Genomic DNA, 531,763 nt, shown 5'->3' with positions numbered 1-531,763 from the left:
AGGGGCCTAGGGGGTAGAGGGCCTAGGGGGTAGAGGGGCCTAGGGGGTAGAGGGCCTAGGGGGTAGAGGGGCTAGGGGTAGAGGGCCTAGGGGGTAGAGGGGCCTAGGGGGTAGAGGGGCCTAGGGTAGAGGGGCCTAGGGGGGTAGAGGGGCCTAGGGGGTAGAGGGGCCTAGGGGGTAGAGGGGCCTAGGGGTAGAGGGGCCTAGGGGGTAGAGGGGCCTAGGGGGTAGAGGGCCTAGGGGTAGAGGGCCTAGGGGGTAGAGGGGCTAGGGGTAGGGGGCCTAGGGGTAGAGGGCCTAGGGGGTAGAGGGCCTAGGGGTAGAGGGGCCTAGGGGGTAGAGGGGCCTAGGGGGTAGAGGGGCCTAGGGGGTAGAGGGGCCTAGGGGGTAGAGGGGCCTAGGGGTAGAGGGGCCTAGGGGGTAGAGGGGCCTAGGGGGTAGAGGGGCCTAGGGGGTAGAGGGGCCTAGGGGGTAGAGGGGCCTAGGGGGTAGAGGGGCCTAGGGGGTAGAGGGGCCTAGGGGGTAGAGGGGCCTAGGGGGTAGAGGGGCCTAGGGGGTAGAGGGGCCTGGTCCACTGTGTTCCAGCATCTTCCTACAAGGAAAATCATCTATCCAGAGTCCTGAGGCTGCTGCACTCTTTCTGCTGGTGAAGAAGCTTCACTATTCCAGGGCCTCCCTGGTGTGCAGGTGGTTCACACACAACCTGTCCGCAGCCTCTGCAGCAGGAGGTCGAGCTCAGGGCCGGCCAGGGAGCAACCTGCAAGGCCCAGCAGACCTCTCCTGACTGTCCCGCTGCTCCCCTCAGCCTTTCTGTTCCCCACTCTGTGTCTGGGGAGCCCCCACACCCCCTCACCCCCCTCACCTCGGGCCTCTGGCCCCGCTCTTGTGTGCATAAATGAAGAAATCTTTAAACACAAACCCAAAAACAAAAGGTTTGCTCTTTCTGAAAAGTGACTTCAAGAAAACAATTGTCTCGGGCTTAACAAATAGATGGAGATTTTTATGAAACAACTGGGGTGGGAGCAGGGATGGGCCCAGGAAAGGGGCAAACCCGTTCCCCAAACTGCACCGTAGAGTCACCAGGCCATTTGCACGAAGTGAGGACCACGGAAGGGAAGCAGCAGCCCCCGAGCAGGCCCACTGCCCTCCTGGGGACACCGGCCCTCCCAGCCACCAGCCCTTCCCACAGCGCCGGGGGCGGCCTAGGGGCTCACAGCCCGGGCGCCCGAGCTGGCCTGGCCGCAGGGCGAGGCTGCGGAGGAGCAGAGTCAGCAGGAACTCAGGCCTGAGCCGCCGTGTGGACAAGGGGCGCTGCCTGCCCGGCTTCAGGGGTAGGAAAGCGCCTGCCTGTCCCCTGTCAGCGGCTGCTGGGCTCCTGCAGGGCATCAGGGACAGGAGCTGCGTCTCAGACGCGGGCTGGCAGCGAGAGGTCCCCGCCGCGGTGAACGCTGTCCCCAGGGGGCTTGCAGATGGGACAAACACGGCGCCTCCCCTAGTTCTGACCACACCCCTGGCTCCCAACAGCGCACAGGACACTCCAGATACCAGACACCCAACAAGAACACCCCGTGTTTCCCCATTCCCGCTCCCCGGGCCTGACTCACCCCAGGAGCCCCAAATGGAGGGAGACTCACAGACTCCCTCCCTGAGGGGGACTCCGAGTCCTCCCAAATGTGTGCAGGCGAGGTGCGGCGTGCACCCCAGGGGAACCAACACCAAACGCCAGGGATGCGGTTTTCCACCCAGGCTCTGTGCCCCCCAAGGCGGCTCCGGGGGCAGAGGAGAGCATCCGCCGCAGCCCGTGTCTCCGCAGCCCCGGGGCGCAGGGGTGTGGGGCGCGCGCCCGCCCTCCAGCCTCGCCCGCCCGCAGGCGGGAGGCTCAGCCCACGCGCGCAGAGGCCCTGGTCTCACCGCCGGAGGGTGGCCAGAGAGGCGCTCGGAGCAAACCCCGAAAGGACGCGATCTTCCCTCACCCATGTCTCCCCCACCCCCCGCCCTTTGCCGGCACCGGACAGTCCCCCGGTGTCTCTCCGCGCTGAGCCCCGCAGCGGACCGCGCAGGGGGCGCCGCTGAGCGCACCCCGACAGGCGCAGCGGAAACCCGCGCCTCCCAGACGGGGTACCCCGAGGGCGGAATGAGGAGCGTGTGCAGGCCCCCTCCCCGACCCCTGCCTTGGGCTCTCTCGACTGCCCCCCCCAGCCCCGCGCCCTACAGGGGCCACTGCGCAGTCTCGGGGCTCCGCGGTCCATGCAGGGGCGCCCGGCTCGTGACGTTCTCCGGCCGCGGTCTCCACAAAAGCCCCCCGACCCCCGCTGCGCCACCTGAGCTCTGAGACCTCAGCTCTCCTGGGGGGCCCGCCCAGCCCCGGGGGTGCTCACGGCCGTCCGCGCCGCTCCGGGTCTCGTCCCCCGCCGCCGGCGGCCCCTGCGCCAGGCCCCCCTCCGCCGCGGACACCCCACAGGCTCCTCCGCCCTCACCCTCACCCTGAGGCCGGCGGCCGCACCCACAGGGGCGTGAGGAGGCGCAGCTGCTCCGGCCCCCGCGTTCAGGGCTCGCGGCCTCCGCGCCGCTTTTGGCGCGTCTCAGCGGCTTTTGGCGACTCTCCCGCCTGCAGCGGAGATCCCGCCCCCCGCCCCGGCCGCTTAGGGACACCCCGACTCTCCTCCCCACCCCGGGGGCCACGGAGAAGGCGCCCCCCGCCCGTCCCCAGGCCCTGTCGTGGCCGTGAGCCGCCGTCGGTCCGTGGGGTGCCCCGTGCGCCGGGCAGAGGGTGGGGCGTCGGGCTCCGGCTCCCCCCCGCTGCGCCTGCGGTTCGGGGTCCCGGGCGGGCCCCGCCAGCAGCTCCCCCCTCCCCTCCACGTCTCCTCCCGCAGCTCCCGGGCCGCGTCCGCCTTCTGGGGTCCGCGGCGCCTCCAGGTTCTTACCACCCCCCCCCAGGGGACGCTCACCCCAGACCCGCCGGGTCCGAGCGGGGCGCAAGTCCGTCCGCGGCCCCCGCGATCTCGCAGCTGGGCGCTCGGGGGCAGGGCGGGGAGGAGGCCCGGCCCGGGGGAGGCTCCCGGCCCCGCGAACCCAGACTCTCCCGGCGCTCCGGGGGGCGCAGCGCGGGCGGGCCGGGGGCGGGGGGCTGAAGGGCGAGCAGGACCCCCAGCCCCGGGGGATCTCGACTCTCTGGGCTCTCGCCCGCATTCCCGCGGGGTCCGCTCCTGTCCCGCCGCCGCGCGTCCTCTTCCGTTCTCGCGGCTGCTGGGGGCCCGCGCCCGCCCCGCGCCCAGGTGTGCGCCCTCCCCGCCCCGCGCCCAGGTGTGTGCCCTCCGCACCCAGCGCCCCGCGGCTCCGCCCAGGTGTGCACCCTTCCCCGCCCCGCGGCCCCGCCCAGGTGTGCTCCCTCCCCGCCCCGCGCTCCGCAGCCCCGCCCACGTGTGCGCCCTCCCCCGCCCCGCGCCCCGCTCCCCGCAGCCCCGCCCAGGTGTGCTCCCGCCCCGCGGCCCCGCCCAGGTGATCCGCAGCGGCCCGGGCGCCGGAGCCCGAGCGCAGCCTCTCCCCCAGACCCCCGCTCTGGCCCTGCGCCCCCCACCGCGCGCCCCGGGATCTGCTCAGGGCCTCGCCCCACGGAGGATCGCGGCGTCTTGTGTGTCTCGGGAGACCCTTGAAAAGTCACTGCCGCTCCCGTGGCCGCAGACGCGGGGACTTTCCCAGCAGCTCAGGTGCTCCCGGCCTCACCCTGGAGAGAGAGAACTACCCCCCACCGCGCGGTTACCTCCCCGCGGCTCGCACCTCAGTCCTCCACTGCGCGTTTAACCAGATATTCCCGGACTCAGCGCATCGCCCAGCCAAATAAATCATCCCGTTCCCATGTGGAATCCAGTCCCGGCCCATCGCAGCCACCAGCACCTGCTCGCCCTGGACTCGGCTCTTCTTCCAGCTGGTCCACGTGCCCTGTGGCACCTGTTCCTGACACTGCCCGAGCCACCCCGTGAGGAGTCAGTGCGTGTCCCCGCGCGCGCTGTGGGCGCTTTGCTTTTTTCAAGAGTTATTTGCTGTGTCTACAGGCTCTGGGGCGCAGACCAGAGGGGGTCGGGAGAGGATGCACCAGAGAGAGTGGGGGGCAGAACCGGCGGGTCCACCGGAATGCCCTGCTGAGGGGCGCAGCGGGGAGACAGGAGGGGTCCACCGAGCGGGGCGCGCTCCTCCCGGCCGCGGGCTCCGTCTCTTGCTGCGGGGGCTGGCGAGAGCTCCACGGCGCTTTCTTTAACCCCTGCGCCCCCGGGAGGGCCTGTGGGGGTCTCTCCTGTTTGACTCTTTCGCTTTGGATTTAATGTCCCTGCAATTATTGATTAACTGATTGATTGATTGATTGATTGATTGATTTCCCGTGTCCCTCATGGCTGCGCATCAGTTTGTTTCCCCAGACTCGGGGCTGACTTGTGGGTGGTGTCCAGCGAGGGGACAATTTACCGTTTCTACGGCGGGTTTTCCAATCACCAGGACAGAAACAGGGGGTATTTCCCCTTTCCCTCCACCCCCCGCCCCCAGACACACGGGCCCCCTGGCCCTCCTGACAATAACCACGTTTTCCGTGGGGCTCGCTCTGCTGGGAGCGCCCCCGTGTCACCTCATCCACGCCATTGCCAAGTCATCGCTCCTCAGAGACCCCCCAGGATCACTGCAAGAGCGCCCCCTAACCGCGATCTGGTCTCCTGACCTGTTAGTCCCCGACAGTCCCCCCTGGCCTGTCCCTCTCCCTGTGCTCAGCCTCAGCCACCCTGCTGGCTTCGTAGAGTCCGTCCTTTTTCCGAGGAGTTTTACTCTTACGTCCTCACCTGCCAGGTGGGCGGAGGAGATCCGTCTCGGCCATCCTCACCTGCTTCCCGACAACGTGCCGCAGGGCAGGGTGAGGACTCCGCACCCCCAAGCCTGCGGGTTCCCCCGGGTCCGCCGTCCAGCGCGGGGGGCCGGGCGCCGCTGCTGCGCGAGGCCCTTCGCGGAAAGGAGCTTCAGGCCGCGGCGCCGCCGCGGGAGAAGGGGACGGGAGGTTTCCCGCTCCGGCACCCCCAGTTCTGGGCCGTCCAGAGAGGACCCCGGACGCCCGAGCGCGGCCCCGGGCCGGGAGAGGGTCCCGAAGAGCCAGAACCGCCCGCCCTGGCCCCGGGGCGCGGGTCCCCCGTCCACCCCCGGCCTCCTGGGCTTCCGGCCGGCGCCCCGTCTCCGAGCCCCGCGCTCGCCTGGCGGGCGCTGGGGTCCGCGGGGCTGGGGTCGCGGCCGCCCGCTGCCGGTCTCCGAGTCACGGGGTTCCCTCCGGACCCGCACCCCCTCGGCCCCCCTCCCGCGGCGCACCCGGTGCCCCGGTAACAGCCACGGCCGAGTGCCTGCCCGCGGGCGCAGCGCGGGGCTCCTCTCCGAGGGTGCCCGCGGGGCCATGGGCTTCACTGTCGTGTGTGTGCGTGTGTGTGTGTGTGTGTGTGTGTGAGAGTGTTGCGGAGGAAGCCCTGGTCGGACACAGGGTGTGCGAACACCTTATCCCTTTCTGGGGTTGTCTTTTGTGTGTGTGATTTTTTTTTTAAGATGTATTTCCTTCATGCATTCCAGAACTGGGGTGCAGACCAGAGGGGCGGGGCGCGGGAGGGGGCTCACCAGAGACAGAGTGGGGACAGAACAGGCGGACTGCCTGAAATACACAGCTGAGCGTGCTACAGGGCAACCCCGACATAGCCCGGGTTGCCTGACCGTGGGTTCCCCGCCCCTCGCTTAAAAGGGACTTGGGAATACTCCACTGCAGGCCCACACAAAAGGGCAATAAAAGGTTTATTTACAAAAGAAAGGGAAAATGATGGAATGAATAACTCAGGGACAAGGACACAAGGAAAGGACATACAGACAAAGGACATATGGACACAAGGAGCTCCTTAGTTACCATTTATCAGCGTGGGAGATCTTATGCAGCTGCAGTTCCATTCACAGGCCAAAATGAAGTTGAAAGGAAAATACCAAAATCACCATCAAAAGCCTCTCCGTGTAAAAACAATACTGCCCGCACATGCGCGATTGTGGATGTTATTTCACGTCTCCTACACTTTGAAAGGAAGAAGATTGGTTAGGGCCTCCCGGGTGGCACAGCGTTTGAGCCCTGGGCTGCGAAGCTGCCTGCGGCCTCTGCAGCACCAGTTCGATCCCTGGCCAGCCGGCGAGGGGCCAACATGAGGGTCCCGCTGCTCCCCTCAGCAGTGTGCTTCGGTCCTTCTGCCTGCTCTGCTCCCCGCTCTGGCTCTGGTGAATTCTCTCACCCTCCCGCGCTTCTGACTGTACCCAGTGCTTGTACAAATAAACAAATCTTTAAAAAAAAAAGGATTGGTTAGAGCATGTGAGTCATCTCAGGGATTCTTCAGAAAGGCCAATCCTTGGGCTTCCTGCAGCAATAACCGGAAAAGAAGTCAGTAACATTCAAGTTTTTGTCTTTTTCTTCAATAAATATCTCAGGTCCTCGGTGGGTTCACAGGACCAATGGGATTTTGTCCCTGGGTCAGTTCATTCTGGCCTTTTTAGATCTCGTGGAGCCCCTGGCCCCCCGATTGTTCCTCTGAACCTTCTCCGTGCACCTTCATTTGTCTCCCTTCCTCTGTCCTGAGCTCTTGATGCTTCTCTCTGTCCGTGTTCCCTCCTGTCTTCACCTGAGCCTCTACTCTGGGCAACCATGTGTCTCCCTTCCCCTCCCCGTCCCCTTGGTTCCCGGTACCTTGTGCTCCATCCACATTCTGCCCAGTAACCCCTGCGTGGATTGTCGTGTCGTGGTGTCCTCAGTCTTCTGTCCCGTCTTCTGTCATTATTTCGTCTGCTGCTCACCTGTGATCTGGGACAACTGCACTTCCAACGTCCCTCTTCCCCGCAGCGAGCACACTGATTCCTCCCTAGGGGCTCACGTCTCCTGGGTTCACTTCGCCTGGGTTTCCGTCTCAGTCCGCTAGTTGCCCTGAAATCCTGTCCTGTGCTCTCTTTGTACGAAAACTGCCGCAGGTTTCGGTCTCCTGTCCTCCCTATTATTCTAAACCCGGAGTGCCAAGTCCACTACCTGGGACGGACTCATCTCTGACGCCGTCCACCTCTGCTAACTTTTTCCTTATGTCTGGGCCACTGTGTGTGACGAACGCCGTCGTGATCAGACGAGCATCTTCTGGGGCATCTGGTTTCTGTCCGTGAGGCTGGTAGACGTCTGAATAATTCTTTCCAGGAACTCCCAGGGAGCCGCATTAGCTCCTTGTTCAAGTTGTAAGATTTTCTTAATTTTTTTTTGTTTGGGGATTCCCTGCTGCAGTCCTACCAGTCAACACGTTTTGTAGAGCTCTCACTTCTCCATGCCCCCATGGTTGGGGTCCCGCTCGGGATCTAGCACTGGGACAACCATCTCTGGCTCTGGGGATTCTCCGTCCTGCTGGTGGAGACGGCCAGCCTCCTCCCTGGCTTTCCTGAAAACCATTCTCTGCTCGTCCAGAGTCAGCCAAGTTGGTAGCATGGACAGTCTATCTGCCCAGGTAGGGCGGAGGGAGAGGAAGACAGAGGCAAACAAGTTCGCCATCCTCTTGGGAGCCTGCCGGTATAGGGGACAGAGCTCCTCCAATTTAGGGGGTCTGCGGTGCTGAAGGGATGGTGTGACCAAAAGTACCCAGCAGGTCGCCCGTGTTCATTCGAGCCACCCATCGGCATCTGTCGGAGAGGAAACTGTCCTGCCTCAGGGTGACCCTTCCTGCCACGTCTAGTGTGGGGAGGAGATGCCATTCTAGTGTCCTCCCCAGAGGGGAGTGGAGGGTGTGAAGCCTCAGGAGTCTGTGCGGGAGGGGCCTTGTCACAAGGAGAAGGACTTTGTCCTGATGTATTTAAGGTATTTAACAAGTGATGCTCCTCCTCTTCTAACGCTGCCCTCTTGCAGTCCTCATGGGAAGGGGAAGGTTTATCCCTTCTCTGTGCCATCAGCCGAGTCTCTGCCCCATCCAATTTATGGAGGGCAGCCTGTAGCTGGTCCTGCATACTTGTATTTATTTGTTTATTTTTTTGTTTATTTGTTTATTTTTTTAAAGATTTATTTTTTATAAATTAAAAAGTCAGAAGTGCGGGAGGGTGAGAGAATTCACCAGAGCCAGAGCGGAGAGTGGAACAGGCAGAAGGACCGAAGTACACTGCTGAGGGGAGCAGCGGGCGGCAGGAGAGGTCTGCGCGCCATGTGGGACCCTCCTCCGGTGGCCGGGGAGCAGCTGGGGATCGAACCGGCACCGCAGAGGCCGCGGGCAGCTTCGCAACTCAGCGCTCAACCGCTGCGCCACCTGGGAGGCCCAAGTCCTGCATACTTTTAAAAGCTTGATCCTGCATGCTTTTACAAGCTGACTCAAAAACAGTACAGTTTTCATCCCTCATACTCTTATTTGATTTTTAAAAGATTTATTTTATTTACACAAGAACCGCGGCACAGGCCAGATGTGGGGGAGGGTGAGAGGATTCACCAGAGAGAGAGAGCGGGGAACAGAACAGGCAGACTGATGAAATACACCGCTGAGGGGAGCAGTGGGTGAGACAGGAGAGGTCTGCTCTCCATGTGGGTTGCTCTGAGGTGAGGATTGAACAGGCATTGCAGAGGCTGCAGACAGTTTCACAGCACTGCGCTCAACCACCTAAGCCACCAGGGGGCCCCCCAATAACTCTTTTTGACTACCCCAAGCTTCCCCCCCCTAATTAAACACATTTCAACATATAATAAAACTATTAACTCCCAACACTATAGATTTAAGACATTTACGCTTTCATTGAACCATTACATTTTGAACTAGGTTGTTACAAAAAGTTTAGATCTGGATCTCAAAATTTGTTTTGTTTTTTTAAATTAGAATTTATCTAGGTGCCACTTATTATAATTTTAACACAGCAACCCTCTGGAGACAAAAGACACAAAGGCAAAGACACAGACACAGAGATCTCTTTTATTTATAATTTGGGCCACTTGCACTCATTTTTAGAGATCGTCATTTTACCAATATTACTGATAGCAATTGTTAATTTACTTTTAAATATTCCTTTTGAACTAACTCCTTCAGATACGAAAACATTTTTCAAGTTATATTTGTAAGGATGCCCCTTAGGTTCCAAAGGACGTGGGGCAGAAAATTCCCTATCACTTCTTACGGCCACTTTTTCCTAAAGTTCCTAGAAGAGATTTTGGATGGGTGGATAGTTTCACCAAAACTATATCCCTTTTCAAGACAAAGACACACTAATTCCTAAAACAACTTGTGTTTTTTCAAGTTAAGTGGATATAGCCATTTAAGTTTGTTTTCGTTTGTTTGCTTTTGGTAATCAAGGAGGTTTCTAATATGAGATGGAAAATAAAGTCCTTACATGTTCCATCTAATAAGTATCCCATTTCAATCATTCTAAAACCTCTAGAGCCCAAGACTGGAAGCATCTTAAAGACAAGCATAGAAAATTCCAATGGCTGCAAGAGGATGAGTGACTACATAAGAGATGAGACCAGGAGAGAATGCCAGAGAGAGCCCAGAGAAAGTGTAAGGATTAGTGGGGGGCTGGGAGGCTAGGTTCCCTTGCAGCCTCCCTGTCCCCCTCCCTCCAGACCCCCAACCTGGCTGTGCCTGCCTCCTTGCATGTCAGCCTCCCTGCCTGGTGCACCTGTGTACCCAGTTCCCTGAGAGAGTATTAATGTCTGAAAAATCCACTGAGGACTCTGGGACTTTCTTTATGCATCTGCCCGAATCCATAGTGAACCTGCCCTGTGCTTGCTGGCACACAAGCTCAGCTTCTCCCCATGTCTCTGTTCCAATTGCCTCCTCTAGAGCTCCTTCTTGCTCTCTTTCTCCCTTCTCCCCAGCGTTTCCTCTCGGCTCAGCTCTACCCTTCCTTTGGTGGGGCAAGGAGCCTGGAACCTCCCCTTTTCCTGGGGACCACCTTTATTACACCACTAGATCAGGAGCAAGAGGGAAATGAGGTAATTTTAACTAACAGAAGTTACATCTACCTGTAATTACCTACTGGAGATTGCAGAGGCTCAAAAAACCTGTCTTCTTACTAATAAGCAGCCCAGGTTCTTTGCTATACTTTTCTACTGAAGGTAAGTTAGTTTTCACGTGACTATAGACATTTATTATTCTGGTCACTATTTTTTTTTAAGATTTTATCTATTTATGCATACAAGAACTGGGGTACAGGCCAGAGGTGTGTAGGGGGCAGTGAGAGGAGTCACCAGAGACAGAGCAGGGAATAGAACAGGCAGATTGACTGAAACACACTGCTGAGGGGAGCAGTGGGCGAGTCAGGAGAGGTCTGCTGTGCCATGGAGGTAGCTCCCTGGCTGGGGATCCACCACGTGTTGCAGTGGCTGCGGATTGCTTCATAGGTTGCATCTTAACCCCTTGTGTCACTGTTAATGGTTCTCTTTGGGGGAATATCAGAGAGAAGATCTCCCTCCTAGGCTTAGCTGGAGGCACATGGGGTTTAAGTGTCCTTAAACAGGTTATTGGGGGCGTTCTCTGGAAGACCTAGAAATTCAGAGCTGGGAGTGAGTGGGGATTCTTTAGAGTAAGTCTTGTCTTCTAAGCCACAAAGCTGTCATCTGGAGTTTGTCATTGCTATCAACATTTTTGCGTGTGTGTGTGTGTGTGTGTGTGTGTGTGTGTGTGTGTGTGTGTGTGTGTTAACAGGGCAACTGTCAATGACTCAGCTGTGCAGGGGGTATAGGCAAGGTTAAAAAGAGGAATGCTATGTTTATGAGGGTATCACCCCCAAAAGAACTCCCCTGCCAGTAAATTTCAAGTGGTGGGAGAAGTGACAACCACCACTGGCATTTTGAGCTTTGGGGTAGAAATAGTCATTTAAATGAGGGGTATTAATTAAGCCTCCTGGTAGCTGTTCCCAGCAATGGCCATCTGGGCAGCCAGGATTTGGCGGTGTGATGTGGACTGTATCTAGAGGACACTAGCTGTCAGGACCTGATTTAGAGACATAGATTCTAGAGCAGAAGGCAGAAGGTGCTGCAAATTTGTCTCAGAGCAAAGAATTTGAGCTGCTGTTGGCCACGAGCTAGTCTGTTTCTCAGACTCAGGTGATGACTTCTTTTCTGGTTTATCTGTCACTTTACATTTCACGCCATGGCTTTGGAAGCCCTGCTCACAGTTGGATGCTCAGGTGAGCAGCTGGGTGCCAGTCAGTCCAGGAGGTCCCAGGACTAAGAGGGACACAGGGGTGGCTGATCAGGAGGCTGCCTCACGAGCTCTCCTGGGAGCAGTGGCCTCCGGGCTGAGAACTAACTATCATGATGACTCACCATGAATGCGGTTGAGAAAAAGCCAGTAAGCTGGCAGGTCCCAGAAGCCCAGAGCTGTAAAATACAGGCCAAGAAGCCTCAGCCGGAAGGAGGTTCAGATAGCGAAATTTTTCTGCTCTCTCCTCCTCATCTCTCTTATATGATTTGGAGTTATAAGTGGCCCCAAATACCCTAGGCTTCTGCCTCACTAGTCCCTAAAGGGCCATGAAGCCAGAACAGGAAGCTGGGTGCGGGCAGGAACAATACCTATTTCTAGTCTTGCCTAGATAATGCAACTCCTGCCTTGCTCTTTCAGATTTTTCTGCTGTGGTTGAATCTGGATCTAGCAGGTTCCCTGTTTTAGTTCCCTAGTGACCTTAGTGCTTGCTTTCCAGAGAACTACACTGATTATTTCCAGAGATCCCGCGAACATCCAGGCCCCATAGAGCCTACATAACTGCATAATTCAGGAGCAAGAGTTTAATATATAACTCTGACTTGCTTCCTGAGTGAAGATATTATCTTTGTAATATTCAGGATGCAGCTTCCTAATCTTGCTTTTCTAAAAATTTTGATCACAGTAAGTTTAAAACACTTATTAGCAAATTTTAATGTATGTTACGTAAATAAATGCTTTCCATAGTTCCACTATCATTTTTTAATCAGTTATTTTTTTTTTTAAGATTTATTTATTTATACAAGAACTGGGGTCCAGACCAGAGGTGCAGGAGGGTGAGAGAATTCACCAGAGACAGAGCAGGGAGCAGACCAAGCAGACGGACTGAAGTACACTGCTGAGGGGAGCAGCGGGCGAGACAGGAGAGGTCTGCCGCACCATGTGGGTTTCTCCCTGGCCGGCCAGGAATTGAACCCGCACTGCAGAGGCTGCAGACAGCTTCACAGGGCAGTGCTCAACCTGCTGTGCCACCAGGGATGCCCTAACCAGTTAATTTTCTAATAGTAATACAATTTATATTCCTAGAATTAACTCTATTCTGTCATGAAGGCTCAAAGACTTTATACACCAATGCATATGATTTGTGAACATTTATTTGAAGTTTCACAGTTTTATTTATAAAGGGAACTAGTAAAATATTTGTTTTATTATTATGTTATTGTTGTTTTAAGATTTTGGTTGCAGTTTATGATAATTTCATAAAATCAACAAGGTTATTCTCAGTAATTTTCAAATGTTGGGCAGTATTTATAAGATACCTTTTCCTTTAAACATTCACATTGCTCTGACTAAAGCTATTTGGGGCTAGGAATAATTTTATATTGTTATTAGTTTTTATTCGACTACTTTATCTAGCTCTCTAACCTTTGATGAAATCCACATTTTTCTAGAAAATCAACTCACCAAGGTTGATGAGTTATTTGTAATGATAATGTAGTGGTGGTAGTGATGATGGTGATGAAAGTAGTGACAGTTATTGCTGACAGCTCTAAAGAGTGTTTAAATTGCTTGGTGACACAGGGGTTAGACTCAGCGTTATCACCACCATGGCCTGAGTTGGATCCCTGGCCAGGGAGCTAACTAACCCATATGGCGCAGCAGACCTCTCCTGTCTCAACTGCTGCTCCCCTCAGCAGTGTATTTCAGCACATCTGCCTGTTCTGTTCCCCACTCTGTCTCTGGTGAATCATCTCACCCCATGCACCTCTGGCCTACAGCAGAGTTCTTGTATGCATAAATGAATAAAAACAAATCTTAAAAAAAAATAAATTGCTTGCACTGTCTTAGTATTTCATATACATGAACTCCATACCGTAGTCCTATCCAAGTTAGGGTTAGAAATACTCTTAAGAAGAGAATGTATAACAACAAAAAAAAATTTTTTTAAAAAGATTGATGTTTTGATTTAAACTTCCCGGATTACATTTATGTTCACATTTATGTGAAAATTCCTTGTATTATATGCACTGAGAAGTTAGTGTGAAGATGTGCATTTGTGCTATTTTTGAAAAGTTATGTGAGAATACAGAGGGAATAAAAATGTAACAATGTGAAATTGTTTATTTTACATTGGCAGATGTTAATATTGTATCTCCCCTTGACTTTCTTAATATTAAATTGGATATTATTAAGATATTTGGAATATCTGGCATTATTGTAATAAGATTATTGGTTGTCAGAAGCATAAAAATTATCTTTTCTCAAAATATCTTTAAAAAAGATAAAAAAAGATAAAGTATCTCAAAAAAGAAAAGAAGAATACTACACTAACTATTGGTGATTTACATGAGAAAACACCCAAGTGGAAGAAAAGCGTATACTATGATGTAAAATAATTATTAATTGATTAAATTAATTGATATATATAGCAACTTAAATATAATAAATTAATAAATATGGCAACTTAAAAAAAGAAATCTGTCCCAAATAAAATAAATTTTATTTGCTAAAGAAAATAAACATTGTCAAAGATAAATAAATGAATAACACCATATATGAAAATTCACTCCAAGTGGATTAAAGACTTGGACATAAGAACAGAAACACAAAGTACTTGAATGAAAATACAGGGGACCAGGGGCCTCCCTGGTAGCACAAGGGATTAACACACAGCACTGTGAAGCTATCCACAGCCACTACAGCACGAGTTTGATCCCCAGCCAGGGAGCTGACCCACATGGCGCAGCAGACCTCTCCTGTCTCGCCCGCTGCTCCCCTCAGCAGTGTATTTCAGTCAATCTGTTCTGTTCCCCAATCTGTCTCTGGTGAATCCTCTCACTCCCCACACCTCTGGCCTGTACCCCAGTTCCTGTATGCATAAATAATCTTTTTTTTAAAAAAAGAAAATACAGGGCCCAACCACAGGACTCCTACTACAAAGATGTATTTGGGACTACAACCCCAGCAGCAGGGGAAACAAAAGCAAAAATAAACAAGCAGGACTATTTAAACTTAAAGATTTCATACCACAAAAGAAACCATCACAAAAACAAGAGGCCAACCTCAAAAGTCCTTGCATACCAAGCATCTGACAAAAGGTTAATCTCCAAAATTCACACAGCACTTACACAGGCCCAGAGCTGAGAAACAAAGGACCCCAACAGCAAATGGGCAAAGGACCTCAATGGACACTTCTCTAACAAGACTTTTGGGTGACCTATAGACATAAAGAAATGTTCAACATCAATTCTCACAAGAGAAATGCAAATTAACCACACTAAGATAGCTTCCCACTGATGAAAGGATGGACCATGAAATGAAGCACCTCATGACACAGGAAATGACAAGCAGCAGGCAGACTCAATTGACAACTGGAGGTGCTAACAGCTGGGGCCAGTGAAAGGCCCCCCAGTGGTCCACCACGACAGTCTGAAGGCCTGGCTTGATAAGGAGGAATGCTAAACCCAGAAGCACCAGGAGGGGTTGCCATGGGGAGTGAACCTTCCCTGGGGTCCTGCTGGGCCTCCTGTTTGCCCAGGGGAGCCCCCACCTGGGCTCAGAGTGGGGTTCACGAAGTTGCTCATTCATCTGGTGCAAAGCCTCTGAATCTAGCAGTGGCCTGGATGGGGATGTGGTTAATCTTAGCAGTCTTTGCAGAGTTGGTAGATAAAAAAGACAGCAAGAGAATGGATAATTTGCTTCCTCAGGTTCTTTTGAATGCAAATTTTAAATCCTACCCAAGCTTATGATCACATGCTGTGTTTTAATAACCTGGACTTGAGCAGGACAGTTTGTTCCAGGGCTTCCTACTCCTCAGAAACATCAGAGGCTGCACTGCCCTTCATAGACACACGGGCCGGACACTTTGTCCCTTGCTTCCTTTGGGCCTTAATCTCCCCATTCTAGGCCAGAAGGAATTGTTGGCATACAAAAAAATCCAGTCCTGATGGAAGATGGTTGATGCTTTTACCTTGCAATCTCCTCAAGGTTCATAATTTATTCAGGGCCCATTGATTGGGAAATGCCTGGATTTATTATTAAAGGAGACATCTCAGCCTTCAGTGGAGACAAACAAGCCCGAGGCCCAGTTTATATGTTGGCATGGAAAGTCCTTATCAAACACGGAATGAAAACTGGAAAAACTAAACTGCCCGCCTCAGGGGTTCCTTTGTGGTGAACCAAAATAGAACCAAACAGTTCAGGGATAGAGACGACAGTGGCGAGTCATTTGGGGCCAGTCACTGCCCACAACTCAGTTCTCTTCCGCCAGTACCTCTGCGAGGGTGATGTTCGGGCATGGTGAGGACATCACTTTTAGGCAAGATCAGTGTAAGCAAAATCATGCAACATCCGCAGGCTGATGTTGTGTGAGGGTCCAGACAAAATGGCAGCAGCTCTGGAGACTGGGGTGAGAATGGCCCTTGTGCCTCTGGAAATCTCATTCCCAAGTGCTGACTCTGTTGCCTTTCAACACTGTCTGCACTGGACCCTCAATGTGCACTATTTCCTGCCATCCCACAGCAATCCCAGGAGGGAGAAGCTAATTGCTCTCAGAAGTGGGAGGCAGGGTTCCTTGGGAATCACATGGGGTCAGGGTACAGTGGGCGCACTTGCCTGTCAATCCACAGCCTCTTACTTTGGTGACTTTGGATAATACATATACTCTCTGAACCTCAAGGTTTTTTTTTTTTTTTTTTTTTAAATGGGGATAAGTTTACCTAAATCATTAATTTGTTGTGAAGATTAAATGAAGTAAATCTGCAAATGTTTTTACCCAGAATAGGAGGTTAATACATACCCTCTGACCCCAACTTCCCAATATACAGCAACACATTGGCATGGCCTGCCTGTCATTTGGGGTGGACAGCAGCCTCAGTACAAAACAGTTGTGTAGAATCCCACACCATGTCGAGAGCCTACCTCATTGGAGAATTCAAGATGTTTATCAGGGTCCAGTTCTACCAGGAACATGCCCACACCGTTCTTCACTTCCCCATCCCAAGAGACTGGTTTCCAGCTGTGGAGGGTCACCAGGAGACTGTTTTGCCTTTCAACACTGTCTGACCAGTCTCTGGTCCTGCACATCTTTCCATACTAAATTTGTGCGCATTGTTAATTAGCTTCTTACTAACCATTCCGTGAAAAAATGTCTAATGACATCCATTTCCAATGCTGCATTCCCCATAACTCCATTTTATTCAGGGCGGAATTTTGACTTTCATTTCCCCACCAACAGCCCTAGTTAAGTTACATTCATTCCTCTTTTCACCTGCCTACCCTGGACTTCCAAGATACCTGATATTGTCAAGCTGATCATCGTGAGAGTGAAGCTGCCACCTGGTGGTCATGGACAGCATGACTGCCCTTGCATCTGCTCTCTTCTTACTGGGATCCCAAACAAAATTCAGACTTGATGATTCTTTTTTAAAATAACTTAGAAATTTGATGGGAATCAGACCAAACAATGGATCTATTTCAAAACATTATTGGAAAGAGGGCGTATGTAAATGAATACTTGCAAATTAAAATGAAGTTCCACACAAACAAAAGAAGTACGCCAACCAACAAACCATCTACATCAAACAACTTGTTTCCGTTTATCTGACTTGTTTCCATTTATCTGACATATCTACTGAACGCTAGACAGGTTCTTGGTCAGCACTGGAGCAGCTCATCACAATACGCTGTGATGCCTCAAAATCAGGTAAAGGACTCTGCAGTGGGAGATCACGAGAAAAAACCTGCTTGCACTGTACAGCAGTGAAATTTGAGTTGAGTCTTCAGGAAGAGTAGATTTTGTCCGGTAGGAGGGAACGGGATTCCACCTGACTGAAGGAAGAGTACACACAAGACCCAGAGGTGGGAAGGATGTGCTCCCTGTCTGAGGTGTACAGCGTGACTAACAAATAATTGCTACAAAGCCTTGTGCCAGCAGAGCAGTTTTGTACCATCTATTTTATGTCCTAATTGGCTATTTATTTTATTTCAGGTAGACATACAAAGGTATATGAAGCACTGAGAAAGATTTAAGAAGACATTGAGGGTTGTTGGAAAGATGTCAATTCTCCCCACGTCAGTTTACAGATTCAATAAAATTCCTGTCTTTTTTCCTTCGTGGAAATCAGCACAATACCTCTAAAATTCACTTAGAGACACAAACACCTGAGAATAGCCAAGATGATCTTTAAAAAGAGCAAAACTGAAAGAATTATACTATGATATATCAAGATAGTAAATAAATTGTTAGGAAACTGGTAGTATCTGCTAGAAAAGAACTTAGCACACCCCCGACTCAGAAATTTCAGTCCTAGATGTATGCCAACAAATTGCATTTATATTTAATAGAAACATGTACTGGACTGTTCAAAGTGTTACAGAGCAACCCCGATAAGAAACGGGTTGCCTGACTGTGGGTCCTCACCTGCATGCTTAAAGGGGACTTATTAATGCTAAACTGCAGACACACACAAAATGTTAATTAAGAGGTTTATTTACAAGGGAAGGGGAAATGAGGAAATGAATAACTCAGGGAGAAAAAAGAGGGAGATAAACTCGTAAATGCGTCCTACCCATTCTGCTGACCTGGAATCCCAATGACCCCAGAGAGCTGGCAAAAATCCAAGTGCCGTGGGGCCAAGAGACTGACCCCAGCTCACATGGCTGGTTACATATGCAAAGAAAAAACATGGCTCCTTAACTCCGCCCTCAGGTCTTCACAACCCTCTCTCTGGTGATCATGGGCTTTGTAATTCCCAGTGTCTTGATGGCGTGGGGGTGGAGTTCACAAAGCCTGTATGGAGTTTGCACAGGACATCCTTTCCCCCTAACAAAAGTAGAGTGCATTTCCCCAGAACTAGGGTAAGACAGGGAAGGCACAGAGTTTAAGGGGATACCAGAAACCTCTGACATCATGAAAAAAGCAAAACATTAATGCCGTGTTTAAAAAAAAAAAATAAAAAATTAATGCCAAAAAATCCATGGTGAGGGCCTCCCCTGGTGGTACAGCAGTTGAGCGCTGTGCTGCAAAGCTGCCTGCAGGCTCTGCAGCGCCAGTTTGATCCCTGGCCACCAGCGAGGGTCCCACATGGTGTGCAGACCTCTCCTGCCATGCCTGCTGCTCCCCTCAGCAGTATATTTTGTTATTCTGCCTGTTCTGTTCCCTGCTCTGGCTCTGGTGATTCTCTCACCTTCCCACGCTTCTGACTGTACCCAGTCCTTGTATTAATAAGTAATTAAATCTTTTTTTTTTTAATCCATGGTGAACAAAATAACATTTTCAATAAAGACAGGTGCTGAACTGACCTTGCATGACTTTTTAGCCTCACACTCATCCAGGTTCCATCAGATCCTGTCTTGCATAACAGGAGGCTTGCATATTTCTGCCCCCGCATCACCCTGGAGTCTGTTGGAGGAGAGCTGTCCCCGACCCCTGGGCATCCACATGACCCTTACCAATTTTTCAGGGATAATTTTGCCGGGATAACACACTCAAAAGAAAAGTTACAAGCATTAGAGACAGAGATAAAGTTCCAGAATAAATTAAGCTTGACTCAGTATTCAGAAAATCTGTGAAATTATTTTGAGCCCTACATATTACTATTAATTAAAAAACATTTAGAATTATTTAGAATATGATTTTTAAACTCTAGCAAGCCCAAGGCAAAAGTCAAAATGTGGGAACATTCTCTGAACCCATACTTCATTAGGCTCGAGTTTTTGTTGAATTCATCTTTATTTTTAAAGATTCTATTTGTTTATTTTTGCATAGAAGAACTGGGTGCAGGCCAGACATGGGGTGGAGGGGTGGTGAGAAGATTCACCAGAGATGGACAGGAGCAGAGCAGGAGGATCTACTGAAATACACTGCTGAGGGGAGCAGCAGGAGAGACAGGAGAGGTCTGCTGCATCATATGTGGCAGCTCCCTGGCCGGGGATCTAACTGAGGCCATCGTGGTGATAGCGTGATAGCATGATAGCACTGAGACTTAACCACTAGGCCAGAGAACCCCCCTGAGTTCATCTTTATATTTATCTTTAAATGTCCTCATTTCAACATGTTCAAGCATATGTTTACCTCGAGCTTGTGGAAGATAAGAAAGCACAACTTTATTAGACATAATTATCATTCAGCATCAATTGCTTGAGGAACAATTTGTTATTTGTTCGTCCTATCAATTATCTTTCATAAATCCATTACTTATCAATCATTTATCTTTATTCCTGATGGGAAGAAGATAAGCATCTAATTACAAATGTGATTTCTATGGTTCCCCTGGAAACATCCTTCTATTTTTAGCTGATTACAGTTCACTCTGAAATAAATGGGGAGATCCTATTATTCATCAATTTGATGTCAAGGAGGAAGTGTATCTGCTTTCAGATTGAGATAAAAAGGGGGAAATAGGTATTTAAATAATGGCACTGGTAATTTCCTCCTGCATGTCCCAAAGGAATAACTCTTGCTTTGCAAAAGGACACACAAACGTTTATTTTTTGGGGGGAAATAAATTTTTATGTAGCAACAGATTTTCTACCTAGACCAGATGCTTCCACTCAATTCCTTGCCTCACTGTCTCCAGTAGACACTGAAAACTTTGACCTATATGAAACCATTTCATCTTCAAAACTTCTCTACCAGGAGATACTCCCACTATCTCCTCCTTAACTAATGAAGACAATGAAGCGCAGAGATGTTGAGTCATTTGTCTAAAGTCACAGAGCGAGAAACCAGCAGAGCTCACAGTGAATCTGGCTATCTGGCTCCAGGGCATGTGTTCTAATCACCAAAACTTGCTTTTTCAAGTTGTACTAGGAGCTCACAATCCTCTTTTATTTTTGTTTTATTATTATTTTTTAAAGATTTATTTATTTATTTTATTTATTTATACAAGCACTGGGTACAGTCAGAAGCTCGGGAGGGTGAGAGAATTCACCAGAGCCAGAGCGGAGAGCAGAACAGGCAGACTGACAAAGTACACTGCTGAGGGGAGCAGCGGGCGGCAGGAGAGGTCTGCGCGCCATGTGGGTCCCTGGCCTGGCAGCTGGGGATTGAACTGGCGCTGCAGAGGCTGCGGGCAGCCTCGCAACCCAGCGCTCAACCGCTGCGCCGCAGGGGAGGACCCACAATCCTCTTTTAAAGTGAAAGTTTATTTTATAAAGAGAGAGCTAACACTCTCCAGTTCATAGTTGGTATAAATCTAAATTTTCATACATATCAGCTTTGCTCAATATAGAAAGGGGCATGAACTTACAATAAATGAAATCATACTGGAACTAACAATTTAAAATCGTCTTGCAAAAGTTAAGTACTTTAAATGTATATTGTATATTGTTCTGCTTTGACCACATCACACCATAAGTCTGTGTCGTATCTTTTACTCAATGATTGTTTCATAAATTAGCTACGGAATAAAGGTCCTTTATGACAGGACTCCATCACCAACATAAGAGTCAGTGCTCACAGTATGCACACAGTTAATGAGACTAAAGTAAACATAACTTAGCAGAGAGACTCAAGAGAAAAACAACAAAATATGTGAAAATGGGGCCTCCCTGGTGGTGCAAGGGGTTAAGCACCGCACTGTGAGGCAGTCTGAAGCCTCTGCAGCACGAGTTCGATCCCCGGCCAGCCAGGGAGTTATCCACATGGTGCAGCAGACCTCTCCTGTCTCCTGCTGCTCCCCTCAGCAGTGTATTTCAGTGGATCTGCCTGTTCTGCTCCCCGCTCTGTCTCTGGTGAATCCTCTCACCCCGCACATCTCTGGCCTGTACCCCAGCTCTTGTATGCATAAATAAATAAATCTTTAAAAAAGTAAGTGAAAATGGTGTTCTGTGAGGTGTTGTCTAGCAGTAGCGATGTAAGTTTCATTGACAGGAAAACCACAATCTTTCTGGTTATACAAATTCTATTATCTGTTTGGTACTTCCTACTTATGTAGGAATCATAACTCTTCCTAGTTATGATTATCTTTTCTCTTTTCTCCCCTACCTGCCCGAGTAAAAGAAGAATCATGGAAAGTTCCATAAATCATCCAGCCCACCCTGCTGAGTGTCCTTCTCCGCTACCTCCACCTTCACAAATCCGTGATGGGCCCTCTCTGTTCTGAAGTCTTTTCTGGCCCCTCTCCCTGGAGCCTCAGAGTTCCCCCATCTGTGCACACCCCTTCATTTTTCAGTCAGTGGTGGCTGTGAGGATTTCAGACAGAAGGTGGGGAATTCACAGGCTTCCTCAAATCCTGTCATCCCTGTTCAGCTCCTGCACAGAGGAAAGGGTGTTTCCTCCCTCAGTCATACCCAAAAGGATTCTCCAGTCAACTGGCAACAACCTCTGCTAAGGTAGTCTGTTGTCTCCCTTATAATTTCTATAGTTAGGAATTGCAGGTCCTTCTTTTAAAACAAAGTTGATTACTTCTCTTAGTGGTAAACACATTCTGCTCCTTAACCAAACCAGCCAGTAACTTCTTTCAGATATTAAGCTAACATTGCGGGCTAGCTTCCATTGTGGGTTAAGTTTCTTTTTTCTTTTTTGTTTTTTAAACATCCTTCCTTATTTTTTCACAATATAGGATTTCTCCCCTCAGGTGTGGTTACCATAGTTTTCCCAACACCAACATGCCCTCAGTCCTCCATCACCCTTTTCTGAGGTCACCTTCCCCACTGTTCTCTACTCCCTCCTTTTCTTGTTTCTCCCCTCCTGAGAGTCTCAGATATATGTCTGCTTTCTAGGGTCAGGCTTACAATTTGTCTTTGTCTGATCCTTCATTTGGTTTCTCTAGATTCTACATATCAGGGAAGCCATCAGTATTTATCTTTGTCCTGTGGCTCAGTTTGCTTAGAATAATCCCTTCCAATTCCATCCATGCTTCTGCAAATGGCATGAGTTTATCTTTTTGACCACTGAGTAGTATTCCATTGTGTGCATGAACAACATCTTCTTGATCCACTCAGCTGTTCTGGGGCATTTAAGTTCTACTGTACGTGCGTCAAGGCAGACAGAGGTGAGAAAGCTGATCTGTCCACTGGGGCAGTGGTGTCTGCTGGGATACACATCACCCAACCAACTCAAAGAATGGGATGTGTGGAGACTCTGACCAGGGGTGGGAGGATACATTAAACGGGTGAGTGCAGACAAATTTTGACAAGTGGCTCTTTCTTAGAAATGGTATTCTTAGATTACTTGGAAAAGACATGCCTTCTTTCTAGTCTTGTCCTGGCATTTATTAATTCACTGCAAATTTGCTGTAAGGATTGTGCATTTAATCCTCCAGCCTCTGGTCTAACACCACTGAGCCTTCTGGCCCACTGCTAAATGAATGCTCTGGAGCTGTTCAAACAGTTCTTCCTGGATTCAGAATTTGGTTGGAAAAATGCTGACTTTCACTGTTGATAAGGAAAGGTTAGGGGAAGAAAGCAGCCGAGATTATATACAAACTGGATGACTTTTTTTTTTTTTTCAAAAGTAGTCTACCCCCAAGAAAATCTGTTCACTGTAAGCAAACTTTGGTGGCGAAGAAAGCTCACCTTTGATGATCTGGAGCTGAAGCCGTCCCTCCTGTGAGCAGTGCGGGATGGACCCCACAAGGATTCTGTGTGTCGATTTTCCCTCCTTGATGAGAAACAGCTGCGATCCTGCTGGACGTGGATGGTTTCATTTAGAATCACCTGGGGGAATTTTGAAATCGCAATTTGTTTTGGGTTTCAGCCCTGGAGATTGTGTTGCAGTAGATCTGGGACTAAAACCTGGAAATGTGTTTTTAAAAACGCTCCAAAAGATTCTGTATAAGTCAGGCTTGGAGATGACACTTGCAAGGACTGTAAAATTCTTGCAGGTAAAATTCTTGGAGCTCAACGATACTGGACTAACACTCTCACAAGATTTCTGTTTCAGGGGTGCCTTTAGCCATGTGATTGACTACTGATTTAGGGGACATAAAGAATGGTTTGGGTGGGGTTGAGGATGAAACGATGTGTCAGTTGGGCATACTGGGTTTGGCCCCCTTTGGGAGAGTATTTGCTGTGTGATATACCATCATGAAATAAGATTAGGATAAATCCTTGAACAATTTGTGGATTGCCTGTGTGTCCTCACTGATTGCACATGTAAGATGTGCCATTAAAGGACACAGAAAAAAAATCAATCCCAGTGGTCACCATCTTAATAGATCCCACTGTGCTCTCTTCCTTATTCCCTTTTAAAAATATGCTTATAATCATAACTGATACTGTTTTTATAGCTTCCTAGTGGTATTCCACTGGAACCTGTCTAATGTTGTTACAGAAACTTTTTCCTTTTCTAACACCTGTATGTCCTTGCCAACCTTTAGTGCTGCTGAGATCATACCACACTGGTGGATTTTTTTTCTTTTTAAGATTTATTTATTTATTTATACAAGCACTGGGTACAGTCAGAAGCATGGGAAGGTGAGAGGATTCACCAGAGACAGAGCAGGGAACAGAACAGGCAGACTGACGAAATACACTGCTGAGGTGAGCAGCAGGTGGCAGGAGAGGTCTACGCGCCATGTGGGACCCTCACCGGTGGCCGGGGAGCAGCCGGGGATCGAACCGGCGATGCAGAGGCTGTGAGCAGCTTCACAGCCTAGCGCTCAACCGCTGCGCCATCGGGGAGGCCCCACACTGGTGGATTTTAATACTCAGCACAAGTTGATGTCCTGGGGGTTTCTGGGAAGGCCACCCTCACACTGTCATATTTTCAGCATAGTCCATCGACACCATGGATGGCTTGGTGTACTTTAATGGTCCAAAAGTTACTGTCTCAGCCAGTGTTCAGTTCTTCCCTATTCTTCTCTTTCAATGCAACAGCCCAATGTAACCAGGAGGTGGTGCTGTGGGTCAACTTTTCCCTCACATCCTACAACACAGGTGGTTTTCTGGGATTCCAGGTGAAATATGAAAAAAGCATTTGTTCCTTTTCTATTGTGTCTCAAATGAAATCTTTAAAATTAAAAATAGAGTTACTTTTAGTGAAGATGGAAATTGATGGCAACTTGAGAGCCTGCTCTAAAGTCATTAGATCTGAACTTCACACTGAACTTGAATTTGGAGAAAGGAGTGAATTGAACATTTACTTGTAACTTGCAGTTGTTAAGAAAGAGGTCAAAAATAACAACCAAACAAAATTAACAGGCAACTATAAATCAGAGACATTTTGCAGGGGAGGAGGAGGGAGAGGGATCAGAATAAGGGAGGGAAGAACACAAGGGACTATGGTGATGATGCAGGGGTGAACTGGTGGTGGGAATTTCACAGGGACTACACCTGAGAGGAGAAAGCAATTATTGCACAGAAAAGAACAATGATGTAAAATATATATAAATAAATAAATTATAAAGAAAAAAAAAAGAAGTCATGGCCTCCCTGGTGGCGCAAGGGGTTAACACGCAACCTATGAAGCTACCACAGCCACTGCAGCACGAGTTCGATCCCCTGCCAGGGAGCTATCCACATGGTGCAGCAGACCTCTCCTGACTCCCGCACTGCTCCCCTCAGTTTCCTGGGCATTCTGAGATAACGCTGACATACAGGTCTTTCTCTTGTGTATTTATAACTTCTGGTCCTTGTAGTTAGAATGTGGTCTGCTGGAATGGATTTTCTGCTCCTATTTGCATGTAAATAATGTGACCATTAAATTTCTCGCAGGGAAATTTAAAAAAAAAAGTAAATTTCCCACAGACCTTTTTAGAAATAAGATGTTGCTAGCCCAGGGGTGGGGTCCCTGCATCATCCCTAAAAGTGTCCGAGTCAATTAGCTCAGTTTATTTGAGCATGGTAGTAAGACACCCAAGGTCACAGTAACCATCTGTGGCAGGATCAAGCAAGTTAGAAAAGATGTACTGTGGACACCCTGAGGAATGTGCTCCCACCCATGCAAAAAGGGAGCTGTTGGTAGCAGGGAATCTTATAACGAGCATGATCAGTGAGACTTGATTCTTAACAGGGAGGTACCCAAGGATATCATCAACAACAGAACTATTTTTTTTCTAAGATTTATTTATTTATTTATTTATACAAGCAGTCAGAAGCACGGGAGGGTGAGAGGATTCACCAGAGCCAGAGCGGTGAACAGAACAGGCAGAGTGACGAAGTACACTGCTGAGGGGAGCAGCAGGCACAGCAGACCTCTCCTCTCCTTCTCCATGTGGGACCCTCGCTGGTGGCCGGGGATCGAACCGGCGCTGCAGAGGCTGTGGGCAGCTTCACAGCCCAGCACTCAATGGCTGTGCCACCAGGGGAGGCCCAGCAGAGCCATTTTTTTGCATAAAGCTGTGTGAAACTGTGGCTTCTGACTGAGAGTCGTGTTGACGTGACTCCTCACGCGACTATCTGTGTCTCCTAAGTTTTTATCATCAAACATGACAATTAGGAAAAACTGGAAAGTTGACTATGCTGGCTGGGTTGATTCTTTCATTGGAGGACTCCCAAGACCTGCACAATTGTAGGGAATCTACAAAACAGGTTTTTCATCACTTCTGCATGCTTTCTACTCAGTTTCTTTTTTTATTAACCCTAGGACCCAGATGTGTGCTTGAGATTTATAATTGTTTACTTGGGGAGCAAAAATCTCATATAAAACAGGAAAGGGATTTTACAAAAAAGTAATAAATATTTCTCTTCTAGGGGGAGGAGAAAGTACCTTTCTGAGCTGAGTTTTAGCTGCTATCTGGCTGAATGTCTGGTACAAAAAAAGAGTTCTCATTCATTGACCAAGGACAGGCTTTGTGCTAAGCACATTACAAGCATAACTACTTTTAATCCTTATGACACCTTGTGAAATGGGCACTGTTAATAGTTGCATTTTTTTTTTTTAGAGATATGTAAACAGACTCACAAAGGTGAAGTTCACTGGAGTTCCATGGCTAATAAATGCAGAACAGGATGTGAACCCCAAATACCAAAGTTCTTAAACACTTCCCTTAGCCTGTTCGACCTATACTTTCTCACAGCAACCAAATTTCAATCTCATTCCTTTATTTCCCTCCAAACAAAGTTAGACATTTGGGGCCTCCCTGGTGGTGCAAGAGGTTGAGCACAGCACTGTGGGGCTGTCCGCAGCCACTGCAGCTGGAGATTGATCCCCAGCTAGGGTGCTACCCACATAGCACAGAAGACCTCTGCTGTCTCGCCCGCTGCTCCCCTCAGCAGTGTATTTCAGTCAGTCTGCCTGTTCTGTCCCCACTCTGTCTCTGGTGAATCCTCTCACCACCCGCATCTCTGGCCTGTACCCCTGTTCTTCTATGCATAAAATAATAAAAATAAATCTTAAAAAAAAGTTACACAGTTGTAATTCTGGGAAGCAGGCCCTGATTTCCTCACTGAGAAATGCCTCCATACTTCTCTCTCACAGGCCATCGGATGTCACAGGAGTCCAGGGCCATGCTCCTATTTTTCAGAACGTTTCATGTGTAACGTTTCTTCTTGGAATGTGACACCACCTTTCCCTATTGTTCTCCACTTGGGACTATGTCAAAAATTATAGACAACAGGAAAAGATCTATTCAATATCCTGTCACAGTGGAAATCTCCACTCATCTTAGTGCTTAGTAAAATGAAAGTCCTATGGTAGGAAATAGTATATATACATTGGTAAAAAGTTAAGATGAACTTGGACCTGTACCTCCTGGAACTTTCACTCTGTTGTTTCCTGCTGGGGAAACAAGGCCTTAGGTGGGAGACACACCTTGGTGCTATCAATAGTTGTGGTGCTTTGCCAGTAATGGCTCACAGCAGGGAGTATGGGGTACACTGCAGAGGGCTAAGAACAGAGCTTGTGGGTCCCTGATTGTTGCGGGAAGATGCCATCATTGTCACCAGGTTATGAGTTTTAAACAAATTGAACTAAAAGTTCTTAAATTATTCCCCTCATTTCTTTTTATTGAAATCAATTATTTGAACTTGTCTCAACTAAAGCATTCTCTAACATTCAAGCGAACAGAGTGAATGATTAAACAGGTTGCCAATAGGGCAAATGTGTCCAGTGACCCAAAATAAAAGGTGACAGACTCTAATCATATTTTGAAAATTCCCCTGATCCACTGAGCTGGCACCAGCACCTTTTGTTGGTTTAATTTGCCAGCTTGGCCCCAGCTCTACCAGGTGGTATAAAGAACTAAGGCCTCTATTTTTTTTCTCCCTAGTTTTAACCCAAACTTGGATTGGCCTTGGGGTAGATCAGGAAACTGACCATTGGGATTGGTTAAGAGTAGGCCTAGGAACAACCCCCAGTTCCTAATTAAATGGCAAACCCAGTTGTCTGTGCTTAAGTAAAAATCTTAATCAATTGTTAGCAAATGTTAAAGTTTGCACTGGTTTACATTTTCAAAGGATCATTTACTACTTTGTAATTATAATTTTGTTAAATTAAAAACTTTGAAAAAATAGACAGAAGTAATCACAATGTAGATTTTTTTTTAAAGATTTATTTATTTTTTAATTTATACAAGCACTGGGTACAGTCAGAAGCATGGGAGGGTGAGAGAATTCACCAGAGACAGAGCAGGGAGCAGAACAGGCAGACTGATGAAGTACACTGCTGAGGGGAGCAGCGGGTGGCAGGAGAGGTCTGCAGGCCATGTGGGACCCTCGCTTGGAAGCCTGGGATCCAACCATCGCCGCAGAGGCAGCGGGCAGCTTCACAGCCCAGCGCTCAACCGCTGCACCACCAGGGAGGCCCCACAATGTAGATCTTTACAGGTAAAGATTATTTGTTAAAAGTGTGTCTATAATCAAAACCAATAGAGAGGGCATCCCCGGTGGTGCAGGCGGTTGAGCGCCACGCTGTGAAGCTGTCCGCAGCCTCTGCAGTGTGGGTTCGATCCCCGCTGGCTGGCAAGAATCCCACATGGTGCAGCAGACCTCTCCTGTCTCTCCCGCTGCTCCCCTCAGCAGCGTATTTCTGTCGTCTGCCTGTTCTGTTCCCCGCTCTGTCTCTGGTGAATCCTCTCATCCTCCCACACCTCTGGCCTGTACCCCAGCTCTTGTATAAAAATAAAATGTTTAAAAAAAAAAAAACCAACAAACCAATAGATTGTCTTAATTGACTGAAGTTCTTAATAACATTTTCCAGAAATGTCTTCTTAGGGTGGGATATGTAGAAGAACCACAGGCGTTCATCCTTTGAAAGACTGCCATTTTTCATGATTTGAAGAAAGTTTTAAATTCCTCAAGGGCAGGAGGGAGCTATTCTCCATGCCCTTATTTGTTCTGCCAACATTCCATCCTGCTCTTTCCTGTGCGGTGTGTGTGTGCTGTCCTTCCCTTCCCTTCTCGTCTGCGGAAAGGCTTGCTACCTTAGCATCCCTTCTTCCCTCCCTTTAATGTTTCTCTTTATCCCTCCTTTCACTTCTCTTTCTTAGGACAACTTTGCTTCTATATTCTCTGATCCATTATGATTTTATTTTAAAGTTTAATTGTCAGGATGACATTGCTTTCTTTATGATGTTGATTCCGTTGGGAATAGGGCAAAATGGCTCACTGTGTCCTCCCATGCCCCCCACGTGTGGCTCACAATCATCTTGGTACCTGGAACATCTGGGAAGGTCACCTCTGGGAGCTGTGGATCTTAAGTCACCATGGTTCATCTCCATCTTTTCCAAAATGTAATGCAAATCATTTTCAACCATTAAATAATCTCAGCACCAAAGTGTGTCAATGAGAATGCCTGAAAAACAAAACCAGAGAGGATTGCTAATTATCTTTATCATCGGTTTCCCTTGCCAGTTGTATGGAACAGAAGTGAAGTCGCAAAGTTGTAGAAGTAAATCAGAAACGAACACAACCCATGGGCAGTCTGGGTATATGTGAGGCAGTGTGTTCCTACATGTGGTTTGGAAAATTATTTTAAGGGGTGTTGGAAAGTGGGAACTGTATCATAGTGGAGCTATTTAGAAAAAGAACCCTAGATTTTGTTTAATACTGAATCAAGCAACCTTGAGGTCCACTGCACTTCCCCTCAGGAATACTGAGGTGACTTTTGGTGACATGCAATTAAAAACTATCGTACTGTAGTTAAGTCAAAATGTATTCACTGACCACAACTCATCATTAGCCACACAAATCCAGCTTCATTATACACGCTTGGTATTCAGAAAGCTACCCAGGCATTTTTGCCCTGCCCATTCATTGCCAGAACTTATCGCTTCCCACTGCCAGTCTTTGTTTCTCTCTTCTTGCTTCCCCGCTCTCCTTGCCTCCCTTCCTGCCTCACTAACTCCCTCAACAGACCCCATCTTTCCTCGTTTCTGAACAGAAAGTCTGTCTTCCTATGGCATGGCTCTCTGCCAGAAATAATGGAAATGGTGGAAAATTTTCTTGTGGTTAGAGGTGAAGCTTACAGCGAGGGGACCTTGTCCCTCACCCCTCCCCTCCAGACACCCTCCTCACAGGTATGCGTTCAGGCTGGGAGCAAAGAGTACAGACTTTGTGGCCAAAGAAGCCAAGAGATTTTTGTTGGCGCTTGCTGCCTGCTGCGTGCACCGAAAAAGCAACTAAAAACACTTTCTGGAGATCCTGGAAGAGTGAGAGAGCACCAAGCAAGCACAGTTCTTCCTCAGAGATACCTCCTGCTCACCAAAGAAAGGCCCTTAACTTCAGGAAGTTTCCTCTTCTGGACCCCCACTCCCTGCCCCAACATACACAGGGGCGCAACAGAATAAATGCCTTCATGCCTCTGGCCCCATCTGGCCCTGTTAAAACCCTGCCCCTGTGTGTTTGGGTTAGTCCATTAGAAAATTTCCAGGACTCTTGAAATGCCTGTGGGTAACCTGGAATTTCCTGAGAGACCTGGCAGCTGGGATTACTAGCCAACTTCAGGGAGCCATGCCTTCCGTGTGTGACAAAGGCATTTGTGTAAAAGTGGGTCGCAGGATCCTTGAAGCCTTACTTTCCTATAAGGGCACAAATATACCAACTATAAAAACTGTGGGCCATGCCAGAGAAGGACTCTACCTCAGCTCCTAGGCAGCGATCACTTGTCTTGGGCTCACTCCACAAGGCAGCTTTATAACATTTGTTGGGAGAGACCCACGTGACTTAGAAGGTCAACAACCGTTTTCTTAGTTCTCTTTGAGGTTGAACGGTAAAGGTCTTCTGGGGCTCCTTGGAATTCCCGAGTTCTCATGGGCAAAGACGCTAAATAGTGGTTCAGCAGTTGAGGTTCTTAATAGAGACTTAATTGACCGATCCTAGCAAACGCTAAACCCAGATTTCCCCCAAGGGAAGGCTCAGGAATGACCACCTGTGCTCCTCTTTTGAGATGGATCAGAAAGGTCACTCTTATTTAAGCCACAGCTCAAGTCCACACTTGCATACGTGGGAGCACTTTCGTGGACTACCCGCTTTCTGTTCACTTTGAGAGGCGTTAGCACATTAGCTTCTCATAGGCTACTCATTCTGTCATTTTGGATTCACTTAAAAAATATTGACTAAATATGTGTCAGATCCTTTATTAGGCAGTGGGGAAAGAAGTGAGCAGAAAGCAGAAAGCCCGGGGTCCCGGCCCCTTACAGGTATAAAATCACCAGTGAGCAGAGCACAGAGGCCCTCTGAAGCCGCCTCAGTGGGCATGGGCTGCAGAGCCTCTACCCCATTGCTGTCCTCGTCTGTCTCCCTCTAGACACAGGGACTGCAGCAGGACTGCAGCGCCCAAGCTTTGCCTCCAGCCCCTCCATTTTTGTATTTTTTGAGGGAGAAGTTTGCGAAGAGAAAAAAATCCTGCTTCCCAAAGCAGGACGTGGTGCTGGAAGCCTACTTTTGACGGCTGATTGATGATGTTCTCTTTAGGGTGAGTTTCTGCAATGCCTCCATGACTTCCTATTCTCCCTAGAAGCAAAAGAATCATGTAAATGCTATCACGGTGCTCTTCGAAAGTCACTGTTTTTCCGTTTTTCTCCTAGATACTGTAATTCACTGCATTAAGGGCGCTGGGTCCAAGGAGTTTGCTATCTCATCAAGGAAACAGCAAATACGAATGTGAGAGCCCCTGGGGGCGGGGAGAGCCGTGGGAGGCCCCCCTGGGGCTGACATGACCAGTGATTGCTTCACAAAGGAGTGACCTGGGATTTGGAGCATGAAAAAGAGATGAAATGTGACCGAGGGAGGGTATTTTCACTCCAGGAAAAGTACGGGTACAGGTGTAGAGGGCGAAGTATTCGTGGCATGTGAGGCTGCAAGGAGACCGGCCCACCTGGAGCTGAGTTTTGTTTGGATGGAAACCCAGGTCCCAAGTCCAAAAACACCACCCAGGGATCTCCATGGCTCACAGGGAACTTTCCTTGTGGAGAAAGTAACTCACGTGGCCCTTTGCCCATCACTGCCACCACCGAAAAGCAATCAGGGATAGAAATGAGGAAAAATCGGCTCATTTCCTCATCCTTTGCTTAAAGCATCAATTTTCCACAGGCGACTTTGTCCATTAAGAATTTTCCTGGGCTGAGGGGTAGGTGAATCTCTTTAACAGGAGACTCACTTGAAGGCGATTTCACATGCCTGGGTGCTGCAAGAGGTCAGACTCCATCCCCCCACCAGTGTCCCAGGCACCTCTGATGGATCAGCATGGAAAAGCAGAGCTCCCCTAATGGCCACCGTCACATGGTACATGTCTCCAAAGAAAAAGGTCCTAAACTGCCAAGAACTCAAGCCAAGAAAGACCACAGACGGACGTTTCTCTTTCAAGGTGATGTAGTAGGTACAAAGGTTTTCTGTCTGCGATTTGTGAAGCTGCTTGTGGTTGAGCTGGACTGCAAATTTGACCGGCAGCCAATGGCAAGGCAGCAGCGCTGAAAACCTGTTCTATATAGCCACACCAGCATGTGTGCATGGCATCATTTTGGACAAAGCTGGTCATCAGGAGCATCCTGTGTGAGGACAACTGCATCATAGAGTAAACACTGGGCTTAAATATCACTCCAGTCTGAGACTTTTCCAAAGAAAGCTTTCAACACGCTTCATCATGAGCATCAGACACTGCTCTATTTGTGCTGCTCGAGGTTTTCTCTTCCCCAAAGAGGCAGGGAAGTCTCTGGGGGAAATGTAGCTGATTCCTAGTTCTGGATGCCTGAGATTCATTTTCCCTTCCTCTAATGAGAGTTTAGGACAAACTGAAGCGATGAACAACTAGGGCATTTCCAACCTATGCCCCCACCTGCAAGACAGGTAACAAAACATGCCTTTCTCTCTACCTCTCTCTCACAAGTAGGGATTCCTGCTCCTCTTGTCCCTTCCCTAAACTCTGTGTCCTTACTTGCGACAGCAAGGCTTCCTTGGCAAGCTGTGCAAATCACATTTCCTAGAACGTGTCATGTGGGCTCTATGCCTTTATGCCTCCCCTCAGCCCCTGCCTGAAGTCTCTTTCCATTCTCTCTGGTTTTCTAAATCGATCCAGTTTTCAAGATGATCGCACTTATCTCTTCCTCAGAGGGACTTCCCTGCCCATCACAGTCTAGTTGAAAGTCTTGTGCCCTCTAGCTGCCCTCTTGTGCCCTCTAGCACACTTTAGTGCTGTGTGTGTGTGACCTGAATGCTCACGTCATTATTACCCTGTCATTATGATATGTAAGCAACTGCCTAACTACACCAAAAATAGAGAGGATGGGCCATGTGCTGCTCACTTGTTATGCTCTAATAGCCAACTTTATTTGTGATTAATTTTTTTAAAGATTTATTTTATTTATTTATGCATACAAGAGCTGGGGTGTAGGCCAGAGGTATGGGAGTGGTGGTGGTGAGAGAATTCACCGGAGACAGAGTGGGGAACAGAACAGGCAGATCCACTGAAATACACTGCTGAGGGGAGCAGCAGGGAGACAGGAGAGGTCTGCTGCGCCATGTGGGTAGCTCCCTGGCCGGGGATCAAATTCATGCTGCAGTGGTTGCTGATAGCTTCATAGTGCTGAGACCTAACCTCTTGCACCACTAGGGAGGCCCCCTCTTTATGATTAATTTTTAGGTACCCAATGATTCTCCAAATCATTGTAGACACATGAGTCTGATAGAATCAGCCACAAACAGAACAATACTGTCTCAGATGATGAGGGAACCTGAGTCCGCTTTATGGGTGTGATATTCCCTTTGATTTCTTACTGAGTCAGCTTAAGGCCTTGATTTCCCGCCCAGCTTTCCAAGCTGAAGAGCTGCTCAAAACAAGATGATGAACTATCAGGGAAACAAGGCCTCTGCCTGTGGCCTCTCACTCCACTATAATAGGAAAGGAGTGGAGGGTTCTGGATTTCCTCAGAATTCCTCAGGCTGAAGCCTCATCAGTACAGAGCACTTCAGAAGGGTCTCAGGCAGGACTTTCCAAAACAAAGCAATTTGTAAAGGTATAAACATGCAGACTGTTTTGGAAAATGTGAGACTCCCTGGTCATCATCAGTTTGAAATTGTTGAAGTTTTACAAGTGAGGTTAAAAGGAAGTGTTTGGTAACAAATTTCTCAAATCAAAGTAACAAGGACAAAATTATCCCAAATTTGTTACTCTGTATGACATAAGTAGGACATGTCTGATCTTTGATAAAATTCTTTTTATGCTCTCATTTTCTTTTAAAGAATAGTTTGGATAGTCTTCGATAGAGGAAATTTATTTTGTAAAAAAAAAAGAGTTAAAAAAAGAAAAGCATAAAAAGAAAAGAAAGAATAGAGTCTGGAAAGCTCGCTTCAGAACACACAGATGGCTGGTGGGTGGAAGGATGCCCACCTAACTCCAGACATGCCTCTCACAGCGCCAGCAAGACACACAGGCTTTCATCCCAACCAAACCCAAGGGCCAGCAGATGGACCATGAAGCTGAGAGGTGAGGCCAGAGATAGAGTAGACCTGTGATGAGGCCACTGCACAGCTATGAGTAGGCCTCCTAGGAAGACCACCCATCTTCCTGGCCCACTCCCTACCCACCTGCTTGCTCCACCTGCTCTTTGCAACCATCAGAAACAACGATCTCACAGCAGACTTGTCTATTTTTAATGTGCTTCAAAATTTCCCTGCCCAATGAATATCTGGTTTGTGGATTATTTTGACCCAGATATATCCATTTGCGTTTTTCCATGAGGATTCTCATTTTGTCCCTGCCTTTCCCATTTTTCTAATTCCTTTAGGTTATTCCTTTGATTATGCTGATGTTTGTCACATTTCTCCATTCACAATCATCTGTGAATTTCATTTTCAAGCCCTTTCTCACTCCCTAAGGTCGTTAATAAAGGCAGGTCTGAGTGAAATGGGAGGAAAGACCAGCTTCCCAAGGGACCCTGGAGACCACTCTTCGGAGCCAGCACAGCATCCTTCCACCAAGCACATTTTCCATGCACATGATAGGATGGGCAGCCAAGATCATCTGACTTCATTTGTGCCACGTCTACGGACCCTCTATGAACTGCCAAACTTCAAAACTCATGGACGGAACATCTGTTTGGGTCAGTTTTTCTGCTGGGTTTACACATACAAGTAAAGGGTTGTCTTTGCCTCAAGAGCCACATGGGAAATTGTTGTCAATTTAATATGTGCAAATGGAAACACAACCCCCCCTCCCCACCCTGTTGGAAATTACATTCCCTCTCTACCCGCAGCTTGTTCCGAGGACTGCCTTCATTCTTCTTTGTATTCTTGTACAGGACAAGCATCTCCTCTTTGAGAGGGTCAACAGGGAACCAGAGTCACTTCAGTCCTTCCAAATTTATTTCGACAGTGTTCTGCAAGGTATTCCTCTGCCACCACACCCCTGAATTATCATCTATAAACTGAGTTCTGCAGACCAACTGGCAAAGCCTATTCCCATGGAAGTCATAGAAATTGAGAGAGGGGTGAAATCAAGATGCTCAAGAAAGAGAAACAAAGTAGATTTTAAAATATTATTTGAGGATAGGAGAAGCCCTAGAGAGAGTTCGATGGCTGAGCTGGCTTCTGACACTAACTAGCTCTGTGGGCTTGGCTGATTGCTTAACCTGCCTGGATGAATTTTTTCAGTCTTTATATGAGATTGGAATTGGGCACCTATGGCCACTCACAGCTGTACGTCTATGATTCTATCTGAAGAGCTGGACAGAGCACACAACGAAGTGTGTCCTTCCCAATGTACGTTTTTCCTACAGAGGAAATGACTGAAAACTGAACTTCCTTAATAACTGTAGAGCTCTCTTTAAGATCTCAAAGAACTTTTCAAATCAATTTTCACTGTGGCACATTTTTTTTTTAAAGGATCATGAAACAAGAAAGGCCCAAATTCAGCCTTGGCTCCAAACCATGGAGCATACAGTTTATCTTTGTTCTTTGCATGTCAGCTTTTAAAGTACTTCCTGTTGTTGCTCCCATATTTTTTCTTCTTGGTGGCAGGGATGGAGTGTGGTGGTGTCTTTTCCTTGATACAGTTATAGGCACTTCATTCAGATGCTTATAAATGACACAAAATGTCACTTCCCACAGCTACTTTAATTAATTCAAATGCTGAATTAATTCGAATCCAGCATTTGACTTAATTAAAGCCAAGCTCCTTAGGGTGACATTCATCCATTAATTATTTAAATATTGACCACCTATTAAAATGCCAGATTTAGTGATAAAAACTGGGTACATAAAGATGAATAAGATATGGGCCTTACACTTGAAGAACTCACTCTTGGGGGGGATTAATTCAGTGGACAGATAAATGAAACATTTGCAAGAGTGGTTGTACTAGTTCTTGACAGAATGATCATAGAGCTTATAGTACAAAGTAGGATATTTTTAATTTTTTAATTTTTTAAAATTTTTAAAAGATTTATTTATTCAGGGCCTCCCCTGGTGGCGCAGCGGTTGAGTGCTGGGCTGCGAGGCTGCCCGTAGCCACGGCAGTGCCGGTTCATTCCCCAGCCGCCAGCAAGGGTCCCACACACACACAAAAAAGATTTATTTATTCATTTACACAAGAACCGGGGTATAGACCAGATGTGTGAGGGGGTGAGAGGATTTACCAGAAACAGAGCAGGGAAAAGAACAGGTAGACTGATGAAATACACTGCTGAGCGGAGCAGTGGGCACGACAGGAGAGGTCTGCTGTGTCATGTGGGACCCTCACTGGCGGGCCAGGATTGAGCCGGCGCTGCAGAGGCTGCAGACAGCTTCACAGTGTAGTGCTTAACAGCCTGCACCACCAGGGGAGGCCCACTAGGATATTTTTCAGAGGGTCACAATATTAATATGCTCATAGAAATATACAAGCCAGGTCTGTCATAGGAAAACTGGCAGATGTGGTTATCCTAACTAGAGAGGAACTGTGACTACTGATCTACTGACCCCCCCACCCCCCCACACACACTTTATGTCACCACTGAGACTGGGTCACACATCACTCAGGTAAGAACATCAGGTGATAACTGACCTGGTGATGAGTTTTGTAAAACATGCTATTCATCACTGCTTCTCTCTCCCTCCCCCCATTCCATAGGCTCCCCAGTAGAACTGGTTATCTGGACAATCAACATAATAGATATATCAGTGTTCTAGGTGTCTATTAAATGAGAGAATAACCTACCCAGTCCAAGACTTGTGCTCCTAGAAATTCTGGCCTGACCAGAATTTTTGCAGAATGCTTCACTGTAATGCCCTTAAAACACCATTCATGGAGTCAGTGGCAGGAGGCTAGATTACAGGTAAGATTATTCTTTAATAAACTTCATCCTCCTCCTCTTGCATGGTTCTACATCATACTGACTTTAATACTACACCCTCTCTTGACTTTGAGTTTCTATTATAGAAAATAATTTTTCTGCATTGTTAGTCTCAGTCCAAGGTTTTTATGCCAGGCAGTTAGGCTCAGGAATAAAAGAAATGTTGGGTTTATGTGCATTTGTAGTCAAGATTTTTTTTCCTTCTCACACCTCATTGTCAAAGATACTTAATCTCCCATAAGAGTTTACTTCTTAGTCATATTACTCAACATGTTATAAAAATAATCATACTCTACCACTCCCAGAAAACTTCTCTCCAAAATAACTGAGGCCTAGTGACCCAGAGTCCCAAAGAGGATACTAGACTAAGACTTCCATAACTTCATTGACCTTCAACTTCCATCTAGAGGTGTAGCCAAACCTTTGTGACAAAACAGAATAATGTGGGTCATGACCTACATTCTTCCACAGTTACATAATTCAGAAAAATGTCTTCAGTGCTGTAGGGACATTCACACTGTGGGTCTGACTTGGCCTGATAGCTACTATTTCAAGTACAAGAACCAAATAAACACATTGCTTTGCTGATAAATAACTACAACTTAACTTTGCTGATAAATAACTACAACTTAAAGAGTCAAATACATGCTTAGTCAGAACTTATCCTCTGCCATGACTGTTTTGAGAAAGAAGAACAGAAGCCATGTTTGAAAGGGATACACAATCAAGAACCTATTACTGGGCCTCCCCGGTGGCGCAGCGGTTGAGCACTGGGTTGCGAAGCTGCCCGCAGCATCTGCAGCACCGGTTCGATCCCCAGCTGCTCCCTGGCCATAGGAGGAAGGTCCCACATGGTGCGCAGACCTCTCCTGCCGCCCGCTGCTCCCCTCAGCAGTGTATTTTGTCAGTCTGTCTGTTCTGTTCCCCGCTCTGGCTCTGGTGAATTCTCTCACCCTCCCGCGATTCTGACTGTACCCAGTGCTTGTATAAATAAATAAATAAATGTTAAAAACAACAACAACAACAAAAAACCTATTACTGATGAAACAATGGAAAAGGGTCCTCTGGAATCAGAAAAATTACAAGTATCCAACTCTCATCCCTTCTTTTCAAGAAGCCAGCCAACATAAGACATAAGGAGAAGGATTGAGAAGTAAAATATACGGAAAGAAAATGACATTTTTTTCCCCCATCATCAACTGATGATCTTATTTCTTAAACAGAAAATTCCAGGGTTCTACAGACAAAAATGTCAGCATGAACAGAGAATAACAAATTTGCAAACTAGCCCATGGTTAGATAAAGTTATCCTTATTCACAGATAAAGACAGTGGGGAACAGAACAGGCAGGTCGGCTGAAATACACTGCTGACGGGAGCAGCAGGTGAGACAGGAGAGGTCACACAAAGAAATCAATAACATTTCTCTAGCAGCAAATTGGACATTTTAATTTTAGAAAAAAATTAGAAAACATAATTTTAGAAGAAAATCAAATGTACAAAAGCAAGAAAAATTATAAGGTAAATATACCAAAAAAATTATAAGGTAAATATACCAAAAAAATTATAAGGTAAATATACCAAAAAATTATGGACAGACCTTCATGGAAAGTATTACAAAATATTTTTAAAATATGAACGATCTAAATAAAGCGATAGGCCACACAGTAGGGAATAATAACTCTGCTCAAATCTATCTATAAATTCAATACCACTCCAAACACTATCTTGACACTTTGTGAAAATGTAAAATTCATGACTGATGGGTCAAAAACAGTCAAGACAGGCAGAGTTGAGAAGAGTAGAGTTTCACTAAAAGCAAATATTAAATGAATATATCAATGTCAAGCCAAACATGAAAGAATTACTGAAGGAGCTAATATAAAGCAAGGAAAAATAAATACAGAGGTAACAGATATCAAAATAATATAACATAAAAGAGGAGGAAAATAAACATCAATAGAAATAACACATAATCAATGGAAATGGAAACGAAAGAAAACATAAAAGGAAGGTGTTAAAAAGATAAACTACAAAAAGAAAAAGCAAGAGAAATCCCAAATACACAACTTAATATTACACTTAAAGAAATTTGAAAAAGAATCAGCAAGACATAAAGTTAGTAGAAGGAAGAAAATAAGAGCAGAAATAAATTACATATAAATAAATAATATATTAAAGCTCAATGAAACTAAGAGATAAACAAATTGATTAACCTCTAGTTGGGTGAGGAATGGAGAGAGAAAACATTAATATAAACACAATTAGAGGGCCTCCCCTGGTGGCGCAGCAGTTGAGTGCTGGGCTGCGAAGCTGCCCGCAGCCTCTGCAGCGCAGGTTCGATCCCCAGCCACAGGCGAGGGTCCCACATGGCGTGCAGCCCTCTCCTGCAGCGCCCCCTGCTTTCCTCAGCAGTGTATTTCATCAGTCTGCCTGTTCTGCTCCCCACTCTGGCTAGGGTGAATTCTCTCACCCTCCTGCGCTTCTGACTGTACCCAGTGCTTGTATAACTAAAATAAATAAATCCTTAAAAAAAATTAAAAAAAAAACAGAAAAAAAAATAAACACAATTAGAAATGAAAGAGGAGAAATTACACAGCTGGCACAGAAATACAAATTATCTTTAGAGATTACTGTAAACAACTGTACACTAATAGATACAATGACACTGAAGAAATGGACAAGTCATGAAGAAATAGAGGAGCTGAATAAATTGATCACAATCATGGGAGTTAAAACAGAAATAAAAAATCTCCCAAACAAGCCCATGGTTAGATAAACTTATCTTTATCTAACAGATAAAGACAGAGTAGGGAACAGAACAGGCAGATCTACTGAAATACACTGTGAAGGGAGCAGTAGGTGAGTCAGGAGAGGTCTGCTGTGCCATGTGGGTTGTTAGCTCCCTGGCTGGGGATTGAACTCATGCTGCAGTGGCTGCTGATAACTTCTCAGTGCTGAGACTTAACCCCTTGAGCCACCAGGGAGGCCTTTCTCAAATTATTTCTAAAAATCCAAGAAGAGGATGTGCTCCCAAATATATGTTATGATGCCAATATTACCTTAGTACCAGGGCCAGAAAAAGACAGCACAGGAAAACTACAGACCAATATCACTGATAAATATTGATACAAAAATCTTTCACAATATAGTAGCAAATTAAAATTTAGCGATATTTTATAAGGATTATACATCATGATCAAAAGGGATTTTTGCCCCCAGGGATGCAAGGATTATTTAATACACATAAGTCAATCAATATAATACCTCAATAAAAGAAGAGATAAATATCATAAATATCAATAGATGCAGAGGAAGCATTTGTTAAGATTCAACATCCATTCATAACAAAAACTCTAAATAAGATGGGACCTACATTAATATAATAAAGGCCATATATTATAAATTTATAGTCAATATAATACTTAAAGGTAAAAAACTTACAGCTTTCCCTTTAAGATCAGGAACAAGACAAGGATGTCCACTGTTACCACTTCTGTTTAATGATATATTAGAGATTTTAGCTAGGGCAATTAGATGACAATAGGAAATAAAAGAAATCCAGGCTGTAAAAGAAGGAAAATTATCATTGACAAATTGTGGCCTCTCTACCATTTAGGGCCTCTGCACCTGTGTGTGTATGGTCTCTCCATGTAACTGAGTGTGTGTGAAGGATTTGGATAAGGCACTCCTGCATGACTGCCTTAAGACAATGGCCCACATCACAAGGCAGCTGGGGATGCCTAGGTAGCCAGTTGGCTGACTGTGTGGCCATGGTCTGAGGTGGTCTGGGAGTAGCTCAGAAATTACACCAAGGAAGTCGCCCCTGTTTACGTGGCTGACATGTCCCCCCTGTTTCCCCTAAAGTTGATTACCCTTTGTCTCCCCTGCTTGTTCATTACTGCTAATAAATAGCAAGAGTCTGGCCTTGCAAACCTGCTCCATGACTTGTCCCTCAGCATGTTCCCAGGGATATCCTGGCATGTTCCCAACCACCAGAACAAATGATATAATACTTAATATAGAAAACCTTAAAGACTCCTCCAAAACATTATTAGAAACAGTAAATGAACACAGCAAAGTGGCAGGTTTCAAAATCAGCACATAAGAATCTGTTGGCTTTTATATACAATGAACAAAAAGAAAAATTAAGAAAATAATTCCATTTATAATTGCTTCGAAAAGTATCAAATACTGGGCCTCCCTAGGGGTTAAATCTACAGGCCTAGGGGTTATGTATCAATGCTACCACCTCGATGGTCTGAGTTGGATCCCTGGCCAGGGAGCTAACCCTCATAGGTGCAGCAGACGTCTCCTGTTTTGCCCACTGCTCCCCTCAGTAGATATGCCTGTTGTGCTCCCCACTCTGTTTCTGGTGAATCTGCTTACCCCCTGTACTTCTGGCGTGCACCCCAGTTCTTCTATGCAAAATTAAATAAATAAAATCTTTAAAAAAAATTCTTCAAATACCGAGAAATTATTCTAGCCAAGAAGGTGAAGGACTATATGGTGAAAACTACAGGGTTTTATTAAAGGAAATAGATCATGATACAGGAAGATGGAAAGACATTTCATGTTCACAGATGGGGAGATAAATATAGTCAAAATAACTGTTCTACCAAAAAAGTTATATATAAATTTAATACAATTCCTTTAAAATGCTAACAATACTCTTCAAAGTAATTAACAAAAGATATTAAAATTTACATGGCACAATGAAAGGCCTGAATAGCAAAAGTAATCCTGAGAAAAAAGAGAAATTAAGGTAGCATGTAAATGGGCTTTAATATATACTATAAAGCAATAATAGCTAAAACAATATGGCTTTGGGGGCCTCCCTGGTGGCACAAGGGGTTAAGACACAGCCTGTGAAGCTGTCCGCAGCCACTGCAGCACAGAATTCAATCTCCGGCCAGGGAGCTGAAATACATGGTGCAGCAGACCTCTCCTGACTCACCTGCTGCTCCCCTCGGCAGTGTATTTCAGTCAACCTGCCGGGTCTGTTCCCCACTCTGTCTCTGGTGAATCCTCTTACCCCCCCCCCAACACCTCTGGCCTGTACCCTAGTTCTTGCATAAATAAATAAATCTTTAAAAAAAACAACATGGCTTTGGAATAAACCCATGGATAATAGATAAATGCACCAATGGAACTGAATCTAAACTCCAGAAATAAATCCATGTAAATTTAATTTATGATAAAGAAGCCATAACCATAGAAGGGGAAAGGAGTGTTTCTTTAACAAATAGTGCTGGAAACACTGGTCACGCGTATAAGAATGACAATGATCACATTCTATTTACAAAAATAAATTCTAAGTAGAAGACATACACACACACACACATATACATACATATGCACATATTAAATAACCTGCAGTAATAAAATACATAGCAGAAAACACTGGCAATATGTTTCATGGCATCAACGATAAAAATATCTTTGGAGATTTGAACTCTACAAGGGAAATGAAAGAAAAAATAAACACTTGGGGTTACCTCAAATTAAAAATCTTTTACACAGGGAAAGAAAATATCAGCATTCTACTGAATGGAAGAAAATATTCACATACTACACAACAAAAATAAATGAATAAAATCTTTAAAAAAAAATCTTTACATACCGAGGAATTAACCTAGCCAAGAAGGTGAAGAACTTCATGGTGAAAACTACATATAGTTTTTTTTTTTTAAATAAACATTTGTGCTTTATTTATTTATTTATTTTAATTTATACAAGCACTGGGTACAGTCAGAAGCGTGGGAGGGTGAGAGAATTCACCAGAGCCAGAGCGGGGAGCAGAGCAGGCAGAAGGACTGAAGTACACTGCTGAGGGGAGCAGCGGGCGGCAGGAGAGGTCTGCGCGCCATCTGGGACCCTCTGCCAGTGGCCGGGGAGCAGCTGGGGATCGAACCAGCGCTGCAGAGGCTGCAGGCAGCTTCGCAACCCAGCGCTCAACCGCTGCGCCACCGGGGAGGCCCAACATATAGTTTTTAATAACACTATAAAGTTGCTATCTAAGCTATTCAAAAAATGCATTGAATTTAACAATAAAAAAACCCTAACTATTAGCTGGGCAATGAATCTGAACTGACAATTCACCAAAGAGGATGTCTAAAAGGCCAGCAGATACATGGGGGAAAGTTCATCATGCTTTTAATAAAGGAGATGCAAGTCAAAACTACAATGAGATAACATCATATAACTGTGAGAACCGCACAGGTTATAAAGACCCCCAAACGACAAGTGCTGGAGAGGCAGAGAAGAAAGAGAAACACCATTACACTGTTGGTGTTTCTGGTGAGAATGTAAATTGGTACATCCATTTTGGAAAGTGATAGACTTATTACTTTAACAAACTAAAAAAACAGTAATACCACATGACCCAACAATCCCACTCTTGGGCATCTATCTGAAGAACATAAAACCATGAAATGAAAAAAAATATATGTACTACAATGTTCATTGCAGTATTATTATTATTTTTAAAGATCTATTTATTTATGAATACAAGAACTGGGGTACAGGCCAGATGCGCAGTGGGTGAGAGAATTCACCAGAGACTGAGTAGGGAACAGAACAGGCAGATTGTCTGAAATACACTGCCGAGGGGAGCAGCAGGCGAGACAGGAGAGGTCTGCAGCACCATGTGGGTAGCTCCCTGGCTGGGGATTGAACTCATGCTGCAGACCCTGTGGATAGCTTCATAGTGCTGAGAGTTTCATAGTGCTCCCCTTGCGCCACCAGGGAGGTCCTGCAGTATTATTTATAATAACTTGGACATGGAAGTAACCTAAACGCCCTCAAATAGTGGATTAGATCAAGAAGATGTGGTATATCCACACAATGGAATATTACTGAGCCACGGGAAAGATGAAATGTTGCATTTATAGTAAAATGGTAGGGGTTCGAGGGAATTACACATGGTTAAAAAAGTCAAATGACAAAGACAAATATTGGACATTTAAAAAGTAGATAATTTTATAAAGCAAAGTACTTATCAAAAAACTTAGCAATACTAATAAATGAAGTGAGGTTTCTGAGGTTGGGGGTGGCATAAAGCGTCAAAGTGGTATAAGGGATGATGGTAGGAAAAAAAAGATAAAATTGTTTTTGATAAACTGGAACATATATTTACAAAGATAAATTATTCCAGAGTTCAAATTTTGTCCAGTTTTATAACTCTTTTATAGTTTCATAACTTATATTGTATTTGACAAGTTGTATCTTCTTTTAAAATACCAATGAACTCAGACATAGAACATATAAACATCTTTTTGAAAAGATCTTTTTTTGCTTGTCCAGGAAATCTGCATGAAGCTCTGGCCTTGTTTATCCTAAAACTTGTTCTTGACATTCTTAATTACCAACTCAGTTTTATCATTATGAATAATCTAGAAATGATTTACTTATTAAAATTAATACTGCAAATACCATTCCACTACAGCTATGCAAGCTATTTATTAAAGATTTTTAATTTCAGAGACTTGACCTACTTTCATGTAAAAAAAGCAAAAATTGAATTAGTATCCAAAATATACAAAGATATCCTTCAAATCAATAACCAGAACAAAAAATAAAAAAAACATGAGCAATGGATATGAACAGGAAATTTATAAAGAAGAAACCTGAATAGCCAATAAATACATGAAAATATCAAGAAAATATTATTTCAGACCCATCAGATGGGAAAAAATTTAAAAGTCTTACAACATGCTGGGAAGGATGTGGGAAAACAAGACGTCATATAGTACTGGTGAGAGTATAAATATCTACAAGACCTTTGGAAAGCAATTTCACATTATCTAGAAAAGCCGAAATAAATATACCTGATTATGAAGTAATTTTGCTTCCAGGTAAATTACCTTTGAGAAACTTTCATGCTTGTGATCAAGGAATCTTCTACACAGTTGGTTGCTGCAATGTTACTTTTAATAGCAAAATGTCGGAAACCATCTAAAAAGCCTAATAGAGGTGTCCTGAGCCCAATTTCCAGTCTGGGTATATGTGGAGGTCTCCCCACACCAACAAACAATTTTTGGGTACAGCAAGGTGTCTGAAAATTCAACTCATTTCAATCCAATTCTGATATTCTCTACCTGAAGATAGCATCAGATCCTAAAGGTAAAAGGGCTGTCTCCCACGACTGGGCTCCACTTCAAATGCTAGTGGCAAACTTAGGTTGTTATCCATGCTTCTGAATCATTGGTTAAACAAATTAGAGGTTCCCAGGACCCCCTCGGGTTTGATTGATTTGCTAGAGCAGCTCACAGAACTCAGAAAACCCTTTTACTCACTAGAACACTGATTACAAAGGATGTAACTCAGAACAGTCAGATGGAAGAGATGCATAGGGCCAAGACATGGGCAAAGGGCACTGAGTTTCCATGCCCTCTCTAGGCATTCTACCTTCACAGAATCTCTACAAATTCACCAATCTGTAAGGTCACTGAACCCCATCCTTTCGGGGTTTTATGGAGGCTTCATTGCATGATTGATTAAATCACTGCCATTGGCAATTGAACTCAATCTCCAGCTGCTATCCCTTCTTAGGCAATCTGGGGGTAGGACGAGAGTTCCAAACTTCTAATCACATGGTTGGTTCTCCTGGCAACCAGTTCCCCTTCTTAGGTGCTTTCAACAGCCAGATCATTAACATTATAAAAGAAACCTTTGTCATTCTCAACACTTAAGAAACTGCAAGGGTCTTGAAATACTGTGAGCCAGGAACTATGGATGAAGACCAAGTATTTATGAGGAATTTATATTTTGGTCATCTGGATTTACTATTTACTATAAATAACAATATACACAAATTACATACAAATAACACTGCAAGCCCATCAGTGGGGAATGGATCAAGTATAATACATTCATATAGTAGGATACTAAGTCATTGTTAAAAAAATGAATGAATAATTCCGTAGGTGTTAATGTGAATAAATTTGAGCAATATAAATGTCAGCTAAAGGAAACTTACAGTGTAGTATTTATGCACATTAAAAAAAAATTCAAAATAATACTATATATTGAGAATATATACTAATTTAAAGATAGTGGTTATTGCTAGGGAGGGAAGAAATTGGGGGTTTATTATCTAGAATGTTTCATTTATTTTTATTTATTTAATTTTAAAAAAGATTTATTTTTATTTATTTATGCATACAAGAATTGGGATATAGGCCAGAGGTGTGGGGTGGGGGAGTGAGAGGATTCACCAGAGACAGAGTGGGGAGCAGAACAGGCAGATCTACTGAAATACACTGCTGAGGGGAGCAGCGGGCAAAACAGGAGAGGTCTGCTGCGCCACGTGGGCCAGCTCCCTGGCCAGGATCTCACTCATGCCACAGTGGCTGTGGATAGACTGATAGCACTGACATTTTAACCCCTAGGCCACCAGGGAGGCCCTCATTTGTTTTTAAAGGAAAAATATTGATCAAATATAGCAGAATATGAATATCTGTAAAATTTGGGTGGTAGATGCATGGATATTTGAATTTTTTTTGTTTTTGTGTATAATGAACATTTTTATAACTTATACAAAATGATGTTAAAAAGAGAAAAATATTGAATATCAAATAAAGTAATAAATCTATAGGTGAATAAATTAATGATGAGTGGGTACTACAGATATTAGAGCATATTACACAAACAGTGGTAAAATATAACAGCCACAAGCACCATTAGCAAATATCTAGTCTTACTCCACAACTGGCACATGTGAAAACTGATACCTAAAGAAATTAAATGACTTTAGGGGCCTTCCTGGTGGCACGAGGGGTTAAGCACAGCACTGTGAGGCTATCCGCAGCCTCTGCAGCACGAGTTGGATCCCTGGCTGGCCAGGGAGGTGACCCACATGGTGCGGCAGACATCTCCTGTCTCGTCCACTGCTCCCTTCAGCGGTATATTTCATTCAGCCTGCCTGTTCTGTTCCCCACTCTGTCTCTGATGAATCCTCTCACCCACTGCACCTCTGGCCTGTACCCTAGTTCTTGTATGCATAAATAAATAAATCTTAAAAAAAAAAGAAATTAAATGACTTTAAAGTCACACAAGTAGTAAGAAGTGAAACCTGGACCTTCTAACTGGCAGTCCAGGACACCTTCCCACCATGCATCAGGTACTGCTGCCCCCTCAATTTGAAGATACAAAAGATTACAGACATCAGGAATGGTGTAGAGAACCAACAGCATGTCCCTCAATAACTTGAGTCATTCCCAAAAAGTGTGTCAGTGTAAAGAGTAACATTTATAGACTCTGGGAAAACTAGATAACTACTCATTTATGTTGGGGCTTAACTTATACCCTGGATAACCTCTGCCAGTTGCCAATTATGGACAACCACCATGAAATAAAAATTTCCCAATGGCAACTCTTAACCCTGTTTATTACTTCATTGGTAGAAGACTACACTACTTATCTCATCTTTGAAGTTGAGACCTCCTCAGGACCTTACCAGTTCAATGAGCACCAATTTCCCTTCTAAACTATCATGACATCTTGAGCAATGTCCAGATACCTTGCTGCAGAAAATCACTGGCAGAGTCTGCAAAAAGTGAACTTCCCATTTATTCTGTTATCCTTTCTTCAGCTACATAGGTTATCCATGGATTCATTCATGAAGGACACATTATCTGAACTGAAGACTGTCTTTTCAAAGTCCATTCCCAAGCTTGGTGTTTTGATGTAGTTAACAATAGCTAATTTTGTTGAACGCTCACTAATGGATAGGCATTGTTCTATGCAACCCACTATTGATTCATTTGATTATTAATTAATTAATTAATTCACAACACTGTGAGGTAGACACAATAATTACCATTATTTTTAAAAGCAAGGAATCATAATCACAAGATTTAGGAACATTTTCTAAGGTCATGCTAATAAAATCATGGAAGAGGATTCAAACTAGGCAATTTAGTTCACAAGACTGAACAATCGTATGTTATACTAAATTTAGTTTAGTTTTTTGAATGCCTACTCATTATTGGAAAGGAATTAGAGAGAAATGGAGACAGGAATTAGAAATGTCTCTCTTACTTTCTATCGCACCAAAACTATAATATATATATATATATATATACAAAATATATCACATTTTCTTTATCCATTCATTTGTTGATGGAAACATTTTTTCGCCATATCTTGGCTATTGTGAATAATGCGTGCATTGAAATCCAGTGTGCAGACATCTCTTCAAGACAGTGCTTTATTTTCTTTGGATATATATCCAGGAGTTGGATTGCTGGATGACATGAGATAATAGCTCATTTTAAACTTTTTGTGGAACCTCCATACTGTTTCTCATGGATTTATTTATGGGCTCTCTATTCTGCTCTTAAGTATCATAATCTATATATCTGCTTTTATGTCATTATCATAAATTTAGACTACTATGGTTTTGTAATATAGTTTGAAGTCAGGAATTGTGATGCCTCCAGCTTTATTGCTTGTTCAAAATTACCTTAGCTGTTTAGCTTCTTTTACAGTTGGGTATGAATTTTAGGGTGGTTTTTTCTATTTCTGTGAAAAATACCTTTGGAATTTTAATAGGGATCTCATTGAATCTATGAATTTCTTTGGATAGAATGAATTTTTTTTTTTATTTTTAAGTACAGTCTGATGATAAACCACTATGGTGCTGTTGAATAGGAATAGCTACAAACTGTGCCCCAACCACTGAATGAGAACTGTGAGGATCTCTAGGTGATGTTTTCAGTTTTTACATTCTGTGTAGGGCTCCCTTGTCCCTCCCTGGCCTGGTTCCACCGGCCTTGGAGTCCCACTTTATTTCCCTCTCCTTTCTCCTCAACGGGAATGATTCCAATCCATCAGCACAGAATACCTTTCCTTTTATGTCTTCTTTGATTGCTTTCACATTGTTTTATAGTTTTTAGTGCACAATCTTTCAGCTCTTTAATTTATTCCTAAGTACTTTTGTTATTACTATTGCAAATGGGATTGCTTCTGAGTATCTTTTATAGATAACTTATTGCTAGTGTATAGAAATGCAACTGATTTTTATGCAATGATTTTTTTCTACTGCAACTTTACTCAATTCATTTATTAGTTTTAAGGTTTTTTTTTTTTTGGTAGACTCTAGGGTTTTCTATATATAAGATCATCTACAAACAAAATTTTACTTCTTTCTGATTTTGATGACTTTTACCTCTTTTTCTGGTGTAATTTCTCTAATTAGAACTTACAGTACATACTGCAAAGATGTGATGGGCGTGGGCACCCTTGTCTTCAGAGATCTGATTTTAGAGGAAAAGATTTCAGTTTTTCACCATGGAGTATGATATTAGCTATGGACTTGTCATATGCAGTTTTTATTATGTTGAAGTATATTATGTTGGGGTAATTTGTTGAGAGTTTTTAATCATGAAAGAATGTTAAATTATGTCAAATGTTTCTCCCACCCCTATCATGTACCTCCAGCACTCTATGTAATGAGAAACTTAGAGGAAAAACACTTTGGTGATGTCCATCCAACCAAGTGTCCATTATTCATTTGCTCCTTTTTTATCTCACACGTATATAGTCCAACTTCTTTTGTCTAGCTTTTCATTCATCTAGTCTTAAAATCCAAGCAACATGGATGTTAGAAATAATTTCCTTTAGTGACTCAAAAATCACCATATCAGAGGGGCTTTCTTCACAATCTCATAAAAACTGCCCCACCCACACCTTGGCCATTTCCTTCCCCAATTACATTGCTTTATTTTTCTCTAGATCTTTTTTCACTTGCTATATCTTACATTTATCTGTTTATTTCCTGTCTCCCTTCCCTCATGTAAGTAAGTACTACAAAGATGGGATTTTATTCTGTTTGCTGATATATCTTCAGTGTCTGCATTAGTGTCCAACAATAAACCTAGCTGTGCATTTAATTGGTATTTCAAAAACCCAATACCAGAACCTACAGAACTTCCTATTTTTAATTATTTATTATTTATATAATACTTCTATTATTTATTCAAAGCAGTCCTTGCTGCCTTTGAAACTACCTGATACCATATTTATAGAATTTTTTCCTGTAGTTAAGCAAGCTTTTCTGGTAAATATCAATGGGAATTTTGATCTGCTACAAATCATTCTATCTTGTCTTGAATGCCTTGCCTCTTTCTGTCCCAACCCATTAATCCAATCCAATCTTCCTGTTTTCTGAAGCCTCGGCACATGAGAATGGATGAAGGCAGGATTCTCCACTGTTTGACCTGATGTTTTAATGACCTCAGGGCCTGGGAATAATGTTTCTGCTCATGCCATTGCCTGTTTTTGTTTCTCACAGCAGGTTCAGTTTTTTGATTAAGGTTTCTAACTCATCATCTCTTGTAAGGAAGATCTGATAATCTGTCCTTTAGGTGTCACGATGTAATGAGTTTAAATTTAAGGCTTATTTATTAATTCCCCTTCAATAATTAATGGACACTATTGCCTATCATTTCAAATATATTTGGCTAACCTGTTACATAGGTACAACATGACAGAGATTGGTAATGTCCTGATTTGGATTAGTTGAAATAAAGCATTGTCAGCCAACTTTCTTATTCATTAACTATGAGTATGCCACAAAACTATGTTGAGTGTATCAGACAATGGAATACAAACTTTTTTTTTTTTTGAATACAAACTTTTAAAAACCTATGGTGATGGACTGACTTTGGCAGAATAAAAAAGAATAAGGGGAAATATGGAATCCTATATTCAGATCAAAAGTCAATAAATAAAACTACTTAGCTAAGAACAAGATAAAAGAACATGGCTTAAAAACAAACTTTGGGGTTTACTTATCAGGAACCATAAGTGAACTCTAAGGGTGCTGGGGTTGCTAAAAATAGTGGAATCTTAGAATCTTCTAAAGTAGTGGTATTCAGGTTGATTCTACTTTTCTTGGCCATACCACATCTAAATTATCCCAGGTCCGGCCTTATTCATAAAGTGGACATGGATGAACAAGGACCCATATAAGGACAGTGAAGACCTTAAATTGAAATGTTGGAGAAAATATCTATTTAATAAATGAACTTAAATATTAGAAGGCTTGCCATACAAATTTACTCTGTATATTCCTTGAAGACAGAATGACCCAACTCATATAGAGATATAATTTGGGACCAATGACTATGGCATTTTAATTATGAGAGCTATTGAAAGATGAAGTTGGCTGCTCTCAGAGAGAGCTCCCTATGCTTGGATGTGTTGAAACAGAGGATGGTTGTCTTACAATGAGGACTATTGTGACAAAACAGAAGGTTACAGGAGATGACTACTAGGATTGCTTCACCTTTGAGATGCTCAATTTCAGAGTAATTTTGTAGCTCTACCTCCATGCTGTGAGAGGCACTGAATTGTGGAAAAAAGAATGGGGAGACTTTCCTTGGCCCCTAGAACCTGAAATCCTAACGAGAGTAAGTGGATCAAAGAGGAATAAGGAGCACTGGTTCTCATCATTTTCTCTTTTTTAAGTAACAGACTCCTCCCTCTTGTCTTTAAAAAATCAAATGGTTTCTAGAACCCAATTTGGGAAATAAATAGCTAATTGGGTGAACAGGACTGGGGGTAGTCAATGATCTGACCTCCCCCACCTCACTTGGCTTCTTCAACTCCAAAGATGACCTAGACTTCCCTGAAACTCAATGTGAAACTACTAAAGGGACTGGAGAGAAATCGCTTGGATTTGAAAGAAGAAGGGAATTGGAAAAGTCTAGGAAAACAATGTCCAGTTGCTTTAGGTCATTAGATGTACTGTGATCACATAAGTAAATAAGTAAATACAGAAACAATAGAAACATATGCTGAGGAACTTTTCCAGCTCACTTTTCTTCTACCTATTTTGAAATGCCTCATTAATTCAGTCTCCTTATTTCTCAGTTTTGACTCCATGCCTTAAATCCCACTTCCCTCTGCTTCTTCAGATTTAGTGACCTCGTGTTTTAGTTGCTTCTTCAAACAGGCCCCACTTCTCAGGGAAGAGAAATGGTGGAAAGTTGTAGAGTTTATATGGGCAGAAAACCTAAATGTTAGGATCATTCATCTAAAATGGTAGGTGGGGGCTCCCTGGTGGCCTAGGGGTTAAGTCTCAGTGCTGTTGGGGAGCTAACCCACTTATGGCACATCAGACCTCTTCTGTCTCACCTACTGCTCCCCTCAGCAGTGTATTTCAGTACATCTGCTTGTTCTGCTCTCCACTCTGTATCTGGTGAATCCTCTCACCCACCCCACCCCCCTTTCCTCTGATCTATGCCACAGTTCTTCTATGCAAAAATAAATAAATAAATAAATATTTAAAAAGAAAAAATAAACTGGGAGGCCTGGCTACCCCAGAGTAATCTACCTATGTAATTCCCAAGTAGGGATGCTCAAAGAATCATGTCAGAAGCTGTGGCAGGAACATCCAGGACAAGCTTGTGTTTCAGTGACGTAGAGAACATCACATTCATACCACCTTTTATTCACTGCACAGTTGTAATCTTATATTTTACTGATAGTTGGGAATGTGGGTAAAGGACTCTATAAAAATCATTTGGGTTTTTTTATGGTGGCAAAGCTCATGTTTACTACAGTAATACTGAGCATCTCCCCAATCATTTCTTTGGAAAATAAAGCAGAAAAATCTATTTTGAGGATATCTGTCTCTACTTCTAATCTGACATTTGCCTTCTCTGGTTTTCTAAGTGGTCTCTTCAGAATCTGAGGGCTAAAGCTGACCAGACCCGAACATCCTTTTTGTTTTAGAATGACCTGAAAATGTGATGAGTAAATAAAAATTTGCCTGGATTTTATAACATCATTCTGCTCAATTGTCTGATTTGTGGGTGAAATCCATTTAAGTCTCCAACTTGGTAAAGAGGCATATGACTTTTACATGGTCTCTAGCTTAGCATTTCCAAGGAGTATGATGCATCCAAGAAAAAATTGAAAAATTATCCAGTTTGTTCCCCAGTAAGCATACTCAGTTTGCTATTTTATTCATATGACATTTGGGAATGAATTACTTTCTCTAGAGGTAAACTAGATTCCTAAATTATTAGAAACTCAAATGTAAGATACCCCAGTGGAAGTGTATGAAGTGTCAGTTTCCTTTTCAACTGAATTGAGTGTCTATGACATGACAGTGTTTGGGTTATAAATTACTAAATAACAAACTGCCCTAAAACTCACTGACTGATAGAGGAATTTATTATTATATCTCATGGCTCCATATGTTAGCTGGGCTCATCTGGGAAGTTTTGTTTGGGGTCTGTCATGGGATTACAGTGAGATGCCAGCCAGGAGCAAGGTCATCTGAAGGTGCATGTGGACTGGTTACCCAAGATGGCTCAAGGCTGGCAGTTGATCCTGGTTGGCATCTAATAACTCAGCTGGGACAATTAACTTGAGTTTTATAGACTTCATCTCTCCATGTCCTGGGGGTTCTCATTGCATAAAGGCTGAGTACGAGTCAGACAGTGAGTATTCCAAGAGACCTGGGAGAATCGGCAAAATTTCTTATGATTTTTGTCTCAGAATTGATGCAGTGTCCTAAAGACTGAGTTATTCAGTGTTGAAAAACTAGAAAGGGTGTTCTAAGACACTAAGGACAAGAACCTGGCATGAGTGAAGGCTTTGACTATGAATAAGTGTGGATCTACAAGTACTACGGTGTTATTAGAGTTGAAAGTTTGCAGTTCATGGCAGGAGAAGGGCTAGAAATCCAAGCACAGGCAGAAAACCAATAATTTTGTATATTTTTATATGCTTTGATAAGAAATCCGATCTTATATATTGGAGTCATTGGGACTTTAAAGTAGAGATATGGCTGGTCATAGAAGGCTTTTAGATATATCCAATGTAGCAAGTGGATTCAGAGAAAGCAACACCCCAAAACTTGAGCCACATAGACCTATTATGACTCTATAGTATTCCAAGTGAGAGAGGCTTCATGTCTAAACAAAGACAATGATCAAGAGGATGGAATAAGGAAATAGAATTAGAAATACTATGGCAAAATTTGGCTTATTGGGTGACTGAATTTTGGGATTGCGTTCAAGGAAATTTGATGTGTTAATTACCAGATTCCTCTCTAGGGCTTGAGGGTCTCAACTTCTCAGTGAGAAATTGGTGAGGCTACCCGAGATAATCTAAGAGTTTCCTGAATCTATAAAACACTTGAGATTCTGATAGTAGAATCACATTTAATCTTGAACAGAACTCTCTCTCTCTCTGTAGCTCTTGAAAATAGTAAAGGTAAGGAGAGAAGAAAACAGAGTCAATCCAATGTAAATCAGAATGGAGTATAAAAAAGAAAAGAAAAATGCTATTATAAAAATGCAAAATACAATCATAGAAACAAGTAAAAATATGTTATCACCATTACGAATGGCTTAAAGATATCCATTAGAACACTGGGATTCTCAGAGTGGGTGAAAATATATTCCACTAGTATTTAAATATGTATGAATGTGTCTTATGTATATGTATGTGTATGATTATCTATTCATATCCATCTATCCATCTATCTATCTATCTATCTATCTATCTATCTATCTATCTATCTATCTATCTATCTATCATGATAAAGGATGTAGAGGCAAATAAAATGAAAATAAAACAGGTTACCTATATTAATGTAGTCAACACATATTAATGTCATAGATTCAAGATAAAAACCATTGTTTAAGAAAATTCCACACCCCAAAAAATTTGCATGTGTCAAATATATATAAACCCTAAACTGACAAAATTAGAGAGGACAATAACAAATATATAATCATAATAATTTCAACACACTTTTCCCAGAAATTAAGATTTTTAACTAAATAATATGTTGCTGGGCCTCTTTGGTGGCCTAGGGGTTAAGTCTCAGTACTGCCACTGAGAAGGCCTCCTACAACAACCTGAGTTCAATCCCAGGCCAGGGAGCTACCCACATGGCACAGCAGACCTCTCCTGACTCACCCACTGCTCTCCTCAGCAGTGTATTTCAGTCAGTCTGCCTGTTCTGTTCCCCACTCTGTCTCTGGTGAATCCTGTCACTCCCTGCACCTCTGGCCTGCACCCCAGTTCTTCTATGAAAGAATAAAATCTTTAAAAAAATTATATTACTAAGTACAAAAAATTTAAACAATGCAGTCAAACACCATATTTGCGAGGTTAGAAGAGGTGATACAATAACACTTTAATGACAAAATTTTAATGACTTCATAGTCATGATTTATTTATCACTTATATTTTGTCCAGATATTCTGGGGCTGTGCCTCCACAGAAGGCTGATGGAGACTTATGATCTTTAACGTTTCAAATGTCTCCTATTTTCTTATTTAAGACTTTAATTTCTACCTTCTATTCATAACCTTAATTTCTGAGCTTATTGTTTTTTAAATTTTGGGTATCCCTTTGGTGAGCTTTTGTGAATTCTTTTGTATCTCTTTGATTTACCTTTCTGCATTTTTTTCTATCTTACTTTTTTTTACTTTATTTTAGCAATTTTGAATTCTCTGTCTGACGGGGAGATGTAATCTTCCTAGTCTTTGTGGGTTGGACTTTGGAGAATTATTTTCTCCTTGTGATGTCATTTCCTCCTGAAGTCTCAAGTTGCTATGTGTCATTCTTTTTGTCTACCTATTTTGCTGTTTTAAGTTTCCCTATTTTCAAATATATCTGTAGCAGCAACTTAGAGTTGAACCACTTTTACTTTTCCTGCAAGAGGTGTTTTGGTTTTACTTTTTTGGCCTTTGCTGATTTCTGGATATGCTGAGAACTGTTTTTTGCAGTTGCTGATTCAGCACTTTGGGGGAGGATCCTGGAGGGGTTCAGTCATTCTTGCAAACGTGCTGGGTAGGGGCGGGATTGACTGTTGTTCGTGGCACCGCATATATCTCTTTTCTCTAGGGTTGCAGATCTGAGACGCAGCAGTCTGTGTGCTTTCAGTGTACTTTAAGTGGTCAGTGCTAGTCCTGAGGGGTAAGGAAGTGGCACAGTCTACAGTAACTTCTGTGTTCTTATCCTTACAGGTCCCCAACCTCGGGGAACACCCCATTTCCTTAAAATAGGTTTTTCCCCATTCAAGGGTATGTGCCTATGAATAATTTCCACTCTGCCCTCCCCAAAGCCCTTGGCCAGGCTAGAAACCCTGCTGTCTGTGTGCCCTGCCTGGACAGCAGCCACTAGGTGTTCATCTCTACTCACCTCCTACTCAGTAAAGCTTAACTCTTCTTCACCTCTCCTCTGCTGTGTTCTGTGCTGGTGTCTGATATCCAAGGGGCATTTGAATCTCACTCTAGACCACAAGTCTCTCTTGATATAGTGTCTCTCTGGTTATTTATTTTTTTTTTGTAAAGATTTATTTATTTATGTATACACGAACTGGGGTACAGGCCAGAGGTGTGGGGGGTGAGAGGATTCACCAGAGACAGAGTGGAGAACAGAACAGGTGGGTTGACTGAAATACGCTGCTGAGGGTAGCAGCAGGTGATTCAGGAGAGGTCTGCTGCGCCATATGTGGGTAGCTCCCTGGCTGGGGATTGAACTCGTGCTGCGGTGGCTGTGGGCAGCTTCATAGGTTGTGTCTTAACCCCTTGTGCTACTAGGGAGGCCCTCTCTAGTTAGATGTTCCTCTTGGTAAGTGAAGAAAGGGACCTCTGCTACAGCCATTTGGTTACTTTTGAGAAAAAAGTTTCAGTGGCAAGATAGCTTTAAAAAAAAAAAGAAACCATATATATTTTAAAATAAACATTTCTGAATTTATTATATATGTCTGTTCACATGTTTTCTTAGATCTCTTTAAGCTACTACTTTGTAGTGGTGATAACATACATTTTCCTTAAAGACTGCTTTATTATAGAATACAAAATCTGCTGTTTTTGGGACTCACATATAATGCCTTATGGAATAAATTCTAAAAAATAATGCTTGCATTTTTCTATAATACAAAAAAATTAAAAAAAAAATAGAATGGAAGTTGACCATAATCTTAACATAATGTTTAGATACTTTCCCTTCTATTATGGATAAAGAGGATCATATCCTGTATATAGTTTTCATCCTGATTCTTTTTTTTTTTTACTTAACACAAAAATATTTGCCTATATCATTAAAAGTTCTTCAAAAATAGAATCATATACATTCCCCATCATTCACTTAACCACTCCTCATTGGTCTTAGATTTGGTTAAAAACTATAAAATGTGTTTCTGAATGAAACTCCAAAACACTTTTGTAAAATAGAGACCCTTTGGTGATATGACCAGGGTATGTCTAACACAATCAAAGAGAAAGACGGACATCTGGGACCTCAAGGTCATATCCATATAAACCAAAATACTTGATAGGAAGCATCAACCAGGAGCACAGACTAAATGCTTCCTCTTTTCTCTGTCATATGATGATGTTGGCAAAAGGTATCCTTAACTGACATAAGTTGAGTCTACTTTGTTGTTTCTTTTTCTTTTGTATAGAACTGGCGTATAGACCAGAGGTGTGGCCTATACAGAGAGGCCTATACCTACAGAGGTGTGGGGGTGAGAGGATTCACTAGAGACAGTGGGGAGCAGAACAGGCATATCTACTGAAATACACTGCTGACGAGAGAGGTCTGCTGTGTCACATGTAGGTTAGCTACCTGGCTGACGATCAAACTCAGGCTGTACTGATGTGAGTGCTAAGACTATGGGCCACCAGGGAGGCCCATAATTGAGTCTACTTTGGAAGAAATTCTCTGTTTTTTTAATATATTGATGAGAGTAATGATCTTTCATTAAAGAGGCCCCGTTCTTAGTTCTATCGGCTGAGCAGGATAAAAAATTCAAGGAAAAAGGACCTTGATGATAAAGACCTTCACAGAGAGGGAGACTCTAAAGGAATTTATTTGGTATTGGAAGAAATGCGGGGAGTCCTCAGGCACAAGGCAAATACCAAAGGACCATTTTCAGGTGTGAAAAATGAAAAATTTTCCAAAGGTTCATTAAATCAAACAGCTTACCTTGGAGACGGTATCCATGGTGAGCCTTGCTTTCCTTCTTCTAGGCCAATAAGCCCAGGAAGGAGCTGCGTTGGCGTTGGCCGAGGGCACCCGGCAGCGATGGAGGTGTGCCGCCCACAGCACAGGCTCCTTCTTCCTGGCCGTGGGAGCAGGTACAGGACTTCCTCCCCTGGTTTCAACTGGCAAGGGCTTGAGGTTTCTTTTTGTTGGACTCACTGCAGATGGAAGCAACAAAGGCAGTGGAAGCCTGTAATCCTTTACGAATGGTCTGAAAAGAAACCACAAGGTCTAGAAATTCAAGGGTTTTGGCAAAAGTGCTGCTTTGTTTTTCATGTTTCTAAATGGATCTGGTCAATGCCTTGGGTGGCAAACGGTAAACAGCACTGGGGATAGTGCGTGATGTCGTTTGGTGGGTTGGATTGGGGTTTCTGTGGGACTAGACACACCCCATATGTTATTTTTGCAGTTATTTTGTGGCTCTACCATGGGAGCTTGGATTCCCAAGGATCCCTGTCTGGGCTGATTTTATTAGAAGAAAAATAAGCTCATCCCTATTTCTCACCAGCACATGCTTGGATGCTTTCTTTTTCTGATCAATTACATGTGCCAAGTTACAGCACTCTGCAACAAACAGCGATAACCCAACTCTGATTTCCTGAGTCACGCCTATATTCTTATTGAAATGAGTGGGGAAGCACCATGGACCAGGCGCTCACTCTGTTGTTTGTTCTCCCTCCCTCCCTCCATTCCCTCCTCCCTTCTTTCCTGCCATTCAAAATACATTTATTAAGCATCTCTCATGAGTATACTCCCCCCTGAGGCATTGTGCTAGAGCATACACTGGAGAATAAAAGCAGATCTAGCCCTGCTCGGATGACCTATATTAAAAACTAGGATAAATGCTTTGATGGAAACAGGTTATCACCTGAGAATATGTGACATGAGGGCTGGTTCCAACAGTTCCATGGCGGACCTAAGCAAGTAGATACCACTGGGCTCACATGCAGCTTGACAGGGAGGCCTGAAGTGTGAGGTTATAGGGATTCCTCTCCTTGTGGTCTTCAGAGGTGGTGACTGCTTTGCCACAGGTCAGAGAGAGTCTGGTTGATCAGATATAGTCAATACAGAGATGTTGCCTCCAGTTATGTTATCAAAGTGGCAACTATCATCACCATCATCATTATACATGTTACAAAGTGCTTACCTGTTCCAGAAGGTGCTGTAAGAACTCAAATATTTATTATACTGGGTTGCGCTATCTATATAAGGATCCTTCCTTGGGAAGCAAATGAGAGAACCATGGATGGAATCCTGGCCCTTAAGGTAAACTGTTTCTCTATTAAGAACACTTCTAATACTGAACTTGTGGGTTTTCCATACCAAGTCATTCTCTATTCTCTATGGACACCAACTGGGCACCCTACAATTAAGTGTAATTCTCACAAACCTGGAATTAGTGCAGACCCCACAGATTTAAGGGCTCAGTCTTATAAGAGACTGATGCTATCGCAAGTCTGAGGCACCCAGGTTACACATCAGTGTATCTTGACTGCAAATTGTGGGTTCCTGTAGTTCCTTTCTCAGATTTGATAATTTGCTACTACCACTTGCAGAACCCAGGGAAATACTTTACTTACTATTACCAGTTTATTATAAAGACACAAATGAACAGTTCACAGGGCAAAGTCTGGAAGGATCTCAAGTATAGAAGCTTCTGCCCCTGAGGTATAAAACACTGAGGTATATACTGAGGTATAAATTCACCAAAACCAGAAACTCTCTAAACCATGTTGTGCAGGGTTTTTATGGCAGTTCCATCACATAGACAAGACTGATTAAATCAGGGGCCACTGATGATTGCCTCTTTAATTCTTACCTAGAATAAGATAGTGAACATAACTTATCTCTGTTGTGATGTTTTAGCAACTCCAAGTTGATCATTTGTATATGTGAGGATTAAATAAAATAGACTGAAATCTAGAAGTTTTAAAAATCTGCCCTGAAGCTTTGGCAATCTTTTGCAACTGTATAACCTATAATTGACAGCTGTGTTATTTGTGTTTCCAGATGAGGTAGTTGATGGGCCCCCAACTATTAGTGACAATTCACTGGGAAGTTGATATCAGAGCATGGTGGTGGTGGTTGTTCTTTTCATAGCTGTTTTTGTTGAGGCTGATGCCTCCCTCTTTCGTATCTCACAACTAGATACTCATACCATCTTCCTTCAGTTGAAAGGTTAACGAACAACAAAATAATAACTGCCTGCATACAGGACTACAAACCACAGAGAGGAGAACTTGGAAAAGTTATTTCCTGAAATAAAAAGACAAAACCACAGAGCACTTTAACAGTCACAAAACTCACAGACTTAACACAATTCACATAAGAACTTATTTAGGACACATGTTTGTGTATTTAAAGAAACAGAAGAATGACAGAAAAATAAACTTGAGCAGATTATGAATGCATTTAGCAATCATTTCAAAGGGAGAACTAGAAAGTCGTATCTGCTGCCTGAGATTTTAATAGTGGAAGAGTTATTGGTATTAGCTTTTAAACAACAAATCTTTGAAACAAATCTTTCAACTCCCAGGGATGATAGCAATTGATGGACCAATGGGAGTCAAGTGGGGTGGGCAGGAGATGTGACTGGTTAAGGAAACTGGTGATGCAGAACAACGAATTAATTCATGTTACACGCTATCTGTTACTCGGCTATTGGGTTAGCACTGAGATTTGAGACCTTGCAATGGCTTTCAAACAGGCCTAGGGACCTACTCTTTTCTCTGTCTTCTGCTTCTCCTAGTACTTTTTCACAGTACTGGTAGAATTAATGGTAAAAATTGTGTTAAACTTAGGAGCAGTGGGAGATGACTGTGGCTAGGATGTCACTCCGTTAAAGCCACTGGGGGAACTTGAGAAGTCAGGAATGGCATCTGGTTCTACACATAGGCTGCCTAAGCCATACCTTAGCTGAGTGTGGCATGGTTATTCCCTGCATGGATTTCCCTTTCCCTTGTGACTCATCTCTTAGTCTCGATCATTGAGCCATTGAAAAGGGTCTCCAGCAGCCAGTCATCAGAAAATCTCTTTTCAGTGAACTTTACCCAGTAACCCACTGGTTATTAGCTCGAGGGAACAAATTTGTTTTTAGAACCAACCTGCTCTTCTGGAAGACATCAACAGTGGTTCTAATTGCCATCCTGATTACATCGAGCTGTGTGACTTTCTGGATTTTCTATTTCCTTCCCATAGGACATAGAGTTGAATTGGAATAAGAATGTATAAGATTCTTTCCAGATCTAACATTCTATGAAATTGAGTGTTTACAATCCCATCTGGAAATATATAAACCCCTCTATGACTTACTTGATAATGACAAGGAAAATCCAGAGCAAAAAAGTTCAAGTTCTTGTACAACATCTCCAAGCAGGCTTGTTTCTGAGGTTGTTTCTTTGACTTTTCCATGAGGTGTCCAGTTGTCTTTCTCAGGGAGCCAGCCAAGGCACCAGCTGGAGGCAGTTACGGGAAAAGAGATGATGCAGATTTTTAACAATGCAATTAAAATCATGTTTTGACAGTCTTATTCCTAAGGGCAAAAACAAGGCAGGATGGGTGGTATTTGGGCTGCTTTTGATCCTTGTGATAGGATGGTCTCATTATCTCTAAAAAATAAAGTAGATGTACTCAACAGCCCTCCCCAGTTGCATGCAAACTTTTACTGCTACTAGTCCCTAACCCCTTGGATATTTTCTCCATGTTAGGAGAAAATATTTATTAATCATTCTCAGGGTTACTGGTCATCATATACTCAATAGTAACATTACAATTGCCTTGGCTATTTATCAAATAGCTCATTTTTTTTTTAAGAACCTAGATTAATACTGGCTATTCAATTTTGTTTTATTTCTTTTTCCTTAATGAAAATTCTCCTGACTCCTTGAAAATCTGTGATGCAGGGAAAGGTTAGCTTAACTGAGCTCCCCTTGTGGTTCCTCAGTTTTTCTGACATTACATCCTCATAATGCCGTCTTAAAAAAAAATAAACCCTTTATATTGGAATAGTTTTAAATTTACAGAGAGGTTGTGAAGATAATTCAGAGTGTTTCCATATACCTCAGAACTAGCTTCACCTATTAACATCCTGCATAAATATGATACATTTGTTACAATTTTAACGACCCAATATTAATATGCTATTTTTAACTACAGCCCATACTTCCTTCAGCTATCCTCAGCTTTTACCTAATGCCCTTTGTTTCAGGATGTCTTGCAGGTTACCACACTGCCTTTACTTGTCCTGTCTTCCTGAGAACCTACTGGTGAACATGAATCAACAACAGTAACACCGATAACCATTTTGCGGCCTCGTGCTGTATTGAGCAATGTGCAAAACTCTTCACGTGTATTGACATATTTAACTCTCACAACATCCACATGAGGTAGGTCCTATTATTAGTGCCTTTTTTCAGCTGAGGAAACTGGACCTTAAAGGTTGAAGCAGTTTCCCTATAGTTACATGGAGTATGTGGCAGAGCGGAGAGACCAACGCAGGAGGGTCGATTACAGAGGTGACACTATTTTTAAAAAAATTTTATTTTATATACTTTTTACATCATTGTTCATTTCTGTACAATGCATCCTTTCTCATCTGGATTATAGGCCCTGTGAAATTCCCACCACCCAATTCACCCGTGCACCATCACTGTAGTCCCTTGGGCTCTTCCCGCCCTGTTTTGATCCTACTCCTTCCTTTCCCCCTGGAGAATGTCTCTGATTTATAGCTACCTTTTGCTTTTGATTTTCACTTTATTATAATTACTTTTTTCCCCCTAATCCCTTATTTGGACCCTCTGCATTCCTCCTATAAGTGGGTCTTATGGACCAACATTGGCAATAAGAAAAATGATGAGAAATCCCTTAGTTCTGTGTAGTCCTTTACAGAGCACTTTCACAAATATCAAAGTCACATTCTAACATCCCTTGTAACCAGAATAATTGGCACAGGTGCTATCTGTTACAAGGTTATCCCTTGTAACCAGAATAATTGGCACAGGTGCCTAGCCCCTTGGTGGGGGCTTCTATACAGTCTCAGCAAAGCTGACCCAGTGTTATGATTATGCATGTGGGTATGTCTCAGCTTTGCCTGTCATGCTCTCTTTTTAATTTTTTTATTAAATTTTTTTTTTTCATATATCATTGCAGTCCCCATAGTTCTCTCACCACCATTACTACCAGGGCCTGTATGCCTTCCCCCATCATGTCTTTTATATGGTTATCACTTGATAAATACTCGTTAAGCTGGGTTCTTCTTTAATACATTAAAAAAAGAATATTAAGGAATTAATGAAAGACGATTTCATTTTCCATGTATATTGTAGGTAGGACTTAGAAATCTTTTTTAAAAAGTTCCTTTTTCTACAGGGGCTGACCTTATTGACTATCTGTGTAATTATCAACAGGCTCTCACTTGTGTAAGCTGATGAGGGAAGCGAGAATGGGGATTCACAAAATTCAGATAACTATGAAACAAAATTATTTTTCAACAGCTATAAATTCCTTCGTGGTGGTAGTGGTGGTGTGATTTTTATTTTCATTCCCTGTTACTGTCCTAACAAACAGAGTTATAGACTCAGTACGTCAATTTATCCCTTTAGTTTAATTGGTATGCCATTGGAAGAGATTCTAACATAAATAGGAAAAATGATTAAAAGTGCAGAGTAAATAAGGGGCAGAACAAACCGGTGAATGGAAAACTGGCAATCTCTGTGTCCACTCTCCTCTGGTATTAGGGAGGCTTACACTAAACTTCCTTCATCCAGAGAGGCCCAGCCATCAGCCCTGTCAGCGGCTGGCTGTTGTCCTGTGAAGTGGACTGGGTGAATCCTCATGATGCCGGGACTGGCGTCTTGTTACTCCTTCGATGGGGTACAGTGAGGAGAGAGCCAGTGTCCAGAGCATGCTTTGTAAAGAAAAGCTGCCCCTGGGCTCAAATATTGGCAACTTATAGTATGGATGGGGCAAGTTCTGCTACCTCTTGAACCTCTTTTTATGATCTTTAAAATGGGTTTAATAGTACATGTCATTCCAGCGCTGCTGTGAGGACTAGAAATAACACGTGCAAATAATAAACGCAAAGTCCACCGGGTGGGACGTGGCCCGCGTTCAGTGTTCATGGTTATTATTCACTTGCATGCTGTCCAGCTCAAGACGATGCAGACAGCTGCCTCGGTTACATTCTAGCTTTGCTCTCCTTTCATGTAACATTCCCCAAATGAAGTTGAAGTCATTCACTTAGAAAAAAAAGTTCTCCCTGGATTGAGGGAGGCCAGCTTCTGGGTTCAGTCCATGAGCACCTCTGCTTTCAGCCCGGCCCCAGTGTGTTACTCCATCTACTCCAAGCACCTCCAAGGCCAGGGCGCTTCAGGGCAAACTCAGGAGCACAGAGTCTGTCCGCTAGTCCAGCCTCTGACTCCTGCCCCACCCTCCCTCTGGGCTAGTCTGACCTCTGTTTTTCACTCCACATAATATTTGGCATTTTTATCACCAGGGTTTAGGCAATTGGGTAAAACCGCTGGGCCAGAACTAGGCACTATTTCCGAGGAGTTTCCCTTAGTGACCTGCTTGACACTGCTGGGTGGGAGTGGGTGGTTTTGACAGCTGCAGGGAGAGGTGCTGTGTCCTGAGGTGGGATGGGTGATGAATACACCATAAATCCCCCGTCGGCCTAGAGCATAAATCTGAGGGCTGCACAAGTTTCGAGGCAAGGAAATTGGAACCATGAAACCAGGTAAACAGACCTGAGTCAACAGGAGCAAAGAAACAGCTCTGTGGTTCTGCCAGCCACAGCCGTGAGCTGGGTTTCCAGAGAGCGGGACGGCTGACTTTTTAGGAGTCATCTTTGATTTTTATGGTTTTGTGAGGGCTGGGAAAGAAAATAAATGCAGGCGAGGGTGGGACTCCTTGCAATGTCCGAGGCAAGTGCTCACAGTGCCAAAGTACCTGGCAGAATTTCCAGGGTGGCTGGATGCTGTTGGTTCTTTCTCCCTCCAAAAAAATGAGGAAAAGATTGCTTAGCTGCTCCTCAGGTCAGTGACGGGCAGGTCCTATGGTGTAAGCGCAAGGCTGCAGGTCAGAGCACCCAGACTCTGGGCCCTGCTGTGCCATTATTAGGCTGCATGATTTTTAGGCCTCCTGAATAATATGAAGTTCAACCTCCTCATTTTCAAACTGGACACAATATTCATACCTTACCTACCTCAGAGATCTAATGATATTGTAGATATTATATTTCTGGAAACCTCTTTCCTTGTGAGGCTTGCAGAATATGTATGGATAATTATTCCTAGCAGTTATCAGTTCCTCCATACTTTTTAGTACTCGACATAGTGCTTGCTAGGTGATCTCTACGATGGGCTTCATATTTTGTAGGGCCCTCAGAAAATTAAACATATGAGTCTCATTGGTTAAAAAGAAGACAAAGGTGTGGTTAAAATTATTAAAATTAAAAACTGAAGTTCACAACACTGTGTTGGATATTTGAAAGCTGCTAAGAGGGTAGATCTTAAAAGTTCTCATTACCAGAAAAAATAATATGTGCGGTGATTGATCTTAACTAAAGTTATTGTGGTAATCACTTTGTAGTCTAAACATAATTGAATAATTATATAGTACACCTAAAACTAATACAATTCTCCATGCCAATTATATCTCAATTAAACCATTAAAAAATAATAAGACATTTCCTTTTTATCCATGAGCTCTCTTGATGTCTCAGTGTGGTTGTTTATTCATTATTAATGTCGCACTCCCTTGGGCACCAGGATACTTCTTTGGTGAGGGCAGACTTTGTAAGTTCTTAGAGCTCTGTTCTACAATTCTCTGAGTGTGCGCGTGTGTGTGTGTGTGGTGTGCATGTGTGTGGTTTTTCCAGCTGCTGGGCATATGCACATGTCTGACTGACATGAATAAGTCATACCCGGCATTTCTCTTTCTTCAACCCAAGGTGGACAGGGACAGATCCTTGGTGGAGGAGAGGCTGGTCCCCACTGATCTCCCTGATAAATGCACACTGGTTCTGCTAGCCTGTGGTCAGGATGGCATTGGAATAAGCTGCTCTTGGGAGCACACTGGCCCTAGTCTTCCCTGTGCCAGCACATGTTGGGAGAGAAAGGACAATAGCAATTATCAGGTAGGAGTGGAGAGAGAGATATCAGGTGGGATCTAGGGCATCACGTAGTGGAGAAGACAGTGGCCAAAGGCCCATCTCTGGAAGACACTGGGAGGCACAGCCACAGCTCAACTGAGGCTCTAAGTTGTTGATATTCACTGGCAAAACAAATTCCCAGATTGTGAGTGTAGAGCATTAAACCTCAGGTGAGGAGTGCCCTTCTGGGTACCAGGCCCTGTGCCACTCTGCAGGTCCCCTACCTTGCAGCCAGTTCAGATGATTATTTCTTGAGGCCTGAGGGGGCTACTCTTACTCCCATTCAGCAGAAGAAGCAACTGAGACTTACGTAGCTTGCATGAAGCTCTGTGAAAAGCAAAAGCAACATCTGAGTCCAAGGTATAATTGAAATGATTCCAACAGAATTCTCTAGTATTATGGATGTGAGATTTGGGTTGTTGAGTCACACTTAAGTTTTTCCTAAAATAGTAAACTGTTACTCAGATTCTGCTAACTGCTTCAAGAGTAAATTCAGGTGCAACCTCTTTACAACTAAGTAACATCATGAGGAGTCCATTGTTTGAGGAGGAATCTAACACAGTATTACTAAAAGTTTCTCACCCATTTATACACACTCACTCAACCATTCAGTAAATATTGAGCACCTCTCATAAGCGAAACTTTTGTCTGACATTTTTTTTTTTTTTGGGAATACAAATGTGATTAAGGTCTGCCCTCTCCCATTTAGGAATGTATGTGTTGTCAGGAAACTTGTACACGTTAGCCTTAACGCAGGGTCAAGAGTGAAAAAAGTCGTAACGGAGAAGCAACAACTGGGGAAAGTTCGGGAAGTCAAAAAAGAGGCCTCTTGGAGGTGACTGAGCAAAGCTTCCCTGGTTGGGTGCTATTTCACTTGGCCTTGGAGAATGGGTAGGACTTTACATAGTGGGATGTAAGGAGAGAACACAAGGGCAAATCCATAGCGCTTGGAAAAGATGCAGCCTATTCTGGGAACTGTCTTTTTTCCAATTTAAAGTATGTGTTTTTCATGTCCTTACTTGACCCTGCTCCTTGGCCATGTTTGATCTAGAGTTATGTTTCTCTGGGATTCTTTTTCCTGTTTTTACAAACAGGTTCTGTGGATGAGTTATCTCGTTTGGTTGTAGAAGCTGCGGGCTAGTACTCCCAGGAACCTTAGGGGGTAGTTTTCTTGACACGTGGGGGGGGGTGCGGGGGGTGCCATAATCACAGAGAGAATGAAGCAGAGGCAACCTTTACTTCCTCATTTCAAGGTCTTCCCCAAACCCTAAGGCAGCAACCACCTTCGGTTCTAGGACCCTTCCTTCCGGTCTTTGAACACCTTAAGGTCTTTTCAATCAAGATCTCTTTTTTTGCTAGGCTACTTTGAAGTGAATTTGTTTCTTGAATGTCTTTGAAATATAGGGGCTACAGCAAAAGTTTAGATGAAGACTGAGGGAAATATGCTGCAGATAGGGGGAGATATAGAGGTGATGGTGTTGGATGGAGGAGGAAGCAATGTGGAGAGGCGCTTGGTGGGATAGAAATATTAGGATGTGGTGGTGGATACACAGAAAGAAGCAGAGATGATGGGCAAGATTTTAAGGGATGAATGGCATGGGTGGGGTTGGGGGATGTAAATGTCACTGTGATAGGTGTTTTAGGGAAGAGCATTAGTTTAACTTTATGCTCTAAGGGTTAAGAGCTGCCCAGGCTTCCACAACTATATCCTTAAAGCAACCAGAAGTATAAACCGTGGATCACAGAGAGGCGGCCACATTTACACACGTCCTGGTTCATCAGCACTTACTCGGCTTCACTCGACCATGCTCTTGCCCATGTGTCATATTCACAGTTCAGGCAGTGGTGTGACCCTGGATAATTACTGCAGGCCTATTTTACTGTATATAAAATGGAACCAGAGGTAACTCAGATTTTTTTTTTTTTGGCATGGATTAAATGAGAAAAGCACTAGTGCCTAGATCACAGAACATTCTCTATTACCATTAGCAAAATCCTAAATCAAACCAAAACAAAATCTCACAGAATTACTGGTTTAAGAATTTCTTTTCTTCTAAGAAATCTATTTTTGTTAATATGGTGACAAATTATATTTGGAATTAGACAGCTGGACTCAGTTTAGATGATCCCAACTTTGCTGGCAACCTCTGAAGCATCATGGTCAGGAGCCAGTGGAACATCTGTCTTCTCTCCATCAGCTCTGATCAGGGTGTTGACCATGGTCATGTCAATGTTCTAGAGTTTCTGGTGCTCATTGACTTTGACATCCACCATGAACACTTCATGGCTGACTCAGTGGTCAGGGGACTTGATGATGGCATTGTGGTCAAGCTTGTCTCTCCTGGGAACGCTCTTGTGAGGCTATTTGGGCTGCCTTTGGAGTCATGGTATCTTGGGCCTCCAGAAAGTGAGCGATATACAAATCTTCCTTTTCCTGTGGCTATAATGCCTTTCAGCACTGCTTTCTTGGTCTTCAAAGCTTTTGTTTTAGCTTCAGCTTTGGGAGAGGCAGAGGCTTCCTTCTTTTGGTGCCATCTTTGTGAAAAAGGAAATTCTATGGTTCGTATACTCTTAATACAAGGAAACTGAGGATAGTAATCCTAACAGGTACTTGGATTTTTAAAAAAATGAGATGCACTGGTTGTGTTTGAGGATCAATATACCCCTATTCTAAATAGTCTCTATGCAATGGAAGTCCCACTAACTCATGACTAATATTACTTATCAGACACTGCTCTATTTAAAACTTTAATGGGGCCTCCCCTGGCGGTACAGTGGTTGAGCGCTGGGCTGCAAAGCTACCTGCAGCCTCTGCAGCGCCAGTTCAATCCCTGGCCACTGGCAAGGGTCCCACATGGCATGACAGACCTCTCCTGCAGCGCCCGTTGCTCCCCTCAGCAGTGTATTTCGTCACTCTGCCTGTTCTGTTCCCCATTCTGGATCCGGTGAATTCTCTCACCCACCCATGCTTCTGACTGTACCCAATGCTTGTATAAATAAATAAATAAATCTTAAAAAAAAAAAAACCTTTAATGTTTCACAGCAAATCAACAAAGATGTTAGGGAAAATTGGACTACTACAACCAAGATGTAACAGAGGCACAGAGCTCCGAAAAGGAGAGTCAAAATCAGGGAGAACTTTTCCTTAGGAAGCAATTCTACTAAAGCCCAACAGAAGAATAGAAGTAATTTAAAATGTTTGACACATATTAGATGTATGACTTTGACTCTAAATGGCCACTTCGTATAATTTGTATTATAAGAGATAAAAACTGCTCCCACCCCAACCTATGGAATGTTGACTCCTAAGATAGTCATGATTCAACATTCCAGTATTTTCTGATTGTACAGAAAGATAAGCAACTCCCACAAGACTTCATATCTTTAAAAAAATTGCAATTGTCTAAATATGTTTAAAAATGGGATGAAGTGGAATTTCTTTCTTTTAGAGATGTATTTTTAGAGCTACTAAAATACATGCGTTTATCCTACACCCCTATGTTTATTGTAGCACTATTTATAATAGATAAGATTTGGAAACAACGCAAATGCCCCAAAATAGATAACTGGATCAAGAAGATGTGGTATATATACACAATGGAATACTATTCAGCAACCAAAAAAGGTAAACTCATGCCATTCTCTGCAACATGGATGGAACTAGAAGGGATTATACTCATTGATATAAGTCAGAAGGAAAAAAAAATATTGATGGTTTCACTTATAGGAGATACTGGGGAACCAAATAAGGGATCAGGTGAAAAAATAGTAACAATAAAAAACCCCAAAATAAACAGGCAACTATATATCAGAGACATTCTGCAGTGACGGGGGAAGGAGAGGGATCAACATAAGGGTGGGAAGAGCACAAGGGACTATGGTGATGGTGCATGGGTGAACTGGTGGTGGGAATTCATGGGGACTACACTTGAGAAAAGAAAATGAACAATGATGTAAACTATATATAAATAAATTATTAAAAAAATATAATGCAGGGCCTCCCTGGTGGCACAAGGGGTTAAGCACAGCACTGTGAAGCTATCCACAGCCTCTGCAGTGCGAGTTCAATCCCCAGCCAAGGAGCTACCAACATGGTGCAGCAGACCTCTCTGTCTTGCCCGCTGCTCTCTTCAGCAGTGTATTTCAGTCCGTCTGCCTATTCTATTCCCCACTCTGTCTCTGGTGAATCCTCTCACCACCCCCCACCCCTCGCACCTCTGTCCTGTACCCCAGTTCTTAAATGCATAAATAAATAAATCTTTAAAAAACTATAAAACAGTTAATGAAAATATTCCTCTGGGCTGTACAGGAAGGGAGATGGCAGCCGCTCACTGGAGAGGGTCTACAATATCACAGAGACTTGACTTCTTTCTAGCCCCCTCATCAGAGACGGGACTCTCTTTGTTTTAATTTCTTCATTTTCTGCAGGTAAATCTTTTGTTTCTTGATCAGTTACTCAAGCCTGTTTTGCCTTTCCTTTCCTTTTGTTAGCACTTTGATTTTCTCTGAAGAGTTTTCTTGATGATCTCCTTGGAGTCTTCTTCCTTCTCTCCACCTCGGGGAGAATTAAACCAGATCCATTTCCAGGAAGAGTGATGCTATAGGAATTCACATTTCAGAGAGCATAAGAAAAATGGAGAGGGCAAATAATGGCTTCAAAATATTTTGATAATCCTGTACATTTGTTTGTATAGTGGACCATGGATTTCCAAGAATGTGGTGGAGGAGGAAGAGGAGGCAAAATTTAATGGACCAATTGTAGGAAATAAACTTGCAAGGCTAAGAAATATGATCTAGAGGCTTTAACAAAACACACGGGGCTGAGTCTATAAATAGCCATGGCAGCATGTGGAGTTCATTAAGTCGAGGAGTGGTTCGGGCACCTTGGAAGGTAGCTGCAAGAGCAGGCACACTCCAAGACTTGCCCTTTCACTCAAAGACTTCACAGATGTCAAGAGTTTCCGAGGGCTCTATTCTCTCTGTGTCTGCCCGCAGAGGGAAGTGAGGCCACACCTCGCCCTTTGCCTTGGCCTGTCTCAGAAAGACCAAAACTTGGAGACCAAATGCCTGGTGTGTTAATAGATCTAGCAGAGGGATTTGGAGTCGGGATTCATGAATTTGTCATCCTAATTTTTGTTCTCTGCTTTTTCTCATAGCTGTTTAATGTCACACTGAAGGTGGTAGTTGTATATCAAAGGTCAAATAAAATAAAATCTCTGATGTTAGATACTAAAAAGCAGTAATTCTGGTTTTAGCTCAGTCCTGGGGGGGAAAACATACAAGAGTTCTTACTTATCTATATTCTTTTTTTGAAACCCGACTAATTCCTACCTCTTCAGTTTGGAGTATTCCCTGAATTTCTCAATCCACTTCATCTTTTCTTCCTTTGAACTTTTTTTGGTCTCCATCTCTTATGCCATGGAAAGGGAATGTAGTTTTACAGCCCAAGATCATATTTTTTTAATGTTATCTTGAGTAAATTCCAACTACCATAACCATCTAGACGGGAATTACTAAATGACTGGTGATGGCTACACTGCATTTATGTTTTTATTTAATTCTCACTGTAATTATAAAGGGACTCATTATTTTTACTTTTTTTTTTTTTTTTTGGATGGGGAAGTAGAAGTTCAGGGAAAAGAACTTGTCTGAGGTCACATGGCTTATAGGTGATAAAGCGATCAGAACTTGAACCTGAATTTCCTACTTATCATGCTGTGTTGACTCAAGGTTTACATTTCTGAGTTTAGTTCTTTCATCTTTGAACTGGACATAGTTGGGTGACTGCAATGATTCAATGAGAAAGAAAGCCTAAAGGAAGTTTCTCAAGATATGTGTATTTGTAATTCTTTTGTCACCTTCTGTCATTAATTAGAGCTTTACCATATGCTACCATCTAGCTTATAATTTTAAAAATTGAAATTCTACCTAGATGATGAATTTTCTATATATGGTGGCTCTGTCTCATGCAGACACCACAGAGCCCATGCTACAGGCAGTGGCGATCACGACACACACAGATCACATGGCACACACAGCGGTGGCATAATATGATTTTTATAATTATGTCTCTTTCTCTCCTTCTGCATGCTACCTACCAGCCTGGCATCATGACACACTGTCCATCCTGCAAGGTGGAGGCAGTCTAGCCTTATTACCACATTCCTCCTCAAATAGAAGCTTGAAACTGTAATATCACCACTTCAGGAAATTAAGTCCACAGAACAATCAAACAAGTTTCCAAGCTTTTTGGATATTCTTGGTAGTTTAACCTTCCTATTCATTATCCAAAAGTATAACAAAAATAAGCATAAGTGGGGACATACATAGAGGCAGGTAAACAAGGTATTTCTTGGTTCTCTGAGCTACTTGCCAGTAATAATTTTTGAATATAGTTTTTGAGTGAGGTGTTTAAGACAAAAAAAAAAAAAAGTGAAGTGGGAAGTAAAAGAGGGGCAAAGGGAAATGTTCAAGGGGGAATTTATCCTTGGTGAAGTTCTAGTATTTTCCAGCAGCTTGGGATAGTAGATGGTGGGAGAATGTGTGTTTACAGCAGGGATAAGGCAACAGGCATGGGCCAGTGATTCTCAATCCTGGCTGTACATGAAAATACCATGGGGAGAATTAAAATTGCCCATACCCAGGACTGAGCCCAGATGAAGTGAACAAGAATCTTTTGGAAAGGGGCCTAGGGAACGGATATGAAAACACAATCCTACACGTTATTCACATATATTATCCCGGGTGGAAACAACTAGCCAAGAGAGTTAGCCAGATCAGACTAGGTCTAAAAACAAGCTAATTTCCTGGCATTTTCTCTGGGAGAAGCAATACAAGACCACAGTTATTCTTTGTTGTTGTTGATCAGTTATTTGTTAAATACAATTTATTTATATATAGTTTACATCATTGCTCATTTTTGTACATTGTTTGCTTTTGCCTCTCAGGTGTAGTCCCCATAGACTTCCCACCACCGATTCACCCGTACACCATCACCATAGTCCCTGGTACTCTTCCTGCCCCTGTTTTGATCCCTCTCCCTCCCCCTCCAATACAGAATGTCTCTGATTTATAGTTGCTGGTTAATTTTTTAAATTTATTGTTATTATTTTTTCCCTGATCCCTTATTTGGTTCCCCTATATTCCTCCTATAAGCGAAGCCATTCAATATTTTTCTTTTTTCCTTCTGGCTTATTTCACTGAGTATGATCCCTTCTAGCTGCAACCATGTGCTGCAAATGGCATGAGTTTACTTTTTTTGGTTGCTGAATAGTATTCCATAGAGTATATAGATCACATCTTCTTGATCCAGTCATCTGTTTTTGGGCATTTGGGTTGTTTCCAGGTTTTACCTATTATAAATAGTGCTGCAATAAACATAGGGGTGCAAGCATCCTTTTGAATCAATGTTTTTGTGTCCTTTGGCTTGATTCCTAGGAGTGGAATTGCTGGGTCATATGGTAGCTCCATTTTTAGTAGTAGTTGGAGGAACCTCCACACAGCTCTCCATAGAGGTTGGACCAGTTTGCACTCCCACCAGCAGTGTAGGAGAGTTCCTTTTTTTCCATATCCTTGCCAACAATTGTTGTTGCCCGTTTACAGTTATTCTTGAAAAAAGGAAGGTGGACCATTTTAGGGACTTCAAGAATGTTCACTGTGTATCTTTCTGGCAGAAACTTACCAATTATATGTGTCGACAACAAACTGATTTCCTATAAGAACTACAGGTGAAAGACCTGGGGCTATTATCTTTTATGTTGAGAGGTATTAGAGAAGTGTTGACAAGATGAAATAAGCAATCAGAAAAGAAGCCTTCTGGGCCTTCCCTGGTGGCACAGGCGGTTAGGCGCAGCGCTGTGAAGCTGTCCACAGCCTGTGCAGTGCTGGTTCGATCCCGGCTGGCCAGCAAGCGTCCCACATGGTGCAGCAGACCTCTCCTGTCGCGTCCGCTGCTCCCCTCAGCAGTGTATTTTAGCCAGCCTGCCTGTTCTGTTCCCCGCTCTGGCTCTGGTGAATTCTCTCACCCTCCTGCGAATCTGGCCTAAACCCCAGTTCTTGTATAAATAAATAATCTTAAAAAAAAAAAAGAAGCTTTCTTCCATTACAAATACACACCTCCAGAATTTTTCACATCCTTAGCCTTTCTTTCCTGATCTGGAAAATATGAAGGCCAATTCACTTCAGCTCTTTCCTCTCTCCTGTACTAATCCTATTCCTGTTCCATTATGAAGAAGAGCTTACATTTTTTATTTTGTTCTTGTGGAAGTAATTTATACACGTTCATTGCAGCTGTAAATACCACAATGTACCATTTTCTTTTAAAATCTCTCCATTTGAAAGGGAATGTGCTGTAGTGAAAAGAGGATGGGTAAATGGATCAGTCAGAATTGTTTGAATCCCTCATCTCTTAACAAATCTTGTGACTTTGGCAAATTTCTTAATCTTTGGGTCTCTTTCTTACTCTATAAAATGGGGACAATATCACTTACTTTAAAAGGCTGTTGAAATGTTATGTAAAAAATGTCTGTGAAATTTGTTTGTCTGTGAAATATGTTGACCAATGTCAGGAATATAATAGTTCTCTGGTAGATGTTGGTTATGCTATGTTGGTTGTGCTATGTGCACAAGTATATTTGTGCACATACTTTCAGAGTGAAACAAACATGTTAAACTGCTGTAGGAATAAGTTAGACTAAAACATCACAGTTGAAATTCTATTCACATTTGGAGATCAAGCATAAATCATGCCAATTCTGTAATAACCCAAATGAAATAATGATGGTAAAAACTACTGATCCAGGACTGGGAACACTGCAGGTGTGTAATAAAAGTTACTTTTCCCCTATACTTAGTCCTATTTTTAAGAATTTTTCTAAGCAAGAAAGGGGATGCAATATTAAATGCTTTATGTTAATGGGATACTCTATCTCCATTAATACTTTTAAATGTATTTAAACGTTCACATAAACTTTTAGCAATTTTTCACTTTAGGATTTCATATCTTAATACTCATTCTTTTCTAATCCTCAGATAATTTTACCTTGATTTTTGAGCCTCTAATTCAGTCCTCCACTCTGTTCCATCCACTGTGATACATTCAGGGATTTCGGCAACCATGCTGAACTTCTAATGCCTGGCATTGTAGTTTTTGGTCCTTCGGTTACCACCCCCCGCCCTTTTTTAAAAAAAGATTTATTTTATTTATGTATATAAGAACTGGGATGTAGGCTAGAGGAGCATGCGGGGGGGCGGGGGCGGGATGAGAGGATTCACTGGAGAGAGAGCAGGGAGCAGAACAGGCAGATTGACTGAAATACACTGCTGAGGGGAGCAGCGGGAGAGACAGGAGAGGTCTGCTGCGCCATGTGGGTAGCTCCCTGGCCAGAGATTGAACTCGTGCTGTAGTGACTGGAGATAGCTTAATAGTGCTGAGACTTTAACCCCTGGACCACCAGGGAGGATCTTACTTCACTTACATCTTTTCCTTCTGTATATCTGACTACATCCATGGCCATTATTAGAAATATTTTCACTGCCAGATATTAATTCTATGATCTTTCCTGAACAAAGCTATCTTTTATTCCTTTATTTTCCCATCCCTTATATCTACTAGAGCTGTTTGTGCACACAGTTTCCTGGTGTGGTGCATGGCCTTTGAAGTGGATATATAACAAAGCTGTCAAAGGCCGTATTAAGTAAGAGAAATCAAGTTGGTTCTAATGCCAAGCTGTTTTTAGCTGTTTTAGGTTCTCTTGAGAATCTAAAATAAGAATTCTTTTTAGGGATATCAACTTACATTTGTACATACATAAATGGTATTGAGCTAAGGATTGTATTAGATGGGTTCATGTAATACTATAGCAGTAAACTCTGGAGACTCTAATCCTGTCACTGGCTTCTGCCTGTGATTTTGCTGTTGATTATGACTTGGGACCATCTTTAACTTTGTCCTGTTACTAACTCGATCTGGGCCAAAGTTTAAGTAACATTCTTGTGTTGAAAAATCAGGAGTCATGCTGAACAAAAGAGTTAAGAGAGTAGAATCATTCCCCCAGTCAGCTAATTTCTTGAGCTTTTACTATGTGTCAGGAACTGTGCTAGGTTGTGAGTGTTTAAGCTAAGGGCCATGAGAGACTTACAATCTAGTGAGCAAAACAGCAGTTGACACAGGATGTATTTCTAGTCCAAAATGTATTTCTAGTTGCTACCTGCATCACAGTTTTGCAGAGATATTCACTGTGTTGTTACAGTGGGTGGGGTTGTGTGACTGGTATAAAACCTGCCAATTTAGAATGTTCTATGTCACCTTTTATATACAGAGTACAAAGATGTCTGGAGACACTGTAATGAGTTTTCAATTTGTGAGCTTCTTGGCATTAGGTTAAAATAGCTGGCAGATGGAATTTGATGCCAGCTTAATAACTTGGATTTATATGCCCATATATTTGGAATTTCCTTAGGGGTCATTCCTGGAAAGGAGGTCTGCCCTGGGGGGATTATAATGCAGGCAGTTTAACTCATCAGTTGTCCCATTGTTACCATGTCTTTAAGGTCACCATCTCTGGTATTCAAATTAAAAGGAATGTGAATATATGAAATGCTGCTGTCCAACTTTTCAATAATAAAGGAGATTTGGGAAAGGAGAAGGCAGGCTTGAGACCCCCCCAAAATGGTGAGGACAGTATTCAAACTCTGCTTTACCCAACTGTTGGGTTTATCCAAGGGAAAATTGTTCCAAGGATTGGAAACAGAACTCATCCTATCTGTAAGCTGTTTCTAAGGAGGAGGCCATTAAGGAATCTTCAGTTACTTATCTATTTTGGTGCCCCAAATAAATTTCTAGTGAAAAACAAAAATGTACTTTTTGGATGCTCTTTGGTGTGGGTGGAGGAGTTACCATAGGTCATTCAAAGAAAAGCCCTCCTGACAAATCTTGGTCTGCTGGTCTCTGTTCCTCGATGATGTGTTTATTGTAGAGCTACCTAGAGGACACACCTGAAGCAATGTTAAGATATGCTTTGGTGAACATGCCACTATCATGCAATAGGAAATGGCATCAGGTCAATTGAGATACTATGAGTAGCATCTGTTGCCCTCCTATGTCTGAGTTTGGCGGGGGGACCTGATAACCCTAGATTGATCTAGAATGCTCAGCTCATAGGAAAGTTCTCCTGCCTTCAAAAGTTTCCTCCTAACTTCCTCAACAATTTGATGCCTATTTGTCCAGAATTGATTTCTTTGTTCACATGTCTATAGTCCTCGTGCTTAGGACTTTTTTTTTGGCCTTGAGTTACAGTTGTACACATTCCTGTCTTAATCAGTAAGTGGTAAGCTCTATGAGGATTTACTTCCACAGTCTTTCTACAGTCTTGACATATGGAGGGCTGTTGTCTTTTTGTGAATGCATCAAGGTAGATTTAAAGCAGTAGCAAGGAGGAAATTAAGAAAACGCATACATTAAAGATGGAAGTATATTAATGGGTAGAGGATACATGGGCCACCCCTTTATTTTGATAACAGAGATAGGGGGTTATTAATAAATTTCAGGCCTTATTTCAAGATATAAGTTGAAGAAATTACAAGAGGAAATACATCCACAAGAAGAGAGACCTCAGCTCTCCTAAAACTTTTCCTCAAGCAGGATAGCAAGTACCATAACTTGACTGTGGAAAAATAGAGACAATCTAAATTCTTTTGGAACTAAAATCAGGAACTTAAAAAATAATCTACATATATTTAAGTATTATCCATTAGCTTTTTTTTTTTTTTAAATTTATTTATCTATGCATTCAAGAGCCGGGGTATAGGCCAGAGGTGTGGGGGGATTCACCAGAGACAATGTGGAACAGAACAGGCAGACTGACAGAGGTACACTGCTGAGAGGAGCAGCGGGTGAGTCAGGAGAGGTCTGCTGTGCCAGGTGGGTTGCTCCCTGGCCAGGGATTGAACCCCTGATGCTGAGGCTGTGGACAGCCTCACAGGCTGTGACTTAACCCCTTGCACCACCAGGGAGGCCCATTATCCATTAACTTTTATCTTTTTTTTTTTTTTTTGGAAGGCAACTGTGGTCTCTCCTGCAAAGCTCTTTGTAAACTTCTATTCTTCTTTAAGTTTCAAAAGTTGCCTCCTCTGTAGAGCCCTTATCTGACCCAAATATAGCAGACTCATCTGTTGCTGCATCTTGTCTCTCTTTGAACCTGCTGGGCTGTCCATCAATGATGACCTTGCATTGCAGTGTTTTAGGGTTAGTCTGTGTCTCACTGTTATTGTCGTTCCTTTAAGTAGATTGTGTATCATACATAGGTACTCAATAAATTTGTGAGAAAATAAGTGTTCTATGAAACCATTTTTTAGACCTACTAGGTGGACCAGGGACTGACCCAGTATAGCATATCTTAATGTTCATAAAAAGACAAATATTATAAAGGTAGAGATGGAGTTAGGTTATAAGCTCAGTTTTTGATATTAGTGTGTCAGTTACATGTACTATTAGTAAATCCTTCTGCTTTAGCTTAACTCATTTCTTTTACTTAAAATAGTTTAAAAGAAAAAATTAAGAAAATCAGTAACATGTGCATAGCTTGCCATAAATAGAGGGAAAACTTTCAAACTTATTGAAATATGAAGTGCTATCCATGTATTGCTTAGAATTGTTTCTGTGTGATTAGTGGTGGATGGACCATTCCTAAGGAAACACAGCCCCTAGGCTTTCATGAAATCCCCATTTTCCTCACTTTAAAGGTCCTTACTATTAAATATGTCAGTGTTTCTCATATGTCTCCACTTAAGTCCTTGACAAGGCAGGCGAATATAGATATGTAGTGTAATGTAGATATGGTCATACTTATTTAACAAGAATTCTAGGGATTTTAAGTAATTTTAAATGACAGGATCAAGAAGGCTTTAATTAGTTTAACTTAGCATGCACAATCTCTCCTCATGGGGTGTGTGTGTGTGTGTGTGTGTGTGTGTGTTTTCAAAGCGAACTAATGGCAATTTAGAGTAGTTTCTGCCAAGTATGGCAGCACTGCCAGCTACACTGGTCTTTCCTCCAACCACCTACTGTGATCTCCCCTCTTCAGTAACAAGTGGGCATGCAATCCAGGGTGGTCTGGTGCATAGCACCAAAATGGCCCATTATACATTTTTGTCTTGACAGTTGTAAGCCATGGTATGTATTCTAAACAAAAATAGATTTTCCTCCAAATGCTTGAACAAAATTAATGATCTTGCATACTGTTTAGCTGGTGATTTTGAATATAACCAATTATACCATTATGCTCTATACTTTGAAAAGCATGGGCTTGAGTAAAAATAGCATACCAAATGGTCTTCATCTTAGGACTAAGAGCTAGTTTGGTAAAAGATTTCTCATTAAAAGATGTTGAGACTGAAATCTAAGAAGACTCAGATTTGCAGAAAACTTAAAAGGAATTTATCTACTGAGACAAGAAGTGAAAAGCAGAGGTGATAGTTTAAATCATTCTGGACCAGATTTAAAAATTATTTTTTGAAAAGTAATCCTGGAGGTAGTCAAGGACTAGTCTTTATCTGAATGACAGAGGCCAAGGAGCCTACCTACAGTCTTCGTTTCATAGGAAGGTGCTAGTTTTCATTTTCACTAGCTTTGGTCACTCTCACCCAGTAATATCACAGGATGGGGTGGGAGTGGATCATTGTCGTTGAACTACACATTCCTCTTCATTGAAAATACCTATTGATACTGTGGATAATGTGTCATGGAAGTTGGTGACTAGGGAGAGGTTGTCCATTCATCATTTGTCTTCAGGCTAGTGGTTGGGAGCTCTAATCTAGACTTTTTCTGTATCACGCAATGTATTAGATAATTGCTATGTGATGCAAGTACATTCTGAGTTGGGGCAGAGCTGGGGCTTGGAATTTGGTAGATATTTATTTTTCGGTCTGTCTGGTCTCATTTTTAAATTTAAAAAAAGAGAATAGAAGGTCATGGTTTTAATTTAGGATTCTGTCTCTGTACTGTCTGCTAATAGAGGTAACTGTGTAGCTGATGAAACCATCTTTATTTAGCTGGTAGGAGTCTTGTAAAACTGCCTAGAAGTCAACAGAATAAAGCCCCAAGGGTAAAAACAAAAACTGAATTGAAGTCAGTTTTAGAGTTTGAGGCTTGCCTTCAAATAAAACTGTCTACATGGTCATACTTATTTAACAAGAATTCTAGGGATTTTAAGTTGTTTTAAATGACAGGATCAAGAAGGCTTTAATTAGTTTAACTTAGCATGCACAATCTCTCCTCATGGTGTGTATATATGTGTGTGTATGTGCGCACATGTGTGTGTGTGTGTGTGTGTGTGTTTTCAAAGGGAACTGATGGCCATTTAGAGTCGTTTCGGCCAACTATGGCAGCACTGCCAGCTAAGCTCCAGGCAATAAGATGTGGTGAGAACTGACTTTGGGGCTGAAGAAAATTAACCTATGAGCTATTTTCTACCTTAGAGTGCCTTCAAGAGCCATGTTTTTTATCCTCAAAAACAACAGAAACTAGGTCCCCGTGGTGAGGGCTGATTTGTCTATTTCTCATTCGGTAACCGAAGAGAAAGTCAGCAAAGTAAGGGTCTCTGCTCTGACACTCCTTCCAAACTATGGTCCATTTCTTTATGTCTGCATTTCCATGTGGGAAACTCAAGAACACAGCCACTGCTGTCAATCTGCCTTTGAGTAAAAACAGATGGTACATCAATACTGAGTCTTGTTTCTGCACATTTTCTTTTTTGCAGTCTTTAGACAAATGCCCACAACTGCCGAGGTGCTCTTTTTGACCCTTCTCCCCATGGGGGAGTGCAGGTCTGGCCCTGGCTGGTCCTGTCACCTGGACACTCATTCAGACTTGCTTTTCTGAGTCTCTGTTCCCTTTTAAGCCAAAAGAGGGGGACTGGATACTTTTCTAAGGATACTTTTAACTCTGATGTTTTGTGACATGGGATGGGGGCAAGGAAGGTTCCACAGGGAAAAGGAGAGGACAATGGAATGATAATACAAATCTCTAAAAAAAATGTACAGGTCTTGCTTCATTTTAGTCCTTGATTACATTCATCATCCCCATCACTTCCTCGCATTCATCACCTCTGGCAAGTTGGTTAATTTCTCTCAATCTCTTTTGCCTTAATATATTGGGAGCAGTAACACCACAACCCATATAGGTTGTTGGTTAGGGAATTTTTATTTTGAGGACTATGTAGCTATACATTTAAAGTGCTCAGCATAAGGTGTACTTGTGGCGATGCTTGATAAATGTGAATTTTCTCTACTTTTCTCTTTCTCTCCAAATTTGCTTCACGTTGGATCTTTCTCTGAAGAATTTGCTCTCAGCTGAATGTTTTTTTTTAAAATATTTATTTATTTATGCAAACAAGAACTGGGGTAAGCCAGAGATGTGGGGGCTGACAGGATTCACCAGAGACAGAGTGGGGAGCAGAACAGGCAGATCCACTGAAATACACTGCTGAGGGGAGCAGCGGGCGAGTCAGGAGAGGTCTGCTGCGCCATGTGGGTAGTTTCCTGGCCGGGGATCGAATTTGTGCTGCAGTGGCTGCGGATAGCTTCATAGTTTGTGTCTTAACCCCTTGCACCACCAGGGAGGCCCTCTCAGCTGAATGTTTTGATTAATGAATGTTGCAGTTAAGGTCAAGGTAGCATTCACACAGCACTGCTGCTCCTCAGAGCAGGAAAATGCCCAGGCAGAGATTTTTCTGCACAGTTTGTAAGCTTCCTAAAGCTGTTTAGGTGAAAGGAAGATACTTTCACTCCTTTCCCCTAAGCTTTCCCTATCTCCTGAATCCTTTTTCCCCTCTATTTTATTGAAATATAATTTATATCTACCACTCATAAGTTTAAGGTATACAGCACGTTTGATTTATATATATTATGAAATGGCTACCACAATTAGTTTAGCTAGACTCCATTGTTTCATATAGATACAACACAAAAGAAAAAAAAATTCCTGGTGGACTGTTAGAATCTACTTTTTAACACCTTTCACATGTGCTATGTAAGCAGTGTCAACTGTAGTCATGTTGTAAACATCACTGGTAGTTAATTATCTTATAACTGGAAGTTTGTACCTTTAAATCATCATCCTCTCACCTTCTCCTGAACCCTTGTCTCTGGTACCCACAACTTTGAATTTATTTTTCTATGAGTTTTTTTTAAATACTCAATTTTAAGTGAGATAATACAGTGCTTTTGCTGTCTGACTTATTACACTTAGCATAATGCCTTCAAGGTCCAGCCAGCAGTCACAAATGGCAGAATTACCTTGTTTTTTTTTTTTAATGGCTGAAAATATCCTACACACACACACACACACACACACATCTCACAACTTTGTTGTTCATTCCTCTATGGATGGATATAAGATTGTCTCTCTACTTGGCTACTGTAAATAATGATGCTATGAACATGAAGGTGCAGATATCTTTTTGAGGTCATGTTTTCATTCCCTTGGGATATATACCCAGAAGTAGAATTTCTGGATCATATACTAATTCTGTTTTTATTTTTTTTGAGGGGGGTCTTCCATACTGCTTTCCATAGTTGCTATACCAGTTTACAATTCTACCCATTGCACACGGGGGCTCTCACTCTCCCCATCCTGTCCAGTATCTGTCATCTCTTATCTTTTTGATTATGGCCCGGGGAACAGATGTGCACCCTCTGAATCTTATCTCCTCCTTCAAGATTTAGCTTGGGCCTCCCCTGGTGGCACAGGCAGTTGAGCGCTACACTGTGAAGCTGTCCGCAGCCTCTGCAGCACAGGTTCAATCCTGGCTGGCCGGTGAGAATCCCACATGGCGCGACAGACCTCTCCTGTCTCGCCCGCTGCTCCCCTCAGCAGTGTATTTCATCAGTCTGCCTGTTCTGTTCCCCACTCTGTCTCTGGTGGATCCTCTCACCCCTTCCCACACATCTGGCCTGTACCCCGGTTCTTGTATAAAAATAAATAAATCTTTTTTAAAAAAAGATTTAGCTTCCCGATTCCCCTTCCATTACTGGAAGCCCATCCCCTTTAATCTGTAAGCCTATTTTCCACTTGTTTTATGAAATACCTCCTTGGTTTCAATTTGCTATTGATATTTAACAATGTACCTTTTTCTTAACTCTTCACCTACACGGCTGGATCCCCAAGAGCAGGGAGTTTGTGTTTCTACAGCTCCCCGAACATCTTAAGTATTCTAAATGTGGTCAGAACCAATGGTGAAACATCATTTGACATTTTTCACCTGCTCCTACGGATGTGCTGATCAGCCTCTCATGCCCTTAATGATGAATTTGCTCAGCAGTCTGGTGACTCTTCTTTTTGTCCTAGCCTTGATAAGCTCTCTAAACTTGAACTTGTGTTACTTTTGGAAAGAGGATTTTATTTTTCTCTCCTTTTCACGTGTAAAAATGAGACCACGCTTTCCTTTCCCTTGCCTTTTGGATATCTTTCTAAGGGTTCAACAATGTAGCCCTAACCTCTCCTCCAAGGCGTTTAAAGGTGGATGATACATTAATGATGAGGCATTTAAAAAATTGATTATCATAAATCCTTGATTCCCTTCCATTCTCCCAGATCTCATCATTGTATTTCATGAATTACCCAAAATTGAAAATGCCAATTGCACAAATTAATTTCCCTTTGACCTAATCTCCACAGTCAAATCCAAGCTCCCATCTTAAAATTCTGCATTCTTCTGAGACTACCGTATACAAAAATGTCAAACACAGCCTTGTATTTAAATCACCCCCATCACTCCCGGCTAATATGGAAGGATTGAGCAGATTGGCTCTTGATAGAGTGCACTAGTTTCCACACTAGTTTGTGGCCTATTTAAAACAGACAGAGGCATCTCCAAGACATCTTTGTCAAAAGCCAAGGACATTTTTTCAGTATAGACTCTGAGCTTGTTGCCACATAAACAAATAGAAGGATTTTACTTCAGCTTCCCCAGGTTTTTTGGATTGACAACAAGTGCTAAGAGAGAGCCTGAAGCCAATCAGGCAGCTCTGGGTCAGCTAGAAGCCCAGAAGGAAGTTGGGAATTGTTGGCACTGGCTCCATGCTCAGGGTGAGGCTGTGAGCAAGCCTCAGCAGTGAACGAACGTCTGGAAAACTTCTCAGCTGAACACTTAGCTAGTAGATCCAGAGGCTGGATGATGTAGGACAGAAAAGAGTCTGCCCGGGGCTCCCCAGTGTCAGTAAGGAGTTCTCACCTCTGGCTGCATGGGGAAATCACCTGTGAGGATGTAAAAGGTTCCTAGTGCCCCCACCTCAGATATTCATTTGAATATCTCGACTGAGATTTTTCTTTCATTTCTACAGAAGATTTGTTCTGTACATAAGGTGTTTATAAAATGTTTTCAATTACTTCCCAGACTCCTATTCCTCTTACATAGCCTTTTCAGAAGTTAGAATATCAACCTCTCTGACAACTCTCTCTGCCACCCCCCAAATAATTATACAAATAATTATACAAATAATTTTGTATAAATTGGCAGCAGCCAAAATTTATCTTGACTTTAATAAACCATCTTTTCTATCTTCTACATTGAAGGTTTTAGAAACTGCAATATACTGGATTCCATACTTGAAACTGAGTGTCAACAGACTTAAGTCTATTCCAAACTCTATTATATGATTTGGGGCATATCTTGTAGCCTCTTGGAGTCAATTTCCTTGACAAATGAGGGAATCAGCTAGTGCTTATTTTCAGCTCTAGCATTAATTGGTAGCGCTTATAATCATTGCTAAACATAGAACAAGTCCTACAGTAGAAAAGGAGAATCTCTTTCACTTATGTACTGGAACTAACTTCTTGCTTCTTTGGGAACCATGTTAAGGATCTATGGCATTAAAATAAAATAAAACACCAATCTTTGAACTATCTGGTTTCGTGCTGCAGCTCTGCCTATGAGCTTTCAGGGAAAGACTAATTTAAATTTTTTTCAGGGACTTCCTGGTGGTGTAAGGGGTTAAAATGCAACCTATGAAGCTATCTGCAGGCTCTGCAGCACGGGTTCCATCCCTGGCCAGGGAGCTTCCCACATGGCACAGCAGACCTCTCCTGGCTCGCCTGCTGCTCCCCTCAGCAGTGTATTTTGGTCAGTCTGCCTGTTCTGTTTCCTACTCTGTCTCTGCTGAATCTTCTCCTCCCCCAATGCCTCTGGCCTGTACCCCAGTTCTTATATGCACAAATGGTTAAATCTTAAAAATTTTTTTTTCATCTGTAATAAATTGCAGCAGCCTTTAGAATGGTAGGGTTTTGCTTCCCAATATGTGTCCTGTGGAACTCTAGTTCCACAATATGGGCCCTGATAAAAAGGCTCTGGAATTAAGTAAATTTGAGAAATGAGGCACAGTTTAACCCTCCTCTTAGTGATTTATAACATACATCAGTGTTAAAACTTTTCATAATCACTTAGTAAAGAAATCTGCAAATGTTGTTAAGCATAGGCAAGTTTGTCTGGTAAGTGATCATACTTGTTTGATCAAGGAACCAGTTAATATCTTAGGTTCAGGGAACACATGTAGGGAAATGCTCCATAGTTTAGGAGAAGCCTTGTGTGGTTGTGGAAAATGGATTCCCATCATTAATGATATTTTTTAATGATAATGGTATTTTCCACATCCTCCCATTCTCCTTGGGGTGCTGTTGCTATTGAAGTTTCTATGACCCCTTCTGTGGGATCATCACTTCCTGGCCTCAACATTTAAAGCTTAGGAACCTCTCTGGTTCATTGTAAGCAGATTTGGGGAGGCCATAAATCAAATAAAGAAAAAGTGAACAGAGGAAGAGGGTGCACTATATGCAGAATTCACCTAAATGCAAGGAGAGAATGTCTATGGTTCATAGTGGTTGGAAGGCAGGAGGACCAGGGACAGTAAGCCCACAGGGAAGGCAACATTAATTTCCTTTTCCTGTTAATCGTGATCTGTGATTAAACATTGATATACATTTTTAATTTTGAGGATCATCATTTTTCCTCTTGTTGGTGGGTTATCCTTAGAGATTCACTCTAGGCGAGCTCTAAGTGGGATCATAGAGATCACTGAGTCCAACTATGGCAAACAGGATTATTTTATGAGGCCAGCTATCACTGTGGTTGCATGGAATGCAGGATCGAGGACATGGAGGCTCTGTCTTGACTAAACAGATTGAAGTTTTGTGTGACTTCTAAGAACAATAAGATGGTGGTACAATGTCATGTGACTGGGGCATCAAAACTCCTTATATAGATGAGGAAGTTCCAGAGAATATTCTTGCCCACACTCATAACAAGTGAATGTTTTTTTCTCACCGACTGAGCATGAACAACATTCTTGATATTCAAAGAGTAAGTTATGAAAACTATTCTCTGAGATTGTCTCAACCCAAAGTATGTAATCATTTGTTAAATTTCAATTAACAGTGAGTTAGCAAAGGCTATTTACCCAAATTTAGGTGAATTGCTTCTACTTTTATTTACTTATGCAGATTTGCCAGTGACCAAATCTGGAAAACCAGCTCAGTGTTTTGAAAACTTTTGGATTTTGTTGCTTTCCCATTTTGAAATCTAAGAAAAGGCTAAATCTATTAGTATTTGGGAGCCATTGCTCCAGCCTTCAAGAGGTTTCTAAGATCCTACTTTTAAGGCCTTACTTGCTTCTAGGTGCTTTCTAGTTCTGATGTATGCTTTAGAGAATGAGTAGATGATGTGAGCTTTCAGAGATGAATGTTGCTTCCATTCACTAAATCTGTTCCCCAATCACAGTCATAGACATCTGGCTTTCAGACAGACGCCAATACCCCACTTCAAGGTCCTGGGTTCTTGTCCCTTGACTTTTGGATAACTTTGGGGGATGCCTTTGCTAACCCCCCTTTGAGTTTTCTTTCAAATAACCACTTGATCTCCTGATGTTCCTCAATTTTTTAATCTTCTTTGCCAGATTTTATCCCAAGAAAAGGTTGTGGGATCTTATACGTATTACACAGGAATGAATTGCCTGCTGAGATCAGGAAAGTTTTCAAACTCAAGCCTCCTGCCCAACTATGAGGAATGTACTGGCAAAGGGTCATTCCCCTTAACTGAGTCCAACAAATATTTTCCCAAAATGTTATTGACATCCAGTTCAGTAGATCATCACCACATAATGTAGTTCTCTAAATTGCACATTGTTAGTTTAGAATAAATTGTATTCCTTTTCTTAAAAAAGCCATGTGCTAGTATTTCCCATTTCCTATCTTCACAGGAAATAGTCTAGAAGACAACATACCTTTTCTTCTCTAGGCCTTGTTCTAAAATGTTTAGCAGTGATTAAGTGTGGTGAACTTGGGGAGAGGGAGTGGGGGGTTCACTTTGGGGTAGGCTTTCATTTCTTACTGTATACACATCAGTATTGTTTGGTCTTTTTAACAAATAAAAACAATTTTTCTAATTGGAAAAGAAGAACATGTAATGACTTTAGAAAAATAAAAGTGTTCACAAAATCTTAGAGATGAAAAAAGCCCAGAATCATTTAGTTCTTAGTAAGGTTGCTAATTGAAAACTTTTTTTTTTTAAGATTTATTTATTTATACATTCAAGAGCTGAGGCACAGGCTAGAGATGCAGGGGGTGAGAGGACTCACTAGAGACAGAGCAGGGAACAGAGCAGGGAACAGAGCAGAAAGAACAGTCAGAATGACTGAAGCACTCTGCTGAGGGGAGCAGCAGGCGAGACAGGAGAGATCTGCTGCACCATGTGGGCTGCTCCCTGGCTGGCTGGGGATCAAACTTGAGTTGCAGAGGCTGCGAATTGCTTCACAGTGCGGTGCCTAACCCCTCGTGCAACCAGGGAGGCCCCAACTAATTGAAAACTTTTGCATTTTGTTGCTTTCCCTTTTTTAGGAAGGACTGTTTTTGACTATGAATTCTCTCTTTTTCATATCTGGTATTAAAATGACCTTTTGTTTATGAAATAATAGTGATATTGGATGGTGATTTTAAAAATATTTATTTTTAAATTTTTTTAATTTTTTTGAATAAATTTTATTTTTATATTCCCCATACAATTGCAACCCCCTTGTTTTGACCCCAATCCCTCCCCTCCCCACCCCCCCTCCCCCCATAAAGTGTCTCTGGTTCATAGTTTTTTGTTGATTTTGATTTTCACTTTCTTATAGTTATACATTTTCCTGGTCCCTTATTTAAGTTTTCTAGATTCCTGCTATGAGTGAGACCATCCGGTTTTTTTCTTTTTCTTTCTGGCTTATTTCGCTGAGCATGATCCCTTCCAGCACCATCCATGTTGCTGCAAATTGCATGTGTTTATCTTTTTTGAATGCTGAGTAATATTCCATGGTGTATATGTACCACATCTTCTTGATCCAGTCATCTATTTTTGGGCATTTGGGCTGTTTCCAAAGCTTAGCTATTGTAAATAGTGCTGCTATAAACATAGGGGTGCAGGTGCTCTTTGGAATTGATGTTTCTGTGTCCTTTGGGTAAATACCTAGGAGTGGAATTGCTGGATCATATGGAAGCTCTATGTTTAGTAGGTCAAGAAATCTCCACACAGCTCTCCATAGTGGTTGGACCAGTTTGTACTCCCACCAACAGTGCAGGAGAGTTCCTTTTTCTCCACATCCTCACCAACATTTGTTGTTGCTAGTTTTTTTAATATGTGCCATTCTCACTGGTGTAAGATGGTATCTCATGGTAGTTTTGATTTGCATTTCCCTGATTACAAGTGATGTTGAACATTTATTCATATGCCTGTTGGCCATTTGCATTTCCTCTTCAGGGAAGTTTCTTTTTAGCTCTTCTCCCCATTTTTTCACTGGATTATTTTCTTTGTTTTGTTGAGTCTCATCAGCTCTTTGCAGATTTTTGTGATCAGTCCTTTATCATTAGTGTTGTGTGCAAAAATGTTCTCCCAGTTGGTGGGGTTTCTCTTTGTTTTTGTTATTGTCTCTTTTGCTGTGCAGGAGCTCTTTAATTTGATGTAGTCCCAGCTGTTTATCTTTGCCTTCACTATCACTGCTTTGGGTGATGTGTCTGTAAAGATGTCTTTGATGTGCATATTACGTAGTGTTTCTCCTATATTTCCTTCTATGTATTTTATGGTTTCAGGTCTTATGTCTAGTTCTTTAATCCATTTTGAGTTGATTTTTGTATATGGTGTGAGGTAGGGGTCAAGCTTCATTCTTTTGCATGTAGCGACCCAGTTTTCCCAGCACCATTTATTGAACAAACTTTCTTTGCTCCAATGCATAGTCTTTGCTCCTTTGTCAAATATTAGTTGACCATAAATCTGTGGGTTTATTTCTGGATTTTCTATTCGATTGGTCTGTGTGTCTGTTCTTGTTCCAATACCATGCAGTTTTGATGATTATGGCTTTGTAGTATAGTTTGAAGTCTGGGAGAGTGATGCCTCCATTCCCTTCTTTTTTTCATTAATAATTGTTCTATTTCTTTGAAGAATGACATTGAAATTTTGATTGGAATAGTATTGAATCTGTATATTGCTTTTGGTAGGATGGCCATTTTAATAATGTTTATTCTTCCAATCCATGAGCAGGGGATGTCTTTCCATTTCTTTGTGTCTTCTTCTATTTCTTTTAACAGTGTTTTATAGTTTTCTTTGTATAGGTCCTTTACCTCTTTTGTTAGATTTATTCCCAAGTATTTGATTTTTTTTGTTTCGATAAACTATAGGCCAATCTCCCTAATGAACACTGATGCAAAAATCCTCAATAAAATTTTAACTATCAGAATCCAACAATGTATCCATAAGATAATTCACCACGACCAAGTAGGATTCATGCCAGGGACACAAGGATGGTTCAACATCCGAAAATCAATCAACGTTATCCAACACATCAACAAAAAGAAATATAAAAACCATATGATAATATCAATAGATGCTGAGAAAGCTTTCGACAAAGTGCAACACCCATTCATGATAAAAGCCCTTGAAATTCTTGGGATACAAGGAACATACCTCAACATCATAAAGGCCATATATGACAAGCCAACAGCCAGTATCATTCTCAGTGGTGAAAAGCTGAAAGCATTTCCATTAAGATCTGGAACAAGACAAGGATGTCCACTCTGACCACTGCTTTTCAATATAATACTGGAAGTCCTAGCCAGAGCAATAAGACAAGAGAAAGACATACAAGGAATCCAAATAGGAAAAGAAGAAGTCAAACTATCACTATTTGCAGATGATATGATAATATACATAGAGAACCCCTAAAACTCCACGAAAAACTAATTCAACTCATCAATCAGTTCAGTAAAGTGGCAGGATACAAAATCAACACGCAAAAGTCAGTAGCCTTCCTATACACAAACAATAAATCTGAAGAAGAAGAAATCAAAAAATATTTATTTATTATAATAAATAATTGGAGATTCAATGTCAGTTCTCACTGGGTTTTAAGATTGGATACTACCAGTTTATTAAAGTTATAGTCTTATTAACACCTGGATTACATCAAACTGAAAAGTTTCTGGACAGCAAAAGAGACATTAACCAAAATAAAGAGACACCCCACTGATTGGGAAAAAATCTTGGCACTCCATATACCTGATAAGGGACTGACCACAAAAATATTCAAAGAACTCACACAACTCAACAAGAACAAAGCAAACAATCCAGTCAAGAAATGAGCAGAAGAACTTAAAAGACATTTCTGCAAAGAGGAAATGCAAATGGCCAATAGGCATATGAAAATATGTTCACCATCCCTTATCATCAGGGAAATGCAAATCAAAACCACAGTGAGATACCACCTTACACCAGTGAGAATGGCACATACCAAATAATTAGCAACAACAAATGTTGGCGAGGATGTGGTGAAAAAAGAACTCTCTTATACTGCTGGTGGGAGTGCAAATTGGTCCAACCACTATGGAAAGCTGACCGGAGGTTCCTCAATCTACTAAAAATGGAGCTACCATACGACCCAGCAACTCCACTACTAGGGATCTACCGAAAGGTCACAAAAACATTGACTCCAAAGAATACCTGTACCCCTGTGTTTTTGCAGCACTATTTACAATAGGTAAGATATGGAAACAACCCAACTACCCAAAAACAGATGACTGGATCAAGAAGATGTGGTATATATACATAATAGAATACTATTCAGCAATCAAAAAAGATAAACTCATGCTATTCACAGCAACATGGATGGAGCTAGAAGGAATTGCGTTCAGTGAAATAAGTCAGAAGGAAAAATAAAAATACCAGATGGTTTCACTTATAGGAGGAATATAGGGGAACCAAATAAAACATCAGGGAAAAAAATAATAATACAAAACACAACAAAACAAAAACAATTATAAATCAAAAACATCCTGCAGGGGAGGAGGAGGGAGAGGGATCAGAGGGAGGGAGGGAGGAGCACAGGGGACTGTGGTGATGGTACATGCCTGCACTGGTGAAGGAAATTCTACAGGAACTACACCTGACGTGGGGGAGAGGAATGGGGGAGTGGGGAGCAAACATTGTTTAAAAATGAACAATGATGTAAAAAATTAAAAAATAATATAAAAAATGAACAGTGACATAAATATATATATATTAAAAATTAAATTAATTAAAAAATAAAATTTTGAGTATTCTTAGAACTACTCATGTTACCAACTCCCCCATTTTACAAATGAGGGAACTGAGATTCAGCTCATGACAATCTATTTGTGTTATGTGCAACATATCACTGTCTCTCAATTAAAAAAATACTCATTATTTATATACTACTGAGCACGTAACATTTTTAGACTAAAGTATTGGCGTAAATAAAAATAAACAGATATATCTTCTTGGAGATAATATTGTGGGCTAATAGCATTGGTTTACATGCCTTATAGTAAATCATTAAGACACTTTTTATTTTTGGTAAAAAACAATGAGATTTATGCCATCTTATTTATTACATGTCATATAGCCACAGCTGTAGTCCATGACTGTTCTTTATAGCAGACAGTTTGCTATGACCAAATATTGACATCTTATCTAGCCCTTGAATTCATGCAAGAATTTTAAATGTTTTAAAGAGTTTGGCAGAACAAATATGCATGGCCATTGTAAATTATTTAAGCAATATCTAAATCGAGAAAAAACTGAGTCTGTTTTCATTGCTCACAGCTCTCCAATCCCACACTGGTCTCCGGAGTCAGCCACTATTAATAGTTTTGTGGCTATCCTTCCAGAGCATTTTCCAGAGTATAGATTTGAGGTTATTTCCCTCTGTTATGTAGCATTTCTTATATAATTATCCATTTCTTGAAGAACGAACTCACTTTATTCCAGTTAGAATATCCTATCATTTCTGAAAATATGACCATTAATCACTCCTTGACAGTTTTGCCTAAATACAGGACCTTCTCAACTTAAAAACAAGCTGTATTCAAAAGGTTTTTGTTTTATAAGCTGATTGGAACTTGGAATGTGTTCTCCCGTAAAATGAGCTACAAAAGTGCTTTACACGGTGGCTGCCGCAGCACAAGAGAAAGGTCAATATGGAAAGGGAATATTTAAAGAGTATTTACCATGTGTGAAAAACCCTATTAAGAATTTTCCATTATTTCATTTACTCTCTGCAACACTCTTGTTAGGGTGGTTATTATTGCAAACTATACAGATGGGGCAACTAACGTTCAAAGTAACCAATTTATTGCCCATTGTCACAAAAGTTGAAAATGTCAGAGCTGAGAGATCAGGTCCACATTTATTTGATTCTTAAGCTCATGTACCTTCAAGTCATAGAAGTCCGGTTAGGGGAAAAGTGCAAATATTCAGCCTCAGGAGGTGGCATGGTGTTTACTTTCTCCTTTTTGGTGATCAAAGAAGGAAAGATCAGGAGTTGAAAGGCCGAGTGGCTGGTTCCAGCATATCTTAATCATACCCCAGTTGATGACTGTGTCAGACCAAGGAATTGGCAGACATATTGGCTGCTCCTGTATAGATGTTTTTTTTGTTTCCCTAAGTAAGTGGAGCACATGACTGATTCAGAGGTCATACTTCTGTCCTCTGATTGGATTTGTCCAATGGAAAGCATCAGCAGGAGATTGGAAGGCATGAGGGAAGAAATGTCAGAGCGTTTACTTCCCCTGGCTTCTTTTCCGTCACAGCTACTTTGCAGTGGCTGGATTTCTATAGCAAAAGTCACAGCTCCCGCTGGATGACCTTCCTACATCTTCAGCTCTAAGTTCCAACAAACAATTCCTGCCCTGCTACCGTCAAGTCTAGTGGTGGTAAGTAATCTACCCTTGCAAGTTCAGGTGGCTCTACCATTTCTTGTTGGTTTAACACAACCTGGCCCACATTCTTGTAAATGTTCTTTCATTTTAATTCCTTCTCTTTAATTATCCCTTTGAGTGGCCATCTGTTTGCTGCTGGGAACTTGCCAGGAAATGAAACCATGATTTGTTTCTGAAAACAGATCCTCAAAATGGGATTCTGTGATTAACTTGCTCACATATTTGATGAGGGTACAGATAATCTGCTTGCCAAAGTGTAATGGATAGCACAGTACATGGAGGAATAATGGTTACTCAAATTATCAACAGCTGTTTCATGGAACGGTGTGCAGGTGAAAGGCAAGGCAATGGGAGATCATGTGACTGGCTTTAGTCATTTTGTCGGGTGATTTACATTACTTAGATTACGCCATGAGTTGGCTACTTCTGGAAACCCAGCGACAATAAATAGAGAAAAGGACAAATTATCAGCCTTGAATGCCCAACTAGGGCCATAGTGGGGAATCAATTAGCCTCTTTGGAAGTATCTAAAGAATCCTTGGCCTTCTGTAGCTTCAGGGCAACTCTATCTCACCAGGGTAGATTCATTATTATTTTTTAATTTTTACATCATTGTTCATTTCTAAACAATATTTGCTTCCCCCCACCCCCTCAGGTGTAGTCCCCATAAAGTTTCCTTCCCCAAGGCACCCGTGCACCATCACCTCAGTCCCCTGTGCGCCTCCCTCCCTCCCTCTGATCCCTCTCCCTCCTCCTTCCTTGCAGTCTGTCTCTGATTTATAATTGTCCGTTTTTTGCTTTATTGTGTTTTGTACTGTTACTATTTTTTTTACACTAATGTCTTATTTGGTTTCCCTATATTCCTCCTATAAGTGAAACCATCCAATATTTTTTTTCCTTCTGGTTTATTTCACTGAGCATAATTCCTTCTAGTTCCATCCATGTTGCTGCAAATGGCATGAGTTTATCTTTTTTTGATTGAACACCTGTAAACCTATGTTCATTGCAGCACTATTTACAATAGGTAAAACCTGGAAACAACCCAAATGCCCCAAAATAGATGACTGGATCAAGAAGATATGGTATATATGCACAATGGAATATTATTCACCAGGGTAGTTTTTAAAGAATTTCTTATCTTCTCTAGTTATGGGTTGAATATGATTGAAGATCATCTGAGGCTAAGCACATTCACTATGTCTACCTTTCCCCTATTACATAGCTTTTTTAGGGACTTGAAATGTGGTTAAATAGGAGGTGCATGTGCTGAAGATTAAAATATACCTGGGATTGACTCCCAATGTATATGATCTATATGGCATTTGGCAGATTGTCTAATTCCATGGAGAGACTGGTTACTGCATTAGTAAATGTGAAACAACACTTGGTCTTGTATAAGAAAAAGGCTTGAGTGGAAAAGGGTGACTTCTAAGCTATGAGTATATTTAGGCAGGCTAAAAGATTGAGAACCATGTGTGAACCTCCAAATTCTCCTGGTCCTCTGTTGTTTAAGGACGTCCTGCACCCCCAACCAAGTCTGAGAAAACCAACCTTTCCCTCTACCTTTGGCAAGCTCCAGTAGGAGAATCAGTTCAGGTCTCTAGTGTTCTGGAATGATACTTTCTGCACAGAATTATTCCCACTTTAAACAGCTTCTGCCTTGCCTGTGGGCCCTCATCGAAACTAAATATTTCTGTGGCTGCACTAAAAAATCATCACAAACTTGGTGACTTAAAAAAATAGAAATTTGTTCTCTTACCATTCTGGAGAGTAGAAATTCGAATAAGGTGTCAGCAGGGCCATGTTCTCTTTGAGTCTCCAGCAGAGAATTCTTTCTTTCCTCTTCTGGCTTCTCTTGTTCCAAGCATTCCTTGGCTTGTGACTGCTTAACTCCAATTTCTCCCTCCATTTTTACACGGGCTTGTCCTCTGTCTTCTGTCTTTAATAAGAAAACTTGTCATTGTATTTAGGCCACATCTCAATAATCCAGGATAATCTCATCTGAAAATCCTTAATTCTGTCTGTAAAAATGCTTTTTCCAAATAAATCCCCATTCATGTGCTCTAGGAGATAGGTCGTTTTATTTTTTTCCCCTCTACATTTATTTATATTCTTATATCATTGTTCATTCTTATGAAGTAATTGGTTTCTCCATTTAGGCTAGTCCCCATGGTTCTCCCACCACCATAGCACCTGTGATCTTCACCATAGTCCCTTGTGCTCTGCCTTTCCCTGTTTTGACCCCTCTCCCTTGCCTTTCTAAGCTGTATTACTCAGATCTATGGTCTGCTTGCAAGTTTTGTCTTTTTCTTGATCTTCTGTTCAGTTTCTCTATATTCCATAGGAAACACCAAGTGCTGGTGAGGATGTGGAGAAAAAGGAACCCTAATACACTGCTGCTAGGAATGTAAATTGGTCCAGCCACTACATAGACAGATCATTTTAGGGAGCCACCATTCAAATCATCATACTTCTTTGGAAAACTGTGATCATGGGACCTGAGTTGCCCTGATAAACCACTTGTATCTGATCCACTTTCCATAAAACTTGGAATGTGCAATAGCAATCCATCAAGTGAAAAGGTGTATAAAATAAAGATTGGCTTCAACATGAGAAGATGGCGCTCTCAACACTCACTTCTGATATATTGCCTCTTCTTTCTCAGTGCACAGCAATGTCATATACAGAGCTCCTTATATCCATGTGACTGGGGAAGAAAAAATTTGGGCCTGGTTTTATAAAATATAGGCAAAGCCAAAAGTGGGCAGTCATTGATTATAGTCGCAGTCAGGTGGCTCTGAAAAACCACGGTGAAGGGAAATTATTCCAGTTAGTAGAACATTAAAGCTGCACATTTGGTTGTTTACACAGGTCACTGGAAGATGGCTAAGATTTGTAACTACATCTATATGGGATGTGGCTAAAAATCAGTTGGCCAGGAATTTCGAAAGAACATGTTATGAAGATTGATAAGGGGAAATGCAAAAGGACAGATTTCTTATAATGTGGACAGAATATTATTTTACCCCAAATGCCACCAGATTACATTTCATTGAAGAGAAGCTCTTGGTATTGAGGTGAATAAGATGAGATCATCTTGTGGCTGAAAGAATATTTCTCAGTCAATCTGGTGCTTGTTCAATGGTACTCTTACACAAAGTTGCTGTGGCAACAGAGATCAAAGCTCATTAATGTGATTACCTCATCAAGATTGAGCTGACTACTGTACTGCTCAATGTCCTACCTTCTAACAATGGAGACCAATGCTAAGCCTTGGATATAGCATCATTTCCTTGGGAATCAACCTACTACCCCATTATTGGACCCATTATTGGCCTGCATCTGATAAATCCATAGGAAGTTGAAAATACTGACAAAATGCTGATTGGGAGCTATGATTCACTGCCACTGCAAAGTATCATGAAAGAGTCTCATACTAGTTTCTCCTGAAAATGTATCACTTTCATACCACTGTGAAAATGAAAAACCATTAGTTAACCAGTCAAACCATTGTAAATCACAGGGCGTCATGACAATGCACACACTGATGGGAACTGTTTCCTATACTGGAGACACATATTTTCTCAAAGAGGAAAATAGATGTTGAGGCACAAAATGGCGATTGCACTAGACATTCTCTGCCCTTTAGATTTGTTTTCCAACTCTATGCACAGAGAAGCTGACCTCCAGGAGCTGCTTTAACCAGTCTCCCAAGTCCTGTGGTTTTTGATTGCAGGGGCAGAGGACAGTGCTGGAGGGAAGACAGACCACGCTGTGCATCTCCTGACTCCCTCCAGCCTGGGCCACAGCTTGGCAGTGGCCTCTGTCCTCATCTCAGGACCAGGGCACCTGCTAGGTAGTCCTCTCCCACAGCTACAGATCTCAGCAACTGTGTTTTCCCGGTGCTATCGATAACTTTAAGTTAAAAGCTCACAACACCACCATTTTTTGGTTTTCCTTAACAAACCTTTTTGGTTTGTCCTTTTTTTATAGCCCTTTCAGGAAAGTCTCTTTGCCCATTTAAATGAGCCATCTCTTTCTCGCTGTGATTCTGACGAATGTAACAGTTAAGAGCACGCATTGTTTAGGATAGGGAATCTCTCTCTGTCCACCTCCACCAGCTCATAGGTTCATATATCAGGAGCTGCTTTCCCTGCTTCTGTGTGCATACGCTGAGAGGACAGATCCAAAGACAGTTTCTCTTCCTTGGACTATGGTCTCTTCTATAACAACCACTATAGGGTGGAATTGGGATTTCTTTTAGTTTAGGAAATTTTAGCCCCTGACTCATCCATATGTCAAGTTCTTTGAAATTGGAAATGGGTGCATTGTTCATCCTGTTAGCATTATACTAAACAAAACAAATCGACCATAGTGCTCAAGTGGTAGTAAAGACTGATCTTTTACATTGCTTTTTAAAAATTCAGTATATATTTAGTGAACACTTTGTTCTAGACCAAGAAAAAGTGAAATTGGACAAAATAAAAGTTCTGCCATCACAGAGCTTAGAATTCCACTGAATAAGCACTGGCCTTCTCCACGGCATTGGGAACACTATGGGAGAAGCTCAGTGAATCATTGTTAAATGAATAAAGACGAGAATATTAAAAATGATGAAAATATAGGCAGGTTACAGTTGCACAGTACTGCCCTATAGTTGGCTCAATGTAGTTTAATCCCTAAGTGTGAGTGTGGCCTCTGCAGCATTGGTCTATCTCTTCCCCAAAGCATATAGCTCTCAGAACCTTGTGAATACTCAAGGAGGTTTTACTCAGTTTCCTCTCATTCCATGCCAAATATCTGGAACCACTGTAATTCCAGTCAAACTGTTGTTGCTACAGAATCTGCTCAAAGGTCGCTTCTGGAAAAATCACCTATTCCTTGCCACGCTGCTCTAGATGCCTCTGCTGAGACATGTGCTATTGTCATGACCGGGCTCCTTAACCTTCTACATCCCAGCTGCTTCTCAACTCACTACAGCTTCTGTTCAGCAGGACTCCCTTCTTGATTCACTCCACCCATTCTTTTTGATCCAGCTCCCTTCCTCTACTTCCTACATTATTGTCCTGATATCTGTCAATTACCTCTGGTTCATCAGTTGACGGAGAGTCTTGCTGATGGCCAGATAAGTGGTGTGTCAACAGATCCATCTTGTAAAGTCAGGAGAAACCTAAACAACAGAGCAGGAATGGAAAGCAAAATTGTTGAATTCAGAGACAGTCCATTCCCAGTAGCTCTCTGCAATGGCTTTTCCCCCTCATATATATGTATTTTTTTTATTATGAGGTCAAATTTAAAAATGTGCATGTTGACACATACACCTTCCCATTGTTGGGTGACTGGTGTGATAAAGGTTTCTCAGCGCTTTGCAGTTGTGTGTAAAAACTCACCGTAACATGGGGTAAGAGGGGAAAAGACCCATAGGGGAAAAATCTTGCTCACAGTAGAGCTGAAATCAAAGGAATGCTTCAGGCTATGAAAAATGGCTTCCCGCACCCTGGCTCCAGACTGTGCGCACTCACGCCTTGCAGAAGGTAATCTGGAAAAAGTGAGGTGTAGGGAGAATGGAGATTTTCACATCGCAGCAAGGATATCCATAGTTTCTTTTCAGGGTTAACTGCATGTGGGTGGTGTACGATTCTAAGTGCTCATAAATCGTCTATCCCAATATTGAATTCAGCCCCCTCCATATGTGTCAGCGGGGCTGAGCTGCAGCCAGGGGAATGCGCCAAAATACACTAAAGCTGTAGCCAAACTGATGACAGAGGATTTGAAAAGTCAGCTAGAGAGACCTGTGAACCCAGTTATAGAAGTAATAGATTTCTTGTCCTGAGTCTATACACAGATGCTATTTTTCCCTTTTGGGGGTGGGATATGAAGTGAGCAGGCACTGGTGGAGAAATTGACTTTCTCCTCTAGTTGAAAAGGTAGCATCTAGCAACTTGAGAAACTACTCAGAAATTTTAGTTAAAGCCTGTCATGCAGCATTTGATAGGATTTTAAATTGTCTATTATAAGATACATATTTCCTGTTTTCCTTTTAAAATATGCAAACATTACTAGAAACATCATTATAGATTTTTAGTAGATTGAAAAAAGTTGGTTTCCCAACTCTATGAAATAGCAGTGAGAAAAAAAAATATTGCACTTTGAACCTCCAAAAGGGAAATAAGAGGGTAGGAAAGTGAGTGAAGCACTCTGTAATATTTCCCACTACAGCCTACTGGTTACTTTTTACACATGGTTACTTTGATTGGTTGATTGGTACTCAGTGGAAAACTTGTGTTTGGGGTGTGTGTGTGTGTGTGTGTGTGTGCATGCGCGCGCACACTCACATTAATGTGAGTAATCTCTGCGGTTCGGAAGGATGAAGGGAACTAAGGAATAATGCCACTTGGAGGTTGGGCAGATGAAATTTAATTAGCCAAGTTTTCTCTTTGTGTCTGGTATAATACTTACCAAGTAGTACAGAGTTATGCAAATTATATTGAATGACAAATATCTAAGGAGATGCTTGTAAGGATATAACTGTACTTTTTTAGAGGGGGTATTTGGTCCTGTACAGAGATCTCTAATGAAACATTCTTAGACCATTTGGGAAGACAACTAAAGTCATATTCAGGTGACAGAGTGATCCTGTTTGGATTCAGTTCAAGGACTTATATATAGATTATATATAGATGTGAAGCAAGGATTCTTTGGGGTCATCTGAACTGCTATGCTATTTAAAATGCTGTGCTACTAAATGCTCAGGAAAATAATTTTTTTAATGAGCAAAAGGGGAAGATACTTTAGCAAACAATAAAATAGGTGAAGCACAAATCATTTAAGAGAACTGAGACTAAGATCCTTCTCTGTGGGAATTAAGGGGTATAATCTTGTTAGTGAGAGGGTACTTGTTTCATCAAGATTAATGAAACCAGAAATTGATTTACAACCAAAAGCTGAGAATATCTAAGGGAAAAAGAAGAGTCTCTTCAATAAATGTTGAAAAAACTGGATAGCAACATGCAAAAGGATGAAACTGGATGACTCTTGCACAATACACAAAAATGAAACAAAAATGAAGATTAGACTCGGTCTACTTGCTCCAGGCCAAAAATATGCTTGACCTCATAACATTTGAGAAAAAATGAGATAATTTGACTTTCCAAAGCATGAAACATTTTTATTCTTGTAAAAGTGATTCCTTTACAGAATAAACTGCTCTAGGACAGTGGGTCTGATATACTAAAAAGACAGGCATTCCCTGAACCTCTATTATCAGTATTAATTGTTCTTAGGATAATGTTATTTTGAATATTTATAAAACTATAAAACTAGGAATAAACTCATTATGCTTACAAATCATATGTACTAATACACCAAATTTAATTTCAGATTAAATTCAGATTCATTGAGTTTGTCACGTCTGCAATTCGTTATCATGTGCTATGACATAATTTTCCCAATACTTTTTTAATTTCCAACAAATTTTGTACATTGTATGTGAAGCCATTGGATCCTCAGTTAGTTTTAAGGAATAATTTAGAAGTTACAATCACTGCTTTCTTTTCTCATTCATCTTTGGTAATTAGTATAACATATAGTGTCAGATCATATGTTCATGTATTAGCTAACTTAAGATACTATTTGACAAAAATATCTTCTCATTGCAAATGCCCAACGCATGTTTTTTAAAAGTTTTTTAATGAGTAAAATAATTCTGCATGGTAGTAAGTGTATTTATGGGCTATTTAGTATTATTTTGATGTTAGGACATCAAATTAGGTCCAATCAGATATGCTTGTTTTTTTTTTTTTTTTAAAGATTTATTTGTTTATTTATACAAGCACTGGGTACAGTCAGAAGCATGGGAGGGTGAGAGAATTCACCAGAGCCAGAGCGGGGAGCAGAGCAGGCAGAAGAACCGAAGTACACTGCTGAGGGGAGCAGCGGGCGGCAGGAGAGGTCTGCGTGCAATGTAGGACCCTCACCGGCACCCGGGGATCGAACTGGCGCTGCAGAAGCTGCGGGCAGTTTCGCAGCCCAGCGTTCAACCGCTGCACCACCAGGGAGGCCCTGGATATGCTTATTTTTATATTGAAGGTTAAATGCTACAACTCGGGTGATCTCTTGGCAATGTGTTCATAAACATAACAGCCATAGGTAATGAATAAGTATTATTGTACAGTTTTTAGATGTCTGAGGGTATACTAATATTAATTTTTAAATTTTACTCAGATATATTTCAAATGCAGTAAAATACAGCAAATATTACCACAAACTTAAATATCAACCAAATGAGTGACAAGATATTATTTTGCATTTTTTTGCATCAGATATCTCTCTAGTTATTATTATTTTAGTTTTGAAATTTATAAACAGTAAAATACATTTCTGTCGTACAAATCTGACTTTTAACACTTGTATAGATTTTTGTAACCACTACTATAAAACAATAGTTTTATTATGTCCCCAAATTCCCTTGTACTTGTCAAAACCCTTCCTCTACCTCAAACCCAATGTCCTACTTGGTCTCCCTCTGTCTCTCTCTAATCCAATCTCTTGCCCACTTCACCCTGAATATCTACATGCTAGTCTTTTAGTCATTGTTACATATATGTTTGTCTGTGTGACCCCCAAATTAAAATCTTGAAGCCTAATCTTCAATGTGATGATATTTGGAGGTGGGCCTTTGATATAATTAGATCATGTGGGTGGAGCCCCAAGATGAGATTAGCTTTTTCTTTATCAAGTGAGGTTACAGCAAGAACTATAAACTAGGAAGAAAGGTAGGACACTCGGTAGGACACTGAATCTGCAGACACTTTGATCTTGGACTCCCCAGCCTTCAGAAGTGTGAGAAAAAATCATTTGTTATTTAAGCCACCCAGAAGTGGCTAGGGTATTTTGTTATTGTAGCCTAAATTGGCTAAGCCAGTCCCTACAACATATTACAGTCTTGCTTATACAGACCATTAAAGGTTTGAACATTTTCTCACTCAATGACCTCTTTGCCACCTAACTACTGTCCTTTCTTTAGCTCTAGCTTAAAGATCTCTCTAAAAAGTTTCTTTCTTCAGACAGGCCCTCCTCCACTCCTTAGATCAGGCTATATGGTAGGCACTTCAGTGCAGGCTACTTGCCTTTTTTGTAACATTCCTCATATGTGGGTTGAAGATCTCTAAAGTGCATGATTTGTGAGAACCCCAAGGACCAGGACCATTTTTGTCACTCAGTCTTCAGTCTCAGGCTCATATTATGCTGAATAAATCGCTGATGAATGAAAAAACATTGTATGAATTTATCTTTCAAAAAGTAAACTGAATTCTAACTGTCTAAATTCTGTCTTAAAGAGGTAAATCTCTATAAAAAGTATCAAAATATGAAGTCCATGTGCCTCCTTGATGGCCTAGGGTTAAGTCTCAGGCTATCACCTCAATGGTCTGAGTTTGATCCCTGGCCAGGTAGCTAACCCACATGGTGCAGCAGACCTCTCTTGTCTTACCTGCTGCTCCTCTTAGCAGTGTATTTCAATAGATCTGCCTGTTTTCTGCTCCCCACTCTCTCTCTGGTGAACCCTCTCACCACCCCCACCCACCTGTGGCCTACACCCCAGTTCTTCTATGCAAAATAAAGAAAATAAATAAAAATCTTTAAAAAAACACAGAAAAATCCCCAAAATATGAAGTCCTGAACTCTCGTCATCTACCTCTTGGTGTCTGTATTGAGTAATAAGACCCACATGCTCAGAGTGGATTAGGGTTCCCCCACAGAAATCCATATTCTTGTTGACTGGGTGAGGACTGGTATTTTTCATTCCACTTCAATGAGGTCTTCTACCTTGAAGTCTTGATCTTTATTATTTTTTACCTGGTATTTGGGATCTGAGTAGTGGGACAATTGGTGTATGTGCTACTGAAGCAAACATAGCAGTTGGGACAATTGGGATGGGAAATGGAATATCAATGGATACGCCTGCCTTTGGCAAGATTCTACCCCAACTAATTCAGATTAAAGGTGTCTAAATTTATGTAGCATGAGAAGATCCTTTCTAAAGTCCGTCAACACAGGAGAATCATCTTAGTATATTTGCCATAAGAGTGAAGTTGCTAATATTTGATCTGAATTTCTCAGTTCCAGTTTGTACCCAAATGCATCTTGTCCTATCTTTGGGAAGAGGTCAGAATGCTTGGCTCCTTTTCTCATCAAAAAACTTTTTTATAGACATATGAATAGTTCATAAATTAATCATTAGCATTGCAAGTGGGTAAAGTCAGAAAAGCTCTCCTGGGAAAATGTTCCCTTCCCTAAGGTGGGTTTCAATTGAGAAATAACTCTATATAGGATTAAAAATGCACCATACTTAGGGAATTTGAAAACTTCTTTCCATTTAAAAAAATGCATTTAAAACAGCTAGCTGCAATCTAAATTGGGTTTCATCTATGTCATGAGAAGTGTTGTTTTCTTGGGAAATTACACTTATTATAGAAAGATTTTATAGGTATATTATAATTTGCGGTAGACATAGTGTTCCCCAAGGGCTCTCTGAGTTAAGACTAGAATAATGGATGGAACTCTGGCATCATGGTATCTCTCTAGAGGATGAGACATATTTCTAAGATTCATATTATCTTTCTAACACTGCTCCCATAACCACTTCAGTAAGTGGTGCAGAGTTCTCAGTGAGCCAGGGGAAGGAGAAAGAGGAGCAGAGAGGCATGTAGAAGAAGGAAGAAATCTTCAAGTAAGATTTGTAACTATCTCTTTCTGTTTGCTTGATTTCTCTTTTTTCTTTCTCAAATTCAATCAGCTTTAGCAGGACCCAGACACTCTGAACACAAGGTGGGGTCTAAACAAAACATTTTCTGTGTCTAGGAAGCAACCAAAATAGCCTCTGTAAAGAGCATTTAGTGAAACACAAAGTAAACAGGCACATGATGAAAGGCTGATGGCAACTGTGCTGATGAAAAGGCCATAGAAAAAGGAGAAAATTCACCCCAATCAAGATTCAGCAACAAAGGTTGGTCTCCTTACATAATAAAACAGCCAGGGGTTTGCCTGGTGCTAGAACATCTCCTAACCCCCTGTGATGTAGCAGCCTGCTGGAGCTGGCATGCCTCTTAACCTCTCTGGGTCAACTTCTTCAATAAAAAGAGGAGACTGCACCAGTGCATTTCTTAACTCTCTGGAATTCTCATGTAGAGGTAGATGCTACATAAAAGTGAAGGTCAGAATAAACATATGTAATATGACTCCATTAGGAGGTGAATTTCAGCTTTAGCTTCTGAGTTCTATTGATCAGCTAGCTTTTTAACTCATATTTAAAACATAATATTTATATATTTCCAGTGCTGCTTCTTAACTTGCCTTAAATTGCATTTTCTCTTTGGAGGAGGGTCTAGACTGAAGTATTATATGAGTAAAGGTTTTTCCCTCCTTCCTGAATGACACTGGCACCTCCTGTGAGATAAAACCCTGGTTTGGGACACTGGTAGCAGCTGTAAGCATGGCTCCAAAGTATAATGGGAAACCCTCATTGAGTGTTAGATCTAAGTTACTCTTCCTAGGAAGAAGGTAACTAGTTTAGAGAACATCTATATAAAGAAGAGTACATGCTATTATCCTCTGTATACAAAGTAGATTTCTGAAAATTTGAGTATACACATGTGTGCACACATACACATATACACTCACATGAGAAGGCTTGTCTGCTCAGGCCCAGCGGATCCCACTGGAAATCAGCTAGGCAAAGCATTGGGATAAGAAATTGGAGTGAAACTGATATGGGAAGGCTGAGGGGGAAATATGATGGGGGATAGATGGCCTCCTGCACTGACACTGGTCTCTGCTTTTGGAGTCCAAGACTTTGCTTGAGCAGGTAGGGGCCTCAGCTTTGTCACTGCTGGTTCTTCTTCTATGTTGCGACTCCTCATTCAGCTTGAGACATTCCCGTGACTTTGCAGAATCTTTTACTATGCCAGTCAATTTCTGGATACAAGTGGTTTATATGTAGGCAACTTACAGGTACACAGCTGAGCTGGAATCCAACCTCACCTGTTTGATTCTAGAAACCAGTAGTCACCTGGGATCTAGTGCATGGAAGCTAAAACAAAGCCTGACTTCATGATTCCACATCAGGCAAATACACACTCACTCTTAAAATCTGCTGCCTGGAGATAAGATGTCATTTCCATTCATGTATTTTTGGCTGAAGTATGTCATATGGCCAAGACTAATGTTAAAAAGAAATGTTTTCTTCCTCCAGGGTTGGCTAGTGGATACTGGTTAATAATAGCTCTTTATCAGTCTCTCTCTCTGGTGGAATCATCTCTCTCATGTCTCCTCCCAACCCTTCTCTCTGTCCAGCAATGCCTTTAACCTTCCAAGTTGTTCTTCCAACATTTTGGTTGTTCAGATTCTCTGAAAGGCCAGAAATGTGGCATCTTAGAGAGTACCCTAAATGAAAATTTATCCTATCCCTTGAAACTCTTCCCAATTTGGCCCATATTAGAAAGCCTGATAAATTTAGAGTCTATTTTACAGATTTCATTTTGAATGGCTGCAACAGTCTGGATCACTCTTCACAAAGAAGGTTTTCCTGCTGCAAATGCAAAAATAAACTTCTCCAAGGAGTAGGGCATCAACATTCCTGACTAGCTGTGTGACCTGTATGGACACCTGACCTCTTGGGTAATGCTTTTCCATGAGCAGGATAAGGGGTAACACTATACTCCCAAGAGCCTTCTGGGTCTACAAATTTTTATTCTATTTTTTCTGCTCATAACCTCCCAGAAAGTGCACTAGTCTCAATCATGTGTTGGAGATAGTGACAGTTTTTCTAATCCTGGGCGGTCAAGTTTTAGTTCATTTTTGAGTATGTTCAAAGTTTTAGTTCATTTTTGAGATCATGTGCAATTGCTTCATGCAGATATGGGAAGCATCTGCTTCCAGATCCTTAAGTGAAAAGGTCTGGGGATGTAAAAGCAGTTAAATGGTTCACAACCACAAGAGATTAGGTGAATTAATTGTGCACACTGTTAAGGAGAAGAACATCCACTATAATTTTTCACTGTTTGACACAGGTCAGATTATGGTTTTTTTTTTTTTTTTTTTGTAGACTCCTATGGTTAGAACTGAGAGGCAGTGACCAAAATAATCTGGTTATATCTTTCTACTTGCAAGCTTATATTTATTCTTTCTTTTTCCTTCGGCATTCCAGACATAACAATGCTAGGGACTGAGTTGTTTCTTTTGATCCCCCTCCAAGACCAACTGATTTCCTTTCTAGGACTTCAGTCTTGGTACACCTCTAAGTAACAAGAGACTGAATTGTAAATCACTTTGGAATCCATTTGTGCAACTTCTAATCCAACGAGTAAATTCAGTCTACTTCCCATCTTTCATTCACTTGTCCATTCATGCCATAAGCATACATAAGTACTTCCTATGCACAAGGCTCTGTGCTAAGCACTGGAGACCCAAACGCCAATAAGCTACAGGAGAATAAATCTGTCCTAGAGGCCCTCACAGTCTTGTCAGGATATGTAGGAAGAGGACAAGATCGTATCAAATGTGCAAGGCCAATGCTACAGTGTCTAGGAATCAGTGACTTATTTCTTGAGTGAGTTAAAGCTACAGAGAAAAGATGTTTGAGTGGGATCTGAAAGTGAATGGGCTTTTTCCAGCCAGAGATTAAAGAAGGGGGTTAAGATGGAGGTAAAAGGCATAGTTTGGGCAAAAGAATACAAGTAGACATAACTGTTTTGGGAACATTAATTGCTTAATATCTCTGATGTATTTGTTACTTATCATTCCTGAAGATTTCTTTTTCAACTTCCTCCACATCTAAAGATGACCTGGATCTTAAGAGTATTTGTTATGGAGATGGGCGGCAAGGTGCCTGCAGAGTGAAGACTGACTCCTCTCCTCTCAGCTGGATTGCAACAGAACAAAGGTGAGAAAGGACTCCCCTGAGGGGGAGACAGGACTGCAGCATGCACTGGGAGCAGCATCCATAGGGCAGGAGCCCGATCAGGCTGCCAGGTGCCATGGCAGGAGCCAGGACATGAAGCTGGCCGCTCCTAGTCACCAACATCCCATCACAGGAGATCAGCCTCCAGCCTCGAAAGCCTGTCTGCTCCTGGCTTCCAGCCACGAGCCACAGGAGTCTGGCTTCTGGCTATGGGCTGCAAGAGCCAAGCTGTGAGCCGTGGGGGCCAACAAGAGGGCTGTGACTCTTAGAGCGGCAAGCCAGAGGGTCACAATCTGAGAGACAGTACTGTAGCTAGGAGTGGGATTGACTATCCTTTGGACAGCAGAGGGTAATAAGGATAATCTTCAGTGGTGGGGATCTGTTTTCAGTATGTGTCATGTCCTCCCATTTTTCTCTAGTGTAGACCTTGCCTTTCTTTGGAGATTTATTTCTCCCTCCAATATTGCGATTCTGTTGAGGACTTATGTTTTATACATATTGACATGGGAAGAGAATATCTGCACCCCAAAGGACTAACCCAAAGGGTCAGAAGAGAATGTCAGTAATATAAATGTTGGGGGGTGGGGAAGGGGAGGAGAGTGTGGGAGGCAGGGAAGGAGAAAGTTTTTCTTAGAGGCACCAAATCCCTTACTCGAGTCCTGAACTCACCAAATCTATCCTGGAATCTTCCTTGGGTTCTATGAGAACTAAATTTCCATTTCTTTTTTTTTTTTTTAATAGAGGCATGTTTTATTTATTTATTTGTTTATTTATTTGTTTGTTTGTTTATGCAAGCACTGGGTACAGTCAGAAGCGCGGGAGGGTGAGAGAATTCACCAGAGCCAGAGCGGGGAGCAGAGCAGGCAGAAGGACCGAGGTACACTGCTGAGGGGAGCAGCGGGCGGCAGGAGAGGTCTGCGCGCCATGTGGGACCCTCCTCTGGTGGCCGGGGAGCAGCCGGGGATCGAACCGGCGCCGCAGAGGATCGAACTGGCGCCGCAGAGGCCGCGGGCAGCTTCGCAATCCAGCGCGCAACCGCTGCGCCACCGGGGAGGCCCTAAATTCCCGTTTCTACTTAAGTTCCAGCAAGCTGGACTTTTGTTACTTGCAACCAAAGGGGTCCTAATAGCCATCTACCTCACAGCATTCTTGTATGGATCAGATAAGACGATGTACCCAGAGTTCTTTGAAAATGTGAAAGTACAACAAATACTAGCAGTATTAAAACAAATCGCGAAATATAGTTTCTTCTCTTCAGAGAGAAAACAGGTATTGTGTCCTGCCAGTGGTATTGAGGAACGATAGCACTGGTTGCAAAAATCTAAGTAATTGAATTTCGTGTCAAGAGAATGCTGTGAATTTGGGTGACCAGGGAAAGCGCCAGGAAGAAGCAGGACTCAAGGCATGCCTGAAACACAAACACCGGCTCCTCTAAGTAAGGGAACGGCTTTCTAGGCGTGAGGTGCTGTGGAAGCTTTGGGCAATGCACAGGTGTGGGACACCCAGTGAACAAATACTCGGCCTATTATGGGTCATGCATAGAGGAAGTCAAGGCTTGGAGAATCTTGGGATCTACTCTGGCTACTTGTAAAAGCCTCTAAAATCACCAGATACTTAAACAAACAAAGGAGCACATTGCACATTCCTGAAGGGCCTGTGTTGTAATCCAAGGCTACTCTTTCCGATGAGCATTTTTAAGACTTCCTGGGGGTTTGAGTCAGGTCAGCATCATCTATCACCTAAAGACTTTATCTATGTTTTTTTATTCCCTCCTTGGGAGTGAGCAGAAATGGCCAGTTCAGAGGAATATTATCTTCACCCGCCCAGCTCCCTCCCTATTCCCTTCTTGACATCCAGCTGTGATCACTTTTTACCACCCTGTGGTTACTGTCCTGTCCCAGCTTCATCTTGTTTTTAAGCCATATTTGTGGCTAAGCTCAGGGCCAGAAATGGAAATGATTCTTCACAAGAAGCTTGATGCTGCTATGGGTAAGGAATGGCAGATTTCCAAGTGAGGTTTCTAGGCTCAGGACTACAAGTATGCATGCTTTTCCCATCATTTCTTACAGTGCCATGCTTAGACATTTGTCAGAATTAATTTATCATTAGACTCTGGCATCTCAAGCACAATGCTTTGCTTTCTGCCTTTAATTCAAGAAATGGCATATTAAAATTGCTGTCAATTCACTCGAAGGCATAAAAAAAATCAGCCTTAGTTTCCCCCATCTACAAAACAGGAGCTCTAACATCTAATTTAGAAGGCCATCCTAAGAATTAAATAATCGATGTGAAATTATCTTAGAAAGTACCTAACAAAATCAATAAAGATATAGTAAGACAAGATATAATTCTTATTTGTGACTTCAGATTCCCTGCCTAATCCCTTGCTCTGTCCTTACTCTGTGATCCTCGTGACCCTCTAGGTTTTTCCCAATATAAAGACTCATGTTAATTCTAGTACCTGACAGAACTGGAGTTGGGAGTTCACTAATTTTCAGGTTGTTAGCATTTTTTCATCTCATACTCCTGACAGAGAGATGCTGAAGGCGAGTAATAGTAAAAAGAAGAATAAGAATCGGGCTAGAAAGTGGCTCAAAGAAAATGTGCATGCAACTTATTGCCCGCGGAGATGGGTGAGCCTGGAGCAGCAAGGCAACCGATTGCAGCAGAAAACACTCCAGAGAGAAGGTCTTGTCTTTGTCAACAGATGAATCAAACAGAGCCAGTCTGATGATAAAGGAGGAGGGGAAGGAGAGAGGTTGACTGATTCGAAGAGGGAACAGAGTTCTGGGTGCCACCTGCGGCTCATTTTTTTGTGTTTTATAATATGTCAACTTTTGTCTTTGAAACTTTCTCCTGGGAAGAAGCCCTTTGGCAAGAGGGATGCAGGGCGTGTCTCTCATGTCTTCCTCTATCCTCATCCCAGTTGGAAACAAAAGTTCAAAGCGGGTTGACTTCCTAGCAGATCCAATTTGTTTCAAATTCTACTTTCAGTCAATTTCATAGGCAAATTCTTCCAGGAAAGCTAAAATTATTCTGTGGAAATGGTTGGGGTATGGCTTGTGGACAGAGACAGCTGAGGTTATTGTCATCTAACTTGCTAAGTCTCCCGGTGGGATAGAGAAGTATAAAGACCTGTGTCAAGGAAGGCACTGAGGCGTGACAACAGCAGAATTTGCAGCTGGAGTTCATCTTGTCAGAGATTAGACTAGGGGAGCATGAGCGAACAGTGTGAGAGTTTAAGACAGACTTCTCAGAAACTGAGGAACAAAGAGTGACAACCAAACAGGGGCTTGGAATAAACAAGTCAAAACCAACAGCCAAGAGTAGACGGGGGGCAAAGCGACTCTAAGAATAGCTGAGAATGATTTTGGGTCAGCATGGTGAAAAACAAGTCGTCTTCAAGTTAAAATCCAACAGGAGCTACATAAAGTAAACACAATACCGCTATTCATTAATGGCTCTCCATTGTTGGGGAGGCCTCACAATCTGACCTAATCTGTTTTTCTCTTAGTCTCCCTTGACAAGCTCAGAGGCAACCAAGAGCTCAAATCCACACCTGGTATTCACTGTCCCCAGGACTTTCGTCAGGCTGTGCTCTCTGCCTGTTTCCTCTCCTTATACCCTTTCTTCTCTGCTCCAACCATATTCTATGTATCCTTCTAGCAACTTGGTCACCAGTCCCAATGGGCAGGACTTTCCCACATCACCAAGCAGTTCTTGGACACCAGCGAGGCGCTGCCCTAAATTCCACTCAATTCTGACCCTACTGACTTTAAGAGAACACCACAGCCCACAGCCCAAGCGCTCCCTCCTCCAGACAGACCCACTCAATTTAGATGCCAATCACAAGTCCAAGTTGTCACCTATGCTTCTGACCTACTGAGTGGATTGTAGGTTCTAACGATCCCTCCTTAGGTTTGGTTAGTTTGCTAGAGTGGCTCACAGAGTTCATAGAAATATTTTATTTACCCTATTACTGGTTTATTATAAAAAAAAACGTAAGTCAGGAACAGCCAGATGGCAGAGATACACAGGGCAAGGTTGGAGGCAAAGGCTCATGGTTTCCCTGCTCTCTCCATTCTTCCCCAAATCTGTGTGTGTTCGACAACTCTGGAAGTTTTCCAAACTCCAATCTGGGTCTTTATAGAGGCTTCCTTATATATGTATAATTGATGAAATAATTGGCCCTTGGTGATTAAACTCAATCTCTAGGTCGAGGGGTGGGACTGAAAGCTTCAACCCTCCAATCATCACATGGCTGCTTCTCTTGGAAACCAGCCCCTATCCTTGGGGGAAGGGATAGTAAAAGTCACCTCATTTACATAACAAGAGACTCCTTTGCTGCTCACCTCACTGGAAATTCTAAAGGTTTTAGGAGCTCTGCACCAGAAATGGGGTCTAAGACTAAATACATATTTCTTATTATGACTCACAATATCACACCTTCAAAAACCAGTTCGGCCTGACTGCTTACATGAAGTCAAAGCATTCTCTCCTCATGCTGACTTCTTGTTGCCTGGATGCCTATACCTGTCTCATACACTGTTAGGCTGATGTGTGTGCAGGCATTGTACAGCTCCTCCCTCTTTCTGGAAAGTTCATGAGTCATTAATCTTATAGCTCACACAGGCCTTACCTTTATGTCTCACACACAGTAGGTTCTCAGAAAATATTTAACAAAGGAGTGGGCATTTGGAGAGTAGACAAAATACTGTTAAGTACTATACTTGATTTTAGCCAAATCCTCACTAAAAGTTTCCTATCTCCAAGTAAGGAAAAATGTCAAGAAATTGAGAGCATTCAGAGGAGAGTCACAGAGTTGATAAATAAGTTTTAAAATAGGCTAAAGGAAGTCAATTTAAAGAAAAATAATACTTGGGATCTTTCCAGAGAAGGGAGGCATAAGCATCGCTCTTTCTCCACGCTCATAAAGAGCTCTTACCCAGCAAATTGACACAACTGCTTTTCATCTCTGATCAAGAAAGACCAGTAGGAAATTAACCTAAACAGAAGCATCATTGAGATCACAAATAGGGAAAATATTTGTGAGGGTGATTAAACTCTCAGATGAGTTATCAGAGGAATTTTGTAGACTTTAGGTCTCCAAATGCTATTAAGAAAACAGATTCGTGTGTGCTAAGGCCAGGTTAGAAGCTCACTCTGGAATGAAAACCATGGAATGAACTTGACAATCTGTTCTCCAACACTTCCTGTGCTGGCCAGGTATCCGCCTTATGTGGACCAGCAGCCAGTTCTAGGTTGGTCCAGCAGGTGGCAGCCGTGTTCAGGGAAAGCCCATGGGTGTAGCCAACCAGCATGGTGAATGGTGTGAGAGTTCGCAGGACCCATAAGGTTTGCAAGTCTAGTAAGTGTGCTCCACAGGAGAGGTCTGGAAGCCTCCACCAGAGAGGCTCTCACTTTTATGCTCCCAACTCACGAACAGTCCTGGGTGTTAGGAAAGGTGTACTAGGCAAGAAAGGTGTACTAGGCAAGAAAGGTGTACTAGGAAAAACCCTCCCCAAACACCATTTGGCACAGGCATATCCAGCAAGTCCCAAGGCCCTGTGCTTAGAGAACCAGAGTGGTGTGCTGAGACTCTCTGATCTCCTTTTATAAACCAAAACATTATCAAAAACAAAGTAAAATGACATAAAACAAAATGAAAAACACTTATTAGAGAGTATCAATAGTGCAGATAATACGGAAAAGCTGCAAGTCACTTATATTTGCTTCTCAAGATCCACACACATGGAGCATCTATATCTCTGCTGGGTTGGCAAGTCTGATGACTGTGGTCCGAGGTCCATCAAGTTTGCTTGTGCTGTGTTGTAGGAACGCACTGGCTCTGCTAACCCCCTGACAAGCAGGGAGCTGAGAACTCAGGCAGCACTATGGTTTGGCTGCAGACAGTCTCTATCTCAGAACTGACCAGGTCTAAAAGTGCCTTCCTTAGGGGCGCTCCAGGGTAAATGTGACAAGCAACCATATCAGATCCTCCCCTAGGGAATTATGTGCAAGATTCACCCCATCAGCCATTAGGGAGTTGCTGCTAGCCCGCTGAATACAGCCTGTGTTTTTATCCCAGTCATGGTGTTGTCGGTCCAGCACGCCTAGACTGCTGAGGCTTGCTTTGTGTTCTTACTTCCCCATCTCACTCTACAGCATCTTTCCATCGCTTCACTGACCCAAGCACATCTCTTCATATAACACAAAGTGCATAATATGAACCTTGAGACTTCCCTGCCCTGCCACCCCACAACCTGACAGGGGAGTCTTTTGAATCCTGTTTTATTTTTGTATCCCCTGAAGAGTTCAGCTTAGACATCTAGGTGGCTGGACACCCAGAAATTGCAACTGTGCTGTTTGACAAGATGAGACAATATGACCCAGGGCTGCAGGAAGAAGTACTGCGCTTTTCATGTGGTTCCTATGAGCTTTGGTGCTGGGCTGAGCTTGAATTCTACTCCAGGCATTGTGAAAGGGACCGAAGAGCTCTAGGGCTCCCTTTCCTCATTTGCAAAACAGAGTTCTTGGTACCTAGCTTAGGAGGTTGTAGTAAGAATGAAATGAGATCAGGTGCATAGAACACCTGAAGAGCACATGCCTGGCACAGTAAGTGCTCTGTAAATGATGGGTACTGATATTTGAAGTATTCTTTTTCTCCTCCATTTAGACTAAGTGATCCAATTAATACTTAGGTCTCTGCTTTCTGGAGTGAAACACATTATTCCCAAGCACTTATTCCAAACCCCTAAGTGACACTGGGTGAATGTCTGCACCAAACGAATATGGGAAATATCTGAAGAGAAAACTCAGATAAGGTGTTTTTCAGCTAAAAAATTTCAGGAAAAAATTTCCTCTTGCTTTTCTTGTTTTCCATTTTATCTACTCTACTCCCTGTTTGCCTTGCGTATTGGAAGGTCAGTTGTTTTTTATTTTTTAAATATTTATTTATACAAGCCTGGGTACAGTTAGAAGTGTGGGAGGGTGAGAGAATTCACCAGAGCGGGGAACAGAATAGGCAGACTGACGAAATACACTGCTGAGGGGAGCAGCGGGTGCGGCAGGAGAGGTCGGCGCTCCATGTGGGACCCTCGCTGGTGGCTGGGGATCGAACCGGCGCTGCAGAGGCTGTGGGCAGCTTCACAGCCCAGAGCTCAACCACTGCGCCACCAGGGGAGGCCCTTATTTTTGTTTTTAATGTCTTTGGCCCTATTCCTTTCTGACATCCTTTAGATTAGGAATCAAAACAGCCTGAATTGGTTCCTTACCCTATGGAGAAGGATCATTGGGTTCAATCAATTATTCCAAGCCAGGAAGAGGGTTGGCCTAGATGTCCTTCTGCAAAAGACAAGTGGCTTTTAACTATGGGGTTGAACCCAAGATGTCAATAAGTTAGAAGATGGAGGTGGGCAGATGGAATGCAATCAGGGTGGATATCCTCAGTGCAGTCCCAGCTTTGAAACTGCAGTGCTTTCTTTGGATTTATTTCAGATGTCAAATGCAGCAGGGTTGACATCAATACACAGCAGGCCATGGATTATGGCTGCCTCTAATGACTGTGTTCCACTGTGTTTATTGTTCTGGATGTTAATATATAGAGTAAATCACAGTCCTTTAATTGAAGGTTGGAAATGCCTCATCCTAAGGCGCTCGGGTGACATCATCATTAACCACTCAAGTGAAACCCAAGACACTTGCTAGGAAGAAATTACAGCTTTGGAGACCATCTTCCTATTTTATATGTGGTATGTGTGAGGGAAAGGAGACCCAGCAGCTGGCCTGCACCTTATTGGCTCTTCTCGATTTTACTGGGAAGAAAGAGACATCTTTGGAAAGTAGCAAGACACAAACGTGCCACAGGAAATCTCAGTGAACAAAAATCTCAGTGGAACATGGTCCTCCGGGGTGTATGAGTCCAGGAGAGGTGAGAAGTCAGCTCTCTTCCTTCCTTCTTTAATAACTTGGAGAGATTCTTCAAAGACTCTCCCTAGTTTGTGGGAACAAACCCTCCCATAAGCCCTCATAACAGGGCTTAAACAATTCCTTGTAGTTATGCAGACTGTGGCCTCAGAGATGCTAGAAGTCTATAGAAGCTACTGGACCTTGAGCTGGCCCTAACTGTTTCTAGGGGAAGCTTTATTAGTTTCCTGTTGTTGCTGCAACAGATTATTCCAAACTTGCTGGTTCAAAACAACACACATTTGCTATCTTACAGTTCTGGACATCAGAAATTTTAAGAAGATCTCACTGGGCTAAAATTCAGCATCTTTCTGAAGTTTTTAGAGGAGACTGTGTTTCCTTACCTTTTCCGGCTTCTAAAGGCTGCTTGTAGGGCCTGGACCACATATCTGGCTGCTCTTGATTAGTCCATGGAATGTTGTAAAGAACTAGAGAAATGGAAAACATTTTTACTCTACTGTTCCACTGGCTACAAATTCAAGTTTAGGTTTTAAATGCAACTAATGTCATCACAGGGAAAAATAGCACAACGGGAAGGAAATAAGCTGCCAAGGACATCCCTTCATGATGGGAAAACACATCCTGCCATGCCTCTGGGTCTCTTTAAAGGAAAAGCCTGCTACCTATGTACTGTGGTTGTGGCCTATCTTGGTCCTCTGCAATCCCACTTTAATGACCCAACATAGTGAGCTTGGTGCATCATGCTTGAGAACTGGAAGAGAGAAGAAGAATCTGGAGCCTGCAGGAAATGAAATGGATGAAAGTGAAATGAAATAGAAATGGAAGCATCTCCAACTGCTGGCAGGGTCCTGGAAGCCTGACGTATTCCTGAAACTATCAGCTGGTGGTATGATCAGCACACTGCCCCTTGACCCCACCTGAAGTACCACATAAGGAAGTGGGAATGCTAAAGAGGCACAAGCCTGGAGGGAGCGCTGGTCCCCTAAGGTCTGATCCCATTAAATATCTGCCAGGGCAAAATACCCCTGCCACTGGGAAGTCATGGTCCACTTCCACTGCCTGCCATTGACCTCGTCCTGGGGCTCGATGAGAGATATGTTGCTGAAAGGTGGGAAGGAGCGTTAGAGAGGATAATGGGGCAGCTGGGGTAGTGCAGGGCATTGGCAGCCTGACAACGAACTGTATGAATTAGGACCATCCCAGGTGGCTCTGGTCCAGGAAGGGGAGTTAGGAACTTGAAGCTTGATGCCAAGTCTCTCTGATCTGTTTTCTTTCTCCTCTCATTACCACTGACACATTTAAGCCCAACCCTTCAGTCCTACAAGTACAACACCTTCCTTAATTTTCTCCCTAAAGCCTGGAAATGCAACCCTTAGTAATTGACCAAGGTCAACTAAACAAGAAGAGAAGGGGGAAATTGTCCCTTTTTGTGGACCTTTTTGTGGACCTCTCCCTAGTTAGGAGAGGCTTCTTATAAGAACTCTTTCCCCTACATCACTGTGGATATTGATTCCCAAAAGCACCTTTTATATTATACTTCTATGTTTCTGTTCAGATCATCCTTCCTGCCTAGAATGCTTTCTCTTTCCCCATCTGCTGACCCAAATTCTACATACACCTCAAAGTCTGCAGGGATGACTTTCTTAAGTTTTAGATTTGATATTATCTCCATTCTCTGAATCTCATATGCCTTATTATCTGCATCTACACATGATATATGTGATTTAGTATTGTCACTTATCTTTGTGTTTGGGTCTCACTTTCCATGTGAGTTTTATGTTTCTTAGAACTCTAATAACAACTCTGGGCCACTGTCCTGCACACCATGGACTCTCAACTAGTAATCAAAAGCTTACAGCACTTCAAATGCCATTGTCTCCTCCCCAAATCCACTACTACTGCTTCTTGAGGACATTGATCATATTTGTACTGCCCAATATCCATTCCACCTTCCAAGTAGAATCCTGATTTCCAGTGAGGCAAATTACCACCATTCATTGTACATTGTACATCCTCTTGGAAGTAATTCCTAACTTGTGTGTTCCATCACGGAATCCAAGAGTGAAAGATTCACCCTCTCATGTCCTATAATCCAAACTAGATCCTGATGTGTGACCTAAATTTGGCCAGGCAGCTGCTCTGTCCTAGGTCTCTGAACTTGAGTGATTGGCTAGAGGGCAGAGGAATGACTAGGGACCACTAGTTGCAAGGTAGTGGCAGAAGCATCCCAACCATATTGCTTGACCACCCAAGAGTCCCTCTTCTACCAGTGTGCCAGACTTTTGGAGCTTTTGGTTATGTTACATTATCAAATCTTACCTGTCAGCCTCCTGAGAGACATGTGAGCCCACCAAATCCTTCAAGTGAAGGTTCTTCCAAAGTAACCAACAGATAGGAATGTCTGGATTTATTTATGTTGTTTGAAACCATGGGATCTTAACCGACACACACCTTATATCTAGCACTTATCAACACTCATTTGGAATATTGCACTAACCTTACTGGACTCCTTACCTCCAATTTTATCCTCCTTCAATAAGATCTGTACATTCCTTCCAGAGTGTAATATGTAAGATAAAAAAGTTTATGCTGAGTTTTTCTTGCTTTTAAGATAAAGTATCAATGCCTAAGCATTTCTCATTTTTCACGCCCTGTGCATGGCTCCAGAATTGGGGCAGTACAGCAGGAAAAGCATGGCATTTGACTCAAGGCCTGGGTTTGAATCATGTGATGTTGGCCAGTTTGTTAACCTTTTTCATCATTAGTTTCATCACATACCAAATGGAGAAAGTGCTATCTCAGGTGATAAAGTCATTGGGACACCACCTGTGTCACAGGTTAATTCCCTTCTCTCCCAGGTCCCTCCCTAGTTACACTTGTTGCTTCCTGGCAGGACTTGACAAACTCAGTGAACTGGGTGGTCTGAAGCTCTCCAAGTTGAAGAGGCTGGATGCAGCATCAGGGGATTGCTGGAGCTCTGCTACATGGCCTAATAGCCAAGCATAGTATCCTAAAGAGAGAAGAGAGGGACTCTATGGCATACGTTGTTGAAGTCAAAGGACTTTTGTTTGTGGTGTGTTAAGAACAGTTCTGATTATGCTGGTGGGAGAACAGGATTCTTTATTATGAGGCAGTAGATCTCTTAGACTGGGTTTTAAAAAGATATGGCTGCATTTCAGGCCAGATGTTTCTTGGTTCTTTACTATTGTCAGCAGATGAAAAAATGACAGGATGAACTTTGTAGTATGTAGCAGTGTATGTCTCCACTATCAATTATGTTCTCCACCCTCATTTTCCAAGGTCTGTCTTACATTCTCCATATTTGAAATGGCCTAATTCATTACTGTTGCAAAAGGTTGGAAGCCCTGTGAGCCAATTATGGAGAAAGGGTTTGCCTTAAGTGCTTTTCATTAGCAGCTGAAGGAGCTTATTTCTCTTTTGTGTCAGTGATAGCTTGGTGAGACTGAATAAGTACATAGCAGCTTCTAGTAATTTCTAACTTGGGCTCACATGAGAAAACACTTAATAAAGGGGACCTAGGTTGCAACGTAGGGTGGGAATATCTGTGTGAGATGATGTACTGGGCAAACTAAATGGGAATCATCTGGACAATATGGATATGTAAATAATAGAAGACTCATAGAGCAGTGTCACTCTGAGATAGCAGGGTTCTGAGTGTCAACTACATAAGTGACAGCAATTTATATGGGAATGATTTGCTCTGGCAATGGAGTTGTATATTACCAGAGTTCCCATCATCCATATATCGTGGTATCCAGAGGGGACAGGCAGAGAATCTTGGGGAAGGAGGGTATTGTTATATCACATGCAGTCAGGGAAGGTTTCCTTGCTGCAGTGGGATGATGCTCTTTGTCTCTTGTGCTTTTCTTTCAAGGTTTTTTTTTTTTTAACCCCTAATTGAGACCATGCCAGTTGTTCCTGTCACTGCATTTGTCTCTTCCACTTCCATATCTCTCCCTGGTTGCTCCTCACCTAAAGAAGCTACAGGTTTCCGCTGCGAAGTACTCAGAGTTCCATGTTTTAACTCCAACAAAGCTCTTGTTTTATGCCATCACAGCATGAAGGAGCCAAGGTCTTTCTAGAGAGGTTTGCCCTCAGGCTGGAAACCAGTGATTTTGGGGCTGAAAGTCCTGTTTGTTGAGCAGAAAAGCAGTGATCCCAGTTCCTTCTGAGACCATAGAAGATCAGAGATCACTATTTCATACCATGCCACTTCAGTCTGGTCAGTGCTTAGACAACAAATGTCTCAGGTGGAAGTGTAGCGTGTGTGTTGACTGAGAAATGCAATTAGAGTTTCCTCTGTCCTTGGGAGCAGGAATCCCATTGTTTAGGCCCCCATGTGACCTAAACCTGGATCTGAGTGCCTTGGAAGTCTCTAATAACTGTGACTATTGCGTGGTGGAAAGGTGATGACATGGATTTCCCCACTCTCAGCCAAAGCTTCAGAGGGGCATTCCAGAGGGAAGCTGGACAATTCCAGTGTGACCTCTTTTCTGCTTATCAGAAATGAGTGAGTTGTGGTTTGACTCCTAATTCGGGAGGCATCATTTCTTCCCCTACTAGAGGTCAGGGAAGATTTCATAGCCCCCAATCAATCAATGCTTGAAATACTTACCTTTGACTACTAGCCAACCTGGATTAAAGCTATAGTAAATAATAAGAACATCAACAGAACTCCTTTTGATTTTTCCCAGTTTTATGTTTTTTGGGATATAAAAATCATCTATACACCATGATGATGATACTGACTGCAGGAGAGTTTGTGGGTGTCTGCCCCAATCTGAACACCAGTTCAGCCATGACCTCAGTTTCATACAGCTTCCAGCTACTGATACTCTCATATAACTTCGCTGGCCTATTTGGGTAATTATTGATAGTATGTTGCTGTAAAACTGAATTTTATCTTGTGCAGATGAGGGTTCACCATCTTATTAAAAGATGAAAGTTGAAAACTAGATTTTTTGATAGTGATCATGATGTAGAGTATACAAATGTCAAGTAATAATGCTGTAAATCTGAAACATAACATCTTATAAGCCAGTGTTGCCACAGAAAACATTATTAAACAAGTAAATGGCAGATGTTAACAAACTGTAACCCACAGACCAAATATACCTGCTTTTGTAAATAAGGATTTATTGGCATACAGCCAAGCCCATTCAAAGAAAGAAAGATTATATAAGGAAGGTGAGGTTGAGGCTACTATTTAGCTCTGAGACCGAGAGGGCATCCTTGAACTTCAATTTTACACACACCCACATACACACACACATATATATTTGTAGAATAAAAACTCCTATTACTGAAAGGACCAAATGAAATCATGAGTTAAAACTGCTTTGCACATAGAAAAGCCTATGCAAATGTGACTCATCACCAACACCACTACAGAACAACTTAAAGAATACTATCCCTGTTAATAGAGACGTGGGAAAGCTAAATTTTAAACAATCAAAAATGACTCAGTCTTAAGTGCCTTTTGTTGTGACTGGACATTTCTGAGGACCAAAATGGTTGCCTTGTAATTAGAAACTCAGACAGTTGAATTGGAGTGTTCTTGGTGTTGAGTGATAAGGTAGACTGGGTGTGTTATTTCCTGACAGATTTCCTACTGTCTGCTGAATTCATGTTTTTGTTTTTTGGGTTTTTTTGGGTTTGATTCTCCAACTGAAATACCTCTGATTTCCTGTTTTCAGGAACCATGGAGACAGTTTTCTCTTCTGTCAAGTGGGATAATACCACCTAGGATTTTGTAAGATTTATAATGAGTTATTGTTTGTAAAAGCACTTACGGTAAAACATTACCTAAAGTAGGCTTTTCCTCAGGAAAGTCTGTCCTTACTGCCTAGCTTCTCCAGGTCCATATAGGCATCTAACTTCACATTCCTATAGTCTCCTGCCCTGTCCCTTCATAGTACTAATTCATTCATTCATTCATTCACTCATCAACTAATATTTACTAAATTCTCATGTATCAGATTATGCTTTAGGTGCTTGAAATATACAAGCAAAAAACTAAAGATCCTGTGTTCATGGAGTGAGATGAAATGAGGTGAATAAAATGAGATAAAGGAGTTGACAGGGAGAGAGGAGAGGGCACTGCTTTATAAAGTAGTCAGAGACTGGCTGAATGAATGAACGGGTGGAGAGGCAGGTATTGCAGGTGTAGGGGGAAAGTGAAGAGCTTTGCTAGCCTGGAGTCAACAAGTAAAAAGGGTTCTACACTTTGGGGACTTTTTCAGATGCTAACATTATCTTTTATCAATGGGATGGGTTGCAAAAACACTAAACTGTGACAGAGGTAGAGGATTTGCTCTCCTTCCCATTGCATTCTGGACACTTAGCACAGTTTTGGGCACATGGAAGTCCCTGTTAAGCAACTGAATGGATGAATTGGAGCAACAGCAATAGGAAAATAAAGACTGATTTCACTTGATAGGACAAAACAAAGCCCAGGGACTAAGGCATTTCTGGGATGATCTCAGCAACTAGGGTTTGGATTCTGGGATTTTGTTTTTCTCTTATTTTTCCTTTTATTTGTTTTATTCTTTTCACTTTTTTACACAAACAGAATTAAAAATATAAGCAAACAATTCTGAAGAGTCTAATAAGTGTGATATGTCTATGAATTAGCTCAAATTCAGAGATAACAATATTTAAGTATTTTTTAAATAGTATAATTTAAAAATATCTTAAATTACAGGAAGGTTGTAAGCTTAACACAAAACACCTCCTCCCCTAAAGCATTTGAGAGTAATCGTTGACATATCATCCTAACATGTCTGCTCTCCAACTCAACCTGTTTGTGTACTTCAGTGTGTATTTCCTACAAACAAAGACCTCCTTCTCCATGGCCACAAAGCAACCATTAAAATCAGGCTCCGACGCTTGCCCTATGTGTCTCCATGTGGCAGTCCCCTCCCCCTTTGCAGAATGTTCCAATTCCCTTGACCAGGTGCCCCCACAGCCAACTGCCCAACTCAACCAAGCCAAGCACTACACCTGCCTCGCTCAGCCCCACATGAAGACTTCAAGACTGACACATTCAGGAAGGGAGGCAGTCATTCTGAAGAGCTTAAAAGATAGCAGCTATTCCACAAGGGTACAAGGATCTATGACAAAGGACTATGAGTGCTAGGAAGGTGGGGGTTGAGGTAGTGGCAAACATTGAGGACATAAGAGCACATTCCCCTAAATCACACAGTGTGGTAAACCAGTGCTACCTCATTAGAGGAAAAATAAATAAGTACATAAATAAATAAATAAACTATTACCAAAAACTGGTAGGAAATATACCAGTATGTTAATAAGAAAAATGGGATGATTTCAAAAAAATTAAAAACAATATTTACTACAATAAATTGGTGAGAGCCACCATCACGTTTCCTCAAATAGCCCGTCCAAACCACGCAGGCAGCCTTCGCTGGTTGGTATTAGATCACACTGTGGCTTCCACAGCAGCCCATATCTGAGCACCTTCCCTACAGTCCTGTCTCTTCACTCCCCTCACTTTCTTAAAATCAAGAATTATTTCTTACAAAGAGTCTTTCCCCACTCACCCCACACATCTCTGGTTCTGCTTTGTCCTCAGTTTGTTTTGCCTTTTTTTTTTTTTAGTTTACATTACCTACTTATGTGTAATTTTATTCTCTGGTGTTTCATAGTTGTGTTTTGCTTCCCTAACCAGATTTGTTTACTTCTCATGTAACCACACAAGAGCTGGGTGCATGTAATGTGCTTAGCCAATATTTGCCATGAAATTATGCACTGGGGACCTCCATATTGACTGTAATGCTCCATGCTAGGGAGACTGGTGGGGACTGGAGAGTTGTATCTTCAATGCTTATCTTGATTTGGGAGTTACTATTTCCCTGCTTTGTCCAAAGAATGATAAATACATTGTCAGTCTGACCATGCTACTTCTTAAAGTAGCCTTAATTGATTTATAACTTTCAAAGGCTTCTCTTGTCTACAGAGGAAGTCAAAGATTTCTTCAGAATGATGTACAGTTTTCCATGTACTTGAGCTAAGTTTCCCGCTATGCCTTCCATCACAATTAATGCCCTGCGAGTAATGCTACATTACTTACAATTGCTCTCACAGTGCAAGCCATTTAGTGCTCCCCTAATATAGAAGCTGCTTTCATGACTGGGTGTGCTTGTTCCCTCTTTTTTTGCCTAGTTAACTAACATCTCCTTATCGTTCAAAGTTCATATCAGTTATCTTCTTCAGAATACTTCTCCAGAGCTTTCTGGTATGGATAGATCCCCTTTTTCTGTGCTCATAGAGTGTTCCATGCATACTTCTATCATTGCTTTTAATGCTTTTCATTCATTCATCAAATTCACTTTTGAATATCTACTGGGTGCCAGACATTGTCTGAGGTGCTAGGAATACTGTCAAAACCAGATGATATTCCTTATGGAGGAGATGTATACTGAAATCATTTACACAAATAAATTCTTAAATGACAAATTTGAAAAGTACTATGAAAAAGAAGAACTATGCTGTCAAGGGAGCTTTTTGTTGCTGAGCTAATGTGTAAATTGCAACCAGATAGCTGAATTGGATGCTTCCAGGTAAAAAGGCAGGGGAAAGAATATTTATTGAAATACTTGGCTTACTCATCTGTGGTCCTTTTTAGAGTTTAAGTCATATGAAGAGAGGGATCGGACATTGTTCATTAATGTATCCCCAGTACCTACGTGCTATCTAGAACACTTCAATTTTTGTTGAAATGAATGAAGCTGTTGAACCATTGTCCAAAGCGTGAGTCTTGTTGGTGAGTATCAGAAAGCTCATCTGTTTGTGGGTCTTGTCAGAAGAGAGGAAGAACTCTCATCATTTCTTTACATACTGTAGTCTTGGGTTTCCTTTATTCAAATTGTGGCTTTCTCTCTTCATTCTTACTACACTGGATTTCTCAGAAGACCATCCAAAATGTTTCCCACAATTACTGTGGGACAACAGTAAATACTCTGTAATTTTCAAGGGCTCAGTATTGTTTAATCCTAAAAATGGCTCTATGTTGACCTCTTGTCACCCAACTGTGGTAGGATGGAATCTGGGGTGTAAAGTGTCTTGTAGCCTTGGATTTCAAAAACAAGCCCTAGTGTATTTTATTGCCTACTCATGATGATGGTGAATGAGAAACTGGGGTTTCTTCAGTCCAGTTCTGAAGCTCAAGCTGGGAATTCTTCTGTCCTGGACAGAAAACTCTCCATTCCCATCCAGAGGAAGATTCATGTTGCTAGAAAAATCCAGGGTGCTAGGAGGAGGAGCATGTAATTTCCCTCTTAGCTCAGGATGCATTTTTGTTTGTTCACTTGTTTCTGAAGTTCTTTGCATTAACAGCAGGTTGAAAATATCTTAGGGATACAGAAGATCTTTGAAAAGTCCTTCAGTTTATCTTCTGGATATATGACTGAAAAGGAATCCTATTATTGTTAATAATGCAGGAAAAATTTATCTTAACACAATGGAAAATCTAACAATTTAAAGCAGGGACAATCTTATTTCTATCCTGTTTTAGGTAATGGTGCTCAAGGAAAATATACAATCCATGGTTATCATCTTTATCATCATCTTTGTCATAACTTTGAAGACAATGCCCCTCATCAAGCAAAATCCTCATTCTTCAGACATTTTATCCAACTCCATTTAGCCTTTCATCTTAGTCTCTAACCTAAAAAATGAGTAGGTTAAATTTCACAATTGACCACAGGTCAAGTTGAGAATGAGAAGCTAACTTGAGTATATGTCTCTGAGTTCTAAATAACTTTCTAACTTGTTCCTTCCTAGTGGGAAATACTGTGGGTTGAAGCCATAGTACAAACAGTTCTGGGGAAATAAACACAATGACCTGCACACTTTGGAAGAATAATAATCCTGTTCTTCAGGTAGCACCTAGCCTCAAATTCTTCTCTCTGGGAGGAAAAAAGGCATAATCTTTCCCATTTAGCAGTGGATAAGTCACTCTAAGGTGATAGAACCAAAAGATTTAAGGAACAAAACTAATAATGGCACTTGAAAACAAGACTGCCAATTGTTTGAGCTGTCTTCCAGACTTTTAGTGGTTGGATTATTTGGTTCTCCACTACTTATCCACTTTGGAGACAGAGATACCAGACACTTTCAGAGGGCAATAAAATGTCATGGTAGCAAAAGTAGAAACATAAAAATTGTTGAAATTATGAGGCAGAACAGACTCACACTTTTTAATTCATGAAAACAATGTGACCAATGAGGGAAAAAAGATGGAGATGGACCTTGTGTTTGGAAAAATGGAATGCATTGCTTTGTGTGATGGGTAGATTCATTCATTCTGAATGCGTCTATTTTGACCCTCTTACAAAGTTCCCGTTTACATATGAGATTTGTGTCTTGTATATTTGTGTCATCAACATTTTATTGAATTGGGCCTCCCTGGTGGTGCAGTGGGTTGAGAAAAGCGCTGTGAAGCTGTCTGCAGCCTCTGCAGTGCGGGTTCAATTCCCGGCCGGCCAGGGAGATTCCCACATGGCAAGGCAGACCTCTCTTGTCACGCCTGCGGCTCCCCTCAGCTGTGCTTTCGGTCTGTCTGCCTGTTCTGTTCCCTGCTCTGTCTCTGGTGAATCCTATCACCCTCCCACACCTCTGGCCTGTACCCCAGCTCTTGTATAAATAAAAAAGTAAATCTTAAAAAAAATTAAGAAACAAAAAAATTGATTAATCTTATTATTAATCTTACATTAATGCATACTGCTTGACTTTTTTCTATACTTCAAAAGTTTCAAGCAGGAGTTAATGACAGCAAGTTTTCCATTTCTAGCTTGCAGTTTTGCACTGAGTGCATGCCTTAATAAATACAATTGTGTTGACTCATGAACTAGACTTCATGTCATTAACCTTTTCCAATAAAATGAGGTAAAACAAGGATATATAAACAACTCAAAACTTAATTGCTTGTATTAGGATGGAAAGTATCTGACAACACATATCAGGGGAAAAACAGAGTTTGAATAGAGAATATTTATGATTAATGATCAGAGAGAATTCCATAACCGGTCCATCCAGTCTCACTCACATCCAAGGCTCACTGCCAGGAGCCCTACCCATCCCTCTACCTCTCACCCTAGCTCCGACTCAAAGGACTGGAGGTTACATACATGTGCACAATGAAACATGGAAGGAAAACTCATGTCAGTTAAACATAAGATTTTTGATGTGAAAGATAGTTATCTGGAGGAAATATGCACCTCTAAGATGTGTTATTATACTTGGGAGAAAGGCAAGAATCTTGTTTTAAAAAGTGAGGAAAATCACATTACCAGTTCCAAACCAATTGCCTCAGATTTCAAGAAGGATTTAAATGAGTACTAGGGACAAATTTATTCTGCCCCAGATTTCAAGAAGGATTTAAGGGGGTACTAGAAACAAATTTATTCTCAGTAGGCTTAATCAAACCTGGGAAGCTGGGAACCACAGCAAAAAAGTATAACCATTATTATGCAGCTACCTACTCAACAAAGTAGGATCCTGATAAACACAAGAATCACCTGAAATTTATTCCTGCTCATTCTTAGGTTACCACCGTTCTCCTTTATGGAGAGTTTCTTCTGCATGAAGTTGGGCAGAGCTACCTATTCCATCTGGGACAGTAAAATGACATTGCAACTATTCAAGTGCTGGCAGGAATGTTAGAGGTTATCTCTAACCTCCTGTTTTTTTTTATTTAAATATTTTATTTTATATAATTCTTACATCTTTTTTCATCTTTGCACAATGTATGCATTTTCATTTTGGTTATATTCCCCATACAATTGCACCTCCCCCCTTATTTTGACTCTAGTCCTTCCTTTCCCCGCCCCGTAGCGTGTCTCTGGTTTATAGTTGCTAGTTGATTTTGATTTTTACTTTGCATTGATTAGTCTTTTTCCTGGTCTCTTATTTAAGTTTTCTAAATTCCTGCTATGAGTGAGACCATCTGGTATTTCTCTTTTTCTTTCTGGCTTATTTCGCTGAGCATGATTCCTTCCAGTACCATCCATTCAGTTGCTGCAAATTGCATGTGTTTATCTTTTTTGATTGCTGAGTAATATTCCACGGTGTATATGTACCACATGTTCTTGATCCAGTCATCTACTTTTGGGTATTTGGGTTGCTTCCATAGCTTAGCTATTGTAATTAGTGCTGCTATAAACATAGGGGTCCAGGTGCCCTTTGGAATTAATGTTTCTGTGTCCTTTGGGTAAATACCTAGGAGTGGAATTGCTGGATCATATGGAAGCTCTATGTTCAGTAGTTCAAGAAATCTCCACACAGCTCTCCATAGTGGTTGGACCAGTTTGCACTCCCACCAGCAGTGTAGGAGAATTCCTTTTTCTCCAGAACCTCGCCAACATTTGTTGTTGCTAGTTTTTTTAATATGTGCCATTCTCACTGGTGTGAGATGGTATCTCATTGTAGTTTTGACTTGCATTTCCCTGATTACAAGTGATGTTGAACATTTTTTCATATACCATTTGCATTTCCTCTTTGGAGAAGTTTCTTTTTAGCTCTTCTGCCCATTTCTTTTTTTTTTTTAATAATAAATTTTATTTTTAGATTCCCCCATATAATTGCAACCCCCCCATTCTGACCCCCATCCCTCCCCTCCCACCCCCCACCCCCCAAAAAGTGTCTCTGGTTCATAGTTTTTTGTTGATTTTGATTTTCACTTTCTTATAGTTACTCATTTTCCTGGTCCCTTATTTAAGTTTTCTAGATTCCTGCTATGAGTGAGACCATCCGGTATTTTTCTTTTTCTTTCTGGCTTATTTTGCTGAGCATGATCCCTTCCAGCGCCATCCATGTTGCTGCAAATGGCATGTGTTTATCTTTTTTGAATGCTGAGTAATATTCCATGGTATATATGGACCACATCTTCTTGATCCAGTCATCTATTTTTGGGCATTTGGGCTGTTTCCAAAGCTTAGCTATTGTAAATAGTGCTGCTATAAACATAGGGGTGCAGGTGCTCTTTGGAATTGATGTTTCTGTGTCCTTTGGGTAAATGCCTAGGAGTGGAATTGCTGGATCATATGGAAGCTCTATGTTTAGTAGGTCAAGAAATCTCCACACAGCTCTCCATAGTGGTTGGACCAGTTTGCACTCCCACCAACAGTGCAGAAGAGTTCCTTTTTCTCCACACCCTCGCCAACATTTGTTGTTGCTAGTTTTTTTAATATGTGCCATTCTCACTGGTGTAAGATGGTATCTCATGGTAGTTTTGATTTGCATTTCCCTGATTACAAGTGATGTTGAACATTTTTTCATATGCCTGTTGGCCATTTGCATTTCCTCTTCAGAGAAGTTTCTTTTTAGCTCTTCTGCCCATTTTTTGACTGGGTTATTTTCTTTGTTGTTGTTGAGTCTCATCAGCTCTTTGCAGATTTTTGTGATCAGTCCTTTATCATTAGTGTTGTGTGCAAAAATGTTCTCCCAGTTGGTTGGGTTTCTCTTTGTTTTTGTTATTGTCCCTTTTGCTGTGCAGAAGCTCTTTAATTTGATGTAGTCCCAGCTGTTGATCTTTGCCTTCACTATCACTGCTTTGGGTGATGTGTCTGTAAAGATGTCTTTGTTGTGCAAATCACGTAGTGTTTCGCCTATATTTCCTTCTATGCATTTTATGGTTTCAGGTCTTCTGTCTAGCTTTTTAATCCATTTTGGGTTGATTTTTGTGTATGGTGTGAGGTAGTGGTCAAGCTTAATTCTTTTGCATGTAGCGACCCAGTTTTCCCAGCACCATTTATTGAACAAACTTTCTTTGCTCCAATGCATAGTCTTTGCTCCTTTGTCAAAGATTAGTTGACCATAAATCTCTGGGTTTATTTCTGGATTTTCTATTCGATTCCATTGGTCTGTATGTTTGTTCTTGTTCCAATACCATGCAGTTTTGATGATTATGGCTTTGTAGTATAGTTTGAAGTCTGGGAGTGTGATGCCTCCATTTCCTTCTTTTTTTTTTCAGGAGAGCTTTGGCTATTCGGGGCAAACTATCACTATTTGCAGATGACATGATAATATACATAGAGAACCCCAAAAACTCCACAGAAAAACTAATTCAACTCATCAATCAGTTCAGTAAAGTGGCAGGATACAAAATCAACACGCAAAAGTCAGTAGCCTTCCTATACACAAACAATAAATCTGAAGAAGAAGAAATCAAAAAAAAAAATCCCTTTTATTATCGAAACAAAAAAAATCAAATATTTGGGAATAAATCTAACAAAAGAGGTAAAAGACCTATACAAAGAAAACTATAAAACACTGTTAAAAGAAATAGAAGAAGACACAAAGAAATGGAAAGACATCCCCTGCTCATGGATTGGAAGAATAAACATTATTAAAATGGCCATCCTACCAAAAGCAATATACAGATTCAATGCTATTCCAATCAAAATTTCAATGTCATTCTTCAAAGAAATAGAACAATTATTGATGAAATTCATATGGAATCACAAAAAACCCCAAATTGCCCATTTCTTGACTGGATTATTTTCTTTGTTTTTGTTGAGTCTCATCAGCTCTTTGTAGATTTTTGTGATCAGTCCTTTATTGTTAGTGTTTTGTGCAAAAATGTTCTCCCAGTTGGTGGGGTTTCTCTTTGTTTTGGTTATTGTCACTTTTGCTGTGCAAAAGCTCTTTAATTTGATGTAGTCCCAGCTGTTTATCTTTGCCTTCACTATCACTGCTTTGGGTGATGTGTCTGTAAATATGTCTTTGAGGTGCATGTCATGTAGTGTTTCACCTATATTTTCTTCTATATAGTTTATGGTTTCAGGTCTTATGTCTAGTTCTTTAATCCATTTTGAGTTGGTTTTTGTGCATGGTGTGAGGTAGTGGTCAAGCTTCATTCTTTTGCATGTAGTGACCCAGTTTTCCCAGCACCATTTATTGAACAAACTTTCTTTGCTCCAGTGCATATTCTTTGCTCCTTTGTCAAATATTAGTTCACCATAAATCTGTGGGTTTATTTCTGGATTTTCTATTCGATTCCATTGGTCTGTGTGTCTGTTCTTGTTCCAATACCATGCAGTTTTGATTATTATGGCTTTGTAGTATAGTTTGAAGACTGTGAGTGTGATGCCTCCATTCCCTTCTTTATTTTTCAGAAGAGCTTTGGCTATTCGGGGTCTAACCTCCTGTTTTTCATACTTCAACTCTTAGAGAAGATTCCTTTGTGAGGGGAACATGCCTGTTGAAGTGGTCTTTATAATGCTATATCTTAGCAATTCACACTTTGTGGCCTCATCACCCAATTGATATATGGTTTGAATATGCAGAAGAACTGGCAAGAGAATTTTCCCAGAAATTCAACCTGTGATTACCAACCAGTGAAGTACTCATAAGAGGGCTTATAAGAATGACCGTGACCTCAAAGTTCTATCTGGGGGTGACCCCCAGGCCTGAATAAGTTAGGTCACAATGAGATTGCTCAAATAGATGTTGGCTCTTCTATATTTGAGAATGAAATAATAATCATTTGATGAGTTAAGAAAAGAAGTAAAGGAGCAAACTGGTATATGATCTCTTAGGGAGTTATTTTCTCATATAGATTATTCTGCTTTTTTTCTTGCTATGTATTTATTTTTTAATTAACTATTAATGGGATACTTTTTCACCTACCTTTTTTGTTTGTCCCAAACCAAAAGTATATTTCATTGGGAGACATCTATTTAGTTGTAGCAGAGGGAAACTGAGAATTCTCTCTTATTCCTGTCTTCCCCACAGGAGCGGTGATTTATCTTTCTTCATTTATTTTGTCTTTAAATAACAGCAATCATTAAGTGCTCTGATTTCAAAAGAATTAGCCCCGTTCTGGCAGAGGACAGCACATATTTGGAGATCTCCTCTACGTCATCAAATATTTCCTGCTAATTTGGATTCTATTGAATTGGATGAAAACAAGTTCACAGGGCTTGAGAATTTGGCCAAGAGACCATAAACAAAGGGAAACACCAAGTGGAATTCGTGCTTTCAGACTTGGGGACACCAGCTTACATGGCGCCAGTGGGGTGAGGGGTCACATTCATTTAATGGAATCACTCATATTCCGGAGGAGGCTGCCGGTGTCGCTAACTAATTTCATTATAACGCTGAGTTGTGCCACCACCCACGAATGCCAAGGGAACATGCAAAGAGGGCAGGAAAGCACCAAGTGCCAAAAGGTGCTAGAAGAAGTTTGGGCCTCAGTTCGGTTCCTTTCCAGGAACAAATCGCCACAATGGGGGACAGAATGCTGTAGGAGCGCCAACAGAGAACAAAGCCACCAGGCAGCCACTTTCAATGACATTAAAAAGAGTTAAGTGGTCTAAGGTTAATGGTATTATTATCCCAAACAGAGAGAGTTGGGGTGCTTCCTGGCTAACCACTATATGCAACAATTTTTGTTATAACTCTGATATGGCACCAAAGGACAGAGTTTTGTGCATAATACATTAAAAATAGGAAATCAAATAATATAGAATATCACTGTCACCCAATTCTTTTTTTTTTCCTCTTTTTTTTTTTTTTTTTTTTTTTTTATAGAGGCATGCTTTATTTATTTATTTATTTGTTTGTTTTGTTTTTTGTTTATACATGCACTGGGTACAGTCAGAAGCGCGGGAGGGTGAGAGAATTCACCAGAGCCAGAGTGGGGAGCAGAGCAGGCAGACTGACGAAGTACACTGCTGAGGGGAGCAATGGGTGGCAGGAGAGGTCTGCGCACCATGTGGGACCCTCACTGGGGCCGGGGATTGAACCAGAGCTGCAGAGGCTGCGGGCAGCTTCGCAGCCCAGCGCTCAACCGCTGCACCACCAGGGAGGCCCTATCACCCAATTCTTAAGAGTAGTTACCGTAGCACTCCCACCACAATGGAATACTAATCAATTCACATTTTTGAAGGTACTTTCACAAACATTATTTAGTTCCCATTAACAAAATTCCCACTTTGCACGAACCATCTTACATAATGGATAGCTTGATCGCCTTTTTTTGGAGAAGGACACGGGGTGGATTTTGGAAGGATATTAAGTTGCCTTTCAAAATCTCACATGGTTGAAAGTTACTCTATGATATTTAATGCAAAAACTTAAATTTCTAAAAAAAAATGAAGGGAGGGAGTAAGAAAAACTATCACAGGTAGTTCATATACTTCACTCTGCTCACCTATAGCATCAGAACTACAGAGTAAAAAAATGTGTTCATTCCCAAGTCAAGGACACTGCTCAGTATAAATGGTACATTGTGGTAGAAGAGAGATTATTTGCACTATATTTTTTCTCTCTGTAAGAAAATGTTTGAGGTGGTCCGAGAGGCCAAGCACATATTCTGTGGATCCAAACCTGTCAGGTCCTGTACTTGTCATTTTTAAACTTTTCTTCAGGGGGTGTAATGTGGGTCTGAGATGCACTATTTCTTTTCTCACATATGAAATCCCAGGTTTTGTACAAGCTGACTTTTTGTTTTTTTGCCTGTGTTGGTATAATGAGCGCCAGTATGCTTTCAACACAGCAGCTTGTTTTCCTTGTGATGCTCTGGAGAAAAGTTGCCGTGGAAGCCGCCTGTGGTCTTGGTCAGTCAGGACTGTACAAAGTGGTGCATTGTTTGAGCATGCGGATAAATCCAAACTCAGGACTTGCCCTGTCAGCTCACAGAGCTCAGAAATGTGGTCAGCATCACAGCCTGGTGCCTTCCTATTAGCTGAAATGAGTTTCCATGGCAAAAGAGTTGTGTCACGACCTGTCATGGTGCTTGCATCTGGACATATGTAAAACACATTGAAATGTTTTGTATTTTTAAAAGGAATTATCCACTGGTTATTGAAGTATAGAAAATCAATACATCTGATCATAACCATTGTGACGTGTGTTCTTAATTGAATATAACTCTGCATTCAAGAAGATGGATCTTTAACTGCCAAATATGTAAGGTTAGAGGGGATTTTGGCAAGGCTATTTTTCTCAATGTATTTTATGTTGATATCAGATTAAGGTGTTATTGGCCACGGAAGAACATCACTCGGGAGGTAGAATCCCACTACTCTGTTAGTATAGAGACGTCAAATTCTAGAGAAGATGCTCCCTCTGCAGCTCTTTGGTGGTAGGAGGCGAGGGGATTGTTCCAGATCTTTGTCTAGAATCCCCTCACTCTCTGCTGCAACCATACTACACTAGTGGGGGACAGGGGAACTCTAGGACCTTACTTTCCTGGAACCCACCTTGGGAACAAACACTTGTCCTTTCTACATGTGGGCTTTTATACCAGAGGCTGTGGGGAAAGAGTAGTGTGAAGGCCCCTTTTCCTAGGAATCTAATTATGTACAAGCATTGCTTCTTCTTCTTTTTTTTTTTTTTACTTCCTTTCTGCTCTGATAAACATTTATCAAGCTAGAGCAGGTAATAAAGCTTTTATATTACCATGAATATTTTTATAAATCTTATATTTTTATTTATATATATTTTACATCACTGTTCATTTTTAAACAATGTTTGCTTTAAATCTTTTCAATTTGCATTCTATGTTAGGATGTCAAAGTCTATTTTGAAACACAAAAGCTGAAAGTTGACTTTTTCGTCCTTGTTACACTTTTGAGACCTTACTGCCATAGCTGATAACTAAAACATGGGTGAAAATGATGTGATGAAAAGGAAATACAGAGGAAGGATAATGCATAGGAAATAGTCTAAGTTGACCCTGTTCAATATACAGCACATTCATGCACTTCTAGAACATAGAGCATCGAAACACATGTTGTAGAACTAATTATACATGGTATCACTTCTGCCAATATAGTCTGATTTCACGTGATTATGTGCTTGACACTTAAGACAGACTTTAGATTTTATCTAGTCCACACATTTTTCGCAGCAAACAGAAAATGGAAGAATATAGAGGGTAACCAACTTGCACATGGTCACACACATATTTAAACAGAGTCTACAGTAGAAACCAGCTCTCTACATGTCAATTAGTGGGAACTTTCATAAAATGATGACATGAGGTCTTCCAGGACATCATGACCTCCCTTCAAGGCTTCCTCTAAGAGGAACTCTAAGTTGCATGCAAACTGAGCTAAGACAATGGTGTGTGAGATAAGGTTCTCCATGTCCAGAGGATGGCTTTGGGGAAAAAAAGTGCTTATGAAAGAAAAAGCCATTGGTTGAGATCAGCTGGAAGATGCTATAAAAGAACCTTCCAGTTAAATCTATAGGACGTTGTGGCTTTGGGCTGTTTTGAGAATCTAGTAAAAGCTATGGATCCCTCCCAAACAAAAGGATATTTACGCTAAATTTTACAAATGCATTCAGGTATTTTTCAGATCCCCTAAAACCCAACCTCTGAATTGAGTTTAAGAAACTCCTGTAGAGACAAGACCCTTCTTTAAGGTAGCAGGTAATGTCTGGGAAAAAGACTGGAAAGGTCTCTTTCCCCAGAGAACTACCCTGGGAGTCGCAGAAGCAGGAATAGAAAAGGCCTGGCTCACCGGTCAACTCAGAAGAGTGGGAGTTTCAACTTTTAGATTTTAAATATTTTAGGAGTGTGAGTGTGATAGGAAACTGTGCTCACCTCTCAGTCAAAGTCATTCTTGGTGGGGGTGGAGGCTATAATCAGCCTGATGAGAGCAAGACTAATGGGGGTTGAAATAGAGCAATGACTGTGTAATTGAACAAAGACAATTTTGTTGGCTCCTGGGTTCTATTTGAGTTAATAAGTCAATTGGGAGTGTATACTTTTGGGAGAAGAAAGCTGTAACTCTCTTAACTTGGCAGAAAAGAAGGAAAACTGCTGATATCCAAATTCTCTGGTCCTTGGAGACTTCATCCAGTAACAGCAACAACAATAAAAACAATTAATTAAGAAGCAGGATTTTGGAGTTTCTCATTAATTAAAATCTGAGTGCTTTAGCAAAGGGGAAAGGAGACTGGGTGGGGATTGGGGTCCTAAGGTTGGGGATAGTCTCCCCTCACTATGTAATCAATCAGTATTTATGCAGCACCTTTGACACAGCAAACATTGAATGCTATGTTGGGAATAAATGAAAAAATGATGGGCATGGTCCCTGACTTTATGAAATATAAATTCTAGTAAGAGATGATGACAATTGAATTGACCATTAGTGTGATAAAGGGGTAGACAGGGGAACCCGTAGGGTAGTGTTCCTAACCTCTCAAGATGGCAGTAAATGGAGTCTTGAAGAGTGGGTTGAGGTTAAACAGGAGCAGAGGAAGAACCGGAGTGTTTCAAGTGGAAAAGAGTGCCCAGGTGACAGTGCATGTGCTTTGGGGAACTTGGGTTTAGGAGGTGGTGAGAAAGGGAACCATAAGGGATGAGACACTTACTACAGGAAGGTCCTGGACCACAAGATTTGCCTTTGTTGGATAATTAAAGGACTGGAACTTAAATGTGTGAACAAGAAAGCACTGAAGGGTTTCATGGGGAAGTATGCCCCGATTCCTGGGGTGGCAGCACCAGGTGCCTCAGCTTAATATGCTATTTGCCAATTTCTCATGCCATTCAGACTCTTAGGGATGGAAAAAAAAACAAAAAAACAAACAGGTTGTCTTGCCCCATGCACTTATTCATGCCATACACAGGTATTTGTACCTTGTTGCTTTGAATGCAGACTTCAGAAATGACCCTTGCATAGATTTGTTTCCTATCCTTTACTTGTGTGTTCCAGGGTTATTTGCTGATGCATCTGAAATGGTATTGCTTCTGGGCAGTACTTCAGAGACAATGCTTATGTCCCATCCCATGGAGGACTGAGAGGTATAGGAGATCTAATTGTGATTTTCTTCTCTTGTCCTTAGTCATTAATCAAGAGGCTCTGAACAAACGTGGTAGAAACTTTTCTTGGTCCTCTCTATTTGGAGTCACTTATCAGGGTCCCACTGCTCTGTATTTGGAGCTTAACAGGGTGTACTCCTACTTTGCAATGGAGAGGACTCTGTTTTAACATGTAGGTTCTGTTTGCAGGAGACTCATTATATCTCATATTCTGCTTATAGGTCAAGCTGCACCCTCAAATTCAGATACCCCAGTAATAAAGTTTATATCTTAGTTTCCATCTTTCTGATTCCTGTATTCATCTCTCATTTGTTTCCAAAATCAAGAGGGAAAGAAAGAATGTTATCACTTAACTTCTAAAAATTTTCAAAGTGATAGAATCACTGACTTTTCCTTATTTGGATTGCTGTTTTCTTGTCTTGTTTTCACTAAAGTCTGGGTGTGGTAAAAGGCTCGTCTTTATTGATCCAATTAGAGGGAGGAATCTAGAGGGAGGATGTTTGAAACCCCTTACCTGTCCGTACTCAGTTACAACTTCATTTCTATCTCTGCCTCAAGAAAGGAATGGGGGAATTGACTAGTTTCTAGATGAAAGTTTGGCATTGTGGGTTTATATTATCGATCCACAGCATTTAGAGAACTGATGGGGAGACTGGACAATTGCAGGAGGTGGAGGGGGAAAGTTGGAGAGATTTCTTCTCCTTCTATGGCATCTACTGTCTAGAGAATGTCTAGGGAATTAGTTTTCCCTGACTGTTTGCATGACCTTATTTTCTCTTATTTTCTTACTCATTTAAATTTATTTTATCTTACTTCACTGTATGTACCTTTATGAATTTCTTAAATCATTTTTGCAATAAGGTCTCAGATAAACAAATAAATAAAATCCTCTTGAAATAGTCAAGTCCTTTCAGATTTTCTTGGCTGTACAATCTGCTTTGACACATAAAGTTATAATTTAGAAACACTCAGGTTCACGCAGTCCATGACACTTGGCAAAGTCCAAAATAAATGGTTTTTAAAAGTGATTTGTATCACAGCCATCCTCTACTAATACTGACTTTAAGATTTTTTTATTTTCAATTTATATTTAAATTAATTCAATAATTTTTAATAGCTACTTTGTCTCTGGAACATGTCCAGAGAATACCTCTACTGATCCTTGAGCCTCAAGGTTGAGCCTAGTTGTATTTTCTTTCTAAATATCTCTGGGCAAAGTCTAAACCCTTCTTGTTAATTGCTTTAGTGCTTCACTGAAGTGTTTCTCTAGATTTTGAAGAGTAATATTGTTGGATCATCATGTTGCTTGAGGGAGGGTTATAGTAAATGGATTCTTCTAAGCATCTGTCTGCTGCAAATATCAATCAACAGAGTAGTTTGAGGAAGAATCACAGAATTATGGAATTGTGGTGGTGGTGGTAGCTTGCATTTCATTGAGCTGAGAAACCTACATTTCTTCAAGGGTATCATCTGTCTGCATTTGAAAAACATTCAGTCCCAATGTAATATCCTTTTGAAGCTTATCTCTGCTCTGACAGGTGTTTTGTGACTTAGCCTTAAGTGAGCATTACTTTGTGACTGACTACTGTTTCAGGGCTCAGTAACATCTCCTAGAGATGGTTCTAGCTCCTTCACAGAGCTCTATAAAGATGAGATTTCAAAGTCTGACTCTGTGGTCTGATACTTCTCTGTGGTCTGATTGCTTCTCCAGTCTACAGAGCCTGTATTACACACGGCTAACTATTTTAGCACCACTTTCTTTCAAAAAAATTATTTATATATATTTTACATCATTTTTCTTTTTTTTACAATGTTTGTTTTCTTTTCTCAGGTGTAGTCCCCATAGACTTTCCACCACCAATTCACCCCTGCACCATCACCATTGTCCCTTGTGTTTTTCCTGCCCTCATTTTGATCCCTCTTTCTCCCCTGCAGAATGTCTCTGATTTCTAGTTGTCTGTTTATTTTTGTTTTGTTGTGTTTTGTTTTTATTGTTATTATTTTTTCCCCTTGGTCCCTCATCTGGTTCCCCTATCTTCTTCCTATAAGTGAAACCATCTGATATTTTTCTTTTTCTTCTGGCTTATTTCACTGAGCATAATTCCTTCTAGCTCCATCCATGTTGCTGTGAATGGCATGAGTTTATCTTTTGTGATTGCTGAATAGCATTCCATTGTGTATATATACCACATCTTCCTGTTCCAGTCATCTATTTTTTGGGCATTTGGGGTGTTTCCAAGTCTTACCTATCATAAATAGCAGCATCACTTTCTTAGTCTCATGTCTACAAATGCTTCAGCCACCTTACTTTTTTTATTTTAACTTTTGGAACTTATTTTCACTTTTAGTCAAAACACACCAGAACATGCATTAAATAAGCATTCTATAACTTGGTCATTCTATAACTTCTCATGCTTTCATGTCTATTTTTGTTTACTTTTCCACTTGTATGTGTGTTTGTGTGTGTGTGTGCATGGGCACATGCATCTGCTGAGTTGGCAGACTGGCCGGTCCAATGTGTATTGGGAAGAAGAAAATACCACTTGGTAATAACAGATTTGGTAGGAAAACTTTCTCTTCTTTAAGAGGGAAAAGGAGGAACTGTGTTCCATATTAAAGGAATGGTACATGTAATTATCATCCCAGCTGTAAATAAAAATACTCACCGTGGTTAGGAGAAGGAGCCTCACAGCCTGGGCCTCCAAAAGAAATGGTACAGTGGTATCAAATGTCCTTTTTTCAAGGACAACTGTCCAGGGGCATAGAAACCAAAGCTTGATCCTAAGCGTTCATGGTCATTTCCTCTGTTGACACTGATTATCTGGATTGACAGTGTAAGACAGTAACTTTCCTGGTACATAATAAATTCTATTCTCTTTTATTTTTAAAAAATCTCCTCTTCACTAATACCAACAAGCATATCTGATGTGTTCAGTTGTCTTGACATTGTAACAATTCCGCAGCATTTGCGGACAATTCATACTTGAATTGAGAGCAGCCTGGTCAATGCAAGCATTTATTGAGAAACACAAATTGATGAGCCTGAGCAGACAGTGATCTGGGAATTACATATGGGCAGAGGAGAATTAGGCTTGTCTGCAAAAACCAGTCTACTCCCTATTATCTTGAAACTTTCCAAAAAGCTCTACTCAGTCTGCAGAGAAATATGTGGCACATACTAGCTTCTCTGTAAATATCTAAACTATTTAAAGTGATATGAATGAATGAATTCTGTTCATTGAATGAATTCTGTTCTTTAAAGCTTCAACTAAGATCTTTTGCATGGCTTCTCATTGCCAAAGAACTTCTGACAGCTGACAGGAAGAAAATAATGGATAGGAACGCTCTGTATTTTTCATTCATTTCATATTTCAAACTGTGGTTTTTGGGGGAAGGGAAATTGCTGTCTGTCATTTGTATATATTTGGCAATGAAAAAAGCATAGGAGAGCAATACTCTGCTTTTTAAAAGTCTGCATTATTATGCACATTCCTCCTTATGGTTAATTGAAAGGGAAAACATACTACCAGCTTTTGTTTCTGTTTTTGCCCCTCAGTAAGGTGGCATAGTTCTCATGCCTGTAGCTCATTGGGAAGGGGATGAATCTTTAGCTTCCTGAAATACACAGCCAGGGGCTTTTTAAGGGGTTCTGTAAATACAAAGTGGCATCCAAAGCAAAAGTTGCAACTTCCCACTCAGCATATCATTGAATGATGGCAAGGGGTTGCAGCCCTTCTTACAGTAATTAAAGACTAGAATGTATCTTCAGTAATCCTTTCATCTAAAATTCATTTTTTTCAGCATCTACTAGGTAGAAACCACAGGTCTAGATGGTGGGGTCACCTGGCAAGTTCCTGTTTTCATGTAGGTTACTTTATTAGTGGGAGATCTAATGTGAGCACTAACTATTTACAAGCTCTCCCATCTAGGTAATCAAATATGGACCAGTCCAACCAAAGGGTAATTGGTGTTGTCCCTGAAGATGGGAGGAGGCTGGGAATGGATTAAATATGGGACAATGTAATACAACTGGTGGTGTCAGTAGAGGTCTGACAGAGAGAACTCAAGTCCCAAACAGTCTGTGGTTCACAGCCAAAAGGGGTGGGTGAGAGAAAATGTTGGAAGAGTGAATTTGCATAGATTATGACAGAATTCAGTCTTGGGGGAACAAGACCCAGGTACTTGCATTAGTTCACTAAGGACTGGGGTAGATAACTGGAGCTGTGGTGCAGAATACAGTGCCTGGTACAACTGAAGAGCTAAGTGGCTGTTTGCTGTATGAATGCCTGAACAGACCTCAGGACCATCAGTGCCACCACCAGTGGGATTGGAAAATTTGAAGAGGGGTCAAGACTATAAGTTCTGTTTTCTCAGTACCAGCTACTATTTCTGCTTTTACTTTATACAATAGCCCTGGATAAACTGGACAGTATTTGGAGAAGAATTTTTGGACAAAGTTAGAGTCTAGGGAAGCCGAATTTAGGTCTTGTACTGATTTCGCTAATTGGGCCAACTTCTTACTAACAGTCTATGTCAAAGTTCCACTTTATCTTGCCTCTTACTGAGAAATCTGTTCAACTTTGGTTCAGAAAGTAATATATATAAATAATCCAGTCAAAAAATGGGCAGAAGAGCTAAAATGAAACTTTTCCAAAGAGGAAATGCAAATGGCCAACAGGCATATGAAAAAATGTTCAACATCACTTGTAATCAGGGAAATGCAAATCAAAACTACCATGAGATACCATCTTACACCAGTGAGAATGGCACATATTAAAAAAACTAGCAACAACAAATGTTGGCGAGGTTGTGGAGAAAAAGGAACTCTCCTGCACTGCTGGTGGGAGTGCAAACTGGTCCAACCACTAAGGAAAGCTGTGTGGAGGTTCCTCAATCTGGTAAACATAGAGCTTCCATATGATCCAGCAATTCCACTCCTAGGCATTTATCCAAAGAACACAGAAACATTAATTCAAAAGGGCACCTGCACCCCTATGTTTGTTTATAGCAGCACTAATTACAATAGCTAAGCTATGGAAGCAACCCAAATGCCTAAAAATAGATGACTGGATCAAGAAGATGTGGTACATATACACAATGGAATATTACTCAGCAATCAAAAAAGATAAACTCATGCAATTTACAGCAACATGGATGGCGCTGGAAGGGATCATGCTCAGTGAAATAAGCCAGAAAGAAAAAGAAAAAATACCAGATGGTCTCACTCATAACAGGAATCTAGAAAACCTAAATAAGGGACCAGGAAAAGGAATAACTATAATAAAGAAAAAATCAAAATAAACAAGCAACTATAAACCAAAGACACACTATGGGGGGGGGCAGAGAGAGAAGGGATTAGGGTCATAATAAGGGGGGTGCAATTGTATGGTGAATATAAAAAATAAATCTTAAAAAATGAAATTAAAAATATATATACATACATATATATATGATAAACATACATGTAGACACAATTGTTTTATCAGATTCATGTGAGAATCAATAGGAAGAACATGGTGAGAACCTGTGAGCAAAGGTGAGTTTTGAAGCAGAGCAGAGTCTGTGATTTCTGTTATTATTTACACTGCTCCTTAGTTTGAGTAGTCCCAGACCAATGAATATTATATAAGACAGAAGGAATAAAAGGTTAAACTCGGCACCAGGGGAGGCCAGGGAGAGAGGTGCTGGCATTATCAAGAGTCCCCACAGGAAGGGAAGTTAACATAGGCTAGGGTGAAGGGAATAATACCTATGGCAGTTGTCATTAATTGAGGTCTTCATGGAAGCCACATGCTTTCTATACACTATCTCACACTTCCCTCACATAGCCCCAGGGGGTATGCATTGTTATCCCCACTTTGCAGATAAGGAAACCAGAGCTTGGCAAGATCAGCTAACTAGTCTAAGAAGTGCGCCTGCCATGTGTTATGTACTCCATAAATATTTCTTAAACGAATGAGTCAATGAATAGGGCCACACAGCTGGTAAGTGGCAAATCCGGGATTTGTGCTCAGACTGTCTCAAAGACAGGTCCCTAGCTGCTATTTTTCCTCAAGGTTTTATTTTTGCAGATAGCCAGGAGGTTACTGGAGTAATGTTTAGCAGCACTGCTCCTGAGCAGGCAAATGTCGGTCTTCCTCTTAAGTAAACCCAGCTGCCACAGTACACTGGTGGAGTCATGTTGCCAACCAGGAGTAGCCAGCTGCCTACTGGTTATCTACATGAAGGAATGCTGTTTTGCTATTTCCCTCCGACTGATACTGAAATTCAAACGGTGAAGGACTCCAAGTACAACATATCATGCCGAGGGATGGGGTACCCTTGTGGGATCACACAAGAACCTGGTGAGAACATGCTGGAATCATTATTCTGATGGATCAGGAATACTTTCTCACCCAAGAGCAGGGGCCACGTCTGCGGAGCACTCCCGGTGGTCAGACTGAGTTGGTTTCCTCCACACAGGGGCCCATATCAGCAATCAGAGGGCCACCCCCATTGGGAAAACAGAGCCATTTGTCCACATAACTTCAGGGGAGTCCTGAGACTAGAACGCCCGGCTAGAGATGTCCTTTTAAAGACTCTACTACAATGGCTTTTGCAGGTGAACCCTGTGACTCCAGAAACAGAAAGCACCTGCCCTCCCCATCACTCAGGCTTAGCCCACTGCAGGCTCGGAGCCCCCGTAGATTTCCTGCATGCTGACTGATTGGGCTGTGAGGTTAAGAAACAATTTTCCAGGGAGATTGTGTTCTGCAGTCAGGACAGCATGTCAAAAAGAGGCAAACCTTTTGTTGGTTCCTCTTAATTCCCCTAGAAAGTACATTGTGTGGAAAGAGGAATTGCTTTTTCTGGCTTCAATTTAATGTAGTGCTGGTTTAGAAAGCGAGGGCCTGAGACTAATGGGCCATTTCTTTGGCCTCAGATTCATAGAGACGGACCTGAAAAGGAGGGCTCTCTCTCACAGAGGGGTTTGGAAGAAGGGGAAAGTAGCCACTGCTGGCTAAAGTGGTCAAGAGACTGGCTAGAGAGACATCCCAGCAAAAACAAGGATCCTAAGGGGGCAGGTGCTGTTATTTAACAAATATACCTGATGATTTAAGTTGGGGTGTGTGTGATTTCAAGGTGGGTACTGACCATCGATCGGTCCCTTATGCTCACAACTATGGAGTGAGGAACAATAAATTCAGGGCAGTTGCTTTTGTTTTTTATCACTCATCCTGTCAGAACACTCAGGTAAAAATTAGACCTTTTAAAACTGAGAAAATCATCAACCGTCAGTGTTCGAATATCTGAAGTTAAGCTTGCTTTTTGCTGTTTTCTGGGCTCTCTGGTCTGTTTCATCTGCTCACAGGACCTTGATTTTCAGTATCTTTCAGATCTAAGTCTCTAGTCCAGATTTTGAAATATGCATCCCTGAGTGACCACCAACACCTCAAGCTTGATTTCCTCAACTCACGCTTCCAACTCTCAGAACACAGAGCTCCTCTATTCTCCATCTCAGTGAACGTCATCACTGACCCAGAATCTAAGCCTTAAATGAGCCACACTGGACTCCTCCTTTCTCACTCCCACATCCAATCAGCCACTAAGGAGTGATGGATTTTAACTCAATAATATCACTTAACTTCTTGCCTCACATTCTATCTCACAACTACTATCTACCTTAGTTTAGGTTCTAATCCTTTAAAAACCCTTTCTTTTCTGACCTGGACCAGTATGTGGTTTCATAAGTGGACCCCCTCCAGTTCTTCTACGTGACCAGTTAGGATAAATTTTCTGAATCTCAGCTCGCATGTCATTCCTTTCTCGACAGATCTTTTCCCCCACGTGCTATTTGACATCTGACATGCTCTATTCCTCAGGTGCTTTTCCTGTCTCTCTCCACTGGTTCCCATGTACACTCCCATGTCCCAAACTCCTCTTTCTAGACCCAATGTGACAAGCTCACAGAGACCTCCATGATGCTAAATAGTCTCTTTCTATTGGCACATAGCAATTCATTCTTTTTTTTTAAATTCTTCTTTTTTTTTTTTTTTAAAGATTTATTTATTATTTATACAAGCACTGGGTACAGTCAGAAGTGCGGGAGGGTGAGAGAATTCACCAGAGCCAGAGCGGGGAGCAGAGCAGGCAGAAGGACCGAAGTACACTGCTGAGGGGAGCAGCGGGCGGCAGGAGAGGTCTGTGCGCCATGTGGGACCCTCCTCTGGTGGCCGGGGAGCAGCCGGGGATCGAACCAGCGCTGCAGAGGCCGCAGGCAGCTTTGCAACCCAGCGCTCAACCGCTGCGCCACTGGGGAGGCCCGCAATTCATTCTTGAGGACTCAACTTATCCATAGCCTTCCTGATTCTTAGCTCCAGGTGAAAATAAGTGTGCTCTTTTATGAATAGTTCTGACACCAAATGAGTGTTCCCCTCACCCATCAGCATGTTCCCCACTTCCCTGGATCCACTTGGTGACCTATAATTTTATTCAATTCAATTCAGACACTCATGACCTGGATTTAGCACAGAGTGCACAGGTTAAGGGCTCAGCCCCACAAACCATTCTCCTACTTCATCAATTTCAAGTTCTGTACTTCTGTATTTCAGAAGTACTTCTGCACTTCTGACCAATCAGTTTTAAATCATGAATTCACATGATCCCCTTTTTGGTTCAATAGTTTGCTAGAATGGTTCATAGAACCCAGGAGTAGTTAAGTTACTACTATAGGATTAATATAAAGGATACAACTCAGGTGCAGCCAAATGGAAGCGATTCATAGGGCAAGTTAGGGGAATAAGGGCAAGGTATTGGGGGAGCAAGCAAGGGTGCATATATGGTGAAGGATTAGACTTTCAACAGTGAATTTAATGTTGCATATACACATGTTGATTTCCAGTGATGCATGCCTGAAACTTATATAATGTTACAATGCAATGCTACTTCAAAAAAAAAAAAAAAAAAAAAGTTAAAATGCTTGTGGAATGAATGCAGGATGATAACCTCCCTCTACTGGCCAGTTTGAGAAGAGCCACCTTGTTTCTTTTTAACATTTTTGCATTAAGGGGAGAAATCCTATATTGTCAAAATAGTAACAAAAAATATATTAGCAAAGAAGTAAAACAATGTTACTTCTTTAATAAGAAAAGTCCTGACCAAATAAAAACATGAACTTTTTGACTTTCAAAATTAAACTTTGTTCTTTTTCTGCCAGGATTTCTGCTTCAAGCCAACCCTGACCTAGTTGTTGGAGAATCTAGCATCTCTATTTCAGAACATGAGTGTGCTAAACATTTTGTTACAATATTTTCTCTTACAAGAGCAAAGGACCTATGACTTGAAAAGGGCTTCAGCTGCACCCCCACCAAAATCATTTTCCACTCTTTTTTTTTTTTAAGGAAAATAGTGTTCAGAAGAGGAAAAGATGGAAAATACAACTGCTGTCTGCCATACGACAGTCTTCATCACAGTAACTTTTTTTTTTAGAAATTTCTGGGGGAGAAGATGCTAATGTGAGTATTTTGCTTAATGGCGAGGATTAAATGCTAAATCCTTTCTTCTGGGGATTATGCTGCAGGAAATAAACCAGAAGATAAATACTGGGTGATGTCATTTATATGTGGACTATAGAGAACCCCAACAAAGGGTCAAAGACAAACTTTGAAATTAAACCTTAAAAGCTGACCATGGATCTAGACATCCAGAGTGGGAGGGGAAGAGGGGAGAACAGGGTAGGCAGGGAGCACCATGGACCATGCTGGAGGATTATGGGTGCTTCTGTGGTAGGTGTGCTATGGTGACTATATCTGAAAGGGGAGATCCTATATTACAAAATGCTAGCAACAATGTGAACCCATGGTGCTTGAATAAAAAACCAAATGAATAAAAACCAAATAAATCCTTTTCTCTGATTTGATTCTTTTGGAATCTGGAAATTAGTGGGCCCCTATACCATGTTTATAAATTCAAATAGGGGCAAATTGTTTTAAATATTGACTGTTTGTAAAGTGTTTTGTTATCAGGGTGATCATAATGATGAATGCATTCAAGAAGGACTTGGAAATCCCTAGAACCCACAACACTGCATTTATGGCCCTGAGGCATGACCAGGAGTTGGTGGAGAATTATAAAGTTAATGTGGTCCATCTTTCCCAAATCAGTTCTTTTCATAATTCTTCGAAGAAAGGCTAAGAGCAGCCACTTTGGTTTTTTCTGTGCCTCAAAGAATAAACAAAACTGGGGAAGGGCTCAAGGCAGAGCAGGAGGAAACTTCAGCAGAAATGAAGAAAAAGAAACTATCAACATTCATGGTTGGCTTGGGCTCATGTGGCACTCATAGGACTGGGCCAACGCAAAAGAAGAAAATGTCCATTTTTGCTGTTTTCTCTCTCTTTTCCTTTTTTTAAAAAGAAGACTATAAATTCTGGCAGAAGACCATCTGCTCTTCTATTTGGCGCCAGCTGCTGCTTCTGTCGCGTGGTTTGTTTTCTCCTGCGGCTTCTTCCTATTTTGCTGTTTGTGATTCTTTTCCTAATGCTTCGCACTCCACTCATGCCAACCTCTTGCTGATGTCCTTACTTATATAAGCTGGGTAATTGGTTTTAAATCTGGTCTGAAAACACCCTCTCCTCTCCCCAAAAGTGGGTTGTGCCCCCAGCTGTCTGCAGTTATCCCAAAGTCTGCTACAAGGGAGCATTACCTAGTTTGAGAGGTCAAAATTAAAACCACTTGGCTGAGTGATGGATTCTAAAGGAAATAGCTGGGCTGGGTGACTCAAAGAGTTTGCATTTTCTGGCCACTGCTTTCATAACAAAAGCACATTTTAGTCACCTGAACTTAGCTGACTTCAGTGTGTTTTTGGGAAGGCTTATTGGGCTGAAGAGGCAACAAAGGGTTTGTCTGTATCTGCTCAGATGAGAGATGTGTGCACCCCGGTGGATCCAATATAAGGTCTTCCATTATATGGAGTAACAGGAAATCATATCCTCACTGAACATTGGCAAACCCAGGTACCCAAACTGGAGACAGTTACACATCAAGTGGACTAGGATGAGCAGACATTCCTATTTGATTGAAGAATATTGCATTTCACAATATTCACCCAATCAGTTCTTTTCATAATTCTTCAAACAAAGAACTCACCATTTTTGGTGAATCTCAGACCTTTCTTTATTTCTCCAAAAGCCACCTACAGTGGAATACCTTAGTGTTTTTCAAATATCCTGCATCTCTGAATCACTTAATAAATACTTGGTGCATTAATGAACTACCATTTTTTTTAAAGATTTATTTATGCGTACAAGAGCTGGGGTACAGGCCAGAGGTGTGGGAGGGTGAGAGGATTCACCAGAGATAGAGGGGGAGCAGAACAGGCAGACTGACCGAAGTACACTGCTGAGGGGAGCAGCGGGCAAGGCAGGAGAGGTCTGCTGAACCATGTGAGTTGTTCCCTGGCCAGCCAGGGGATCAAACTCATGCTGCAGAGGCGGCGGACAGCTTTACAGGTTGTGCCTTAACCCCTTACACCACCAGGGAGGTCCTGAATTACCAATTTTAACTGGATTAAAAATATGAAGATTTACAAATAACATTTAAAATTTTATCATAAAAATAATTGTTTTATTTTATAATCTTCCACCAGGGAGTTTTTGCCCAACTCAGGGATGTATATCTTGAGTCTTAAGTCTTCCTAATGTTCTCCTATGAATGTCTAGGAATGATTTCTCCATGGGATTTAAGAGCTCCTTCAGGTCGTGGATTGGTAAGGATATCACTCTTCAAGGTTGGAGGGTCGAATGATTTAACCTGGGAAATAGTAGCAATGGAATTGGAATACAAGTTTTGGCCAGAAAAGTGCCATCCTCGTTTGCAGCCTTTGGACATGGTAGTTAAATGGTCTAGCTGGGTGACCAGCTATATTTTCTGAAGAGTGAAGGAAATCTTCAGGTCTGGGCAATCAAATCCTTGCTCTCATCATAGGCCTTCTTAAGAAATCTCAACTACTTATATTTATCCCTAAAAATCCTGACAATTGGACTCTGAAAGGCAGATTTAGATGGCTCATGACAGTGATTATATTTCTGGGATACATTATTTGTGCAGGTCTCGTAGAAATCAGTATTCTTCATTGGCATTATAGTCATAAAGTAATAGTTTGGCCTTATTCCTCATTTCAAAAGTGTGTATGAGTCTTTATTCCATAATGGCATAAAATTTAAGTGGGGGGGAAGCAATGTTTATATTTGGCATTTATTTCTTTGACTAGTACTCTCAAAATAAGTACATTCAGTGGCTAAAAAACTGATAGCATCGAATATTCTCACCAATTCAGTCAACAATAAATGGATGTAAAGAGGTTTATTTTGGGGGGAGGCAGTAATTAGTCTCTACAAATAAAATGCTGGCAGTCTTCGAGGAGCCCTTTCTCTGTTCAAGTAGCTATATCCATTCATCTGTACGTGAATGTGTTTATATTAAAAAAATCAATTAAATGAAAAAAATTCTAATTTTTAGTCTGGGTTTCAGAAGGTTAAAAAATACAGAAATTTGTCAAGCATTTTCTCCCCTTACTGCCATGTGTTGATTCATAGTCATTAAGTCTGTGTTTTTGTATAATTGTAACATATTTAGGTATTTCTACAATGTTATGTCATGGATATTAGGCAACATATATAGGGTCATTTGCAAAAATACATTTTTCAATGGTCCATTCTGATTTATTTCTGAAGTCATTTTTGTGGCTGGCTTTATTCATTTCTTATAATAGTGTTAGTTTATTTTTGCCATCAGTTGTGCAATTTTGAAAGACATCTCTGTGGTTTTATTCTTTCCCATTCCTTTAGTAAGTTAATTTTGAAGTGGAGAGATTACTTCATATTTTTAATTGGTAAAACTCCAATTTTGTAGAGAAGTTGTCTTTTACTTGAAAAAAGCTATAAAGCTTTGATGCTTTCCTGTCCACTGTTTCACTGAGACTTGTTATTGAAAATGCAAATGGCACAAATGGATCACAACTCTACTAAAATTAAATGAAATTCATTGTCATTTTTCCTGCCCCCACTTTTCTTCTTTGAGTGCTTATCTAAATCACCCTCATAGCTTAATTTGATTATTAGTTTCATTTGTGTAATGAATGAAATGGGAATATGAATATGTGAATCTAAACAAAGACTTATACACATGAGTGTTCACAGCAGCTCTGTTGGAAATAGTCAAGTAGAAATAATCCAAATGTCCACCAATGTACTATGGATATGCAAATGAGGTTACCATAGAATACTACTTAGCAACAAAAAGGCAAGAACTACTAATATACACAACATGGATGAATCTCAAAATCATCCTGCTGAGTAAAAGAAAAACAAGAATACTGTTATGTTTCCATCTACTGTATGTAATTATAGAAAATATAAAGTAACAGATAGGGATAGCAAGCAGAAGAGTAGTTCCCTGCATATAGGGAAGAAGGAGAGATGGACTGTAAGAAGCATGAGGAGATTTCTGTAGGTGATAAAAATAAGATTTTGACAATACAACGTCTTTTTTGAATTCTAATTTTTTTTTAATTGAAGTAATGTTGGTATGCCCCACCAGATATGATTCAGAGTTACAGGTTGACACCTCTTCAGATGTATGTTACCACACCACACCTTCCACCAAGGCAGCCACAGTCCTCGACCATAGTCCACTGTGGTCCAGCCACACTTTTGGGGGTGATGTTTCTTTACATTCTTTCAGTCACTGGGGTCTTTTCTTTCCTGGTCAGGTAGGAAGATGTCCACGAAGTTTCTCTAACTTTATTTGGTTTTGTTAATGTTTATAGTTTCTTTTCCTTTTAGAGGTTATTTTAAAATTTAAGTTCTGTTGTCTCAGAATAACACTGCCTGATAATTTAGTTGACAGACTAAAGTCCAAAGAACAATTAAATACTTAACTAAGACAAATACGTTCAACAAGATAAAATTTTGGACATATGAACAAATTTTGATAGAGGGATCCCTACTTACCAGAAAAAAATGTTTGATTTGTTTGGATTCTTTAGTATTTCCTTAAGGAAATTTGTATTTTTCTTGGGCGAGACAACATTTATAAATGGTTTCTCAGCAAGGTGGTACATACTTTCCCCAAATAAAATCGTACATATTACAATCCAGGAAGAGAATGTAAAATATTTGAAATTGTCTTTTAAAAGTGTGGTTTTTGGCTAGTTATAATGTGATTGCTTGCTTGTTTCACATTTTTGCTGGACTAGACCAGGACTTCCTTGGGCTTCCTCTCTGTGTTAGTCAGAATAAGCTATGTAACCTGCAGTAATAACCCCTGGATCTTAGTTGCTTGAAACGACAAGAAAAGTTTATTTCTCAGTCAGGATACATATCCTCTAAAGATTGGCTGCCAAGAAGAAAGGAGATGGGGAGATGTTCTAGACTATTACCATCAAAATAAGGGAGGTTCATCTTCAAGTTTCTACTGATGAAATGGAAAAACCTATTGGTAATCCTAGGTAGAGCAATTAGACAGAAGAAATGTATAATATGAATTAGAGCTGGGCAAGAAGTAAAACTATCATTATTTGCAGATGACATGATAATTTACACAGAGAACTCACAAGACTCCATCAAAAAACTAATTGAATCAGATTAGCAAAGTGGCAGGGTATAAGATCCTTACCCACAACACACAAAATCAGTTACCTTCCTATATACAAACAATGAGAGAGAAGAGGAAGACATTAAGAAAGTGAGCCCACTTACAATTACAGCAAAAACAAAAAAATACTTATGCTGGGTATTAATGCTTTCACCCAAAGTGACACTTTTTTACTATTTCTTTAGTTTTACCTTTTCCAAAATGTCATATTGCAATCATACAGAATACAAACTTTCAGGGTAGCTTCCTTCACTTAACAAGAAACATATACTTCTATGGTTAGATTTTGGTTTTTGTTGTTATCATTGCTTCATAATTGTCCATTGGAAAGAGCACTTGCCCTGTCAAAGAAATCCCCAAACAGAGCACAATCTCAAAGCTCACAAGCTCCTCAGTGTATACCCTAAAAACCACAAGAGACCGTGCTTTAGATTCCTAAAGAAATCACACCATTATCAGAAGCTTTTTTTTTTTTTAAAGATTTATTTGTTTATTTATACAAGCACTGGGTACAGTCAGAAGCGCGGGAGGGCGAGAGAACTCACCAGAGCCAGAGCAGGGAGCAGAACAGACAGACCGACGGAACACACTGCTGAGGGAAGCAGCGGGCGGCAGGAGAGGTCTGCGGGCCATGTGGGACCCTCTTCCGGTGGCCGGGGAGCAGCTGGGGATCGAACCGGCACCGCAGAGGCTGCGGGCAGCTTCACAGTCCAGTGCTCAACCGCTGCACCACTGGGGAGGCCCCATTATCAGAAGCTTTAAGCAGAGTAATCTCAGAGTATCACTCAGCACTGTCTTGGGTAGAAATAGGAAATGGATGCCCACAAGTTTTTCTAATAGAAAATAATTAATATAGGGAATTGAAACACTCACTGAAATCACCATGGAGGAACACAGGTATCACAGAGGGAGCAATTTTAGGAAGCAACCTGCACCTCAAAGATCTAGAAGTCTGGAGAAGGGTCCATGGAGCCGGAAGTCAGAAACCGGCAGGGTGCTCCAGGCTAGTGAGGCATCTTGGAAATCAGAGGAGGGATCCTCAGAGCAGGGGACTCAGGATCTAAGGAGTGGTGCCAGCGGTAGATGCTTTCACTTAAGGAATAGTTGAGGTTGGTTCTGGGCGTGAAGAAAATATGAAAACTGGAACTAAATTCTGCTGAGCTGATGCTGACTAGACCAGCATCAAGCAAGAAAATAAGAAGGGGCTGGACCCTTTTGCCTGCTCCTGTCTTCCCCTTGCAACCTCTCTCTAGTGCTCACTACTGACAGATCCTAGCGGAGATCCAGTTGGCAAAACAGAAATGTGGTTTGCAGAGGCCCTGCTCCAGCATTACAAGACTGAGAATGAAGAGCAAATCTGAAACTTAGTGATAAAATAGTTTAATAATCAAAAGCACTTTCGTCTGTTTCCTATTTCTTCTCTAACCCATGTGTTCATTGCAGCTAAAAGACCGAAAAGAAGGCCGAGGCCAAGGAAGGAGTAAGATCCAGACTGGCAGGTCCCCAAATACTTCCCTGTTGGTACAAGTAAACTAAAGGGATTGTCCTTTCAGTCCCATCAGAAACTCCGTTGAGACTTCTGGTCATGAATGAGCAAGAAGATGGTCTGGGTTCCCAACTCTTGCTTCAAGTAGCCTAAAGAGTCCTTTGGCATTTGTTCCTGGGACACTAGGAAGAATAGTTCCATAACAGGTTGGTTCCCTGGGGAATCTAGAAGGCTCCCTATACACTTCACATTCCAAATAATCAAATTCTGCTAAAAAGCCACGCTGCTCATCATTCTTCGCTCTCTTCTCTTGCCTTCCTGCCCCTTTTTGTTTTTTTTATTTGTGTCTATCTCTTTCCTTTCTTTCACCTATTTTTAGATTCTCCCCCTTCCTCTTCTTTCCACTCCTTTGCTTTCATTTACATCACTATTCTCCCTGGGAATGGGGAGGAGGCAATGTAGTGCAAGTAAGAAAGCACGAACTCTTGCATGAGAAAAGCCAGGGGTTGAAATCCTAATTTTAATGTTTACTAGCTTTATAGTCTTGGGTAACTTATTTTTCATTTTAAGTCCTCAAATATAGGAATGTTCATAGGTAAGATGAATGTAATTTGTAATAAATAAATGAGAGAATATATACAGAGTGTCTGATAAAAAATACATGCTGTGGGCCTCCCCGGTGGCGCAACGGGTGAGTGCTGGGTTGCGAAGCTGCCTCCAGCCTCTGCAGCACTGGTTTGATCCCTGACCGATGCCTGGCCACTGGGTGAGGGTCCCACATGGCGCGCAGACCTCTCCTGCCACCCGCTGCTCCCCTCAGCAGTGTACTTCTTCAGTCTGCCTGCTCTGCTCCCCGCTCTGGCTCTGGTGAATTCTCTCACCCTCCCGCGCTTCTGACTGTACCCAGAGCTTGTATAAATCAATCAATCAATCAATCAATCAATCAATCAATCAATCAATCTTTAAAAAAAATACATGCTTGATAAATACTGGTTTCCATCTCCCCTTTCTTTACCAAGTGAAATCTTAAGCACAATTTTTAAAAACAACTTAATACTTGCCTCATGTCCACTGCAGAGCTCTAGGTTGGGAACTTATCTTAGATTCAGCCTGAATTCTTCTTCTGTAATACTTATTTGGTTATTTGAATCTGGTCATATTTCATTGAACTCATTCTCCCTGTCTTAATTATTTGGAAACAGAAGAGGTTCAGATTTCAGTTTGTGGTTGTCGGAACTACTGAGTTGGAATAGTTTGACTAAAAGAGGGGAAAGTTTACAGCATAGGGGAAAGAAAGGAAAGACTAGATTTGGATTGCCTCAGCTGGGATCAGTGGCAGGAATCACTAGTGATTCATATGGAAGGCTCAAGTCTTAAAATGCCATCCGCTCACATTCTTTGCCCCAACCAGCCTTCAGATACTCATCATCCTGTGCAAATCTGCCCTGGAGCTAGGAAATGACCATAAGTGCACAGGAGATTGGAAATAACTTTCTACTCTGTCCTCAGTGTTATGACACCTTGCGGGTTATTTACCTTCCACTCCCTTGGAACCCTTAACTAAAAGTAGTAAAGTCAGCCAGCCAGCAAGATAATTGCCTTCAGAGCCAAGCAATACTGAAGAATTTATAAGTTGTTTTCTCCCTGTCCACTGAGCCTAGCACTGAATCCCGAAACAGTGCTTCTTTCGCTGGTTAGGGTCAGTTACTGTCAACATTCAAGGGAGTCTGTGACACCACGCTGAGTACAGGTGGTGCTCCTGAGCCTCCCACACCCCACTCTCCCCTGAAATGGGAGGCCCAAGCTGCTCCTTTTCAGCTGTTGCTGAGAGACAAAGGACAGTTGAAATGTGGGGCCACTATTGCTGGAGAGGGAATGGAGATCACAGGAGATTATCAGTTGGTGTGCACACAGTGAAGTTTATATATTGGAGGATTTTATTGATTTAAATCAAGGGAAAGCCTGAGGTGGAAGTTCCAGGATTGACTCAGCAACTCAAAACTACCAAAACCCAAGTGCTTTCCATCATGTTGCTCTTCCTTTTTTGGGTGTGGTGCCTTAGGGTTACAAGATGGCCACTGCCCCAGCACCAAATGTCATGTTCTCATACAACCACGTCCAAGACAGAAGCTTAAATTCAGACGTGTGTGATGGTATATACTCCTCCAGAGGAAATCTACTTGATTCATGCACAGGTTCATGATTCTGAATTTCCCCCTTGGACTTGAGATACAAGAAGAATTATTTCCTACAAACTCCCTGCCTTGAGTAATAATATCTAATATTCACTGAGCAGTTCTGATGTTCCAAGTCAAACACTTTTATATGAACATTGTAGTCAATCTTCATAACAACTCCATGAGAAAGATAATATTATTATTATCCTCATATGACAGATCAGAAATTGTGGGTCGCAACGTAGTAGTAGAACATGAACAATTTAGTGGGTCATAACTTGTACTTAAAAATTATAAGAATTGAATCAATCAAAGTAAATAGTAGGGCTGAGAACATATAAGAACATTGTTTTATCAAACTTGTGTTTCAATTTATGAGTGTACTCGTAGAGTACTATATTATATTTCTCATTATGAATTATAGTTTAGCAATGTTTGAAAGTCTGTACTTTAGGGATTTTAAGTAACTTGCCCAAGATCACATTGGTGAAGTATGAAATTGTATTTTGAATTCATGTAGTCTGGGACCTGGCTCTCAATTACTTTGCCTTGCTGACAAGTTAACTTTGAATGTGGTAAGCCCAGGATGGGGTACGTGTGTGAAGAAGGAAGTGTGTGGGTGAGAAGTAGCTGGAGAATGGAGAAAAGCACCCCAAGAGCTCTCTGGGGTCTTTGTTAATTGGATTCTAGGGTGAAAAGATTTTTGTAGGTAAGTAGGCGAGTACAGCCTTTGGGCAACCCCCAGTGGGGGGCGCTGAGAAGAGCAATATCCTTGGCTATTGGTTGATGCTAGGCATAATTATGAACAGCTACCACTGTATATATTCACACAACTAGCCTGGTTTAAACAAAAAAATCATCTGCTTACTCTGTCAATACCACTCCATGCAGAATTTTAGGACAGAAGGGACCTAAGTCTGAATCTTGTGTTTTTTGGATATGGGATGTGAGTGGTGAAGTGACATGCCAAGGTCACAGAGGAAGCAATGATGAGCCTGAGCCAGGGCCGAGTCCTCTGGCCTTCAGGTCATGCTTTCCGCTAATGTAATTTGTGTCATGACTGAGGGCCTTTTTGAAGGCGGTGCATGGCAGGCTGGCAGGAATGCTCTGCATGCGCCTCGGCCTGGCTACGCATCTGAAAACCTGGGGAGTTGTCCCCTTCTCTAGCATCTGTTCTGGGCTTCTAGGAGGGGGCTTCTCATGGGTGTTCAGGCAAGTGAGAACGGAGAGAAAGGAGGCAACTTTGCCTCTGTGCTTATTTTTCTAAGCACAGATGAAACTTTTTTCCAGGCAACTTTTTTTTTTTTTGACAAAAATAATTTGAGTCTGTTTTCCAGGGCAAGATATACTGTGCAGTCTTTGTGCCCACAGCACCTGTAGGAGGGGGTTGAATTGAAGTTTTGTTCCAGGTCCTGAACATTTATGGTCCATTTAGCTGTGAAGCAGAGTTTAATGTTGTCTTGTTTTAGTTTCTGAAAGTTACTAGCCCTGCGTCCTTTCCCAGGGAGAACAGGCTTCAGAGGAAAGGCAGGGCCATAATAGGGACAGAGTGGCTGGGGTTGCAAGTTTAGCTGTGGAGCTTGGGATTCTGGATGTGGGGCTAAGCCCCCTGAGGCTGAGGAACTCAGGGTGTTGTCTGAGGCTTTTCCTTCTATAACTTTACCATGTGGAAACACTAAAGGACAGCACAGTCCCCAGAGCCAAACACATATCCCTACAAAAGATCAACACTTGTCTACTTGCTCAGCTCTGTTTGTCCCATTTTGTTACCATTTCAACCAGATCTGTCATGCCCTCAAGAATTTGCCAGGAGGGAAAAGACAGATGTCCTTAGACCTGGTTATATAGCTTCCATTTCTGGGGCTCTGAAACCAGTAATTCTGGGCCTCCCCCCTGCCAATTATGAGCGAGAGCCTGGCAGGAGGTATAACATGTATGACCCACACTGCTCTGTGCACTGGCAGTAAGTGACGGTTCCTTCCTTGAGTGCGGAGTAACAACAGCCCTCATTTTGGAACATGGGAAGGAAATTGCTTGTCAGATATGAAAAACAGATTTCAGAATAATTACAATAATGTGTCAGGGGTAAATCTTATTACTCCTACCTTATTACATTGACCTTCCTTTAATTTCAATTCTCATGATGGTTGTTCAGCACTTTGAAGCCTCATGGCTAGACTTTGGCAAGAATTCCCCTCAACTTCTCCTCACCTCCAGTTACCCTACTGCTCTTTACTCCACTCCATGCTGGCTATAGCAGGCATGTTCTTTTCTTAGTGGAAAGAGAACAGGTCTTATTCTGCATGAGCTATCGACATCTAGTATATAGATGGCCAGCTGATATTTGTTTAAAAAGTGGATGCACAGCTCATTGTGCTGTGGTGATGTTTGTACATGTGCAATGCTTCTGTATTTTTATTTTTAACTTCCTCTATCAGAGGGGGAGCATGGCTGAGAGAAACAGCACTGCTCTATGAGTCAGAAGACTTGACTATAAGTATCAACTGTTCTACCATATGCTTGTTATTATGCTGAGAGCTTTGCTTTCATTATCTCATTCATATTATGAATAACCTGTGATAGAGAGATTATTTTTATTCCACTTTAAAGAAGAGCTAATGGAGACAGTGAATTTTAGGCACATATTTTAAAGTTCCTGGGCATTCTGAGCCTGGAGCCTGTTTACTTAACCACTGTGCTAACTTGCTGATGCAACGCTAGTTAAAGTAATACTATTCTGACTCAGCTTCCTCCTGTGTAAAATAAAAAGCCTGAACTCTGGTGATTCTCTGTAAATCCTGTGCAGCTATTTTGTGACTGCACTTCTGATACCAAACATCCACAGAAATGTACTGTGAAACTTTAGTGAGTTATGAGTTGAGTAAGGTTGGAGAAAGCAGCATTCCATTGGGAAATGGCATATGTTTGCAGGTGACAACTGACATCTGAACTTCTGGCACAGAAAAGTCCTGCCCTTGATTTTATGCACAGTTCCCTAGTAAGTCCATTTGACCCATTCTTGAATCCTCAACCCTTCATCACATTGCTACTAGGAAGGACAGTATGTGGGCCCAACTCATTTCAGATCAGGAGAGACACTCCAACTCTTAAGAATGTCCAGTCGAGTTAGCTGTGGTGTACAGTAGCTATACCTCCTGATGTCTGAATCAGGAGGAGTTTTTATTTTAGGCAAAGCTCTCATATCTGCCGAGTGAGTTGTCTTGGCAGGCAGTGGGATGCTATGGAAGATTGAATATTAGGACCTATGAATTCTATCGTTCTTGCCATGGGACAACTGTCTCAGAGATGCAGATGTTCCTTTGTGGTGTGAATTTGTTCCTCCCCAAAGCATGTTTTTGCCATAACAGAAAACTCTTCAACTAATAATGAGACAATGGGGATGGTTATGAGGGCCCACATAGTATGCTGGCAGCAAGGTAAGAAGGTAGGCTCCAGCCCTAGACAGAGGGTGAGTGTGAGTGGAGAGGGTAGTGAGAACTCAGGTGTTACAGGGAGACTTGGCTAGCAACACTGGAAGCCTGTAAGAACTATGGAGTGTGTGTTGGGGGGACAGAGGAGTGGGTGGTAGAGGGAAGGGTAGACTCCAAATAGAGGCTGGTGGGGTCCTGGGTCTGAGTTGTACAGGTGACTTCAGGAAGCCAAATATAGACCCATTGGTCATGGTTAAGTGAGTGGTTAAGTTGAAGCATGGAGGGATGATGGGCTGAAGTTAACTATTTTCTGTCCTTGGTAGAATTATTATAGGGACTGCCATGAATTGACCTTCGGTTGGTGTGTATTGGGAGTACCAATTGTGAGAAAAAATGTGGAGGAAGATTACTTGCATAAAGTCATGACCAATCACTCATTAATTTATTTTTCATCTATTCATATTCAGTCTATCATCTACTCATTTCTCTTGGTTTTTCCTTGAAAGTCATCTTCTGTTTTAGTTCTTAGCTGCCTGCGCTCAAGGTCTAGGTCTAGGTTCCTTAATTAAGATTCTCAAGGAGGGGTATCCCCGGTGGCACAGCGGTTGAGCGCTGGGTTGCAAAGCTGCCTGCAGCCTCTGCAGCGCTGGTTCGATCCCAGCTGCTCCCCGGCCACTCCCCAGCCACCGGAGGAGGGTCCCACATGGCGCGCAGACCTCTCCTGCCGCCCGCTGCTCCCCTCCGCAGTGTACTTCGGTCCTTCTGCCTGTTCTGCTCCCCGCTCTGGCTCTGGTGAATTCTCTCACCCTCCCGCGCTTCTGACTGTACCCAGTGCTTGTATAAATAAATAAATAAATCTTTAAAAAAAAGAAAGATTCTCAAGGAGGTTAAAAAAATAGATTGTCAAGGACATCGCTCTGTTTCTCCACTGCTCCCAAAGTACATTTATCTTTCTATAACTCTCCCTTTTCTCTAATATATTGTCTATGGAAGACAAACTGTTTCCTCTCACCAAAAGGAGGCACAGAAAAAATTTTTTGGTATTCATTACTCTACTGCAGAATGGCTAGAATTATAGATTTTTTTTAAAGATTTATTTTATTTATACAAGAACCAGGGTACAGGCCAGATGTGCGGGAGGGTGAGAGGACTCACCAGAGACAGAGTGGGGAACAGAACAGGCAGACTGTCTGAAATACACTGCTGAGGGGAGCAGCGGGCGAGACAGGAGAGGTCTGCTGCGCCATGTGGGTTGCTTGGAGGCCGGCAGGGATCGAACTGCCACTGCAGAGGTTGCGGACAGCTTCACAGCTCTGCGCTCAACCGCCTGCGCCACCAGGGAGGCCCCTATAGATTATTTTCCTATCTTAGGCCCCTTACTCAACTATATTGAATACCAAAATACATTATCACATAGAAATTTTTAATTTTAGTCATTTCAAATATTTCTGCTTATGAATTATGCACCCTATTTAGGAAAATGTTTTCTATCTCAATGTCATAAGATGATCACTTACATTTTCCAAAATATAGTTTAAAACTGCTTTTTTACATTTATCCTAAATTTATGTGTATGTTTTTATATATGGTATAATGTAGAAAAATGATTTTTTTAAAAAAAAATTCTGGACAGCTAGTTGTCTCAGCACCATTTTTTGAATTGTACCTTTCCTTCTCCAGTGATCTATTATGAATCAAAGTTCCATATGTTTGAGTCTGTTTCTGGACTCTTCTGTTTAGTTAGTCTATTTGTCCATTCTTGGACCAGTACCATATACTTCTCACTATTATAACATGAAGATATGTAGTACATAAACATGTAATATATAAAATACATAAATATTTAAATGAAGTATTGCTTAAAATTATATTTTCCAATTATTTGTTGTTAGTGTATAGAAATGCATTTCACTTTATATATTACTATTGCAACAGATTTTGGATTTTCTATACAAATAATCATATGATTTGTAACTAATGAGACCCCCTTTTTCCCTTACTGCACAAGCTAAGGCCTCCAGAGAATGATCTTTAAAATTATGAACATGAAATTCAGATGAGCATGAATGCAATCACACTATTCCATTTACTCTTTCACTTTATCTTCCTTCTCCTCAAACCTCTGAGACCTGTTCCCTTTAAGTGTACTTTAACCCAAGAATAATTTTTTTAACTTACTGATGGGAAAATTGAAGCAATCACGAGAGAACTTCCAGAGAATCCCAACCCCCAAATCCCCTACCTCCCTGCACCTGCAGTCATATATTTTACTTGTCAACAGGTTACCAAAGAGAATACATTCTGAGAATGAAAGCAACTTGATGATGATACACAGTCCTTTTTATATTTGGACTTGGCTGGCAAATATTTTGTTTAGGATTTTTTCCATCATTGTTTACAAGAGAGACTGACCTGTGCTTCTCATTTTCCAAAATTCCCTTGTCAAATGCTCGCCTAGACGTCTATTCTACCTTCATAAGATGAGAATTAATACCCCTTTTTCTATTCTCTATAGAATTTGTTTAAGATTGAAACTTAAACTTGCTTCTTTAATTTTTGGCAGAACTTGCTGGCAAAACTATTTGATGGTTTCTTTGCAAAAAAATTATAACAACTCATTAATTTTTTTAATGGGTTATCTTTCTTGAATCAATCTCAGTGACATATTTTCCTAGAAATTTGATGATTTTCACAAAATTTTCAAATATACTGTCATTAAGATTTTTAGAGTATTCATGATATTTTGCATATCTGTTATATTTTTAATTATATCAACATTTTCATTTCTGCTGTTAATTATTAATACCTTCCTTTTTATTTTTCAACCTTGGTAGAGGCTATTTTCCAAGTTTTTTTGTGAAGGTCAAACCCAAAAAATAATCTCATGTTGGACCTGTTGATCCTCTTTTATATATTTATTTATATTGAATTGATTTTTGCTGTAATTTTCTTTTTCTACCTTTTGTTAAGTGGGTGCTAACCACCACATTAAGATTTATCCCATCCCCCCACCCCCAATATATGCACTTAAGATTTATTTCTCCTGAAGTACTGCTTTAGCTGTTTCCAAAACATTTTGAATGTAGCATTATATATGGTTTCATTTTGTAATTTATAATTTTATTGTGAGATCACTTTGGATCAACTTGCATGATGAATCATCCCATTTATACAGGATTTTTATTTCTATTTTCATTTTTTTATATTTTCCCAACAATCTTATACATTTTTAGCTTTTGTCACTGTCATGCATGCTATATTTTTGCCATTTTCCAATTAGCTATTGATAGTGAATAGCAACACATGGTGATTTTTATGTTGATTTATGTCAAGCAATCTTACTGCATTTTGCTCTTATTATACTCACTTGTAGCTGTGTTTCCCATGTTCACTATCATGTCGGTAGGAAATGGGATCAGTCTTTTCTACTCCTTTCTAAGTCTTACATATACCTTTTATTGTTGTTATTATTATTATTATTTTGGCTGTCTTCAAGTACAATGACAATAAAAGTGGTGAAAGTGGCACCTCTATCATTTTTTGTGAGCGTAATAGAAATTTTCCTAAGGTTTCCCTGGTGTTTAACTCTATTCCACTTCCCTTCAAAAATGTGTGTGTGTGTGTGTGTGTGTGTGTGTGTGTTTCAGAGGTTATTGAGCCTATAGTGACTTTTTCCAGGCTGATTCATTCCTGGATGTGATTTTTATTTAGACATTTGACTGTGCTCATGTATTAAAATAAAGCACAAGTTTTCCTTCATGCAACAGAAAAACAAAAACAACCCTAAACATACCTTGGTGCTAGCACAGATAAAAATCTGATCTGTGGCCTACCAAGAGCACACTGGTCTGGATGGCATTTATTAAAGTCATCTATTTCTCACCCTCCTTCAGCATACTGCATCTTCCTAAACTATCAGAGCTCAGGTATCAGAATACAAACACTGATATTCCAAGTTTCCTCTTAGGGACAAAAGCAAAGAATAGAGGGGCATGAATTTTTTTTTTTTTAAATTTTATTGTCCAAATAATTTATTTTCATTGATTAGGAAAAGAAAACACAGATTAGCAAGAAGAAGAAAATAAAATCGATTCATAACCCCTCCTGCAAGAGACAACCCACAGCAACTTATTCTTTTTCTAGGTATGTAGTTACATGAATGAAGCAAGAGGTCAATAGACTGGTGACTCTATTGCAGCTGTGGCCTACAGAAGAAAACCAAAATCTGAGCCTGTATATGCCTTGTGTTTACAAAATCAAAGTGCTAAAGACAAACAATCACAACCAACCAACTAGGCCTTAAGCTATAGACTAAGTTCCTCAGATTAAGCACTCCTAGCTGCTTTCAGTTTGGTACTGCCTTTTCAAATAGATGTCTGCTCAAATAAGTGCTTAAAAATTTTAAATGCCTCAGTTTATCTTTTAACAGCTCATAACACAGACATTTTTCTTAAGTTCATTATATGATTGTGTGTGTGTGTGTGTAGAAGAAGTGGGGTGTAGGGAGGAGTGTGTGTGTAGAAGGAGTGGGTGTGTAGAGAAGTGGGGAGCAGAACAGGTGGATCTACTGAAATACACTGCCAAGGAGAGAGAGGCCAGGTTGGCTGTGCCATATGTGGGTTAGCTCCTGGGCTATGGATCGAACTCAGGCCATAGTGGTGATAGCACTGAGACTTAATCCCTAGGCCACCAGGAGGCCCTCATCACTTGATTTTCATTAACCCTATGCAATGAGATATTCAGGGTTAAATTGGTAAGTAGTATGTCTCAGAGAAGATGCCACTCAAATCCATCATGACAGCTGAGTTGTGTCCGGAGGGAAAAATTACTAAGTGAGTCTAATTATTTAGGAGAGGCCCCTAGTACTTTGGACTGTTTGGGTGCTCTCTGTCATTAGTATTCCAAGTCACTTACTAATTAAAATATTTATTAAGAATAGCAAAGAGAGATTGAGAAAACTGGAGATAAATTCACATCAATAGTTTTCATAGAAAATAGTCCCTGTGTAACAGACAAATAAAGAGGACTGATTGTAGAGAATAGTCATCTCACCAACTAAGAGTCTAATTCATATTATCCTTTTCCTTCCCAATTGACAGTGAAATAAGTTTGCAAACACTCAACAGGAAATATCAAAATAATAGGATCATCCCAACAGGGTGGCTCACTTGGGAGTGATAGGGGAAAACAATTTTCCACCCCACTCTTACAACAGGGGCACTCAGATTTTGTTTTCTTAGACCAACACATTCCCCACAAAAGTGCATGGAGCTTCAGCAACAACTCTGGCCAAGTCTTCAAGGCAGAACCTTTGTGTTGACTCTATCAGGCAGAGAGAGAGAGAGCCAGAGAGGGAGGGAGAGAGAGAGAATGTTTTCTGAGATGTATTTTATGTTTAAGTCCATTCTCTCTGTTCGTCATTTACACTGGCTCAGGACATGAAGCTTACAGTAAAGTAGGGCAAGAGGATATTTTACTGGCACTTCTTAGTAGTTATAAAAGCCCTTTGTCTTATCAAGTCTACTTAATTTTCATGTGATTTCTCCCTTCCCACAATGATGTGCACGCACTGTCCTAGGACAACTGAGTAAACGGTGGACTCTGAGTAATAACCACAATCTTCCCCTTCCCATCTTTTTTTAAAATTTAATATATTTTATTTTATACAATTCTTACATCATTTTTCGTTTTTGCACAGTGTATGCATTTTCATTTTCATTATATTCCCCATACAATTCCCGCCCCCTTATTCTGACACTAAGCCACACCCCACCCCCCGCCCCCTGTAGTGTGTCTCTGATTTGGTTTCACTCATAGCAGGAATTTAGAAAACCTAAATAAGGGACCAGGAAAAAGACTAATTATAATAAAGAAAAAATCAAAATCAGCGGGCAACTATAAACCATCTTTCTTCCCCCCACCTCGACCCCGAAAGTCAGCGATTTGCCTGTGGGAATACGTGAGACTCCAATTGTTCTCAAAGTGGAAGACCCACGGTTGTTCCTTCCCTTCCCCGGTCCCAAACAGAACAGAAGACAAATCAATTTTCACTAGTGTTGAGCAGAGTCTCGGCTACTGGTTCCAACTTTCTTTTACCGAGAACATCTTGTTGATTTCTAGTCTATATATGAGAAGAGTTTTTCAACTTTCAAACATGCCACTTTATATAGATTTTTATGCTTATAATCCTCTTCACTCACCTCCACTCCCAACCATGTCTCTCTGCTTATGGTTTTAAGAAGAAGCTTACAGAACAGAGACTTTTTTTTAATGTTATTTACAACTATATTTCATTTCAAGGGAACTTTAGAAATGCCTAGAAGGAAAAGTATATTGTCTAGAGTACTAATTAAAAAATAACTGATTAGGGGGCCTCCCTGGTGGCACAAGGGGTTAAGCACAGCACTATGAAGCAATCTGCAGCCTCTGCAGCGCAAGTTCAATCCCCGGCCAGCTAGGGAGCTACCCACATGGCTCAACAGACCTCTCCTGTCTTGCCCACTGCTCCCCTCAGCAGTGTATTTCAGTCAGTCTGCCTGTTCTGTTCCTCACTCTGTCTCTGGTGAGTCCTCTCATCCCCCCCCCACCCCGCATCTCTGGCCTGTACCCCAGCTCTTGTGTGCATGAATAAATCTTTTAAAAAAATAAGTGATTAACAATCAGATCAGACATGGGAAGACAGAAAATATTATCAGCTGATAACATCAGTTGTATCCAGTATGCACATTCATATCTTTTACCAGAGAAGAGAAATCTGCTTCCATAGGATGTGTGAGGACAGGCTAACTTAAGCATCGCACAACCCCAGATTTAAAACCATAGACTTATAACAAGAGGAGATTATTTCTCACCCATGAAACCCATGGTTATTTGGTCAGGAACATTCTAATGATAATTCAGGAACCCATGCCTCTTCTGTCTTCAGATTCCTATCTCTTTTACATCTACAGAATCTTTTCTATTCATCTAATAATGGAGGAAAGAGAGGGAGGTTTGCATAAGGAGTGTTTTAACAGAAAGGCCTGGATGTAGTGGGCAACACTGTTAACATTCCATTGGCTAAAATTCCTTCCCATGGTCACATAAAATGCAAGGGAAGCTGGGAAATATAGTTTACCTACATAAATAGAAGGAAAAGAGGCCTCCCTGTTGGCGCAAGGGTTAAGCACCTTACTTTGAAGCTATCCACAGCCTCCGCAGCATGAGTTCGATCCCCAGCCGGCCAGGGAGAAACCACATGGTGCAGCAGACCTCTCCTGTCTCGCCCGCTGCTCCCCTCAGCAGTGTGTTTCAGTAAGTCTGCCTGTTCTGTTCCCCACTCTGTCTCTGGTGGGTCCTCTCACCCCCCCACATCTCTGGCCTGTACCCCAGCTCTTGTATGCATATATGAATAAAAAAAGGAAATAGAAGGAAAATAAATTGAGTTTTGATGATTCATGGCAGAGGATTATGACATTTTAGGATAACTGTAGAAATGAAAGAGTCTGCATAAGCTGTATAAGCCGAGTAAGTCTAAATAAGCTCACTATTTATTGGTCTCATCACTATGCCATGTCCCGATTTCTCTTTTAACCCTTGCTTCTGAGTCAACACATCAACCTCCACTTCTAACTAGGGGTACATTTAAATCTCGGAGAGATATGTGCCTTTCATACAGGGGGAATTTTCTTTTACTGATTCCCTGATAAGTTATGGGGTATGTTGTTGAGTCACTTCGATTTTGCTACTAGATAACAGAAGATCTGATTCCTGCTTTCTGTGCATTTGCACAATTTCTTTGGCAAGTTAAGGTGTATATAAATGAAGCAAATAAAGAAGAGCCTGTAACAGTGTGTACACACAAATACCAAATTGATTGACCTGACTCACCTTTCCTGTTCTCACCTGTTTTTGCTTGATTTCGCTTCTTCATGAGAAGACAAGTATTGGATTCCTTATCTAAGAACAATCACCCAGCCAGTCAAGATTGTTAAACTAATTCATTTTATTTATCCATAGTAGGAAGGAAGAAGTAGTGACCGAGGTTTGGGGACTTGATGGTCTGGTGGCACGGTGTGACTATTCATATTATCAGAGACGCAGTGGTACAACTTGCCTGTGCAAAGATGGGTAATAATCCTTTCATAAACTTTTCTTTGGAACATACGTAGGCAAGCTCTTGGGTGTTTGTCAGTGAGGCCACTAAGTGGGCCTTTTGGACTATTTCCTTCCTTCCTACTAAATAAAATGAATTGATTTTACAATCTTGACTGGCTGGATGATTGTTCTTAGATAAGGAATCCAATATTTTGTCTTCTCATGAAGAAGATAAGTCAGGCAAAAACAGGTGAGAACAGGAAAGGTGAGTCAGTTCAATCAATTTGATATGTGTGTGTACACACTTTAATGTACATGCTTTCATTTTTATCAGGGAAAGGAGCAGAGAGTCCTATCTTATTTTGATTTCTAAGTTTCCAAGAAACTCTTCTCACAGAGATTCTGAGACAAGCTTTAGGCAAAGAAAGAAGAGCCAAACTTAAAAATGCAAACTTAAAAATGTAAAAGGGATCAGAGAATCTAAGAGATAGACTATTGTTTCCAGTTGCCTTCCCACACCCACTGAGGAATCCTTCCCGAGCTGAGGGTCAGGAAGGTGGGGCAAAGGATGACCCTCAGAAGAAGATAATGACTGCCTCCCACTGCTGTGGTAACTGTACTACCAAATATTTCCCAAGACTCAGGGTTTCTCAGATTTGCCATCACAAGCAGGTGACTAAAGAGAATTCTTTGGCTTTGCATAGGTCTGGCTAAAATTCTGTTGTTGGAAACTCTCTGAGGAACTCAGACAGAAAAAGCTTTTTTTCCACGATTTATGAGATCCTAGATGCCATCACTAGCATTAGATGATTAAACTGGGACATTTGTTTGAATTGCATCAATAGAGTTATATACTATCCAGAGGGCTTCAGATGGCTGCCGCATGCCATTGCCATCATTGCTTGGATGTCACCAGAGGAAATATCAGAAGCCTCCCAAGACAGTCTGTACTGCTGAACTTTCCAGAGAGGCCTTGGCAGACTTGAGAAGTTGGCTTTGTCTGGGTGGGTCCTGGGCCTGGAAGTCTCTAGAGCCCATCGCTCTACCACGATGGGAAGGGCCTTGGTGAGTGTCTTGAAGTAGCATTAGGAGAGCAGAATTTTGTGCCTGTCAGATGCCCCATGTCAGAGATGACTGTGACTGCTGCCTCCTCATTGGCGAGATTAGCCAGGTACTCACGGGTGTTGAGTTGCAAGGTCTGGATTTTGCTTGCCCTGGCAGTAGCTTTTGGGATAGGAGAGAAAACAGCTTATAAATTCTTTAATGATTCTTGGAGCCAAAGGCAGCTTACAGACTGGATTTTCAAGTAATGTTATTTAAAGTGTTCCAGGGAACATTAAGGTAAACAGCTTGAAAAACCGGGAAAGTTATTTCTTTTCTTTTCTGAGAACATTATACAGATTGGATTAACCCCTAGTTAATTCTTCTTCTGATTATGAGAAATAGGGAACTCTGTGCAGGGTAGCTTGATCTTGTTTGTTGTACAGCTTCCACTTTGTCAGTGGAAGTGAAAACCAAATTTACAATTTGGTTTTGCTGCATGTTTTTCTTTGGATGAAACATTTGGAAATTATACTTTTAAACTCTTCCCTGGCGTCCTTTCTCCCTCTCTCCTGCTCTCCCTCACTCCTTCTATCCTGTCATTGCAGATACCTAATTTCAGCTATGAAATGTGTTTTGGGGGATGTATGAAGACAAATAAACAGAGTAATCTCCTCTAAAGTTGTTCAAGAGAAGCCAAATATTCACTCACCAGGTATGTTTCCAGAAAAATGCAAGGTCTAAGTTAGAAGGATGGATGTCATGACTAAATATCTCTTCCACTCCCCAAATCCTATTATTTTACTTAGTTTACATCTGTTTGAATATTTAGAATTGAGTGCACTGCCATCTGAATGGATGTGGAGACAGATGCAAGGTAAAGCACTGGTTTCGTTGCCCATATTCCCTTGCAGCAAGAGATACTACAAAACATAAAACCTGTCCATAGGAAATAAAAAAAAAAAAAAAAAAAAAGAGTGGGACACTCTTTTATTGGTTTGGTGTCCATAATCCTATATTTTATGAGGCAGTTATGTTTCAAAGTTCCCAATTTTATGTTTTGTAAGTCCACTTCTGCTTGACATAAGACCTGTTGCGATTTGAGATTTAATGAATATTGACAATTCCCTGACAGGGCAAGGCACTGTCAATGATGAAAAGAGAGCTTGCGGGGGAGATGAGATTTCCTAACACTTGGAAAATTGTGAGTCCGCTTGGACTATGAGGATCCCTCTTCCAGTACTTTCTTTGGAATATAAAAAAGTGCCACACCAAATCATCTATGTGCTAATGATGGGTTTAATCACTAATTGCCATTACTTGGGCAATATTCCCAATTCCCATACACACACGTGGCAAATTCTCTATTGACGTCCATGGTTGCCTTGGGATCAGTCATAATGCTCTGTTGTCCTAGGTGAAGGAATGCTCCTGCAATGAGTATTAGGTCACTGTCCTATACCCTGACTTTCTCTTGTGGTCCTGCTGCTATGGGCACCCCTTCATGCTGCTGAAGTAGCCTATACCTAAAAACAAACAAACAAACAAAAAAAAAAAAAAACAAAAAACTTTTGACTTCCCCCTTATCTTGTTTTTGTTTTCTGTCAACTAAAAACTAGATTTCTTAATCTAACCCTGAAGTGGCCACTTAACAGCAGAAAACCTCAAAAAGGAAGACCTGTCTTTTCTCTTATCTACTCAATGAGCAATCACCATCCTCAGGTGATGTGGTGTAGGGAGTAAATTACTGAGATTGATGGGTAAAAAGGCCAAATCAGATACCACTGAAGAACCCCATTTTTTAAATCAAATATTAATACACAGTTATAGAATATAGTTCCATTGAGGTCAGGGATCTTTGTCTACTTTACTTAATGCTGTATCCTAGGCACCTTAGAAAATCAATGTATGTTGTACCATGTTGCCAGCCCATGCCTTTGTGAAATACACTGTCTTACATGGGAGGCAAATGGGAGGTGGCTTTGATCAAAGGATTTTATAGATAGGTCTTTTTAAAAAAATATATATATTTTTTTAATTTTTGCATAGAGGGATTGGGGTTTAGGCCAGAGGTGTGGGGGGTGAGAAGATTCACCAGAGACAAAGTGGGGAGCAAAACAGGTGGATTTATTGAAATACACTGTGAAATAGGAGAGGTCTGCGGTGCCATATGTGGTTAACTCCTTGGCCAGGGATCGAACTCAGGTTGTAGTGGTGATAGCATTGAAGCTTAACTACTAGGCCACCAGGGAGGTCCTATGGAGATAGGTTTAAAATGCATTTGAAACATAAAGGAGAACATGATTGATTCTTCCTTGTGAGGGTTGTGGCAGCTCCAGAGAGCAGGTGAAATTGCTATTGGATATTTAAGAACAGATCCCTTTTCAGGGTATTGAGGCATTACAGGCAGAGCGACCAACATGAAGAGAATCAGAGAAGCATGTGACTGCATGTTGTAATTTGAAATGGATTGATTCAATATGTGTTCCTCCATTTTCCTTTGTAGCATTTGTCTATAATCTTTGCTTATGTCTATAATTTTTGCATTTGTCTATAATACATAATTTTCTATCTCTGTCATCCATCCATTGATTCATTTACCTGTTTTAAGATAACAAGTAGTTCTTGGGCATTGACTAAGTATTAGAAATAATTATAGTCCCAAAAATTCAACAATGAGTTGGTAAAACAAAGTGTCTACTACCCTCAGGAGGTTTACATTCTAGTGAGGGGAGAGAAAAAACTAGTGATTAAACATGATAAAGGATGAAGGAAGTTATAAAAAAAATAAGAGTATTGAGGGAGCAATTTTAATTAGAATTATCAGGAAAGGACTATCTATGGTGAAGACATTTCAGCAGAAACTTGGAGGAAGAGTGGATTTTTTGGTGTGGTTCTGTAGTTTTCCTTTAAATCTGTGGAGATGTGGTACTATTAGACTTGGAGAAGCATGAAGATAGAGGTGATGCTCCAGGTGGCTGGCATGTCATTTCCATCAAAACGCCTGGAGCCTGGAGACCCAAATTACAAACTGAAATTACACACTGAACTTTGTTATGTAGTTGGCCCATTCAGGATCCAGAAGTTTGGTAGAAATACTGTGACTCCAGGTGGAAGAAGAGATGCACAAACAACTTGGGAGAGGTGGAAGAAATTTGCTCCTTCAGTTCCCAAAGGAAAAACTATTTTATAGGAGAGGCTGCTGAAGCTACTGGAGAGTATCACCTGCTGAGTGTCCTATCCAAAGAAGAATTGAATTTTATATCCAATAAAATATTGTTTGGGGACAGTCAGAGCTTTCGATGAACGTACTTTGTTTGGGTGGAGTGATCTTGAATGTCATCTTGCTTCAGCCTGATCTGTAATAAGAGTTAAAGTGTGTATGATAGTTGTATTGCAGGTATTTGTAGATTTTTCTTGCTCCATTTTATATTTCTTCTTGTTGCCAGTGAAGAATGCTGTACAGGGATCCGTGTTAAACGCAGTGAGTGCTTCGACTTGTCTAGAAGCCTGTTGCATATTAAATGTTTTATAGCTGAATTTTATTACACTCAAACTTCACAGAGACATTTATGAATCTTACTGCATTCTGATATGAAATGAGTCCAGAAAGGTATTTCTGACTTTATGGGAATGGAACTTTTCATTGTATGGAACTTTCTGTTGAACGTTGTTCTGTTGGAAAAGCTGTTGAACTCCAAAGTTCAAAGTGATTTTGCAAATGTTAATTTCTCTAGGGATCTTTGGGACCTTGAAAAAATTGCTGATGACTTCTACATCTTGCATCTAATATATTTTTTTTCATTTGGAAAACATGTACAGTTGCCTTAGTAAAAGGAATGTGTGGAGTTTGTGGTTTATGCTGTATTCATGCCATGGTAAGAAGAGAGACCCTGTTTATTGCTAAAGGAGGCATATAAGGAAAATAAAAGGAGGAAAATATCATTTAATAGATAAACAGTCATGCCCAGCTTGACATTTTTCTAACCCCTTCAAGGACACACATTCCTGAAGTTCTGTGAGTCAGTCTTTAGAATGTGTTTGGAAGATTAACTATTAACTTGCCTGAATAAGGGGATTTTCAATGGATGCTAGAGCATTCCTACCTCTCCTTCACTCATAGTTAATTTATTACATTTACTGAATTATAACTTTGTAGACACTATTCTATGTATACATAATAAACAGAGGAAAGACGTAATTTTCAAGAAGCTATGGTTCAGTTCCAGATGAATTAGAAAAGACATATGCATAGATTATCTGACTACAGATGAAAAACTTAGAGTATGTGTTTAATGGATGTTCACACAAGAGGACATGGGCTAGACTACTGGGAGGCAGCAACACTGGAATTAGCACTTGAGGGATGATAAAGGTAAGATTGCTATTCTTACACATCACTAAAGTAGGTGATGGCACAATATATACACATCAGAGGTTAGGAGTAGGTAAGATGAAAAGAACTACTTAGAAAAGTGGAATTCAGAGTGAGAGTCTGCATCCCAAGAGTATGAGCGGTGCTAAACTCAGTGCCTAAGTACATAATGATTCTGTTATCTCACCGTGCTTATTTTTGTCATCCTAATAGTCATTATTTGCATGGTGCTTACAGTTTATGCAGTTTCCAGATATATTAAACAAATCCATCTTTAGAGTAACCTAGTGAGGTAGTTATTGTTACTCTGTATGAATAAGTCAAGGAGACATCTAGTGACCTACTCGAGGTTACATAGTCCAAGTATGGCTTTACTAGAAACCTTGAAAGAAGAATTTTCAACTTATGCTTTAAACTTACCTACTGAATCATAGGATCTTAGATAATTTTAAAAATTAACTCAATATACATATTTATCCTCTAGCATATGGAGGAATGTATATATGTATGTATTGAATACATGTACTCAATACACATTTGTTGATCACATACTACGTACGTGTCAGGAAGGCATTGTTCCAGGTTCTGGGATGTAACAGTGAAAAAAAAAACAGGTAATTTTAAATTTTGACAAATGCTATTGAAATAAACATGATGGTATAGGAGATGGGAACTACATTTTAAATGGGTGTTTTTATTTCCCTGGCCTTCCAATATTTACCTAGGGTTCCGTTCTCTCTGGGTGTTCACATGTTAAGCACTGCTAAGTGAAAAAAATCTACTAGGTGCTTCCATGTACAAATCACATGTAAGACTCTTCCATTATTTTCATCAATTTATAAGAAATCAAGAGGACACCCATTTGTCAAGGGATCATCATGTGCCAGGATCTTTGGCAGATCTCAATTAGGGGGTACTGATGGAGTTCTTGAAAGCACCACAGTTCTCATCAACTAATTCTTTTGTTTGTTGGAAGGTACACTGACCACTTTCTTCTGAGAGGCAGACTATTAAATACCAGCATGACCCTTTGTTCCCAATGCTTAGATGTCCTGCGACAGCTGTCCCTGTTGACAGCAACCAGCAGAGGTAGTTTGTGGGTTCCTATGAGCTGATCACTCATGGGCAACTGTGACCCATTTACTATCAGCAAATCACAGCAGAGCACTCCTTGACTATCTGTGGAGAATAGGCCGTATCACAAGGCAGGCCTGGGATTGTCTAGGCCACCTTTGACCTGATTACATGACGATCAACATGGTGGTCTTGGGATAACTCTGTGTTAACATCAAATACTTTGCTGAGGGCCTCTCCGGTGACGCAGCGGTTGAGCGCTGGGTTGCAAAGCTGCCCGCAGCCTCTGCAGCATCGGTTCGATCCCCGGCTGCTCCCGGGCCACCGGAGGAGGGTCCCACATGGCGCGCAGACCTCTCCTGCCGCCCGCTGCTCCCCTCAGCAGTGTACTTCGGTCCTTCTGCCTGTTCTACTCTCCCCTCTGGCTCTGGTGAATTCTCTCACCCTCCCGCTCTTCTGACTGTACCCAGTGCTTGTATAAATAAATATATCTTTAAAAAAAAAATACTTTGCTGATACAAATGTCTCTTGACACATGGTCACAATGTCCCCTTCTTTGTTCCTCGTAAACCTTTGTTCTCCCTCCCCGCTGGACTTTATTCCTCATACCATTGACTCGTGGTCAGCTTTTACTAGTCTGTATGCTTTCAATAAATGGCACAAGAACTTCTGCTCTAGTAGCAGAGTCTTGCCTTGCAAACCTGCTCCATGACTGCTGCATCCCTCATTGAGTTTCCGCTGCAAAGTGGCAATAAAAGTTCGCGTCGCATCAGTAGTTGTCCTTTAAAAACATCCTTTCAAGGTTCTTTCTCTGTAGAGTCTGCTTCCTTTACAAAACTTAAATGTTGGTGAGAATGTCTTATTTATCATTAAATATCTAACTGGGGTGATGATAAAATGCTCAACAACTAAGATCTCTCACAAGGTAGTCACACAAATATACTCCGCAAACATATTTTAGATCACACTGATCCCAAAATATTATTAGCATTTGGCTTGGAATCACACTGCCTTTCTTCTCCACCATGCCTGACACCCTAATATTAGAGTAAAAGTCCAACCATAGGCCCGTGGGGAGGGTTCCTAGAGGAGTGTGACAGTCCTAGGAGATGTGTGCGGGGTGTGTGTGTGTAGGGGGGGTAGAGGTGGCTCTCTGTTCCCATATGTCAACTAGATTTCTTTAGGGTTAGTTGATTATATCTTGAGTTTAAAAGAACTGGGTTTGGGTGAATTAAAGATGAGCCAATAAAACTACTCCAGAAATGGAGATGACAGAGTCCTGCACGTGGTGCACGTGGTGCACTGCGAGATCTCTGGATCAAGAGATGAGCCTGGGTGGTTTAAGACAAATCCCTTTTGCTGATCCTATGCTGGATCAGCATCACAGCTTTAAAAATATTACTACCCTAGTAGATTCTCTTCCACCATCCATTTGATTTGGGGGAAGCTACTCTAGCTTTATAAGCCAGTTTCTGCATATTTAAAATGTAATTAAAATACTTCGTTGGTTTTTTTTTTTAACTTTCAGTAGATAAGAGAATAATAGATGCTGTCCTTTAATTCCAAAGAGCACCTGCACCCTATGTTTATAGCAGCACTATTTACAATAGGTAAGCTTTGGAAACAACCCAAATGCCCAAAAATAGATGACTGGATCAAGAAGATGTGGTCCATATACACCATGGAATATTACTCAGCATTCAAAAAAGATAAACACATGCAGTTTGCAGCAACATGGATAGAGCTGGAAGGGATCATGCTCAGCGAAATAAGCCAGAAAGAAAAAGAAAAATACCGGATGGTCTCACTCATAGCAGGAATCTAGAAAACCTAAATAAGGGACCAGGAAACAGAATAGCTGTAAGAAAGAAAAAATCAAAATCAACAAACAACTATGAACCAGAGACACTCTATGGGGGGCAGCCGGGAAAGGAGGGATTGGAGTCAAAACAAAGGGGTTGCAATTGTATGGGGAATATAAAAATAAAATTTAAAAAATAGATGCTGTCTGAATTAGGAATGTCTGTAGATTTACTTTAACACTAGAAATTTGCTGTCCAGATGCTCCAGAAAGTAGAGTATTATAGGAACTGGCTTCAGTGTAAGTCCCATCCCTCTGGCTCTCAAGCACTCACAAAAGAGACTAACAGTAATTCTGCTTCATTTGGAAAAGCAGCTTGACCTTACATGATCCACTTATCCTCGTTCACCTGGCATTTGTACTTCTCCAAATGTAGAATGTGACTTGGTTTTTGTTCATTTGACATAGGACACCCAATGTGGCAGCATTTGAGCCAGCTTTGAGTTGTGGGGTCTTTCTTATTTATATGTAGCATATATGGGGTTACTTTTGTTTGTGCCTGATTCTTGTCAGTCAGAAGTGGCAAGACTGGATTCGCTCAAAGTCTAACTTTGGGTTTTAGAACATGGAAGGGACTATGTAATACGTATTGTGAGGCTTAAAAGTGTGCCAGCAGATAACGGTAGGGACATGATATATCATAGATCTACATATATGTAGACAGGCTCAACAAAACTGAGGTTTAACTAATGACAGAGACTACACCGTGGGTGTTATGGAATAAAAGCTACTATAGAACAACATGGCAAGCAGCCAGATCAACTACTCCTCAAAAGGTTTCAGTATGGCCACATTAGTCCAGGATAATCAAAGGAAGGAAGGTACTGCTTTGGGGCGTCCAGTCACACTTAGATGCAGTCAACATCATACACTATGTCTTTTTGGCTCTGAAGGGTCATCATTATTTATATACAGAGGATACACATGATTACACATACTATCAGAAAGAGAGGACAGTGGCTGGGTGGAACCAAGTATTTCTCATGGTTAAATTGTTTATTTGGTGTCACTTAAAAAACTGGCACAGACATGTATTACTAGGATGAAGATTTAGGACCACCTATTAGATCCATTTGCTGTTTCCCTAAATTGTAGTGACAAAGCAATTGGTGAAATTATTCCAATTGAATTTTTAGAGAAATTCACAGCTCCATGTGTGCAAAACAAGAACTTAACCACACACACTAAATTTATTTCTCTTACATATTTAAGTAAAGCAAAGAACCTTAGAAAAGTTGCAAAACTGTGGGACACAAATACGCTTTCTTGTGTGATGTGAAGTGTCCCAGCAATGAGGAAGTCAAGTTTTAGGGAAATTTAAATTCTGTTGTGGATACTGTGTCTGTGTCCTTTTCATCATGACTGTGCCTGTGTCTTTGGAAGAGAAAACCTACAAGGACTAGTCAGTGATCCAAAGAGTCACATGTGTTGTGACCTTTTCTCATTTGCAACCTCCCAGTCATTGTCATTTTACAAGTGACTGATCCCAGTTACTTTGATGCCTTTTTCACCCAACCAGTTTAACTTGATGGAACTTTTCAGCAAAGTTTAACAAATCAGAGGTTTGGTTAAAAACCTGCAATTTTTGCAAACTGACTCAATTATGGAAAATCCTTAGCACTAAAAAATCTTGTGGGGTGCATGATCCAAGAGGCAATGCAGCTCTCCATCCCCTCTGATATGAAGCAGACAGAGGAGATTTGCTATTTCTGGCTAAAGGTTTGCAAACTATTCCAAGAATTTTCTGCTTACCCCTGTCTTGAAATGATACAAGTACTGTCCTTGGCTCATGAATACATCCCATTGCTATGTGGTATGGCTTTCTTGGTGACTTTGTTGGAAAAATAAGAGTCTTACAAGCACTTTTGGAACAGGCTTGGTTTTACATTTCACTAAGAAGAAGTTAACACTGGTCTATTCTAGCATGCTTGTATAGTGTGGTGGTAAAAAAAAAAATTGCTATCTGGGATTAGATAGCTTTGCGTTTGAATTCAAGGTCCCCACGTATAAACTGTGAACATTCTAAACTGTGAACATTCTTCAACATTCTAAGCCCTGCTGCCAATATTTATTCAATGGGCATAATAATAGGGCCCCCTTCACAGAGTATTGTTACACTCATAAACACTCGATTAATAGTAGATAATTATAACATGAGGCTACATTTAATGATGAGCACTCCAGGCACTCATGCGTTATGTGAGAACTAGAAAATTGAGTTGTTATAACTAGGGTGTAACCTGGGTTCCATGAAACAAAAGATGATCTTGGAATGGGTTAGGATAAAGGAGTGATTGAATTTTTTTTTTTTTTTGAAAAACATGAATATTTTGCAGTTGAGAAAATATTTTAGGAACTAGATTGAAACTTCTCATAGTAGATGTGAGCCAGCTAAGCTGAATGTCTGTTACTTGGGGCTGACAGTGAGGGATGCCATACAAAGCTCTTCTGTGTCCAGATTGAGGAACAGCCATATGATACTCCCAGACATACCTTCCCAAGCCACATGACACATTGCCATGCTGAGCACAGAGAGTCTGTATATTTCTCTTTCCTGTTATTGCACATTCCATGCTGAATTCAAACACCAAACGGACATTTGAATGACCTACCTATAAAAAAATTCAATGTAATGAGACCGACTTTTAGGAAGACTCACCTTTGAAAAGAGAGAAAGAACAGAACTATGCAATTTCCCCTCCTTTGACCTCCTCTGACCAGAAGTCCCAGAAACAAATACTGAGTTCCCCTTGTCAGTGACGACAAGCATATGAAAAGCACGATTATCTCAAAACAGATAACTGTGTTTGCAGGTATATAAACAGTGCATAGTTTAAAACTCATATTTAGGACTCATTCACAAGCAAAACCCTGGAACATGCACGAGTTGTTGAAGAAGACAGAAGACTATTTGGTTGTGCTGAGATCAGCAGCGTGAAAGAATCTAGTGTTTTACAGAAATAGCCGTTTCTGTAATAAAGTCTTTGTATGTGAAGTAGAATGTCACTTGGACTTTTAAGGGGAGAGAAATTATGATTTAATATGGGGGGAAGAGAGATGAAGTGCCTTGGAGGTCTGGAAGAATAAAATACCCTGTAAGGCTGTCCCACGAAGCTGACAGAGATCAAAAAGAATGCGTGCATGTGGATGGTGCCACAGGCAGCCCTGGGGAGAAGGGGTGAAGCTGGCATGTAATGGTGGGAGTGGGGCAGGGAACCCAGGAGTAGAGGCATCATCGTATGGATCAAGAGCCGCAGAGGCAAGAGGCAAAAACAAAGCTGTGCGAAGTGTGGCGTATGCAGAATCTGAGGTAGAAAAGGCAGAGCGTGACAGGGGGCTTCAATGAGGGTGAGGGAGAACTTTGTGGCATTTGCCCCCATATAACACTTCTTGACTGTCAAAATGTAAAAGTAATAGAGTGTTTCTTTTGCTAATGTAATATTGTAAGAAATCAATCAGGGTAGTGGCAAGAAATAGGAGGTGGCGCTTTTAAAATGGATCACACAGGAAAGTTTAGTGATAAAATGGGGAGCAAAAGCGCGGGCAGCAGGCAGAGAAGACAAAGGGAGCATCTCTGCTCGCATCTAAATGGACACAGGGAGGGAGGAGTGGCTGCAATGCTGAAGGAAGGAGACAGGCGGAGGAGCATGGAGAATCTGAAACCAGATCCCCGAAGCACAAGCCCCAGGACAAAGGCGCCCCTCCCCTGCTGTAGGCTGGGTTTGAGTGTTGAGCCCCTAAGGTTCTGGTGGTAGCAAACTCATGGGAGTTTCCTGCTGGCAGCCAGAAGGGCTTCCTCTACACAGCACCCAGGCGGCTGCAGGATGGCTACCTGGAGGCCCACCTGAGTGGGCCAGGCTTGATGGCTTGCCCCAACACGAGCTGGATTTGGGTGCCGGAGCTGCCCCACCCACAGGGCTCTCACACCGGGACCCAGAAGTTTGCTGCTACAGGCAGCAAAATGCCCGCAGACAGCTGTGGGTGGTGGGCATTTTACCACTGGCCACCTGAGGCCCCACTGTGGCTCAGGCTGCTGGCAAAGGCGGCAGTCATGGCTAGTGGCAGTGGTTCTCCTGCCACGCTGCCCCAGGGCAGACAGCCCTACTGGCCTGCAGTGGTAAGGCTGCCCTGTGCTGGAGAAGCTCTGGCAAAGGAGGCAAAGCAAGCCCCACAGCCCCTGGTTTAGGGCTGAAGGGAGGAGCAGGTAGCCCCACTGGGTCAGCTTCATCTCTGCAGCTCCCGAGAGCCACAGGCAGTAGAGAGGCCCATGGAGTCCCAGGGTAACATGGTGGTTCTCAGCAGATCCCATTCTACAGCAGCTGGGGCCCATATCCCAGTGCTGCTGCAGGCCCCAACCTCCCTTTATGTTTTCACACCTGGGCCTGCTGAAGGCACATTGGTGCAGAGAGCAGTTCTAGCTATGTATGAGCCTGACCCGAGGGCAGAGCAGGCAGGTCTGCGCAGGCACCAAGTTCTCGCTTTTATGCATACAAGAGCCAGGGTGCAGTCCAGAGATGCAGCAGGTGAGAGGAATCACCAGAGACAGAGTTGGGAAGCAGAACAGGCAGATCTACTGAAGTATACCTCTGAGGGGAGCAGCCGGTGAGACAGGAGAGTGAGACAGGTGCCATGTGGGTCACCTCCCTGACAGGGATCGAACTTGCGCTGCAGTGTGTGTGGACAGCTTCATAGTGCTGCATCTTAACCCCTTGCATCACCAGGGAGGCCTGGTTCTCCCTTTTGTATTGGGTGCCTGGATTGTCAAATGGGCCAATAAGTGGCAAGTTAAATGAACCAATTAATCCACGCCCATTAATTATTTGGATCAAAAAAAAAAAAAAGGAATGAGCTGATTGGTTATAAGTGATCCATTCAGTCACTTAGGATTGAAAATGGTCCAACTAAGGTTGTAGAGTGGGGGGCCCTGAAAGGGGATATAAAGCACGGCAGGAGGCAGCTTAGGGGCATTCTGCTCCTGGCCTCCAAAGATAGAAGAAGGATCAGCAGCTGACCTCTGAAGAAAGAAGAGAAGTCAAAGACCTCCACAGAGATCTGGCCACTGCACCTGACTCTGGTCCTGCTTCTGATATTGCCTGAAAGAAGCACCACAGGCCTTAGCCTGGTGTCTCAGAGTTACTGTGCTATTGGTTATTTCAATATCTCAAAGAGCTGTTAACACTGCTATGTCTGAAACTGCCTCCTGGTGACCTCTGGTGATTGGCATTAATGGCCAGTGCTGTCCAGCGTAGTTGACAGGTAACCAACATTCAGTGTCTGAGTCACCGTTGAGAACTGTCGACCATTTCCGATCCTCTGGTGCTATCGCCTCCACTGCTGTCCAACATGGCCTTCAGACTATTTCTGTGGGCTGCGGCAGTGTCATCTCTGTGGCCCCTCCCAGGAACACTTTCCAGCTGCCCCTGTGAGTTGAATCCTGGCCCACTGCTTGCCAGTGTGCCATGAGCTCCAGGCCCTCATTGATTGGACAGTCTGATCTTGCACAAGCAGCCTTTTATTTGAGATTTCTGGACACTGTGGACCCTCTCTGAGGTGAGAAAGCAGCCCACCCGAGGTCTTAGGAATTCATTGTTTCCCCTCTTTTTTAAATAAACCCCATTACTATATATATCCTGCGCCCAAATGGTCTTGCAATTGAATGCATGGGTGAGGACCCACAGACAGTGATCTGTGTTCTACCTTGGTACACTTTGACCCACTATTGCACTGCTATAGCACTGTTCCAAGCTCATCTCCTATGGGTACAGGAACTCTCTCTTCATGCCATACTGTGTTGATTTCTTCCAACTGACATTTTGAGATTCCTATGGTACAGTATTTAAGAGCTCAGTTATTAGAATCAGCCAGTCTTGTGAGTAAATTGCACCCCTCACTAACTGTGGCTGGGTGCAAGGGACTGTTCCCAAATGTACCATGACACAAAGTGTAGAAGCCACCATCACGTGGTTGTTAGCAACTAGTTTTAGTTCCTTTCTCCTTGTGCTTAGTTTTCCATCCTCTTCCCAGGGAAGTTCTAGGAAACGCCCATAAACAGGATAAGAAACAGCATGCGTCACAGGAGAGCAGATACATACACATGCACGCACGCACACACACTTATCACATATGTGCACACATACACTTTGGCAGTGATCTTTTCTTGGAACTGATGGAACAGAGAAAGAAGGAGAAAAGGCCAGTCTTGTTGGATTTTTTTTTAAGCCTCTCTGCAGCCTTTGTAGGGGAAAATGTAATGAATTTGTCTAAATCAGGAAAGTACCTGAGATGTGGGAACTCGCTGAGCAGTGAGGAAAGGCCCCTGTGCTTCTGTATATTGCTTTATTTACAGTTCATTCTTTTGCTTTGAGCGTGTTCACTGAAATCACACATCCGGAAATACATGTAACAATTTTTTAACTTAAATATGAACTATGAGAAAAAGCAACTTAATCACAACTCAAAAGAAAAAGAAACTTGCAGACTGCCTCTTCCTCAGGCAAATGAGCTTATCTTAGCAATATTAATTGCAGCATATTATTACTAGCGAATCCCAAATAGAAGAGGGATAATGAAGCAGCTCACACTATATCTCAAACAAATAACAAAATGGAGACAAACAAAGCCCTTTCATTTTAGTTCAGTAAGTGATGAGGAAGAGGCAATGGTTCTTCAAAGTGTTGTATTGAAGCCAGATTGATGTGGGTTTAATTATTGTTCATCCTCTAGTTATGTACTGTGGATGAGTTATTCTCATGAATAATCATAATTTTCATCAATAAAATTGAGTGCTTTTGAGAAATTCAATATGACACTTAAAGTACTTAGCATGTTACCTGGCACATACCAAGTACTTAAAAAAAATGTTTCCCATTATTTTGGTTGTAAGTCATCTCCTTTATCTACCTGTCTGCTTGTGAAATATTTGTCCATTTTATTTAGTTTCAAAAGTTGTAAAACGTCTCTGTCCCCAATCCCAATATGTATACTGGCATTCTTTCTACAGTTATATTAGTCTTCCTCTTCCCAGGCATTCCTCAGGGGTCTGGGCTTTGAAACATGGTTTAATGGCCTCACCACCTGCATGCCAAACAGTAAGCAAGTGCTTATTTGGCTTGGCTATTTGCTTGACACCAGCTTAGTGCTGGTGGATGCCTGTGCTTTTTAAAAGAAAGATCTTCCAAATGATAACAAACTTCCAAATACACATTTGGTGCCTTAAATTTATTAGGCCTGCTGCAGTGAACAAACTGTTCTTGTTACTTGTTTCCAAAAGCAACTGTAGTTTAAAAAAACTTAAATATCTGTCCATTTCTAATATTTGCTTTTCACTTTGCATTTACTTACGGGGGAAAAGCATGAACCCATCTCTCCTAAGAATGCAGTAGTTCCAATTATTACCACTAAGGGTTTTTGATTGGCCTTTTTGATTGGCCTAACTTATCTAAGTAGAATCAATGGGGTTGGCCCTTCATTTTTTCCCTCTGTCACCAGAAAAACCAATGATAATATATCCAATTAGACAAGGGTTTGTTATGTCATCTTTGGAGTAGCTATGTATTTAATCACACAATATTTTTCTTTCATAAATCTTATTTCAGAAATGTAGAAACTTATTTTTAATTTTGGATCTATATAGTTTTCTTCCTTCAGCGCTGCCTAGTATTTTTTTAACCTAAGTATTTTGACTCCATCTTTCTTCAGAGAGCCCAATCTTTTCCCAACTTCCTAAAAAAGAAAAAAAGTTCTTGTTTGTTCCCTTCATCTTTAATGGATGAGGAAACAGCAACAAGAAAAACCAAAGCAAAAACATCCAGACATCCGTGTTGACAGGAGGAGAGCTTCCTTCATTTTCACAGGAGTTGCTGGTCACTCAGTCCACGCTGGCAGTAGAGCAGGGAAAGCACACACAGAGTGGCCCCATCTGGAACAGCCCAGGTCTGGTGTTCCTGAGAGGAGCGTTCCAGGCAAGAGGAACCTCTTCTTTCTCAGATCCATGAATGTGTTTTCCGACGTCTACCCAGACATGGGTCTTCAAGGAATAGATCTTATTTTCACAGCCTTACAAGTAATGATACACTTAGTCTTTCTCGGTCATAACTTAGATTCACCTCTTCCTTTTTGGTCCTTTTCTCTACAGAATCAGTCCCAAATAGTTGAGAAATTCTCCTCCCTTTTTCAGGGTGGAGAATGTTTCCTTTCCCTTTCTACACAGAGAACTTGAATGACTCAGTACCACCTAATTATCTAACTCTCCTGATCTCCACACTCAAATGCCCCTCTGATATTCTTTCTTTTTTTTTTTAAAGATTTATTTATTTATTTATACATGCACTGGGTACAGTCAGAAGCGCGGGAGGGTGAGAGAATTCACCAGAGCCAGAGCGGGGAGCAGAACAGGCAGAAGGACTGAAGTACACTGCTGAGGGGTGCAGCGGGCGGCAGGAGAGGTCTGCGCGCCATGTGGGACCCTCCTCTGGTGGCCAGGGAGCAGCCGGGGATCGAACCGGCACTGCAGAGGCTGTGGGCAGCTTCGCAACCCAGTGCTTAACCGCTGAGCCACCGGGGAGGCCCCCCCTCTGATATTCTTGATCTGGATGGTGTACACACACAGGTTGTGGGACTTGGAGGTGATAGGAGGAAAAAAGTATAAGTTGGGGACCTAGTACTAGGGTGAAAGGTGGTGGAGCACTCTGGCATATTTATTTCCATTCATATACACAAAAGCAGAAATAAATTTTGATCAAGGTAATGCTGCCTCATGTGCTCACTGCCTCTTCTTGGAAACCTTCTTCATCTCCATCATCCACAAGGTGGATAATTCAGGTCTGTGTCATCCTGGTTCTATTTCCACTGCTCTGTCTCCAATGTTAGGTGTTTGTTCTGTCTAGCCCATTGATGTGACTTTTTCTTAAGGATTAGGCCTCATATTTCACTTCTTCAGATACCTCCTTGTTCAGTCATACAGTCTCAGAATTTTCACATATTTTTAGAATGATTTTTTATATCTGTACCTCTCACCCTGCATTCTAATCCCGCATTTCCAAAGGATTTATACATGGACAGTGCACTATCAACAGAAACAGCATTTCTAAGGCAGAGCTTGTCAATTTTTCCTCATATTGGTCCACTCCCATACCAATTTTTGTTATGTGCACTACCACACTTTAAGGCTTGCAGATTACAAATTTAAAAAAATCTTAATTAGCCTCTTTCACTTAATCTTGTCTATCATTTCCACATAATCACTTTCTTATGTGTTCTTGATTTTATTTTTAACGTAAATATATATTTAATATATTTTTACTACTGAGGTTACATTTTATAACACTGTGTCATCTAGGAGCATAGGACCCCAGTTCTTCCGATACATGTCACCGTGCCACGCCCACCTCTGAAGCACACACAGTCCTTCATCATAAACCAGTGTATTCCTTTCCCCTTTTGCACCCCTTTCCCCAACTGTTCCCCTCTACTGATCTCAACTCTACAGTCATTTTCCTAGGGTTTATTTTGGTCTATTTCTTTGTTTCGTTTCTTTTTACCCTTATACGAATGGAATAATCTGGTATTTGTCTTTCTCCTTCTGGTTTATTTCAATTAACATAATCCCCTCCATTTCTATCCACTGCAAATGACATGATTTCATCTTCTTTTTAATGGTTGAATAGAATTCTATACACTACTCATTCTCTATACACACTCATCTATCATTGGTCACTTCGGTTGTTTCCATACTTTTGTTATTGTAAATGGTAATGCAATAAACACTGGAGTGCATCCAACCCTTTATTCTTTTTGGCAATCTTTAGATAGAGACAAAGGAGTAGAACTGCTGCATCATATCTCAGATCTATTACTAATATTTTAAGAAACCTCCATATAGCTTTCCACAGGTACTGGGCCAGACTATATTGCCATGAACAAATATGAGTCCATTTTCTCCACAACTTTTTTTCTGGTCTTTGGTTATGAGCAATTCTCAGAGATGTAAGTTGGTATATTTCATTGTGGTTTTTATTTGCATTTTCCTGATAATGAGTATTTTTTTATGTGCTTTTTTTTCATGTGTATATTTTCTTTGGAGAAATATCTATTTAGATCTTCTGTCCACTTTATTATTGGGTTATTTGTTTTCTTGTGGAGCTGTATGAGTTCATCATAGATCTATGATATTAGCCCTAAATATGATGTGGAACTATTTTCTCCCATATAGTAGAACATATTTTTTCATGTCATTGATAGTTTCTCTTGCCTTGAAGAAATTTTTAAGTTTGTTGAAGTCCCATTTATTTTTGCTTTTGATTTCCTTGCTATTATAGTCGAGTCCCCAAAGACATCACTGAAGTCATTGTCATGGTAAATTTTGCCTGTTCTTATCTATGCATTTTATGGTTTCAGTCCTTTTATCTAAGAGTATTTTGAATTAATTAATGTGTAAGGTATGACAGAGTGGTCTGGTTTCATTCTTTTTTATGTGGCTGTCCAGAATAGAAGGAACACATCTCAACATAATAAAGGCCATATATGACAACCAACAGTTAAGATCAGACTCAATGGTGAAAAGCTGAGTTTCCTTTAAGATCAAGTACAGATTAGGATGTCCACCTTCACAACCACTATTCAGCACAGTATTGGAAGTCCTCATTAGAGCACCACAAGAGCAAGATATAAAAAAATCTGAATTGGAAAAAAAGTAAAGCTGTCTCTAAAAATGCCACTAAAACCACTAGAAACAATAAATCAGTATGGTGAAATGTAGCTTACAAAGTCAATGTACAAAAATCTGAGGCATCCTTTTAAAATTTATTTTTCATTTATTTTCTTACATAATTGGTTTCTAGGTGTAGTTCCCACAGTTATCCCACCACGATAGCACCTATGAACTGTCACCATAGTCCCTTGTGCTCTTCCCTCCCTCTCCCTTGCTGTTTGCCTCAAGTCTATGGTCAGCTTGCAAGTTTTGTCTCTTTCCTGTCCCTTTGTTCAGTTTTCATATGCTCCACTTATAAATGAAACCATCCAATATTTTTCTTTTTCCTTCTGACTTATTTTGCTTAGCATAATCCCTTCCAGCTCCACCCATGTTGCTACAAATACCATGAGTTTATCTTTTTTTGACTGCTGTATAATATTCCATTGTGTATATACCACATCTTCTTGATCCAGTAATTTTTTGGGGGTATTTAGGTTGTGTCCTTATTATCTTAGCTATTATAAATAGTGTTGAAGACAAAGGAGGGCAGGTTTCCTTTTGAATTAGTTTTTGTGTCCTTTGGGTAGCTCCCTAGGAGTGGAATTGCTGGGTCATATGGTAGATATATTTTTAATGTTTTGAAGGTCCTCCACACAGCTTTCCATAGTGGCTGGAACAGTGTGCACTCCTACCAGCAGTGTAAGAGGGTTCATTTTTCTCCATATCCTCACCAGCATTTGTTATTACCAGGTTTTTTTTTTTTTTTTAATATGGTCCATTCTCACTGGTGTGAGGTGCTATTTCATTGTGGTTTTGATGTGCATTTCCCTGTTAAGTGATGGTGAACAATTTTTCATATGCCTGTTGGCCATTTGCATTTCTTCTTTGGAGACGTGTGTCTTCAGCTCTTCTGCCTATTTTTTGACTGGGTTGTTTGTTTTGTCTTTGTTGAGTTATGTAAGTTCTTTGTAGATCTTTGATATCAGTTCCTTGTCTGTTGTATGGTGTGCAAATATTTTCTTGCATTTCGTAGAATGTCTCTTTGTTTTGGTTACTATCTCTTTTGCTGTACAGAAACTTTTTAGTTTAATTTACTCCCAGCTGCTTCTCTTTTCCTTTGTTTTGCTTGCTTCTGGAAATGAGTCCTCAAAGATGTTTCTGAGTTGTATGTGATGGAGTGTTTTGCATATGTTTTCTTGTATATATTTTATGTTTTCAGGCCTTACATTCAAGTCTTTTACCAATTTTGAGTTGATTTTTGTGTATAGTGTGAGACAGTTTCATTCTTTTGCATGTGGCACTACAGTTTCCCCAGCACCATTTATTGAAGAAATTTCCTTTGTTCCAGTGTATATTCTTTGCTCCTTTGTTGTAGATTAGTTGACCATATATGTGTAGCTTTATTTCTGGTCTTTCAATTCAAAACCATTGTTCTGTGTGTCTGTTTTTGTTCCAGTACCATGCTGTTTTTATTATGGCTTTGTAGTTTAGCTTGAAGTCTGTGAGTGTAATACCTCCATTCCTCCTCCTTTTAGTCAGGAGCTTTTGTCTATTCAAGTTTTTAAAATTATTATTCCATATGTATTCCAGCAATATTTGTTCCATTTCTTGAAGTATGCCATTGAGATTTTTATTGGAATTGCACTAAATCTGTAAATTACTTTTGGTAGGATGGCCATTTTGATAATGTTAACTTGTCCAATCCACGAGCAGGGGATGTCTTTCCATTTCTTCGTATCTTCCTTTATTTCTTTTAACAGTGTTTTGTAATTTTCCTTGTATAGGCCCTTTACCTCTTTTGTTAGATTTGTTCCCAGGCATTTACATTTTTTTTGATACATTGTAAATGGGTGATGTTCTTTTTTTTTTTTTTTTGTGGGACCCTCGCCGGTGGCCAGGGAACAAACCAGCGCTGCTGAGGCTGCAGGCAGCCTGGCAGCCCAGCGCTCAACCGCTGTGCCACCAGGGGAGGCCACTTTCTTTCTTTCTTTCTTTTTTTTTTTTTTTTTTTTTAAAGATTTATTTATACAAGCACTGGGTACAGTCAGAAGCGTGGGAGGGTGAGAGAATTCACCAGAACCAGAGCGGGGAACAGAACAGGCAGACTGACGAAGTACACTGCTGAGAGGTCTGTGCATCATGTGGGACCCTTGCTGCGGCCGGGGATCGAACTGGCACTGCAGAGGCTGCGGGCAGCTTTGCAACCCAGAGTGCAACCACTGCACCACAAGAGAGGCCCTGATTTCCTTTCTTCCTCTTCAGACTGTTTGTCTAGAAGGCTACTGATTTGTAGTAGTGATTGTAACCTGCTACTTTGCTAAACTGGTTTATTGTTGTAATTAGTTTTTCCATCAATTTTTAAGGGTTCTCTCTATATATTATCATATCATCTGCAAATAATGATAGTTTTACTTCTTTTCCTATCTGGATTCCTTGTATGTCTTTCTCTTGCCTAATTGCTCTAACTAAGACTTCAGTAATACATTGTGAAAGTGGACATCCTTGTTTTGTTCCAGATATTAAAGGAAAGGCTTTCAGTTTTTCACCATTAAGGATGATGCTAGCTGTGAGTTTGTTATCTATGACTTCTATAATGTTAAGTTATGTTCCTTTTATCCCGAGTATTTCAAGGGCCTTCATCATAAATGGATGTTGAACTTTCTCAGCATCTATTGATATGATCAAGAGGTTTTTATTTTTCTTCTTATTTAAGTGTTGAATTATAGTGATTGATTTTAATATGTTGAAACATTCCTGTTTCCCTAGAATGAATTCTACTTGGTCATGGTATATAATCCTTTTGATGCACAGTTGGATTCGGTTTGCTAGGATTTTATTGAGGATGATTACATCTGTATTCATTAGGGAGATTGACCTGTAGTTTTTTTTGTGTTGTGTTTGTTTGGTTTTGGTATTAGCATAATGTTGTAAAATGTATTTGGTAGTATTCCTTTTCTCTCAATTTTTTGAAAGAGTTTTTATAGGCTAGGCACTTGTTCCTCTTTGAACACTTGGTAGAATTCACTTGTGAAACCATCTGATGCCTGGGTGACTGTATAGTTCTAAGGATTTGTTCATTTCCTCTAAATTGTTGAATTTGTTTGCATACAAATGTTCATACTACTACCTATTTCACTCTGGATTTCTGCTGTATCTGTTGTTATTTCTCCTCTTTCATTTATAGTTCTATTTATTTGAGTTTTCTTCCTTTTTTTTTCATTGTGAGCCTAGCTAGTAGTTCATTTATTTTGTTTATTTTTTCAAAGAACCAGCTTTTGATTTCATTGATCTTTTGGATTGTCTTTTTTATTTCCATTTCATTTATTTCTGCTTTAATTTTTATTATTTCCTTTATTCTACTGGATTTCTGTTGTTGTTCTTTTTGCAGTTTTTGGATATGGGAGATTAGGTTGTTTTATTAGGTTCTTGCAGAGCTGGCATTTTCTATCTTGGAGTTATTTTTTTTTTTTTTATATGTTAGTCCATTCTCTTCTTGCCCACACAGTGTTTTTTCAGAGAAGTTTGCTGTTAGCCTAACTGTTTTTTTTTATATTGTAGGCTATCTATTTCTTTCCCCAAGTCAGTTCATTACTTTTCCTTTGTCTTGGATTCTTGGAAGTTTTATTATTATGTGTCTTGCTACAGTTTTCATTTCATTATGGTAGTTTGGTTTCCTTCTAGCTTCCTATATGTCTATTTTCATTTCCCTCTTCAAGTTTGGGAAGTTCTCTTAAATTATTTCCTTGGGTAGTTTTTCAGTTGACTTGACTCAAAGTGTTTCTTCCCTATTTTTTTCTTTGTATTTCTCTTTCCTTTTCTTTTTTGGTACATTTTGAAGATACATCTGTATCTTGAAGATACAGATGTATCTTCAAAACTACTGATTTGTTTTTCTATATCATCTATTCTACTTTCATGGCTTTTCCCAGATTTTTTTTTAGATCCTCCATTGATCACTTAACATTTTGTAGTTCTTTTATTTTCTTATTTAAAGTTTCAATCTTGTTCACCAATTTGTTCATTATGTTTCTCAATCTTTATTTTCCTTTTCTGCTTTTTCTCTTATGTTTTTGAGTTTTTTAACTCTAGCAATTTTGAATTCTTTCTTTGTAAGCAGAGAAATTCTTCCCTGTTTCCATGTTTTTGGGTTCTGGAGATTGATTTTTTTTCTGTGGTATAATATCCCCAAGAGGGCTTGCTTGACCATTTTTATTTTTCTTTCTTCCCATTGCTTTCAGGTTTGCTCTGCCAGGTGTGGGTTGTCCAGGTGGGTTTCTGGGCTGCTGGGGCCTGTGTGCATCTGTTTCTGAGTGAGGTACTGGGAACATGTCATGGGTGGTCCTGGTGCCTCTGGCTATGATGGATTACTCCCTGACTTGGTACCTGACCAGGCTGGCACTGGTGGAGTCCTAAGTTTGCAAGAACTCTGTTGATCTGGGTGGGGTTGAAAGCCACTCACCCTGGAGGTCATGAGATCACTGTGCACATTTTGTCTCTCCCTAGGGGCATCCCACTTCTTACCAGATCAGGCTGGGACTAATCTGGAACATTTTTATATACAAACAATGATCTTGAAGAGGAAGAAATTTAAAAAAAAATTCCAATTTACAATCACTTTGAAAAGCATTAAATACCTTGGAATAAACTTAATAAAGGAAGTGAATGACCTGGAGCAGGAATTGATAAGAACTTTTTAAAAGAAACAGAAGGAGACCCAATGAAATGGAAAGACAGTCCTTATTCATGGATTGGAAGAATATACATTGTTAAAATAGCCATTTTACAAAGCAATATACAGATTCAATGCAACCCCTATCAAAAGTTTCAATAGCATCTTCAAAGAAATAGAACAAATATTACTGAAAGTTATATGGAAGCACAAATGATCCTACTAGATAAAGCAATCCAGACCAAAAAAAAAAAAAAAAAAAAGCAAAAGCGTGGCAGTATTATTCTCCATCTCAAGCTATAATACAAAGCTATAGCAATCAAAATAGCTTGGTATAGTAATAAAAATAAACTCACTGATCAATGAAAAAGAATTGAAGTTTCAGAAAAAAACCCAGTTAATCTGTGACAAAGGTGCCAAGATAGACAATGGAGAAAGGAAAGTCTCCTCAATAACATAACCTTTAAAGACCTATTTCTTATTATTAAAAGTTATTTTACATACAATGCAGGAACTAAAGTGAAAATTACAGAAAGTCATAAAGAAGAAAATATGATATTCTAATTGTACCACACATAATATATATGTATTTCCAGTTTCTGTCTCCTATATAGTTTTCTATATGTATATTGTTGCATTTACCATATTAGTTGGTAAGAAATTACAAATATTTTTAATGTTTTAAATGATTCTTGTTAACAATGACTATGATGGAATATGGGTGCTTTGGTGATGGGAAAACCTGAAGGGAGAAATCCTATATGGTCAAAATTTTAACAAGGATGTAAGAGAAAGGTACTGTATTAAAAAAAATGATTCTTGTTTACTGTATAGTTTACAGTCACATATATGTGTCACAATTTACATAACCAATCATCTAAAACTTTGCATTTCTGATCATTTTTCAACATCAAAATAATATTTGGTATGAAAATATAAGACACATATGAAAGAACTGCTAGATTTTTAACACATAAATTAAAATTTTTATGTGGCTAATGATAGGAATAAATTAAAACAAAATGGTGATTGAGAAACTATATATGACATATATAATAGAAAAGAGGCAGTAAACATAACATATAGAGAATACAGTCAAATAAATTTGAAAGAGACCAACAATCAGCAGGAAAAGGGTAAATATAATAGTAGGGAAACCAGAAAGGGAAAAAAATGACCAATAGACAATAAACCAATAGACCAATAAAATACTGTCTTGATTTAAATAGCAACAATATTGTATAATCTATTTTAAATTATACAAATGACATGTCATGTTAAACTAGTTAATGCAAATAGGTATGACAATTGTCTTTGAAATATAAAAATCCACATGATGGTAGCTACCATTTTATTTTATGTCCTTTTTATATTTAATAATCAAAATAAAACCCTATGTTTACCTGTAAAGCCAATATCTTGCCTAGTCTAACTATTTTATATAGTTATAACCATTGCAACAAAAGAAACAAAACACAGAAGTAAAACTTGAAAAGAGTTTTGTAAGATAGTGACAATTAGAAATTGTAAGATAGTGACAATTAGAAAAAATAAAGTACCATTATAAACTTGTTATACAAAGGAGAAAACAGGGCAAAAAATAAAGGCATTAAATAAAATGTAAAACTGGCATTTTGTTTCAAAAATGGCACAAACTGCATGACATTCTGATGTTTAAATTCCTTTAATTTACTTATCCTTATTTACATAACTGAACTTTCTCATTACTACCATCCTATTTTTGAGATTATATTTGAATTAATCAAATAGTGAATTTTAGAGCACATTTTTCAGAAAAGATACTTTTTGACAATTCTGTCTTCCCTTAGCTTCTAAGACAAAACTGTCTTTTTCCACCATCTTGCTAGCTAACCATTCTTTTTCTTCTTTCCTAGTTATATCCTCTACCTGGTCTTTAAATTTGGGGGCTTTATTAACTCAGTTCTAGATTTTGTTCTCTTTATATTCTATACTCTCTATTTAGGTGATCTGAACCACAATTAGTTATGATTCATTCTATTTTACTTTAAATCAAATCTTCAGAGAGGTATATATCTATTTGATCACTTTTCTCAAAGTCTCAAAGGCATTGGGTTGGTTATATCTAAAGCGAATATATGATTTTTGTTTCAAACCTGGGTCTTTTCTATTATAGTTCATTTTTTCCAATGAATTGCACCATCTTCCATCCATTTGCATAAGATAGGAAAAGGAGTAGTCCTTAATACCTCTTATTTCATCTTTGATTCATCTCCAAATTCTTCTGTTTAATATATTTTTTTCCATTTATTTTTTATTTATACAATAGTTGGGGTACAGGCCAGATGTGTGAGAGGGTGAGAGGATTCACCAAAGATAGAGTGGGGAGCAGAACAGGCAGAAGGACCAAAGTACACTGCTGAGGAGAGCAGTGGGCGAGACAGGAGAGGTCTGCCACGCCATGTGGGCATCTCCCTGGCTGGCCAGGAATGGAGCCCACGCTGCAGAGGCTACGGACAGCCTCACAGTGCTGTGCTCAACCCGCTGCGCCACCGGGGAGGCCCTCATCTCCAAATTCCATTAATTTTACTCCCTAAACATTTATCCCAACCTTCAGGAATAGGTTGTTATTAAACAAAAGTAGAAAAACTACATTTTCCCAAAGTAGTATTTGTCTAATAATCTTCAGTCTCAAAGAACTTGTAAAGTTAACTAATTTTTTGAACAAGTGCAAGGAAAAATAACTGAACAAGTAGGATGTAAGGGAGGATTTACTATTATGTCTAAAAGGGAAGGAATTTGCAGATTTTCCATGGTTTGAGGTGACAATCTTGACTTAACTTCTACCTCCCAAGATGCCACCCCCCGTTAGAGTGAGAAAACTGCCCTCAATGCTACAGATGACCCTAACACGTAAGGTTAGGGAATAATATCCCTGCAATACTTGAACTGTTTATAAATAATCTGTAAAGTACATCTAGAAAGAAGACTAAAGTTATTTCCTTCATTTGCTACTCAAAGTGAATAGACTAGAAAGCTAGTATCAAACTTTAAATGATAAGGAAAATAAATGGTAGTGAGGAAGAAAGACTCACTAAATAGAAAGTCTACCTCTTGTGGAAAGTATTCCATTGCCAGTCTACTTTTGATTTGTCTATTTTCTTGAAACTCCCAAATGCTTTGATCACAGCCAAGAACCATATCAACCTTAGGCTCCTTATATCTTTTGATTAAGGTGTTTTCTTTCTCTACATTTCCAGGGTTCACTCAGGACAACCATGGTGTTTTGACATTTGTGTGTTTCTGCATGCAGTGGTCATAATTATCGTTGCAGTCATTTAAAAATGTCATCTTGCATTGAGGTGTGTTTCTAGGAAAATACCATAAGGATTTCAACTATCAGCTTAGGATTTATAAAACTTTTATTTAGGCAAACAAAGCTGCCAAAAGATTTTCAAAACAAACCTGCTGTATTTATTTTTGAGCAGGAAACTCAAATATTTTCAAACCCTAGAATGCTGGAAGTTTAGAAAAGATTCTAAATAATGCTGAGTTTACAATCTGAGAAAAAAGTATCCACTTACATCTTTTAGGGGAGATGGAGTAGGGGCTACTATTGCTGACTTTTTGGCACATTGAGAACTAACAGCAAAGTTTGTTTCTTTGAAAGGAGATTTTTCACACTTGTGCAGCCTTAGAGAAAAATAATATTTATTTTCAATTTACTTGGCTTAAGGTTTCCTTCCTTTACTTCAACCTTTAAAAATACCAGCACAATTTTCTCCTCCCTCAATGGGGGCTGGGGCACTTAAGGACAAGGTGTTTTGTATTGGACTTAAATATGGTGTTTTTCTTAGAAATGGTCAGTTGTGTTAGTTGGAGGTCATTGGTATAATTCCTATGTAGGGCTTCACTCTTCTCCATGACTTTTCTTTGACAAAGATCCCAAAGGATATTAACATTGGGTAAGTAAAATTTGATTGGAGAAGGAAGCTGTGGAAATCCAAATTAATAGATGTTGCCTTCAGTATGGTGGGAGAAAGATCTGTGTGGGTCTAGGACAGTACAATGATGCCTGTTGGGGGTATCAGAAGAGGAAAGATGGGCCACTGAGGCAAAGGAAAGGGATACTATGGCTACACCATTTTTGCCTAAGTGGTTGCTGTGGGTGGATCAGAACAAATCCATTCTAGTTAATATGTAGAAAACTCAGATGGTGGTAAGACAGGGACATCAGCTTGGGATTCAGTACATACATTTAAATTTTTTTATTTATATCTTTGACATCATTATATATTCCCTGTAAAGTTCCCCCCACCAATTCACCCATGAAACATCACCATAGTCCCTTGTGCTCTCTCCCCCCTGTTTTAATCCCTTTTTCTTCCCCTCCCTCATAAACTGTCTCTGATATATGGTTGCCTGCTGATTTTGTTTTTATTATTATTATTTTTCCTGATCCCTTGTTTTGTTCCCCTATAATCCTCCCATAAGTGGAACCATCTGATATTTCTCTTTTTCCTTCAGGCTTATTTCACTGAGTATAATCCCTTCTGCTCCCTCCACGTGGCTGCAAATGGCATGAGTTTATCTTTTTTGATTGCTGAATAGTATTCCATTGTGTATATATACACTATATCTTCTTGATCAAGTCATCTATTTTTGGGTATTTGGGTTGTTTTCATATCTTACCTATTGTAAATAGTGCTGCAATAAACATAGGGGTGCAGGTATCTTTTTGAATCAATGTTTTTGTGTCCTTTAGGTAGATTCTTAGGAGTGGAATTGCTGGGTCATGTGGTAGCTCCATTTTTAGTAGTAGTTTGAGGAAGTTCCAAACAGCTTTCCACAATGGTTTGCACTCCCACCAGCAATGTAGGAGCATTCCTCCATATCCTTGCCAACATTTGTTGTTGCTTGTTTTTTTAGTGTGTGCTATTCTTACTGGTGTAGGTGGTATCTCATAGTAGTTTTGATTTGCCTTACCCTGATTATATACACGTCAGTAACATCTTTAAAGACACATACCCCAAAGCAAAGAAAGTGAAGGAAAATGATAAACAACTGGGATTACATCAAACCAAAAAGCTTCTGTACAGAAGAAACACTAACCAAAACAAAGAAATACCCTACTGATTGGGAGAAAATTTTTACACAAATACAATTGACAAGGGACTGATCACAAAAACCTACAGAGAGCTCACAAGAATCAACAAAAACAAAGTAAACAACCCCATCAAAAAATAGGCAGAAGAGCTAAAAAGACACTTCTCCAAAGAGAAAATGCAAATGGCCAACAAGTATGTAAAAAATATTCAACATCACTTATAATCAGGGATTCAGTATATATACAGCAAGATTGTTGGATGAGAAGACCAGAAATCAAATTCTTACATAGGTACCCAGGAGTCTGCTATAATTATTTTTTTGAAAACCAACCAACCAAACTACTATGGAATAAGCCTCTCATTTTGCAATCAAAATACCGCAGTGTTCTCTCATCTAGCTCTGCAGTGTACAATGCAAAGCAGGTGTAGCTGCACATTCATTCAGGTAAGAGATAATCTGGCCTTAATGAAGACAGATTATTCATATTTTATTTAAATATTAATTTTAATATTTATTTTCTCACATGGTTGTTAATTTTTGTACACTATTTGACTTCTCCCTTCAAGTGTAGTCCTGTAGTTCTCCTACCACCATAGCACCCGTAAATCATCACCACAGCCCTTTGTACAGAAGAAACACTAACCAAAACAAAGAAATACCCTACTGATTGGGAGATTAGGTAGATTCTTAGAAGACTCTACCCTCCCTGTTTTGACACCTCTCCCTCCCCTGCTGTGTGCTTCAAATCTATTTTAAATCTAGTTCATGAGATCACATTTCAAACAATATTTAGCAAAATTTAAAAACAAAAATGAAAGCATTCTTTTATTGCCATTTCACAATCCTGTTGAAGCATCTTAACGACATGGAGATGGGAATGGGGTTCCTTAAGAGCTTAAGGAAGAAGCTACCTCCTTGTGGGAACCTTTGCATCTTTCTCTGTCAATTCCACCCTACTGGCTATGTGCCTGGACACTCCTGGGCTCCTTGCTTCCTGAGCACCTCCTCGTCTGCAAGCACCAGTTTTTGTTCCTAAGCCTAATTTTGACTCCCGGGAGATAGCTCTCCCATTTGAACCCTGCTGCACCCAGACTTGTACTTCCCTGAGTGAGTCAACTGGACACTAGGCTTGTTCTAGATACATTGTAGAACTTTCTACTAGGAGAAATGATTTGACCTGCAGGGATAAAACTATGGCCTACACTAAGTAAGTTAGTTATTAATATTATCAGTACCATTGGTCACCACAGTCTATGAATATCTATATACTGTGCCAGGAAGACAGAAATGAAGCCATGATGCCTGTCAGTCTGTATTTATGTTAATAAAAGTTAATGCCTCCTCCCGCCTACATTCATAATCCTCTTCAACCACCTTATGATCCCATGAAAAATGACTGGGTGCAGGAATGGGGCAATAGAGACAGGACAGGACATCTGTCTGAGAAATCTTACCTTCTATTTGAAGATGCTGTTCTTTGGATGTCTTTGATAATATTTTAGTCCATGGGCTCTTGGCAGCCTATGACAGAAAACACAAATTTATGAATCAGAGGTGTATACGTGCTTCCTCGACCTCAGATAAACTGCTTTTGTAGCATCTGTATCATTAGACTTGATAAATACTAACAATTTTATAAGTATTAAAAACTACTAGGTGAAGGCAAATTATTCTAAGTCATAAGGATGCATGAGTTATCACTGGAAAGACCTAGTTAGTAGATAAGAAAATTAAGAATGATAAAAATATCTAATCAGATATGACAATCAAGTCATCAAATTTGACTCCACGTGTTAATACTCTCTTCAAAATAAATAACTAATCATTACACTTGCTCCTATCTCCCAGAAATATGTATCTGTGAAGAGAGATAAACAGCAAACAGTCCATTGTAAAGGAGAGATCTATATATAACTTAGTGAAAAAAATTTCATGGGGGAAAAAAAAAAACACAGAAAGAGAATAAGGAACATGTAATCATATTTTTTAATGAATTACTTGAGAACGGTTTCTTTATCTTAAATATCAAGCTATATTTTTACAGTAGAGTGATTATACATTATCAGCAAAGGAATTTATATATAATAATTTGAAACAAATTTTGTGTCCATTTTATATATTTATATTGGGAAATATAATTTTATAAAAATCTTATCTACCTCAGCATGTAATATGATTTTATTTAACATTGATACAGAAGAACTTTCTGAATTTGTTCATTAACTTCATAGTTGCATGGGAGAGTACAACAATCTGTGCACAAAGAAAATACCCCAGGGTCGAGTACAGTCACAAGTATATTAAAATGCACCCTTTTTAGTGTATTTCCTTGGAGTGCTCATAAATTTTAAGGTACTTAATTATAAAGTTGTCATAGCAGTAGTTGGCAAAACGTGGTCAGTGAACATTTTCCTTTTCCCTCAATGTGTATTTTTTTTTAAAGATTTATTTATTTATACAAGCACCTGGGTACAGACCAGAGGCATGGAAGGGTGAGAGAATTCACCAGAGACAGAGCAGGGAGCAGAATAGGCAGAAGGACCAAAGTACACTGCTGAGGGGAGCAGCGGGTGGGGCAAGAGAGGTCTGCCTTGCCATGTGGGCATCTCCCTGGCTGTCTGGGAATCGAACTAGCATTGCAGAGGCTGCGGACAGCTCTACAGCGCTGCGCTCAACATGCTGTGCCACTGGGGAGGCCCCTCAATGTGTATTCTTTTGTCTCCAGTTATTGGCGTTAGAAAGCGTTGCTCACCTGCTTCCAGAGAAATGTTATTATTTTAGGATAGCATCAAGGAATATAAATTAATAAAATATGATTTTGTTTGGAAAGACAGTTGAAAATGGTTTGAAGGAATTCACCTGGATGTTTACCAAGTGATCTTTCATTTTGTTTCTTTGTTTACCATCATGAGAGAAACACAATAGACTCTTACAGTATCTTGATAGAGATGCAACGTAGACTGGAACTCCTAAATCAGAGAAGGTGCAATTCTGACAAACATATATTTAAATCAAGTCCCCAGCACCATGAATCACCAACCGCAGGAAAAAAAACAAGTTCTAGAAGGGTATGTACTCAAGGTAGTATTTATGTCTACATATATTTTCTGTGACTGTCTCCAAGTATGTTTTCTGAAAAAATCAAAAGTTTTTCAAGAATTTGAAAAATTATTTCCAATGAACTGGTACAAAGGAATTTAAACATCAGACTGGTAACTTGGCTATATATATATTTGCAACTTTGGAACTTTATGTTCTATGAAATCTGAAAAGCAAAACAATTTTATTTTTAGCTTTTATTTTTTTTTGTAATTTTGAAAACACTATTTTAGGCAAAAGACTCCTTGGTTCAGTCTAGATAAGCAAATACCCTAATTAATAAAATTACCTTCTGACTATAATATTTCTTGTCCTATTTGTTCTCGTCATTTTGAAAGAATAGAAGTCAGAGTTTAAATGCCAATGTAAACACCAGACGTCAATAGAATTATTCAGAAAGAACTTCTGGTCACTTCAAAAGGCACAGCATTTTTAAAAGATTTCATTTAGTCTCCCTGTTATAAACAATTTAAGATTTTCTAATTCTTTATGTGGAGTCACAGCTTCTGACTAAACACCTTTTTCTTAAAACCAAGAGTATATCTAATTAATGAACAGTTTAATGCAAAATATAACTTTATAGTATATACTTGTGAACCATTAGGGAGGAATGTTGTAGTCTAGTTTAGAACAAAAACCATGTTTAGCTTGTACACATTTTCTTTCCTACTGTATTTACAGCTTGTATCTTTTTCATTAAAAAAAACTAAGAGAAGAAGGAGATTCATCTATGTTTGTGTTCATAATATATGTGATATATGCATAGATTTAATTAATTAAAAATAAGTTTGATATTTTTTCTAAAACCTATTATTAGTGTCAAGTTATAGATCTTAGACCCTCCCTCCAAAGTCTCATGCACATGACAGTCTTCCTATGTCTAAATTGAGAAAAAGGAAAAAATTCAAATAAAATCATCAATTATTCTTCATATTTCTATTAACATGATCTATATTTTATTTTACTTATTTTTAATTGAATTCACATTGTATTATAAAATTATATAAATTTTAGGTGTGCATCATTGAAAATAAATGTCTGACCTCTATTTTGATTAAATAGAATCATACATATCAAGTCTTAGAAAAGTGATAAATAAGATTATGATTAATTGCACTAGTACCATGGAGTTGCTGATTAAGGTAGTGAATTCAAGATTCCTAATGAAAACATCTAACCCTAATACTCCTAAAGCCAAACCAAAACAAAGCAAAGCTAAGGGTCCCAAAGTTGCCTCATACCCAGCTCACTGGTGGCTAAAGAAACAAAATTTTCATGAAAATTAGAGCATTATAGTAGAATGAAACTGTCCTTACTCCTAGTAAGATAGGTAAATGAAAAAAGCCTCCAGAATATTAATTCCTCAAATCTAAGGAAAAAAAATCAACGAATAAGCTTATCCTTTTCCTATTTTGACTAAACCATGTGAAAATTGTTTCTGGATAAAACTATGTGAAATGTAGTAAGTGGGTCCTAAGATGACATTCTGGAGGAGAAGGATCCAGGGATAAATACTGAGCTGGAGGATTATGTATTTCCTTTGGCATAACAAATCAATCCATCTGTTTGTCCATCCATCCACTCACCCATCATTTAGCTATTTTTCTAAATTATGTTACATAGTCCATTTATATATTATATATTAATATTCTTTCCTATATATTTAAAATAATTGATAATATATACATTACATAGTACCACTGATAATATACTATATACCTTATAAACATGTGTATGTACTATATCAAATATATATGTATGTATATATACAATTACTATAATTCAGAACAGGAAAGAAATATCAGACATGAAAACTTGATAATAGAAATGAACAAGTTAACAGAAGATTTAAAAGATAAATTAAGAAAATCCAGAATCAGAATAAAAAAACACGTGTTAGAATATGACAAAAATAATTTCTTAATTAAAGCTTGGGATCTGTCAATTTGTCATCTGACTATTAGGAATTTTATAAAGAGAAAAAAAGGGAAAGGATTATCTAATAAACCACAAAATAAAATTTGCTAGAACTGAGTGATAAAAGTCCCAAGATTGAAAGATCCATTGAGTGTTCAGAACAATAAGTGAAAAATAAAAACACCCACTGGACATTGTAAAAAAGAGTTATGCTAACAAAAAGTCCATGATTTATAACTAAATTTTTTTATAATCCATAGTGAAACAAGGGACAAATTTTACTTGTTATTTTTGCTAGTGTTCAAAAAAAGACCAAACTTTATGATGTGGACCATCCTTATGAATTAGAAATTAGAAATTTTGGAAATCTGGCATAAAGTCTGTATTTATATTTATAAAAAACCTCATCATACAAAAGGGGTCAGAATTAGAATGATGTAGAATTCTCAAAGCAGCAGAAACTTAAAGTGAAGTGATATATTCAAAATATTGAAGGAAAATGATTCTATACCTAGCCAAACTTTTAATCAGATTAAAAAAACCTTTCCAATACAAAAACTGGTAAAATTGGCCACCATCAACCTATCTTAGGAAGAGGGTCTAAGCCACCAATATATGAATGTAAAAAAGATAGACATGTGATTTTGGAGGTCCAACATAGGAGAAAGGCAAAGGGAACCCCCACCCTCTTGGTGAAATGAAGTCCAGGGATCACTGCTGCTCTTCAGACCTGGAGCAACCATTCCATATAAGAGGAATTTTATTTATTTATTTATTTATTTATTTATTTATTTATTTATAAAACTATTTTTTTTTAAATAGAGGCATGTTTTATTTATTTATTTATTCATTTGTTTGTTTTTGTTTATACATGTACTGGGTACAGTCAGAAGCGCGGGAGGGTGAGAGAATTCACCAGAGCCAGAGCGGGGAGCAGAGCAGGCAGAAGGACCGAAGTACACTGCTGAGGGGAGCAGCGGGCGGCAGGAGAGGTCTGCGCGCCATGTGGGACCCTCCTCCGGTGGCCGGGGAGCAGCCGGGGATCGAACCGGTGCTGCAGAGGCTGCTGGCAGCTTCGCAACCCAGCGCTCAACCGCTGTGCCACCGGGGCGGCCCAATACAAGGAATTTTAGAGCTATAGTAAAGGTTTAGGATACATTGGGTCCCATTTTGCTGACACTTTCTTCCTGGAACTTTGCATCATTTTTCTTTCCCCACTCAACTCCGAACCTTGTTAATCCATGCTCTCTGATTATTTCCATTTCCTCTCCATCTTCAGATGCAAAGTTTAAAAAATAATGCCCAGAGGCCTGTTTTGTTTGGCCTCAACAGTGTTTGAATTTATTATAAGTATTTAAAAAATTAAGGATGGTCACATAAAAATTCTAATTTCTGTCTTGAAAATTGTAAGATCAAACCACACAGGTCATACATTCTGACATGGCTATAGTTGACGTCAGCTGAGTAGTGATAGGGCATATCTTTCCAATTTGTCACAGATCAAACACAGCTTGTCGTCTCTTACCCCAACCTATCTCACTCATTATGCAATGTCCCATCATTCCAGGCATGTGGGTTTAAAACTCCTCTTCCAAGACTGATTTGTGCATTACAACTACACTGGTGCCTCTTGCTTAAAGGTTAATCACAGCTTATTTCTTATTATCACTTTTAGACTTCGGGCAGATATTTTCCTTTTCATATTTTTGTGCTGATTGAATTTGGGGCCACTTAAGTGAGAGTCCTGGTCTCTGAGATCCCTACTTTCCATTATCTGGGAATCATCATCCCACAAATTTCTATGTCAAAGCAGTCTTGGTTGCACACCCTTTTGCTCACCATTGAACTTGATCCAAGAATATTAATTTTCCCTCTGTAAATGTTTGATTTTGTGGCTCTGTTTAAATAGTGGTTTGTGGCTATTCCTTGATTTCACCTTGAGTTCCATTAAGAACTGGATTTTTACCAATAATTACAGGTATGAGGAGTGTGTGACAGAAGAGGCACTAAGTTATTGATTGGAAGACATGAGTGTTGTTTCTTTCCTTCACTACTTAGTAGACGTGTAACTTTGGAAATGCCACATCTGTCAGATGTAGAATTGGAGAAAATGAGTTCTTTTTGGGTTTAAGGCTCAATAATTTTCAGTGAAATTTCCTCTATGTTATCTCATTTCAAGCTTAAGTGAAGTCATTCAAGGAGTGATTTCTCTTAGATGACTGGACCAGTCCATGAATGAGTTTGACTGATATCTTGATCTTTTAGCTTCCGGATCAGTCTTTATTCCATCATGCAACAAGGTATTAGCCATTGAGGTACACGTTTTAAAATTCTGTTTTAAAAGCCCTTGATCTCTTTTGTACCAGCTTCAATCTACCCCAAAATGCTATTCATAGTCTCAGAGAGAAACTTTAAGAAATGAGAGACTTTGACCACTTAATTTTTTCTTTTTACAATTTTTAGGATCATTTTCATATCTGGACCTTATCAGAGTTTACTTTATCACCACTGGTTGAGCACATAGTAACATACACAATCTTTGAATTAAATATACAGGGCAAGGATAAAATCTGTCATCCAAATCTGAAATCCATGGCCAAAGGAAGTGACCATTTTTATTGCTCTTAAACACACATGTAAATTGGGACAAAGATTTTCATTATATAAAGAATTTGCACAGTGACTGGCTTAAAATAAGCACTCAATAAATGGAAACTTTTTAAAAAATGTGTTATCAAAGGGGTGAAGAGTTCATCAGTTACTAAATAGCATGCTTATGAGCTGTTCCCTTAAAAAGTGACACAGAGCAATGGGTTTCTGGTAAATATATATATATATATATATATATATATATATATATATATATATATATATTCTTGTTGGAGAGGTGGAATTTGAAGTTTACTAGATTTTCCACCAAACTGGGGAGTGTGAAGAATTTTTGTAGGGAAACTTATAGCTGAAGGTTATTTTCTAAGGAGATGAACAGGGAAAGGCCAGAGCCACAGAAAAATAATTACTGTAAAATCAGGGCATTTAAGAGTAACAAACTACTAGAATTCAGGGAGGATTCAACTTGTTTTTCAGGTTATACCAAAATATTTGTTATTGTTGAGTCTTACTTCATGTAGGAAGAGACCAAAGTTGAGAATATTTTTAAACTAGTTTGTCCAGGTGCCTCCCCCAGGATTACACATTATAATTATACACTATATTTTCAATGTCATGTTCTGAGGAACATACAATTTACTTTCTTAGTGGTGTCCTATAGAATTATCGGTACTGCAGGGCCTGTGCTGTGTTTGCCCGCTATCCTTTTCCTGGGGAGCAGGCATGCTGAGAGGCAATCCATCTTACTTACTCTCTTCATTCCAACTTGAGACTTGCCCCCTGATCTCTGAGGTCCAATCTCTAATATTTCAGCACCAGCTGCAACCCAATCTTTTAGTGCACACAGCTGAGCTAAATTAATCTAATTTTTTTAGCCTTTGCACCCTAGATATCAATCTCCTGGGCAGTTAGCGCTCCCTGAGCCAGGCATGGATTCCAGAGCCCCTTATCACTGCCCCCTTTGTACTCCAGTCCCCAAGTTGCAAACAGCCCTGTGGGCACCACAGAGCTACACAAACATTTGTCCCCACAGCCGACTGGCTTCCTCAGGCCAGTGCGCCTAATGAGCTGGCCGTTGCCCGTAAATCAAGTCAAGCATACACAGTCTGAGCTTTCATCAGGTGAGCCCTGTTCAGCAATGCCTTTGAAGGAGGGGCCCCTGTGGGCTGCAGAGGCTGCAGGCTGCCCAGATAAACACCCCATCTCAAAGATGTTGTTCTGTTTTGCAGACAGGCTTGTCGTTAGTGGGAGGAAGTGTGCTGGGTTGCCAAGTACCAGGAGCGGACTGATGCAACTTGGGAGCCAAGGAAAAGAAACACACATACACACACACACTCACACACACCCTCTCAAAGAGTCCAACTGAAGACATGAGGAAAACAGAAGGTGTGAAAGACTCGCATCCCATCCTTTCACCATGGATGTGCCATTACTAGGCAGTCTGCAGAGAGGGGCTCTGTGGTGAGGACCTCCAACAGTGCTCTAATCAGACTCATCACCTCCTTGGGGACCCTCTTCCTGAGTTTTTCCACCCTTTCCTTGTTGAAGCCTCCTCTGCTATTTAGTACTTTTTCTGCACACCCTCTGTAGTTACATTCTAGAGTGTTCCACCAATTAACTTCCAATCAGAAAGCAAGGCAAAAATAGCATATGATGATTTCTTATGCTTCTATTTTCTTTTCTATCTAGGGCAAAATGTTTTTTACATTGGTTTGGAATCTTCTCTTATGATTAGCAAATGCTTATTAAATTTTCTATTGATTTTTTAAAAATTCATTTAGGAACACCCCATTTTATTCATTCATTAATAATGATGATTTTCAGTTAATATTTACTGAGTACTCCAAGTGCATTAGATGCTATTCTAGGGGTAGGGAATAAAGCAAAAACAGAACACCTGTTTTTGAGAGCAACTGCATTCTATAGGGGAGGGACAGACAATCAACGAGAGCAATAAATGCAGGATGCAACTTCAGATGGTAATCAGTGCTATCAATAAAATTTAAGTGGGAGAGGAAATAATGAGGGATGGGAAGGATGATGGCAATGGAAATGTTTTCAATAAAACATCAGGTAAGTTCTCCCTGAAGAGGTCACATTTAAGCCAAAGCTGTATTTGAAGAGGAGCAAGAATAAGTGATGATCTGGATAAGAGTCCAGAGAGGAGGGAACCGAATACAAGGTGAAAAGGGAAGGCAGCTCAAGGGACAGGGAGACGAGTAGGGAGACTAAATTACAAGTGAGAAGAACTTAGGTAGGTGATGGAATCAGGGAACAGGCAGGAGGCTGGCCTGATACGAGGCTATGAGGAGGGACAAGGCTCAGTGTATGTCACGCCTGCTTTATCCATCATAGCTTCTGGCTACTCCCCCAGATGACAAGGAGAGGACAATTTTGTTAGGTAACAAAATTAAACTTACAAATAATGAGGAAAGAAGATATAGTTTATGCTAACTTGCATTGTACAGTGTCGACTATGGCTTCTTTACCATTTTATTTTCTCTAGGCAATTTCTAACAGACCCTCCTATACCTGGACAGCCTCAAGTTATATCTGAGTAGAGCAAATGGTGTCAGGAGGACTGTTGCACAGATCAGGCACAATACAGCTAAATACAAATTAGGGGATATTAAAGTCAGTATTATTTATCCAAATCTACAGCATTTCCAAACCATCTTGATATTTTTTGCTACGTTCTTATAGTATTACTTAGAAAATACTTTCCTCAAATTATCTTAACATTTTACTTAAATAAATTTGTCGATGAAGGAAACTAGATCACTATGATAAGCAGAAAGCCAGTGTAGTTTTTCAGAGAAAAAAATACATATCAATATAATTAAATAAATGTGTAATTTCCATTTTGTTAAAAACTATCAGGAGTACCCTTAACTACTATACACCTACTACTCACAAAGTTGTGGACAGTATTTTTTTAATGATATGAATCTCTGTTTACAACAGCAAAAAAAAAAAAAAAAACAACTAAGTACCCCAACATAGAATGGTTTATTCTTTTTTTTTTAAGATTTATTTATTTATGCCAGGCACCGAACTCATGCTGCAGAGGCTGCATATAGCTCCACAGTGCTGTACTTAACACCTTAACACTTAACACAGTCCCCCAGAATGGTTTATTCTTTGTCCTTATATTTCATATATCATATAGTTTTTAACAATTCTACTTCAGGAATTTAGAAAAACTTTGTGTTGCCTTTTTAAGTTTTTCCAATGTTAGCTTTAGATACTGCATAATAATGGCAGTTAAAGCATGGAATACTATGACCCAGTGTGGCACGCTTTCTTCCTTTTCAGTTGATTTTAGCACAATTGCTCAAGACAGGTTGGAAACACTAAATAATAAAAAAATTGATATTGAAATCATCTTCCTCCCTTCCTCTTTTTATGCTCCCTTAGAGTTATCCTGAGATATGGAAAGGTAGAGGAATAATGGGTCAAAGGAAAAGATGGTTGTAGTCTACAAACTCACATCCTTTCTTTTTATTGTTCCTATCTAAATTCAAGTCTTGACTGTCTCTCAGATTGTTTTGATAATTTCAAAAGATCTCACAATGGATCTCTGTTCCCTTTTCTCACCCTGTCCAGACCATGGCTCTCAGTGTGTAGGAAAGCTTCAAAATAAAGATAAATACTGGATGGTGTCACTAATCTATGGAATATAAAGTAACTAAATTAAAAGTCAGATAAAGACTTTTAAAAGTAACCCTTGATAGCTGACTATAGAACTGAAGCACCAAAGGGGGAGGGGGCAGGGATAGGAGCAAGTGGGAATGAAGCACAATGGAGGAGGGTGGTGGACTGTGGGTGAGTTGGTGGTGCGTATACTATGGTGGTAATATCTGATGAGAGTATCCAAATACTACCTCAATTTAAAAAAATCACTCTATTTTTTAAAAATATTTATTTATTTATTTATTTATTTATTTATTTATTTATTTATTTATTTATTTGTACAAGAACTGGGGTACAGGCCAGATTTGCAGGAGGGTGAGAGGATTCACCAGAGACAGAGTGGGGAGCAGAAAAGGCAGACTGACGAAATACACTGCTGAGGGGAGCAGCAGGTGAGACAGGAGCGGTCTGCTGCACCATGTGGGAACCTCGGCCAGCTGGGATCAAACCTGCGCTGCAGAGGCTGAGGACAGCTTCACAGCGCTGCACTCAACCACCTGCGCCACCAGGGGAGGCCCAATCACTCTCTTATTTTAAAAGCTTTTAATAATTTCTTATTGCCCCCTAAGAAATTGATTTCTCTTAGATATTCATGGTCTCCCATGATATTCCACAATCTACTTTTATCTCACACATCTGTATTCCATGCCTATATATATCAAATTCACTGAATCAAGCCATCCCCATACTTTTTCATCTCAAATCTTTATGTCGTTCTCATTTCTATAATTCTGTCATCATCATCCTTATCTCTCAAAATTCCAACCAGGTATTAAGTTACATTCCAACTACTATCTCTTTTATAATACAGTCATAATATAGCCATATATGTTCATATGGATATAGAACTGTAACCTTTTGTATCAAATTTTGCTAAGTGTCATAAAGCAGATCTTTCAAATTAGTAAAAGGGGGTTGGTTTGCTCATGTATTGGTTCTATTGTCATGACTTTATGTAGGGAGGTGTAAATTATTCACTTTTGAATCCCTTGTAAGACCAAACGGAGCATTTTTGAGACTTCAGGGGCATTTGTAACAAGAATTTGAATATTTGTCCTCTAATTTGTTTTTACTAGGAGAGAAGTAAATGGTTGACAGTAAAATTTCATTATTTGAGGAACTGGAGAAAGTCATTTGCCTTACTACTAACTCTCCAGAGAAAAGAGAAGAAATGGATTTCACTGGCCTATGTTCCACTTCTGCATTAATCACCCTTAATGTCAAATATAATTTCCTTTCCCAAATTTATAGGGACTCATTAGAGACTTTCTATGACAACTCCTTTCTTGTCTATGTTTTTTATAACCATTAAACTCTCAATAATAATGAGTATTTAATTATCATGAAATTGTCAACCCTGAGAGTGACTCAGAGAAATGATATACCAACCCTCATATGGGAGTGAACCACCTGTGTTTCTCTGTCACATGCCCCTGCCTGGACACATGTGATTTTCAACTGTCTGTGCCACGTGACACTAAGATTAGCAGGAGGTTAGTGTGAGGAAAACCAGAGAGACACGTTCTCCTTCAGCTATATTATCAGAGGCTGGAATAGATTAGGTTTCTTTTAATAATCTCCTAAGAATAAAACTAGGAGCTCAAGAAATATGAAAGTCACTTATATTTTAAAAAAGAAAATATGCTGAGATACAGCTTTGCAATTACAGAATATGTTTAAGGTTTGTATTTAACAATTCTTTTATTTATATTATTTAAAAAATTCTTTTTACATCCTTGTTCATTTTTAAATGATATTTGCTTCCCCCCACCCCCTCAGGTGTAGTCCCCACAGAGTTTCCTTCACCAATATACCCGTGCACCATCACCTCAGTCCCCTGTGCTCCTCCCTCCCTCCCTCTGATGCCTCTCCCTCCTCCTCCCCTGCAGGGTGTCTCTGACTTATAATTGTCTGTTTTTGCTTTGTTGTGTTTTGTACTATTATTATTACATTTACACTGATGTCTTATTTGGTTCCCCTATATTCCTGCTATAAGTGAAACCATCCGATATTTTTCCTTTTCCTTCTGCCCATTTCTTGCTGGATTGTTTATTTTGTTTTTGTTGAGTCATGAGCATAATTCCTTCTAGTTCCATCCACGTTGCTGTGAATGGCATGAGTTTATCTTTTTTTGATTGCTGAATAATATTCCATTGTGTATATATGCCACGCCTTCTTGATCCAGTCATCTATTTTTGGGCATTTGGATTGTTTCCCGGTTTTGCCTACTGTAAATAGTGCTGCAATAAACATGGGGGTACAGGTGTTCTTTTGAATCAATGTTTTTGTGTCCTTTGGGTAGATCCCTAGGAGTGGAATTGCCGGGTCTTATGGTAGCTCCATTTGTAGTAGACTGAGGAACATCCAGACAGCTTTCCATGGTGGTTCTAGTGGTTCGGCCAGTTTGCACTCCCACCAGCAATGTAGGAGAGTTCCTTTTCACCACATCCTCACCAGCATTTGTTGTTGCTTGTTTTTTTGATATGTGCCATTCTTACTGGTGTAAGGTGGCATCTCAACGTGGTTTTAATTTGCATTTCCCTGATAATAAGGGATGTTGAACATTTTCTCATATGCCTGTTGGCCAATTGCATTTGCTCTTTGGAGAAATGTCTTTTAAGTTCTTCTGCCCATTTTTTGACTGGACTGTTTACTTTGTCTTTGTTGAGTCCTGTGAGTTCTTTGTATATGTTGGTGATCAGTCCCTTATCAGTTGACTGGGGTGCAAAGATTTTTTTTCCCAATCAGTGGGGTGTCTCTCTGTTTTAGTTAATGTCTCTTTTGTTGTGCAGAAGCTTTTCAGTTTGATGTAATCCCAGGTGTTGATCTTTTCCTTGACTATCTTTGCTTTGGGTGATGAGTCTTTAAAGATGTTTTTGAGATGTATGTCTTGTAGTATTTTACCTATATTTTCTTCTATATATTTTATGGTTTCAGGTCTTATGTCCAGTTCTTTTATCCATTTTGAGTTTATTTTTGTGCATGGTGAGAGGTAGTGGTCTAATTTCATTTTTTTTTGCATGTGGTGGTCCAGTTTTCCCAGCACCATTTATTGAACAAATTGTCTATGCTCCACTGCATATTCTTTGCTCCTTTGTCAAAGATCAGTTGTCCATATAAGTGTGATTTTATTTCTGGGCTCTCTATTCAGTTCTATTGGTCTGTGTGTCTGTTTTTGTGCCAATACCAAGTTGTTTTAATTATTATGGCTTTGTAGTATAGCTTGAAGTTTGGAAGTGTGATACCTCCTTTCTCCTTTGTTTTCATCAGTAAGGCTTTGGCTATTCGTGGTTTTTTTTTTTTTTTTTTTTTTGTGGTTCTATCTGAATTTCATCAGCATTTGTTGTATTTCTTTGAAGAATGTCATTGCGATTTTTATTGGAATAGTGTTGAATCTGTATATTGTTTTTGCTAGGGTGGCCATTTTAATAATGTTAAATCTTCCAGTCCATGAGCAGGGGATGTCTTTCCATTTCTTTGTGTCTTCTTCTATTTCTTTTAACAGTGTTTTATAATTTTCTTTGTATAGGTCTTTCATTTCTTTTGTTAGGTTTATTCCCAAGTATTTGATTTTTTTTTCAATTATAAAAGGGATGGTTTTCTTTATTTCTTCTTCTTCAGATTGATTGTTTATAGGAAGGCTACTGATTTTTGTGCCTTAATTTTGAATCCTGCTACTTTACTGAACTGGTTGATTATTCTGAGTAGTTTATCTGCAGAGTTTTTCGGGTTCTCTATGTATATTATCATATCATCTGCAAATGGTGATAGTTTTACTTCTTCTTTCTCTATCTGGATTCCTTGTATGTCTTTCTCTTGTCTTATTGCCCTGGCTAGCACCTCAACGATTATATTGAAGAACAATGGTGAGAGAGGAAATCCTTGTCTTTTTCCTGATTTTAAAGGAAAGGTCTTCAGCTTTTCGCCATTGAGAATAATGTTGGCCGTGGGTTTGTTGTATATGGCTTTTATCATGTTAAGGAATGTTCCTTCTATCCCAAGATTTTCAAGGGCCTTCATCATAAATGGATGTTGGACTTTGTCAAATGCTTTCTCAGCATCTATTGATATGATCATATGGTTTTTATTTTTCTTTTTGCTGATGTTTTTGATTACATTGATCGATTTTCGTATGTTGAACCATCCTTGTGCCCCTGGGATGAATCCTTCTTGATCATGGTGTATTATCCCTTTGATGCATTGTTGGATTCCATGGGCAAGGATTTTGTTGACGATTTTTGCATCAGTATTTATTAGGGAGATTGGCCTGTAATTTTCTTTTTTTTGTGCTCTCTTTGTTTGGTTTTGGTATAGTATAATGAACAACTTAATTCTTTATAAAATCACAATGAATAGTGTTACTCATGTTAAACATAAGTACAAGCTGTAGAATTATTACTGGAATCATTGGGGAAAAAATTGTCACATGTACCCAGTATAGCACTACTTACCATTGTACCCATTATACAAAAAGTCCATTTGGAAATTTAGAGAAAGTGCATGGAAGCACATGTAGGGAAATCTTCCCCTACCTGATTGGCTGGAATTTCATGGAAACCACTGTATTCTCCCAAGACTTGTCTGCCTTCCTGTCAGAACTTTCCCTCTGTGCTAGTCATGGATGTTTCTTATCCCCTGAAAAGTATCTTTTCTGTCAGAGCCAGGTTCAGTCACTGTGAGCCTTCAAACAGAATAGCTTTCTGCTCTTCATCCCCCAATCTTCCATTCTCATGGTCACATGGCACTTCTAGTGCCAACCAGCTCCAGCAGTTCTTACTCAGAGCTTCTGGGTGTCTGTTAAAGACCATTTGTGATAGAAGTTGAGAGAAATAACAAAGCAGCTCTCCCCAAGCCCTCCGAGGAATGTGCAAACTGGAATGGGGACACATAGGCTCTTTGTAATCTCAGGTACATGGTGTCAGTTGCCTTCTCTGGCTGGCAGGGATAAGTGACAGAATACAATGAAATGCTCAATTGGGCTGCATCGGACTAGTCAGGACAGAGGATGCATTTTATTAAAGAAAGTAACATTGTGCCTCCTGCCAGACTGAGGTAATTTCCTTCCCTTTTCTATACTTCATAGCATTTCAAATTTATACATTTTTATAGTATTTGCCAGAGCTCACCTGAAGAAAGCAATTCCCAAATAAAAAACTTAAAGAAATATTTTTGTTCACGAGCCAGACCCATAAAGAATAACTACCATAGGTTAAAAAAATCCCAACCTAATTTTACAACTAATTACTTAAATAAACCAAATAAACAGACCAGGCTTGTCTCACTGAAAAAAGGAAAAAAAAAAAAAAAGAAAAAAAAAACATAAGCATATGACCTGCCCTGGAGTTTGATAGATTCTAATAAGAAAACTCCTCAGTCACCTCACCTTCCCATTGGCCTTACATTTAGTGAATTAATTTGTCTCTGTAGCAGGATGCTTGCATAAATTTGAATATACAAGTTAATCAAGTTAAAAAGTAATCGCTTTTTAATTAGAGTTGCTTATGGTATTCTTCCATATAATCAGATCTTTCTTGTTAATGACATATGAGAGACTGATGACTTGGATTCTGGACATTCTGCTAAAAGTCAGTAAGTAAGCAAATCCTGAGGCTGAGGCAAGAAGGCAGACTAGTAGAATCCTAAAGCTGTAGCAACCTACATCTGCATAGGATCAACTGCATTTAAGATTGCTGAGGATTTAATGACTGACATCTCTAGAGAGGAGAGATAGGAACCAATGGAAGAGTAACTGCCCCTCTTCTGCTTGGCTGAAATGGTTTCCCAGAGCTTTTTAGTCTATTGTAGCTGAAGAAGTGAGCATCTCCAGAGAGAACTCTGTGGAACGGGCAGGGAGTGGATGATGAGACCCCTGGGGCTGCTTTTGGCTAACTTCAGTGATCCTGAAGGACACCTTCATCCCTGTATAGGCTCATCAGACTTCTTGACAGCCTACCTGCAGTCTCTAGGGATGACTCAACCTGTGGCTTGAGTCCATAGCTGCTAGCAATTCTGTTTGTGCTTGAGGCTCAGGGGGAAGACTCTGTCCTCAAAACCTGCTGAAATCAGAACTAGGCTGCAACTGAAGTGTCAACTGCAGTCTGGGCTTCTAAGAGAGCACTGATGGTAGAGTGTGCCTTGACTTTACAATGATTGCTGATTCCTCCCTCACCTCAAGCAGCTGCAATACCCAAGGAGGCTTATGCCCTTGGCACTCCACTGCAGTAATCTCCTCACAATATTCCTCCCTAGTACCCCTATAGGTGGTGTTTTTGGGCCACCATGCCACATTGGCTGTCGAGCACCAGTCACCCTAATTGATGAGGATGCTTCAGCCAATGCAATAAAGAAAGCACATCATCCAATGACACCACTCTAGTTCAATACAATGAGATCTGCAATTCTAATACAATACTGTCACAGCAGGACTGGAAAGGAAAGCTGTATAGCCTAATCCATAGAAATAAACACAGAACACCAGGATGCTTGAGGGGGCAATTGATGAATCCAGATGAAACCTTGGAGAAAATCCCTAATTCAAAAGAACTAAGCATATTACTGGAAAATACTTCACAGCAACAGTCTTAATGATGCTTAATGAAATTAGGAAACTATGGATGAACAAAATGAAAATTACAACAAGAACAGAGAAAATATAAAAAAGCCCCAAATAGAAATCATAGAGCTAATGAATGCCATAGTTGATTTAGAAAATACAATAACAGGGTTCAATAGTAGATGTGATGAAGGATGACCAAATTTTCTTGATATGGTGAGTTATTCTGATTGATTTACATGTGGTGAAGGTTTAACATTAAGTGGCCATCTTACTCAAAGCAATGTACAGATTCTGTTTCAACTGTACTGATAACAGTGGACATCTTGGAAGAATCAGGAGTGTTTTCTCAGTGCATTTAATATATTAAATATTAGTAATATAATTAGTATGTTATAAAAATCATGTTAATATAAACACTAGATATTAATACATGATTAATAACATATTATGTAATACTTTAAAATTGCATGTGTATGTTTTATTTTTTACCAAATATTACATTATGACCATTTTTTCATGTCTCTGATTTTTTAGGAAATATATGCAAGATTGAATTAAATTTCCTTTTATAAGATTACCATTATTTATCCATTTTCTATTGCTGAGTATTTGGCATTATTTTTTGCTATTAAAAAAAATGTACAAAATCACTCTTTTGTATAAATCTTTGTCACCATCTGTATTTCCTGAGCATAGACACTCATAAGTTAATCTATTTCATCAGAAGTTATAAACATTTTAATGCTTTGATAAAACTGCATTCCTACTTTCCAGAAATTTCAGTTCATACTTCTAGCAGTTCTTATCTTCTATATCATTGCAAATACAGAGTATCACCTACTTAAAAAAATATATATGCTAGTGTTATAAGAAGGAAATGACACAACTTTCTTACATTTTGTTATTACTATGAAAGAATATTCTTAAATGTTTTTCAGTCTTTTCATGTTCTCTCTTAGATTTGTTCACATTCTTTATTTTCTACTGGGATCCAAGCGTCTTATTGATTTGGACTCTCTCCTTTGTACATAGGCAGAGTGATATTTTCATACATAAATATGCTTTGCAGATAACATGCAGATAAAATATAATTTTCTAATAATTCATGAGAAAACATCTTATGAATGATGGAAGCCCTCAGAGGGTGTCACTATGATGTAGACTGCTGTTGACAATTTAAGAAATACAGTAATAAAATGACAACTAAATTAGCCATCTTGAATTCATTCGGACACTATATAAATAAACATTTCCACCAGGAACTAATCCTCCAAAATGTTTTCCAGTATGTTAGCTATTTCTCTTTTCTAAATTATTGAGCAATTGGAGATGGTTATTTAATGGTTATTTATTTAATATTGCCTTAATTGTTATTGTATGCACTTCCTCTAAAATTGCAGATAAATCTTTTACTTTCTGGGTGTGGTGATAAGGAATGTCACCCCATATTAATACCATATTTGGTATATGCAGAAAATCTTTCTGATCAATGATGCTGATTATGGTAATTCTCATACCCTGTGTATCCTTCAAGAACAAGGCTCAAGTTTCACATATATTCATACATAAGTCTCTGGCAGTGGAACATACTGGCTCAGTCACTCTGGATTACCCACTACTCCCTAGCTCCTACCCCTGTTTGTAAGTCTGTCTTTTGCAATGGAGTCACAGAAAATCCCTCTTTGTTCAAGTATGGAAATGGAAGTACAATTTATGAAATTTTCTCCTCAGCTGACAATCTCCATTTCTCAGGGATCAACAAGGAATTGAACAGATTGGTTGGATGTTTCAAGTGTAAATAAAGCATCTGGAACAGAAGGAGACTCGCAAAATATTGGAACCCACCAAGAAAAGATGCCATTCTGGGCATAGGAGTATAGAAAACAGATCACAGAATGGAGGATCATAACTGGGACTCATCAAAGGGGTTGCTCTTTGGGGGTGAACTCAGGAAGGCCCAGGTGGAATATACCTTCAGGAACAGTACCACAGAGTCTTTTTAAAATTATTTATTTATTTATTTTTTAATAGGGGCTTAGTTTCCACTGTGGCTGAGCTGGTTAGTAAAAATGACAATTGGTTGGTGACTTTGAGGCACTATTTTATAGTGTTTTCTGAAAGATATTTTATATTGTGACATAGGAAATGACTGCTTTTATTTCTTATTCTTGAAATATACATAGGTTACACTCCCCGATGTCTGGCAGTCCAGAACTCCTTACCAACCATGAGGGATAACAGGTCTTACTATATAACTTGTCTCTATTCAGATTTTAATCAATTTTAAGAGCAAGGGATGGATTTTGAAATCTTTTCTGGTTTCTCAACAGGCTGCAATAGAAAATAAATTCTGATGACTTGGAAAAGTTAATCCATCTCTGAAAGGTATGAGAGATCAGCTTAGTAAGTAGGGGCTAGCCCACCGTTGCAGATCCCGTGGTGAGAGACTCAGTCTTGACTTGGTGCACCTTAAATTAAGCATACTTTTGGCACTATTCTAAGTACAACACTTATCAATCAACTCTTTGTGAGTTGAGTCAATGATTTGACATGTTAAATGAATAATTATGGATTGGCTGACCTAGAGCCCATTTCAGGAGCCAAACATCAACTTACTAATAGCCCTAGGATCAAGATACATACTGCACAGAGGAACATATCTGCAGACAAAAAATGGTTCCATTATTCGTCGGTTAGGTATGATATTTATGATTGATTTTAACCCTTTGGCGAGAATGTGTTTTATGTTCTCTCATTTGTTTTCAATCTATTTTAGATATATGTATCTCATGACTCCACATAGTCTAGCCACTTGGTTAATTATACATGTTTGAAACAAATATGCGTACAATTTTTAAGGGTTCATTGATAAATGAACACTTAAACAATCTCCTGTGTGCCTAAGGAAGTTCTACATTAAAAATAGTCACTTGTACAAGGCACTAATAATTTTACAAGAAATATTTTGTTTCAAAATTTTATTTAAATATGTTTATCTTGATTTTCAAAAGTCAGGTGACTTTTGATAGTGAATTTCCACCTTAAAGCACTGAAAATCTAGAGTTACAAGTTAGTTATGTAAGTTCGTTGAGTAGGGAAAAGAAGAGCACCTTCTGGAGTACCCTTAGCACTTTCACACCTTTTAAACCACCTCCAAAGAAACATGTTCTAAGAATTGGCTCAACTGGCTCATACTTCCTTCATTACTCATGAAAATAATTTCATGGAAATTTTATCATAAGACATTATGCTTGCCTGGAAATCTTACTTTTTCTTGAAATATTTCCCTTTCATATATGAATATGTCTCAGGAATTATGGTATGAGAGAAAATGTAGTATTAAATATAACAACTAGTATGAATATTTCAGCAGGGAAAAGAAACACATTGAGGTTAGTTTGAAGGTATAAAATCCCATTCACCTTATTATAACTGGAAAATGACACAAGTGTTGGTACTTAGAATGTGGGTCCCATTCTGGGTTGTTATAAGTGGGTCATTTTGTTTATTTGGATTACATTTACTTCTAAGGAAAAAAAACATGACATTTAATTGTGCAAATATTTGTGTTATATTTATATGCTGCTAACAATGTTTGAAAGTCAAGAATTATGTCAAAATAAGCCACTCTTTTTTGTAACAATATTGTAACAGTTAGAGTAACAGACAAAAGCCTATAATTGAATTGAAGAAATTATTTAAAAAAAATTAGTATATATTAGATGGAAATTTGCCATGCAATAAAATAACTGAAATTATAAATATATGTCTATCTATTTTATATGGATATACTCTATGACCTCTTAAAAATAAATTCTCCTAAGATTGCCAAATAAAGATATCCTTATATTTAGAGCATTCAAAAAGAAAAAAATATCATCTTTTATTAATTTGCAAAATATTGTAACAAAAAATCAAGTAAAATATCTTGGGAGACTCAAATTTCAAAGGGCTTAAAATAAAGAGTATTATATAATATTGCTTTTCTGTGATTTAAAAATTTAATATGATTTAAAAATTGTATGTTATAGATACCTTATATAATAAAATGCACAAGAAAGACATGTACATAAATAATGCATTCATGTTTCCCCTGGAGAGTTCTCTTTGAAGTAAAAATTGAAGTTTTTTATAGTTTTATTCTAAATTCAGTCTTATTTCACCTTTTAATTCATGATCTTTGTGATAAATTATTTCTCCTCTATCTTTCTCATAGTCTTTATTAACTTAGATTCTCATTTATAATCATCATAAAACCTGGAATGATTACCAAGACAGGGCCTTAGAGAAGTTAGGATAGGTATAAAGGAACAAACATGTATTTCATAAGATTTATTTATATGTTATAAAATAGTGATAGAATTTTTCCTAGAGTTTTTGATACTTCCCTCACTGGTAGATGGCATATATCTGCATGAATGATGTACATCCTAACTTGTGATTTCATTTTTATTTCTTTTTAAATTTTAAGAGGGACAGGGACTTTATCATTAAAAGGTAGAATAGCATTTCTGTGCTTATATTTTCAAACTGAGTTAAGAAAAGGAAGTTTTAAAGAAATATAATTCATTATTTCAAAATTAAACTGATTTTATCCTTATAAAAATCTTTATGGAACATAACCTATAATATAGAAATAGTTCAAAAGTAAACCTTTCAACTTCTTTTCTCTTTACCAATGAAGGATCACTCTATATGTACTAAAGTTTCCAAACAAGACTTCTCCAAGAGCAGTCAAGGAGCCAGCATCTGGGTCAGTGCTGAAGAAACAACAGAGAACCTCACCTCCTCCCTAATGAGTGATGCTGGTATTTTTACCCTTACTACCAGGGACGGCGTTGAAGGACTGAAGGCAGGCCAAGTCCTTGTTCACAGAAGTCTCTTTCAAAAGAGAGCTACTAGCATCTTCCATTCCAAGCAGGTGCCAAATACACAGCATTTTTATTTTGTCTCAAGCTGAATAGGAACTTTTTGGTAACCTTTCCCCTGTGTTGACGTTTGAAGACATCCGCCTGTGCACGGATCCAAGGGATATAAAATGTGTCTTCACTGGGGCTGTTTTTGCAATTCTGTTTTTCAGTAAGGACTACTTTATGTGAGAAGCTCTTGCAAATTACTGAATTAATTTTGTTGTTTCAATAGTTTAGACATTCCTAAAATCTTCCTTCAAGATGAGGACATGCATAAATGCAGTGTGTGTGAGAATATGAAGCTGAGAGGCGTTGAGCTATGGAAATGACTGTAGTGGTGACCAGCAGTCAACAGGCAGAAATAGGACACTGTAGTTCTTTAGTGGCCTGCTGTCTAGGTCTAGTATTTAACTTTCAGTCCCAAATTCTACTCATTCTTCCAGTACAGGTCAAGATCCTTTTCAAATGTGAACTCTTCCCTTTTGGTCATCGCCTACTCTGAGGTCTGAATTCCTACTCACTTATTCCATGCTAATTTTAGCATTAATATGTATGACTCAATATGGTCTCGTAAGTTCTTTAAATGTTGTTCAAAACTTCCTTAGTTTTTATTTTTCCTCAGATTATCCTAATCTTAGGGGAGTTCCTTGCTTTCTTTTTCATGATTCCATGGCGGAAAGGATATAAAACAAAGACTATATATAAACACAGCCAAGCCTAGATATAGACATGTGGGTGTCTCCAGACTAATAATTTGGTACCAATTCAAAACGAATTTTTAAATATTTATTCAACATTTACTAAAAGGAGTAGGGAGACTCTGACTTCCTATTAATAAAAATGTATACAGAAATTCATTTATTGATTCACTTTGCTGCCTAAAGCAGTTGAAGCTCTGGGGAAAAATATCAGACAAAAATTTCCTGCTTTCCTATAGCTTATTCCCTCTTCTGTTCTTTTGCGATTATACAACCAGACAACTTCTTGGCAAGCCTATTAAAGATTTAGATAATGAAGGAAATTCCTCAATCCTGTGAATAGTGTTGTGCTGTGTGATTTTTTGATCTCAGAGTTTCAGCTGCCAGCTACTGCTGTCTTTTGGCTGACTTCAATTGCATGTGCATGGGGCAAAGTTGTTCAATAGAGGCATGTCTGTGCTGCTGAGGACTCTTTACATTTCCATCTGAAGCACTACTTCAGCTGGATTTATACAAATTTGTATTTCTGTATTTACACAAAAGAGCCACTTAAGAAAATCTGGCTCAGTGAGCACTTCATTTCTAATTTGTTCCATGGATATTTTAATGCCCCCATGTCAGTATTTTAGGCAGCATGTTCTATAACCACCATTTAGCAACTCTTTTTTTTTTTTGTGATTATCTTCTTCCAAAAACCAGTCACTCTAGCTGTTATGTTGTAAATTTAATTTGCCTTTTTAAAATGTGACTTCTTACTTCCCTCTTTAGTAATTTTTGCTACATGAGAAGCAAATAAAGTCATTTTAAAAAGAAAAGCATAAATTTAAGGATTAAATGTGGCAGTATAATTTGAATTTACCACATGAATATGCCCTAAGAATCCCGATGAATCATTTAACCTCCCTGACCTCAGATTTTTTAAATCATTTGTAATATCCCCTAGCAGAATTCCTAGGCACATCAGCAACAAATAGTTTTCCCTGGTGCTCTTTGTGAATGATAACTTTGTGAATAATAATTTTATCTCTTTGTGAATAATAATTTTATCATTAACAAGTAATAAAAAATTTTAGTTCGGTTTTAACCCAATTTGAATTATATAAAGAGCATGTGAGTTTAGTAAAAACTCAAATCATTTCTCTTGGAAAACCCATTAATTTATTAATTTATGTATTTAATAAAAATATGAGGCCCCATTAAATGTCAGACATTTTACCAAAATTTAAATGTAAATATCTCTCCCCTATGAGGATGACCTTAAGAGTAACCACTATTAATAGTTTCTTATGTATTTTTCAAAAATTTTCATGCATATCAGTTTATTTATTGAACTAATATTTATGAGTACTGATTCTGTGCCACCATTCCTTTTTTTTTTTTTTTTTAAGATTTATTTATACAGGGCCTCCCCAGTGGCGCAGCGGTTTTGAGTGCTGGGTTGCGAAGCTGCCCGCAGCCTTTGTAGCACCGGTTCGATCCCCGGCTGCTCCCCGGCCACCGGAGGAGGGTCCCACACAGGCGCGCAGACCTCTCCTGCCGCCTGCTGCTCCCCTCAGCAGTGTACTTCGGTCCTTCTGCCTGTTCTGCTCCCCGCTCTGGCTCTGGTGAATTCTCTCACCCTCCCGCGCTTCTGACTGTACCCAGTGCTTGTATAAATAAATAAGTAAATAAATAAATAAATAAACAAAAAAAGAGTTCTCCTTAAAAAAAAAAAAATCCTTTAAAAAAAAAAAAAGATTTATTTATACAAGCACTGGGTACAGTCAGAAGCGCGGGAGGGTGAGAGAATTCACCAGAGCCAGAGCGGGGAGCAGAGCAGGCAGAAGGACCAAAGTACACTGCTGAGGGGAGCAGCGGGCGGCAGGAGGGGTCTGCGCGCCATGTGGGACCCTCCTCCGGTGGCCGGGGAGCAGCCCGGGATCGAACCGGCGCTGCAGAGGCTGCGGGCAGTTTCGCAACCCAGCGCTCAACCGCTGCACCACTGGGGAGGCCCGCAACATTTTTGTAGTTTATTGGGATGCTATAAGGAAACAGACAAAACAAAATCCCTCTTTCTCTTCCCCTCTCCTTGAGGTGAGCGTGTATGTGTGTGTGTGTAAAACATTTGTCCTTTGTTAGGATGTAATATGTATGCAGTAGAATGCACATATCAATAAGTTCAATGATTTCTGATAAAGACATACATCTATATATCCCTCAAACTGAATCAAGATATGGAATAGGGGCCTCCCTGGTGGTGCAAGGGGTTAAGCACAGCACTGTGAAGCTATCTGCAGTCTCTGCAGCACCAGTTCGATCCCCAGCCAGGGATGTGACCCACATGGCACAACAGACCTCTCCTGTCTCGCCCGCTGCTAACCCTCAGCAGTGTATTTCCATCAATCTGCCCATTCTGCTCCCCACTCTGTCTCTGGTGAATCCTTTCACCCCCCACATCTCTGGCCTATACCCCAGTTCTTGTATGCATAAATAATCTTAAAAAAAAAAGATATGGAATAATTCAACCTCAGAAAGTTCCTTCACACTCCTACCTAGCCAGTTTCTGCTCTAAGCAGTCTCACACTGTAGGCCATCATCTTCTGATTTCTAATACAAAATCTTTTCCTATTACAGATTTCGTATTAATTGAATCACACAGTATTTTTTATGTCTGGCTTCATTGCTTAGAGAAATGTTTAGTAAGCTATCCATTTGTATCGCATGCATGAGTAACTTAATATTTTTCAATGTTTCAAGGTACAAACACACACCACAATTAATATATTCATTTCCTTCTTGATTTTGGATTGTTTCTGATTTGAATTACTATGAATAAAGGTGATATGAATATTCTTACATAAGTATTTTTATGGACATATGTCTTTATTTGTACCTGGAATGAAATTACCTGTCATATGGTATGTGTGTGTGTTTATTTTTTTTTAAGATTTATTTATTTATGCATACAAGAACTGGGGTACAGGCCAGAGGTGGGGGGTGAGAGCATTCACCAGAGACAGAGTGGGGAACAGAACAGGCAGATCAACTGAAATACACTGCTGAGGGGAGCAGCGGGTGAGATAGGAGAGGTCCACTGTGCTTATGGGTAGCTCCCTCGCCAGGGATGGAACCTGCACTGTGGTGGCTATGGACAGCACCACAGGTTGTGTCTCAATCCCTGTGCCACCAGGGAGGCCTGTGTGTGTGTTTAAATGAAACTGCCAGTTTTCCAAAATACCGTTACACTTTCACTAACAATATATAAGAAATTCAGTTTTTCCAGATCTGCAATGATAATTCTACCTTCTACATGTGTGTTGTGACTGACAGATTATTGGTTTTAATTTGCATTTTCATGAAGGTTAATGATTTTGATCACTTTTTATGTTTAGTGGTCATTTTATACATTCTTTTGGGAAGTAGTTATTCAATTATTTTCACCACTTTTAAAAATCAGATTGTCTTTGCATTACTAAATTGTAAGAGACCTTTGTATTTTCTGGACATAACTAACTTTTTCAAATATATGCATTATAAATATTTGTCCTTAGTTTGCAGCTTGCTTTTTCATTATTTCACATTGTCATTTCACAAGCCAAAGTTTTTCATTTTTTTTAACTTTTTTTTTCAAGGTTTATGTATTTATACAAGAACCGGGGTATAGGCCAGATGTGCGGGAGGGTGAGAAGATTCACCAGAGACAGAGCAGGGAGCAGAACAGGCAGACTGATGGAAATACATTGCTGAGGGGAGCAGCAGGTGAGACAGGAGAGGTCTGCTGCGCCATGTGGGTGTCTCCCCGGCCAGTCGGGATCAAACCTGTGCTGCAGAGGCTGCGGACAGCTTCACAGCCAGCTCAACTGGCTATGCCACCAGGGAGGCCCAGAAGTTTTTAATTTTAAAGAAAGGCAATTACGCTTTTTACTTCTATTGAAAGTGCTTTCTGTCCTGTCTAAAAAATTTTGCCTCCTGCAACTTTACACAGTCTTTTCTGTTCTTTCTAAGCCTTTTAGCTTTAAAAGTTATGTTTATACTCCATCTGAAATTTTGAGTGTTGTGAGATAGAGGTCGAGGTTCATTTTTTAAATGTAGTATTTAATTTTCCAACATGACATTTTGCAAAGATTTTTCTTTCTCTTTGAATTTCTTTGGTGCCTTTTAAAAAATAACTATACACTTGAAGTTCTATTTTAAGACTATTGATTTGGTTCCATTGATCTATATGTCTACAACTTTATGTCACTATCACATTTTCTTGAGTAGTATATTTTAGAATGTCTTAAAATCAGGTAAGATAAACCCTCTAATTTTTGTTCTTCTTTTTTAAGAGTGTTTGGCTAAATGCCTATAAATTCATCAATATTTTAAAATTAGTATGTCAAAATTTTTCCAAAAAAAAAAAAAAAACCCACTGGAATAATATCCACTGTAGAGCTGTTTCAATTATCTTTTACTTTTCCACATTTTGTTAAATTTGTCCTGAGCACTACATATTGATTGATTTAATTATAAATGGCAATTTTAATTTAAATATAAACTGTAAATTTAATACTTTCAGATTGCTCATTGTTCAAATATAGAAACACTAACTATTTTGAATTCTTTTGTATAGTAACTTGTTTCCTGTGGCCTTGCTAAATTCCTTACTAGTTTTGGGAATCTTATTGTATATACACTTCTTAGGATTTTTTCATACACATCATCATGCAATATGCAAGTAAAGGCAGTATTCTTTCTTACTTTCTACTCTATGTTAGGTATTTATTGGTCAAGCCTGAATGTGCTGGCCCGAACTTGAGTAGGAAGTACAGTGTTCCCACATACTCCCTGTTGCCCACCTCAGTTACTTCTACTATTAACATTTTTGCATTAGTGAAGTACATTTGTTACCATATTGATGAAGGATCATCAACTATTATTATTAACTAATGATCATATTTACATTAGAGTTATTTGTGTTATTAAACAGTTCTATGGATTTTGGCAAATGCATATTGTCATGTATAGTATTATACAAATAGTTTGATACTCTGTGTTTAGCTGTAGCTTTTTTTGTTTGTTTGTTTGTTTTTTGTTTTTTTTTTTTTAACAGATAGCCCTGCTCAGGTTGAGGAATTACCTACCTTTTGTCTTTAATTTGCTTAGGGTTTTTATCATGACTGGGTATTGAGTTTTGTTAGATGTTTTTCTGCATTTATTGAAATGATCTTATGGGACATTTTTGGCCTTCATTCTGTTAATATAATGGTTTATTTTGGTTGATTTCCAAATAGTAAACTAATATTGCATTCCAGGTAATCCTCACTTGGTCATGATGCATTATGATTTTTATATATTGCTGGATTTAATTTGCTAACCTTTGTTAATCGTATTTATGATTCAGCATGAGGTATATTTTTCTATCATTTTCTTATGTTGTTCTCTGAATTGGTGTTAGGGTAATTTTGGCCCATAAGATGAATAGGGAATATTTCCTCCTCTACCATGTTCTGAAAGAGTTTGTGTAAGTTAGGTATTTATGCATATAAAGTTGTTCATAATATTCCTTTGGCCTTTTAATATATTATCAGCCCTATTAGTGCCCCCTCTTTCATATACATACTAAATATTTTTCCACTTTGTTATTTTCAACTTCCTTAATATAGTTGAAAGCTGCTGATTTATCTGGTCTGAACAACCTCTGTCTTTTAATCAGAGTTTGTTCCATTTACATTTATGTAATTATTTTGATTAAGTTTAAATTTACTATCTTGCTATTTTCCCTTATTTGTCATTTATTCTTTTGTTTTTCCTCTTTGTCAACTTTTATATAAATCAAATATTATTGTTTCACGTATCCATTCCTTTTGCTTTTTAGCAGTATTCTTTGTTTTCATTTTGAGCAGCTGGTCTTTTGGTTACAATATGCATTATTAACACCATGTAATCTAAGTTTTTATATTTTCACATCAATGTAAGACCCTTACCGCATTTATCCTGAATTGTTGGTGCATGTTGCCATATATTTCACTTTTATCTGTGCCACACTTAGCACTTCATAGTCATTTTCCCTCCAAAGGTTAATAGAGAATTTAAGATACAAGGTGAAAATGTCTTTTAGGTATTTCTGACATAATTTGTTACACTTCATTTCTTTGTCAATATCCAAGTTCCTTTCAGTATCAGTTACAATCTAGAGTGAAGAACATCTTTAAACATTTTCTGTATTGTAGTTCCACTAGGCATGAATGTTCTTGCTGTCAATTATTTATTTGCAAATGCCTTTATTTTGTCTTCATTTTGTGGGCTATTATTTCAGGTTGTGAAATTTTTGATTAAATAGTTGTCTTTTCCCCCTACACTTAAAATATGTCATTCCAGTGTTTTCTAGTTTGCATTGTGTCTGATGAGGAATCAGGATTTATTCTTATTGTTTTTTCCCTTCTATTTGTTGTGTCTCTCTCTGGGTGTTTATAAAACTTTCTCTGATTTCATATTTGTACCAATTTAATTGTGATTTATGTAGATAGGAGATTTCTGCTTATTTTGTTTTGTTTTGTCAAAGTTTTCAATTCTGTAGATTCATATTTATGTCAAAATTTAGAAAACTGTTTAGTCATTTTTTTCAACTTTTTTGTTTTATTCCTCAATTTGTCACTCCTTTCTTTCTTTTTTTTTTTTAAAGATTTATTTATTTATTTATTTATTTATTTATTTATTTATATATACATACAAGCACTGGGTACAGTCAGAGGCATGGGAGGGAGAGAATTCACCAGAGCCAGAGCGGGGAGCAGAGCAGGCAGAAGGACCTAAGTACACTGCTGAGGGGAGCAGCGGGCGGCAGGAGAGGTCTGCGCGCCATGTGGGACCCTCCTCCGGTGGCCGGGGAGCAGCCGGGGATTGAACTGGCGCTGCAGAGGCTGCGGGCAGCTTCGCAACCCAGCGCTCAACTGCTGCGCCACCGGGGAGGCCCTCCTTTCTTTCTTGATACAAATGCATGTTTGCTCAGTATTGTGTCACAAGTGACTGTGTGTCTACCTTTTTCTAGCAATTTTCAAGGACACTGATACTTTCTTCTTGAGTATCTGATCTTCTATTATTCACATTTACTGATATTTAAGTTCATATATTATTTATCTTGACTCTAGAATATTATTTTTTCTGTATACCTTTCCTCTGTATAAATTTACCACCTCTTCTCTCATTTTACCTATATTTTCCTTTGCTTTAAAAAATATTTTCCCCTGAATTCTACATCTGTGTCATCACCGGGTTTTTCCACTTACTATTTATTTTTCTGGTTATAGTTTCCGCTTTTTCACATGCCTAGTAATTTACTTTATCATGTGTTGATTAAGGATACTATTTTATTGAGGTCAGTTGTTTTTCTTTCTTTGAATTTTTTCATATTTTATTTTTGAAGTTTTAAATTTTGTTGGAAGATCATTTTAGTCTCAGTAAGAACTGATTTTGTTGAAGCTCCTCTAGGAGTACCTTTATACAAGATTACAGAAGACCTTGTTCAAAGTATGTCTCTTGTAAGGTCTCAAATGAATGCTCAGGGTACACAATAATGTCTCTCCTAGATGGTTTGAATTCCAACACAGCTCAGCGTTGTGCAAGATTCAGAATCTCTATCAGCTACCAACCCTTCAGTTACTCTATCACTTAGTTTCCAGAGTTCATAATGTATATGCACAACTTAGTATTCAAGGCTACTCTTTCTCTCTCCAGATATACTCTATACAGCTTCTTCGTCAACACCCTGGCCTTCAAATTCTACTTGTCTTTCACTCAGATGGTTACTCTCTCACCTGTACTTCCCTAAGCCATAGTTCTTAAGGTGCCCTGACATAGAAAGCCATTGCAGATGCTAAATTCACCTCATGCATTTCCTTCCTAGCAAAGATCACAGATAGTTCCATGCTGTTTAGTGTCAAATTCCTGGCAACAGTTGCTTTAAAATACTTGGTTCATTTTTATAGTTATCTAGGACAGAAATGTAAGTCTAATATCACTCTGATGTATGACTTTTACATTATGGTTGGAAATGGAAGTCACTACAAAGCAATTTTTTAAAAAATAGGAATGATATCTCAAAAGTTTACTATATTTTCAAACAACACATCTTAGAAATATTATCATATATGCATGTAAAGATCTGACTCATTTAAAAAGTAGCCACATTAAATTTCACTGAGTGTCTTTCTCATATTTTGTATAAACTTCCCCATTAATAGATATTTGGTTATTTTTGCTCTGCAGACAATACTGTAATAAAAATTCTTAAATGTAACCTTGGCCTATTTGTATGCATATACTAGTAGACTACATTTATGGCAGTGGAGTTGATGGATCAAAGGCAGGAATATTTGAAATTTTGAGCAATAATAAGGAAGTACTCTGAGAGTATTCTATACTCTTATCAGTAGTATAGAAGAGCGTCTGCTTCCAAAACTTCCTCTACACAGGTATTATATGATAATGTTCTAAAATGATGTAAATCTTTGTATAATAATGGAAACTTTCCAGTGATATTCTAAGCGGACATTTTATTCTGAACCTTTTTTTTTTTTAAAGATTTATTTATTTATTTATTTATTTATTTATTTATTTATACAAGCACTGGGTACAGTCAGAGGCGCAGGAAGGTGAGAGAATTCACCAGAGCCAGAGCGGGGAGCAGAGCAGACAGAAGGACCAAAGTACACTGCTGAGGGGAGCAGTGGGCGGCAGGAGAGGTCTGCATGCCATGTGTCGGACCCTCCCCCGGTGGCCGGGGAGCAGCCGGGGATCGAACTGGCGCTGCAGAGGCTGTGGGCAGCTTTGCAACCCAGGACTCAACCGCTGTGCCACTGGGGAGGCCCTATTCTGAATCTTTTTAATGATTTTTCCCAGTGGCAATTTTCAAAGTCTGAGGCATAGGTATCGAGCGAACAATTACTGAATTTATTTGAATAGACATAGTGAATTTTTACACTCTTTTGTAAAAACAATAAGTAAACCTGAGCATTGATATTATTAGGAAGTTTGAGAAAATAAAGAATTCTGACATTAAAATGGTTAATAAAAGTTGAGGTACACACCCCTGACAAGAGCAGCTCTGGATGGAGTTCCATGGAAAGAGTGCCAGACCAACTCACTGGGGTTTTATAAATCTATACTCTGATCTATATTTAACCACTTTTTCCTTGATTATTTACTCCCCTCTATTGCAGTGGTCTGGAATCCTGGGAAGCATGTTTTCACAACTGGTTGGAAATGAGAGATTAGGTGAGTTAGATCAAACACCTCTTCCCTGTGATCAAGGGAAGGAAATGGAGACCTTTTCAAAACATACTAGATTAACCATACAGTTCAGGGCTTGTCCAAGGTGGAGAATACAACACCTCCTTTATGGACTCTTTTAAGTCCACTCAGGGTCTTGAAGGAATTAAGTATAGAAATAGAGAGGGAAAAAAAGAAGATGGACAAGGAAGGTCACAGACTCTAAATAATTTCTGCAAATAACTAACCCACCTGGAGTCAACGTCAAATTGTCCTTCATATCTAGTTACAACAAAAGCTAATGAAGAAATTTCCAAGTATAAAAAAAAAAAAGAAATTTCCAAGTATAATTACTTACAGCAAATATGAAAGAGAAAATACTCATGGAAAATGCATGAAGAGAAGATATGAAACATTTGAGCAAATCATAGCATTTCTCTGGTCTTTTACCCTTTATGCATAATTTTAAGACCACTAAGTTCTGTCTTTTGTTGACAAAGAAAGTTACAGGAAGGAGTGATTTCGAGCTTATTTTCAAGGAATGAGTAAAATTTGCTGGTGAAACAAGGAAGGTAGATTATTACAGGCAAGAAAAAGCACACCTTTTTAGAGGCTCCCTTCTACTTCCTTAGAGTTAAGCTCTCTTTCCTATGAACTTTTGTTGCACTGTGCATTGTTTTCTAATATCAGGATCAATTGGTTTGCACATGTCTGCAACTCCAGTAACTAATTCTGGACCAGGCACAAGTGGTACATCACTGAACATGTTGTAATAAGTCATGGAATGGTGAAATTGAAGAGTGTGCTTGATGAAGGCTGAATCTACTATTATTTTGGCACAGTGCTGGGTGGTCTGGAGTCAACATTAAGTACTTAAGAGACAATTCAAAAGTCCCTACTATTTGTGTAGGGGGACTCTTAAAACTATGATAGAATTCCAAATTTTCTATCCACTTTGAATTATGTGGTCTAGTTTCATTCTTTTGCATGTGGCTGTCCAGTTTTCAAACACCATTTGTTGAAGAGACTTTCCTTTCTCCAATGTATACTCCTAGTTCCTTTGTCATAGATCAACTGTTGAACCATCTTTGTGTTCCTGGAATAAATATCACTTGGTCATGGTGTATCATACTATTAATGGATTGTTGAATTAGGTTTGTTAAGATTTTGTTGAGAATTTTTGCATGTACATTCATCAGAAAAACTGGTCTGTAGTTGTTTGGTTGCTTTTTTTTGGTGTGTGGTGGTCTTTGCATGGTTTTCGTATCAGGGTAATATTGGCCTTATAGAATGTGTTTGGAAGTATTCCATTTTCTCAATTTCTTGGAAGAATTTGGGAAAGACAGCTATTAGCTCATCTTTCAAGTTCTGTGGAACTTACTAGTGAAATCATCTAGGCTAGATTTTGGTTTTTTGGAAGACTTTTGCTTACCATTTCAATTTGTTGCTTGTAATTGGTCTGTTTGGGTTTTCTATTTTTTCATGACTCAGTCTTGGATGGTTATATATTTCTATGAATTTGTCCATCTCTTCTAGATTATTCAACTTACTAGCACACAAATATTCAAACACTCTCTCTTGATACTTTAAATTCTTGAAGTGGCTGCTGTAACTGAACCTCTTTCATTTCTTATTCTATTTATTTAAACTTTTCCTTTTTTTATTCATGAATCTAGCTAGGGGTTTGTCTACTTTATTTTTTTCAAAGAACCTGAACCATAAAGTATAAGCAAAACACCACAACATAGGCTTCAGTAATATCATCGTGAACTCATCTCCCAAAGCAAAAATAAAAAAGGGGGGGATATAAACAAAGGAAAGAATACCAAATGACTAAAAAGCTTATGCACAGCAAAAGAAAGTATCACTAAAGCAAAAAAGCATCATACTGAATGGGAGAAAGTATTTGCACTCCATATATCTGACAAGAGGCTTATATCCAACATCTATACAAAACTCATACAACTCAACAAAAAGAAAGCAAATAATCCAATAATAAATGGGAAGAGAAGCTAAATAGACACTTTTCCAAAGAATACATGCAGATGACCAGTAGGCACATGAAAAAAAAAATCATCAACGCTTATAGTCAGAGAAATAAGTTAAAACCACAATGAGAGACTACTTCAGACCTGTGAGGATGGCCTATATCAAAAGACCAGAAACAGCAGGTTTGTGTAGGGATATTAAAAATGGATCTACCACATACCCAGCAATTCCACTCCTAAGCAGACAACCAAAGTATACAAAAACACTAATTTGAAGGGATATATGACTACTTCTTTTTTTTTTAAAGATTTATTTTTTATTTATACATGCACTGGGTACAGTCAGAAGCGCGGGAGGGTGAGAGAATTCACCAAAGCCAGAGCGGGGGGCAGAGCAGGCAGAAGAACCGAGGTACACTGCTGAGGGGAGCAGCGGGCGGCAGGAGAGGTCTGTGCACCATGTGGGACCCTCCTCCGGTGGCCGGGGAGCAGCCAGGAATTGAACCAGCTGCGGGCAGCTTCGCAACCCAGTGCTCAACCGCTGTGCCACCGGGGAGGCCCCTATTACTACTTCTATAGTTGCTGCAGCAATATTTACAAAGCCAAACTATGGAAAAACTTTTGTCCAAAGACAAATGAGTGGATCAGGAAAATATGGTATATATAAACAATGAAATACTACCCAGCTATATAAAAAAAAACAACATCTCTTAACATATGTGACATCATATATGGAATGGAAGAGAATTATGCTAAGCAAAATAAGTCAGAAGAAGAAAGGTAAATACCACATGGTGTCACATACATGTGGAATATAGAGAAACAAAACAAAGGGTCAGATAAAATGAAATCAGTAACAAATCCTAGAAATGTGATTGTAAAATGGAGGCCACCAGATGGAGGGGGAGGGAGAAGAGACAGAACAAAATGGAAAGGAGCACGATGGGCTATGGTGGGGACTGTGGGAGCTTCGGTGGTGGGTTAAAATATTGGAAAATGCAGACGAAGAGTTTTGCAATGTTTTGATGTCTTGCCTGAAGAAATGTGGTAGCTCTAAATTAAATGGGAAGGTTCCTGTTTTAGATTTTAGAGAGGTGAAGTGCTTGGGTGATCGAAATGATGAAATTTATGGGACAGACATCGAAGGTGAAATTTTCTTACGGACATTTGGGGATTTGAATCTGGAGTATAAGTGTCCACAATTGAAAATCATTTATATAAATGAGAATGGGAAAAATGGATGAAATAAGGTGGAGTTTTGGGAAGAAAGTTATCTAGACTTCTGCACAGTTTTCTAGGAATGCTGACTAAGATGTAAGTTAAATTCTAGAAAGTGGTCATAGAACAAGTACAACTAGAACCCTCATTGGAAAAATGTTCCTGTTTCAGTGGTTGCTCAGCCATCATTAAAACTTAATGGCTTATCTATAGTTGTGCCCTACAGGAGTTGGTATGAAAATTAAGGTAGGATAAAAAGGGTGTTAATAGATATCTACCAGACATTCCTTGTTTGGGTTTTTCCAAAATGGACATTTATTACAAACAGAGAACTTAGTGGCAATATTGTAAATGTATCATGGGGTTTACTGTCTTTTTACACGTACGACATTACGTATGAATATTCAGCAATGTATGTAAGGAACAGATTGGGGTTCTCTTGACAAAATATTGGAATGTTTTGCATAACCCCTGCTCTCGTGTTGTTTTCTAATGTCCTTGGCTTCCTTAGACACACCTCTAAAACACTGTTTTAAACCCATTTGGAATGTTCCTGGGGGTAGATAAGATTGATAGCTGAAAGATACCACAAATAACTCTTACACAACTATTGGCTGCAAGGGAATAATCAAAATGGGAATTAGTCCCTACTTCACGCATGAATAGGTTATTTACATATAAACCAGGAAAATTTTTAGAAATATTTGCAAATGCTCCTTTGTAATAGGGGAACAAAAAAGTAATTGAAAATTTCTAGAAGGCATGGTGTTCAAACATTTATGGGGGTGATCCAGAGTAAGAGATGCATTTTTATATCATGGCCTAGTTTTGTGTGCATACACACATGCACACATGCACACAAACACACACACACCCCCACAACGTCTGAAGAAACAATACCTACCTTTGCTACCTGGGGAATGTACTTTATTTTCTAGTTTTGTCTATCTAATCTAGTCTAGTCTAGTCTATCCTGTTCTGTTTCATTCTATTCCACTCTATTCCATACCATTCTATCCCAGCAAAATAATACTGATTTTGACTTATTAAAATGATTTTATATCTGTAGACTGAAAAACATAGCTTAGTCATTTTTAAGTCCCTAAGAACAAATCTATTTTTTTGAACTGGCTATACTTTTTAATCCTAGAGGCATTTTATAAATTGTCTTCACATTTCCTTTCCCCAATCAGCAATTAGCCTTCTTCAGAGGATAACTCGGCATCTGTACAAGAGCACTTTCATTTACATACCCAACTTCAAGGAGGAATTTTTGCTTCTGGGTCACTTATAGCAATCATACCTCTCAGTTCTTGATCCTTCCTCCCTACCATGCTAAATTAAGGAGTAAGCCTGAAGCAAAAATATATTATTGAGCAAATGAATATTAAAAAAGATTCCAGCAGAACTTCTAGCCCAGGTGCAACGAACATTCCAACGCAGGCATAATCAACAAGTTTGCTTACTTACAGCTCCTTCCCTTTCAAGATTCATGGCCAGGGCCTCAGCACTCTTATCTACAAGGTCAGGCAGCCAACCAGCTGGTCTCTCTCTCCAAGGTCATCCCCGAATGCCTGCATCTTTCCCCCTGCTTTGCCCCCCTTGTCTGGGGACTTTGCTGCAAATGGTTGTGCCTGCTAAAAAACAATGCTATCAATGTAACAGATATGGAGACAGCTATGTATAAAAGGAACCCTTGGTCTTTAAACTGGTGCTCAGACCTTAAGGGACTACCCAGGTCTGGGACCTCATGCATGAGTAATAAAGCTTCTCCTGACCTCACCATTCTTGAAGTACAGCTTGTTCTTCCTCTGCCTGGGTAAATGGCTAGAATTCATTTCTACAACAAGCCACCTTCCCATCCCACATAATCCTAACACCCATCCCAGAATAATGTACCCATAAAGATTCTATACCGACTGATGGGCTGCTGCCTATTTTGTCAGCCTCTTAGTAAAATAGTTCCAGGGACTCAAGAAGCAGAGAAATCTAAGAAAGATGGGGCAAGAGTAGTGGTGGCCCTGGAATTTCTATTAAGAAAGATTTAGGGGGGCTTCCCCTGGGGGCACAGGTGGTTGAGCGCTGTGCTGTGAAGCTGTCTGCAGCCTCTGCAGCGCCGGTTTGATCCTGGCTGGCCGGCGAGGGTCCCACATGGCGTGCCAGACCTCTCCTGTTGTGCCCACTACTCCTTTCAGCAGTGTAGTTCATCTGCCTGTTCTGTTCCCCGCTCTGTCTCTGGTGAATCCTCTCACCGTCCTGCACATCTGGCCTGTACCATGGTTCTTGTGTAAAATGAATAAATAAATCTTAAAAAAAAAAAAAAAAGAAAAAAAAGAAAGACTTAGGGGCAGGCATCTGGTTGGAAGTTGCCTGAGGGAATGGCCCTAACATGTCTTTGTATAACCAGATCAGATATTTGCCTGAGGAGGTCTATTGTGTGTGGAGGTTGGGAGGTTACTTCTTTCAATATACCCTGGTAGTGTCAACAAACCAAGTGAAGTCATTGTGGAGAAACAAATCTGAATTAGACTAAATTTAAAGAAATACTTTCTCAGAACCATCATTTGGGTTATGATATGCTAGCAAGTAGAAATCATTTTTAAGTACTACTTAAAATGATATAAAGTGTATGATTTTAAGGATTTAATGAGAGTAAAAGACAGTAAATACAGCAATTTAACTTATATATACCCAAAAGAATAAGCAAACATATGCTCACACAAAAAAATTGGGCAATATTCATAGAAGCATTACTCATGACTGCCAAAAAATGTAAACAAACCAAATGTCCATCAGCTGATGAGCAGATAAGTAAAATGCGGTATATCCATACAATGCAATCATTTTCAACTATAAAAGGAAATGAGGTACTGATACAGTCATTATGTTACAGGGCAGGGAGAGGGGCAGCCCAGACTCCGCAGCCCTGCCTGTTCTAAATAGGTTCTGCCATCTGCTGCATCAACACAAAACATATGAGACTTTAATGGGAAGGAACTTTAATACACTTAGGAAATAGGACAGGAAAGGCAAAGAATCTAGTTTCCAAATCAAGCACCCAAAGTTACCCATCCCCTTGGGGGTAAAAGTCCACCCAAATGGGATTGGCCCAGAGCAAGGCCCCAAAGCCTGCCACAAGTCTAAAGCACCTTCCAGTGGAGACCCACAGAAAAGAGTCAGAAACAACCAGACAAGTCTGGAAGGAAAAAAGCAAAATCAACATCAAGACAAAAACTGTTATAGGGCAACCCTGATATAAAATAAAACGGGTTGTCTGGCTGTGGGTCCTCACCTGCGTGCTTAAAAGGGACTTATGAATACTCCACTACAGGCATACACAAAAGGTTAATAAAAGGTTTATTTACAAGGGAAAGGGAATTAAGGAAATGTACAACTCAGGGAGAAAATAGGGAAATAAAGTCTTTAATGCGTCATACCCGATCAGCTGACCTGGAAACACAAAGGCACTCTCAGAGCTGGCTGGATGCTGCGAGCTGGTGGGGAGCCAAAATGGGGTAACCCCCTCCAAAGCCCACGTGTCTGGCTTTATACCAACCTGGCTGCTTAACCCCACCCTCAGGTCCCAGCCACCTTCCCTTTGGTGGTGATGGGATTTGGAGTTCCCAGTGTCTTTTGGCTTTGGCCTGGGGTGGGGGGTGGAGTCCACAGAGCCTGTATGGAATTAACTTTAGGACATCCTTTGCCCCCTAACAAAACCACCATTGTCACCTCCCCACGGGTCTCACCCACATCTGTGTCATCCAGTCCATGACCAAAAGGCAAGCGCAGTTTCTTCACATGTCTCTCGGCTCCATGTGCCTCCTCCAGGTCTCCTTCTGGCTCCATCCTGCCCTTCCTCACTCTCCTTTCCAGCCTCTTCTCTTCCCTACTCAGCTCCACCCTCCCTTGGGTATGGCAGGAAACCTGGAACCTACCCCTTTCCTGTGGACCCCCTGTTACAATTATGTAGAGGAAGCTTCAGAACACATTAAGTGAAAGAAGTCAGGCATAAAAAGACACATTGTATGATTCTATTTATATGAAATGTCCAGGAATAGGCAAATTTATAGAGATAGAAACTACACTAGTGGCTGCCAGAGAATGGGGGGAATGGGAAAAATTGAGGCCAGCTGCTAATGACTATGGGAGTTTCATTTTGGGATGGTGGAGAAGTTCTGGAATTACATAGTGGTAGTAGTGTAACAGGGTGGTCCCCAGGAAAGGGGGAGGTTCCAGGTTCCCTGCCCCACCCAAGGAAGGGTGGAGCTGAGCAGGAAGAGAAGCAGGAGAAGAGACTGAGGAAGGAAGCAGGATGGAGCCAGGAGACACGTGAAGACACTGCGCTTGTCTTTTGGTTGTGGACTGGGTGACACAGATGTGGGTGAGACCCGTGGGGAGGTGACAATGGCAGCTTTTATCTTGATGTTGATTTTGCTCTTTTCCTTCCGGGCTTGTCTGGTTGTTTCTGACCCTTTTCTGTGGGTCCCCACTGGAAGATGCTTTAGACTTGTGGCAGGCTTTGGGGCCTTGCTCTGCGCCATTCCCATATGGATGGACTTTTACCCACGAGGGGACGGGTAACTTTGGGTGCTTCATTTAGAAACTAGACTCTTTGCCTTACCTGTATTGTTTCCTAGTTTTATTAAAGTTCCTTCCCATTAAAGTCTCCTATGTTTTGTGTTGATGCGGGGGATGGCAGAACCCATTTAGAATTGGCAGGTTTGCGGGGTTTGGGCTGCCCCTCTCCCTTGCTCTATAACAGTAGCTGTATAGCACAGTGACTATACAAAAAAATCTACTGATGGGTGATGGAGGACAGGGATAGAAAAACTGAAAAGGAGGTGCTCACAAGACCAGAAACCTGGCTCAAGAAATGCCAAGAGCTGGAGGTGGGGGTTGAAGGGATTAGCACAGCCATTGACACAGCTGTGGAAACCAAGATCCTTAGGCGCCAGTGCCCAGATTACAAAGCATAAGATCCAAGCAGGTATCAGACTGCGGTAGGGAGTGTCTAGAGCACAGGCCCAAGGGTAAAGATACGGAGATTGGGCCCAACACACCCCAATGGTAAAGATATGGAGATTGAGCCCATTGCGGAATGTCTGGTTGGGTCTCTTTCAGATTCTACAAAGTTATCCAAAATCAGCGAATAACCCAAAGGTCACAAGGAGTGACCCGACCCAATCAGAAGAGGACTATATCAGTGCAGTCTCTGCACAGCCTGTGGCAGCAATCCATCTGCCCACCTGTGACTATACAGGTGTTTCTTTTCACCAACTCTCTCCTCTGCAGAGCAGCAGCTTCCTGCCTGTCCCTGACCTGTACCTGCCGGGACTTCTCCTCACTGACCTCCCTCAGCAGAGGCCATTCTCCTCAAGGCCACCTGCCTGTGACCATGCAGGCCTCTCTCAGCAAAACTTTCGGGGCAGCTCTTCCTGCCCGCTTGTGTCTATGCAAGTGTCTTTTACTCTTCCGTCTCTTTCCCTAATAAACCTGTCCTTTAAAGATAACTACCGTCACTATCTCATGGAGAAACTCGCCTGGGAAACTCGCTGCGTGCTGCTGAAACGAGAGCTCTGGTGACACCTTTCTCAGAGTGAACCCAAGGATCCCACACTCCACACCCACAGACTCCAAAAACAACAACAATGGGTATAATTTAAAATGGTAAATTTTATGTTATGTGAAATGCATCTCAATAAAGAATATGGTCAGAAAAAAGGTAAATTCTAGTTTATCTTCTACATTATCACAATGGTTGTTATGTAAGCAGAGTCTCAAAAGATTTTAAAATATTTGTTTTTTTCTGTAGGTGAAATTTACAAAAAATATACATTTGCTATTATTTAATTTGCCAAGATCTGACCTATTGTACGTATTACCATGAACTCTGAATTAGATGGTCTTAAATAAAATAAATTTTACTGTTGGTTATCACTAACCTACTCTAAACAGGATGAAAGTGTATTTTTATGATCATTTATTGAACACCTGGTGCTTGCTAGATACTGTGCTAAGTACTCAAGAAGTAAAGAGATCACTGAATCTTCATATTTGTTCTATAGAGCCAAAACATGCACAAATATCCACCTAAATAAAGGAAGGTCAAGGGCCACACCAAGTATGACGTCCAATGGTGAACACTAGAGGCATTCAGAAGAGGGGGAAGGTAAAGCCTCCTGGAGGAGATGGATTGATGGAGGTGAAAGAGGATGATATCTGGGTAAATGAAAGAAAAGCAAAGACTCAGGGACAGGAAGGCTGCGGAGCATTTGCTTAGCACCTGGTCTCTGCGGAGATCAAGACAATTTCCCCTCACCATCATTTTTCTTCTAACTTCCCTACTACGGCCTCAGTGTATTTATCCTGTTTTAGAGTTAGAACAATCAAAGCACTGAGATTTTAAGGAGGGTTCAGTTAGTAGAAAAATAAACTATAGTATGAGTAAGAAAGAAGGATTTGTGGTTTTCCTTGGAAAAGATGTTCTCTCGCCTTCCAGACTCCAGCCAGCTTTTGGTAAGATATGTCATTAGAAGGAAAATTTAAGTTGTTTTTAAAGCATCAAATTTTTATTAGACCTTGTCCAAACTGCAATACTATGAAGATAGAGAGCTTTTGGAGTCTGTAGACTTCTTTCTTTCCAAGTGCAGTGGAAGAGATTGGAGTTCTAAGTAAATTCCAACCAAACCTAATTAAGTAAGTTAAATAATAATTCAGGAAAATGTACCTTTAAGAATGTGTTCTGCTTTCTCAAAAAAAAAAAAAAAAGATAAAGAAAATTTGGTGAATGCAAATGTAGAAATTGAAAAGTTGTATATACTTGGGTATAGAAGAGTAGCACTTTCATGTGATAGCTCCAGTGGAGAATACAACTGGTCCAGGAGCCAAAAAACCAGACAGCTCCCATGTGTTACCTTTTTTCACTGTGTTCTCTTTCACCTGGCCTTAGCATTAGATACCTACAATGTGTGAGGATACACAATGGGGAATGAAATGAGCAAGTTTGTTGCATGGACCACCACTTTGGGAGTTCCTCCACAAAGAAAAAATAAAATTTTTTTTGAACTTCCATTTTTTTAAAAAAGATTTATTTATTCATGCATACAAGAACCAGGGTACAGGCCAGAGGTGTAGGGGGTGAGAGGATTCACCAGAGACAGAGTGGGGAACAGAACAGGCAGACTGACTGAAATACACTGCTGAGGGGAGCAGCAGGTGGGACAGGAGAGGTCTGCTGCGCCATGTGAGTTGCTCCCTGGCCTGCCGGGAATCGAACCCGTGCCGCAGAGGCTGCGGACAGCTTCACAGAGCTGTGCTCAACTGCCTGCGCCACCAGGAGAGGCCCACAAAGAAAAATTTGACCTCAAAACTGATTTGGGAAAATCCATATATCTCAGTGCATCCTCTTAGACACTGAAAGTTTTATTAACATAATTAAGGCACCCCTCAAAAACAACCATAGGGAGGAAAAACTTTTCTCCCTCTAAAAGTCTAGAGCTTGTGATGTAAAGAGTATTTAAGAAACATTTGTTCATCAATGTTCAATAGAATTTTCTGCAGTATAATGTTTTTGTTGTACAATACGCATCTAGTAGCCACATGAGTCTCCTAGTGTAGAACTTTAAGTGTAGCTAGTACAACTGAGGAACATAATTTTTATTGGTATTGGTTTTAATCAATTTAAATTTAAGTCACCAAGTGCAGCGGAGGCTACTAAGTGGAGATATACAGTTTTTAACACAAATCTTTTAAAATCCCTTTAAAGGAAATTTAAGGGTTTTTTTTTTTTTTTGCTATTTTATATGAAGAGAAAAGTGATAGACATGCTAGGAAGTTTTGAGAGAGTTGGCAATATTCTATGGACACCATGATTTTTAAAAGTTCTGCCATCTGAAAATGACTTTTCAAAATTTTTGTAGATGAATTAACCCTCCAAATTTATATTAGGATCACTTTTTTTATTTCCATAGTTGCATGCATCTCGACATTCTACAATTCTTAGAAAAGGAAATGCACCTGCACTGCTCTCAGTAATTTGTTTACCCTGTTTGACCTTCAGGTGTGGAATGGAAACATGTTAGGCTCATGGGTGAACTTCACAGCTGACAGTTTGGAGGAGCCCTGGACTTCCAGTTAGATCTAGTCAGGCAAAAGACCCTATCAAGCAGCTTGATAAAATTCCAAAATATTCTGTTTAAAAGGTTTCCTTCCTCCAAAAGTTTATTTTATTTTTACATCTACTTTGTCTTTGAAAACAGGTCTTCTTTATTTTTAGAGTTATGAATAACATTTGTCCAACAAAATATTTTCAGGTTAAGTGGAATTGGTAGTAACATTGAGAAGGCTATAAAAATGGCAACTTTTATTTCTTTATCCCTTTTCTTATGATACTTGGCTTTTGATGTCTTGAGAAGGTTTTAGAACACCTCCCAATTATTCACACATTGGCTTATTTTCAACTTTTTCTGCAGACATCCGGAACCCATGTCGCCTGCCTCCACAGGCTCTGTGCTTTGTGGCTCCAGCTTCTCTCCCTTCTCACAAAGACTTTCTGTCTGTCTTATACATGGAAAGGAACTGCAGGGAGCACCATACCCAGCAAGAGAAGAGCAGTGTCTCCAACTTTGGTAACAGACAGAATTCCTATCTCCTCCATTAAAAGTGCCTTTGGAAGAGTTGGTGGTATGGCAAAAAAAAAAAAAAAAAAAAAAAAAATTTATATTAATCATTGTTTTGAACAACAGCTACAAAGGAAGTACAGATTCTCTCCATTCTATAAATGTATAGAATTTACTACCAATAGAAATTAATAAGAAGCTGCAATAGTCAATGAAGAAATTCTCTGGATGCCTACATATTTATTAGATATTATTCTATTTACTTTGTGGTTTAGGTCAATAAGTTCAGCTTAACTTCAGTAATAACACTAACTCTTGCCAGGTTGAATCACAGTTTTTTTTTGCTGGGCAGAAGCTGAATGGAAAAGCTGGTTTGCTTTCACCAGGTTAAACTTTGGTATGCCTGGAGCAAGTAGAATTGCCTTCATCCTTGGTTGGATCACATAATGGATCCATATTTTAATTCAATCAGATGTTACTACTGATCACTGTCATCAATCAATTCTCCATTTTCCACCAAAGTAAGATCATGTATATTATTCATAAATTAAAATCTGGTGGTATTGGGGATAAAGGGGCAGTGATAACTAAACAGCTCAGTTCCATTTGAAAAATTGAGCTAGGATTTTCACTCACTACCTTCATAGAAATAAAATCAGGTCTCAACACATTAAGGACCTAAGTAAATCTGATGATGGAAAGTAGGATGGTTTATATTGTGTATCCTCTGATATTTGATTTTATTTACATAAGCCTCAGAGTGGGAGAGTAGCCCTTAGGGTGAGGTAAACATGTGTACAGGAAGCTGCTGAAACAACTTAATGGCATCACTGGCATTTCCCCAAATCTCTGACAATTTTTCGTGTGGCTGCTCTCATGACTGTTACACATATTACACAGGATTTTGGAAACTATGGATTTTTATCATCATATAAGCTGAAGAAAAACTATTTTCAGTCTCCTTTATTGTCCAAATGGTCAATAATTTATTCTGTATTTCTCTGGCTATAAAACTCTGCAACTGGTGTTGGTTGATACCATTTTCAAAATATCAAGTGTATTGTCCAAAGCCCTTAGTAGCTGACAAAATATATACAATCTGTGAATTTATCTCAGCTTTTTACATTAACTTGATTTTAATTTTTGTGGCATTTTGCTTATAAAAGTTAATATCATATGTTTACTTTTTACTTAATGTGTTCTTCATTGAGTCCTTGTGGACTCATTCAGTGAGAGGCAGTTTCAACAGTCCATGTGAAAGACCTTGATGGCCATGAGATGAAGAGAAGTGCTTGTTTACAAACATCAGGAGGCTGAATTTTCTGTATTTGTCAATGATTGTCTGTGAGGTGTGAAGAAGCAACTGACTTCAAGACAACTTGCAAGTTTATGACTTAGATTACTGGATCAGTTAACTAGAAATAGGGTTTTCTACAAGAAACAGATTTGGGGTTTAAAAAGGAAGAATTCATTTCAGACCATGGGTTGCATACATTTTGAAATATCTCTCGGGACTATTCAGTGGACCAGTTTCTTTCCAATATTTTTGACCATGAGCAAGAGAAACATGTTTTACATGAATCTACTCCCACTACAAATTTCATGAATAACAATCATTCTGTACGCATAAGGCACTCTGATATTCCCTATTCTATTCTACATGTTATTTTGAAAATGCTTGTCTCTACTCACTCTACTGATTTCATGTCTATTAATGGATTGTTACTCACAGTCTAAAGAAAAGTGTAGTGCATATTTTTACTTAAATGTCTATGTATGGGGGGTATGCTTAGGTTTGAGATACAGGTGTAGATGATCAATCATTATAAAAGTGGTAAACAGACCTACAGATGTGGATTAAATGACTTAGGGAGACAGTGTAAAGTAGGAAGAGTAGAAGGTTAGAGATCTAACTCTGAGATGCAGGGGATTGGCACAGGAAAGTGTGTTTTTTAAAAGCCAATGCAAAAGACCCTTTTGCTAAAGAAGGAATGATGTTTAATGATATTTAATACCTGAAAAGTTTCTATTAGATTTAAGGATGACTTGGTCATTGGTCACTTTTGTGAAATGTCAGGATCTGAAAGAAGGTAAATTTCTATAGGATGAAGGAGTGAAAAGTAAGGAAACAGAAATAGACAAGTTCTTCAAAAAATGTGTCTCAAATAAAAAAATTGAGATCTGTAGGAGATAGAGAAGAAAATGAGTGATAGGATAAAAATAATACCCTATTTTTACTTTTTCAATATAAAGGTCAGGGCAGGTACCTGAGGCAGATGTATGATCACAGAATTAAATAACATGCATTTGCTTTATGCATGTTCTGTTATGTGAGATCATTCATTCTGGGTGTGTTTGTATATAAAATACACATATCTAATCTCTATTCTGAAAAAAATATATTTGTGTGGGTATATCATCAAAGTTTCTAATTATTTCTTATGCAGAAACCCCAGGATATCCCTGGACACCTTTAGCTATGACAGGACACTGGGGCTTTGGCTGGAAAATGCCCTAGTGTACATACGCACATTAAGAGCTGCCAGTCTTCCTTCTATTATGGTAAAAGTAAAGGCTGTAGGCTTTATTTCTTTCAGTGGCAGAAAATTTGTTCAAAGCTTTATTGAACATGCCTTGGGCTTTAGCTTTAGAGGGTAAAGAGTAAGAAGGTGATTATATTTCAGTTTCAATATCAGTTCAATTATCAACTATGTCAAGACATATAATTACCTCATACTTGAATTACTGCCAACAATTAGTAATAACCTACAATCTCCTTGACGTTTCTGTCAAAAATTTCCTATGGTTTCTAAATTAAAATCTGCCAAACTTAAGAAACATAGGTAAAAGATATTATAATAAGGTCTCAGTGGAAAGATAGTTTACCATAAAATCTAGTTTCTCAGCCAGCTGGACAGCATAGCTATGTTAAACCTTTCTCTCTTACCAGCCTTTGGTTAAAGATGAAGTGTTTATACATCACCTTGGGATTTAAGGAGGATTATATTTGTTCTAAACTATAAATTTTGATAAATTATGCCCTCCATTTTATGTTCTTAATTAAGAGTGTGAGGGAATTAAGAGAACTCGCTGTTTGTCCTATTGAGAGTAAACTGATCATTCTTCCCTTTTTGTTTGGAAAGGCATTCCAAACACAAATAAGATACTAGATCAGAAAATGGGTCTGCTGAGTTAGTTCTCAGCTTTTTCTGGAAACCAAAGATTCTTCTTTCCCAGAAATAGGAAGCTAGAGATGCCACAAGGTCAAAAATGCTTCCATCTACTGGTCAAACTCAGGAATACATTAACTATTCCTGTGCTTAAGATAACTAGTTGAGGACACAAAGCAACCTGAATTGAGTCAAGCTTGATATTGAGTTCAAAAGAGTGGGTTCTTACTGATGGTAAAGGTAAGTTCCAATAAAAAGTGAGAATGGCACATATTAAAAAAAACTAGCAACAACAAATGTTGGCGAGGATGTGGAGAAAAAGGAACTCTCCTGCACTGTTGGTCGGAGTGCAAACTGGTCCAACCACTATGGAGAGCTGTGTGGAGATTTCTTGACCTACTAAACATAGAGCTTCCATATGATCCAGCAATTCCACTCCTAGGCATTTACCCAAAGGACACAGAAACATCAATTCCAAAGAGCACCTGCACCCCTATGTTTATAGCAGCACTGTTTACAATAGCTAAGCTTTGGAAACAACCCAAATGCCCAAAAATAGATGACTGGATCAAGAAGATGTGGTACATATACACCATGGAATATTACTCAGCATTCAAAAAAGATAAACACATGCAATTTGCAGCAACATGGATGGTGCTGGAAGGGATCATGCTCAGCGAAATAAGCCAAAAAGAAAAAGAAAAATACTGGATGGTCTCACTCATAGCAGGAATCTAGAAAACTTAAATAAGGGACCAGGAAAAAGAATAACTATAAGAAAGAAAATATCAAAATCAACAAACAACTATAAACCAGAGACACTGTATGGGGGATGGGGGGTGGGAAGGGGAGGGATTGGGGTCAAAATAAGGGGATTGCAATTGTATGGGGAATATAAAAATAAAATTTATTTAAAAACAAAAAACAAAAAACAAAAAAAACCCAAAAAAATAAAATAAAAAAATAAAAAATCAGACTATATGGAGCAGAGATGGACAGAAGAGTAAGATTAGAATTCAGATTCCATGAGTATCTGTATTCTTTTTCCAAACTGTAAAGTAAATAGATTGTGATTGCTTTGATATATTTAGGCAAAATGTACTCTGTTTCTTGCATTACCAGACTTAGTAGGTTATGGAATTCTGAGTTTGAAGCCAATAAATGGAATGTCTTAGGAGGTAAACTTGCCCTTTTCTCCATATCTAGTTCTGCTCATTGCTCCCATATAGTTAGTCATTTTAATTCATTCCTAAGGATGAAAATACGTGACTTCTTTCCTTTCCAACAGTCACAGAGAGTGATTTGCTCTGGTGAACAGTTGCCAAATAGGACAATGGAATTTGTCTAATTCCTGTGATGACTTTAGATCTAAAATGCCAGGATGCTTGGCCTAGGGAAAGTGCTGTAAGCTATGGGCATTGTAGCCAAGTCTCCCCAGCATCCTTTTCTCTCTTTGACAGTGACCCTCCTGGGCTGAATTAATGCACAGCTGCCAGTTATCAGGACTTTATCTGCATTTTTGGCATTCCTTCTAACCTGCAGCCTCTATTCATTTAATGGTTATCTGATGGGGACTAATATTAGGTGAAGAGGAATGTTCACATCACATTGGCTTTGGCAGGTGGGGGCTAAAATAGCAGAACTTCAGTTTAAGAGGGGAATGTTTGCTCACTGATAGGAGTTTTTTTGTTCATAGGATTGTGGAATGGGAAGGGAAAGCATTCCAGGGAAATATTCTGGCAAGGAGCTCTTGAAGGAATGATGCCACAGGAGAGGCAAAAAAACAGGTATGATAGGAACACACTTCTCCAAATTATTTTTAGCCATTTTTCAAGAAAATACCTTCTATTTTCAGTATCACTGTTTATACTCGGCTGAGTAATTAATTTGTATTGAACTAATTTGAACAAGAAATATTATGAGTTTTTAGAACTCTCAGCTTTCAAAAATCAATTTTCTTAAATGATATATTCTTAAAGCAAATTTCTGAATTCAGAAGCATTCTCTTTGGAATCTAAAGCATATGCAAGAGTCTCTGGAAAAAAAAAATGTATGGAAAGGGGCAACGTGGAGACAGAAAGTTTGGCAATGAAGCAATTGCAGTTATTGTGACTAAATTGCAATGAAGCAATTGCAGTTATTGTGACTAAAGCTTAATTTTCTTTAAAACAGCTTATTGCACGAGCATATTGATTCAAAAGCATTTGTTTCTGTTTAGGGCTTGCAGCGAACTCACAGTATAGTAAGTAAGGCAAAAATAAAACATGAAGGGACAATTAGGTTCCCAAAGGTAAGACTTGTTGTGTTTCTCTCAGAGAAAGATCAATTTCACAATGACATGCAATATATTTTCATATGTGACACCTGAGTCACTCTGCATGTTAACTCTTAGAGAGCAAATAATTATGAAAATGTATTTAAAATGCCTCAAGTATGATTTCAAATTAAAAGTGCAATTACAATACACTGACCATAATAATTAATAATTATTTAGAAATATAATATCTGCACTGAGAAAATTTGATATGTACATGCAAAGAATAAAACTGGACCCCAATTTTATATCACTCATAAAAATTTACTTATATTTAAGACTTGAACTATAAAATTCCTAGAACAGTGGAAAAAGCTCCTTGGCATTGGTCTTGGCAATGTTTTTATGGATATATCACTCCAAGTCAAAGCAACAAAAGCAAAAAATAAACAAATAGAGCTACAACAAACTAAAACATTTCTGCACAGCAAAAGAAACTATCATCAAAATGAAAAGGTAACATATGGAATGGGAAGAAATACTTGCAAATTGTATGTCCAGTAAGGGATTAAGATAAAAAACATATAATGAAGATACAGTTTCATAGCAAGAAACCAAGTAATCCAACTTTTAAAATGCATAAAGGAACTGAGCAGACATTTTTCCAAAGAACATACTCACATGACCCACAGGTACATGAAGAGGTAATCAGCATCACTAATCATCAGAGAAACACATGTCAAAATCATAATTTAACACTTCATACCTGGTAAAGTAGCTATTATAAAAAAATAAAAAAAAAAACCCAAGAGATTAGTGTTGTAGAGAAATGAAAATCCTTGTGCATGGTTGGAGGGAATGTAAGCTGTCACAGTAACTATGGAAAACAATATGGAAATTCTTCAAAAAGATAAAATAAAACTACCATATAATACATCATTTCCACTTCTGGGTATATATCTAAAAGAAATGAAATCACTGTCTCAAAAAGTTATTTGCCTCCCTTATGTTCATTGCAGCACTATTTACAATAGCTAAAACATGGAAAGAACTTAAGTATCTATAATGGATAAGTGGAAAAAGACAATCTAAGTAATCACACACATATATATACATATATACGCATACATATGCTTATATATTCTATATTATTCACCTATAAAACACAAGGAAATTCTGCCATTTGCAGCAATATAGATGGACCTTCAGAACATCATACTAAGTGAAATAAGACAGAGTGAGCCAAATACTGTCTGAGCTCAATTATATATGGGATCTAAAAAGTAAACTCATAGAAAAGAGTTTAGAGAAGGGGAGGAGGGAATGGGTCAAGGTGGTCAAAGATTACAAATTTCCAGTTATAAAATGAATATGTTCTGGGCATCTATTGTACAGCATGACTATAGTTAACAATAATGTGTTATATATTGTACAATGCAAAGAGAGTAAATTTTCAAAGTTATAACCACAAATAAAACATCATAACTATGTAAGATAGATGCACTAAATAATTTTGAGGTAATCATTTTATAACTACATACATATCAAATCATTACGAGCATACTTAAACTTACATGATGTTCTATCTGTTTCTATATCTGAATAAAGCCGGAAAAAGGGAAAAAATAGAAGAAAGAAAATCTAATATCTGAAATTTTTAAAAACTGTGCTGGTTCGTTCAGTGTTTTAAGAAGAATGGGATAGAGAAGACTCAGTGACTGGTTTTGGAAAGTAGGCAGAATTCAAGTGCTACCAACGTAAAGAGTTAAATGCCAGAGAGTAATGGATCTGGTAAGAACTAAGCAAGCACTAACAACTTTTCTAACACTGTAGTGGGCTCTGAATGACGGGTCAGCTGGTCCAAGCCTTGAGAGACATCTGAACAAGAAAAAGCGGTAATAGAGGAAAGGTCATGATGCTTGCCGGCCACTGCTGGTTTTACTTCTGTTTTTTTTCTGAGACCTGTGTGCATGTTATTTGAATGCTCTTCCCCTTCATGTTCATAATTGTTACATGTCTCTTGTAAGTGCCACAAAGACTGCCTAGTGGAGTCACACTTGCCAATTAACAAAGACTGTGTCGGGCCTCCCCTGGTGACGCAAGTGGTTGAGTGCTGTGCTGTGAAGCTGTCCGCAGCCTCTGCAACACCAGTTCGATCCCAGTGGGCCCGGCGAGGGTCCCACATGGCGCAGCAGACCTCTCCTGTCATACCCGCTGCTCCCCTCAGCAGTGTTTTCAGTCTGTTTGCTTGTTCTACTCCCCGTTCTGTCTCTGGTGAATTCTCTCACCCTCCTGTGTATCTGGCCTGTACCCCAGTTCTTGTATAAATAAATAAATAAATCTTTAAAATAAAAAAATATATATATATATATATATATATATAAACAACAAAGATTATGCCCAGTTATGGGGAAGAGAGTGAATGAATCAGCAGGGCAATTCTGACTGATGAGCCAAAACATTCTCACTGGTTTGGTATTAGAGAGGCTGGGTATTTGTCAGCAGCTTTACCTTTGATTTCTAACAAAAACAAAACTAATTTTACTATTGGAAGTTCTCTCAGATAGTAGTGTTAGGTCAGAGGCATGCCTAGGTTGCTAGAGGAACATGGAGAAAGGCCTTTGATAGCACCTACTGATGGATTTGGAGTTGGTCATTTACCCACCTAAGAGTTCTCTGGACTAGGAACTCCTTCAGGTAGAGAAACAGGGAATTGAGCTCAGTGTTAAGTCTCCATTTGTCAGGGAAACCAAAAATTTGATCTCAGTTTGTGTGTCCTGCCCTTGCTCCCTATAAATTTAGGGGTTTAAATAGTGCTCTGAAAAGAGAGAAAGGGTCCCTATGCCTCCAAGTAACAGTATTGCACTGTCTGATGGGAGTGTCCATTTAGAGAGGGTGTGTTCACTGGGTAAAATGGCTTAGCTGGCTTCTAGGGCTAATCTAATTGTAAAATTGACACTTACCAGCTATGTGAAGATGTTACCTAGATTGCCTGTGCCTCGGTTTCTTCTTTCATGTGCTATTAGATGAATTAAAAGTGTTAAGACATGTAAAAAGTATCAGAAAAGTGTCCAGGGAATGGTAAGAGCTCAGTGAAAGTTACTGTTTTGTTTCTTGTTGCTTGTGAGCACCAGGATCTTTGGTTTGGTAGAGATTCTTGAAAGATTAGCAATGTTCTTATTCTTTTTTTACTCCTCCCCACCTCAGATCCCAATTTCCATCTCCCACAGGAGAAGAGTGGTCAGGTCAAAGCATCAATGCTACCAGTTAAAAGGCAGTGAAGGGGTTCCTTTCTGAAAAGATGACTTCAGAGGATCAACAAGGAAGACATGGAGTCCTTAATTCTGTCAAACACCAGATTTCCCCTCATTGGCTATTCTTTTTCATTGTCTCATTAAAACTGGTGCCAACACTTCCCAGTGACATGAAATTTAAAGGCATGTCTTCCTTTTTTTACTCAGTCAATCTTGCCTAATATTTTACCAGTAGATCGAGGTCACTCAAATAGGAGTGATGACTGGAACAAGTTAGAATCATGCCTGTTTTTTTCCTCTGTCTTAGCTCATGTGCAGAATGTGGGAAGTGTGTTCACTTTTTGGTAAGTATGATTAACAACTAGAAGTAGAGAGTTCAGCACTCAAAGAAATGATTAATATAAAAAGATAAAAATGATAGGTTGCTCGTTTCATTTTTAAAATTTCCCAATGATGAACAATCACTTCCATTCCTTTTACTCTAGAATGGACATAATATAAACACAAATGAATTTATTAGGGGAAAGTTTTATGACCTTTTTATTTGGCTCAAGTTCACAACAATGTCTGAAAAGATTGCCAGGAAATTTCTGTTTAGACTAATCAGCAAAGGAATAACTACTTATAGGAAAGGGTAGCTGCGTGTTATCTTTACTGGATTCATCTCTTGGACATAAACATAATACTGTCTATTAATCCATCGACATTTAATTAAACATGCTATGAATCAGATTAAAATGTGAACAAACAGCTATGTCTCAGTGGGTTATATGGAACACAACCATATTGCATACTCTGTGCTAAAGTCACTGGGTAGACAGTGGTTAACAAAACAGACTTGGTTCTTACCCTCATGCAGCTTCCAGTCTTGTGGGAGAGAGACAATAAACAGGAAAACACTCAGATGAGTATTTAATTACAAATTATGATGTGATATATAGGTAGAGGACACAAGGAGAGAGAAATTAAATGTAGGCCTCCCTACAGTTAATCTGAGGCTTCAAGGATAAGATAAAGCTACCTGGAAATAGTGTGTGTCCATTTGCGGGGGACAGACAAGGTTGGAGAAGTTTAGGCAGAGTGGACAGCATGACTTTGGTCTTAGGCAGGAAAGATCGGCAGAAGTGAGGAACTGAAAGTCAATATGGGGAGACATATGACGTTTCCCTGTGCCTAGCACAGGTCTATGGATGCACTAGAGGCAACACATTTTTGTTGAAAATGAGTAAAGTGTCTATAAAAGGAACATTTTTAAGGAGGCTAACTTGGGCCTTAAACTATGATTTATGATTAACCCCAAATGGCCTATTTTATAACTCCACCAAAAATAGAGACTATTGGCAGGGAGGGCACGTGGTCTCCTGAGACAGACAGATAAATGTGGACATTGTGCATTTCATGCAGAGGAAATAAAATGCTACCAGTGAATTGGTTTATTGGATAAACAAACTTGGTTTGATATAGTTTAACTGGGACAGATAGGTTGGTGATAGCTGGCAAAGGGGAGTGGGAGAATTTATTTATTTTTCAATTTTTTTTAAACATTTATCCTTTTTTTTACATTTTTTAAGACAATATTTGCTTCCCCCCACCCCCTCAGATTGAGTCCCCATAGAGTTTACTTCCCCAAGGCACCCGTGCACCATCACCTCAGTCCCCTGTGCTCCTCACTCCCTCCCTCTGATCCCTCTCCCTCCTCAGGAGTGGGAGAATTTGGACAAGAACTGCAAAGATCCCAGTGGCCTGACAGGAACTTGTCAATAACTGTGTCTCTCAGGTTAAATCCAAAGTAAATGGGGTTGATAGGGTGGGGGAAAAAAACTGTTTTGCACTCTGTTACTAGAAAGGACCTAAATAACTGACATTTCCTTGTCATGTAAACATTAAACAGGGAAAGAAGACTCCAACCTCATTATTAGTGCTGCCAAAGGATCTTGAATGTAGTTATATTTCATTTATAGACAAACTCAAGAATGACTGTTCTCCAAGGGAAGCAGGTAGCACCGGAACTAATGAGCACAAATAACTTGCAGGTAAAAGTGATAGTGAGGGAAAGGAAAATAATGAAATGAAGTTCTGGACTAACTGCAACTCTCTGAGATTGGAGATACTATCGTCAAATACATAGAACCAGCAAAAAGAAAAAAAAAAATCATTACTAGATTCTTTTACCTTTCTTGAGCATTGTTTTATTGTCTTGGGGAACAACTTGAGTGAATTAAATCAATGCAAATTAGAAATTAATTCCTCAAAATCACTGCAATGATTGAGGTTTTTGACAAATTAAAAGAGCGCTAAAAGATATTTGGAAATGTTTTCAGAACCTAAGAATCACCAGGTTAGCCCATCTCTACAAGTGGAGTCATGACCTGTGGACATTAGACTATTCCTCATATTTTTATGATTAATAAAATAATTCTTGTTACCACTGTTCATAATATGTAAGTATTTAGGGGTTAACATTAAAAAAAAAAAAACAGGTGAAAATGGTGGGAGAGATTCTAAACTAGATTATTCTATAATTCCATGGGAGATGATATACCTAGAATTCAGAGTGTCACATGCAACAGGGTTCTATGCAAACCAGAGCTGACTCTAGGCAGTTAAAGCAGAAAAGGAATTGGTTAAAGGAAATTAGAAAATTCACCACTTTCCTTAGAAGGCCAGAGAGTCAGATAAAGACTTGGCAGCTAGTAAGAGTGCCTAAGCTGCACCGAGGGCTGCCCTAGGAAAGTCACTAGTGGTGGTGGTGCTGTTGCTACTGCTGCTGCTGCTTAGTCCAAACCTTTCAGATTACAACAATTAGACTAGATGATAGAAGCTTTTTCATTCTTTGCATCAAAAGGCAGAAAGTTCTTCTGTCACACTCACTGAAAGATGGATTTGAATATTCTTTCTTTGCATGGAACAATTAATGTTAAAGACTTCCATGACTGACAAAACCCAAGTTACCTCTCTGTGCCCCATGTAAAAGGAAATGTAAGGGAAAAAGCTCTGGTTTCCAACTTGGAGAAAAGGGAAACACAAGATAGGAGTTTGTCCATTAATAGCAAAGGTGCTCCTAAGAGTTTGGACAGCCATAGTGTGGAAGATGTCCTATACAATTTTCATTTTGTAGCATCTCCTTGTTATCAATGGTATTTCATAATCTTGTTTTCCTATGTAACTAATGATATTCTTATGTTTCTTTTTGATTATGTCTTATTAATCATATCAAAGACTCTCATTTAACTAACATTTAACAACCCAACAAATTCTCCAGCTGGAAATAAAATAAAAACAGAAAACAAGCAACCCTAAGAAAAGGGGGTGGGATTGGATTAAGCATAAATGAAATAGTATGCATTTGATTTATGAGAATATATTTTAGGGATTCAACTCAGGGCCTGCTAATACTTTTTATTTTATTTTATTTTGAATTATGTCCTCCTACTTACAGAAAAGTTGCAAGAATAATTCAATAAACACCCATACTCCTTTCACTTAGATTCATCAATCTTTTTTACTTTGAAGAGCCTTGGCCAGCTGTTTTCAGAATGTCCTTCAATTTGATTTTTCAGATTATATCCTCACAACTAGATTTAGATTAGATGCATTTGCTAGAATTGGTACATATGAGATGATGTACTCATATGATTTTTAAAGTAAGACACATGATAACATTTTATCCCTTTGCTAGTATTAAGCCAAATTACTTGCATAAATTGGTAAATTCTAGATATTTTGTGACATTATCTTCCTTTCTGTGTAATTAAAAAGTGATACTCTAAGATGTGTAAATACATTTTTTTTGCCAATTTTTTAACCAATGATATTGGCCAAGCTTTTGAATGTCCTAGTTCTTGATAATCTTTTAAACAATCATCCACTGATGATTCTTCGCTATCCATGAAGATAGCAATATAAAGATTTTCATATTTTGTCATAACTTCTACATTAGTAGTTGTTAGTTGTCATTCTTCTGTAAAAGATGGTTTCCCCTTCCTGTTCCTTACATTCAATCATTCATTTTTATTTATAGTACCAGTATCATGAATTTATTTTCTTATTAAATATGTTATAGTATGCTACTAACAGTCATCACTTTGATACTCAAAATTATCCAAACTTGTCTAGGGCAAATTTCTTTCCATTTAGCTCCAATGTCATTTTGACAGAGACTTTGTGCACTCTCTTAGTTTCTGCCTCAAGAAGTTCTAAGAACACTTAAAACTTTTCTCATCCCAAGGCTAAAATCAGCCTTGATTTTGTCAATAATCACCAGTTCTTAGTAAAAATGAAAGGTGTTTAGATGCCAGGGTCAGGATGCTAACCAGTTGGGGGTGATGGGGCTGCTTTCTCTGGGAAGTAGTCTTGACTACTCTATCCGAGTGGGCAAACACACAACATTACTACCCCCATCCTTGTTTTTTTTTTTTTTTCTCCTTAACCTTTGCTGAAATGTAAAGTATTTTAAAGATTCATTTTCTTTATTGTCTATCTCTTTGTTCAGTCAAGTAAGGATTGGGAATTTTTGGCCATCACTTCATATTCCTAGCATATAAAAACTTGTTGAATAAAAGAATGGGAGACAAAAACAAAGGAAGTTAAGAGAATGGGACACCAAGGAAGAAACTGAGATGAGACCTAAAAGTGTTGGAACATTCACTAGCCTCTAAATAACACAGGGGTTTATACTGGATGATGGCAGGATTTGGGCAGCTCTTTAAGGGCTATGTAAAAGATTGTATTTGTCAAGTTCAGTCAATTTATATTTTGAGTTTATGGGAGAACCTTTAAAAAGTCCAAATCAGAGAAAATTTTATGGAGCAATGGATTTATGATTAAAAATTAGAAACAAAAATGCCTGCTGTGATGTTTATGTAGTTTCCAATCAATGAATGTAGTTCTCTGTTATATATAAAGTGAATTTTTAGTTGCCACATGTCCTACAAAAACAATATTTTTAATGTTTGGTCCCTGTTCCTGTTTTCTCCTGCCTTATGATTTGGGTATTTTATTTTCTTCTCCTTTTCACATTTAGTCTGGAATCCTTTCTCCGTTCCTTGGCCTCCAATTCAGCACCAAGGGACTCATTATTGTACAGTTAAAAAGCCATAAGCAGGGAAAGTTCATAAAGCAAAATGCAACGGAGACATAGCTATCATCTTACCATACTAACCACTCTGAATTGCTGGGTGGCACCAAAAAACTCACTGGTACCTATGCGGATGGCAGTGAGAACCTGATAATTTGGATGAAAAAGTTGGTATGGAATTGCCATTAGGCTTTCATCCAGTTCTGTTTTTGTTGTGTGTGAGTGTGTGTTATGTAGGGGTGAGGGAGGGGAGACAGCAAATAAAGGAAGAGGACAGGAAGAGGAGAGGAGAGAAGCATGCTCTCCTATCTTCACGTCTCAATTACACATCACCTGGAGAGCTCATGGATCCAACTCCATGGTCTTTCTCTTCTCAGTATCTCAGGATTTTGTTGGCAGCTCTCTTTTCCTAGAATCCACCAAGTAGTTTAATTGATTGACTGTTTTTTAAAATTTATTTTTATTTATTTATACACACAAGAACTGGGGTGTTAGACCAGAGGTGGGGAGGTGAGAGATTTACCAGAGACAGAGTGGGGAGCAGAACAGGCAGATTGACTGAAATACACTGCTGAGGGGAGCAGTGGACGAGACAGGAGAGGTCTGCTGTGCCATGTGGGTTAGCTCCCTGACTGGGGATTGAACTCATGGGGCAGTCGCTGGCAATAGCTTGATAGTGCTGAGACTTTAATCCCTGTGCCACCAGGGAGGCCTTGATTGATTGGCTTCTTCACTCTACTTTTCAAAGGAGTGTTCCAGCAGAAAGTGTAAGCTTCAAGTAATAAAGCATGAGACTTTGAAACAACCCAAGTTAAGAAAGTATACTTTCTAAAATGGAGGTTGTTCAGGGAAATGCAAATCAAAACTACCATGAGATACCATCTCACACCAGTGAGAATGGCACATATTAAAAAAACTAGCAACAACAAATGTTGGCGAGGATGTGGAGAAAAAGGAACTCTTGTGCACTGTTGGTGGGAGTGCAAACTGGTCCAACCACTATGGAGAGCTGTGTGGAGATTTCTGGACCTACTAAACATAGAGCTTCCATATGATCCAGCAATTCCACTCCTAGGTATTTACCCAAAGGACACAGAAACATCAATTCCAAAGAGCACCTGCACTCCTATGTTTATAGCAGCACTGTTTACAATAGCTAAGCTTTGGAAACAACCCAAATGCCCACAAATAGATGACTGGATCAAGAAGATGTGGTACATATATACCATGGAATATTACTCAGCATTCAAAAAAGATAAACACATGCAATTTGCAGCAACATGGATGGCACTGGAAGGGATCATGCTCAGCGAAATAAGCCAAAAAGAAAAAGAAAAATACCGGATGGTCTCACTCATAGCAGGAATCTAGAAAACTTAAATAAGGGACCAGGAAAATGAATATAAGAAAGTGAAAATCAAAATCAACAAAAAACTATGAACCAGAGACACTTTTTGGGGTGTGGGGGGCGGGAGGGGAAGGATTGGGGTCAGAATGGGGCGTTTGCAATTGTATGGGGGAATATAAAAATAAAATTTAATATTTAAAAAAAAAAATAAAGAGGTACAGTATAGAAAAAAAAAAAAATAAAATGGAGGTTGTGAGGAAAGAGATGCCTGGAAGAGATGGTAGACTTCCTTCACTGTGAATTTGGTTCAGATATGTGTCCCATGTGCTTTTGGTTTGAAACCAGAATCTTAGCATGTAACAGAATTCTTGAGTGTGTAGCCAATTAGGGCAAGAGGACAACCAGTTTAGCTATACTGAAATACTCCGCGAAGGAGACATGAGCTGATAGTGTGACAAATCATGGTTTCTCCCAATGCAGTCCTCAGTACAGGTTAAAATTAGGTACCTAACACTGTAGTCATGTCTCAGGTCAACTTAATCCATTACCAATCTAAATGTTGCTTGTGAATTCCAAAGCTGAAATTTATAGGGCCCAATGAGCTGAAAATGATAGGACACCATGCCTCACAGAGACTCAGTTGCATGTATATTTTGAGATTTTCAACTTCAAATTTAGTTAAGAATGAAAGAATCTTGTAAGATCATGATGATTTATTCCTCTCACGCTCTTGGTGAGAAACTTCTTGCGGTTGGCAAACCTGCTAACCCTTTGTCACTTAGGTACAGAAAACTATGAATCACTCAGATGAGGTGTTAACAACAATATATTCCCCAGAGGTGACTCCAACACGAAGGAGAGGGGTATCTCCTCTCTGCAAGGAATATATCATGGCCCATAAGGAAAGAACCCAACATTGCATAAAGGTCCAACTCAGTGTTTTTCTTCCTACCTGCCTCACGTCCCTGGGATAGGGTAAAAAAGGGCACTGTTTCTGTGGTCCCTATGAGTCAGCTGTGGAGGCCTCTAATGTCTTTCCTGGCATCCTTCCTTCCATCTGAGTCTACCACTGCATTTTTGCATGCCAATTCAATGACTCTATTGTGCCTGCAATAACACTCAGCCACTTCTCTCAATTAGTTGTATTGGAAAAGAGGAGAAAGCTCAATATAATCTGGGCTTGGCAATGAAAACATTTTAGTACTGCAAATAAATTATCTAAATGTTGGGAGAGATTCCACTTTCTAGCTAAAATGCTAATGAGTGTACCACATGGAAGTGAAATGTGCATGGCCAGCAAGGTTAGGGAGTCAACCCCAAAGGACGGGGAAGAAGCGTATGGCTCATGTGATACCTGCTAATCTATGCCATCAGTATGGGGCCTGCAGATAAAAGAACCTTCAGTCAGCCTTGAGCAAACCATGCTCCCTGACTTCAAAACTGATGGGAAAAATAAGAATTTGCCTAACCATGAATCCTAATGATGAAATCACCAAACATATTGCTTAAACTGTGACAGGGTATACCATTTGCATTAATAACTCTGAGCCCCAGTATCTTTTTGTATTGGTAAAATTAGAATGATTATCCTTTTCTTTCTCATCTTCCCTTGTTTCACGACTGCTTCTTCTTGTTGATTCTTCTCACGACTTGTTCTCTTCACTTAATGCATTGCTGGGAGGATCAGGAACTGCTAGGAATGATGATACTAGAGGTAGCTGCCATTTTTTGAGTGTGTTCCATGTGCTGGACACTAAAATTTTCACTTCAATTCTCAATCTTAGGACAAGAGCGTTGCTAATTTCATTTCTCAGTAAGAAAATCTGAGAATGAGAAAAGTGGAGAAACTATCAAGGAAATAAAGCTAGCAGTGGTGGCTATCTCTATAGGCCATGGTTTCACTGAGTGACATTACATCTTTTAAGTTGCATAATATTGATATTTGGTATTGGTTATAGTGATTAAAGTTCTTTGCAAGGCTAATCCTGAAACTGCAAATTATCCTTGATGCTTAGCAAAAGGCATCTGACAGATTAGGTGGGCAAAACCTCATGTGACAGGACATCAGAATACCTTTGATAAGGATCTATGACTTTCTTCCTTTAGCTCACCTGAGTTCCACATTTACAGTGGGATCTAAAGAGAAAATGAAGTGCTAATTAACAATTGTTAATTCTCCCCTTTTAGTATTTTTTCTCTCTTAGTCTCACAGATGGCAAGTATTTGGTTCAAATATAGTAATATAAAAAGTTTATATATAGAACTTCAGAATTTACAAAGGTCTTCCTCATATATGTCCACATTTAAACTACCAGGCAACTTACCTAAGTATTGTGGCAATTTTTAGTGAGAAAACTAACCTATTCAAGGGGCAATAAGTTGTATCTCAAAAGTCTGCATGCTCCAATTACAGAAATTTCCAAAATTTGGGGCCTCCTTGATGGCGCAAGGGGTTAAGTCTCAGCACTCTGAGGCTATTTGCAGCCTCTGCAGCACCAGTTTGATCCCCGGGCAGGGTGCTACCCACATGGCACAGCAGACCTCTTCTATCTGGCCTGCCGCTCCCCTCAGCAGTGTATTTTAGTCAATCTGCCTATTCTGCTCCCCACTTTGTCGCTGCTGAATCCTCTCACCACCCCCCCCACACCTCAGCTCTTGTATGTATAAATGAATAAAATACCAACATACTTCACTCTCAAATGCTTCATAGTTAGAAGAAAATTTATATTTTCACCTAAACCAAAGCATGAAATTAAATGTAGAATTTCACTTGTAACTAGAATATGTTGATAACATGGTGAGTTATATGTTGGGCGGTTGGGGACATAGCTGTGCCTATTTTGGATGAGGTTGATTCCTCCAGCATGACAGATCTTTGGGGGATCGTTAATTTGTTCGTAACACTCTATACCTGTAAATTAAAGTCCCTCTCTCAACCAACCACTCAGTGTTTATTTCCTACCTTTGGCTGCACATTAGAATCACCTTGTGAGCCTTTTCTGATCAAGAATAACTCAGTCCCACATGGTTCAATTAGACCAGTGCTTCTAGGGGTGGGGCCTGGGAAACAGCATTTTTAAAAAAGCTCTGCAGACAATTTTACAATGCAGCCAGAAGTGACACGCGACTTGATAATGGTGAAGTATCTCAGATCCATGGGGAGAGCATGGCTAAGGAGAATCAGAGGTGGGAGTGGGGGTGAGAGACATTGCCAGGGAGTAGAAAAGATATTGGTGACTAACTTTTCTATCATGAAATTTGTATGTACTTACCTTGACATAGCGAAGTGCAACTGTTTAAATAGGTGATTGCTTAATTGAACAGATACTGAGTTTGGCCTCCAGTTCCAGTAATTGTCTTTATGTAACCTTATTTAGATCTGTTGCTTACTCTGTGTATGTGCTGGGGAGTTCTAATGAAGGTAGGATTATTCAGAATCGTTGAATAAAGGAGTTGTATATGAAAATAAAACTTACATCTGTAGCATCATGTTTGCTGAATGATAAAACCTCATTATTTAACTTTTTTCAGAATATGTTTAGTGAGAAAGGAGGGAAGAACCCTACTATACAGAGAAAGACTTGGGGTCACAGAAAGGTTAGGAGCTGAGCTGAGGGTCATGCAGTGAGGCAACACAGACCTTGAATTAGTAGTTAAAATTTCTAATCATTAATCTCATGCTCTAAAAGTTTGGGCATGGTTAAAAAGAAGTTTTGCTATTTTTCCAATTCATGAGAGTATTTTTAGAGTATTATTAGACTTATTTTATGGTTATTTATTGCAATAAATGTTTATTTTCCTTTGAAATGCACTAAATCAAATCCTAATCTCCTTGCTATAATTTTTCCATGGAAAGAAAATAACATTTCAGTTGATGTGATTTCAATGTGTTAGAAACTCAGTCTCCTATTTCAGGCCCAGTTCAGTACTGGTGAGTGGGGATGGAGGCCATACCGGGACCTTGTTCCTTCCTGGTGCAGAGCACTAAATGCTTTACTGACAACTCCAAGAAACTCAAATTATTTCCTTTGTTTTTTTTTTTTTCTGAGAAAATAATATTTTATAAATATTTATATTTATAAATAAATTCATCCTAGGGTCCCATTCTAACAGTTCATTTCTCAGCATTTTCCCCATCTGTAACTTTCTCTAATCTCCAATCTTAACTCCAAGGCTTCTGTCTCTCCTCTCTTCCCTGACAACTTGCCATCATTTTCTCTGGGAAAAGGACACATAGAAATGAGCAAAAAGCTTTAAATGTTGCATGCCCAACAGAGGCTTTGTTCCCAGTCTTTACCGACCAGTCACTGTGGTTATAGGAGAAGGTGAAGAGGCACACAGATTTGCAGGAGGGGACTTTCACTAGTCTTCAATCAATCAGCTAGGGTTAGGGTGGAGGAAAGAGGTAGGAACTAGGACCCCTGGTTTCCTTCTCTCATGGCACTGATTATTCAGGACAGGAAGAGCAGAAGAGAATTTCAGAGTCAGGTGTCTTAGCCTTGTGAATTAATGATGTATAATTTTATTTCAAGCAGGCATAGAAAACAACCCCCTCAAATTTAGTTCCCTCAGCCTGATAGAGCAGCATAAGTAAAATAAATGCTGAAGATAATTCTTGAATGCTACAATTCTAGCACATGTTCCTCTCAAGAACCTCGAGTGATCTAATGATGCTGAAAAATCTTAGATGTCCATGATAGAAATCTGGCCAAGTAAATGGAAATAAGTCCCCCAGCAGCTTAACAGCAGATTTAAGTCCACAGTGAACATTCTAAATGGTTATGAGAAGGCTGGGAAAACTAATCAAGGTGCTGAAAGCCTTATGACATTAAACATAAATTAAAATTTTATTGACAGATAATGTGACATTATACCTCAGTTTAAAGAAGAAAAAAATATTTGATAAGTATCAGATTGGTAAAAAATGATGATGGACAGTAGAAAGGGGATTAGAGTCTGGAGAAGAAGGCTGAAAAGGAAGCAATGGAAAATTTTGCTATGAAATACTTCCTGGGTTCAACTGGTAAATCCAGATGGGCTTCCTGAAGAAGGATAACTAGAAAAAGGTTTTTGAGCTACCTTTAAAATTAGAAGGGTCCATAAGTGAAGAAATGAAAGACAGTAACCTAAGAGTAACTAAAGAAGAGTACAGAAGTGAAATGCAGTGTGTGCCTGTCTCCTTTATTAGTTTCTCAAGGACAGAGACTGCCCTTATTCACCTTTATGTTCCACACAGAACAGAAAATTAATAAATGATTGTTGAATAAATGAACACATGGATGAATGAATGGATGGAGGTGTGTGTGAGGTCATAAATGAAGGTGGCATTTACTATAGGTGGCATTGCTAGCAGCCTTGGCGATGAGTTTAGGATTGTTTATAATCTCTCTTCTTCCTCTGCCCATCCATCAGCTCATGATCATACTTCAGAGCATTCTGCCACCAGCCAATGTTGCTTGTCTTTGGTTTTTTGAAAGAAGACAGCAGTTAACAGTTAAACTGACTTTAAATTTAGCAGCATTGGGCAAGAACAGAAATGTTCTAATCCTGTCTCCTCCTACGGAATGTGAATTGTGGTCAGGGTAATATGTTTTTGCCTCCTGTGATTTAGATCAAATTTCATAGGCCAGACAGGGCGTAGGGAGCCAGGCTGCAGCAGCCACTCTCCCTGGTAAACAGTGTCACACCTCCCTTGGACAGCCCAGGGCACCATGTGTGCCCTGGTGGTAGAGACGCCGTGCCAGGGCTTGTCTGTTCTCCCTGCCTTTTTCTCTGTCCAGTGTTCATGTGGCGTTTGGCATCCTTTTCTTAGAACTGAGCAATGATGTGCAGGTGTGGGTGGTGTACACGCTTGTACCCAAGAGGGGTTGCCCCAGAAAAACATACACAGGAGCTGGATTTGACTGAAGAGTTTTAGGTCTCACCTTCCCTTAAGAAAAAAGAGAATAGCTATAACTTCCTCTGGGAAAATTAAGTTGGCCTAGCAGGGTAATGCAATATCTGGTGTGCCCCCGTCTCTATAAGAAGATGGAAAGATGTTCAGAATGGCATGTCTGTAGGATAGTTGGAAAAATTTGCGTTCCTGCAAGGGCCACTAAGGAAATGGTGACCCAGGTGCCTGCTGAATTTAACACTGTTATCTCCCTGCCCCTCTCTGAGATCGTCATCTTTGCTTTGAAGCCAAGGGTTCATTTTGCTTGTTGTACTTCAGACACTGCCTGTTCAATTTGTCTATTGCTATAATATTCCATAGAGAATCAGTAAGCCAAGTTTTTTCCTTCAGAAGAAATTATTGCAGATATTTCAGTCTTCCATAGGAATTCCCTCCAATTTCACCTCCCCTCTTATCTTGAGGGTACTAACAATTTAAACGTATAACTGGCTAAGTAATACCTTTCGGAAGTGGGAGTTAGGTGATACACACAAACACATACACGCACGCCTAGTAATGTGATTTCAGAAGAAGATAAGAATGAAAATGGGAACTTAAAAGGGAACAAAATTAAAATTTAACTGATGTGCATCACTCCTAGAAAAATGGGTCTGCACATTTTATGGCATAAGACTGCACCATCAGGTAAGCATTCTTCACTCATTTCATTTTCCATTCATTTTTGTAATAATCCATGTTAGGGAAAAAACAACCTCTATTTTCTAAGTCACAGATAGTAAGCCTATGAAAATACTAAGTGCTTAACAAAGTTAAGCTCAAATTCACCAAATAAAACAAAAAACTTCTCCCCCACTTAGGTTCTCTTGATGGTACACTTAGTAATATGTAAGCATATTGAGTCTTAAATTGCCCAGTCAAAAGTTCTCTTCTTGCCTCTGTGTTATTACTCAACACATATTGAGAAGATGAAGAAGAGGGGAAGTTAATGCATGACCTATGTATACAATCTTTCTGTTTTTTTTTTTTTTTAAAGATTTATTTATTCATGCATACAAGAACCGGGGTACAGGCCAGATGTGCATGAAGGTGAGAGGATTCACCAGAGACAGAGTGGGGAGCAGAACAGGCAGACTGACGAAATACACTGCTGAGGGGAGCAGCAGGCGAGACAGGAGAGGTCTGCCGCACCTTGTGGGTTTCTCCCTGGCCTGTTGGGATCAAACCTGGCCTGCAGAGACTGCGAACAGCTTCACAGCGCTGCGCTCAACCGCCTGCGCCACCAGGGATGCCCTCTATATAATCTTTAAAAGTAAGAGTGATATACGCTAGTATTCTTTTTTGTGTATATTACTTAAATCCTTCAATTATGAGATTGGCATCAACCTTATTAAGTACCTGTAATTGGTAATATTTATGAGTTTACAGAAATCTTAAATTTGCTACTTAACTGATTCGTGAGCATTTAAAAACTCTTATAATTTATCACAAGTACTGAATTGTTCCTTTATTTTTATCTTGAGTTTCTTCTCCTTAGTGAATGTTTTCCCCCCTAACAGATGGATAATTTTTGTTGATGATGTTTTTCTTTTTGAACATTCTGTGAAGCTTATTTTATAATATTTTCTAAAATCTGATCATTTTACATATTGGTAAACTGTAATAGTTGAGATATATATCTGCTAATACATTCTATTCCACTGGTCAGTGAAAAGGTTGTGCTTATTTTGTCAAGAGTTTAACAGTTAGAACTATCCAAAATCAACTTGCTTACTCCAGAATAAAACATTCAGTTTGTACAATCAACAAATAGTCTGCGTGATTGATTATACTGGTGAAAAAAATAACAGCTCTTTTGCATAGCCCTTTATAATTTTAACACATCAAACAACCAGTTAGCCTCTTAAATGTAAATCTGTGAAGATAAGGCCCAGTGATTGTTGGTCACTGTATAGTGGGGTGATAAAAGAGCCTTGCAGCTCAAACAGAATCTTATTTTCTCTGTCAGTAAGAGCAAAGTCACAATACTTCCACAGATTGGTGTGTCATGAAGGGAAGCCTTTCAGATGTCTTTTAGAGAATCAGAAGGAGATTCTTTCTGGATTATCCAGTACTATGCACCCACCCTAAGTTTTCTATTTGCAGGAAATGGGATTTGGATGTAGTATAAGAGTTACCTTTGAAATAAATTCTATTTTCCTTATCAACTTGCGTATATAAAGCTGATTTAATACAACACATTATCATTCCAATGTGGAAGAAATCAACACTCCTAGAGAAAGCTCACATTATGAAAGTTAAGTAATTTACAGGCAAGTCCTGGTTCTCAGCAGTCAGGATATACTTCAAGTGACATCGTTGTCTGAGGCCACTACTGCATTACCATAGTTTGTAAAATCACCACAGCTGTATCATTTGAAAACAGATTTAAAGAGATAGATCTAACTCTTGATCTATAAATAAATTTACACCTATAATTACAGCTATAGCTATACCTATTTCATCTATATTGATATCTCCCTTAAAGTATACATTTAAAGTCTTGCAGGTATCAAAAGCAGACAGACTGAGGACAGTGAAATGAATCCATTCTCATCCTTTTGGCCTGCCCAATCTGCTAGAATATTAAGGCTTTGTCCTTCAACTGGCCTTCCATGGGATTAAGTCCCCAGAGATCTATGACTGTACCTTGGTTCACTGACTGCAGAAGCCAAAATGCTTCTCTGCCTTTGTCCTGAGGTTTCAGCTCATGACCTAGACCTTTCTTCCCTCTTCCCAAAGATTAAAGGACAGCAACATATATGAGGAGTCAGATAAAAACACCAAGATTTTAATAGCCTTTTATATTACCATCCAAATTAAACTTTCATTATGATGTTCAGTATTGAACTAAGGATTTGGAAAAAAAAAATTTGCATGTGCAGAAAGCACATGAGCAAAGGAAAATGTTTCCAAACAGAGGTTATAGAGCTTGTTTTAATGAGAGCTCAATGACCTTCAGAAAATTTAAAAGGAAACTTTATTCTAATTGGTCTAAATGAGCTATTTTTTGAGAAGTTTTTTGGAACTGGGAATTAATGAACAGGAAAATAAAGTCTACTCAGTCTGGAACTTACAATTCTTTTTCTAGCAATAGGAAAATAATTGTTTGGAATAATATGTGTTAGAATTTGGGGAATATTTTTTGACTTACTGTGCTCCTTCTCAAGGAATTCTATTTATTCCCAGAAGAATATGGATGGCTAGATTATTTTTGGTGGATATTTTAAAGAGTTTTGTATTTAGTGAGGACATACTATATGTGAAGCTTAAGAAGTGGTCTCATAAAAAATACAAAAGCACTAGTTTGAAAGGAAACCTGTACCCTGATGTTCATAGCAGTATTACTTACAAAAGCTAGGATATGGGAACAACCTAAGTACCCCAAAACAAATGACTAGATAAAGATGATGTGCTACATATACAAAATGGAATATTATTCAGCATTTAAAAAAGGTAAACTCATGCCATTTGCTGCAACATAGATGGAGTTGGAAGAGATGCTGCTAAGGAAATAAGTCAGAAAGAGAAGGATAAATACTAGATGGTGTCATTAATATGAGGAATATAAAGAAACCAAACTAAGAACTAGAGAGAGAAAACCTGAAATGCTGACTCTTGAAACCAGACTATAGAACTGATATATGCAAAGTGCAAAGAGAGAGAAGAGTAGGAACAAAGAGGGAAGGAAGCACGAAGGACAATGGTCATGGACTATGGGTACTTTGGTGATACCTGATACACCAAGGATTAAGGTATTGGACTATGGGTACCCCCATGGTGGTGATACCTGATGGGGAGAATCCTAATGCTACTACAATTAAAAGAGTAAATTATTATTTTCAAAAAGTGGTCTCTATTCTCTCAAGAGTAACATAGTGTTACCTTTATCTTTAAAAATGGAAAAATAACATCCAAAGTGAAGGATAACTCTGCAGTCAGAAATGGTCTTCTTGCAGAATATAATGTGTGTGAACTCAATGGACAGAATGATTGAATTGAAGGACTCTCAAATTTCAGACATGTTGTTAACATCTGGTACTGTAGTTATTACTATCATCTTGCCTGCTTTTATCTTTGAACATAATAAATGGATGGCAGCAAGATATTAAAAGTCTGATGGATCACTCCATTCCTTAGGTTTAAGTCATGACACAATGGAAACTTCCCTGAACTATTCAGTTTACTTCTTTAACAACTTCTTTATTATGCACATGAAGCTTTCTAGGAGTCAGAGAGCATAAGCTGCCTAACAACCTTTCTGTCTTACATTATGCCTGGGAAACTTACTATTGCAACTCATAGCTTGTTCAGACTTCAAAATATTTGTAGCTTTATCTGGGTTTTACAGAGGTGAAACTTTCAAAAGATTTACTGACTTTTATAGAACAGTTTTTCCATGTAACCCAAGATGCATTTATTTTTATTTTTTTAAAAGATTTATTTATTTCTGTATACAAGAACTGGGCTACAGACCAGAGGTGTGGGGGAAGAGTGAGAGGATTCACCAGAGACAGAGTGGGGAGCAGAACAGGCAGACTGACTGAAATACACTGCTGAGGGGAGCAGCGGGCGAGACAGGAGAGGTCTGCTGTGCCATGTGGGTAGCTCCCCAGCTGGCCTGGGATGGAACTCCTGTTGCAGAAGCTGCTGACAGTTTCAACAGTGCCTTGCTTAACCCTTTGTGCCACCAGGGAGGCCCTAACCTGAGATGCTTTTATAAGGATGCTTTTATATGAATAGGGTGAATGATGTAGATTTTAGCTTTGTGTTAGGACTGGTCTCCTATATCCTAGATATTAAATAGTGCTATTAAGTAGTGCTATATTATTTTAGTTGTATGGACCATTTGTATTTTTACTGCGTTACCATAGTATATTGTGAATGATTGCTTTTGATAGGTTTTAGCTGGTGTGTGCATAATGCATGCACATAAAAAATCAATTAAGTAACACCTTTTCATTTCACATAAGCATAATACAGTGTATGGAGATTGTAAGAGCTTGTGTTGATTATTATCACTGAATTTTAACTACCTTCACTTAACACATTTAAACTGTTGCCTTAAATATGTTAAACATCTAAAATAAAAGCTGAAATATAACTATTACTATCTTTCAGAAACACAAAATATAGTTCTATATTAAACTGAAAGTGTAATGATATATACCAAGCTATAGCATAGCTGCTAAATTGTGTTTAAAATTTTCTAGATATTGTGTGATGGAGACTTCTCTCTTCTAAAAGTTAGTGGTATCACTTTCTCAGAAATGAATCACCTTATATTCAATGCAAAATTTCTTTTGCTAAGTAGAGTAAAATTTTGACTCCCAGTTTTCATTTGTAGATTAAATGGGATAATACCTAATGTTGGCATTTTGTTCTTCATTGTGCAACCTAGTTACTTTGGGGCTTAGAATGTTTTTCTGGTAATCTCTTCTATTTCCTGACTCCTCCTTGCAAACAAAAGGGCAGTGCTAGTTTATCTTGATTTCTTTCTCCTTTTTGGTTTATGTTTACTCTACTTTAATTAAATATGTATAAAGTCAAACCTAAAACAAGAATCCTACCCAACACACGGTGGGACAGTGGTGTTCCAATTTTTTAGTGGTCCCTCACAGGCTATTATGAAATTAGAGTGATATAAGTTTATTGAAGGTCACGAAAGTACAAGAAAAGCAATCCCTTTTAAATTATGTGTGGGAGATTACCCAAATCTATGTTTGGGATCTGTTTTCATCCTGTGGCAGCTGACTAGACTCCTCATATTCCTTTATTCATGGAGTGACAACACAACAAATTTAGGATTACAGAGATTATTTTAAGAGGTATAAACTGTTCTTAGTTGATCTTGGGTCTTGTAGATATAATACTATGAAACTGACAAAGGTCTTAGCCATAATACTCTGCCCTCACCTTCCAATTTTTATTTTTTCTTTTGGGTTCCTACACATAAGAGCTTACTCTGTTAAGTATTACCATTTATATGTCATCTGTATAATGACTTAAATGTTCTGCCAGAGAAAAATACTTCTTTTTTTTAAATTTTTTTTAAAGATTTATTTATTTACTTATACAGGCACTGGGTACAGTCAGAGGCTCGGGAGGGTGAGAGAATTCACCAGAGCCAGAGTGGGGAACAGAACAGACAGATTGACGAAGTACACTTTTGAGGGGAGCAGTGGGCGGCAGGAGAGGTCTGCGCTCCATGTGGGACCCTCGCTGGCGGCCGGGGATCGAACCAACACTGCAGAGGCTGCGGACAGCTTTGCAATCCAGTGCTCAACGGCTGCGCCACCAGGGAGGCCCAGAAAAGTACTTCTATTGTAACATAAAATTCTACAAGAATGCAACCTTTAGGAAAAGAATCAAAAGTACTACTAATCATAGAATTTAAGGCATCATAAAAGACAAGGTAGTTAAGGATAGGGAAAAGCTGCCAAGCATCACCTAAATCATACCATCTCAAGTTATTATTTTAAGGACACCGGATATGTTTTATCCCCTCAGGTCAAACAATCCTACTTCAATTCCTCATAACTAGATTATATTAAATCTCTGATCCATATCTTTATTTCACATGTCTGATAGAATTTCTGACACATAAAAGCATTAGGTATTACTTTGGGAAAAAGATACGCCTCTACAGACAAGCATACTGAAATAAAGTGGTGGTAAACTCATCAAGGTCTTGTGCTCACGCATCCAGCTCCTTAGGAAATGGAGCAAATCCACACAGGCAACAACTTACAAGTAATCAAAATTATCATGCTTGAATTGGTGCTCATGCAAATCATCATCTAAAGGAAAATTTCATAAAGCATTTACTTCTCCTTCCCAATAAGATTTTCTAGCAACAAATGGGAGTCCTTTTCCCCTCACTTGTGTTAGATGTGTACATGTTGCCTTTGCAGGAGGAAAAGAAAATGGGGTAATACAGAGGGATATCCAACCACCGCCGCGGCTTAAGTCCTGCTTTCTCCATCAGCGACTAGCGGCAGACTTCTCCACGTCCATTGGCTATGGAAGAGCAAGCAGTTGAAATGTCAAGTCAGGCCAGAGTGTAAGAAAATAAACTCTGATCCAAGGACAGATGTGAAGTTTGTAGTCCTTAACTGCCCTGAAAATGTCAATTCACCCTGTGCTTGCCTTTAGATGTGGGAAATATAGGAATCTATATACCACACACTGCTGCTTGTGGTCGGTGTTTTTTCCTCCTCTTCCAGCTGAAGTCTAGGCACTCAGAGGGAAAGTTATGGGCAAGTTTAGGATTATTCTATTAAGTCATGTATAAAATTCATAAGAAGTGTGATTTATTCTATATTGTAGATCACGAGAGTTAGGTTTCTCATTGTTGGGAAAGGAAATTACAGTTAAAAAAGGGTCAAGCTGGAATGAACCATGTGGGATTGGATTGGATATGCAGGTACCAGTGTGAACTTATAATTTTAGATATAGAAATAGGGATGCACATATCTAGGGGCCTCCCACTAGTCTAATCTGGGATAAGAGGAGCATTGATAACAGAGAGAGAGATTGGGAGAGGGAGGGAGAGAAAAATAATGTGGGGCAATGTTAACATTTGGGAAATCTGGTTGCCAGGTATATAGGAATTTGTGGTATTTTCATAATTTTTTGGTATATCTAAAGTATTTCAAAATAAAAAGTTAAAGACATAAAAACAGCTTAGGGAAATAAATGAAACAAACTAACAAAATTTGATAATTGCTGAGGCTGGATACTACATACCTTGGAGGTCATTGTACTGCCTTCTGGATGGTTGTGCATGTGGGAATCATTTTCATAAGAAGTGGGGGGAAAAAGAACCATGGGATCTTAGTTTACAAAGGTCTCTCCTGTTGGGACCAGGCCATTGTGCATCACCCAGGGAGGTAACATCAATCTGTTTTCTCTTTTCCAGTCTTGCATCTTCCTAACCACTGTGGTCTGCCACACTCACTGCCAATCAGAGGCAGAGGTGGTCTCTTTGAAATATCTTTTAATGTTTTATCCTCACACTCCTCAGCTCACAGATCTTCACTCACTTTACATGCCAAGAGGAGAAATTAACTTTCATTTCTAAGTTGTTAAGGTCCTCTGTGATTCGGTCCTATCCTACTCTTACAATCTCATCTTTTGAATTCTTGACATGAATATCCTTCATTAAACACTGCTTTCCTTGTCCTGCCCCAAGAGTTCTTTGGATATTCTTACCTCTATCTTTGGCAGATAAAATATGCTCATAACCCTCTTTCAAAAAAATATTTACTATTGATTAAGATCACTGATATGGATGAAGAGGTTAGAATTTACTTCAAAGGGTTACTTCAAACTAGATAACCAATCTCCACTAGAAATGGCCATTATTTTGTCAGACTTTAACCTAGGGATGGGCTTTTAACAGGCTACTGGAGTTCCAAGTAAGGGGTGGAATAGGTATGTTGGAGGCTGTTTTATTTTCTTATCACCAATTTCTTTCTGTCTTTCTTTTATTGCAAATTCCATCTCTTCTTATCCAATATCTTTAATCATTACTCAACATTTGTATGGTCTTCCCAACTCTCTTCTGAGACTGCCAGACATATTTTTTCTTAGTTAAACTGGATATTGTTAGCATGAAAATGTTGGCAGAGCACCTTCGTTCTCCCTTTATCTGATTTTCTGTGATGTGTTCTTTCTACTATTGGCAATGATTGGAGTGATAGAAAGCTTATGACTGACACAAGAAAACTTCTCCTATAGTGATTTTTATATTTCTCAGAGCAAATGCTTGTGTAAATAGGTACTTACATATTTTCTGACTGATCTGCAGAAACTAGATAATTTGTTCATAAATGTGACAATAACATCGCCTTATGTAAAAAAAGCTGGAAACCTTACAAGCAATTAATTGAAGGGAAACAGAACCCTAAACAAAAACTCACTTATTGATCTCTTTCCATATTTTGCATGACTTCCAAAGGCCTGAACATCACACTTTCTTCAGGGTCTCAATATTTTTTTTTCTATGCCAAAGTGGTCCATTATGGTTGGACCATTTTCAAAGTACGAGGATCCTACAACTAGATATTAATAATTCTAAACTCTCCACCTCCCAATCTGGGATACATTTTATAGGTAAAGCTACCACTGTCAACTGGTCAATCACTTCACACATGAAGCCATCTTTTAACAACTTCTTGGAAGTTTTCTAACTTGAATGATCATTTGTTTTGGATCCTTAGGGAGCACTTATCCTAAGGATTGGTGGCCTTTCTTAGTCCATTTTGGACTCTGATGTTACATCATTTTAGAATGCCATAGTAAAAATAACCAGTACTTACACATGTTCCCCATGTGCAGACTCTATTCTAAATGCCTTACCTGAATTAATGCATTAAAGTCCGTTTTCATTTTCCAGTCTTTTATCTGACTAGCCTCTAAGATAAACCTCCTCAGAAATATTTTGAGCAGCCCTACAACATTCACTTGCCAGAAATTCTGGCACAAGCTAGAACTGGAAATATAATGAGCCAAGTTAGTGGTTTGGTATGGCAGTCATTGGCGATTAAAAAAAGAAAAAAATTAAAGTAATGCTATTTCTATTATAAAAACAAAATTTTCTAAAGTTCCAAAGAGAAAAACAATTATGACACTCCCAACATATTTTGGTGGTTGGAAAGTAGAAAATGACTTTTATAAAATGGGCAAAATACATCTTGCTACCATGTTACTGGTGGCTTTAAATGGAAAGAATATCAGGCCAGCCTTGGTACAGGGCTAGCATTTCATCTCAAAATCTTTCAATTCTGTGGTCTCAAAGCGGCTCCAGAAAAAGCATCCTTAGAACATGGCCTAATACTAAATAAATACTACACATTTTATGGTTTCAGATCTAGGCCCCAGGAAACAAAATTAAGCAATGGCAGAAGTCTTGTGGGCTGGGAACTCTGCATTCGCTAGTTCTGAGCAAAGCAGCCATAGCTCCCAGAGCCCACTCTTGCAATCAAGAGTATGCAGCGTCATTTTAGAACTGCTTTCCTGAGACCTCTCCAGTCTCTTATGCTTCTTAATCAATGAGGCCTTTTGTTTCATTTTCTCCCCTGACTTCCAAGGCCCCACATTGTCCTTGGTCTCCATTCTAACAGTGCTAGCCCTGCATCTATTTGTTCTATTTTCTCCATATCCTAAGAGTTGGGTTTAAGCACTTTACCTTTATTTTTTAACCATTTTTTGGTTAATTTTGACTGAAGTAACATTGCATTATAATATTGTATACACATCAAGGGTGCATCATTATAAATCAAGGTCTGTATATACGTAAGGAAAAGTCCTTTATCACACAATTGACCCCTTTAGCCCAATTTACCGACTCCCTTTCCCCTTTCTAGCTGGTAACTATTAATTTGCATTGTAACCCTTTTTCAGTGTATAGTTCAGTGGCTTAGGTACATGCACAATGCTGTAGTTGGTGGAACAGAGTACACAGACTATGCATTTCCAGAGCTTTTTCTCATTCCCAACAAAAATTTCCATATGTGTAAAACAATAGTTTTCCATTTTTCCCTCCCCCCCAGCTGGTGGTAACCTCCATTCTTGAGCATTCTACTGTAAGTTCAGACATATATAAAAAACAGCATTCATACTTTCAACTAATCTTTACGCAAATGACTTTCAAATGATCATTTCAACTCCCAATTCTCTCATGATTTTAGTCCTATGTCTAAGAGAGGTGGTTAGACATTTTCCTTTCTCCTGGATTTCAGGAAATCATCCTAAATCCTGATCAACAGTGGGTGCCATTTCTTTTGCCATGAGCCAGGAATTATCCAGGTACTTTCTTACTCTCCTCTTTACTGTTTTTATTTTATTAATGAATGTTTTGGATACAAATTTGTATTTTACTTTTAAGTATGAGAAAGTGATGTGAGAAAACATTTATTTCAAATCAATTTACTCTGTTCCAGACTATTCTTGACATTAAAATTTCCGTATCCACACTAACACTGATCATCGAAATGTAAGATGAATATTACCTCATCTGCCCATTTTAAGTAGTATGAGTTCTCTAAGTCCTGGAGCTGTCCAGCTGTTACTACCTCTTAGAGACTATAGAGAAGCTTCTCCCCAAGAAGTGCAAAGGAGGTGTCATGTAGGTCAGTAGGTTTTTCCTGGGGCAGAGATACTGTGGGAAAATGGGGATATTATTAAAACACGGGCTTCCCCAGTAATCACCAGCATGGAGTGGTTCCAGCTGAGTGTTTTTACTTTGAGGGCAGCCAGTGTTAGCAGAGCCAATGGCCTCTCCAGACTCGCGTCTGGGAATAATGACATGAAACTCTTATTGCTGAGTAGATTTGTTACCCTGGTGAGTTGTCTGCTTTGCTCAGGTGACCATACAATCTATGGTCTTTTTGCTGGTTCCTCCATAGAGGGAGTTGGTCTCTTCTGCTAGTTCCTGTTATCTCTCACCTGGATAACAGGCATCCAGGCAAACCTTTCCCCAGCTACACTCAATATGTCATGTCTCTCCATTTTCCCTTCTACTGGGGAAGCACCCTCAGCCTTGTTTATCAAAACTGCTTCCTAACTAGTCTTTTTAATCTCAACTTCCTCTCCTTTCTGAATTCTTTTTTGTGCCTGAGTCAGATTAATTTATCTTTATTCCAATTCACATCCCACAAGTTTCTGGAGGCTTCCCACTAAGATGAAGCATAAATACTTAATCTGGCATCGTGTTTAATCTTCTCTAAACCATCTCAGCATTTTAAACACTTATTTTCCCACCTTTTTTGTTTCAGCAACAGTGGTGAACACATCACTCCTAGATGTACAATACCCCCCTGTTCTACAAGGACCTCAGGTACTAGCAGGATGAAATACATGTTTATGAAAATATCTAGTCTTTTCTGCCATTATTAAGCCTTGTTAAATGGATGATACTCTAGAAGTTCATACCTCATGGACTGCGAAGTTAAAGCTCAGTTATTCAACAAGCCTATAGGAAAGCTACTGATATCTTCCTTGCCTCTCCCTCCACTTGGGGGAGAGACAAGGGCTATTTAAACTGTTCTCCAAGCTTCCTTTTTGTTGCTGCAATTGGTCTGCTCTCAGGTCAAATTTAGGTCATCAGTAGCATCAAATTCCCAAAGCCGTATCCATAACTAATAAAGTGGCAATCATTTCCGACAGACTTGATTTTCTACCACTAGGACTTGGAGATGACGGAAAGTTTGGTAACTTATTGTCAGGTATTAAAAGTTCTAATTTGTATTTGTGTTTTTATTTATTTATTTATTTTTAAAAAAGATTTATTTATTTAATTTATTTATACAAGCACTGGGTACAGTCAGAAGCACGGGAGGGTGAAAGAATTCACCAGAGCCAGAGCGGGGAGCAGAGCAGGCAGAAGGACCAAAGTACACTGCTGAGGGGAGCAGCGGGTGGCAGGAGAGGTCTGCGTGCCATGCGGGACCCTCCTCCGGTGGCGGGAGAGCAGCTGGGGATCGAACTGGCGCTGCAGAGGCTGCAGGCAGCTTCGCAACCCAGCGCTCAACTGCTGCGCCACCAGGGAGGCCCTGTATTTGTGTTTTTAGATGTTTTTTAGGACCTGTGATACAGATCCAGTGGCTATTGGGTAGGTTCTAATTTGAAGCTGTGTCTATTCTCTGCTCCTGTTTTCTTAGGCACTGGCACATAGATTACACAGCTCTTCCCATCCTAAATCTTGGCTGCTGAGCACTGGCCTCATCACTACTATTGTCTTCCTTCAACAGGTTTCAATGCAAATGAGCCCTCAGAGCAGTGATTCTCCTGAAATTGCAAAACAGGACCAAATGGAGAGAACTTCAATTTTCACTCAACTTCTCCTGTCTATGGTTCATAATGAATTTGAAAGGAGTTGAGGGGGGAAAAATCACATACTGTTATTTTTATTCATAAAAGTAGACACTGCAGGTTGGTCTGGTATAATGGGCTTTGCGTGAAGATCTTAAGGTAAGGGAACCAATAACCCCACCCACAGCCCAGTTTGCTTCCACCTCCAGTCCCACAGGAATGTCTGTCAGCATCTCTCAACATTAAGAATTGCAGGCAAAGTTGTATCTTCATAGAACATCAGAAGGAATAATAAGATTTATCTTATGTTTGCATGATATTTTTGAGCTGTGTACTTAGATAACTAATACAGCAGCAGAAGAGGCTCACCAACTCTGAGCACTCACTGTGTTCTAGGAACTGTGCACCAATATTTGTACTCATGCTTTCCTTTGAGTCTAATTATCCTATGATTATCACAGGTGGGGAAGCTACAAGATTAGGTAAAATTTCCCCATGTAACAGTTTTAGTAAGTGATGAAGCTAACATTCAAATCTATTTTCTTTTTAGTAACTCCTTGAAAATGCATATTTAAAGACTGTTTGGAGGAAAAGCACACTGCTTGGAGTTAAGACAAACTCAGAGGTGAGACACTCTCTGAGGAGCCTGTGCGATCTGGTGGAGTTTGGGGTTCTGCTTGTGCTCAGAGCCTTGCCTGCCTTCCACTCTGCAGAGCTAATAAGTGGCAGGGCTGAGATTCACATGCTCGCCTTTTCCTTCCAAGTCAAGTGTTCTGTCCATTGAAGAGATCAACCACATCTGTTATTTCAAAGTTCAAGACATACTTAAAGAGTTGAATAAATGTAAATGCATGAGATATTTTTAAGCCTCTCTCAACACATATCTGGTCTCCTAATCTGAAAATATTGGTTGGTTAAGCTGCCAAATCACAGCTTACAGTGGTAGGCTGTAAATTGTTTGTTCTATTACAAATTCATACTGAATTTACTAAATTCCTGTATGTCACTAATATTATTTAGTAGGCATGCTAGGAAAAAACAGTTCTTGCTTGATGCTGCACTTTTCACATAATGAGTTCCCACCTTGCCCGCACCCCCCCCCCACCCGAAACATCCTTATTTGGATCAGGTAGCAGGTATTAAAAGAAGTGTGAACCCTGGTGAGGCAGCTGAAATGAGAGGAAAGTTCTCTCCAGGCTATGTAGCAACACCGCAAAGAAATGAAAAGTTGTTTTAGTTGACTATAGATATTTATCATCGACCTATTTCTGAAACTCAAGTTAAAAGTGCTGTTAATACCTCCGTAAATCTATACAAAACTATGAATGACCGATGGCAGCTCTATGTACAAGTCTACTAAATATCAAGGACTCCAGTAGGAGAGGTTTGGGCTCAAATCCTTGATTTACCATTTACTAGTGAATTGTCCTTGAGACTAAATTACTTCCATTCTAGAAGGAGGCTAGTTTCTGCCAAACACAGTAATAAGAATGAAATAAGTAGCAAATATAAATTCTTACTGGTTTAGAAGAGTCCTGGCACAAATTAAGTATTCAAATGTTAGTTTCCTCCATTCCTTCATTTTTCTCCCTGTCTCAGAGACATCTGAATAGTAATCATAAGCTTAACCAGAAAAAGTAAGTGCTAATGTTTGATTTTTGGTAGTCACTTCTTAATCAAGGAAGAGGTGGGAATTCAAAACTCCTGCAGTTACACAACATAGATGTTTACTTCATGCATACAGATGGCATCAACTAGGGTGTTCTGTTAGCACTGAATCAGGCAGTCTGTGCCTTATTCCTCATGGGTGAACTGGTATATGCTCACCTAAAATCCTGACAGTACGAAAGAGTCAAGGTAATCTCTAGCCTCAGTTTCCCACTGAGGCCAGTCCCATAGGACCCTCAAAGCCTAAGACAACCAAAAGATCATCTTCCTTCTATGCTTGCTTCTCTGGATCACCACATAAAAATATGTGGAGGCAGAGACTATGAGGAGAAACAGAAGCAGGTAATCAGAACTTACACTGAGACACAGGGCATTTAACTTTTCTTAGGAATCTAGAAAACTTAAATAAGGGACCAGGAAAACGAATAACTACAAGAAAGTGAAAATCAAAATCAACAAAAAACTATGAACCAGAGACACTTTTAGGGGGGCGGGGGTGGGAGGGGAGGGATTGGGGTCAGAATGGGGGGGCTGCAATTGTATGGGGAATATAACAATAAAATTTATAAAAAAAAAAAAAAAAAAAAAATAAAAGGGGAGAAAGGAAGTTTTGCTCTTTTCATTCTGCTCCATTACAATAACTACTCTGTAACAAACTTTCAGAAGTTTCATTTGAAGTTTGGAGCACTTCCTGGATGAATAGCCACATATACTATGCTTAGTTTTTTTTTTTTTTTTTTGAAAATAGGCCCAGAATGGAAATAGTAGTGGGAGGAGGGGTCAGAAGTGATGTACTGAAAAGTAAAGAACTTGGAAAGGGAAGTAGGTGCCACCGTCACAGATAGTTTCTTATGGTTTGAATCTTAAAAAAAGCATCAAGAAATGAACTCTGGGGTATGGTGACAGCTTGCCTGAAAATACTTCAGGTCAGTGTGCAGAATCAATCACCACCAACAACAAAAAAGTAGAAACAGCTTCAATAAAGTACAGTGTTAAATTAGCAGGACTTGGAAATTATTTATTAATTTCTCAACACATACATCCTATCCCAGCTGTCTCTTCATGATTGTTTTTTGAGGTATCACAGATAAGAGGGTCTGAGCACGAAGGTTGGAAGAGGCAAACACATGAATTCCTTGAGCAATTTCTTTTCTCACAGAAAAAGATGACAAGGTGAAATAGTGTTTCCTCTCCCAACTTTAGGCAAGTTGAATCTTACTTCTTATTGATAACACCAACCTAGAAGAACAATCCAACGAAAGTACAAAAACACTTTGAAATGTTCATTAGTAGGTCTGAGACAGGTCTGTCTTCTGAACTGACACACCCAATGCAGTCAAACAAAACTGTTCTTCATATTGATAGTAGCTGACAAAGATGGGGCATCCGTGAGGATTATCCTCTTAGGAGGAAAGTGAGTCTCAGACCAAAGTCTGTGAAATGGGTATTCATTAGTTATCAAGATATTTATTAATAAATAAGGAGAAAAGTTTGTAAACCTACTCTATTGGCATCATTTTATCAAAGAGGTAATAATGCCTATGTTTAAAAATCTTATAAAATAATAACACAGAAACATGGAAACAGGATATCAGTAAGATATATGAAAATAAAATAGGTAAATTTATAGACTATACAAAATGAGTTGGGGGAGAGGGTAGTGATTATTTATGGTCTCTCTTCCCAGTTTTTTAAAATTAATTAGTACTGAATAAATTACCAAAGGGACAATCTCTGGACTTTTTCCAGCTATCTTATCAAGCCAAGATATGCTTCAGAGGAAAGGATAAATAAAAAAGCCACTGGATATGTTGTCATAAACCAACAGGAAAAGTCAAAGTGTTTGCATGACACAGATTCTATAAATCATTCATTGCATGACCTGTGGAAAGGTAACTAGTGAATGTTGTCAAAAACCACGCAGAAAAGATGGTCCCTAGTTGGGTGAGAAATCCCCAACTCCCAATCAAATTTAAGGTTTGTTTTGGGGCATTCCTTATGGTGAAATGATAGCTACAATTGGAATTTTTCTTAAAAGAACTCACCATAGAGGCTAAACAGAAAAGTGAACCTACAACCAATGCAAACATAGAGAACAAAGCAAATTAAAATCAATCAGAAAAAGAAAATTATGGAGAAAGCCACATTCACATCCAAGAAAATGAGGTTAAGAGTAGAGAGGAAAGACGAGCTCTTCTCAATCTGCAACTTACTAAATACCCAATAATGAGCAGGTTACTTCGTCTCTTCGGTCTTAAGTTTTCTCATCTAGAGGAAAAGGTAGGAATCCAGTGCTGATTTGCTGGACTGAAGGCCTAGGAGGAAAAATGTAACCTTTCTGGAATCCAGTGGATTGCCTCATGTTAATAATTCATCAGGCTACAATCTTGAGTTTTCTCATATATAAGAAGAGGGGGTCGAACTACATAATTATCAAACTCCACTGTGCTCCGCCACTGACTCTGTTATCCTAGGTAAACAATTTAATTTCACCAAGACTCAAGTCTCAGCTATAAATGATAATAATTATTTATTTAATAGGGTAGTTGTAAGGATGAGTTTGTTTGTAAACTGGAAAATTGCTGAGCACACAGTAACTAAACAATAAATGACATTTTGTATTATTATTAACATTGCTATTTTTATTTTTTTGAAAAAGATTTATATATATTTATACAAGAACTGGGGTACAGGCCAGAGGCACGGGAGGGTGAGAGGATTCACCAGAGACAGAGTCAGGAGCAGAACAGGCAGACTGACTGAAATACACTGCTGAGGGAAACAGCGGGCAAGACAGGAGAGGTCTGCCGCGCCGTGTGGGTTTCTCTCTGGCCGGCCAGGAATCAAACCCATGCTGCAGAGGCTGCGGACATTTTCACAGTGCTGCGCTCACCCTTCTGTGCCACCGGGGAGGCCCTACTTTTATTATTATTAAGCACTTCAGATTTACGTTGAATTGAGCTCTATGTTGTACTTTCAAGTATGGACTTTTAAAGTCATTTAAAAACCTAATATTTATACTTTTAAAAAAGAGTTATTTATTTATTTATATTTTACATCATTGTTTCTTTTTTTTTTTTAAATTTATTTATTTTTTATACAAGAACTGGGGTACAGGCCAGAGGCACAGGAGGGTGAGAGGATTCACCAGAGACAGAGTGGGGAACAGAACAGGCAGACTGACTGAAATATGCTGCTGAGGGGAGCAGGGGGCAAGACAGGAGAGGTCTGCTGCTCCATGTGGGATTCTCGCCAGCCAGTGGGGATCGAACCAGCACTGCAGAGGCTGCGGACAGCTTCACAGTGTGGCACTCAACCTGCTGCGCCACTGGGGAGGCCTCATTGTTTCTTTTTAAACAGTGTTTGATTTTTTTTCCCTCAGGTGTAGTCCCCATAGAATTTCCTCCACCAAGTCACCCGTGCACCATCACGGTCCCTTTGCTCCTCCCTCCCTCCTTCCAAACCCTCTCCCTTCCCCTCTCCTACAGGTTGTCTCTGGTTTATAATTGTCTGTTTTTGTTTTGTTTTGTATTGTTATTAATTCCCCCCCCCCAATGTATTTTCATTTTTATTCTTTTTTAAAATATTTATTTATGCATACCAGAGCTGGGGTGTAGGGGAGAGATGCAGGGAGAGGATTCACCAGAGACAGAGTGGGGAGCAGAACAGGCAAAGTGACAGAAATACCCTGCTGAGGGGAGCAGCAGGTGAAACAGGAGAGGTCTGCTGCGCCATGTGGGTAACTCCCTGGCAGGGATGGAACTCGTGCTGCAGAGGCTGCAGACAGCTTCATAGTGCTGTGTCTTAACCCCTTGCACCACCACAGAGGCCCCTATTTTCAGTTTTTTTTTAAGGGGAAGTCCTTGCTCATTTAAGAGACAGAGGAGGGCATGATGTTTGAGTCTTTGAGTCTTAAACATTTGATTCATGTTTCCAATTTTGTCTCTAAAGCCAGTCTCTTAGCCAAGTTCTTCCAGAAGTGAAGCTTCAAGTTGAGATAACCGGACTCTATTTACATCAAATAAAAACAAGAAGACAGTTCAACCAGTTTTATCAAACAACCAGTCAGTTCTATGATACAATGGTCAATTGGAGGATCATCCTAAGTGGAACCAAGCTGCTTCAGTGCCAACACAAACAACCACTCCAAGAGAAGCTACACGTCCCACTGAGAGAGCTGGTTGTCCAGTTATCACTCATCTGAAAGTTTATGAACATATTTGATGTTCATTGTTTCCATTTCACAATAAAGTCTAAGCCTCAGATTGGTGGAGACATTCCAGACATAAAGGCCACAAAAAGGGCTGTTCAAATGAAGCTACACCCTGAAGATTTCTTCTCTTTCCCACAGCCCACCCAGGGTGATACTACTGACTCCTATTTACTGATCCTAGCTCTTTACTCAAAGGTGACGTGGGAACTTGGAATTCTTCTCTGTCACCATTTCTGGACAGGCCTTTCAGTTATTTGGCACAGAGGAAAGAAGAAATGGAGACACAAAATGAATGGCACAGGGCAGGGGCCAGGATGACTTTGATGCAACTCCCTGAATTTCCTCTGAGGAGAGCTACACTATAGATAATCAGTCTGATTCTTTACAAAATGTCAGTGAACATTTTTTATGGAACTCTATTGTGAAAAGATTCTGTACTTAGAGATCTCTGCATTTCATTGCATTCCCTGTTATAGAACCTCAAATTAAAGATTATTAGTCCTGTCATAACGATCAATTTCTTTCCAAACATCCTTTTTCAGTGAAAGATTTCAGCCATTGAGAATATTACAGAGGATAAGATGATGAACATCCATCTACTCACCATTCGGATTAAATATGTTAACATTTTGTTCCTGATTTTTTTAAATTAAGAAGTAGCTCAAATATACCAAAAAGTATAGGAAAAATATTTAACAAGTAGCTTTACAAATAAAGTATGTAAAGTGCTTGGAACAGTGCCTGGGACAGAAAACACTAAGTGAGCTACCATTTTGCTGCTATTACCCACATAAGCTTTATTATGTTTTGACATTTTTTCCATAATAGTCTCCTTTAAGAAATCAAAATATCAACATATCCAGGTCTCACTTACTCCTCCTTGATATATTTTCCTCCCTTTCCCACTCCCCACTACCCTCCCTCACTTCCTTGCTTCCTCATTCTCTCACTCCTACCATTTGCAGAGAAAAATCACTCCCCTAAATTGTGTTAACTATTCTGATTTTTATTCTTTGGCAACATTATCAAACTATCAAATTATTGAGGTCCCAATTTTCTATTATGAAATAGATATTCTATAAATATGAATATGTAACATTTTATAATTTGCTTTTTTTTACTAAAATATTGATTTATTTGTGCTGATGTATATAACTAGTTTATCCATTTTAACTACTAGTATATCCATTTTAACTACTGTACAATATATACTACATAAATATGTATTATCTATTTTTCTGATGATCACTGAATTTATTTCAAGTTATTTGTTATTATAAATACTCTGAATAAACATACACACATTTTGTTGTATACATATGCAAGAATTTAAGGCTTAATACACACAAGAATCCATATACATATATACACTTAGATGTATACTGAAACCAAAATAGTACAAAATGATCTTTTATTATCTTACTATTTTTATTATTTCCTATTCATACTATTTCATTAGTCAACTCCATTCCTTTCTTGTCCACTCCTGCCTGATCTATCCTATTTTGAAAAAAGCAAATGAGGCCTGTGGTTTTACCAAATTGATTTCCCATTTTACTAATCAGCATAAGCTAATAGTTTGAGTTTTATGCTGGTAGATGGAATTCCTGAGTCATATACTACATGATTCTTCAACTTTACAAGTATCAGGTCTTCCAAATATCCCCAGAATAGAGAAAAAATTCAAAGTTTTTTTCATTTATACGGCAAAACTAGAGCTTGTTGAGGCCTTCTACAGCAAGGTAGAACTCTATCATGACAGTCTTAATAGTGCCCCAAATGGGAAAATCAGATGTTATCTACATAGTTTTAGGACCTGGCTAAGTTATTTTGAGGTGTATTTTATACTCAAATCAACAAGTTTGGATTGGGCAGAGTTTGTGACATAACAGCTTTGAATTGGTAGATACCATCTCAATTGCTATTTTATTGCTTATAATGGTTATCGTAACGATTCAGATCAAGAAGATGTGGTACCTATACACCATGGAATATTACTCAGCATTCAAAAAAGATAAACTCATGCAATTTGCAGCAACATGGATGGCGCTGGAAGGGATCATGCTCAGCGAAATAAGCCAGAAAGAAAAAAGAAAAATACCGGATGGTCTCACTCATAGCAGGAATCTAGAAAACCTAAATAAGGGACCAGGAAAATGAATAACTATAAGAAAGTGAAAATCAAAATCAACAAAAAACTATGAACCAGAGACACTCTTTGGGGGGTGGGTGGCAGGGAGGGGAGGGATTGGGGTCAAAATAAGGGGGTTGCAATTGTATGGGGAATATAAAAATAAAATTTATTTAAAAAGAAAAAATAAAAAGCCTTTAGGCAGCAATGGAAAGAAGTTAAATAAACATAGTGCATTATAATATGATCAGTTAAGTGCTATTGTTTTTGAAATTCTTGCGTAGCTGCCTTCCTGTCTCATCCTCTCTCATTTTAGTTCACCTTTGACATCCTTTGCTTCTTTAAAAGTATTCTTAAGTCTACAGTTCATCTGCTTAACACAAGCCAAACCAAAAAAAAAAAAAATAGAACTTTCTTGTGATGATAAAAATGTTCATATCTACTGTCTTCATTATGATAGCCACTAGCACCACGTGACTATGAAGTACTATAAAATACACTTAGTACAACTAAGGAACAACAGATTTTTAAACTGTATTTAATTTTGTATTTTTCCCTTTTTATTGAAGAAACATTGGCTTACAGTACTGTACATGAATAGTTTCAAATTAAAGAACCATATGTGGCTAATGGTAACTGTATTGGAGAGGGGAGGTATAGAGAATATCTTTGAATTAACTAGTCTTATTGGGTGAGAATATTAGACTTCCTCATTTCTTTTCATCCTTCATCCCCCTTCCTCTCACCTCAGTAATCTGGAACTTTGCATATATATTGTCCAAATTGGTAGTATTGGCGCGCTACTTATAAATATAGCTAAATCTTCCACAATACACCTAAAGTTAAAATAATGCTAAAAATCTTGAAATTATATACACATTGTTGTGATTCAATTTCCTTTGTAGCTCTCCTCACAATTTTAACTGTTTTGTTCTATCTATCAATCTATCTATCTATCTATCTATCTATCTATCTATCTATCTATCTATCTACTTACCTACTTATTGTCTGTCTCTCACTGACCTACAAACCTGATAAAGGCAAAATCTTGTCCACCTTGTTCAATATTATACTTCCAGTGCCTAACAGAGTGATTGATAGTCTAATAGATGTCCTGTAGATATTGAGTGAATTGTCATGCTTTATTTATTTTTGCTTAGACATTTTTGCATTCTCTAAAAGAAAAGCTCAGTTAATGCTCCTTAAGGACTAAGTGTTAATAAACACTATTTTCTTTGTTATTTGGGGCAACTCTTACTACTCCACAAAAATTTAAATTTTTCCTCTTCATATTTAAGATTAGCCAATTTTTATATAATTGGCACAATCATTTTTCTCTATTTAGCACTTGATTTTGAAATTTCACATGTTCTAGATAGGTGTGTGTGTCTTTTTTTTAAGACTTATTTATTTATACAAGAAGTGGGGCACAGGCCAGAGGCAGGGGAGGATGAGAGAATTCACCAGAGACAGAGTGGGGAGCAGAACAGGCAGACGGACTGAAAGCACTGCTGAGGGGAGCAGTGGGCAAGACAGGGGATTCCCACAGCAGTGCGCCATGTGGGAATCTCCCTGGCTGGCTGAGAATCAAACCCGTGCTGCAGAGACTGTGGACAGCTTCACAGCTCTGCGCTCAACCCGCTGTACCACCAGGGAGGCCCTCTATCTAGGTGTTTTTGATGAAAGGAATGAAACTACAAACGAGAAAAGATACACAAAACAGAAGACTTGATCCCACTAAGCATTTAGGACTAATCCTACTGATTTGATTTCCTCCTGGGTTTTTATTAGTTAAAAAAAAAGATTCTCATGATGTCCATGAGACCTTACTAAAGGGACAATGTTCAGTTTATAGACAGTTTTTGAGAAATAATGACAAAACATATATTAAAATATTTAACAACTATACAACAACCTATGTGTATCAACAGATTTTTCAAAAACACAAAGTGATTAAATGAAATGGCTATTATCAGAGTTGTTGGGATTGCTGAGAAAAGATGAGACTTGAAAATTTTGCATATGGATTCAATAAGCTGCTGGACTTAAAAGCAATTTGGCAGATAGTTTCTTTTACCTTGACATGGTCAGGCATAGCTTAATGCAGTTACTCAGTTTGTGAGTGGAAGTGTTATCCCTAGAGTACTTCTCTTTACAATAAATAATTGAAAAAAATAAGGATCAAATCTTCCAGGCAACCTGCACAATATTCAGATGAGTGAGAATCACAGCTCCTGGTTTCAAATGTAACAGGGAGACATATGGGATTTCAAGTCATTCAAGTTATTCAGCATGTTAAATTGCTTCCTCCATGAATGATGGGAAATGAGAACCAATTAGCATCACTTGGGAAGGGAACTTGGGAATTTCCTCTTGTGGTTTAACTCAGATCCCAAAATAGCACTACTGTAAGTTTAAGCACCCAATTTCATACCTTAAGTTCTTTCTACATTAAAGCTCAAATGGAACAAAATTTCAATGCCTTTGGACAAAACCAACTGAAACATCCAACTGCTTATTGTACCTCTTGTTTAAAAAAACTTCACTCGGGAGAAAGTCTGTCAAAAGGACTCTGCTGGGTAGCCTATCACATGTCTTGAAAGATGAATATTATTAAAAATGTGAAATTGTCTTTGAACTCCTCTCAAGTTCATGCTAACATCTGACTCATACATTTTTTAACCTAATGCAGAGTTATTTTTACCTAATGCAGAGTTCTTTTGTTTGAATAAAGTTATGGCAAGTTTCTGAAGATTTAATATATGGGTAAAGAATAAAGTAGTAATCACATAATTTACATTTTTATATATAGACTCAAATAACTACTGTTATAATAGTAAGAGAAGTAGGTAGGAATGAAGTGAGTTAATTTCTCCAATGACTACACTTTGTAAAAATATTGATGCATGGACCAAGGATTATCAGATGGATATAATTTTCAATAAGGAGAACAAGGGGTAAGGAGTGAAGCAAAAAAGTTTTGTTTCATTTTTTTTTTCCAATTTTTTTTTCTGCCTGTAAAATAGCTGGGTCTTCTTTTTCTTTTTTAGACAACATGCAGATTATCTATAAAAGAATGAAGTCAATATTTCTCATTGTTACTGTAAATATTAGGTTCTACAAAAATTGATTTTGGCCCATAAGGTGACTTAATAAATGATCTCCATCATTGATTTCATAATAAGTTCCAGGTGCAAATCAATTTAGTTGGTCTCAAAGGAAACATCCAACAGACTTTGGTCTGATAAGATCCTAGGAAAAATATTTGATATGAAACAAGGGAAGTGATAATAGGAAGAGGGTTAATTTCAATCACCTAGATAAAAAATGTTTCTGACCACCAGTTTTGCTTACTGGTGTAAAGACTTTGCTTTAAGTTAAGTTCAACACTTCTGCTTCAGTGGGTAATGGTTATTTTATGGTTTTAAATGTTTTGCCTTAATTTATTAGTGTCACAGCTCACCACCCTTCATAGACTCTAAGTTACCACCTCCTTGAAAGCTTTCATCTGATATTATGTCAGCATTTTTCTCATCCTTTCTAGCCGAAGGATAACCTGCACCACACTTTTTAGTATAATCTAGAATGCACATTTCTCTAACAACATTATTCTACTTCATCTATCATTATTCCCATTTTAGAAATAAGGAAGTTGACCATAAAAGTGTCTCTACTTTTTTTTTTTTTTTTTTTTTGTGGGACCCTTGCTGGTGGCCGGGGAATGAACCGGCGCTGCAGAGGCTGCAGACAGCCTCGCAGGCCAGTGTTCAACTGTTGCGCCACCAGGGGAGGCCCTAAAAATGTCTCTACTTTAAGCCAGAAAAGCAAAGGCTGAAGAAACATTAAGACTTCTAGTGTACACTCTTAAATTGTGAAAAGCAAACTTGAGCATTCTCCCTCAGTTTTATAAAATTACCAAATTACTTAACCATCCCGTAATATCAGAAAAATCAAAGCAGAACTCATAATACAATATCATTTGCATTGTACTAGAGCCTTTTGTTCTAATGCAGAAAATTCCATTTCCACTGGGTCATGTGAGGGATAGGTCACCGGCTAACAAAGCCCAATGTGTTGCCAATACCTTTGAGTCTGATTACTTTTAATCACTGGGAGCCAGTGGGAGAGACTCAGTGTGTGTGTATCAGTCATGACTGATCAGATTAGAAATAACTGACTGCAGTTATTTTTATCAAAAGAAATGAAGTTAGAATTCTGGGAGAAGGGAGCATAGAAAACTAGCACTAAAATAAATTATGAATATATTAAGCTTTACATTGTTTATTCTTTCCTCCTGAAAACTTAATAAATGTTTGCTAAGCTGACTGCTACTATTATCTCTTATAATTCCAGCTCCTTGTGACTTTATAGCCTCATAAGAGTATGTGTATTTATTCATACACTCATGCTGAGGACCTGTCTTTGTAGGCATCATTCCAGATGTTAATGGAGTAAAGATGTGAGAGCCCTGGACACAAACAGACATACACATTTTCTGTAAATTTGTAAGCTTGAAGGAAAAAAATAAAATTTAAGAAACAAGATCACAATTTTCTGGTCCAACCACTATGGAGAGCTGTGTGGAGATTTCTGGACCTACTAAACATAGAGCTTCCATATGATCCAGCAATTCCACTCCTAGGTATTTACCCAAAGGACACAGAAACATCAATTCCAAAGAGCACCTGCACTCCTATGTTTATAGCAGCACTGTTTACAATAGCTAAGCTTTGGAAACAACCCAAATGCCCAAAAATAGATGACTGGATCAAGAAGATGTGGTACATATATACCATGGAATATTACTCAGCATTCAAAAAAGATAAACACATGCAATTTGCAGCAACATGGATGGCACTGGAAGGGATCATGCTCAGCGAAATAAGCCAAAAAGAAAAAGAAAAATACCGGATGGTCTCACTCATAGCAGGAATCTAGAAAACTTAAATAAGGGACCAGGAAAATGAATATAAGAAAGTGAAAATCAAAATCAACAAAAAACTATGAACCAGAGACACTTTTTGGGGGGTGGGGGGGCGGGAGGGGAAGGATTGGGGTCAGAATGGGGCGTTTGCAATTGTATGGGGAATATAAAAATAAAATTTAATATTTAAAAAAAAAAAAAAAAAGAAACAAGATCACAATTTTACTTTTAGGAATACTTTTTGTCATGGGAGATTAATATACTCAGGAGTGAAAAGTTGAAGAATGACTTGAAAATTGGAATTGATTATATCTTTCAACTCATGTAGATGAAACCATTTTTGCCGGTGGAAGATAACAAAAGTATTACTTGATTTTCTCATAAATGATCACACCCTATGAAAGCACAGAGTAACATTTGGAAAATTTATTTGTGCAGAGAATTTTGAACCCACTATTTCCCCCTGCCTCTTGCAAAACAGTTCCCTGTAACAATATTCAAAGATATACTATCTACTATCCACACAGGGGTTGAGTAAGACATATGGCTTTTGCAAGCCGACTTGAAGGCTTTAAAGAGAAAGGTGCTTGAGAGATAGGACTTTGGCCCTCTGGCTCCACTATTGCTCATGATAGCTAAGCTTGGACAATTGCAGGGCATTTGCTATTGGTTAACACCTTTTGAATAATCTCCCATGAAACCTATAATCATTCGTTCAATTCAATCAAGTAGAAATAGGGTGGGGGAAAGTTCACGCCTCCAATGACTTCAAAAAGACTGCTTTTATTACAATTCAGCTGAGGCCTATGATGTCCTGAGGTCTATCGTGTGCTATGATATGAAGAGCTATGCATAGGGTGGTAAAACTTCACAAGAAAGATCTTAGGGAAAAGGCCCAAGATGTAGACAGAGATGAAGTGGCGTATTTAAGGTACCCATCCCCTTTTAGGTACCTAGGAAAACATGAAAAGTCTAGCAACCAGATCAAAAAACTAGCAGAATAAAAATCTGCAGCATTGCTGATCACTTTGATCTTAGTTCCTGGGAAGCTGGTTAGTCCTCATCTTTCCCATTTTATGAGTAGAAAGGAATGAATACTTCAATGACTTGGGTTTCCTGACATTTCTCCTTTCTGAAGAAGGAGCCAGGCCTGCCAGGAAGTTATTGAGTTGGTCCAATGACCTATTTATTAGACAGCAATCTTTTAAGTACCCTTTAAAAGGTGACAGAGAACTCAGGGTTACCAAAAGCACAGATTACAAATGCCACAAGTGGAATCACTCTTCTGATCTCATGAAACACAGAAACTATAAAGTGGCTTGCCAGGAGCCCAGACCCCTGGTATGAACTGATTTCCCAACAGCATTGGAGAGAAACTTAGGCAAGAGTTTTGTCTGCATCTGAAGTCTCAAAGACTGGAACTCAAGATTTGTCTAGATTCTTGTGAGACCTTAGGGCTATATCGGGGCATATACGCAGCAAAATATAACTTCCTGACTCTGTAGGAAAGAAACTCTCAGCAGGACTAATAAAATGAGCTTCTAATGAGGCCTCTCAGACATCAAATAAGCAGAGGGAAAACACTTTGATGAGGTAAGTGTAAGGGGATCAGAAACATATCCCACCCTCAAAAAAGTTTCTTTCAAAGCCATGTGAGTTGAAAATTGAAAGACACCCCATACTTTTCCAGACTTAGATATCTGAAACAAGACTGAAGATATAAAAGGATTAATGAGTGCCTAATTAGTAACTAGCCAGGAGAGACCCAGTCTTTGGGTCATGCTCTACCGCTTCCTAGCCAGACTGCAGAGTGTCAATCCCATCTGTCACACCCACTTTCTTCAGTAGTCTTCATTTTAAAAAGCTGCTCTAAAACACCTCTCCAGTGAGAAAATGTTTAACTCCTAAAATTTTTAACTCCTAAAATCTGTGGAGTCACACAATCCTCTGGAATCCCCCCGTAACAGTATAAAGTCAGACAGTTTCATATGCAGAAGTTATGACTCTAAGTCAGGAGCAATAGGTTTAACACAATTGAAGGTTTCATCTCAGTTTTAGAAAGAATTTCTAACAGAGTTGTTTTCAGGGTTGGGTACAGAGCAAGTTACTTCAGAAGGTAGTGAGTGTTCCAGTTCCAGAACTAAGACAGAAAAATACTTGAAAGGAGGGACACAGGATGTATATTGGTACATATGATAAAACATGATATGCTAATATGATTCTCAAATAAATTGGGTTTCATTTGAAAGCTTTTACAATTCCTTCCAACTATCATAAATAAATGAAGATATAGTAGACTACTTTTAATGGTTAATAACAAGAGTTTCACTATTCAGGAAGGCATTTTGATAATATAGGGTCTTTGTAAAAAAGCATTCATGGAGTCAAAAAATCACTTCCTATCTATGCATACTACTTTGTTCAGTGCTTAAAATAGCAGACAAATTCTATTCATAAATAATCTATCATGAGAAGACATGAAATTCCATTTTATAGCTTCAATTTGTCACTTTGATCTCTGAAATCTCTTTTAAAGTGCAATACCCCCTTGAAGCATCAGAGATATGTTTACTTTGGTCATTCCTAGGTAAGGTGTGCACCAGTAGACTGTAAATTATGCTGAACGTAAGGTATCTCAAGCGTGACACTACCGGCACTTTGTTATGGAAGTGTGTCCTGTGCATTGTAGGATGTTTAGTGATATTCCTGGCATCTGTAACTTACCCACACCCAGACCTCACAACAACAAATACCTCCAGACTTTGCCAAATGTCCCGTAAGGGGTAAAAATATTCACACTTGGGAATCACTACTACTTTCAAGGGTAAGAGGAAGAGAGGGGTAGAAATATGGCAGAGACAAACCTATGATCTGGGAGGTAAGCACATCAACAGGAGGTGTGATCAAATTCACAATTTTTCCTAGGGTTAGTTCTGCTACAAAAAGTACAGTTTTCCTCACTCACATTTCTTATAGTTCCCTGTACCAGGGATGAACATTTCTTAGGATATATCAGAAATTCCTTGGTATTTTTATCATTCAGAGTTTTACCAGAGAAATAGAACCAATATATAAAGGAATTGCCTTGACTTACATGACTATGGCATGTGGGACTAGGTAGCAAATTTGAAATCCCTATGGCGGGCTGTCCAGAAGGACAGGATGGAGCTTTTTAATTTGAACTGAAGTTAAAACTCACAGGTGGAATTTCTTTTGCAGGGAAGTCTCAATTCTGGTATTAGTCTTTAAACTAACAGGAACTTTACATCTTCTAGAACAACTGTAGGTTTTAATCATACCTACAAAATACCTCCACAGCAACATTTCTAAATTAATTTTTGCTTGAATAACTAGGAATGACAGCCAAGTAACAGACACAAAACTGTCCATCACAGTGTTCCAGAAGTTATTCCTTATGCTCTGATGTTTTGTCCTGTTTCACAATCTTGTGATCAAGTCATTTCAGCAGCTGTGCTGTAGGCCCCACTCATTCACAAGTTCTGCTCCCGGCATGCATTTCATGATACTATCCTACCATGCCCAGGCAAAAAAAAAAAAGGGTCTAAACTCCTCATAAGCACTTTAATGAACTTAAGAGTTTATTTGGAAGGATGTGATCAGGCATTTTTCCAAAGATATAAACATAATTGATAAGCATGAAAATTGCAGAGATAACACTTCATACCTACTAGGATGACTATAATTTAAAAAAGATTATAAAAAGTATTAGCAATGATGTGAAAAAAATTGCTCTTTATAGAAATGTGAAATAGTGTGGCTGCTTTGGAAAACAATCTGAGCTCATCAAATGACTAAACATTCCTATGAATGTAACCAAGAGAAATAGAATCATAGGTCCACATTGTAACTTGTAAACAAATGCTCAAAGCAGCATTACTCATAATATTCAAATAGTGGAAACAACCCATATGTCTATCAACTAACTGATGGATGGATAAAAACAGGGAGCTGTCCATACAATGGAATATTTTTTGATCATATACAAGAATGAAGTACTGATAGATACATGGATAAACCTTGAAAACCTACTGGGGAAAGAAGCAAGTTCACAAATCATACCACGTATCATATTATAATTATGTTCCACATAATTATATATGGAATAATTCCATTTTTATGAAATGTCCAGAAGAGGCAAATCCTTCAAGACAGAAAGTAGATTAATGATTTCGAGGGACTAGAGGGGTTCAGGAAAAATGGGAAGTGATGACTAACAGTTATGGGGTTTCTTTCTGGGGTGATAAAAATGTTCAAAAGTTGATTGTGGTAAGGGTTACACAACTCTGTGAATATACTAAAAAACACTGATTTGTAAATGCATGAATTATATGGTGCATAAATTATATATCAAGAAAGTTATTGCATATTTTTAAAGAGAGTAATTTTTGGAAAAACTAGCATCAGAAGCATTTAACAGACCCATTAGGGCAGAATTCTCTGATCAGACTAAGGATTAGCCAATGAATGTCCACAGCATCACTGGCTTAAAGCACTGCTGGGAAGCAGACCACCAGGAGAGAGGAAGCAGGAAGATGCTCTCTTTTGCTTAGTATTCACCACTCAAACCAATCAAACTGAATGAAGGGAACTCTTCCCATGGCAGATGGGCCCATTCCAGGGTCTCACTTCCTGTGCCACTCTCTGCTGACAGTTGTATAGTCTGCCACCTAGAGCAGGCTGACGAGGGTGGAACCAGTCCAAGAGAAAACTCAAAAGCTTGCCTAGAGAGAGTATTAGCTCAGAAACTGCTCTTTTACCTCAGTGGCTTAAGAATTTTGATTCATTTGTTAATAGTCTATCTTTGATGATGTACAAACGTATGACTCAGTTTTGTGGCTTTTAGCACCTCATGCTGGGAACTTATAAAGTCCACTTTACTCATTCCAGAGACAGCCGAGACAGCCTGGACTACTGCCCAGCCTTCCTCCTGGCTCCATAATAGGGAATTTCTTGTATGTGGCCTCTCTGGAGAGGTGCTGAGATGTTATCATCTCACTATTGCAGTCCTAGTTCTTTGAGGGCTTCTCTGTATTTTTTGAACCTTCTATCAAAGTACAAATATTAACTACCAGAAAATAGCTTTAACTTGAATGTGGAAAAATGTAAAATGGGTAAAATAAGACTATCCATTTTTAATTCAAATGCCACCTTGTTAAGATGCAGGCAATGGATTTTTCTAGTAGGGACTCACCAAGCAGTTGATGGATATTTTATTAGTGTCTGGTCTTCAGTGCTGTGGGTCCAGAATTTCTCACACCCGGATGCCTCTGTCCACCAATCTGTTGGCACAAACAGATTCACAATAGGATTATGACTCAAATTGTACATGCTCATTGCCTTCCCTAGTATAACTGTCAGAACGTAGCCCCTTGAAAAAGCCTCCTTAAGGTACTTATGGACATCTTCATGGAAACCTCATGTGTTCAAGCAGGTCCTCCAATTGCTTTTGTTGCCCCAGACCTCTGTTTATGATCTCCCAACTCACCTGGGCAATTATTGCATCCACCTAGCTCTCACTCTCTCTACTACCACCACACCTTCAGAAGAATTCTGTCTCACCCTGGGGGCTATGAAAGCATTAAAAGAACCCTATATTTCCTTCAGCCCTTAAAATGGCCTCTGGGAAAGCATTTTCCTAGTTTTTTTCCAGGACTTTGTGAAATACCAAAATGTATCTATCCCATTGACCTCCTAAGCATCTGTGCACAAAACTTCTTATAGGTACTTCACTTCAAAGTAAACCAAAGCCCAATTCAGAACCAAGAATTTCAAATCTTAGATAATCCTACAAAACTCTACATATATTCTTTAAGCTAAGCCAGGGTCAATTCATCTGACAGTCAACTTTGATCGGTGTTCATGAAATCCAGAGAGACTTAAGTATAAAAAGTTACATTTTAGATGTATTTATATATTGACTTATATGAAAAAAAAAAAGAATTAACAAGCTCCAGACCCACAGAACCGAAGACCAGATCCAAAAAAAAAATTCTCTCACTCTTTTTCTAAACAAAAAACAGGTACTTAGAAGGTCAAGCTTTTAGACGAATTATCGGTGAAAAGCCTAAGAGTGAAGAATGACATAATGTAAATGGTCACCATCAATAAATAAATTATGGCAGTTGTTGTTTAGGATATTTAAAGTAGATTTTTCAAGTCTTCATCAGTCATGTATTTACAAACCAGGAGTATAGATCTCATTCTTTGAATTTGGTTGACTTTTACTAATTTCAGTTGCAAAGAAATGCCCCAAATCTACTGTAACTTAGTTTTCTACCCATCTTAATGAAAGACTCTTTGGGACCTGGAGTAGAAAATCGTTTATTTACCAAATAAGACTCTGAAAATCCCTTTTCAATTAGATCCAGACTAACTGTAGACTGAGTATAGACTTATACTCAAGTCTCCCTGGATTTCATGAATAGCAATCAAAATTGAGTATAAGATGATTACACTATTCCTATAAAGAAAAAATTATAGGATTTTGTTTCCCTTTAGGAATTTGTTACTTTTATCTAATTTATGTAACAGACATTAAAATGATCACAACTCTTCAGATGATACAAAGTCCAAAAATGATAAAAAGAAGCACATGTCCTAGAATCAACTGCAAAAAAGATTATAAAATCAGTTCTGCCCACCTGAGCCCATCATCTAATTCTTAGCTACTTGAGAGAGGCTGAAGAAATGGGTAGAGAAAAATGTCGTGGAAAGATTTATGGTGTGCTATCATTTGCAATTTGAAAACATAAAAGCTGTATCCAATTCTAACCTGGGAAAATCTAAAAATGAGAGGCTGGGGCGATGGCCCCTTACATGGTAATAATAGTGGCTACAATGGAATAGTCTAGTATCCTAGTTTGATATTCTCCATGTGCCAGATAGAGACTCCAAGAAGGAGAAAAATTGGGTGGCAGTGAAAGAGAGGCCAAGAATTTTGTCTGGATAATAAAGTTACATAAAAAGGGGAGGGGATGATCAGGCACAAAGAATGGCACAGGTTATAAGTAACATTGGAGGAGTACTGCTTGATCAAGGAAACTACAACTAAAGATTCCTAGTAATGAGGCGAGATCGATATAAAATCCAATGAGATTTCAGTCAATCTGCCTGTTCTGTTCCCCACTGTCTCTGGCGAATCCTCTCACGGGTTGAGCGCTGTGCTGTGAAGGTGTCCACAGCCTCTGCAGCACGGGTTCAATTCCTGGCTGACCAGGGAGATTCCCACATGTTGTAGCAGACCTCTCCTGGTCCGACCACTGTGGAAAGCTGTCTGGAGGTTCCTCAGTCTATTAAAAATGGAGCTTCCATATGATCCAGCAATTCTACCCTGAGGGATACCCAAAGGACACAAAAACATTGATTCAAAAGAACACCTGCATCCTTATGTTTATTGCAGCACTATTTACAATAGGTAAAACCTGGAAACAACCTAAATGCCCCAAAATAGATGACTGGATCAAGAAGATGTGGCATATATACATAATGGAATATTATTCAGCAATCAGAAAAGATAAACTCATGCCATTCACAGCAACATGGATGGAGCTAGAAGGAATTAAGCTCAGTGAAGTAAGTCAGAAGGAAAAAGAAAAAGAAAAATATTGGATGGTTTCACTTATAGGAGGAAGATAGGGGAACAAAATAAGACATCAGGGGAAAAAATAACAATACGAAACACACCACCACAAAACAAAAACAAACAATTATAAACCAGAGACATCCTGCAAGGAGCGGGAGGGAGAGGGCTTGGAGGGAGAGAAGGAGGCGCACAGGGGACTGTGGTGATGGTGCATGGGTGAAGTGGTGGAGGAAATACTATGGGGACTACACCTGAGGAAAATAAAAAAGCAAACTTTGTTTAAAAATGAACAATGATGTAATGTATAAAAAAATATATATATATATAAAGAAAAAAAATAAAACTATAAAATACACAGAGAACCCCAGCTTTTAATTGCTTTTTGTAATATGAGGCTATGCTGGGCATAGGAACCTATAGCTCTCAAAGACCCCAAAAGACTTATGAGAACATGAGTCTCAGAATATTGCTAAAAAGCAAAGAGATATAGTAAAGTTTACCTTTACTCTGGTTCTTGCCAGTTTGTTTCAAAAATCCATTGGAGGAGCCTCAAGACCAGGAACTAGTACTAAGGACTTGGAGACCTGCTACCTTTGGCTTGTTCTCCACTGTAGTCTGTCTTTCCCAAGGATTCCTCCTGCCCTTGTGGCTCCAGTTCTACTCCTAGCTACTGTATCACCATACTTCAAAGGTATTAATTCTATAATGTACCAATCATTTTAATAAGACCTACAGGGATGGGAGGAAGGAAATATAATCACTCTAATTATAAACTGTGTGATATTCTGATTTCATGAATATAAAAATACAATGAGCACCGAAGTAATAGAGTGACTTTTAATTTGGGCAGAATTGATGAAGACTGCCAGCCTGGAGCCTCTAGCTTTGGCAGTCACCTCTGGTCCAACCACCTTGGACTGTATCATGAGGTTGAATGGCATGGAACACAATGACCTGGGCTGCTGTTTCCAGAAGAGTTATGGTATGGCAGCCTCCAAAGACTCTGGAAGTAGGTAAGAATAGACTTGCTAAGTGCCACTAAGAAAGAAGACTGAGCAACCCCATTGTCTAGTATATATATTTTTTAATCTTACTAAAACAATGCTGATTCCAAAGTATGAAATTATGACCATGCTAATACATGGGAAATCATGCCTACATTTGGTCTGTTCTTGTCCCTTAGATCATTTGTTTAGCCTATTACCTTTGAAGTTTAAACTATTGGGTTATCAGAAAAGTCATGAGGAATTAAACAGAAAAAATATGGCATTACATTTCCGACAACCCAATAGTATGAAAAAAAAATCTTGAATAATCCACACTAGATTGGTTTAAATTTCTGGGGAATATTTAACTCTCTTTGAAGCATGAAGTCAATTTTTCAAGTGTGGACTTGGCCTTAAAAGACCCAAGGTGTCAAAGTGGGAAAGATTCAAAAAGGTCTTTTCCCTGCTGCTATTTGATGAACAATTCTTATTTTCCGTTAGAAAAATATCATTCCTCAGACTGCCAAGAGGTTGCTGGCAGATGTAGCTTATATTAGACAGATGGCTGGTCTGTAATTAAATGCTTGTCCATGGCTGGGTCCAGTACATTATGAATGGTGTGGGAGGATATGCCCGTAGTTAATGACTGTGCTATACTTCGAGGATGAAGGTCAAGGAAGAAAGTGCTAAGTGGACTCTCATACGAGATTATTAGAGATGAATAAAATCCGACCCATTGATTGTTGACAAAATCCCATGGGAAGGAGTTCCAGATTATTCACATACTAGTGGACTGGGAAATAAGTTGTTTGCATGAATAAGCATTAGAGGTAAAAACCCAAGGTGTGTATACAGGTTCATACACAGAAAACACATATCGTGATATAGTAATGCTTGTGTCAACACATACCTACTGCTCTGGCACAACTATTTTTTCAAGTAAATTTAGGATAGTAAGTTTGTGGGATTCTTTCCCTTTGTGTACAACCAAATGGTTTATAGGTATAATGAAATGTTTCCTTTTTCAGGGTAAAGTTAAGGAGCATTGAGAAACAACTTTGAGGCTTTGATTTTAAAGAAATGCTCAGGTGTCGCAAACCTGTATTTTATTTTTACGTTAGCTGGACTACTAAGAAGCAGAGATCTCCTCAAGTTACAATTATGAAGATATGAGTACAAGCCAGAGCTTGCATCCTAGCTTCAGCCCCCTGATAAATTATAATATGATTGTTCCTTCCCCAAATCTTTAAATGAGGGCACAAATCTGTGTACAAAATAAAGAAAGCACAAAAGTTACTTGTGAAGTTAGAGGACTTAAAATTGAAAAATTAAATATATTCCCATATATCTAAAATGAGAAATCAGAGATGAGATTAGTTATCAGATCTATCCAAAGTGCTATGATCAGGGCCTCCCTGCTGGTACAAGGTGTAAAGTCTCAGCACTATGAAGCTATCGCCAGCTACTGCAGCACAAGTTCAATCGTCAGCCAAAGAGCTGACCCACATGGCACAGCAGACCTCTCCTGTCTCATCCGCTGCTCCCCTCAGCAGTGTATTTTAGTAGCTCCACCTGTCCTGCTCCCCATTCTGTCTCGGATGACTTCTCTCACACACCCCCACCCCCGCACCTCTGGTCTACACCCCAGCTCTTGTATGCATGGAAGGGATCATGCTCAGTGAAATAAGCCAAAAAGAAAAAGAAAAATACCGGATGGTCTCACTCATAGCAGGAATCTAGAAAACTTAAATAAGGGACCAGGAAAATGAATAACTATAAGAAAGTGAAAATCAAAATCAACAAAAAACTATGAACCAGAGACACTTTTTAGGGGGTGGGGGGCGGGAGGGGAGGGATTGGGGTCAGAATGGGGGGATTGCAATTGTATGGGGAATATAAAAATAAAATTTATTAATTTAAAAAAAAAAGAAAAAAAATAAATAAATCTTCAAAGTGCTATGACCAGCCTTGAAAACACCAGCCAATAATCTACCTTCAGATTAAGCCAAATGAGAAAAGGTCCTCTCCCCTTTAAGTGGCCAGCAGGGCTGTGAACAGCTTCCTGCCTATCCCTGCTTCCTGCCTATCCACTGACCTGTGGATAGCAATCAGCCTGCCTGGTCAATATCTCTCACCACCTATGCTTCATAGCACTTTCTCAGTCATTTGGGTTAAATTCTGCTGTTGCTGAAGTGCTTCCAAGCACTTCTAAGCAAAAGGAGAAGTGATTTTGAATTAAATGTTTCTATTGGAGACGTTTGTTCTAACCTTCTTCCTCAGCAGAATGAACAAAGACCTTCTGGGAAAAACTCAGTAAGGTTTGGAATAGTATCTGAATGAGAGGATGTGTCTACACCAGGGGTGAAACCCTGGTTTCTGGGCAGCCTGGCACATACAAACTTCTTGGACAAGGTGCTTGACCAGTGAAAACCAGAAGGGAGAATGTCCCAGTTAACTGCAGCTTATTGCTCTACTGTTCATGTGAACTTTTTCTCTTGTTTACATAAAATCAAATGTCAAATCAAAGTCATAAAATAGTGGTCCATTTTTTTTTTTAATCTTCTTTGGGAAAAAGAAACAGATAACTTTCAGCTGGTTAGAAAAGACTAAACATGGGCCTCCTTGGTGGCACAGAGGTTAAAGTCTCCACACTATCAAGCTATCACCAGCCACTGCAGCACGAGATCGATCTCCGGCCAGGGAGGAGACCCACATGGCCATCAGACCTCTCCTGTCTCGCCTGCTGCTCCTCTCAGCAGTGTATTTCAGTAGATCCGCCTGTTCTGCTCTCCGCTCTGTCTCTGGTGAGTCCTCTCATCCCCAACACCTCAGGCCTACACCCTAGTTATAAGTATCTTTCAAAAAAAGAAAAGACTAAAAACACTCATTCCCACTATTCCTGGATTTCACACTAACGTATTACTAGAGATCACAAGCCAGTGAGGTCTGCAAACAGGAGCTGTGTGCCTTAGCAAAGTAAGTGCTTCTCAGTCCAGGATTCTGGAACGGTCCTTGAGGAGATGGGAGGTAATCCACAGAGGGTGACTGAAAAGCTGTTGGAGAAACCAGGTTCTGGAAATGACCTGTGGACAAAAGGGCACTACTGCAACCCAGTCTAGGGATTCTGGAAGCAAAGCCAATTCACAAGCACAGTGTCCTTGGAGGACTTCAGATGGAAAAGTAAACCAAGCTTTGGCGTGTCAAGCGCATTTTGAACAAGGTATTTACACCCAGCTATTTCTGTAACCGGAGTAGATCAGACATGAGTATTGCAGTTTTAGCTCAGTTCCTGTTCCCTCAGGCACACACAATCATAACATGTATTTATGGATTCTGCACGATGGGGTGTGTGTGTGTGTGTGATGGCAGTGGGTAGGATAGTAGTGTATACACAGAGATTTTGTTTCTTTTCAGTACATCCCCTCAGAATGTAGTGATTAATTCCTAAACCCTTAGGATTGGCATTTGAATGGTTAGCTCTGGCAATAAGATCAAATAAACATTTCCAGGTCCCACCTGAAGGTTCAGAGTTAGTATGGTTAGGGTACATTCTAGGAATCTCTATTTCTCAGATCTCCCCAGGTGATAATATCAAGTTTGGAAAGCACTGATGATATAACAAAGCATCTGAAAAGTAAAAAATATACATGGAGAAGTTACTTGGCAATATTTATTTTGCTGTTTTCCCCAAACTATAATTGTTGGGGTCTAATTTAATTGACGATCCATATTTAAATGTAGGTACACATTCCCAGTCTATCCAGTCAAAAGAATGGCATTTCATAATCAGTAAAGTCAGATTTTGAAATTTAGAGGATCACAGATGTAATTTTTTAGGCCTTTCTCTTGATAATGATATTCTCCAGGCAATGTTTCTAAAATTATATATATCCATAAGTATATTAATGCACACCTATCTGGATATATATTATATATATACACTATATATATTAAAATATTCTTGTCACAGAATCATTAATAATGAAGAGAGCTGAAGGAAATGGATATATTTACAGCATAGATTGTGATAGTAGTTTCAGAGATGTATACTTATATCCAAACTCATTAAGTTGTATGTATTAAATATGAACAGCTTTTTGTATATCAATTGTACCTCAAAAATCTGATTTAAAGGTAAAACAATTCAAAAGGAAAATATGTGGTCTACAAAATGTAACTTTACAAAAATGGCAGAAACCTTGATGTTTGTTAGTCAGAAAATCCCTTGTTTCTTTTATACCTAGTCTATACGCACATACACACACACACACATCATTTGTGCAGATCTATAAAATGCATAGACTTATTCTTAAAATTACTCTACAGAATCATATACATACCACAGATACAGTCCTTGAGTCTTCTGTTCCACTTATAGGACAACATGCTTATCTGATATTCTAGAAGAACTAAGTTGAAAGCTAATATCCAGAACTAGTAAATGCTAAGATCCAAATTTTGTGGTAACATCTCACCTGGACAGGTTGATGTTTTAGGGGAGATTTACTGTTCTTAACTAAAATGATAGCTATTCCAACAGGATTACTACAGGTGCCAGCAGATAGATCATAACAACAATAACTTCAGATCACACTTTGTTAATCTGCCCTATTTTTATAATTGAATTTTAGTTATTAATGAATCTCTGTTTCTTAATCCTCACCAGATAACCAAGACAAGGAGTTGATAGACAGTGCTTTGATGGAGAAGTGGTAATAATCTTTAAGGGGTGGGGGAGGTATTTATGAAGACTTGGAATGCTATTACAGAAAATAACTATTTTTTCAGCTGTCTCAAGCAATAAAGCAACGGTAAAAGAAACTATATGCTGACTGTGCAAGAGTAAACAGAGAAATTAACTGCAGTCATTTGCAACGTCACCTTGTTTCACAAGAATTTATGGAGGCAAGAAATTAATATTATCAGAGAGTGGAGGGGAAAAATAAACACCTATACCTTAAGACATTTTCCTAGTATCTTTCTGGATGGCAACAAAATGCTATTCTTTCTCTGGTTTCAACAGCTGAGTAGGTATGTCTTAGGCATTTTGAGTGGTAGATGACAAGCTTTCTATGTTGTTTAATATATTTTGAGGACAACCTTAGGTACCACCTTGAAGAGTATCTCCAAACAGGCCAAACAGTATGCCTAACACAGAATCATGACTGTACCATAATATACGCTTGGTATGGAAAAGGTGGGCAAAGAAAAACTTTCTGAGGAATCCTAGGCACACACAAAATATCCTATTTCTACTATAATATTTTCGTTAAGCTATGTGAACTAATAATAAAAACAATAAGGGATATACAAAAAGAATAGCAGGATTAATATTATAGATAAAATGTACTGGACATTCACGATATGTCAGGCTGGATGCTAACTGCTTTATATACAATATCACTTAATCTTTACAACAAACTTAGAGGCATATATTATCATTGTGCCAATTTTACACATTAGAAAGGATTGCGTAATATAACCCTTCATTAATATGGGATGCAGTCAGTTAAACCAAGGATTGGTGTATTCCAAAGACCAGGTATTACTCATCAGACTCTATTACAATTATTTAACACATGTACCAGATAGTTTGCCAGGTATTTTAGATTTTTAAATGTAACATATCACACAAAGCACAGCATATACCAGACTTAAAAATATTTCCTGAAATTTTTAGAAATAATTAATGGATTTCAAGAAAAAAAATTATCTCCTTTGAGTTCTCTTATCCAAATTTCTTTCCCAAATAGATGGGGGAAAGAATTTGCACTGGCTGTGATTAACTATTCTGGGGAAGAACTAATCAAGTTCACTTCAAAAGGAGCATGAAATTCTGTAATGAATCACTCATCTTCATTTCTGACAGGGAGTCTGCATTTACTTCAGAAAGAAATTCTGCATTTACTTCTGCATTTACCTCAACTGCATTACTTCAACAGGGATTCTGCATTTACTTCAACTGAATTGCCTGACATTGCACTATGATGCTTAAACAAAACACAAGACTACAAATCTGGTAAACATTCATGGCCTTAAACTGTAATCAATAGAACTTGATTTTCTCATGAAATGTCTCCTTTCATACAAAGCTGAAGATTTAAGGAGGCAAGATTAGAGTCCGAGTTTTTTCCCCTACTAATCATTTATTCATTTAATGGGAATTAACTTTATCTCATTTAACGAAAAATATGGAACTAATTCAAGCAGGTTGTTCACATTACAAATGTGAACATTTGTAAAAAAAAAAAAAAAGTCACTGGATTTGTGTTTTGCTAACTTTAGAGTGCAGATTAACACATGGGAGTATCCCCTCTGATATTAGTCTTCTATGAAGAAATTTCTTCTAGTTTATAAAGTTAGAAATTTTTCTTCTCAAGAGGCACTATTAATTCATCTATGATTTTCTGAGGCTTAAGTCATAAAATAATGAGCTCTTGAAGAAATATGCTTACTTTGTCTATAACCTTTGAATTCATGTACAATTTAATGCATAAAGTGAATAGAAGCAATATTTTTTTCTCTAATCATGGCTAATAAGAGTCACAACACACACACACACACACACACACACACACACACATACATGCACAAACTTGTTTAGTATATCTGAACTGTGAAAAACCCCAAACCTAGGCTGGACAAATCTCAAATGTACAGTGACTTCAGTTCCAGACTGAACTCAATAAAGCAAGTAACAGGAATATTTTGATTTTCTGGTATATGTAAATGTTATGTTCACACTTTCCTGTAGTTTATTAAGTGTGTAATAGTGGAATGCATAAGAAAAAAAAGTACATTCCTTAATCAAAAATACTTTTCTGCTAAAAAGTGCTAAGCATCATCTGGACCCCCAGTCAGTCTAATCTTTTTGCCTCAATGTTGATGCCTGCTGACTGAAGAGGGGGGTGATTGCCAATAATTGAAGTAATTATGGAAATTTCTTAAAATAAGACAACAATAAAATTTCTTCTATTGATTTTTCCTTTCATGAAAGAAAGATTTCTCTGTAGCTGTTTGTTGCAATGTGGTTTGTCAGAATTTCACACACAGTAGAACTGCTGCTTAATCAACTAAGTTTATATATAGTCTAAACTCTTTGTTGTCATTTCAACAATGTCCACAATATTTGTACCAAAAGTAAATTCCATTTCAAGAAAACATTTTTTTGCTCACATATGAGTTGTGACCCCTTATCTACTCAAGTTTGATCATATGGTTGCAGCAACTCAGTCACATCTTCAGGCTCCACTTTTGATTCTACTTCTTTTGCTATTTCCACCACATCTGCAGTTACTTCCTCCACTGAATTATTGACCCCCCCCCATGTTATCCCTAAGGGTTAGAATCAACTTCATCCAAACTCCTTTTAATGTTGATATTTTGACCTCCTCCCATGAATCACAAATCATGATGGTGTTTATTATGGTGAATTCTTTCCAGGAGGTTTTCAGTTGACTTTACCCTGATCCATCAGAGGAATCACTATGGCAACTTTAGCCTTATAAAATATATTTCTTAAATAATAGAGTTGAAAGTCAAAATGACTATGCATGAGTTACAGAAAAGATATTTTGTTAGCAGAAAACAACATTCCTCTCCTTCTATGTCCCCATCAGAGCCCTTAAGTGCACTTAAGACCAAGTGCGCTGCAATAAGCAACCATGTTTTGAAAGAAATCTTTTCTTTGAACAGGAGGTTTTAAGAGTGAGTTTAAACTATTCAGCAGGACTTCCCTGGTGGTGCAGGGGTTAAAGTCTCAGTGCTATCAAGCTATTGCCAGCCACTGCGGCCTGAGTTCGAACCCAGGCCAGGGAGCTAACCCACATGGCACAGCAGATGTCTGTCTTGCCCGCTGCTCCCCTCAGCAGTGAATTTCAGTAGAGCCACCTGCTCTGCTCCCCACTCTGTCTCTAGTGAATCCTCTCACCCCATATACCTTTGGCCTACTCCCTAGTTCTTGTATGCATAAATAAAAATAAATCTTTATTAAAAAATTTCAGCAAACCATGTTGTAATCAGATGTGTTACTGTGTGAGTTTTGTTGTGTTCATTCATAGAGCACATGCAGAAGTAGATGTAGCATAATTCTTGTGGGCCCTAGGATTTTGGGAGTGGTAAATGAGCATTGGCTTCAATTTAAAGTCACTGGCTACATTATCCCTAAAAAGAGTCACCCACCCTGTACTTTGAAACTTTGAAGGCAGACATTGACTTTTCCCCTCTAGCTATAAAATGTCCTCGATGGCATCTTCTTCCAGTATAAGATTGCTGCCGTATTACCTTGGTTAAATCACGCATAATAATAAAAATAATAAGTTTGATTTACAGTGATAGACACGAGACTCCTCTTTTTTACTTAAACATTTAGAGGCCACTGCATGTTTATTAACTGGCCAAATTTTAAAACTACTTTGTCCTGGGGAACAGGGAAGCCCAAGGAGAGGAAAAGAGATAGAACGGTCAGCTGGTAGAGCAATCTGAACATATACACATTTATTAATTAAATTTGCTATCTTACATGGGTGTGGCTTGTGGTGCCCCAAAACACTTACAATAGTAACATCAAAGATCACTGAATACATATCACTATAAGAGATGTAATTATTATGAAGAGGTTTGAAATATCGAGAGAATTATCAAAATGTGACCCAGAGACACAAAATGAGCACATGCTGTTGGAAAAATGGCACTGATAGACTTGCTTAGTGCAGGGTTACCACAAACCTTCAATTTGTGAAAAGCACAATATTGGTAAAGTATCATAAAGTAAAACATAATAAAATGAGACAGGCCTGTATCTGTAATTCCCCCAAATGTTTTAAACTTTAGACAGATACAGGACAACTGCCTTAATATAACTTACAGGCAGAAATGTCCCATTCCTTACAAGTAAAATTATCAACTTGTTCATGTTTCATATTTTAACAATTATATGTAAGTTAGTGTATTTTTATTGATAGTCCCACCTAATTCCCAAAGAATTTAAAAAGCTGTTAACAAAAGGTTATACACAATACCAGCTGTAAAAAGTAAGATTAAAAAAGCAAAAGAAAAAGCTAAGACTGAAAGATTTTTCTGGCTTGGAGGAATAAGATATGACACACTTCAGAGAAATCATGCTTCGTGTTTACTTTGAGTTTTTAGTATTGCCTTCTGCAATGACTCAGGGTAAGATGAGCAACAAGCAGAGTTGATTTCTCCCTGTTTATGGTTTCTTTCTGTTTCTTTTCCCTTGCCTGTGTTCTTTAAGCCAGCAACACTTCGATAAAGGAAAAAATATTTTTATTGTTAGTGATGGCTTCCAGAAAGCTCTTCCTTACCTAGCTTATTCATCTCATTAATATCATCACTTTGAGAAAAAAAGAGCAGCGTCTCCTGCTGCCATTTAAGCATAAAGCTGGTAATGATTAAAGATATTTCCTGTGATAAGACATGGTTTTGACTGTCTGGAGAGGTTAATCAGAGAGGGAATGATAATCTCCAAGGAAGACATGTTCATCTTGCCCACCCCCCAACCCCCCAAAGACTCCTGAAACTAAAGCCGTTTTTACAACTCAAAGGATTGGGTGTTGTGTGAAATTAGAGTGGAAAGGTCTAGGGAATGTCAGGCAGAAGCAGAGAGCAAAGAATGCACAGTCTGAATCTCCAAACTGAAGGAATCAAATTGTGGGTCATTGGTTCAGCTTCTGTGCATGACCTTGAATAGCCCAGTCCGAATTCAGGATGAAATGGGATCCTTGTGGGTCTCCCCAGGCTCGGTTTCCTTTCACTGTTCCCATTCAGCTGCCCTAGAGGCACCAGGCGGCTGCCTTTTCCAAACATACCTCTAGATCCACTGCTTGCTTTGATAGTGGGCCGTGGAAAGTGAGAAATCTCTCTGGGCTACTATTCACTTTAAGCTGGTCAGACCAGTAAAGGGGAAGTGGGAGGGGGATTACTCTGTCTCTTGCCCTTCCCTTGTGGTTAAGCAGTTTAACAGAAAACAAATCCCACTAACTCACAAATATCCAAAGCATGAAGCACACCAGAGCTCAAGTCCATTTTGCAGGCCATCCTGTCAAAAGCAGGAACAAAGACCGCTATTCCCTGAGTGTGGGATCCAGTACCACATCAGCCCTGCCAGGGGAAATGTTAGACAGGGCCCCTGCTCTCCACATCGTGGTCACTACAAAGATGCAAAGGATTTCTTTGACTTTGAGGATGTTAGGACTCTGGAAATTCTAAAATGCCGCTCTCTGCAGGCATTTCATTCTCAAAGGGAAAGAGTTACCATTGACTTCCTTTAAGACACAAGAAGAGTAGCAAAATGTTGGTATGTCCAAAGAGGTCAATAAACTTCGAAACAGTCCACACGTGCTGTGTTCAATTCAGTTTCAGAAGGCGTCTATAAGGCTGCAATGCGTCCTGCAAAATAGTGCTGGGGACGGAGGGTGCTAGATTTTGAATTAATAGATCATCTCAGCCATTTGCTAGTGCAGATCATGGCCATTTCATTCTGTCACTCAGAATATAAATACCTTCTTGACAGCGAGGACAAAGTTGCAGAGAACATTAAATGTGAAAATGTAGGATACAAAGTCCAGCAGATTTCTTGGGACCCATCTGTTCCTTTCAATTAGAGGTAACCTGGTAGGCCATTGGTGCTCACTTGAAATAATACCACAAGGCCCTGGTATAAACCCTGCCTGTCCTGCCAAAATTGTAGGTTACTTTCTCCAACTCTAGTTCTTTCAAGAGAAAGGGAGTTGGGGGTCAAGAATTTGGTAGTGAACTCATAATGGAAAGGATAGATGTGGCTAGGTGGTTCTAAAACCCAGGGCTCTTCACTGCAACATACCATCTGGTATGTGTGCCCAAAATTTCACTTACTCTCACTGAATGCTTCTTAATAGCAATGAGCTGCTTTAGGGCACTTCGATGTGACAATGACTTTCTATTGATAGTTATATGACAGGGGAATAAAACATGGTAACAAGAAGCATGGATTTTAGAGCAAAACGCACCTAAGTCTAGGCATGTAAACTTGTTTAAGTTGCTTAATTTTTCTACAGATTTGCTTATAAGGTTGAAATAATAGAACCTACCTAACAGAGATATGGTGAGCATTACAGAGGTTAATAAATTTCAATTGCTTGGCACTGTGCCTAGCATACAGTGATTAGTCAAAGAATTTTAACTACCATTATCATTATACAGATCAAGGGCTGTGTGGTTGGAATTACTCTTAGGTATAGCTCATTTAGCAAAAATGTGAGGAACTAAATTTTTTCCAAAACTGGTTTTAATGATGTTTATTATAGAACAACAAAATTATGTATTATCTGAAATTAAGTACTGATTATGATACAATTAGAGATATGATTTTTCCAATTATCAAACTTTCACAGTAAGTCCATAGTGAGGCAGCAGACTCCAGACATTTCTATATTCCTGAATTTACTTAATTTAATTGGGAACTCATTCATATTTTGGTGCACAATAATAGATAGGCATCTGCTCCTAAGGAGAAGGTTTAGCAGCAGGAAAGAATGAAACAATCCAAAAAATAAATGAATTACAATCATCAACGTGCAGAAGCTATATCATTTTATATCTGGGTACCTGATAAACTGTGTTATGTGATTATATTAGCAGAAGTGAAAGCATTATTTATTAACTGTTGAGTGCAGGACTAAACAACAGCAATCACTTATGACTCATCATCTATACTACACTCAGGAAAAATGGGTAATTTTTCCTATGATAGGAAAAATGGGTAATTCTTCAAGAATGACAAGGTCATCACTGATAGAAGAAGAAACTGTCTATTGGTGAGTCAGGACAGTGCAGGGAAAGCATGACTTGCTCTTGTGGCTACCAATAAAAAAAATGCTGGGGAGGGGGGAGTTTCCCAGTAATTTTCTTTATGGCTATTTGGAGGCAACAGCACAAAAAGCACTGAGTGACAAGCAAACACTGTAAGCCAGGCCTGAGTTCACAGTGAAAGTCATTCCCAAGAGGTTTCCGGAGCTCTTTGTGAAGAATCTGAGGGGCGTCCTTGAATAAGCTACCGGGTCTTTATACACAAACCGGCATCATGATGACCACTAAAAAGTCCCCTATTGTGAAGAGTCCCAAGAAAGCCCTTTGTGTTTATTTTTGTCCTTCAAAGTGAGCAAAGGGCATGCCAGGAAGGTTTTAGACAATTTTCACTGACAGCAGAGAAGCTGGTAATTAAGTTGTCTGACAAATAGTGTTACCTACTCTACTTTTCCTCTCCTAGCACATGTGGAAAGAACATAATGCTATATTTGGAAAAGCTGGTCAACACATGTTCTAAATAGCAAACTTGGAACAGCCTACAGTTAATGATAACAAAATGTTATACTTTGTTATCCTTTATCAGAAGAAATGGGCCAAGATACAGCCCTGCAGTCTTCCCTTGTCTTCCATTTACCCTCAAGTACCCACCCAGCTATGACAAGTCATCACCACATTACAGGCATTCCCATCAGTTTTTGGCACAGAGTGGCACCTTCAGTAATTTTTTTCCCAAATGAAAAAGTCTATGTTAAGACTCAGTTTTACCAAAATCATCTTGAAGAGTCCTATCATCACTCAGAAGGAGAGGCAACTGTTAGCTTAAGTACCACCATATGTATTCATGAGAGTCTTTTGATGAAAATTCTGACAAAATATAGGTTTCTGCTGGGATACTCATCCAGGATGCATGTATTTATGAATTTAAAGTTAAGCCTCACTTCCTGACAGGATGTTCTGGCTACAGAAAACTAAGGAAAACTCAGGTATGATATCTGACAGAAAAATAATATCCAGAACTCTTAATAAGGTGGTGAATAGTTACTCCCTATTTAGAGATTCTTTAGCTATGACCTATGTAAGTAAGAAATATATATGTTTATGTTTTCATTCTAAACGTTTAAAGGCACAGAATAGCGATTTATTTGGGAAATAGAAAAGACCAAGGCCATATCAGGAACCAAGACCAAATCCATATCCAGGAAGTACAGAAAGTTGCTACCAGTCAGGTCAGTCAGAGATTAAGGTAATGTTGCATTGATAACACCGCACTGACAAACGGGAGTCATCAAGCAAACTGTAGGATGTAGGATGCTGCCCAACAGCAAGATCCTGGGATTTTAATTGATAGAATAATTACACAACATCAATTGTGAGGGGAAGGACGAAGAGAAAAGGGAGGGGGGAAGCTAGAAAATGTGCTCTGTCACCTATATTATCAGGGGTTGTGAGTCTCCCTCCAGGCACTTCTCATCTGCGTGATGACTTGGTATTGTAATTGCGATCAAGCTCTAGATCCCCAGCCATGGTTTCAGTGTTATCAACAAGACTTTCCAATGATCAGCTTCTGGGGTCCCTTGTCATACATCGGTTGCTGGCCCCACCAGGTGTTCCAGGTCATACCTCGTGATGTGTAAGTAAGGTGTACTTTTATGCATCCATCATACCTCATGCTGCATAGCCTTCCCAGGGTGATCAAGCTTTAAGCTCTTGGTTGATCTGAAAGGCACCTTGTAAGGTTTGGCTCCTATGACTGATTGATCTTTGCATAGGAATGCAGAATGGCAGGTAACAAAAAATGGTGAACAAACAGGCTGCTTAGGATTAGCACACCCACAAGGTAACTAGAAATGTGCCCTTAATAACAAACTGGCAGGGAATGAAAGTGGGGAATACTGTATATATTTGGAATCTCCAGTGTGAGGGAATTAAGAGGAACAATTTACATAAAAGATTCAGCTGCACCATAAAGTCCCAAGCATTTATTCAAATAAGGACAGCTCTTCTACAGAAGTTACATTCTCTGTCATCAGCACTTCCAGGACATGAGAAGTTCTATAGATCTCCTCTTTCATTATTTGCTATGAACATTGAGGGCCGGGAAAGAGAAAGGCTGAGAAAACACAAAAGGACAATTCCAGCTGACTCACTGCTGGGAAGAATTAAGAAAATTTACATTAATGACATTTCTTTTTGTTATTAATATTAGAAATAGAGAAACATGCAAAAGCAAAGCAAAGAGATAAGGAATGATCATGTACTAATTACCCAATTTCAAAATTATCCACTGCTCTCCAATTCAGTTTCATCATTACCTCCCCTCCCCCCACACAGACACACACTCTTTTCTCACTATATGCACTGGATTATTTCGTAGCAAATTTAAGATATTGTCTTTCTTTTTATAAACATTGTACTATAAATGTATAAAACATAAAAAAAACTTTTAAAACAACTACGGGACATTTACTTAAGTGTATTAGTTTCCTATTGCTGCTACAAGAACTTACCACAAATTTAGTGACAACACAAATTTATTCTCTTATAGTTCTGATGGCCAAAGTCCTAAGGGTGCTAAAATCAAAGTGTCTTCAGACACTTTTAAGGTTCTACAAGAGAATCCATTCCTTGCCTCTTCTAACATCTAAAGGTTAACTGTATTGCTTAATTGCTGGCTGCATCACTCTAATTTCTACTTCTGTCACATAACTTTTGCTTCATTTACCTTCTTGCCTCCTTCCTCTAAAGATCAATATGATAAAAAATTTGGATCTACCAGATAATCCAGGGTAATCCTTAACCTTAGTCTCATCTTTTTTGCCATATATGGTTACACAGTCACAGGAAGCAAAACCTAGGACATGGATATCATTTTTGGGGGCAAGGGGAGATCATTAACACATACACTTAAAGTTGACAACAGTTTCTTAGTATCATCATAAATTTGGTCAGAGTTCAAATCTCCCTGATCATTTCATAATTTTTGATATGATTTTGTCATTAGATGTTTTATTTAAATCAAAACCCAAAGCCTATATACTATAATTGAGTGTATATTTTAATTAATAGGGCTTTTTCAATTTAATTGTTGAAGACACTGGATCATTTGAGCGAATGAGTATCCCACAATCATTTGCCTATGGAGTTATTTAACACACATTCCTTTGCTTCTATTTTCCCTGTAAACTGATGATAGTTACATTAAAAGTCTCCATCAAATTCAGCTTGTATTTTAGACAAAAATATTTCATGATGCTCCTTATTCCATTTAAGCATTATTCTTTATATTCCTCTTTATCTGATTAAAACCTTCTCTCTGAGAAAGTTCTATAACATCCTGACATACATTATGCCTTAATATGAATTAGTTTACAAGCTCTGGTAGAGCAATTCAACATAGATTCTGATTTTGCTTTGTTCTAATTAGCAGCACCACAAGTAAAATCTTAGAGGTATCATTGATTCCAATTATGTTACCAGGTCAACACTGTTACTAATTTGATCCAAACTTGTACTCAGAACAGTTCTGGAAGGATTTATTCATTACTTGTATAGACTCAGTATAAGTTTGAGGTATGACCTTAGGTCACAGGATAACAAATGTATTACATTTTCAGAGAATCAATGAGTGGGATCACAGTTATCATAAATTCAGACTATGGTGGGTTAGCAGGAATCAGAGAACGTAAAAATTTCAGGAATTAAGATACCAGGAAGAACCAATGGTTGATCAAAGTTGACTTCTCAGTTTTGTCCAAGTTCTCATAGTCAGATGCAATATAACAGAAGACATAAAACAATAAAAAAAACTGAACTCAAATGTCTTCTGGGAAAAAGACCAGGACTTAAAACTACTTCTATTTGCTTAATAAAACCAAGAAGAAATAAAGGAAAGACATCTGATTTTAAAAGACCATCAGAATTTGATAGTCATACAATGCGATTATAAGAATTTTGTTGTAGACTTGACTGCAAACTCCACTGCTACTAGTGTTAAGATTTTGGGTAAAAACTTTTAGAGTCATAAGACAAGAGAAATGCATACAAGAAATCCAAACAGGGAAAGAAGAAATAATGATCATATGATAATATGCAGAGAACCCTAAAATCTCCACAGAAAAACTACTCAAAATAATCAACTAGCTCAGTAAAGTAGCAGGATACAAAATCAACACACAAAAAATCACTAGCCTTCCTATATACAATCAATCAAAAAAGAAGAAGAAATCAAGAAAACCATCCCTTTTATTATTGAAACAAAAAAAAAAATCAAATACTTGGGAATAAACCTAACAAAAGAGGTGAAGGATCTATACAAAGAAAATTATAAAACACTGTTAAAAGTAATAGAAGACACACAAAAAGGAAAGACATCCCCTGCTCATGGATTGGAAGAATTAACATTATTAAAATGATCATCCTACCAAAATCAATTTACAGATTCAACACTATTCCAATAAAAATCTCAATGACATTGTTCAAAGAAATAGAACAAATACTGATGAAATTCATATGGAACCACAAAAAACCATGAATAGCCAAAGCGCTACTGATAAAAACAAAGGAGAATGGAGGTATCACACTTCCAAACTTCAAACTATACTACAAAGGCATAATAATTAAAACAGTTTGGTACTGGAACAAACACAGGCACACAGATCAATGGAACCTAATAGAGAGCCCAGAAATAAAGCCACACTTATATGGACAACTAATCTTTGACAAAGGAGCAAAGAATATGCAATGGAACACGGATAGTTTGTTCAATAAATGGTGCAGGGAAAACTGGACTACTACATGCAAAAGAATGAAACTAGACCACTACCTTTCACTGTGCACAAAAATCAACTCAACATGGATAAAAGAACTGCACATAAGACCTGGAACCATAAAATATATAGAAGAAAACAAGGTAAAATTCTACAAAACATACATCTCAGTGACAACTTTAAAAACTCATCACCCAAAGCAAAGAAAGTCAAGGGAAATATAAACACCTGAACATCAAACTGAACACATCAACATCAAACTGAAAAGCTTCTGTACAGCAAAAGAGACATTAGCTAAAGCAAAGGGATACCCAACTGACTGGGAAAAAATCTTTTCACTCCATACAACTGATAAGGACTGATCACAAAGATATACAAGGAACTCACATGACTCAACAAAACACAGTAAACAATCCAGTCAAGAAATGGGCAGAATAACTTAAAAGACATTTCTCCAAAGAGGAAATGCAAATGGCCAATAGGCATATGAAAAAAATGTTCAACATCCCTTAAAATCAGGAAAATGAAAATCAAAACCATATTGAGATACCACCTTACACCAGTAAGAATGGCACATATCAAAAAAACTAACAACAACAAATGTTGATGAGGATGTGGTGAAAAAGGAACCCTCCTACATTGCTGGTGGGAGTGCAAACTGGTCCAACCACTATGGAAAGCTGTCTGGAGGTTCCTCAGTCTACTAAGAATGGAACTACCATATGTCCCAGGATTTCCACTCCTAGGGATCAAGCCAAAGGACACAAAAACATTGATCCAAAAGAACACCTGTACCCCTATATTTATTGCAGCACAATTTACAATAGGTAAAACCTGGAAACAACCCAAATGCCCAGAAATAGATGACTGGATCAAGAAGATGTGGTATATATACACAATGGAATATTATTCAACAAATCAAAAAGATAAACTCATGCCATTTGCAGCAATGTGGCTGGAGCTAGAAGGAATTATGCTCAGTGAAATAAGTCAGAAGGAAAAAGAAAAATATCAGATGATTTCACTTATAAGAAGAATATAGGGGAACCAAAAAAGATATCAGGATCAAAAAAATAATAACAATACAAAACACAACAAAACAAAAACAGACAATTAAATATCAGAGACATCCTGCAGGGGAGGTGGGAGAGGGGTCAAAGAGAGAGAGGGAGGAGCACAGAGGACTGTGGTGATAGTGCATTGGTGAAGGAAATTCTATGGGGTCCACAACTGAGGGGGGGAAAGCAAATATTATTTTAAAATGATAAATGATATAAAAAATTACAAAACAAAACAAAACAAAACTTTCAATGTTCTGGATTATTGGTTACATTTCTTTTTTCTAATTTCTTTTATTTTTAAAAATTTATCGTTATTGAAGTACCAATATTTTACAATGGTACTCACTAGTATTTTGATAGACTAGGATTTCTCTTCTCAGGTGTAGTCACCATAACACTCCACCACCAAAGAAAACAACCACAGTCCTCCATCTAGTCCATTGTGCCTTCCCTTCCATCCCCCTTTACCTTCAACCCTTTCTTTCTGAAATCCATAGTCTATGGTCTGTTTTCAAGGGTTGATTTTAAAATATCTTTGACCTTTTATTTTCTTTTTCTATATTTCACTTACAAGTGACACCATCTGGTACTTATCTTTCTCCTTCTGGTTAATTTAGCTTAGCATAATCCCTCCCAGCTCCGTCCATACTGCTGCAAATGTCATGTCTTTATCTTTTTGATTGCTGAATAGTATTCCATTGTCATCTTCTTGAATCACTCATCTGTTTTGGGGCATTTATGTTGTTTCCATGTCCTGGTTGTATAAACAATGCTGCTGTAGACATAGAGGCGCAGATTTTCTTTCAAGCTAGTGTTTTGTATTTTGGGGTAGATAAGTAGCAGTGGAATTGTTGGGTCATATGTTTTAAAAAAACACCTGTGCTGCTTTCCATTAGTTGCTTTTTAAATACAGGTTTGGACTAGAAAATCTCCAATGCACCTGCCACAGATGTTTTTCTAGTGCATGTCATTGTTAATATTAAACACAATGTACATTCATCCATTGGTCTCATGTACTTAAAAGAATTTTAATAATTAGTACATTTAGAAATATGACTTTGAATAGTAACTGATTCTTGCCAATGTGCCTCCTACTCTAACAGGTTCCATCTTGAAAGTAGGCTGGAAGAACACTAAATATCTTAGTTCAGGGCCTCTCTGGTGGCGCAAGGGGTTAAGATAAAACCCATAAAGTTGTCCCCAACCACTGCAGCATGAATTCAATCCCCAGCCAGGGAGCTACCCACATGATGCAGCAGACCTCACCTGTCTTGCCTGCTGCTCCCCTCAGCAGTGTATTTCAGACAGTCTGCCTGTTCTGTTCCCCACTCTGTCCCCACCCTCCACACTTCAGCCTGTACCCCAGTTCTTGTATGCATAAATAAATCTTTAAAAATAAATAGATAAATAAATATCCCAGTTCATGTGTGTTGTTGTTATCATTCATGCTTACCCCTTTCTCTCCCTTCCTTTACTCCAGTGACTGTGGGCACATCATTGGTATAAACAAGGGCTACAAAAACTGTCAAAAACATCATCAGTCATTAAAAACAGAAATCATGGGTGCTTGAGAAAATGGAGAATAGTAAAACAATAAAAAGTTACTCATATTATCATATTTGGTGACTGTCAACTTTACAGTGAGAGAATGAAAATGGGAACATTCAATTTAAGGCAATGTCATTTATGATCCCAGAGAGAGATGTTAATAATAAAATTTCTGCTAATGAAGTCAATAAAATCTCCTGGCATCATGTGGGCAAGGTGATGGCTTGATTGGAAATAGTGGTTCTCATTGTTCAACTTGGACAATCCAGGTACAACAGGAAGACAGGTTGTGACAAGCATGACTCCTTTACTGACAACACCTAAACAATGGTAGATCGATCATTAGTAGGTGAATCAGTAGGAAAGTCAAGCCCAATGCATTTATTTGAACATAATGATGTGGGGCGGATATAAATAGCTTCTCCATTTTTCATGGTACAGTACATGCATTGTGCTCTATATGAAAGAAAGATCAGATGGTTATTGAAAACATGTGAATCCCTTACAATGTGGTCAGAGCAACATATGGTTTCAATATCCAAGCAGTATTTATTTAACATTCAGTGACTTTGTTATTAAATGTGGTATGATTATTTAATTTAAATGTCAAATATTGAAAGCAGTCTGCCTAAAGATTAACAGCTAATACCTACTTAATATTAAATATTCAACAAATGCTTTTAAATACGGAATTACTACTTAACTGCTTCAGTCCTGGAGATTTTCTTCAACCTTACAATACCTATGTACTAAAACTTTAGAATCACACAGCTTAGCTCTATAAGGTTCTTACAAAGCTTTCCATCTGTGTCTTTGTTCTTACCTATAGGTGAGAAAAAGGAGGCCCAGAGAGGCAAGATAACTCATTAGAACTTTCATTAATAGTTCTCTACTTTTCAATTCAGCACCTTTCATGACACCACAATGCTTTACTCATGGAAGATTAAATTACATTAGGATAAGACACCCAGTGATTTCTGAACCAAACTTCTGTAAAACCAATAAGATGACTAGTACAAAGTAAATTTTCTTCCTTATTTTTCCTTCCTTTCCTTTCCTTCCCTCCCTACAACAACCAAGTATTTCCACATAGTAAGACCAGCAGACTTTTGAAGTCTCCATGCCTACGGCATGAATTCTGTTCCACAGTCCAGGAACTGAAGAAGTAAGCCCCAACTCCAAATCATCATCATATCTACAGCAAGAATGGAAATGAACACAACCATCTTACAGAGGAAGAATGATGCCCAATATTGACGTTTGTGTGTGTGCACACACACAGGGAGAAGCTTAGAAAGAAGAGATATTGCTTTACAACTTCCTCACATATATCTCAGCATTGCAGAACTAAAAAAAGACTTTTCCTGTGTAGCTCTAAAAAGTTAGTGCCAACAATCAGAAACACAAGGAAAATGATTTATGCTAATAATCAGAAACACTTTTTAACCATCAGAATTGAATGGTGAAACCTACCAAAGATGTAAGCTCCTAGTTATTGAGAATTTTTGAACAAGGAGTGACTGAACTGTTCTTCAGCACCTCTTCAGTGAAGCAAGCACAGATGTCTTCTGTTCAAGTCAAGAGTCTATGGACCTGCTATAAAAGTCTTGGATTCATTTTTCATGAAGCAATACTTCACTAAAGATCCCTGAGATGTGATTTTATTTAATAAGAGCAGTACAGGCTAGAGGCATGGAAGATAGACTGGGGAATGATGAGAACCTGTAAAAGAGAAATTCACTTAGAACAAGCAAGGAAAGATTAGACCTTCTGAGTTGCCACAGTGGATAAATATGCCATGGTTCTTATGATGATATGATACAAGGAAGAGCTAGGAGAAGTGCATTTGGTGAGTAGGACATAAGCCAGAGGGGAGAAGGATAGAGCTCCATTTGGCTCAAATGCTAGGTGGGGCATTTTTGCATCTTATAGATCTTATAAAACTTGACCGCAACTGTAACTGCCCAAGCTTTCCTCCTGATCTCTGTGTGATCCCATGTTGACTTAGGACACAAGGGTGTCATCCTTGATCTGATATCTGGTGACCTTTTCTGGACAGGGAGGTAAACAACATTGTCTACATAGGAAGACTTTCCGAACAGAGCAATCTTAAGATGGAATAGATAACTAAGGGACAGAGGAAGGTTTCCATCTCAGCACTGGGAATGTCAAGGGGAGAGATTACTTGTCAAACAGGCCATGCTTCTGAACTATTGGCAAAGACTTCAAGTATACCTGCAGGAATCATGGAGAGGGGTCTAACACACATTCCAGGAAATTTAGGAGACATTTCTTATAAGACTGTCAGAAAAGAATCTGTGAATTGGAAATTTTTAATATATCTCTTCTTCCCCATATTTGTGGTTATATAATATCTTTTCCACCACCAAATTTAGTCAGTAGGCTTTTACTTTTTTTACCAGTTGGAGTCTATGTTGTAATTATTAAAGGCCTTTGTTCAAAATGCTAAACACTAGACTGACAAGTCTCATGGATTGGGAGGTATATTGCCTCTACATTGGTTGTCGGTTTAATTTTATTTCTAATATGCTATGATGGCAGGAGGCAGTTAAATAAAAACCAGACCTGCTGACTACTCATCAAGGAAAGTCCATGCTGAGAGCTGAGGACTCCTTTACCTCTGCTATGTTTACACATTGCTCCTCCTGGGCTTAGGGCTCGGTCTCTAAATGTGGTGAAATGGAGCAGAATTTTCCTAACTGGCTGGTATCTAAGCACTGAGTGTCAAGCAGTGATTCCAGCTCATGGCATTCTTTGTCTGATGTCCCAGGGAGTCCCCCAACCCCCAATACCATCCCCAAGAAAAGGAAAGAATTACTCAACATCACCCCTACTTTTAGCATAAAAAAAGCACATTATTTCTAATCTTCTCACTGTAGATGAAAGGATGTCTTTCCCAATATTAGATTAACTCCCAGTGGGTCATTTAAATATCACATGCCCTAATAACTTTCTGGTTTATATCAGCTTCTTGCTCTGATTTTTAAGATCATAATCTTTTGAGTTTGAAATGAAATTCTTACTACTTTTTTTTAATTTCTTTTTTTTTTTAAAGATTTATTTATTTATTTATACAAGCACTGGGTACAGTCAGAAGCGCGGGAGGGTGAGAGAATTCACCAGAGACAGAGCGGGGAACAGAACAGACAGACTGATGAAATACACTGCTGAGGGGAGCAGCGGGCATGGCAGGAGAGGTCTGTCGCGCCATGTGGGACCCTCGCCGGCAGCCGGCGATCGAACCAGTGCTGTAGAGGCTGCAGGCAGCTTCATAGCCCAGCGCTCAACCGCTGCGCCACCAGGGGAGGCCCTCTTACTACTTTTTAAGGGTCAGCTTCCCATATACTTTCCTTGCAGGAAGAACCCAAGTCAACAGACTATGAAAACTCAGCCTGCTCTCCCAAATGGAAGTCAAAGATTCAGGAATAGCTATTGCTCTCTGGTCTCTCAGCTCCCACCTTGCCATTCTCACATAAGTTCACACATGCCAACAATTAACAGAAGTTTACCTTGAAAGAATAGTGTCTTAGTGTACTTTTCCTTCTGTTTCTCTCACGAGGCCCCATTATTTTGTTCATCTTCAAGCAACAGGAGTTTTGACACTTTGGAAAAGTGTTTCGTGACAAGGAAACCAAGCATAAAACTTGGAGAGTGTTTCAAAAAATAATATATGAGGAACAGTTGGAAACATTGGGAATGATTTTTTTTTTTTGGGGGGACCAGTACTTTTGATGCGATCAGAAGAGTCAACTGACTTTACATAGCTAAAGAATTATCCTCTGTTACTCTGGAAGGCATGGTTAAACCCATGGATAGAAGTTGTGGTGGACTGAAAATAAATTTTGGTTTGATGTGAAAGTTAAAATACAACATAATAACAATGACAGATGTCCAAAGAGACCATAAACTACCTCATGAGAGATAGTATTCCATGTCCCCACAGGAACAGTTTTCAAGATGATGGCTTTAAAAAGGAACTAGAGGATGACTAGTTATGTTTAAACCATTCATGTTATAAGCTTAAAAGTCAAAGATGAAGATGAATTTGTGGCATGAAGACAGACCATTGGTGGTGTGGTAAGTGGAGAAGCCAGACTGGGCTGGAGAGAAAGGGGTTGAATAATTTCATTTCAATATCTGAATGTGTTGTGTGTCTTTAGCTCAGATTCCTAAAAACAGAGCCAAATGCAAAAACTCACATACTATTCTTTTAGTGAGGAGTGTAGGGGAAATGGAGAATGCAGAACAGAAAGAAGAGCAGAAATGAGAATGTGCATAAGCCAGCTGGCCATTGCTTCACAGCTAGCATATATGAGTTTCTCATTGTTCAGAACAACACCAGAGGCCACAGTGACCATGTGAGAACAGACTGTCCAAGAGGTAGAAAATAGTCTAATCCATTCCCTGCCATTCATCTATCAGATTAGCTTCATGAATCCCAGTGCATTCAGGTGGCAGCCCTGGGCTCTTCAGGAAATGACCAAGGAAGTCAAAACACCCAAGGGCAGCTTGATGAATGTGTCGAAGCAGCATCTCTCTCTGCCATGTAGTGGGCCCAGGTGACGGTGACCACATGAAAACTCAAATGTAGAAATAGCATGAGGGTCACTCTTGCCAGAACCTGGCAATTTTACAGGTAAAGAACAAGAAAAAAAAAAAAGGGCAGAAGGTACAGGAACTGTGTCCAGCATAGCTCCCCACTCTGATCCATGATGCCATCTGTGAATATGGATGAGATCTTTCATCAGGTCTGCTTTGCTTTCTGTGTGCTGTAGCTATGCATGTCGATGCTAAGTAATGGCTCTTTTTCCTAAGACAGAGAGGCCCAGATATGTAGGACCAGACAATGGGTGACAGGACATCCACGCCTCCACTGAGAGAGGATTCTTCTGCCTCCAAACTATAGAGAAAGCAAAGATACCTTCTTCTCAGTCCTGATTTTCTGATTCATAAATTATACTTTCTGATATACTGTTGGAAGAGGCACTTCATAAGACTCCTAAGCAATTTTTCCTCAAGTTTGCAGAGACACTGTAGGCTAGGCAGGACTCATTTTAAGAGATGCATATGCAGAGCATAATTTCATTTTTCAGACATACAATCCTGCCATGTTCCTACTTATTTCAATCTCTGACTTTGAACTGCTTAAGTAACTAGCCAGATGGAAATAAGAGAGATTGACCTGGAGTTTAAGGACCTATGTGAGTCCTGGGCCTACTTCTTATTTACTTTTGATTCTGGTAAAATTTCTTAAATTCTCAGGCTGGTTTTCCATTTACCTCTCATATTTTTACAACTCAAAAAAGAGTGTTGCATAAAATTTACATGTATGTTATTATTACTAGGGTCTCCCAAAGTGTGATAGCTGGAACAGAAACATGTGGGAATATACCTGGGAAGAAAAATGGATAGAAAATGGAAGAAAAATTATTAAATTGGTCATAAAAGGAAAGCCCTGTACATTTAGAAAGGCAGGTTTATGGCATTAACAAGGCCAGTGCTCAGGAAGACACCCAATGGCATCAGATGTTGGGAAAAGTTACTCAGTGGCTGGAAGAAAGAATATTTAGGAGAGGAATGGCTAGGATTATTAGAGAAAAACATGAAGACAGCTGTAAGGTGTGAGGGCCAGTCTGCTGAGGAAATTTCAATGCAAATTACAACTAAAAAGGGGTCCTTTTTATTAACACTTCATGCAGTTGACAAGTGTTTTATGGAGTACCCTTTGCGTGTATAAGCTGCTAGCTAGTGTGTAGTAGACAGAGTAAAAGATGTGATTCTTTTCTCCAAAGTGTATGAAATCTAGTTGCTGTATTAAGATATCATACTTGGACCAAAAAGGGAGGAAAAAAAAACATAAAAGACATGTGGTAAATAAGTGAAAAGAGATAAGAGGGAGGGATATCTTATTAATATAAAATGTGACCTTCTGACAGGGTAATGAAACAAAGAAGATAATGACAATAATCGGTAATATATTTGGAGCACTTACTATATTTAAAACAGTATCTATTTTGCACATAGTAGCTCATTTAGTTATAATAACAATAAAATGAACTAAGTAAGGCACAAGGAACTTAGGTAACTTGTCCAGTGTCACACAGCATTTGAGTGGCAGAGAGAGGAACCAAAACCAGGTAGTCTGAAGAAGAAATCAATGTGATGAGTAGACAAGAAAACTGAGACTCACCAAACTGTAAGTCACTACAGGTCATTCTGAAGTTCCCACACTCAGGCACCTGCTAGTCAGTCAGCAGTTACTTGTCGAAATGAAGAGAACTGAGCCGAACTGAAGGGCATAGGAGATAGGGAAAGAACCGAGACCATCACAGTTAGTGGAACAGCAGAAACGAATGAGCACAACTCTGCCTTTTTTCCCCAGTGCAAACCCAGATTACATTCAGGGAAGACATCTGGGGGGCACAATACAACTTATGATGCTACAGAGAGGCTGGAAGAGCAAACAAAAGATGGGGCACATGGGCCTTCCCTGGTGGCGCAGCGGTTGAGCGCTGGGTTGCGAGGCTGCCCGCAGCCTCTGCAGTGCCAGTTCGATCCCCGGCCACCGGCGAGAGTCCCACCAAAAGTTGGGGCACAGACCATGGCTCACACTTCTCACACTGTGAGAAAACTGCCTTCACATGTCCTAAAGAAGACACCAGCAACAGACATCTGTGATTCGGTTGCTCGCCTTTGCTCTGCAAATACAGTATGCTACTGTAATGGCTAAAAATGTATTTTGAACTCGCAGTTAAAATGACTACATACTGTGGCCTCCAATCTTTCCCAGGAACCCTTGCCATGTTTAGACAAACCAAGAGAATAACTGGGTAACACCCTGAGATTTGGCACTTTGAGGAACACCCACGGCCGTTGATGCTGAGTGCTTCTGTCTGACCGCTTCTTGAAGTTCAGAGTGTCACCACACCACGCCATGAAATGGCTGAGAAAAATTCCTCCATCTCTTTTCAAGGACATTCAACTCTTCCACTTCCTCACATGACCCTTTCTGACTTTGGCTGCTTTGGTTTGACTGTTTTTCTCTCCTTACCCTCCCACCCACTTCACAGAGCCCATTTTAGTTTCCATCTTATGAATGCCCCAGTGAAAGAAGCCAACATTTTTTCCAAGCAGGGAGAGAAACTGGCCATCAGGATAAGCTTTTTCCATCTAGTAAATGTTCATCTGCTATTTTAACGACTTAGTCATATCTACGGCTTCAGCAGTCAAAGCCCACAGGGCAATAGGCCATACTGATACAATTAGCCTACATACTCTTCCGTTCCTGGAAGTGCCTCATCTTTATTATCCCTGAATATGAACAGTTGTTAATTTTCAAAGAAAGGGCATGTAATCTAACACCTAAATCCCATGACAAGGGGAAAATCAGTCCCCTACCCACTCGCCTATTCCCAGCAATGGGCTCACAGACTCTACTCCTTTACAGTTACACTGGGACTGAACTTTTCAGTCAGTTATACCCCTGGTTGGCATCAACATTTTCTTCTTCCATATCATGTTTTCAGTAATTGTAAAGTTATTCTCTGAGGCAGAGAAAACTTCAAGGTTGCCAAGAGAGAGTTCTATGATCATTTCTGAGTGCTGTGAATGATTTCACTGTGATCACCACCACAAAGAGGTCTCTTCACTGACGTCAGAGTCAGGCTGTTCTACTTGGGCAACCACTTTCCTAGCGTTCTCCTACAAGAATTTCCCTGGGAGAATTGGAATTTTTCATATGGTTTATAGTCAGGTCTCAATTAGCTAGAGAACTAAAGCTTTTTTGCCCATTTTCTAAATTTCAAATGTTGGATTCAGTGAAGTACATTGAGTTCACTATTGCTCATCAAATAGTATGACAGGTCATGAAGGAGGATCAAATTATCCTTTGGTTAGATTCCTATCCAGCAATCCACATCCATATCAAGCAAAGCTAGCCATCACGATGTCTCCTGTTCTATTTTTTTTTTCTATTTCTCCCCCAATTTTATGGTATCCCTTCAATTTTCAGAGATTATATCCTAAAGATGTCTTCTCTATCCCTTAGGAAAAGTGCTTTCAGGAAACATAGGGTAATTAAGGATTGACACTCTATTAATATTCTTGGGAAAGTAGTTCAACCGAGTGGATTTTCAAGAGTCTGTGGATGGAATTCTAGAACAGGGGGTGGGGGGAGTTGTGGTTTTGTGTGATGGACTTACTTGGCATCAGTGAAATCAGAACTTTAGAGTCTCCTACAACTTAGTACCCTACATAGCTGAACTGTGGAGCAGGGTCTCTGGACAAGAATGTAGCTACTGCTCTTTAATATTAATATGGAGCATCTCATTGTAATTTATAAGAACTGTTTTATCTGATAATGATTTCTTTTATGTTCTGACTACTCTCAGGTCTCTAAGTCTCGACAGTTAGGTTCTGTGTAATATCTTTGGAGTGAAAAAGTAAATGAGGGGGTAACAAATTATTCTAAAAATGAATATAAGTAATATTTGAGAAATTATTAATTTATGGCTTTCATTGCCTTATAATGTCATACTTTGTGTATTTATATAATTTTTAGTTATAAAGAACTCAAACCATATTGTTATTTTATTAAACCAGAGAGTATATGGTCATAATATCAAAGATTTATTGAATACTTCCTAAGTGCCAGAAACTATAAGCAGTTTACACATGTTAACTTATGTAATCCTCATGGATATCATGAGAAAAAGGCATTATTATTATCTCTAGTCAATAAGTGAGAGAAATGAAATACAAATAAATAGTTAGGCCAAGCACAGACAGGAATTTGAGTCATACAAGTCTGACTCCAGAGCGTAAGATAGCTCCAAAAGTAATATAACTTGTTTTTAAAAGAATCAAATTAGGAACTTACTGAAAAATATAAAGGGTCAAACTGTGATGTAAAACTTTTTCTTTTTTAATGTCCAAGGTAGAATATATTTCACTGTCCTGGCCCACTAAAATCTATACAATGATTTCTTGATAACAGAGCAATGGAATCACATTCTAAGATGAGATAAGAATGTAGATCATCAGTAGATCTAAAATTACTTCATCAAAGTAGGGAGGAAGGACAGTGAGGTTGACTATGATGAATCATGGAAACATGGCGGCCATGCCTGCAGTGTCTCACCTTTCTGAGAGCCCCAGCAAAACCTCAGACTGGGGCTCTGCTCCACTGGCCCTGTCTCCTTAGCATGTGATTCTGAAACTTGGAAGCTATTCAGTTCTGCTTCCCTAGACTTTGATATTGATATAGCAATACCAAATTCTGATATGTGATCAGGCATATTTTTCCACTGACTCTACATATATCCAGTCTATCTTTAACAGACCTTGATATTGAGCCTTGTTTTCTTTTATTTTGAGTCATTTTTATTTATTTTTTTAAATCTAAATTTATTTATTTAAATATATTTTACGTCAATGTTCATTTTTGTACAATATTTGCTTTCTTCTCTCAGGTGTAGTCTCTCTGCACCATCACCATGGTTCCTTGTGCTCTTCCCTCCCTGGTTTTGAGCTCGCTTCCTCCCTCTCCCCTGCAGAATATCTCTGATTTATAGTGGCCTGTTAATTATATGTTTGTTTATTATTATTATTTTCTTGATCCCTTATTTATGAACCTTGGTTTTTAAATTCCCTCCCTTTATTTAGTGCTTTAAAGAAGACATTATTGACACTGGACATTGAACTTCACTATCAAAAACTCAGACCTCAGACATCCTCTGGCATATAACAATATTTAACAGATTTAAATACTCAAACTAGATTTTCTTAAATCTGATAATGCAGGGCCTACCTGGTCATGCAGGGGTTAAACTCTCAGTGCTATCAAACTATGCCCAGCCACTGTTAGATACCAGGCCAGGGAGCTACCCTCATGGTGCAGCAGACCTCTCCTGCCTCGCCCAATGCTCCCCTCTGCAGTGTATTTCAGTCAATCTGCTTGTTCTGTTCCCCACTCTGTCTCTGGTGAATCCTCTCTCCCCTGAATCTATGGCCTTCCCCAGTTCTTGTATGCATAAATAAATAAATAAAAAAATAAATCTTTTTAAAAAATCTGATAATGCATAGAATCATGGAGTTTATCAAAAACGTGGATTCTGAATAAATAATCTTGGAATTGGAAATATTTCTTGGGATAGGCAATCTTCCAATATTTCTAATATAGGAAACAGAATGCATTAAATATAAAGATAAAATAGGTATGCTAGACAATATAAAAGAACTTTATTTGTTTTATTTTTTGTTTTTAATCTTTATGTAGTTTATTTTTTTATTTTAACATTTATCATTTTTTAGAACTATTAATCAAAACTCACCATTAAGGAATAAAAATATATGTCACAGAGAAGATATTTTCAATGTACATATAATTCAAGAATTTATAAAATTCAGTGAGATGATTGACAAATCATCAAATATTAGTCTAAATATTTGATCAAGGTGTTTACAAAGGAAGTATAACTAAATCATCAAAACAACGAAAAGGTTCTCAACATTCATGAAAGAATTAAAAGCAAAACCATAATGAGATATCGCTAATACCAACCAGGATAATTTAAATTAAAAAGACTCATATTACCAACTATAGGCAAGGATGTGGAGCAACTGAACTTTGTTTACTACTGGGAGCATAAATTGGTAGAGCCCCTTGTAAAACTGTTTGCATTATCTGCTAATGCTGGACAGAAGCATACTAACTGACCCATCAGTTACACTTCAAGGTATAGATGTGACAGAAATGTATACACATTTTTGCAAAAGACCCGCTCAAAACTTCTCATAGCAGTAGTATTCATGCTGCAGAAAAATGAAAACATTTTGAAACATCAGGCTTGACTAATAAGTTATGGTATACTCATCCAATTGAACTTCCATAGACATGACAATGAACAAACTATTACTACAGGGAACAAGGTGTAGGAATCTCACAGACACAATGTTGAGTAAAAGAGGCCAGAGATGACACATACTGTATTAATCCATTTACATAACAGGCAGAGCTAATCTATGGTATTAGAAGTCAGGATAGTGACTACTTGGATGATGAACTAGGATGAAGGAAAAGAAGAGCTAGTGATTTATATCTATTGTTCTGGGGGATACTGGGAGCTGTACACATGTGACTTTTGAATCTTTCTGTGTTATACTTTAACAAAAAGTTTCCCTAAAATGCTTATTGCTGGGACTTTTCCTCAGTCCTAGTGAAGAGCAACTCCTAGGTTAAAAGCCAAGGAATTTTCTTTAAAATATTTTATTTTTTATAATTCTTACATCATTTTTCATTTTTGCACAATGTATGCATTTTCATTTTGGTTATATTCCCCATACAATTGCACACCCCCCCTTATTTTGACCCTAGTCCTTCTTCTCCCCGCCCCTCTCCCCATGTAGTGTGTCTCTGGTTCACAGTTGCTTGTTGATTTTGATTTTTACTTCATATTAATTAGTCTTTTTCCTGGTCCCTCATTTAGGTTTTCTAAATTCCTGCTATGAGTGAGACCATCCAGTATTTTTTCTTTTTCTTTCTGACTTATTTCGCTGAGCATGATCCCTTCAAGCTCCATATATGTTGCTGCAAACTGCATGTGTTTATCTTTTTTGATTACTGAGTAATATTCCATTGTGTATATGTACCACATCTTCTTGATCCAGTCATCTATTTTTGGGCATTTGGGTTGTTTCCATAGCTTAGCTATTGTAAATAGTGCTGCTATAAACATAGGGATGCAGGTGCCCTTTGGAATGAGACTCAACAAAAACAATGAAAATAATCCAGTCAAAAAATGGGCAGAAGAGCTAAAAAGAAACTTCTCCAAAGAGGAAATGCGAATGGCCAACAGGCATATGAAAAAATGTTCAACATCACTTGTAATCAGGGAAATGCAAATCAAAACTACCATGAGATACCATCTTATACCAGTGAGAATGGCACATATTAAAAAAACTAGCAACAACAAATGTTGGCGAGGTAGTGGAGAAAAAGGAACACTCTTGCACTGCTGGTGGGAGTGCAAACTGGTCCAACCACTATGGAGATCTGTGTGGAGATTTCTGGACCTACTAAACATAGAGCTTCCATATGATCCAGTAATTCCACTCCTAAGTATTTACCTAAAAGCCAAGGAATTTTATTATTGGAATGTCCCCAGATATTCTGATAAGCAATCAGTTTTGGGAACTATCAAGAGTGATTCTTAGAGCAATAAAATTTAAAATTTTAAGACCAGGAGATTTATTTCACACAAAGTAAAATATTCTGGAAAACAAGTATATAAGGAAAGAGTACACTTCAGTCACATAACTCCATGTGCCTGGTGAGCAGAGAATATGGAGGAGCATACACTCATCATAAGAGCCACTTGCCCCCTCTCAAAGGCAGGGCACAGAGTAGAGACAACAGCACAGCTGTGGAATGTCACCAATTGAGAGGCCATGTACCCATTCTTGTCCAACTCACGAACACAACAGAAGACACAACGGGAGGTGCTCCCAGAGCTGGCAAGATGTTCCAGCACAGCACCAGACAAGTGGCACTTGAAACAGCAACTACAGTGACTGGACCACCTGACAAACAGCCCTACTCATGCAGCTTAAGGAGGAGCCAGGCTCCTGGTCTTCGCCTTTCCTGCCAGGCTGTAACAACGGCAAAACCAGAAACGGTTTCAGTCACTTGGCTACTTGCAAAGCCTCTGAAATTTTCCTCTCTGAGGTTGACTGCTGTGGGCCTCCACCTTCAGCCTTTTGGAAGATTGGTGGGGTAGGGGCTGAAATCTGCTGACCCCAAATGCTGAATCCCCAAACTCTGAATTAAAGGCTGACTGAATCCAGTGTCCTTATAAATCTTATCCATTGCTCCACCCCCAAATGTGATACTTTTTAGCATTTTTCCCAGGGCTATCTATCCTCACCAGCAACCCCCTCCAGGGGTACCACCTGCAACAACCTATGGCTTCAGCCACCAGTTACATGACTTCCCTAAGTCTCAACTCCCTCAAGAATAATGTAAGTATAATCAAACTTACTTTATGGGATTATTTCAAAATTAAAAGATATTTGCATAAAATCCTTAATATAAACCTATCACAGAGTACTCACTAAACACTAATTAAAACTGGTAGTTGTATTTTGCTGAGCAACTAAGACACTAAGTTGTTCTAATCCAAAGTCATAGAGAAAAGTGAGTGAGAAGTACTCATTTAGTAAAGATTCTTTTCAGCTCTCTCATCTAGTTTACTCAAACCATTGTTAGCATTGGTAGGATTTTCTCACATTTGTCTAGTCACCTAGATGATTTATTCTTTATTTTGAATATGAAAAGAATGTACTGTTTCAAAGAAAACTGTCATGGAAAACCAACTTAATTGTTGACTTTTAGATTTTATTTGGAGGAATCTCTGTATATTTCTGTATCTCAAACTTCCTCCCTGAAATCCATACTAATTTATCCATCTGCTTACTCAACATCCCTGTCTCTTATTATTTTTCTTAGCTGGAAATTTATTTTATCTGATAGAGTATCACTGTTCCTGCCTTCTTCTGGGTCCCATTCACTTGTAGGATTGTTTTTTGACCCTTTACTCTAAGTCTATGTTTTTCTTTGGAGTGCAGGTATATTTTCTGGAACTGGAAAAAGTCATATTCTGTTTCCTAATTCAACCAGACACACTGTGTCTTTTAATTGATGAGTTCAGTTCAGTCCATTTACATTTAAAGCAATTATTGATATATGAAAGTCTGTTGCTGCCATTTTGTCCTTAATCTTGTGGTTCTATCTATATTATTGTTCAGTTCTTTGTGTTATATTTCTCTTTGGTTTAGATGTGAGAGCTCCCTTTCTTTATTTTAGTATTACATCAATTTTAATTTTTGGTCATTATTTGATTTCTCCCCTCAGGTGTAGTCCCTTGTGATGCAAGTCCCTTTCAACATTTCTAGAAGACATCTATTTTTGCAAACTCTTTCAGTATCTGTGCGTCTGAGATCTTTTTTGTTCCCCTTTTCAACTGAACTGGGGCGGGGGGGTGGGTCCTCGCAGGCTAAAGTATTCTTTTCTGGCAGTTTTTAAGTATTTTGATTACATCATTCCATTTTGTCCTTGACTGCAATATTTTTTTCAGCAAATTCCTATGTTAGCCTGATCAGGGTTTATTTAATAATCTATCTGCTTCTTCCCCCAGCTATCTTCAATATTTGTTCTTTGTCTTGAATGCTGCAAGTTTCACTACTATGTGTCTTGGTGTAGGTCTCACTTTTAAAATCTCCTTTATGGAGCTTTTCATATCCTGCATCTCTGCTATTTTCCTATTTAAATCTTTAATTTTGATCTTCTGCTAGCTTGTTTTATTTCTCAGAACATTTGTTTTCCTGTATATCTTTGATCAGCTTCTCTGAGTTTTCTGTTTTCTTCCAATTTCTTTATAATGGCAATTGTGGTCTCTTTATCTGACAGGAAGAAAAGATCTTCTATGTCTTTATGACTGGGTTCTGGGGACTTGATCTCTCTCGGTAGTATAATATTCCCCTGAGGACTCAGGTTGCTGTTTGTTGTGTTTCTCCATTTTCCCATTGCTTTATAAAAGTTAAGAGTGTAGAGCTTCCACATTTCCAGTAGATGGCGCTGTGTGTCAGGGAGACCTAAATTATAATTGGGTCTTCAGTGAGAAGGGGTAGGTACTGTCTGTATGGGGTCTGCTATTTTGGATTCATCCTTGGGCCCCTTTCCAGAGTTTGCAGAGGCTACATTCACATCTATGGGGTGTTTGTTGAGACTCCTCTATCCCCATGCTCACCCAGGGTGCTCACCAGCATTAGTGCTGATGCTAGTAATAGGGCTTCCATTGGGTATGGCCTGGGCTTCCACTTCATCCAGGGAACTGGAAAAATATACATATTTTCCAAACAAAATGCAAGATAATCTAGACATACTGACTATGACGCTGACTAGTAGACATTCTCACTCCAAACTTGGAATCATATTTCAAGGAGTGATGCACTGCAGATTCAAATCTTTTGATGGCCCTCACAGGTCTAAGGGTTCTAAATGGTTCAGTCAAAATAGACATTTTTCATGTGTCTGGAACCTTATTTATGCAAATCTTTAAGAAAAGAGGGATTGAATTTTGGTGCATATTGTTCTTTAGCTTTAGTTTGTTTTGTTGTGTTTTTTTTTTTCTTTATCATAATGCCCATAATAGTTAAGACATGGGGCCTCCCTTGGTGGCGCAGCAGTTGAGTGCTGGGCTGCGAGGCTGCCCACAGCTTCTGCAGCGCTGGTTCATTCCCCAGCCATGGGTGAGGGTCCCAAAAAAAAAAAAAAAATAGTTAAGACATGAACCATTTTTTCCAAATTCTCCAGCTTCCACAGCAATGAGGTAAAAAGCATCAAAATAGCTGAAACAGGTCCTCCCCGGTGGCGCAGCGGTAGAGCGCTGGGTTGCGAAGCTGACCGGGCCTCTGCGGCGCCGGTTCAATCCCCGGCTGCTCCCCGGCCACCGGAGGAGGGTCCCACATGGCGCGCAGACCTCTCCTGCCGCCCGCTGCTCCCCTCAGCAGTGTACTTCGGTCCTTCTGCCTGCTCTGCTCCCCGCTCTGGCTCTGGTGAATTCTCTCACCCTCCCGCGCTTCTGACTGTACCCAGTGCACGTATAAACAAAACAAAAAAACAAGCAAACAAATAAAGAAAGAAAAACATGCCTCTATAAAAAAAAAAAATAGCTGAAACAGTCATTGTATCACTCATGGTTCAGTGTGAAATAACTGGAAATATCTCCAGGTATTTAAGCAGAGATGATTTCATATAGAGTAACATGTATTTTTAAAATCCTTGGAAGGACTGTAGGAGTAGCGTTTACTTTAATCCAGGATAGCATCACCACAGCAATGCTTAGGTCTTTCCAGAACTCGGCTACTACAGTTTTCAGTTGCTTTCACTGTTGACACTGCTACACAGATCAGTCACGTAGTCCTGGAACATAGAATACAGCCTCCAAAACTACTATTAGTCTCCTATCCTTCACTGCTAGCTCTTATAGCAATAGAAGGTTGGTCTATCTTGGGCTGTTTCTATACAGAGTGAACCTATCTTATTGATTTAACTTATCATATCTGTAACATACTTATGTGAGTCTGTGAAGTGTCATTTTTAACCTTTCAGATATAAGGGAGTAAAAGAAAGGGTAGAAATAGATGTTGAATGCAATAAACAGAGTGCTGCAGATGTGCCAGAAGTGAGACACTTCACATGAGGAAGTTCTTTTGCTCTGTAAGAATGTGGTTCAATATCGGGATACCATTTTTGAAAAGCAAAAGATTTACATTAACAAATAACAATAACTTTCATGTAATTAGTGCTATGCAGAACGCTTAATAGGTATCACCTCATTTACCCTCCTCAGTAACTCTCTGAAGCCAGTACTAATATTATTTTCATTTTATAGATGAGAAATTATAGACTAGTCAGTTTCAGAAGGTGCCAAAGATATATAGATAATGAAAAACAGGTGTGGGATATAAACTCAAGGTCAAAGTTCTTAACCAGTAAGCAGTACACTGCCATCATCAGCTTATATATCTACTCCATCAAAATAGAAAAGTTTTCACCAGACTCTTCTCCATTTTTCTTTCATTTTCTCTCTCTCCTTCCACTCCTCTCTTTTTTCCTCCCTCCAAACTTTACACTAGTTCTCTTATTTTCTCATTTTCACATTTTCTCTACTGTTCAACATGTAATTAATTTTGTATGTGTGTGTATATACATGTATGTATTTATCAAATTTTAACACTAGAGAGAGTAGCTCATTTTCAAAGACAGCTTCATAAGGAAGGTTTGAGGGGTGCAAAAAAAAAAAACCTTTGGAAAAAGCACAACTCTTTGGATGATAGAATTGGGATACTGGGGAAATAGCATTATCCTTAGTAGGAAAATTTAAAAGACATTTCAAAATTCTCTTAGTCATGCAGCAGAGATTCTTGAGAAAGACCAGTCACTCTGTCTATTTTTGTTATTAAGAAAATGTAAACACTTCTATATTTGTTTTGTGGTTTCCTAGGTTATCTTTTCCAGAGGTCACTCTGGATCGTAATTAAGGGAGGGAGAACAAGAGGTGAATACAGATGAAGCAGGACTATGACCACATTCTCTTTCTGTTGAAAAAAATCCCTGGGTCATCTTAGAAGGCAAAATGGAAAGGTCTGGACTTATATTGAATGTATACTTAACATAGTTTCTTCCATGCAACTATTTAACTTCAACTTCACAAAAATGTTGCTAAGTAGATAGCATAGTAAGTGGTGTAAACCAAGCTATAGTAATTTGTCTATACTCACACTGACAGGGCCAGGTGACAAAGCCAGGATTTAAACAGCAGGTATCTGCATCTTATTACTGAATCACCTACTCCTCTTATCAAGATTCTATAGATTCCTTTCTTTGACCCTCTATTTCCTGTTCCTATTAAGCTTTCAATTTAAAAATATACTTGAATCAATTATTGGACATCTCTAAGTTTACATTTTAAAAAACAAGTGAATAAGTGAATGAATAAATAACTTGCTGTCTCATGCCAAGAATTCCATTCCTTAGGACTAAGTTAGAAAACATGGGGTGGGGCGGGGGAGGAGATGGGGGGAACTCACTGTTTCCACCATTAAGTACTTTAATGTAATAATTTATTCAACAATTGATTTATTTATTCATATGCAATAAATGTCTGCTATTTTTTAAATGTGCTATAGGCTAGAATTAAAATATAAATATGGGGGTCTCCCTCGTAGTGCAAGGGGTTAAGATGCAACCTATAAAGCTATCTGCAGCCACTGCAGCACAAGTTCGATCCCCTGCTGGCCAGGGAGCAACCCACAAGGTGCAGCAGACCTCTCCTGACTTGCCCACTTCTCCCCTCAGCAGTGTATGTCAGTAGATCTGCCTGTTGTGCTCCCCACTCTGTCTCTAGTGAATCTTCTCACCCCCCACACTTCTGGCCTGTACCTCAGCTCTTATATGCATAAATAAATCTTTAAAAAAATATAAATATGACATAATTTATACTACTGAAAAACTAAAAATTGAGTGAAATTATTGAATGCAATATTTACAAACTATTATAGCAGTAGAAAACACAAAATTTTTATTTCTGAATAGGAGAGGAAATAAGGATTGGGGAAGACAAAAGAGGGAAGGTGGTATTTGAGTTGGACTATATGGATAAAGATAAGGAGGAAGGAGATCCCAAGAGAAAATGTCAAGCATGAAAATTATGGGTGGGAAATAGCTACTAATTCAATGGAGCTAGAACAGAGGGCTCATGAGTATGAGTGAAGGGTTGAGGGTTAAGAAGAAAACTATATGAAGTCATTTAATGAAGGACCTTGATTATCAGTTTCACTAAATATTGTTTATATTCTGTAGGCAACGGGTACCTATTACATGTTTTAAGCAAAAGAGTGATTTGAAAATTTATGTGTCCTTGCCTCTCCTGTTTCTTACCTTCAACAGTTCTCTCCTTAGACCACTAACTACATTATTCCTTTTCCATTTATGTTCTCCTACCATATCATAATTGTGGGCATTGACCAAAACTGACACTTCCTTCTCTATTCTTTCTTGATAACTGTTCTTTCATAAACCCAACTGTCATCTCTCTGTTAATAACTCACATCATTATCACCATTCTGCATGTTCCATTCATTTTGGTCTATTTTCCTCATAATGTATAGATCATCTCTATTGGAATGCGTGATAACCTGTGATGTGCAACTTGACGAGAATGAAGTACATTCCCCAGTCTTTCCTTTTTATGTGTTTCTGATTAGGATAGGAATATTCTCAATGAGAGTCAGAGGGCAGGAGGAAGGCTGCAGCTACTTTGTTTGAATTTTGTATATTCTTCTAAGAAATAAATTATTGTGGAAATATTACATTTAATACTTCTTTAATTCGATTTTCAATTTTTCAATGGTACAACTATGTCATATTTACAAATATACACCTACCTTCTCTCAGTTAATTCAAACTACTCAAAACTATAAAGATTACAGTAAAGGTATTTTATAGATGTAGTTAAAGACCTAAATCAGCAGTTTTGAGTTAATTAAAAGGGAGATTACACTGGGAGTGCAGTGGCGTGAAAGACATTCACTTAATCAGGTAAAAGACTCTTACAATGGCATTTGGCCTTCCCTGAAGATCAGAGATATCAAGCAGCCATGTTTGCTTTTCCATCCCCCCCCACAAAATTTCCCTTCCCCTCAAAAAACTTCCCTTCCCATGGACTTCAAGCTTCAGTTAGAACTTAGAGGACTTGAATTGCTTCTGGCCTTCTCTTCCTCAAAACCTGAGTTATCCTGTGGAGTTACACTGAGAAAGCGGATAACATTCAAATCTCTTTCTGCTTGGTTTTAGAGACCTGTAACTGAAGTTTCCCTTTTTCTATTGTCAGTGATAAGAAATGTTTCCAAAGCAGATGTTAAAATTCCGAGAGCCTGTCCCTCTCCCCTCTTAATTTCTCATCCTTCCTCCACATCTTCCTCCCTTATGTCCGCTTTCTTCCTTTCTCCCTCTTCTGATGAGCCCTTGACATTAAGTCTTTCCACACTTCTTTCAGGAAGTTAATTCCCATCACCTTAGACACTCACCCTTCAAGCTATAGTTGCTGTCTCATCCTATCCCACTGGGTGAGCACATGAGGTGACAAGAAACTGAGATCCAGAGAATCCAAGCACAAAGCACAGGTCTCAAACCAGATCACTTCCCCAGAGCGTCCCATCACAAGTATGGAACACTGCCCAGGAACACTGGAGGTGGGGAAGTGGTAGAAGATGATGCCAGAAACAAGGGAGATGGCAGGATCAAATAATGGAAGGAACCTGGATCCCTGAGCCTTCATGTGGAGGAACATATCCACCTACAAAGAGAGCTGCAATTTTCCTCCCACAGGATCTTCTTGTTCTGTTGTAGAGAGTAGAACTCAGGAAAAGCAGAAAAGAAAGTGCAGGGCATCCCGTTTCTAAGCCTCTTGCTATACTCAATGGCTGGATTACATGAGTTTCCCCATGGCTTTTGCAGGAAGTATTGGGGGGGTCTTTATTGTTACAGTGGAAAGGGCACAGGATCCTGTATAGTGACAGGATCAAATTCTGGTGTTGCCCTACTTGAGCAGCTTTCCTTCACCTACCAAGACTACTCCCTCAGATCACGGGACACAATGCCTACCTGTAGGATGTTAGGAGGGCTAAGGCTATGCTGTTCTGTGTATGACCTAACACCTGTTTTGAGGGCTGTGCTGGAAGGCTCCCTATCATCATCCACCTGACATCCTCTTTCTCAAGCCTCATGCCCATCTGAGGTGTCTCCACCTCAATCTGTTGCCCCATTTCTCAATTTCATGGGTGGGGGGATAGCTAGGCAGAGAACAGTGAGCCAGTTCCTGAGTCAGAACCCTATCCAGGGTCCAACCTGAGCCCTATGTTTGTGGGGGGAAACTAGAAGGGGCCACAGTAGGACTAAGCTTAGCAGAGACCCTTGGGAATACAGGAGGGGTTCCCCTTTGCCAACTCAGTATGCTTTCCTCATCTCTCATGCCCTTTTCTAACTCCTGTTGTCTCTTTTGCTAACCGGGGTCAATATTTCCCACCTTGATTCCCCCCCCCCACAAGGTCCAAGCCCTTTTCACATTCTCTCCATCCTTCCTGACCCAGATCCCACCACTGGAGAATATTTCTACCTCAATCCATTTAATCCATACCACCATTCCCCCTCAAATAGAAATACATACATGCACAAATAAATAAATAAATAAATATCACAAGAATGCTCAAAATATGGGGTGGCTTTGATTCCGTTTCACTGTGTAGTAGTAGTAGTTGGAGTAGGAGAAGTAGCAGCAGCAGCAGCAGTGAGTAAGTAAAAGCAGTAGGTAGTAATTGTGTTATCAGCTTTGTTTGTGTAATAAAAACTTTCCACACTTTCCAGAGCTGGGCAGTTTATGGGACCAGAACCTGGCCAAAGCATCATTATTCAAATAAACTATTTTCCTGTGAGTGATCTCCACCAGCATTATAAAACCTCACTAAATTGGGAATGGCCAGGAGCAATCCCAAGAGGATAAAGTCTGGCTGATGAGAGCAGTTGCTCTGCTCTCCCAGTTGTGATAAAGGCATGGCTCTGGAATGCCAATTCATCTACTGTGAGTCACCAAGTGCAAGCAGGGTGATAATGGGGTTGGAATCAGAAAACCTTCCTTCTGAGAAGTCTTTGGCTTTATTGGCCCTTTTCCATTAAAAAGTAAAGGCTGTTTGTTTCTCTCTGCCTAGATGGTCCCCATCAAAACAAGGACCAATTCCTTTTAATTTTAGCAGAATTGAAGATGAGCTGGAATTCACTCACTGTATTTGTGGGACTCAAGCAAGATATTATCTTCTTTTCCTACAGATGTCCATGTTTAGCAATAGCCGCCAATCTTAAAGGATCCTTGTTAAGGGCAGATGCAGACTCTCCTGGACTAGAGAATGGTCATCAGTAATTGTGAATTAAGCCTTCATCTAGTACTTCATTGGAAAGTACTAGCCTTTCCTACAGATACATTGTTTATGGACAATCCTTCTCTTGAGTTCTCTTCCTGAATTGACCACTAGTTATTAAGCTTTGGAATAAGCAATTTAATTTTCATGACCTCATTTCATAAAATTGATTATATTTATCATATATGGATATATTCACATATTTTCATTCTATTCTCCACAACATTCATGACTTTCCCCATTAGTTCAACCACATTAGTTCAATTCGTTTCAACATAGTTCAATCACACATGTGACTGGTTTTTCTTTATCCCTTTCTTCAGCTTGTGTGGCCAATGATTTACTGGTTACCACTAGCAACAGGTATAAAACAAAAGTGGGTTGGAATCTAAATTGGCATTGGGAAGAAGAGTGACTCCTGAGCATCTTAGAATGGCGTTAAGAATGTGCTGAGGCAACAGAAGATAATGGAAAAGCATGTCCAGTTTCAGCCCATGCTAGTAATTAAGATGCTGAAAGCCACAGTCAAGGTATGTGGGGTGCTGGAGGGTGGGGAGAGGAGAGGATGGTGGGTAGGAAGTGGCGGTATTAGAGTCAGGAGTGAGCTGAAGTAAGAAAAGTTAGAAATTGAGTAATTATTATGGATTGAGCACCACACTCTGCATTTTCAGATATTTCACTAATGGAGAGAATTATTACTACACAGATGAGGAACTGAAGTTCAAGGAGGAGAATATACAAATGTGTACAGAGTAAATAGAGTATTTAGACCTTCTCAAAGCAGTCATCTGAACATACTGTTTTTCATTTTATATTCTTGTTTCCATTCACATGGAGAAAATGAGACAAGAGCAACACTGTGCTTTGGTATCAGGGGTAGGACTCAGCGTTCAGGAGAAGCATCACACGCTCTTCAGTTGAAGAATGGAGTCTTATGAAAACACAGGAGCAGCGCTGATACCCCTATTTCTTAAGAAGAATTATTCATTTGTATTCCTGCCTTACAGATACATACTTTCTGAAGATTAAAGCACAGTGTAAAAAAAAAATAAAAACAAAAACAAAACCTTGAGACAAGTTCTTGTGCCTGCCTAGTCATGATTTCAGAGATAGCAATTGACATAGAATTTGGAGCAGGGATATAGAAAGTTACAGTGAAATTGGAATATGGAGGAAATAAAAACATTGCCTTAGGTTATTCAAGTGGTAGGATTCCAACCCAATCAATGTAAAAGGTATCAAACAATTGTTATTTTTCCATGTGATTTCAAGGATTCAAGGAACTGATTCAAGATGTTTTAGACTCAACCTACCAATAAAATCCATTGTTCTGGCATAAAGAACAACTCCAAGATTGTGTGTGTGTGTGAGTGTGAGTGTGTGTGTGTGTGTCTGTGAGAGAGAGAGAGAGAGAGAGAGAGAGAGTGAATATTGTTTAAGTTTCACTTTTGAGGTAAATTTCTCAGATTTAATTTCAAAATATGAAAAAAAAATGAGAGGACTTCACATGAACTTTGTGTTGGGAAAAGAGTGAGTTTATGTGTAGGAAGAGTTGCTTTTCTGTGAACAAGAAGGGTTGGTTACGCAAGATACTGCTTTATGTCCACCAAGACAGTCTTCCTCTTCCAGCTCCCACAGAAAGACAACAGAATTCTTATTAGTAGAATTGTGATCCTCAGCACTTTTCTTTCTAACTTGGATAAAGATGAAAACTGTGACCTTGGAAGTCATGTGTGAAAAAGAGAGAAGCTACAAGATGGAGAGTCAAGGTCTTCAACCGCCACCTGGAGAAAAGCCTCTCATCAATTGAAAATTCTTGTTTTGGATCTTATGTGAATTTAAAAAATATCCATCATGTTGGAACCCTTTACTTTTAGTGGCTACATTTATATGTTTTATGTCATACAGATACATATGGAGAAGGAGCACTCAACTTCAGCGTCAGTGGTAGGAAGAAGTGTATGAAAAGAATATCATCTACAACACTCCTAACTGGTTTTACAGAAATCTATTTTCAGCCAAATGAGTGGTTCTGACCTATCACAGGAAATTATTAATTGGAGCTTTGGGACATTTTTTACTGCTCTTTATATTCTCACACTCTAATGATACTGTCTTGATTTGAAAACACAGAGATAGAAAAAACATGATCGAAACTGCTGCTCTCCTTAAGAAATCACAGCTCTTGGAAGCCACAAACAGTTCTCTTGGCAGCTTTATGTTCAACTGTGTTCTCAGCCACATGTGTTGGAGAGATACTATCCCCAGTAAACCTCAGATTAAAAAAACAAATGTGAATTTGTTCTGCATTTTTTAAGATACTTCTCCCTTCCAATGCTTCCCTAAAGTTGAGGACTCCCTCCAGGGAAGAGAATCTGAAGAGAATCCACTTCTAGCTAGACTAGAACCATCTACTAGAAATATGAAGTGAGCCACCCACTAATTTAAAATTTTATAGTAACAGTTAAAAGTAAACTGTTTCAATTACTTTAAAGAATAAATCCCATTGGGGCCTACCTGGTGGTGCAAGGGGTTAAGTCTCAGCACTATGAAGCTATTGGCAGCCACTGCAGCAGGAGTTCAATCCCCAGCCAGGGAGTTACCCACATGGCACAGCAGACCTCTCCTGTCTAGCCCGCTGCTCCCCTCAGCAGAGTAATTCAGTAGATCTGCTGTTCTGCTCTCCACGTGGTCTCTAGTGAATCCTCTCACCCCCCTGCACCTCTGGCCTGTACCCCAGCTTTTGCATGCATAAAAAATCTTTCTTTTAAAGGAATATATCCCATTTAACCAGTTGCATCCAAAGTACTATCATTTTTATATGGGATTCAACATAATTTTATTGAGATATTTAACTTTTTTTATACCGTAGCTTTGAAATTCTTGGGCTTTGTTTTGTTTTGTTTTACAGCACATCTTAATTCAGAATAATCCCATTTCAAGCGCTCAATAGATGTCTATGGCTAGTAGCTACCATACTGGACAACCCAGAGACCTAGACTTACGCTCTTTCCTAAGTTCCACAGTGCATTCACTATAGCACCACACACCAGGGATTGAAAAAAAATGTACTGGCATTTACTGCTCTGAAAGGAATGATCATTAATCACAACACATCCTGACTAAAAAGAAAATTTCCTGTAGGGATTAAAAATTTTCTCTCGAGATACTCAGGCTCTGGGGCAAGGAATGAAGTAATAAAGATACTTGAGTTAGCTCATTTTCTTCCCCATTACATTCTCAAATTCTTTCTTCCTTCAAATTGCCATTTGAATGGACAAAGAACCCTCGGTCCCTCTCCCCCCCTCACTCTGCCTTGGAAACTAAGCTATACTTGAAGAATGTTTGGTGTGATATCCTAGTTATAGCCCCATCTTTTTTTTTTTTTTTAAGATTTATTTATTTATACAAGCACTGGGTACAGTCAGAAGCGCGGGAGGGTGAGAGAATTCACCAGAGCCAGAGGGGGAGCAGAACAGGCAGAAGGACCCAAGTACACTGCTGAGGGGAGCAGCGGGCGGCAGGAGAGGTCTGTGCGCCATGTGGGCCCCTCCTCCAGTGGCCGGGGAGCAGCTGGGGATCGAACTGGCGCTGCAGAGGCTGCGGACAGCTTCACAACCCAGCGCTCAACCGCTGTGCCACCGGGGAGGCCCTATATCCCCATCTTAATGAAGTGGTTTTGGGCAATCTTTCTGAATCTCTGTTTGTTCAACACTACACTAGAGCTTGTGTTATTATTTTGTAAGGATTCTGTGAGGAATGACATGCTATACGACCCATGATGGGTATAGTACAGTGCCTGGCACAGATATTAAAAGCATCTTACTTCCTATTTTAGGAGTTTCTATATTATTTTACAGGCAACAAGAAGTCAGTGAAGACTGAAAATGGTTAGTGATTAGATCAGATTTTCCATTTATAAGGTAATTACTGTGAAGAAAACTGAAAACATTTTGTTTTCTTATAGCCAAGCTATGTCCCAGAGCTGTGTTCGCTTCCAATTTATTCAAATCTTTTCCTTGCATAACAAAGAAAATAATTTTGGTTAAACTTCAAACTGAATTTTTTTTTGTATATCCAGAGGTATCTTTGAACAAACAGATTTAACATCCCATTAGGCACTTCTAACTCTTGCTTTTAGGAATATGAATTTTTCTTAGGGCAGTGCATACAATATTACAGGTATGAATCAGAAAATAACTTTACTACTATCTCCAGTGTTGCTTTGTCTTCAGTGGATTTCAATATTTCCTCCTGGCCTTCTTTAATGAGACACGTGTTGACTCTAGACCAGATGGTTAGACTAGTTGATTCGAGTAGCCTCATCCTTTCTTCCTATAGTCTTATTAAAGAAGGTGGCTGGGGTCTGGGGCAATAAGACTCAAACTCCTTGATGTCCTAACAGATTCCACTCTCAAATGTCTTCCCCGATCCCCATCTGCAGACACAGAGCACAATTCCCAGCACACCATGAACCAGACTTCCCAACTGGAGGGGGCTGCTGGGATCTAAGGGTGGGGTTGAGTGACCGTGTTGGACTTAAAAAACTGAACACGTATATGCCTGCCCCTTTTCTCCAGTTTGCATGCTTTGGCAAGCAGGATGATCCAGCTCGCTTCAGAGACTTGGCAACTGCTAAGCTGACCCTCTGGTGGATTCCGCAAGTGTGGTACATTCTGAACTTTGGTTCTTTTTTTCTCTCCAGCCCTCCAGGCCCTGCCCAGCCTCTTGCTTATATTCCCTGTCAGGAGGTGCCTTGGATTCAATCTCTTGGAGGCTTTGCTTCTGGGTGTTGGTCACTCCGCTCTGGGTCCTGGCTGTTTAACTGGGTGTCTGCCCATAAGAGGATGGGTGATTTTGGAGTTTTATAGGCAGTCCATATTTTTAAGATTCTTCTCTCCCCTATTTCTCTTCTCTCTCTCTCTCCCTTCTGAACCTCTTACCGATTAAAAATCCTTCAGCATGCTAGACTTTGATTACTTTGCTTTTATGCACACAGGTGGCACCCACCCATAGAATGGGCAACATGGGTTTTTCCCATTAACAGTTTGTGTGGCCCCTGGGAAGCCACTATGTTTCACCTGGTATCAGTCTCTAAGAGAAAGAGTGGAGATTTTTTTTAAAGATTTATTTATTTATGCATACAAGAACCAGGGTACAGGCCAGCTGTGCGGGACCATGAGAGGATTCACCAGAAACAGGGTAAGGAACAGAACAGGCAGACTGACTGAAATACACTGCTGAGGGGAGCAGCTGGCAAGACAGGAGAGGTCTGCTGTGCCATGTGGGCAGCTCCCTGGCCAGCCACAATCGAACTCATGCTGCTAGAGGCTGTGGATAGCTTCACAGTGCTACGCTTAACCCCTTGTGCCACCAGGGAGGCCCAACAGTAGAGATTATATAGGCAGATAAATGTAAGTGATAACTGATGGTAGAAAATAAACATTCATTTTTAGAATGATCATGCTTGAAGTGCAAGAAAAACTAGCTGAAACTTTTGCCTGCACTTCAGGAAAAAATCATAACAAGTATATAGCCTCATTTGGGGGACTTCATCATATTTAAGATCTTAATCTCAGTTTACCAACTCCAGTAGCAAATGTTACAAATTACTAAAGAGACCTGACTTTCTGAATTTACTCTCTGAGTACTGGTCTGCAACAAGGGCCATTCCATGCCAGGAAACAACACAGATAATCTACTTAATTTCTTGACCCTCACAGATCTAAGGTGTATTGAAATAGGGAATAGAAAATGAGATAACCTTACTTTTTGATTGTAGACTAGCTGGAGAGACAGCCCTTCTGCATTAATTTACAGACTAAGTACCCACTACACAAAATATAATTGAGTGCCGCAGTCATAATATATTTAAATTTTTGGAGACACAGTGAAAAAAGTTTTTGCTGAAATCACAAATCTACCCCCTACAGGAGACAACACACCTTTAAGGTACTGGCAGCTACAAGTGATGCCCATTAATTTTTTTTAAGATTTATTTATTTATGCATACAAGAACTGGGGAACAGGCCAGAGGTACTGGGGATGAGAGGATTCACCAGAGACAGGGTGGGAAACAGAACAGGCAGACTGACCAAAATACACTGTTGAGGGGAGCAGCAGACAGACAGGGGAGGTCTGCTGTGCATTGTGGGCAGCTCTCTGGCTGGGGATCAAACTCGTGCTGCAGTGGCTGTGGATAGATTCCTAGGTTGCATCTCAACCCCTTGCACCACCAGGGAGGCCCTGATGCCCAGTAATTTAAAATTTGTATGCTTAAATCAAGTAGGCAACTTTAATATGATCCTAGAACATACTATTCAAATGTGAAATTTCTACCCATAGAAAACCAGTAAACCCCAGCAAATATGTGTGAGAGGCAAGACAGCAAGATCGCTAAGATTTTAACCATACAAACTGAGATTAGATAAATAAAAATATAAGGTATTATTTTAACTTGAGGGATTACTACTTAATGACTTTAATAATAATGATAATACCTTACAATGAATGATTTCTGTGGGAGAAGATATGAATCACCTGAACTTTTACATAGCAAACTTTAGCAGAATCTGAGAGTTGGCAAAACCTGAGAAGCCACAGCTCATCATAAAATTCCACCACTTGTCTTATAATAGTAAAAGCTTTCCTTCATTCTTCTCTGTCAAGAAAAGGTTAAAAGATGAAAGAATACTATATATAGGGGTGTGTGTGTGTATATAGTGTGTACATGCAAGTATATATACACTTGCAGCTTATTCTTAGTTATTTATTATTCCAAGAACAGAAATTTTTATGTAATAAAAGATAGTTTACAGAAAATAATGATTTTGCTTGCCAATATTGTATACAAGGATACTTTCCTGTGGCCAGCAGAAATTTATGAAATGTCTTAATGTACTTTATGAAAACGGGATTTCTGATGCAGTCATCATGCTGTCTTGACTTCCAAGACTTTTTCCCAATGTGGGCACAACGCATATTTATGCGAATTAACTCCAGACCCACTTGCTAGAGTTCTAAAGATGAAACCTTTTTAACATTTTGTCTTCTAGGAGTGATACTGATTTTTGGTTCCATCCACATAAGGCCAAAGAGAAAGATTTGAGGTGTGGACTACATACAGATTCAGTGTAAAGAACTAACTCATGACATCATCTCCAAAACTTGATATGAAATGCTTTATGGGGAAGGCTCTTCAGAAGCAAAATTAAGGAAGAAAGTATCTCATACTCTTTTATCTATCCCCAAACTGAACTTTTAACCAATTTCCAATAGGGTTCTTGGTCTTGTTTCTTACCTTCTTAAATTACAGACACCAAAATACATGCACACACACAACTTACACTCACACAGAGCCTGGCAGAGCAGTGAGCAGTGTCTGGTTTCTGAAAGGCATTCATTTAGAAATGAACCCAATATAGGAAACCACATATAGAGAAGTTCCTGTGTTAGACAACTCAGCCCACTGGGAATGTATCCACTGCCCAGGAGGAGGTCCAGAGACAGGAGAGGGACCCCACAGATGGAAAGCTCATTTTTTTTTGCAAGATCATCACTCTCAATGTTGCAAGAGTATGGTTTGAAATGAGCTGCCCATCCGTTACTCACCTCCTGTCAGCTGTCACCCAGCTCACGAAATGGAAAGAACACAGGGCATTGGGTCTAAATTGGCCAAGGGATAGGAAACATGGAACGATAAATGGAAAGTATTCAGGCTCAAAACAAGTTTGTAGGGAGAACCATAGGAATCTGTGTGAGGCAGCCTAGAAATGTTTACATAAAAAGCTGCCGAGTGGGGCATAAGGAAGCCAAAGAAGTTCCAATTCATGGATGTTCTCAAATTTGAAGAAGGATTTCAGCAATTAAATGTTTAGCAACTATCTGAGAGCGAGGGGTGGGAAGTTTTATAGTCTCAATCAGAAGAAAGATAAAAAAGCACTTCTGGAGACAGAAAAGAAAAAAAAAAAAACTAAAAGAAGCAGTGTGGTTGTTGCAAAAAAAAAATAGCAATTTGAAGTCACCTCTAAAAGAAACAAAACAAAGGCTAGTAACATTAAAATATTCCTTAAAATTAGGGAAGACCCTGTGACTATGCCACTATTGCCTTTCTTTTAGCCCTGAAATCTTTGCTTCCTTAATTTTTCCCCCAACACAGAAAAAAAATCAATATAGAAATTAGGGAAAAATACGAGAGCAAAAACATGCTTTGGGGATGTTCTAGAAAGTGAGCAAAAGAACAGAAAACTCTCCTAATGAGTTGCTTTAAAGAAATATTAGCTATTTTGGTTATTTTAGTAATTAATGTCTTTTTTTAAAGTTCTGGTCTGGAATAATTATTAAAATGGGTAGAGTTTGAATCCTTACTATAATTTCAAATGAACTGAAGTGATATGTTCTATTTTGGTCCTGTTTCTTAAGGAATGTATTCAACTCTCTTGGGGTCATAGAATAAAAAAGGAGGTGGGACTTGAACCCTGGTCCACTTCATACCAAAGTGCATACAATTAACGATGAGCATAAATTTAGAGTCAACGTTAATGCCTCTTAGTTTCATTTGAACTCTCCGTAATGTGTTGCAGTCATAATATATTTAAATTTTTGGAAACAGTAAAAAATTTTTGCTGAAATTGCAAAACCACCTTCCTACAGGAGACAATAAACCTTTAAGGCACTGGCAGTTCTAAGTGATACTCATTAATGAGTAATGGGTGGGACACATGTCAGTCAAGCAAATGCGATTTTCTTGCCTAATCCACTGTGCTTTTCCTTGACAATAATAATCTTCACTTAAGAGGCTGACAAAACATGGCCTGCACAGTAGGAATATAATGCATAGTTTGTGTTCAGTAGATATTTTGGAACTGAAATGAACATCTTCCATCAAATATTGGCACAAGTGTCACCTGCCCTCCGTAACCCCATCTATATTAGTCATAGCAGTCATGCATGTCTCAAGTCATTCTAGGCTCTGTTCCATTTGGCCCTATGCTAGCTCTATCTCATCTCATAAAGATTAACTAAGGATTACATGATATTCATAATTAAAATAAAAATCATTTTTAATTTTATGAATGTTATATTCATTAAGATAAATTTGTGGAGGGTATACATTCCTATGAATAAGCATTATTACCATTGTATATATTGTCATACCCTTCGCTGTGATGCTTATGAGTCTGTTTTTAACATACACTGAGGCCGTATAATAGGCTACACAAATAACCTTTAATCTCACAACTTTCATAGTAGATACTAACTTTGCTCTTCTTCTACCAATGAAGACTCTAAGGAGCAGATAAGTTGTATTTATTGACCCAACATCTATAGTGAGGGACTGCTCATGTAGGATTCAAACTCATCTCTGTCTGACACTAACATCCAGGCTCTGAGCTATTTTTTTAGAGTCTCTATGCTTTAATTCCCTATTCATGCTGCAATAACTTACTATAAATTTAGTGACTTGATACAACACAAATTTATTACCTTATCACTCTCCTTCCTTTACGATATTGCCAAGGCCTAGGCTCACTGTCAATAAAGTTCTGATCATCAGTATTAGCATTGTTCAATATTTCTACTTCTCGGACCCATGGAAAGATTATAGTTTCCAAAACCTTGAAGTTAGAGGTGGCTAAGTAACTGGTTTGGGCCAACGAGACCTGCTGGCATCTGAGCATAGACACAAAATGAGTTTAGGTGACATAAGTCACATGAAGAGTCAATGTGTGAATTTACACTATCTTGGCCACTGACACCATGACTGATAATGGCCCCTACTATGAAGCCTCCCTTAGTTTGTGCTCTGATGTATTAGTATGTGGAGAGGAGCACCAGGTGACCTGTGATGGTCAAAAAGTGTGAGCAAGGAATAAGCCTTTGACGTTAAATATCAGAGATAGGGGGGTTTGTTATATTACAGCTAATCTAACCTCTCCTGATGGATATAAAGACCTAGCTGTTTTCTGGACATGATCACTATTGTAATAGATTAAAGAAAAAATATAAGAGCAGCTAGGTCTCATTAGTAGCAATAGGCTTTTCTTAAGTTTTCCTTAGGAATACATATTAAATGAAAATGAGATCTCTTCTGGGAACCTGAAAGTATAATGTAAACAAGGATACACAAGTACTTTAAAATTAGCACTTTTAAAATGCTAATTTTAACAATATTTTCATCTACAAGATTACAGTCCTGATTATGTTTTCCTATTTTTTAACTTCATAATATTTATTCAGATTCCCAAAGAAGTGTACCTATTAACACTGTATGTGGACAATTCAAAGAGTCTGGAAACAATTTCCTTAGTTATGTGTCAAAACAAATACAGATGAGGAAGGCTAAGGTCACTTGAAAGATATGCAATTTAAAATGGGTGATTGTTATCCTTTTTATTATTCACAACTTCCAGGAATATTACAGAGACAAGTTCAATTTCCTTCACACCATGAACACGGATATAGAGAACAGCACAGTCTTAGTGGTTTGCTGGTAAATGGACAGGGCCAGCACCGCCTCTCATTTCCTCCTGTCTTTCTTTTTTTCAAAGTTACTTATTTATTTATTTATACAAGCACTGGGTACCGTCAGAAGCGCGGGAGGGTGAGGGAATTCACTAGAGACAGAGCGGGGAACAGAACAGGCAGACTGATGAAATACACTGCTGAAGGGAGCAGCGAGTGCGGCAGGAGAGGTCTGTGTGCCATGTGGGACCCTTGCCGGCAGCTGGGGATCGAACTGGCACTGGAGAGGCTGTGGGCAGCTTTGCAGCCCAGTGCCCAACTGCTGCAGCACCAGGGGAGGCCCACTTCCTCCTGTCTTTATTCTTATTGATACTCGGATAGGCGGAGGCACACAAATTCTGTAGGTATTTTATTCATGCCAGGTCTTTTATAAGGAATAAACTTGAAGCACATGTAAGTTTTACAACAAATTATTATACTGGAATATGATATCATTGAAACTTCTTAATCCTTATGCCTATAAAATCGAGATGTTACAAACATGTTTTTTAAATGAAAGTGTGTAAGAGTTTACTCACAGACACTTTATTTCTAAGTCCATAATATTAGAGAAAAGACAAATAGTGACACGATAACCTCTTCATTTTTTTTCATGGGGGAGTGGGGCTGGATGAAACTTGTCCAGCATAGGTAGCCTCAGTTGGTCAGACAGAATAGCCACGTTAGATAGAAAAATTACTAACTCTTGGATACAGCTTCTGATGATAAAAGTTTGGACTTAATCCCTGGAGGCAGAAGCTGGAACTTGACCTTATAGCTCTAATCAGGACTACTGCTACCAAACAAGGAATAAGCAAGCTTTTCTTGTATGGATTGCTCTTGGGACTGACTGGTCTTTTGGTCATCCTGTTCAGCAAGTCTCCTGTATAAGGCGTTCTCAGAATTTCAGGGATTCTATGAACTATTTCTGAGGCAGAAACCTTTTTTTTTTTCTGGTGGGCATAAACCATAATCCAAAACAAGGTATAGCAACACCCATATATGTTGCTAAGATTCTATCCCAGCACCGTAAAGTTTAAAATGGTGCCCCTCCTTAGATTTTCTCATAGCCACTCTCTAATTTCTCACCATTCTGTTCTTGACAAAGACAAATTCCACAGGCACCACTACCTTCTCCTTGCCTGATGCAAGTAGTTTTTTCCTCACTTTACTTTCCGCTGTTTTTTTTTTTTTTTTTTTTTTAAGCTGGCATGATTTCTCACTGTCCATTCTGGCTGCACCCTATGGTTCCCATAATAATTAAATATTCACATTGCAAAAGAGACTGCATTTCTAGAAGTAACTCTAGTCAAAAAGTTCTTTCTGGATGGGCTGCGAGGCTGCCCACAGCCTCTGCAGTGCTGGTTCGTTCCCTGGCCGCCGGTGAGGGTCCCACAAAAAAAAAAAAAGAAAAGAAAGTTCTTCCTGGAATGAGTATAATTAGGAAAGAAATTATGCAGATATACCACATTCTTTTCTTGAGATGGACTAATGATCCTTGGAAATTATTTATTTATATCTCCCTTCTTTCCCAAAAGTATTCAGATCAGGGTCTTCAAATTATAATGGATGCCTTCTTTGGAGAATAGGGTATTTTGTTGGTGTTTGTGAAAACAAGTAGCAGTCCTTACACTAGTAAGGCACTCATATATGTAGGGGAACAAAATCCTGCCACCCCAAAATATGTCCTTTTGGGAAAAGATTGGTTATATGGGAAGGGCTATGAAGGCTAGGTGGAGGTTGCTTTAGAAAAAGATAGTTATATGTAAACTTTTCTTTGCAAGGATGTCTCCTTCATTGTACCGGGAAGAACTAATTTCCTTATATAAAGACAGAACTTGAATCTGCATACCTCTGTTTACCTTGTCTTCCTTGGTAACCATCTTGACTAACCTTCCCCCTTTTTCTCCCTAAATTCTCCTCTTAACCTATTTAAGATGGTGTCTGAAGCCATGTGTCAAGTTACTCAGTCATGCTGGGTCTCTCCTATATAAACAGGGGTATACATTTTATTATTAAGCTTCTTTTTGGCATTTTTCTAATACCAGTCTGTGTGATGCTCGCTTGTTTATAGCCAGCCGAAATGGAACAAGAGGAATACATGATGATTTCTCCTTTGTGTCCAAATACATTCTTATACAAAGATATAACAAAGAATTAATATTTAATTCAAAGTACTCCTAAACCTCCTGTAGGTAAATTTGTCCTAGGAAAACATTTGTATCTTGATATGTATTTGATTCTGGGAATTCTCGCATGTAACCTCTACATGAGACCACAAAATAAAAAAAAAAAAATAAACACAGAGACTCGAATGAAAGGAGAGAGGATAACTGCTATATAAAATGCATCTTCTCTATGGTTAGCTGGGTCCTGGAACACCAAGGTTTTCTGAATCCTAGTTGTTCTCCCTGTCCTCATAACTAGAGAAGTCTTGTTGAGACAGTTTCATATTGTATAAAATTATATTCTCTAATAGGACTAGTCTATTGAATAGTTCCATGAGACCAGGAACTCAGACATACAGCCTTCAACTATTTAACAAATACAAAGCAGTGATCTGTGTTTGAGGGTAAGATCACTGGATGCCTTTTAGCTGCTAATCTGGGACACATAAGTTCAAGTGTTCAACAAAACCATAACTGATTGATTTTCAGTTTTGGAACATAGATATTTCATTTCCATAGCTTACACAATCACCCCTTAGATAAAACAAAATGTTTGCATTTTGAAGGTCATTTTGCCACCATGAACTACTCCTAAACCCTTAAGTAGAGAAAATATCATCAGGGAAAGTAATCAACCCACTCCTTCAAGGAACCAATTTTCAGAGCTGAACTAGCAACACCTTTGTCAGCACTAGGAAGGATTTGTGAATTTTTATTATTGCATGTTTTCTCTGTCTCACTTGCGATCGCTGACTAGAGGTGAAGTAAGTCCTTCACAGGGTGGAGCAAGAAGTCTGTCTGAGGACTTATTTCTTTACAGTTTTGTCTTTCATTTACTTTTTGTAGTTCTGCAGCCAGCTCAGAGGACTCCAGGGACCTTGAAACTAAAGCACAAGATCTTGACACACTACAAATAAAGTCAAATGCAGTGAGTAATCTCAATTCAGTACAACCGAGAGGGCATGGGACAGGCCTGGAAGTCATTAGATGAAAAAAAAAATCAGACCAAAAATTAAGATGAAAATATTGGCAGTGGGTAAAATCCCAAAAAATATCCAGCAATTCATTCCTTTAGTCCCCTCTGCCTTTTCAGACCATTAGCACTCAGACTGTATTCAACCTTGCAAGAAGCTCCTCTAAGCAGATATTATAGGCCTTTGGGTGCTTGTTAGAGTATACAGCATATCCTTGGCCCTGACATAGCTTCTCTTTGAGGCATCAGCTGATTCCTTACAAGCCATAGTGATTTGCCAGTCTATACTATGGGTCACATTCCAAGGAATCAGATCTACCAATGCCTTTCAAACATCTCAGTAGAGGGCTGCATACATAAATATAAAACAAAAGTCATTTATCAACGGTGTGTGCATATAGAAAATCATAACAGAGAATATTTCAATGAGAAAAGAGAGATTGGTTAAGTTGTCTCAAAAACAGTCAGTGAAGGTTGAACAAGGATAAAGGGAGGTTTCCCTAATAGGACATGGAGAGAAAAAGGGGAAGTCCCTAAATGAGGAAAAAATTGGAACAAGGCCAGTCAAGTAGAGAAGCAGCCCTAAAAAGACAGGCCAGTGTGAGCTGACCCTGGAGCAGAGACGAAAAGAAAGTGCCATAGTCTCTTTTCCAGAGGTCAGCTGGTGCCTGACGCCTAATATTGAGGTTATTAAGGCCATGGCTGAAGTGTCCCGAGCTCAACTTCTCTCCCCAAAGGTCTATTACTACCCAGTAGGCCAACAGCTGTTAAGTCCAACTGAACAAGATAAACTATGTCATCTTTCTCTCTGGGGATTTTATGATAGGGAAGATTTATATATAGCCCTCAGGAGAGTCATTACCAATTTAGACGGTGGATTAATATTTATTCCATAAGTGCATATATTATGTCTTAGATAGCATTCACCTAATATTAAAATGGTAATAAAAATGGTCTTCAAGATGCTCAAAGACATGCTGAAGATAAACATGAGCTAAAGTTTCAGCCTAAACATTCCTTTTACAATAAAGACTTCCTGCATCTGAAGTAGGATGATTCCCCTATCATATATCTAACAATATTTACCATATTTACCATAGTTAGCAGAACAGAAGAGCTCTTTCCCAGTGATTTTATTCCTCAATATTATAAAAGCAGGATCTTGAAGAGGCTAAATGTCAAAGAAAATATTGCCCCACAGCTAAATGCCAAAAAATGTCATTAAAATTCAGATGGAAACACATGTCCCCAGCACATTGCATTACAGTGAATAAAGCTGTAATGAGTTGCTGCTGATGACACCTAGTTCTGAAAAGGACCCAGCTGACAGCAGCATCGATGGGGCACAAGCTAGTCCCAACTGGCAGGAACTGATTGTGCATACCCCTTCCCATGTCTATATTTACTTATATTACTTGGCAGCTAGAAATTGTCTAGTATCAAATATTTACACCAATGAAATTGCTAAACCCCATAAATCAGACTTTTCCTATCCTCACTCTCAGTCAGTTGTTAATTATTTACCAAGGCGCCAGGACAATGACGTCTATTTCAATCATAGATAGGTCTAATCTTTAAAAATCAACATATAATTTTGTAAATAAATGTTACTTCAATAAATAAGATAAATTTAAGAAGTAAAAAAAAAAATCAATGATTTATTTGTGGAATGCCCTATCAATTCATTGATTCCTCAAAAGGATAGGTACTAGCAATAACAATATTTCAATTCAGAGAAGGGCAAAGCAATAAGCAGGTTGCTCTAAGGGATGACTCTGTCTCTGTTTATCAACAATAGCTATCTGGTACCCTATGCAGCCCAGCCAACAAGAGGGAGACTCTGCTTAAACTTAACTTCTCACAGTCCTGAGGTTCCAAATCTCTAGTTAGTGGGAAACTGGCATTTCACAGAACACCATTTTCAAGCAGCAGGTACCTAAAATTCAGATGGCTAGAGACTTGAGTCCAGACTCCAGTCAAGGCTGCTTTGAGGCTTACTATATAAAAAAGAGCAACAGAAGAACAAGGGGAAAAAAATAGAATGAGCTTCCTCTTTTAAAGCTCAGGTCTTCAATGTGTCTAGTTGTGCTACAGCCCGAGCATATCTTTTCTAAAAGAAATGACAAAAACAGGGACTAATGGATGCACGGACCCTGTCTGTGAATTTCAACATGTATCAAATAATGGTGCTCACCTAAAATCTTTGCATAAAAGGGGAAACAGAAACATAAGACGATCGACTGAATCAGCAAAGTCGCCGCAGCTAAACCAAAAACAAAACCTAAGAAAACTGTGGAATCAAGGCTATGAGAGGGGGAGGAGGGAACACCGTCTGGAGGAGACATATGGGCTAAGGATGAGGACTGTGGGGGCCTTGATGGTAGATCTCATGTGAGGACCATGTATCTGAGGAGGTGAGATCCTGTGCCTTTGAATCACATGCAATGTTGAAAACCAATGTTATCTTGATAATAATAATATAAATCAGCTAGAGATACAGCCTTCTTGTAAGCTCTATTTACTCCTCCAACTTAGCAGTGTTGATAAAATTGTTAACTAAAGTGTTTCCCTAATGAGGTTGAAGGAGAACATTCTTAAATGATCGTTTTAAGTAGGCAAAAGAAAACAAACTTAGTATGGGACATTTTGGTTTTTTAAAAAGGATTCTAGTATTTGCCTGTAATATATTATAAAGTGGCCGAGGACAGATATTTCCTGGTCATAAAAGGTAAGCATAATGAAGAATCTCTAAGTGAAAACCAATGCTATCTAGGTATTTGGTATTAGTGACATGTCCTTATTTTCCCACAAACAATATACAAACTACAAATTCACATGCATACTACAAATTCACATGAAATATTAAAGGATTTTAAAAATGAAGCAGACCTGAATTGCTATATTAACTCTTTAGTGCCTTGTTTGCATGATGTTAAGACAGATTTGAAAGAGTCTACAATCTAAATTATAGCAGATCCTGTCTGCCTGGCTACTATTGCCAGATATTAATTGATTTTGAAGCAGCTAGCTCTTCCTCTTACAATTTCAAAATCAGTTTGCCAAAAATTGGAAAAACATAATAAATGCAGAAGAAAATACTTGATAAAAAATACATTTGGAAGTTAGCTTGAGTTATTCAGGATGAAAGTGTCAGAAAAAAATTAGTTCTCGTATTATGGAAAACACTTGGAAGATGTTTTTTAAATTTTGGTAACACCTCATTCTTCATGAAGAAAATTAATCATAGTATTGATGGAGTGGAAAACACAAGGGAATTGAATGAAATATTTTCTTTCTTTTTCACTGATGCAATATTTGAAATGGGAGCAAAGGGTATATTTTAAGCAAAGTAATTGTCAGGGAGTATGACTCTGCCTAGCAAATCACCTGACATCTTAACAAATAATGGTGAACATCAAATTAAAAGACATGAACTCAGTATCTGTCCTCAATTGAATTATGGTCTTTGTGATTGATTATATAATTTATCAGCCTTTTTAATGTTTTTCAGTTTTCATTCAAAGCAGTCTAATGAGAATGAAAAACATCACTCAGGAACTGTTAGGATATTGCCGTATGTTATGAATCACCAATTACCTCTCTTACCTTAGTGGGAAAGTCTATGTCCAATAGGCAAACTGAAAAACTAGTCTTTATTATTGAAGAAACTAAGGAGAGAGTAATAGATCTGGTGTGCTCGCTCTCTTTCAAGTGCAGTTATATCTAGGAAAGAGGTAAGAGTATTTGTTGGGGTCACTCTGAGTCCAGGTATGAGCTGCAATCGGGGCCGAAACACTTCCCTACCAGTGTGGAGGCTACCTCCTGGTCACATAACCTGCCTTGTTTTTCTTAAACTCTGTTCTTGGGCTTCATAGCATGGGAAAACTATCTTGTTTATCAGAGCTAGAAAAAGTAATCCATTACTGTTAAACAGAGGCTAAAGGCTGAATATGGTAATTACTTCTATCAAAGATAAACCTGTGGCTATGTCCCAGGAATTCCCACCTGCTGGCCTAGACATTTCACATTTGAGGCTCCCCTTGGCTTGCTGAGCTTGTAGGACAGTTAACCTCTATGGAACAAAGTTCAAAATCTAGACATTTCGGTTGGAGGAGTGGTCCTAAGGGAAAAAAGTCATGTGACAGAAACAAGCTTTGGACACAAAATCAACACAACGAAGTGTACTCAAGGCAAATATTTAGAAATTGAGCAACATGCTGTTGACTGCTAATATGCCCATCTCAAAATCATCCCTCAGAATCACATAAATGTATTTCTTGTTCTTCCCACTGGTTGTATCTATGACCCTTTCTCTGATGTTCACCAATACATGGCAGATCACTTCAATTTCTGGAAAAATGAGACATAAGGAGGTATTGGAACATGGGGCATATCAGCTATGGAAATAAGAATGAGGATATACAGGGCCTCCCCGGTGGCGCAGCGGTTGAGCGTTGGGTTGCGAAGCTGCCCGCGGCCTCTGTGGTGCCGGTTCGATCCCCGGCTGCTTCCCGGCCACCGGAGGAGGGTCCCACATGGCGAGCAGACCTCTCCTGCCGCCCGCTGCTCCCCTCAGCAGTGTACTTCGTTCCTTCTGCCTGCTCTGCTCCCCGCTCTGGCTCTGGTGAATTCTCTCGCCCTCCCGCACTTCTGACTGTACCCAGTGCATGTATAAACAAAACAAACAAACGAACAAAACAAAATAAATAAAACATGCCTCTATAAAAAAAAAAAAAAAAAAAAAAAAAAAAGAATGAGGATATACAACTCTAAAAACAATTTTTCCTTAAAAAATGAAAATATCGATGGTTTCTCCTATAGGAGGAACATAGGGGAACCAAATAAGGGATCAGGAAAACAACAACAACAACAATAATAATAAATTAAAAAATCAAAATTAACATGCAACTATAAATCAGAGACATTCTGCAGGGGGTGGTGAGGGAGAGGGATCAGAAGGAGGAAGGGATGTTCACAAAGGACTATGGTGATGGTGCACAGGTGAACTGGTGGTGGGAATTTAACTGGAACTACACCTGGGAGGAGAAAGCACATATAATACAAAAATGAATAATGATGTAATATAAATATAATAAATTAAAAAAAGTAAAAAAAAATTTGTTCCTTAGTTTTCATCTCAATTCTTTTCCTTTGTGTCAGCAATACACATCTTTCATGAAATATAAAGGAAAATAAATCAAAATCAATAAGCAACTATAAGCCAGAGACACACTACAGTGGGAGGGGGGTGTGTAGGAGGGATTACAGTCAAAATAAGGGGGGGGTGGGAATTGTAGGGGGATAATAACCAAGATGAAAAAGCATACATTGTGCAAAAGTGAAAAATGATGTAAAAAATAAAAAAAAAGTCTGATTATGTTCTACTTTATGTTCCTTTGAAAGGTATATGTTACAAATATAAGAAATTAGAGTTAGAGATTTATATAAATTCTAGTAATAATGATTCTATACACTGTAATATATTAATTTCATTTGTCATCTAAGATTTAATATGTCATGAGACTCAACTGATTTGAAGGTATTCTCTTTTTTCAAACACTATTCACCTCTGTAGTTTTTCATCCAATTAATATTCTCTCTAGGTCTCCGAGGCTGTAAGAATTCCATGAAGGCAAGAATTTTTTGTTTTGTTTTGGTCACTGCTACATCTCCAGAACCTAAAACAGTGCTTGGTATATAGTAAATGCTCAATATTTTAACTACTGAGTGAGTTTGAGATTTTGATTTTAGGTATCAAGTATTTCTCCTTCACACACATTAACTTATTTAATCATCAAAATAACTCTCAGAGGCACAGAGAGGATATAAGTTTGCCCAGGTTTCATAGCAGATGTAGAATTTGAACTCAAGACCTGTGGTGTTATGTCTATGCTATTAAATATGTGCTATCACTGATTCTTTGATTGTTATAATTATGTGAATTGATACATCTAAAATGATTAGAATAGTACCTGGAACTAAGTAGGTGCCAACAAGTATTTGCTATTGTTAGTTTTGTGTATACTTTCAGGTATTTTATTCCTATGCAAGATGTATACATGTATACACATATTTCCTCCCCCCGTTTTTTTACAGATAGTATTCTTGCTCTTCTCACATCTCACATCTCACCTTGCTTTCCTCACATCTCTATTTAAATCTTTCATTTAAAAATAGGTTCATTAATACATTTTCTTTTGGAATAATTCATCCTCAGCCTTTCCAACACACCTCTTCTTTTTTTTGGAAAAAAAAAAAAAGCTAAGTATAATTTCTTGCTACTATTTTATCATTTCTCATTACTGTTCTAGAAATTTAGAAGAGACAGCAATTCTCAAGGCAACATGGGTTTAGCAGGCATTAACAAAGTCAGTTGAAAATAAGTGATTGGGTAGATTCTGAGCTTTTGAAACTGGTTCTGATCTCTGATCCAGTGGCCATGGCAGCACTAAGGATTTCTGCAGCAAAGGGGATGGATGGTAGTGGTTGGCTAGAAGGGTGGGCTAGGGGATATGTGTTAAAGCAGCACTTGCTTAGCAAGCACCCTATCTGAATTTTTTTTTTTCTTGGACATGATAAAGTGTTTTTTAAATTAAATAATTAATTAATTTATATATTTTTTCATTATTTTTTACAATGTTTTCTTAGGTGTGGTCCCCATAGAATTTCCACCACCAGTTCACCCAGTAGGAAGGGCAATCGACTCTCAGACAGACAAGTGGTCCATAAGAAGGGCTTCGGTGAGTGAGAAGGTCTAGATACTGGCTCTTGACCAAATCTCTTCGAAACTGTCTTCTGTGGTACAGAGTCAGGGTGAGCGGCCTGAAAAGATTACAGAGGTAGCCTTTCCAGAGAACAAAAGGATTTTGACTGCCAGTAGAGAGCACCACAGACATTAAAATGGTGAAGCCTGCACCTCCTGAAGGAACCAAGAGAGGGTGGTGGTAAAAGAGCACAGGCACCCACAATCATTGCTGAATTTCTGTTCTCTCAGATCCCGTCTTAGCTTTAGAAACAGACAGAACATCTCTGAAAACTTCTCAGTACCAACTTTTGTCTCTAGACTAAAGTAAGGGAATCCTGTGGGCGCCACAATGATTTTAGACCAGAAAAGACATTTGGCTCTCCCGCCAGTTTTTAATTCCTTTTAAATCACAAGTTATCTAAGGACATCAGTAAAACTTTGCAGCTATACACGGATTATCTAGTAATAGGACCTCAGAGATACTTGCCATACAAATGTCCCAGATTGGTAAGCTTGAGGCCACAGAGTAACCCCAGGTCCCTGGTTTCCAACTCTTCAATCATTAGATGCTTCCAAATCAGAGACTTCACCCCAAACTCATACTTGTTAACCCCTTCCCAACCCAGCACTGAAAGGCTTCATGTGCCACAAGCAGTCCCCAGGGAAAGCAGAGCCTGACTTGGGCATATCGCTTTCAGGGTTGCGGTTCTACCAGTTCTGTGTGTACAGAGTATTCTTCACATGGAATGCGGACACTACACGGTCTCCTAGCTGCTTCAGCTGCTCAGAACAAACGGGCTCCCCTGTTCTCACTGTAGTGGAATCGAAACTATACAGTTTCACTGTGTCCTGTTGTGTTGTCAGCTGGCTTTCAGCATTCCCTTGTCCCCACAAAAACCTCAACACAGATCCCTTGCACGGATGTTGTACAATAGTAGCTTTCATTTCTGCTTGGCACCTGCAACCTGCATTAAGGTTAAGTACCATGGAGCAGAGAAGGCATTTACCAACGAAGGTGTTACTGGAGACCCCATAACATAGCATGTAGCAACTGCATAAAGGCAAGTAGGAGTAATATCCATGCTTGCAAGGGAATGGAGGCAGATGAATCCAGAGCGAACCATCCCTGCTGCCACCCTAAGTGTTCTGAATGTCTTTTGCATGTGCACTGTGCTAGACACCAAGAGCAATATTTCATCTTTTCCCTTAACATATTTGGGACCCCCAGGGGGAAACAGACCACAGGCCCTAAGCTAACAAAGCTCCACGTTTCAAGCCACATAATCCATTCCTAAGAAGAAGGCTGTTTCTGAAACAAGCACTAAGATCTCCATTTTGTCTTTATCGGTTACTAGCTATAGCACCTATATGAAGACTATGTAACCACACTGTGCTTTAGAATCTCATTTGTCAAGTGAGGGCTATATTGTATGTTTCACTTGTAAGGAATACTGAATACATGTCAGCTAACTGGAGCCATGCCTGATTCATACAAAACATTTGGGGAGCTGTTGGTGATCATTAGCACCAAATTGAATGTCATCAAAAAGCTATAGAAGCAGATTCAGAAAATGGGCAGGCATCCAGAAAATTTAAGAAGCAGGATTCATAGAAAAATGTATGTTACAGGAACAGCCTGATTAGAATCCAAATTCAAAATTCTGTATGGAAGCAAATTATTGCCAAAGCCTAGTTCACCTATCTGAGATCTAGATGCCAGGGTTGGGTAAAAGTTGTATGTGATTTACTCTGTTTTCTACACAGCCTGGTGGGCTTACAAAATAGTAAATTACTCCATTGCAGGAAGGGGAAAAACTGACAGATGTCCATTACAAAATGAGAGATATGAATTGTGAATCACAGCAATCACATCCTCTTGCTGGGATGGTAGGGAGCTGGGGATAAGAGTGGTGACAGGAGCTGTCTCCAAAGCCTGGTCCTTCTTCAGGACACCCCTAGTTCAGTGAATGACACCTTTATAAATATAATGAGCAAGCTAGATTCCAAGCATCATCCTTGATCTATGACTTTCCTTTACCTCACAGTTCTACTCCATCACTGTAAACTTTCAGTTTCACTGCTTAGCCATTACTTAAATCTACCCTCTCCTGTTTCATTTTTATAATCCAAGTCACCACCACTGTGCTGATAGAGTATTCTATTAGCTTCATCCCTGAACCCCCTACATTGGCTCTGGCCTCTCTCTGGTCTATTCCCCTAAAGCAGCTATGGTGATCCTTTCAAAATACATATCTGTGTCTGGGCCTCCCCTGGTGGTGCAGTGGTTGAGTGCTGGGCTGCGAGGCTGCCTGCAGCCTCTGCAGTGCCAGTTCAATCCCTGGCCACTGGGGAGGGCCCCACATGGCGCCCGGGCCTCTCCTGCTGCACCCGCTGCTCCCCTCAGCAGTGTATTTCGTCGGTCTGCCTATTCTGTTCCCCGCTCTGGCTCTGGTGAATCCTCTCACCCTCCAGTGCTTCTGACGGTACCCAGTGCTTTTATAAATAAATAAATCTTTAAAAAAAACACAAAAAACAAACAAAATACGTATCTGTGAATCTATCACCCTAACAGTTTTTAATGGTTCCATATATCTCTTAGGTAAAGACAAAACTCATTAACATGCTCACATGGCCCTGCCTATTCTACCTCCTCTCTGCATTCAAGAGCAGTCTATTTTCCCTCCCTCACTCTACTCCAGACACAGAGGTATTCTTGTGGTCCCTGTTATCCATATACTCTATATTACCACAAATCTTTTTGACAAAGTAGGGCACTTCCATCCCTCTTCTCTTGTTCCTCCCTATCATTATTCAGTGCTCAGATCTAGTGTTACTCGCTTTGGGAACCTTACCTGACCTCCCTGATCAAGATAATTTCTCTCATTGCAAACACTGACTGTATCCTGATCTCTTCTTCAGGGGAATTCATGACAGCTACCATTTTTCATTTGTGACATTTTCTATATGACACATGAAAGTAAGAACCATGTCTGATTCCATCCATCATTGCCCAGCATGTCCCATTTGTTGAATGAATGAATGAATGAATGAATGAAAAAATGGCTTCTCATTGGAGATAAACTAAACCTTGATCTTGAAGGATGACTGAGAATTTTTGGATGGAGGAAAAGAGGAATCAAAGATTCCAGGGAAGGAAACAGGAATTCAAAAGATACGAAAAAAGAGTGTGTCTGGACAAAGTTTAACATGGCTGGAATGCAGGGTAATGGGAGAGTGATGAAGGAGAAAAGAAAAGCAGCAAACAAGGCTGATGAAGTTGTGGGCTGACTGCAAAGGCCCTTGAGTGTATGCTAAAGAGTTTAGAACTGTTTTTCTCTATGGACATGGACAGACTCTGTATATCTGAGCAGAGGCAATGTGCAAAAATCAGAATGAGGGTTAAAGGAAAACAGCTCTTCCTCTATAAAAGTTTAATCTCAAGTTAGCAACTACTTATACTTCCATAGCTAAGTTTTAATCATTTGTTATATAGACTTAAAGGAGGTTAGGATTTCAAAAATACCTAAAATAACATTTAAATATCCATTTTAAATAAATGCAATCTTGACTATGAGATTTTTTTTTTAATTCCCTAATTCCAACAATTGTCCCCAAGGGATTTATTCACATTCTAGTGAACAGATATTATGTAACCAACTGGAAAACACTGGTTACATATAATGATCAATCAACAGAGTGCCTCAGCTCCATCCAAGGCTTGCCTACCAGGTTGATGATAATAGCTGTTGTAGGATTTAGTTCTACCCATTCTTAAAGTAAAACCAGACTTCTCAAAGGTTTTTGAATTCAGAACACATTTACACTTCTCAAAAATTAAGAATTGCAAAAAAATTGGGGACTCCCCAGTGGCGCAGTGGTTGAGAGCTGGGTTGCAAAGCTGCCCGCAGCCTCTGCAGCGCCGGTTCGATCCCCGGCCACCGGGTGAGGGTCCCACATGGCGCGCAGATCCCTCCTGCCGCCCGCTGCTCCCCTCAGCAGTGTACCTTGGTCCTTCTGCCTGTTCTGTTCCCCGCTCTGGCTCTGGTGAATTCTCTCACCCTCCCATGCTTCTGACTGTACCCAGTGCTTGTAAAATAAATAAATAAATAAATCTTAAAAAAAAAAAAAGAACGTCAAAAAAATTTACGTGGGTTGCACCCATGAATATTTGCCACACTAGAAACTAAAATTTCAGCAGTATTTATTAATTTATTTTAAAATAGCAACAAACTTATTATGTCAACAGAATTAACATATTTTGTGAAGAAACTTCTATTTTCTAATCTTAATAGAAACTTAATAGAGGATAGTTGGATTCTTGTATCATTTTACTCTGATATTTATTTATTATTTAATATGCATTTAATTTGTTGCCATATGCTGTTTGGGTTGAAATATAGGAATAAAATTCTGCTTCACACAGAAATGTAGTTAGAAAAGAGAGGGGGGTTTTAATGTTCTTTTCAGATAGTTATAACACTCTATCACAACTTGATGAATAGTAGTTTCTTAAAGAGCAGTTCTAATGTGGTATATGGAACAATAGCAACGAACCCTCCTATTCTGTTGTACCTACCACCATATATCCCATGAACCATCACCATATTCCCTGCCCTGTTTTTATCCTCCTTCCCCTCCCTTGCTGTGTGCCTCAAATCTTTGGTCGGCTTGCTAGTTTTAACTTTTCCTTGACCTTTTGTTTTGTTTCTCCATAACACACATGCAAGTGATACCACCTGATATTTATCTTTTTACTTCTGACTTATTTCGGCTGGTGTAATCCCCTCCGGCTCCAGCCATGGTGCAGCAAATAGCATGAGTTTATCTGTTCTGATCATTGAATAATATTCCATTGTGTAAGTATACCACAACTTTTTTTTTAAAGATTTATTTATTTATTTATATAAGCACTGGGTACAGTCAGAAGCATGGGAGGGTGAGAGAATTCACCAGAGACAGAGTGGGGAGCAGAACAGGCAGACTGACGAAATACACTGCTAAGGGGAGCAGCGGGGGCAACAAGAGAGGTCTGCGCACCATGTGGGACCCTCGCTGGAAGCCGGGGATCGAACCCGCGCTGCAGAGGCTGCAGGCAGCTTCGCAGCCCAGTGCTCAACTGCTGCGCCACCAGGAAAGGCCCTATACCACAACTTTTTGATCCATTCATATATTTTAGGGTATTTGGGTTGTTTTCCTATCTTGGCTATTGTAAATATTGCTACCATGAACATAGGAGTGCAGGTTTCCTTTTGAATTAGTGTTTTTGTGTCCTTTGGTTAGATCCCTAGGAGTGGAATCCCTGGATCATATGGTAGATCCATTTTTAGTGTTCTAAGGGATTTCCACACAACTTTACATAGTGGCTGGATCAGTTTACATTCCCACCAGCAATGTAAAAGGGTTCCTTTATCTCTATATCCTCTCCAGCATTTGTTGTTTACAGTTTTTTTTTAAGATTATTTATGCATACAAGATCTGGGGTACAGGCCAGAGATGTGGGGGGTGAGAGGATTCACCAGAAACAGGGTAAGGAACAGAACAGGCAGGCTGACTGAAATACACTGCTGAGGGGAGCAGCAGGCAAGTCAGAAGTCTGCAGCGCCATGTGGGACCCTCGCCTGCCGGCCGGGATCAAACCCATGCTGCAGAGGCTGTGGACAGCTTCACAGCGTGGTGCTCAACCACCTGTGCCACCAGGGGAGGCCCAGTTTTTTTTTTTAATGTAGGCCATTCTCACTGGATTGAAGTGGTATCTCATCATGGTTTTGATTTGCATTTCCCTGATATTTAGTGATGTTGAACATTTTTTCATATGCCTATCGGCCATTTGAATTTCTTCTTTGGGGAAGTGTCTTTTTAGTTCTGCTGCCATTTTTTGATTGGGTCATTTGTTTTGTTTTTGTCAAGTTGTGTAAGCTCTTTGTAGATGTTTGATATCAGTCCCTTATCTGTTGCATGGTGTGCAAATATTTTCTCCATTCGGTAGACTATCTCTTTGTTTTGATTATTGTCTCTTTGGTATAGCCAATAATCTTAACTAATCTTAATACTGGGAAGCTGCCAAACTCTTGGTGATAGATATAAATTTACAAAAATGTAATTTTACTTGGAAATTTAAATTATATCACTGCAACAAATTCCACAGTTGTTTTCCTTTAAGGAACATGCTGACTTTTTTAATTGAGAAAATATCTGTCAAATAACACAGTCTGGATAGCTACAATTTATAATTCTTTCAGTAAAAATGATGTTCCATTAATTGGAACAAAAATGATATTCCATTAAAAACACATCTAGGTTTGAATTCAATAAATGCACACATGCTTTCTTTTTAAGACTGTACTTCAACATGCAGAAGTGCTTTATGTGTTACTTCCTATTTTGTCACAAATACTAATATAAACATGTACTTGAAGATTAAGATATAAAAATATTAACCAATTCTTCTTGCCTCATCAGGACAACTTTATGTGACAGCAGCATCACTTTTTACTGCAAGTATGTGGATATGAAGACTAGAATGACTGCTAGTATAGTTTTGTGCCACCAACTTGAATTTGATCAGCCACAACAACTTTACTCATTGCTTTTATACAGTCACTAGAAATATCAACAATAGCAAAAGCATAAATACTATGCAAGTATTACTGTGAAAAGTTTTGACCTTGTGATAGAAATATGCAGAAAAACCTTGGGACATCCAAGGGAACATGAACAGCTATTTATGAATGGCTGACACAGAGATTACCCTAGGCATATAGTGATCATAGTGGTTTGCTTATAATGAAAAAATAGGGCTCAGCCTCCAGTCTGATCTAATTCATTATTTTACTGCTTTCAAAAAAGTCCAACTTTGCATGTTTTCACTACTTTGAGAGGAATGGACTATCATGAAAGGAAATAAGTCCAATGCAAAGTTAAAAGAAAAAGCATTCTCATATCTCATCAGTGTTGGTCATCATAAATATTACCTACTGCTAGTATGGAAAGAAATCATTTGCTCCAGGTCTATGGCTGCTGTCACAAAATGATTCATTTAATGATTCAGCAACCAAGGTTAATGGATGACAGTGGGTAAGCATTTTTTTTTAACTTTTGATTTTTTTTTTAATTGTGGTAACACTGATTTTCAACACTCTATGTGACTTAGTAGTAAAAGATCACACCTCCTCAGAAGCACACCATACCACACCCACCACCAAGATACTCACAGTCCTACACTTAAGTCCACTATGCCTCCTCCTCATTCTGTTCTCCCTTCCCACCTTCCCACCTCCCCACCTTGGTTTGGTTTGGTTTTGGTTTGCTTTTGTCTGACCCTTCGTTTTGTTTCTCTATAGTCCATATGTAAGTGAAACCACCTAGCATTTGTCTTTCTCCTTCCGACTTAGTTTAGCATGATCCCCTCTAGTTCCATCCATGTTCTATCTTTCCATGGGCACTTAGGTTGTAAATAGTGCTACAATGAACATAGGAGTGTATAAATACCTTCAAATTAGTGGGTAAATAATATTGAAAAATTAAATGTTACTTTATTAAATAGCTTTCAGGTAACCAGAATGGAACAGCAAAGTAAAAGGGAAATGCACCTTTCCTTTATTAAAATTGGAAAAGTAATAGCTTCATAAAACATGTTTACTTCAGCTAAGCAGGGGAATACCCAAGTATTCACTGAACACTTTATGAAACTTACAGATGAAACACTGAGACCTAGACTTTTCAAAGAAATTGCCCAGCCCATGCTGAAAGCTACAGTGAAAAGTCAGTTGATTCATCCTAGGCATTTTTGACCTTGCTAACAAGCAAAAGGACAGGCATAGAACATGTGAAAGGCCATTTGATCATGCTTCTGCCAACTGGGCATACGGAAGTCATGTTGACTCTTGTAGTTTCTCTAGTTCATGTTGGAACCAGGACTTCTTTCCTGGTTTCCTATATGGTTGGGTTTCTATGAGCAATGCCTATTGTATTAGTGTAACAAAGTCATCTAATTTATCTACAGATACAAAGAAAGAAAAGGAAGAAATATTTTTCTATTTCAGTGTGATAAGGGCACAGAAAACATGCTTTGGTTATTAATCCCTAGTGATGATCAGTGGCAAAGCATAAATATTCAGTCTGGTGTAGAGAGAAGTACTTGTTATTATTTTTTTCATAATGCTCGTACCTTTACGCTTGAGGTTATAGATTTGTAGACATGATGGATTGATAACAGGCTCTTGGATACTTCCCTTTACCTATTTCTCAGAATAAAAAATAACTATTGATCTGCTCATTATAGTAGGTATGTCCCATAAAATCAAGTTATTCAGTCAAACTAGCACCATCTGAGACACCGTAGTCTTCCTAAGAAACATCCAAGCAAATATTGTTTTAAAAAAATTAAAAATAAAAAAAAGAAACATCCAATCATAAAACTCCAACCCTATCAAAAAAAAAAAAAAGACATAGTAATGTCTCAATGGATGCTGGCTGAATATAGGTATTGGACTACAATCATACTTTTTTTAATTAATCTTTTTTAAGATTTATTCATTTTTATACAAGAACCGGGGTACAGGCCAGATGTGCTGGAGGGTGAGAGTATTCACCAGAGACAGAGCAGGGAGCAGAACAGGCAGAGGGACTGAAATAACTGCTGAGGGGAGCAGCGGGCAAGACAGGAGAGGTCTGCCCTGCAATGTGGGTATCTCTGTGGCTGGCGGGGAATCGAACCAGCACTGCAGAGGCTGCAGACAGCTTCACAGTGCTGCGCTCAACCGCCTGTGCCACCAGGGAGGCCCCACAATCATACTTTTTGCATTCATCTTAAACAATCAACTTATTAGCAGCTAGTGCTAATAATGCCCGTGATAACTTCAAATTTCCTTTCAAACTATGAACACTGTTACTGTTACAGAGGGCAGGAACTCTTGAGAATATCTTTGAGTTGAAAATTGAGCCCCTGAGGAGAAATGAATGAACGGTTTGACTCTAAGTTCTCCTACCTGGGCGAGGCAATGGGAAAAGGTGAAAAGACAGAGCAAAAGCCACGATAGCAATGAGCTACCTACGTACTACCTTTGGCTGTTCTGGGGTAGACAAAGAAAAAAGATGAGGAAATTCTCCCTATACTGCTTCTTTACAAAACTGTCCAAACGTTAAGATTTAAATCAAAATTATTATTTAACTATGTAAGGAACAATACCCGTTTTCTCACTCAAGCTTTCATTCGTTGAATTACTGATCTCAATTGCAAAAAATATTCATTTTTTTCCACAGAATTTACTTTTCTGGAACTGACTCACATGCCAAATGTGTATTTTCCTTGGACTAGAAGATCAGGGCAATAGGTGTATTTTCCATATGATAGCTCCAATATTGCTGTTCTACCTAAATCTCCAACTCTCCAGATTGCAGACAACTTATCTCTATGACAGATTTGCATTTACCTTAATCGTTTTTACGAAGCACACCACTTCTTCCATCTTTTCCTTATTTCAATGAGCATTAGCATAAAATTCAAACACAGGTCTCCAGGCAAACACACTAGCATACGTAACAGTGCAGATAATTTTATACTTCTGGTCTCTATATTGAGCCCGTCAGGCCTGCTTGCTTCCTGATTTCTAACAAGACATGGCTCCCCATGCCAGGGAAAGGCAAATGTTCAGGACCATAATCAAAGCCATGACTAAATAGTGTTTCTGGTAGGACACGAATAGACCAAATATTTTCTTCAATTCTGAAGACCACTGTGAAGCCTCATCTGCAGGCTGACTGATCATCTATTCATGTTTTTCAAGAATGACATAGAATAAATTCACCCTCTCCCTTTGAGAAAGGAGTTTAAGACTTCTTTAAGACTCAAGAGTTGGGGATTCTTGTAGATGTGTTGCTGGAGAAGCTCCTGAGTCCTGTGGTAATATACATTTTTCCAGACTGAGACCGAAGGAAGCAGATGTCACTGGTAAAGGATGACAGCAGTCTCAGCAACAAGGAGCAGGTCAGAGCAGTGTGTGGATAATTTACCCAGAGAGCACTCCAAATGCTCATTTCAACTTAATGAAAAATAAGGATTATCATCACTTCAGTCAGGAAGATGGCAATATTTTAAATGTGACCTGAACTGTATTAATATAGCACCCAGCCAAAGAGATTTAAGTAAGTGATCAGTAAATAAGTAAAATTAGTCTGAAGCAGAATTTTTGACAAAACCAGGCAGTTCTCCAAGAAAAACTGATAGTCAAATCCCTTTGTAAACTTAAAATTTATAATTCATTTAAAACTTTTTTTTACTTACAATAGCATTTGAGATAACATTTTATTTGACCTTAAGAGAGCTAGTTACCTCATTCTCACTCAGTACAGATATCTTAAACATTTAACCCCATTCTTGTTATAAATGAAAAACAGCTGGCTTCTTTTCCCTTATATTTGACTTTTATTGAGTGTAGCAATTTTGAGAGTGCATTTCCTTACAAATTCTGATGATTAACCACAACATTCTGTTTATAATACATTACCATACAGGCAAAAATAGCATAAAGGCAGTATAATTTACTTAATTCACAAAATCTTTGTTGTTTCCCATAAAGTGAGCCCCACATCTGGAAAAACTCATGCAGTTAAATAGTTCAGTCAAGCAAAGACGATCCAAAGGAATTCCAAATATATGCTGTTGTTTGCATTGTTTGGTTGTATATAATAAAAATCTTTTGAGCACAGTATGTTAAGAAAGAAAAAAAAAAAGACATTCATGTCACAGCTTCCTGGGACCTGAGAAACACCTGAAGTCTGCTGGGGATTGTTCCCTGCCCCAAGGGAGGACTGTACCCAAACAATTCCAGAAAGTTCACTGCCTGAAATATTTAAGAAAGGCACTCTCCACTGCCAATAATCATGTGTTCTGGTGATTCTTTGTAATCATAAAGGCTTCCTTTGTTCATAACCTGAACCCTTCCTGTTATAATTTAAGTCCATTATTGTCCCCCTGAGCACAAGACTGCTAAACAAAGTCACCCCAAAAGCTCCTGCTGTTCTTCCAATCCCTACAATGGCACAGTTGTCACCATAAGGGCACTCTTCTTACTGTTCTGTGGGGAGACTGGTATTGAAGTGGTGATATCTTAGAAGGGTCAAGGTAAGCATGTGAGGAAATTGCCTTTCTTCAGCAAGAGAAAGCATTCCAACAACGGCACACCACAATGTTACCTAAAATGTCCCGGAACTGATTCCATGGCTTTGGAAGGAGGATTCTCTTTGGCATCTTAACCCCATTTTTTAGAAGAGACCAGGATTATGGTCTGGCAGAGGAGGGGAGAAGCTACGTACATTTTGCAGCCTGGATTGAAATGACCCCTGGTAGGGCCTTATCTTGTTTCCCTTTCAGATTTTTCCTAACTTTCCAAACAATAAATGTTTATGTCTTTACCCATCATATCATTATGTTTATTTCATGCTCAATATTTATCACAAACTTTAATTAATTTTTAATTGACCCATTGTCCTATCATTACCCTGGAATATTGTTCTAACCAACAGATCAATCACTCAGAAAGGCAAATTTGCATATACATTTCTAATTCTCAATAAGCTATGCCAGACTTTGCTAAAACAAATTTCCGCTTTTTTTTTTTTTTTGAAGAATGGACTAGTGGGTTTCAGCTTTAGCTTTTCTTTTCCTTTTCATTCACTTAAAGAGAAGGCCACTAAGTAGCTCTTAGTTCATCTTTTACTTTATTAATTAATCAAATTTTCACACAATCCTTTGCTTTGTCTAGTGCATACCATTTTTCCATCATTTTTGCAAAAAAAAAAAATGGATAGGAGAGGATTGGACTTAAGGAAAGGCCATATCATCCCATGAGACTGCCTAAGTTTATAAATGCACCCCCTCCCACAGGAAAATTCTTTTGCCTCAATTAACTTGATTTTTGTGGTCTGGCTTTGCAAACAGAAACCCAAGTCCATGGATGTGCTTGAAACTGTAAGTAAGTAAAATATAGGTGTAGGCTGGCTAGTTATGCATGGAAGGCAGCTGAGAGAGAACTCTGTCCAAAGTTCTGCTCAGATGAAAGACAATACAGGCAAATATGATCCTTGGGTCTCCTGGTGCATAGGGTAAGTGGGTATAGAATAAAGTATTCCCAAGTAACAGGGGAGAGAGGCCCTTAGAAATGGGTCACAAGATGGGCCTCCCTGGTGGCTAGGGGTTAAGTCTCTGCTCTACCACTACGAAGGCGGCAAAGGCTTGAGTTCGATACCTGACCAGGGAGCTAACTCATATGGCACAGCAGACCTCTTCCGTCTTGCCAGCTTCTCCCCTCAGCAATGTATTTCAGTAGATCTGCCTGTTCTGCTCCCCGCTCTACCTCTGGTGAGTCCCCTCACCCCTCACACCTCTGGCCTGCACCCTAGCTCTTGTAAGCATAAATAAATAAAATACATAAAAAAAAAAAAAAGAAATTTGACCAGAATCAAAAATAAAAAAAGGAGTAGGCCCAGGACTCACATAGGTCCTTAAACTGCAAGTAAACATCCCTTATTTCCATCTGGCTGGTTACTTAAGCAGTTCAAAATCAGACACTGAAATAAGTAGGAAGACAGCAGGATTGTATGTCTGCAAAATGAAATTATGCTCCAGATATGCATCTCTTAAAATCTCTTATTCATACCCAGAATACAGTGTCTCTGAAAACTTGACCAGCCCTAGGAAAAATTGCTTAGGATATAAGGCAAAATTTAAATTTGAGGAATTAATAACAATAATGATGTTTTGTAAGCGAATGATTATGGCACTCACCAAGTTCTTATTCAATAAACATCTAGGACCTCCCCCGGGATGCAGCAGGTTGAGCACCTCGCTGTGAAGCTGTCCGCAGCCTCTGCAGTGCGGGTTTGATTGCTTCCAGCTGGCGAGAATCCCACATGGTGTGGCAGACCTCTCCTGCTAGTGTATTTTTGTCATCTGTCTGTTCTGCTCCCTGCTCTGTCTCTGGTGAATCCTCTTACCCTCCCACACCTATGGCCTGTACCCCAGCTCTTGTATAAAAATAAATAAATCTTTGGGCTTCCCCTGGTGGCGCAGCGGTTGAGTGCTGGGCTGCGAAGCTGCCCACAGCCTCTGCAGCGCGGGTTCGATCCCCAGCCACGGGCGAGGGTCCCACATGGTGCGCAGACCTCTCCTTCTGCCCGCTGCTCCCCTCAGCAGTGTATTTCGTCAGTCTGCCTGTTCTGTTCCCCGCTCTGGCTCTGGTGAATTCTCTCATCCTCCCCTGCTTCTGACTGTACCCAGTGCTTGTATAATAAATAAATAAATCTTTAAATAAATAAATCTTTTAAAAAATCTAAATATATGTACTAGACGTGTTTTTCTCTTTTCTCCATGTTTGGAATTCTGTGATTTAAAAAGAATAAATTTTCATTAGAAAAATGTAAGTGGCACAAATGTATAAAAAAATTGGGCAGCCCCTTACATAATCCCCATTTCAAACAAACTCTCAGGGACAAACTCAGCCCATAGTTTGATGTGTAATCTTTCTAATCCCCTACAATATGTGTCCCATATAAATTACATATAATATTTTTTCAAAAAGGTAATCACATGATACACATTGCTCTGGACTAATTTATTTATTTATTTATTTATTTATTTATTTAATTTTTTTTTTTTAGCCCAGCACTTAACCACTGGGCCACCGGGGAGGCCCTCAATTATCCATTTAAAGAGACAAAATGGAGCCTCCCTGGTGGCACAAGGGGTTAGGATGCAGCCTATGAAGCTATCCCCAGCCAGGGAGCTGACCCACATGGTGCAGACCGCTCCTGACTCACCTGCTGCTCCCCCCAGCTGTGGATTTCACTCAATTTGCCTTTTCTGCTCCCCACTGTCTCTGGTGAATCCCTTCACACACCCCCACCCCACCTCTGGCCTATATCCCAGTTCTTGAGTGAATTAATCTTAAAAGACAAAATGTCCCATTGAAGGGCTCTCAAACCCACCCACCAAGAACCATCTCGTAACCTCAATTTTCATTTAGCCGGGGAAGTAATGACTTAATTGCTGCACCTATAAATTGCCTTTAGATGGGAACTGAAACCAGACCAGAAGCACAGGCTGGACGTGTCTAGTGATCTAGATAAGGGCGAGACCCTCCCTTCACAGCAGGGACCTTTTTCAAATGTAAAGTTGCTTAAGTCTTGACAAAGCCATTTCAACTTAATGGTTCCAAGTAGGACACTTGAGGCTGGCTATTTGCCTTTCCTGGACACTAAGTCACACCAGGTGTGGGGTGAGGAGACAGACAAGAAGGTATACTTCAGAGCCCTAACAAGGTAAATGGCCAAACTTCCCATCCCAGCTAAGGGGTTGACCCAAGCTGGCAAGGCCAGTCAAGGCTCAAGGCCCAGTCCACTCCCCCCTCCCCAAACCTTTATGGACCTTAGTTGGCCTATGGAAAAAAACACACCAATATTAATACAAGCTTTAATGGATCTTCAGCTCACATTTTACTCATTCATCTTTCATTGATGCTTTCATTGATGATGCTTTCATTCATCTTTCATTGACATGAGCTCTAGCATCTAGCCCCACTTTTGCATTACGACTTGCTACAGTAAAAACCCACATACAGTAAACCACTCAATGTAGGTGTTGTAGATTCCAGAATGTCATACATGTAGGGGGAGGAAGCAAACCGCGGCTCAGATAAAGGAATACACTTCCAGGCTGCATCAGCAACCTAGAAAGCTGAGGAGGCTGGAGATGGAAAGACATTGGTTGGCGACTCTCAAATGGCCGGTGGCTTTCCCGCTGGATCATCCAAGGCTGCTCTCCTCAAACAGTGTGGACTAATTTAGTTCTCTCTCTCAGTACATGTAGACATGTAGACAGTTCTGCCTGATTGCTTTTAAACAGCTTCATAGTATTTCATATGGCCATTATGTCTCAATAATCATAGCTGATGACTAGCAGTAATATTGATTATATCTTTTAATTAGATTAATGGTGCAGTAGTAGGAATACTATTTTTCCAGTAACAGCACGATTTGCCTGATAGCATCCTATAAATCCTTTAATCTCAGAGATTTTATAACTTCCCCCTAGTAACTAGTCACTAGAACTATTCTTATGTCTCACCTGAATCTCTGTTTAAAGACTGTAAGAGTGTTCACAAACTATGATTTGGCACTTTCCTGGATAAAGTATTGGGTACAACAATCATCTCTGGTTCTAGCTGACAGTTTATGTTAGGAAAAGGTCATTGAGTATCCTAGTTTTATAGTTTTTCTTTTTAAACAGTGCTGTCCAGAGCGGTTCTTAACTCCCTCACAGGGCTACTGCAAAGTTCAAGCGTTTAAGAATTTACATCCTTAGTTAGGAATGCCTGAGGAGCACCCCCTTCATGTGAATACCCATTTAATCACCTCAGCAACCCTATAAGGTAGATACTATCATCTCTAGTTTAGGTAGAAAACTAAAGCTTAAAGAAATTAAGAAGCTTGCCTAAAACTCTGTATTCCCTTAAGTGACAGTAGAGGCTTCAAACCCGGATCTACCTACCTGAACAAGTAAATCAAGTCCCCAACTGCCAAAGAATCAAAGTGTCCTCTATCTGGCAGTGGTTTGAAGTGATGCTCCTGGGAGCCTATCTTCAGGATAATGTGCTTCCTGTCTGAACCCAAGGTGTAGTCCTTAGATTGACATGGATTCAGGGCCATCCAGGATTCAAAGGGATATTTACAAGTTTTTGTCACACTGATGTGACTCTTATTCATCCTACTTAGAGAGGTCCCAGCAATGAATTAGAGGGGGTCTTTGGAGCTTCAACTCCTGATGGCAGGGAACTCCCCAAGGAAGCTTTTCAAAGCACAGGAATCAGGCAGCAATATCCTCTTCCCAAGGTGTTTCCTTGTGGGGCAGCAGAAACCTTTTCAGAAAGTCGTGCAGAAATATCTGGAACCACAATGGTGGCATTTGAGACAGTGTTTTGGATTTTTGAAAATAGGTCTGTTTCTTTAACTCCTCTCCAAAGATTTCCTGTCACTGAAGCATGTTTCAGGTGTCAACAGCAGAGGGATTTCAAGAGGCAAGTGGCTATTTGACTAGATCCCTATAGGCCTGTTAACTGGGGCTACAAAGGGGTCTCCACCATCAGGTTGCTGTCATTTTATTAACTGAGTCAATTTTTTTTGTAAAATTCTGAAGATTATAAGAGAAGTGGTCATCTCCATTCTACCTGCCCACTAGTGATAAGGATACATATTCACAATAGTCTGGTGAGAATTCTAGTGCCCAGAATCCAAAAAGGGTCAACATGGCCATGAATAATTCCTATGTTTACAGACGACACTAAACACAGAGACTCATAGGGGTAATTAAATGCCCAAGGCTGCCAGGCTGTCACCTGACCTGTAGCCTTTGACACAACAAGCATGGTGCGGGGGTGGGGGGGTGGAGTCTGCCCTCACTTAGGGATGTTCCATGCTACAACAGTTGTCAGAGCCTGTTTTCTTTGGCGGCTAGGGCTCCAGGTCTCTTAGGCAGCAGAAGACATGGACTTACCTTACTCAACATACCATCTAGCTCCTACAACCTAGCACTCCCCCAAAGATTCCAGGTACCTGGGCAACCAGGTGTCTGGGCCACCAAGAGCTCCCTGTGCTGCTCTGTTATGATCACCACTTTCTCAATCCCTCAAATACATGACATAGTTTGCATGCGATCCCACCCTGTATATTCTCTAAATTTATATGTATTATATCAAGAACATACTCTGGAGCTAGACAAGTTAGCACAGTGTTCTCATATGTATCATTTGTTCATGAAACGCTCATTCATCAGCTAATATCTGTTAAGGCTCACCATAAATGCAAAAGTCATTCAATAAAAATTAGTAGACAGGGCCTCCCCTGTGGTGCAGCAGTTGAGCACTGGGCTGCGAAGCTGCCCGCAGCCTCTGCAGTGCCGGTTCTATCCCCGGCCACTGGTGAGGGTCCCACATGGCACGAGTCCTCTCCTGCCACGCCCCTGCTGCTCCCCTCAGCAGTGTACTTCGTCAGTCTGCCTGTTCTGCTCCCCGCTCTGGCTCTGGTGAATTCTCTCACCCTCCTATGCTTCTGACTGTACCCAGTGCTTGTATAAATAAGTAAATAAATCTTAAAAAAAATGTTAAAAAAATTAGTAGACAAAGACGTCTGTTTTGATTTTAAAATGCATTTAAAAGACTGCTTTATGTTCCCATGTTTGACTCCCATACCTCCTCCAAACTACCCACCATTCATATAGGAATGCTTAGTGGGTATCTGATCTGGAGAATTATCTCAAGTTCTCTGGTTTTCCATTTCTAACCTATAAAGCATTGTTGTGAGATTTCATAATTCCATCTATAAAAGTTTATAAATTACAACATAATATACAAAGTTGTTCATTAATGCTACTAACAACCTTGTTAGTATTTCCCCCATATTGTTCAATATTTAATCTTTAAAGACAATCTTAAAACTATTATTTCAGTCTCACCTCAAGTGAGGCATCATATGAACAAAACAGACACAGCAAAATTGTTTGTTATTTGCAATTTTTAAAGTTATTTCAAATCTTTTTTAAAATAAGGTAAAAATGGAATCAAGGTAGAAGAAAAAAGAAAAGTTAGTAGGGTCCCTCAATATGAGTAAATTCAAAGTCATCGCCATCATTACCATAAATAAAAACACTCAATGTTCTTTTTATACAATTTAAGAACAATTAATAAACAATGTAATAAACAATTTACATGCACTACCTCATGTAAGCCTCAAAGCCATCCCATATGATGGACACTAATATTTTTCTATTTGACAGATGAACAAAGGGAGGCTTGGCGGGCCTGAGTAATTTCCCCAAGGTCATACAACTAGTCATTTTTTTTTTCACTTTTTATGCAACAAAATGTAGCATTTTTGAAGACTAGTAGAATAGTGAATTTGAAGCATACTGTCAAATAAATACCAAAATTATAGCTTTAAATCCTTTTCGTCAACCTCGATCATTATCTTTTTCAAATTCCCTGATTCTTGACTTGGAATCAAAAGCTTACTTGCCATTTGTGCTCACCCTTTCGACCAGCATTCCATCTGAGTCCTTCCAACTCAGAGCTGTCCTATCTCAGTGATGTCTACCTTTTAATTTTCTTTGGCTCAATTATTAGTGATCTATTTCCTCAGTTAGGCTACTTAACCTTTTCAAATGACAGCCTTCGGTAACTCTAAATATAAGATGGAACTTTTCTATTTCCTGCCATCAGAAATAGCTAAAGGTGAAAAGAAGTTTACTTCTGAGAATACAGACCTCATCAAGCAGAAGCCCAAAATTTTCAACTTTACTTCCTTTTTCCTTCCCATCAGATTTCTCTCATAGTAATTTGAAATAAAGATCTTGGGTTAATAGAAATCCCATGGCAGCTCATATCCATGAGAAATATTCCAATAATGACTTAAGCTCAGAAGTACCTCAGATATAAAACTTGCAGCATGATTTGGAAAACACCACTGTATGGTAGAGGTGACCACAATTCTAGCAGGTTTTTGTACATCAGTTTAAAGAGTTTTCATTATAACCTTGTTAAGATGATAGATGTAACCCTGAAATTTTGATTGCTAACTATACAACTTTACTTAGCAATATTCAAGATTTTCCAAACATCTGCTTCTATTTATCACTTTATTTTTCTCAGATTCCCTGTGTACTCAATGGCTGACCTTGACATCACAGCCAAACCCTAACTAAAGCATTTTATCATTTTCCATTTTTTCCAAGGAAGGTCTTGAGTTTGTATTATCCAAGCAATAACAGATTCCATTTCCGGGATTTCTTATCTTTCTTTAGCCACATCATAAATAATTGCAATTTTCTGTTGACAAGGAAAGCTCTGTTTTAATTTTTTGGAAGAACATTGTCAACAAATTGAACAGGACCTCTAAGTTAGTCTATGTAACTTTTTGATGCATCTTCTTTCTGACTATTATAACAGGCAGAAAACTCGACATACCTAAGCTTAAATTGTAAATTAATCAAAATTTGATCTCAAATAACACCAAGAGGATTATCAAGTTTTAAAAACAGTCACACCCTTGTAAATAGTGAGAATCTGATTATAAACATGGCAGGGTATAAAATTCAGAGGTTGGAGAAGGTTAATTACAGAGAATTTCAATGATTTATCCAAGGTCACATACATGAATTTCTGCCTAACTTAAACTTCTTCCTGTTTTCCTAGGCACTGTATCTGAGAATTGTGTGTCTGACTCATTTTCTAAATCCTACAGGGACAAATGTTATGTAATTCTCCCACAGGTATTTTGGCTGCTTCGTGGGACATTTGACTCAGGGCTCATCTCTTTTCCTCTCCAAAGAGAATGCACATACCCCATCAGGGACATCAGATCACCACAATAAATTATTACTCCGAGATCACCAATGTCCTTGAGGGATTGGAAGCCACTAGCCTATGCTTCAGATTCAAATGACATTTATTGAACACCTAGTATGTGTCAGGAACTAGATCCTCACAAGGGCCAACTCCCTCCATCCAGGACACTTACATACCTAACTTAAACCCTGTTCATTAGTCCTGTGACCTTAAACCAAACTTTGATTCCATTTTTTTCCTTACAAAACTGGAGAAAAGTTAACCTCACTTTGCCTAGAATTGTCATGAGGACCAAATGAATTTATAAATGGTTAAACCCTTTCTAAATATGTGTTATTGAAATATAATTTACAGTAAATCACATAATCATAAGCCATAGATTGACACATTTTTACAAGCTGAGCACAGCAGCATAAGCATCATACAGCTCAAGAAACTAAATATTACCTGGTCCTCTATTATGCTTCCTAATGGTGCCAACCTCCCAAAGAGTAACCACTATTTTGAGTTCTTGTTAGAAGTATCTTATCTTCCTTGTTTTTATGTTACATGTAAATAAATCAAATGTTATATGCTGTTTGTGTATGGCTCTTTTTTCTCAGCATTATGTTTGTGTATGTATTGCACATCAATCATTGTGTGCTCCTGTAGGTTCTCCATAGTCATTGCTATATGGACTCCATTGTATGAACAGGCATTTCATTTATCACTTGCAGCAATAAGGGGCATTTGAATAGCTTTCTACTTTGGTCTGTTACCAATTATAAAATTCTAGTATGTGTCTTTTAGTGAACATACATACTCATTTCTGATGGATACACACTGAAGGAGAATTGCTGGTTCATGGGGTGATGTATGTTCACATTTAGGAGATACTGCCAAATGGCTTTCTGAAATGGTGGTTTCAATTTACAATCCTAACAGCAGTGCCTGAGAAACAACAATAGTTGGTACTTCTCAATCACTTTATTTTAAAGATTGATTAATTGATTGACGCATACAAGAACTAGGGTGTAGGCCAGAGGTGCAGGGGGTGAGAGGATTTACCAGAGACAGAGTGGGGAGCAGAACAGGCAGACTGACTGAAATACACTGCTGAGGGGAGCAGCAGGAGAGAAAGGAGAGGTCTGCTGCGCCATGTGAGTTAGCTCCTTGGCCAGGTGGGGATCTAACTCATGCAGCAGTGGTGGTGATAGCTGATAGTGCTGAGACTTTAAACCCTGTACCACCAGGGAGGCCCCCTCAATCACTTCTTTATGTAACCTGATTATAGTAATTTTTAATGAATGGATCCTTTTTACCCCAGAGCCCACCACATCACCTTGCATTGAGATTTCACACTTACATACTATATGTCTGAAGAAATTTTTATTATTTAATTTTGGTATATGCAGCTTCTGGATCTATAGAAGTCAATTGAAATTAGGGTCTCTGGAATATAATATCCATATTTGCACTATTGCATAGGAATAGGGCATCCTAAGTTTAACTATTTACATTAAAATGTACATTTCTCTAACACATAATTCAGGAATACCACTGCTAGGTATTTACCCCCAAAATATGAAAACTCTAATATGAAGATATGCAATCCTATGTCCATAGCTGTGGAACAACTTTCATGCCCAACAACAGATGACCAGATAAATTGTGGAATACACAGCCAATGGAACACTATTTGACTATTAAAATAGACAAAAAAATGCCTTTAGGACAAAATGGATCAATTTTGAGGCGATTATGTTGAGTGTCAGAAAGACAGATACCAGATTGTTTCACTTATTTATAGAATATAAATAATCAAAGAAAGCAAACTCGCAAAGGACTGCAAAAATAATTCTTAGATGCAAAAAGAAACTTCTCTGAAGAGGAAATGCAAATGGCCAACAGGCATATGAAAAAATGTTCAACATCACTTGCCATCAGGGAAATGCAAATCAAAACTACCATGAGATACCATCTTACACCAGTGAGAATGGCACATATTAAAAAAACTAGCAACAACAAATGCTGGCGAGGGTGTGGAGAAAAAGGAACTCTTCTGCACTGTTGGTGGGAGTGCAAACTGGTCCAACCACTGTGGAAAGCTGTGTGGAGATTTCTGGACCTACTAAACATAGAGCTTCCATATGATCCAGCAATTCCACTCCTAGGTATTTACCCAAAGGACACAGAAACATCAATTCCAAAGAACACCTGCACCCCTATGTTTATAGCAGCACTGTTTACAATAGCTAAGCTTTGGAAACAACCCAAATGCCCAAAAATAGATGACTGGATCAAGAAGATGTGGTACATATATACCATGGAATATTACTCAGCATTCAAAAAAGATAAACACATGCAATTTGCTGCAACATGGATGGCGCTGGAAGGGATCATGCTCAGCGAAATAAGCCAAAAAGAAAAAGAAAAATACCGGATGGTCTCACTCATAGCAGGAATCTAGAAAACTTAAATAAGGGACCAGGAAAATGAATAACTATAAGAAAGTGAAAATCAAAATCAACAAAAAACTATGAACCAGAGACACTTTTTTGGGGGGCGGGGGCGGGAGGGGAGGGATTGGGGTCAGAATGGGGGGCTGCAATTGTATGGGGAATATAACAATAAAATTTATTATTAAAAAAAAAATAATTCTTAGATGCTTTAAAAATTATACTGCTTACCGGAGGAAAAATGGGGGGAGGTAGGAGGAGGTGTGGCAAGGAAGGGCACAGGACGTTGGCACAGGAGTTTTAGTGGAGGGTAAGTAAATATGGAAATGTGAAATGAACCCCCAAATAACTAACAAATTAATAAAATTTGAGGCAAACTGTGTATTTCTCAGTTGATATAATGCCCTAGTATAATATTAATATTATTATGCCCTAGTATGATTATTAAATAGAGTAATTTAAATAAATAAACAAGCCAGTATCTCAAGATGAAGACGTTTGGCTTGGACAACTGCCTTAGAAATTGTTCAGTTTGAAGGAGTCTTAGAATTATACTTTGGGGGAGGGGAGGCGAGGAGGGATTAGGGTCAAAACAAGGGGGGGTGCAATTGTATGGGGAATACAACCAAAATGAAAATGTATACATTGTGCAAAAACAAAAAATGATGTAAGAATTATATAAAATAAAATACATTAAACATAAAAAAAAATGAATTTCACTAGTCATATGGTTGAGAAAATTGAGGAACAGAAAGACAAAGAACTTGCCTGAGATACGGGAACTACTTAGTATAATATCCAACAACAGCACCTAAATCCCCATGCCATCCTTGACCTCATTGTCTTCTGCCTTGCCTCAAACTGACCATTTTCTCAAACAACTGAGAAAAATCTGCTGCCTCACACCAAATAACCACAGAGGAAACCTGACAGAGAGAAAGCAGTGAGCAATAAGGCTGAAGTCATGGAAAGCAGCTGTTGATAAATGAATGATCAGAGAAATACCAGGAAAAGAGTGACAGTAGAACATCTGACGCAGTCATACTCTCAGGCCACCCAAGAATAGATGGACAAGTCACCTGTGGACAGTCTCTGTCAGCATGGATCCCCAGCCACACTGGGGGGACTTCTAAAAACTCCCTTTGAAGTCTCAGTCTCCTGCCCAGATTACTCCTTCTGTGACATTCTCTAGTGGCACTTCTCCCTTTGCCACTAAAACCGACACATTCTTTATCTCCTTGGAGCTTCCAGAGGATAAATTCAATCATGTGATTGCCTCCTTATGCTGACAGAGGGATAGAAATATTGACTGATGAATGAGTAAATGAAAGCCTATTCTATCCAGTATGGATATTTATATACCATATATAGGAAATATACCACATATATGAATATTTATATAACATATTTATATACCTCTATTAGCAAGGCAAGAATTTCTATCTCTGTTACCATAGAAGGCTTACGCTATCCATACCGGAGAGCACAGTCTTTTATTTACTCATTCATCAGTCAATATTTATATACCTCTATCAGCATAATGAGGCAATCACATGGTGATTGAATACAAGCTCTGGAAGCTCCAAAGAGATAAAGAAGGCATATGGAAAAAGAAAGCATTGGAGGGAGAATAAATTGGAGGAAGATTATTGGTTTTCAGGCAATTGTTTGGGTATGTACCTTTGTATAATAGTTTATTTGCCCTTCCCTGCTACTACTTTCCATTACCACAATACTCCCCAAATACTGATCTTACCAGGCAACTAGAGGTGAGAAATACTAGATGGGTAGTTGTTATTAATTCTAGTTGCATATAGAATAATTTTTTAAAGAAATGAACATTTAGCTTATAAAATTGAAATGAATTTTTTTAACTTTTAATTTTAAAATAACTTGCTTTTTTGTTTTTGCAGGAGAAGGAAGTGGTATGCAGAGAAGAGCAGAGAAGCAAAACCACTCTAGCCTTTGGGATAATTATAAATAAGTGGTCCCTCCACACTTACTCCTTCTTAAGAATGTATCTTTAAAGAAATAAAACAAATGAATAGGGCCTCCCTGATGGCGCAGTGGTTGAGTGCTGGCTTGCGAAGCTGCCCGCAGCCTCTGCAGCACCAGTTCGATCCCTGGCCCCCGGCGAGGGTCTCACATGGTGCGCAGACCTCTCCTGCTGCGCCCGTTGCTCCCCTCAGCAGTGTACTTCATCAGTCTGCCTGTTCTGCTCTCTGCTCTGGCTCTGGTGAATTCTCTCACCCTCCTGCGCTTCTGACTGTACCCAGTGCTTGTATAAATAAATAAAATAAATCTTAAAAAAAAATAAAACAATAAAATCCTTTCTTAAAAAGAATAAAAATAAAACAAATGAATAAACAAATCAAAAGCAACCTTAATAAGAATGAAACAGTGGTTACCAGTTGTAAATAAAGGCCCTTTTTTTACTATTTTAAAACCCATACCTAAATTTTTGCATTGAATATTGACTTGTAGCATTATGTAGCTTTCAAATATACAGCTTGATAAATCAGCATCTGTAAATACTACATTATGTTAGCCACCAGAAGTCTAGTTTCCATCTATCAACATACAGTTGATCCCTTTTAGACAATTTTACCTGCCCCTTTACGCCTTTCTTTCTGGTAACTACTGTTTTATTTTTATTAACGTTGCTTTTGATTTGTTTATTCATTTGTTTTGTTTCTTTAAAGATACGTTCTTAAGAATGAGTAAGTGCAGAAGGACCACTTATTTATAATTATCCCGAAGGCTAGAGTGGTTTTGCTTCTCTGCTCTTCTCTGCATACCACTTCCTTCTCCAGCAAATACAAAAAAGCAAAGATAGTCCCATCACAATATGGTAGACTGGCCAGAGAAGAAAAGAGACAGTATCAAGCTAATGGATTATAAAGGAATTAAATGACATCAATGCAGTGGTTTTGCTCAAGAGACAAGGAATGTTGGAATGGAAATGGAAAATTCTTGTCCTAAAGGGTGAGTTTCAATTCTGTGCCTGTTAATCATGAAGGTATAATAGGGCTTAATTCCACCACATACAGATCCACCCCAGCCAAGTACAAGTGTATGTATCTTTGTGTAATAGTTTACTTGTCCTTCCCCTGTCCACTACTTTCCATTACCACACTGTGAAAATTTTTATCTAGGAAATAAAAGAAAGCACAGGTGAGTTAATGAATTAGATTCTTCTGACATAACTTAAACAGTTCCTCCATTGTCCGATCCTTTTGTTCATATTCAATGAACGTACTATTGGCTTGAAGGAGTCCATCCATTTGTTATTACTATCAGGTGGTAAATGGTATGCCAGGAAAGCCTGTTAATTTTTGCTCGGCTGTCAAGTTGGGGTTTAGCATTCAAAAGTAGTTACTTTTTTTAATAACCAAGAGGGAAGAAAAGCAAAGGCTTACGAGAGTTGGAATACTGCCCACTTAGTTCTGTGAACCTAGGTAAGTTATTCTACCTCTCTGTGGCCCAGTGTCTTCATCTATAAACCAGGTGTAATAATACCTACTTCATAGAATTGTTAATAGAATTTAGTGATTTAATTAACACATGTCAGAGTTTGAAACTGTGCCTGGCATGTAATAAAGGCTCAAAATATGTAAGCTATGATCTTTGTTACCTGCTTCACTTAAACATCTGATCCTACTAACATGCTGACTTTGGAAAAATGAATTTGTCCTGACAAAATTGATGTAACGGGGAACAATTTGAACATAATGCAAATTTCAGGTTTGTTACGTGTACCCAGCTGAACTGAGCTATGTAGGAATACACACAACACACACATACACATACTTAGTGTGCACCTAGGAAAATCTGTCACTGCAGCTCACCATGTGTGATGAAGCACATCTACCAGACCTGTTGTTATGACCACTGGTCCAATTTCAGAAAACTCCTCCCATCACTTCACAATTATTCATCATCAGCCAACCTCTGGATGGCCACTTCCATAAACCAAGTTCAGTTTTTTTTTCCATGATGAAATAATATATTTATGGTAGCATATATGTATTTCTTAATCACTTAACATATGTAAAACTATATTTCCATTTTTATTAGGTTTCTGTCTTTTTCATGCATCACGGATGGAACTTTTGAGTGTTGTGTCCTAGACCTATGTTCCCTTAAGTCCTGTGTTTCTTAGTGTGAAGTTTCACATAGTGCCATGTGCTATATGTTGTATTATAGAATTGTCTATAATTAGTGAAACTGCCACTGGTGTGATTAGCTGAACTAAAAATGAATATAGTTTCCACTTACTATAGTTAAGTAGTATCACAAAAATTGGTTAATTAAAGTAATTAAACTCAAATACGATAGCTGGCAACCTATGACTAAGCAGGTACCTCTTTTTCTCATTTTCCTCATAAGCCTGTCCTTTTAAAATCATTAAATAAACCTTAAATAGTATAATAAAATATGCATAAGGATCTTTTCTGTGAAAAACTTTAGGAAAAAATCGAAGATAGTTCTTCCACTACTACGAAAAGTAGCTTCATCTCTTGCTGTATTTTCTGGCCTGACTGGCATGTTTCTTTGTCACTTACTAGGAATCCCTATCTGGGTTTCAGATTTTTGCCACTGTATAGCTACAGGCTTCTCCCTATAGACATATTTACTTAAGGAATCAGTTCTATGAATTTCCACATTTCTCCATGTATGAATTTCCACATTTCTCCATTCAACAACACTGTACAGGTCTGTTTTATCCCAACAGCCACGTTGAACATGGAGGAAAAGGAGAAAGTGAACAAAAAGGTAGATAATTGCTTGACCCAGACAAACTGAAGGTCTTCACATTCCCTTAATAGAGTTATTCCCAAAGGAATCAGTTCACTCATATCGCTGAATTCAACAAACAAATTTTTGAAAGTAATATGGCAAGACAATCTCTGATTTCCCTTTTTGTTCCAACAAAGAGACATTCACAGCAATAGCTACTAGCTATAAAACATTTTGGAAAACAAAAACAAAAACCAACAACTAAATATAACTCCCAGAATCAACTCCTTTATTGCTCACCATTAGGTTTCTAATACTGACTTTTTTTAAAGATATTTTAGCTTTAATGGAGTTCATTTCCTATTTCTTCATAGAATTTTAAATATAATGCCACATGCTGAAACAGAAAATCAATGTCATATAAAGATGGTTTTTTGAATAGAGGATACTGACCTTCCTTACATCTCTATTTGTATCAGAATAGGAGGGACTATATTTAATTTCCAAAGTGACAGAAGGAGGATCAGGATACGGGGAACTGAATGGAGAAAATCTTTCCAATGTGGAAAGAGGGAACATCATGACGGGGTCTCTAAGAGTATGTTTTCAAGAACTTTTTGGTATCTATTTGATATAATGACTGAGATCCCATCCTGTGTGAAGGCAGAGGAGAGAACTCACAGCTAAGGGGAGAGTGTCATATTTATAACATCTTAAAGTTTTGAGTCAACATATGATTAAAATGAGTTACTTTTATTAACTATAAATTTTAATTTTTGTTTAATATGACATTGGGGCTCAATAGATTATAAATTCTACTTAATTCACTTAGTCTGCAGTAAAAATGGGTAGATTAAACAATCAATCATCACATCTGATGCTTCAAACTTTTGTTAAACCAAATTATGAATTTGAATTAAATTTCAACTTTCCACTTTCTGAATTGGTAAAGAGCAGTTCTGAGACCTATGCATCCCTCTAGACTATAACAATATTCTGTATACCATATTCTGTCACCTGGGTAGGTAAGTAGAGAGAGGTGTAGGAAGCTAAGTGATGGAAGCATTGTTTTAATTTGAGTGTTTATTGGCATGTTCAAAAGATTGGGGTATGCTGTCGGGAAAGATACCTATTGGTCCTTATTTCAACACCCGATCTTCATGTTTCAAAAGCCACCAAGATGAAAATGCATACTTTGTGCAAAAATGAAAAATGATGTAAAAAATACATAAAAATAAAAAAAAATGGACAAAAGAAACAAAGGCCAGTAAGCTGAATGCCAATTCCTTAGAAATACTGTGTATAAAGGCAGAACTGGGAATTAGAACCCAAATGTTGAATATCAAGTACGCTTGACCTCTCTTCTTAAAGTATACATAGATTGAGGTTGCTAGATTAAAAACAGGATTAATCACAGAAGAACTGATTCAGTCTTATATTTTTGGGTAAAAGTTGAAAGCGAAATAGCTGCAAAGCAAATTGAGATCGTTCCTGAATAAGTTCAATTTTATGAGATACTGAAAGTAAAATTCTCTCTTTTACTCTCATCTTTTTCTCTCTCACATATACACATTTATCAAATATCAAAATTACTTTTAAAAGAGTAGTCATGTGTATTATACAAAATAAACTCTATATATGTTGAATGTGGAGAACTCTGTTAATACCAAAAGAAGGAATGCACAGAATCCAAACAAAATTCTACCAACATTTCCCCTCCAAATGTAGTTTGACTCCAAGTCTGGATGCAGATGTTAGTCAGTAGGAAGAAAATGGATAATGAATTGGAAATCTTATTTAAAAAACGTTGAAGTACAGAGAATGATTTTCCTCTAATTAGTACCAAATCCCAAAACATAAAGAAATAAAAAGGTATAGAGAGAATATAGAGCAGAGGAAGAATGGTGAAGATGCCACCACATTATTTTTCAATTGATCACTTTTTTTTAAAAAGATTGATTGGTTTATTTATTTATTTATTTGTTTGTTTGTTTATACAAGCACTGGGAACAGTCAGAAGCACGGGAGGGTGAGAGAATTCACCAGAGCAGGAACAGAACAGGTAGACTGACGGAACATACTGCTGAAGGGAGCAGTGGTTGCAGCAGGAGAGGTCTGGTCTGTCGCGCCATGTGGGACCCTCGCCTGTCGGCTGTGGTTCGAACCGGCGCTGCAGAGGTTGCAGGCAGCTTCGCAGCCCAGTGCTCAACCGCTGTGCCACTGCGAAGACCCAATGGATCACTTCTTGGTCTCTCAATTAATCAGTCAGCTTCTGCTGCCTTGGATTTCTCAGAAGGTAGAAATGAAACTAATCCCATGCAAAGATGCCTAAAATTTATAGGCACTTATTTAAAGTTCCCAACAAGCTGATGTTTTGTTTGAAACACTATTTCACTTTCATTTAATAAAATCATGTATTAAATTCCTGCTACCTGCCACACACATACACTCTCTCCCCGAGATGATGATGTAAGTACAGAGGCAGATCTACTTCCCTGAATTTAGGGCTGTAACTTGGCCTTGTCCACAGTCTCTGCATGAGCTCTGGGAGCTGTCTATGCTCAGATAAACAAGTGATCCATACTACTTCCTAGGCGGTACACAGACAAGCATTCACCACTCTGAACTCTTTGCCCAAATGTGACATCTAACACCTTTTCCAAAATTAAAGATGTGCTGTGTAGAGAATCAAAATGACCACTAAAAGTAGAAGCACTGAATTTAGAAATGGCCAAATTCCTTAGGGTTGCAGGTCTATTGAGATAGACTACATGAGACCATCTTTGAATACACAGAGACAAGGCCAAAAATAAAGCCAGGACTGGTTGTATTTTTTGGGACTGAAACTGGAGGACTGGTCTTATTCGTCTTAAGTTAAATCTAATTCCAGATTCAAATAATACCTCTCTCAGGAAAGAGAAACTTAGACAAGATTCAGCATGAAAGCATAATGGGCCTTGGACATTCTTCTCTACACGGAGTTCCCATGAGTTTTCAAACTACATCTAATGCTGGAAAGTTACAGTTATAGTGCCCTGCAAGGCCTCTCACAGTAAAACTAGTCAATTGTGACAAGCACAGACTTCATCATTAAATATCCATCCAAGCCTTTGCTTAGAGCCCAATTAAGATGCATGGTTTTATTCCAAAGAGTGTCAAATGTCAGTCTGAAGGATTTGAATAATGGACTGTGTTTTAGATGAATCCACACAAGCACGTATGGCTCCATCTCTAGATCTAAATTCTCCCCCCCAACCCTTTTCTAAACATCAACCAAAATTTAAAGTCCTTCCCCCTCAAACTCTGGGCTATCTCATTATGTCAAAGCTTTCAGCACTGGAGAACTCTATAATTTTCATGAAGCCCTGAGATTCTGATTGTCTGCAGGCCCTGATATTCTAAATCAACAGTCATCTATGCCCCATTTCTGATTAAATCCTGATTAAGACAGTGGTCCCAACAGCCAGATTATACAGCAATTAGTCTTTTCCTATTAACTAATAGGAAAACTAATAGTTTTAACTAATAGTTAACTAATAGTTTTTAACTGGAATGATTTTTTCCCCACCCAGGGATATTTGTCAATGTCTGGAAATAGTCATGGTTGTCATAATTGGGGGAGTACTACTAGCAACTAGTGGCTAGACATGAGCAATACTAACTGCTAAATATCTTGCCATTCCCAAGAAAATCCCCCACAACAAAGAATTACCTGGTCACAATTATCTGCGAGAAGGTTGAGAAATCCTGTGGAAGACTTAATGCCACAAGTGGGCAATGGTGAACTGAGTTAAACTTCACTTTAGTCCTCTACTGCATCTCCTCATGAGGTTGATTTTTGCTTCATGTGCCTGCTCTTCATGTTTCAGCTTATTCCTGCTGACTTTATGACCTTACCCCGAACCCTACCTGTTCGACTCTGCTCACACTTTAGCTTATCCCAGGCCCCTAGGTGTTGAATTGGGGTCCTATTCACATAAACCTGAAAATTTATCACCAATCTAATTTTTAGTATTCCTGTGCAAGGACCCTAGCTGTCCTTCTCGATTCACTAGATCATGCCACAAAAATCGCTACAGTGAAGTGAACCAGACCCATAGCCCTTTGGGATATTGTATTCTGAATCACTGGCTACCCTTTTCAGGGTAAAGTCACCTAACTGGGACTCAGTCTCATTCCCTACCCCTCTACCCAAATCTGTGTCACTAAAGTTCCAGAACGACTTGAGGCGGAGCTGGCTTCCCCAGGATGCCTTGAGAAAATCATTTCAGTGGAGCAGCACTGAGCACTATGCTGAGGACAACTCTGCGCAATTCTGCAACAATAGTGGCCATTTCTTAGAAGCCACTCAAAATTATTGTCTCCATCTCTTTACTTTTTTTTATTTTTTTAAAGATTTATTTATTTATACATACAAGAACTGGGGTACAGGCCAGAGGCACGGGAGGGTGAGAGGATTCACCAGAGACAAAGAGGGGACCAGAACAGGCAGATGACCGAAATACACCACTGAGGGGAGCAACAGGCGCAACAGGAGAGGTCTGCCATGCCAGGTGGGAATCTCCCTGGCTGGCCGGGAATTGAACCCACGCCGCAGAGGCTGCGGACAGCTTCACAGCGCTGTGCTCAACCCGCTGCGCCACCTGGGAGGCCCTCCCTCTCTTTAGTAATTATTTTAAATTGCTATGTGTTTAGTCACCTCCCACCCTCCAGCCCTTTATTGGACAACAAACCACTTTCCTAGAAGGGGCAGCCACACACAATTCCAGGATGTGAAGCTGCCCTCAGGCACAGTAAACAAGCTTAGGGATGCCTCCTTATCAAGGAGGAGAAAGTAATTTCCAGGAGAACTATGACCTCTTGGCCTTGCTCCACACTGAACCAAAAAAGGAAAGGAGACAGACAAAACAGCAGATGGAGAATAGAAGGTAGAGGTAATTCTTTCCATAAATGTCTACACTTCTAAGAAATGAGAACAGGTTTTTAGCACAGTAAGCTATACCTAGATGGGATGAGCTTCGTGGGTGCTTGTTTGAAGCACTCAGAGATCAGGGCCCAGAAAACCAGAACTAAGAATATATGTTACTGCAAGAACCAGGAGCACTTTGCAGTAAATTCAAGTTGTCAATAGTGGGGCTCAAAGGCTACGGGATTTCAACCTTGCTAGTTTCGATCCTTCTTTTCACACTTGTATTGCAAGTTCTACTTGGTTCTAAATGTTCTCTGCAAGGAGGAATCCCAAGAAATAAACAAAGAAGTGTCACAGGCAGAAGAAATAATCCACAAAATTCATCCTTCCTGGATATAATGATATCAACAGTTTTCACAAAGTACTATCACCAGAAATCTGCCAAAAAAATTGCACGTGAATGAACAGAGATAAATCTAAAATACTACTGCTGCTTGACATGGTCTATAGATCTAAAGTAGCACCTTAATTATTTTAAAAATATAAGTTAAATAGCATAATGCCTCCTTTTGATATCTATTGGATTCATGAAGAAAGAGCTCCCAGCTGAGTATCAGTTGAATACACTTGTTATGTTGCATTTTCAGTGGTGATAATGGATTTCTCTTGAGCTATCCAAATTGTTCCACATCAACATCCTTGATTTATGTTGGCAAAAATTAGTTTCCTGGGGTTTTGGTTCCTCCTGTTCTGTTCCACTGAAAAGTGCATGGGCCCAAGGAGTTACAGATGCACTAATCTGAGAAGCATGAAGTACTCCCAGATATCATCCAAGAGCACAAATGAGTTAGGGGTGGTGAATCAACAAACTAGGAAGATACTTTCAAGCTTCAGCTGACAATGAAAATAATACCAGAAGACTTGGAATACACAAACACTAAAGTAGAGCAGTGTCTAGTTCCTGAGTGGGCAAGATCCAGATTGACCAGAGGAAGCACATCACATCAACTGTAAACACACTTTCTTACCAGATCCACTTTAACTGGTTCCAGATTCTTCGGGGATTGAACACATGATCGCTGACATCACTTGCTACAAACTTCTGAGCTCAGTTCCACATAACATGGCCTTCCCACTTAAGCTGATCTCTTGACTGCAGTTAGTGAGTCTAGGCTAGAAATCAAATTCTGTTTAAAAATAGGCCTGTCTCTTCCTGAATATGTTCATATTACATACTAAAAACAAAAGTCAATAGCTCATCATGTAAATGGATTCTAGCAATTGGTTTTATTCTATTTTATTTTTGTAGTTCATAAAGATTCTACAGGCACTGTGCCTACCTAATCCAGTGTTATTTCACAAGACCTACTATGTAACTGTGAGTGGTGTCCCTGTTAGTCAGATTAATTATATAACAATGCCTAAATTTCTGCTTTTTGTAGTAATTATTTATCCATGTCATAACTAAAAATAATCATTAATTGACTAGTATTATAAAGATTTCTTTCCAATGCACTGGGAAGACTCTGATGGGGAGTCTAACAAATAGATTTCAGAGGAACTGGTAGTCCACTGAATGAACCCTAGTGCCATGTGAAAAGGCCTGAGTGTCCTAACTATCACAACTCCATGTGGGGGAACATGTATTGTCATTACACACTGGGGTGTCTTTATACCCCCAGTTCTTCCTTTGATAGTATATATAAACTGCATGCTCTTATGTCAGCTTTTGCAGTAATAAGATGATGTCTTGATCTACATTCAACTTTTTTCTCAATTGAGTTTGAATTTGGGCAGGAAAAAGGGATTTTCCTTATCACACCACAACATTTAGAACATTGGTTTGGAACACTGAGAAATAAAACGTATGGAATAAAATAAACATGTTAGAAGATCTCGAGAGGCTTTGGGCTTTGGATTTTGATGTATTGGAAAGGTGCTTTGACCTTAGCAGATTGTGGAGGCTTTTTTGGCTATGAATTTTTTTTTTTTTTATAACTTTTGTCTTTAATTCTGAGACTTGGAAAAGGAGTCTCAAGATTTAGGTTACATGATATTTCAACATTCATGGATGATTTCAAATTGCTTGTGTTGCTATATATGAACTGTTTTTTTGTAAATGGCTCTCTGTTTCACTTATGGACTGTGACAGCTTAGTTGTATGAACCTCAGCAAAGATTCATGTATCAGGAAAAAAACTGGGACTACTGGGTTTCAACAATATGATGACTGAGGGCCTCGAGAAACCTAGAGCTCAGTTAGGACACATGAGTGGGAATTACCTCACCAGACACAAACTGCATGGGGCCAAAAAGGCCTGGACTTGGTGGGCACAGACATTCCAATGGTGGAGTCTCAGCCTTAAATAATATAATCACTAACACACGTGTTAGTGATTCAGGGACCTATACATATACTGGCAGGTTCCAAGGTCACACATTGAGTTAAGTGGCCCAGGTAGGATCTAAATACATGTTGGTTTGTCACATGAATTCAAATTTATTTTTACCAACCTGAATTAGTTTTCTTTTGCTGCTACAAGTTACCACAAACTTTGTGACCTACACAACACAAATTTATTATCATACAATTCTAATAGACATAAGTCCAAAATGGAGGGCTTCCCTGGTGGCACCAGGGGTTAAGACACAGCACTATGAAGCTATCTGTAGCCACTGCAGCACAAATTTGATCCCCAGCCAGGGAGGTGACCCACATGGTGCAGCAGACCTCTCCTGACTTGCCTGCTGCTCCCCTCAGCAGTGTATTTTGGTTAAGCCACCTGTTCTGCTCCCCACTCTGTCTCTGGTATATCCTTCACCCCCCACAGCTCTGGCCTGTACCCCAGTTCTTGTATGCATAAATAAATCTTTTTTTAAAAAGTCCAAAATGGAACTGACTGAGCTAAAATCAAGATGGGGGCAGGAAGCTAAGGGAAAAATCCATTTCCTTAACTTTTCCAGCTTGTAGGGGCAATTTATATTCCTTCGCTCATGGCCCTTCCCTCTATACTTATATAGTACAGCATCTTCAAGTCTCTGACACTGACACTCTTGCTGTTTCTTATAAGGATCTTTGTGATTATATTGGACTCACCTCAACAAATCAGGAAAAGTTCCGGATCTCAAAATTCTTAATTTAATTATATCTGCAGAGTCCCTTTTGCCACGTAAGGTAGTATCACAGGTTCCAGTGACTGGAATGTGGACATCTTTGGGGGCCCGTGATTTTGCCTAGCACATCAGCCTACACCCCAGTCTCTCCTTCACTTGGACTTTGCATTTTGGGTCATAATGTTTGACATCACACTAAGCCCCAAATTCTGGGAATGTATTCTTTTCTAGGTTGATTACTTTAAGGGTTGAGATCCGGCTTCTCTTCTAAATGTGGTGGGTATGTCCACAAGTGAAAATGTTTTTTTGAAACATTTAACCAGTTACATTCATGAGAAACCTGGCACTGAACAGTGTACTTTTTGCAGGAACCACCACCCAGCAAGAGAGAAGCCCAGCTGCAAGTGATATCAAAATGAGTCACTCTGTAAAGGCTGTGGAAACCCCTTAACACAGCACATAGGAGAAAAATGTTGAAAGAACATTACTTACTTTGGATTTTTAATTCACAAGAACAACAGAATCTGATTTCAGACTTTAACGACTTCAAGTTTTGTCATCTTTAGACTTAAACTTGTAAAAGGATTATTGTTTGAATTTTAATTTTTCTGAGAAAATACCAACAGGAGGAATTATATTCAAATTCAGCCACATCCACACATTGTTATCATTTTGTTAATAGTTTCTTTATGCTTTGTGGGGTGGGCTAAAACAATTTCTGACAGGTTGTATTGGACAGTTGTAGTGGGACAGAATTCGGGAAGGGAAACAGAAGAGGAAGTATAATTTTGACCTCTGAGTCAAATTAATTAATTCATTGTTTCAATCCATTTCAAGGTGTCCTGTAGTAAACTCTCCTCCCTGCAGGACACAGGCCCAAACCAAGTCTGTTTGGGTAAGCTGGTTTAAATACAGGATTCAGTGTCTGTGGTCACAGATGTGAAAGTGGGTTTAGCATGTTATTGTGGAGCTGTTTATATGTTCCAGGACTCTGTCACTTTCTAATCATCTTGAATGGGGCCCCCTAGTTTTCTGGCAGCCAGGAAATAAATCACATTTCTAATACCAGGTTTCTGAGGGATGTTATAATTTGATCCCCATCTTATTCCTTTATGTTTTTCAGTTGGATCCAAATTTGGGTGGGAAACAAATTATTAGTTATTGGACTCCACAAACGTCTCTGACCATTTCTTGTCCTTTATCCCCCTCTAGATTATTATATTGGTTCTCTAACTGATTCTTTCTTTTCAGTGAATCCTTACATGACCTGACTGGCTTGTAAGCATTTGAGTTTGTACTCTTTTGCTAAAGCAGGAGATCTAACTCTTTTTGTAAGATGAACCTCTTTGGAAGCCTAGAAAACCTATGGTGGATGCCCTCTTAGATAATGTCTTTACATACGTAACATAAAACATAAAGGAATACAAAATAAACTGTCGAATGGAAACAGTTCTCAAAAAATGTGGAAAAAGGTAGAGCTGGGAAAAGGCTGCACTCCCAGCCAGAGGTGAGCTGAAAAGCCCCCACAATCCAGTCCCCATCTGGCCACTGGAGCCCAGAGGGGGATCCAGTCAGCATTGGGGCAGACCAAGGGTGCATGGAAGTGCCGTCCCGACTTGCCATTTTAGATCAGCGAACTTTTGTGTGTCTGCAACACACCTAGACTGTGTGGAACTGGGAAAGGCCTGCGCCCACAGCCAGAGGTGAGCTGAAAAGCCCCCACAAGCCCAGCCCCATCTGGCCACCAGTCTGAGCCCAGAGGGGGATCCTGCGATTTGGAGCCTAGCAGGCGATCCTGCCACCACAGGGTAGACTGTGGGACCATAAGACTCTCCTTGGAATTAAATACAGAAGGAGGAGATTCCCTGTGACAGTAACCACTAATATATTCATAGTACTACTGCCCTATTGGAGTTTAGAGATAACAGTTTTTGACTCAATTGGACTACCAGTTTCCAACATCCCAGAAAGAGCACACCAAAAAGATGCCACCTAGTACCAGCGACACAGTGTCCCAATGCATAGGCCAAACTAGAAAACAAACAGCAGGGAGACGAAAACCTACATGCAACCAAACAAGTCCTCAGGATAAAGACACACCACATAAAGAAAACCACCCACCAGATTGCAACAACAGTGACTGGGAAGAACTTTTGAGCCTTCCAGAAAGAGAATTTAAAATTGCTGTGATTAAAAAACTGACAGAGGGCCTCCCCAGTGGCGAAGTGGTTGAACGCTGGGCTGCAAAGCTGCCCAAAGCCTCTGCAGCACCAGTTTGATCCCCGGCCAACAGCAAGGGTCCCACATGGCGCGCAGACCTCTCTTGCCATGCCCACTGCTCCCCTCAGCAGTGTACTTCATCAGTCTGCCTGTTCTGCTCCCCACTCTGGTGAATTCTCTCACCCTCCCATGCTTCTGACTGTACCCAGTGCTTGTATAAATAAATAAATAAACAAACAAATAAATAAATAAATCTTCAAAAAAGAAAAAAAAAAACTGACAGAAGTCATTAAGGAAAATAACGAACAGAAGAATGAAATTGAGTCCCTAAAGAGGGAAGTGAAGGAAATGCAGGAGATCAAAGAATTAATAGAAGAGCTAAAGAACTCTGGGAAAGGCAGTGATAACAGAATAGATGAAACGGAAGAACGAATAAGCACTCTTGAAGACACAGAAATAAAAAGAACCTTGACTAGAAGACACAGAAATAAAAAGAAGCTTGACTACTACCTCTCACCATGCACAAAAACCAACTCAAAATGGATTAAAGAACTAGACATAAGACCTGAAACCATAAAATATATAGAAGGAAATATAGGCAAAACACCACGTGACATACACCTCAGTAACATCTTTAAAAACTCATCACCCAAAGCAGTGATAGCGAAGGCAAAGATCAACAGCTGGGACTACATCAAATTAAAGAGCTTCTGCACAGCAAAAGAGACAGTAACCAAAACAAAGAGAAACCCCACCGACTGGGAGAACATTTTTGCACCCAACACTAATGATAAAGGACTGATCACAAAAATCTACAAAGAGCTGATGAGACTCAACAAAAACGAAGAAAATAACCCAGTCAAAAAATGGGCAGAAGAGCTAAAAAGAAACTTCTCCAAAGAGGAAATGCAAATGGCCAACAGGTATATGAAAAAATGTTCAGCATCACTTGTAATCAGGGAAATGCAAATCAAAACTACCATGAGATACCATCTCACACCAGTGAGAATGGCACATATTAAAAAAACTAGCAACAACAAATATTGGCGAGGATGTGGAGAAAAAGGCACTCTCCTGTGCTGCTGGTGGGAGTGCAAAATGGTCCAACCACTATGGAGAGCTGTGTGGAGATTCCTCAACCTGCTAAAGATGGAGCTTCCATATGATCCAGAAATTCTACTCCTGGGTATTTACCCAAATGACATAGAAACATTAATTCCAAAGAACACCTGCATCCCTATGTTTATAGCAGCACTGTTTACAATAGCTACACTATGGAAACAACCCAAGTGCCCAAAAATAGATGACTGGATCAAGAAGATGTGGTACAAATATACCATGGAATATTACTCAGCAATCAAAAAAGATAAACACATGCAGTTTGCAGCAACATGGATGGAGCTGGCAGGGATCATGCTCAGCAAATTAAGTCAGAAAGAAAAAGAAAAATACCGGATGGTCTCACTCATAGCAGGAATTTAAAAAACCTAAATAATGGACCAGGAAAAGGACTAATTAATACAAAGTAAAAATCAAAATCAACAAGCAACTATAAACTAGAGACACATTATAATGGGGAGTGGGAGGAGCAGGGAGAGGCAGGATAAGGGTCAAAATAATGGGGGGTGCAATTGTATTGGGAATATAACCAAAATCAAAATGCACACATTGTGCTAAAAATGAAAAATGATGTAAGAATTATATAAAATAAACTATTTAAAAAAAAAGATGAAACTATAGTAAAAAATGTTGAAAAAACAAATTGAGATACAATAAATATAAATTCTCAGTAGTGCATTAAATAATAAGACCTGTAATTATACCCTTAAGTACTATGATTTAGTACTTAGTACAAAGTACAACACAAACAATATTCCAAGAATGTTGCCACTATAATAGAAAATGGGAATATCTTGTATATTGGTGATGAAGTTATTGGTAACAATAATTTTGATGTGATCATTGCCCACATTTATAAATGAATGAAATGCTAAATTTCAGTAAATGATCAGTGAAAATAAGTATGCGATTTTTCCTTTTCAAGTTCATGAACTCTTTCCATGAAAACACACATTATAAACCTGGGGTGCCTATTAAATATCTGCCCTTTTAAAAAAAAAAACAAGTGTTCTACTTTCCCTCAGAGGTTCTCTATCAGATATTACTCAACTCCTTCACGCCTACTATCCTCATTCTACATCACTCTTCACTGCTGATTTGATTTTACCTAAAAAAAAATCAGGCTTTTGACTCTAAGACAAAAAAAATACACAGATTTGTACATATGCAATTGCTTTAAGTGGTAGTCTAAATCCCGAGCTTTGTTCATTATTCATTAAATTGCACATGGTTTTGTTAACATTTTTTAATCTCTGTGTGTATGAAAATGCCAAAGCATCTCATCCAATTAAAAATGTGAAGATCCCCTGAGTTTTCATAGAAATATGAGCTCAGTAAGAGCAGAAATTTCATCAGTCATACTTTTGCATCCCCAGTGTGGGGCATATAGAAATAGATCAACAAATATTTGTGGAATGAATAACAGATCCACTATTCAATGACAAATACATACTAAAGAGGATAAACATTATTCAGGAAACAAGAGTACATTCTTAGTGAATTGACTTTAATTCTTAAAATGTCTATTTCCTGATCATTAGAAAATACAAAGATTTCTCCTTGCAAATGCTGCCCAAGTACACAAAGAATAAAACAACTACATTATATTCTCTTAAAAATATAATGAAAGATATAAAGATATATAAAGACATATTGTGTTGGAGATAAACATAATTTTGTACTTGGGGAACTGTTCCAAACAGACTCTTCATAGCTACCTCCTGTTATGAGAGCCCAGATGCTTTAAACATAATTGCTCAATGAATCATGTTAACCTTTGCTCCTTTCATATCATCAAATAGCTCAGGATTTCATTGTTTTTTTCTGAAAGATATAATTTTTCAAACAAAAATGTTTAATTTTATCATAAGTGTTTGAAATATGTCTAACTAGAACAGCTGGTTTTCAATAGTGTTTGTTTTTAGTGGGGATTGGAATAGATGGGGCTGTTTTTGAGAATGGGAAAAAAAAAACATTAATATATCATTATTTGCTTTTAACTAAAAAGTGTTTTTCAAGTTGTGGGTTGAGCTCCATCAGTGGGATGTAAAATCTTTCCAGTGAGTCATAAACACTATTTTTTAAAAGTGAAACAGAAAAAGTAAAATGTCAGAATGCATTGTACATAATAAGAATAGTAAGTAGTATATGGTGAAACTTTTGAAGTGCTTGTGTTTTTTGAACACAAGAGTTCTTATTATCCCAGGACCTTTTGTTTTGAGTGTCAGCGGTTTTTTAGCTAATATTTTTCTGGTGGACTTTATTGTGACCACTGAAACCCTATATGGAATGCTTTTGTAAAAGATTTTTAAAGTCCCTGTGTCACAAGAATTTTATAGAAATTAAATGATATATGATATAGCAGGTGAAAGCAACCAGCAAAATGATTGGTCCACTAGAAACATTCCATCAATATTCAAAGCTAGACTTAAATGTCCTTAATTTGCATTTCCTAAGTATAAAATAGGACAGTGAACAGCATAAGATCATAAATTGAATATCAAGATTGCTCTATCCTTTAGTCATCAAATGTGACAAAATAAGCAAAATAATTCTGCTATGATAAATGCTACTCAGCTAATACTGTACTACATTTAATAGTAATACTGTACTGCATTTTTAATAAATTTTTAAAAAATTTATTTAAAAAAATTTTGAAGTAACTTTGATTTATAACATAATTTTCAGGTATACAGCATTATAACTCAACATCTGTATATACTACAGTATGATCCCCACTGAAAGTCTAGTTTCCACCCAACACCACACAATTGACCTTTGTGCAATAAGACTATGTATACAGCAATATACATAATTGAGCTATTATTTATGTTGTACCTATTTATAAGTAAATATGATTATTTTACTATCTAATGAAGAAAATCACATTTGAAATATAGAATATTAGACTTGAGTACAGGCATGAGAAAGAATGCCCTGATAAAATGGCTGTGAAGCAACATACCACATAATTCTGCATTATGTCCTCTCTGAATTAATTTTGTTATTTAAGAACTACTATTTACTCTTTGCTCCTTTGTCAAAGAATAGTTGACTGTAAATCTGTGGGCTTATTTCTGGATTTTCAATTTGGTTCCATTGATCCATGTGTCTGTTCTTGTTCCAATAACATGCAGTTTTGATTATTATGGCTTTGTAGTATAGTTTGAAGCCTGGCAGTATGATGCCACCATTTCCTTTTTTTTTTTTTTTTTTTTTCAGGAGAGCTTTGGCTATTTGGGGTTTTTGGTGATTCCATATGAATTTCATCAATAATCATTCTATTTCTTTGAAGAATGGCATTGATATTTTTATTGGAATAGCATTAAATCTGTAAATTGCTTTTGGTAGGATGGTGAGTTTGATAATGTTAATTGTTCCAGTCCATGAGCAGGGGATGTCTTTCCATTTCTTTGTGTCTCCTTCTATTTCTTTTAACAGTGTTTTATAGTTTTCTTTGTATAGGTCCTTTACCTCTATTATTAGGTTTATTCCCAAGTATTTTATTTTTGTTTTGTTTCAATTATAAAAGGGATGGTTTTCTTGATTTCTTCTTCAGATTCATTGATTGTGATTAGGAAGGCTAGTGTGTTCAATAAATGGTGCTGGGAAAACTGGGTCACTACATGCAAAAGAATGAAGCTTGACTAATACCTCACACCATGCACATATATCAACTCAAAATGGATTAAAGAACTAGACATAAGACGTGAAACCATAAAATATATAGAAGGAAATATAGGCAAAAAACTACATGACACACACCTCAGTAATATCTTTAAAAACTCATCACCCAACGCAGTGATAGCGAAGGCAAAGATAAACAGCTGGGACTACATCAAATTAAAGAGCTTCTGCACAGCAAAAGAGACAATAACAAAAACAAAGAGAAACCCCACCGACTGGGAGAACATTTTTGCACACAACACTAATGATAAAGGACTGATCACAAAAATCTGCAAAGAGCTGATGAGACTCAACAAAAACAAAGAAAATAATCCAGTCAAAAAATGGGCAGAAGAGCTAAAAAGAAACTTCTCCAAAGAGGAAATGCAAATGGCCAACAGGCATATGAAAAAATGTTCAGCATTACTTGTCATCAGGGAAATGCAAATCAAAACTACCATGAGATACCATCTCACACCAGTGAGAATGGCACATATTAAAAAAACTAGCAACAACAAATGTTGGTGAGGATGTGGAGAAAAAGGAACTCTCCTGTGCTGCTGGTGGAGTGCAAATTGGTCCTACCACTATGGAGAGCTATGTGGAGATTCCTCAAGCTGCTAAAGATGGAGCTTCTATATGATTCAGCAATTCCACTCCTAGGTATTTACCCAAATGACACAGAAACATTAATTCCAAAGGGCACCTGCACCCCTATGTTTATAGCAGCACTAATTACAATAGGTAAGCTATGGAAACAACTCAAATGCACAAAAATAGATGACTGGATCAAGAAGATGTGGTACATATAAACAATGGAATATTACTCAGCAATCAAAAAAAGATACATTCATGCAATTTGCAGCAAATGGATGGAGCTGGAAGGGATCATGCTCAGTGAAATAAGCCAGAAAGAAAAAGAAAAATACTGGATGGTCTCACTCATAGCAGGAATTTAGAAACCCTAAATAAGACCAGGAAAAAGACTACAATAAAGTAAAAATCAAAATCAACAAGCAATTATAAACCAGAAACTCACTACACGGTGGAGTGGAGAGAAGGAAATAGGATAAAAACAAGGGGGGGTAGGAATTGTATGGGGACTATAACCAAAATGAAAATGCATACACTGTGCAAAAATGAAAAATGATGTAAAAAATATATAAAATTTAAAAAAAGGATTATATTGGGAAAAAAAGAACTACTATTTACAACTGTCTTACTCTGTGCTAATTAGAGATTGAGGGACAACTTTGTAACTAGTATGTCCAAATCCATATTCTATTCTTTGATAAATTTTTAAATATCCATTTTATAGGTTTTCTTTTTTCTTTTTTTTTAAGATTTATTTATTTATTTATCTATCTATTTATTTATTTATTTATACAAGAACCAGGGTACGGGCCAGAGGTGCAGGAGGGTGAGAGGATTCACCAGAGACAGAGTAGGGAACAGAACAGGCAGACTGACTGAAATACACTGCTGAGGGGAGCAGCGGATGAGACAGGAGAGGTCTGCCGTGCCATGTGGGACCCTAGCTGGCCGGCTGGCATTGAACCCGTGCTGCAGAGGCTGCGGACAGCTTCACAGTGCTGCCTTCAACTGCCTGCGCCACCAGGGGAGGCCCTAAAGGTTTTCAATTTAAGCTCTAACCTTCAATATTATTTTCTACAAGAACACATTTATAATTAATTACATTTAAATTAATTAAGAATTTTCATATCCTCAATAATCTACCTCAACAGTACTGAAGCAAAATAGTTCATCATTCAAGAAAATATTTTTCTTCTTTATTTGAGGATTGTTGCATATGGTAACTTAAAATTTCATATTTGGCCTCCCCAGTGGTGCAGGGGGTTGAGCACAGCGCTGTGAAGATGTCTGCAGCCTCTGCAGTGCTGATTCGATCCCTGCTGGCCAGCGAGGGTACCACATGGTGCGGCAGACCTCTCCTGTCTCGCCTACTGCTCCCCTCAGCAGTGTATTTCAGTCAGTCTGCCTGTTCTGTTCCCCGCTCTGTCTCTGGTGAATCCTTGCACCCTCCTGCACCTCTGGCCCATACCCCAGTTCTTGTATAAATAAATCTTTAAAAAAGATTGCCATGTGCAGTGACATTTACTGGAAATAGAATATTTCATGAGTATCATTAAACTTCCCCCTTTTAACTCTAATATAGATTTTTTCACTAATAAAAATTTACATAAAGCACCTACTTGATTGCTTTAAAGACAGATGACAGACAGCTTTGTAGCTTGGGATGTGTTGAAATGCCATGCACAGATATAGAATGTACAACAGAGAACAAACTAGATTATCCCACAATCCAGCAAGGCTGTATCAGGACATGGCCTCAAGGGGAAACTGGAAAATCAGCATAAGAATGGAGGATTACTGGGGAGTTGGTGGTGGGTGTGGTGAAATAACATACATTTGTTCAGGTGTAAACTTATACCCTTAAGACATAAATTGTGATGTAAATCAACATTACCTCAATAAATATCACAAAAAAAGGTATAAGTATCACCCATGAACTCCAGAAAAAGCTGGTGGAAGACAAGTAGTGTTTGTCCAGAGAATAGAGAAAAGGAACTCTAGAGAATCTTAAAAGGACCTTTCTGAATCAATCAGATGTTAAGACCATATTATGTTGCATGTCTTTTACTGCAACAGGGTGGTCCCCAGGAAAGGGGGAGGTTCCCGCTTCAGGAAAAAAGAGGCAGAATCAGCACCCCAAGACAGTATTTTCACAATAGCTCAAAAGTTCATTCTCTACTTGAACTAGACGATGATCTCTTGCACCATTCCTTGTGAAGCAGGAGACTGTGGAAACAGGGCAGTGTTTTTCCAGAGATAAACAAAGCTAATGGATATTCCACGATGGAAAGCTGCCTGTTCTAGATGCTGCCAGCTCCATTCAAGGGAACTTACAGAAAAGTTATCTGGCTTTCACTCACTTCACCCTAAGGCATCCGATTACCCAACACAGGGAATAAGCATAATTCTTCCTTGTTTTCCTGACTGTTGAAGATCTTTAATGGGGAACCTTGAAATACAAGTGAGTGCTTGCCAAAAGTCTAAGGCCCCACGCAGTAGGACCCAATTGGGTGATAGGCTGTAATTCAGTCAGGAACACCAGGTCCCCAACATGCCTAATTCAAGTGAAAATGGCAGAAATAATGAAGCCTCTCAATTTTTAGATTGTTTGAAAATAACTATAACTATAGCTAAGAAACACGATGACTGCGTTAAAACACACACACAATGATGCATGTAAGTCCATTATTGCTAAAGAAGCATCTAACAAGATGCAGCTAATTTATTCCATCAGAAAGGAAACAGAACCCACCAACCACACTTCATCAATTAAAGGGTTAATGGTGTGATTTTTTTTTTTGCTTGATGTCTGAAAAATAAGCTAAGCAGTTAAGACTTCTATAAAAACTCAGCTCTATATGTCCAAATAAATTAAGATCCCAAGCCATGAATGTAACAGAAGAGAAATACCATGATCATGCTAAATTTTTCAAAAGAGTCACCCCTTGCCTATAAACCCAGGAGGTATAAATCACATTGCTTTAAATTTAAATTGGCCTGTAAGTTCAAGGAAGAGCTGAAGATGGACATGGATTCCAATCCACCTTGCTTTGTTGTGGCCATTTTAGAAATTCCAGATGGGTGCTCACTAAATTTTTGATCAACTAATAAATGACTCTTTGCTAGTAAGAACTGTCATGCATTAACATGTGACTATGTGAATCAACATTAATTTTGTGGACTAATAAACATTAGGGAGGCTTGTTTGTTTCAACTCTTTGGAGGACATGAACGACTAATATGCCAGTATGAACATGCAAAACTTACTCCACCCCAGGGAGATTTTTTTTTTTTTCTTGTTTTGTTGTTTTTATCTATCTGGTAATTTCATTAACTGAGAGACAGGACACCTTGCATGTTTTCAATTATATAGGTCAGAAGAGAGAGCAGAAGAACCTTAATATTTCTAGACACTGACCATATACTTGGGCATGACCATGGTGTTTGGTTGTTTGTTTTTTATGAATAAAGTACCACTGTTTTACATCCTTGTTAATATTTTGACAATGTAGGATTTATCCCCTCAGGTGTAGTCACTGCCATTCTCCAACCACCCAAGAACCCTAGTTCTCCACCACTGTGGTCTCCTCTCACCTTCACCCCCCAAGCCCAGTGCTCATTCCTTTTCTGTCCTTCCTCTTTCCCTCTTAGATGCCTCAGATCTATGGTCAGTTTTTAAGGGTTGGTTTTATCATTTTTCTTTGTCTAAAGAAACCCTTTGGTTTCTCTATATTCTACATGTAAGTCTACCATTTGGTATTTATCTTTCTCCTTCTGGCTTACTTTGCTTAGTATAGTCCTTTCCAGCTCCATCCATGTTGCTGCAAATGGCTTAAGTTTATCCTTCTTGACCACTGAGTAATACTCCATTGTGTATATATAGCACATCTTCTTGATATACTCATCTGTTCTAAGGTTTTAGATTGTTTCTCTACCTTGTCTACTGTAAACAGTGCTGCAATAAATAAACATAGGAGTGCAGTTTTCCTTTCAAAGTATTGTTTTTGTGTTCTCTGAGTAGATACCTAGGAGGGGAATTGAGGATCATATAGCAGATGCATTTTTAGTCTGTGGGCCCTCTACACTGCTTTGCTTAGGGGCTGGAACAGTCTACATTTCTACCACCAGTGTAAGAGGGCTTCTTTTTCTATACTCACCAGCACTTGTTGCTTTTGTGTGTGTGTGTGTGTGTGTGTGTGTGTTTAATATAGGCCATTTTCACTGGTGTGAGGTGCTATCTCATTGTGGTTTTGATTTACATTTCTCTGGTGACAACTGATGATGAACATTTTTTAACGTGCCTGCTGGCCATTTGTATACCTTCTTTGGAAAAGTGCCAATTTAGCTACTGTTTATGGTAGATCATACAACTTTATACAGCTGGATGTGGACAATGGATTTTCAGTATGTCAGTCCTGTTTTAATAAAATAGGTATTGGTGTTACCTATTTATTCATTCAACAGTTACTAGATACTTTATTAGCTTATTTTTTTCATTCAACAGTTACTGGATACTTACTTTATTAGTCCCAGTAGGCTAGGTTATGCTGCAATAACAAATAAATCATAAAATTTTAATTCCTTATCACAACGAATGTATTTTTCTCAATCACATGAAGTTCTTTGCAGTTTCAGTGATTCACCAGGGCAGATTTTTCCATCCAGTAATGCAAGTATCTAGGATGCTTCCATCATATGATACCTTCATGTCAATGTGTCATCTCTAAGGTTTTTAATACCAGCAGAAAAGACAAATTGAAGAACTCATACCTACTCTTAAATAGCTAAGTCCAAAGTGACACAGAAGCTTGGGAAGTATTACATGTCTTTTTAATAGCTACTATGTGCAAGAAAATGAAATAAATGCTAGAGCATATTTTAAAAAGTATACACAGACACTGCTGGAATTTCTGACCATTCAAGCACTCATTCCCTAGCATCCTTTCCTTTCATTTATCCATTAATTCATTCATTTACTCTCTAAGTCACCCATTTACTTAGTGTATGTTTCTTGAATACCTCTCTGCCAGGATTTGTACTACGTAATAGTATAAAAAGATACAGATTCAATGCTATTCCAATCAAAATTTCAATGTCATTCTTCAAAGAAATAGAACAATTATTGATGAAATTCATATGGAATCACAAAAAACCCCGAATAGCCAAAGCTCTCCTGAAAAAAAAAAGAAGGGAATGGAGGCATCACACTCCCAGACTTCAAACTCTACTACAAAGCCATAATCATCAAAACTGCATGGTATTGGAACAAGAACAGACATACAGACCAATGGAATCGAACAGAAAATCCAGAAATAAACCCACAGATTTATGGTCAACTAATCTTTGACAAAGGAGCAAAGACTATGCATTGGAGCAAAGAAAGTTTGTTCAATAAATGGTGCTGGGAAAACTGGGTTGCTACATGCAAAAGAATGAAGCTTGACCACTACCTCACACCATACACAAAAATCAATTCAAAATGGATTAAAGAACTAGACATAAGACCTGAAACCATAAAATATATAGAAGGAAATATAGGCGAAACACTACGTGATTTGCACATCAAAGACATCTTTACAGACACATCACCCAAAGCAGTGATAGTGAAGGCAAAGATAAACAGCTGGGACTACATCAAATTAAAGAGCTTTTGCACAGCAAAAGAGACAATAACAAAAACAAAGAGAAACCCCACCAACTGGGAGAACATTTTTGCACCCAACACTAATGATAAAGGACTGATCACAAAAATCTGCAAAGAGCTGATGAGACTCAACAACAACAAAGAAAATTACCCAGTCAAAAAATGGGCAGAAGAGCTAAAAAGAAACTTCTCTGAAGAGGAAATGCAAATGGCCAACAGGCATATGAAAAAATGTTCAACATCACTTGTCATCAGGGAAATGCAAATCAAAACTACCATGAGATACCATCTTACACAAGTGAGAATGGCACATATTAAAAAAACTAGCAACAACAAATGTTGGCGAGGGTGTGGAGAAAAAGGAACTCTTCTGCACTGTTGGTGGGAGTGGAAACTGGTCCAACCACTATGGAGAGCTGTGTGGAGATTTCTGGACCTACTAAACATAGAGCTTCCATATGATCCAGCAATTCCACTCCTAGGTATTTACCCAAAGGACACAGAAACATCAATTCCAAAGAACACCTGCACCCCTATGTTTATAGCAGCACTATTTACAATAGCTAAGCTTTGGAAACAACCCAAATGCCCAAAAATAGATGACTGGATCAAGAAGATGTGGTACATATATACCATGGAATATTACTCAGCATATTCAAAAAAGATAAACACATGCAATTTGCAGCAACATGGATGGCGCTGGAAGGGATCATGCTCAGCGAAATAAGCCAAAAAGAAAAAGAAAAATACCGGATGGTCTCACTCATAGCAGGAATCTAGAAAACTTAAATAAGGGACCAGGAAAATGAATAACTATAAGAAAGTGGAAATCAAAATCAACAAAAAACTATGAACCAGAGACACTTTCAGGGGGCGGGGGCGGGAGGGGAGGGATTGGGGTCAGAATGGGGGGGCTGCAATTGTATGGGGAATATAACAATAAAATTTATAAAAAAAAATAAAAAAAAAAATCCTAAAAAAAAATATATATATATCAAAAGATAAAAAAAAAAAAATGATAATTAAAATTACTCTCCTTCAGGGCCTCCCTGGTGGTGCAGCGGTTGAGCGCTGAGCTGCTAAGTTGCCTGAAGCTTTTGCACCATCGGTTCGATCCCTGGCCGGCGGAGAGGGTCCCACATGGTGCGCAGACCTCTCCTTCCGTACCCGCTGCTCCCCTCAGCAGTGTATTTTATCAGTCTGCCTGTTCTGTTCCCCACTCTGGCTCTGGTGAATTCTCTCACCCTCCTGCGCTTCTGACTGTACCCAGTGCTTGTATAAATAAACAAATAAATTTTTTAAAAAAGTACTCTCTTTCATCAAGAATCCATAGCCTAATATGCAAATAAATGTATAAAAACTACCAATGTGAGACCACCTAAATCAGAAATGTGTATTAAGTGTTATAAGAATGCATTTACTCACTAATACATTCAGTCAGTAGTATATACGATACAGCACACTAAAAGGAGAAACTAAATAATTTTCCTGGCTACAGTAGGGAGTAAATCAAAAGAGATGAGTTTTAAGTTGGCCAATGAAGAATAGTTACGAATTTTCCCTGACATTAAAAATCATTAGGGCTTCAAGCAGTAAAATATACCCAAATAATTCTTAACACAGAATCCAGTAGCTAATAGCACATGATAGAGTTGGATACCTAGCTGTAAATGTTGATTCCTCTATTAGATATGTATTAACAATTGGCTTAAATTCTCTGGTCTTCAGTTTTCTTATTTGTAAGATAACAAGAACAATAATAATAACAATAATATACTACAGAAAAGTTGTTCTGAAGCTAAAATAAGAAATACTCTTAAACATTAACAAGAAAAAATAACTGTGGTTATTTTATTTATCATTATCCTCCCAGAAGAGGAAAGAGTATGCTAAGACTACAGAATCTGTAAATGCTATTGTCAACAGATCAGTTTCCAAATAGATTCCAACATGTGTCTCTGAACAGCAATTGCTGAAACAGAGGAGCAAGACACTATTCTCTGAGTGACAATATTTACTAATGTTAGCCTGTGTTACCATGTAAGCCATGAGATATCTGTAATATAAACCATGGGGTCTACTGAGTGCTTTTTGACTGATGAGTATCAAAGAATTCCACCTCAGATCAGAAAGTGAAAAATCCTCTGCCTTTAGTTACCTCGCACATTCCCTTACCTTGACCCTACCTCTTTCTCTTCTAGATCTTAGCTTACATATTACTTTCTCTAGGAAGCTTTACCTTGCTTAAAAACCCAACAAGCCCTTCTTATGCTATCTTCTGACTCCCTGGACTTCTCTATAGAAATATTTGTGAGCCATGATATAATAACCCATTGACTTATCTGTCCCTCTTGCTCAACTCTGTACTCCATGAAGAAAAGGATCATTGAACCAATTCATTATATCCACAAAAATTATAACAATGCCTTAAGTAGTGTTCAATACATTTAAAGGTCAGAAATCATAATTATACCAGGAATATTATAATATGAAAAGGTGAAGGAGGTTATAATCATATCTTAGAAAGAAGTTATGAGTTGAGAGTTTCCATGAGATGATGAGGCCTTAGGTGAGGCTTATAATACTTTCAAGATCATCATGAATATGAATACTGAAGTCACTGAAGTCATGCTTACAAAATTTCATTTATAATATGATAGTTTATCACATTTAAATCTAATGATTTGTTGAATCTTTGAAGAAAATTGTGGGGCAAAAATTCCTTCCACTACTTGGTCTTGTAATTCAAGATCATATATACATAATGTTTTATATACATATATAATCATATATATGATGCTTTATATACATTCATGCACATTTGTTGCATATGTATACATTATGTGTGCATGTGTATAAATCATTTTACTGGAAGTTCTAAGGCCAAAATTGCTTAATACAGAAGTATTGAGCCTAAAAGAATTCTTTGGACTGAAAGTTCACATTAAGAGACCTTGGATTCCCATTTACAGAAATTATGCTCCTACATCTGGGATTCTAAAGTTTAACTGAGGTTGAAGGACTATACAAATCAGCTCCTCAGTAGATGCTATTCATGGATGGTGGCAGTATTATTACATTCAGTATATCAACAACTCTATGCTGTAAAAAAAAAAAAAGTAAAGTTTTCCACTTTCCCCTACTGCTAGCATCTAGCCTTTCAATTTCCCCACATCACAATTAAATTTATCTCCCTCAATTTTAAGTTCTATTAACATTTCACATGAAAAACAACACTATAAGCCACTGACCCTTTTTCTAGTGCCATTTTAAAGACATAGTGTTTGAGTTATATGCCCACCATAAACAATGAAAAACCACATAACAGATCTTGAAATTTTATACTAATAACCTATGGGAAAAATGTGATTCTTTGACTTTTTAACATGTTTATATAGAAGATAAAAGCCAAAAGTAAAGAAACTTGTAAGATCCCTTTATAATAAAAGATTTTGGCATATATCTTGGATTAAAGATGACAATGATTTTTCTTCAAAATATGACCCAGGAGTCATAGCAGGCTGAAAAGATTTTTTAATGCTTCAAGTTTCTGGATAATTCTGGTATAGGAGACCCAATTAGGATGAGGCACAGGATTACAGAAGACAAAAGTGAATGGAATAGCATTCTATAATGAGAACTGACCTTGGATGGAAGTTGTACATAATGATAAAAGTTGTTTTGACTAGCAATATACAAGTGTATTCATAAACTTGCTGTTTATTCCTTAAAAAATAAAAAGACCGCAGTAATTGACATATTCCATTTTCCAAAAGAGTAAAAATATACAGCCCTTTCATAATTAATCCAGGGTCAATTAATGTACATTCTTATTTATATTTCATTGAGCAATCAGATCCATTGATAATGGTATTTGAGGCCTGATGGTAACAATTTTTAGATATCTGGTCCATAGTGCTCAGGGAGTGTGAAAATGCACCACCCGATATGATATATTTTCCAAATAAATTATCTGAATTTGTCTTTATCATGAAATTGGCAAGTCAATGTGACAACCTACACTATATACAGCTTTTGTTTTAAGATATGATATTAGGGGCCTCCCTGGTGGCATAAGGGTTAAGATGCAACCTATGAAGCTATCCACAGCCACTGCAGCACAAGTTCGATTCTGGGCCAGGCAGGGAGCAACCCACATGGCACGGCAGATCTCTCCTGACTCACAAGCTGCTCCCCTCAGCAGTTTCCTTTGGTCAGTCTGCCTGTTCTGTTCCCCACTCTGTCTGTGGTGAATCCTCTTACCCCCCACACCTCTGGCCTGGACCCCAGCTCTTGTATGCATAAATAGATAAATCTTTAAAAAAAAAAGTAAGATATGAAATTAGTTGGGTTCCATCAGGAACAAACACTGGTTTCTTCTGAAATTCTTGCATTAAATACAATGGTTACAAATCTGTTCCTCATATGAGGTAATGTTTTTCTAGGGATATTGAGTCATATTTAGCCATCAATTAATTGGAATCATATCAAAAGAAACACCTGTGTTCCTGCTAATCTGTTGTGGTTCCTTAATCATACTGACAGGAAGTTAGCAAGCCATGTGATGGAGTAGAAGAAAAAGTTCTGCTTTATATCACACTGTTCAGCGGAATCTATAGTATAATGGATCCTAATTTGCATACTTTTGAGTTGAAACTAAAAGTGCAAAATAAATCCATGATCTAAACTGGGAATCTATAGAAGGTAGAACATGTAGCTTGACGGGAGAGAGAGTTTTATGCACAAAAATGAAATGTAATGAGAAAAGTAAATATTTTTTCAGGAAGATGGTGAGGTAATGTGTGAAATTCAGAGTTCTCTTATAGATAAAGCAGGAACAGCACTATTGAGAGGAATATAGTCTTGGTAAGCACAGAGGTTTGTAATTCAAAAGGAAAGGACTATTGAACCATCTTGATCATTGCCTATGATGGGCACAGGAATTCTGAAACTTTAAATCAAAAGAGATGCATGACTTCCACAGCAGAACCTTTACAAATCCCTTAAATCAATTATCATCTTTCATTTTTTGTCTGTTATTTGCATTTAAGTCTCTTTATAATAAGATCTCTATCTGATTCATTTCTGAGTTCCCCACGCACCTATTATGTTTCATATATTGTAAGATATACAGTAAGCATATGTATAAGATTTTACCTAAGTGATTTGTACTTTTATTATATTTTGCTATCAACACACTCCTTTATCTTAAAGGTATTTTTATGCTCAAGTGTGGGAATTCACATTCATCATTTGCTCATCCATTCATTGACAATGGGTGATAGCATAATAGGTACTTAGTAAGTATCTACTCAGTGTGGATCTCTAGGCTCTATGGCACAACAAATAGATATTAAAGTCAATATTTTCACTAAAAAGAACTTATAAATGAAGAATATTCCTTATTAGAAAAACTATTTCAAATTTGACAAACTAAATTAATTAAATATCAATCCAGTTTAATGGGTGGCCACTATATTATGTTTTGTTATAAGTAGTGTCTATGGCTTTCCAGCACAGCATATTCATTAATGGAGTGTGAGGGATGATTTTTGGAGATAGGTGAAATAAACCCTACCTACACCTGCCTTTGAAACAAAACATAGGTCAAGGTCCATTATTCCTAGCAGACAATCCTTAGTCAATTGTCAGAACTGCACCCTACTAAAAAAATCTCGTATGTTGTTCAAAAGAACATTACATCTGTGCGATGTAATGAGGCAAAGAGAGATGAGCTAAAGAGGAGAGAATGTACACCCATCAATTCCCTGCAGTCTTTCTTTAGGTCTCTTGTTCCTTTGCTCTAGGAAGACCCACCACTGAAAGAATGGCCAATTGTTCACAGTGAAATAATACTACTTCTTAAATGAGAAGAATGAGACTTTTGGCTTTGTACTGGTAACACAATTAGTGAGATAAAACTATGCTTAAATTCCCCCACAGTGAAAATATCTATTTAAGAGAAAAGAATGAGGAAGGTAGTGATTGCCCATGAGTAGACAGTTGAGTGTTAAGTGGAACAAAGGGAACTTGCATAGGCTGATATTATGAGCTGAGTGTAAGGAATGCAGTTGACAAATGTCTTAAATCCCTGAGGCATCAGAATGACTTTATTCTGAAGAGCCACATCAATAAGGGCCTGTCTTTGAGCTGATTTCTGAGCAAGCGACTCAGCAGTCCTGACACGCCCATGGTCCACTATTTGTTGGAGAAGAGATGATGTGTTCAGGTACATTGGAATGGCTCGATATCAAATAACCTTCCCCTGCCTTTGTGGTGAGTTTCAAGAAACTCCACAGAGAGTTTCTAGGAAAGAGGCCAGAAATCTTGCAGGTAGCAAGAGAGATCCAGCTGGGCCCTACCTGAGCCTGGGAGTATGACCTGTATTTCACTTCTTTTTTTTTTTTTTTAATAATAAATTTTATTTTTATATTCCCCATACAATTGCAACCCCCCCATTCTGATCCCAATCCCTCCCCTCCCGCCCCCCCCAAAAGTGTCTCTGTTTCATAGTTTTTTATTGATTCTGATTTCCACTTTCTTATAGTTATTCATTTTCCTGGTCCCTTATTTAAGTTTTCTAGATTCCTGCTATGAGTGAGACCATCCGGTATTTTTCTTTTTCTTTTTGGCTTATTTCGCTGAGCATGATCCCTTCCAGCGCCATCCATGTTGCTGCAAATTGCATGTGTTTATCTTTTTTGAATGCTGAGTAATATTCCATGGTGTATTTGTACCACATCTTCTTGATCCAGTCATCTATTTTTGGGCATTTGGGTTGTTTCCAAAGCTTAGCTATTGTAAACAGTGCTGCTATAAACATAGGGGTGCAGGTGTTCTTTGGAATTGATGTTTCTGTGTCCTTTGGGTAAATACCTAGGAGTGGAATTGCTGGATCATATGGAAGCTCTATGTTTAGTAGGTCCAGAAATCTCCACACAGCTCTCCATAGTGGTTGGACCAGTTTCCACTCCCACCAACAGTGCAGAAGAGTTCCTTTTTCTCCACACCCTCGCCAACATTTGTTGTTGCTAGTTTTTTTAATATGTGCCATTCTCACTTGTGTAAGATGGTATCTCATGGTAGTTTTGATTTGCATTTCCCTGATGACAAGTGATGTTGAACATTTTTTCATATGCCTGTTGGCCATTTGCATTTCCTCTTCAGAGAAGTTTCTTTTTAGCTCTTCTGCCCATTTTTTGACTGGGTAATTTTCTTTGTTGTTGTTGAGTCTCATCAGCTCTTTGCAGATTTTTGTGATCAGTCCTTTATCATTAGTGTTGGGTGCAAAAATGTTCTCCCAGTTGGTGGGGTTTCTCTTTGTTTTTGTTATTGTCTCTTTTGCTGTGCAGAAGCTCTTTAATTTGATGTAGTCCCAGCTGTTTATCTTTGCCTTCACTATCACTGCTTTGGGTGATGTGTCTGTAAAGATGTCTTTGATGTGCAAATCACGTAGTGTTTCACCTATATTTCCTTCTATATATTTTATGGTTTCAGGTCTTATGTCTAGTTCTTTAATCCATTTTGAGTTGATTTTTGTGTATGGTGTGAGGTAGTGGTCAAGCTTCATTCTTTTGCATGTAGCAACCCAGTTTTCCCAGCACCATTTATTGAACAAACTTTCTTTGCTCCAATGCATAGTCTTTGCTCCTTTGTCAAAGATTAGTTTCACTTCTTAAGCAAAGATCACTTTTTAACCATTCAAATCATCCTACTGTTTTTCATAGAGAGGGACTTCCATTGATTTTCTGTGCAGGCTTTCTATTAAGCAGCTACCTGGTTCCTCAACCTCTTTTAACTATAGAAATTTGGGGTACAGGATGAGAAACTGGTCTGTATCTTTCCATATCAGGATGAAGTCTCACTTAATAATGAATAGTTTAACACTCCTCAGAAAGTATTAATGTTGCTTTAGAAAGACCAAAGAATTGAGTTTTAAGAGGTAGGTATGGGTTTAAATCCATTTTGTTACTTATGCTGTTTGGAGGACATCATTTAAACCTCATTTTCTGTGTCTACAAAATAGATACAATATAAATTTAAAGCCCATTTACACAGTTATCTTGATAATTCAGTGAAATTAACTACATGCAAATTGTTATGAAAACTGTGAAGTCCTAAACAAATACAAATTCTTACCATTATAACTTTTCTTCTGCACGTAACTACTATTTTAATTTAACTCTACCACATTCTACTTTGTATTACAGCAACTTTTAAATTTTTCTCTTTCCCCTTTAACACAGCAAGTTATTTAAATGAATGTGCATCATTATGTTTGCCTATTCAGTGTAGCTAGTTGGTCCACTGTGGCCCACAGCTTCATTCTGAGTGTTCTCAATGCCTCAATTTTCAAAAACATACACTTCAAGGGAACATATCTTAGTTATTTCCTCTAAAATAGTAATTTCAGGTAGTATTCAGGAAAGCCCCAGATATAAAATTCCTTCTAGAATGTCCTATTTAACAGTGATTGTCATAGAGAAAAATTCCCAAGCCAAAAACAGTAGTGTTTACCCTTCGAAAATGTGCTCCCCTTCAACATGATGCCACCGCCACCAAGTATCTGAGTTTTTTCCTTGTTCATCTTTCCCTAAACACTGCAGATACTGGTTGTTCTCTACACAGTTGCTACCCCAATTAAACCACGGAGATCTCTATTACATCCCTTTTAGAACTTAACCTTTTACCTAGATTACAATGTTTTATATTAAATTTCCTTGTTCAAATTACTTGTGGTTTCTCTCTCCTGATTGAATCTACACAGCATGACTGGTACTGAGTGGTGTTCCAGTTCTCTCTCTGAAGCCATATTCCCAGGAATATATCTTCCTAGAGAAAGGGATGATGTATCTACAGCTTATACACATGTTTGGGAAATCAAGATCTTTTCAGCAATAGGTCATAGCATCTGGCAATATCCTGAAAGGACTTTTGGCAAATGACAGTGTCATGGGAGTTAGACCCTTACTTTAAATTTCCACAATTTGGGCTTTATAATTGCAGTTTGCATTTTCAAATGTCTTGTTCATTAAATAGAAACACACATTTATACATGCATGTGTTACATGCATTTGGAGCAAATATATCCATACTTTAAATATACAGCATATCTTTTTATAATAAGTTTTCTAATGAGGCATGTAAATCCTCATTATATTTCATCCAAGAATATGCAGCTTTTTCTTCTCAGAGGAATGGGTCACTCTGCTGAAGCTTAGAAGGGGGCCGTTCCAGTACAACACTGAGGAAACAGTTGTGTTTGTTTTTTTTTTTAAGGTAGAGTGATTCTATCTGGTGGAGAACAATAGAATGCAACATGCAACTCATACAACTTAATAAAATTATTGTCTTATTGAACTGTATTTCCCTGATTGTATAAAGCTCTTTTCACAAGCTATTGAACATTAACCTATAGATTCTTACACTAAATTGTAAGGTAGGCAAGGCAAGCCTTTTCACATTATAAGACAGTATGAATTGAAGAATTAAAGGGGTTTAGCTGAGGTCACAAAGAAAATAAGAAGTAGAAGTACATACTTTGTATTCCGCTATGCTGGCTTCTAATGATTTTTGCTTTTTTTTTTTTTAAAGATTTATTTATTTATGCATACAATAACTGGGGTACAGGCCAGAGGTGCATGGTGTGAGAGGATTAACCAGAGACAGAGTGGGGAATAGAACAGGCAGATCTACTACAATACACTGCTGAGGGGAGCAACGGGTAAGACAGGAGAGGTCTGCTACACCATGAGGGTAGCTCCCTGGCCGGCTGAGGATGGAGCTCGTGCTGCAGAGGCTGCAGATAACTTTGCAGCGCTGTGCTTAACCCCATGCACCACCAGGGAGGCCCTGATGTCTCCTTTTTTTAAATAACTAAATCAATATAGTATTTTAAGGACTAGATATTAATACTCAGTATGAAAACATACTATGAACCAAACAGTATGTCAAGTGCTCCTTCACAGTTTGAAACATTTTAAAATGTGCCTTCTAAGAGATGGAGCAATTATTATTCCTATTTTATGGATGAGACTAATAAAGAAGAGGAAAGTCAATCAAGACTGCACGCTGCTAAATGCCAGAATGAGAGTTACATACAGGCAATTTCAACCTGGGACCGACACATTTATGTCATACACCATCAGGTTTTCTTACTATACAGACACTGATTTAAAAATAGGGTCAGATATTCCTGTTTCGGAAAAGAAAACAAAGAGGTCATAGAAATTAATCTAAAGCTTCAAAAAAAATGCCATTTCTTGCAAATCGAAATCATGAAATGTCACCTTACAGTGATTAGAATGGCCATTATTAAAAAGTCAAGAAATATTAAAATGTTGACAAGGAGGTGAAGGAAAAACAATCCTCATTCACTGTTGGTGGCAATTGGTGCAGCCTCTGTTTCCTCCATGCTGAAAACTTCATGGAGTTTCCTCAAAAAATTTAAAAAATACAACTACCATATGCTAAGTCCTCCTCTGGGTATTTAGCTAAAGAATATAAAAACACTAAATCAAAAAGGTAAGCGCACCCTATGTGCATTGCAGCACTATTCACAATAGCAAAGATACGGAAACAGCCCAAGTGCCCAAAGATGGGAATGGATTAAAAAATATGCTGTACATATACACAATGGAATACCATTAAACCATAAATGAAGATGAAATATTGTCATGGATGGACCTTATGGGAATTATGCTAAGTGAAATAACTCAGAAGGAAAGAAAAAGTAATGCCTGGTTTCATTCATGTATGGAGTATAACGAAAACAAGAACAAAATAACTGTTCAGACTCTGACAACAGAGTGGTGGTTACCAGGAGAAAGGGGAGAGATGGAACAGGTAAGAAGGTCAGCTGGTTGGTGGTGGATGGTCAACAGACAGTCAACCGTGGGTATGGTGAGAAAATATAATCTTAGAACCTAGATAGTGCTGGAAACTAACATTAATCTAAAAAAAATTACAATTTCTTAAAACGTGAATAACACAAAGTAAATAAAGTGAAAAAACAGAAATCAATCTAAATGAAAACTGATGTTTTGGGGAAAAATCGTATACTTCTACTATTAAGAAGTAAACAAAAACTATGTGGAAGAAAAACATTGATTAAGCAAACATATAACACTATGTCGTATAGTTGATTTTGTCTTCAAACATATAGTCTGGCACTAAAACACTGTTATTAATCACTTCACCTTTTTATGACATTAACTTTTTAGAGCACTTTTAGGTTTACAACAAAACTGGCAGGGAGATGCAGAGATTGTCCCACATACAGCCTGTCCCCTCCCTCATTATCAATATCACTCACTGGAATGGCACATTTTTTACCAAGAATCTATGTATCTATAGATATATAGACAGTATTGCCATGAGTGAAGAAGAGAAAAATTTAATAATAATAATAATCAATTCTGTTTTAAAAATACATCATACTGACCAAACTCCACAGTTTAGAGTTTGCTCTTGGTATTACACATTCTATAAATTGGACATATTTTTAATGATATATAATCATCATTATAATATCAAACAGCATTTTTACAGCCCTAAAAATTCTTTGTGCTTTGCCTGTTCATTTTCCCCCACCACTCAACTTTTCCTTGTCTCCATAGTTTTTGCTCTTTCTAGAATGTCATATAATTGGAATCATACCGTGCACATTGGTTGACTTTTAATTAATTGGTTCCTCTGGGCTTAGAAAGGAAGATGAGCAGATAAAAGTTAGGATTAAGGCTACATTGAGAAAAATGCAGTAGGTCACAAAGATTTTTGTCAAGCATAAAGTGAAATGACATTGACCATACTGGGTTAAAAAGATAAAGTGTCTCCACAGGCAAATGACAAATGACCTGGAAAAATCATTCTATAAACAACAATCATCAGACTTTCAGTGTTGCCCATGAGAGGGTAATTGGTACTGAACTTGCCCATTCTCATAAATGGTTAGAATACTAAAATTCATATTTAATTAAACCACAGTAGACATGGAAGGAAAAACAGAAGAAAAATAAAACGTATCTGACAAACAGCAACATGACAGACTTAAAACACAAACGTATCTATAATGACATTAAATGAAAACAAACCCATACTTGAATTAAAAGGCAGATTGTTAGAATGGATTATAAAAAAAATCAATCCACCACATTAACTGTTTAAAAGAGCTTAATTTTGCAAATAAGCACAAAGGAATATTGAAAGTAGCAGTATGGAAGTATTACACAGCACAAACAACAAGATTAAGAATGATGCTATAGCTATAATGACATCCAGACAAGCAGTATTGCCATGGACAAAACAGAGAACTTCCAGATGAACAGTATTGCCATGGGTGAAGAAGAGAAAATTTTAATAATGATAATAATCAATTCTTTTGAAAAAAGTAATCTTAAATGTTCATGCTTCTAATAACAGAGCTTCAAAATGAATGAAGCAAAAAAAAAAAAAACTAAAGTAATAACTGGATATTTCACAATTATTTTTAGGTATTTTGCACTCCCTCGTCAATGACTGATAGAAGCTGACAAAAAAAAATTAGTTAAGGGTCAAGCTGTTCAAAATGTTATTGATCCCTTTGCTCTAATTAACATTTACAGAATATAGTACCTAACAGGAAAGAATACTATTCTTTGGAAGAGTATATGTAGCGCTCCCCAAGATTAAAAATATATACCCCATAAAAATGCTTATGTTAGAAAAACAGGAAGGTATTTTATTAATTTTCTACATTCCCACATTAAGAAGATAAAGATAAGATTAAGTGGAAAAAAGAAAATAATAAAGATAAAAATGCTATTAATTAGATACAAAATAGAGAAAATTAACAAAAAGTTGGTTCTTTGAAGACATTAATAAAACGTTATTAATTGATAAACATCTAGCAAGACTGATCAAAGAAAAAGAAAAAAAAATGCATATACCTTACCAATATCAGATATGCCAGAAAATATACCACTATAATTTTGAACATATCAAAAATGGTAATAAAGGAATATTATTAACACCCCCAGGGTAATAAGCTATATGACGTAGATAAAATGAGTACATTTCATGAACACTTTTCATTGAAAAGTACAACTTACCCATGGAGATAAAGAAATAGAAAATCTAAACAGCTCCATAGTTGTTTAAAAAAATGAATTTGCTACTAAAAACCTCTCCTTAATAAAAGTAATTAGCAAAGATACCAGGTGGTAAGTGAACCCACAAAGTATTCTGAAACAACAGGGTGGATGAATTTCTCAACTCTCTGATGCTGGGTGTACTGTTTTCCTTTCATATCCATTCCTCGTCCTTCCTCATCTTCCTTTCTGCCCATAACATTTTACTCATAGATTAGATCAAACAGTCACTATCCTCTTGCTTCTCATTATTTTCAGACCATGAGAAGTACTGGTAGAAGTCTAAAGTGAAGAAGGAGAGTAAAGTCAAGGTATTTTACTCCACCCGCTCCTTCCTGTGAGGCCAAGACAGGCTGGCTGCTTCCTCTGATTGGAAAGCATGTTTCCTGTCAACTAGTTCTCTCCACACAGCTCTCTCTGCCTCCTTCACCCATCCTTCAAGCTTAGAGCTAGTAACAGTACCACCTACTGTCCCTAGCCCCAAAATTCTAAATTATTCCTTGTCATTTTATGATACGCTACCCAAACCTTTGTAAATAATCCCTTTATTAAATTCTCTTGTATTATCTACTCTAAGTATGCCATGTTCTTTATAAATCCTAATTGATACAGCTAAAAAGGGATTAAGACTGAGGCCAAAGCTGTAAATAATTTCCATTATTTTTAGGCTGCCTTCATGAGGAAATGTTAAATAATAATTATAATAAATCATTTTCAAAGCAGAGGCAACAGATCAGAGGAGTGAGGGTAGAAGGAGAATGGCAAATGTTAGCTCAGAAGGCAACGTGTTGTACCAAGAGGTCGCAAATGTGGCCTTGCTTTGCAATAGCCCCTCTGTTTAGATGAAAAGTTATCGTATATTCCTAGTCATCTGAATCTACTATGTCATAAGTTATTAATAAGCTTCTGGTTGATAAGTCACTTTCCAAAAATCAACTCTTTAACATAGTACATAGGATTCCATGGGTATTTTTTTTTAAATAGGTATATAAACCAAACTTGGATACTACCTGTATGAGTAGGAAGCTTATCAACTCAAGAAGTTAAAAAGCTCAAGAAGTAAGATCCCAAGAAAAATTAGGAGAGCTAATAAACACAAAAGTATAAATCAATAAAGGGAACTGGAAACAAGAATCCAACTGAAAAGATGTTCCAAGACAATTACTTCAAACATATGAGCTTGCTTAATTGAAGGGAAAAATATGCAAAAGTAAAATTGTGAAAAGCATAATCACATAACAAAGAACACCTAGGGATTACTTTGTCCAACTCCACTCACCTAAACTGAAGATAGTGAAATAAGTAACTTTTCTTAAAATGTAATTTGTAAAGAAGAAAAGATCCCAGAAGAGATAGAAAACTTTAATATACCTATACTCCCTATGTAAATCACAGGAAGCTGGTAGAGATCATGATAAAATGAAAAAAAAAAAATGGAAAAAGATTCTTTTTATGTTGAGACTTGCAACACTCTCCTTTGTGTGGCACAAGTTTCAAAACACAGTATTATATTCCCAGATAGCTAGGTTTAATTGGCTTGGTTTGATAGTTTTATAATTAAAATATTATAAATTACATTTATTGGTTCTCAATTTTTAGGATCAATCTGAGGAAAAAGTGTGTAAGTCTTAGGTATGAAAGAGGACTCAAAGAATGCAAATGTCACTAAATTGATGAAAGTGTATGATTGATAATTTCTTCTTACATACTGTGATATAAAAGATAGTATCTAATATAATATTCAAGCTATCTTCTCTTACTAGATGATAAATGAGGTATTAAAACCTGACTGGTGAGGGTTCATGGGTGAACTGGTGGTGGGAATTTTATGGGGAATACAATGCTGTAAAAGAAATAAATTAAAAAATTAAAAAAAAAAAAAAACAAAAAAAACCCTGAGAGGTAGTTGAGGAGACAGAATGGTATTCAAGAAGAACTGATCATTTCCATTTTCAAACTACGCAGAGACTAGTGAGAGCATTTGGCCAGGAGCACATCCCACACCTCTTCAGTAGTCGTTTTTTTTTTTTTTTTTGCAGAAGGCAATTGTAATTCAATAGAAGAAAATAAACATAATATAGAGCTTGCCAGAGACTGCCAAAATCAGGAAACAACAAGTCTAATTGTGACATCAAACTTGAGGAAGCCAACTAGTTTCTTGTTTGCTTAGGTCTGACACATGCTTTGGTGATTAACTCTATGCCACCCATTCTCTCCAGGGCACTGGGCTTCAGTCCTTTCTCACCTGTAATCAGAATCAAGATGTGTGCCGAAGTTTGGCCAAAAACATATGGCCTCAGTAAACAGATATTCTCACTAAACAGACATAGTGCACATCTGTGAGGGAGCCATGAAGGAAGGGGAAAAAATGGGCACTGGGCGCTGACACCCATCTGCTTATAATAAATTCCATCCAATGTCAATATTCATATGCAACTCAGGAGGAAGAAAGTAGAATTACACCCAAGAAAGACTAATCTACATTACTAACAGCTTCAGGAAAATAAATATACTACTAAGTGCCAAAGGACAGAAAGGAATGAAAACTTTAGTGCAATCAAAGACCTCTTAGATTACCACATAACACAAAGAGAAGGGGAACCTGTGGTAAAGGAAATGTGTGAAGGGTTGGTAATAGGCTTGCAGACATGTATTCAAACAGGTAGTTAAAAGCACCTTTTTGTGGTTCTTTTTAAACCTCATGATAAGCATAAAACCCTTCCCATTTCAAATGGATCATGAGAACTATGCTGGTGGGAGAACTATGGAGATTGCACTTGAGAGGGGAAATAAAATACTGTTCAAAGATTAACAATGATGTAAAATAATAACAATAAAGAAAAAATAAAATGGAAATCCTCAGCAAGGTCACTTGGTTAAAGGAAAAGTGTAGTTAACATATAGTTAATATTAACAGACATTGTAGCTCTAATTTCCTTTAAATAAAATCATCCTTCTATAAGGAGCAAATGATTGCCATAGAAAGTAGTTGCAGGAGAGAAGTTTGGCGGGCACATGTCCATTAACTTTTCCAGAGACAAGATTGTGTTCCATTTCTCTCAGAGAATTAAGTATCTGTTCTATATAATAAAAGTAAAAATTTCAATCTGAAAAGGTAACTGTTGACATAAGAAACTGTTCTGACATTTTCTGAATCAACAAAATGGACATGCAGTATGGAACTGAGCATCAAGTAAACTCCTAACTGGATACATGAAAATCAGTTCATTAACATTGTGTAGGTGTTAAGTGATCTGATAATTTATGTGGATATTTACTATCATGAAGATTATGTATTACTATAAATGATTTCAAAATATTACTGCTGAAAGAGATCTTTTTATTTTTAAGATTTATTTATTTATACAAGAACCGGGGTACAGGCGAGATGCGTGGGAAGGTGAGAAGATTCATCAATGACAGAGTGGGGAACAGAACAGGTAGACTGAAGAAATACACTGCTGAGGGGAGTAGCGGGCGAGACAGGAGAGGTCTGATGCACCATGTGGGTAACTCCCTGGCTGGCCGGGATAGAACCCGTGCTGCAGAGGCTGCGGACAGCTTTACAGCACTGCACTCAACTGCCTGCACCACCAGGGGAGGCCCAGCTGGAAGAGATCTTATCCAATTTACCCATTTCATGAATAAGAACTAGCAGTCAGGTGACACTGAGGAAGAGAGAAACCAGAATAATGATCTTCCAGCCATGCCCAGCGTGTTTCCCATTACATTCACCTAAGGAAATCATCAATGCCACAAAACTGAGCCCTCTGATCCGGGGGGCATTTTCAAATTTAGGTTCATTTTTTCCATGGCAATTAGTATGTGTGCCTGGAAGATATTCTGAGACATTTGCTCATGTTTTTCTCTCTGAGCTTTCCCCTTTCCCCTAGACATTTCAAGAGCAGACTCTGTTCAATGCCTCGGGGAGATAAATGACTGAGCAGAAATAAAAGTGGCATGAAAAACTTCCTGACTCCTGTCTTCAAAAGGTTAAGCTCACTGAGGAGGAGAACATTTGATGAAGAATGCAGAGGCTAAAAAAAAAGCCAATGGACAGAAGAGTTTTGCTCCTAAACCAAAAGAAGGAAAACTCCCCATGGCTTCACCCAGGCAGGTCTGCAGGACTCAGGCATTTCATGGCAATATTCCAGAATTGACTTCTAGTAGTTTCTAGGGGATGAGTCAACGGCCATTGACATTTCTGCCTTGAGGAATATTCCTGTTTGCTGAGTGTGGCAAGGAACAATAGTCACTGGAGCTGCAGGGTCATGCTGATAGGGAGAATATTCAGGGTCAGTGACATGAATGTAGATAACTCCTCCCCAACTTTCCCAATGGTTGATGTTACCACATTGGCATTGCTGATCCTCGAACACTGACATGACCCTGTGGGAGAGATGGCAAAGCCGCTGACAAAACTCTAGACAGACCCAGCTGAACCCTCTTCTCGAGTAGGGCTCAAACTTGGCCTGTAAAAACTTCAGACCCTCAGCACAAATGATTTTCTCCATACCCCTCCTCACACCCACATGCACTGACTAGGACACCTGAACAAACACTAGTACAGTTTCTAACAACTCAAGATTTAGAGATCAGTAAAAAGAACTTTTCTGTTCTTATAAAGACTCAATTGGGGACTATAAACAAGATGAAAATGCATACACTGTGCAAAAATGAAAAAATGATGTAAGAAATATATAAAATAAAATATAAAAAAAGTAAAAGGCTAAAACATTGATATATAAAAAGACTCAATTAGTAAGAGAAATATAGTTGTTTTTGATTCATTAAAGAATTGGTTGCAACCTGAATCCTACCAAGCTATCCAACCACATTCTCCTTGATTTATTTCTTTATAACAGGGAAGAGATTTTCAACTAGAAAGATTTTTATGTCTCAGATTTAGAACTGTGTGTCTTTGGAATGTTGTAATAAATCCTTCCACAGCAGCTTCAAAATGCTTTCCTTCTCCTCCTGGTACATAGCTTCATTTTCACTTAAGGGATAAGATCTAAAAGAGTTCCTATCAAGGTCTCACTATCAGCTTCCAATTTGGCCAACTTATGACCACAAAAAAACTTTTTAAAAATCCTTTCTATATCTTGGCAGGTTTCAACCAGGACAAATAGTAAATATTTCTAGCAGTCTTAAACAAGCCTATGAATAAAGTAGGAACTTTAAAGATGGTACAAACTATACTTCCCTCCCAAGATCCAGAGCCACTCCCAAGATAACCAAAATAAAGACTTAGACAATTACCCTGAATACTGATAACGGTTAGTAGGATCCTAGCCACAAATGGAATGCAACCACATTTCTATCTGGCTATATTCTGGGAGTCCCCAACCTGATGGTTACAAAATCAAGGTATCAGGATGAAAAATGAGACAAAGAAAGCAATAGCTGCCTCTGAGAGAGACAGGTTCAAAACCAATGTCTGCCAATCAGAATTTGGAAGGGAAGAGACAACATGAAATTGTACTTTCTCTCTTAAGTAGGCACCACAGATAAAGATCTCTAGGAAAGGTGATTTTGGTAAAAATTCCTATGTTTAGGTGGCTTCTACTAATTTTACCAGAATGCCATGTGCAGGCTCCAGAGCAAATGGGATGCCTCAGTGGGTTTCATCCTAGTTACCAGAAACAATAGAGGAAAACAATTTCCTTCTACTGTTAATGCCTAATATCCCCTTTTACTCTAGGGAAACTTGGAAGTTGATCAGCTTGTATAAGATGGTCTAAAAGTTTTCCACTATGGCCACTGTAATTCAAGATTATTTTTGGTAAGGGTGATGTACTTGTTCAGACTTAAAATTTCATTTACATGAGGCCTCATGCTGAACCCACTTTGATTTCTAAGTTGGACCCAGTGTGATCCTGGACACAGGCATTTTTTGTAAAAATCAGAACCAGTCCAACTCCAACTGGCTTCCAGACCTAGCCTAGAAAAAGAAATGCTCAAAGTGTGAGAGCTCATAGCACTGAAGAGCAAGGATCCAAGAGGGACATAACTTACTTAAGAACTCCAGAGGCAGTAGGAAAGCTGAGAGTTTAATGGGCTCAACGGGCACCTACATCTGGTTGGTCATTGCTCCTGAAGGCTTTTCAGAGTCTCCTTGGTACCCTCTTCTGTTGTTTGAACTGTTGAAAGATAAACTGAGAAACTTGAAATTTTTTGAGTTTATTTAAACAAAAATAAATTTGAATCATGCAGTACCAAACCAGAAGTGGTTCAGAGCACTCCTGGTATCAGGTTTGATGTTTTACTCTTTAACCTACTTAATTTTGAGTGCTATAAAACAAGGGTCCTATTTCATTTTTCTGCAGGGAGTTATCCAGTTTTCTAAACACCACTTATTGAAGAGACTTATTCCTCCCATGTGTAGACTGAAAACAGACGCTCTGGAGAAGATAAAGCTATGTCCATAAGATGATGGCACCCTAAGAAATCCATGTATTTTAGCACTAAATTACACAGACCAAAGCTCTATGAATAGGTCTGCCTTCCATTCCCAAGACCTCCAGGTATGATATTCTAGGAATGTACTGAATAACTGGTTCTTCCATTATTCCATTATTCTTCCACCACTGAACTTAAAAAAGATGTGATTGAGAGAGAAAGGCAAAGCAAAGGATGAGAAAGTAGAGATGGGGCTGGAATTTTACACATGGAGTACAAAAGGAAAGAGCAAGCATGTGAGAAGCAGATTATCTCCTAATCAGTCACACAGGACAGAATGTTAAGTGTTTAGGCAGAGGGAAGAAATGATTCAGTCCCTACAAGTACAACATACAAGTCTTTTCTCCACTGACTGAGTGAAAGTGTCACACTCCTTGACATATTAAAGCAGTCAAAGAGGCCCTAACACAAACTCCAAGTCTAACACACTGACGTGTAAGCCAAACAACATCTAGTCATAATGAGACAAGTTGAAATCCCCCAAGTTGGCCATGTTTGTCTTTAAAAATAAAAAAGTACACAACTAATTTGAAACCTAAGTATTTGTCCTTAATGATATTTTACAACAGGCTGATGTGACTGTCTGCTTATTTGTCATGTATACATTGGCATTTCACTTAAAAGCCGCATGTAGGATTATTACATGAGTCATCAGCTTTTAATGGTTAGTAAATTCACCAACAACAATGAGTTCTTCTTATAAGGGGAATCACCTATGACACAATTTCTCCAAATGTTTCTCAGTAAAGCACACTTCTACAAGTACAGTTTGTGATAATAGACTTGGAGCAAAATAACACTGCAACTATTTTCTGTTTTTCCAAAGAAATAAATAATTATGCTCTCTAATTAAATATATAATATTACCTAGCTCTGGAGATAAAAGTTTCCAAATTCAATCTTTTTTCTCTCAAAATAATCAAATACACTGTTACTAATGTACACAGACTTATTGTAACTTCCTAAAAACTGCACCAAGTAAAGGCAGGACACATATAGTAGTCCACTGTCCAAAATTTCTCTGTCAGTTTAGGAGACTCTCTAATCTAGAGGGAAATCCACAATAAATAAATAAATAAATAAATAAATAAATAAATAAATAAATAAAAAGTATGACCCCTTTGAAGGCCTTGACGGAAGCTTCACGTAGCTATTGATAAATTGAAAACATCTCTATTTCATTTTTTTCCATAGTAGGCATTATGCTTAGTTGGATATTTTACAGGCAAGAATTGATCACATTACAAAAAAAAAAAGCATAAAGTTGAGGCTAAAACCTGGTTGTGTGGGCCAAGTATATATAGAGAGTTCTGATCATTTTGCTTGTCTTTAATCAGACATGTCAGCTATCAGAACGCAAGCCTGGAGACACTCCCAGGGTGAGTGGAAAGGAAGTGACGTGGTAGTGACTGACTAGTGGGCCAATGAAACCAAGTGCCATCTTTGTCACTTAGGCTCCTGCCAATTCTATGGGGTTGAGGTTGACAGAGAAGCAGAGGAAAGGTAAAGTCACTTCATGTAGGTATAGGCAGTAGATGATTTAGCTAAAGGGTGAGAATGAGGAAACAAAGCTAATAATAAAGGCCCATGAATGGATGCCTTGCCATGTTTTGTTTAAAAGACCTGAGGAGAACATGACCAAAGCATTAAGTGAAGGATCACACTGTCAGCCATACAAAACAGAGGGGAAAACAAACAAACACACAAAAACATGTTTCTGAGATTTTCTGAGGAGGGACACTCAAAAGCTCAGTTGAAGCCTTCATGCTGGAGACATACATTTTTCTTTTTGAAAATGAATCTATATGTGTCTACTTGTACTTGAATTTCACAATCTTGTAACCCTTCCACTTGCTGAAGACAGTTGGATGGAGTGCTATTTGAAACTGTAACTGTATGTATCTGAATGTTATTTGTGGACAGATCAAAGAGGCCTGTCACACCCATCTACACACAAAGTCATCCAAATGTTTATATAAAAGCTTTCAAGTGAAAAATTCCCCAAATAACTTAAACAATAGTTGTAATTGGTTTAACTAATTCAAAATAGTATGCAAACTCCTAAGGTGGAGAATGTGAAGCTTCCATTCTGGCATGCTTCCCCAATTAACTATCTAGCTCATTACCTCAGGCCTTGAAGCACCCCCTTTGCAAGCTAGTGGTCCTATGATCACTAACTCTGAAAGGCAAGGGCAGGAGAGGACTGAGTGAATGGAAAAACAGTGACACAAGTTTTATTACTTCATGGGACACAGGTGTTTGTAATTCTTTGGGTTCTTATACCACATATCAAATTCTCCTGAAACTGGATGGTCAAGAAGGAGGGTAAAAGAGTTGGCATTTACTGAGCTGATCCTCTGTCATACATTATCCAAGAAATCGTTGCTGCAATTCTTATTTTTTTTAAAGATTTTATTTATTTATTTTTGTGTAGAAGAACTGAGGTGTAGGCCAGTGGTGTTGGGGGAGGGTGAGAGGATTCACCAGAGACAGATTGGGAAAAGAACAGGAGGATTGACAGAAATACATTGTTGAGGGGAGCAGTGGGCAAGACAGGAGAGGTCTGCTGCACTATGTGGATTAGCTCCTTGGCTGGGGATTGAGCACAGGCCACCGTGGAGGGCCATCGGTGGTAGTGCTAAGACTTAACCCATAGGCCACCAACGAGGCCCTTCACAGCAATTCTTAAATACTTCAGAGGAGATGCCAAAACAGAAAGACAAAGTAACTTCCTCAAGATAACAAAGTCAGTAAGTCCAGGAGTTTCTCACTCCAAATCCTGTATATATTACATTATACCTTAAAATATCTCTTCCCTGTAGCTTTGGTTCTAAATGACAAGTGTACAAACGCTGTCTTTGATCTCAATTCTCTTAGGTAAGACTTTACCCTATTAAATATATGACTTCATGCAGCATGCACCAGGAGGGCTGCCAGGGCAGTTGGGACATTGAGAAAAAATACAAGGGTATTTCCTTGATGATACTAAAACTTGCGGAACAGCACATCTCAAAGTGAAGAAAAACATCCTGATATCTACCAAAGAGCCAATGATGACATAAGGTAAAGGCAAACATTTGGGTTGGCACTAGTCATTAATACAATTCCTGATAGACAGGAGCACCAGGCAGTGAGAACTACTTTCAGAATCACTTGCAGAGAGAGGAGTAACACAATGAGGGTGAGTAATATGTACCTTATACCTTTTTGCATGTTTTATCTCTATGTCCAATTGTGTCCATTTATCCTTTGTTGGGCATTAGAATCATTCCTTTGTCTCCCCCTTCACTCCTAAGAATCAATCAAGAGTTAATAAAGATGGATCCTCTAAAAAGCACCTGAGCTTTCTCCACAATCACCTTCAACATCACATGTTCTAACAGGGGTAAGCACAGAAGAATTAAAAGGATAAAGAGAGTTCTGTAAACTTTCACATGTTACAGGGCATAGAAACACCTTAATAAGAAATTACTCCATTTCTCCAATTTCATATGATGTGCTTTCAACAAAAGGATCACATTCAGAAGAATTTTTCATTTGCACCATATTAGTGTAGTAAGATAGACAGGAAAGGCTACTTGCCCTAATTCTATAAATGAAGAATTCTAGAAGTAGTAGTCATAGTAATGATGGCGATTTTAAAACCCTGTCTAAAAAAAAAATAAAAATTAAATAAAACCCTGTCTAGGTTGTGACGCTAGGGATTATAATCATGTGCATTCAACTCTTTCCTAAAACTGCCTCAGAGGACCTCCCAAGTGGCGCAAGGGGTTAAGCACCACACTATGAAGCAATCTGCAGCCTCTGCAGCATGAGTTCAATCTCCAGCCGGCCAGGGAGCAACCCACCTGGCACAGCAGACCTCTCCTGTCTCGCCCACTGCTCCCCTCAGCAGTGTTTTCGGTCTGTCTGCCTGTTCTGTCCCCCACCCTGTCTCTGGTGAATCCTCTCATCCCGACATCTCTGGCCTGTACCCCAGCTCTTGTATGCATAAATCAATAAATCTTTAAAAAAAAAAAACAAAACTCAGAAGCCTGTGGTTTAGATATCCCCAGTAGACATATCTTTTACTAAATTTAACTCATTCCTAAAACCTTTCAGAGTTTAAATGAGTAATAAAAGTCTGTCCTTAGCCCCTGTGAATGAGGATCCTTTTATTCCCAAGGGAGTTGTTTGAAGGCAGGTGTTGACGAGTACATTCTTCTCTGGGATGTTTATTTTAAGACTTGGAGTGGAAGAAGAAAGAAATCCCATGTTGCCTTGTCCACCTTCTAGTCCTCCGCTTTTTTCCCATTGCAATTTTCTTATCTCTCCCCCAACTATTTTTATGCACAATACTAAGAAAATTGATTCTCCCTGGGCCTGTAAACAAAAGGTATGTTATCTCTCTTATTCCCTTGACAACCACCACTTTCTCTAGGAAGAACTTCCTACACTGCCCAGGTAGAGTTAGGTGACTCTAACAGCATCTCAATTTATTTCTGTTATATTATCTGTCAAACTATTATAATCATCACACATTATCAGAAGTTTATCATTAATATTATGGACTTCATCCCATGTTCTTCTATTATCTGGGGGGGGGTTAAGATTTTCATAAAATCTTACTCATACCTCCTAAAATTTTAATATGTTATTTCCTTGGTCAGTGGTAAATAAGTGACCAATCTGCTTTCAGTGAAACAAACAAACAAAAAAAACCTGAATTGTTTTGACCAATGTATTAGTTTTCTATTGCTGAGTAACAAATTACCACAAATTTAGTGCTTTGAAATGACATCTTTTTTTTTATTTATTTATACAAGCACTGGGTACAGTCAGAAGCCCAGGAGGGTGAGAGAATTCACCAGAGCCAGAGCAGGGAGCCGCGCAGGCAGAAGGACCGAAGTACACTGCTGAGGGGAGCAGCGTGGGGCAAGAGAGGTCTGCGCGCCATGTGGGACCCTTGCTCGTGGCCGAGGATAGAACCAGCGCTGCAGAGGCTGCGGGCAGCTTCGCAGCCCAGGGCTCAACAGCTGCGCCACCCGGGGAGGCCCCTGACATCTATTTATTAACTGGCAGTTTTGTAAGTCAGAATCCAGGTGGGCTGCACTCATTCATTTGCTCAATGTCTTCTGCTCAAGGTATCACTCAGCCAGTTATTATCTGAATCTCATGCTCCAGTTTCCAAATCTATTGAATGCTGACCGCTTAGCATCCTTCCTCCTTTTCCACATGTCCCTTCCTGTTTAAGCCAGCAATGGTGAGTAGTGTCCCTCCCATGCTTTAAATCTCTTTGACTTTCTTTTCTACTCCTAGTCAGAAAAAACTATGCATTTAAAGGTCTTGTGTAATTTGTCGGGGCCCATATGGACAAACCTCCCTTTTACCATATGACAACATAATCACAGGACTAACACCAGGGGGGTATGGTTTATGCCATTCGTTTTAAAATCCTGCCTACTACAGCTACTATGTAATCAAACATATCTTTATTTTTCTCATCTTTTTATTTGTAACAAGATTTTCTAATAGGGATGAAAAATTGAAAATAGAAATCCCATATAATCCAGTCATCCCACTTCTGGGTATTTACCCAAAGACTACTAAACCACTAATTCAAAGAGATATATGCAACCCCCTGGTCACTGCCACATTATTTATGACAGCCAAGAGTTGGAAACAACCTAAGTGTCCATCAACAGACAATGGATAAAGACTATATTACATATATATGCATAAGTGTGTGTATATTTATATTTGTGTATAATGTATACACAATGCAATACTACTCTGCTATTTAAAAAAATGATGAAATTCTCCCATTTGCAACAACATGGATGAACCTAGAGGATATTGTGCTTAGTGAAACAAGTCAGACAAAGAAAAACACCGTATGATTTCATTCATATGTTATACATAAAGAAACAAAACAAATAAATGAATCAAATTAAAAAAAAAAACAAACAACTTTTACACTATAAATCCATGGGGGGGGGGAGGCAAGGTTAAGTCAAGTAAGAAGGTCTAATCATGAATGATGGAATTTGAGTTTTAGTGGTGAAATTAATGCCATGATCACTAAAATTAACAGATACTGATTTACAGTGATGTATACCTCATAAGGCTATCTATCAATGTTACTGTAACAAAAAATAAATTCTTACTAAAACACTATAAAAGTGGGGGAAATGCAATTAGAGAACCATAGATTTAAACAGAATGAAGCCATGGTCTTGACTTCAGAGGAAGTGTGTGCTACATAAATGAGCAAAACAGCCAACCCCACTGAGCAAGTAATAATAAAGGCAGCCTTGATTTCAGAGGCAGAACGAGAAGCCACATATTCCATTAAAATATTTCACCACCCCCCAAGAAGTAGGTTCTAGCCACCATTAGAGTTGGAAACTCAGCTAGCCTGCTGTCAAACCGCAATATCAGTTATATAGTGAAACCTAGAGTTTCTGGGCTAAATATGATTAAGCTTTTATTTATTAAATAGAATTAAATTTTAGCTATTTTTGTGTAGCTTCTATTTATTATTACAAAAGTATGCCAACGATAATCATTGTAACACTAGTTTGAATGTTAACAAAAATCTCTAACAAACTAACACCATATAATTTTATTGGGCTCTTACAAAATACTGTCTGGAAGAAGATGGAACAGGAGTTGTTTGTATGAACTGGATTCAGAGAATACAGAGATATGAAATGCAGATAAAGGAAAAGGCACCTCTTCAAAAGGCCCTATCATTTTGGGCCTCCCTGGTGGCCCAGCGGTTGAGCGCTGGGTTGCGAAGCTGCCCGCAGTCTCTGCAGCGCCGGTTCAATCCCCACCTGCTCCCCGGCCACCAGAGGAGGGTCCCACATGGTGCGCAGACCTCTCCTGCCGCCCGCTGCTCCCCTCAGCAGTGTACTTCGGTCCTTCTGCCTCCCCGCTCTGACTCTGGTGAATTCTCTTACCCTCCCGAGCTTCTGACTGTACCCAGTGCTTGTATAAATAAATAATAAAAATAAATAAATAAATAAATAAATAAATAAATAAATAAATCTTAAAAAAAAGTTACTATCATTTAAGAGAGATTAGTTCCTTTTCAATTAAGTCCTTTAAGGAGGGACCATTGGTACCTTATTTTATCTTTTTGTTCCTACATATAATACCACATTTCATGATTTGAACATAAGTGCTCAAGAAATATTTCTTAAATATTGAATGAAGCAAGTTCATTACAGAACTTCATTTGAAAGTATTTTATTTTATTTTATTTTTTGCTATTAGGATTTTAATGATTATTTTGATAATTTCATCTTTTTTAAAAAAATTTTTTAGGATGTAATTATATTAAATTTATTTGTGTAAAAAAATAATAACAGTACAAAACACAGCAAAGCATTTGAAAGTATTTTGGTAATGAAAAACTGAAATGAATTCTAATGATTTGAAAGTATTTTACAGTCTTTGAAATTATGTTTAGAAAGAATTATAATAGTAAAATTTAAATTGTGAAACAAATTATATATGACATACGCAGGTCACCAAAGAGTAGAAAATATTCCATCCATTACGGTACATTAAAAGATACACAATAGCATACTACTGAGTTATCTCTGAGGGTCCTTTAATAGGTTGTTTCATTTTTTTCCTTGGTATTTTTCTGTATTCTGATATTCCTTTATGACCAAATTTGAAAAAAAAAGTTACTAAAGACAAAAAAGATAACTCATTTATTTTTTAAATGAATTATTTTATTTAATATAATTCTTACATCATTTTTCATTTTTGCATAATGTATGCATTTTCATTTTGGTTATATTCCCCATACAATTCCCACCCCCTTTTTCTGACCCTAATCCCTCTTCGCCTCCCCCGCCCCCCACTGTAGTGTGTCTCTTGTCTATAGTTGCTTGTTGATTTTGATTTTTACTTTATTGCAATTAGTCTTTTTCCTGGTCCCTTATTTAGGTTTTCTAAACTGGAGCTTTCAGCAGACATTGTTGAGTCTCTGCCATGGCTGCCAAGTCAGTTCCTTCATGGCAGTGCCATATCACTGTCATGCATTTTTCCCAGTTAAGACAACACAATGGAAAGAGCATTCCTACACCAAGGACTGAGCTACAGGAAAATGGCATGTCAGTCTGAGCATCTGCTGATCAGGACATCAAGTTATATAGCAGGACTAGTGTAAGGTTGTAAGTTATGCCATTTGTTGATCAATTAACTATACTTTTAAAAAATACATACACTGTAATCTCCTCTCTGTTTCTTAACTTCTATGAAGAAGGGATTCAGAGCAAATATCCTTTATTTTTACTTTTTAATCTTCCTGTGCTCTGATTTTGCCATCTCTGTTATGGTCTCTAACAGGATCAATTAACTTCAAGAATCCAGCTGGAAAATTCCATCAATATTTAGCTACTAAGTTGAATTTTTAGCGTTACCTGACTGCTATGATTCTTTTATATATTCTTTTCCACCTCCTATCCTTACCCAATAAATAGCCAACTCACCCCACAAGTGACTGACCTATTCCCTCCCTAAAAGAGTAAAACTGTCTATGGGTCCAATAAACTTTATCCCTGAGTTTGAGTATATGTTCTTTAAATGGATAAAGGAAGAGGATCTGTTACTCCAAATTACTTCAAATTCAGTCTTAGTCAGAATCCCTCCCCAGAGCAGAACTGGCTCTGCTGGATTCAGATACATAGACTACACCCATAGCCCAGGGATGAGAAGCTCTCAGCAAAGACTGATGAGTCAATGAGTAACATTTACATCAAGCAGTCCTCTTTATCTTCCCTTGAACTCTAGGTTTTGCTTATATTTCTTTGACATCCTTACAAAAAATTCCATTTAAAACAAGTGGCCTGGGGCCTCTGCGGTGGTGCAGCGGTTGAGCGCTGGGCTGAGAAGCTGCCCGCAGCCTCTGCAGTGCCAGTTCGATCCCTGGCTGCTCCCGGCCACCAGAGGAGGGTCCCACATGGCGCGCAGACCTCTCCTGCCGCCCGCTGCTCCCCTCAGCAGTGTACTTCGGTCCTTCTGCCTGCTCTGCTTCCCGCTCTGGCTCTGGTGAATTCTCTCACCCTCCCGCGCTTCTGACTGTACCCAGTGCTTGTAAAATAAATAGATAGATAGATATAGATAGATATAGATAGATAGATAGATAGATAGATAGATAGATAGATAGATAGATAGATAAATCTTTTAAAAAAAATAAAACAAGTGGCCTGACTCATTGGCCAGTTTCCTCTGTTTCCCACCCAAGTGGTAAACCATGGACTCTATTCAACTGTGCATCATTTTTGAGCTGAAAACCAGCTTGCCCACAGAGCTCATTGTTGAAGGGCAGATTGCCAGACCCATGCTTTCTCTGCTCACCTTTTGGCTTATGCTTCTCTCTTATAAGGGACACTTAACAAAAGGCAAAACATCCTCACTGAGGCCCTGACTCTCACTCTTTTTCCCTTTCACCCCCAATGAAAGACCACCCCAAATTCTCATGTCAACGCATTTGAGAACAGTCTTTCAAAAGATAATAGAAAAAACTACAGGAAGTAGCTCAGACCCCAGTTATTTGATTTTTCCATAAGGACTTCCAGGTTTTATTTATAAAAAATTTGTTTTTTTAATGTAATAATTTTGAAGACATGCCCTAACTCTCCTCCCAAGTTATTCTGCCTTTACAGGGTGTTTGTCTGATTGGTTGTCAGGGAAGGAAGTTCTGCTAAGTCAGTGACATGACAAGGCATGGAAATATATAAGGTGAGTTTAAGAATTTGGAACCCAGCAAAATAAGACTGAATACAGTAGCAAAATCAGACTGTGTGGAAAGCGAAGAACAGGACAAAGATTCAAGTTAAAGAGAGACAAAGCATGACAAGAAGAACTAAAACTAAGTGATATAGTAATCTTCAAGGCAAGAGAGAAAGAAGAAAGGCTGAGAGATAGAAAGTGTGCATGTGGCTGAGGAAAACACTCTCCAGTGGCATACAGAAATCACTAGAGAAGCTTTTACAAATTGCATAGACCCTTTCTTTGGGAGAATTCCACCAATTTCATGAAGAATACTGCCAGCTTCCCTTATCAATCTGAAAATGGTAAGGAAGAAAATGAATGTAAAGAGAGATCAAGTGAAACTAATAATTTTTAAATAACTATGATATTCCAGTTATTTATATTAGTTATGTTTACCTTTTTGTTTAATATTTTATTTTATATAATTCTTACATCATTTTTCATTTTTGCACAATGTATGCATTTTCATCTTGGTTATAGTCCCCATAAAATTGCACCTCCCTTATTTTGACCCTAATCCTTCCTCTCCCAGCCTCTCCCCCCACCCCACATAGTGTGTCTCTGGTTGATAGTTGCTTGTTGATGTTGATTTTTACTTTGTATTAATTAGTCTTTTTCCTGGTCCCTTATTTGGGTTTTTTAAATTCCTACTCTGAGTGAGACCATCCGGTATTTTTCTTTTTCTTTCTGGCTTATTTCGCTGAGCATAATTATGTTTACTTTTGTTTTGTTTTGTTTTTTTATTTAAGGAAGCTGTTTATTTAGGGAAGGAATTTCACCATAGTTTCCTAGCTCTCAGTCAACCTAATAGAGCAGCAAGATCAGATATCTGATCTCCTTATCTATGGATATTATCACAAGCTTTATACATTCCCTTTTGTAGATACAATGTATTATTATATTGATTGGCTTATTTCTATTGAACCATCCTTGCTATATGCTAGAGGAATGCTGTTCAATAGTTATGTTTACTTTTCAAACAATTTCAACAAGCATAAGAGACGTGGTTGTTTTCCAATTTTTTTAAACTGAAAATTGCGGTTAATGGAGGTTAAATAACTTGCCCGTGATCATATAACTGTAGAGTAGTTCAAAAATCAAGCTGTATGACTGGAAAGCCATGAGAGGAAAGTTTTTTATACACCAAGTTTTCTATATTCTCCTTCTTTAATAATATCACTTAAGTCCATCCTCCCTCTTCTACTTCAATCCTCCTATCCCTACCTCAGGGCTTAAAGAATTCCTCCAAAACCTTTTAACTGACTTTCCTTTCCTGACACTTCCCTTCCCTTTATTTCTATATTTCTTTCTTTCAACATAAATTTGAATAATGCCAGCTGGCCGATAACCTTCAGTGACTTCCTACTGACCTGAGATTAAATTCCTTGTCCCCGAATCTGATACCGCTTACACATCAACCTTCATCTACACCCTATACCATCTACCTGGCCCCTGCCTTTGGTGCTCCAGCCACAGTGGACTTCTTTAATATTCTCAAAATTAAGTTATATCCTAGGTCAGGACTTTTCACATGCTGTTTCTTTAACAAGGAATACTCCATCCTCTTTGTTTAATTTCCCAATTTTTTTAGACTCAGGACTTCTTTATATTCTAAAAATTATTAAAAACTGCAAAGAGCTTTTATTTTAATGTGGATTCAATCTACAAGTTATAAATTAAAACTAGAAAATTTTAAAAAATTACTAACTTAAAATAACAGTAAATTGATTACACTTAAACACAAATAAGTTGTGTGTGTGTGTGTGGGGGGGGGAAATCCCTACATTTTCAAAAACCAGAATGAGATTAGTGACAAGAGTGGCATTATTTTACTCCCTGCAAATCTCTTTAAAGTCTAGTATAATAAAAAAACAGATGCAGTCTCATGTCTGTTTCTACATTTATATGTTGATCGAATGTCAATTCAACTGTCATGTAGGCTCTGGAAAACACTGTGCACTTGTAAGAGAAAGAGACTAAAAATAGTCCATTACTTCTTCATATTATGAATATCAGTTTGACTCCTGAGTTCCCTAAAAGCAGGGATATCCTCAAATCTCAAGGAATACTTAGAGAACTCCTACTTATTCTTCTTTCTGCTCTCATCTCAGTTTTATTAAGGTGTAATTGATAAATAACATTGTAATATATTTAAAATGTATAACATGATGATTTAAAATACATATACATTATGAAAGGATTCCCACAATCAAGTTAACATCTCTATCACATATCTCTTTTTTTTTTTCCTTTTGTTGAGAACATTAAGTTCTACTTATCAAATTTCAATGATACTGTGTTATCAACTGCTGTAACCCATCCTTGGACCTATTGATCTGATCTTATAACTAAAAATTCACATCTTTTTAGCAATCTTTCCACATGACCCCAACCTCCACTGTCCCTGGCAATGACCATTCTGCTCTCTGATTCTGTAAGTTTAACATTTTTTTGTTTAGATTCCATGTAAGTGATACCATGCCCAGAAAAGTGACAGTAATCAAAACAGTATAGTATTTGGGATAAAAAGAAGTACTAAGATCAATGGAACAGAATCAAGAACCTGTGAATAAAACCACTCACATATGGACAACTAATTTATGCCCAAGAAGACAAAAGAAAGTCTGTTCAATAAATAGTGCTGGGAAAACTGGATAGCTACCTGCAGGGAAAAAAAAAAAATGAAACTAGACCACTATTTTACACCATACAGAAAAATTCATTCAAAATAGATTAAAGACTTGAATATAAAATTTGAAGCCATAAACCACATAAACCACATGGAAGAAGACAGATAAGCTCTTTGAGATCAGCCTTAGTGATGTGTTTGTAGATTCATCTCCAAAAACAGAAACAAAAGGAAATATAAACAAATTGGACTACATCAAACGAAAAACCTTCTGCAAAGCTAAAGAAACCATTGTTAAAGTGAAAAGGCAACCTTTTGAATGCGAGAATATATTTACAACTAGACAGAGTGTTAATACCCAATATCTGTAAGCAAGTCATGCAACTCAACAACAACAACACACACAACCCAATTAAAATATGGGCAGAGGATCTAAATATGCATTTCACCAAAGACACACCGTTGAACAACAGACACATGAAAAGATTCTCTATATCAAAACCACAACGAGATTTCATCACACAATAACTAGAATGACTGTTATCAAAAGTCAAGAAAGAGTAAGTATTGACAAAGTTGTGGAGAAAGAAGAACTCTTAGTGCAATGTTGGTGGAAATGTAAACTGGAAAACAATACAGATGTTCCTCAAAAACTTAAAAATAAAACTATCATATGATCCAGTAAATTCCCACTAATAGGTATTTAGCCAAAACAATGAAAATACTAATTTCAAAAGATATATGTACTCCCTATGTTCATTACAACACTCTCCATAATAGTCAAGATATGGGAACAACCTAAGTGACCATAATGATGGATGACTGGATAAAGAATACATAATGGAATACTATTAGGTCACAAAAAAAGATTAAATCTTGCCATACTCAATAACATGGATGGAACTTATGGGGATTATGGGGCATGAAATAAATCAAAAGGAGGAAGAGAAATACTAAATGATTTCACTTATGTGTGGAAAACTTAAAAAAGCAAATGAACAAGGGCCTCCCCTGGTGGCTCAGTGGTTGAGCGCTGGGCTGCAAGGCTGCCTGCAGCCTCTGCAGCGCCGGGGTTTGTTCCCCCGCTGCTGGAGAGGGTCCCACCAAAAAAAAAAAAAAAGGCAAATGAACAAATAAACCCCAAAACAGAAATAAACCTTTGACTCTGACAATAGAATGGTGATTACTAGAAAGGAAAGGCAGGATAGAATAGATAGAGAGGGTCAATTAGTTGGTGGGAGATGGCAACTAGAAATCTGGGGATGGCTTGTTTTGATACAGTTGCCAGGTGAGGAAACTGTACACCTAAAACTTACACAGTGTTGTAAACCAATATTCTCAATTAAAAAACAAAAGTGATACCATGTCATGGAGTATTTTTCTGTCTCTGGTTTATTTCACTTAACATAATGGCCTCCAAGGTCATCCATGTAGCTGTAAATAGCAGTATTTCCTTGTTTTTTTAAAGGTTGAATAACTGCCACGTGACTATATACCACATTTTCTCTAAACATTTATTTGTCGATAGACACACTCTTTCCACACCTTGGCTACTGTGCATAGAGCTTCAATAAACATAGCAATACAGATCAATATTTTATTTCCCTTGAATATGTTCCCTCATTTGGGATTATAGGATCATATGATAGCTGCTATTTTTAATTTCTTGAGATTCCTCCATATTATTTTCCACAGTAGCTATCCCAGTTACCACCAACAATGCACAAGGGTTCCCTTTTCTCCACATTCTGAGTAGTATTTGTTATGTCTTAAAGTTTGAATTTGCAAGGACTTCTTCCCAGAACTCAAAGAATAGTTTGGGTCCTCATGCTGTGTATTCCCATAATACCCTCTACTTTTCTTCTGAAATACTCATGATACCTATATTTAATCATTCATATATATGAGGACAAAGGGACTGAAAATGAGGGAAAGAAGAGGCAAAGCATTAGAGTGAATAAACTGAGGTGAATATAGAATATAAAATACAGAACCATTGTTTAGGAATACATGTATTGAGTTCTTTCATTAATGCAATATTGAGTATCAGCAATTTGCAGGCATTTTTCTAGGTATTCAGGCATCCTTCAATAAGCAAAGGAGAGCACAAAGTTTTGACCTCAAGGAGCTTCCTTCCCACCTGAAGTCAACTCCAGGTTATACCACTTGATAAATGCCTTCCTGTCCCTTTGTTTCACTTTCCGCCTCTCTAAAACATGAAGATTTGGTGACTTAATGAAAGTATCTTTAAAGTATATAAAGTCTGGTACCTAGCAGGTATTTAATAAATAAAATCTTTATGGTGGCAAATCATATTTGAAAATTGATTTTTCTCATATGTAGAAACTATTTTGTAGAATAGAATCCAATTATTTATGGGATATTACTCAGGTTGTTGGGTGGTTATGTACTTAGGGGTCTCATAGGACTCAGGAGGGCTGCAGTGTCACTCTCCTTTAAAGAAACACCTCTGTCTATGTCAGAAAGCACCTGGGTATTTTTACATTGTTCTGAAATACTGGAGAATAAATCTATACAAGGTATTATCATACTCAAGCAGTGCAGTGCTTCAAGGCAGGCTTTGAAGAGTCAATTATGCTAAAAGCATAAGATTAGTTTAAAGAAGATATTCACACCAATTATTTGTAACTTGACTATTTATCTAGGTTTATCATGTGTCACAGGGTTAGGAAACTGAAGTTTCCAACTTCACGTCCAACTTTGGCTTGGCTTTTCTGAGAAATAGTGACTGCCTTCAAATAGGATTACTAGGAGAGGGAAAAATGGATTGGATTTTTGATTTTCTCTTGTCACCCCATTTTGGTGACATCTCAAATTGTACCGCACTGGAGTAAAAGATAAAGTTAGAAAGAAAAGGCCAGTCATTTCAAGTGATTTTACTGTATGTAATGAGTCTGGTAAAACATTTAGAGTTAGAGAGTGTTGAAACATGGGATGAAATAAAATTTGGGAATTTCTTGTATAGATTTAATTTCCTCAGACTACTGCCAGCCATTATTCCATAGCAAGAAATATTCATGTGTCAACTATCCAGAACTGAAGTTATTATTGAAAAGATATAGGTTTAAAAGGAGGTTTGATGCCATGGCAAACCTGATGTACTTAGACTGTTCTTCAAATTAAAGAGCAGAGTGATGTCTTAAGTGAATAAAATACATATGGCTTTAGGGTATATCAAAATGACCTGAAAGCTCCCACATGGAAGTAAAATTCATTATTGGCAAGCACAATGACAGGACACCCCAGAGGAATAAGCCACAAAGAATTTGCAGAGCCCTGTGGCTAGCTCCAATTCCCAGTTTCATCTTGAAGTCATTGTCTTGGATAATCCTCTCAAATCTGTTCCTGCACTTATGAGCCACTCAGCTTGTGACTGAGCACTCCCTCTCGAGTTCTTTTACATTGACCTGTCAAAGTGGACTTTCAGGAACACAGAGATCATGTCAAACCAACCAACAGATGTCTCTCTCAAATGAGCTGGAAATGAACCAACTACCTGGAGAAGTCATATACCAGGAAACGTGCAACCCAAGGACTTTCAATGAATTGGCATAACTCTTTGTACAGAAAACTCAGTCTCTTGGGTGGAACAAGAGTTGTACATAATGTGAGAGCATCAGAAAATTGGCTCAACTGAGACTCATACTGCCCAATAGATGATATGGGGTGGGGCGGGGGGGCACATTTTAGAAGTAAAGTCTTTATCATCTCAATGAAGTGTTCTTTAGTCTCTTGGCTCAAACAGTAACAAAATTTAATAACTGATTTCAGAGAGAAACTCAGCATCCAACCCCATTTCTGTCAGTGACTCACCCATCACATTGGGAGGGGTTGGCCCAGAACTGCCTGATCTCCGTTTCTGAAATCCCCATTTATTAACATCAGAGGATTGCACTACAAGAAATTGAAGACCTCCAAGTTCTAAATATGAGCATTCCACATTTATTCCATGGCATCAAGAAGTTTGGGGTCACCAAGTCACAGGCTATGCATTTGAACATTTGATGATTTTTACAGATGAGTGGGCAAACAAAGAAAACCCAAGAGATATACTGAGATGCAACCAGGAATTTCTCATTTGAATTATTTAACATGTCTCACTTTGATGGCTCTGAACATAAGAGAACTGAGGCCCTTTAATAAGGTAAAATGAAGTTTTGCAATGAAATTTTTTGGACCACATTGGATTAGAAAACATGCTTGCTAATGTTAACAAGGCACCTTGAGGCAGGTAGTAAAGTGGCCAAGTTAGGGGTAAGATATTTTTGTTGATATTGTTTTTTATTGTCCATATGGACAGGCAATTCTATTATTAAAAAAACAAACTACCAATTAGGCACTGCCCACTTATGATTTAACTTTATTCTAGTAACATCCTAGAATTTATTAAAAATCTCATATGTAACAGGCACAATGCTAGACCCTGGGGATGTAACTATTGGCTCTGGTTTCAGAATCTTCACCATCATTTCAACAATTTTACTTTATGCTAATAAGTCAATGCAAAAAAAAAAAAAAAAAGCCAGATCCAAGCTCACAGCAAGCACCCATTAGGTATCATTAATACATTACTACAATCCTAAAGAATATATACAACTATTGTTTTTTTCTTCCCTAGCCAATCTAAAAACAGTTCTCTAACCTCTGCTTTTTCTCAGAGCTTCCTATTCTTTCTATGTATAAAATATATCCCAATTTATAATTTATAATAAATAGTCTTATTACATGTTAATATATTGGAATTATCAAAACACTTAGCTTAAACCAAAGACTCAGCTAAGACTTTGCAGAGGACATCTTCACTGAATTCAATCTTAAAGGATGAGTTTATATATTTCTTTTTTTTTAAGATTTATTTATTTATACAAACGCTGGGTACAGTCAGAAGCTCAGGAGGGTGAGAGATTTCACCAGAGTGGGGAACAGAACAGGCAGACCGATGAAATACACTGCTGAGGGGTGCAGGGGGCGGCAGGAGAGGTCTGCACGCCATGTGGGACCCCGCCGGTGGCCGGGGATCGAACCAGCGCTGCGGAGGTTGTGAGCAGCTTCGCAGCCCAGTGCTCAACAGCTGTGCCACCAGGGAAGGCCCAAGTTTATATATTTCTTAATTAAACAGAATGTAGTGTCCATTAAATTGAGTGAGCCTTCTTCACATGTGTTGTTTCTAAAGTTCCAACTTAGAACTTGGATCTTATTGAATTCAATCCACTATTCAATCTCAACATAGTGCCAGCTCTCAGTTGAATGCCAAAGTCTGCAACATACCTTGACCCAGGTCTTGAATATGAACAATGGACAAATCTGAAAACAGACCCCTAGAAACTTCTGTGCAGGTTTTAATTAATCTTTGATAACTGCCTACTGTTGCACCCAAGGTTAATTCACTTATTAACCAACTATGCTGCTTGAGCTCACCTTCATTCACAGGAGAATTCAAGGATGACTGAAGTTAGAACTCTCACTTCCTTTTAACTAATGACGCTGGCCATGGAAGGGCTTATTGCATCCTGGTTTCTTAGAGCCACAAATTGGAACTGAATCCACAAACTGGTATTCATAAGCAGCTACATAACAGCATAATCAGCTAAACTGCAACAGTGAAGATTGGGGGTAGGAAGAAAAACACATACAACATCTTATTATGTATGCCCAAGTCCCTGAGTGCTGTACATATTTTAGACATTCAAACCCCAAAGATATACTAAGTAGTTACCAATGTGTCCATTTTACTGATAAAAATTAGAAAAATTAATGATTTGCCTAAACTAGGAATTAGGCAATATTTGAGTCAGATATTCTTTCCCATATGCTACACCCTCTTCCCAGCTAAAACAGCTCACTTTTCCCACTTTTAAGAGCACTCACCTGTATCAAAGAAAAATGCAATGAATGATGAAGAATTAAAAGGTTTTGACATATGGAAAATATGACTTGGAATTGAAATGCCTAGTCAATATTTTATTGACTAATTATTCTGAACTGTTACTTAATTCTCACATATTTATATGCTGTGGACTGAATTTTGTCTCTCCCAAATTTATGTGTTGCGGTCCCGTGCCCCAGTTGGACTATATTTGGAGATAGAGCTTTTTGGAGGCAAGGAAGTTTAAATGAGATCACAGGATGGAGAGTATATCAAGTAGGGTTGGTGGCCTTGTAAGACAAAGAAAGAAAAATTTTTCCCTCTCCCTCTTCACCATGTTAAGGTACAGGGAGAAGGTATCCATCTGCAAACTAGGAATAGAGTCTCATCAGAACTGACCGTGCTGGCATTCTGATCTTGATCTTGAAACTTCAGCCTCCAGAACTGGGGAAAACTAAATTTCTGTTGTGAAATGTATCATTTTTTTTTCTTATGGCAGCCCTCATAGACTAATAAAGCAGGAAGTACTCATCATGAGATTCATATAGATTATTAGAACATTCAATGAGTAAAGTGGGTTATTCTACAGATGTAATTATTATATATTTCCAACCAGTGTTGCATATGGCGTATTTCCCTTCAGAAAAAGAGCCATTCCAACAGTACCAGGAAAGAAAAAGTGAGCAAATTCAGGGAATGCAATAGTCCTAAATTGGGCAGGTGGTCATGACCTCTGTAGTTAGGTATGCAGAGCAAACATCTGCCAATGACATGTAAGTGCTACCCTGCTTATTCCTTTCCTTGGGAAAAGCCACAGATGCTTCCATAACAAGTGTGTTTGCTTCTCCTACGTGGCTTTCCCAGACACGTCACATGCAGTGTTCTCACTGAGTCACCTTTGCTATTCAGAAGGAGTAAGTAGGGAAATGAAATAGCAAAGATAATTTGATTCAAGGGCAAAACATGATATTACTTGGTTACTTCTGGAGTACTTGAATGTGTGTTTAGCAGAAAGTGGGAAACAAGGGAAATTGCCAGCTGCTGGGGATTGCATATTTCTCAAACCTTTCTTAATAATTAAATTATTTCACTCCCTTTTCTGTGGTAATTGAGTAATAGAATAAGGACACAATAATGTGCATTACATTCCCTGAGTAACAGGTCAGCAGGCTGAGGCTTGAAAGGTAAAGTTATATGGTGGCATTGAACATATTATTAGAGTTCAAACTTGACTAAATTCAAAATCCTAGGTTGTGCTTAACCTATCATTTCCATGCATTCTACCAAGAAATTTTAGTATCTATCTTTTTCATAAATCCAATTTATTTCATGAATGGATTATTTAACTTCATACCATGTGGTTTGCATTTCCAATATGTAATGACCCTGTGGTTAATTAAGAAATTCAAAGACCATTATTCTTTCAATCATCATGTATCAGAATATAACCTTCCACAAACCCTTAGGAGCAGAGAAGGACTGGTCTTAACAGTTCAGGAGAACTTACCAGTTTCTGGAACCATAATATATGATACATTGTAGTCAATAAGAAACAAGCAAGTACTTACTAACTATTGCTAAATACTATGTGCAAGATAGTGTATTAGTCTGCTAGGGTTGCCTATAAAATAGCACAGACAAATCACTTTACCAGTAGAAGTGGATTTTTTTTTTTTCACAGTTCTGGAGGCTAGAACTCCAAGATCAAGATGCCAGAAAATTTGGTTTCTCATGAGATATCCCTTCCTGGCATCTCATTGTGCCCTCACATGACTTTTTCTCTGTGCACATGAAGAAACAGAGCAATTTCTTGTGACTCTTCCACCTCTTCTGAGGATACCAGTGTGATCTGATCAGGGCACCACTGTTATGACCTTATTCAAACATAATTAACTCTTTAAAGGGCCTATTCCAAACATAGGAATGGTTAGCATTTGGGGGTTAGCATTTACACATGTAAATAGAGGTATGAGATCCAATCCATAAGAGGTAGTAGGAGATAGGTAAAGGTTAAAAGATGCTGATTTTCTCAAGGTTACAACCTAGAGATAGGTTGGAGCATGAAAACTGACACATATTCCATGCATAACTAAAGCACTTAACCTGACAGTATTCTGAGAAATAAAATCCAGCTGTCCTGAAACTGACAAAGGAAAAGCTAATGAATTAGATATGAAATGATTCAGAAAGACTTCCTGAAAGATACATTAAAAAAATCCCACAAATATAAGATTCTATAATTTTTTCCAATAGAGATGTCAAAATTAATGATCTGTAAGTATCTAATATGATAAAGGAATGAAATCTTTGACAGAAAACAAGGTAAAATCGATGATAAACAAAGTTTGAAAAACCTGAAAAAAGTTTGTGTCAGGAACTCAATAATTGTTCTGTGGGTACAACACTATCTAATCATATCACATGCTACAGAGAAATCTTTCATGAAAGGAAAAGTCAATTGATGCAGCAAACTTCATTGTTGTCTTACTTGAAGAAATTGCAAGAGCCACCCCAACTTTCAGCAACCACCACTCTAATGAGGAGGCAGTCACCAATATCAAAGCAAGACCCTCCACCAGCAAGAAGAGTATGACTAGCTGAAGACTCAGATGATGATTAGCATTTTTAGCACTAAATATTTTTTATGAAATACCATGCTTTTACATCTGAAAAAAAAAATCTTTCAGGTAAATAACAAGTTGAACAAATTCTTTTAAAATTCCAGAATAAAGCACAATGGACTATGGTGGTAGACTATGGGTGCCTTGGCAGTGGGCGTACTATGGTGATGACACCTAATGTGGGGGATCCTAATGTTACCTAAGTAAAAAATAAATTTTAAAAAAAGTATTTTTTATTTAAGGTACGTATTTTACTTTTTTAGACATAATGCTACTGCACATTTAGCAGGCTACAGTGCAAACATAGCCTTTACAGGTACTGGGAAACCCCCAAATTCTGTTACTCAACTTATGGGGACATTTGCTTTATTGCAGTGTTCTGGAATGGAACTCGAACTGTCTCTGAGATACACCTGTTGTAACAAGTGAAGGAGGTTGGTGGAGCCATTTTCAATACTGGGGGTATGTGCTACCTCTAGAATGACTCATTGCAAACAAATGTTGTACACCACTCTCACTTTTTGACTTTTGTTATAAACATAACAATCCTCTTAAAATTTCCTTTGGTTTGTGAAAACATAAGCTCTAATGTCGGTCGGTCTTTTATAGGTGAGGGGACAAACTTTGAAAAGCAGGAGCTACCTGTACAAGCTCACTGAAAGTGTACATATGGGCATCTAATGTAGGAAATTGCTATTTCATTCATACTTTTTTATTAGTTTTTAACTACAGAAAGGCAAAAAGCTATGAGTTTAATGATTCTCTATAGTTACAGCCTATGCGTATGCTTTAAATGAACAAAATGCATTTTGTAATTTTCTTTTTTTCCCCATGTTACTCTGATCATGTTTATTAAAAGAAGTCTATAGAATCTAATAATCAACTCTGACTTATCCTTTGTATAGGATTTTTCTAGGCATTCAGGTATATTTCATTTTACAAAAGTACAAGTTTGTGATGGATTGGAAAATAAGAAACAAACTACCCTTCTCCACAGGTGATGTGAGAAGCACTGGTAGATTATTTCTTTATTTCCAGTTGGGACATTTCTAAGCTATCTCCAAATCAGCTTTCTATATTTCCTGAACCACTCCTACCCATACCTACCTCAACCTCTTATCTGCCTTATATACAACACCAAAATATAAAGATGAGATAAATGCAGGATGTTTTTGTGACTCACGAAGGTCAAAAATTCAAAGGTTCACAGAAACTAGGTGAGTGAAACTGGGTGCAATGGGCTGAAGAGCATCAAGGACAAGTGAAGCGCCTGGGACTGCTCTTGAGTTTAGGATCAAGGCTTCCAAGCAGGAGTGTGAGCCCAGGGTTCCCAGCATCTCAGAATTTATTCAAGAGAAGTCAGAAATTTGAACTTTTATATGAAAATACACTACTTAAAAATATTAAAAGCTAATTTGGATTTTTACAAGCCGCAAGATCAGCTAAAGAAAATGCATGTGTGGGCTAGAGTTGGTCTACACCAATTAGAAACCGCTGGGCATCCAAATGCTTTTGATAGGGAAGGTAAGAACAGCAAATGAAAAGGGTTTCTTTCAAGTTCACCCTGTAGATAAATGTTGGCAGTTTCCTATCAGTCTCTTTGCAGAGATGGAAAACAGCTGCTGGTAGGATCCAAAGTTTACAGCACTCTTCCTGCCTTAGTCTAGCCTGAGGCACCACCACAAAAGGTCTCAGATACCAAAGTGAGCATGAAACAGACCCCATATGGAAAATTCATGCAGGAAATATTCAACAACAGGTCCTGTAACTCTTGGTCTACTTGGTCAGAAAAGGACATAAAGTGCAGGAAGGAGAGAATATCTGAGGAAAACCACTTTCAAGGGAACTGGGAGTTAAGCTAACTCCACTAGCAGTGCAGGAAGGAGAACTGTTATCTTTTCCCTTAGTTCTAATAGCAGTGGAGTGCTCCATGACACAGCTCAGAGACCTGATATTTGTTCCTTGCACTGAGGACTGGTACTTCATGCAAGGCAAAGCTAAGCCACCTAATAGATGGGGCCATGTGGGCACTGGCCTGTTCTCCCAGCTTGGTAGGCCCAGGGACGTATGAGTGTTTTCCAGCCAGACGAATGTAGGCTCTGTGCCCATAATTCACTCTCAGAATCAGGGGAAGACCAATGTGTTTCGCTCTCCAGGAGTGTCATGTGACTTTACCAGCTGATGTTTATAAAAGAGCTTAAAGTGCTATATAAGTACTGAATGGCATTGTTCACCCCCCAGGCTTTCATGGACAAGATAACAGATAGGAGTCTTCTCTCTGCTTTTGAGGGCCTTTCCCAGCCCCTTCTCCTTTTGTCTAGCCCATCTAAACTATAAGGTATCTGCCCTGAGATTCTCACGATGACCTTCTCCATTAAGCCCCATTATTACTCATGTTCTATGGAAAGACCTCATTTCACGTCTGAATTCCCTATGAGCTGTGGGAGTGTCCAGTCAAACCCAGCACGGTGTAGCAATGATCACATTATCTAGAGGTGGTTTCATTTAAAGAGATGCTTCATTCACTGGAAGGCTGAGAAGGTCTGGGGTGGGAGGTGTGATTTGCATTCATTGTGGGGCTCTAAGTACCTGAAACAAGTGGACTGTATTACTAACTGGCCTCTACCTTTCCCGTTCCTACCCAGTAGTTCCAAATTCTGTATCCGCAAGATCTCCAAAACCCCAATTCAAGTCAAACAATAGAGCTCTCAATTTAAAATCTGCAACTCTGGTTTCACAGAGCTAAGCCAACATCCTAACTCTCCCTGACATTTCACAGCACTTACTGTTTGTGTCATAGGTTTGGCACTTGATTATATTCAATTTAGCACATAATTATATCCCTCCTCTCTCATGTTTTTCTTTCATTGCTTGTAGTATTCTGTTTTCTTCTTTCCATTAACATAGTAAATCCCTGGACATGGGAGACCACTTTTCACCATTTAAAATAGACCCACATACTTAGCACAGTGTCAGGCCCAGAGCAGACATGCAATAAACACCTGCTGAGTTGAGTAGAGTGGAAGAAACCACCAGATTCACCTTCCAATTTGCAATGAGATTGATGAGGAGAAATGACAAAACCAACGGAGCATTCTGTTTGCCCTTGTTTCTTTCACTGCTGGAAAGTCATAAGTTTCTTCACTGGGCTTTTGATGGGAAAGGCATGGTATTCCTGAGCTTCAGCGTGGGCATGTCCTGGGGGAGCTCCTCCTAATGAGAAGTCAGGGTCGGAGTGGACAGTGACCATGACTCATTGGCAAGTCTATGTGGGAGCATGTGTGGCTATAAACTCACATGAAAAATATTTCCCCTCCACCCTGCTCCTTCACACACTCAACCATTATGAGTCACTCTGTTGTCATAGCATCCATATTATGCCTTGAATAAATTATACTACTAAATGTGGTCCTGGGCAATTAGTATTAGTATTTCCTCAGGGTTACCAGAAATGCAGAATATTGGCTCTATCTCATACTTAATGAATCCGGACTCTTTAAATAAGATCCTTAGCAAATCATACACACATTCACGTTTGAGATGAACTTCTCTAGAAAGGGCCTTGTGTGACATTGTCCTCAAGAACACAGTCTGACCCTGAGTTAAAACTGCAGAAAAACCTGGAATAAACTGTACTCCAAATTATTATTTTTTCTCAGGAGGAAGAGAATCTCAATAAAGCAGCAATAGTGCATATTCTCTCTGACCCACAGACAGATACAGAGTTAAATAGAAATCAGGCTAGCCAAATGGCAAGCAGGATGTTGCTTTAGATATTGTAGAAAACAGCTCTCATGTCATACTCTGTCATTGTCTGCTGCCATTTGTACTCCAGAACTTCTAGTCATCAGCACAGTGCTGGTGCAATGAACAGGAAGGGACCTGCCCTATGCCCGAGGACATATTCTAGTGAAAGTCCAAAACCTCACAAGATCTCAAGGAACAACAACAGATGTTGTGCTGCTATAACAGTGTAAAAGCCACTACATTGGTTCCAATTTCCTGGCATGAAACTCTGAACCTCAGGTTTGGTCCAGGCTATTGCAGTCCACCAGTACACAAGTATGTTCTTCTCCCTCCTCCGCTTAGCCACACTTTGTTACAAGTTGCAAGACCCAACTCAAGTCCTACTTCCTCCACAGCCTCTCCGTAAGCACTCTAAATCACACTGGGCCCATTTCCAGTATGGTGGTGTTTAACAATTTCATGGAGACTTTTTTCCTCCACAAAAACTGTAAGTTCCTAAAATGGGGGAAACTGATGTTTTACTTTCTATTCTGCACGTAGCCCACTTCTCTGAATATTGTAGATATAAAGAGTTATAAATCATTAAAAACTGAATAAATGTACTCACTCAGTTTGAACTGGCACAACCATCCAGCAGATCCATTTTTAGATGGGACCCAAGAATAGGCCAATCTTCCTCTCACTTCTTAAAAGCCCAGAACCCTTTACACCAAGACTATTCCAGGTTGGCTGCACATGGGATGACCCATTTCTTCTCCAGAGGTACTTGGAGAGATTCCACAACACTCAGATTCAGAATCATGTGCAGCCCAGGTGGTTGGGCTAAGAGACAACGTTCAGTCTGACATTGTCAAGTGATATTACCCCAGAGTATCAAGCTACACAATTCTCTCTGCTTCCCCTGTGACTCTCAGGGAGTATTGAACTATATTTCTCAATGGAAATGACAAGAAAGATTGGGAAAACAGAGTAATAATGATAATTTCAGGCTGAGATTGTCCTGTAGGGCAAACTGTATTACTAACCTCCTCTGAGAAAACAGCTGTACTTCACATTTACCCTTTGCTATAGTGCTAGCAAATGGAAGTAAGTAATTTGAGGTAAAATGACCAAATGATTATTTCTGAGCTTTCCTCCTAGGAATATCATTGCCCAAAGAAATTATGTCTATGTTATTAGAGCATCATTTTTTACTAGATCAATGGATTTTCCTCTTATACTATCTCCCCTAACAAGGACTAAATAAATAGGCCAGATTTTAAAATCAAATCACTGAATAACCAGGCCTCCCCTGGTGGCGCAGCAGTTGAGCACTAGGCTGTGAAGCTGCCCGCAGCCTCTGCAGCACTGGTTGGATCCCTGGCCACCGGCGAGAGTCCCGCATGGTGCAACAGACCTCTCCTGCCACGCCCGCTGCTCCCCTCAGCAGTGTATTTCATCAATCTGCCTGTTCTGCTCCCCGCTCTGGCTCTGGTGAATTTTCTCACCCTCCCGCGCTTCTGACTGTACCCAGTGATTATATGTATAAATAAATAAATAGATAAATAAATAAATCTTTCAAAGAAAAAAAATCACTGAATAACCTTAAATACACAGCCCACTGAAAATCCATAGAATACTGTGGATTTTATTGTGATTCTACGCTGCCATGACAGGTCTGGAAAAAACAGGACTCTTTCCCAGGACCATCAGATTCACAGTTCCAGGGAATGCTGCTCACACTATAGTCTCAGTAATGGAGGTGCCTGACACTGGCAGCACACAACCTACATGTTTAAACAGACGGCCTGAGCCTTCTACTTCAAATTGCCATTTATTTCTTTCTAATGAGTATAGAAACATAACTGACAAATAAGTAAAATATGGAGAAACTTGAAGCAGGTGTTGAGTCTTGAAATAAGGAAAGCTGAATGTTTTTGCTTTAAATGACCTTGAATGCATTGTCTTCTGGAATTATAAGCCTAATAATAACTCTCAAGAGTTATTAAATTCTAACTTCAAAAGAAGTAAGATTTCATACAGCTAGAATTGCTGAGTCTTTCTTTAAGATCAGTGACCCTCCCTCCCAAAAAAAAAAATCCTAAAAAGGAATTGCTAAAATTCTACTGAATGATGTAGTCTAGTCTTGTCTCTCACCTTGATCATGCCAAGGAATTCTTTCTGATCACTAACTCTCAATACTATCTTTTATTAAAAATAGAGGAGAGTTTGTCAGGCACAACGTTTCAGGCTCTCTACAGGTATCCATGGCACTCATACCATTTGCCAGCACCTTGCTAAGTACCAGATGATTCAGTGCAGAAAGCATTCCTCTGGGTCCTTAAAACTTATCTTTATTCCTCTACTCATCTCATTAAAAAGAGAAAACTCTAGTTGGCTTGTGCTAGCTGAGGAACCAACAAATACCTGTGGCAAATTTTGGATGTTTTATCTTTTTTTTTTCCCCCAAGCAACTTTCTACCCATGAATACCTGTATTGAGGTCAAAGAAATGAACTAAGGAACTTGAAATAGAGCAAATCATGCCATATCAAAATGTAGGAATAGGAAATCTGTCTCAGTTCTCAAAAAGAAAGTTCCTAAGAAAAAGGTAATGAAAGGTTTATCACTTTCCTTTTTCCTTTTGAAAAGAAGTCAATCGTTATTCAATGTTAAAGTGAGAACAAAGACTCCAGAGGAGAAAGGTGAAGGTAAATATTTGTACTAATGTGTCACTGCACTTTATATAATAGATCAGCAGTCTTTGAAATCTGACATCTTTCATATCTAGAGGGCTTTTTTTTTTTTCTTATTTGCTCTCATGAGGCAAGCCTCTCTTAGGCTGTCAGCCACCAAAGTAGCTGCTGAATACAAGGACACTGAGGGGTATTTGGCCAACATGACCTCAGAAGTATTGACATACTACAATGAGATCATGATATAATTCAGTTTCTGCATTGTTAACTTTCTGCCAATTAATATTCCAATGGGTCCCTCAAGCATGTGGTAAATGTTGGTTGAAGATAAAAAAGTGAAGACAAATATTAGCATGCTACACAGAGGTACTACTTTCCATAATAGCATTGTTTCTTAGCACTGGCTGTCTGGATCCCATCACCAGATTGTCTGATTTCATTGGCCTAAGTGCAGCCCAAGCACCACAATTTTTAAAAACTCCTGCAGTGATTTTAATGAACAGCTAAGATTGAGAAACACTGCATTAGAGAACTGCCAGAATATTTTGTATTTCAAGTATGTGAAGCATTTGAAACACAATAAAAATTGGTCTGGTGAGTTCCTGTTACATATTAAAATTGAACCTGCAGAGGAAAAAAGAGAAGATAAAAAGATAAACAGTGGAAGAAATGCCATCGCACCCCAACCAAGATGTGGTGGAGACAAAGCACACAAATAACAATGGGGGGGTGGGAATTACAGGAGACCTTGCAGAAGTTTAGAATCACTAAAGACTCTAGAAAACTCAGCTTCTGGTTGTGCAACTGGTACAACATTTGGGAGTGGCTGACACTCTTGTGCCCTTAATACCATTCTCAGGGTTCCCATAAAACCTCTTAGTGCTCAGATCCTGTCCTGAGATACTCTAGGACTTTACTGGGTCTTCCCTTCACTGTAGGAATTTTCACTCTGGCCTAGAGGCTCATGGCAGCAGTCCTGTTACCAGAGCCTAGAAGAAGGTGAGCAGGGTAATGCAAGGCACAGAGTTGTCAGAGAAGCCACCCAACAAAGAGCCCCAGCTTGGAGCTGCCCAGAAGCTTGCCTTTCCCTTCTGTCTCCTCAGGGTAGGGCCTTCCAATTTCCCAAAAATGTGTTCGTTCATTAAAGTTGGGAAGGCTGTACTCACGGCCATGGTATGAAAAGAGGTCATCCCTTAAATACCTTTCCTGACTTATCGAAGGAATGGGTTCTGATTCTAGTAAAGTTAATTTGAGGTGCTAGGAAAAGTCTGAGAAAGTTGGGGCAGAGGTGAAGGAAATAATTTCCCTACATCCCTAAGGTCATACAGAAATGAGGGAGGAGCAAGAGATAGGACACTTACTATTTAACATGAATGAGTTAGGATGATTGATATCAATTATCACTACATGAAATACCAGGGACAAATGTTGACACTGATAGTCTTCTAGGATCTATAAATCAACCTCAAAATAAGAAAATCTTAAAGACATTTTAGGCTGATAATATTTTTCTGTAAATAATTATGTATTTTGCTATGACTTCTTTACCACTGGTATATAATAGCCATGGCACAATAATTAGATCATTTAATATGGTTCACCTTTGAATTATTGGGTTAATAGTCAGGGACTTATATATAGATATATATATTACATCATTTTTCATTTTTGCACAATGTATGCATTTTCATCTTGGTTATATTCCCCATACAATTCCCACCCCCCCTTTTTTGACCCTAATCCCTCTTCCCCTCCTCCATCACCCCTCTTCCCGGTAGCATATTTCTGGTTTATAGTTTCTTGTTGATTTTGATCAAGGACTTTTAATTTTTACAGCTTCTTGAACTAATAACTTGGTGGTTTGGTTATAGGCTTGCTAAGTAGAGGAACTAATGTTCCCAGTAACTTCCTCATGCCAAGTCCTTTATCTTTTCTTCCTCTCCTTCCCATTATCAAAATACATATGTCAAGACCACACTTACCACTATATCCAATAAAGAAGTCGGCAAAACACTTAAAATTGGATAAAACTGTCTAAACAACCATTTGTGGCTTTAGAAACCAGGCAGAGACAAACTACAAAACTGAGAAGCATTTTATAAAAATCTGATCAACTTTGGGTAAGAGCAATGGAATTCTGTGGCTTTCATGCCGAGGCTGCTTTCATCATCCCTCCAGCTCAAGCAGCTTTGTAGTTCTACCAAAGTAGAGTCAGCCAGGAAAACCAGCAGCTTCCCTGCTAGAGAGTCTAACTCATGCCCAGTGGGACTGTTAGTAAAAGTAGCAGGACTGGTAGGAAATAAATCAGGAGCCCCACAGCTCTCTTGTCTGAGGATGCAGTCACAGCTGGGGTAAGCAGCAGACAAGCAAGCTAACAAAACTTTTAAAGGGAGATCCTAAAAAGGAGAGCATGACTGGGGGCCCGGATAAGACTCCAGGCTGAGTGGGACACTGTATACACACACACGGGGAGATCCTAAAGGCCTAATAGAAAATAAAATCCAAAGCAGACGTGAAATCTGCCTCACTTTGAACATGATACACACATACAAATAGCACCTCTGATGAGGCATCTGGACACAATCTCTGACCAGTAACTATTTGACCACTGAGCTAAGCAGACACAGGGCGAACCCCAGGAGCCAGGCTAATAAAATGAAATTAAGAATTAAAAAAAAAATAACTGCCTTATATCATGGAAGAGACAGATTTTCATAACTTGTTTGGACTTAATCTGTGGAATGCTAAAACAACAAAATGACAATAACTTTCAGGGGGAAAAATCAGAACCTAGAGTTTTACTATAATGTATTTTCTAAATGATCAGTTTTCAACAAAATACTATGAGGCAGGCAAAGAAATAAGGTGGTGTGACTTACAGTCAGGAAAAACATCAGTCAATACAACTGTCTCTATGTGGGTCCTGATGTTGGATTGAACAAATGAAGAAATTATCCAAAATGAAGCTACAGGGAAAATCATTGAAGATAAAACTGAATAGAGCGTTAGTGGCCTATGGGACACTATCAAGAAGCCAATCATATACATAAGCTAGAGTTTATGAACAAGAGGAAAAAGAAATAATATCTGAAGGAATAATGGACACCTTTCTGAAAAACAAAGACAGTGTCCTAAAAGCAGATAAATGAACAGTAGAGGCAGTGAGGGCAATAAAAACGATGGCCAACTTCTCAAGGAAATAATGCTTTTTTGGTAGTAGCATATTATATAACAGCAATATCAAAATGGATGGAAAAGGCAAGGTAAATGATACTGCCATAAGCATCTTACATTATACACAGGGTAACATTCTATTAATTCAAGAATACTGCAAGTTGTATGTGTGCTTTAGTGCCTAGAGCAACTGCTGAAGAATAAAGCAAAGGGTAAATATAAAAGGAGAAGAGAGGATACAAAATAGAAGGCTAAATATACCTATATTTGACAAAGGATATGTATTCAGACTATATAAAGAACTACTGTAATTAAATTTTTAAAGGCAAATAACCCAATAAAAAAATGGGCAAAAGACTTGAAAAGATGTTTTACAAAAGAGGACATAAAAATGCTCAACAAGTTTGTCCTCAAAGAAAGGCAAATTAAAACTACAATAAGATATGGCTACATACCCACTAGAATTGTTAAAACTAAAAGATTTAAAAATACCATATATTACTTTTTTAATTTAAATATTTTATTTTATATAATTCTTACATCTTCTTTCATCTTTGCACAATGTATGCATTTTCATTTTGGTTATATTCCCCATACAATTGCACACCCCCCTTATTTTGACTCTAGTTCTTCCTTTCCCTGCCCCTCCCCCCGCCCCATAGTGTATCTCTGGTTTATAGTTGCTTGTTGATTTTGGTTTTTACTTTGTATTGATTAGTCTTTTTCCTGGTCCCTTATTTAGGTTTTCTAGATTCCTGCTATGAGTGAGACCATCCGGTATTTTTCTTTTTCTTTCTGGCTTATTTCTCTGAGCATGATCCCTTCCAGCTCCATCCATGTTGCTGCAAACTGCATGTGTTTATCTTTTTTGATTGCTGAGTAATATTCCATGGTGTATATGGACCACATCTTCTTGATCCAGTCATCTATTTTTGGGCATAAAAATACCACATATTACTTATCTAATTCTTCTCCTCAATGTTTACCCTAAAGAAATGGAAACATAGGTCCTTAATGCAACTTGTGCATGGATGCTTGTTTCAGTTTTATTCAAATAAAAAAAGTCAAATAGTCAAATAAAAAATATCAAATAGTCAAAACTGAAAACAACATGGTACTTATTAATGGGAAAGTGAATAAACAACTTGCGGTATATTTATACAATAAAGTACAACTGAACAACAACAATGGAATTAACTACGGATGCATGCAAACACATGAATGAATTACGAAGACAATGTGTTGAGGAGGTGGGGGGAAACCAGACACAAGTGAGTCCATTCTGCATGACTCCATTTATGTGAATTTCAAAAGTAGGTAAACAGGAAAAGCTAATTTGGGGGATAAACTCAAAACAGTGGTTAACTTTCTGGAGTGGGGATAGGGAAAAAGATACATAAGGGAATTTTCTAGAGTGAAGGAAATGCTCTATCTTAATTCAGACATACAAATCTGTCAAAATTTTAGGTTTATACATTTTGCTGTAATTGTATTTGTATAACAATTACATACACCTCAATTTTAAAAAAAGTACATTATTCCTTTCTCCTCTATTTCATAGACTGACTTTCCCTCAAAGCTACTGAAGAAGGAAGGTATGGATTTGATACCACAAGCTCTGCTAGGTTTCCAGTCTTGAACATGCTTTTCAGCTCCAGGGTGTGGTTATTCCCAAATATGTGAAATAAGCAGCGTATGTCAACCACAAAAGAATGCCTACACTTATGGCCAACCCAGCATAAGCTAACATGTTGGCAGGTGTCTGCCTGAACACAATAAGCTTCTATATTCTGGTGATCTTCCTGTCTGGTTGATAACCTGCTTTAGCATATGGCATAAAACTTGGAAGCCATAAATATGAAACCCCCTAAATTGCAAACCAACAGACTGAACATTCTTATTGAGGAAGAAAAATGCTTAGGTATAGCACCCATGGAGTTTTGAAGACGTTTTGCCCACCAACAGCTTTCCTAACTTACGTTAAAGAGATGTTTGCACATCTCTTACCTCTATGGAACATAGGAACTATGGAACTATGGAACATAGGAACATGGGCATTCATAGTGATATAAAATGATTTTAAAAATATAAGTAATCAAATAGCTAAGACATTGGCTCTTTACCCAAAATAGATTTGAAGCATTATTTAAATATTTGAGCCAATCATTGGTTGCACTAAGGGTTCAGGGGCCAGCATAGAAGTGACAACAAAAAAGATAATCACATGTATGGTGAAAGATCATAATTCCTACAGTTTTCAGAGAAAACCCGAAGATCGTGGTAAGATATTAACAAAGACAGGTACAGGAAACCTGGGTATGTGAGAACATTTACTTCTATCCTTCTATTACTAAAACTATTTCTCAACAATAGTTTTTATTTGTTTAACCATTTATTTATTTATGCATACAAGAGCTGGGGCACAGGCCAGAGGTGTGGAGGGCGAGACGATTCACCAGAGACAGAGTGAGGGACAAAACAGGCAGATCAACTGAAATACACTGCTGAGGGGAGCAGTGGGTGAGAAAGGAGAGGTCTGCTGTGCCATGTTGGCAGCTACCAGGCCAGGGATTGAACTTGTGCTGCAAGGACTGCAGATAGCTTTATGGATTACAGCTTAACCTATGCATCTTAACCCCATGTGCCACCAGGGAGGCCCAGCAATAGTTTTTAAAAGACAATGCTAGAGAATTTTGGTGTACTGAACAATTCAAATTTAAAAATTAACAATGAATAGGGTGGAGGAAATTAAGCACAATAGTTAGGAATATGGGCAAAGGGCCTCCCTGGTGGCCCAAGGGGTTAAGCACTGTGAAGCTATCCGCAGCCTCTGCAGCACAAGTGGATCCTGGCAGACCTCTCCTGTCTTGCCTGCTACTCTCCTCAGCAGTGTATTTCCATCAATCTGCCTGTTCTGTTCCCCGCTCTGTCTCTGGTGAATCCTCTCACCCCCTGTACCTCTGGCCTGCACCCCAGTTCTTGTACACATAAATAAATCTTTTAAAAAAAGAATATGAGCAAAAAATATGATATATCTAGGTTCACATTCTAGCTCTGCCCTTTTTGTGACCCTATGCAAGTTCTCAGACTCTGTGTTTTGATTTCCCAATATTCAAAATGAGAACGTTAATAAAAATTTCACAAGGATGTTGAAAGCACTAAATATGATATATTACCAAAAAAAAAAAAACCTCTTTAGGCCCAATATGGAAGGGTCCCTACCCAACTGTGACATCAGCAAATAAAAACTTAGACATATAAATTACTTAGCATAGCGACTGAAAGAAAATATTTCAGTAAATGATAGCTACAATTATAGTTTCCTTTTACGATACTCAGATACAAGTAAAAAGGTAGGGATAAAACTTTATCAGCTTCAGTTGTTCCAAAAAATGCTCTTAAATGATTACCCTTTTATATCACTTATACAGTCATCATTTGTTTAGCTGCAAAAATGATTCCTAGCACTTGATGAAAGTGAACATATCCTTTACATCTTTTATAATTAGTGTCCTATAGCTATTATTATTTATTTGTTTATTTATTTTTTTGGTGGGACCCTCGCTGGCGGCCAGGGAACGAACAGGCGCTGCAGAGGTTGCAGGCAGCCTCGCAGCCCGGTGCTCAACCACTGCGCCACCAGGGGAGGCCCTTCTATAGCTATTATTAAGAAAGCATTTTCTGACTCTTTCACACACAAAATATCCACTGATTAAAATGTCTCCATTTAAAGGAAACTTGTGATAACAAAAGGGAAATGATACATAATGGATCTGGTCATATCTCGCCTCTGTGGGCTGACTCGAGATGAAGTTAGTTTCTTTCATTGGAAAGGGAGTTCTAGGATTCGTTATAGGAATGTTTTCTTTTATTCCCTGGAATAGGAGAGAAGAGCTATGGCAGATGTCCAGGGGCTTTTTACTCCACCAAGTCCTAACATACTGTTTTTTAAAGAATCTCTGGTCGGTCAGGTTCCCCAGGGAACAGACACAGACTCTGAAACTGGATGCAAGACCTTTCTTGGGGAACTGGTCTTAGGATAGAAAGAGGCTGGCTATCATGTGTGCACAAAAGAGGCCCCAGGAAATCTTCAGATTTGTTGGGGGGGTGGGGGGCGGTACATGGCCTTGGGCAAGGCAGCACTGATGGCCAAAGGAAACTCCTAAGCAGAATCAACTAAAAGCCATCAGAGGCTATATTTTTAGCCACTGGAGAACCTCAGTCCTGAAGTGGGATCCAAATGGCCTCAGATACTGAAACTCTCCCTGCGACTGACAATGACTACATGTCCACAGCTGTCAATTAACATAAATACCAAATTGAACTAATTGAACTAAAGCATCTTCCGTGTCCTTGTTTCTGTTTTCAGCTTGTCTTAGATTCTCTGAAAGATTTTAATTTCACTCCCTAAGCTAAACCATGCCTATCCTTTGATAAGGATCCCTGGAGATGATCTGACTGGACCAGAAAAGCAGTTCCACATCTGCAAGGGCATGCGTTTCTGAATTCAGCAAAAGTGTCTCAAAGCTACCCCTGACTTGATATGGCCTGGTTTAGAAGACTCCCTAAATTTGAGAAACTATTCCAACTTAGAGTTTGGATTTTAAATTAAAACTCGGTTTATTGATACAGCTGAGAGTGATTTGTGTGTGTTGCATGTGGTGGTGGTTGAGGGTTGTTTAATTTACTGCCACCATGGCAAAATACACTGGTTTCTGCTCCTGAATATTTGGAAATATATCTTTACATATTAACAAGGTCATAGTCTGATATATGGCCTGTGGAACAAAGCCTATGAAGGTGGTTAACTAGATTCTGAGGCAGAGAGAGAGAACAGCCTGTACATCTCTGGTATGTAAGGGTGGTGCTCAGCGAGGAAGGCAGATGGTTTTGTCTCAGAATACAGCTGTTTTGAAATTTCTGTAGTTAGGTATGTGGAGAAAAGTTGATAAAGCAGGAAAAATATAAGGATAAAGTGAAGGGTGGAGAGGGGGAAGGAGGAGGAGGATTATTTGAGTGAGAAGGAGAGAAAGACAGTAAAGGGAAGAGTCACATGTTTACCCTTCTTTGGTCAGTAAAAACCAGATAAATTTTAACTCAAATGAAGAGGGGGAATAACATAAAATAATCAGATTATTCCTTGTTACCACAAATTGCCCCATTTGCAAGCCCAGTTTGGTGATGAGATGTGAAGGTGGTAGTGGTGAGAGAGATGAAAGAGGATGGAAATGGTTTAAAAACAAACCATAGCTGGATAGGAAACAGGGAATGGTTACCTCAAGATCTTTTCTACTGGAAACATTATTTTGGAAACTTGTAAAACTCAGCTGAATGACACTGAAGAAATGAAGACTCAGTTAATGTGTCTGATTTAGCAGGAAAAGAATGGTGCTTAGAGAAAGAATACCTTTTTCATGTCACATGTCGGTCACTTGATAGCTGTTTAGTTTTGGTTCCTTCATTAATCTCCCCAAACCTTACCTATGAAATGGATCATGGAGAACTGACACAAAAATCAATACATAAGCACAAAGGACAATGCTTTGTACTATATAAAGTGCTATAAAAATTTAATACATTTGTTTAGAGGTAATGCTTTTGTGTTTAATTCTCTTAATCAGCAGGAACCCAGATGCTTTTTATTTAGTTTTGCTGCACACCACTTGAAGAAGCGTTTTAAATTTCTTTTATTGCTGAGACAATGAGATAATACTTCGTTCCTTAGGCACTGAGCAGAGATGGGCATTCATTCAAGAAGATGGAGAGATAGTAAATATTACATTTCACATAAAGCAGACTTTTGCTGAATTTAAGTTGTCCTCACAATTTGTTACAAAAACTAAACTAGAAATTTGTATTAAAAATTATGAATTCACTTTTTTAATTTAACCATCATAATGTTCCTAGTGATGACTCTGTGATGATAAAAGATACATGTTCAATCCAACTACCAATAGGACATTTCCTCATTTTTTTTAACATTTGACTTGTCAAAATTGGTCTAAAATTTGCCTGGGAGAATGAATTATAAAAGTATCCGACAAAAAATTTTAAATAGTAAGATAGAGAGGAAAACTATAACAAGTGAGAGAATTCAATCAAATTATTAAACCATAGTATAAAATAATTAAAACAGTGTGGTAGATGCTTAGGAATAAACTGATTATGAGAGAAAAAAATAAAAAGGTCAGAAACAAAAGCAAGTACACAGGAAATGTAATATATGAAAGAGTTTCATGTCAAATCATTAGGGGAATAATGGATTACTTAAATGCTAGGCTAAATACAGCTGAAAATAGCAACTTCTTTCCTCATAACAGACACCAACTTAAATTCCATACTCAAGAACTAAATATTTACAACAACATCATTTTAAAAATATGATAGAAAATATTATCAACATTTTTCTGATTTTGGGACATGGAAATTCTGACTAAACAAATGCTTAAGCAATAAAAGACAATACTGATAGATTTGACTACCTAAAAAGCAAACTGCTGAATGTCAAAAATGATGTCAGCAAAATTAAAAACAAATGGAAACTTTATTAAATTCTTTAATTATACAGCACTTGGAAATCAGCATCAAAAACAAAGACCTAAAATATGCTGAATAAACAGACAATTCATAAAAGAAAAAATGACTGAATTGGAGATGAATTCTCATCCTCCTTAACAACAGATACTAAACAATAAAACACCCGATCTTACCTACCAAACAGCAATGACTGAAACAAAGAATGCTGGTTCGAGGGCAAGGCCATGGGAGCACTGGTCTGTAACTCGTAAAAAGTGAAAACATTTCCTGCTTTACACATGAACAAATTGAAAATAAGCATTTAAAGCCACGAAAATGTGTATATTCTTTTAATAACCAGAGAAATTTTCTAAAAGCTATGTAGTAGATATTAATGACATACTTTAAAAAATGCAAAGTGGGCCTCCCTGGTGGCACAAGGGGTTAAGATGCAACCTATGAAGCTATCTGCAGCCACTGCAGCATGAGTTTGATCCCCGGCCAGGGAGCTACCCATGGCGAGCAGATATCTCGCCCGCTGCTCTTCTCAGCAGTGTGTTTCAGCCAATCTGCCTGTTCTGTTCCCTACTCTGTCTCTGGTGAATCCTCTCACCTCCCACACCTCTGGCCTATACCCCAGTTCTTGTATGCATAAATAAATAAATCTTTTAAAAAAATGAAAAGCCATAAGAAATAATAAATATTATAAAGCCATTTAAAGTGATAGGGGAAAAATGTTCATAATATGTGGTTGAACATAAAAGAAAAATAGTATGGTTAATTTTTTAAATTTTGTAAAATACACACACAAATGTTCTAGAAAGATTTACCTCAAAATGCAGCCAGTTTTTATCTTTGAATAATTGGAGTAGAAATAATTTTATTCTCTTCCTTAAGCTCTCATATGCTCATAAAAACAAAATAATTGTATGTTAATTTAAAATGTCTCAATTTTTTTTCTTTTAAAGTTAATGGAATTTAATACAAGTAAAAATCAAAATCAACAAGCAACTATAAACCAGAGACACACTACAGGGCAGGGGGAGGGGAGAGAAAGGATTAGGGCCAAAATAAGGGGGGGGGTGCAATTGTATGGGGAATATTACCAAAATGAAAATGCATACATTGTGCAAAAATGAAAAATGATGTAAGAATTATATAAAATGAAATATTAAAAGAATAAATAAAATTAATGGAATTTAAAAATAAACAAAGTTTATTTAAGCAGAAGACTACATTACTAATAAGGGCAAGAAATCAGATTTCTATCAGATACTTCAACTACAATGCTTTATGCAAAAGGAAAATAATGTAACATATTTAAGATATCAAGGAAAGCAATGCAAGTCAAGCTGATTTGCAAATAGAATGAACACATCCAATTTATATCAGCACAAAAGAACTCAGATATATTTTTCCCATGATTATCCTGAGAAATCCACTGCATGACAAGTATCAGAGCCCCCAAATTACTAGATATTTCCACAAGGATATGAGGTGAGCATTAAGTCCTGCACATACTTGGTTAAAAGAGTAATATTATAATATTTCATATCTGTGACAAAGATATCATGCAATTAGTTTTTTGAGTGAAGAAGAATGAATAAAACCTAAGCATAAATAAATGTTGTTTCTATATTGGTGATGGTATTAGCATGTAATTCCAAGTCTGTTGTGGAAAAAAGTAAATGAATAGATGACAGTCTATTCATCCCATGAATATAAGAATCAGAATTCCTGATGTTCAAAGAAAGATTCACAAAGTTATAAATTAGAAATAGAGCCCCCATGAAGTCATGAACTTGACTTGTAAGTATCATTTATCAGTATGAAATTTTTTTTAATATATTTTGAGGTATCAGTTTTTCTTAATTCTGTTCACTGAAAAGATCTAAAAGTAATGAAAAGGCCTACCAATCCATCCATCAGTGGGGAAGCCTAGATTAATTTGATGACTTTAAAAGCTGGATCGGCGGCAATACCACTCCTAGGTACTTACCCAAAGGACACAGAAACATTAATTCAAAATGGCACCTGCACCCCTATGTTTATAGTAGCACTATTTACAATAGGTAAGCTATGGAAACAACCCATATGCCCAAAAATAGATGACTGGATCAAGAAGATGTGGTACATATACACAATAGAATATTACTCAGCAATCAAAAAAGATAAACTCATGCAATTTGCAGCAATAAGGATGGAGCTGGAAGGGATCCTGCTCAGCGAAATAAGCCAGAAAGAAAAAGAAAAATACTGGATGGTCTCACTCATAGCAGGAATTTAGAAAACCTCAATAAGGGACCAGGAAAAAGACTAATTATAATAAAGTAAAAATCAAAATCAATAAGCAACTATAAACCAGAGGCACACTACAGCATGGAGAGGAGGGAGTAGCATCAAAACAAGGAGGGGGTAGGAATTGTGTGGGGACTATAACCAAGATGAAAATGCATACATTGTGCAAAAACGAAAAATGATGTAAAAATATATGAAATTAAAATAATAATAATAATAATAATAATAATAAGCTGGATCAAGTTATTAGAAGAAAGGGAAGGGGTTGTAAATGGAATAATAAATTGCAAATATGAATTTGCAGGGGCTACAAATTTAACATAGCTGACAAAAACCTATTTCTTCATTTGGATTATTTGCAAATGTATTTGCCTTATAGTAATTCACTAAGTTATCCATTTGTTTCATGCATTTTTTAAAAAAGCCTCAATTTTTTAATTGTGGTAAATATAATTAAAATAGTAAAAGCAAAGAATAAAGTATTTTATCTACATCTCTACAGAAGCATTTCTCTGCTAGGATTAAAAAATAGTCTTACAGTTCTCTAACCACATCCTCCTTAAATTCAAGCTCTAAGACACAGTTGGTTGGAAATAGTTGCTGGCCATCTTTAATTTTAATTTAGCTCCTGGAAGGCTGTACTTTAACAGATGAGGAACTGGACAGCTCTATATATTAATGAATTCACTTTGTCTTAAAAATTTATGCCTAAATTGCTAATATTTAGTTATTGAAAAGTTGTTGGTATGAGCAGAGAGAGGTTGGTATGAGCAGAGAGAGGTTAAATTAGAATTTAACATTATTTTGAGAAAAAAAAAAAGTTCTAGTTTCTCTTCCCCAAGGAGATGAGGGGAGAAAACTAAACCCTGGCAGATACAGAGCATTTTCTATAACTAGACACTTATAACTCCCCTAGAATGAAATGAATATTTAATCCATTTTCCTTCCTTGTAATTTTAGTCTACTGTAGCATCAGACCCTTAAAGCATTTCCAATCTAAATGGTCAGCAGTGGCACCAAACCAAGACTGGTCTGGAATGTCCTACAGGGTGATGGGTTGTCTCGACTCCCAACTGCTCATCACTTAGGAAAAGACCAGGAAATATCTCCAGAGATTCCATGGTCTTTTGAGAGCCAAGTGACCCAGGGCAGGCCACTTGACTTCCCCATGCCTCAACTCCTCATCTGGGGAAAAAAAAAAAGATTTTAATGCCAAACTTATGGAGTTTTTATAGGGAACTTTACAAAAAGGATGTAAAATGGTTCTAAAAGAGGAAGGAGAAGCCATCCAAATGTTCTACCATTTCAGTAGTGCTATTCTGAAAAATTCACTAGTTTAGCTGAATGAGATTTGAGTCTTTGTTCAGGTGAGGTGTCACCAGCACCATAGTGGGTTAGAGAGTCGAGAAGTGGTCTTTGTGCCTGATGTGTGTGTGCTGTGATTGGTGTTGACAAGGGGGGCAGAGGAAAAAAAAAAATGCTTCTGACCAAAACCAAAATCTTGCATAAGTTGAAAAGAGGAATCCATGCCTCTGCTCTAAGTCCTTTAAAATCCACTTATTCATTGGTGGCAGAGAAAGTTCAAGTCAATTATTTTATTTAAACATGTTCCACAAGGGCCTCCCCAGTGGCGCAGCGGTTGAGCGCTGAGCTGAGAAGCTGCCCACAGGCTCTGCAGCACCAGTTCGATCCCCGGCCACCAGACAAGGGTCCCACATGGCACTCAGACATCTCCTGCCACTCCCGCTGCTCCCCTCACCAGTGTACATCGTCAGTCTACCTGCTCTGCTCTCCCCTCTAGCTCTGGTGAATTCTCTCACCCTCCCCGCACTTCTGATTGTACCCAGTGCTTGTATAAATAAATAAATAAATAAATCCTTTAAAAAAAATAAATAACTAAACATGTTCCACAAGCAAAAAATTGTATTTTTCCTTCAACCATCTTCAGGGTAATTCTTGTTCTAACACTTGCCTTCCTACTGTGGACTATACCTGGGATTTCGACTTTCCTCTTTCCTCTTTAAGTTCACTTTACTATTAACTTACCCCACATCTGTATATTTCTGCACTGGAAACTATAATCTCAGTTTAATTGAGGAGCTTATAAACTAGGACAATCATCTCTACCAAAAATAAAAACAGTGAGGAGGGATGTTCTGGAGGAACGCATTGGGAGTTTTGTGTTGGGATTACATCACTTGGCTAACTGGAGCTAGAAAGATTTAAGACACATTCATAAAATTTATACCCTTATCACTAAAAAAGATTTTTAGCATATGTCTGATCAATGAATCCAAAAATACTGAATATCAGGTATTATAACTGCCCACTTTCTATGTAAACAAAAAAGGAAATTTTATAGGCACATGCTCACAGTTTTTCCAAATGGCTATATCAAAAAATACAGCCATTCTTACCACAAACTCATTCTTTTAGACAAATTTTTCTCAAGAAAGGAGAAGAATCAAAATTCATCCACCTGCTCCTTTCAAATAAATTTAAGTAAACACGGCAATATTTATTAACATTTGTTGTTCTATACACAACAGTGGCCTTGACAATGTGAAGACTTGTAAAGAACAGGGTTCAAAACAAGGCTTAGATTTTGGGTTTTAAAAGTTGTTTTAATCACCAACTAGCTGCTGAATTCATCTCCTGTTGTTGCTATAACAAATGACCATAAATAGGTTGGTTTAAAACAGCATGAATTATTTTCTTGCAGCTCTGGTGGCCAAAAGTCCAAAATCAAGTTTTTGGCAGGGTTGGTTGTTTCTGGAGATTCTGAAGAAGAAATCATTCCATCCCTTTCTCCTGGCTTCAGTGGCAGCCAGCAATCTTTGACACACCCTTCCTCATCTTGTCTGAACATCACTTCAACCTCTACCTCCATTTTCACATGGTCTTCCCTATCTGTCATTAATTTCCTTCTCCTTCTTTAAGGAGAGTGGGTATTGGATTAGGACCCATCCTAAGTGCAGGATGATCTCATCTGAAGATCATTAATTCAAATACATCCACAAAGACCCTATTTATTAAATAAATAAGATCACATTTACCAGTACCAGGCCTTAGAAGTTGGACATATCTTTTTTCAAATCACTATTTAATCCATGACTCTGGAGGTGTGACATTATATAAATTTTAAGCCTTAAATTCCTTATTTAGAAGGTGAGACTACTAAAAATAATAATGTAGAATCATAATCAAAATTAAATAGGATACTGTATTTAAAGTGCTTAGTATAGTGCTTTATTTGTAACACTCATAATTGTTAGATGCTGCTGTTACCTGTATTGTCATTATTTCACTATTAAATACCTTGCAGGATTCAGAAGTAACAAAGCAAAAACTCTTCCCTCAAGGATCTTAGGATCCAGGAAAGGATGGATGCACACTGAATCCAGATATGACTTTGCCTTTTCTACCTCACTATGTCCTTAATATTACCAAGCACATGGTAGGTGACACACCTGAGGTTACATGGGCAGACTACAGATTGATTCCTGAGGTGCTAATATCAAGACTGGTTTCTGCAAAATCAGTATGCTCTGATCCTCTCTTCTAAAAATTCCCAAGAAAACAGCAAGTTAAAAACTTATAATGATGTTATTATTCTGGGATTTCAGGGAGGATGCTCATTCTGAATTTTTCCACACTGACAAATGAAATATCACTTAAAATCCCCCGCCAGAAGGGTCATTGTGAGACACTCTACAAAAGGCAGCAGGAGGCAAGAATACTCCACTAATCTTCCACCACTTGCTCTGATTTCCTATCACTCTTAACAACCTTTCACACATTAGAATATATGAAGGTACAAGCAAAAGACCACATGCACAATTCATTCTTCTCACAGTGTCAGCCACCACCAGTAGAAGTCAGCAATGTTACAAATTGAGAATGAATTTCAAAGGAATCAAGTAACACCAAGTATTAATGAGTAGATATCTACTGGAGTAATGTATTGGGTGTTCTGAAAAAGAAAACACAAATGAGAAGAATGGATTATTGCAGAAAATTTTCATAATGTCATATTTCTTCATCATTGAAAAAACACCTGTAATTATTCTCAATTAAATTTCCCTCACAAGACTGCAGATTGTTCAATTATCTATAGGACATGAAACCTAGCAACAAAGCAGAGATCTCACCCAAATTATTTAACAAGGTGTATGCCTCCAAAGAACCGGTTGTTAAGAGAGTCCCAAAATCTCATTTACAAAATAGTCTCTTATTTTCAGTCAATATAGTCAAACAATTTGTATATAGACATGACCTTTAACATATATATTAATTTTATTCCAAATCTTTGACTACCAATTTAAATGAACCCTAGTGGAAAAGGTAATAACACAACTGTAACAAAATGAGGAATTCGAACTGGGTGGAAAGGTTGGTTCATTTGTTTGTTTTATAAATCTTTAACATAAAGAACAAACATATAAGTAGACTTTGTTACCACATTGTGGGCTTTAGAATTTTTAAAGTGAAAAGATCTGAACAGTTTTTTGACTAAAATATATATATATAAATGCCTAAGATCCAAGGATGTGAAGAGAAGAGAAAGCATAAGTCATTTGCTTTGTTTGGTTTTTAGCCACATTTTTTCCCCTTATAATCTGTTCTATTCAGAGATGACAGGTTGAATTAATGGGCCTACTGGTCTTGTGGTTAGATGCTCCTGTGCAAAACCCTAATGACAAGCAAAATCGTTCCCCATATGCCATGAATTCGATCATCCCTTGTAAGCTGCAGTAAAGGGATCATTTCATCCAACTCTGTGGTCAGTGGAAAAATTATTCCTTGAACTGTTTCAAAAGAGACTCTACCTAATGAATCTACAACTCAAGGGGTCAAATGATTTTGTTTTCTTCCTAAGAAAAAGAAAATTATTCTGGAATTCAGATAGGCCCATGGTGGAAACTGAAATCTAAAATAGTAATAGAATGAGTGACTCTTACCCTGAAGTGGCAGAAACCTGAAATACAAGGTGAAATGATATTCTGGGATACAAATACACAATCAGTAACTGACTTGTCACAACTTATTTGTGTGAGGTCGGAGCTTTGCCCTGGTACTTAACATTAAGTCTAGGCTGTAAGTTCCCTTTTTGAAAGTTACCCCATCTCCTCACACATGGCTATCTAATACTAAATCTTATTTTTCTAGAAAATAAAGTTAGGAAGGGTTATTGCATTGATTTCTAACTAAATGTTAAATGAACACCTAGAACTAAGCAAAATTGTATCTGACATTTAAAATATTCAAAAAACAAATACTAAATTACTTGACATCCTTTTCCAAGCTGTTAGCTTTTTAAAAGTCTTGGAGAATATTATGATAAGAAATCAAAATTAGAAGCAAATTTACCATCCACCATTCTTTACCAGACTTAGAAACTCCTCCCAGAATCTCTGAGGAGTAGACAAAGGGTGACATGGCAGTGGAAGGCAAAATAAAATGCCTATTTTTTCACGGATCAGTGGTCTATGACAGGACAGAAAATCACAGATGATCCAGGTACCTTTTCTATGTCTTATCACACTCAGAGTTCTTGCTAGGTTTTGTGCTGGAGTATAAACATCAATTGCATGTTCCATGACATACTGCCAGGAGAAACACTCCATGCCTCCAACTGGAAACTCAGAATACCACAGGCTTGCCACAGACCCTGGAGCTATCCTGAAAAGTATAACATCTTCTCAGGCACAAAGTCTAGGCTACCTGTGTAGTAGTCCATTTCACATACTAGAATCCTTTCTGACCTTTCCTTCATTGCCTCCAAGAAGGGTAAAATTATAGACAATTATTTCTTTAGAGACCCTGGAAAATTAAGGAAAAAATATAATTAGAACTAAAGTAAAATAGGGAATATCTTTAGAAAGGGTGAAGGATATGAAATATTTCACTGCCGGGGTTTTCAGCTTTTCCAGATATCAGTGAATCCTCAAAAAAACTAAATCCAAAAAACTAAATCCGATGTTATTTGACAACTCCATTTTTAAAACGTGATGGTAGTATATATCTTTGTTCACACAGAACAGATGCCTTTCAGTTTTGAGGATTTTTTTTTAGAAGGAAAGTGACACAAAATGCAACATCAACAAGAAATGAAAATTGCTTTGGACACAACACTTTGTATATCCAAACCTGGGAGAACCAGCCTCTGACACTCCATATTTCTTTCTTTTATCTGACTCTTCAAACACCATCCATATATTGGCAAATTTCCCTAGTGTCCCTGGTAAGTTTCAAAGGAAACCACTGGTTGGCCCCAGTATCTCCACATTGGCTTTTCCCCATTGTTTTTATGTATGAAAACAAAAGAAGAAGAAGAGAAAAACCTCAGTGGGTATTTTACATGTGGTTTTCATATCGTTCTGTAATCACTCAGTTTGCAAGTAAATTGAAGAAGAATGAGAAATTAAAGTGCTTGGGGTTGGGGTGAGAGCCTCAGACTCCTACAAACCAACATTAACGTGTAGAGCATTTAATATAATTTTGGGACATCTGCAAGGCAGCTGTATTATGTAGGCCAGGTTCACAATAATCTTTCATTACATATCACCACAGAATGAGAAACAGATATGTGGGTGTGAGGTGTGTGTCTGTGTGTGTATGTGTGTGTGTGATTTGTAGGAAATCTAATTGGTGTAGCTTAAATTGAAAACAATGACAAATAATTTGAACCTGTCTTAAAAATATGAGTATGAATACTTACCAGGGATATGCTGAGTAGTTACTGAATTAATGACTCAGGAAGCTTGTTTTTCCCCACGTATTTAGGAAAAATAGAAATTCGGTCCATTGTCTTCAAAGCAAAAGTATATGATTCAAGTATTCATTTAAGTTGGAAAAGCCTGACTGAGCTGAAGGATCAGAGTTACAGCATGCCTGCTCAGGGTCACATGGAACATCTCAACTCCTTTTCTGTCCTTTAGCCTGGCCCCGACTGTGGGCAGAGGCTCACTACTCAAAAGAGCACATCTTGCACTTTCATCCTGAGTTTCCAGCTGGCAGCCATAGAACTGGGCTTCTTATCCTGGTTCTGTCTTTCCTGATAATCCCATGATAGAGACAATGTCCCCCAAACACACACCCTCTGCTTATAGAATTAACTGTGATATAGGAACATTTTCTATATTAATTCTTATTCTATTAAACAATCTCATAGTCTAATAATATAGGAAATTACAAATTAAATAGGGTTCCTTACTACAGGACTCCTCAAAGCCCTTTTATTTGCCAATGTATATTATGGATCCAGAAGGGATCAAGCAACTTTGGTCTAGTTGGCTCTTTTCCTGGCATTTAAACAACATTTTTAAAAATCACAAAATTTAAAATCATTTTTTCCTAACACTCAAAATATTTGAAAGTTTGAATCAATTCTTCATAGTCGCAGGGAATATATTTTAGTCACATCTGTAAAACACCCTTCATGTTCCTCTTAAAGGACATGGGAAAATGACCAAAAAAAATAGTTAGCATACTTTTGAGGAATCTAAAATATTAATATCCAGGCTATAGCTGAAAATTTGCAACTTACTGCTGTTCTGTTGGTGTAGATTCTTTTTAGAGTTACTTTTATTTCTATTTCTCTTTTTTAAAAATATAAGCGCTGTCACTGGCTGTTATTAAAAGGTAAGAAAAAAGTCTTTCAAAGGCTTCCCATTATCAGCTTTGTAAAGAATGGCAGGACCTAAGCAATATCACCAAAAAAAAAAAAAAAAAAAAAAAGATACATATCTACTAAATAGTTAGACGATGAGTCAGTGAATAATTGAGCATTTTAAGCTGAACCAAGCAGGGTTGGAAATTACTGAAATAAAGGACAGCCAGGTTACCAATAGTAAATTACAGCTGGAAATGAAATTAAACTCTTAAATTTAAAAATTTTTAAATGTGTTGGGGATGGTGGGGGAGGAAAGGTTTTTCAATGGATAAAGAAACAGGCTGGAAAATTTTAGTAAACTTAACTGAGAATAGAGAGTGCATCCAGATGGAAAAACGGAAAATTGAAATTAAATTTAAAAACAACATAAGAGATCCAGAGGTCGGTAAAAGGAATACCCTATGACTGGAGAACATGTCCATGACATACATAACCTCACCACTACGCAGATTGTACAATATTTCTTATCCAGCCCAATATATGTTCCCAAATTTAGTATTTTAAGCTACACAGAAAATCCCAAAGCCCAGACATATTTCAATGCTAGTCCCTGGGCAGGCGGCCTAAGGCAAGACATTCTGGAACACCTGGTTGGCTGGCAGACTTTCCTTGACTGTAGCATTTTAGAACCAAACAGGCATTTATTTCAGCTTCTCTGATCCTTTCATATGGTAAAGAAGCAATCAAAGAACACTGGCTTTATTTTTTAAAGCATTGGTTTTTGATCCACCTAAAAGGAAATGGTGGGGGGATGGGAGGCGGGAAGGGGAGTAATGTGTTTCACAGCTTCAAATCAAACACTGTTGGAAAAAAAAATGTCCAGAAAGCAATTCAAACTGAAAATATTTGCTTTCTGGCTAAACAGCCAGTAGCTTTTTATTGCAAAATGGAAATAAATAGTGCCAGTCATTTATACCAAAAAAGGGCAATCTACAAATAATCCACATCCCAAAATAAAGGTATTGCTTACCATTTGAGGACATTATTCACTAACGCCTTAACTTCAGTTTCCTCAGTGGTTACAGCACAAAGATTGGAGTGCGCTGGCGTTGTGATCAGTAGGAAGTCTCAAATATTCTGAATCTACACCCCAGAGGGCTCACAGGCAGCGTGAGCTGTGCCCTTCACTTTGTTTACCTTCCTCATCTCCCAGATGCTGAAATATCTATGTCCAGTCCACATGTAGTGACAAGAATAGCAGAGAGTCCCACTGACATTAACTTAAATGAGAGCTGTTCCTATGAACCTATTGTCTGTAATATCCAATAGCTCACTAAAAACAGAAAGAAAACAAATACAAAGTCAGTAACGCTTAGGAGAGAATAGAGGTTTGGCCAAGGAAGACAGGAATAATAACGGCATTCACTCATTAATTCAGTAATGTACTGAAACCACCAAACTGGGTACTGCAGATAGCTATTTTTCACTCCTTTACTAAGGAGTAAGGAGTAAAAATTAATCACCTGATGATGAATACAGGAGCCAACAGATGTATCAGTCAAAATGTTCAAGTGTAAATTCTAATATCTTATATCCAAAATTGTATATTAAACATTTCAGAGCTTTTTAAGTCACAATATCTCACTTGGTCCTCATAAACACCTAAGATAGAGCTCAGGGAGGCAATGAATAATAATAAAATGTCAGAAAAGTTAAGCTTCTTTCCAATCTTCTGCTAATAAGGACAAGAAGTGAAGTTTGAGCTCTGGTCTCCAATGCCACCCTCTATCTGGAAAACTAAAAGTTACTAAGAAGTCTTTTCATGTTTAATCACTCCTAAATGAGCTCTCTCTCTCTCTCTAAATTCCATACTCTACATATTCTCTCACCCTTAAAGCTAAGCCACGATAAATGGAATGAGCCCAGGTTATCTTAAACATACATCAGACAAAAGACATCCTCAGAGCAAGCACAAAGTTATTAAACTTCACCACGTGAAGTTATTCACAACAGCTCGTATTTAAAAATCTCAAAGAATTTGCAGCCTAAATTTGAATGTTGTCCATCAGTTCATCCACTAACATCAAATTTAGTAAGAATCTATGTTCCGGGTGCTCTTCGGGTGGAAGGGCAACAGAATGCTCAAAGCAGTCAAACTCCCTATTTTTTCTACAGGAGAGAAAAAATTCAAAGAAATAGATGTGTAAAATAATTGAGCTAGTGTTAGTGCTCTGAAAAACAATAGGGTGCTGTCATAAGTTGAAGAATGGTGAGAGGAAAGGCAGGTCATTATGTGAGATGGTCAGAGAAAGTGGCATTTCAATTGAGATATGAAACTTCCAGCATGATAGTCAGAAGGAGCAGGGAGAGCAGAGGCTTCCAGGAATGAGCCTGAAAGCAAACAAGCCATGTCCAAGAAGTCAGAGGCCGACTCAGGCAGTGCCTTGGAGGGTGTGACAATGGGAATCCCCGAAAGGATTTTATTTAGGAGAATGATTTTTCTAATTTCACCAAGTTGATGATGAAATGACTCCCAGAACCCCCAAATACAGGAAAAGATGCTTTTTAGGAAGCAGCTGGTCTAGTGTCTGGGTGATGAATAGAAATGTTTCTGAAGAGCTTGCTCAAACAAGGTAGGGACATTCACAGGTGAAACTCTGAACTCAGTGTTTTTCTGTTTACTCATGGATCCTGGAGGATTCCAGCGCTGTTCTGTACAAAGATATTTGGCAGCTGTTAAGTGTGAGTCCAGGGGCAGCCATCCTGAACTCAGTCTGACATTTGTCAGTCACAGTTGCAGAGGCAAGTTTGTGAAGCTGACTTAACACACAGCAGGAATATTCAGGCATTGCTGCTGGAATGGCTTCTTCTTCCTGGTCTCCCAGGCAACAGACTCAGGGTCTCAATCCCTTCTCCACTTCTAATTTCCGCCATCAATGGCCAGTGATTATCTAAATGCAACTTCTTAAGTATGTCGTCAATGTATTGAAGATGAAATAGCAGGCATAAAGCATTTTTTAAGCATGAACTATCTTCTGTATAATAATCAACTATCTCACTTATTTAGCATGTCATCTGCTAACCATAAGTTGTTCCATATGCTGTGGTTTATGTTTAAGAAACAAGATTGTTCAGCTATAGCCATTTGGCAACAATGGGCATATGTTTTAAACATGCTTAATGTCATTGTCCTATAATGTCTTGCCACAGAGCATTCCTTCATAGGACCACAATGATCTTTGTGAATGCCACCTCATTAATCCCGGGAGAAGCAGCAACCATCACCCTCTCCATGTTTTACCAATAAGAAAACAAAACCATCAAGAAATTCTGATTGAGCCAAGATGATGTGCAGCTATTTAATGGCAGTATAGTGAATGAACTGCTGGTTCTACTTGAGCTGCTCCACCCACACATCAAACACTAAGGAATAAACTACCTAATATCTACCCTTGAAGTTTACATCCTGGAGCCTTTTCAACCCTCCAGAGTCTGTTTGGGTCACCACCATCCCAGAAGCTACTTTTTTTTTTTTTTTTTTTTACCAGGCAGGATTCATTCCTCTGAAGCTTGAGCTCTAGTTTCCAACCAAATTCACAAACAATAGGCACAGTCATGGAGGCTCTGAATTCAAGGCTATGGACTCTCTTCAGCATTTTTGTGGCTGTCTTGGACACTCATGAGGCTTTGGATACATCAGGCATTTTGACTAGCTGAAGACTCTGCTTTTGAACGATTCCAAACAGACCAGTAAAACTTAGAAATGGCCCATGACTTGTGTTGTTTTAACTGACCTTGGGTTTTTAGTAAATTTCTCTGTTTGTTAATATTTTGCAATTCTAGAATTCCATTACCTTATGTCTCAAAATGAAGTTTTAAGAGATTATTTTCAGGTCTTGATGCAGCTCATGATGACAGCTGTCATTGTGGTTTGTGGAAAAACAAAGAAAATGCAGACACCTGATCTCAAATTATGTGGTAGAAAATTGTGAATATCTGAGAAGAAAGTCACTTTTATGCATATTTCAATTATCCGTAGGTTGCTTTTTCTGTAATTTTGAGTCAGCACTGCATCTCTAACATCACTGCTGATTTTTTATCAATAAAAATAAACAGAAATCCCGATGTTGGAAAAGAGCAATAGACAACAGTGGTCAGTCAAATCAATCCCCCTCTGCTTTCCTTTCACCATCAAATAACTAAAATCTATAGCATTACTCAGTCTACCCAATCTAATCACTTGGGCCCATAAACAGACAAAAAATATTCATCAGTCCCTTTTCACAGAAGCCCTATTCACAACATTCCAAAGCCATAGGTACATGCTCATATGAGTGTTCCAATTTTTTGGCATTAATCACTGGACAGCAAAAGAACCACTTGACACTGGTGCCTAAATGCCTATACTTTTATATCATGTTCAAACGCTCACCCAAACTCTTTGTAAATGCATTAATCTTTAAAGATACTTAGAATCTCAAACTAAGGAGGTAATAAAGTTGAGGTGATCTTAAATACAGTTTGCATACATGTGCTTGCTTACAGCAAAACAGAAATAAAAAATTCAGTCTCTACACATAGGTTTTGTTTCTTCAAGAATCCTTTAGTCTGTTAGCCCCAGAATTATTAGCTTCCTGGAGCATTACTTCAAACACTAAACGCCCATGGCCAATACCTGTTTACCTTCTCAAAGTCTCTTGGGCAGAATGAGCTGTGTCCAGGGAAATGATTCATTCGAATCATGAGCCCTCTTTCTCTCCATACATTTTCTTCTTTCCATTTTTACTCTCCACAAAATATTCAGGTATGCTCCTAGCCCTGAGTGATAAGTGTGGTCAGGCTCAGAACTAGCTTTATTTCCACATAGGAAATAAAGGGCTTCCAATAAATCTTAAGCCATCAGATTCCTAATACTTAAAAATTTATAGCAGTGAGACAAAAATCTTCCATCTATAATGTATAATAAGTTTAAATGTGATCATCTTTCCGGCATCTTAATGTTTTAGTTCTCCAGGACTCAGGAGGCAGTGATACAACAAGGTTTCAAGAGGCTAAAGTCAAGCTCCTCAAGCATTTAGAACCAATGAAGAGCCAAAGTGTACTTAAGTGCAGGCAAAATAGCTGGCTGTCCTGTGGTAAGATTGGAACTCTACCCATAAGTAAATGTATGCTGAGTTCCAATGATGAAAGGAACAAGATGTGAGCATATGGTCTAAATTGTCCAGAATAATCTTCCACTGATCCTGATGCACAAGTATTTTATGTCTGGTCTTCATTCAATTCACAAGATCTTAGACACATGTTGCTGCCCCAATTTGAAGCCAACAAAGAAAACATCTGAATGATTCTCTCTTATCAAAGGATTTATGTCAGATTTAATGGACTAAGAATTTTAGGACTAGTGAGTATGGAATTGGAGTGGTGACCTAGGCAACACGGTGAAGGCAGTTCAATTTGAACTGGAACAAGAAAGTTTAGACACACATGGAATGTGTGTCTGTATTGAGCAGCAGAAATAGAGCAGGGCAGTAGCCGATTTAGGTATTAGGTTCCTAATCAAGATATATTAATTATTCTCAAATATTATCCCTTGACTCTGTCTTTTAGGAAGAATTCAGTTCAACAAGCGTTAAAACATTCTGGGAAGCATTGTCTCCATTTTAAACTCTAGATAGAGTGCAAGAGAGTAACAGGACTAACAGGACGAATAACAAAGAAGCAAAATTTCTAATACTTTCTCTCTAACAATTGTATGTGATTTATGTATGTTACCTCCATTGATCCCCATCATAACCAGTACACACTAGTATGATTCCCCACCTTGTAAATGAAATTGAGGTTCTGGAAAATAGTTAAGTCACTTGCCAAGGTTTCTCAGCAAGCAGTAGAACCAACATGCAAACAGGTAACCTGATTCCACGGCTCACAGGCTCCCCTACACATGCCACTCCATGTCCTCGGTGGCTGAGGCAAAGTTGCAAAATGATCCCTGACAGATGATCCTGCCATTTCCATGATGATTAGTACCCTTCAATTAAATATATATGAATACTGCAAAGGGCCAGATGTAGTGTTATGTTAAAGGTGTGTCCGTTATGAAGCAGTAATTGTCCATTTTGGCACCTTCATTGTCAAAAATCACACGTGTTATATAACTATTACTAAGCTAATCCCACCAAAGCCTATTAATGCCAGAAAAACCTGGTATTCCATTGCTAAACTATCTGAGTGTGTCTTAGGGCTGCATTTAGCCTGTGCAATTACAGGGAAAGGATGCCATGAAAACTAAACTTAAATCTCTTTATAAAATAACCAAACAAAACATCAACTTGATTGAGAGCTCCAGGACATTTGTTGAGAGATACTGCCATGTGGTTTTAGTCTTCAAAGACTAACAGCTAAAATGATTACCATAACAAGGGAACAAAAATATGCACTAGATGAGATGCTCAATTGTGCCTAAGCTTGTGGGCTCAAAATGAAAAGAAATAGACCAAGTAATGCTGTCATTAGGCCTCAAGCAAGCCCTTAATGGGGCAGTATACCTCCAAGCTCTTGGTGCTCTGGGGCTCTGTTCTGGAAATACTTTGAGAGAACAATAGTATTCTGCCAGCTGGGAAATATTGGTAACCTCTCTTCTTGCTCTGTTTGAACTCCACTTGTTCATTCTTATACCTGAATTTACTTTCCATTCCACTAAGCTTCTCTTGCCCTCTCTATTCCATACCTCAAATATGGACCTAATTTATCCTCCTCTTGGGTGTCTTTGCAAGTTAATATTCATTACTGCCCCAATTCAGCAGCACACACACACACACACACCCCTCATATGCTCTGATTCTGTCTTTACTTGGCACTCCTCCTTCAGACAAATGATAGATTCTCTCTGTGAGAAGGTTATCTAGGCCAGAATCCACTTTGCAATAAACTAATTGTCTGTATTTGCATCCTTAGATGTTCTCAATGCACTCCATGTATGTCTGCTTCCTTAATTTGTCATTAGTCCCACAGGATAAAGAATATTAATTTTAGTTCTCTTATGTTCCTGTCATCTTTGTTTTGCAAAACGTAGTAAGAAAGTAGAGTTTAGTGAACACAAAATATATCTGCTTCTATTTAAAAAGAGAGACGACCAGGTCAAAATCCAGTTTGGTGTCCCCTCCTGCACTCCCCTATGCCCATGGAAGCATCTCCCTACACTTTAACCAATCAAGCTTCCTGCTTCCCAGCATCACAGCAACAAGTCACCTAGAATGAAGTTGACATTAAAATGTTCTCCATCCAGAACAATAAGCCATACTGTTCTGTGTTGGCACAGGCCCAGAATAAGGCAATAGGGGGCAGCATGGATTCATGCCTCTGACATTCACAAATAAACACATGCAGAAAGAAGAAGTAGTTAAGACCTTCAGGTTTCTTTGTACTTTATAGCAAACATCTTGTCCCACCCCTATTATTGACACTGCTTCCCTCTTTAAACACTCTTTTCTTGGGTTTTGTTTTTCTTGATCACGCCAAGGATTTTCAAAAGAAAACACCAATTACCACAACTGTTCTAAAGGATTCAATCAATGAGATATTATTGAAAACAATAATTGCCAAAGCCAGAAGTTCAGAGCAATCCTTGATATCCAGATTACAAGGGCTGCCAGGTCACGAGACTATATTTCCAAATTATTTTTCAAATCATCCTCTCTAATTTAGGGGAGATGGGGAGCATACCCTGTCCCAACAAGAGTAAACAGATGAGAGAATAAGTGGGACTAAAATTCCTCCAATCACTGATGGCCAGGCCTTGTACCCTGGCATAAGGCTGCGCCTGCCAGACACAGATGTATCTTTCACTACTATGCAAAGTGGATCCATGTGGGCCAGCACAGACCTGCTCCTACCATCCTAACTGCAAGGCCCAGCCCTTCTGCCCACACTGACCTCTGCCCTCCATGACAGTCACCTAATATCTGTAGTATTGATTTAAATCATATACACACACATTCATAAAATGATAAATTATATACACATTTAAAAATTAAATATGTCATCATCAAAATTCAAATGAACAACATTAATTAAATATGACCAGAATGCTATTTTGCTGAAATTGAGCCTCTTCTGTTCCAGGCAGGCGATAGAACTAACATCTATGTTGCAGGCTCTTTCTAGTTTGTTACTATCTATGTAGATCATGTATTATGTAGTCATTCAATACCCAACCTTATTTATCTCTATTAAAGCACCTTAAAACTATTTGTGAGATCAATGGCATTTATCAAATTTACCCCTGTGCTAGTCTCATTATGTAGCAACAGTTAAGGCAGTACTACTGGGAACTACAAGAATATTATGTTCAAAGATATATTTGGACTTAAATCTCATGATAGAGCTTCTGTAAAAAATAACCATCCAAATACATTTTTTAAATATAAGCAAAAAATTACACAAGCTAACATTCAAAAGGCAGAGCCCAAAAGGGGCAGGCCAACATTATATCTGAATTTTTAAGTCCAATGTAACCAAGTAAAAACTCAACTCTTCCCCTATAGATTTTAATAGTAGATTGCTACAGGAAGACTCAAGTCTAGAAAACATTACTTTTTATAAACATGGCTTTAGGATTTCCTATCAGTAATATAGGGGGAGGAGTATAGTCTCAATAGGAAACAAGTAATCATGGTATTTTTTTCCTCACTGAATTATGTCTGCTATCATAAATTATCAAAATGTCATGTAAAAGCAAACCAATCTTACTATTATTGTTGGGATGATCTAGTGAGGGTCAGCAAACTGGAGCCTAGGGACCCAGTTCAGTCCATGCTTTGTCTTTGCATTGCCAGAGAGCTAAGAATAGCTTTCACACTATTGTAGGAGTATAAAAAGGAAAAATAAAAAAAGATGACTATCCAACAGAGAGGATATTGTTCACAAAACCTAAACTATTTGCTATTTATACCCAACGAGGCAATACCCTAATAAAGAAGATGGTTAATAAAACTATATAAAAAGAGTTACTCATGATTTCTGTGTAAACTCACTGTCAAAAAGCAGGCATCAGAAATAGGGTGGAGGGGGCCTCCCCCGTGGTGGAGCGGTTGAGCGCTGGTCTGCGAAGCTGCCCACAGCCTCTGCAGCGCCGGTTCAATCCCCGGCCATCAGCGAGGGTCCCACATGGCGTGCAGACCTCTCCTGCCGCCCACTGCTCCCCTCAGCAGTGTACTTCCTCAGTCTGCCTGTTCTGCTCCCCGCTCTGGCTCTGGTGAATCCTCTCACCCTCCCGTGCTTCTGACTGTACCCAGTGCTTGTATAAATAAATAAATAGATCTTTAAAAAAATAAAAAAATAAAAAAAAAAAAAAAGAAATAGGGTGGAGGAACAAACTTTACCATCCATGAAAGTCTTATTTCTTGGACGTCAGTATAGCAAGTATACATCAATGAAGGCGCAAATAGAGTATCTCGAATCCAGTCAAGCCTCATGTGTTTAAAATGGCCAAGATCTGATAAGACCAACACTTGACGTTGTTCACAGTCCCCCTGAACTGCTTGCTTCCATCCAACTCAAACTTCATTACTGAGTGCCAGACCTACTGAGACCTTGATATACCCTCCCTCTGTTGACAGCATCGCCTGCTCACAAATGTGCTGCTTAACCCCATTTCTCTGGCTCTGATCTCAGCTTCCATTTGCAGCCACTCTTGACTACGCTGTTTCAGAGGAAACCAAGAATGGTCTCAGTGAGACTAGCCCATTCTTCAGTGACAGTTCTTATACCATCCAAGGCAGCTGATGAGTGCCTATAACATGTATGAAGTCACTGATTTGGAAATTGAGTGCTCAACTGGTGATGCCAGGTTAGGAAGCCAGCCAAAGTGGCTCAATCAAAACAATTATTCTTTGCTTTTGTTTGGTTTTTGTTTCAATTGGATAATTCATTTGATGGTGAGACGTGAGTTTTCTTTTGTTTGCTTGAAATTGAGAAAGATGATATTAATGGGAGCAGTGGAGTTATGAGGCAGTTCTCTTAACTAGGAGTTAGGGGCCCTTATTTCTCAGTCCAACTCGCTCGAATCAGAATGCTTTTGGGTGCTTATAAAAATTCAGAATCCTAGGACCAACTCCTTGATATCTAAAAGAACCAGAATTCCTGAAAGTGGAATCCTTATTGCTATGCGTATTAAATTTTGTAAAAATTCTCTGTGATGGATCAAAATGCATTTTTGAAAAATGATTATGTTAGCCATTGTGAAATTTTCAAAATGTTTCATGGCTCAAAATGATAAGAATTACTTTTTGAAAAAGGAATTAGGTTGATTTAGGATACCAAGTTTAAACTTCTGCACAAACCCATTTACTGGTTGACTGACATGTCCTGGAAGAATAATCCAAGGAGTTCTTCACAGATGCAAACAGCTCACGCCCCCACATTTTTATTTTACACAAAGAAGTAGTTTCAAAAACTTTTCTCTCTGGGACACGCTAAGGGGGTGGTGGGGAAAGGTGGGAATGGGGTCAAAATAAGGTGCAATTGTATGGGGAATATAAAAATTAAAAAAAAGAAAAAAAAACCTGTTCTCTTTGGGAAGCAACTGGGGACTGAACTTAATGTTTTTGATTTAAAATCATTTGCATTTAGTGAAAAGTTATCCATATCTGGTGGCCAAAGTTTCTCCCAGAATACAACTGCCCCCATCAGTTTCTCACATATATGAGAAGAATCCAGTTGGGTGGGGGAAGTGTTGGATCGCCCAGCTCTCATCCTTAGTTGGTAAAACCACTTATTTTAGCTCTCTGAACTGGTTCTTCGGTGAAAAGGATTTTTTTTTAATGATCTTAGGATTCTACACCCAATTTAAATGTGAGGGTTTGGGGTTTTTTTCCTCACACCACCTAGCAATTCTCAATGACTAAGTTGGATGTCCTGCAACTTAACTCAACTCTGACTGTTCCACTTGAGGTAGTGTCAGATCCCACCGGTTAAGAGCTCAGTTCACAATACTGCCCCCCACCCCGGACCCCACTTCAGATGCCTATCTCAAGCATGAGTTGTCACTCATGCTTCTGACCCACCAGCTATAGGTCAGAAGTCCTAATGACTGGCTTCTTAGGATGAGTTAATTTGCTAGAGCAGCTCAGAGAATCAGTTTTCATAACTACATTATGGGTTTATGATAAATGGATCTGACTCAGGAATATCCAAATGAAAGAGAGCCACAGGACAAGGCCTGGGGAATGTCTCAGAGTTCCCTGCCTTCTCTGAGTGTACAAACCGGCATGTGTTCACCAATCCAGAAGCTCTCCTTTCAGGTTTTTATGGAGCCTTTCTTATGTAGACAGGAAGGAGTAATTTCAGGTGATTGAGCTCAATCTCTGTTCCCTCTCTCCTCCCTGCAGGGGTGTGTGGAGTGGGGAGCAGGGGTCGAGGAAGGGGGAAAGGCTGAAAGTTCCAACCCTCTAATCACAGTTATTTCTGCTGGCTAAGGGCATGCTTCTTCAGGAAGTCGCCTCATTAACATAACAAAAGAAACCTTTATTAACTGGGGAAATTCCAAGGGTTTTAGGACTGCTGAGCCAGGAAACAGGAGGAAGACTAAATGTAAACTTCTTATTATAAATCACAATATCACACATCTGATTCTATGACCTAAAGTTGGAAAAAAAAAAAGTGAGCATGAGAAAGCAATCTCATTCAGTTTGCTACCTAATTCCTTCCTTTTATCAAGGAAGACATCAAGGCATAGAGTTCAAGAGAACTGAGAAACCTTCTTAGCCTTGTGAAAACTACAAGGACTGTCATTTGTATTATCTTACTAGCTCCCCAGGTTTCCCCAGGACTGCACAGGCTAACTGGCCACAGTAGATCATTTGACTCTCAGTCCAGTGCTGTCTACACTTCACCAAACTAACTCAAAAAAAGGAATGACAAACGCAAATTTCTTTGGGAAGAAAAGGGAAATATAATACAAGCAAAATATAAAATAATGACTAATATCTCCCCATGACTCTCAGTATGATTTTTTGGTTGCAAATGAGACAAAGATTTATTAATCAAATAGCGCAATAAAGAGAACAGCAGGTTAGTAATCAGAAGTATCCCAGAGGTACCCATTTCCTACGGCAAAGGATGCCTCCATGGGCTGTCTTCCTAAAGGGAAATCAACTCAGTCATTCATTCACTCCTCTCTAAGCATTTATCTAACCTCTTAAAACTTTATTTTAAAACTTTTAAATAAAACTTTATTTTTTATAACCAGTCTTCCCATTCACAAATATTGCCACAGAGAGCCTTCATGGTATTTGCTTAAAGTAAAATCAAAGTTCCTTACCCTGTACCTGCAGTGAGCAATGTAGAAGATTGTTCATGAGCCCACTGCTTGCAGAAAATGGAGGCTGATGTAGAATACAAAATACTCAAAAATAATTAAATGCAATCAAACAAAACCTGATTTCATACACTGAACAAAAAGTTCTCATTCATTGTAGAGATAAGAAGCTTATATTCTTGATTTAACATGCATGTCAAAGGAACTATCTCTTAAAGTCAAATCTGTTTTAGCCAAACAAGACTGAGAAAGGAAGAAAAACCCTTGGCTAAAATCCTTGGCATTTCAACTACTTAAAATAGGATATTAACTTATTAGTCATGTGAGAAGCATTGAATATATTTATTGCTATCATATCTTCCCATAAGTGTTTTCTACAAATTGAGACTGGGAAACGTAAATAGAAAAGAATAAAACAAAATAAGCATCAGCTATTAATAGTATAAATGACATCACATTCTCAAAAAGGATGCAAGAACATCTTTTCTATGCCAGTGTGGCACTACAGAAAGTTAATGTTAAAATTAAGTTGAATATTTGGGTTGTTGAAAGGGCCCCCTGTTTATATTCTTCACTAATATCCTCGAAATGTTATGCTAAATCTGTTCTTAATTATTTTAAGAATGATTACCAGAAATTACTGTCTTTTCTCAGCTTCTGTCTCTTCACCTTTTCAGGTGTTAGCCACAACAGAAAATTCTCCCACCCCTCTGGATTCTTCTCCAACTGGAGAAACCAACAAATTTAACATCAAACAGATTAGCAGGAAAAAAAAGAACAAATTAAATTATATACAGAGGGAGAATTTACATGGCTGTAAATTCTAAAGTAAGTGGAATAAACTAGGGGTTCAGGGCCACCCTGGTGGCACAGCAGGTTGAGCGCTGCATTAAGAAGCTGTCCACAGCCTCTGCAGCATGGGTTCAATTCCTGGTCGGCTAGGGAGATACCTACATGGCATGGCAGACCTCTCCTGCCTCACCCGCTGCTCCCCTCAGCAGTGTTTTTGATCTGTCTGACTGTTCTGTTCCCTGCTCTGGCTCTGGTGAATCCTCTCACCCTCCCGCACTTCTGGTCTGTACCCCAGTTCTTGTATAAATAAATCCTTTTTAAAAAAAGCAAAAAAAACTAGGGGTTCATATACTGTCCTAAGGAATGGAAAATGGGCCTACGTTATCAAGGAAAGAGAAGGAAGCCTCATGTGATGAAGAGGGGGTGACTCTAAATGTTTGCCCTTCCCTAAGTTTCTCTGGAGATAAGCTTAAATTTGGGTAATTTATGTTTTTTAAGGTGTTCTTCAAGGCCCACAGAGTTTTTATTGACTTTATTCCATATACCAAGTTGACATATATTAGAAAAGACCTGCTCAGCACATCTTGAAAAAAGCCCATCTGAACATTCTGGGAGACCTATCCTACACCCAACTACAGAGCTTAAAATATATTTCACTGGACACGTATAAGGAAGAAATTTTATAGATTTCCATTCTGCATACATAACTAAGTTGAATACATCACTATGAAAGTCAAAACTAGCAACAGATTCGTATAGTTTTATATATAGTGAACTCTGTACAGTAGGAACCTATGTTTCATTATACTAGATGGGAATAAACAATACACTGTATTCCCCCTTGAAAAAATCCCAACCAATTTTTTCCAAATATCACTAAAACACAGTGCAACATGTACCTAATAACTCACCAATTGTCTAGTTATTAATACTTACTGCACTTCTTGGTAGTTATTTTTACATGCCAAATCTAACAATCCTATATAGTTTTAGATATTACTGCATTTTCTTTCTACAATACAACAAACATGCACTCTGACATAAAGAAATAATTAAGCACCATCTCGAAGATAGACAATGAGTACAAATAACACAAAAGGAATTAAAAATGCAATTTGAAAAAAAGTTGCTCACTGACTGAATTGCTGCCTAAGTGGAGATTGTCTGCAAGAAGTGTCTGCTTGTGAGAGGTGAACGTGAACAGGAATGAACTGGTAAAAGAGAAAAAACAGTGAGCACTTGATGTTCACGCATAACCAAATGCAAGAAACTGGTAGACAATCTTCTGGAACTTAAGATCCCAGAAACAGTGGCTGCAAACCACTCTCTGAAACTAAAATGCCTCAATACACAAAACTTACCAATGCGTGGTGTTCTCTAAGACTCTCAAGCTGACTGCTTCCTTCACAGGCTTTTCCATGTCCTTAGAAGGATGCTGTATTTAATGTGGGGAAGATGGTAGGGGGCTCAGAAATATTGTATTCCATGTGCTCACAATCTGGGAAAAAATGAGTATTGATACGAATCTATCAATGAAGGTTAAAATTAAAAAGAATGATGGAGAGCTTGCATGTGTGTGGATAATCAAAAGTTGATTACCCCTCACGTGCACCTAGGCTAGTGAAGAAAAAAGACCACCAAAGCATAAAGTCTTAATGATACCAGACCCAGACAACCATAATCACAAATATTTTGTAATAGTAGTAAGATTTAGCTTCCAAACATGACACTAACTTACTGATTACATAATTTCCCTACTTCGAAGTCCACCATGACCACACATCCCCTAAAAGATTAAGTTCAAAATCTTGAGTACCAGCATAGAAAGCCTGTCATCCTTCTGCTTTCACTGACTTTTTCAGTCTCATATCCATCTGTTCCCTCATACACCTAGAGATGTTTGAATGTTCATGTTTCTCTGATAATTCCATCTATGTCCTATAGGCCTTCGTTCATGTTCTCGCTGCCAGAAATATCCCTTAATCATATTCCATTATGTCAAGGTCTTATTTATTTTTTAAAACACAAGTTCTTGGTCATCTCTTAGTCTTCCAAAATCTCCCTTCATCCAACATAATCAACCCCCATCTTAGTTCGTGACTAACTATACTTCTACTTTAAGTCTAGAGCTAGTTGCTTACTTACATGTCTCAACAACTGCATACTCTCAAGTTGGCTGTGATCTCTATGAAAGTGGGGCCAGTTTACTTATTTTTATATCCTCAATGCCAGCAGAGAGTGTATGCCATTTTTCTGAAACTCAGTGGCTCTAATGTCCCCTTTTACTTTTATTTCCTTCTATAACCGTTCAGGAAAGAAATACCAATGAATCCACAATTATATAACTTTACATACTGGGTCAACAAAACCAGTCATTAACTGTTGTCAGTAAAATTAAAGTCAAAACAATGGAAAACCAAAGTAAATCTAAGTGTCTCCAAGTCATACCTCACAGGTTGTCATTGCTTAGAGTGAAGCAATGTTGGTCAGCTGGACCAGAGTGGGAGAAGCTGGTCCTCAGTCACTCTGAGTAGGGACAATGTTGGCTGACATTAAAACAGTAACCCAAGGAGAATACTCTTGAATATACAGAACGTAACATCACTATGAAATAATACCTGTGAGATTTAAAATAAGACTATTATTTTTTCCTTTGATAGAGTACAAAATGTAAATACAGAACCCCTAAATGTTGAGACAACCTCTAATAATCAGGCCAGAGAATCCTAAATCCTGAAACAAGACATTCATCTGGGGTCCAATGCAATGACAGAGATTTGGCTCCATTTGAACTTCTGAGCCAAATACTTTCTTTAGGACATTTTTCACATATTTTGTTACGTGGTTCCTCAGCTTATTTTTGGCTCATGACAGCATTTAAGAAAGAGTCCACTGGGGCGTCAACCATAGATGGATGTTTAGGAATCTCTCAATAGGATGACAGACTTCCTGCCAAGTCAGGATCCCTTGCGCCGGAAACAGGGCTCCCAGTGACTCAGTCAATTCAAACAGAGCTCTTGGAATTTCTCACAAGATCACAGAGGCCTTTGCACTCCAAACTTGAGGCTATCTCCTGATCACTGCACAGCACTGACCCCAAGCACTTCATGTGAAAAGCACAAACCCAGCTGGCTTTTGTGTCTCTCTCACTAGGATTGTTCCCATCTGTCCTCTTCTCTAGTCTTCTGGTTAAAATACCAGAATAGCAGCGACTTTGCCCTGGGAAGAAAACATTTGGTAAATGCCAACTAAACATTTGACAGAAGAACTGATATAAGAAGTTTTGGGTTATAGGCAAAGATGCAACTGGAAGGTAAAAGATGCTGCCATGTAAGAAATTTGGAAAGGTGAATTACTTAAATTACAAAAATGTTACTGAAGCCTAACATGGACTGTGTAAAGGGATATAACCCCACCTAAATGGAGAACAGGAAAATAATACCCCTGAACACTTTATCTTTGTTTATATCTTTTTTTAACTCAAATAAGAATACACAGAGCAGGTACTTCACACTGCCTGTATTTGCAAAAGGGAATGGATCTTTGCTCTTTTGAGGAGCCTAATTTTTATCATAGTGCACAGTCTGCATATTCCTGGGAATTGACTGTGCTAGAGGGAAAAGAAAATGCTTTTGATGTCTCTGTTGATGTGCCCTTCTTTTTCACCGAGTGCAATTTTTTTTATTTTTTAATTTTTTTTACAATGTTTGCTTCCTTTTCTCAGGCATAGTCCCATATAATTTCCACCACCAGTTCACCCGTGCACCATCACCAGAGTCCCTTGTGTTCTTCCTGCCCTCGCCCTGGTCTCTTCCCTCCCTCTCCCCTGCAGAATGTCTCTGATTTGCAGTTGTCTTTTTATTGTTGTTTGGTTTTGTTGTATTTTTTTATTGTTATTATTTTTTTTTCCTCTTGGTACCTCCTCTGGTTCCCCTATATTCCTCCTATAAGTGAAATCACCCAATAGTTTTCTTTTCCTCCTGACTTATTTCACTGAGCATGATCTCTTCTAGCTCTATCCATGTTGCTGCGAATGGCATTATTTTATCTTTTTTGATCGCTGCATAGTATTCCATTGTGTATATACACGACATCTTCTTGATCCAGTCATCTATTTTTGGTATTTGGGTTGTTTATTTGTTTTGCCTATTATAAATAATGCTGTGATAAACACAGGGGTGCAATATCCTTTTGAATTAATATTTTTGTGTCCTTAGGGTAGGAGAGGAATTGCTAGGAGAGGAATTGCTGTCTCCCAGTGTAACTTATCAATTGCTTTACAACTACAAGGAGACTGAGTACCGTGCATTGTTTTCTGTTTCAATTCAACAAGCCCCCTCTCTTTTCTCCGAGCAGGGAATTTTGCATTTCGCTGCAGTTATATATAAATAGTGCCTCTCAAGCAAATTTTGGAGGTGTCATTCAGCATAGAGACCAGACCCATGTCCAGTACGGTAGGAACATGTGGCATGCTCTATAGTTACCAATAATGTGTATATGACTTACACTCGAAAACCAGAGTAGAGAGAGATCCAGCGCACATGGGTGACCAACCATTTGCAACAACCATCGGGTGTTGTTGTTGCAGGGAGTATTTTTGACTAGGAAAAGCTTTTAGAGGCAGACTTTGTGATCTTAGGTAAGTTACCTAACTTTTATAAGTTTTTGCTTCCTTTTATACGAAATGGCAATAATACCAACTATCTGACAACTGCTGAAAATTAAGAAACAGTGTAGATAAAGTTTGGGGAGCTTAGGAAGAGTTCAATAAATTAGATTGTTCTATTTTTATTATAATTATTAAGATGTAAAGTCACTATTCCACAGGCTAGCTTTTTTAAACCAAGTGTATCTTTCCAGAAACATTGCAGAGGGGCCATTCCTGCCACTGTGGTCTCACTCTCTTTGCAGAAGTTTCTGATCAAGGTCTCACGGGAATCTGAGGGTGAAGAGTGAGGTGGACTTTAAGAGTCATGCATCCCTGGGCCATTGACTGGTCAATGGGGGTTATAATAACAGAAAGCTTTTCTTAAGAAATAAACACTGAGAGCAGTAATAATTCCCCATAAAAGGCAATAATAAGCTCTTGCTTTCAATTTAAACCCTGAAATAGTGGCCATTTGCAGCATTAGTCATAAATAGCATTCAAACTTTACTCCAAACAAGCTCATTATTAAACAAAGAAGGTTCTAGACTTCATTTCCTTGATCAAGAGAAAACAGAAGCACAGAACTGAAGTTTTGTGTAGTGTGTCATGTCTACATAGATTTCTTCAACAACTGAGCATTCCTTTCCCAGGGAGCTGCCTCCTTAATATCATCATGACCACAATATTAAAAACAGCCTGCTTTCTTTCCAACCTTGCTAGCCCTCATAATTGTTATTACATTCTCCTTGAATTTAATACAACTCTATCCTCACAAGTCCAGTTGCCTGCTTGCCAAAAGTCTCTCCATAGCGTCTGAATTCAGATTCCATTTTCATTGACACACAGGACTGACCATCTAAATGATACCTTATCCCAGAGGGTCCATAACAAAAACAAAAGCCAAATACAGTCATAATACCCATCTGGACTGACACTAATCCCAAACCAAGAGCAAGTTCTATTTCTGAAAACCTCAAAGATTTTCAGGGGATTTATGTTTACATGGGAAGATAATATCTTAAAAGAAAATCCAGAAACATTTCAGGAGTCACCCTGTAGATCAAAATATAGTTTGTCAATGTGATATTTTAAAAATCAAGAATCAGAGTTTGAGTTTTAAAATCAAAACAATTTAAATGTTACCTTATTTTGTGCAGTAGATACAAATACAACCTATAAATTTTGCTTTTCTTTTCTTTATTGGAAGATTCTAATTCCTCAGTTGCTCCTTGCCAATGTATCTGATTTAATGGATGTCGTGTTATCATTACAAAATTTAAAAATTGAGCCCCACTCCTTGCCCAGCAGGCAAGTTTGGGAAGCTTGAATGGATGAGAGAGTGGACGGAAGGGCCATGGGAGGCCAACCACTAAGCTAAAGATCCAAAGAGTTGATGATCCTCTGTGCCAATCAGATCATCAGTCAGGACACACCCAATAGTAGTTACCCTAACCAATCAATAATATCTGGAGTACAAATAGAGCCTTGGGGCTCTCACTCTACACAGCAGATGTCTCCCATCTCTGCTGCTTCTCTTAGTAGTGTATTTCAATAAATCCACCTTTCTGTTCCTTTCTCTTTGGTGAATTCTTCACCCCAAGCTGCCAGCCTACACCCAATTCTCCCCCCATGAAAATGGAGTCATTTGGTGATGTCCTTAAATTTATTAAAGGGGTGTCCTTTGAGGGATCATATTTCCTGAAGAAGCATGACCCTGGGAGAATGACTCGGCTAGTTCCCTGTGGTATGGGCCCAGTGGTGACAAAACAAATATTTAAATCACATATTTTGTACAGTATTCTTTTATTAGATTCCCAAAAATCAAGCACACTCCTTTGTGGAAGCATTTTAACACAAGAATTGTCTGGGAGAAACAGGTAAGTAAATTATATTATTTATTTGGGCACAAATATGATCCATATTTATCTAATTTTTCCAAGCATATTTTGCATTATTAATATGCCTTAACTCATGGTATTTACCATATATTTATCATAGGGCTGGACAGTATATAAGTGTGTATATATATTTAATTATATGTATGTATATATTTTTAATTATATGTATATAGGTATATGTGTATATGTATACATATTTTTTAATTAGCATTTGTAGGAGTAAGGCACAGTCTCAGGAGAAAGGAGGGGCAGTTGACTTAGACTCATTCTGTATTATCATTTCATTTGGTCCCCATTTGCCTTTAGACTTTCTTCAGAGAAAGTCTTTTTTTTTTTTTTCCAAATAGCCAGACACATAAAAGGTTTTATTAAACCTCTCATGAAAAATCTGCACAATCACCACAGATACAGATAAAGTCACTGCAGAATCTTTACTCCTTCTTTTTGCCAGCGCCAACATTGGCCTTTGCAGTCCCCCTGACTTTCTTCATTCTGTTCTTGCGTTCCTTTCGCTGTTTTCTTGAGGTCTTTTTCATCTCATAAAGGCCATGTCTTGCAAGTCTGTGTTTGGGTTCATTTTTCTTTGCATAATCCAAGGAATCATAAATCATGTCAAAGCCAGTTGTTTTGCCACCTCCAAAATGGGTTCTGAATCCAAATACAAAGATGACATCAGGGGTGGTCTTGTACATTTTTGCTAGTTTTTCCCGAATTTCTGTCTTAGGTACTGTTACCTTTCCGGGGTGAAGAACGTCAATGACCATTTGTTTTCGCTGAAGCAGACGGTTGGTCATGAATTTCCTAGTCCGGATAGTCACGGTGTCATTCATGATGGCGGTGGATCTTCAGACAGCCAGGAGGAAAAGAAAGTTACCCTAAACCGGCCAATCATATCAACGCACAAGGAAGGACCCCTCTTCAGTGAAAGTCTTTAAGAAGAGCAGAGCTATGTCAGTAAATGAACACTCCATAACAAGTATCTGAACTTGATAGATACTCTCAATGAACTCAATCTTCAATTCAGAGCATTTATAAGAAGGTGTTTTATGGGTAAATGGTGTCTTCTACATCAGTCTTTGTAAAATTAGAAGTAATTTCACACTTTGGGGTCCAGTTTGTGCTCTAAAGTCAGAGCAGGATTTTTATACCAGCTCTGCCACATTTGCCAGCAGTGTAACTTCGTACAAGTTGCTAAACACCTCTCTGGGCTCAGTTTTCTCATATGTAAGATGAACGATGCTGCTCTAAGGATTAAAAGAGATATTAGCCAGGATTCTCTAGAAAACTGGGACCAATAGACACTATACAGATACATACGAGATTTTCACGGGAAGTGGCTTATGCGGATGGATATAAAGGCTGACATGCCATCTGTAAGCTGCAGAACCAGGCAAGTCAGTGGTGTAATTCAGTCAAAGTCCAAAGACCAGAGAGCCAGGGGCTCAAATGATGTCTGAAGGCAGAAGCTCGACAAGTAGGAGCTTCCATGTCCAAGCACAAGAGAAGATGAATGTCCTGGCTCAAAAAGAGAGACCGAGAATTTGCCCTGTCCTTCCTCCACCTTTTTGTTTTATCAATATTTGGGTCCTTAACAGATTGGACGTGTTAACCCACATTGGAGAAGGTGGATATTCTTTTCTTAAGCTACTGATTCATATGCTAATCTCTTTCCAGAAACACCCTCACAGATACACCCAGAAATAATCTTTTGCCAGTAGCTGGATACCCAGTCAAGTTGACACACAAAATTAAGCATCACAATAGGTAGTATACTTAGCAACAACCATATAATGCTCCATTGATAATGACTATCATTATTATTCTTAAATCCCTCCTTAGCTTCCAGTTTCAAGTTCAACTCAGTGTGTTGGTTATGAGATTCCCAGGAACTGACCTGGTCTGACTTGCAGATAAGGATCCCTTCTTTTGTTTCATTTTCTTTCCTTTCTCTGTAAGAGTTACCACAAGTTCTAAAAGTGAACAGCAGTTAGTAATAAATATTATAAAAAATGCAAAGTACAGCAGACATAAGATTATGAAGGAAACACTTAACAAAGCCCTAAAAACTTAGATATAATGCAAAACATGGTACTCAAAACTGAACTCTCCCACCAGTATTCCAACATTACTAAGGTAGTAAACATTGTGGGTTGACTGATTAATACGTAAAAATATTAGCCTCTCTTTCACTACTGAAAACATGTAATTACTGTGTTAATGTATCAGAATGGGGCATTGATCCATGAAAATCTGTCTGATATTTGAGTGTATGCACTGCTATAAGCCCAAGTACAACATGATCTATCTTCTTTACTACCGCAGGTGTATTCCCATGTAAAATACCCACAATTTACTTCTATCTCCATCTCACTGAAAGTCCCTCAGTGGTAGGTAGGGCTGGCCTTACAGATGCCCAAACAAGACTTTAAAGGACTGTTCTTCTCCTAAAAAGTCAGCCTGGTTTTCTTACTCCTCTCTCCTGTGCTTTACATCTGACTACACTCAGGTGTACCCTTCCAGGAGAGTGGCTTGGAAAACTTGAGAATAAATTCCTTTGGTTGACTCACCTGCCAAGACAATCTGAATTTCACTTCTGGAATACCTTTTTCTGACCCACCTTTCTTACATACCACAAGGGACAATAATTGCTTTGGAGTTGTACAAAGAAAATAATAATGTAATAGACATTTTAAATTTCATAAGCAGAAAAATTTGTTAATGAAAGGATGTGTTGTTCATAATCTTTCCCTCCTTCCTAAGTGTCATGGCTTTCTCCTCTGGTGCTTTGTTTCTGAACTACAATTCTACCTATCACAAATTAACTAGACCCAGTCCACTTACAAAACGCCATATTTTAAAAATTACTTTCAAAAGTAATTTTTCAAAATACACTGAGGCTTGGCTTTCTCTTTGAAAGTGCCTCTCCTGTCCCATTTCCTCTTCATCTCACTGATGCCATGCCTAACGTCAAAGCTGCCTTCTTGTTTACTTCCTTCCCCAAAAGGGGGGTACCCTCTTCTTCCCCAAATTCACACTGAATTTGTTCTTAGATCTTTAAGAATTAGGTCAAATTCAGTTACACATGTTACCTAACAGCCTTAAAAGAAAACTGCTTAATAACTTTTATCCACCCTCAAATTATACCCTTTTAAGTCTTCAAAGTTTGTCTGCATACTGACAGATTTCTGTCAAATGATATATCAAGCTCTCTTCCCACATCCCATATTATTCAGATAGAAAACATATTTCCAAAGGTGAGAAGGGTAGACAAAAGGATGGGATTTGAACAAACCACACCTGTATGTTTATCACTCTCACCTACACCCCTGAGTCATTAAGTTGCACTGTTAGTCTTGACTCATCCATTATTGCTAAGAGTCAAGGCACTTTTATCTCCAGTCCCAGGACAGCAATTTGTAATGGAAGTATCTCTGCCAAGAGATACTGATATACAGAAAAAGAGTCAGGATCAGGCAGGCAAAGCCTCTATCTGATGAGGCAAAGTACATTTTTGGCTCTAGCCTTATTGTATATAAAGTAGGTCAAGAGAGCTATGTGAACTTTCAAGAATGAAAAGGAAATATTTTTAAAAAGGGTTTATGACATGGCAATCAAATGTAGCTTGGTGCTGTGGAGGGGAAAATTAGCATTTCCAAGTCCAGCTCTTGAATTGTTTCCCACTATCCAATCCTGGTAAGACGCAGCCAAATGACCAAATGACGAAGACATAGAACAGTGCCTGGAAATAGGCTCACCTGTCCTGGCGGAAGGAAGAGAAGGGAGAATTCTAGGTAGGTACTTCCTCCAGACTTGGAAAAAAGTATTGAATACAGAAGGAAACAGCCATTTTAATTTGCAACAGTGATTCATTTTCTCACTCTCCCTCCACATCCCCAGCATCAGGAGCTATATACAGTTTCCCTGCCCTCTGAGCATTCTTACAGGCACATCGATGCATTTCATGTGTAGCTACCTGGGCTAGGTCTGCAAGAGGTATGGAAAACAGGGTTGCAGTTCAGATAAAGTTCCAACAGAGGTTCTCATTGTTCTACCAGAGTGCACGCAGCAGTTCAGATTACATACAGATTTCCATTCTAAATAAGCCCCTAATTAAAAATAAAACCCTCCCTCCATCTGCTCATAACTCTCACACATCCTTTTTTTCCCTTTCAGCTCAACCTTCTTGGTTGGTCTCTGCCCATTTGTAGATCCCACTGGAAAGCCTGAAGTGCTCTGGCATGAAGTAAGGAAAGGTGGGGAAATAGACCCTTTTCCCCAACTTTTTTTTTAAAAAATGGTCTTTGAAAATAAATAAGGTGAAAATAATTTTAGATACCTATTTGTATCCTCTGAATGCTACTCGTTCCAAAGGACAGCTCAAGAACTACTACCCAAAGACTGACTCAAACAGGAAGGCACCAACAGGCCTTGACGCAGATGCTGTCTATTACAACTGCCATTGCAAAATGACCAGCAAAGCTCAAAAGTGTGAAAAAGTCATTGCCCAATCTTGCAGGGTTACAGTGTGTGTTTGATGGGGTAAAGCGGGAAGTGCTTGTGTGAAAGCTATGGGGTAACTCAAAAAGGTGTGGAGAGACGCAGCTTTTGTCCTATACTTAAAATAGTTTCATTTACAGTCCCTTGAGATTGCAGAAATACAAATTTGCTCAATATCACAATGACACAACCTAGATTAGAGGGTTTTCCCCTTTCCTTCTATGCAATCTGTTAACTTTCTATGCAAGTTATTAAAAACCCAATATCAAAAACTCCCTTTAAAAAATATATCTCGGATCCCCTACTTCACTCCTCTGCCCTCCCTGCCCTTCCTTACCCACACCCACAAGTCAAAACAAGCACAATACAGGTAACTTCCTTTGTGGACATGTAACAGGACACACATAAGATTAGAGCAACTTCTCTTTTTTTTATTTCTTTCCCCAGTTTCAAACATATTTATCTTTTCAGATGCTCTTTTTCTCCTAGGAAAACCTACATACTCTGAGATCTGGCAAGCTACCTCTCTAGGCACTTAATTGACATAATACATAGGGTAACCTATGAGATCAGTCCTCCTAGGAAGGGGACAGAGCAGAGTCCCTTAACTCAGACTCTCAGGAACCAGAGTTGGACTGAACATTTGATTTAGTCCCAGGAGTGAAGCAATTTATAGCTTGGATGCCACCAATCACAGGTATCCCCATCTAGGCTGTTGTAGGCAGGCCTCTCTGGAGATGAGACCACACTCCAGCTTCCCGGAAGCAGGGCCCTTGATTTGGGGCAAACACTGATGAATGACAGAGTTTGTGCATTACCACATTGGGGCTAAATGCCAATCCATTAAAAGAAATCTGTTCTTGGCCCCAAAGATTTCTAACATGAATGAACTAGGGAGGATACATCCTTCGTGTCTGAAGGTTCAGAATCACTATTACCTTTATTCTGTCACCTCTCTATTACTAGCTTTAGTTGATCGAAAATAGTTACTGGACCCTCAAATAAATGAACTGTAAGCATAAAGTACCTTTTGAAAAAAATATATCACCATTACCTTGAATCTTTAAGTCAATGCTATTTTTTAAATGTTGGCAATGTGTTGTGTGGAGTCACAACTCATCCAAACCCCACTAAAGGAGAGTGAATGTGAGTTTTTCTTCCATCACCTACACTTGCCCATTCAAGACTTTACAAGGTGAACTTTGCAAATACAGTTAAAAGATGTATGATACTCAATTTGGATTTATAAAACCAGCAACAACTAGCCATGTTCCCCAGAAGAGTCTTATTTTTTTAGGCATTCCATCACAGAACTAAGTTTTGAATGGTCTTTGTGACCTTTCACACACACTAACATACACACACACATGCGCGCACGCGCATGCATACACAATGTATAAAATAGCACCAAGAGCTTGATTTGCATTATGTTTACTTGCTAAGGTGTCTATTCTTTTCAATGCATTAGGAGTTATTTTGAAAGCAAGGTTCAGGGTATCTGCCTATAGTAGGTGCTCAGTTAAGGTTTTGGAAGGAATCTCAATAAATGTGTAACAAAAAAAAACCCATGTGAAATTAATAAAGAAAATACTGAATAAGGTGTTGAGGTGGATCCTACCACTATCTAGACCCCAGAGCTAAGCACCAAAGGCCATCAGCACCACAGAAGATGAACTGCAACAGTGGCTGAAAGCCTATAAAACTAGCCCCTGTGATTTCCAGTTGAGTTAAAATGTTCACAAAAAAGTCTGCATTCCTGGTACAAATCTGATGAATTGATGACTGAGCTATATTCAGACCTAGGATAGGTTTTTTGTTTGTTTTGCTTTTCCAAATAGCAGGATTTAAATGTTGGGAAATGTCATGTGAGAAATCTGGGTTTACTTGTTCTCTCGAACAATTAAAAGATATGTCAATAGGGAGTCCTCATTCTCGATTAGCAATAATCAGAAAAATTTGAGGAGCCACTGACCTCCTTATACTGGACATGCTTTCACTCATTCTCTCTCACTCTTGCTCTCGATCAAAATCCTAAACTTATTTCATTTATATTTTCTAATTGTCATGTAGACATTTGAATTTGCAACTTTTAACATAAATAGCTGTTCTTACCAGTCATAAATATAACAAGAACTAATCAAGGACTTGGACATTTTTAGGGTCTGACAATAGACCCCCACAAAGCATTGTTTTATATTCACACACACACACACACACACGCATGTATGCATACACAACATATAAAATAGCATCGACAGCTTTATTTGTTTTATGTTTACTTGATTACATATCTATTTTCTTCAATGCTTTAGGAGTTATTTTGAAAGCAAGGTTCAGGGTATCTGCCTATAATAGGTGCTCAGTTAAGCAGGAAGGAAATCACAGTAAATGTATAATAAAAAAACCTTGAAATTAATTATAATAAAGAAAATACTGAAGAAGGTGTTGAGGTGGATTCTACCACTATTTAGACCCCAGGGCATAGGTGGGAACTAATAACACACTAATACCTGAATATGCTATGTGTATCCTTACAAAGGTAGCCAAGAGTGGGGAAAAAGCATCAGAATTAGAGATAAGAGAGAAATGGGGGAAAAGGAATAATAATAATAAGATTCAAGAGTCACTGACTCAGATGGCCTCCTGCAAGTGGTATTCTGACTGAATCAGTCATTCTCAAAGCTGCAGATGAACAAATTGCCCCATCATCACTTCTGCCATCCAGAATCTTCGGAGATCTGGAAAATGTACTAGACACTGTTGGGAAAATTAAACTTCCCAACAAGACCAGCGAATCCCATTGCTATCTGTTCAAAGAAACCCCCCAAATGACTTAGTGAACAGTTTCATTAATTACTATAGATGTTTATCACTGGGGTTCAGTAAAGATTGGAGTGGATTGAAAGGAATTGAATTGACTTTATTGAGAGCAACTTAGTCAGCAGGACAAGAAGACATCCTGCCCCCCCCCCCCATGAGCTCTATACAAAGGGTCTGCCCCTACTGAAGGCACCAAGAATTATCAAAATCAAACTCATAAACAAGTCTCTTAGGGAATGATTAATACTTGCTGAGAGGATGCCAGGGAATAAATGAGGTGCCAACAGTTCTTCAGTCGAGTCTATCAGTTAACCAATACAGGGAAACGGGGGCTCTCTCAAAGCTGCCCAGCCAGGCAGAGTGGGAAATGTTGGCAAGGTGAGTGGTAAGGGCAGGCATGTCTGGACACAAAGGTGTTAGCTTAGCCTACTAATATTTTTCTTGGATAACAAAGAAAGACTTGTTGGAAGTATCTTGCTATTCCCACTTATGCTAAGTTTTCTCTCTAGGCACCTCATGTGCCAAGGGAAAGAGACAAAATTATCTTCTGACCTTCTCTGGGAAGATTTAAGCAGGATTCTGACCATGTTTAGCAGATGACATTAATCTCATTTATTCATCAATCAACATATATTTGTTGACAATTTACTATGTGCTACATGTTAGATGTGAGGCAACAAATAATAGATATTGGGTAGTATTTTTTAATATTTTGAGAGAAAGACAGTCAGCAAGTAAGCATATACATAACTTATTGTGGTAAATATGTCAAAATGAGGATAGTGCTCTGATAGAAAACTGCAAACAATTTAGTGGCAGCTTAACCAGAGAAAGCTTTCAGATGATACTGAGACCTGGAGGACAAGAATGATCCAGTCATGTGAAGAGCAGTTAAAAAGATTGTTGCAGGTGACAGGGACAGCATTAGAAATCGTCAGGTGTCTGAGATGCCAAAAGAAATTACTGAGAACATGCATCAGATGTGTACACCTGAGGGATACACAGGCTTACAGAGAGCTGAAAGAAATAGAAAGGAAATTAATTTGAAACCTTTATTTTTAGCTCTCAGGTTTTAGGATGTAAATGGGTTGATATGAATTACACAGGCACCTCCTCCAGTAAATGGCACAGAGCAAACCAGAAGGACAATTCAGGTCACACACACATAGAAAGGTGGTGTACTTGCCAAGCTGAACCTACATGAACCATAGAACAAACATGGGACACAATCAGCCCTACTGGAGGCAGCTGAGAATAGGGTTTTCTCTCTTCTGTACCAACAGTGACAAGGGTTCAGAAATGGCATCAGAAGGCCACTTGTCACGAGTATTCTGAACAAAAGCTCAGAGCCAGGGTAGGCAACAGAGCAGGTGGTCAGGCCACAAGCAGGAGCACACCTACTCACAGCTGGCCCAGGCAAAAGGTTAGGAGAGGAAGTTGGTTTAAGAGCCAGGTAGTTTACTTTTGGGTCATAAGTTCATGTAAGAAAAATATATGATTCCTAATAAAACAAACATCCAGACAGGGAGGATGTTCTTTTCACAACGGACAAGACTCATCCCTTTGGTCTGGCAACCTTCAGAGGGTTTGTTCTGGACCACTTCCTTCCTAGTCCAAGGTTGCTAAAGGGAAGGATTAATTTTCATTGCTATGATTATCTGCTAAGCAAACGCCCTCAAGCACCAGGTGTATTTTCCATTTTATTCTTCTAGAAATAAACAAATTTCCTGACAGATAATATAATCTCTCCAAAGTGTCATGTGTGGTAACGTAGGACCAATAGGATCAGACCTATTTGAGAAAGGGTCTAGGGAGGGCTTTCTGATAGGTGAGGCGGCACCTGCACAAACCATAAATCATGAGATTGTTTCGTTTGGCAAGTATTGAAAAAGTACTGACTCTGGCTGGCAAAATTTGGGCAGAAGCAGAGTTATTCATATATCTAACCTAAGTCCTTACACTTTACCCTGAACTATCAATTCTTCCTGGTTCATGTCTTGTTATAGGAGACGAGATTTCTCAAGCCAGGCTACATTTTCATATCCATGCCATGTTATTATGAATGTGAACTAAAGTCAGTCAAAATTAAATAGAACATGTGGTGGTGTAGGGGTTAAATCTCAGCGCTGACTTTTAATCACAATGGTCTGAGTCCAATCCCCCACCAGGGAGCTACCCACATAAGGCACAGCAGACCTCTCCTGTCTCACCCGCTGCTCCCCTCAGCAGTAAATTTCAGTAGATCCACCTGTTCTGCCCCCACTCTGTCTCTGGTGAATCCTGTCACCCCCCACACCTCTGGCCTACACCCTAGTTCCTCTCCAAAAAAAATAAATAAATGGACGCTTTCAGTGTTACGTCTTAGTTGACTTAGTCAAACTTATACCACCTGCTGTTTTGAGACTACATATTTATTCATTTATTTATTTTAAGGATTTACTTCTGCATAGAGACCTTTTAAAAAAAAGGATTTATTTATGCATGCAAGAACTGGGGTACAGGCCAGAGGTGTGGAGGTGGGGGTGAGAGGATTCACCAGAGACAGAGTGGGGAACAGAACAGGCAGACTGAGTGAAATACACTGCTGAGGGGAGCAGTGGGCGAATCAGGAGAGGTCTGCTGTGCCATGTGGGTCTCCTCCATGGCCTGGGATCAAATTGGCTGCGGATAGCTTCATAGGCTGAGTCTTAACCCCTTGCGCCACCAGGGAAGCCTCCTGCATAGAGACCTTTTGACAATCTTTATATATCTCTATCAGGGATTCCCTCACTTCTACTGCCTGTACGTTCAAGTGTGTGCATGCATGCATGTGTGTTTATGCTAAAGAAAACCTCACCACCTAGGTCCAGCAGTGATGAGGTTGTGAAGCATGCATCTTTCATCCAGAAAGAGCCTCTAAACAGACTCAGGCAGAAATTAACCAAATGTTTGAGTGAGGTGGTGAAAACATGATTTTTTGTGAACTTTAAGAACAACACAAGACTTTCCATGAAGCTCTAACATAACCCTGAACACGTCAGCATATGCAACTTTTCAAGTCCCAACTTCTCTTTTCTACAATTCTAGACAGGAATATAGTAGCAGCAGGACTACTGCAGTAAAAAGGAAAGGCATTCGACTGCTAATTCCTTTCCCCCATGGTAGGTTGCAATGGAGAAGCCAGGCATAGAAGACAAAGCTTGAATCCATCCTTTGTACCCAGAGCTACATTAACTGAACTCACTGAAACACTTGACTCAGTAAAAAAAATTTACATCAAATACTTTCTCTGTCATATTTTGAGATACCACAAGTTATCCACACTTACCTAATCATGCTTAAATCTGGAGCCTGGGGAGGAAGTGATGAGGATGTGATTCATTTTTGTGTTTGAGAATTTTCATGATACAGAGAGCAAAGACAAGGACAAATCTGTTATTCACTCCCTTTTCATCAAGAAATGGTTCTTTATTGAGTCCCATGCAGTCATTAATTCAATCAACAAACATGCATTATATAGGAGGCACTAAGCATGAATAAGAGAGGATATGCAATGCTAAAACCAGGAAAATTGGCCATGGTTGTTTTCAAGCAGCCCTTTAAGACTGCCTAGAGTTCTTTATCTCTAATGTGTCTCCATGTGGCCACACTAAGCCAACACAAAAGTGGGGATGTCAGACTTATGGAGCAACTGAGACATCTGTGCAAGTTCAGTGAAAGACAGAGTAGATGGTAGTTCATCACTATGTGCAAAGTGCTGCAGGTCCTTCAGTTTGCTTCTTTCCATTGTCTGGCAAGAGGGGTGCTGCCTTGTACCCCATTACCTTTCCTCACAGATATATATAACCCCTCCCCAAGTAGGCCTTGGCATTCACCTTGCATAACCATTCCGTTTCCAAGACTTCCTTCAATGACCTGCATGTCCAACCGCATTTTCCTTTTCTGTAAAGACTACGTTCAGCCTCAAGTACACAGTGATTGTGATGTGTTCTAAAAAGGTGGCTTTACCAAGAATGGGAGAGAAATCTTAGTCTCCTCCTTCACTCTCAACTTCAGTCTTTCACTGTTCATTGGATGTCTTCATCCTCCATCATGTTGGCTTTTTAAGCTCAACTGAAACAAAACTAATGGTTACCTCTTTACCAATTTTATCTTTCCTTGACATGTCAGAGTTATGATAATGACTGTTATCCTTCCAGACTTTCACCTAAACTTCAGAATCCTCTTTAAATGGCCTCCTCCAAAGCCTGCTTCCTTCCCAAGTCTAATCATGTTTGAAAGACTTGCCTATTCTCCAGCTGACCATACTACCGGTCTTTCCATAACTACGGTGGCTGTGGTACTAACCAAAACAATGGCCCCCACTGTCCTATCTTTCTCTCACTTCCTGCCCTGCATGCAGTATATATCAGCATACAACAGGTCCAAAGCAAATCACTTCTCTGCTAAATAACAAATGGTATGTTTAATATAAATAAATATAAATAATATAAATAATAATATATAATAATATATTTAAATAATATAAATAATAATATAATAATATATTTATAATAATATAAATATAAATAACATAATGTTATTTATATTAACATGTTTAATATAAATAACATAAATAACAAATGGTATGTTTTTCATCTTAATATGACCAAGTCCTACATACTCTACAAACCCCCATGAAGCATCATCTGCCCCTACAGAAAATAATCTCTTTTCTAAACTCCTGAGCACCTGATTCTTTCCCACTCAGGATCATTATTTCTATCTATATTTTTCTTCCCTTTTAAACCAAAGTCCTTTGTACACCATTTACATTTTTATCCCCACTTAAAATAATAATAAATAAATGGACAGATCGATATAGGGCTTAACCTGAAGTATATGCCTTTGCATGAATGCTACTGTTTGGCTTTTTAAAGCTTCTTCTGTAGGACCTCCCTGGTGGTGCAGGCAGTTAAGATGCAATCTATGAAGCTGTCCGCAGCCTCTGCAGCATGAGTTCGATCCCCTGTCCGCCCAGGGAGCAACCCACATGGTGCAGCAGACCTCTCCAAGCTCACCCACTGCTCCCCTCAGCAGTGTATTTCAGTCAATCTGCCTGTTCTGTTCCCCACTCTGTCTCTGGTGAATCCTCTCACCCCCCACACCTCTGGCCTGTGCCCCAGCTCTTATATGCATAAATAAATAAATCTTTAAAAAAAAAAAAGCTTCTTCTGTATCTCCATATCTTATCCAAACATTTCTCTCCATGATCATCAACTATAGGCCAAGCTCTGAGAGTTCATTTCCTGGTCTTAATACAAACCTTATCAGCGTAGTGTTCCCAAAGTCCATGGCAAACCATCAGGGCCCAGGGGAAGGGACTTTGCTCCCATGGAATTGTGAAAGAAAGATTCCTCTGAGGGGCAACCTGAATTCCTTCCCTGCCCTCTGTCTTCACCTTCATAATTAGCACAATTTTCCAACATGGCCTAACTGTACTGGATTTTTGCCCTCCCTTCCACACCTCCTGGGCAGCTATGGCTGAGTTTGCCCGGTTTTTTGACCCCTGAAACAAAGGAATGTGTTAAACTGTCTCAACATTTAATTATTTTATATAGAGAAATAAATGGGTTGGCCTGAGGAAAAACTGTCTATAGGAGGCATTTCTCCTTATCCCTGTCAACTTATTCTTCACGGAACAATTGTTAGGAGGTTGACAGGAAAGAATCTGGACTAGACTTGAGTGGCTGTTTTCTCTTCCCTTCCTCCCCCTAAGTCACTCTTCTCCCTCTTCCTCTCTTTCCCCCTCTCTCTACTCCCAATTGCCGTATTTTCTGGTTTGAATCACAGGCTTCAAGACCTACTCATTACAGGGATAGTGAACACAGACATAATAAATGCCTCTGGTGAGGAAGTTCCTAGTGCCTTTTGGCATGAAAACTCAGGGCTATGATTTGAAGGATGAATAGGTATTAAAAAGTCAATGAGGTAATAAAAGAGCATTTTGAACAATATGTGCAAATGTCCTGTGGCAGGAAGAATGGAAAAAGGTAGCTGTGGTTAGAGGAGAAAGATGAAAAGATAGAGTAATTTGAAAGAAATGATAAAGGTATATAGAAGCCAGTGTTGGGGCCTTAAGGTACTCTAGCCATCCCAAGAACAAAAGGATGCAATTAAATGATTTAACACATAGAGGCTGCATTATTAGTTTGACATATTGAAAAGACCCTACTGACTACTGTCTGGAAAATGGGTGGCCCTAAGCAGAAGGCTGGTAGCAGACACTCCAATGGTTGACCCCTAAGATCCAACATAAACAGTGTCTTACTAAATGCTCTAATCTCTCATCATGGGATAAAGCGTCCCTTTCCACAAGACAAGGTTCTTTTTTTTAATTTAATTTTTTAATGATTTATTTATTTATACAAAAACTGGGGTACAGACCAGATGTGCAGGAGGGTGAGAGGATTCACCAGAGACAGAGTGGGGAACAGAACAGGCAGACTGACTGAAATACACCGCTGAGGGGAGCAGCGGGCGAGATGGAAGAGGTCTGTTGCGCCATTGGGGTTTCTCCCCTGCCGTCCAGGATCAAACTCGCACTGCAGAGGCTGCGGACAGCCTCACAGTGTGGCGCTCAACCACCTGTGCCACCAGGGAGGCCCCCACAAGACAAGGTTCTAAAAGGTTTCTCATTATCAATGAAAATGATGTGATTATACAGTGGAGAGAAAAGCACACAGTGGTTCAGAAATGACATGCCTTCAAATTCTTCCTTAGTCACTACAAACTATAATTTATTTAGCACATACCCTGAGAGCCGAGTGCCTTATGAAACACTGTCATCTTCTGCTTCCTTAATGTTAAGGACAATTCAAAATGGTAAGTAGTACTGTCTCTTTCACATATGAGGACATCAACACTCAGATATTTAATTTACCAAGAAATCCACAGCCCAGAACTAACTGCAGGCTTTTCTGACTTTTGCTTTTAACCCAATTAATGAGGGTTGGCTCTATGGTAGGTGGTAGGTCTTTGGAGTTTAATCAGTTGCCGACTTCTCCACAAGGAATTTAGTCTAATGGAGGCAGGGGTTACACACACACATTTGTATAATACAATGTGACATGGGCTCTAAGGACCCACATTAAAACCTTATACAGTAAGTCCTCATTTAATATATTCAACAGTCTTGGAAACTGTGACTTTAAGTAAAACGACATATTTATTATAAGGTAATTGATATTAAAAAAATTACAGAAACACATCCTACAGAATGGAAGAAGATATTTGCAAATCACACCTCCAACAAGGGCCTAATATCCAAAATGCATAAGGAACTCATAAAACAACAAAAATACAAACAACCCAATTGAAAAATGGGCAGAGGATTTGAATAGCTACTTCTCCAAAAGACGACATACAGATCACCAACATACAAATGAAAAGATGTTCATTATCTCTTATCAGGGAAATGCAGATCAAAACTACAATATCACCTCTCCTAGACATGGTAGTGAACATAATGTAGATTCAAATGCTGATTTGACACAGTATGCTTAAAATCTATATGTCATAAACCAAGGTTACATCAATAAAAATTTTAAAAAGCAGTTAAGTTTTCTATGGCATATTCTGGTCATGAAAATATCACTAAACTTAAAAAAAAAAGAAGACCTAAAAGATTCCTAATATTAAGCAATAATCTATATTAACTCATTCATTCACTTTCCAACCTGATTACTCCAGTTTAGGATGTCAGGTTGTCAGAGCCTATCCCCACAGTTCAAGGCATGAGCCAACCCTGAACAGATCCCCTTCCATTACAGGGCATACTCACCTACACCCCATAATCACTCAGACTAGGACAATTCAGACATATCAATGAACATAATGTGCATGTTTTGGGTATATGGGAGCAAACCCATGTGGACACATGCGAAATGACAGTACTCCCAGCCAAGAATCAATATTTTTTGCCTCATCAATGTTATAACAAAATGAAATTGAATAAAGCACTAGGTGAGAACCTACTGTATATTTTTTGTTTCCCTAAAGTTTTTATTGTAAAAATCTTTAAACATAGTGAAAAGTTGAACACTCATATTTCTACCACATAGATATTACAATTAACTTTCCCTCTATTCACTTTACATCATATCTATATTTCCATTAATCCATTGTATGTTTTGGATGCATTTCAAAAGATGCAGGTACTAGTACACTCCAACATGCATATCATTAACCAAAATTTGATTTTTTTTAGTTCCTCCTAATTAGATAAAAGTTATACTTAGTGAAATGAGGCAAATCATAGTTTCCACTCAATTAACTTAATATATACATATACATGTAATGCAAACCCCACTAAGATATGGGCCAATGGCATTTCCCAAGAAAATGTCCTCCTTGCCCGTCCAAGTCAAAGCCCAAACCCTAGAGAAGTAGCCAGAGTTTTGATATTTTTACAAGGAATATCAACATACTTTTTTAAGTGACCCCAAGCTTTAAGAGCCAGAACAATCAGCCTAAAATGAAATGGATCAGGAAAGAATGAAATTTAATGAATAACAGGTCTGTGTCCTATAAACAAATATTTTTCAAAAACTGTTATGCCACAAAGTCTTATGCTCATGTGTCACTTCAGTCATGCTGCAAACCTCTCATGGAATTAGAGGCAGGTCATTTCTTACTCTGGTATTTTCCTCAGAGTAGCCGTTCAACAAAATGAGCAACTACATACATGTTTTATATTACACAAGAAATACCACGTCCATTCAGGGCTTTTTCCTTACAAAGCACTTTCATATAGATCCTTCACAAACTGCCCAGATTGAAACCATCTGGGTGGATTCCTGACCCCCAAAATCCTATCTAGAGCAAGGCACTAAAGGGACTCATTTCATTCAAACTGAGTCCGCTCATTTACCATGTGTTAAATATTTTACCTCAGGATTCCTTATAGCTTAGCTATCCATATGAAATGGTTATAAATTAAATTGTAAGACATCCAGGATTTGCTTCAAAAGACATCCAGGGGTGCTGACGAGTTGTTTATAAGAAAGGATCATTACCGAAGTCGTCCCTGGATACCTGGGAGTCCAAAGCACCACTCTATTTGAGTTTGATCTTTTTTATAACAAAGTTTTGCCTTAATTTACACAAAGATTGAGCCCAGGTGAGCAATACCAAGTTAGGGAATTGGCCACACCTGCCTTTAACAAGCCTACAGGATCCCATGGGGGGGCAGGTCCCGGGTCTGGATGCTATTTGATTTCAGAATCCTACCACTGGGGAGCATAAGACTGCTTGATGCGACAAAACACGAAGCTCAGGGGCCTCCCTGGTGGTGCAAGGCGTTAAGACACAACCTGTGGAGCAGTCTGCAGCCACTGCAGCATGAGTTCGATCTTCAGCCAGGGAACTACCCACTTGGCGCAGCAGACCTCTCCTGACTCACCCGCTGCTCCCCTCAGCAGTGTATTTCGGTCAGTCTGCCTGTTCTGTTCCCCACTCTCTCTCTGGTGAATCCTCTCACCCCCCCCCACACCTCTGGCCTGTGCCCCAGTTCCTTTGTGCATGGATGGGTGAATTAAAAAAAAAAAAAAAAAAAAAAAAAAAAAAAAAAAAAACACGAAGCTCAGGGACCCCAGGCTGAATAAAGCAGACGAGGCTGGTGCGAGGCTTTCCCTCATAATGTTTCTCACACGAAAATGCTCTCAAAGGCTTTATAAAAAGTTGGCCTGGTTAAAAGCATCCCAACACACCTGATTTTGCCACAAAGGCCGGAAAGTTTTCGTTAAGAAAAACCTTCAAGGGCCTACCCAGGCGAGTGTCCAGGCGCTTTGCCCGCGAGCGGAGCTTACCTCGGGGGGCGACTCTTCGCTCAGGTGCTGCAGGACCATCGCGTTCTGAGAACAAGAGCAGAAAACAAGGCTAACTCTGGGCAGGACCCACAGGACAGCGGCGAGGTGAGAGTCTCCACTGAAAAAGGACTAGAGTCTGTGCAAGTGGGGTGAAGCTGGAAGCCCGGGATGCTGCCCCGAATATCCCCACAGCGGTGGAAGCGCATTTTCTGGGCGCCTACTCCCCCCTCACACCCCTACCTCTAGTTATGTGGGCCTTTACCTCGCTCCCACCCATCCCGTCAGGGGAGACAGCATCATCCACTAAGGACCGCAGCGGGGTGAGGAAGCAGGCACAGCGGCCCTCCAGGCTCCCTCCACCGTCTGGGCTCTCAGGAAGGCCTGGGCGCAGGTGCTCCCGAGAGCTCAGACTGAGGCAGGTGAGCAGGATGCTCCACTAACAGCCAATCACACCCTCCCCACGGTGCAGAGGTGGGGCCTACCTGCCCAAAGCTTAAACCCCATTGGCTGGTAGAGCTGATGACATTGACGCCCTATTTGCATATTTCTGAGTCCCTTAAAGGAACTTCAGGTGGAGAAAATCCTTTAAAGGTATAGGGGGAGATTACCACGAGAAAAGATGGGTATTAGGCATTGCTTTGGGGCTGGGGGATGCTTTTCGCTTGTGGTCCTCAGTCAGTCTGAAGTAGCAAATTCTGAGAAGACCCTCATCCTTCTTAGTGGTGATGAGCAACTTGTGGGCAGAGTATGTAAAGTGCTTCTGCATGGCAGGGGTCGCCACTGAATGCAAGAATACAGCTTAGCATTGTACTAGCTTAGCACTGAATTAGCCAGATGCTGAACGTAGTTTGGATTGCATGTGGGGGCATTACAGAGCTGAGTTTTGATGCTTTCTCTCAAGAGATGGCAAGTATTCTTGGTGTGCATTTTTGTCAAGAAGGGAGATTCTTGGGGGCCTCCTTGGTGGCAAGGGGTTAAAGTCTCAGCACTATCAAGCTAGCCACTGTGAAAGTTCGATCCCCAGCCAGGGAGCTACCTGCATGGCACAGCAGACCTCTCCTGTCTCCCTCCTGGGCCCCTCAGCAGTGTATTTCAGTCAGTCTGCCTGTTCTGCTACCCAGTCCACTGGCCTCCTTGTCCTCTCTCTAGTAGTCTCAATTCTGTGTCAGCTGTCTAGGGTTTATTTACTTTTGTTCATTTGCATTGTTTCTTTACATTCCATATATGAGTGAGACCATCTAGTGTTTGCCTTTCTCCTTTTTACTTATTTCCCTTAGCATCATCCCTTCCAGTCCCACCAATGTTGTCATGAATGGCAAAATTTCATTTTTTTTTTAAATAGCTGAGTAGTATTCCATTAAGTATATATACCACTTAGTCTTTGCCTACTCTCTGTCCATGGGCATTTAGGTTACTTCCAAAGCTTTGTTATTGTAAATAGTGCTGCAGTGACCATAGGTGTATAGATCCCTTCTAATTAATGTTTTTGCATTCTTCAGATAGATACCTAGGAGTAGAATTGCTGGATCATACTGTAGGTCTGTTTTTAATATTTTGAGAAACCTCCATATTGTTTTCCATAGGGGCTGTACTAGTATATATTCTAAGCAAAAGTGAACAAGGGATCCTTTTCCCCAACACCCTCACCAACACCTGTTGATTCTGGTCTTTTTTCTTTTATCTGAGTCATTCTCACAGGTATGAGGTGGTATCTCATTGTGGTTTTGATTTGCATTTCACTGATAATAAGTGATGATGAACATTTTTACATGTGCCTGTTGGTCACCCATATAATCTTCTTTGGAAAAGTTCTAATTAGATCTTCTGCCCATTTTTTTGTTGTTGTTGAGTTGTATGAGTTCTTTGTAGACCTTGGATTTTTTTTTCTTTCCTTTTGTTGACATGAATTGTATTAATTTATTTGTGCGTGTTGAACCATCCCTGCTTTCCTAGACTATAAATGCTACTTGGTCATGATGTATAATCTTTTTAATGTGTTATTGAATTTGGTTTGCTAAGATTTTGCCGAGGATCTTTGTATCTATGTTCATCGGGGTATAGTTTTCTTTGTGATGTCTTTCTTTGTTCTTGGTAATTGTAGTGTAGGCCTTGTAAAATGTGTTTGGAAGGATTCCCTCTTTAATTTTTTCAAAGAGTTTTAAAAAGATAGATTTTAGTTCTTTAGTTGGACAGGATAGATTTGAAAATTTGGTATAACTCACTAATGAAGCCATCTGGTCCTGGACTTTTGATTTTGGGAAGAATTTTGAGCACTGTTTCAATTTCCTTGCTTGTAATGGTCTGTTCAAATTGTCTATTTTTTTCTGACTCAGTGTTGGAGGGCTGTATGGTTCTAAGAATTTGTTAATTTCTTCTAGATTTATTGGTATCAAGATGTTCATAGCAGACTCTTATGATCCTCTATATTTCTGAAACATCTGTTATAAATTCTACTTCATTTATGATTCTATTTGTTTTCTCTCCATTTTCCTAGTGAGCCCTGCTAGTGGTTTATCTATTTTCTTGATCTTTTCCAAGAAACTAAGAAACAGTCTTAGTTTCATTGATCTTTTGTGTTCTTTCAAATTTACTTTTATTTATTTCAACCCTAATTTTTTCATTATTTATTCCTTTAGGGGCTTTTGGCTTCATTTGGTTTTTGTTTTCCTAATCCATAAGAGGTAAAGTTGCATTTAAATTTTTAATTTCTTAAGGTATCATGCCCTTGAAAATTGAAATCATATATGTGTGGAAAGAATAGCTATTTTCTATACTGAGTATTATATGTGGTTCGGCATCTCTATATAAGAGTAAAAAAGTTTGATAACTAGCTTTTCTGAGTGATTTATGTGTGCTAGGTGCTGTGTTAATTTGATGTAATCCTCATAGTTTTTTCCTTAGGAAGGTAGCAGTACTGTCTACATTTTACAGACAGAGAAATTAAGGCTCATATCAGTCAAGATAAATTCCCAGAATCACAAATAGGAGCCAAGAGAGGGTAAATAGCAGGCTAAAGTATAACAAACTAACACCAAATATTGCTAACTTTAAATCTTTGTAACTGGACATATTGTCTGCAATGGAAAACCAAGCCCCATGCTGGTCCAAGACACAGTGCATTAAAACTGACCCAAACACCCCAACCATGGAGGAGGGGGTCTGACTGTGAAACAGTTTAGCTTCTAAGATCCAGCAAACTGTTTCTACTTCTTGGAGTTGTTTTGACATTAAAATGTAAAAGTTCTTAAAATAAGGGGAGGGAGGCAGTAAGCGACTTCAAGGAATCTTAAAATAACTTGTGGCAAAACAGAGAAGTTGAAATATACATTAATGGATATTCATTTCAAATGATTATTTTACCATTTTGGTGAAAAATTGGGGGAGCAGGGAGAAGAGGAAGAAACACGTAATCCCTTTCCTGAATTTGCCAGTGAGAATGCATGGAAGAAGCCTCTGGGGGGTTCGGGATACTCTTGAAAGCTGGAGCCTAGGAGTACAGCGATCCTACATATGGCTCGCTGGCTGCTCATCCATGCACTGGGGCAAAGTTAGCTTTGCCAACTCGTACCTTCTCCAGCACTTACTTAAGGAGCCTATGAATATGTTTTCTCCAGGAACAGAGCTTTGCCCTGATTAGATCTTCATTATTTCATCTTTAAATCCAAAGAACAAATGTTATACTCCAAAATGCTAAGAAATATCTAACTCAGCAAATCTCCACTAATGAAGTGCTATCCTGCGTTGAATACAACTTGCCATTTCCAAAATTCAGGAGGGTATGTATGTCCAGGCAACAGTGTAGAATAAATGCCCTCTGCTGTGACGACTTTCAGATCTACCTTGCCAGCAAGAGCTCCTTCAGCCCCTTTAGACTGGAGATGCCAGTAGCCTGGATGATGAAAATAATTCTGCTGAGTCCTGAAAGAGCCCTTAACATGCTCAAAGCACTTCCTGCTCTCAAAGCATTCATTTATTCGTATATTTAATCATGAATCCTTCATCTATACTTTAAACAATTAATTTGATGAGCAGGCATGACACTCATATTATTATATTAACACACTTTGTTACCCTGGAAGCACTCACTAGTTAACCAGTTTCCTTAGGAGAAATAAAGAAAGTTTTGTGTGTGTATAAGCCTGGTAATAGTGAGGGATACTTGGGACACTGTCACCTAGAGGGTGGTATCACTAAATCAATATAGGAAAATGAGGAAGAGCTGGAGGATTCCAGAAATATGATTCACACACCCCCCCCAAAGGTTGCTGTGGCAACCCTCATTCACTCAGAAGCAGCAGCTGAAGAATGACAGGGCACCATGCTGGGCAGTGGGGGTTACAAAACCCCAAGAGGGTTGGCTTCCCACACTCAAGATGCTCACCATAAAGGAATCCACCAGACCCACATGCAAGCATGGTTAATTATAGGAAAAGTGATTCCTTAAATTTTAAGGAATAGTTCCCTCATTTTTCCTTTTCAGCTCAGAAAAGGTAGCTTTCCTGCTACCTGTCTTCCCACCCTCCCCATTCATCATCTACACCTTCTTGGATTATTTGTGAAACACCTGCTTGGAAAACCTCCCTTCATAAACTATCAAAGTCAATCTGAGCCTCCAGATTTACCAGACCAGAATCTCTGGAGATAGGGCCTTGGAACCTGCATGTGATGCACATATTAGAGTAATTCTCATGCAAACTCTAGTTTAAAAAGTAGAATTCGATTAACAGGGATGAATGCCCTTCACAGCAGGCCTTTCTAACCTCATCTGAAACCATTATAATGTTCCCAGCTTTATGTTTTAGTAGCACAGATACAGTCCCTGAACATGCTAGAAATTTTCACTTCCTGTGCCATTCATTGCTCATGTAAATACTTCTGCCTAGGATTCCCACACCCTCCCCTCAAACCCCTACATGTGCACATAAACCACACACACACACACACACACACACACACACACACAAAAAAAAAAATCCCCTTGAAAACTTTTGATTCATTTGTTACAGACCAGAGCATAGGTTACTATCTTATTATCTTGGACCACTTCGGCTTCTGATAAAATGAACCATTCTCATAGTTTCCATAGCATACAGTATAAAGTCTGTTTTTGTTTTGCTAATCTTGTTGTGTTTTAGTATTAAATCTTGGCTCAAGTAGCCACCCTCCCTGTACATACAGGCATGCATACATGCACATAGTTCTTGAGGATCTTAAGGGTATAATCATCTCTAGATTCCAAGTGCCCAACACTTAGAGGGCACTCCACAAATATTATAATGAATTGGGCTATTCAGATTTAAAGATGAGGTACATAACCTCTTTCCCTACAGCTGCCTGTTTGTAAAAACTTTTATTTCTTCCTGTCACCTCCAAGGAAATTATATATGATGAGCTTTTCAGTTATTCAAAATATTTCTCTCCATTACATAGGTTGTCTTTAATTTCTCCACATTTTAAAAAACATAGTAATTAGAGGTTTTATATTTGTCTTATTACATCATTTCCTAGGTATTAAATGTTTTTGATGCTCTTTTGTTTTTTAATGTTTCAAATTCCATCTGTTTGTTGTAAATAGACAGAAATTCAAAGTGTTTATATAATGATATTGTATTTCAGTAACCTTGCTAACATAACTGAATTTTAATAAATTTTAATAGTTTGTAGATTTTTCACATTTTCTATATGCATATATAATAGTAGTTAATTTGTTTCTTTTTTTAATTCTGTATAATTTTTATTATTTATTTTTCTTGACTTATTGCCCTGGTGACACTAGTTCAATGTTGAAATGAAATAGTAATAATCTTTATCACAGTTTTATTCCCATGATAGGTAGGATATTTCACAGTTAATAATGACATTTGTCATAGAGTCTTTGAATAATTATTTTTTTTTGCATTTTAGCCATGAATAGGTGTTGAACTTCATCAAATATTTCCTGTATCTATTAATATAGAGTCATAAATTCTTCTCCTTTGTAATGTTCTGTGGCCAATTATACCAAGTTTCCAGTGTTAAGCCAAATTTCTTTTCCTGAACTAAACTCAAGTTGGGCATGATATAAAATCATTTTCATATGTCACTGGATTCATTTTTTTAATATTTTATTTAGCATTTCATATCTATAGCCATCAGAGAGGTCAGCCTATGACATTTTTTCTTCTAATATCTCTGTCAAATGTTGATATCAAGATTTGCAGCACTTATGGAAAAGCTTGACAAGCCTTTTTCTACTTTGGAAATTCTGGGATCCAGTCTGCTCCACATTAGCCAAAAATATATGTTCTTCCCCCTTTCTTATTGCATACACACCTCACCTCTGAGAGAAGAATCTATTAAACTATAACATGCTGAGGTAATAGTAACTTTACAGACCTGGAACACCCTCAGAGACTCTACTGAGTAATATGTCTACCAGCTTTGCATTTTAAGACCAAGATACATATTGTTTATGTGTGAATATGCTTTATCCTTAATGTTAATGTCTGACTATAGTTAAAATACAGCACTTGTATTTTATTACAAATATTCATATATAGTGTTGCCACACCTATTACCTCCTTTAACCAGTAAACATAACCTTCAATTATGTGAGATTAACTTAATATTTAATCCAGCTCTACTATATTCAAGTAGACCTTCTATATAAAATAATGGTACTCTGACTACATGTAGAATTACTTTATGGTTACAATCAAAGAACCCATTTTAGTATAAATGCAGGCTGAGTTTTTAATGCACTTTTTTTTTTTTCAGATATTGTTGCCACTGTTAATTTGCCTAGGAGGGATACTTTGTCAGTTCTTGGCAATGAATAAGTGGCCAATAAACACCTGTTGAATGAATTAATAAATCTAAAATGAGTAAGTAGGAACTTATGCATCCTCTAAAACTACAGCCCATCGACCAAATCCATCTCACTCTCTGATTGTATGAGGAAATGTGTATTAGACACAGCCACACTCATTTGTTTAACTGTTTTCTCTTTCAAACTTGGATGTCTTCTACTTTCAGTGTTGAATAATTGCAACAGAGACCACACAGCCCACAAACCTAAAATATTTACTGTCTGGTCCTTTACAGGAAAAGTATGCTAACCTCTGCTCTAAAACACAAGGTTCACTAAACTGGAGAGTGGCCAGAATGCACCATTCCAGGGAAGTGTCTTCCAGTTTACCATGGAGGGAATAAAGAAAGGTACCAGAGGTGGAGATGCTGGTAACAAAAATATGACTGGGTTTTTCCTTAAGAAAAAGTGACTAAGTCTATTATTGTCAAAGGTCACAGTGTGAAGGGCCAAGTCTCTGCAGCTGACACTCTTTTGCTGAATTGCTTTGTATTGTTCAGCTTTCCTCATTCCCCTCAGGGGTTTTGGTTAAATCTTTTCCAGAATATTAGGACTTTCATTGCCTCTTTTTTCAATAAAAGGATTTCATTGAACTTAAATAAAATAGTGATTCAGGCATGGCAGATTTTTGAAATGATTGTGGCAATTCAACAGATGCCTGGACTATAAGAAATAGCTTCTCACAGGCAGCATCCTAATTTTTTCTTAAAATGAAGAATCTCTGCTCTTGAGCCAAATTGGTCAGCAATTCAGTGTGCAGCCAAGTGGAAATTCTACAATGCTATAAAATGCCTGCCTGACTAACATTTGTTTTCAATTTGCGTTATCCTTCCTCCCCCAGTAAGAAGGAAAATCTTGTCAGTAAGAATTCTAGACACACTATGTTATCATAACACTAAAGCATAAGTAATTTGCAGAAACCAAAATTTACACTTTAAACATAAATGTGGGGAATTCATAAGGTCATTCATCCTCACTACATGACGATACATATAAAGTATGAAGAGGTCTTAAAAAGTGGTAAAATTTGAACATGTTCTGGAAGCACAAATAAGATAGCATCACAAATGATACCATATCAGTCTTCTGTTATCAATTAATGAATCCCATTTTTTTTCTGGGAAAAGGTGGGATTTTTTCCTGGTCATTGAATATGATCTAATCCTATCATTTTTAATGGATTGATGGGTTTTTAGTAATGCACAATCTAGTCCCACAAGGAACATAAGAAATGAGAATAATTAGGTACATGAATAGAGAATTACTGACCATAAAATAATCCAGAGTTAGACAATATATACTAAATACCCATCATTTTCTAAGTATCCATTGTTTTTTAAAGACTATAATAGGTGACAATAGAAAAAATGCACAAAGTAAGACTTGCCAGCATATTTTGTGTTAAGCAAACATTTCCTTTTGAAAAACATTTTTTATATTTTTTACATCATTTTTCATTTTTGCACAATGTATGTATTTTCATCTTGTTTCTATTCCCCATACAATTGCATTCCCCTTATTTTGACCCCAATACCCCAATCACTCCTCTTTCCCCCCCGCCACCCCGCTCCCCAGTATCTCTGGTTTATAGTCGCTTGTTGACTTTGATTTTTTCTTTATTATAGTTATTCTTTTTCCTGGTCCCTTATTTAGGTTTTCTAAACTCCTGCTATGAGTGAGACCATTCGGTATTTTTCTTTTTCTTTCTGGCTTATTTCACTGAGTATAATCCCTTCTAGCAAAGAAAGTTTGTTGAACAAATGGTGCTGGGAAAACTGGGTCGCTACATACAAAAGAATGAAACTTGACTACTGCCTCACACTATGCACAAAAACCAACTCAAAATAGATTAAAGAACTAGACATAAGACCTGAAACCATAAAATACATAGAAGGAAATATAGGTGAAACACTACATGACATGCACCTCAAACACATCTTTACAGACACATCACCCAAAGCAGTGATAGTGAAGGCAAAGATAAACAGCTGGGACTACATCAAATTAAAGAGCTTCTGCACAGCAAAAGATATAATAAATAAAACAAAGAGAAACCCCACCGACTGGGAGAAAATTTTTGCACATAACACTAATGATAAAGGACTGATCACAAAAATCTACAAAGAGCTGATGAGACTCAATAAAAACAAAACAATCCAGTCAAAAAATGGGCTGAAAAACATTTCTTTCTGCAAGAATCTGCTGTTCCTTGTTTTGAAAAATGATCAACCCTGATACATTACTGTTTGATTAAATTCAGAAAATTATTACTTTCATTATTTTGGGATACTTTGTGCATTAAGAAAATTATGCCTTAGAATATAATCTTTTGAACTCACATTTACAAAGAATGAAGGAAGAAAAAGAACAAGGATGAAGAAAAGAAGGAATGGAGGCACATGAAGCACAGGTATAGAATAAAGTATTCCCAAGTCAGACCTGGTAACCTTTAATAAATCAGTTAACATAGGCGTCTCAGGAGCTTTATCTGGATGAAGACTAAGAATCCAAGTTTCTATTTCAGGAGACTCTCATGAAGAAAACATGAAATAACACAGGTTAAGTGGATGTTATTAATTGAAAAACAGTAAATGTTATGCCTCCATTCCCTTCTTTCTTTTTCAGGAGAGCTTTGGCAATTCCGGGTTTTTTGTGATTCCATATGAATTTCATCAATAATTGTTCTATTTCTTTGAAGAATGACATTGAAATTTTGATTGGAATAGCATTGAATCTGTATATTGCTTTTGGTAGGATGGCCATTTTAATAATGTTTATTCTTCCAATCCATGAGCAGGGGATGTCTTTCCATTTCTTTGTGTCTTCTTCTATTTCTTTTAACAGTGTTTTATAGTTTTCTTTGTATAGGTCCTTTACCTCTTTTTGGGGGGTGTGGGGCGGGAGGGGAAGGATTGGGGTCAGAATGGGGCGTTTGCAATTGTATGGGGGAATATAAAAATAAAATTTAATATTAAAAAAAAAAAGAACTGTATGGGGAATACAACCAAAATTAAAATGCTTATATTGTGCAAAAATGAAAAATGATGTAAGAATTATATAAAATAAAATATATTAAAAATAAAAAATAAAAAAAAAAGAAAAACAGTAAATGTTCATTATACAGCATCCCTAATTGACAATAAGACAGTATCTCAATCAGTTTTGACTGGTATAGGCTGTTACCATAGACTGAGTGGCTTAAACTACAGAAATTTAGTTCTCATAGTTCTGGAGGCTAGAAGTCTGAGGTTAGGGTACCAGCATGGTTGGGTTCTTAGTGAGACCCTCTTCTGAGTTTCTAGATAGCCACCCTCTCTCCTAGCCATCACATGGCAGAGAGCAGAAAGAAGAAACAGGTATTTCCTGGTTCTTCATATAAGGCACTAATTCCATCAGGAGACTCCCCCCTTTTGAACCACTTACCTCCCAAAGGTCTCATCTCTAAATGCCATCATGTTGGATATTTAATCTTTGGAGCACACATCTGGCCATAACAAACATTAAGCAAAATTTATCAAGTCGGTCTGCAGGGTCTTAAAGTCATTCTATTGAAAGTGATTTATCTTATTTCTTTATGCCTTACATAAAATATCCAGTATATTTTTTTAAAGAACAAGTTTATTAGGAAAAATAAAAAGGAAAAAAGAGGCCTCTGAATAGACACAGGTGGGCAAAGAGCTACTGCATGTCCAGTACTTTTTTTTAGTGGAAATACTCAGATTATTGGACAATAGCAAAGTTTCTTCTACTAGCTTGACTTTATACACAAATGTTGTTAAGCTTTTTTGCGTTGTAAAATTGGCCAAAAGTGCAAAGGAACCGACATTTTCATACATCTGATACATTTCCTACCTGCTGATAAGTGTAAATGGAGAGCAAGCAATTAGGTATCAATGGAAAACAATTCAGCAACCTATGAAATTTTAAAATGCCCTCCCCACTGAACCCAGACATACACTTTTAGGAATTTATTTTACAGTTATTCTTGTAGAAGTACACTGTTTTTATTTTCCCTTGGTGATCTTAATAAGTATACAAATATTGGGCCTACCCTGGTGGCGCAGCGGTTGAGCGCTGGGTTGCGAGGCTGCCCGCAGCCTCTGCAGCGCCAGTTCATTCCCCGGCCACCGGCAAGGGTCCCACAAAAAAAAAAAAAAAAAAAACTGTGCAACTAAAAAAAAAAAATAAGTATACAAATATTGACTGTAGTATTATTTTAACAGTCAAGACTGGAATCAATACTAATGATCTTCAATAAATTAGTAATTATATTTTATTTATTTTATTTATTAATAATTGGTTAAATAAATATAAAATTCAAGCAACAGAATGCACTGCAGCTGTTAAAAATAAAAATAAAAATGCAGCACTCTCAACTTATAGGGAATAACTGCCAAGAGACTGTAATTGATAAAAAGTACAGAATGTTTCATTATATACTACTACTTGAAGGAAAATTGGGATGATGTGTATTTGCATGTTCACGTACTTAGACGACTTCTGGAAGAATCATGTAAGAGGTAGGAATGTTTGGCATGGGGTAAGGAACTGGAAAACTAGAACATGAGAATATTATATTTTATTATATACTTTTACTCATTTTTAATTTTGGTTCACAAAAATACATTACTCAAAAAGTAATGATCTGTAAATATAGGCTAAGGAAGCTTGTTAATACAGTTTCAATTTATTGACTGTTAATGAGTATAACATTCAGAAAAATTCACAACTAATTAAAAAACATATTACATCTTTCTCAGAAAATCGAAAACAACAGTTATTAATTTCCTTGATGCTTTCCTTTGTTCCCATTCAGGAATGTTGACTTCTATAAAGCTTCCAAATTAGATTATCACCTCATTTGCAAGAGGTACTTATGAATTTTCAGATGGTAATAGAGAGTCAAAAAGAAATGGAAAATTTTTTGTAAGGCTTGCACTAGTTCCAGGCTCTTTGGAGACATTATAGAAAAGTGGTTTTCCTCAAAATCTTCTGAAACGACTAGAGAAAATAAACAGAAGTAAAATAACCCAGATAGACTCATGTAGTACTGATTGGACTCAGTTTTCTTAAGCACCAGAGGAAGTCACAGCAAGAACAGCACTTTCCCCATCTTGCCTCAGTCTTGGAGGTCTGCCAGCATTTTAGTTGGGGGCTAATGGAGCAAGAGACAAAGGTAAAGGCAGCATAGGTCAGAGATGGGGACCTTAAAATCAGCAGGGGAAGGGATAAAGTACATGAGGCAGATAGATCATATCTTGTCCATGGGCCTTGAGTCCAGGCCATCTGGACTGATATGTAAAGCCCAGCAACAGAAATCTCTAGTGGCTGTGAAATACAGATGTCTGGAATGAGTGGTCTGAGGCTATTGTGGGAAGTAGGCCTCAACCCAATTTAAATTAGGATCCTACTTTTACAGGATCAGTTGCTGGGAAGAGAAGGCTGGAAAATACTAGGTGAGGTTCAACTGTGTGTGGGTAAATCTGGGTTGAGCACTGCGTCCCCACCTTAGAGTAAATAATCTTGTGGAAGAGGAGAGGCTGAAGGTAGTGAGCAGCCCGGGAAAGCACTCCCCCTAGACAGAGGGGACAAAGATTCAAGCAGCAAGACTGAGTGCAGCCCAAGCATTAGAAGACAGTGCGCATAATAACTAAGTCATGATTCTTAACTCTGCTCCTTTTTATAGTTTTATTTTTCTTTCTCCCAGAACTCAGTCTGTTGTCTTCCATTAATATTACATGACTAATTACTCCAAATGAATATTTCCAACTTGTTCAAACACGTTTTCTCCAGCACCTCTTTCTATGGTTTGTTTATTTCTTCCCCTATTTGCTTTGTTCTCTTCCTACAAGCTCAACATTTCCTATGAGATGTTTCACCATCATTTTAAACTCTTCTTAAGCCAAGTTCAGCATCTTCCTTTTTCTTCCTTTCCTACCACTCTCCTACTGCCCTCCCCGGCTTCTTTTTTCTGCTCTCTTCTTAGAAAGAATTAAGTCAGTCCCGCATATATTCGTGAAGATATTATATTGAATGTAAACTGGTGCAAAACTATGTTACAGGCATTATCTTCCCTTAGAAATGCACGATTTTTCCACCCATTCCTTCCTCTTCCCACCACCCCATACTCAAGATGTTCATAACTTACATAGTTAATTATTGCAAAATTTTCATATCAGGCTTTCATAATACTCTGGTTTTACTCCTTCTAATCCATTCATACCCTTAGACTAATTTTAACATGTAATCTTCCTGTTGGTACTGCATTGCAAACAACTCTCTCTGTAGACTTTACACCTTTTATGGATAGGTTGAACTACCATTGCAATGCCCCGAGGAGCTTGCATCAGTGTCTGAAATAAAATAGCACCCAAGAAAAAATTTTAAATACATTCTTGGGAACTTTCGATGTCTTCCTGTAGCTGATTGCATCAGATCTCTATAGCTTTGCTTAACTTTTAGGGCCCTTCATCTCTGGCCACAATCTAAGTCATTAACCCTTTGTTATCTCCTTAAAGCTTTGCCACCCCCTTCTTCTTACCACTGTCCACGACCCCCACCCGCCCCCTCCAGCTGATGTCCTCCTAACACTCATGCTAATTCCCATATTCACATGTTTATCTCCAATGTCTATGGCCTTAAATGCCCCCTGTGCCTCTCATTCAGAAGGTCTTGGCTACATTCAACTATGACAGCTTTTCCAAGCCAAGAGAGGGAGTGGCCAAAGAATGATGGCTATTCCCTCCCTCCCTCCTCCAAACAGCATTCACTGGAGCTTCTGTGCTTCCACAATCACAGAAAGGACATGCTCTTTCCATCCCAAGGTTTTGGCAAATTAGCCCGCATTCATCCAAGATGGAAATGGAGTAAAAGGGCAGAAAGTAAAACCTGTTCAAAGCAACAAAAAGGTCCTTCATGGAACACTGCTCCTGCTCCCAAGTTCAGGGACCTGGGTGGGGGAACAGGGCAAGGAGGTGCTCAGACTGTCAGGTTTGTCAGAGATTAGCAAGAGGCCATGAGCATTAATTTGCCTCCTGTTTCCCTAGTTGACATGCTCTTGGGTATAAACTGGGCATTTGGCAAACCTGGTTACTCATCCTCCGTGCTCTTTCAATTTCTACTACATTATTATTACCTGAAAAAATAAGAAGCTAAATAGCACTTACGGGAAATTGCAGTCAAAGTTTTTGAGGTGAATAAAAAGAGGCAACTGACCTTTCTCAGACCCTTTTACAATAGCCATGGCCTTAATATTCATCCCATCCTGAATATCCATCCCATCCTCTGCCATTGCATTAACCACAAATTCAATTTAATTTAAATTTGGCATTACACAACACCTCATGTGCCAAACACTATGGGAGATTCTAAGCCTGGAGGGATGAGTAAGACATGGCCCCTGGTGTCCCAGCTGCTTCCACATCCCATCACCTCCACCATGAACTGAGTTACAATGAGCCCACAAGGCTCCCCATCACCATGTTTGCCTCTTTGAGACTCTCTGGAACCCACTTGCTCTCTGACCTCATTTCAAGTCCCTTTCATCGCAATTTAGATTTTCTTCTGTGTACCACTTACCTCTGTGGACTTGGTCGTTTACATTTTTCATTTCTATCCTTAATTCCCGAATCTCTTTTTTGACCTTGAACTCTGATTTGCTTCCAGCATCTCCCACATACGGATCCTGCTGCAAAAACCCCAGGTCTGGTGACAATTGTAAGACAATGCAAATGTATTTAATGCCACTGAATTATACTTAAAAATGGATAAAACAGAATAATTTTAACCACACACAAAAAAACTAGGTCCAACCAGAACTCCTAGTGTGGCCCTGAAAGCAGAGGTCAGTGAGCTGTTGTGAAGGAACTTGGACTAAAGTAGAAGAGACCCTATTCAAATGTTCATTAATTTAGCAAACATTTATTGACCATCTACTACATGCTGAATACCACACAGGGAACCAAGTATTCAGGGAAGACTATGAAAGAGGTAAAGAAAGTATTACCTCTATAATACTTTCATTCTAGTCTGGAAGAGCATCATCACGAAAATAGGCATCAAATTAAATAACTCCTTAAAACATTGAAAGAAATCCAGGATCCTGTGAAAGCACAGATCAGCTCCTATGAGCTAGTCTGGGGGTTCAAGGAGACTTCTCTGACAATGTGATATTGAAGGTGATGCTTGAAAAATCAGTAGTCATTACCTTAGAAGAGGGCGTGGTGGGATGGTGAGGGGATAGAGCATTCTAGGCAGAGGTGGGGAAACACGCTTTTAAAGTGAAAGACCTTTTACAAAAGATGGAAATTAGGGCCTCCTCTGTGGTGGCGTGAGCGCTGGGCTGCGAAGCTGCCCACAGCCTCTGCAGCGCTGGTTCAATCCCCAGCTGCCAGGTGAGGGTCCCACATGGCGCGCAGACCTCTCCTGCCACCCGCTGCTCCACTCAGCAGTGTACTTCATCAGTCTGCCTGTTCTGCTCCCTGCTCTGGCTCTGGTGAATCCTCTCAGCCTCCCGCACTTCTGACAGTACCCAGTGCTCATATAAATAAATAAAATCTTTAAAAAAAAAAAGATGGAAATTAATGTGATCCTTTCAAGGGCCACTTAGAAGTCAGTGCAGGGAATGAGGGTAGAGATGCAAGACATCAGGGTGACTACCTAACACAGCCTCCGAATGCCAGACATGCTAAAATTACAGGCAACACAGAGGGAAGAGGCTTCCAATTGGGAGAAAGTATTTGGTGGCAAAAATGTCCTTGAGAAATAATATTTGAAAGTTATCAGAGACTTCGTTGCCTGAAGGAGAAAGTACAGGTATCCTAAGTACAGAGGCTACCTAGGCAAAAGCACTGAAGTGGGGAAATGCAGGAACACCTGGCAGCGGGAAGTATCCCTGTTGGGTGAAGCACAGAGAGGAGGAGGGGAGTACCAAGGCTGGATGTGAATGATAAAAAGGAAAATTAAAGAGGCTTCATTTCAAAGTCTTAGTGGGGATGGCTGTCGTGGACAGCAGGTTCTAGGCTGTCAGGCTGCTTTCTCCCAAGCGGCTGCCTATCTTCTACCACTGATGGATGCCTCTGCAAACCAAAACACCAGCCCTCCAGCACCTATAGCAAGGTGACGCCATATCTGCGGGGGGCTCAGCTCCCCAAAGCCCAGGCTACATACCCACAGGGAACCCTCCCTCTGGTTACAGTCTGAAAGCAGTACTAGGATTGGCCATGAAGTTCAAATGGTGAGGGGCCAAAGGGCCTGGGATCAGCACAGCACCAGACTGTAGATGCCCACCAACCACACTGCCTCTTCCAGCCTCTGGTGAGACACGAGCAGATAGAGTTTGGCTGGGAAACCACAAGGCGCCTGATTTGATAGGCAGACAAATCCCAGCAGCACAAGCTGGCCTCTGACATGACAGTGGAATTTGAAAAGCTTTGCCTTTTGCCATTTTATGTTTATCGCTGGCTCCAAGGGACTCGTCAATGACTGTATTTCTATAAACACTCTCTGTAAGTGGATTGTTCACATGTCCAGAAGGTGGACCAAGTGCAAACCTGTAAGAGTAGAGTAAGCCTGTTGTATTGTGATAACAATGAAAACTACTTCCCCAAAAAAGACAATGTCTATTGTCTTAGGGACAATGTCTACTGCAGGAACATAAATATTCCTCACAGACACTCATGTCTGTGATAGTAACCCAGGTCTAGGTTTTTAGAACCTCTTGTCCCCAGACTCTCTGGTGATTTAGATCTTCTTTGGCCTCAGACCATGTGGAGTCTCTAACTCTTATGCCAATAGGGGTGGAATGGAGAGCCCCAGAGTTTCTTATCTGAAGGATCCTTGCCACTGCCTCCTGTCATTAAGGGCACATCTTTGAGCCGCCTTGTTCTCACCCTGTGCCATGGGTGAGGCAACAATTAACACCTCTAAACACCTGTGATAATCAAATGTCAAATTACCTTGCAGAGATCCAGATACATAATTGATACTGAACTGAGCTTTCCTGAATTGTCAAGCACGAACTTATTCCTCCTGATTCAGCTTTTTGGCAACATGGGCCTCAAAAGCCTTAATATTTATGTACTACCCTTGAGAATATAGATGTAGACCACTCAGATATATGGAACCAATTAACCAACCTATGAAATTTCATCTTCTGAGAAGTATCCAGTAGTAAGCACAATGGTTTTAAAAGACTTCAATGTGAAGGTTAGTAGTGGCTCTGCCAAAGCTTTATCCATAGGAAATTCAAACAGTTAAAATCATTTCTTTGAGAGCCATTTACCCAGGAATGTCTGCTGGAGTCAAACTGAAAAATAAATGCCTAGTCTCGCGTATCATCAATATCCATCCATATGAAATAACCACCCAAGGGGTAAATATGAGGAATTTAATTTGCAATGCCAAGCAAGAGGCTAACATCATTTTTAATTACCTACTTAGTCTTTCATTCAGTATTTCCATCTTAAAGATGTTTAAAGTTGGCTGAATTTGAAAGTGACTATATCTCCCTCAAATTTCCTCTGACCCTCAAAACTTCTGTTTCTGAGCCTATTCTGAATCTCAAATGGAAAATCTGAGGTTATGGAACTAAAAGTTTCAAATGGAATGAGGTTTTAATTCCCAAACTAACCTTTTTGAGGTGAAAACATGTGGTGTTCTCTTCTCACATTATGTTCTGAGCCTGTGCCCTCCAACTACGGCAACAAGTGAGAGAGACGCCAAACCCAGCCTCCCCACTGTGTTTGGCCAGAGAATGGGTCATTCTGTTCCTGGTTGGATGGAGTGTCACAGGAAGTCAGACCAAGTCACTAATAAGAAACTATCTTAAATGGAACTCAAAAAAGCTTCCATAAAATCTATCATACTGATATAATTAATGTGCCAAAGACGTTTTTGAAAAATTTGACATTGCATTTTTGTAAATTTAATGTGGACAGTGTATATTGTATATATACAATGCATATTTGATATACACATATGAAATATACAGTATATAATGGACTACTATTCCATTATATATATAATATTCCATTATTTATAATATTCCATTATATGTAATATTCCATTTTATATATATAACATTATTCGGTAATGGAAAAGGGTAGTGGGCCAATGCAACAGCATAGATGGACCTTGAATGCATTATGCTAAGCAAGATAAGGCAGACATAGAATGACAAATATGTATGCTATCACAGGTCATATGGTGATATTTAAAAAGTCAAAACTGTAAAAAAGTAGAGATAAAAATGGTTGTTATGATGGAGATTAAAAGGGTTGTTACATATATACCATGCCACATTTTTTAATCTATTTACCCACTCATGGGCATTTGGGCTGTTTCCATATCTTGGCCATTGCAAATACCATGTCAAACATGAGTGGGCATGTCTTGTTGAACACCTATTCTCATTTCCTTGCGTCTGTACCCAGAAGTGGAATTAATAGATCATATAGTACATCTATTTTTAATTTTTTGAGGAACCTCTATATTATTTTCCATAGTGTATAAAATTGCATTCCACGAACAGTGTATGTGCTTGTTTTTCACCAAATCCTTGATAGCACCTCTTATCACCCATCTTCTTGATGATAGCTCAAGGTAAAATGTTATCATTGTGATTTTGATTTGCATTTCCTTGATGATTAATTATGATGAGCATCTTTCATGTGCCTATTGGTCATTTTGATGTGTTCTTAGGGACAATGTCTATTTATTTCTTCCCATTTTAATCGGATTTTTTGTTAATAAGCTTTTTCTGTATTTTTGGATATTAAACCCTCATCCAATATATAGTTTTCAAAAATGCTTCTCCTTCTGTAGGCTGCAATATCATTTTATTAATTTAATTTTAGCTGTACATAAGCTTTCAAGTTTGATGGAGTTACATTTGTTGATTTTAGTTTTTATTTGTTGATTTGTGCTTTTGGCATTATAACCAAAATCTCATTTCCAAGACCAATACTGATGAGCTTCTTCCCTGTTATCTTCTAGATGTTTTGTGGTATCAGGTCTTATATTTAAGTCTTTAATCCATTTTGAGTTCATTTTTGCAAGTGGTGTGAGAAGTTTTATTGTTCTGTAAGTCTCTCTCCAGTTTTCCCAGTACCGTTTGTTGATATTTGTGGTTTCCTTATTGACTGGATATTTCCCAATGGATATTTATGGTTTCCTTATTGAATATTAGCTGAGATTTAGTTCTGCATTCTATAGTCTACATTTATACTGGTTCCATACTGGTTTTATTACTATAGCATTGTAGCATAGTTTGAAATTACGAAGTACGATACCCCCCACTTTTGTTCTTTTTTCACAGGATTAATTTGGCTGCTCAGTGTCTTTTGTGGTTCCACACAATGCTTGGATTGTTCTATTTCTATGAAGAATGCTTTTGGTATTTTGATGAGGATTGTGTTGACTCTGTAAATAGTTTTGGGTAATATGACCATTTTAACAATATTACTATTTCTGATCCATGAAAACACAATGTCTTTTCATTTGTTTGTTAATTCTTGAAATATTTCAGCAAAGTCTTATAGTTATCATTGTATAGATCTTTTTTCTTGTTTAATTTACCCCTAAGTATTTTATTCTTTTCAGTGCTATTGTCAATAGGATAATTTTTTAATTCTCTTTTCCAATGCTTCATCATTTCTGTAAAGGAATACCACTGATTCCCATAAGTTGATTTTGTAACACAGCAATGATTTTTTAAAACACAAGACCATAAAAATGCTTGCCCCTCTATAAAAGACGTGACTCAAAAAAAAAAAAAAAAAAACAAAAAACCACATTTATTATGGGTCTTCATCAACTTACACCAGAAAATTTAGTATGCTAATCTGGATGCTGAACTCTAGTATCCTTAATATAGTTGTAATAGGAAAGAACAAAATGCAGAATCTTAAGTAGCATTTCTTATGCAGGCCATCAGATACATGGAACAGTGGAAGAATATTAAAGTTGAATTCAAGATATTTAGAACTAAATTATTTTGAGTCTCATTAGGCCATACTACTGCATCCTGCCACTACAAGCACCCTAGACTGCAGAAACAAGCTCTTGGGATCAAACTGAAAAACGCAATACTCTGCAATGTGCTGTCCTTTAATCTTGTGCTTCCATATTACACAACTACAACCAAACTTACTTCTCTCCATATATCATTCTTCTTGTTCGAAAGGGGCCATTGTCTTTGTGTACATTTTATACCATATCTGACACATGGTGAATGATCTTTCTTGCATATTTTATATGTGTGCTTTGAGATCACTAGGCAATTTTTCTCTTACTTAATTCAGTTTTCTGAATAATCAAGAATAATTTACCTTTGTTTCTGTTTCATCATCTTGGGTATCTCTACCCCCATCTCTTTGGTCTCTGTGTGTCTCTGTTTCTTTGTCTTCTTTCATGCAAACACATGCACACTCACACACATTTATTGATGCAATCTTTCATGTCATAATTTATTTAGATTTTATGTTTTCCACATAAGATATTTAATTTACCATCTGCTGTGCCCCAATTTATAATGTGACATTCTTTAATTCTTCCCAGACACTTTTCAACTACTGGATCTGGATTCTTTTGATTGTTGTGTTACCTGCACATAGACACCACAAAAGAAATTACTCACTCCTGGAAAGAGATGCCAAACCCTTAACTTAAAAACACCAAATGAGTAATTCCCAAACCATTATTCCTCCTCCAATCTCAGAACATTTTAATTACCTTGAAATAAACAAGACTAACTCAAATTGTTTATTCAAAATTCTCCTTCTTCTATATGCTAAGGATTCCCATCTGCCCTAAAGTTCTTCCTGAGTTGAGCTATTGTTTATACTACACCCATTAAAAAGGGCAAGTAAACTTTGCATCCATTAGTAGTCCTAAATTGGCACAAGGCCTGAAGTGAACATAGAAATAAGCAATGACCCATCTTGCTAATTGTTCATTGACTGGGCCAGAGTAGTCAGGCTTCCTGCGTGTAGCTACATATTTAGTTGTGATAAGGAGCAAAGAAAAGCAAACAACTTTAAGGTCTGAAGTAGTACACTTTATTGAAGGATTTGTGCTATCAGGGTTGCAATCTGATAAGCAAAACACATCTCCCTTGCCAGTGGAGACAGATTACAACAACTGAGGCAAGGGGCACTAAAAACATTTCATACAGAAAGAGCTATAGATGGAGTGGACCCCGAATGAATATGCATCCAGCCTAATTCAAACTACTTGTTGCAAATAAAAGTCTTTCACCTCTCTCAATGAGTGATCAGAGACTCCATTCACTGTTGAGCCCCTGCTGTTAGGAAGTCAAAGAATAATGGAAAGTGATGGTAGAATGTTTGCCAGTCAGACAAGTTAAACTAAGGTTACTATCCCTCTGTGCCATCAAATGATCCTCTTTAATGTGCAAATTCCCTGAGATTAAATAGATTTTTCCCACCCCAAACAAACTAGACTGAGTCAGAAATCTGAAATCTTTTTATTTGCAGTAATGGATAATGAATCATTTAAAATCTCATTTATAAAGACAAAACTATCTTGATTGAAGAATTAATATCTGCCAGAAATTTTTCAGGTTATTTCTCTTAATATTTCTTCTGTGCTTTTCTTTTTATTCTCTTAAGACATTTTTTGGAGTTTTCTTCCATATCTCTCAAGTTCTCTTTTCCTTTTCTAAACCTCTTTATCTGTTTTCTAAGTTATTCCTTCAATTTTATCTTCTAACTCATAATTTTCTCTTCTGTCATATCCATCAGAGCTTGGAAAAAGAGGCAAACACAGTACCTGGGCTGCACAATTTGAGGCACTCAACTCCAGCTTGTGAAAGTTCAAGGTCTGTACCCAACAGCCAGCACCTCCTTAAACCGTGCACTTTGAGAGGCTCCCTTGCCTCATCCTAGTGTTGGTCCATATATCTAGGCCACAATTTTTCTTTTGATAGCTATAGTCTTCATTTCTAAGGTTTCTAAATGACTCATTTTAATACCATTTTTCTTGATTAATAATCCTTAGTTCTCATCCCTCTTTGATTTGATGATTCCAAAGTACTTAATATATTTTCATACAGCTCCACTATTTCTAGTCCCTTGGGTGTAGATATATAGATGTTTATGTCTATTGATGCTCTTTGTGACAAAAATGTCCTTGCGTATTTTACAATCTTTGTTTGAAATCTTATCTTGCTTGGAAGTTTTTGTTTTCTTACCTGGCCTTCCAAGTATGCATCACCAACTCTAATCCTAACCCTAACCCTAACCCTAACCCTATCCTAGCTACCTCTGCTAGTGCCACATTGAGGGCTATGGCCATATGCAGCAGGTCATAGCTCCTACTCTCACTCAGATGCCTCTTGTTCATCCCAGAACCACAGGCAAGCTGGATCCAATGATGGGTGGTTAATGGAATTTTTTCAAGTCTCCTGACTGTCAGAAGCTATAAACACTGATCTCAGCTTCCTCTGGAAAGCCTGGCTCAGGTATATTGCCTTCTGTGGGATGAGCAAAACCTTCCTCGCCAACTGGTCTCTGAAACATGACATCAAAGTATCTGTTTGTAGTATCTGTTTCCTATGAACCAATCGTTTTTAGCCTCTGGTTCCTAACTATAGGTTTCTGCTTTTTCCAAGTCACTGAATCTTATAGTGGTATAATTTAGTGTAACCATGTTTACAAAAAAGAAAATAATAATAACCATAATGTTTTTAAAATAATTCTTCTATACTAAGAGCCAAGAAGATTGTATGTGTACTAATTTTGCCATCTTGAAAAAAAATCTAAAGCCAAATTTTAATGTACATGTTTTTTATCACTGGGTAAATCTAAATTCCAGGTAGAAAATTCTGGACTAATTTTTGTTTTAGAAGTAAAGTTCTGCCTTTTTCTTGGAAGCCTAGTGTAAGTTTTGAGATTCTTTCTAAGATTGGCTTTCAACAGGGATGGGACTGTCAGTTCACCCTCTGCACAACCATTCCCCATGAGATTTATAGTTATGTTTATTTGACCCACTGATTTACTTCTTGTGAGTGGAGTATATTGACCATAGAGCTGAGCAGTGTGTGGATTTTGTAATCTTGTCAAGAACATAATGTCCCTATGCCAGTTTCTTGTTTTTGATGTGTTATTAATTTTAAATAAAATACTATGATAAAACTACAAGCGTGACTAACAAAATATCACAGCTAAAAACTATAAAACTTGGATGAAATACAGCAAAGATCTAAATAAATAGGAAGATATTCTGTGATTATGGGTTGGAAGAAAATGTAGTAAAGAATGTTAAGTGTCCCCAAATTGTTCTACAGATTCAACACAATTCCTATCAACATCCCAGGAAGATTTTTCTATTAGCATAGAAAAATTGATCCTACTTTTTAATATGGATTAAATTGGAGTGTTTATAGTTTTGCTATTTAGGTATATGTTTTATATATTTTGAATATTACCTTATCAGATACATTATTTGCAAATATTTCCTCCCTTTAGTATGTCTCCTGTTTATATTGTTGCTGTTTCCTTTTTGTGCAGATTTGCAGTCTGATATAGTCTCACTTGTTTATCTTTTTTTGGTTCAGATAACAGCTATTATGAGAGAAGCTGCAAAATGTTGTGACTGATGCTTTTCAATCTACCCTAACCATATTATACTTCTGAATAGAAGAGAGGGAAATTAACTTGGAAGTTCAAGGCTTCATTTCTCTAATTTTTCATATGTTTCCATTTCTGAATAAATACTACATGGGGAAAAAAGAAGAGAATGAAGTATTTTCTTAAAAAATGCACAAAATGATAGCAAATACCATTCCATCCTCAGGGTCTTACACCTTGGGTTCAAAGGGTCAAAAGAATAAAACTATCTAGATTTAGATAATTAAAGGGAGACCATGGAAGAGTAAGAGACTAAACTAAAAATGCCTTGAAGCTTAGGACCATGTCTGATATTTCTTTGTATCCTTCAGGGCCCTATATAGACAGCTAATGCTTATAAAATATGGTTAGTAAGACTGAGAAATAGCATCACGGTCTTACCTGATCACTAGTCCCCTGTACCAGGTAAACTAGCACATGGCATTGATAAGGCATAGATAAGTCAGAGAAAAGGAATCTTTTCCAGCTTGGAATTTTTTTTTTTGGTATTGTCCTATTTACTTATGCTTTCACAGTATTTGTGGGAGTAATTATTGGGTAAAAATTGTAAAAATAAAGGACCTAAATGTTGCTCAAGCCTCTCCAACATGAGCCCAGAAGCTAGACACCTGATAAGAGGCAGTCTTGTGTCCAGTGAGCTCTGACCATACCAAGGAGTATTTTGTTTGGAAGTTTTACATTTTCTCAGAACTCAAAGTTCAGCTCAAGTGACAGGAAACAAATTCTCAGTTCTCTTAAGGCCCCCACCCCTTAAATGGGGACAATTTCTGGATGTAATATATCACTTTTCAAACAAATTCTCTTTTACCCAGTAATTGTGTAAATGTTTGTACCCAAGTAAAAATAGTTTTATTCATTGGATAATAAGTTAGCCCTAAACTCTTCAAGATAAAACTTAACTTCTAAGAAACAAATACCTCTTCCCTAGAGCTGCAAAAAATCCAGAGGCTTCTGGTAGAGACTACAGAGTAAGATCATAGTAAGAACAAACAAAGGTAAATCAATGAAAAAGTTTCTCCTCTCAGGGGAAGAGACTTCCAAGGAGCCCAGATTTGAACTACAGTCTTTCAGGCTTCCCAGATGTCAGTGGACAAGTGAGACTAAGCTACCACATGTGAGAATGCCTTTTTAGTGCATTTGACATCGGGGTGATACCAGGTTTCAATGAAAGATCGGGAGCAATTAGAGGGAATGATAATCTACAGACTATTCCATGCCTTATGATTTGGGATTTCATCAAAGAAATGGCACTCTAAGCAGAAAATTTCACATTGAAAGGAGAACATATCTAATCAGATGAAAGCTTCATCAGAAATAGGATCTTTGTAGAGTACCAAAATTATCTCTCCATAAATTACTTATTAATTCCAAGGGAAAAACAGTAACTTTACATTGCCTGGCAGGCATCACCTTAAGCAAATGATCATAGTTGACATCACTGATACTGGGCCACACTGACCTCATGCGTGTTCTGATAGGTTGTACTGAGAAAGACATAACATCACCCTTATGGCACCACAGGCAA

General features: G+C 39.1%; 1 protein-coding gene and 4 long non-coding RNA genes across 7 annotated transcripts; 2 read left to right on the top strand and 3 right to left on the bottom strand.

Moving 5' to 3' along the window:
* Window positions 1-28,394: 28,394 nt before the first annotated feature.
* LOC119238474 (uncharacterized) lies at window positions 28,395-40,506 on the bottom strand. The gene is made up of 3 exons (XR_005123586.2): window positions 40,285-40,506; window positions 30,958-31,028; window positions 28,395-28,869 (listed from the first exon to the last, which is right to left on the bottom strand). It is a non-coding gene; the product is annotated as an uncharacterized LOC119238474 (long non-coding RNA).
* On the top strand, window positions 32,069-35,363 carry LOC119238473 (uncharacterized). Its single transcript, XR_005123585.2, has 3 exons — window positions 32,069-32,360; window positions 34,370-34,612; window positions 34,811-35,363. It is a non-coding gene; the product is annotated as an uncharacterized LOC119238473 (long non-coding RNA).
* A 10,621-nt stretch (window positions 40,507-51,127) lies between the features above and the next one.
* LOC119238476 (uncharacterized) lies at window positions 51,128-145,357 on the top strand. 3 transcript variants are annotated; one of them, XR_008553837.1, is made up of 5 exons: window positions 51,128-51,257; window positions 57,852-57,959; window positions 62,072-62,249; window positions 107,066-107,199; window positions 145,339-145,357. It is a non-coding gene; the product is annotated as an uncharacterized LOC119238476 (long non-coding RNA). The 3 variants fall into 3 exon arrangements; XR_005123587.2 differs by lacking the exon at window positions 145,339-145,357 and adding an exon at window positions 130,964-131,487 and having other exon boundaries at window positions 107,097-107,199; XR_008553836.1 differs by lacking the exon at window positions 145,339-145,357 and adding an exon at window positions 130,964-131,487.
* LOC119237900 (uncharacterized) lies at window positions 115,533-447,274 on the bottom strand. The gene is made up of 6 exons (XR_008553840.1): window positions 446,923-447,274; window positions 440,852-441,025; window positions 319,857-319,955; window positions 291,089-291,176; window positions 196,012-196,078; window positions 115,533-115,610 (listed from the first exon to the last, which is right to left on the bottom strand). It is a non-coding gene; the product is annotated as an uncharacterized LOC119237900 (long non-coding RNA).
* A 42,686-nt stretch (window positions 447,275-489,960) lies between these two features.
* LOC119237899 (40S ribosomal protein S24-like) lies at window positions 489,961-490,479 on the bottom strand. The gene has a single exon (XM_037501738.2). The coding sequence runs from the start codon at window positions 490,426-490,428 to the stop codon at window positions 490,030-490,032; it is 399 nt and encodes a 132-aa protein (XP_037357635.1). The 5' UTR covers window positions 490,429-490,479; the 3' UTR covers window positions 489,961-490,029.
* Between the last annotated feature and the right edge of the window lie 41,284 nt (window positions 490,480-531,763).

The sequence above is a fragment of the Talpa occidentalis genome, unplaced genomic scaffold (genome assembly GCF_014898055.3).
Source record: "Talpa occidentalis isolate TD23 unplaced genomic scaffold, MPIMG_talOcc4v2.1 talOcc4.11, whole genome shotgun sequence".
Taxonomy (NCBI): Eukaryota; Metazoa; Chordata; class Mammalia; order Eulipotyphla; family Talpidae; genus Talpa; species Talpa occidentalis.
The sequence above is the reverse complement of the archived record's forward strand: the minus strand, read 5'-3'. Positions and strand labels throughout refer to the sequence as shown.

Excerpts from the sequence above, each read along its gene's own strand:
- LOC119237899 (XM_037501738.2), bottom strand. The coding sequence starts at position 490,428 with ATGAATGACACCGTGACTATCCGGACTAGGAAATTCATGACCAACCGT.